Here is a 555,957-nt window from a genome sequence, read left to right on the forward strand (position 1 = left end):
AGGCAAGGGAATATACAATGGATGGTAGGACACTAGGAAATACAGAGAGTCACAGGGACCTTGGTGTACTTGTCCATAGATCACTGAAGGCAGAGCACAGGCAGATAAGATGGTTAGGAAGGCATATGGGATACTTGCCTTCATTAGCCGAGGCATAGACTATAAGAGCAGGGAGGTTATGATGGAGCTGTATAAAACGCTAGTTCGGCCACAGCTGGAGTACTGTGTACAGTTCTGGGCACCACACTATATGGAGGATGTGATTGCACTGGAGAGGGTGCAGAGGAGATTCACCAGGATGTTGCCTGGGCTGGAGCATTTCAGCTATGAAGAAAGACTGAAAAGGCTAAGGTTGTTTTCCTTCGAGCAGAGAAGGCTGAGGGGGGACATGATTGAGGTATACAAAAGTATGAGGGGCATTGATAGGTTAGATAGGAAGAAACTTTTTCCCTTAGCAGAGGAGTCAATAACCAGGGGGCATAGATTTAAGGTAAGGAGCAGGAGGCTTAGAGGGGATTTGAGGAAAAAAAATTTCACTCAGAGGGTGGTTGGAATCTGGAAAGCACTGCCTGATGAGGCAGGAACCCTCACAACATTTAATAAGTATTTAGATGAGCATTTGAAGCGCCATAGCATACAAGGCTACGGGCCAAATGCTGGAAAATGGTATTAAAATAGTTAGGTGCTTGATGGCCGGCACAGACACGATAGGCCAAAGGGCCTGTTTCTGTGTTTATAATTCTATGACTCTGTGTTCTGGATTCCACCTTCCCCCCAGAGGAAATAGTTTCTCTTATCTACCCTATCAGATCAATTATATTATTTTAAACACCTTGATTAGATCATCCCTCAACTGTTTAAAGTCAGGGGAATAGAAGACAAGTTTATGCAACCTGTCCTCATAATTTAACATTTTGAGCCCAATATAATTCTGGTTAATCTGCACTATACTTCTTCAAGGCAAATATATTCTTCCTGAGGTACAGTACACTAGATGGGGTCTGACCAAGACTCTATACAACTGAAGTATCACTTCCAGTCCTCTTGAGATAGAGCCCAACAATCCATAAATGTAATTTCAACTGGTCACTAATTAGCAATCAGTAGCAGGCACCCCAGCTGATTTTATTTTACCTCTCCAGCTCACCGCACTGTTGTCAATACAAATGTCCTTTCAAGGAAACTTTCGGAAGTATCAATGAGTTTTATCTTGTCAGAAGTTATACTTCTGTTCAAAGGATTAAGTGAATTAAGAAAGGCTTACTTTTTACATAGCATCTTATCATTTCTATCAGAAATGTCTTGAGGCATTTTTAAAAAATTAATTGCTTTGAAGTACAACAACTGTGGCTTTGCTGACAAACATGGCAGTTAGTTTGCAAACAGTAAGATCCCACAAATGGCAATAAGATAATGGTTGGTCATTTTTTTTGTGGGCTGAAAATGTGAAGAGAAATGTTTATCATAAAAGTTTCTCATTGATGCATAGGCTACCATCTCTCCCTCCCACTCTAAAGGCTCTGGCTCAAAATGGAACATGGAACAATGGGTGTCAGTAGCGTTCCAGTACCTTGTTTATTCTATTCTTCATGTGTTTTTTCAATTGATTCTCAACATGTTGGCATCATGGCAAGGACAGTATTTATTGCCCATCCCTTGTGGCCCTGAGAAGGTGGTGGTGGGCTACCTCCTTGAGCCACTAAAAGTGGTATGATACAACTGAGTGGCTTGCCAGGCCACTTCAGAGGGAAGAGTCAGCCATGTTAGTGTGGGATCAGAGTATAGGCCAGGCTGGGTAAGGATAGCAGGCTTTTAGCTTTTTGAAAAAACTGCATTTAAATTCTCAAACTGCCATGGTGGGATTCAAACTCACATTCTTTGTATTTTTAGTATAGGCCTCTGGATTACCAGTCCAGTAACCTAATACACTACCGTACCCAATTTAGACAGTGTGACCATAGATCATCCTATTTAACTATAGGAGATGCCACTGCCAATCCAAACCTGTCCAAACTGATAGTAGCTAAATATACTTCCTGGCAGGGGGCACTAATTAGCAATGATATTTTTTAGCATTCCAGCTCAGCATACTGTTGCCATTGTTACTAATGCCCTAACTGAGATCAGCACAGATCATAGGTTGAACCTGAAACTTTCCTGATCTGTTAAGTTTTACAACTACACCATGCTAGTGCTCTTAGAAGGGCCAAAACGATAAATGCTCATCAGGCAATTCCTTAGAGGTTGGATCCGTAACATAGAGCTGAAAAGTTGTTGACATTCAAATAAATAAGCAGAGAGGGTGAATAAGTACATTTATTTATTTAGAGATACAGCACTGAAACAGGCCCTTCAGCCCACCAAGTGTGTGCCAACCAACAACCACTCATTTATACTAATCCTACATTAATCCCATATTCCCTACCTACACTAGGGGCAATTTACAATGGCCAATTTACCTATCAACCTGCAAGTCTTTGGCTGTGGGAGGAAACCAGAGCACCTGGTGGAAACCCACACAGTCACAGGGAGAACTTGCAAACTCCGCACAGGCAGTACCCAGAATTGAACCCAGGTTGCTGGAGCTGTGAGGCTGCAGTGCTAACCACTGCGCCACTGTGCCACCCCTTAAACAAGACTTCCACTTAATGTTGCCCCAGTCAGCAGTTTCCTTCAAAGAGTAATTTACTTCCATATTACAGTAACTTAATGGAAGAAATGGGGAAAAAAACAGCTGACACTGACATTAATTTGGGTTGGAAAGTGTGCTGTCTTCTAAGAAACATTAATCCAATTGATTTGAACTGGTTTTGCAACAGAGAGGACAGATTCGGTAATGCTTTCCATTCTGACATATTTGAATCAAAAGAAAACCATCTTTCTGGGAATGGTCAAGTTCATTTGAAGTAAAATTTACAGTTCACCATCAAAGACCTCACATTTTTATTATTTTGATAATTACGGAAGAGTTTTTTTCATGAAGAGAAACTATTATTCAAAGCAGAAAAAAAATCAAATCACAGAGTTGTTACACTGCCAGTACTCAGGTTGTTGTGTTTACTTTCAGCAATTCTCAATCAACTGGCAGGGGAGTCAATTATTGTTCGCCATGCACCAGCTGGTGATGTTATCCTGGCAGAGGCATTCAAGAATCTGGCAGCTTTCACTTTTTTATTAATTGTTCTTGAGATGTGAATGACACTGGCATGGCTGCACTGATTGCCCATCCCTAGTTGCCCTCAGTAGGTGGTTGTTAGCCTTCTTGAATTGCTGCAGTCCTTGTGATGATTGTGCTCCCACAAGGAGTTCCAGGATTTTGGCTAGCCATGCTGAAAGAACATTTATATTGCACCTTAAATATAATAAAATGCCCCAAGGTGCTTCACAGGAGGGATGATCAAACAAAATTTGGCACCAAGCCACATAAGGAGATATTAGCACAGGTAACCAAAAAAGCTTAGGGCTTAGGTATCTGAAAGCATGGCGGGCAATGGTGGAATGCAGAAATCCAGGGTATGCAAGAGACCAGAACTAAAGGAGTGCAGAGACCTCAGAGGGTTTTAGGGCTGCTGGAGGATATAGAGATAGGGAGGGGAAAGACCATGGAAGGATTTAATGGAATAGTCGAGTTTAGAGGTAACAAAGGCATGGATAAGTGTTTCAGCAGCAGATGAGTTGAGGTAGGGACAGAGACAGGCGATGTTACAGAGATGGAAGTAGGCCATTTTTGTCATGTAGAGGGCATGTGGTCAGAAGCTCAGCTCAGGGTCAAATTGAATGGCAAAGTTGAAAATAGTCTGGTTCAGTCTCAGACAGTGGTCAGGGAGAGGGGTGGAATTTGTGACTAAGGAACAAAATATGTAGAAGATAATAGCTTTGGTTTTCTCAATTTTTAACTGGAAGAATTATCTGCTCATCCAATTCTGGACGTCAGGCAGGCAGCATGAAAATCAGAGGCAGTGAAGACGTCACGAGAAGTTGTAGTGAGGAAAGAACAATGATATATGTCAAAGTTAGGATCTTGTGTAACTTAGAGGAGAACTCAGAGGTGACATTATTTTGCTGCTTTTGGCTTTCTCAGTGGAAGACGTCATAGGTGAAGGGTGATGCTGTTGAGGTAACCTTGTTAGGTTTCTGCAGTTGTTAATTATATATCAATTGGGAGTTTAATTGTATTCAGGTGGGCATTAATTGGAGACCCACCTGTGCTCATAGATTTCAGAGCAGGCTGAAACTGTGTTTGGTGGATTGGAGTTAAAGCATATGTAATGTATGGCTCTGTAAATAAAAACTTGTAAGCATATTAGGACTAGGCTCTAGTTCTATCCTTCATTGCCTGGCAATTTGAGTTCTACCAGCAGTGAATCCTTTGGGTCATCTATGCTACAGTCACAGTGCATTTCTGGTGGAGGGTGTTCGTAATGAGCAAACCAAGTAAACTGCTCTGTTCTGGATGGTGTGGAGCTTCTTGAGTGTCCATGCAGATATGTGATCACTATTTCATCACATTCCTGAATTGAGCCTTGTAGATGGTGGAAAGTCTTTGAGAGATCAGGAGGTGACCTACTTGTTACTTGAGTACCCAGTCTCTATCTTGCTGTTGTAGCCAGTGTCGATAATTATGCTTATGGTTAATGGTGACGCTCATAATGTTGACAGTGGGAGATTTGGTGATGATGACCATTGAAGGTCAAAGGTATATGGCTGGGCTTTCTCTTGTTCAAAATGGCCATTATCTGACATTGTGTGGAACAAATATTACCTTCCACTTGTCAGCCTGAGCCTCAATTTCCTCCATGCACTGGACCCAGACTATCCAATATGACCAGGCACAGCAACTCCTACATTTTTAGACAGCCATCCCCAAGTGGGATTCATGTAAAATGGGCTGTGGGGAAATGGCATAAAAGCTTGATAGGAATATACCTCCACAAAATAAGTCAGGCTAAATGTTCACATCGAACAATATAGCAACATCTGTTTGCCATGTGTACTGCTCCCTGCAGACTAACTGTCACAGAGCATAGACACTTTCATAGACATTCTAGACAGCCAGCTGGTTACTGCCACTTTTAATTTATATATGTCCTTTCTAAAATTATTTCTAATAAATGACAGAAATTCCTATTTATGTCATAATTCTGTCAGATGAAATTACATACAACACATGGAATGAAATCCACATGCCATCTGTGGAGGAAGGTACTCAGCTATATAAAAGCAAAATATTGCAGATGCTGGAAATCGGAAACAAAACTAAAAGTGCTGGAAATACTCAGCAGGTCTGGCAGCATCTGTGGAGACAGAAGCAAAGTTAACATTTCAGGTCTGCGACCTTTCTGACCCAGTTCTAATGAAAGGTCACAGACTGGAAATGTTAACTTAGCAGGTCTGGCAGCATCTGTGGAGAGAGAAGCAGAGTTTTACTCAACTTTATATTGTTGCTGGGAGCCACGAGGGTTACGAACATACGAATTAGGAGCAGGAGTAGGCCACTCAGCTCTTCGAGCCTGCACCACCATTCAATAAGTTCATGGCTGAACTGATTACTCCATATTTCCTACTACCCCTGATAACCCTTGCTTATCAAGAATCAATCTACCTCTGCCTTACAAATATTCAAAAACTCTGCTTCCACTGCCTTTAGAAGAGAATTCCAAAGACTCACGACCCTCTGAGAGAAAACATTTCTCCTCATCTGTCTTCAGGGGTCACCCATTTATTTTTAAACAATGACCATAAGGGGAAACATCCTTTCTTCATCCATCCTGTCAAGATCCCTCAGGATCTTTTATGTTTCAATTAGGTCACCTCTTATTCTTCTAAATTCCAGTGGATACATGCCTAGCCTGTCCAACCTTTCCTCATAAGACAGCCCATTCCACATAGTAGTCTAGTAAACCTTCTCTGTACTGCCTCCAATGCATTTATATCCTTCCTTAAATAAGGAGACCAGTACTGTCCCCATCAGTGTTATGTTAGCAAACATCTCATATTTGAATACTTTGTGTTTTTTTTTAAATCCAAGGTATTTCCTGGCCCTGTGATTTTCTGAAATAAGTAGAATAGGTAAATGAATGGAAAGTATGAAAATAAAAGATAGGACTGACGAAAACTTCTGTATTTGAGTTCAGATCCAAGTTCAGCACCTCACTATACTCAGAGCAGATGTGATGTTATGGATTTTGTTTCTTTTGCATCATTGCCAACAGTTTCTGTAATTGGATCACATCCCTTAAGGTCTGAATTCTGTATTTTTTCACTTTTGCCCCTGCAAGATACAGTCGAACTTCATGAGAACTTGTCATGACCCGCAGACAGGATTGTTACATCAGGGGATTGACTACAGATGAGTTTGGCGGTTAGCTGTCATAAAAAAAAATTAGAAATGACCAATTTGAATTGAACATCATTTTATTCTGTTAAATGAAGTATACAACTGTAGAGTGCTTCATATTATTCGTGTTTTTCTCAGTGCATCCTGTTAACAAGACCAAAAAGATACTCCGTTTCAGGTACTGTAAGCAGTTTTGCACCGTTACGATTGCCTCTCAGAACTCACCCAGAGAAGGGATAACTGGTTCTGTGCCTTCCACGTCCTTATCACCATAGCCAGAATCTTCCAGACATAAAAGTCATGGGTGTAGGGACAATTCCCAGGTCCTACCCCACCTATGTCAGTTGCCTCTCCGTTCAATGCCCAATTAGGGAGATCAGGTGGCACATAGATGCACACAGCCTTTCTGATCCTTTATACGTACAACAGGCTACGGATGCTACAACCTCCCATAACGTGAAGCCATCTCTGAAACGTTGCCAGGCTCCAGCAGGCCCATGTGTCGCCGAAAAACTTGCCTCCCTCTCTGAAAATCGCTGTTAATTGAGGCTTTATGTATCTTAATTGCCTCCCCATCTCCAGCGAGTGGGTTCCCCATTCTACTGAGAGCACACCCTTGGGAAACTCACCCAGAGGCAGGACCACATTGGGGAACCATCCCGACGGTTTTCCACTATTTTCCCTGTTCTTACCCCCTCCCTCCCCTTCTCTCCTACCACTCTCCACTCCAAGGGGACGGGAAAATTCTGGCCCATAAGTACCCTTATCCTGTCCCGTCTTTTCGAATCATAGAATAGTTACAGCACAGAAAAAGACCATTCGTTCCAACATGTCTCTGCAGGATCTCTGCAAGAGCACCTCAGCTGGTCCCACTCTCCCTGAAAATCCTTTCTCTTCAGATTATTATCCAATTACCTTTTGAAAGCCATGATTAAATCTGCCTTCACCACACTTTCAAGCAGTGCATCCAGATTCTAACCACTTGCTGCGTAAAAAAAAGTTTCTCTTCATGTCGCTTCCTTGTGTCCTCCTTTGTGAAGACAGAACCAAAGTATGTGTTTAATTGTTCTGCCATTTCTTTGTTCCCCATTATAATTTCTGCCGTTTCTGACTGTAAGGGACCTACCTTTGTCTTCACTAATCTTTTTCTCTTCACATATTTATAGAAGGTTTTACGTCAGTTTTTATGTTCCCTGCAAGTTTACTCTCATCCTCTACTTTCCCCCGCTTAATCAACCTCTTTGTCCTCCTTTGCTGAATTCAAAACTGCTCCCAATCCTCAGACTTGCTGCTTTTTCTGGCAATTTTATATGCCTCCTCTTTGGATCTAATACAATCCCTAATTTCTTTTGTAAGCCACAGTTGAGCCACCTTTCCAGTTTTATTTTTGCGCCAGACAGGAATGAATAATTGTTGTAATTCATGCACACGTGCTTTAAATATTATCCATTGTCTATCCACCGTCAGCCCTTTTAGTAAAGTTCCCCAATCTACCATAGCCAACTCACGCCTCATACCTTCGTAGTTTCCTTTATTTAGATTCAGGACCCTAGTTTCAGACTCAACTACTTCACTCTCCAACTTAATGAAGAATTCTATCATGTTATGGTCGCTCCTCCCCAAGGGACCCCGCACAACAAGATTGTTAATTAATCCTTTCTCATTGCACAATACCCAGTCTAGGATAGCCTGTTCTCCAGCTGGTTCCTCAACGTATTGGTCTAAGAAACTGTCACGTACACACTCCAGGAAATCCTCCTCCACAGTATTATTGCTAATTTGGTTTGACCAATCTATATGTAAAGTCATTCATGATTACAGTTGTACCCTTATTGCTTGCGTCTCTAATTTCCTGTTTAATGCCATCCCTTACATCTCCACTAGTGTTTGGGGGCCTATAGACAATCCCCACCAACGTTTTCTGCCCCTTGGTGTTTCTTAGCTCTACCCATACAGATTCCATATCATGATTTTCCGAGCCAATATCCTTCCTCACTATTGCATTGATTTCCTCCTTTGCTAACAATGCTACCCCACCTCCTTTCCCTTTTTGTCTGTCCTTCCTAAATATTGAATACCCCTGGATGTTCAGTTCCCATCCTTGGTCACCCTGCAATCATGTCTCCATAATCGCAATTATATCATAACTGTTTATATCTATTTGCGCTGTTAATTCATCTACCTTATTGCGAATGTTCCGAGCATTAAGACACAATGCCTTTAGATTTGTCTTTTTAACATTGTTAGTCATCATAGCTTTATTTTGCACTATGGCCCCATTTGTTTCTCACCCTTGTTTTCTCTGCCTTCCACTTTTGCTTCTTACCTTTCTGTCTTTCATTTCTATCCTTGTTTCCCTCTCCTCTGTCTCCCTGCTCAGATTCCCATCCCCCTGCCATTCTAGTTTAAACCCTCCCCAACAGCATTAGCAAACACCCTGCTGAGGAAATTGGTCCCGGTCCTGCCCAGATGCTTGTACTGGTCCCACCTTTCCCAGAACCAGTCCCAATGTCCCAGGAATCTGAATCCCTCCCCACTACACCATTTCTCCAGCCACACATTCATCTGATATATCCTGCTATTTCTGCTCTCGCTAGCACGTAATCCTGAGATTACTACCTTTGAGGTCCTACTTTATAATTTGCATCCTAACTCCCTATACTTAGCTTGTAGGACCTCATTCCTTTTTTCAACCTATGTCGTTGGTACCGATATGTACCACGACAACTGGCACTCACCCTCCCCCCTCAGAATGCCCTGCAGCCGCTTAGAGACTCCTTGACACTAGCACCAGGGAGGCAACATACAATCCTGGAGTCTCTTTTGTGGCTGCAGAAACGCCTGTCTGTTCCCCTTATGATTGAATGCCCTATCACTTTCGCACTGCCACTCTTCTTCCTTCCCTCCTGTACAGCAGAGCCACCCACGGTGCCATGAACTTGGAACTTGCTGCTTTCCCCTGAGCCTTCTCCCCCAACAATACCCAAAGCAGTATATCTGTTAGAGAGGGGGTTGGCCACAGGGGATTCCTGCACTCTCTGCCTTCCTCTACTCTGCCTGGTGGTCACCCATTCCCTTTCTGCCTTTGCAGCATTTGCCTGAGGTGTGAGCACCTCGCTAAACGTGCTACATACGACGATCTCAGCATCACGGATGCTCCACAGTGAAGCCACCTACAGCTCCGGCTCAATGTAGGTAGCCAGGAGCTGCAGATGAATACACTTCCTGCACACATGGTCGTCAGGGACACTGGAAGCATCCCTGATTTCCCACATAGTGCAGGAGGAGCATATCACAGGTGCGGGCTCTCCTGCCATGATTTACCCTTAAATTACTTAGTTATTCCCTTTAATTTAAAAATACTAATTACGCTAGGGGTTGCCGCCAGTCTCTGGGTCCTCCTCTCTCCCGCTCTTTTATGGCCACTGCCGCTGGTTTCTGGGTCCTCCTCTCTCCCGCTCTTTTATGGCCGCTGCCGCCGATCTCGGGATCCTCCTCTCTCCCACTCTTTTATGGCCTTTAACTGCTAGGGGGCATAATGGTCAGAAAGGGATTAAAAACAGGAACTCTCATAAGGTCTCGGGGCACAGAGAACAAGAAGATTCCTGAAAGTGAAAACAGAAGTAGAAGAACTCCAGCATGTGGTATGGAGAGAACAAAAGACCAGATAGACTGATAGGGTCTTCGCATCGCCTGTGACCCAAATTCAATCGGAAAGCGCAACCATGAGAGCTGTAAAGTCACTACCTGAATTTTAAGTATAACTCATTATTTCTTAATAAAGTTTTCCTGAATTACGACACCAAGTATCCTGTTACCATATCTGACATTGTCTTGTCGGGACAAGAGTTAAAATTGAGGCAATAAAACAATCTCACTTATAGCCTCTACCACTTTTTCAGGCAGTTGGTTCCAGATCCCCACCACCCTTTAGATGGAAAAAATTTCCCCTCGAATCCCCTCTAAACTTCTTACCTGTTATGCTAAATCTATGCCTGCAGGTTGTGAACCCCTCAACCAAGGGGAATAGAGACTTCCTATCCACACTACCTAGACCCCTCATAATTTTATTCGCCTCAATTAGATCTCCCCTCAGCCCCCTATGTTCCAAAGAAAACAATCCTATCCTATCCAATCTTTCCTCATAACTAAAATTCTCCAGTCCAGGCAACATCCTTGTAAATCTCCTCTGTACCCTCTCTCGAGCAATCGCATCTTTCCTACAGCGATGTGACCAGAACAGCATGCAGTACTCCAGCTGTGGCCTAACTAGTGTATTATACAGTTCCAGCATAACCTCCCAGCTCTTATATTCTATGCCTCGGCTAATAAAGGCAAGTATCCCATATGGCTTCTTGACCACCAGTGGCACTGTCCAGCCACCTTTAGGGATCTGTGGACGTGCACTCCAAGGTCCCTCTGTTCCTCTATACTTCTCAGTATCTGACCATTTATTCTGTATTCCCTTGCCTTGTTAGCCTTCCCCAAATGTATTACCTCACACTTCTATGGTTTGAACTTCATTTGCCACTGTTCCGCACACCTGATTAGTCCATTGATATATTCCTGCATTCTACAGCTATTGTCTTCATTATCAACCACACAGCCAATTTTTATATCGTCTGCAAACTTCATAATCAGACCCCCTACATTCAAGTCCAAATCACTGAATGTATACCACAAAAAGTAAGGGACCCAGTATTGAGCGCTAAAGAACACCACTGAAAGCAGCCTTCCAGTCACAAAATATGCATCGACCATTGCCCTTTGTTTCTTAAAAGCAAAATACTGCGGATGCTGGAAATCTGAAACAAAAACAAGAAATGCTGGATTCACTCAGCAGGTCTGGCAGCATCTGTGGAAAGAGAAGCAGAGTTAACGTTTCGGGTCAGTGACCCTTCTTCGGAAGGGTCACTGACCCGAAACGTTAACTCTGCTTCTCTTTCCACAGATGCTGCCAGACCTGCTGAGTGAATCCAGCATTTCTTGTTTTTGCCCTTTGTTTCTTGCCTGTGAGCCAATTTTGGATCCAACTTGGCATTTTGCCTTGGATCCCATATTGAGCTTTTATTTTTGTGACCAGTCTGCCATGTGGGACCTTATCAAAAGCCTTGCTAAAATTATATAGACCACATCAAATGCACTACCCTCATCGACCCTCTTTGCTACCTCCTCAAAAGATTCAATATGTTATTCAGACCCAACCTTCCTTTAACAAATCTGTGCTGTCTTTGATTAATGTGTGTCTGATGTACTTGAGAGTTCAATGAGAATCTATTTGGGTAGAAGTAAGGAACAATAGAGGAGCTATTAAATTTATGGGTGTATACTATAGGCCACTAAAGAAAGGGGATAGAGGAACAAATTTGCAGGTAAACTGCAGAAAGATGCAAGAACTTTAGATTGATAACAGGAGACTTCAATTATCCGAGTATAGAGTAGGAAAATGACAGTGTAAAGGACAAAGGTGGAGGATGAGGGGGAAATTTCTGAAATGTGCACAAGAGAACTTTCTTGATCTGTATATTTCCAGCCCAATGAGTAACAAAACTGTTCTGGATCTAGTTCTAGGAAATTAAGTGAGGCAAATTAAATATGATTCAGTGGCCGAATATTTGGGAAATAGTAATCACAATATCATTAGGTTTAGAGCGGTTATGGAAAAGGACGAAGAAAAATCAAATGTGAAAATATTCAACTGGAGGAGAGCTAATTTCAGTGATTTGAAAGGGATATGGCCCATTTGGATTAGAATCAAAGACTGGCAGGTAAATGAGCAATCAGAGGTCTTGAAAGAGGAGAGCGTTTGAACGCAGACAAGACAGATTCTCACAAGGAGGATCGGAAGGGCATCCAAAGCTTCCCTCGCTGATGTTTTGGCCAGGTGGGTGATGGCTTGGCTGGTTTCCACTGTTCAACCCCCAACTGACCACAGCAAATGTTTTTTGTTACTAGTATTTTAATTGTTTGTGTTTTATTTGCCAAATAAACAGACAGTGACAAGTTTTCTTGTAAGTTTAAAACAGCAGATTAAATATTTATTAGACAATACTTATTCCCCAAAAATGTTGACAGCAGCACTCATACATGCATTCACTTTTTCACAAGCACTCTCAAGAGACAATAGATAGAAAAGTGCAGGGTAAGAGGTGTTCAGAATTCAGGTTGTAAAAGTCTGTAAAAGAGACCAGAGAGAGAGAGAGAGAGAAGAGCACGGTGGGAGCAGAGGTTTAAAAAGTGCGCCAAAAGCCCAGAGTCGGAGACCAGAGACTGAGAGAGAGGGAGGAGCATGGCGGGAGCAGCAGGAGCACAGCAGGGAAAAATCACCGAAGGTATACATCAGAGTGACGTTACAATCAACAGCGAGAGCAGGGAAACAGTCAGCCGCCGGGGTGAGTATACAGATACGCGTTTAATTTAATTTAATTTAAATCAAACATAGCATCAATCATCACAGGCAAGCAGGTAGGTGATTTGGTTTGGAAAGAAGCTACCTGTCTGGTGAGTATCTTGCAAGTGAATAAGGTCCATTCGAATCCTAATGTTTAAAATAATAAAGGAACTAGTGGTAAGCTGAATAAAATATATTTAAAAATATATAAAATAAATAATTGAATAAAATAATGAAGTAATTAATTAAAACACATTAAGGATGGCAGGACAGGTGATGTGTCACGGCTGCAACATGTGGGAGCTCCTGGATGCCAGTGTGATCCAGGGCATCTGCAGTAAATGTTTGCTGCTCGAAGGGCTTCGGCTCAGAGTCATTGAACTGGAGTCCGAGCTGCAGACACTGTGACACATCAGGCAGGGTGAAAGTTACCTGGACATCTTGTTCCAGGAGGCGGTCACACCCCTTAGGATAGGGTCTTCTGATTTGGTCAGTGGTCAGGGACAGGAGAGCGTGGCTGCAGCTGAGCCAGGTCAGGGAATCCAGAGGGCAGCAGTGCAGGAGCCTCAGCCTTCGCGATTGTCCAGCAGGTCTGAGGTTCTTTCAGCTTGTTTGGATGAGAGTGGGGGCTGCAGGGTGGATGAGCAACCTGACCATGGCACCATGGTACAGGAAGTCATTCAAGTGAGGGAGAAAAAAGGAATGTCATGGTAGTAGGGGACAGTATAGTGAGGGGATTGACACTGTTCTCTGCAGCAAAGAGTGAGAGTCCAGAAGGCTGTGTTGCCTGCCTGGTGCCAGGGTTCGGGACATCTGCTCAGGGCTGGAGAGGAACTAACAGTGGGAGAGGGAGGATCCAGTCGTCGTGGTCCCTGTAGGTACCAACGACATAGGCAGGACAAGGAAAGAGGTTCCGCATAGTCAGTATGATACATAGTCAGTATCTCTGGATTATTACCTGAGCCACATGCAAATTCGCATAGAGCAAATAAGATAAGAGAAACTAATGCGTGTTTCAAAGACTGGTGTGGTAGAAGTGGGTTCCCGTTCGTGGGGCACTGGCACCAGTACTGGGGAAACTGATGGCTGTACCATAAGGACGGTCTACACGTGAACGGTGCTGGGGCGGGTGTTCTAGCGAGCCACATTACTAGGGAAGTAGAGAGGTTTTTAAACAGAATAGTGGGAGCAAGGGATCAAATTTGGGAAGATATGGTAAATCAAGGAGTAGGGACAAGGCAAGAGAGAAAAGTATTAATATGGGAAATGATAAACAGACTGTGATAGGAAGAGACAGAGTGTACAAATCTGAGTAAATCAACAGATAAGGCTAGAGGTTACAAAAATAAAAGGACAAAACTAAAGGCTCTGTATCTGAATGTACGTAGCATTCAAAACAAAACAGATGAACTGAGAGCGCAAATAGAAATAAATAAGTACAATCTGATGGCCATTACAGGGACAAGACTGCAGGATGACATAGATTGGGACCTGAATATTGAAGGATAACATGGCATTTAGGAAGGACAGGAAGCGAGGAAAAGGTGGAGGGGTAGCTCTTTTAATTAATGATGGTATTAGCGCAATAGAGAGGGATGACCTAAGCTCAGGAGACCAGGAAGTAGAAGCAATTTGGGTAGAGATGAGAAATCAAAAAGGCAAGAAGTCACTTGTGGGAGTGGTGTACAGGCCACCTAACACTAACCACACTGTAGGATGGGGTATAAAGGAAGAAATAATGGCAGCTTGTCAGAAAGGTACAACGATAATTATGGGGGATTTTAACCTATATATAGACTCGAAAAATCAGATGGGCAGAGGTAGCCTAGATGAGGAGCACATAGAATGTTTTCAGGATAATTTCTTGGAACAATACGTTTTGGAGCCAACCAGAGAGCAGGCTATACTATTCCTGGTATTGTGCAATGAGATAGGATTAATTAATGACCTCATAGTTAAGGCGCCCCTGGATAGCAGCGATCATAATATGATTAACATTCAGTATGAGGGACAGAAGAGTGGGTCCAAGGCTAGTATTTTAAACTTAAATAAGGGCAATTATGAGGGCATGAAAGCAGAGCTAACTAAAGTGAACTGGCAAATCAGGTTAAGGGCTAGGTCAATAGAGATGCAGTGGCAGACATTTAAGGGGATATTTCAGAATACACAGAATAGATACATTTCAATGAGGAAGAAAAATTCCAAGGGTGGGACCTGCCATCCGTGGTTAACTAAAACAGTTAAAGATAGTATCAAACTTAAAGAAAAAGCCTATAATTGTGCAAAGATGTGAGGCAGGTCAGAAAATTGGACAGAATATAAAAAACAGCAAAGAATGACTAAAAGATTGATAAGGAAGGTAAAATCAGAGTACGAGAGAAAGCTAGCTAGAAATATAAAGACAGATAGTAAGAGTTTCTATAGATATTTAAAAAACAAAGAGTTAACAAAGTCAGCTTTGGTCCTATAGAAAGTGAGTCTGGGGAATTAATAATGGATAATAAGGAGATGGCAGATGAATTGAACAGATATTTTGCATCGGACTTCACTATTGAGGATACAAGTAACATCCCAGTATTAACTGTAAGTCAGGAAATGGAAGGGACGGAGGAACTCAAGAAAGTTACAATCACCAGGGAAGTGGTACTGATTGTTGGAGCTGCGGGCTGACAAGTGCCAGGGTCCTGATGGACTTCATCCTAGGGTGTTAAAAGAAGTGACTAGTGAGATAGTAGATGCGTTAGTTTTAATTTTCCAAAGTTCCCTAGATTCGGGGAAGGTTCTGTAGATTGGAAAATTGCAAATGTAACTCCTTTATTCAAAAAGGGAGGGAGACAGAAAGCAGGAAACTACAGGCCAGTTAGCTTAACATCTGTCTTAGGGAAAATGTTAGAAGCTTTTATAAAAGACGTTATAGCAGGACATTTAGAAAAATCCAAAGTAATCAGGCAGGGTCAACATGGTTTTGTGAAATGGAAATCATGTTTAACCAATTTATTGGAGTTCTTTGAGGAAGTTACATGTGCTGTGGATAAAGGGGAACCGGTGGATGTATTGTACTTAGATTTCCAGAATGCATTTGATAAGGTGCCACATCAAAGGTTATTGCAGAAAATAAAAGCTCATGGTGTAGGGGGTAACATATTGGCATGGATAGAAGATTGGCTAGCTAACAGGAAACAGAGAGTAAGCATAAATGGGTCATTTTCTGGTTGGCAAGATGTAACGAGTGGTGTGCCACAGGGATCTGTGCTGGGGCCTCAACCTTTTACAATTTATATAAATGACTTAGATGAAGGGACCGAAGGTATGGTTGCTAAATTTGCTGATGACACAAAGATAGGTAGGAAAGTAACTTGTGAAGAGGCTACAAAGGGATATAGTTAGGTTAAGTGAGTGGGCAAAGACCTGGCAAATGGAGTATAATGTGGGAAAGTGTGAAATTGTCCACTTTGACAGGAAGAATAAAAAAGAAGCATATTATCTAAATGGTGAGAGATTGCAGAGCTCTGAGATGCAGAGAGATCTGGGTGTCCTAGTGCATCAATCGCAAAAGGTCAGTATTCAGGTACAGCGCGTAATTAGGAAAGCTAATAGAATGTTATTGTTTATCGTGAGGGGAATTGAATACAAAAGAAGGGAGGTTATGCTTCCGCTATACAGGGCATTGGTGAGACCACATCTAGAGTACTGTGTACAATACTGGTCTCTTTATTTATGGGTGTAAATGCGTTGGAGGCAGTACAGAGAAGGTGTACTAGATTAATACCTGGAATGGGCGGGCTGTCTTATGAGGAAAGATTATACAGGCTAGGCTTGTATCTGCTGGAATTTAGAAGAGCGAGAGGAGACTTGATTGAAACATATAAGATCCAGAGGGGTCTTGACAGGGTGGATGTGGAAAGGATGTTTCCCCTTGTGGGAGAATCTAGAACTAGGGGTCACTGTTTAAAAACAAGGAGTCGCCCACCATTTAAGACAGAGATGAGGAGAAATGTTTTCTCTCAGAGTCGTGAGTCTTTGGAATTCTCTTCCTCAAAAGGTGGTGGAAGCAGAGTCTTTGAATATTTTTAAGGCAGAGGTAGATAGATTCTTGATTAGCAAGGGGGTGGAAGGTTATCAGGTGGTAGGAAGAAATGTGGAGTAATCAGTTCAGCCATGAACTTATTGAATGGCGGAGCAGGCTCGAAGGGCCGAGTGGCCTACTCCTGCTCCTAATTCGTATGTCATTTCAGGAATAACTTGTGGAATCTCCTCAGGAAGTGAATTTCAAAGTTGCAAGCCTGTTTGCTAGTTCTCAGGTAGGCTGTTGCAGCCTCTTGGCTGTTCACTTTGGGTTCAAGATGGTGCTGATGTCTTAGGTAAATTCTCACTGGTAGAAAAGTCATTTTTACAAAGGTGCTTTCTTGTCTCTGCTGTAGCTAGCTTCCAACATACCTCAGCAGGGTTCAACTGTGTTGGCTGGAACCAATGTCTCTCTCTCTCTCTCTCTCGCTTTTTTTTTGTTGTACTGAGTGGCTGAGGACAAACCAGACTGATGTTGTCATCTCTAGTTCTGTCCTGAAATGACTCCTTCCTTTGTTCCTCAAAACGATTACCTTTTAAGATGATTTTTAGAAGGGTTGGTTTTGCCCATGTGACTTCAGGTTTCAGTCCTAGCTGGGCTGTATAATGGCCTTGATGATGGTCCCATTCTGAGGAGAGAAGGGTGGTTCACACTCCATTGTAATGGAGGTTATTCGGAGACAAGGGGGAGAATTTTATGCTATACGCCGCAGTGCATTTTGTGGCATGCAGGTTGATATAGTTAGGCGGGAGATGTTTTTTCAGAATCCTGATGCCGGGATATTTTAGAGGAATTAAGTCGTTGGCAGGTTTGCGGTGTTCCTCCAACGCAGTGGTGGATTGCAGTTTTGCATTCATTTGAGTAACACGAATATTCATTACCATACGCATCTGTTACAATTTAGTCCTACCTGCCAGAAAAGTGAACGGTGAGCATTATTCCTGTGCCACCCAGTTCACGAATGTTTCAATGTGGCATGCAACAGTCAGATTTGTGCAGTTGAGTCTCAGGTCTGTGCTCCTCTCTCTTTAACTCATCTACTAAACTAACACCAGCATTGGAATGGATGTTTGCCTCCAGACCAGTCAAGGCAATGGAATCGAATTTCCAGCATGCCAATGGTGTGTTCAATAATGGCTCTAGTGGATGTGTGTGCAGCATTGTACCTCTTCAGCAGCACTTTGGGGATGACGTACTGGTGTCAAACATGTACAAAGTGGGTAACCCTCGTCACCCAGGATCCATCCGTCCACTTCGGCTGGTTTCTCATAAACTGCTGGTAGCTGGGAGGTTCTCAAAATGTAGGAGTCATGACAGCTCCATGGGAAATATGCACAAGCATGTATGATTTTTCTCCTGGGGTCGCAAACTAGTTTCACGTTTAAAGAGTGGGAGCCTTTGCAATTGAAAAAGCAGGCTGGTCACAGGGAGCTCTAATGGCCACATGAGTACAGTTGATCACCCCTTGCACTCTAGGAAACCCAGAGATGGCACCGAAGGCTGCAGACCTTGCTGTTTGGCTGTTCTCTTCTACTAGTAAGTAGATGAAATCATTGGCACATCGAGAAAAGGCATTGGTCACCTCTTTGATGCACCTGTGGGTCACAGACTGAGAGATGCCACATATGTCGCCTGTGGATCTTTGGAAAGAGCCACTGGAGAAACAATTGAGTGCAGCAGTGACCTTGGGGGCAACTGGCATAGGATTTCCACTGAAGCCAAGCGACTGCAGGATCCTACAAATTTCTGTGATCATTTCACGTGATATCCTTAGATATTTCTGGCATTGACTCTCTGACATTTGAAGGCAGTTTGTCCTTGTCCTGAGGATGCGATGACATGCCAGTACTCGTCTTCGATAAGGATATTCCTGGATGTTATCATTCGGAGCATCCTCACCTTCCTGTTCTGCCTATTGCTGGCGCTCAGGCATCATGCGTTGAGGGAAAAGGGCTCTCCTTAGTCTCTCTCTTTGCTCTTCTTCCCATGGTACTGGACAAATTGTGTGTAAGGGACCCATGTTGCGATGGCTTTTCTGAACAATAAATAAGCAGAGCATGGTGATTCAGCCCTCTGTTGACACTGAGCTGAAACGTTAAGGCAATGAACAGCTCCCTTTTATCTGCCTTCAAATTGCAGCTAGGTAGAAGACACATCCAGTCATTTGCCTCCTCCCACTCCTTGCAATCCTTGAGTGTCCACGTGGTTTCCATTATTGTTAGAGAAAATGGGCATGTGGAATTCAGAGTAGGTCTTGCCACCTTCCAACCTCCTCCAGCAACCTTTCAGCTTGAACCTATCACCCTTGATCCACCCAATGTTACTGTTATCCTTCCCTCCATTACCATTGAGCCTCCCCCCCCCATTAACACGCACACTGCAATCATCAATGTAGTCATGTCATCCCTCCCACAGTTCCTACTACCGTTACTATCGACATGCCGACTCTAACCCTCAAACCTCTTCACATCGAACTGACCATTGTTGCCAAGTCCCATTTCCCCTTCATATGAAGCTGTCAAATACCCACCCATTAGTCTTGACCTTTCCCCCGACAGAATCCATTTTCCCCATTGACTGTGACCATTCCCTCTGCTAGCCAGTACTTTCAATTTGCCCCACAGTTCCCCGACGTTGACAGTACTCATCCCTCCCTTTAGGCCCTTGCCAAATATTTTCAGACAGTACTGATCTAACCCACCCAACACCGACAAAATGCATCTCGGTATTTATGAGATCTTGCCATGATTGTCAGAATTTACCTATATCACTGAACGTCAAAGTAACTTATTACAAGTGAAACACTTCAGGGTTGAACATTCATAATCATAATTAAAGATAAAGGGGGTAAATTTAACTTTGGATAACTTCAATGGAAATTAAATTGGCAAAGATGTATAATTGGCGACTGAATTGATATCACCTCCTGCTGGTGTTAGAAGCCTCAACGTTGGGTAGTTAACCTTATCACCTTGTCAATGCTATCACATTCACATTTGGAGAAATTATGAACTATATAATGAACTTATAAAAAAAAAACCAAAATGGACACTTTTCCTGAAAAACTAATGTGAGGTCAGGTGACTTTATCCTGTATTGCCAATACACATAGAAACTACAAGAACCCTGAGTCAATTTTCTAGTCTGGACCAGCCTTGGAAAAGGCATTAAAATGTAAATGGTCCACTCTGTGTTAATGGCTACACCTCTTCAACAAATAGGGTTAACAATGGCATGGCAGACATGGTATCTTTACCTTCAAACTCAAATGAATGGGTATGAAAAAATTCCACTTTATCAAAATGGAATGAAGATGGGTGATGCCCAGACCCCATTGTTTTTAGTTTCGGTGACTGCAGCTTTGATAGCAACGGAGGTGCGTGAACGGGCTTACAGCTGTGAAGTCAATTTCTGTGTAAGTTTAAAAGTGAATTCCCTTTTGTTTTCGGAGGACCGGGGACTGCTGGGTAAGGAAAAAGGTATATATTTGTGTGGTTTAAAATCTCTTTTTTTTAGTTTCGGTGACTGCAGCTTTGATAGCAACGGAGGTGCGTGAACGGGCTTACAGCTGTGAAGTCAATTTCTGTGTAAGTTTAAAAGTGAATTCCCTTTTGTTTTCGGAGGACCAGGGGACTGCTGCGTAAGGAAAAAGGTATATATTTGTGTGGTTTAAAATCTCTTTCTTTTAGTTTCGGTGACTACAGCTTTGATAGCAACGGAGGTGCGTGAACGGGCTTACAGCTGTGAAGTCAATTTCTGTGTAAGTTTAAAAGTGAATTCCCTTTTGTTTTCGGAGGACCAGGGGACTGCTGGGTAAGGAAAAAGGTATATATTTGTGTGGTTTAAAATCTCTTTCTTTTAGTTTCGGTGACTGCAGCTTTAATAGCAACGGAGGTGCGTGAACGGGCTTACAGCTGTGAAGTCAATTTCAGTGTAAGTTTAAAAGTGAATTCCCTTTTGTTTTCGGAGGACCAGGGGACTGCTGGGTAAGGAAAAAGGTATATATTTGTGTGGTTTAAAATCTCTTTCTTTTAGTTTCGGTGACTGCAGCTTTGATAGCAACGGAGGTGCGTGAACGGGCTTACAGCTGTGAAGTCAATTTCTGTGTAAGTTTAAAAGTGAATTCCCTTTTGTTTTCGGAGGACCAGGGGACTGCTGGGTAAGGAAAAAGGTATATATTTGTGTGGTGGCTGTACCCGAGGCACTACACGTGTAGTGTCTCCCACCCACCCTCCTCCTCTAACCAAAAAAAGGACTCTGGTGTGTTGATAAGGTAAGCTTTTTATTTAAATAAAAGCAAAATACTGCGGATGCTGGAAATCTGAAACAAAAACAAGAAATGCTGGATTCACTCAGCAGGTCTGGCAGCATCTGTGGAAAGAGAAGCAGAGTTAACGTTTCGGGTCAGTGACCCTTCTTCGGAACTGACAAATATTAGAAAAGTCACAGATGAGAAACAAGTGAGGTGGGGGTTGGGCAAGAGATAACAAAGGAGAAGGTGCAGATTGGACCAGGCCTCACCCCTTCCCCTCCCTCCCAGAACCGTGACAGGGTTCCCCTTGTCCTCACTTTTCATCCCACCAGCCTCCATATCCAAAGGATCATCCTCCGCCATTTTCGCCACCTCCAGCGTGATGCCACTACCAGTCGCATCTTCCCCTCCCTTCCCCTGTCAGCATTCCGAAGGGATCGTTCCCTCCGCGACACCCTGGTCCACTCCTCCATTACCCCCACCACCTCGTCCCCGTCCCAGGGCACCTTCCCTTGCAATCGCAGGAGGTGTAATACCTGCCCATTTACCTCCTCTCTCCTCACTATCCCAGGCCCCAAACACTCCTTTCAGGTGAAGCAGCGATTTACTTGTACTTCTTTCAATGTAGTATACTGTATTCGCTGCTCACAGTGTGGTCTCCTCTACATTGGGGAGACCAAGCGCAGACTGGGTGACCGCTTTGCGGAACATCTCCGCTCAGTCCGCAAGCAGGACCCTGAGCTTCCGGTTGCTTGCCATTTCAACACTCCCCCCTGCTCTCATGCTCACATCTCTGTCCTGGGATTGCTGCAGTGTTCCAGTGAACATCAACGCAAGCTCGAGGAACAGCATCTCATCTACCGATTAGGCACACTACAGCCTGCCGGACTGAACATTGAGTTCAATAATTTCAGAGCATGACAGCCCCCCACTTTACTTTCATTTTTAGTCATTTTTAGTTATTTTTTCTTCCTTTTTTTTGCATTCCTTTTTACATTTTTTACAATCTTTTTTTGCATTTATTTCATTTCATCTTAGTTTGTTCAGTTTGCTTACCCACTGTTTTTTTCAGGTTGTTTTTCTTCAGGTTTGCACTTGATGTTCATTATTCAGTATATTCACACCTAATCTGTACTAATGCTTTGTCTTTCAACACACCAGTAACATATTGTTTGCCTTTGCTCCGTGACCTTTTGGTCAGCTATGTGGCCTGGTCCAATCTGCACCTTCTCCTTTGTTATCTCTTGCCCAACCCCCACCTCACTTGTTTATAATCTGTGACTTTTCTAATATTTGTCAGTTCCGAAGAAGGGTCACTGACCCGAAACGTTAACTCTGCTTCTCTTTCCACAGATGCTGCCAGACCTGCTGAGTGAATCCAGCATTTCAAGCTTTTTATTTAGGTAGTTCTGTCCGTTGGATTGCTAACCTAACAAGTTTTGACTTTTTGTTTTTGGTTTTTCAGTAGATTTGTTGGGAATTTGGAATAGTGGGAATGGAGGTTAAGGCAGTTGTATGTTCCTCCTGCAGAATGTGGGAGGTAAGGGTCGCCAAGAGTGTCCCTGCTGACGGCATCTGTGGGAAGTGCACCCAACTCCAGCTCCTCGAGAACCGCGTTAGGGAACTGGAGCTGGAGCTGGATGAACTTCGGATCATTCGGGAGGCGGAGGAGGTTATTGAGAGGAGTTATGGGGAGGTAGTCACACCTCAGGTAAAAGAAGTAGGTAGGTGGGTTACCGTCAGGGGAAGGAGAGGGAACCAGCAGGCAGTGCAGGGATCCCCTGTGGCCGTTTCCCTCAACAACAGGTATACCGTTTTGGATACTGTTGCGGGGGACGACTTACCAGGGGTAAGCAATGGGGTACAGGTATCTGGCACAGAGTCTGTCCCTGTTGCTCAGAAGGGAAGGGGGAAGAGGAGCAGAACATTAGTCATTGGGGACTCCATAGTTAGGGGAACAGATAGGAGGTTCTGTGGGAACGAGAGAGACTCACGGTTGGTATGTTGCCTCCCAGGTGCCAGGGTTCGTGATGTCTCGGATTGTGTTTTTGGGATCCTTAATGGGGAGGGGGAGCAGCCCCAAGTCGTGGTCCACATAGGCACCAACGACATAGGTAGGAAGAGAGATGGGGATTTAAGACAGAAATTCAGGGAGCTAGGGTGGAAGCTTAGGGCGAGAACAAACAGAGTTGTTATCTCTGGGTTGTTGCCTGTGCCACGTGATAGCGAAGCGAGGAATAGGGAGAGAGAGGAGTTGAACACGTGGCTGCAGGGATGGTGCAGGAGGGAGGGTTTTGGTTTCCTGGATAATTGGGGCTCTTTCTGGGGTAGGTGGGACCTCTACAAACAGGATGGTCTTCACCTGAACCAGAGGGGTACCAATATCCTGGGAGGGAGGTTTGCTAGTTCTCTTCGGGGGGGGTTTAAACTAATTCAGCAGGGGAATGGGAACCTAAATTGTAGTGCCAGTGTACAGGATGTTGAGAGTAGTGAGGTCAGGGATATGGTTACAAGGACGCAAGAGGGCACTGGCAAGCAAGAACCTGGTTTAAAGTGTGTCTATTTCAACGCCAGGAGCATCCGGAATAAGGTGGGTGAGCTTGCAGCATGGGTTGGTACCTGGGATCTCGATGTAGTGGCCATTTCGGAGACATGGGTAGAGCAGGGGCAGGAATGGATGTTGCAGATTCCGGGATTTAGATGTTTCAGTAAGAACAGAGAAGATGGTAAAAGAGGGGGGGGTGTGGCATTGTTAATCAAGGAGAGTATTACAGCGAAAGAAAGGACGTTTGAGGACTCGTCTACTGAGGTAGTATGGGCCGAGGTTAGAAACAGGAGAGGTGAGGTTACCCTGTTGGGAGTCTTTTATAGACCTCCGAATAGTTCCAGAGATGTAGAGGAAAGGATAGCGAAGATGATTCTCGACAGGGGCGAGAGTAGCAGGGTAGTTGTTATGGGGGACTTTAACTTTCCAAATATCGACTGGAAATACTATAGTTCGAGTACTTTAGATGGGTCAGTTTTTGTCCAGTGTGTGCAGGAGGGTTTTCTGACACAGTATGTAGACAGGCCAACCAGGGGCGATGCCACATTGGATTTGGTACTGGGAAATCAACCCGGCCTGGTGTTAGATTTAGATGTAGGTGAGCACTTTGGTGATAGTGATCACAATTCGGTTAGGTTTACCTTAGCAATGGGCAGGGACAGGTATATACCGCAGGGCAAGAATTATAACTGGGGGAAAGGAAATTATGATGCAATTAGGCAAGATTTAGGATGCGTAGGATGGGGAAGGAAACTGCAGGGGATGGGAACAATTGAAATGTGGAGCTTATTCAAGGAGCAGCTACTGTGTGTCCTTGATAAGTATGTACCTGTGAGGCAGGGAGGAAGTTGTCGTGCGAGGGAGCCGTGGTTTACTAAAGAAGTTGAAGCGCTTGTCAAGAGGAAGAAGAAGGCTTATGTTAGGATGAGACGTGAAGGCTCAGTTAGGGCGCTTGAGAGCTACAAGCTAGCCAGGAAGGATCTAAAGGGAGAGCTAAGAAGAGCAAGGAGAGGACACGAGAAGTCATTGGTGGATCGGATCAGGGAAAACCCTAAGGCTTTCAATAGGTATATCTGGAATAAAAGAATGACTAGAGTTAGATTAGGGCCAATCAAGGATAGTAGTGGGAAGTTGTGTGTGGAATCAGAGGAATTAGGGGAAGTGTTAAATGAATATTTTGCGTCAGTATTTACAGTAGAGAAAGAAAATGTTGAGAATACTGAGATTCAGGCTACAAGGCTAGATGGGATTGAGGTTCACAAGGAGGAGGTGTTAGCAATTTTGGAAAGTGTGAAAATAGATAAGTCCCCTGGGCCAGATGGGATTTATCCTAGGATTCTCTGGGAAGCCAGGGAGGAGATTGCAGAGCCTTTGTCCTTGATCTTTATGTCGTCATTGTCGACAGGAATAGTGCCGGAAGACTGGAGGATAGCAAATGTTGTCCCCTTGTTCAAGAAGGGGAGTAGAGACAGCCCTGGTAATTATAGACCTGTGAGCCTTACTTCGGTTGTGGGTAAAATGTTGGAAAAGGTTATAAGAGACAGGATTTATAATCATCTTGAAAAGAATAAGTTCATCAGAGATAGTCAGCACGGTTTTGTGACGGGTAGGTCGTGCCTCACAAACCTTATTGAGTTTTTCGAGAAGGTGACCAAACAGGTGGATGAGGGTAAAGCAGTGGATGTGGTGTATATGGATTTCAGTAAGGCGTTTGATAAGGTTCCCCACGGTAGGCTATTGCAGAAAATACGGAAGTATGGGGTTGAAGGTGATTTAGAGTTTTGGATCAGAAATTGGCTAGCTGAAAGAAGACAGAGGGTGGTGGTTGATGGCAAATGTTCATCCTGGAGTTTAGTTACTAGTGGTGTACCGCAAGGATCTGTTTTGGGGCCACTGCTGTTTGTCATTTTTATAAATGACCTGGAAGAGGGTGTAGAAGGGTGGGTTAGTAAATTTGCAGATGACACTAAGGTCGGTGGAGTTGTGGATAGTGCCGAAGGATGTTGTAGGGTACAGAGGGACATAGATAGGCTGCAGAGCTGGGCTGAGAGATGGCAAATGGAGTTTAATGCGGAAAAGTGTGAGGTGATTCACTTTGGAAGGAGTAACAGGAATGCAGAGTACTGGGCTAATGGGAAGATTCTTGGTAGTGTAGATGAACAGAGAGATCTTGGTGTCCAGGTGCATAAATCCCTGAAGGTTGCTAACCAGGTTAATAGGGCTGTTAAGAAGGCATATGGTGTGTTAGCTTTTATTAGTAGGGGGGTCGAGTTTCGGAGCCACGAGGTCATGCTGCAGCTGTACAAAACTCTGGTGAGACCGCACCTGGAGTATTGCGTGCAGTTCTGGTCACCGCATTATAGGAAGGATGTGGAAGCTATGGAAAGGGTGCAGAGGAGATTTACTAGGATGTTGCCGGGTATGGAGGGAAGGTCTTACGAGGAAAGGCTGAGGGACTTGAGGTTGTTTTCGTTGGAGAGAAGGAGGAGGAGAGGTGACTTAATAGAGACATATAAGATAATCAGAGGGTTGGACAGGGTGGATAGTGAGAGCCTTTTTCCTCGGATGGTGATGGCAAACACGAGGGGACATAGCTTCAAGTTGAGGGGTGATAGATATAGGACAGATGTCAGAGGTAGTTTCTTTACTCAGAGAGTAGTAAGGGCGTGGAACGCCCTGCCTGCAGCAGTAGTAGATTCGCCAACTTTAAGGGCATTTAAGTGGTCATTGGATAGACATATGGATGAAAATGGAATAGTGTAGGTCAGATGGTTTCACAGGTCAGCGCAACATCGAGGGCCGAAGGGCCTGTACTGCGCTGTAATGTTCTAAAAAAAACAATGGCCCCACCATCAGATACCCTTTATGAGGACAATGGTAAAGAGAAACCATGGTCACATGACAGAAACCAAGGGTCTGATGAGCTTAATATAAGTATATGCTGGGCAGACAAAGGCAGACCAAGAGAGACAGAAATTCAATCTGCTCTAGAGAAAGAAGAAGGACCCTGCCTAAGAACGCCATCTTTAAACTACCAGTAGGCAGTGACTGAGAAATTGTACCAGGGTTTTTTACACTGAACTGTGATACAACCAAAGGAAGTGTACAACAACGCATTTGCGCTTCTGAAACCTGCCACGTTTTGTCTTCAGCGAACCAGGAAAAAGGCAAAACAGGATGGCACCATTTTTTAAATCTTCACTCCTGGGGAATAATGCCAGGTATACAGTGAACTCTTTTTAAAACCGTCAGATCTAAATGCATATTATCTTTTAATCTCTACCTTTTCTTGTGTGTGTATGTCTCTGTGCGTGTAAGTGTGGGTGAAGTTGCAAATATTTTCAGGTGTTATTTAATAAACATTTATCTTTATTTAAACCTATGAGAAAACCTGCCATTTGTCTGTTTGTTGACCATGAAAACGCTCAGGAGTTAAAACACACTGCTAATAAAAATGCTGTCTTTGGTCAGTTCAGAGGTGAAAAAGGGAAACCATCACTATCATTTTGCATCTGTGCACAACACCACCGGTGTTGGGGCCAGTTCTATTTTGAAAGGAGCTTACTAATGGGTGTCCAAAGCCCCTGCTTGTTTCAGACATAAATAGGAACTCAATTGTCATTTTACGCTGGAACTGGGCAAACCCTACACAGTAACCCAATTGCCATTTTAATTCAGAATTGGGCAAACCCTGTGCAGTGCAGGCTCCAACCAGTTCCACAACTGAAAGACCCAGCAAAAGTAGGTGTTAAATGCCAAACCCATAAAAATAATCTGAGCCACAGCGAGGCCCGGGAGTCCCACCTTTCATAAACTCAACCTTCCCCATCCCCCCCTCATAACGTATCTTGTTAACGGCCACCCCAGCCCGATTTTGAGGCCTTAATTTAGTGAGTTGTGCTGGGATGCCTCTTGGCATCTCACCAGCCACCTGCCAAATCTAAATCAGGCCAGGGCCTCAAAACTGCAGTGGCTTCTTTGCCATCGGAATGGACAGCCAATGCTCCAACAGTCAGTCGCCCAAAAATCAAAACTATGGGTGTAAATTGCTATATAAAATACCCCTTGGGTGGCAACTTATGGTTTCAACCTTAATAGGCTATACATTTGAAAAAATTCTACATAATTAAATCATTGCTTTTATCGTTCATAATTTAGCAGGAAAAGATCCACCTGGGGGTTGCATAGGAGGAAGCACTGAGGGTGGCAAGGGTGCAGAATGTACTCTGGGTGGGGGACTTCAATGTCCATCACCAAGAGTGGCTCGGTAGCACCACTACTGGCCGAGTCCAAAAGGACATAGCTGCTAGACTGGGTCTGTGGCAGGTGGTGAGGGAACTGACAAGAGGGAAAAACATACTTGACCTCATTCTTACCAATCTGCCTGCCGCAGATGCATCTGTCCATGACAGTATTGGTCGGAGTGACCACCGCATAGTCATTGTGGAGACAAACTCCCATCTTCATATTGAGAATACCCTCCATCGTGTTGTGTGGCACTACCACACTACCAAATGGGATAGATTTCGAACAGATCTAGCAATGCTAAACTGGGCAGCAGAATTGTATTCAATCACAATCTGTAACTTCACGATCCAGAATATCCCCCTCTGTACCATTGCCATTAAGCCTGGAGACCAATCCTGGTTCAACTAAGAGTGCATGAAGGCATGCCAGGAGCAGCACCAGGCATACCTAAAAATGAAGTCAGCCTGGTGAAGCTACAACACAGGACGACTTGCATACCAAACAGCAGAAGCAGCATGCAATAGACAGGGCTAAACAATCCCACAACCAATGGATCAGATCTAAGCTCTTCAGTCCTGCATGATGGTGGACAATTAAACAACTGACAGAGGAGGAGGCTCCACAAACATCCCCATCCTCAATATAAAAACAAGAAATGCTGGAAATACACAGCAGCTCTGGCAGCATCTGTGGAAAGAGAAGCAGAGTTAATGTTTTGGGTCAGTGACCCTTCTTCGTTCGGAACGAAGAAGGGTCACTGACCCGAAACATTAACTCTGCTTCTCTTTCCACAGATGCTGCCAGACCTGCTGAGTATTTCCAGCATTTCTTGTTTTTATTTCAGATTTCCAGCATCCGCAGTATTTTGCTTTTATTATTCCCATCCTCAATGATGGGGGAGCTCAGTACATCAGTACAAAAGACAAGGCTGAAGCATTTGTATCCATCTTCAGCCAGAAGTGCCGAGTGGATGATCCATCTCGGCCTCCTCCTGGGGTCCCCAACAACACAGATGCCGGTCTTCAGCCAATCCATTTCACTCCATGTGATATCAAGAAACAGCTGAAGGCGCTGGATACTGCAAAGGCTATGGGCCCTGACAACATACTGAAGACTTGTGCTCCAGAACTAGTCGCACCTTGTGCTCCAGAACTAACCGCACCCCTAGCCAAGCTGTTCCAGTACAGCTACAACACTGGCATCTGTGTTGCTGAGGACCCAGCAGTCCGTAGAAATGCAGCAAGGCCTGGAAAATATCCAGGCTTGGGCTGATAAGTGGCAAGTAACACTCGCGCCACACAAGTGCCAGGCAATGACCATCTCCCCTTGACATTCAACGGCATTACGAGCGTTGAATTCCTCCTCTATCAACATCCTGGGGGGTTACCATTAACCAGAAACTGAACTGGAGAAACCATATAAATACCGTGGCTACAAGAGCAGGTCAGAGGCTAGGAATCCTGTGGCATGTAACTCATCTCCTGACTCCCCAAAGCCTGTCCACCATTGACAAGACACAAGTCAGGAGTGTGATGGAATACTCTCCACTTTCCTGGATGGATGCAACTCCAACAACAGTCAAGAAGCTCGACACCATCCAGGATAAAATAGCCTGCTTGATTGCCGCCCCATCCACAAACATTCACTTCCTCCACCACCGACACACTGTGGCAGCAGTGTGTACCATCTACAAGATGCACTGCAGCAGTGCACCAAGGCTACTCAGGCAGCACCTTCCAAACCTGCGACCTCTACCACCTCGAAAAACAAGGGCAGCAGATGCATGGGAACACCAAGTTCCCCTCCAAGCCACACCCCATACTGACTTGGAACTATATCGCCGTCCCTTCACTGTCGCTGGGTCAAAATCCTGGAACTCCCTTCCTAACAGCACTGTGGGTGTACCTACCCCACATGGACTGCAGCAGTACAAGAAGGCAGTTACCACCATCTTCTCATGGGCAATTAGAGATGGGCAATAAATGCTGGCCTGGCCAGTGACACCCACATCCCATGAAATGAATAATAAAATAAAAGATGTGATAGATGTTTCTAATGCATTTTAATTAACATTCAAATGCCAGTTGAAAACCTTTGCTTTTATTTTTGTTAGTCTATAATGTGGCCCTAGATTTTACAACTCGTATTATTATTATTCTTCTTCTTTGGCCTCCTTGTCTCGAGAGACAATGGGTAAGCGCCTGGAGGTGGTCAGTGGTTTGTGAAGCAGCGCCTGGAGTGGCTACAAAGGCCAATTCTAGAGTGACAGACTCTTCCACAGGCGCTGCAAATAAAATTGGTTGTCAAAGCTGTACACAGTTGGCTCTCTCCTTGCGCTTCTGTCTTTTTTCCTGCCAACAGCTAAGTCTCTTCGACTCGCCACTTTTTAGCCCCACCTTTATGGCTGTCCGCCAGCTCTGGCGATCACTGGCAAGTGATTCCCTCGACTTGTGATCAATGTCACAGGACTTCATGTTGTGTTTGCAGACGTCTTTAAAGTGGAGAAATGGACGGCCGATGGGTCTGATACCAGTGACGAGCTCGCTGTACAATGTGTCATTGGGGATCCTGCCATCTTCCATGGGGCTCACATGGCCAAGCCATTTCAAGCGCCGATGGCTCAGTCGGGTGTATATGCTGGGGATGTTGGCTGCCTCGAGGACTTCTGCATTGGAGATACGGGCCTGCCACCTGATGCCAAGGATTCTCCGGAGGCACCGAAGATGGAATGAATTGAGACGTCGCTCTTGGCTGACATACGTTGTCCAGGCCTCGCTGCCGTAGAGCAAGGTACTGAGGACACAGGCTTGAAACACTCGGACTTATGTGTTCCGTATCAGTGCACCATTTTCCCACACTCTCTTGGCCAGTCTGGACATAGCAGCGGACGCCTTTCCCATGCGCTTGTTGATTTCTGCATTGAGAGACATGTTACTGATGATAGTTGAGCCTAGGTAGGTGAACTCTTGAACCACTTCCAGAGCGTGGCCATCGATATTGATGGATGGAGCATTTCTGACGTCCTGTCCCATGATGTTCGTTTTCTTGAGGCTGATGGTTCAGCCAAATTCGTTGTAGGCAGCTGCAAACCTGTCGATGACTCTCTGCAGGCACTCTTCTCTGTGGGATGTTAATGCAGCATCGTCAGCAAAGAGGAGTTCCCTGATGAGGACCCTTCCGTACTTTGGTCTTCGCTCTTAGACGGGCAAGGTTGAACAACCTGCCATCTGATCTTGTGTGGAGGAAAATTCCTTCTTTTGAAGACTTGAACGCATGTGAGAGCAGCAGGGAGAAGATCCCAAACAGTGTAGGTGCGAGAACACAGCCCTGTTTCACGCCACTCAGGATAGGAAAGGGGTCTGATGAGGCACCGCTATGGTGAATTGTGCCTTTCATATCGTCAAATGAGGTGATGATACTTAGTAGCTTTGGTGGACATCTGATCTTTGTTCGAGTCTGAAGAGACCACATCTGCTGACGAGGTCAAAGGCTTTGGTGAGATCTATGAAAGCAACGTAGAGGGGCATCTGTTGTTCGCGGCATTTCTCCTGGAGCTGGCGAAGGGAGAACAGCATGTCAATGGTGGATCTCTCTGCTCGAAAGCCACACTGTGCCTCCGGGTAGACACGCTCAGCCAACTTCTGGAGCCTGTTTAAAACAACTCGAACGAAGATTTTCCCCACTATACTGAGCAGGGAGATTCCACAGTAGTTGTTGCAGTCACCATGGTCACCCTTGATCTTATAAAGGGTTATGATATTGGCATCGCACATGTCTTGTGGTACTGCTCCCTCATCCCAGCACAGGCAAAGCAGTTCATGGAGTGCTGAGTATAGCAGGCTTGGCACTCTTGATTATTTCAGGGGTAATGCCGTCCTTCCCATGGGGCTTTTCCACTGGCTAGAGAATCAATGGCATCACTGAGTTCTGATTTTGTTGGCTGTTCGCCCAGCTCATCCATGACTGGCAGAGACTGGGCTGCATTGAAGGCGGTCTCAGTGACAACATTTTCCCTGGAGTACAGTTCTAGGTAGTGCTCCACCCAGCGGTCCATTTGCTTGTGTTGGTCAGTGATTGTGTCCCCTGATTTAGATTGGAGGGGGCCGATCTTCTTGATGGTTGGCCCAAAAGCTCTCTTGATGCCATCATACATTCTTCTGATGTTTCCGGTGTCAGAGGCCAGCTGAATATGATTGCATAGGTGTTGCCAGTAATCATTTGCACAGCGCCTGGCTGTTCTTTGTGCAGCGCTTCTGGCTACTTTAAGTGCTACAGATGTTAACTCGCTGGGGGCTTTCTTGTCGTTGAACAGTGCAATGTGCTTAGCGGCTGTGACAGGTTCCAGCTCTTCAAAGTGAGATTGAAACCAGTCTGCATTCTGCTTCTCACGTTTGCCATAGGTGGTCATTGCTGAGTCATAGATGGCGTCTCTGATGTGAGCCCACTTGGTCTCTGCATCTCCTGCAGGAGTGTTTTGAAGGGCTTTTTCAAGTGAATTTAGAAACCTATGTAACAGCAGTGGATGAGAAATTCTGTTAGTGTTGATGCATAGGCGGCCCTTCTGCTTGGAGTGATGTAGCTTCTTTGGTTTCAGTCTAACTTTGCTGCACACTAGGGAGTGGTTGTTGTCACAGTCCGCACTGTGGAAGCTGCGTGTGATTTGGACACTGTTTATAGAGGCTCGCTTTGTGACGATGAGGTCCTGCTGGTGCCAACGACGTGATCTTGGGTGCCTCCATGAAACCTGGTGACAGGGTTTAGTATGAAAGAACGAGTTGGTGATGCAGAGGTTGTGATAGGTACACAACTCCAGCAGTCTCTGTCCATTCTCATTCATCCTTCCGATGCCATAGCGCCCAAGGCAGGAGGGCCATGAGTCATGGTCAGCCCCAACCCTGGCGTTAAAGTCCCCCAGCAGGAACAAATGTTCAGTATTGGGAATGTTACTAATGATATTATGGAGTTCCTCGTAGAACTGGTCTTTAACTTCAGGTGGGGAGCAGAGTATTGGAGCATAGATGCTGAGTAGGTGTACTGGACCAGAGGCGGTGAGCAGTCAGATGGACAGTATGCGTTCCAAGCCATTTGAAAGTGGCTCTATCATGCTGAGCAAAGAGTTTCTGATGGCGAAGCCCACTCCATGCTGTCTTGGTTCTTCAGGATCCCTATCCTGCCAGAAGAAGGTGTAGTCTTACTCTCTTAGAGATCCGCTCACAGGGAGGCGTGTCTCCTGAAGTGCTGAGTCTACTGAGCTCGTTGTTAATGATGGCGGTCTTCCGAGAATCGTTGATTTGTGTAAGGTCTTCTGACAGGCCAGGACACATAGTTCTGATGTTCCAGCTTGCAAAACGAAGAGCTGGTACCTTCTTTCCTTTTTTTGTCGTGCTGTTTGGTGCGGTGTTACAGTCCACTTGTCGGGCAATGACCCTAAGCTCTAAGCACTCATTGAAGCAGGTGGACTGTGGCGGGACAGAACCTTATTGACTGGGGGCTGCCCGGTTTGAGGCGGGTGGTAGCTGTCCAGTGAGATGCAATGACCTCTCCCACCGACAAAGCCAACCCGTGGCGTCCAATCTCTACGCCAATTGAGCTGGACTTATAACCTGTAACTGCTGCCTTCCATGTTGTTTTGGTTGCTGTGAGGCGACTATGGAGTGACCACTCCATGGCGCATGCCTGGGCGGATGTATGGAGATTGTGAGTTGCCCAAGCGTCAAAAGCCCCCTCTCGGCCTTCCTAGTGGGGGCCAAAGGAGTGCAGAGCATGATGTTTGGCACTGGTATGGCTGCAGGAACTGCCGGAAACATGCCAAAGGTGACACATGACCGCCTTCGGGGTTCCGCCCCAGATTTTCTGTTAGGGTTTACTCCCTTAGCCTTGGTCTCTTCCGAGACGCCTACAAAGCAGTGGGGTTGTTAGCTCCTATCCCTGAGCAGGGGCCCTAACAAATAAGCTGTGTGCTTTCATGAAGGGAGAGGGAAGGGGGGACGGGGTGTAGGGGGAAGGGGGTGCAGGGGATGCCGGTGGGAGGGGGTGGTGGAAGGGGGTGCGAGGGGGAGGGGTGCAGGGGAGGGTGTGGGGGCAAGGGGGTGCGGGCGGTCTGAGGGGGAGCTGGGAAGGGGGTGCGAGAAGGTAGGGGAATGGGGTGTGGGGGGGGGGTGAGCTGGGAAGGGGGTGAGGGGGTGGGAGGAAGGAGGTGCGGTGGTGAGCTGGGAAGGGGGTGAGGGGGGATGGGGTGGGAGGAAGGAGGTGCGGGGGTGAGCTGGGAAGGGGGTGGGGGGAAGGGGGTGCAAGGGGGGAAGTGGGTGTGAGGGGAGGGGATTTATGGGGGAAGGGGATACAAGGGAGGAGGCGGTGGGGGAAGGGAGTGTTAGGGGGTGCCGTGGGGAGTGAGTGTTAGGGGGTGTGGAGGGAAGGGGGTGCGAGGGGAAGGGGTGGAGGGAATGGGGTGCGAGGGGGGAGGAGGTGCAGGGGGAACGGGGTGAAAAGGAGGAGGGGATGGGGAAAGGAGGTGTTGGGGGGGAAGGGGGTGTTAGGGGGGATGGTGGTGTAGGGGGGGAAGGGGGGAGGCGTCCAGCGGGGGTCGTGACCCTGGCAAGTGGGCCAGCCCACAGCCCGCATGGCCTCCTTGATATCAGCGTCCTGCAGGCTGACGCTGCGCTTGTGGTCGCCATCCAGCTCACGGTGGAGCTTCTTTCCCGGTACTATTACATCTAATTTATTGCACATGCTCTTTCTCATCTGTGGGCAATTTTTTAAAGTTAAGATTCTTATGTCATGAGATCAAATAAAAGTTTCCGAACATTCTCTTGGCAGGAAATGAATGCTGACTGAACATATGCCAAGACTAGTCCACAGCTTAATCTGGGCCATGATCCAACTGGCAAAGGATTTAACTCAAGCTTAAATCTGGTGGTTGATGCTTGGCACAGGTGAAAGGCTGGTGCCAGCTGTACTTCGATCTGTACTAGTGAGCTGAAAACTCAGTCTAAATGGACTTTTACGTTTCATAATTGCACAGATGTGAGCAAAATATTTTGTCCAATTAAGGAATAGTTAGATGACTGATGGATGAGAAGTTGGCAGACTTTCACCATGTCCTCAATTTTGCAGTAGACAAAAATCTATTAAATTGTTATTCAGCAATGCCTTTAAGGTATTGAATATTAATTTATTAATTATTTATATTCTTCCACTCAGCGTGGAAAGAGACTGATATCTAAAAAGCCCAAGGGGAAGATTTACAAGACACTTCTTCCTTCACAAGACATTGAAAGCTTCCCAATGTGTAAATGTACTGCATGGTGTGGAACTGAGTGATGGAGAGCAAAAAAGTCTCAGGATCAGTTAGCTGACTTCTGCAGGATGGTTAACTGCTGTTACCACTAGCTATTGGGCTGGGGAAAGTAAAATCAGTCAGTATTCCCATTCCTGATCGCTAGCTGGTGACCTGTGTTGGATACTAAGCAAGGATAGGATCAGGTGCTCCATGGCTGAACAGCCTGTTGATGGCTATACATTAAGAATGATTACTTGAGTGAGGTATGTAAGGATGGCTGAAACCCTGAAACCCTATACCAGCGTGAGACAGGTTCAAGATAAAAGGACTGAAACTGGCAGGGTGAGGGGAGAGAAAGAGACACTGAAACAGCCAAGTCCACAATCTTCATTGAGCAGTTTATGAGATACTCTTATACTGTTTTTTCACTTTCCTACTGGTGTCAGTAGAAGTCAAATTTTGTATGTTCCCACAAATGTGGAAAGTCTGTGCTGTATCACCTCGATGTTTGGCAGCACTATTGGATCTAAGCAAGTCAGAAAGTCGTGAGTTCAAGTCCCACTCCAGAAACTTGGGCACAAAATCTAGGCTGAAACTCGAGTATCAGTATTTACTGAGTGTTGCACTGTCAGAGTTGCCATCTTTCAGGTGAGATGTTAAAGGCTACATCTGAGCTCTTAGGTAGACTTAGAAGAGCCTGTGACACTACTTGAAGAGCAGGTGTGTTCTCTTCAGTATTCTGCCCAACATTTATGCCTAAACCAACATCACTGAGACAGATTAGCAGATCTTTATCACATTTTCTGTTTGTGGGACCTTGATGTGCCCAAATTGATGGCTATGTTTCCTGTATTACAATAGTGTCTGCTCTTCAAAAAATACTTAATTGGCTGTAAAGTGTTTTGGACATCCTGAGGTCATTGAAGAAGCTGTATAAATGCAAGTAATTTCTTTATGCATGAAAAGTAGCACAGGTTTGTTATTTCATGCAAAACTGGTAACTCATCAGGGGTGTGGGAACCAGGAGCAAGTATCAGAGAGGAATACCAAGCTGCACAGAATACTGGGGTAGATAGATAGCACGAGAGCAGGGAATAGTGTGTTATTAGATGGGGTCAGAGTTAGGTAGAAAGTAATAAAGTCTGAATCAGGGTTAATGTGTATGTATGTCAATGCATGGAGTGTGGTTCATAAGACTGGTGAGGTACAGACGCAGATTGCCATGTGGAAATATGATGTTGTTGCTATAACAGAGACCTGGCTCAAAGAAGGGCAGGACTGGGTGTTAAATTTTCCTGGATACAAGGTGTTCAGGAAAGATAGAAAAGGGAAAAAAAGGGGGAGGGGTGGCAGTATTGATAAAGGAGAGCATTGCAGTGCCGGAGAAAAAGGATGCCCCGGAGGGGTTGAGGACAGAATCAATTTGGCTAGAGCTAATGAACAAAAAAGGTGCAGTTACATTGCTCAGTGTTGTCTATAGGCCACCAGCTAGTGGGAAGGACGTGGAGGAACAAACTTACAAGGAAATTACAGACAGGTGCAAAAATTATAGGGTAGTTTTAATGGGAGACTTTAATTATCCAAACATAGACTGGGATAAAAATCATGTAAAGGGCAGTGAAAGGCAAGAATTCCAAGAGTGTTTGTGTTCAGGAAAATTTTCTACAACAGTATGTTGCTAGTCCAACAAGAAAGGAGGCACTGCTAGACCTGGTTCTTGGGAATAAGGTGGGCCAAGTGGATCAAGTATCAGTAGGAGAGCATTTAGAGGATTGTGATCATTGTATTATAAGGTTTTGGCTGACTATGGAAAAGGACAAAGTGCAATCCAAGGTAAGAATAATTAACTGGGGGAAGGCCAACTTCAATGGGGTAAGAATGGAGCTGGGGCAAATAAATTTGAGTCAAAAGCTGGCAGGAAAACCGGTAGATGAACAATGGGCTACCTTCAAAGAAGAGATGGTTCGGGCACAGTCGAGGTATGTTCCCTCGAAGGGGAAAAGTAGAGCAAACAAAACCAGAGCTCCCTGGATGACAAAAGAGGTAGAGATTAAGTTAAAGAAGAAAAAGTGTGCTTATGACAGATGCCAGGTAGAAAATACTATTGAGAATCAGGCTGAATATAGAAGGTCCAGAGGGGATGTGAAAAAGTAAACAAGAGAAGCAAAGAGCAAACATGAGAAGAGATTGGCAGCTAGCATTAAAGGAAATCCCAAAGATTTCTATAGGCATATAAATAGTAAAAAGGTGGTAAAAAGGAGAAGTGGGGCTGATTAGAGACAATAGAGGGGGTTTATACATGTAGGCAGAGGGTATAGCTGAGGTACTGAACGAATACTTTGCATCTGTCTTTGCCTAGGTTGCATCTTCTTCCTTGGTAATGTTAGAAGAGGAGGTAGGTCAGACACTAGAGGGTTTTAAAATTGATAAAGAGGAAGGATTAGATAGGCTGTCTGAACTTAAAGTGAATAAAGCACCAGGGCCGGATGAGATGCATCCAAGGATACTGAGGGAATTGAGGGTGGAAATCACAGAGGCACTGGCCATAATTGTTCAGTCTTCCTCAGACTCCGGGGTGCCAGAGGAGTGGAGAATTGCAAACGTTACACCCTTGTTCAAAAAAGAGTGTAAAGATAAGCCCATCAATTACATGGCAGTCAGTTTAACTTTGGTGGTGAGGAAACTTTAAAAAAAAATAATTTGGGACAAAATCAATAGTCACATGTACAAATGCGAGTTAATTAAGGAAAGCCAGCATGGACCTTTTAAGGGAAAATCATGTTTAACTAACTTGCTGGAGTTTTTTGAGGAGATAACAGAGAGGGTTGATGAGGGCAATGCTATTGATATGGTGTACATGGACTTTCAAAAGGCATTTGATACAATGCCACACAATAGACATCTGAGCAAACTTGTAGCTCATGCAATAAAAGGGACGGTAGCAACATGAATATAGAATTGGCTGAATGACAGGAAACAAAGAGTAGTGATTAATGGATGTTTTTCAGGCTGGAGGAAGGTTGGTAGTGGAGTTTTCAGGGATCAGTGTTGGGACCCTTGTTTTTCCTAATATATATTAATGACCTAGACCTTGGAGTACAGGGCAAAATTTCAAAGTTTGCAGATCATACTAAACTTGGAAGCGTTGTGAACCGTGAGGTGGATAGTGTAGAACTTCAAAAGGACATAGACAAGTTGGTGGAATGGGCAGATGGGTGGTAGATGAAATTCAATGCGGAGAAATGTGAGGTGATTCATTTTGGTAGGAATAACATGGAGAGACAATATAGAATAAAGGGCACAATTCTAATGGGGGTGCAGGTGCAGAGGGACCTAGGTGTATATGTGCATAAGTCATTAAACGTGGAAGGACAGGTTGAGAGAGCAGTTAATAAAGCATACAGTATCCTGGAATTTATTAATAAAGGCATAGAGTACAAGAGCAAGGAAGTTATGTTGAACTTGTATAAGACACTAGTTTGGCCTCAGCTGGAGTATTGCGTTGAATTCTGGGCGCCGCACTTGAGGAAAGACGTAAGGGCATTGGAGAGAGTACAGAAAAGATTCACGAGAATTGTTCCAGGGATGAGGAATTTCAGTTGTGAAGATAGATTAGAGAAGTTAGGACTGTTTTCCTTGGAGAAGAGAAGGCTGAGAGGTGATTTGATCGAGGTATTCAAAATCATGAGGGGTCTGGACAGAGTAGATAGAGAGAAGCTGTTCCCACTCGTGAAAGGATCGAGAATGAGAGAGCACAGATTTAAAGTATTTGATAAGAGAAGCAAAAGTGACATGAGGAAAAACTTTTTCACACAGTGAGTGGTTAAGGTCTGGAATGCGCTGCCTGAGAAAATGGTGGAGGCAGGTTCAATTTAAGCATTCAAAAGGGAATTAGACAGTAACATGAAAAGGAGGAATGTGCAGGGTTACGGGGAGAGGCAGGGGAATGGAACTGAGGGAGTTGCTCTTTCAGAAAGCTGGTGCAGACATGATGGGCCAAATGGCCTCCTTCTGCAGTGTAACGATTCTGTGATTCTGATAACTTTTTTCACAATTAAGCCATATTTTGAGATTAGAATGAAACATAATTTAAGGCAAAACTTCCCTATCATAATAAGCATTACTGATTTTGGTTAGTGCTGATTCCATCAAAGATTGAAAAGGAAGTATTATTAAGATATTAGATTTAACAATTCAAATAAATGTTGAAAAAATTCAATAAATAAAAAACTGCAAATGCTGGAAATCTGGAATAAAAACAGAAAATGTTGGAAACGTACAGTAGGTCAGTGAGGATCTGTTGAAGGTGCCAATAACCTGCCTTTCTCTCCTTGTGGATGTGATAGACGTGTGTATTTGAAATATTTTCGATTATTTTTTTAAAATTCCAAGCTAGCTGAAAGGTAATGTTTAGAATGTAGCATGTTACTAAGTGTTTGAAGTCAGCATATTCTTTCAATTCATGGCATCAGCTATGCAAACATAAGATTACCAAAATGAGTTCAGGGAAGTGGAAACTACATTAAAACCAATATTGTTTTATCCTAAAAATATTTAGAATTTTAGTTAGTCTCACTGCTGGCACATTACTTTTAGTTATGTTTCATTTAAAGTTTTCAGAAAGAAAGGTTCTAATTTTAGTTCAGTTGACAAAAATGCAAACCAATCATTTTAGTCAATGACTACTTTCCTCTTCATTTTAGTTGAGTGCAACAACACTGATCAAAATTGCTTCTCGAAGTATTGATTTGAAAACCTCTACAAACATGCAGCAAATCAACGTCAAGGAAATTCTTATTCTTCAGCCGTCCTGGTATTATGCCAACATGCCAAACAGAATCAGGCATCACGGGCTCACCATTTTAATTTGGCTAGAAAAAATAGGAAGAAAACTAGCAAAATGGAAGGAGTTGCATCCATACTGCACGCTATCACAAATCTCAGAAGAATCCCAAAGCAACTCACATACAGCAAATTGTCATATGGGTAAATGTAGTAACCATTTTCCACACATCAAGCTTCCACAAACTGCACTGAAATGAATAACCACAATCTGTTTTTGCAGTACTGGATGAAGGTGATCTAATAGATCAAAAAGCTGTCTGGTTTCAAGCCACAATGGTCTGGTTCTATGTGGGCTGGTGAGTTGCATTTCATTTGGTTGGTTGGCATCCTTCCATCTGCGAAAGATGATGGGCATGCAGCAAACAATCCATTTAAGTGGGATGTCTTCTCTTGGTGCACCTTTGTTGATGGCTGTGAAGGCCAATTCTTGAAAGGCAGGTTTTGCCACAAGTGCTGCATGTGAAGCTTCCAAGTGACGCTGTGAGTTTTTGTTTTTGATATTGGCGCCTGTTGCCAAGCTGCTGTAGCAACTGGTCATTGTGGTAGTGCACACCAGTCCACAGGTTGTGTCACCATTTCCCTCTTTCGCCAGCTAGTGACTCCCAAATGCAATAGTTAACATTTAGGGCCTTCATGTCACGCTTGCAAGCATCCTTGAAGCGGAGCTTTGGGCGCCCCACTGGTCGTCTGGCCCCAGCTATCTCACCATACAAAAGGTCCTTGGATATGCCACCATCTTTCTACAGATGTGTTCGATCCAACAAAGCCATCTTTGTTTGATTAGTGCCAACACACTTGGGAGCTCTGCCTTTGAGAATTTGTAATTTTTGTCCTGCCAGGATATACCCATAATGCTCCGAAGTGAAATTATTGAGCTACTTTTCCTGGTAGCTGTAAGTCACCCATGTTTCACAGCCATACAGCAAAGTGCTGAGAACACAGGCCTTATAAACCATGAGCTTGGCCCTAAGGGTCAGCTTGGTGTTATTCCATGTGAGTTTCGCAAGTCGGCCAAAGGTGGTAGCTGCTTTCCCTATGTGTGTATCAAGTTCTGCATCAAGGCACAGATAGTCTGTCACTGTGGACCCAACGTAACAGAATTTGCGAACCACTTCCAGTGGGGTGCTATTTAGTATGATCAGGGCCAGAACTGCAACACCTTGTCCCATGACCACAGTCTTCTTAATGATTATAGTCAAGGAAAACAAGTTACAGGTAGGGGAGAGACAGTCCATGAGTCTATTTAGCTGAGTTTCCATATAAGCGACTAGCACAGCATCAACAATGTAGAGGAGTTCTCTGATAAGGACGTAATGTGTTTTTGTCTTAGTATCATGGGGAAGGCCTTTTCTAGGGACATACTTAAAAGACTTCATTTACTTGCAGACCGAGTATACCCAGAAGCGCAGCGTGGTTTCCATGCTGGCAGATCTATTGTGGATATGATCTTCTTCATATGCCAGCGACAAGAGAAGTGTAGGGAACAGAGTATACCCCTTTACCTTACTTTTCTATATCTCACTAAGCCATTCGACGACATCAGCAGAGCAGGGCTGTACAAGATTTTGGAAAAAAATTAGCTGTCCACCGAAGCTCCTCAATCCCATCCATTCCTTCCATGGCAACATACACTGCACTGTACAGTTTGATGGCTCCACTTCCAACAGTTTCAGAGTGAAGAATGGAGTGAAACAGGGTTGTGTCCTAGTCCCCACTCCATTTGGCATCTTATTCTCCATGCTCCTGACCTTCACCTTCCCAGCAGATATAGTGTACTTACACACTAGGTCAGACGAAAAGCTCCACAATCTATCAAGGCTGAAAGCAAAGTCAGTGCATTTATACCAATGGAAAATAAGTTATGTCTGCTGCTGGTTTAGACAGCTAAAGGCACCAGCATTTTGTGGATCAGCCATCTGTATAGTCATCAAAAGTACTGATTAGCATAAAATCTGTGTGAAGCAGGAGTAATGTAGTGGGGTGCTTGGAAATTAAGACTGCAACTTTTAAAATACTAGTTTAGCTGAGGATTACAGCAGCAGATTGGGGTAAATAATAATGCTTGGCTTAGTAAGTTGAACACCGCACCACACAGCACGACCAAAAAAGGAAAGAAGGTACCAGCCCTTGGTTTTGCAAGCTGGAACGTCAGAACTATGTGTCTTGGCCTGTCGGATGACTTTACACAAATCAACAATTCTCGGAAGACCGCCATCATCAACAACGAGCTCAGTAGACTCAATGTGGACATTGCAGCACTTCAGGAGACACGCCTCCCTGCGAGCGGATCTCTAAGAGAGCAAGACTACACCTTCTTCTGGCAGGGTAGGGATCCTGAAGAACCAAGACAGCATGGAGTGGGCTTCGCCATCAGAAACTCTTTGCTCAGCATGATAGAGCCACCATCAAATGGCTCGGAACGCATACTGTCCATCCGACTGTTCACCACCTCTGGTCTAGTACACCTACTCAGCATCTATGCTCCAACACTCTGCTCCCCACCTGAAGCTAAAGACCAGTTCTATGAGGAACTCCATAATATCATTAGCAGCATCCCCAACACCGAACACCTGTTCCTGCTGGGGGACTTTAATGCCAGGGTTGGGGCTGACCATGACTCATGACCTTCCTGCCTTGGGCGCTTTGGCATTGGAAGGATGAAAGAGAATGGACAAAGACTGCTTGAGTTGTGTACCTATCACAACCTCTACATCACCAACTCATTCTTTCACACTAAACCCTGTCACCAGGTTTCTTGGAGGCACCCAAGATCACGTTGTTGGCACCAGCTGGACCTCATCGTTACAAGGCGAGCCTCTTTAAACAGTGTTCAAATCACACGCAGCTTCCACAGTGCGGACTGCGACACCAACCACTCCCTGGTGTGCAGCAAGGTAAGCCTCAAACCAAAGAAGCTGCATCACTCCAAGCAGAAGGGCCGCCCGCGCATCAACACGAGCAAAATTTCTCATCCACAGCTGTTACGCAAGTTTCTAAATTCACTTGAAAAAGCCCTCCAAAACACTCCCACAGGGGATGCAGGGACCAAGTGGGCCCAGATTAGAGACGCCATCTATGACTCAGCAATGGCCACCTATGGCAATTGTGTGAAGCGGAATGCAGACTGGTTTCAATCTCACATTGAAGTGCTGGAACCTGTCATAGCTGCTAAACGCATTGCACTGCTGAACTACAAGAAAGCCCCCAGCGAGTTAACATCCATAGCACTTAAAGCTGCCAGAAGCGCTGCACAAAGAACAGCCAGGCGCTGCGCAAATGACTACTGGCAACACCTATGCAGTCATATCCAGCTGGCCTCTGACACAGGAAATATCAGAGGGATGTATGATGGCATTAAGAGAGCTTTTGGGCCAACCGTCAAGAAGAGCGGCGGCACAGTGGCGCAGTGGTTAGCACCGCAGCCTCACAGCTCCAGCAACCCGGGTTCGATTCTGGGTACTGCCTGTGCGGAGTTTGCAAGTTCTCCCTGTGATCGCGTGGGATTTCGGCGGGTGCTCCGGTTTCCTCCCACAGCCAAAGACTTGCAGGTTGATAGGTAAATTGGCCATTGTAAATTGCCCCTGGTATAGGTAGGTGGTAGGGGAATTGAGAGAAGGTGGGGATGTGGTAGGAATATAGGATTAATGTAGGATTAGTATAAATGTGTGGTTGATGGTCGGCACAGACTCGGTGGGCCGAAGGGCCTGTTTCAGTGCTGTATCTCTAAAATAAAAAAAATAAATAAAAAATAAAAAAAAGATTGCCCCCCTCAAATCTAAATCAGGGGACACAATCACTGACCAACGCAAACAAATGGACCGCTGGGTGGAACACTACCTAGAACTGTACTCCAGGGAAAATGTCGTCACTGAGACCGCCCTCAATGCAACCCTGTCTCTGCCAGTCATGGATGAGCTGGACGTACAGCCAACAAAATCGGAACTCAGTGATGCCAATGATTCTCTAGCCAGCGGAAAAGCCCCTGGAAAGGACGGCATTACCCCTGAAATAATCAAGAGTGCCAAGCCTGCTATACTTTCAGCTCTGCACGAACTGCTTTGCCTGTGCTGGGATGAGGGAGCAGTACCACAGGACTTGCGCGATGCCAATATCATCATCCTCTATAAGAACAAGGGTGACCGCGGAGCCTACAACAACTACTGTGGAATCTCCCTGCTCAGCATAGTGGGGAAGGTCTTTGCTCATGTTGCTTTAAACAGGTTCCAGAAGCTGGCTGAGCATGTCTATACTGAGACACAGTGTGGCTTTCGAGCAGAGATCCACCATTGACATGCTGTTCACCCTTCGCCAGCTACAGGAGAAATGCCGTGAACAACTGATGCCCCTCTACGTTGCTTTCATTGATCTCACCAAAGCCTTTGACCGCGTCAGCAGACGAAGTCTCTTCAGACTACTAGAAAAGATTGGATGCCCACCAAAGCTACCAAGTATCATCATCTCCATCCATGACAATATGAAAGGCACAATTCAGCATAGCGGCACCTCATCAGACCCCTTTCCTATCCTGAGTGGCATGAAACAGGACTGTGTTCTCGCACCTACACTGTTTGGGATCTTCTTCTCCCTGGTGCTCTCACATGCATTCAAGTCCTCAGAAGAAGGGATTTTCTTCCACTCAAGATCAGGTGGCAGGTTGTTCAACCTTGCCCGTCTAAAAGCGAAGACCAAAGTACGAAAAGTCCTGATCAGGGAACTCCTCTTTGCTGATGATGCTGCATTAACATCTTACACTGAAGAGCGTCTGCAGAGACTCATCGACAGGTTTGCGGCTGCCTGCAATGAATTTGGACTAACCATCAGCCTCAAGAAAACGAACATCATGGGACAGGACGTCAGAAATGTCCCATCTATCAATATCGGCGATCACACTCTGGAAGTGGTTCAAGAGTTCACCTACCTAGGCTCAATTATCACCAGTAACCTGTCTCTCGATGCAGAATTAAACAAACGCATGGGAAAGGCTTCCTCTGCTATGTCCAGACTGGCCAAGAGAGTGTGAGAAAATGATGCACTGACACAGAACACAAAAGTCCAAGTGTATCAAGCCTGTGTCCTCAGTACCTTGCTCTACGGCAGTGAGGCCTGGACAACGTACATCAGCCAAGAGCGACGTCTCAATTCATTCCATCTTCGCTGCCTCCGGAGAATCCTTAGCATCAGGTGGCAGGACCGTATCTCCAACACAGAAGTCCTCGAGGCGGCCAACATCCCCAGCATATACACCCTTCTCAGCCAGCGGCGCCTGAGATGGCTTGGCCATGTGAGCCGCATGGAAGATGGCAAGATCCCCAAGGACACATTGTACAGTGAGCTCGTCACTGGTACCAGACCACTTCCGGAGCGTGGTCGCCGATATTGATGGATGGAGCATTTCTGACGTCCTGTCCCATGATGTTCGTTTTCTTGAGGCTGATGGTTAGGCCAAATTCGTTGCAGGCAGCCGCAAACCTGTCGATGAGACTCTGCAGACACTCTTCAGTAGTCTGAAGAGACCAGTAAGATCAACAAAAAAGGAGGGCGTATGATGCATGACAGGTGAATTCTTCAAGAGAGAACCAAGCCAAATACAGTAAGTTGAGAGGTGAAGTGAAGGGGAAAATAAGACTGGTAAAGAGAGAATATGAGAATAGAATAGCAGTTAACATAAAAGGGAACCCAAAAATCTTCTACCGGCATATAAGTAGTAAGCGAGTAGTAAGAGGTGGAATGGGAACTATTAGGGACAAAGAGGGTGATACATGCTTAGAGGCGCAGGGCAGGATACTTAATGAGTACATTGTATTTGTGTATACTAAGAGGATACTGACAAAATATCAGTAGAAGTGGAAATGGTAGAGGTAACAGACGTGGTGAAAATTGATAAGACAGGATGTACTGGAAAGGCTGGCTATGCATAAAATGGCTGTCACCTGGTCCAGATGGCTTCCATCCCAGGTTGCTAAAGGAAGTGGGGGTGGAGATAGCTGAAGGACATGCCATAATCTTCCAATCTTCCCTGGATATCTTGGAGGTAACAGAGGATTGGAGAGTGGTAAATGTGACACCCTTATTCAAGAAAGGGGATAAGGACATTCCGAGTAACTACAGGTCAGTCAGTTTAACATCAGTGGTGGGTATGGTTTTAGAAAAAACAATCAGAGGAAAATAATCAACAGGCACTTTGTTATGACTGACCGCTCCAGTCAAAGCCCCCAATCAAATTATACGATTCTGATTGTGGTGGGAGAAACGCACTGATAATTCAATCCCGTCGCTCCACAGATCGCCTAACATATCATTTAAAACTTTCCAAATTAACGAAAAACCCAGCCAAATTGTATTAACCTCCGAATGAGGATAACCAAACCAGGTATCTTTAAACCAACAAATTAACTCTTTAATTAAAAGAACTAAACACTTCTTCTTCTTCTTTGGGCCTCCTTATCTCGAGAGACAATGGATACGCGCCTGGAGGTGGTCAGTGGTTTGTGAAGCAGCGCCTGGAGTGGCTATAAAGGCCAATTCTGGAGTGACAGGCTCTTCCACAGGTGCTGCAGAGAAATTTGTTTGTTGGGGCTGTTGCACAGTTGGCTCTCCACTTGCGCCTCTGTCTTTTTTCCTGCCAACTACTAAGTCTCTTCGACTCGCCACAATTTAGCCCTGTCTTTATGGCTGCCCGCCAGCTCTGGCGAATGCTGGCAACTGACTCCCACGACTTGTGATCAATGTCACACGATTTCATGTCGCGTTTGCAGACGTCTTTATAACGGAGACATGGACGGCCGGTGGGTCTGATACCAGTGGCGAGCTCGCTGTACAATGTGTCTTTGGGGATCCTGCCATCTTCCATGCGGCTCACATGGCCAAGCCATCTCAAGCGCCGCTGACTCAGTACTGTGTATAAGCTGGGGGTGTTGGCCGCTTCAAGGACTTCTGTGTTGGAGATATAGTCCTGCCACCTGATGCCAAGTATTCTCCGAAGGCAGCGAAGATGGAATGAATTGAGACGTCGCTCTTGGCTGGCATACGTTGTCCAGGCCTCGCTGCCGTAGAGCAAGGTACTGAGGACACAGGCCTGATACACTCGGACTTTTGTGTTCCGTGTCAGTGCGCCATTTTCCCACACTCTCTTGGCCAGTCTGGACATAGCAGTGGAAGCCTTACCCATGCGCTTGTTGATTTCTGCATCTAGAGACAGGTTACTGGTGATAGTTGAGCCTAGGTAGGTGAACTCTTGAACCACTTCCAGAGCGTGGTCGCCAATATTGATGGATGGAGCATTTCTGACATCCTGCCCCATGATGTTCGTTTTCTTGAGGCTGATGGTTAGGCCAAATTCATTGCAGGCAGACGCAAACCTGTCGATGAGACTCTGCAGGCATTCTTCAGTGTGAGATGTTAAAGCAGCATCGTCAGCAAAGAGGAGTTCTCTGATGAGGACTTTCCGTACTTTGGACTTCGCTCTTAGACGGGCAAGGTTGAACAACCTGCCCCCTGATCTTGTGTGGAGGAAAATTCCTTCTTCAGAGGATTTGAACGCATGTGAAAGCAGCAGGGAGAAGAAAATCCCAAAAAGTGTGGGTGCGAGAACACAGCCCTGTTTCACACCACTCAGGATAGGAAAGGGCTCTGATGAGGAGCCACCATGTTGAATTGTGCCTTTCATATTGTCATGGAATGAGGTGATGATACTTAGTAGCTTTGGTGGACATCCGATCTTTTCTAGTAGTCTGAAGAGACCACGTCTGCTGACGAGGTCAAAGGCTTTGGTGAGATCAATGAAAGCAATGTAGAGGGGCATCTGTTGTTCACGGCATTTCTCCTGTATCTGACGAAGGGAGAACAGCATGTCAATAGTCGATCTCTCTGCACGAAAGCCACACTGTGCCTCAGGGTAGACGCGCTCGGCCAGCTTCTGGAGCCTGTTCAGAGCGACTCGAGCAAAGACTTTCCCCACTATGCTGAGCAGGGAGATTCCACGGTAGTTGTTGCAGTCACCGCGGTCACCTTTGTTTTTATAGAGGGTGATGATGTTGGCATCGCGCATGTCCTGGGGTACTGCTCCCTCGTCCCAGCACAGGCATAGCAGTTCATGTAGTGCTGAGAGTATAGCAGGCTTGGCACTCTTGATTATTTCAGGGGTAATGCTGTCCTTCCCAGGGGCTTTTCCGCTGGCTAGGGAATCAATGGCATCACTGAGTTCCGATTTGGTTGGCTGTATGTCCAGCTCATCCATGACTGGTAGAGGCTGGGCTGCATTGAGGGCAGTCTCAGTGACAGCATTCTCCCTGGAGTACAGTTCTAGGTAGTGCTCAACCCAGCGGTCCATCTGTTTGCGTTGGTCAGTGATTTTGTCCCCCGATTTAGATTTGAGGGGGGTGATCTTCTTGATGGTTGGCCCAAGAGCTCTCTTCATGCCATCATACATTCCTCTGATGTTTCCGGTGTCTGAGGCCAGCTGAATATGACTGCATAGGTGTTGCCAGTAGTCGTTTGCGCAACGCCTAGCTGTTCTTTGTGCAGTACTTCTGGCTGCTTTAAGTGCTGCGGATGTTAAATCGCTGGGGGCTTTCTTGTAGTTCAAAAGTGCAATGCGCTTAGCGGCTATGACAGGTTCCAGCTCTTCATTATGAGATTGAAACCAGTCTGCATTTCTCTTCGCACTTTTGCCGTAGGTGGTCAAAGCTGACTCATAGATGGCGTCTCTGATGTGGGCCCACTTGGTCTCAGCATCCCCTGTGGGAGTGTTTTGAAGGGCTGTTACAAGTGAATTTAGAAATTTTTGTAACAGCTGTGGGTGAGAAATTCTGCTCGTGTTGATGCGCGGGTGGCCCTTCTGCTTGGAATGATGCAACTTCTTTGGTCTGAGTCTAACCTTGCTGCACACCAGGGAGTGGTCGGTGTCGCAGTCCGCACTGTGGAAGCTGCGTATGATTTGAACACTGTTTAAGGCGGCTCGCCTTGTGACAATGAGGTCTAGCTGGTGCCAACGATGTGATCTTGGGTGCCTCCATGAAACCTGGTGACAGGGTTTAGTGTGAAAGAACGAGTTGGTGATGCAGAGGTTATGATAGGTACACAACTCAAGCAGTCTCTGCCCGTTCTCATTCATCCTTCCAACGCCATAGCGCCCAAGGCAGGAGGGCCATGAGTCATGGTCGGCCCCAACCCTGGCATTAAAGTCCCCCAGCAGGAATAGGTGTTCGGTGTTGGGGATGCTGCTAATGATGTTATGGAGTTGTTCATAGAACTGGTCTTTAGCTTCAGGTGCGGAGCAGAGTGTTGGAGCATAGATGCTGAGTAGGTGTACTGGACCAGAGGTGGTGAGCAGTCGGATGGACAGTGTGCGTTCCGAGCCATTTGAGGGAGGCTCTATCATGCTGAGCAAGGAGTTTCTGATGGCGAAGCCCACTCCATGCTGTCTTGGTTCTTCAGGATCCCTGCCCTGCCAGAAGAAGGTGTAGTCTTGCTCTGCTAGAGAGCCACTCGCGGGGAGGCGAGTCTCCTGAAGTGCTGCAATGTCCACATTGAATCTACTGAGCTCGTTGTTAATGATGGCGGTCTTCCGAGAATCGTTGATTTGTGTAAGGTCTTCCGACAGGCCAGGACACATAGTTCTGACGTTCCAGCTTGCAAAGCGAAGGGCTGGTACCTTCTTTCCTTTTTTCATGTTGTTTGGTGCGGTGTATCAGTCCACCTTTCGGGCAATGACCCTATGAACACTTTCTTTCTTTTTCTTTTGGGCCTCCTTATCTCGAGAGACAATGGATACGCGCCTGGAGGTGGTCAGTGGTTTGTGAAGCAGCGCCTGGAGTGGCTATAAAGGCCAATTCTGGAGTGACAGGCTCTTCCACAGGTGCTGCAGAGAAATTTGTTTGTTGGGGCTGTTGCACAGTTGGCTCTCCCCTTGCGCCTCTGTCTTTTTTCCTGCCAACTACTAAGTCTCTTCGACTCGCCACAATTTAGCCCTGTCTTTATGGCTGCCCGCCAGCTCTGGCGAATGCTGGCAACTGACTCCCACGACTTGTGATCAATGTCACACGATTTCATGTCGCGTTTGCAGACGTCTTTATAACGGAGACATGGACGGCCGGTGGGTCTGATACCAGTGGCGAGCTCGCTGTACAATGTGTCTTTGGGGATCCTGCCATCTTCCATGCGGCTCACATGGCCAAGCCATCTCAAGCGCCGCTGACTCAGTAGTGTGTATAAGCTGGGGATGTTGGCCGCTTCAAGGACTTCTGTGTTGGAGATATAGTCCTGCCACCTGATGCCAAGTATTCTCCGAAGGCAGCGAAGATGGAATGAATTGAGACGTCGCTCTTGGCTGGCATACGTTGTCCAGGCCTCGCTGCCGTAGAGCAAGGTACTGAGGACACAGGCCTGATACACTCGGACTTTTGTGTTCCGTGTCAGTGCGCCATTTTCCCACACTCTCTTGGCCAGTCTGAACATAGCAGTGGAAGCCTTACCCATGCGCTTGTTGATTTCTGCATCTAGAGACAGGTTACTGGTGATAGTTGAGCCTAGGTAGGTGAACTCTTGAACCACTTCCAGAGCGTGGTCGCCAATATTGATGGATGGAGCATTTCTGACATCCTGCCCCATGATGTTCGTTTTCTTGAGGCTGATGGTTAGGCCAAATTCATTGCAGGCAGACGCAAACCTGTCGATGAGACTCTGCAGGCATTCTTCAGTGTGAGATGTTAAAGCAGCATCGTCAGCAAAGAGGAGTTCTCTGATGAGGACTTTCCGTACTTTGGACTTCGCTCTTAGACGGGCAAGGTTGAACAACCTGCCCCCTGATCTTGTGTGGAGGAAAATTCCTTCTTCAGAGGATTTGAACGCATGTGAAAGCAGCAGGGAGAAGAAAATCCCAAAAAGTGTGGGTGCGAGAACACAGCCCTGTTTCACACCACTCAGGATAGGAAAGGGCTCTGATGAGGAGCCACCATGTTGAATTGTGCCTTTCATATTGTCATGGAATGAGGTGATGATACTTAGTAGCTTTGGTGGACATCCGATCTTTTCTAGTAGTCTGAAGAGACCACGTCTGCTGACGAGGTCAAAGGCTTTGGTGAGATCAATGAAAGCAATGTAGAGGGGCATCTGTTGTTCACGGCATTTCTCCTGTATCTGACGAAGGGAGAACAGCATGTCAATAGTCGATCTCTCTGCACGAAAGCCACACTGTGCCTCAGGGTAGACGCGCTCGGCCAGCTTCTGGAGCCTGTTCAGAGCGACTCGAGCAAAGACTTTCCCCACTATGCTGAGCAGGGAGATTCCACGGTAGTTGTTGCAGTCACCGCGGTCACCTTTGTTTTTATAGAGGGTGATGATGTTGGCATCGCGCATGTCCTGGGGTACTGCTCCCTCGTCCCAGCACAGGCATAGCAGTTCATGTAGTGCTGAGAGTATAGCAGGCTTGGCACTCTTGATTATTTCAGGGGTAATGCTGTCCTTCCCAGGGGCTTTTCCGCTGGCTAGGGAATCAATGGCATCACTGAGTTCCGATTTGGTTGGCTGTATGTCCAGCTCATCCATGACTGGTAGAGGCTGGGCTGCATTGAGGGCAGTCTCAGTGACAGCATTCTCCCTGGAGTACAGTTCTAGGTAGTGCTCAACCCAGCGGTCCATCTGTTTGCGTTGGTCAGTGATTATGTCCCCCGATTTAGATTTGAGGGGGGTGATCTTCTTGATGGTTGGCCCAAGAGCTCTCTTCATGCCATCATACATTCCTCTGATGTTTCCGGTGTCTGAGGCCAGCTGAATATGACTGCATAGGTGTTGCCAGTAGTCGTTTGCGCAACGCCTAGCTGTTCTTTGTGCAGTACTTCTGGCTGCTTTAAGTGCTGCGGATGTTAAATCGCTGGGGGCTTTCTTGTAGTTCACAAGTGCAATGCGCTTAGCGGCTATGACAGGTTCCAGCTCTTCATTATGAGATTGAAACCAGTCTGCATTTCTCTTCGCACTTTTGCCGTAGGTGGTCAAAGCTGACTCATAGATGGCGTCTCTGATGTGGGCCCACTTGGTCTCAGCATCCCCTGTGGGAGTGTTTTGAAGGGCTGTTACAAGTGAATTTAGAAATTTTTGTAACAGCTGTGGGTGAGAAATTCTGCTCGTGTTGATGCGCGGGTGGCCCTTCTGCTTGGAATGATGCAACTTCTTTGGTCTGAGTCTAACCTTGCTGCACACCAGGGAGTGGTCGGTGTCGCAGTCCGCACTGTGGAAGCTGCGTGTGATTTGAACACTGTTTAAGGCGGCTCGCCTTGTGACAATGAGGTCTAGCTGGTGCCAACGACGTGATCTTGGGTGCCTCCATGAAACCTGGTGACAGGGTTTAGTGTGAAAGAACGAGTTGGTGATGCAGAGGTTATGATAGGTACACAACTCAAGCAGTCTCTGCCCGTTCTCATTCATCCTTCCAACGCCATAGCGCCCAAGGCAGGAGGGCCATGAGTCATGGTCGGCCCCAACCCTGGCATTAAAGTCCCCCAGCAGGAATAGGTGTTCGGTGTTGGGGATGCTGCTAATGATGTTATGGAGTTGTTCATAGAACTGGTCTTTAGCTTCAGGTGCGGAACAGAGTGTTGGACCTTACACAAATCAACGATTCTCGGAAGACCGCCATCATTAACAACGAGCTCAGTAGACTCAATGTGGACATTGCAGCACTTCAGGAGACTCGCCTCCCCGCGAGTGGCTCTCTAGCAGAGCAAGACTACACCTTCTTCTGGCAGGGCAGGGATCCTGAAGAACCAAGACAGCATGGAGTGGGCTTCGCCATCAGAAACTCCTTGCTCAGCATGATAGAGCCTCCCTCAAATGGCTCGGAACGCATACTGTCCATCCGACTGCTCACCACCTCTGGTCCAGTACACCTACTCAGCATCTATGCTCCAACACTCTGTTCCGCACCTGAAGCTAAAGACCAGTTCTATGAACACTATGAAGATATAAACAACATTTAAAATAGAAAAAATTAGAATCCTTGCAAATTTACAGTCCAATGTTGCTTGAAGTCCTCACAGAATGTTGCCTGAAGTCCTCACAGAACGTTGCTTTCCTTCGTCAGCAAATTTCAACAATTAACGACTTGCAAACACTTTCAACAGAATCAATCTGACTTTAGAGTTTTTGAGGGATAAAAGATTGTCACAGTCTAACTTCCCTCTCTTCAGTTTAAATTACCAGAGAGCTCTGATTTGGCTTGATGTTTTAGAATTTTGAGAGATAATAATTAAACAGACAAAAATCCTATTCCTTCAGTTTAAATGGTTGAGAGCGCTTTTTCAGGTGTGCTAAACACCACAGCTGTCTGTGTCCTCTGTGTCTGATATTGAACAAATTGTCTTCAACTAAAAGCCAATTCAAAACTGAATTGTAACAAATGTATCGCTTGCTACTCACTCCCCGTGGCTGTATCTATGGTAATGAGAATGCACCCTTTGAATTGCAGTCTCCAAATGGCTGTTTCTAAGGCAACGAAAATGCACCTTCCTATAACTCCTGAGGCTTGCTGGTTCTTAAAGCAATACTGATCCCTTGCAACCCTCAAGGCAAATCACATATTCTGAAAAAAACTACAGGACCATGACAACTTGGAGAAGTTTGAGTTAATTAAGGAGAGCCAGCACACATTTGTAAAAGGCAGACTTTGGTTCCCCTAGTGCTCCTCCTCTCCCTCCACTTCCTCCTCCTATTGAAGGGCCACTGGGGTCCGGATGAAGGATCCAGGCCCCTTCTTAGTTGGAAGTGGGGTTCCAACGGGATGGTAAAGGACAACCGGTCATCTCAGTTGCTCTACCGGGGGGCCGGCAATAGACTATGCTAATTGATACCAGCTCCGCCGTTACCATCATCCATACCCCACACCCTTAAAGCCTTGCGATGGCGGGCAAGGGTTGGTTATCACTTTCAGGATTTGATGAAAAAGCTATTACTGCTTACACAGGAAAGGCCTCCTAACTTCAATTGGGAGGTCTCACCTGCGCATTATCTTCACCTTTGCTAATGTCTATGCCTGACACACGAGGTATTTTGGGAATTGATGTTTTGAATCAATGCGGAGCTGTCATTGATTACAACCAAAATTGCATTTGGTTGGGCTCAGGCACGCAAAGTTTTATTGAAGTTTCTGATGCTCACTCTGTCTTTGCTATTAAAAAGCCATGCCCCTACAATCCTCCCAAACATGTGGACCCTCAAGTGTGTTGGCTTGTTCAGCAGCACTTGGACGTTTTTGCTACTTGTCACGGTCCTGTGCTATTTTGTTTTCTCTCCTTGGAAATATTGCAGTGCGCCTTTAAGGCAGAAAGTTCTGGAGGCTCAGTGAGCCAGAGTGCATTCTGGTTGCCATGCAACAGCCACAGAGAGAGGACACGAGATTCAATGTTGCAGTTTTGACTTTTAAATTAGCTGAGTAGCAGTCAGTTGAGAGCTCTGAGACAATTTCAACTGAAGAGAAAAGAGCTGTGTTATTTCTCTCTCAAAATTCTACAAAATTTCAAGCTGAATTAATTCCATAAAAAGTAACAAAAAGCTTTTTCTTTCACATCAAATTATTGATATCTGCTGTGTTCATCGCTGAAAAAAAAGTTTAATATCATACAGCCGAACTGCTGAACCCCTATCTTTGGAAGGATGTTTTGTTTTCTTCGGACCTTGAAAGACTGCAAGTGAACTTTGACTGTGTTGTATTGGAAGACCATTCGTCAGGAACATAATTTTGCAAAGACTTTATTTTTTCAGTCAGCGGGAGATAGATTTTTAAATAAGTTATAAGTTCCTTAGATATTGGTTTATCTTAATAATGTGTAAGATTTTAGTTTCTTTAAATAAATAGTTAATTTGTTGAAATCTAAAGATAACTGGTTTGGTTCGCTTCATTCGGGGGTTACTAGATTGTTCAATTTGGCAGTTTGTTTCTGATTTGGAAAGCTTAAAGAAATATGTTGCGACCTGTGGAGCGATGGGACTGAATTGACAATGCATTGTTCCCACAGCGATCAGAATTGTCCTGAGTGGTCGCAACATACTAAAAAACATGACTGTGGTGGTTTGGAAGGAGAAGAGTCTGTGAATGGACCCACGCACTTCTTTGTTAAACAGTACCCCATCCCCAATGATAGTTATCCTTACATCAAGGGCACAATTCAGTCCCTTGTTAAACTAGGCGTTGTCAGGCCTGGCCCTTTCACGACCAATTCACCGATTTGGCCAGTTAAAAAATCAGATGGCAGCTGGAGGCTAACCATAGACTGATAAGCTCAATTCTGTGACCCCAGCATGCTCCCCAGTTGTGCGAGAAGCTTCTACCCTCTTTCACAAGTGCCAGTAGGATCAAAATATTTGTCCAGCTCGGATATTTGAAATGGGTTCTGGAGTATCCCCATTAGAAGGGAAGATCAGTATAAGTTTGCTTTCACGTTTGAAGACCAAAGCTATACTTGGACTTGCTTACCCCAAGGGTTTCATAATGCTCCGACAATCTTCAACAAGCAAATGGCAGCAGCCCTGAAAGGTTTTTCTAAGCCTGTATGCCTTTTGCAGTATGTGGATGATCTGTTCCTAGCAACAGCAACTGTGGAGGAGCACCTGTTACTGTTAGATGAACTGTTAACAATCTTGACACGGTCGAGACTTAAAGTAAATCCTAAGAAGGTCCAATTACTCCAAGAGGAAGTCACCAGTAGTCATCTCCCAGTACAGCACAGGTCCTGACACTCACAAAGTTAAAATCATCCAAAGACTTCCACTCCCTACCTCTAAAACCGCTCTCCGATCGTTCCTAGGCCTTGTCGGCTATCAGCGAAATTTTATTCCTGGTTTTGCCGAACTAGCGAAGCCCTTGTACGAACCTTTACAAGGCCCCGACGACGGAGTTCAGTCCAGCTGGACAAAGGATCACATCATGGTTGTAATGAGTTTCAAACAAGGACTAATGCAAGCAACCTGCTTGCTGATGCCTGATTCCACTTAACCGTTTCACCTGAAGGTAGAGGCTACAGAGCAGAGCCTGATTGCTGTGCTGTGTCAAGAACACAATGGGAGACTACAACCGATAGCTTACGCCTCGAGGATTCTGCAAATACTACGTACTCAGTATGTGAGCGCCATCTTCTAGCTAGGTAATCTTACATTCGCAGCACATGCCATTGAACTTGTTATTGAAGCCTGGAGACTTGCTGGTCCCCTCACAGAGACTGAGTAAATGGACTTTAGAATTACTGCAGCGGGACATTGACATCGACCCTAAGTCGAAGACACTGCTCCCACAGCTCCTGGCATATGAGGGTGACCCCCACAAATGTCCGCTGCCCCTTATTGATTTAGATTCACACCCTTATTTTAAGGAACCCCTTAAGGGGGCCCCGGACGTCTATGTTGATGGTTCTTCATATCACATGCAGTGATTCTACCAGACAAAGTAATCAAACGATGCTGTTCCCAACACTCCTCCCAGATCGCTGAAATTCTTGCTTTATTAATGGATGTTAGGGAAACATCCGATAGGCCCATGAATATTTGGTCTGATAGTGCTAATGCCATCAATGCTGTACTAGCCCTTCCCCATACCACAAGAATGTCTGCCGAACCTCGGATGGTAAACATTTGGCTCATGGCCCTTGGTTTCAGACGTTATGAGTGGCCACCACACTTTAGGAAGGATGGGGTTCTTGGGAGGGTGCAGAAGAGATTAACCAGAATGGTTCCTGGGATGAGGGATTTTAGCTACAAGGTTATGCTGGGGAAGCTGGGGTTGTTCTCCTTGAAGCAAAGGAGATTGAGGGGAAATTTGATAAAGATGTACAAGATTATAACAGTTTTAGACAAGGTAGGCAAAGAAAAGTTGATCCCATTAGCTGATGGTACAAGGACTAGGGAACACAGATTTAAGGTTTTGGCAAGAAATGCAGGGGGATGTGAGGAAGAATTTTTTTATGCAACGAGTGGTAATGATCTGGAGTTAGCTGCCTAAAAGGGTGGTGGAAGTACAGACAATCAATGATTTCCAAAGAAAATTGCATGGGCACTTGAGGGAAATAAACTTGCAGGGCCACGGGGATAAGCCAGGGGAATGGGACTGAGTGGATTGCTGTACAGAGAGCCAGCATGGGCTCGATGGGCTGAATGGCATTCTTCTGTGCTGTTGGGATGGAGTTTAGCAGCCAGTGGGAGTCCTGATGCTAGGCCAAAAAGGTGAGGGGAACCCCACCTTGGTCGTTTGGAGGACCACCGGTTGCATTTCACCGCGCTAAAGCAATTAACTGCCCAGTGCTGGGGATCCTCCCTTTTAGAATGGGCATCCTACTTCCAAGAGCTGCTGGCCAATCAGAGGGCCAGCAGCTCAACAGTCCCTGCAGTGCCACAGGAAGCAGTGGCCACCAGATCAAGAGTGTCACATCTCCGGCTAAAATGAATCACACTTGAAATCATGACATTCCTCCCTTATCAGACCAAAACATGTCCATGATTTTTGAACATAATCACAACGCAATCTTCATATCATTTTGGTGGTGTCCTCTCGTGCTATGTCTTCCTGTTGTCTCAGGAACTCTGGTCACCATGTCAGGATTAGGAAATGTCATCAGCCTCTCTGGAACCGATGTTTCTCCTTTTGGATAGCAAGCTGTCTGCCTGCCAACAGTATCACTGGCTTGGACCTCTGAATTGCAGAATATCAGCTTTGCCTCAGCTCCGACATCTGGTTCATCTGCTGTTGTGTCTTTGTCACCATGATACTTTTTAATGTATGAAGAATTTCTGTCAAACAGTACTCCTTCTGGGGACTGCACAGTCACACTGTTTCCCTGCTTGGAAATAAGAGTATATGGCTTGGGATAATACGGTGTATCCATCTTATTTGGACTCTCCCATCTCAGCAATACTTCATCACCAGGCATCACATCAGACTGTCCTTCTGTGGTCTGCATAAAACTCTGCAACACCCTTTTTCTCAGTATCATGGCCTTGAACTTCCTGCTCAACACTAATGTCCCTCAGCTCTGGTATCTTGGCGTGTATTTTGTGTCCAAACAACTACTCAGCTGGCTCTTTCTCGTCATAGTATGTGTAGTTGCTCCATAGATGTCCACCTATGACAACATCTCCTTCCAGTCTATATACTCAGCCTGAGCAATCCTCATCCGTTTCTCTAAGGATTGCTTTTGTCTTTCCACTTCCCCATTTGCCTGTGGCCATTTATGTGTTACTTTGTGATGGTGAATGCCTGTGACTTGCATGTAATCTGCAAAGGTCTATGAAATGAATTGTGGCCCGTTGTCTGAATACAAAGTGACTGGTAGACCATGCCTTGCAAATATTTCAGTCAATGCAAACAGTTTTCTCTTCCATTGTAGACTTCATTACCAAATGCTCATCATAACGGGTATAATAGTCAATCACCACTTGTATGGACTCTCCTGATGGAAAAAGACTTAGGAAGTCAACTGCTACATCTTCCCATGGTCCAGCTGGTAACAATGTACTGCATACTTGTTCTGGTGGATTGGGTCTACTGACAAGATGACATCCATGACATGTTTTGACAAACTACTCCACATCTGTCTCCATCCCTAGCCACCATACATTGGTTCATAAGTTTTGCTTAGTTCCAACGCCTCCCAAGTGACCCTCATGAGCTAGCATCACCAGTCTAGGCCTAAGCTTTTGTGGCACTATAAGTCTGTTACCTCTGAGAATACATTTCCCAATTCTGCAGTTCATCTCGTAAAACGATGTATGCTCTGAATGGGCAATAGCCCCAATTTCCAGCTTCGATTCTCTGTCTGATGTCATTTAATTCTAGATCTTTGCCTGACTCACTTACAATCTCTCTAGTTGTTGAACTGCCACAAACTGCACAAATGATTCAGCTTCCTTCTTTAGTGAAGATCTGTGTTTGTCCTTCAACTGGCTGTATGATGTCTTGGTCAACCAGTTCCTTGATCTTCACCTCAACTTTCCCTCTCAGATCAAAAGGTGCTCGGCGTACAGACTGAGCTACAGGCTTCACATTCTCGTCAATTGTTAATCTCACTTGGCGGTTGTGCAACTTCCCAATTCCTTGAAACACTGGTCCAAACTCCTCTCCAAGCTCCGCATTGGATTTCACAGAATTCACTTTCAATCCAATATGTAGCACCCCCATGGCTTAGCCAGTTTCTCTACTCAGAAGAGGCTCACCATCCTCCTCAATCACTATGTATTCTGCTTCCACACTCTGATCCCCAGCTTTTACATTTGCAATGAAACATCCAACAGTTTGAAGTGGGGTTTTAGATGTGTAAGGATAAAGCTTTTTGACACATTTTTGAGATGTGTACTTCACTCACTTGTCTTCAGTTCCTCCTGCAGCACTCTGCTGATGACATTACCGTCACTGTCTGAATCTCTACAATAATGCTCACTTCAACACCCCCAACAATCACTGTAACTTTCTCATGGTTGCTTCCATTATCAGAAAATACGTATCCACAATTGCTATTTGTGTCTCGACTCACTGCATCTTATATCTTATTCATCTCACAGTTGTACCACTTCCATCTCTTTTTCCTTTACACAGCTTGCCAAGCTTGCCACTGTAACTTTGCTTCTGTACTTCTTGGCAAAATGGTCTCTGCCCCCACATTTTCTGCATATCTTTCCCATGGCAAGGCAGAAATCATCTCTTCAACACTGCCCCAAGTTACCACATCTGAAATTCTCTCGGACTTTTTCTGTTTACATTTGCGCATACCTGGATTCCACTGTGTCACTCGATAAATTCTGTCATGCCGATGGCAGAAATGGGACCAAGTTTCACGCTGTGAACTTGTCCTTCCACTGCTTGCAATGCAGCCGCTATTTTCAAAGTGTCATCCAACGTTAAGTCACCTCCGCTTTGCAGCAGCCTATGTCTCAACTTATCCAAATGCACTGTTGGACCACCTGATCCATTATCTGGTTATTCAGATCTGTCACAACATCTGACACCTGCCTCAAACGAGTCACAAATTTGGCAACTGTTTCCCCCTCTTTCTGTCTCATTTGACGGAAAACATGCCTTTGGAATGTGAGATTTGGCATCACCATACAATGGTCCTTCAAAGCTTTCACAGCACATTCATAATCCACCTTTTCTCCTTTGTCAGGCAACGTCTCGAAAGAATCCCTCACCGAAGCACTGCATTGAACAGCACTAAGGCCCGTCACTGTGCTTTCTGCACTTCCATTGTCCCGTCAAAAAACAAAGCACAACTGTCAGCATATGCTTCAAACCCCTCCAGCCATGCTTTCCATTTCATGCTGATGGTACTGACATCATCCGTCGGATGGAAGGATGCGAATGCGTAGGATGTGATTCAGAGGAGGTTTACTAGATTGATACCTGGAATGAGCACATTGTCTTATGAGGAAAGGTTGGACAGACTGGGCTTGTTTTCACTGGAGTTTAGAAGAGTGAGGGGAGATTTGATTGAAGTATATAACATCTTGAACGGTCTTGACAAGGTGGATGTGGAAAGGATGCTTCCTCTTGTGGGGGAGTCCAGAACTAGGGGGCACTGTTTTAAAATTAGGGTCATCCTTTTTGGACAGAGATGAGAATTTTTTTCTCTCAGGGGCTGTGCGACTTTGAAACTCACTGCCTCAAAAGGTGGTGGAGGCAGGGTCACTGAATAATTTTAAGGCAGGTGTAGATAGATTCTTTTTAGGCAAGCGAATCAAAGGTTATCAGGAGTAGATGGGAGTGGAATTCGAGACACAAACAGATCAGCCATGATCTTATTAACTGGCGGAGCAGGCTAGAGGGGCCGAATGGCCGATTTCTGCTCCTAATTCGTATGTTCGTATCAAACGGCTCAATTCCCCAGATCGCAGACATATCAGCTCCAGCAAATGCCATGACGAACCTAAATATTTCCATATTTATCTCTGTATTGTTTCTTTTATAATGCCAATGTCACATCTCAGGCTTAAATGAATCTCACTTGAAATCACAGCTTTAACTTTAACAAAAATTTAACAAGTGCTTTATTAAAGACTTCTGTACAGTTCTTGCTTACTGTGCTCACTACAGGAGTATATGCTTATCTGATATTACAATAAACCCCTGGTCAGGTCTTTTCCCCAGTGCACAAAGCTACTTTCAGTTTCCCTTCCAAGTACCATATATTCTCTGATACTCAAGCCCATACATACAATCATGACAAAGAGCAATGCTGGAAGCCTGGACCGGAGGTAAGTGGGGCGGGCTCACTGGGGCCAGTGACGCAGGCCTCGGCGAGGAGTAGTTGAAGGTGGGTAGTTGAGGGCAGGGTGGTAGGTGGTGGCACAGAGCTGTCTTTGCCACCAGGGGCCCTTCTTACACCACAGATTGCCCACAGAGGAGGCCACCACCTGCACCCCCCACCCACCTCACCAACCCACACAGTGGTTTAGTGGGTGGTCTCCTCCCATGGCAGAGCTCCCCCAGCCGCTTGTTAAATGTCAGTGGAGGCAAGAAGATGCCCATTAGTAGCCATTAATTGGCCACTTAAGGGCCTCAATTGGCCTCTGGGTGGTTAGACCACACCTGGAGTATTGTGTGCAGTTTTGGTCTCCTTACCTTAGCAAGGATATTATTGCCATAGAGGGAGTGCAGCGAAGGTTCACCAGACTTGTTCCCGGGATGGCGGGACTGTCCTATGAAGAGAGATTGGGGAAACTGGGCCTGTATTCTCTAGAGTTTCGTAGAATGAGAGGTGATCTCATTGAAACCTACAAAATACTGAAAGGGATAGACAGGGTAGATGCAGCTAAGATGTTTCCCCTGTTTGGGGAATCTACAACCAGGGGACACAATTTCAATTGTCATGCAGACCCCCACCTGCCAAGAGTGAGGCATATTAATTTTGTCATATGAACATTGATTTTGAACTGTTGCTGGAGTGAGGAAATAACTTGTTAAACAGATCAGCCACGGCTGGAAAAAAGATTTACATACTAACAAACAGTGCTTGTGGAGACAAAGGACCATTCCCTGACACATTCAAGCCACAATGGACTTTGATCACCAGACATTGAAGGTGAGGAAGCTCACATTCCAGGATGACTGCTAAGATAGCTGAATCCACAAACAGACATGGTCAAACCAGCTAGTCACATGACTAACCTGCTGAGTTTTTTGAATTGTATAGGGAGAAAAATCTCCTACATTGAACAAGGTTTAAGAAGAATACTGGGCCCCAACGAAAAGCAAGACCTACCTACAATCAAGGACTCTACAACGAGCTCGAAGAACCGTAACCAAAACCATCTTCAGATATTGCCTCAAACTTTTCCACTTTATTTCTTCTGCTCTTTTCTGTCTCTATCTGCACGTGTGTCTATCGAGTATGCATGCGAGCATGGGCACGTCCGTGGATCCGTAGGTGTTAACTGAATCAAGGTTTAAGTTTAATAAAGTTCAACCTTTCTTCTTTAAACCTAAGAAAACCTGTTGAGCTGGTTTCGTTGCGTTATAATTGGAAAGCAGTGAACAAGGATTCACAAAGGTGGAGCTAAAACCATGGTGTGTTTAAAATTAAACTCTGTTACAGTAAGACCAGGTGAAGGCTGAGCAGGAACCCTGGACCCCTTCTCACCTGGTCATAACACAATATAAGGGGGAAGCCACTTAGGACAGAGATGAGGAGAAATTTCTTTATTCAGAGGGTTGTGAATCTTTGAAATTCCCTACCACAGAAGCTCAGTCACTGAGTATGTTTAAATCAGAGATTGACAGGTTTCTAAATACCAATGACATAAAGGAATGTGGGTATAGTGTGGGGAAAAAGGAATTGAAGTGGATGATCAGCCGTGATTGTATTGAATGGCGGAGCAGGCTCGATGGGCTGAATGGCCTTCTCCTGCTGCAGTGTTCCTATGTAAGGTCATCCCTGTCCCAGACTAAATTCCATGGTGTCACAAAAGTGACACTCCATCTCCCCTGCAATTTTATGGGCCCTCCCACTTCTGTTCCCATCCCCACAGGGCTCATAAAATTCCAGCCATTATATCTCTATCAGGAGCATTGTGCCCTGGTATTCCTGTGAAGAACCACAGTGCACACTCTTCTCATCTCCTCATCCCAATGTGATAATGCTTACCCATTTTTAGCTTGTACCTTTCTTTTCTACAGATCCACGATAGCAATGGGGCACATGACAATGATGATGAGGAGGAACAGAGGACAACTAATACCCCTTTAACTGGGATGACGATGAATCAAAGAAGAGGATAATTAAGAGAGATGAGGAAATGAAGTGAACTCAAGCCCACCCATGACTTTCACCAGAAGCTTCCCATCCTGTGTTCCTCTGCATCAACCCCCTCATACATCCCCTGTTACTTGCTTCTTCAATCCCATGCACCAGATCAGATATTTTCACCCAGCAGGAATTAAACAGGATTAGTGAGGAATTAGCACCAGGTGATTCACAGAGCAAAAGGGAGCTGGAGGATTGGATAACAATGTGCCCTGAAATGCCGCCAAGGAGCCCCCGTGATATTACGCGCGGGGGCTCATTTAAATAGAGGGGGCGAAGCGACCGCCCTTGATGACATAGAGAGGGCGGCCGCTGCATCTCCAGCAATGCGTCCGGTGCCACCGTACAGGCGCTGTCACCATTTTTAAAAGGCTTTAAGACCTTAGATGAAGTTTTAATTTTTAAAGGCAAAGTAATCGGCATTTTTATTAAACAGGTAATAAAGATTCGGCCCTTCCCCGAGCCCCCCAATGGACATTTCAATTCCCCAAAATAACCAAAACATGTCTTTTTTCCTACCCGAACTTTACCACACCGCCCCCCACCCCCCCCCCCCCCCACAACCTTCTAACATTTGGCCTATAACCCCGTCACACCATATGTACATCCAATAAAAACTGATTTCCCCGCTCCTCCACCCCTCCCACCCTGAAAATTTTATTCCTCCCACCTCCCCCTCGCCTCGGAACATGCGGAGTTCCGAAGGCGCGCGAAGGACAAATGCGGCCGTAAAATCGGCGTGAGACAGCCACCGCCTACAGGTAAGTTTATTTGCATCTCATTTGGTACAATTTGCATACGTATATGAAGAGCCCGCCGCAGGCAGCTGGGGGGCCACACCAAGGTCCCCCTGCTGCCGGTAGTATGCGGCAGGCTCTTCTCGATGTTGCGGGTTGAGGCAGGCCTCTCTCTGCAGAATTTTACCGGCCCTCGCGTCACAACCCGCAGCATCAAGGGGCTGGTAAAATTCAGCCCCTAGTCTATGCTCTGAGGGTCAGTCTCCAACAATGTATGGCAACTGGCAGGTGTGACCCTTCTGCCTAGAGCTATTATTTATGACAACATCAGAGAAGTCTTTTCATTGCAGACATGAATGAAGTAAGTGACAGCTTCATTGGAATCGATAGCAACCCCCCAACTAAGAAGTCCCTTCCCTCGTACTGAAGAAATATGTCAGTATGATACTGTAGTGGTAATGTTACTGAACTAATAATCCAGAGAATATGAGTTCAATTCTTCCAAGCCAGATCGGAAATTTGAATTTAGTTTTTAAAAATCTGGAATAAAAAGTAATAAAAATCAATAAAAGTGACCATGAAATGTCATGAAAACTCAACTGGTTCACTAAAGCCCTTAGAGTCATAGTGTTATACATCACAGAAACAGGCCCTTTGGCCCATCGTGTCCATACTGGCCATCAAGCACCTAACTACTCTAATCCCATTTTTCAGTACTTGGCCCATAGCCTTGTATGCTATGGCATTTCAGGTGCTCATCTAAATACTTCTTAAATGTTGTGAGGGTTCTTGCCTCTACCACCTCTTCAGGCAGTGCATTCCAGATTCCAACCACCCTCTGGGTGAAAAAATCTTTCCTAAATCCCCTCTAAACCTCCTGCCCCTTACCTTAAATCTATGCCCCCTGGTTATTGACCCCTCCACTAAGGGAAAAAGTTCCTTCCTATCTAACCTATCAATGCCCCTCATAATTTTGTATACCTGGCATCCTTGCCTGGTGTGGCCTATGTGTGACTCCAGTACCATACCAACATAGGTGACTCTTAACTGCCCTCTGAAGTGGCCTGGCATGCCACCCAGTGTATTAAACCACTACAAACTGAAGCAATTAAAGGAGGCTCACCATCACCCTCCCAGGACAACTAGGGTGGCAATAAATGCAGGCCTTGCCAGCAATGCCCATAATGCAAAGAATGAAAAAAAATGTCCTCCTACCGCATATCAGTTGAGATGATAAGATTGTGAATGCAATGATCTTAATGGAAGATTGGCAATTGCCAGACATTTGGGGAAGCTGATACAGGGGACAGCACAATGGCATCAACCCGTGATGTTTGTGGTCAGTCGGGTATTGACAGCTAATTGGTGATTGCTTGAAACAGCAAAATATAATGAAAAAATAACAAAGGACTACATTTTTCAGAGGATCCTGAAGTCCTATCACTGGGGCCGAAAGTGGGAGGCCGGATGCGACCAAGTAGCAGGCTGCTGCCAGGGCTGTCACCCAATCTCAGCAGCCTTAGTAGCAACACTGCTAGCGCGGCTAGTGCTAAGGCTGCATCACCAGGGAAATGGCACCTCCAAGAGAGGTGAGTGTTTTTTGGGGAAGCTGGGGCCAGGCAGGTATGCCCCAGCGATCAGGGGGGCGCATTTGGCTGCGGTGCCTTGGGTGCGGATGTGGCCATTGCCACCAGGAGGTCCTACATAGGTGATGGAGCACCCATCAAGGAGTTTTCCTACCGTGGGAACCCACCAGGAGGCTTTCCGAGCTTACTTGACAGTCTCCTCACACAGCAACAGGCAAAATGCCTGTGGGGGGGAGGGGTGGGAGGTAGCCCTTACGCCACTAAGGTTCCTAACACTGGCAATATGCCATGGCAGCGGGAAGGTGTCAGGCTCCCCTCCTGACACCTTCCCCCACCACATTGCCAGCCCTCCCATCTCCCAGCCCATCTCCAATGGACCGGGAAAATTCAGTCCAAAAACTTTCTTCCTGGTTAGATAGCGCAAATGTAGAGTGCACTCATCCTTGTCCTCAGATCCCTCCACAGCTTCACCTCTCCTTATCTCTGTTGCTTCTTCCAGCTGTACAACCCTCTGATAACTCTGCAATCCTCCCACTCTGGCTCTTTGTGCATCACCCACTTCTTCTCCGTCACCATTGGCAGCTGTGCCTTCAATCCTATAGGCTCTAAGTTCTGGAATATGCTCGCCAAACCTCTTCACCTCGCTTCTCTTTCAAGATGCTCCTTAAAACCTGTCACCTCTCCTAATGTCTCTTTCTTTGGCTCTGTGTCAATTTTTGTCTGATTACGCTCCTGCAAAGAGCCTTGGAATGTTTTATTATGATAAAGGTGCTATATAAATGTAAGTTTTATAGACCAGTGGTACATGTAACAGCACAAAGGCATTTGCCCTCCCTTTACCTGTAGCCCTCAGTTGGCTTGCTGTTCCATTTGCCCTTGTTCCAGCCTGCATAACTATTGGGTTCAGGGCTGTTCCCTCTTTCCTTGATCACCAGCAAAATAAAGCATGGGAAAGCTATGAAGAAAGGTTTTCTTAGCTCCTTTACATTGAGTGAAAGGGTCTTATTAAAATAGTTTTTTAATTCATTCACATGATATGGACATCACTGGCAAGGCCAGCATTTATTGCCAATTCCTAATCACCTTCTTGAACTGCTGCAGTCTGTTCGGTACTAAGTTCCAGGATTTTGATCTAGCGACAATGAAGAATTGGCAATTTCCAAGTCAGTATGGTGTATAACTTGGACCGGTACTTGTGCTGGTGATATACCTACTACCCTTGTGGAAGTCTAGAGTTTGTGAGGTACTATCGAAGAAGCCTTGATGAGTTGCTGCAGTGCATCTTGTTCAAGGTACACACTACAGTCATGAATCACTGCTGCTTGAGAAAGTGGATGTTTAAGGTGTTGGAGGGAGTGCCAATTAAGCGTGCTGCTTTGTCCTAGATGGTGTTGAGCATCTTGAGTGTCGTTGGAGCTGCACGCATCCAGGCAAGCAAAGAGTATTCCATCACACTACTGACTTGTGCTTTCTAGATAGCTTTCTAGATAGCTAGTCAGGAGGCAATCACTCACCATAGCATACCCAGCCTCTAAGATGCTCTTATAGCCACAGTATTTATGTGGCAGGTCCAGTTAAGTTTCTGGTCAATGGTGGTATGCAGGATGTTGATAGTGGGGATTTAATAATGGTAATGCTGTTGAATGTCAAGGGGAGTTGGTGAGACTCTCTTGTTGGAGACGTTCATTGTCTGGCACTTGTGTGACACAAATGTGACTTGTCACTTATCATCCCTTGCCTGAATGTTGTTCAGGTCTTGCTGCATATGGATACGGACTGCTTCAGTATCTCAGGAGTCACAAATGGTACTGAACACTGTGCAATCATCAGCAAACATTCCCACTTCTGACCTTATGATGGAGGGAACGTCATTAAGAAGCATCTAAAGATGGTTGGGCCTAAGACACTTCCTTGAGAAACTCCTGCAGCAATGTCCTGGGCTGAGATGATTGGCCTTCAACAACCACAACCATCTTTCTTTGTGTTAGTTATGACTCCAGCAAGTTGAGAGTTTTGCCCTGATACCCATTGACTTCAATTTTACGAGGGCTCCTTGATGCCACACTTAGTCAAATGCTGCCTTGATGTCGAAGACAGTCATTCTCTTAGCTTATTTATCTTGCATTTCCTGAATTAAAAAATTAATATAAATAACACAAAGTCAGTGCATTAACACATTATACTGTTTAGTCCCAGAATTAATGTAGGGAAAAGTCAGCACTCAATAAACAAATGCGCTAAATGGCTACTCAACACTCTATTAATGAATGCAACAGTACTTAATGTACAGAGGAAATCAGCCCCAAGTTGATTATGAGGAGAATTAGTTATATATAAAAAAGGTATTTTTAATGATCATTTTTATTCCATTCACTGTGAAGATCTTCAAATCTCACTTATGAGTTCCTACCTCATCCTCAGAATTGTGGAGAATTTCAAAATTCAGCTTGAATTCCCATTCAGTAGGTGAGAAATTGGAATCCATAGCACCCATTTGTTGCTCTTAGTGCTCCAAAATGGTATCCACGGCTTGTGCGCACACTGGAGAACCATATTGGTGCAGGCATCAGCGCACCTCCAGTCAAGTCCGCTAGAAGCATGCAGTGCAGGCAGATCATGACGTTAAATTAGACTGCAACTTTGATTTGATGCCAATGGTGCCATTTTGGAGCTCAACACTCCACCCAACAGCTCTTAACCTTGCACAGCTGAACACACATTCAGCAGCAGAAAAAAAGATACCAAAAACTATGTAACAAACTGTGATCAAAATGTAACAGAAAAGCAGGATCAGTCTCACCAGAAATGTATGATCTCATAGACCTCAAGGTTATAATGGATTGTTTGTACACATTGTTTTGCGCATGTGATCATGATTAATGTACAAACGGAAGTACTGACAAATGAAGTGGCAGGGCCAATCGAAACAGTATGAACCAACTATTTAGTGCACAGGAAGAGCCACCAGCTACAAAGAATAAAAGGATAGACCTGGAGAGGTTCGGCACACAGATTTGAAGATGACAAAGGGAGAGACAAGAGGAGTCACAAGCCGTCTTTGCCATGAGAGCCAGTGGAGAGTAAAGGCCACCTGGACTAGGATATTGACTGCCTTGGATTTGTTAAGTATTGCTCTTAGCCTTAATAAATCAATCCTGATACTACTACATGAGGTGTCTCCTTGGTCCAAAAACAAATTATAAGGAAGGTTCTAAATCTTACATTGGCACCCCATATGGGACCAGACTACGACTTGGAATATTTGGTGTTAGTGGGTAAGGACCTTGGTAGTGTTTGGCCAGCCATCATTCATGCTAGGGAAGGAAAGCCTTGGGGTTGTGGGATCAGTAGAACCTGCCAGTCAATTAAAGGAAAGTGAAAAGATGTTAGGGAAGGATAAGAATAATGTACTGTCGACATACAAAGAGAAATTAGATAAAATCCTGGAATTGGAGGGACAATTAGGGAAACAACAAGCCTTCGTCTCCACGGTAACAATGACAGGCAAAGTGGGGAAGTGATATAAATTGGAATAAACGAGCCAATAAGGCAGCCCAATACAGCCATCACGATGATTGGCCGAAACCCGAGACGTCTGCTGGATCCCAAGTTTGTCCTGGCCCTCCGGTGGCAGTTGTAACAAACACAACCACTTCTGGCAGGGATGGTGATGTAATCCTTAGAGAGTGACGCTCTGCTCCATTGACACATACCCAGTTGTAAGCCTGCGTTCATGAGTTAGGAACCATCCAAAATGGGGACAATCCCTTGAGGTTAACAGGCGCTGAGCAAATTTCTTACAGGGTCACTCTGAACTAGAAACAGGAGATTGGAAGCACATCCTACTTCTGAATGTGATTCTAAATTCAAGTCCAACATAGAGCACAACGTCTATAATGCTTTGACCAGCCCCCATGCCACCATGACCCATAGCTTTAATGCACTCAGTATAAAAGCTATTAACATGGCCAAAGCATTGCATCAAACCAGACAAAACGCTGAGTAGTCACCACAAGCTTTTGCCAAGTGGCTGTACGAAGTGTACAGCCACTTTCAGAATGAGCCTGCCAATCATCACACTGATGGCATGGAGGATGAATGGTTTAAGATCATTTTCCTTAATAATCTGGCACCCCTCATTAAACAGACAATGGGTTTAACTGTGAGTTCAGGACATCGGTTTCTTGGCATACTAGACTGCACTACCTAAGCCAGGAACCTCATAAAAGGGAACCTAAAGTCCCAATCCAAAGGAGTTTTGGACAAGAAACCAGTTGCGGCAGCGGAGGGCCCTAGATACGCTTCCAACCGGAGTCCCTACCTGCTATAACTGTGGAAGACGCAGTCGCTTGACTCATGACTGTTGGAGCCATAAACCCCCTCCAAGAGACCATAGGATTCGGGAACCACCGGAGCGTGATCAGCCCCTAAATTATACCCCAACGCCTGAACCCAAGCCCTCAGGACTTGAGCAGGAGGTTGCACAACTTGTGGCATTAATGAAGACCCAAATAATTACCAGTGGCCACCAATCCACCTGCCCATTCACTTCCCTTAGTGCTCATTCCCCTCCCGTTGAAGGGCCATTAGAGTCCAGATGAAGGGGCTAGGCCTCCATTTGGTTGGAAGTGGCTTTTATTTTACAAAGTGATTCCTGACAACGCAGCCCGCCACTTACGTCATCAGGCTGCGCCGCGGTGCGCACATGCACAGACGGTCTCCGGGTCTCTGCGCATGCGCTGCGTTCCGGTTTGCCAGGACTGGTTAGCGCATGCGCTGATGACATCATCGCGTGACGTGTGCTTCTTCGGGCAACGCGCCCGGTCGCCTCTGTGCATGCGCTTTATGCGCTTCGCGCATGCGTCAACCTTCTGATATTCACGTATGCGTCAAAGCTTCGGCGCGTGTTTCTGAAAGTGGAAGGAGGAGAGGTTTCGTCGGGCATTTTCTCGCAATTATTGAGTCGTTTTGGAGATCTCAGTCTGCTTCATTTTTATTAGAAAGAGGAGATTGCTCCAAGGTAAGTTGCTCTGCTGTTGTAAGTTGCTCTGAAAATATTTCCATTGTCTGGGGCACTGCATGTGCTCCAGTCCCTGTTGTAAATTGCTCTGAAAACATTTCCATTGTCTGGGGCACTGCATGTGTTCCAGTCCCTGTTGTAAATTGCTCTGAAAACATTTCCATTGTCTGGGGCACTGCATGTGTTCCAGTCTCTGTTGTAAGTTGCTCTGAAAACATTTCCATTGCCTGGGGCACTGCATGTGCTCCAGACTCTGTTGTACGTTGTTCTGAAAACATTTCCATTGTCTGGGGCATTGCATGTGCTCCAGTCCACTGCACTGCACTAAAATCCTTTCCATTGTCTGGGGCTGTGTGCAGGCAGTACATGTGCTCCAGTCCCTGTTGTAAGTTGCTCTGTTCCTGCACCCATTAGAGCCGTGCACATGGACACACAGCCACATATTTCCCCATCCGCCCTTGAAACAACCATGCAGAGCCTTGTGAGACTCCGCAATTGCCAGCTGCTGCCTGTCGAGCAGAGAGGGCATCCAAAGCAGTCAAGCACTTGGGAAACATTCAGAAAGAAGAGACTGAGCACTGAAAGAAACAAGCATGCCGTGTCCAGTGGTAGCACAAATGTGAATGCTCTTGCTGAGTACACAACTGGTGAGGTGGGAGTGCAGCCACACCGTTCTCCATCCTCAGTGTTGCTTGAAGGTAAAGGTAGATAAGAGCGAAAGAAATGGAAGGTGATGCTGATAGTAGTAGGCAGGATTAAATGGGAGCGAATGGGAAGGCGCACGAGTAGCATAACCACTAGCAGGGAACAGCTGGGCTAAATGGCCTGCTTTATGTTCATAGTCCAAAAGAAATGTGCTTCTTTTTCCAGCACCCTCACATCATTCATGTTTTCCCTGAGAGCAGCATTGAACCATCACGAGATTGGGGCAGCACATCATCCTGACTCCTAGAGCTGAGTTGGGTACTAAGTGATTCATTGGCGGTGTTATCAGTATATGCCTTTACTGCAGAACATAAAGCATGCTCAACAGTAATTTCATTGGAGGAGGGAAGCTCTGACACTAATGTTCTTTCCTTATTTCTTTTCACGTAAAACATGCCCTTGAGAAAACAATCCTTGAGTTTTAAGGTCAGCATTCAAGCAACGAAGGCAACTGGATCATGCTGCGGAGCTTGTCACAATACGGAAAGGAACCTTGCATTTATGGATGAAGTGGGAGCGCACATTGGGATGCGTTTGGGGAACATTCACCAAGAATAGACTGAGCTCAGACTCTTGTGACTTTGCCTTCTTCACATGGACAATACAGTAGTGGAATAGAGAGCCACGCGTTCATTCACCACAAGGCTCTCCAGGAACAATCTCTTTAGTTCTGCATAGCAGAGACTCGGCCTGCCTGTCTCACGGGAATGCTGGCAACACAACACTCATGTATCCATGCACAGCAGTGCCTCGAATGTTTAATGCACTTAATAAAATTTCTCAATAATTAAACCTGGAATTGTTGAGGTTTTTGATGTTATTTTCCCGACTTTGCAACTGCACTTCAGATATTCAACTGCGGTGTTGTCCTTGGGCAGGGGGGGGGGGGGGGGGGGGGGAGGGGGGTTTATGAGGGGGTGGCGGGGAGAGGGAAGAGGGTTGTGAAGTGGAGAGGGGGGTTTGTGAAGGGGTGGGGGGGGATGGGGGTTGTGAGGGGGAAGAGGGAGGGGGTTGTGAGGGGGAAGAGGGAGGAGTTTGTGAGGGGGAAGAGGGAAGGAGTTTTGAGGGGGAAGAGGGAGGAGGTTGTGAGGGGGAAGAGGGAGGGGGTTGTGAGGGGGTGGGGGGAGGTAGAGAGGGGGTGTGGGGGGGGTTAGTGGGAGGGAGTTAAATTCAGAAGCTCCTGAAGAGAGGGATGCAAAAGGCAGGGACTTCAGCAATGCCTGAAGTACAGTTGAGAAGTAGGGGAGAAAGCAGCTGGATGGGGGATCTGCAGCTGTAGAGAACGGCTGGATGGAGGGGGCCGGAAGCGAGAGGCCATAGAGAGCCGCGGGGAGCGAGCGGCCGAAGACCTTGTGTCGCCGGGTGCGGGTAAGTTTGGTAAGTCTTTTGCCGTTGCAAATTTATGGCGCATGCCCCTCACGCTGCTGTCTCAGCCGCTCCGCTCCCCTCCGTCACCAGGCAGTTAGATAGCCCACTCGCCGGCCGCTCCGCTCCCCCCAGGCCCACTCCGCTCTCCTCCGTCACTGGGCCGTTCGCTCGCCCACTCGCCCTGGTCCGCGCCCCGGCCAGCTCGTACGCGCTCTCACTCCGCCATTGTTTGCTGACATGTGTTTGTTAGGTTGCCTCCGTGTGATTATTTGAGCAGCGCCATCTTTAGTCCTGGAAGCTACCTAAAGTCGCAGTCTGTGACGTTTTAGTGGCACATGCTGCATTTGTGCATGTGCTACAACAGCGCCCCCTAGCGGTAGTATTGTCAGCAAATGCAGTCTTTATTTTATTTTTTTTAACCATGTGCCTGTCTTAAACCTGTTTTTCATGTTATTGCTTTTGGACAGAGCTGTTCATTATTCTGCCATTAACACTCTCTCTGGAATAATGCTTTGCCGTTTACTACAACTATTAAGACTCCCCTTGCCTTTTGTTCTGTGACATATTTGTTGTTAATCTCTCCTCCCCTCTGCCCTATCACCCACCTTCCTTTTTGTTCTTCTTCCCCCTACCCCCTTTCGCTTGCTCAAAACCTATTACATTTCTAACTTTGCCAGTTCTGATGAAAGGTCACAGACGTGACACGTTAACTCTGCTTCTCTCTCCACAGATGCTGTCAGACCTGATGAGAATTTCCAGCATTCTGTTTTTATTTCAGATTTCCAGCATCTGCAGTATTTTGCATTTATCTTAGCCTATCCAATCTTTTCTCATAACAAAGACTGGGATAGTAGTAGTGTAAAGGGCAGTGAGGGGCAAGAGTTCCTAGAGTATGTTCAGGAAAATTTTCTACAGCAGTATGTTTCTAGTCCAAAGAGAAAGGAGGCACTGCTAGACCTGGTTCTTGGGAATGAGGTGGGTCAAGTGGATCAAGTATCAGTAAGAGAGCATTTAGGAGTCAGTGATCATTGTATCATAAGGTTTACGCTGACTATAGAAAAGGACAAAGAACAATTCAGAGTAAGAATATTTAACTGGGGGACAGCCAACTTCAATGGGGTAAGAATGGAATTAGGGCAAATAAATTGGAGTCAAAAGTTGACAGGAATAACAGTAGCTGAACAATGGGCTACCGTCAAAGAAGAGATAGTTCGGGCACAATCAAGGTATGTTCTTTCGAAGGGGAAAGGTAGGGCAAACAAATCCAGAGCTCCCTGGATGACAAAAGAGGTAGAGATTAAGATATAGAAGAAAAAGTGTGTTTAGGACAGTTGTCAGGCAGAAAATACTATTGTGAACCAGTCTGAATACAGAAGGTCCGGGGGATGGTGGGGGGGTGGGGGGGGGGGGGGCGGGGGTGGGGTTTGCAGGGGGCAGTGAAAAAGCAAATAAAAGAAGCAAAGAGAGAGCATGAAAAGAGACTGGCAGATAGCATTAAAGGAAATCCCAAAGTTTTCTATAGACATTTAAATAGTAAAAGGGTGATAAAAGGAGGAGTGGGGCCGATTAGTGGCCATAGAGGGGATTTACACATGGAGGCAGAGGGCATAGCTGAGGTATTAAATGAATACTTTGCATCTGTCTTTACCAAGAAAGAAGCTGCAACCCAGGCAATGGTGAAAGAGGAGGTATTTCAGACACTAGAAGGGTTAATTCAGACACTAGAAGGGTTTAAAATTGATAAAGAGGATGCATTAGACAGGCTGTCTGTACTTAAAGTGATAGAGCACCAGGACCGGATGAGATGCATACAAGGATACTGAGGGAAGTGAGGGTGGAAATCATGGAGGCGCTGGCCATAATTGTTCAGTCTTCCTAAGACTCGGGGGAGGTGCCAGAGGGCTGGAGAATTGCAAACACCTTTGTTCAAAAAAGGGTGCAAAGATCAGCCCAGCAAATACAAGCCAGTCAGTTTAACTTTGGTGATGAGGAAACTTCGAGAAAAAATAATTCGGGCCAAAATTGTCACTTGGACAAATGTGGATTAATTAAGGAAAGCCAACATGGATTTCTTAAGGGAAAGTCATGTTTAACTAACTTGCCGGAGTTCTTTGAGGAGATAACAGAGAGGTTAATGAGGTGTACATGGACTTTTAAAAGGCATTTGATACAATGCCACGCAATAGACATCTGAGCAAACTTATAGCTCATGGAACAAAAGGGATGGTAGCGACATGGATATGGAATTGGCTGAGTGACAGGAAACAAAGAGTAGTGGTTAATAGATGTTTTTCAGGCTGGAGGAAGGTTTGTAGTGGAGCTCCCCAGGGATTAAGGAAGTCCTTAAGGAAGTGGCTTTAGAAATTGTGGATGCATTGGTGGTCATCTTCCAAGATTCTATAGACTCTGGAACAGTTCCTACAGATTGGAGTGTTGCTAATATAACGCCACTATTTAAAAAGGGAGGTAGAGAGAAAGCAGGGAATTATAGACCAGTCAGCCTGACGTCGGTAGTGGGGAAAATTCTAAAGTCCATTATAAAAGATTTTATAGCAGAGCACTTGGAGAACAGTGGTAGAATAGGACAGAGTCAGCATGGATTTACGAAAGGGAAATCATGCTTGACAAATCTACTAGAATTCTTCGAGGATGTAACTAGTAGAGTTGATGAGGGGGAACCAGTGGATGTGGTTTATTTGGACTCTCAGAAGGCTTTCGACAAAGTCCCACATAAGAGATTAGCATGTAAAATTAAAGCGCATGGGATTGGGGGTAGTGTATTGCGATGGATAGAAAATTGGCTGGCAGACAGGAAACAAAGAGTAGGGATAAATGGGTCTTTTTTCGAATTCCAGGCAGTGACTAGTGGGGTACCGCAGGGATCAGTGCTAGGACCCCAGCTATTCACAATATACATTAATGATTTAGATGAGGGAACTAAATGTAATATCTCCAAATTTGCAGATGACACAAAATTGGGTGGGAGGGTGAGTTGTGAGGAGGATGCAGAGAGGCTTCAGGGTGATTTGGACAAGTTGAGTGAGTGGACTAATGCATGGCGGATGCAGTATAATGTGGATAAATGTGAGGTTATCCACTTTGGTAACAAAAACAGGAAGGCAGATTATCTGAATGGCTATAAACTGAGAGAGGGGAATATGCAGCGAGACCTGGGTGTTCTCGTGCACCAGTCGCTGAAGGAAAGCATGCAGGTACAACAGGTGTTAAAAAAGGCAAATGGTATGTTGGCCTTAATAGCGAGAGGATTCGAGTACAGAAGCAGGGATGTCTTGCTGCAATTATACAGGGCCTTGGTGAGGCCACAACTGGAATATTGTGTGCAGTTTTGGTCTCCTTATCTGAGTTAGCATGTTCTTGCTATAGAGGGAGTGCAGCGAAGGTTTACCAGACTGATGGGATGGCGGGACTGACATATGAGGAGAGACTGAGTCGGTTAGGATTATATTTGCTGGAGTTCAGAAGAGTGAGAGGGGATCTCGTAGAAACCTATAACATTCTAACAGGACTTGACAGGGTAGATGCAGGAAGGATGTTCCCGATGGTGGGGGAGCCCAGAACCAGGGGTCATAGTCTAAGGATACGGCGTAAACCTTTCAGGACTGAGATGAGGGGAAATTTCTTCACCCAGAGAGGGATGAACCTGTGGAATTTGCTACCACAGAAAGCAGTTGAGACCAAAACATTGAATGTTTTCAAAAAGGAGTTAGATATAGCTCTTGGGTTTAAAGGGATCAAAGGGTATGGGGCAAAAGCCGGAACAGGCTACTGAGTTGGATGATCAGCCATGATCGTAATGAATGGCGGAGCAGGCTCGAAGGGCCAAATGGCCTACTCCTGCTCCTATTTTCTATATTTCTATGATCAGTGTTGGGACCCTTGCTTTTCCTGATATATTAATGACCTAGACCTTGGTGTACAGGGCACAATTTCAAAGTTTGCAGATGATATGAAACTTGGAAGCATTGTGAACTGTGAGGAGGATAGTGTAGAACTCCAAAAGGACATAGACAAGTTGGTGGAATGGGCAGACAGGTGGCAGATGAAATTCAATGCAGAGAAATGTGAAGTGATTCATTTTGGTAGGAAGAACGTGGAGAGACAATATCAAATAAAGGGTACAATTCTAACGGGGGTGCAGGAGCAGAGGGACCTAGGTGTATATGTGCATAAGTCATTGAAGGTGGCAGGACAGGTTGAGAGAGCAGTTAATAAAGCATACAGTATCCTCGGTTTTATTAATAGGGGCATAGAGTGTAAGAGCAAGGAGGTTATGTTGAACTTGTATAAGACACTACTTTGGCCTCATCTGGATGATTGCGTCCAGTTCTGGCGCCGCACTTTAGAAGAGACATGAGGGCATTGGAGAGAGTACAGAAAAGATTCACGGGAATGGTTCCAGGGATGAAGAATTTTAGTTATGAAGACAGATTGGAGAAGTTAGGATTGTCATCCTTGGAGAAGGCTGAGAAGTGATTTGATCGAGGTATTCAAAATCATGAGGGATCTGGACAGAGTAGATGGAGAGAAACTATTCCCACTCGTGAAAGAATCAAGAACTTAGCTCCCTCTGACTATTTGGGGAGGATACTCTCCCAGAAGTGTGATTGCCTCTTTTTTGTTCTTCAGATCATCCGATATGGCCTCATTTGATGTTCTTTTTACCATATCATCCCTCCTCACACCTATAATTTTTTTTTAAATCAATATTGTGACCGCCCCCTTTTTTTAATTTCCCTTTCTAACCCGTCTGAAAACCCTGTAACCAAGAATGTTAAATTGCCATTCCTGCCCTTCTTTCAGCCATGTCTCATTAGTAGTTATAGGCCGGAGTTTTACACTCCCAAGGGAGCAGGCTGAGAGATGGGGAGGGGGGGCGTAAAATCAGGTGGGAGGTAGGGGTTGCCATTCCTGTCACCTACCTGCCCCTGCTGCTACTTTACCAGCAGCAGGGGAGGTGGCAAATGACCTGCCCGCCCCAAGCCAAATTGAGGCCCTTAAGTGGCTAATAAATCGCCACTTAAGAGTCGCCTCCCACCACCACTGGTGTGTGACCAGCGGCAAACGGGCACTTCAGCACCCGAGGAGGCCGCCCAGTAATACCTGATGAGTTCCTTGCAAGCTACAGGGGCAGGCCCTCCTGATCAGGCATCCTGTGCTTCACGTAGGCTGCCCTCACACCCCTGCTGGCAGTACAGCCCACCCCCACTAAAAATAGACCCCCACCCCAGCCCGCCCGAGGGCCCAGCCAATTGTCCCAGCGAGGTCAGATCCCCACTTACCTTTCCAAAGAGTGATGTCCATCATCCTCTTCTTGTTGGGTACAGTCCCAGCAGTGGCCACCACTCTTGATGGCACTGCTGGGACTGAGGAGCTGCTAGCCTTCTGATTGGCTGGCAGCTCTTGGAGGCGGGACAGAGGGGCACAAGTCATCCCGACCAAGCCAATTAAGGGCCTGGGCCACACAAAATTGCAGTGTGGCTTCCAAGTTTGGAGGAGGCGGGCTAGTCCCTGGCTTTTTAAAAAATATTCTTTCTTTCTTTTCTTCTTCTTTCTTTTGGGCCTCCTTATCTCGAGAGACAATGGATACGCGCCTGGAGGTGGTCAGTGGTTTGTGAAGCAGCGCCTGGAGTGGCTATAAAGGCCAATTCTGGAGTGACAGGCTCTTCCACAGGTGCTGCAGAGAAATTTGTTTGTTGGGGCTGTTGCACAGTTGGCTCTCCCCTTGCGCCTCTGTCTTTTTTCCTGCCAACTACTAAGTCTCTTCGACTCGCCACAATTTAGCCCTGTCTTTATGGCTGCCCGCCAGCTCTGGCGAACGCTGGCAACTGACTCCCACGACTTGTGATCAATGTCACACGATTTCATGTCGCGTTTGCAGACGTCTTTATAACGGAGACATGGACGGCCGGTGGGTCTGATACCAGTGGCGAGCTCGCTGTACAATGTGTCTTTGGGGATCCTGCCATCTTCCATGCGGCTCACATGGCCAAGCCATCTCAAGCGCCGCTGACTCAGTAGTGTGTATAAGCTGGGGGTGTTGGCCGCTTCAAGGACTTCTGTGTTGGAGATATAGTCCTGCCACCTGATGCCAAGTATTCTCCGAAGGCAGCGAAGATGGAATGAATTGAGACGTCGCTCTTGGCTGGCATACGTTGTCCAGGCCTCGCTGCCGTAGAGCAAGGTACTGAGGACACAGGCCTGATACACTCGGACTTTTGTGTTCCGTGTCAGTGCGCCATTTTCCCACACTCTCTTGGCCAGTCTGAACATAGCAGTGGAAGCCTTACCCATGCGCTTGTTGATTTCTGCATCTAGAGACAGGTTACTGGTGATAGTTGAGCCTAGGTAGGTGAACTCTTGAACCACTTCCAGAGCGTGGTCGCCAATATTGATGGATGGAGCATTTCTGACATCCTGCCCCATGATGTTCGTTTTCTTGAGGCTGATGGTTAGGCCAAATTCATTGCAGGCAGACGCAAACCTGTCGATGAGACTCTGCAGGCATTCTTCAGTGTGAGATGTTAAAGCAGCATCGTCAGCAAAGAGGAGTTCTCTGATGAGGACTTTCCGTACTTTGGACTTCGCTCTTAGACGGGCAAGGTTGAACAACCTGCCCCCTGATCTTGTGTGGAGGAAAATTCCTTCTTCAGAGGATTTGAACGCATGTGAAAGCAGCAGGGAGAAGAAAATCCCAAAAAGTGTGGGTGCGAGAACACAGCCCTGTTTCACACCACTCAGGAGAGGAAAGGGCTCTGATGAGGAGCCACCATGTTGAATTGTGCCTTTCATATTGTCATGGAATGAGGTGATGATACTTAGTAGCTTTGGTGGACATCCGATCTTTTCTAGTAGTCTGAAGAGACCACGTCTGCTGACGAGGTCAAAGGCTTTGGTGAGATCAATGAAAGCAATGTAGAGGGGCATCTGTTGTTCACGGCATTTCTCCTGTATCTGACGAAGGGAGAACAGCATGTCAATAGTCGATCTCTCTGCACGAAAGCCACACTGTGCCTCAGGGTAGACGCGCTCGGCCAGCTTCATAAATATATCTTTAAATAATATCATGCTCCAACACGTCAGTTGGTGCTTGCAGCTCATCTGCCTTATTCCCTGGACTTCTTGCATTGATGTGCCATTTAGCACTGCCAAACCTTATTGTCTATTTTCTTGCTTTTGTTTCCTCTGTCTTTCAAACACACCTAATAATTTTCTGCCTTCCATTTCCAACTTTTCTTCTCTGCATTCTGAATCTACTTACAGGTTCCCATCTCCTGTCTACTCTTCCCAACTGCACTAGCAAAACCCTCTGCAGATATTCGTCGCTGTCCTGTTGTGGTGCAACCCATCCGGCTTGTACAGGTCCCACCTCCCCCAGCAATCAAAAGCCCTCCCTCTTGCACCGTCTCTCCAGTCACGTATTCATCAGCTCTATCTTCCGATTTCTGTACTCACTAACACCTGGCACTGGGAATAATCCAGAGATAATTACTGGATGCTTACTGAGCCTGCGTGATGATCTTTTGCGGTTCATGCACTGGGGCTCCTTGGTCCCTCTGCGTCTCGGAGTTCTGCGGTCTCTCACCATTTGAGGTCCGGCTTTTCAAACTCTCTCCTAGCTCCCTAAACTCTGTCTTCAGGACCTCATCCCTCTTTCTGCCTATGTCATTGATGCCGATTTGAATCATGACCTCTGGTTGTTCATCCACCCTCACTCCCCCACCCCCCCACACCCCCCCATTTCTCTCCCCCCAGCCCCCCAGAATGTCCTGCAGCTGCTCAGTGACATCCTTGTTCCTGGCACCAGGGGGAGCAACAAATCATCCTGGAGTCATGTCTGTGGCCGCAGTAGCATCTATCTGTTCCCCTCACTATCAAATGCCCTACCACAATTGCTCTTCCACTCTTCTTCCTCCGTCTCTGCCCATGCAGTTGACCCACCCTTGGTGCTGTGTACTTGGCTCTGCCCAAATTGATAAAAATCTGGAATTAATCTGGGGCGGCACAGTGGCGCAGTGGTTAGCACTGCAGCCTCACAGCTCCAGCGACCCGGGTTCAATACTGGGTACTGCCTGTGTGGAGTTTGCAAGTTCTCCCTGTGTCTGCATGGGTTTCCTCCGGGTGCTCCGGTTTCCTCCCACATGCCAAAGACTTGCAGGTTGATAGGTAAATTGGCCATTATAAATTGCCCCTAGTATAGGTAGGTGGTAGGGAAATATAGGGACAGGTGGCGATGTGGTAGGAATATGGGATTAGTGTAGGATTAGTATAAATGGGTGGTTGATGGTCGGCACAGACTCGGTGGGCCGAAGGGCCTGTTTCAGTGCTGTATTTCTAAACTAAACTAAAAGCTAATCTCAGTAACGGTGCCATGAAGCTATTGTAAATTGTTGTAAAAACCCATCTGGTTCACTCATGTCCTTTAGGGAAGATAGGAACAGGAGTAGGCCATTCAGCCCCTCGAGCCTGTCCCGCCATTCAATGCGATCATGACTGATCCGCAGCCTAACTCCATATACCTGCCTTTGGCCCATATCCCTTAATATCTTTGCTTAACAAAAATCTATCTATCACAGATTTAAAATTAACAACTGTTCTAGCTTCAACTGCTGTTTGTGGGAGAGAGTTCCAAACCTCTACCACCCTTTGCATGAAGAAGTGCTTCCTAACATCTCTCCTGAATGGTCCGGTCCTAATTTTTACACTATGCCCCCTAGTTTTAGAATCTCCAACCAGTGGAAATAGTTTATCTTTGTCTAGCCTGTCTTTTCCTGTTAATATCTTGAAGATTTCGATCAGATCATCCCTTAATCTTCCAAATTCTAGCGAAAACAGGCCTAATTTGTGTAATCTCTCCTCGTAACTTAACTTAGTCCAGGTATCATTTTTGTAAACCTACATTGCACTCCCTCCAAGGCCAATATATCCTTCCTAAGGTGTGGTGCCCAGAACTGCTCACAGTACTCTGAGTCTTTATACTCCAATCCTCTAGGGTGGCACAGTGGCGCAGTGGTTAGCACCGCAGCCTCACAGCTCCAGGGACCCGGGTTCGATTCTGGGTACTGCCTGTGTGGAGTTTGCAAGTTCTCCCTGTGTCTGCGTGGGTTTTCTCCGGGTGCTCCGGTTTCCTCCCACAAGTCAAAAGACTTGCAGGTTGATAGGTAAATTGGCCATTATAAATTGTCACTAGTATAGGTAGGTGGTAGGGAAATATAGGGACAGGTGGGGATGTTTGGTAGGAATATGGGATTAGTGTAGGATTAGTATAAATGGGTGGTTGATGTTCGGCACAGACTCGGTGGGCCGAAGGGCCTGTTTCAGTGCTGTATCTCTGATCTAATCTCTAGATATAAAGGCTAGCATTCCATGCATTCCATTAGCCTTTTTGATTATTTTCTGCACTTGCTCATGGCATTTTAAAGATCTATGCACCTGAAACCCCAACTCTCTTTGGACATCCACTGTACTTAACCTCTTCCCATTTAGAAAGTACTCCGCTCTATCCTTTTTTGGTCCAAAATGGATAATCTCACACTAGCCCGCATTGAAATCCAGTTTTGCCTACTCACCTAGCCTGTCAATATCTTTTTGCAATTTTATGCTGTCATCTAGACTGTCTACAATGCCACCTAACTTTGTATCATCAGCAAATTTGGATATATGACTTACTATGCCATCATCCAAGTCGTTAATGAATAATTGAGGTCCCAACACAGATCACTGTGGGACATCACTAGTCACATCCTGCCAATCGGAATACTTACCCATTATCCCCACTCTCCGTCGCCTACCACTCAACCAACTTCCTAACCATCTCAATAATTTGCCCTCAACTCCATGGGCTTCTACCTTAGTTAACAGTCTCTTATGTGGGACTTTATCAAATGCCTTCTGGAAGTCCATATAAATAACATCCATAGACATTCCCCTGTCCACTACCTTAGTCACCTCTTCAGAGGGAAGGAAATCTGCTGTCCTCACCTGGTCTGGCTTACATGTGAATCCAGACCCACAGCAATTTGGTTGACTCTTAACTGCCCTCTGAAATGGCCTAGCAAGCCACTCAGTTGTCAAGGGCAATTAGGATGGGCAACAAATGCTGGCCTTGCCAGCAAAGCCCACATCCCATGGAAACAAATGCAGGTTAATGTCCGGTACCGCTGCAACAGACGTGATGCCTTTATTCTGCAGAGGTCCACCGTGCCAGCTGCATTTGAGCCACATGGCAAACCAAAGGGTGATTACTGGGCAACAAGAGCTATCCGCTGACATCATGGCTGATAACTCTGGTCCACATCCATGCACAATGAAAGCCACAATGCCACAAGCAATGTGATAGAGCAGACCACTAGCGTGTTGAAACAATGCTTCCGCTGCCTGACCAGCAGTACTCAGTGGAGGGGATGCCAAGATTCATAGCGATCTGCCAAAGCTGCACAACCTCGCCATGAGGGGACAGCCCTTGCCTCCAGATATACACTGTGCAGCTGGGGACCAAGAGGAGGAGGAAGAAGAGGAAGAGAAGGCAACCTAGATAACCCTTTTCTGCCTGGGCTATCCATGAAGAACTCATCTGAGTGCGATACCATGATCCACAATAAAGGCCTGCGCGGGTCTGCAAATGAAACACAATCCGAGCCTGACAGAACCACATCCGACCCAAGCCCAACCTGGCCTGAGTCCTTTGACTTTTTTCCATGCCCGACCCGACCAGACACAGGAATATAATCAACTTTATTGAAGCGGTTGTGTCTACCTTGGATGGAATCGCTCACTGCAGACTAGTGCGGAGTCCAAATGCACATCGTCCGGCCTGGTTGGGTTCGTGTCGGATAGCAATGCTCTAATCCACAACTCCAATTCCCCATTCACCACCTTACCATCCCTCTGTCACGGACCATCACAGTGCCCACTTAGCCATAATGCACAAATAAAAGCCAGCAAAAAATAAACATTCCAAACCAAATCTATAAAATCATGCCATATTGCATTCAAAATTCAACTAATTATTCTTGAGCATTCAATTAGCCTGTCTTCTGTGTACCTTTGCCTGGCCTAATTCTCCTATGGAGCACTACCCCAGTAACTGCAGAACAGCTGGTGAAAGACTGCTGACTTTCAATGGAGGAGACTACAGATAACCTTTGAGGACCTCAAGCAGCTCTGGGCCTAGAAGGCTTGGCTGTGGATTACATCATCTTGGCAAGGGCAGCAATAGTCTGGGCTGGCTGGCAGGTAACAACAAGGGCGATGGCAGAGTGCAGGGCGAGAGGGTAAACACCAACTTCATGAGAGAGAAAGGACAGCAGGTTTGTCACTTCACCAGGGCAGCAAGTCAACAACCGCAGTAACCTGTTGGAGGACAGATTGCTGGACAGCTGCGACACCTTGCAAGCCCCTTTGCACATTAATCCACAGCCATGATGGCAGCAGTCTGAGCTTGCATGATAGCAAACTGACCTTGCATGACAGCAGTCTGAGCTTCCACAACAGGGGTGGCTTAGTAGTAAGGGAGGTGGTGGCGTAGTGGTAATGTCACTAGACTAGTAACCCAAAGACCCAGGCTAATGCTCTGGGGACATGGATTTGAATCCCACCACAGCAGATGGTGAAATTTGAATTCAACTAATAAATCTGGAATTAAAAAGCTAGTCTACTGGTGATCATGAAATCATTGTCGATTGTTGTGAAAACCCAAACTTACCTGGTCTGGCCCACATGTGACTCCAGATCCACAGCAATGTGGTTGAATCTTAAATGCCCTCTGAAATGGCATTGCAAAACACTCAGTTGTATCAAACTGCTACAAAGTCTAATAAAAGGAATGAAACCAGACAGACCACCCGACATCGACCTCGGCACCAGAAATGACAACGGAAAACCCAACCATGCCGACCCTGCAAAGGCCTCCTTACTAACATCTGGGGGCTTGTGCCAAAATTGGGAGAGCTGTCCGACAGCCTGACATTGTCTGCAAGGTATGATTCCGTGAGCATGACCAGGTCCCAGACACCACCATCATCCCTGGGTATGTCCTGTCCCACTGACCCAGCAAAGGTGGCGGCACAGTGGTATATCATTGGGAAGGAGTTTCCCTGGGAGTCAACATTGACTCCAGACCATATGAAGTCTCATGGCATAAGGTCAAACATGGGCAAGGAAACCTCCTGCTGATTACCACCTACCAGCACCCTGCCACCTCCCCCCCGGGAGGTGTTTCTCCATGTTGAACACCAACTGGAATAAGCACTGAGGGTAGCAAGTGCACAAAATGTACTCTGGGTGGGGGACTTCAATGTCCATCACCAAGAGTGGCACGATTGTACCACTACCAACCGAGCCGGCCAAGTCCGAAAGGACATAGCTGCTGGACTGGGTCTGCGGCAGGTGGTGAGGGTACCAACAAGAGGGAACACCTACTTGACCTTGTCCTCACCAATCTACCTGTCGCAGATGGATCTGTCCAAGACAGTATGGTTAGCAGTGACCACTGCACAGTCCTTGTGAAGACAAAGTCCTATCTTCACGCCGAGGGTACTCACCATCGTGTTGTGTGGCACTACCACCGTGCTAAATGGGATAGGTTTCGAACAGATCTAGCAACGCAAAACTGGGCATCTATGAGGTGCTGTGGGCCATCATCAGCAGCAGAATTGTATTCAATCACAATCTGTAAACTCGTGGCCCGGCATATCCCCCACTGTACCATTGCCATTAAGCCGGGGGACCAACCCTGGATCAATAAAGAATGCATGAAGGCATGCCAGGAGCAGCACCAGGCATACCTAAAAATGAGGTCAGCCTGGTGATGCTATAACAAAGAACTACTTGCATACCAAACAGCAGAAGCAGCATGCAATAGACAGGGCTAAACAATCCCACAACCAATGGATCAGATCTAAGCTCTTCAGTCCTGCATGATGGTGGACAATTAAACAACTGACAGGAGGAGGAGGCTCCACAAACATCCCCATCCTCAATGATGGGGGAGCTCAGTACCTCAGTACAAAAGACAAGGCTGAAGCATTTGTATCTATTTTCTGCCAGAAGTGCCGAGTGTATGATCCATCTTGGCCTCCTCCTGAGGTCCCCAGCAACACAGATGGCAGTCTTCAGCCAATCCAATTCACTCCACATGATATCAAGAAATGGCTGAAGGCACTGGATACTGCAAAGGCTATGGGCCCAGACAACATTCTGGCAATAGTACTGAAGACTTGTGCTCCAGAACTAGCCGTATCCCTAGCCAAGCTGTTTCAGTACAGCTACAACACTGGCATCTAGCCGGCAATGTGAAAAATTGCCCAGGTATGTCTTGTGCATAAAAAGCAGGACAAATCCTTTCCGGCCAATTGCTGTCCCATCAGTCTACTCTCAATCATCAGCAAAGTGATGGTAGGTGTCAACAACAGTGCTATCAAGCAGCACTTGCTCAGCAATAACCTGCTCACCAATGCTCAGTTTGGATTCAGCCAGGGTCACTCAGCTCCAAACCTCATTACAGCCTTGGCCCAAACATGGACAAAAGAGCTGAACTCCAGAGGTGAGGTGAGAGTGACTGCCCTTGACATCAAGGCAGCGTTTGACCAAGTATGGCATCAAGGAACCCTAGCAAAATTGAAGTCAATAGGAATCAGGATAACTCTTCACTGGTTGCAGTCATACCTAGCACAAAGAGAGATGGCTGTGGTTGTCGCAGGCCAATCATCTCAGACCCAGCTTTCCACTGCAGGGGTTCCTCAGGGTAGTGTCCGAGGCCCAACAAACTTCAGCTGCTTCATCAATGACCGTCCCTCCACCATAAGGTCAGAAATGGGAATGTTCTTTGATGATTGCACAGTGTTCAGCACAATTCGCGACTCCTCAAATACTGAAGCAGTCAGTGTCTGCAGGCAGCCAGACCTGGACAAAATTCAGGCTTGGGCTGATGAGTGGCAAGTAACATTTGTGCCACACAAAGTAAAGGCCTACTCAGGTCTGCAAAAAAATCCTGACCCGAGCCCGACAGAATCAGATTCGACCCAAGCCTGACCCAGCCCGAATCCTTCCATTTTTTCCCACGCCCGACCCGACCCGACCCAGCCATCAGTTAACCTAGCTTCCGTTTTTCACTTTGTTGCTGATCTGCACAAGCTTAAAATAACAGTAACAAAACCACCTTTCTAGTCCAAAAATTTAATTAACATTGGAGACACTTACCTGTGATAGATCATGTCTGATCCGGCCCAACCCGAGCCCGAATGCTGGACCCAGAAGTGCAACCCGACCCAATCCGAACCCGACACATGTCATCGGGTCCCGTCGGGTTCGGGTTGGGTAGCCGGCCTTTAACAAATAGTGCCAGGCAATAACCATCTGAAACAAAAGAGAATCTAACCATCGCCCCTTAACATTCAGTGACATTACCATTGCTGAATTCCCCACCATCGACATTCTGGGCGTTACCACTAACCAGAAACTTAACTGGACCAGTCATATAAATACTGTGGTTACAAGACCAGGACAGAGGCAAAGAATTCTTCAGCAAGTAACTCACCTCCTGACTCCCCAAAGCCTGTCCCACCATCCACAAGGCACTATTCAGGAGTGTGATGGAATACTCTCCAAAAGCCTGGATGAGTACAGCTCCAACAACACTCAAGAAGCTCAACACCATCTAGGACAAAGCAGCCCACTTGATTGGCACCCCATCCACCATCTTAAACATTCACTCCCTCCACTACTGTTGTAGCAGTGTGTACCATCTACAGGATGCACTGCAGCAACTTATCAAGCCTCCTTCGAAAACACCGTCCAAACCCACTACCTCTAACACCTAAAGGGATAAGGGCAACAGAAACTTGGGAACACCACCACTATCTGCAAGTTCCCCTCCAAGCCACACACTGTCCTGACTTGGAAATATAATTGCCGTTCTTTTGCTGTCATTGGGTCAAAATCTGGAAATCCCTTCCTAACAGCACATGGACTACAGCGAAGTTACCTTACAAGAAGGTAACTCACCACCACCTTCTCAAGGCAATTAGGGATGGGCAGCAGATGCTTACCTTGACAACAATCCCATGAAAGAAAAAAAAAAATCAGAAAAGCCACCACCACCTTCGCAGTGATGGGCAATAAATGTGGCCTTGCCAGCATCATTGACATCCCAAGAACACAAATATAAAAATCACCAAATTATAATTAAGGTAAGTGAATTACTATTAGAGTCCAGCATTTTTAATGCACCAAAGACTATTTATGCAAAATGGAAGTCCTTGGACAGCAACTTGCATTAAGGGGTCATTAATGTAGCCTGAGTGCCACAGCATTACAGCTGCACAGGTGCTACAAACACTTGCACACAAAAGAACTGACCTCAACAGTTAAAGTGAAGTCAGCCCATTTGTGTAACTTACTGGTGCTCCAGATACATCTCTTGGGAATGTCAGTGCCACATCATCAGGTAGCATCTTATTATCTGTCCCTACATGCAGTAAGTATTTAAAGTTATGTGATGTTGTGCTTCAGCTATATATTTTCTTTCAAAAGCCTTTAGTTAGGTCAAAATTAAAGAGAAGGGGCTGTTTCTCTTCAGTAGTTTTGGCAGTAAATAGTGTCACTTGGTTACAGAGGTAAGGAAAATTGGCCATTCTACTAATCAACACCATTTTCAGGATTTTCTGCCATAATGTGCCCATACAATTTATAATAGGATACAAATTATAGGATGGTGCCATACAATGCATTGTCCCATTGTTTGTACTCTTGTAACGCTGCACACATTGAACACTGATGCCATTCTGGTCTTCAGCCATGGAGGGTTTTCAAATCTAAATGGTCACTTTAGCTGTCTTGCAGTAATTTTTCTATCCCCAACCACAGGTGGATGCCTCAGTAGCACCATAAATGGTCCTGACATCTTCCCTCAATTTAGAAATAACTGCAGCCCAGAAAATAAGCAAGGTAGGGGCTCAGGGAAGGAGTGGGTTACAGTTCCAACTTACTGGAAATCCACCATTATTGTGACAACAAGGAAAATAGCTCCCCTCCCCGAGATGTACAGGAAGCTTTACTCTGTATCTAACCTGCGTTATACCTGAGCTTAGGTCGCTTGATGTGAACACTGAGTGGGAAAAGCAGAAAGGTGCTCCCTTGTTGCACCTGGGCTGGCACAAAACCTTACTGAATCTAAACATACCCATTAAAACATTATGAAGTCAATGTTGACAACTTTATGGAGCAAAAGCAACTCCCATGAGACACTCTGTAAATGATTTGACTTCATTATCATTTTTTGTGTGTATGGAAGCCAATTATTACTGTGTAAACCTGCCAGATCCAACACAGGTTGTTTAATTCTGGGTCTCATTATCTCCCCGATTTTAAATGAGCAACCCCAAAAAGCCTAATTTTTTTTTCACAGCAAGCACTTCCTTTTCCTTCAATAACTGTTAACTCACTATGAACCCCAAGTCCATCTAAGGCCAGATTATTGTTCCCATATCTGAGGATGCTCTCTTCAGCTTTTATTTCTCTTGGACAGATTTGTCTTTGATAGATATTCTCTCTGCTCTAGTCCCTGAGCTTTCTTTCCTCATTGCATAGTTTCTTGTCCCTGGAATTGATGAGTCTGGTGCAGTTGCTGCTGGTGTGCTGGGAACGCATAGTCTAAAGCTGTGCACACCTCAAATGGCTGGGAAATCACAGGTTGGGAGTGCACAGTTTTGCAATATAAGCTCCCTAGCATGTCAGAAGAGGGTACATTGGAATTTTTACTCCCTTTTAGTATTAATATGGCTACAGCACCTCTTAATCTTCTTTTATCCTTCCTCTCATCAAGTTCTCTGCACTCTTCCATCTCCCTGCATCCTGCCTATGCTGAACTTGGCTTACTGGGTCAGCTATCTCCTACACTAACTTATTCTTTCCCAGAATCTGAAGTTTGTGAAATTCCTTACCTTCCTCCTTCTTTCCTTCTTCCCACAAGTGCAAGAATTTAAAACTCAAAACTTTTATCATCTGACCATCTCTTGATTTATTATATCTTCTCTCAATCCTCTCACTTTTCCAGCATTCAGCACGATAGACCTTCACCTAGGTATTTCAATTAAAAAAATCCTGATATTATTGATAGAACAGTCACAGTTCTGTGTATGCCAAACAATACTCTCACCATCAACAAAGCTATAGCAATGCCTATATATGTTACGGTTGGAAAATTTTGTTCATCAAACAACACTCATTACTAGGTCCCCTGCTTTTTGTATATATTAATGATTTGGACGTAAATGTAGGGGGCATGATCAAGAAGTTTTCAGACGACACAAAAATTGGCCATGTGGTTGATAGCAAGGAGAATAGCTGTAGACTGGAGGATATCAATGAGTTGGTCAGGTGGGCAGAAAAGTGGCAAATGGAATTCAACCCAGAGAAGGGCGAGGTGATGCATTTTGGGAGGTCAAACAAGGCAAAGGAATACACAATTAATGGGAGAATATTGAGAGGTGTAGACTAAGTGAGGACCTTGGAGTGAATGTCCACAAGTCCCTGAAAGTAGGAGGACAGGTCGATAAGGTGGTTAAGAAGGCATATGGAATCCTTTCCTTTTTTAGCTGAGATATCGAATGTAAGAGCTGCTCATTACTCTGCCATTAACACTCTCTCTGGACTAATGCTTTGTCTTTCACCACAACTATTAACACGCTCTTTACCTTTGTCCCATGACATCTTTGTTACTTAAATCTCTCCTGCCCTTTGACCCATCACACACCTTTCCTTTTGTTCTCTTTCCCACCACCACCACCCTTCACTTGCTTAAAACCTAATACTTTTTTTACCTTTGACAGTTCTGATGAAAGGTCACAGATCTGAAACATTAACTCTGCTTTTCTCTCCACAGATGCTGTCTGACCTGCTGAGTATTTCCAGCACTTGCTGTTTTTATTTCAGATTTCCAGCATCTGCACTATTTTGCTTTTATTATTGAATATAAGGGCAGGGAAGTTATGCTGGAACTGTATTAATCATTAATTAGGCCACAACTTGAGTACTGTGTGCAGTTCTGGTCACCTCATTACAGAAAGGATGTGTCTGCACTAGAGACGGTACAGAGGAGATTTACAAGGATGGTGCTAGGACTGGAAAAATGCAGCTATGAGGAAAGATTAGGTAGGCTGGGATTGTTCTCCTTGGAACAGAGGAGGCTGAGCGGAAATTTGATCAAAATGTGCAAAATTGCGAGGCGCCTGGATGGAGTGGATATGAAAGGCCTATTTACCTTTGCGAGAGGTCAGTGACGCGGGGGCATAGATTTAAAGTGATTGGTAGAAAGATTAGAGGGGAGATGAGGAAATTATTTTTCATCCAGAGGCTGGGGGGGGGGGAGGTCTGGAACTCACTGCCTGAAAGGGTAGTAGAGGCAGAAACCCTCAACTCATTTAAAAGGTGTCTGGATATGCACCTCAAATGCTGTGGCCTGCAGGGCTATGGACCAAATGCTAGAAGGTGGGATTAGGCTGGGTGGCTCGTTTTTCGGCCGGCGCAGACACGATGGGCCAAGTGGCCTCTTTCCGTGCCCTAAACCTTCTATGACTCCAATACCTTATTGCAAGGACACCTTTATAAAATGAAATTCGGAGATAACAAGAGGGGTGCTAATTAGTGGTGGTTAGAATGTTAATGGTAAGGATTTTTAGTACATTAAGTTAGGTAAATAATCTGGTACTGTTGCTTAATCAAATCTAAAAGGGCAGTTTTTGATTAGTTACACCCAATTAATAGAAGTAAAGTGGGCACAACGGGTCAAAAGGTAGGCATATACCTATTATTGGCGTTGGAGAAACTTCCAGATACCACGGGCTGGATTTTCATTAAGGAGTCGGCAACCTGACACCCAGAACACGTGGCACTACTTCTAAATGTAAAGTTGTTAATTGGCCTCGATGCGAGTCCAGTGCCTGGAGGCAGGAACAGGTCTCTGAGAGAAATTTTAAAAGGCAAGTGACAGCCATGACTGGGCTTGCCGTTGCTTTCAGTGATGCAGCACCAGGGAGATCAGAGGGCCTCTGTGGGCATGGCCACGTGCCCCCTGGCAGCACAGCATTTCTCTGACCCCACCCTGGAAGCATTAATTGATGCAGTATCAGAGAGGAGAGTGTTGTTCTTCCCAGCCTCAGGAAGGGGGAATCAGCTTAGCGAGATCAAGAGGGCTTGGATGGAGTCGGCCACAGGTGTCAGGAGCCAGGGACCCACAAGGAGGACCTGGGTCCATTGCAGAAAAAGGTTCAATGACCTCTTGTGGTCTCGTAAGGTGAGCGGTTGGGGGCACCAGGTTCATTGGGCACCAACTCTCTTAAGCACCAGAAAGCACGCAAGCTGACCTCACAGAATGTCCATAGTTCTCCCTCACATTGTCAGAATAGGTCAATGGACGCTATACTGAGACGCAGCCACCCTCACATATGGAATAAAAACAGAAAGTGCTGCAAATACTCAGCAGGTCAGGCAGCATCTGTGGAGAGAGAAGACGTTTCAGGTCTGTGATCTTTTATCTGCTGCGCAAGTATAGATGTAGAATTCTACAGCAGGGCGTCCCTTCCGGCTGGCAGCATTTTTGTAGCTCTTTTATCTGGAACAAGCTTCTCGGATGCTTCTTTCTGGATTTCGCCCTCTCTCTCTGAAGGCTGCGCTTTTAAGGTAAATACTTTGTCACAACATCTTCTGGTAAGAGCTGCATTTGTCTCTTCCTCACAGTGATCACACGATGAGAATAATCCAGTTATGATTGTATCCGGGAGAGCGAAGGAGGTGGGACACCACTGAGGATGTGAAATGGACAAAGGCATTTGTTTCAAAAGAACCCATTCAATTCCAGAATATTTCAGGATGGGTGTAGAGAGATACAATTGACACCTCTTAGCTTTGAAGATACTCCTTGTCCCTTTCTGACAGTTTAAATATACAAAGGCCAAGTCTTCTAACCTTTGGCAGTCATTTTGGAGCACATTGTTCACTTTTTGAAAGAAAGGTCCATTTTTTAAAAGACAAAGTCAATTTTTATAACTCTTCAGTTTTAGTCCATAATTTTTCATCATCGCACTTCTAGTACACGTGACACCACCTAGATCTGGAGTAGATCCCTGGAAAGAGCCAGTTGCATAGAAGTTTACGGTGACAATGACCTTGATGGCTGCAGGTAAGGGACTACCATGGGGGCCGCGAGGCCTCAGGTCATTGTGAATCAGAGCACAAATGTCCAACACCATCTGCCCGCAAAGAGTTGTCCACGACCGAATGTTGCAGACTGGCACATTCCAAGGTCCAGGACTACGTGCTGAGGGACGCACTAAAGCTTGGGGCAGCCGCGGCAAAGGTTCAATGGGGAAAGACCACAGTGTAAGGTACCCCGCACCAAGGTGAACTGAGGGGCTGGACCAATGAAAAACCCCTCAACTGTATCCAGTAAATATTTGGTTTGCTGTAAAAAGTACATAGCATGTAAAATGAAATGGAAGGATTTTGAGGCAACTCACTCCTGTATTGAAGGAAACTGATCTCTTTTGCACTCCTTGTATTTTTTGACTTTGTGCTTTTTGAAACTGTTTTGTAATGTAGTTTTTACAGTTTTTTATGAATAAAGTATATTTTGGAAATAAAATAAAAATCTGCCTGATAAGGCGCAGCCTCCTATGGCATTGGCACTCTGTCATTTGCAGGTGGCTGACTCTTGGGTGGTAGACCACGTCTTGGGTAGCGCCTTCTTCCCCTTGCAGCCCCCCGCTGTGCTCCTTTGGCCTCTTGCTGTCCAGGACCAAAATCAGAGTAGCCTGTTCCCGTCTGGCCTCCCTCAGCTGGGCTGCGTGTGTACATCACGCCTTCCCCTGCTGACCCCAGGTGCCCAAGTGATGCCAGCATCACTTAACAGTTAACATCCCTCTCCAGATTCCTACCACTCAACACTGAGAAAAGAAAGTCTTCCAGCTCCAGTAATGACTATGCTGTGATACTTTTGGAGCAGCTGAGCTTTATTTTGTGCTTCTGCATTATTTTAACCAGCCCTTCCCATTGCCCCCTGTATTGTTCACAATTTGTACACTCTGCTGTGTTCCAGACATAACCTTCTCCCCAATCCCTTCCTTTAAAAATTGAAAGCTGTCGCTGACAAGCTTGTTAATGAGCTCCTCAATGAGCTGAACAGGCACTTAATTGGAGGCATGTGGGGTTGCTGTTTCCTCCCTCCCGGTGTTCCTTTAAAAATGGTGTTGCGTTCTGAATGCGGCAGAACCCAATGCCGAACTTGCGGGAGACTCTAGAACTAGGGGTCACTATTTAAAAATAAGGGGTCACCCATTTAAGGCAGAGATGAGGAGAAAAATATTTTTCTCTCAGAGGGTCGTGAGTCTTTGGAATTCTCTTCCTCCATAGGTGGTGGGAGCAGAGTCTTTGAATATTTTTAAGGCAGAGGTAGATAGATTCTGGATAAGCAAGGGGGTGGAAGGTTATTGGGGGTAGGCGGAAATGTGGAGTAATCAGTTCAGCCATGAACTTATTGAATGGCAGAGCAGGCTTGAGGGACCGAGTGGCCTACTCCTGCTCCTAATTCGTATGTTCGACCTCCGAGAATGCAATCTTTAAATCTCGCTCGCACCTGCCCTCGCACCCAGTGGGCTTTAAAAATCCAGCCCCCTAATCCAAGTTGAATTTAATAGTCACTTGGAAGAACATGGGTTAATAAAAGACAGCCAACATAGATTTACTGAAGGTAAATTTTGTCTGACAAACTTGATTGAGTTCTTCAACAAACATGAGACTAAGATGATGCAAATAATTGCTCAGGAGATGGGGTATGAGATCAAGGGACTTCAGTTATATGGAAAGACTAGAGAAGCCAGGATTGTTCTCCTTAAAGCAAAGAAGGTGAAAGGGAGATTTAGTAGAAGTGTTCAAAATTAGCAAGTATTTTCAGTAGAGAAACTGTTTCTACTGGCAGGAGGTCAATAAAAAGGGAACTTGAGATTGAAGATAATTGGCAAAAGAACCAGAGAGTGATGAGGAGATTTGTTTTTAAGCAGCAAGTTGTTTTCATCTGGAGTACTTTACTTGAAAGTGCAGTGGAAGCAGATTCAATAGTAACTTTCAAAAGTTTAAACGAAAAAAAACCTCTTGCATTTACATAGCATCTTTCACAAATGCAGGATGTTGCAAAATGCTTTACAACTTTTTGAAGTGCAGTCACTAATTCAATATAGGAAACACGTCAGCCAATTTGTACTCATCAAGGTTTCACAAACAGCAATGTGACAATAACCAGATAATCTGTTTTGGTGACGTTGGTTGAATGATAAATATTGGCCCAGACACCAGGGAGAACCCCCATGTTCTTTATTGCGCCTGAAAATGGGCATGGTGCTATCAAGTTCTAAATGCTCACTAATTTGATTTCAAATTATGGATTCTAAGAGTTTGTCCTCAACCGATCTTAAACACGTCCATAGCTGCCTGGCTTATCCTTCTCCCGCTCTCGAATATCGTCCAGCGCAAACTCCTGGTGAGTGGAGAGTAGCCGATATTGATATGTAAGGAGGTTTGAAAAATTGTTGTTAGGTGACTTATGCTACAACCAAAACAAACAGCATATAGGTCAAAGGAAGTCATAATCAAACTATAAAAAGCTCTGGTCAGATCACACTGCAAATTCAGTTCTAGAGACAGAAGAGAGATATTCAAGCCTTTGAGGTAGTAAGAAGAGCCTTAAGGCTGATCTTTAGCATCAGAGCACTGAGCTATGAGAAGAGATTGGAAAAACATGGGCTTTTTAGCCTTGAAAGGAGGTGACTGAAAAGTGATCTTGAGGAGATATAGGCACAATAACAAATGGTATGCAAAAATGCACATTTGTAAAATTATGTATAACTATGACAGAGGGATGCAGGTTCAAACAAGTAAATGGAAAGTTTAGGGCTGATGTCTGAAGGTTCTTCACACAAAATGGATCAATACATGGAACAAAATCCTGGATACAGTAGCGGAGGTGAAAACTCTTGAATAATAAAAAAAAAACTATTTGGATACCGCAATGGGCCTTTCCGGGCCAAATAACCTTCCTCATCCATATTTACCTAGTGATCATTGTGGTCTTGGTACTGTTATGGTCAGAACCTAGATTGGTGGGATGTAAATAAACAATGTTGAGAAAAGTGGGAGCATAGTTGCAAGGCAATAATACATTCCAGAACTTGAAGAGGAAGGGAAGGTTTTAGATAGAATGGTAGTTGAAGAGAGTGGAGGGCTTAGGATGGATTTCTTCAGTGATTATGTACAAAAAGGGTGATAACATTGATGGAGGGTTATGGTTGATGGAGAAGCTGGGTATTGAACAGTCAGAGGAGTCAATGGCCACATTATAGATAGCTTCAATAGTAGATGTTAAAAAGAGCTGAGTTCCTATAGAGTCCAAGATGAGTAAAGTGGCAGTTGGTAAGGTGCAGTGGCTTGAGCTGGCAATTAGCAGTGGAGAAAAGGAGTCGTTTCTGTCTTAGGATGTTCTTAAAGCAGTAAGCCCAGTTTTGGTCAGAAGCAGTTACAACTTGAGGTGACTTAGCCAGAACATCTGATAGCCTGCTGAACTGAGGGTGCTGACGTAACTATTGTATCAGGGAGAGCGAAGGAGGTGGGACACCATTGAGGATGTGAAATGGACAAAAGCACTGAATGTAGGGATGAGACAACTTAGAGAAAATTTGAAAACAAGGCAATGTCATTCCAGGCCAGAGGAGCAGGAGGTCAGAATGAGAGGAAGCCCTAGAGGGAAAAAAAAGTTTGGAGTAGATTTTTCACTGGGAAAAAAATGGCACTAAGGGTGGGGAGGGGATGTGTAGGAGAATGGATATGTGGTCAGAACGTGCCTTGTCAGCAATAAAAGCCATGGTATGTCAAGGTCATGCATGATAAGATTGAGGAGATGGTCAAAAGTGTGTGTCAGGGAGTTGATGTGGAGGGTAAGATTGAGGTGAGCAAGGAATTCAGTGGAGAAATGGGTGAGTTTAAGTGAAGTTTGAAATCACCAAGTATAACTGCATAAATAGCACCAAAGTTAAGAGCCAGTACTAAATATCTTGATTTTCAGAAAGCACTTGCTAAGTTCCAACAGGAAAGTCTTATAGTAAAAGTGAAAACTTCATCCCAGCTGAAGCAGTAAATTGTACTATAAAATAGGTAGATAATAAGAAACAGAGTGTAGCTGTCAATAATGATAGATCTAATTGGGTAGCTGTGAGAAAACACAGTTTTCCAGAAATACGTCCTGGATCATCTGGCATTCTTAATGACCCTGACAGTGATATATGAGTAGAATATTTGATAGCTGCCTAGGACCCTCAGTGTGTGTGTTTGCGAGTACCTATACAACCAATAAAGCAGCCTGATTCTTATTCTGTATTCTACGAGACCTGAGAAAATCATAGTCTATGAAAGAGTTTGAAGAAATAAAGACATTGAAGACGGCATTAAAGATGAAAGCCAAGAATTGTTCATACACATTTTGGGGAACTTTCAAGAGCAACAAATATGGAGAAAACTGTGCTGCCAACTCCCTGGCCTCCACTGCCATTGCTGGGATTTTTGACAGAAAATTATGGCAAATCTAAGTACACTGTACCAACTGGGTGTATTCAAATGCAATGTTAATGACAAGAATATCTCAACCGCTGTATTTGCCACCATAAAACCATGGTAACACTGTGTTCTAGTGTCCAGTGTTGCTAAGGAGACAGTCGGCAAAGTGTGCTTTGTAAAATAAATTTTTAAAGAACATGGTGTCAATTTATTTGCATCTTCACTGTCTGTGTGGTAATCTGGCAGGAATGGATTGTCTGTCCTTTACAGAATCCATGATTTTCATTCCATTTATGGACTGCTTTTTCAAAAAATCTACATAATTCTGACAAAAACAGCTTACCACGGACAATGGCATAACCATGGTGTCTGCGCTGTGTAATCTTTGAAATGGATCTTATTTATTATTCCTGATAATGCAGCAGCATTGCCTTTCTAAAGGCAGTGTGTTGATCAAGAAAAGTTCATCAAAGATGGAGATATTAGTTCTGGGGTATGGAATAGTTTCCATTTTTAATGCCCAGCTGCAGCACTCTCAGGTCAGATCTATCAGTCAGATGGAGTGAAGCTTCCTCTACTCTCCCCACAAAATATGCCTCAGCTCCAACTTCAGAAATGTTACCATTTACAACCAGTTCTGAAGAAGGGTCACTGACCTGAAACGTTAACTCTGCTTGTCTCTCCCCAGATGCTGTCAGACCTGCTGAGTATTTCCAGCATTTCTTGTTTTTATTTCAGATTTCCAGTATCTGCAGTATTTTGCTTTTCATTTCACATAGGGCCCTTCACAGTACTATAAACAATTAGCCCATTAGATTGGGCCATATTCAAACTGAGGGTCTTAGGTTAAAAAAGCAGTACCAGCAATTTTCCATAGGGGTTTTCCAGTGAAAGATTAAAGAAACCCCCATTTACCCCATTTCTCCAGATGTTCCATCAATTCCCCATCAAATGTAAGGCAGGACATTGAGAGAACCGTGACAACCGCACATAAATTCAGGACCCCAATATACAAACATACGAATTAGGAGCAGGAGTAGGCCTTTCAGCCCCTTCATGCCAGCTCTGCCATTTAATAAGATCATGGCTGATTTGATTGTGACCTCAACTCGACTTTCCCGCCTACCCCAATATCCTTTGACTCCCTTGTAATTCAAGAATTTATCTACTTCTGTGATGGAATATAGGTATAATAGGCTTGATTAAGTAGAATTTAGAAATAGTTAGTGTATTATGCTTAAGAGTTAAAGATTGAATAAATGGTTAGTTTTCAGAGCTCACTGAAGTTCCCCTTTAAGATAGTAGAGTTAAATATTTCAAGGTCCCTGTTATGAACAAGTTGGGAAATCCATTTGTGTCTCTGTTGTCAGGGGCTTGGAAGATAAACACACACATTGAAATATCCTGTCAGTAAGAGGTAGCAACAAACTTAATTGGTTTGTACAGACAGGTTCACGCCGGAGGGTACTGTGGGTACCATGGAAAGGGCAATTAACAATAAATGGAATGCACTCACAAGAACAAAAGGTTAAGTGAACACAATTATAAACATTTTGACCAGATAAAAGCTCACAACTTCAAATTCCAGTAAAACATTACGTGAAAATGGTAATTAAAGATATGGATTTTAAAAGGAACACGGGAAGGTCACTTCTAATGCAAAAGTCATATTACACCTTAGAAATAGTATAAAAATACAAGGTTTTGAAGCAAACACTTAGGAATGTTGTATCCTCAAACAACACTTCTCATCCCATGCCTTATACGGGGATTTAAGGTGCAAGCTTACTTTAAATTTTGATGGATATTCTGGATATTCTAAAATAATTTTGCTGTAACATTAGCAAGATTAAACTTTTGGATTCTATGTTAAAAATAATATGTGTTACATCTCAGTAATATTTGATATTGTGATATATTTAGCCACTTAAGAAGTGTATTGCATGTTAAATTCTTTAATAAATATATAAAAGTTAATAAATCGTCTCATGTAGTATTCTGTATCCAACTACAAGAACCGCCTCTCTGTGCCTCTTTAAGTGGAGAGATACGTATTGAAGTGAGCTTCCAAGACCTTTATAATATCTAGGATATTTATGACTTAGCTATAAAATATTAGAAATAGGCTGTCCGAATGATGGTAAAATTCTGTTGGTTTTCTTTCTTTGAGGGAAAGCTAGTGCAATTCTTTGGACCCAAATAAGTGTCTGAGAATTTGTCTGGTTTGAACTTGATTAAAGGAGATTTATAAAGATGTACTCCTGATTTGGTTAGTCCCGACAATGGGTTAAAGTCATAAACCACTTCACCTCTGCCTCCACCACTCTCTGGAGAGTTCGAAAGACTCACAACCCTCAGAGGAACAAATGACTCCTCATCTCAGTCTCAAATGGGCAACCCCATATATTTAAACTGTTCTATATCCTTTGCAGATTCCTTATGTCCTCTTCACTACTTACTTTCCTACCTATCTTTATGTCATCAGCAAATTTAGCAACCATACCTTTGGTCCCTTCATCCAAGTCATTGATATAAATTGTAAATAGTTGTGGCTCCGGCACTGATCCCTGTGGCACTCCACTAGTTAAACAGACCCAACCTGTCCAACATTTCTTCATAAGATAATCCCCCTGCCCAGGTATCAGTCACATGAACCTTCACACTGCCTCTAATGCACTTATATCCTTTCTCAAATAAGGAGACCAAAATTGTGCACAGTCCTCCAAATGTGGTCTCACCAATACCCTACACAACTGTAGCAAAACATTCCTACTTTTATATTCCATTCCCCTTGCAGTAAACAACATTCCATTTGCCTTCCTAATCACCTGTTGTATCTGCATACCAACTTTTCATGATTTATGTACCAGGACACTCAGATTCCTCTGTACCTCAGAGTTCCTGCCCCCACCCCCCCTTCACCTCCTAATTCACAATTATGTCTGGGATGTTATTTGTATCCTCTACAGTGAAGGCAGATGCAAAATATTTGTTTAATTCATTTGCCATCTCCTTATTTTCCATTATTAATTCCCCATACTCCCTCTCTAGAGGACCAGTGCTCACTTTACTCATTTCCTGCGCCAGACTGTGAGCCCTAGTGACAGTCTTAAATTGGTTGTCAGTATAATTCTTACCACACTATAGATTATGGAGCAAATGTTGTCCAATCGCAGAATCACTTCTAATATTGGACACTGTTTTGAGTTTTGCAAGCATGGGCTGGTTGGGTACGGCCCGTACCTTGCCCGTTGCAAACAGCAGAAGGGGACATGTTGTTTGATACGATCCGCCAGTCTTTGGGACGTAGGGCCTTTATATATAGCATCACACTGGCATTGAAATTCATATATCACATTACTCATTTGTGTGATAGGCAGAGCGTCTTTTTGGCTTGACGGCAGCATCCTGTTAGAGGTGAACACCACACATGTTGCTATTGCATAGTAGCAGCGTGAAACAGCTAGCTTTACCTGTTGGAACCATAGAATTATGTTGTTCAAATTTTTGAGATATATTACCCTTCCAGGATAATTTGAGGTAGACTGGGCACTTTTCAGGGCCGAAAAAGACGGCAATAGGCCCATTGATAAATTTGCGCGATATACAGCAAGAAATGATCTGATCAGGTAGCCATTGTCGCGCCAGATGTCTTTGGACAACATTTGCTAAATAATCCACAGTGTGCTAAGAATTATGCTGACAACCAATTTAAGATTGTCAGTAGGGCTCGCAGTGTGGATCATTTGCACGTACTGGAAGCTACATATATTAATACATAGGGTCCTGTTCTTTGCAGACAGAAAGAATGTGTGCAAAAATTGTTTCAGCTGAGCAAAATAAGTGACAGCCATTCACTGGTTCATTCCTCAGGGCAATGCCTTCACCAATCAGAGTTCTCTTGCCAACCAATCAGCACTCTCTTCTCATGCAGTATAAATTCTGTTTTTCTTTACATTGGTTATTCTTGCATTTGTTCTGAGGAGTGCAAGACGAAAAGCTTCGACAACATGTCTCTATTTTCAGCAACTGAATCATAGAATGTTTAAGGCACAGAAAGAGGCCACTTGGACCATCGTATCTGTGCCAGCTGAAAAAATATCCAGCTATTCTAATCCTACCTTCCAGCATTTGGTCCGTAGCCCTGCAGATCACAGCACTTGAGGTGCGTATCCAGACACCTTTTGAATGAGTTGAGGGTCTCTGCCTCAACTACCCTTTCAGACAGTGAGTTCTAGACCCCCACCACCCTCTGGGTGAAAAAGTTTTTCCTCATCTCCCCTCTAATTTTTCTACCAATCACTTTAAATCTATGTCCCCTCGTCACTGACCTCTCTGCTAAGGTGAATTGATCCTTCACCTCTACTCTATCCAGGCCCCTCAAAATTTTGTACATCTCAATCAGATCTCCCGTTAGCCTTCTCTGTTCCAGCCTATCCAATCTTTCCTCATAGCTGCATTTTTCCAGTCCTGGCAACATCCACGTAAATCTCCTCTGTACCCTCGCTAGTGTAATTATATCCTTTCTGTAATGAGGTGACCAGAACTGCACATAGTACTCAAGTTGTGGCCTAACTAATGAGTTATACAGTTCAAGCATAACCTCCCTGCTCTTGTATTCTATACCTTGGCTAATAAAGGAAAGGATTCCATATACCTTCTTAACCACCTTATTGACCAGTCCTGCTACCTTCAGGGATCTGTGGACATTCACTCCAAGGTCCCTTCCTTCCTCTACACTTTTCAGTATTTTCCCATCAGTCTTGTACTCCTTTGCCTTGTTTGACCTTCCAAAATGCATCACCTCACACTTCTCCAAGCTGAATTCCATTTGCCACTTTTCTGCCCATCTGACCAGACCATCAATATCTTCCTGCAGCCTACAGCTATCCTCCTCGCTATCTACCACACGGCCAATCTTTGTGTCGTCTGCAAACCTCTTGATCATGCCCCCTACATTTACATCCAAATCGTTACTATGCACCACAAAAAGCAGGGGACCCAGTATTGAGCCCTGCGGAACACCACTGGAAACAGCCCTCCAGTCGCTAAAACACTCGTCAACAATTACCCTTTGTTTCCTGGCACTGGGCCAATTTTGTATCCACCTTGCTGCATTTCCCTGGATCTCATGGGATTTTTTTTAAAAACCAGTTTGCCATGTGAGACCTTGTCAAAAGCCTTGCTAAAATCCATGTAGTCCACATCAACTGCACTATCCTCATCTATCTTCCTTGTTACTTCTTCAATAATTCGATCAAGTTGGTCAAACAATATCCTTCCTTAACAAATCCATGCTGATTATCCTTGATTAACCTGTGTCTTTCTAAATGACAGTTTATCTTGTCTCTCATAATATATTCCAATAATTTTCCCACTACTGAGGTTAGACTAACTAACCTTTTTAAACAGAGGTACAACGTTAGCAATTCTCAAATCCTCCAGCACCACGCCACACCTGTATCCAGTGAGGACTGCAAAATGATGGTCAGACCCTCTGTTATTTCCTCTCTTGCTTCTTTTAACAGCCTAGGATACATTTCATCTGGCCCTGGTGATTTATCAACTTTCAAGGCGTGGTGCTGGAGGATTTGAGAATTGCTAACGTTGTTTATCACATCCAGTACTTCACACTCTTCCTCCTTAACTACAATATCTGCATCGTCCCCCTCTTTTGTCAAGACAGATGCAAAGTATTCATTAAGAACCATACCAATATCTTCCACTCCTACACATAGGTTAGCTTTTTGGTCTTTTATGGGCCCTAGGCTCTCCTTAGTTATCCTCTTATTCTTAATGTATTGATAAAACATTTTTGGGTTCATCTTGATTTTGCTTGCCAATATTCTTTCATGCCCTCTCTTTGCTTTCCTAATTTCCTTTTTAATTTCACCCCCCCCCCCCCCCCACCCACCAACTTTCTATACTCCTCTCGGCTTTCTGTAGTATTGAGCTCTCGGTGTTAGACTAAGCTTTCCTTTTCTGCCTTATCTTACCTTGTTAGCTCCCCTACTATTACTACCTTATTGTTCTTGCACTTCTCAGAGATTTACCTACATATCTGCTCTTCTATCTCCCTCTGACTGTTTGGGGGTCTATAGTACACTCCCAGCAGTGTTTTTCCTTAGCTCAATCCATTTGGCCTCATTTGATGAACCTTCCAACATATCATTCCTCCTTACAGTTGTAATAGTTTCCTTGACCATATTGCCACTCCCCCTCCTTTCTTATCCCCCTCCCTATCGCGTCTAAAAATCCTGTAACCAGGAACATTGAGCTGCCATTCCTGTCCCTCCTTAAGCCATGTTTCTGTAATAGCTGAAATATCATACTGCCACATGACTATCTGTGCCCTCAGCTCAACTGCTTTATTTGCTATACTCCTTGCATTGAAATAGATACCCTTGAGCACTGCCATACTTTTTTTTTTATTTTCTAACCCTCGTTTCCTCGGTCTTCCAGACTCATCCATTAATTTTCCGCCTTCCATTTTAATTTCTGATTTTGTCCCAGCTGAGCCTACCTCCCGTCCCCATCCCCCTGCCAAACTAGTTTAAACCCTCCCCAACAGCACTAGCAATACCTCCCGCAAGGAACTCAGTCCCGGCTCTGTTCAGGTGCAACCCGTCTGGCCTGTACAGATCCCATCTCCCCAGAGGCAGTCCCAATGTCCCAAGAATCTGAAGCCCTCCCTCCTGCACCATCTTTCCAGCCACACATTCATCTGTCTTATCCTTCTATGCCTATACTCACTTGCGCATGGAACTGGGAGTAATCCAGAGATTACTACTTTTGAGGTCCTGCTTGCCAATTTCTTACCTAGCTCCCTAAATTCTGACTGCAAGCCCACATCCCTCTTTCTACCTACATAGTTGATTCCCATGTAGACCGCAACTGCTGGCTGTTCACCATCCCCCTTTAGGATGCTCTGCAGCCACTCAGTGACATCTTTGACCCTGGCACCAGGGAGGCAACACATCATCCTGGATTCACATCTGCAGTCACAGAAACGCCCATCTATTCCCCTGATTATTGAATCACCTATCACTGTGGCTCTTCCAGTTTTCCCTGTACAGCTCAACCACCCGTGGTGCCATGGACTTGGCTCTGGCTGAACACCCCACATGAAGCATTACTTTCCTCAGTATTCAAAACTGAATAGCTGTTGGAGAGTGAGATCCACTCAAGGGTCTCCTGCACTACCTGCCTGATTCTTTTTGACTGCTTGGTGGTCACCCATTCACTCTCTCCCTGCATACTCTTAAGCTGTGGAGTGATCATATCTATAAACGTGCTAGCCCTGTAGCTCTCATCCTCATGAATGCAATGCAGTGTTGCTAACTGCTGTTCAAGTTCCAAAACCAGGAGCTCAAGCTGCTTTAATTGACAGCACTTCCTGCACAAACGGTTATCCTGGATACAGAAAGCATCCTGGAGATCCCACATAGCACAGGAGGTGCACTCCCGAGGTTGAAGCAACCCTGCCGTTCATTTATTTATCAGATAACCCTTTGCTACTGCTAAAAAAAACCTTACCAATACTACAACAGCTTAGAATTAATAAAACCTTACTAGTACTGATAAATCCTACTAAAAATCAATATAGTTCACTAGTTAAAATAAACCTTACTCAAAAAAAAAGCTCCTCACTTGTTCCTTATTATTAAGCTATTTATGCACATACGCTAACACTGGTGTACTAACCCAGGGTGGAGCCACCTTCAAATGGCTCGGAACACATACTGTCCATCCGACTGTTCACTGCCTCTGGTCCAATACACCTACTCAGCATCTATGCTTCAACACTCTGCTCCCCACCTGAAGCTAAAGACCAGTTCTACGAGGAACTCCATAATATCATTAGTAACATCCCCAATACGGAACACCTGTTCCTGCTGGGGGATTTTAATGCCAGGGTTGGGGCCAACCATGACTCATGGCCCTCCTGCCTTGGGCGCTATGGCATTGGAAGGATGAATGAGAATGGACAGAGACTGCTTGAGTTGTGTACCTATCATAACCTCTGCATCACCAACTCATTCTTTCACACTAAACCCTGTCACCAGGTTTCTTGGAGGCACCCAAGATCACGTCGTTGGCACCAGCTGGACCTCATCGTCACAAGGCGAGCCTCTTTAAACAGCATTCAGATCACAAGCAGCTTCCACAGTGCGGACTGCGACACTGACCACTCCCTGGTTTGCAGCAAGGTTAGACTCAAACCAAAGAAGCTGCATTACTCCAAGCAGAAGGGCTGCCCACGCACCAACACCAGCAGGATCTCTCATCCACAGCTGTTACATAGGTTTCTAAATTCACTTGAAAAAGCCCTTCAGAACACTCCTGAAGGGGATGCAGAGACCAAGTGGGCCCACATCAGAGACGCCATCTATGACTCAGCAATGACCACCTATGGCAAACATGTGAAGCGGAATGTAGACTGGTTTCAATCTCACTTTGAAGAGCTGGAATCTGTCACAGCCGCGAAGCGCATTGCACTGTTGAACTACAAGAAAGCCCCCAGCGAGTTAACATCCGTAGCACTTAAAGCAGCCAGAATCGCCACACAAAGAACAGCCAGGCGCTGCGCAAATGACTACTGGCAACACCGATGCAGTCATATTCAGCTGGCCTCTGACACTGGAAACATCAGAGAAATGTATGATGGCATTAAGAGAGCTTTTGGGCCATCCATCAAGAAGGTCGCCCCCCTCAAATCTAAATCAGGGGACACAATCACTGACCAACGCAAGCAAATGGACCGCTGGGTGGAACACTACCTAGAACTATACTCCAGGGAAAATGTTGTCACTGAGACCGCCCTCAATGCAGCCCAGTCTCTGCCAGTCATGGACGAGCTGGACGTACAGCCAACAAAATTGGAACTCAGTGATGCCATTGATTCTCTAGCCAGCGGAAAAGCCCCTGGGAAGGACGGCATTACCCCTGAAATAATCAAGAGTGCCAAGCCTGCTGTACTTTCAGCACTCTACGAACTGCTTTGCTTGTGCGAGGACGAGGGAGCAGCACCACAGGACATGTGTGATGCCAATATCATCACCTTCTATAAGAACAAGGGTGACTGCGGTGACTACAACAACTACCGTGGAATCTCCCTGCTCAGCATAGCGGGGAAAGTCTTCACTCGTGTCGCTTTAAACAGGCTCCAGAAGCGGGCTGAGCGCGTCTATCCTGAGGCACAGTGTGGCTTTCGAGCAGAGAGATCCACCATTGACATGCTGTTCTCCCTTCGCCAGCTACAGGAGAAATGCTGTGAACAAGATGCCCCTCTATGTTGCTTTCATTGATCTCACCAAAGCCTTTGACCTCGTTAGCAGACATGGTCTCTTCAGACTACTAGAAAAGATAGGATGTCCACCAAAGCTCCCAAGTATCATCACCTCATTCCATGACAATATGAAAGGCACAATTCAGCATAGCGGCGCCTCATCTGACCCCTTTCCTATCCTGAGTGGCGTGGAATAGGGCTGTGTTCTCGCACCTACACTGTTTGGGATCTTCTTCTCCCTGCTGCTCTCACATGCGTTCAAGTCTTCAGAAGAAGGAATTTTCCTCCACACAAGATCTGGTGGCAGGTTGTTCAATCTTGCCCATCTAAGAGCGAAGACCAAAGTACGGAAAGTCCTCACCAGGGAACTCCTCCTTGCTGACGATGCTGCATTAACATCTCACACTGAAGAGTGTCTGCAGAGACTCATCGACAGGATTGCGGCTGCCTGCAACGAATTTGGCCTAACCATCAGCCTCAAGAAAACGAACATCATGGGGCAGGATGTCAGAAATGCTCCATCCATCAATATTGGCGACCATGCTCTGGAAGTGGTTCAAGAGTTCACCTACCTCAGCTCAACTATCACCAGGAACCTGTCTCTCGATGCAGAAATCAACAAGTTCATGGGAAAGGCTTCCACTGCTATGTCCAGACTGGCCAAGAGAGTGTGGGAAAATGGCGCACTGACATGGAACACAAAAGTCCGAGTGTATCAAGCCTGTGTCCTCAGTACCTTGCTCTTCGGCAACGAGGCGTGGACAACGTATGTCAGCCAAGAGCGATGTCTCAATTCATTCCGTCTTCACTGCCTCCAACTCAGAAGTCCTCGAGGCGGCCAACATCCCCAGCATATACACCCTACTGAGCCAGCAGCGCTTGAGATGGCTTGGCCATGTGAGCCGCATGGAAGATGGCAGGATCCCCAAGGACACATTGTACAGCGAGCTCGTCACTGGTATCAGACCATGTCTCCGCTTTAAAGACGTCTGCAAACACGACAGGGAAATCCCGTGACATTGATCACAAGTCGTGGGAGTCAGTTGCCAGCGATTGCCAGAGCTGGCGGGCAGCCATCAAGGCGGGGCTAAAGTGTGGCGAGTCAAAGAGACTTAGCAGTTGGCAGGAAAAAAGACAAGCGCAAGGGGAGAGCCAACTGTGTAACAGTCCCAACTTTATCTGCAGCACCTGTGGAAGAGTCTGACACTCTCGAATTGGCCTTTATAGCCACTCCAGGCGCTGCTTCACAAACCACTAACCACCTCCAGTTGCTTACCGACTGTCTCTCGAGACAAGGAGGCCAAAGAAGACTAACCAGCTATTTAGAGTTATTTCCCAACAGCAGTTACTCACCAAGCAATCACCTGGCAGCTTTCCTGTGATGTCACTGCCTACTTAGTTTTCAAACTCTGCGTGCCTGGACTCCTCTCCGCTGCTCTCCTGGAAGGCAAGTCTCAATACTCAAGTTCTGTACTACTAAACAACTATTTATCTCATTGTTGTTCGTGGGATCTTATGAACAAATCAGCTACCACATTTACCTACATTATAATTGTGATTACTCTTCAAAAGTACTTCATTGGATGTAAAGTGCTTTGGGGCATCCAGAGGTCGTGGAAGATGCCATATAAATGTAAGTCATTTCTTTTGAAATAAAGAGAAGTGAGTTCCCCTGGTGTTCCGACCAACGTTACTAAAGATTGAAAACTAGAGAAAATGCTGGAACTCAGCAGGCCAGACAGCCTCTATAGACAGAAAAAGAGTTCAAGGGCTGAATTTTTCAGGGGACCTTGAAGTCCTGCCGCTGGAACCAAAAGTGGGAGGCAGTGCCACAAGTGTTGGAATGCTGAGGCAGCATTTTGCCACCCGCAGCCCGTCCCCAAGAACTGCCAGCCCTGTCATTGCCAGTCGGGTCAAGTCTGCTCTGGAGTTGGTGATTCACCCTGACCAGACCTGCACTGTACCCGGCAGGAAGATCTCCGATAGTCTTGCGCTACTCAGGGATACGATCGCCTATGTACTGGACAGGAGGGTGGACACCTGCCTCATCAGCTTGGACCAGGAGAAGCTTTTGACTGGATATCACACAGCTACATGAGGGTCGTGCTCTCCAAAATGGGGTTTGGGGAGGGAATCTGCAATTAGATAAATTGCACTACACAAACATCAGTAGCACAGTCTCAATCCATGGGTGGGAATCAGAAAATTTCCCGATCCACTCTGGAGTCAGACAGGGCTGTCCTCTTTCCTCTGTCTCGTTTGTTTGCTGTATCGAACGTTTTGCTGAGTCCATTAGGAAGGATGTGGGCATAAGAGGGGTGAAAATCCTAGGCAGCGGAGGCACTCAGGTAAATGCCTCCCTGTACGTGGACGATGTCGCCGTTTCCTGATTCGATCCGCTGTCCGTTCGCAGACTGATGAGCATCTGCGACCAGTTCAAACTGGGCTTGGGAGCCAAAGTTAACCACGGCAAGAGTGAGGCCATGTTCTTTGGGAACTGAGCTGACCGATCCTTTGTCCCCTTCACCATCAGGTCAGACTACCTGAAGGTGCTAGGGATATGGTTCGGAAGGGCTGCGTGCGCCCAAAACCTGGAAGGAACGAGTAGCCAGGGTACACCATAAACTGAGCATGTGGGAGCAGCAATTTCTCTCCATTGTGGGTAAGAACCTGGTCATCAGGTGCGAGACGCTCACGTTGTTGCTGTACGTGGAGCAGGTCTGGCCCATACCCCACTCCTGTGCCATGGCGGTCACCCAAGCTATTTTCCGCTTTATCTGGAGATCCAAAATGGACTGGGTCCGGAGGGACACAATGTTCAAACCTCTGGATAAGGGCGGGAAAAATGTACCCAACGTCGCCCTCATCCCGATGACCACCTTCATGTGCATCTACATCAAGCTGTGCATAGAGCCCCAGTACGCAAACACCAATGTGTCACTACGTGCTGAGGTTCTATCTGTCCCCGGTGTTGCGAAGAATGGGTCTGGTCACATTGCCGTAGAACACTCCATCCAGTTGGACCGTGCTGTACCACGTATCCTTCGTGAGAAAGTTTCTGCAGGAAAACACCTTTGACCACCAATCCATCAGGCAGTGGTCTGCAAGGAATGTCCTCAAGGCCCTATGGGAAAAGGAGATGGTGGATCCTGTCAAATGGTTCCCCAAGCAGACTACCAAAGTCATTTGGCAGAATGCCTCATCACCAGAACTTTCAAACAAGCACCAAGACGTAGCTTGGCTGGTGTTGAGAAGGGCCCTCCCCTTCAGATCCTTCATGCACGTCCGGTGTCTCGCCCCCTCCACATGCTGCCCTCGAGGTGGCTGTGAGGTGAAGAGACAGTTGCCCACCTCCTTCTAGAATGTGTTTTTGCAAAGCAGGTGTGGCAAGAGATGCAGTGGATTTTGTCGAGGTTCATCCCAAGCAGTTCTGTAACACAGGAGTCTGTGCTCTACGGACTGTTCTGAGGGACGCATACTGAGATAAACATCAACTGCTGCTGCAGGATCATCAATTCAGTGAAAGATGCTCTTTGGTCTGCCTGAAATTTGCTGATCTTCTAGTGCAAAGAGTTGTCTATGACCGAGTGTTGCAGACTGGCACATTCCAAGGTCCAGGACTACGTGCTGAGGGATGCACTAAAGCTTGGGGCAGCAGTTGCAAAGGCTCAATGGGGAAAGATCACTGTGTAAGGTCCTCCCGCCATAGTAAACTGAGGGGCTGGATCCATGGGAAACGCCCTCGTGCTGTACACACCAAATATGGGTTTGCTGTAAAATGTACATGGCATGTAAAATGGAATGAAAGGGTTGTGAGTCAACTTATTCCAGTATTGAAGAAAACGGATAGCCTTTGCACTTTTTGGAATGTCAACTTGGTGCTGTTTTGAACTGTTTTGTAATGCATTTTTTTTTTTTAAACAGATTTTTATGAATAAAGTATATTTTTGGGAAAAAAAATCAGAGGGGAAGCCAGGGTCAGGCAGGCCGGCCAGCCCCAGCAGTTGGTGGGGGGTTGCGGCAGCCGTGTCCGAATCGCAGGAGTGGCCTTTGCCGCCGGGGGTGAGAGGGGCCACGGAGTGTCCATCAAGGAGGCCCCTCCATTTCTCCCCACCGTCAACAGCAACCTGCCAGTCACCCCATGCAGCGGCCAGCCCTCCCAACGTGGGGAAAATGCCTGCTTGCATAGGAAGTGGCCCTTAATTGTCTCAATGGTCTGTTCTGTGGACAGACCCACTGCTGACAATATGACTCCCCACCCAATGCCTTTCACCCCTATACTGGCAGCTCTCCTGCCTTCCATTGACTGGGAAAATTCAGCCACCATGTGAAAGAACACACATCTAACCTGATACATTAACTCTGTTTCTCTCTCCACATTTGTTGCTTTCCAGCATTTTCAGAATTCTGCTTTTGTTATCACTACAGATTATCCAATCATATCGTTCTTTTTTGTGGGATCTTGCTGTGAAAAAATGGGGCACCGAATTTGCCTTTGTAACAACCAGCATCCTGTTGTGGCCGCATAGACCCGAGGAAGGCACGACATGAAACACCCAAATAAAATAAAAGCAAAATACTGCAGATGCTGGAAATGTGAACTAAAAATAAGAAATGCTGGAAATACTCAGCAGGTCTGGCAGCATCTGTGGAGAGAGAGAAGCAGAGTTAATGGTTCAGGTCAGTGACCCTTCATCAGAACTGAGTATTTCCAGCAGTAAATCCACAAACAGGACGGTCCCGGCAGACCCATTGTGTCAGCCTGTTCCTGCCCCACTGAACTTATTTCTATCTTGATTCTATCTTTTCTCCGCTGGTCCAGTCTCTTCCCACCTACATCCGTGACTCTTCTGACGTCCTACGTCATTTTGACAATTTCCAGTTTCCTGGTCCCAACCGCCTCCTCTTCACTATGGACGTCCAATCGCTCTACACCTCCATCCCCCACCAGGATGGTTTGAGGGCTCTCCGCTTCTTCCTGGAACAGAGGCCCAACCAGTCCCCATCCACCACCACCCTCCTCCGCCTGGCTGAACTTGTTCTCACATTGAACAACTTCTCCTTCAACTCCACGCACTTCCTTCAAGTAAAAGGTGTCGCTATGGGTACCCGCATGGGTCCTAGTTATGCCTGTCTTTTTGTGGGATATGTCGAGCATTCTTTGTTCCAGTCCTACTCAGGCCCCCTCTCCCAACTCTTTTTCCGGTACATTGATGACTGTATCGGTGCTGTTTCCTGCTCCCGCCCCGAACTGGAAAACTTTATCAACTTTGCTTCCAATTTCCACCCTTCTCTCACCTTTACATGGTCCATCTCTGACACTTCCCTTCCCTTCCTCGACTTCTCTGTCTCCATCTCTGGGGGTAGGTTGTCTGCTAATATCCATTATAAGCCCACCGACTCCCACAGCTACCTCGACTACACTTCTTCACACCCTACCTCCTGTAAGGACTCCATTCCATTCTCCCAGTTTCTCCGTCTCCGACGCATCTGCTCTGATGATGCTACCTTCCATGACAGTGCTTCTGATATGACCTTTTTCCTCAACCGAGGATTTCCCCCCACTGTGGTTGACAGGGCCCTCAACCGTGTCCGGCCCATTTCCCGCACCTCTACCCTCACCCCTTCCCCTCCCTCCCAGAACCGTGACAGGGTTCCCCTTGTCCTCACTTTCCACCCCATCAGCCTCCATATCCAAAGGATCCTCTTCCGCCATTTCCGCCACCTCAAGCGTGATGCCACTACCAAACACATCTTCCCCTCCCTTCCCCTATCAGCATTCGGAAGGGATCATTCCCTCCTCGACACCCTGGTCCACTCCTCCATTACCCCCACCACCTTGTCCCCGTCCCATAGCACCTTTCCTTGCAATTGCAGGCGGTGTAATACCTGCCCATTTACCTCCTCTCTCCTCACTATCCCAGGCCCCAAACACTCCTTTCAGGTGAAGCAGCAATTTACTTGTACTTCTTTCAATGTAGTATTCTGTATTCGCTGCTCACAGTGTGGTCTCCTCTACATTGGGGAGACCAAGCGCAGACAGGGTGACCGCTTTGCGGAACATCTCCGCTCAGTCCACAAGCAGGACCCTGAGCTTCCGGTTGCTTGCCATTTCAACACTCCCCACTGCTCTCATGCTCACATCTCTGTCCTGGGATTGCTGCAGGGCTCCAGTGAACATCAACGCAAGCTCAAGGAACAGCATCTCATCTACCGATTAGGCACACTACAGCCTGCCGGACTGAACATTGAGTTCAATAATTTCAGAGCATGACAGCCCCCCATTTTACTTTCATTTTTAGTTATTTTTTCTTTTTTACACTTTTTACAATCCTTTTTTTTTGCAATTATTTCATTTCATCTTAATTTGTTCAGTTTGCTTACCCACTGTTTTTTTTCAGGTTTGCACTTGCTGCTGTTCAGTATTCAGTCCGTTAACACCTAATCTGTACTAATGCTTTGTCTTTCAACACACCATTAACATATTGTTTGCCTTTGCTCCATGACCTTTTGGTCAGCTATGTGGCCTTGTCCAATCTACACCTTCTCCTTTGTTATCTCTTGCCCCACCCCCACCTCACTTGCTTATAACCTGTGACTTTTCTAATATTTGTCAGTTCCGAAGAAGGGTCACTGACCCGAAACGTTAACTCTGCTTCTTTTTCCACAGATGCTGCCAGACCTGCTGAGTGGTTCCAGCATTTCTTGTTTTTATTTCCAGCATGTCTTGTTTTTATTTATTATATATTATATAAAATGCCCACTCTTGTTTCTAGCAACAGCAGGAGGTCATTTACCCCATCATACCTGTCCCCGCTGTGATATTTAGCCAGGGTTACCCATTTTACCACTTTAACTAAACAGTACAGAGTGTCAGAGGGATCTTGGTGTAGATTAGATTAGATTAGAGATACAGCACTGAAACAGGCCCTTCGGCCCACCGAGTCTGTGCCGAACATCAACCACCCATTTATACTAATCCTACACTAATCCCATATTCCTACCACACATCCCCACCTGTCCCTATATTTCCCTACCACCTACCTACACTAGTGACAATTTATAATGGCCAATTTACCTATCAACCTGCAAGTCTTTTGGCTTGTGGGAGGAAACCGGAGCACCCGGAGAAAACCCACGCAGACACAGGGAGAACTTGCAAACTCCACACAGGCAGTACCTGGAATCGAACCTGGGTCCCTGGAGCTGTGAGGCTGCGGTGCTAACCAATGCGCCACTGTGCCGCCCTTGCGCCACTGTGCTTGTCCATAGATCACTGAAGGCACAGGTAGATAAGGTGGTTAGGAAGGCATATGGGATACTTGCCTTTATTAGCCGAGGCATAGAATATAAGAGCAGGGAGGTTATGATGGAGCTATATAAAACGCTCGTTAGGTCACAGCTGGAGTACTGTGTACAGTTCTGCGCACCACACTATAGGAAGGATGTGATTGCACTGGAGAGGGTGCAGAGGAGATTCAGCAGGATGTTGCCTGGGCTGGAGCATTTCAGCTATGAAGAGTGACTGAAAAGGCTAGGGTTGTTTTCCTTAGAGCAGAGAAGGATGAGCAAAGAACAAAGAACAGTACAGCACAGGAACAGGCCATTCGGCCCTCCAAGCCTGCGCCGATCTTGATGCCTGCCTAAACTAAAACCTTCTGCACTTCCGGGGACCGTATCCCTCTATTCCCTTCCTATTCATGTATTTGTCAAGATGCCTCTTAAAAGTCATTATCGTACCTGCTTCCACCACCTCCCCCGGCAGCAAGTTCCAGGCACTCACCACCCTCTGTGAAAAGAACTTGCCTCGCACATCCCCTCTAAACTTTGCCCCTCTCACCTTAAACCTATGTCCCCTAGTAACTGACTTTTCCACCATGGGAAAAAGCTTCAGACTATCCACTCTGTCCATGCCGCTCATAACTTTGTAAACCTCTATCATGTCAACCCTCCACCTCTGTCGTTCCAGTGAAAACAATCCGGGTTTATCCAACCTCTCCTCATAGCTAATGCCCTCCAGACCAGGTAACATCCTGGTAAACCTCCTCTGTACCCTCTCCAAAGCCTCCACGTCCTTCTGGTAGTGTGGCGACCAGAATTGCACGCAATATTCCAAGTGCGGCCTAACTAAAGTTCTGCACAGCTACAGCATGACTTGCCAATTTTTATACTCTATGCCCCGACCGATGAAGGCAAGCATGCCGTATGCCCTCTTGACTACCTTATCCACCTGCGTTGCCACTTTCAGTGACCTGTGGACCTGTACGCCCAGATCTCTCTGCCTGTTAATACTCCTAAGGGTTCTGCCATTTACTGTATACTTCCCACCTGCATTAGACCTTCCAAAATGCATTACCTCACATTTGTCCGGATTAAACTCCATCTGCCATTTCTCCGCCCAAGTCTCCAACCGATCTATATCCTGCTGTATCCTCTGACAATCCTCATCACTATCCGCAACTCCACCAACCTTTGTGTCGTCCGCAAACTTACTAATCAGACCAGCTACATTTTCCTCCAAATCATTTATATATACTACAAAGAGTAAAGGTCCCAGCACTGATCCCTGCGGAACACCACTAGTCACAGCCCTCGATTCAGAAAAGCACCCTTCCACTGCTACCTTCTGTCTTCTATGACAGAGCCAGTTCTGTATCCATCTTGCCAGCTCACCTCTGATCCTGTGTGACTTCACCTTTTACACCAGTCTGCCATGAGGGACCTTGTCAAAGGCTTTACTGAAGTCCATATAGATAACATCCACTGCCCTTCCTTCATCAATCATCTTTGTCACTTCCTCAAAAAACTCAATCAAATTAGTGAGACATAACCTCCCCTTCACAAAGCCATGCTGCCTCTCGCTAATAAGTTTGTTTGTTTCCAAATGGGAGTAAATCCTGTCCCGAAGAATCCTCTCTAATAATTTCCCTACCACTGATGTAAGGCTCACCGGCCTATAATTTCCTGGATTATCCTTGCTACCCTTCTTAAACAATGGAACAACATTGGCTATTCTCCAGTCCTCTGGGACCTCACCTGTAGCCAATGAAGATTCAAAGATTTCTGTCAAGGCCCCAGCAATTTCTTCCCTTGCCTCCCTTAGTATTCTTTTTTAAATTTTTATTTCGAGATACAGCACTGAAACAGGCCCTTCGGCCCACCGAGTCTGTGCCGACCAAGAACCACCCTTTTATACTTACCCTACAGTAATCCCATATTCCCTACCACCTACCTACACTAGGGGCAATTTACAATGGCCAATTTACCTATCACCTGCAAGTCTTTGGCGGTGGGAGGAAACCGGAGCACCTGGCGAAAACCCACGCAGTCACAGGGAGAACTTGCAAACTCCACACAGGCAGTACCCAGAATTGAACCCGGGTCCCTGGAGCTGTGAGGCTGCGGTGCTAACCACTGCGCCACTGTGCCGCCCTATTCTGGGGTAGATCCCATCAGGCCCTGGGGACTTATCTACCTTAATGCTTTGCAAGACACCCAACACCTCCTCCTTTTTGATAATGAGATGACTGAGACTATCTACACTCCCTTCCCTAGGTTCATCATCCACCAAGTCCTTCTCTTTGGTGAATACTGATGCAAAGTATTCATTTAATACCTCGCCCATTTCCTCTGGCTCCACACATAGATTACCTTCTCTGTCCTTGAGCGGGCCAACCCTTTCCCTAGTTACCATCTTGCTCTTTATATATGTATAAAAAGCCTTGGGATTATCCTTAATCCTGTTTGCCAATGACTTTTCATGACCCCTTTTAGTCCTCCTGACTCCTTGCTTAAGTTCCTTTCTACTGTCTTTATATTCTTCGTCTGTTCCTAGCCTTCCAGCCCTTACGAATGCTTCCTTTTTTTTTGACTTGGCTCACAATATCCCGCGTTATCCAAGGTTCCCGGAACTTGCCAAACTTATCCTTCTTCCTCACAGGAACATGCTGGTCCTGGATTCTAATCAACTGACATTTGAAAGACTCCCACATATCAGATGTTGATTTACCCTCAAACAGCCGCCCCCAATCTAAATTCTTCAGTTCCTGCCTAATATTGTTATAATTAGCCTTCCCCCAATTTAGCACCTTCACCCGAGGACTACTCTTATCCTTATCCCTAAGTACCTTAAAACTTATGGAATTATGGTCACTGTTCCCGAAATGCTCCCTTACTGAAACTTCGACCACCTGGCCGGGCTCATTCTCCAATACCAGGTTCAGTACGGCCCCATCCCTAGTTGGACTATCTACATATTGTTTCAAGAAGGCCTCCTGGATGCTCCTTACAAATTCTGCCCCATCTACGCCCCTAGCACTAAGTGAGTCCCAGTCAATATAGGGGAAGTTAAAATCACCCACCACTACAACCCTGTTACCTTTACATCTTTCCAAAATCTGTCTACATATCTGTTCCTCTACCTCCCGCTGGCTGTTGGGAGGCCTGTAGAAAACCCCCAACATCATGATTGCACCCTTCCTATTCCTGAGCTCCACCCATATTGCCTCGCTGCACGACCCCTCCGAGGTGTCCTCCCGCAGTACAGCTGTGATATTCTCCTTAACAAGTAATGCAACTCCCCCACCCCTTTTACATCCCCCTCTATCCCGCCTGAAGCTTCTAAATCCTGGAACATTTAGCTGCCAATCCTGTCCTTCCCTCAACCAAGTCCCTGTAATGGCAACATCATAGTTCCAAGTACTAATCCAAGCTCTAAGTTCATCTGCCTTACCTGTTATACTTCTCGCATCGAAACAAATGCACTTCAGACCACCAGTCCCGCTGTGCTCTGCAACATCTCCCTGCCTGCTCTTCCTCTTAATCTTACTGGCCTTATTTACTCGTTCCCCCTCATTTATTTCACTTGCTGTCCTACTGCTCTGGTTCCCACCCCCCTGCCACACTAGTTTAAACCCTCCCGAGTGACGCTAGCAAACCTCGCAGCCAGGATATTTGTGCCCCTCCAGTTTAGATGCAACCCGTCTTTCTTGTACAGGTCCCATCTGTCCCTTTAGAGATCCCAACGGTCCTGATATCTGAAACCCTCCCTTCTACACCAGCTGTTCAGCCACATGTTTAGCTGCACTATCTTCCTATTTCTAGCCTCACTGGCACGAGGCACAGGGAGTAATCCCGAGATTACAACCCTAGAGGTCCTGTCTTTTAACTTTCTACCTAACTCCCCCTACAGGACCTCGTCACTCTTCCTGCCTATGTCATTGGTACCGATGTGTACCGCAACGTCTGGCTGTTCACCCTCCCCATTTAGAATGCCCCCTGTCCGTTCAGAGACATCCTTGACCCTGGCACCACGGAGGCAACATACCATCCTGGAGTCTCTTTCACGTCCACAGAAGCGCCTATCTGTGCCCCTGACTATGGAGTCCCCTATAACTTTTGCTCTTCTGCGCTTTGTCCCTCCCTGCTGAACAACAGTGCCAGCCGTGGTGCCACTGCTCTGGCTGCTGCTGTTTTCCCCTGATAGGCCATCCCCCCCAACAGTATCCAAAACGGTATACTTGTTAGTGAGGGGGATAGCCACAGGGGATTCCTGCACTGACTGCCTGCCCCTTCTAGCGGTCACCCATCTATCTGCCTGCACCTTGGGTGGAACCACTTCTCTGAAACTCCTGTCTATGACGCTCTCTGCCACCTGCATGCTCCTAAGTGCATCCAGTTGCCGCTCCAACCGATCCATGCGGTCTGTGAGGAGCTGCAACTGGGTACACTTCCTGCAGATGTAGTCATCCGGAACGCTGGAAGAGTCACGGACCTCCCACATCTCACAGGTGAAGACTCCTCTAACTGACATTTCTAGCACTAATTAATAAATTAATTTAAGATAAATACTTATTAAATCCTTACTAAATTGTTCTAACCACCCCTTTTACATCCCCTTCTATCCCGCCTGTTCTAAATATGGTCCCTAGTACTAGATTCCTACCATAAATATTAAATGCTAACTAAATACAGTAATCTCCTCTGCTTCTCTTTCCACAGATGCTGCCAGACCTGCTGAGTGAATCCGGCATTTCTTGTTTTTGTTACAGTAATCTCCTCCCTCGGGTTTAGTTACTCTACTTATTAGTTAATTAGAGTTTTAATCAATTTTTATCAATGTTTTATTTTCAAATTCAGTAAAAGAAAATCCCTACCAGCCAATCAGGTCACAGCTTTCCTGTGATGTCACTTTCAGTTTTTTTTTACCAGAGGTAAGTTTTTTTATACTTAACGGTCCGGAACCCGCTGAGTCTTCTCCCAGTCAGCTGTGCTCTTTGGAAGCTCTGAGCTCCCCTAACTCTGAGGACAGGTAGGAAATGAAAGGAGCTCCTCGCTCCCTCCTTACCGAACTTCCTCACTTACCAAACTTCCACTGTAGCACTCTACTGCAAACAAAGTCAGCTCTGTAAGATGGCTCACTTTTATACTGACTCACTCTAGCCCCCTGAAAACTGGTTTAAACCAATTCTCTAATTAACAAGGTGCGGCTGCAAGCAGAGCCTGAGTGAACCCTGTTTAAAGCTGGCCTAAAACTCACCTTCCCCAACCCTAACGGAAACTGTTAAGGTGATCTGCTAAATAAAAGACAGATTAGATTTAAGATAAAATTAACCCTTAATTATCCTCACTTACCAAACTTCCACTGTAGCACTCTACTGCAACCCAAGTCAGCACTCCAGTGCAAACTGGAGGGGGGACATGATTGAGGTATACAAAATTATGAGGGACATGGATAGGGTAGATAGGAAGAAACTTTTTCCCTTAGCAGAGGTGTCAATAACCAGGGGTCATAGATTTAAGGTTTAGAGGGGAATTTGAGGACATTTATTTTCACCCTGAGGGTAGTTGGAATCTGGAACATACTGCCTGGGGGTGGTGGGGGCGGTTGTAGAGGCAGGGATCTTCACAACATTTAATAAGTATTTAATGAGCACTTGAAATGCCATCACATACAAGGCGATAGGCCAAGTGCTGGAAAATGGGATTAGAATAGATAGGTGCTTGATGGTCAGCACGGACGCGATGGGCCTCTGTTTCTATGACTCTCGTACTCTAAACCGCACCGAAACGGTCAGCTCCTGCAGAGTGGATCAGCCCCACAATACTGTGACTCAAAACACCGCGAGTGATTGACGGATAAACGCCCCATTCCTGAGGAGGCCCTTTAACGCCACCAACCGTCCGTCGCTTCATCCTGTGCTTCCAGAATGTTCCAGGACCACCTCCACGCGCGAGCCCGCCAACCAGCCAATCACATTTGAAAATGCGTTTGGACGGTTGGACATCGGGGGCACTTGGCAACCGTTAGCCCCGCCTTCCCCATGCCCATATTAGGCTTTTGCGGTCAGCTTGTAAGTTCTGATTGGCGGCCGTCGGCCGGTAACAGACCTCTGATTGGTCGCTTGCGCAGCTCCGCCTACCTCCCCGATCACGTTCCCTTAGCCGGTTGGGGGGTGGGGAGGAAGTCGGTAGGTTAGTGTGAAGCGGAGCCATGGGAGTGAAAGTGGAAACGATAACTCCCGGAGATGGTATGGGTTACTGGAAACTGAGGCGGTACCCCTTTTCCTCTGGAGGGGTCCTGGGGCTGCGGGTCCGGGGGTGGGGCCACGCATTGCGGCTTGGGGTTTGTTTACGAGGCCGTCGTTGCCACATCTTAGCCGTGTCTATTTCTCTCTTTCAGGGCAGACCTTTCCCAAGGCAGGGCAAACCTGTGTGGTTCACTATACGGGTGAGTAAACAAATGGAGGCGCTCGGAGCCAAGACAAACTGTGGTTTGGGCCCAGGGCTGAGAGTAGATCCCAGCGGAGGGAGCAGGGTTATAAGTGGATCGTAGCGGTGGCGAGTAGGGCTGTGAGTGGATCATTTGCGAGCCGCAGGGCTATGAGAATGGATCTTGCTATTGAATTGTTTTGAGAGGCAGGATTGTGAGTGGATCCTTTGAGAGGGCAGGGCTATAAGTGGATCCAGCTTGTGGATCCTTTGAGGGGGCAGGACTATAAGTGGATCTAGTTATGAGAGTTGACCCCTTGAGGGGCTCGGGCTATGAATGGATCCTTAAGTTGTTTGAGTGGTTGATGTCAGATTCCAGGCATTGCTGAACCCTTAGCAAAAAGGACCTGTTTGTTGGTCGAGTGTTTAATAGATTAGGGGTCGGTCCACCCAGGCAGGCAGGGACTCTCTAGAGTTCCATTCTATGTCAACAGTTGCTGATTTGCAGCCTCCAAAATATATTTAATCTAAGAACATAAGGAGCAGCAGTAGATTGCACAGTCCTTCGAGCCTGCTCTGCCATTCAATATGATTGTGGTTGATCCTCTGCCTCAACTCTACTTTTCGGTCTGCTCCCCATATCCCTTGATTCCCTGAGAAACCAAAAATGTACCTTAGCCTTGAATATACCCAATGATGGTGCACCAACAACGCTTCAGGGTAGAGAATTCCAAAGCTTCACAGACCTCTAAGTGAAGAAATTTCTGCTCATCTCAGTTCTAAATCTACCCCTTAACCTGAGATTGTGCCTGTTTCCCCAGCTAGGGGAAACAACTCTCATTGTCTACCTTATCAAGGCCTTTCAGAACCTTGTATGAGATCACCTCTCCTTTTAAATTCGAGGCCTAATTTACTTAGCCCCTCATCATTGAAGAACCATATCATCCCACGAGCCAATCTGGTGAGCCTTTGCTGTACCGGTTCCAAGGCAAGTATATCGTTAGATTATGGAGACCAAAACTGCATAGTAATCCAGTTGTGGTCTCAACCAAAGCCCTATACAATTATAGCTTAAAACAGAAATCAGAGCCTCTATTATTTTTGGAAGGACCATATTACAATGGCTGGTATTTGCTGCTCATTTTGTAAAAGGCTGTGTTTGCTGACAACGCAACGACTAGTTGGCGCAGTACTTGCACAAGGGCAAATGCAAGCTCTTCAACTGGAATGTCAGTGTCTGTGATGCTCAGGCAGCTGCCAGGATTAAAGATGGCGCTGCTCAATTTATCACATGAAATGCTTATGGCTAGATCGTTCTAGCAAACTAACCTTACATTAAGTTGGATGGAAGCCCAGTAATATGCTACCAAGTAGTTATAGGATACTAACTGTAATCCTCAGATCCATTTAATATTCCAGTAATCCTATTAAATATAAAAGGAATTTTATGATTGCATTTCCATTGGAAGATAGTGAATTGGCACCCTGACTGATAGAAAGAAAATCAGGCAGAATATAAAATGTGCTGCCAATTCGTTATCGTGATTTGTTTATATGACTGACCAGGACTGATTTCACCCAAACGCAGCTACTAACTCCCGCCCCACTGGCCGTTCTCTTCCCTCGGCAACTCGCTTTCTCCCCCTCCTCCCTACAGGCTGCTTCTCCCTCTCTTTTCCCCCACCCCACCGCTCGCTCCAGACCTCACTGCTCCCCTCCACGCCCCTGGCCGATTGCTCCCCGCTCACGCCATCCCACTCTCAGGTCGCTCACTTGCTTCTCCCCCTCCCCTCCCTCCAGCCACTAGCTCTAGGCCGCGCCGCTTCCCTCCTCTCGGCCACTCGCTCCCACATTTGATCAGTCACCGCGCGCCGTCCGAAGAAGCAAGGCGGGTGGCCGAGAGGAGGGAAGCAGCGCAGCCTAGAGCTAGCGGCTGGAGGGGGGGGAGAGAATGGGAGTCCGGGGGGGGGTGGCTGCGAGGTGTGGAGCGAGAAGCTGACGGGGCAAGCGTTGAGGCCTGGAGCGAGTTGCCGAGGGGAGAGCGGCCAGTGGGGCGGGAGTGAGTGATGGTGATCAAGCTCCAGCCTCCAAGTCTCCCGTTCAGCCGCTTCCTCCAGTCGAGTGGGGGGGCTGGATACCCGATGAAGCTTTATCGAGCGTGCGCAAAGATGGACCAGGCGCAAATACGCGATGACGTAATCCTGCGCGTGCGCCACTTAGTCCTGGCAAGATGTAGCTGCACATGTGTGCTGCTTGGTGCATTCTGATGACATCAGCGGGCTGCTGCGTTGTCAGGAATCACTTTGTAAAATTAGATGAGTTTTTTTTTAAACTCTCTTGGGGAAAGTGTTAGCTATTATTAAAGGGCATTTAGAAAAATTCAAAGTAATCAGACAGAGTCAACATGGTTTTGTGAAAGGGAAATAATGTTTAACCAATTCATTGGAGTTCTTTGAGGGAGTAACATGTGCTGTAGATAAAGGGGAACCGGTGGATGTATTGTACTTAAATTTCCAGATGGCATTTGATAAGGTGCCACATCAAAGGTTACTGCAGAAAATAAAAGATCATGGTGTAGGGGGTAGCATATTGGCATGGATAGAAGATTGGTTAGCTAACAGGAAACAGAAAGTAGGCATATTTTCTGGTTGGCAAGATGTAACAAATAGTGTACCACAGGGATCTGTGCTGGGGCCTCAACTTTTTACAATTTATATAAATGACTTCGATGAAGGGACCGAAGGTATGGTTGCTATATTTGCTGATGAGACCAAGATAGATAGGAAAGTAACTTGTGAGGAGAACATAAGGAGGCTGCAAAGGGATTATAGATAGGTTAAGTGAGTGGGCAAAGACCTGACAAAAGGAGTATAATGTGGGAAAGTGTGAAATTGTCCACTTTGGCGGGAAGAATAAAAAAGCATATTATCTAAATGGTGAGAAATTGCAGAGCTGAGATGCAGAGGGATCTGGGTGTTCTAGTGCATGAATCACAAAAGGTTAGTATGCAGATGCAGCACATAATTAGGAAAGTTAATAGAATGTTATTGTTTATCGTGAGGGGAATTGAATACAAAAGTAGGAAGGTTATTCTTCAGCTATACAGGGCATTGGTGAGACCACATCTGGAGTATTGTGTATAGTACTGGTCTTATTTAAGGAAGGATGTAAATACGTTGGAGGCAGTACAGAGAAGGTTTACTAGACTAATGCCTGGAATGGGCAGGCTGTCTTAGGAAAAATTGGAAAGGCTAGGCTTGTATCCGCTGGAATTTAGAAGAGTAAGAAGCAACTTGATTGAAACACACAAAATCCTAAGGGGTCTAGACAGGTTGGATGTGGAAAGGATGTTCTCCCTTGTGGGAGAATCTAGAACTAGGGATCACTGTTTAAAAATAAGGGGTAGCCCATTTAAGACCAAGATGAGGAGAATTTTTTCTCAGTCGTGAATCTTTGGAATTCTCTTCCTCAAAAGGCGGTGGAAGCATTGTCTTTGAACATTTTTAGGGCAGAGGTAGATTCTTGAGCAAGGGGGTGAAAGGTTATCGGGTAACTGGAAATGTGGAGTAATCAGTTCAGCCATGAACTTATTGAATGGTGGAGCAGGCTCGAAGGGGCGAGTGACCTACTCCTCCTAATTCGTATTTAAAACTTGAGAGCTGAAATTGTTTCAGTTGATTGTGGTAACTTGCTTCCCAGAATATGTGTGGATGAGAAGAAACGAAAGTCAAAAATATGTGGTGTAGGGTTATTTCACCGATGGCTAGAAGGGTTGGAGCATTTGGCAGAAGGTTGTGTGTGTGAGTGAGTCACTCTGCCAGGTGAGAGCTCCTTCAACTCGCCAGCTGTCAGAAATTGGCATTCCTCCAACTCTGGTCTCGTGTGTCTTATTTCCTTCATACCATCTTTGGCCATGCCTTAATTTGTCTAGATTCTGGAATTCCCTTCCTGGAATACTTCTTTGCCCCACCACCCCTCTCGTCCATTAAGGCACTCATTATAACCTAGCTTTTGGTTACGTGTCATATCTAATACCTTTCGCTTGGTGGTAAGTACTGTGGAGCATTTTACCATGGTAAAGGGACTATATGCATGCAAGTTCTTGTTGTCAAAGGGCATAAATGTTAAGATAATTCTCAAAAGATCAGAGGGAAAAGCTAGAAATTATGTGCAGTATTTTATGACTTGTAACTGCCTACCAGAATCCATTATACTACTTCAAAGTCAGTTGAGAGAGGAAAAGATTGAATGGGTATGGGGAACGGGACTGAGTGGCTGGCTGTGTGATCCAGCACAAACATGATGGACTTGCCACCATCTTTACTATAAAATGATTGCTTCGTGGGGTCTCTGTGCATGTTCTTGTAAATCCTACTGGCTTTGAAAGGAAGAAATAGTTAAAACAAAAAGAATTCCAGGATACTATAAGTGTATTAGGTCTGCCAACATCTGAAACACAAAAGAGGCCTTTCATCAGAAATCAATAGATTTTCAATCCGGGGTCAGGATTTTAAAAATCAGATTGGGGTCTGGATCAGAGGCTGCCCACCTCCGTGACGGTTCAGTGCCACAATCCCGACCTCGAGCTATTTTGAATGAGGGCGGCTCAGGGTCAGCAGCCAATTGAGGTCAATTAATGTTAATTATGAGGCCTGTTAAGACCCCGTTCCCACGCCTTTTGGAATTTCCAATCGTGGGCTCATGGTGGGGGTGCAAGGAATTGTGCGAGGGCTCCCCCTCCCCGCACCTTCTGACCCATAACAGCTGCTGGGCTACACCTGCTGTTGCTGGCTGTTCTCTTGATGGTTTACTCCTTCAGGATCATAGCCAGGTAGCTGCGGCAGTTTTAAAATCAAAATAAACTTACCTGGCCTTCTCTGCAGTCTGCATCTTCAGATTGGCAGCTCCCACCTCAGTCGGTGGGGCTGCTGATCACGGAGTACTGGAGGGCCTCCCATTGGCCCTCAGCATCGGGATTCTGCCTACTGTCCCTGATTGGATGGTGAGCCTGCTCCCTGGCCTTTAATTGGCTGAGGATTTGAAAATCTCTGTGGGCATGCTTAAAACACCGTGCGGGGTCAGGACCTGGAACCAGCCCCATTTCTGGTTCCTGACCCCTGTTTGAAAATCCAGCTCTTGGTTTTGCTTAGACTCCTCCATATGAGCAGATTTGTGAATTTGTAGCTGTTTCCTGGTGTCAGCTGTGGTGAAAGTGATGGAGCAAGCTCAGAGGCAGGTAGGATATCTACAGTCCCTGATTGTGCAAAAACTAAGTGCTGGTTTGTTTCAAGTGTTTCTTGCACTTCTTGTGAGTTTTCAACTGTTTAAATGCTGGCATTGTTTCAGCTTACTTTTTGTTTCTCCTTTGAGAAATTTTAGTAGATTGTCACTTTTTGTTGGAATAAAATTTGAACAAAGAATCCTACCAGGTCAAACTAAACACCATACCCTTTATACATTACCTTTGGAAGAACAGCACTTTCGTTCAACATGCCTGAAATCTAAAGAGTTAATTGGTCTGTTTATGATCCTGCAAATTTGATAGCCATTTTACAGACAGAAGGATGGAGCCCATGTGACGTAGTATCACATGCTCAGATAAAAAAAAACCATGAGGGGGCCATGTTTTTTTTCTGAATCCAGAAGTTGGTTTCCTTTCTACCACAGGATTAGTATCAGCTTTATGTCCTGAAGGAGTGTTTGGCAAAGGCTGCTGATTTGCTGTTGGTTTTAGTAGAGTTTTAAAAAAAACTCTTACTTCCAGATCTACAGTTTTCTTGGCTCTCCTGTTGAGTAGTTCATCTCTTTATTTTCGCATTAAATCTATTACACAATAGAAAATGGTGCATCTACCATGAATCCTTTGCACTGAACTGCCTCAAATGTTTGCAATGACCATGGTGGTGATTTGTGATTGGCTGAAATAAAGTAGGAATCCTCAACAAATTGGTGGTGTTATTCACTGAGCATCATTTAGTTTAACAGTTTGTGTTTGTATAATGCCTTTAATATAGAAAAATTCCCCAGGCACTTCACAAGTTGCATAATCAGACAGATGTATACCAAGTCAAAGGAGATGTTAGGGCTACCAAAAATAAGCATCCAAGAATCAAAAGTTATAATTAAATGCAGTAAGTGCCTGGAAAAAAAATTGGATGATTTCAACGTTGATTTGTAGGAATTCAAAAGCAAAGGCTAATTTATTCACAACAGAATGATGACGCTTACCCTTGTATTTTTCTATGTTGTTTCACAAACCCTGCGTCTTCAAAGAGGATAGAGTATTTTCAGTTTCCTGCAGTGTGCATTGTTTTGGTTTAAGTGCAGGTCTGAACCTGCTTGTAAATTGGGAGTAATGTTCCTGGGTACCTGTTTTATTTCAGGTTTTGGAGTTTTTTTTTTATTTCACCATTGTTTGCTATCACTTTTTTTCTGTTTAAGATGTAATTCTTCATGCTTGCAGGCTCTAGCTCCATTGCTTGCAGAATGGACCCTATTTCTGTGGTGCATTTATTGTAGTTTCCTGTTTATTTTCTTGTCCTTGTACTCTAGATGTATGATATATATTATATCTTTCGCAACGTCATAAGGGTTTCAGTTTTATCTTGTTCTATGACTAGTCTTTTCAAGTTGGCTTCCAAGATTGGAGCCTTTGTAAAATTGAAATATTCTTCGATTGAACATAATTTTTGACTTTACCTTCACATTGCCTGTACTATTGATTTGTGTGTTCACTATTATCAGGTGAGAAGGGGTCACAAAGCTCTGTCCTTTCTCTTATTTGACTGCAACAGGGTTTATTCCTTTCTAAACAGTGGCTGTGCTTACCATTTCAGTGAGTGTTTTACTTTTTACCTTAGTTGTGATCGTAAAAGAACAAATTGGACAGGTTTTCTTGAGTTTAAACAAGAAAGAGGTGAGTTTATTATAATTAAAATTCCAAACCTGATCTTAAAAAAAAAAAAGTACCCTACATTTTCTCTCTCTCTCCCTCTCTCGCGCACACACACACAGGAGAATCACGCCCTCTCAAATAGATTAAAGTTCTGAGGAATAGATTTGTGTTGGATTAGAGTCCAGAACAAATAAGAATAATACAATCTGTGTCTGGTGACCTTAGCGGCCGTCCGATTGAATTGGTGGTCCTGAAGTTCTGCATTGTAGTTGTGCTTGGAGACACTTGAGCAGAGGTCTTACTTTTTTGAATCTAGCAGCCGGCAGCTAGGCTTCGCACGCCCCACCAGGCCTTCTGGAGAGAGACAGCCCTTCTGGCTTCTGCCCAGAATGAGTCACTGGCTTGTCTGCTTTGTCCAAGGGGAAACTCCCAGCTTTCACAGAGATAGACAGATGGTCATATGACTGTCTCTGTATTCTCTGCCTTCTAATGAGATTAGAGTTTAGGAATTTTCCCTTTCAATGTTAATGTCCCAGGATGGCTTTAAATGTCTTGCTAATGAAAGCAATTTCAGGTAGTTCAATCAATAGCGCAAGCCATCGTATTGGGTAAGGACTAATCAGGCATGCGTCTCGCTTTGAGGCCTTGGATTGTGGTGGTCATCTTGGCTGCCAGTTTTTTAAAGATTAACCGTAGATTTCCAACTGATGAATTAAAATTCCTCATTTGGCATAGCATGTTTTCTTGCAGCGATGTATACAATTGGTTGAGGTTGCTCATTACAGTGGTGAAATTCCTGTATACCCCTTAATATGTAATATATGGGTGGGTTTCTCATTTCCTCCCTTATATTCCTTGTGTTTTTACCTTTTCTGTCCTGATTTAACTCTTTCCACTCCTGCCTTCCCCTCTCCAAAGGACACAAAATTGCTGGTGACTGAAAATATGGCAGCTTTCAAATAGGTGGATGCCCTGCCTTCTGGCTAACTGGTCATGACAAAGATTCAGTCTGGTATTGGTTGTGTTGCATTGATTTAGCAGTTAAGGTTGGATGTGGGACAGAGCTAGAAAAAGGAGCAACTCCATGCACCAGCTGAGACTGGTGAATTTGCTCCGGCAGCAGTAAGATGGGAAGAATTAAAATATCCAATTACAAGTATAATTTGCTTCTTTAAAGTGTTATTGTGAAGATTGAATTTGTTTGTTTCACCACGTCCCCATATATGTAACCATGCTACAGTTGCTGCACTTTAGACTATTAGTTACTGATTTGTGCTTGTTGCTGACTCCTGTGGCTAATAGTGATCACTGGCAGGTGCACTGTCTAATTCTCTTTCCTGAGAGATGAGAATTTCCTCCCATCACCATCTGCTGCTGAATGTCCCTGCCCAAACCCCCAGAAAAGTGGGCTTACATGGCTATTTCCTGAAAGGGTTTCTAAAACCATCTTGCCCCGATCATGCTGGCAATGTTCCTTGCTGCTGGAGGGGGGTTTAGCTGCAATGTCAAATTTCTATTTGATGCCTTGGGCCAAGTGTAAAAAGTCAATAATTAAGATAGTGTATATATGATGGCTATTTAATATCTTGTTAACCCTCAACGTGAAAGAAAAAATGTTGATCCATCTATCACATTGTATGAAGACTGCGCAAATCTGTCATAAAAGCGGCACTGTTAAACTATTTCCTCTGGAATAGTGGACATTGATCCAGTGAATTGCGCATCTTCCAGTAGTATGTCCATTTCATTAGAAAACATGGGCCAGGTGCATATTGAGTAATAGCTGGCATGGTATTTGGGGAATCCAGTGTTGCGTTTCCAAAGAAGCCTCTTATTTAAATGAGGTCTGTCAGTAATAATGCTGGATGTTATTCCAGGGAGATGATCATTGAGGTCCACTCGCAGATAACCTAAAACTTGAATGGGGGGAAACCATACCCTGAGAACCACACCAGTCCCCCTTCAGAGTTATGAGTAAGTAACTTACATAATTATGCACATGGTCAAAATTTTAGGTGAACTCAACATTTCACAGCTTTGGGGAAGACGTGAGTGCAAATGGAGCAGGGTGCGTCATTATGCTGGTCTGGATTTGAGAAGAGCCCAATTCAGCATCAGAGCAATTCATCTAAAATCTAATTTTGAATTTTATCTTTTCATAGAATCATAGTTTACGGCACAGAAAGAGGCCACTTGGCCCATCGTATCTGCGCCATGGTTGAAAGATTAGCCACCCAGCCCAGTCCCACCTTGCAGCATTTGGTCCGTAGCACTGCAGATTACAGCACTTGAGGTGCATTCCAGACACCTTTTTAAAAGAGTTGAGGGTTTCTGCCTCAACTACCCTTTCAAGCAGTGAGTTCCAGACCCCTACCACCCTCAGGGTGAAAAATATTTTCCGTATCTCCCTTCTGATCTTTCTACCATTCACTTTAACTCTATGCCCCCTAGTCTCTCTGCAAAGGTAAATAGGTCCTTCATTTCCACTCTATCCAGATCCCTCACAATTTTGTACATCTTAATCAAATCTCCCCTCTTAATCAAATCTGGGTAGAACCCCAGCCTATCTGATCTTTCCTCATAGCTGCATTTTTCCAGTCCTGGCAACATCTTCGTAAATCTCCTCTGTACCCTCTCTAGTGCAGCTACATCCTTTCTGTAATGAGGTGACCAGAACTGCATAATGTACTCAAGTTGTGGCCTAATGATTTATATAGTTGCAGCATGACCTCTCTGCTCTTATATTCTGTACCTCGTCTAATAAAGAAAAGGATTCCATATGCTTTCTTAACCATTTTATCGACCTGTCCTGCCCATCTGTGGACATTCACACCAAGGTCCCTCACTTCCTCTACACCTCTCCGTATTCTCCCATTAATTGTGTATTCCTTTGTCTTCTTTGATCTCCCCAAATGCATCACCTCGCACTTCTCTGGGTTAAATTCCATTTGCCACTTTTCTGCCCACCTGACCAACCCATTGATATCCTCCAGTCTACAGCTATCCTCCTTGCTGTCAACCACATCCCCAATTTTTGTGTCGTCTGCAAACTGCTTGATCATGTCCCTCCTCTACAGTTGCGTCCAAAGTCTTAATGTATAAACACAAAAAGCAGGGGACTGACTACTGAGCCCTGTGGAATGCCACTGGAAACTGCCTTCCAGTTGCAAAAGCACCCGTCAACAATTACCCTCTGTTTCCTGCCACTGAGCCAATTTTGTATCCAGCTTGCTACAATTCCCCTGGATCCCACGGGCTTTTTTTTTAAACCAGTCTGCCATGTGGGACATTGTCAAAAGCCTTGCTAAAATTCATGTAGACTGCATCAACTGCACTACTGTCATCAGTCCTCCTTGTTGCTTCAAAAATTCAATCGTTAGTCAGACAAGATCTTCCCTTAATAAATCCATGCTGACTATCCTTGATTAATCCATGCCCTTTCAAGTGACAGAGTTTATCCTGTCTCTCAGAACAGATTCCAAAAACCTGCCCACCACTGAGGTTAGACTGATTCGCCTGTAATTATTTGGTCTATCCCTCGCTCCCTTTTTAAACAAAGATACTATGTCCGCAGTTCTCCAATCCTCTGGCACCACGCCTGTATCCAGTGAGGACTGGAAAATGATGGATAGACCTTCTGCTATTTCCTACTGGCTTTTTAACAACCTGGGGTACGTTTCATCCGGCCCTCGTGATTTATTCACTTTCAAGGATGCTAATTCCATGAATAATTCCTCTCCCTATGTTTATCACACTCCTGCTCCTTAACTACAATGTCTGCACCTCCCCCTCTTTTGTGGAGACAGGCGCAAAGTATTCATTAAGAACCATACCAACGTCTTACGCCCCTACACATAGGTTACCTTTTTGGTTTTTTATGGGTCTTGCACTTTCTTTAGTTATCCTATTGCTCTTAACGTATTGATAAAACATCTTTGGGTTCACCTTGATTTTGCTTGCCGATATTCTTTCACGCCCTCTCTTTTCTTTCCTAATTTCCTTTTTGATTTCACCCCTCCACTTCCTATACTCTTGGCTTTCTGTAGTATTGAGTTCTCTGTGTCGGACATAAGCTTTCCTTTTCTGCCTTATCTTACCCTGTAAGCTCCTTGACATCTGGGAGCTCTAGGTTTTGAACCTCATCTGTGACTGCATTCACTGACCAATTGTGTGAATAGCAGAGGTTTAGGGCTTTGATCCGTTCTACTTCAGCCTGAAGCTTGGAAGTCTTAACTGGTGGCAGAATTAAAGGAGAAATGTGGAACAGGACAATCATCTGAATTGAGCCAGTTTATATTAAATTACTGTGATGTTTTGATTCACCAGTTTACAAACTGACCTCACTCAATATTTTGCTGGTTACTATTACCAACAGGGTTGCTGATGGATGGAACAAAGTTTGATTCTTCCCGGAACCGAACTCCACCATTTAAATTTAAAATGGGTGAACATGAAGTCATCAAGGGATGGGAAGAAGGATTAATTCAGGTAAAAAGAAGCTTGAATTCTGTTTTTTTTCCCACCCTGCGCTGAAGGTGCTGGGTTACATTTCCAGAGGTGCTAGCATCTGGACAGGTGGCTGTTCATGTAAGAGCACACATGGTGAGTGACAACAGGCTATTTAATTGTGGAGCACCACGACAGAGTCTCAAGTCCTCACTGGACATGCTCTTGGACTCTCTTCCAGCAAGAGTTAATGATAATGATCATAAGCAGTAGTTAATGCTGTTTTTTCTTTCTTCCTGTGGAACTCTGAACTAAGTTTCTAACTGCTCTCCAGTTTGTAGAGGAAGTTTATTGTAGCCAAAGTAGGCCAGACTTGCATTTATATAACAGCTTCTCGCATCTTTGTCATTCTGTTTATATACAACAAATTACCTTTTGGAAGTAGTTAATATGTAAGCAAACATAATACACATGACAGCAAAGGTTGCGTTCTTGAGGTTATTTTGCTTTTCCCTGTCCTGCTGAAGCACTTTACATGCAGGTATGTGGCATGGATTCATGAATGGAGAAATTGGAGGATGACACAATACTCCGTTACGTTGTCCTATTGGGGCACTTATATAAAATGTATGCCTGCACATTCTAACTGAGTTTTAAAGCATTGTCATGCTTATGCAAGGAGAAATTGAACTATAAAAGGAACTGATGAATTGAACTCAAAATGGAAAATAGACAGCTTTTTGCTGCAAAACAAGATAGAGGTCAGGTGACCTGTTCTGCAAAAACACATGGGCTGGAATTTTATGTCACCCCAGCGAGCTGGATGGTGGTGTGCTCCTGACTGGATTAATCAAGGGTAGTCAGCATGGATTTGTTAAGGGAGGTTGTGTCTGACTAACTTGTTTGAATTTTTTTGAGGAGGTAACAGTGGATTGATGAGGGTAGTGCAATTGATATGGTCTATATGGATTTTAGTAAGGCTTTTGACAAGGTCTCACATAGCAGACTGGTTTAAAAAAAAAGCCTATGGGATCCAGGGGAATGTAGCAAACTGGATACAAAATTGGCTCTGGCAGGAAACAAAGGGTAATTGTTGACGGGTGTTTTTGCGACTGGTAGGCTGTTTCCAGTGGGATTCGGCAGGGCTCAGTACCAGATCCTCTGCTTTTTGTGGTGGATGTTAACTATTTGGATGTAAATGTAGGGGGAATGATCAAGCAGTTTGCAGCCGACACAAAAATTGGCTGCATGATTGATGACCAGGAGTATAGCTGTAGACTCCAGGAGGATATCTATGGGCTAGTCAGGTGGGCAGAAAAGTGGCAAAAGGAATTCAACCCAGAAAAGTGTGAGGTTTTGCATTTGGGGGGATCAAACAAGACAAAGGAATATACTATAAATGGGAAGATACTGAGAGGTGTACAAGAAGTGAGTGACCTTGGAGTGTATGTCCACAGATCCCTGAAGGTAGCAGGACAGGTTGATACAATGGTTAAGAAGCCAAATAGAATCCTTTATTAGACGAGGTATAGAATATTAGAGCAGGGAGGTTATGCTGGGACTGCATAAATCATTGGTTAGGCCACGACTTGAGTACTGTGTGCAGTTCTGGTCACCTCATTACAGAAAAGTTGTAATTGCATTAGAGAGGGTACAGAGGAGATTCATGAGGATGTTGCCAGGACTGGAAAATTTCAGTTGCGAGGAATGATTGGATCAGCTGGGGTTGTTCTCCTTGGAACAGAGAAGGCTGAGGCGAGATCTGATTGAGATGTACAAAATTGTAAAGGGCCTGAATAGAGTGGAGGTGAAGGGTCTATTGACCTTAGCAGAGAGGTCAGTGACGAGGGGGCATAGATTTAAAGTGATTGGTAGAAGAGTTAGAGGGGGGGGGATGAGGAAATGTTTTTTTCACCAGAGGGTGGTGGGGGTCTGGAACTCTATTACTGGCAGCTGCCAGAGAAGTCGCAGACTGTGACTTTTCAGTGGATGAGGCTGCATTTGCGCATGTGCTAGTACTGTGCCACCTAATGGTTGCATTGTCGGCAAACACAGCCATTTATATATGCAATTCACTTTCACGATTTCCCACCATTATGGGAGCACTATCAACTGCAGTTACCAGCGGTCCTAATGGAAGGTCATCGACCTGAAATGTTATCCCTACCTATCCCTCGCCACAGATGCTGCCGGACCTGAATATTTCTAGCATTTTCTATTCTGCATTTGGGTTATTTGAGTGCCATGTTATGACCAGCTGAGAAAGAGGTCTAGGGTTCCCTTTCAGCCTTCACCTGGTCTTACTGTAACAGGGTTTAATTTTAAACAGTGTTTTTAGCTCCCCCTTAGTGAATCCTTGTTCACTGCTTTCCAATTATGAGGCAAAGAAACCAGCACAAACAGGCTTTCTTAGGTTTAAAGAAGAAAAGCAAAATTTTATTAAGCTTAAACTCTAATTCGGTTAATACCTACAGATACACGATGTGCCCATGCTCGCATGCATACACAATACACACGTGCAAATAGAAACAAAAGAGCAGAAGAAATGAAGTGGAAAGGTTTGAGGCAATATCTGAACAGTTTTTTTTACGGGTCTTTGAGCTCATTGTAGAGTCCTTGATAGGTAGATCTTGCTTTTCGTTGAGGCCTAGTATTCTTCTTAAACCTTGTTTGCTGTAGGAGACTTTTCTTTTTGGGGGTTTATGTGTGTTCAGTGGATTCAGAGGCTTGTGAGAAAGAGATGGGAGCAGACAGGAGAGAGATCTTCAGTCCAGGAGCAAACAGACTTTCTCCAGGCTTGCCGTTCAAACTGTACAATTCAGAAACCCCCAGGTTGCCAAGCAAGTTAGTCATGTGACTAACTGGTCTGACCACGTCTTGGCTCTGTGTATTGTATTATCTTAAGGAATGGAATGCACTTCCCTGCCTTCAATGTCTGTTAGTATGTAAATATCTTTTTCCAGCCAAGATCTGGCAGTCCTTGTAACAGGGCTTCTCCTCTTCCCAGCAACAATTTGAAATTTAATGTCCCTGTGGTGAAGTTAATATGCCTCATTCTTGGCAGGTGGGGGCCTGCATGACCCCTCCACACCCAGGGGAATGAAATGCAATTTGAGAAAAGTGCATTTCCACTCATTCATAAATCCTAAAGCTTAGTAAAATTGCCTGTCTTTTCTTGGTGCCACTGCTGCTGTAATTGCCCCCTTTTTGGCAAAGGTGGGGGGGGGGGGGTGGAGTTAGATTTAATTAACCCTAAATTGGAATTTCTTCTGAGTCAGTAGTGAGCGGGTCTATTCTGAACTCTGTGCTTCGCTGAGTCATGCAAAGGCTTTTGACATCAGGGGATGGGTGGCTCCCTTTTTCTCTGACTGTTGGGGAGGATTCTTAATCTCCTCTTTGTTCTCTGGGACACTCCTGCCTGCGGGTATTTGTGCAGACTCTGCTGCAGTCCCCTGTGGCACTTCGGCGAGGTGAGGCATCACCCTCACTGTTTCTCTGCTCTCTAGAGGTCTGTCTTTGTTTCTGCAGGTTCCTGTAAATTCTGTTAGCAAGTCTGGTGAGGTGCTTCTAGAGTCTGCATTTATGTAGGAGGGTGTGGAATCTGAATTTTCAAAGTTTTCATGGCTGGCTGACCGGACAGTAGGGGTTTTCATCCGGGATTCCTCCCAGACTTCCTTTAACCTGTCCTCTTGGTCACTTTTTTCCTTTTTCATTCTAAACTTTTGCCAGCCTTGTGCCTGCCTGGCCCTTTTTCTGTTTTCGGCGGGGGTCCCTTGCTGTTCACTAGCCCTCTGCGGAATAGTCCTGCTAACACTGAGTTGCAGGTGTCACTGTAGGTTGGGATTTCCCCTCAACCTGGCACATGTGGCAACTCCTGCAGTGCTCCACCACATCTTTGTGGAGTTTTGGCCAGTCAAACTGCTATCTCACGCAGACTTGGTCTTTCGTATACCGGCATGTATAGCCACTGTAGTCTCGTGGGCCCTTATTAATATTTCTCTCTGGTACCCCTCCAGCACTACTAACTGGTGAACTACTGTCCACTCCTTGCTCTCAGGTCTGTGAGGAGAACTCCATTTCCTCATCAGTACCTCATTCTTTAAATAGTAGCAATCAGGGACTCTCTCTGCTTCACTTTCAGACTGGGCAGCCTGCACTAACCCTTGCAATGCTGGCTCGGCGCACTGAGCCTCAGCTAGGGAAAATCCATTTAATTCATTCCTTGGGTCTTCCAAAGAAAGTCTCAGACAGGCAGACCTCATGGTCATCTGCCTGCGGTGCCAATGCAGTCTTCTCTGGGGGAGCTGCTTTGATCATGGCCTGATCCACTACACATGCAAGCAAACTGCAGGGGTCTGTCTCCTGCCACTGTCTTGTCTCTCCAACCACCTGCGGTCTGTCTTTCACTACTGGGGGGGGGGGAGGGGCTACCACCTTCACCCCTGCCGGATCATTGCCTAGGAGTAGGTCAACCCCCTCCACGGGCAAACTAGGGACAATCCCTACTGTCACCAATCCCAAAACAAGATCGCACTCCAGGTGCACCCGGTGTGTAGGTACAGGCCATTCACCACCATTCTGGTGTTCGCTGCATTCTCTGAGGGAACAGGTCAGGCCTTTTCCCAGTAAAAGGGATCTAGTAGCCCCTGTGTTCCTGAGAATTACTATGGGCTTGCTTGCCCCACTCGAGGGGTATGGGGCTACTTTCACTTTAGACACAAAACCTTGATAACCCTCGGGAATCCTATTAAATTTTCCTGCACATGCAGCCGTAAGCTTCCTGGGTCTCCCTCTGATTGCAGTTAAAGCCACAGCTTGTTTTGCTGTGCTTTCCATCAGGGTCTCTTTCTTCACCGAGCAGGTGTGCCCTGATTAACCCTAGCAGTTTTCCCTTTAGTTTCCAGCAGTCAGCTTTTAAATGCGTTGCTTTATTACAGTGGAAGCACACAGGTCTCCTGGTCTCACTCTTGCTCATAGCAAATTCCTTTTTGGCTAGAGGAGGGCCCCCTGGTGTTTCCTGCTTTCCTTTCTCTCCCAGGACTGCTTGGGCTGCTATCTCCCTCCCGCCCTTTGTCCTTTTTGGATTTTTTTCTTTTTAATTCATTCATGGGATGTGGGCGTCACTGGCCAGGCCAGCATTTATTGCCCATCCCTAATTGCCCTTGAGAAGGTGGTAGTGAGCTGCCTTCTTGAACCGCTGCAGTCCATTTGTGGGGGTGATTAGGAAAGGTTCTGCCCTGGGAAACCGACTTATAAATTAAAGCAAACTCATTGGCCAAAAGGCCGCTTGCCGGGCTCTCTGGACCCGCTGCTCCTCTACTTGGGTCTTTATGGAGAGTGGGAGAGAGTGTTTAAATTCCTCTAACAGAATTACTTCTCTGAGATTCTCGTAGCTGAGCTGTACTTTAAGAACCCTCAGCCGCTGGTCAAAAACCAGCTGCTTACTACTTTCAAACTCGATAAGTTTGATTAGCTTGCTTTTTGAGGGTGAGAAGTGTGGGTCTAAGACTAGTGTTTTAAACTTAAATAGATGCAATTACAAGGGTATGATGGCAGAGCTGGCTAAAGTAAACTGGGAAATTAGGTTAAAGGGTAGGACAGTAGAGATGCAGTGGCAGGCGTTTAAGGAGATATTTCATAACACTCAGCAAAGATAAAATCCAGTGTGAAAAAGGCTGAGAAGGATGCATCATCTGTGGCTAACTAAGTAAGTTAAGGCTAGTATTGAAAAAAAAGTACAATTCTGTGAAGATTAGTGCTAGGTCTGAAGATTGGACAGCATTTAAAAACCAGCAAAGAATGAAGAAAAAAATTAGTATGAGAGAAAGCTAGCTACGAATATAAAAATGGATAGTAAGAGTTTCGGCAAGTATTTAAAAAGGTAAAACATAACTAAAGAGAGCGTTGATCTTCTGGAGGATTAGTAATGGAGAAATAAGGAAATAGCGGAAGCATTGAACAGATATTTTGTCTGTCACTGTAGAAGGCACAAATAACGGCCCAGAAATACTTGTAAATCAAGAGGTGAAAACGATCATAATCACCGAGGAAAATGGTACTGAGAGAACTTTTGAGCTAAAGGCTGACAAGTCCTCAGGACCTGATGCCCTGCATTCTAGGTTCTTAAAATATGTAGCTGCAGTGGTTGTAACTTTCCAAAATTCTCTAAATTCCAGAAAGGTTGGAGATTGGAAAATAGCGAATGTAACTCTAATCAAGAAAGGAGGGAGACGGAAAGCAGGGAACTACAGGCGCATGAGAAAGGCGTCTGCTGCTATGTCCAGACTGGCCAAGAGAGTGTGGGAAAATGGTGCACTGACACGGAACACAAATGTCCAAGCATTTCAAGCCTGTGTCCTCAATACCTTGCTCTACGGCAGCGAGGCCTGGACAGTGTATGCCAGCCAAGAGCGACCGTCTCAACGTATTCCATCTTTGCTGTCTCCGGAGAATCCTTGGCATTGGGTGGCAGGACCATATCTCCAATGCAGAAGTCCTCGAGACGACCAGCATATACACCCTACTGAGCCAGCGGCGCTTGAGATGGTTCGGCCATGTGAGCCGCATGGAAGATGGCAGGATCCCCATGGACGCATTGTACAACGAGCTCGTCACTGGTATCAAACCCACCGGCCGTCCATGTGTCCGCTTTAAAGACGTCTGCAAACGCGACATGAAGTCCTGCGACATTGACCACAAGTCGTGGGAGTCGGTTGCCAGCGATCGCCAGAGCTGGCGGAAAGCTATAAAGGCGGGGCTAAAGAGAGGCGAGTCGAAGAGACTTAGTAGTTGGCAGGAAAAGAGACAGAGGTGTAAGGAGAGAGCCAACTGTGTAAGAGCCCTGACAACCAATTTTATCTGCAGCACCTTTGTAAGAGTCTGTCACTCTAGAATTGGTATGTATAGCCACTCCAGGCGCTGCTCCACAAACCACTGACCAGCTTTAGGCACTTAACCATTCTCTCTCGATACAAGAAGGCCGAAGGACAATGGTTTCATAGTCACCATTACACTAACTTTTTAAATTCTAGATTTATTAATTGAATTCAAATTTCACCATTTACCATGGTGGGATACAAAGAACAGTACAGGCCCTCCAAGCCTGCACCGATCTTGATGCCTGCCTAAAGTAACACCCTCTGCACTTCCGGGGACCTTATCCCTCTATTCCCATCCTATTCATGTATTTGTCAAGATGCCTCGTAAACGTCATTATCGTACCAGCTTCCACCACATTCCCTGGCAGCAAGTTCCAGGCACTCACCACCCTCTGTGTAAAGATCTTGCCTCGCACATTCCCTCTAAACTTTGCCCCTCTCGCCTTAAACCTATGTCCCCTAGTAACTGACTCTTCCACTCTGGGGGAAAAAGCTTCTGACTATCCACTCTGTCCATGCCGCTCATAACTTTGTAAACCTCTATCATGTCGCCCCTCCACCTCCGTCGTTCCAGTGAAAACAATCTGAGTTTTTCCAACCTCTCCTCATAGCTAATGCCCTCCAGACCAGGCAACATCCTGGTAAACCTCCTCTGCCCTCTCCAAAGCCTCCACGTCCTTCTGGTAATGTGGCGACCAGAATTGCACGCAATATTCCAAGTGTGGCCTAACTAAAGTTCTGTACAGCTGCAGCATGACTTGCCAATTTTTATACTCTATACCCCGACCGATGAAGGCAAGCATGCCGTATGCCTTCTTGACTACCTTATCTACCTGCATTGCCACTTTCAGTGACCTGTGGACCTGTACGCCCAGATCTCTGCCTGTCAATACTCCTAAGGGTTCTGCCATTTACTGTATACCTCCCACCTGCATTAGACCTTCCAAAATGCATTACCTCACATTTGTCCGGATTAAACTCCATCTGCGATTTCTCTGCCCAAGTCTCCAACCGATCTATATCCTGCTGTATCCTCTGACAATCCTCATCACTATCCGCAACTCCACCAACCTTTGTGTCGTCCGCAAACTTACTAATCAGACCAGCTACATTTTCCTCCAAATCATTTATATATACTACAAACAGCAAAGGTCCCAGCACTGATCCCTGCGGAACACCACTAATCACAGCCCTCGATTCAGAAAAGCACCCTTCCACTGCTACCCTCTGTCTTCTATGACAGAGCCAGTTCTGTATCCATCTTGCCAGCTCACCTCTGATCCCGTGTGACTTCACCTTTTTGTACCAGTCTGCCATGAGGGACCTTGTCAAAGGCTTTACTGAAGTTCATATAGATAACATCCACTGCCCTTCCTTCATCAATCATCTTCATCACTTCCTCAAAAAACTCAATCAAATTAGTGAGACACGACCTCCCCTTCACAAAACCATGCTGTCTCTCGCTAATAAGTTCATTTGTTTCCAAATGGGAGTAAATCCTGTCCCGAAGAATCCTCTCTAATAATTTCCCTACCACTGATGTAAGGCTCACCGGCCTATAATTTCCTGGATTATCCTTGCTACCCTTCTTAAACAAAGGAACAACATTGGCTATTCTCCAGTCCTCTGGGACCTCACCTGTAGCCAATGAGGATGCAAAGATTTCTGTCGAGGCCCCAGCAATTTCTTCCCTCGCCTCCCTTAGTATTCTGGGGTAGATCCCATCAGGCCCTGGGGACTTATCTACCTTAATGCTTTGCAAGACACCCAACACCACCTCCTTTTTGATAATGAGATGACTGAGACTATTTGCACTCCCTTCCCTAGGCTCATCATCCACCAAGTCCTTCTCTTTGGTGAATACTGATGCAAAGTACTCATTTAGTACCTCGTCCATTTCCTCTGGCTCCACACATAGATTGCCTTCTCTGTCCTTGAGCGGGCCAACCCTTTCCCTAGTTACCCTCTTGCTCTTTATATATGTATAAAAAGCCTTGGGATTCTCCTTACTCCTGTTTGCTAATGACTTTTCATGACCCCTTTTAGCCCTCCTGACTCCTTGCTTAAGTTCCTTCCGACTGTCTTTATATTCCTCAAGGGATTCGTCTGTTCCTAGCCTTCCAGCCCTTACGAATGCTTCCCTTTTCTTTTTGACTAAGCTCACAATATCCCGCGTTATCCAAGGTTCCTGAAACTTGCCAAACTTATCCTTCTTCCTCACAGGAACATGCTGGTCCTGGATTCTAATCAACTGACGTTTGAAAGACTCCCACATGTCAGATGTTGATTTACCCTCAAACAGCCGCGTCCAATCTAAATTCTTCAGTTCCTGCCTAATATTGTTATAATTAGCCTTCCCCCAATTTAGCACCTTCACCCGAGGACTACTCATCCTTATCCACAAGTACCTTAAAACTTATGGAATTCTGGTCACTGTTCCCGAAATGCTCCCCTACTGAAACTTCGACCACCTGGCCGGGCTCATTCCCCAATACCAGGTCCAGTACGGCCCCATCCCTAGTTGGACTATCTGCATACTGTTTTAAGAAGCCCTCCTGGATGCTCCTTACAAATTCTGCCCCATCTAAGCCCCTCGCACTAAGTGAGTCCCAGTCAATATAGGGGAAGTTAAAATCACCCACTACTACAACCCTGTTACCTTTACATCTTTCCAAAATCTGTCTACGTATCTGCTCCTCTACCTCCTGCTGGCTGTTGGGAGGCCTGTAGAAAACCCTCAACATCGTGACTACACCCTTCCTATTCCTGAGCTCCACCCATATTGCCTCGCTGCACAACCCCTCCGAGGTGTCCTCCCGCAGTACAGCTGGGATATCCCATGTCCTCAAAACTTTAGTCTAGGCCTCTGGATTACTAGTCCAGTGGCATTAACACTATGCTACCACCTCCCTGTAAGGTTAAGTGAGTGAACAAAAAATTGGTAGATGGAGTATAATATGGGAAAACGTGAACTTGTCCACTTTGGCAGGAAGAATAGAAAGCAATATATTTAAATAGAGAGAGAGAGTGCAGAACTTTGCAGGACAAGGGATCCGGGTGTCCTGGTAAATGAATCACAAAAAGTTAGTATGCAGGTACAGCAAGTGATTAGGAAGGCAAATAGACTCTTGTTTATTGCAAGAGGAATGGAATATAAAAGTAGGGAAATTTTACTACAGTTGTACAGGGCATTGGTGAGACCATATCTGGAGTACTGTTTTGATCTCCTTGCTTAAGGGATATGATTGCATTAGAAACAGCTCAGGGGATGTTAATATAAAAGAAAAATACTGCGGATGCTGGAAATCTGAAACAAAAACAAGAAATGCTGGATTCACTCAGCAGGTCTGGCAGCATCTGTGGAAAGAGAAGCAGAGTTAACGTTTCGGGTCAGTGACCCTTCTTCGGAACGGATGTTAACTTGACTGATTCTGAGATGAAGGGGTTGTCTTATGAGGAAAGGTTGGATGTGTATTCATTGGAGTTTAGAAGAATGAGAGCTGATCTTATTGAAACATACAAGATCCTGAGGGGTCTTGACAGGGTGAATGCTGAAAGGTCATTTCTCCTTTATGGGAGAGACTAGAACTAGGGGGCAAGGTTTAAAAATTATGGGTCTGTCATTTAGGGTGAAGATGAGAATTTTTTTTTTCTGAGGGTTGTTAGTCTGTGTTGTTCTTACTTAGAGAGCAGTGGAGACTGGGCGATTGAACATTAAGGCTGAGTTAGATTCTTGATTGACAAGGGAGTCGAAGGCTATAGTGGGTAGACGGGAAAGTAGAGTTGAGGCCACAATCAGATCAGCCATAATCTTATCAGATGGGGTGCAGGCTTGAGGGGCTGAATGGCCTGCTACTGCTCCTAATTCATATGTTTTGTCATGCTTGGCCCCCACCTGCCAAGAATGAGGCACATTAATTTTCTCGAACATTAATTTTAAACTGTTGGAGTGAGGAAATTACTTATTAAACAGATAAGCCGTGGCTGGAAAAAGACATTTGCATATGAACAGACAGTGCTTGGAAGGACAAAGGACCATTCCCTGACATATTCAACCCACAATGGACCTTGATCACCAGGTAAGAGGGGCATTCCATGGACTGCTAAGGTGATGCAATCCAGGACTGGTTCGACCATATGGTCACATGACTACAACAAAAACAAGAAATGCTGGATTCACTCAGCAGGTCTGGCAGCATCTGTGGAAAGAGAAGCAGTGTTAACGTTTCGGGTCAGTGACCCTTCTTCGGAACTGACCATGACTAACTGGCTGCTCCAGGATCTTTTGAACTAACCCCAGAGAGTTTGAACTCAGTCGGTTTTCTCCTGAACTGAAGATCTTTCCTGTCTGCTCCCATCTTTCTCACAAGCCTCTGAATCCACTGAACACACATGAACCCCTAGAGAGAAAAGTCTCCTACAGCAAACGAGGTTTAAGAATAACACAGGGCCCCAACAAAAAACAAGATCTACCTACAATCAAGGACTCTACAGTGAGCTCGAAGAACTGTAACAAAAACTCTTCAAATATTACCTCAAACTTTTCCACTTTACTTTTCTTTTTCTGTCTCTATTTGCGCATGTGTATCACATATGCATGCTAGCATGGGCGTGTCATGTATCCATAGGCATCAGCTGAATTAGTGTTTAAGTTCAAGTTTAATAAATTTCAACTTTAAACCTAAGGAAACCTGTTTGTATTGTTTTCTTTGCCTTATAATTGTAAAGCGGTGAAAAAGGATTCTCCAAGGGGGAGCTAAAAACAGTGTTTTAAAAATAAAACCCTGTTAAGGTAAGACCAGGTGAAAGCTGAGAAGGACCCCTAGACACCTTTCTCACCTGGTCGTAACCGTTTGTATGAGTGATATATTTTTAAGAGTATAAAGGGATATGAAACAAAGGTGTGTAAATAGACTGAAGGTACAGATCAGCCAGGATCTAATTGAATTATGATGAGTAATGCCAACTAATGATTACAGAATCCATTGTTCATAGGAAATAGGAGTAGCAGTAGGCCATTCGGCCCCTGGAGCCTGCTCCACCATCCAGTTAGATCCTGGCTGATCTGATTACAGTCACAACTCTACTTTACAGTCTACCTGCTATAAACTTAGATTCTTGATTGACAAGGGAGTCCATCGAACACCATTTCCCCGCACTATCCCCATATCCCTTGATATTTTTAATATCTAGAAATCTATTGATCTCTGTCTTGAACATACTCAATGACTGACCCTCCACAGCCATCTGGGTTGAAGAATTCCAAAGATTCACCACCCTCTGAGTGAAGTAATTCCTTCTGCTCCTCCTCAGTCCTAAATGGCCTACCTCTTTTATTCTGAGACCGTGTTCCCTGGTTCTAGACCTGCTTTCCCCCCCCCCCCCCCCACCCTTTCCTGCATTAACCTTGTCAAGTCCTCTAAGAATTTTGCACGCTTCAATGAGATCACACCTCATCCTTCTAAACTCGAATATAGCCCCAGTCTCCTCACTTTCTCCTCATAGGACAATTCCGCTGTCCCAGGGATCAGTCTGGTGAACTTTTGTTGCACTCCCTCTACGGCATGTATATCCTTCCTTGGGTAAGGAGACCAAATCTCGGTATAGTGCTTCAGTTGTAGTGTCACCAAGGCTCTATATAATTGCAGCAAGACTTCTTTACTCCTATACTCGATCCTCTTGCAATAAATCCAACATACCATTTGCCTTCCTAATTGCTTGTTGCACCTGCATGTTAGCTTTGTGACTTTTGAACAAGGACACCCAGGTCCCTTTGGACATCAACACTTTCCAATCTCTCTCCATTTAAGAAATACTCTGTCTTTCTGTTTTTCCTACCAACGTGGATAATTTCACATTTTTCCACATTATATTCCATCTGCCATGTTAGTCATTGTCATAGAGTTATACAGCAGAGAAACAAGCTCTGGCACATCGTGTCCGTGCCAGCCGTCAAGCACCTATCTACTCTAATCCCATTTTCCAGTAGTTGGCCTGTAACCTTGTATACTCTGGTGTTTCAAGTGCTCATCTAAATACTACTTAAATGTCGTGAGGGTTCCTGCCTCTACCACCCCTTCAGGCAGTGTGTTCCAGATTCCAACCTGGCTCTGGGTGAAATTTTTTTTTCCTCAAATCCTCTACAAACCTCCTGCCCCTTACCTTAAATCTATGCCCCCTGGTTATTGACACCTCCACTAATTGAAAAAGTTTCTTCCTATCTACCCTATCTATGCCCCTCAATGTTCTTGTCTGTCTTAGCCTGTCTAAATCGCCTTGAAGCCTTTTTGCATTCTCCTCTCAATTTGCATTTTCACCTTGTTTTGTGCTATCAGCAAACTTGGAAATATTATTTTTGGTCCCCATATCCAAATCATTGATATAGACTGAATAGCTGGGACCCAAGCATTGATCCTTGTTGTACCCCACTCGTTACAGCCCACCAACCTGAGAATGAACCTGTTTGTTCCTACTCTGTTTTTTGTCCGTTACCAATTCTCAATCCATGCCAGTATATTAACCCCAATCCCATGTGCTCTAATTTTTCTTACTAACCTCTTGTGTGGGATCTTATTGAAAGCCTTCTGAAAATGCAAAAAAAACATATCCACTGGTTCCCCCTTATTGACTCTACTAGTTACATCCTCAGAAATCTGCAACAGGTTTGTCAAACATGATTTCCCTTTCATAACTCCATGAACAATGTTCAGCAATCTAGTGGCTATAAGGAGACAAAACATGAGCAGTCATTTTAGATTTAATAAATGAACTCCATCTTGAATATACACTTAAAACATGTATTGAAATCATGTAGGCATAACACAAAAAACCCAGTTCTAGCAAAGTGTGCATACCTGAAATGTTTCTGGCATTTTCTGTCTGTTTTCTTCTAAACAATACTGCCAATAATAGCAAGATTTTGAACTGGGTTGGAATACAGTTCTGATTAATTGGATCTTGGGTTTGCAAAAGCAATTTTGAAGTGAGTCCAGGAGATTGCTTTTGTTTTTTATTTCCCAATGTTCATTGTTATAATGTAGAGGCCACCGATATTAAGAGGCACTTCCTGGCTTTGTCGCTTCAGTGTTTTTTTTTTAAACTGTAGCTATTTCTTTATGCTCAATGTGTTACTCTTGTGTTTTAGATGAGTGTTGGGCAGAGAGCAAAACTGACCTGCACCTCTGATTATGCTTACGGAGCTGCTGGCTATCCTGGCGTCATTCCACCTAATGCTACTTTGATTTTTGACGTAGAGCTCTTGAGACTCGAGTGAAAGCATTATTTGGTAAGTGGAATTGCAATTTGGTTGAGATGGCAGAAAAAACAATTCAGTATCCTTAAGGTCAAATACTGCTATCTTTAACACAGCAAATTGGAGCATGGAGTCATCAGTTTGTGTTTTTTTTGACAGGTTTGTCTCCTGCTTTTGGCACAAACATGGGGCAAGCTTGAAGATTGTGCATTGAATAATCACACTACATTTACCTTCTCCATCTACAACCTGTTGTACGACAGCAACAAATCTGCTTCTCATGTTCCTTTTTGGTCTGTAACATAAAATCTGATCTTAATCCTGAACTTTTTTATATATTTTTTTAAAATCATGCTTTGCTTTCTGATACTTTTAAGTTGCACACTATCAAGTATTAACATCAGGGTGCCTGTCAGGTATAAAGGAAAGCAGATTATTTTGACATACTAAACATTCAATTGTTAAAAGCATAAGATAATCACTTTGAATTGAATTGATGCATTGAAAAGCCATAAACTGAATGAAAACCAGTGACATTGTGGCCATGCAGATTATCTTTTTAAATTTGTCCATCTTTGTATAGAGATAATTCACTGGGGCCTGCCTGTATTGCCTAAACTTACACTCATGCCAAATAGTCTTAACACAAACTTATTGGGGATTTATCCAAAGTTGGGGGTAAAATTGATCCAAGGTCAAATTAGGTTTTTTTTGGGGGGGTGGATGGTGCGAGGTGGTAGGGAGGGAAGGAGTAATCAGTTTACCTACTGCCAATGCTTGCTTTCACTTTTATACGCAGTACCTAGTGAACAGGCCCAATTTCTGAGTCATTTTTAACTTTGCATGTTATTTTACCAACACCTCTTTCATAGTTATTTGATTCCACATATGCGAGTATCCTCAATAGGATCCGGTCTTCTATTCCATTTAACTGGGACAAAATGATGGATCATTCTCAATGTTTAAAACCCAGCACTGGGTAGGAATTGAGACTGATTGATTTTTATTTTGGGAAGTGTACATTAACTTGTACACTTCCAAAAAATATCATTGCCTAATACAAATGGATGATTCACGCACACTCTCCTGCAGTCCAGTGATAGTATTAGGTAGGTGGGAATCATAGGAAAAGGAAGCAAGTCATGGGGCTAGCATATTCAACTGTACTGATTAATGATGTGGGGACCATGATAGTGTAAATTATGCAGTTATGAAGCTGGGTGCCTCCCAGTGTTAGTGGGATATATGTACTGTAATTGCAGAATTATTGCAATTTTCACAGGCTAGTGACTCTGAAGTTCCCTTTGTCTCAATACTGTTTCTTTGGTGGAACAGCCAGTTGGGTCCCTTTGTAACAAGTTAAATAGGTGCTAGCTACATATTTGTAAGCAAGAGATGCTGGTCATCACCGCTGCCATCCCACCCCATTCTCTTCAGTGTGGCTTATGATTCTTATATTGCACTGTAGCTCTGTGATCAGCAATTCATTTTGGAACTCATGGCTTTTACAATAAAATGCTTTCTACCAGTTTTTGGTGTGATGTTTATGTCTTTAAAAACTTAGGGGTAAAAATTGGTCCAGGCCTGTTTTGAGACAGTATGCCCCCACAGCTGGTCCAAAAGTGGGCCTTGGGCCTCAATTACATTATTCCAATGAGCTACTACACCTCCAAAGGCAGCTTCCACATTTCACATAGATGAATGTCCAGCACCTTGCCTTGCCAGCATTGGTTCTCAGGTAAGTCCCATGAAAGGGATGGATCGGCAAAAGGACAGGGATTGAATTCACGTATAGTGAAGGTGGGAGTATACACATCTGGTCTTTCTGACTTCACAGCAATATTTCCAAACAGTGGCCACTGAAGAACGCTGAGCAGAGCATGCTTGTTGGAACTCAATTTCTGTAAGATGCCCTAAAATAGGCATTGAGCTCTTTGTTTACATGGGTAAGGGGTCTGTTTTAGGCAACCACCAGGGATGGCTGAAAAACAGCACCAAATATCCTTGCAGCACAGAAGATTGGTCCTAAAATTTGCCATTTTCTGGGTGCAAAACTGATGCAACAAAATCTAATTTCTATATTTTTGTCAGTGAGAAATTTAAACTAGAGTGGAAGCAACCATACATGTGATTGCATATACTTAACTCCAGAGTCTTGAGTACATCATTCAGGGTGACACTTCAGCGTAGTATTGAAAGAGTACTGCACTGTCAGATGTGCCGTCATTCAAGTGCATTTTAAACTGTGGCTCCGTATGCCCTCTTGGGTTGACGTGAAAGATCTTATGGAATTTTGCAAAGATGAACAAGGGAGTTATCTGGTTGTTATCTCATTACTGTTTGAGGGATGGTTCCTACATTATAAAAGTGACTGCACTTCAAAAAGTAATTGTGAGGAACTTTGGGGTGTCCTGAAGTTATGCAAGGTGCTACATAAATGCAAGTTCTCTGCTTAAAATGTTTTAGCACATTCTGGTGGAATCTGCCTCTGAGACTGGCTAATAGCTGTGGGTATTAATGAGGACTCCTTCCATACCTTTGCTTGTTTGACTCTTCAGCTGCAAGGGATCTACTGAGATGCAAAGAAAAAATAAAGCTGTCCTAATGTATTAGCTGGTTAAAGAGCTTGCATCTGTCGCTTCGCATCCTCGACCTCTCCAAGTGATTTGCAACCAATTTAATTTTGAGTGCAATCACTTAGCTACATGAATCCAGCAGTCAGTCTGTGCTTAGTAAGGCCCCACAACCCTACCAAGATGAGTGCCATGTTCATAGAATGATACAGTACAGTAGACCATCTAGCCCATCGTGCCTCTTGTCAGCTGTTGGGTAGAGATATTCAATTAATTCCACTCCCCTGTTCTTTTTCCCATAACCCTGTAATTTCTTTTCCCTTCAAGTATTTATCCAGTTCTCTTGAACGTTACTATTAAGTTTGCTTTCACCACCCTTTTAGGCAGTGCGTTCCAAATCATAATTTGCTGTTATGACCTCAGTTGAGACCATTAACTTTAAAATACGAGATATGAACCCCGCCCCCCCCCCCCCCCCCCAGACAGTTTAAGGTATATAACTATTTCATGTTTTAAGAATTTACTGTAGTTAATGTTCTTTAGTTAATTGAACAATACTTTGTAGGGAGCAAATATACTAAATTAGAGAAAGTTATTTCCCATTAACATGCAAAACCCTCATACCGCTTTTGTACATTACATTGTATTCTCATCAAATCAGTATGTTTGCATTTGAAAGTCCCAAACTCCTTCCAGTTGCACTGGGTTGGATCTCCCAGAGTTTAATAAAGCCAATGTTGTCTTCACTCACTTCTGAGCACGTTTGACTGATCTTCTGTTAATAAAGCAATCTCTGGTGACCCTTTTGGTCTATTTAACATCTATATTAATAACTTAGTTGAAGGGACAGAGTGTATTGTAGCCAAATTTGCTGCTGATACAAAGATAGGTCGGGACGCAAAGTGATATAGATAGGTTGAGTGGGCAAAAATTTGGCAGATGGACTATAATGTGAGGTTATCCACTTCAGTAGGGAGAATAGAAAAAAATATTTACATAGACTGCAGAATGTGCAGTATAGGTGGATCTGGGTGTCCCTGTACATCACAAAGTTAGCATGTAGGTACAGCAAGTAATTAGAAAGCAAATTGAATGTTGGCATTTATTGCAAGAGGGATGGAGTATAAAAGTAGGGAAGTCTTGCTACGACTGTACAGGGCATTGGTGAGACTGCACCTAGAGTAGTGCATATTGTTTAGGTCTCCTTATTGGAAGCAGTTTAGAGAAGGTTCACTATGCTGATGCCTGGGATGAAGGACTTGTCTTTTGAGGAAAGGTTGGGCCTATATTCATTGGAGTATAGAAGAGTGAGGTGTGATCTTATTGAAACATAGAAGATGCTGAGGGAGCTTGACAGAGTAGATGCTGAGAGGATGTTTCCCCTCGTGAGGGTATCTAGAATTAGGATACACAGTTTCAAACTAAGAGGTTTCCTTCTAAAGACAGAGATAAGGAGGAATTTCTTCTGAGGGTCATTAATATTTGGAATTATCTTCCCCAGACAGCAATGGAGGCTGCGTCATTCAATATAGTCAAGGCTAAGTTAGACAGATTTTTTATTTTACAAGGGTAGTCCAGGGTTATAGGGGGGCAGGCAGGAAAGTGGAGTTAAGACCACAATAAGATCCGCCATGATCTTATTAAATGGTAGAGCAGGCTCAAGGGGCTGAATGGCCTACTCCTATTTCCTATGTTCATCGCAAATGTCAAACCATTGAACCGGATTCAAATCTTAGCAGCCTTTCACTGTATCACTCTTCTGACAGCAGTTGTTTTTTTCCTCTCGCTCTCTTTTGAAGCTGTGCAGCTCCTGGTCTATTTGTGTCTTCCTTCCTTACAGCCGACAGACTCGGAAAGCCTGATGAATTTATCCAGAATCAAAAGTCAATAGTCATTTTCCTTTTACAATATCCAGAGTTGATAAGTCTGGGCATATCAAAACCACCTGGGCCTGCCCTTGTTTTCAGGTGTTAGCAATTGCAACTTGAATTTGCATTTTCAGAGCCCTTGGCTCCCTGTTTATGATCTGAGAGTCTGGGAGAGCAAAACCTATTGTCATCAGGTGTTACAACCTTGCACTCTGATTTCAAAAGGGTCTTTGATCTGGGTTCCTTGTTTGCATGATAACCAAACCTCCTGGCTTGTTTCCAGGCAGACTTGGTGTGAGATCACACCTTTCCTCCAAAGTTTTTATACTGCATTAAAAATCACAGTTTTTAAAAACAAATCCAAGAAATGTAAGTTATCTGGGGCTGCATAGTCTAAGGACATGAAGTAAGAAAGAGAAAAGGAATAATGAAGAATGAACAGATGAAGAAGAAACAACGAGGAAAAATAGAACGAGAGAAGAGCAGCAATGGAAGAGTAACAATAAATTACAGGTATATAAATTTAAAGCACCCTGCATATACAGGATTGAAAAGACTAGGTGCGGAAGGTGCTGCATCGCATGTTCCTTGTGTTTACAGTGGAATCTGTTCACTTATCCTATATCAATAGGTTTCCACTGCATTGCTCACATCTAGAATCATAGAAAGTTTAAGGCACAGAAAGAGGCCACTTGGCCCATCGTGTCTGTGCCGGCTGAAAAATTATCCACCTATTCGAAAACCACCTGCCAGCATTTGGTCCGTAGCCCTGCAGATCACGGCACTTGAGGTGCATATCCGGACTCCTTTTGAATGAGTTGAGGATCTCTGCCTTTCAGGCAGTGAGTTCCAGACCTCGACAACCCTCTGGGTGAAAAAGTTTCCTCATCTCCGCTCTGATTTTTCTACCAATCATTTTAAATCTATGTCCCCTCGTCACTGACCTCTCTGTTAAGGTGAATAGACCCTTCACCTCCACTCTATCCAGGCCCCTCACAATTTTGAACATCTCAATTAAATCTCCCCTCAGCCTTCTCTGTTCCAAGGAGAATAACCCCAGCCTATCCAATCTTTCCTCATAGCCGCATTTTTCCAGTCCTGGTAACATCTTCGTAAATCTCCTCTGTACCCTCTCTAGTGCAATTACATCCTTTCTGTAATGAAGTGACCAGAACCGCACACAGTACTCAAGTTGTGGCCTAACCAGTGAGTTATATGGTTCTAAAGTGTCTAATTGGAAGATGAGGTGTTGTTCCTTGAGCTGGCACTGAGCTTCACTGGAACACTGCAGCAGGCCAAGGACAACTGTGAGCATGAGAACAAGGTGGTGAATTAAATAACAAGCAACTGGAAGCTCGGGGTAATGCTTGTGGACTGAACAGAGAAGTTCTGCAAAGCAGTCACCCAATCTGTGTTTGGTCTCCCCAATTTAGTGGAGACTGCATTGTGAGCAACGAATACAGTATAGAACAAAGTACAGCACAGGAACAGGCCATTTGGCCCTCCAAGCCTGCACCGATCTTGATGCCTGCCTAAACTAACACCTTCTGCACTTCCGTGGCCCATATCCCTCTATTCCCTTCCTTAGCTTCGAGATACAGCACTGAAACAGGCCCTTCGGCCCACCGAGTCTGTGCCGAACATCAACCACCCATTTATACTAATCCTGCACTAATCCCATCGCCCGACCAAACATCCCCACCTGTCACTATATTTCCCTACCACCTACTTACACTGGTGACAATTTATAATGGCCAATTTACCTATCAACCTGCAAGTCTTTTGGCTTGTGGGAGGAAACCGGAGCACCCGGAGAAAACCCACGCAGACACAGGGAGAACTTGCAAACTCCACACAGGCAGTATCCGGAATCGAACCCGGGTGCCTGGAGCTGTGAGGCTGCGGTGCTAACCACTGCGCCACTGTGCCGCCCAATTATTTGTCAAGATGTCTCTTAAACGTCGCTATCATATCTGCTTCCACCACCTCCCCTGGCAGCACGTTCCAGGCACTCACCACCCTCTGTGTAAAAAACTTGCCTCGCACATCCCCTCTAAACTTTGCCCCTCGCACCTTAAACCTATGTCCCCTAGTAACTGACTCTTCCACCATGGGAAAAAGCTTCTGACTATCCACTCTGTCCATGCCGCTCATAACTTTGTAAACCTCTATCATGTCGCCCCTCCACCTCCGTCGTTCCAGTGAAAACAATCCGAGTTTTTCCAACCTCTCCTCATAGCTAATGCCCTCCAGACCAGGCAACATCCTGGTAAACCTCCTCAGTACCCTCTCCAAAGCCTCCGCGTCCTTCTGGTAGTGTGGCGACCAGAATTGCACGCAATATTCTAAGTGTGGCCTAACTAAGGTCCTGTACAGCTGCAACATGACTAAATTAAAAGTACAAGTAAATTACTGTTTCACCTGAAATTCACCACCTTGTTCTCACACCCACATTTCTGTTCTTGGCCTGCTGCAGTGTTCCAGTCATTTAACCTCGCCCACCTTCCACCCCATCACAGACCTTCCCTTTTGTTCTTCATGCCCCCTTTCACTTGCTCAAAACCTATTACATTTCTAACCTTTGCTAGTTCTGATGAAAAGTCATCGACCTGAAACTTTAACTTTGTTTCTCTCTCCACAGATGCTGCCAGACCTGCTGAATATTTCCAGCACTTTCTGTTCTTATTTCAGAATTCCAGCATCCGCAGTATTTTGTTTTTATTTTATCTTTTAAATGAGTTTCCTGCAGGATTGACCTGGAGTCCCCAGCAATTAAAATAAATCTCCTAGACACTGCTGTGACCAACACTTGGGGATAAAAATCACAGGCAGTAAAATAGGTGTGTTTTTCTTCATTTTCTTAGTTTTAAAAATATCTTGGGAGTTCAGGAAAAGTGCTGACTGGGTGAGACGGAAGGTCAGGTGATAAAGGCTCCGGGAACACTTCCAAACAGAGTTAACAACCCTAGTTTCAACGTCAATGGAACACAAACCCAATTACAATGTGAAACTTTATTAAGGAGGAGGTCGATACCTGCAAATGTTGTTCACTCACTTGGAGCTAACTGCTCCATGGAGGGAAGGGTTTCTAACTGAGATAAAGGCAAGCACCTTCTCCCTACCCCAATCTCACTGGGTTAAAGTTTCCTCGGACACATTCCGAGTGCATGAGTGGCAGAGTATCCACCCTAAAGAATCGCAGGAGCGATCTCTTCCTGCTTCCTCCTTGCATTTGGGAGATCCGCCTGATCGTAGCCGACATTTCCAGGCATTACTCTTGTGTTCGCAGTGAGTTTCCAGCTTAAGCAGAAGCTCGTGTGTTCCCCATTACTTTAACTAAATTCTTCTCTGAGGTGAGTTCAGTTTTTCTATCTCTTTGATCAAGTTTTTTTTTAAAAACAATCCTTGTGCCGTTCTGGCTGAGATTTTAGTTTCCGCCTTTTGACGAATTCCTTTCTGCATCTCCGTTCCTACCCAACATTAAACAAAAATCTGTTTACTTTCAACGTGGAATAATGTTTAAACTAATAAAAGGGGCGCTGAGCATTGACCAAGTTTGTGGCGCAAAGTTTTTATTTTCAATCTTAATATAAAAATTAGCAGGTCTAAGGAATCTGGCTGTAAAATTTCCCGAGGTTCGAGCCGGTTATTTAAATGATTCATTTAGAAATATTTATGAAGGGTGTTGTTTGATTGTCAAAGCCTCGATATGATAATATAGGCCAACGTCACACCTTCACAGGGACAGGTAACATTGTAAATACTTCACATCTGCTCCATCAGAACTCTGTCCCCTCTTTAAACCGAGCCAACCCTGTCTTGAAACCTGCCCTTCACCTCTTTCCACTTCTGTCCAACCTGAGCAAAGCTGATCCTGACCTCACACAAACAGGGACATTTCACAGCAGCTTCTCACCCTCCCCCCTCCAGTTCTGGTCACTACAGTAGATGTGAGGTCCTTGAGAGGGTGCAGAGGAGATTTACCAGAATGATGCCAGGAATGAAGGATTTTAGCTGCAAGGTTTGGTTGGCGAAGCTGGGGTTATTCTCCTTTTAAATTTTTTTAATTCAACTTTTTACAATTTACATAAATGACGTGGATGAATGGACTGAAGGTATGGTTGCTAAATTTGCTAATGACACAAAGATAGGTAGGAAAGTAAGTGAAGTGGACAAGAGGGGGTTACAAAGGTTAAGTGAGTGGGCACAAAGACCTGTCAAATGGAGTATAATGTGGAAAAAAAATGAAATTGTCCATTTTGGCAGGAAGAATAAAAAAAAGCATATTATCTAAATAGTGAGAGATTGCAGAGCTCCGAGATTCAGAGGGATCTGGGTGTCCGAGTGCATGAATTGCAAAAGGTTAGTATGCAGGTGAAGCGCGTAATTAGGAAAGCTAATAGAATGTTATTGTTTATTGCGAGGTGAATTGAATACAAAACTGCTTCAGTTATACAGGGCATTGGTGAGACCACATCTGGAGTACTGTGTACAGTACTGGTCTCCTTATTTAAGGAAGGATGTAAATGCGTTGGAAGCTGTTCAGAGAAGGTTTACTAGACTAATACCTGGAATGGGTGAACTGTCTAATGAGGAAAGATTGGACAGGCTAGGCTTGTATCTGCTGGAATTTAGAAGAGTAAGAGGCAACTTGATTGAAACATATAAGATCCGGAGGGGTCTTGACAGGGTGGATGTGGAAAGGATGTTTCCCCTTGTGGGAGAATCTAGAACAAGGGGTCGCCCATTTAAGACATTGAAGAGGAGAAATTTTTTCTCTGAGGGTCATGAGTCTTTGGAATTCTCTTCCTCAAAAGGCGGTGGAAGCAGGGTCTTTGAATATTTTTAAGGCAGAGGTAGATAGATTCTTGATACGCAAGGGGGTGAAAGGTTATCGGGGGTAGGTGGAAATGTGGAGTAATCAGTTCAACCATTTACTTATTGAATGGCGGAGCAGGCTCGAGGGGCCGAGTGGCCTACTCCTGCTCCTAATTCGTATGTATGTTTGTTCCTTGGGGGCAAAGAAGATTGAGGGAAGATTTGATAGAGGTGTATAAGATTATGACAGGTTTAGATAAAGTAGACAAAGAAAAGCTGTTCCTATTAGCTGATGGTACAAGGACTAGGGACAGGATTTTAAGGTTTTGGGCAAGAGACGCAGAGGGAATGTGAGGAACTTTTTTTTACGCAGTGAGTGGTAATGACCTGGAACTCGCTGCCTATGAGGGTGGTGGAATCAGAGACAATCAATGATTTCAAAAGGAAATTGGATGGGCACTTGAGGGAAATAAATTTACAGGGCTACAGGGATAGACTCGGGGAATGGGAGTGATTGGATTGTTCAACAGAGAGCCGGCATGGACCCGATGGGCTGAATGTCCTCCTCCTGTGCTGTAATGACTATATGAGATCACATGGACCAAGTGTTATCTGTAAAGACACTTACCCTCTATATGCCATCTCTGTCCCAGTCAAGAACTGGTCAAGCTCCCTATTGAAGGCATACAGAGTCGGCACCCACTGCAGCAACCAGCCATCCCACCCTGACTAGCAAACTGGCCTCACCACTGTGTCCCGAGTACATATGTGAGCTAGCTGGAGACGGACTATAGTGTCTGATCAAGAGAGATTGGAGTCACAGGCTGTAAAGAATCTGCACCAGAAGCAGGAAGCTGATTGAAATGCATATCAGATAGAATGATATCAATGTGTTAAAACATTACTTGGATACATGCCTGTGCTTCATGGGGCAGAAATAGAATCAAATTCAAATTGCTCTAAAGAGGAAGTGACTGGAAATTAAAATGCACAGAATTGCTCTCCGTTAGAAGCATAGGAACTTTCAGAACAGGAGGAGGCCAGTCAGTACCTCAAGCCTGTTCTGCCATTCACTTATACCATGACTAATCTTTGCCTCAACTCCATTTACCTGCCTTTGCTCCGTATCACATGCTCCACCCAACTATCACAAATCTCAGCCTTGAAAGTTTCAGTTGTTCCCCAGTATCCATAGCCTTTCAGGGAAGAGTATCCCAAATTTCTACTACCCTTTGGAAAACTGGCCCAACTCTAATTTGACGGTTCTGCCCGCTTGTTCTTGTTGCCCTCACCAGAAGAAATAGTTTCTCTGTACCTACCTTATCGAATTCTCCTAACATTTTAATCAGCTAAGTCAGATCACCCTCAATCTTCTGCGCTCCTCTCCCTAGCCACTGAATCCATCCCTCTCCCCCTCAACTGTCTTGAGGCTGAACCAGTGAATTCACAACTTTGGTGACACATGAGCTTCTGACCACGTTAGCCACATTATTAAGGCCGCCTATTTCCACCTCCGTAACCTCGCTCAACTCAACCCTGCCCCAGCTTAACTTCTGCTGGAGTCTTCGTCCATGCTTTTGTTACCTCTAGACCAGGGGTCGGCAACATGTCCGTACATAGATACCAGTGTCCATGGTTTAAAAAAAATTTTGAGGTCCATGGTTTCCATCCAGCCCGCCAATCCTCTGACTGACAGTGGGCTGCCCGTGGCTCGGCTTTGATTGACAGCTCTCCTATTAAAGTGTACGTCAGGCGGAGGTGGGACCTATGTCTGACAGATGATGGACGCCTGACTGTGATTGCTCACTATCTGTGACTTACAGCAGGCTGCCTGGCAGGGTGGGCGCTGATTGGCAGTTCACGGCACAGGCATACTGGGATCAGCTGCTCCTGCTGTTTTTGCGCGGTTCAGGGAGTGAGCGGGATTCACTGCTGTGGGTGAGAGAGAGGAAGCGGGCCAGCACACAACCAGAGGCACAGTGCGGAGGGAGCATACTGAAAGTCAGGCAGCCCTTTAAACAAGCACCAGCCCAGGTATGGTGGTGGGTGGGAAGTAGGGGATGGACATAGGCTGGGTGAGAGGGGGATGGACACATGGGTGGCTGCAAGGTGGAAGGACACATGGGGGGAGGGGGAAGAGGGGGATGGACACGTGGGGGTGCGAGGGGGATGGACACGTGGGGGGGGTGCGAGAGGGATGGACACATGGGGGGCTGCAAGGTGGAAGGACACATGGGGGGAGGGGGAAGAGGGGGATGGACACGTGGGGGTGCGAGGGGGATGGACACATGGGGGGGGTGCGAGAGGGATGGACACATGGGGGGCTGAGGGGGATGGACACAGTGGGAGGAGGAAGAAGGGGATGGACGGGGGGGGGGTGGAGGGGGATGGACACAGGGTGGAGGGGGATGGACACGGTGGGGGGGGGAAGAGGGGGATGGACATGGATGGGTGAGAGGGGGATGGACACATGGGGGTGGGTGGGGTGGGGAGAAAGATCATGATCACTCCTGACAGATGGACATCTATCCGAATTCTCCGCATCATTACATCAAGTGTGCGGGCAGACATTGACTGCTTGTGCAAGCAAAAGCAATGCCAGGTATCTGACTAAATAGGGGAAATGTGTTTTAAATGGATTGTCTTTTGATGGCATTAGTTTGGCTACGCACTTTTATGTACAGATTAATTGCAACCATATCCGTGGCTGAGACAATTTTGTCAAATGTCCATGGTGCAACATGTTGGTACCTATCCCTGCTCTAGACGACTATTCCAATAATACACTCCTGGCTGGCATCCCAGCTTCTACCCTCTGCAAACTTGATGTCATCCAAAACCTGCTGCCGGTGTTCTAATTCATACCGAATCCCATTCACCCATCACCCCTATGCTCATTGACCCACACTGGCTCCTGTCTAAGCAACTCCTCGATTTTAAAATTCTTATCCTTGTTTTCAAATCCCTCTAGGGCCTCACCCCTCCCTATCTCTAATCTCCTCCAGCCCCCAACCTCTAATTCTGGTCTCTTGAACATCCCTGAATTTTTATTGCTCCACCATTAACATACGTTCAGCTGCCTAGCCCCCAAGCTCTGGAATACCCTCCTTAAATCTCTCCGCCTCACGACTTCACTTTCCTCCTTTAAGACTCTCCTTAATACCTACCTCTTTCACCAACCTTTTAGTTATCTGTCCTAATATTATGTTTCTCGGTGCCATATTTTCTTTTATAATGCTCCGGTGAAGCACCTTGGGATGTTTTATTATGTTAAAGGTGCTATATAAATACTAATTATTGTTGTTATTGGAGTACAATCCAAGTTTATGCAACCTGTTCTAATTTAATTTAATTTAGAGTTTCGAAGAATGAGAGGTGATCTCATTGAAACTTGCAAAGTTCTTACAGGGCGTGACAGGGTAGATGTGGATCGAATGTTTCCTCTGGCTGGTGAGTCGGGAACAAGGGGACACAGTCTCAGAATAAGGGCCAGGCCATTTAAGACTGAGATGAGGAGGAATTTCTTTTACTCAGAGGGTGGTGAATCTGTGGAATTCTCTACCCCAGAGGGCTGTGGAAGCTCAATCATTGAGCATGTTCAAGACAGAAATTGATGCCAGGATCTGTTTGAATGACAGAGCATGCTCAATGGGCTGAATGGCCTACTCCTTCTCCTATTTCCTATGATCCCTTATGCCCTGGTATTTGGTTCTTCTCCCCCAATTTTGTCGCTATCCTCTGCTAAAGGTACCGACTCCTGCTGGGGTATGGTTCCATGGGCACAGGCCACCCCTAGTCCGTGGACATCCCTTAGTGATAGCTGGACCCGAGGGCAGATTTTTCTTTCTACCACCTGGGCATTGAGTATCACCTGCACAAATCACAAAGAGGAAATTCTGGCGGAAGGATCACATCTTTGGAAGGCAACCAACCTGATTATCCTGCTATAATAAAAACAAGAAATGCTGGAACCACTCAGTAGGTCTGGCAGCATCTGTGGAAAGAGAAGCAGAGTTAACGTTTCGGGTCAGTGACCCTTCTTCGGAACCAGTTCTTCTAGATGTGTAATTGACAACTCTCTCTATTTATGTGCACAGGTTAGACCAAAGAATGTCTCTGTATCCGTCACTGGAGGACCTGCAGGTCTCCAAAGTAATTCAGGTCAGTTCTGATGATTTTTAATGCAGTTTCTACGCTGATTGAGGGCAGTCCTGCAGGCCAATCTGACAGGATAGATGGTTTTTGTCTCGGCTTGCTGCATATCAAATAATCTTTGGTCAGTTGCAGCCTGATTCTTATGGGGCCACAGCACAGAATTTATCATACTTTATAACTAAATTATCACTCTCACTCGTCGGCCAGGATTTTATTCTGGCAGTGGGGGTCGCGACATCTGGAAAAAGGGACGCCAAGATCCCTGTGTCACATCTTCTCCGGAAGGCCCGCCGAATCTACTGCCAATCAGGCACTTAAGTGGACAGTGGTGGACCTTTCACATGATCAAGGACCCCATCGCCAGAAGTCTCTCCCTTGCAGAGCTTCTGGCCAATCAGAGGCCGGCAGCTGCAGCACCGCTGCTGCTGGAGGAGCACCTACTGAAGGCCGACGAGCGTTGCTGGACCCAGGCCACAGTTAGGTCAGGACAGGAGGGGTCTTGCAGGGTGGGGGTTGGGGGAAGGGGGGTTTGCTAGCAAGGGCAGGGCATGGCTCTCAGCGGGCCCTCTCACCCCTTCCCGATGCCGGGTCCTTCGTTCAGGTAGTAAGTGCTTTTGACTGAAGGACCACTACCCACTTCTTCCACCACCTCCCCCTCCCCCCCCAGCCTGGAGCCGGGAAGCATCCCACATGGTTTCTTGTGTTGTGCTTCCCGTGCGGCGACAGGGTCACCCGTCGTATGGCTAATTGTGCCTATGGCAGGAAGAAGTCCAATTATCCAGTTAAGGGCTTCAATTGGCAACGGCGTGGGAAGGCTGTTCACAGGCCTTCCCGCCCCGGACTAAATTTTGGTGGAGGCGGGATCATGGCGGGAACCCTGCACCCCCCTCCTCCCCGCACCCCCCCCGCCACCATCCCACCTGATTTAATGCTCTCCCTCCCTCCAAACCTGCCACAGGTGAAGAGCGTAAAATCTACCCCCCACTGCCCCATGGAGTCCACAGGTTAACTGCGATGGGAAATGTCACACTAGCAGTAGGAGACAGAGTAGAAGGAGTTTTATTCTTCATCAATATCTGACCTTGTGAATGTTTAATAAGCTGAAGAATCATGGCTGAAAGCTGATTGACTTGATGGGTCTAATGGCCTGCTTCTGTGCCATTATGGCTCTCTAACTTTACAGTAGCACAGAGGGGGGAGGTGGCACTTGAGGAGAAACAGCCAAATGCAAACAGATGGAGCCACTCAAGGAGTGGCCAAGCTAATGACAGAGGTTGAGAAGCTGGAGCATGGAAAAGGATATAATTAATTACTTACAGATCTCCGTTAACAGCCATGGTAAATTGATGAGTAAATCATCCAGAGTTAACAAAGAGTAGTTCTTGGCATTGGAATCTCTTGTTAATGAGAGGCAGGTAGTATTAGTTTAGAGAATGTTATGTCAGTGACAGAAAGGAAGAGATTGAAAAACAGAGGTACGGGCACAGTGGCGCAGTGGTTAGCACCGCAGCCTCACAGCTCCAGCGACCCGGGTTCAGTTCTGGGTACTGCCTGTGCGGAGTTTGCAAGTTCTCACTGTGTCTGCGTGGGTTTTCTCCGGGTGCTCCGGTTTCCTCCCACAGGCAAAGACTTGCAGGTTGATAGGTAAATTGGCCATTGTAAATTGCCCCTAGTGTAGGTAGGTGGTAGGAGAATGGTGGGGATGTGGTAGAGAATATGGGGTTAAATATAGGATTAGTATAAATGGGTGGTTGTTGGTCGGTACAGACTCGGTGGGCCGAAGGGCCTGTTTCAGTGCTGTATCTCGAAATAAATAAATAAAGTGATGGAAAAAGTTGGAAAGTTGTTACAACAGATGATTCAGTAGAGAAATGTGAAGACAATGGATTACATTTAGGGGATAATGCTAATAGAGATAACTATTCCTGGGCTAGGATAAAGGATATGGAAACAGGATTGAAAGGCTAATGAAGGGGAGGGTTGGATTACATGTTGGTACTAATGATATTAGGAATAGAAAATTGAAAGAACTAAAGGGATTACAAAACTATGCTGAATTGTTTTCATGAAAGTGGTAAAGATTGTGGTATCTTGGTTGCTTTTAGTGATGTCTAGGGGAAGTGGGGGAATGAGCAGGATGCAGGAATCACGATGCTATTTACAGGGTGAGTTTACTATAGGTGGTTACGCAATGTACAGAACAGATGAGCCACTTGTAACCGGATGGAGGTTAAATCATTGGCGCAGAATATGAGGTAAAAAAAACTGAGATTCATTTAAACTTAAAATGCAGGGAGAGTGGCTAAAGAAACAGTAACAAACCAGGATGAATAATGTAAAAACAAAATGAAAACAGGGACCAGTTGATTGTACATTCTACAATCAGAATAACTTGGTGATACCAACTCTTGTTTATTGTTAGTGCACAAGTTAATTTTAATGTTTGTTTTCCTTAGGCTCAGGCCACCATGGTAGCCAACCAGGCCTCACCAGCAATTGAAGGCAAGGCCTCTGATCCCAGAAGTGGTGAGTCATTGCAACATGCCCATGTGCTGCGTCCTGATTTTCAAGTCTCCATTTTCAAAATCATGAACTAGACCCCTGCTTGGTGTCAATGTCTCCTCTTTCATCCATGGCCTTGGCCCTCCGTATCTCTGTGACCTTTTCCAGCCCAACAACCCTCAGAGAAGGACACAGTCACAGAGCAAGTGCCGGGATCGTAACTAGTGGAATTTCAGGGATAGTGCGCTTAGACAATATTGCCCATTGCTCCCCCTGCTGCATATTCTGGTTTCAAATGGATGGGGGAATGGGGTAGGTTGAAGGGGAAATGAGGCAGACATGTCCTTCCTCTCTCTCACCTCCACCAGCCGCCCGTCCCCACCACCCCAAATTGTTATATGTGTTTGGGTCCCAGAGAGATAGGTAATGCCTTAACTTACAAATTGGGCATTATTCTAATTCCCATTATTTCCATATCCCAATTTCCTTCGGCCCACCATTGGTGGCTATGCCTTCAGCTGCCTGGGCCGTAAGCTCTGGATTTCTCTCCCTAAACATCTCCATCTCTGTAGTTGTCTCTTTGCACTGTTTCACCCTGGCCCTGTTCCCTCAGCTCTGACCCCTGCCCATCATTCCCGGGCAGTGGTTCTGTCCCTGACTGGACGATCAGGAATCTCGCAGAAGCAGCACAGATTAACTAGAATGATAGAGGGTTAAATTATGAGGGTAGCTTGCATTATCTTGGCTTGTATTCTCTTGTGTTTAGAAGGTTGAGCGGTGATTTAATCAAGGAGTTTAAAATGTTTCAAGGACTCAGTAGGGTAGATACAGAGAAACTGTTTCCTCTGTGGGAGAATCCAGAGCCCAGACCACTCAAGGGAAATCAGCGAGCATTTCTTCACACAAGAGTCTTCTGGAAATCTAGAATTTTCTCTCCATATGGCTGTGGATGCTGGGGGGCAATAGGAGCTTTCGAGACTGAGCTTGATAAAGTTTTGTTTGAAGAGTATCGAGGGATATGAAAGGTAGATTGGAGTTGAGGTGCAGATCATCCATGATGTTGGAACAGGCCCCAGGCGTTGAATGGCCTCTTCCTATGTTCCTAACCAGGTTTCTGCCAATTTATACCCTGTCTGATTTACACCACCCCATGGGTTCCTCCCCCACCCTATTCATACCCAAAGTCGCCTTGTTTGTGCTGAGTTGGTTTGGTTAAGGTTTTTTTAATGATGTCTGTTACTTAATTTGTGGGGGCAGGGTCTGTGTAGATGCTGAGACTTTTCTTTAACAAGCTGACTGAGGTGTTTTTCTTTTGCTTCAGGTTTATATCCAGACCTGCAGGAGCTGGGGGACTATATGGGCCTGGACCTGAACAATGAGACTCTGAGGCAGAGCATGGCCCTGGTGCCAGTCCCAGAATCTGGAGTAAGCATCTGATGTGATCGGCAAATGCAATGAGCTCAGCCAACCCCTCCCCTCTCCCTTTCTCACCCTCTCCATTATCTACAGGCTCCCTGGAAGGTTTTTTTTAAAGCATTGTTAAGAGAAAAGATTCATTCAAACCTTTTGATATGTACAATTAGTTCATATCTGTCCTTAAAATAAAAGCAAAATACTGCGGATGCTGGAAATCTGAAATAAAAACAGAAAGTGCTGGAAATACTCAGCAGGTCAGCCAGCATCTGTGGAGAGAGAAACAGAGTTAACATTTCAGTTCTGATGAAGGGTCACTGACCTGAAACATTAACTCTGCTTCTCTCTCTCCCCACAGATGCTGCCAGACCTGCTGAGTATTTCCAGCACTTTCTGTTTTTATTTCATATCTGTCCTTAATTGGGTGTCAGCCATGGCTCATTGGGTCATACGCTCCCTGCTGAGTCAGGTGGTCATGAGCTCAAGACCCACTCCAGAGACTTGAGCACGTAATCTAGGCTAACACTCGCCGTGCAGTACCGAGGGAGTGCTGCAGTGTCTGGGACGCCGTCTTTCGGATGAAACATTAAACCGAGGCCCCGTCAGCCCTCTCAGGATCTCATGGCATTATCTCAAAGAAGAGCAGAGGAGTTCTCCCTGGTGTCCTGGCCAATATTCCTCAATCAACATCACTAAAACAGATTATCTTTTATTTTTATCCAATTGCTGTTTGTGGGAGCTTGCTGTGTGCAAATTGGCTGCTACAGTTCCTACAATACAGCAGTGACTACACTTCAAAAGGTACTTTATCGGCTGTTAAGTACTTTGGGGTGTCCTGAGGCTGTGAAAGGTGGTATATAAATGCAAGTCTTACTTTCTAATCTGTCCAGTAAAGGCGATAGATTTGACCTTGGTGAGAGAAGGGAAAGTCATCTTAGCCTTCCACCCCTGATCACTGTCGAGCAGTTCCTGATGAAAAGTGTGAGGCTATGATCGCAATGCATATCTGCAATCTACCCGTAGTTAAAACAGCCCACTGCCTCTCACAGACTAGATTTACACCTGGAGTACGGTCACTTGGGCAGGGCACTAGATGGTTGCCAGTGCCTGTGGAGTTGTACCCCAGTGAAACAACAGGAGGGGAAGAAAACGGAGAAAATATCTCTTTTAAAATACGTATTTTGTATTGATTGTGCTTGGGTTCAGTGGTGCAATGGTTAAGATGCTGGGCTGGCAGTCGAGAGATTCTGATTGCAAATACCATCTTATTAAGGTGTGAAGCTCACCATGATGGCTGCTGGGTTATTGGAAAAACCCGACCAATTCACTGATATCTTTTAGGGAAGGAAACCTGCTATCCCCCGCACCCCCCCCAAACCAGTCCCACTCAATGTGAGTGATTCTTAATACCCTGCGGCATAGCTTTTCCGTTGTACAAACAAGACAAAGACCCGCCCACCAACACCACCTCCTCAGGGCAATGGGGCTGGGCAATAAATAAATGCCAGTCTTGCCAAATGTCGCCCATGTGACCAGTGGGACATTGGAGTAAATCTTCACTATGGTCAGCCACACGTTTTTAGCCCCGCCAGCCCCATTTTCATTGCATTGAAGTCAACGGAAGTAAAAGTCTAGAGAAATGTAAAAACAAACTATTGATTCGCTCTCGCACAAACTCGCCATCCAACCCGGGGGCAGGAATTTTGTTTCAGGGTCGTGACCATGAAGTTGGGACTATTTTTGGTCCCGACCCCACGTCACAACAGTACCTGAAGCCCAACGTGATTTTTGAACAATCAGTGCTTGGGGCGCGTGTTCGCCATCCAATTAAGGACGGTGGGTGGGCCCCCAAGGCTGGAGGGCCCCCCCTGAGAGATTGGCAGCCCCAGTGTCAGAGGTGGGACTGCTGATGTAGATAACGGAAAGAGGGCACCTCAAGATGGAGGCACCCTCTGAAGACTGTTTAATAAAGATGAAATTTTTCTGGCCACAGCTGCCAGACCTCTACTTTGGAGGAGAAACCCTTCCACAGGTTGGGCATCTAACAGTGGTGGCCATGGGAGTGGTGGGGTTAAAAGAAGATATTTGGAGTGTTGGTCGGGCCGGGAGGCCGCCTTCATGCATTGGCCAGGATTCGGCTGCTGCTGGGGGCCTGACTGCCCCCAGTGCCCTTCATAGACCCTTTAAGGGCCTTTAGTTGGCTGCCTGGTCATCACCCACCAACCATCCACTTTTAAAATGGCCCGGAGGTGGGAACACGCTGGCAAACGGGCACGTCGCTTTCCAAGAAGATAAAAACATAAATAGAAGCGGGAGTAGACCATTCAGCCCCTCAAGCCTGCTGTGCCATTCAATACGATCATGGCTGATCTTGGGCTTCAACTCCACTTTCCCGCCCACTCCCAATATCCTTTGATTCCCAGAGAGACCAAAAATCTGTCTATCCCAGCCTTAAATATATTCAACGATGGAGCATCCACAACCCCCTGGGGTAGAGAATTCCAAAGATTCACAAGCCTTTGAGTGAAGAAATTTCTCCTCATCCCAGTCCAACATGATCATCCCTTTATCATGAGACTGTGCCCCTGTGTTCTAGACTCCCCAACCCGGGAAACAACTTCTGTGTCTACCCAATTTTCCAGTCCTCCTGCCTCCATTCTTACTTCCAATGTGAATCAAAAATTCTGCCCAGTGTTTCAGCAATCTCTAAGCAGCTGTTTTGTTAAGGGGGTTTCACCAGTGCATTACCTACTTGAATAGCAGAACAGACTCAAGGGGCTGAATGGCCTACTCATGCTCCTATGTTAAATTTAAGTCTCTCTTCATCTAACTGAAATCCATCAACAGAATCACTCAAGACTTAGAGGGGAGATGAGGAAAAGCTTTTTCACCCAGAGGGTGGTGGGGGTCTGGAACGCACTGCCTGAAAGGGTAGTTGAGGCAGAGACCCTCAACTCATTCAAAAGGAGTCTGGATATGCACCTCAAGTGCCGTAAACTGCAGGGCTACGGACGAAATGCTGGAAGGTGGGATTAGAATGAGCGGATCGTTTTTTGGCCAGCACAGACACGATGGGCCAAGTGGCCTCTTTCTGTGCCTTAACTTTTTATGATTCTATGATTTGGCTAGGTTAAAAGGCATGCTACTAAAAATGATCACACTCCTGGGATACCTCCAGTGATTCGTGACCAAACCAAGTGTTGCCGGTAATATTTGCATAAATGGTGACTAATGTTAAAGATGTATTCATTTATTCAGTGCTACCAACTTTGGAAACTTTCAGTTCAGGGTTCAGAGATGGTTTGAAAATGCTTGTCTATCCAGTTTGATCCTCGGTCTCCCACTCTTTCTTATTTACAGTTTGTTTTTGTGTTTCCCTCCATAGCAAGTCACCAGCAGTCAGTCAGCCTTGAATGACATGGTGGCCCCAGTGACTGGAAACAGTCTGGGGCTTCACCGAGCAGAGATCAAAGCTGGCATACGAGAGGTGATCCTCTGCAAGGACCAAGATGGAAAGGTCGGACTGCGCCTGCGTGCAATCGACAAAGTAAGTAAATGTGACACAGTTGCATCCCAAAGTCATATCATAGAGTTGTACAGCTCAGAAGGAGACCATTTGGCCCATCATGCCTGTGCCAACTCTTTGAAAAAGCTATCCAATTAATCCACTGCCCTGCTCTTTCCCCAAAGCCCTGCAAATATACCCACTTCAATTATTTATCCAATTCCCTTTTGAAAATTACTATTGAATCTGCTTTCACCGTCCTTTCAAGCAGCACATTCCAGATCATCATAACTCGCTGTGTAAAAAGACATTTCCTCATCTCCCCCTCTGGTTCTTTTGCCGATTATCATAAATCTGTGTCCTCTGGTTACCAATTCTCCTGCCACTGGAAACAGGTTCCCCTTATTTACTCTGTCAGAAACCTTCATAATTTTGGACGCCACATTCAAATGTCCTCTTAACCTTCTCTACTCCAAGGAGGACAACCCAGCTTCTTCAGTTTCTCCATTCGGCCCATCAGGCCTGTTCCAGCTCGTTGAAAGAGCTGTCCATGTTGTTCCACTCCCCATAACCCTGCTCTCTTTCACTCCTGTCCAAAGGTAGAACCTGCCCCAAGTCAGTTCCCACATGCACCCCAGAATATGAAATGATCTCCTTGCTCCCAATGTTGAGCAAATGAATTCGTCCAATAACATTTATGTTAATAATCACCACACGAGGTGATTTGTTTGGAAGAGTTGAAAAGTCAGTCTCTACTGCATCTTCCAAGATTTCCCTAAATTTTGGTTTCCCAGTTTGGTTGTTGAATTTCCAACAGGTTAGCCCACTGCTCTGTTCACCTCTCGGTTCCAGTCTGGGGAGGATGTACGGTTCCCTCTCATTATTGACCCATATTAATTGCAGCTTGTCTTCGATTGACTCAGGTGGCCATTCATGGACCCAGGTCACCATATATGGTGTTAGCTGTGGCTCAGAGTGACTTTTGCCCCAGAGTCAGAAAGTTATGGGTTCAGAGAATTAAGGATATAATCTAGGATGACACTCCCAGTGCTTACTGAGAGAGTACTGCACTGTTGGAGGTGCCATGTTTTGGATGAGAATCTAAACTGAGGCCCCAGAGAGCAGATGTAAAAGATTCTGCGAAGAAGAGCAAGGGAGTTCTCCCCAGGTCCTGGTAAATATTTATCCCTCAATCAATAGCACTTAAAAAAAAAAAAAAATTATCTGACCATTATCACATTGTTGTTTTGCGTGACTTTGCTGTGTGCTAATTGGCTGCTGCATTTTCTACTTTGCAACACTTCAAAAGGTATGAAAACAGAGACATTTGTAGAAGCTTTTTGTCTTGCACTCATCAGGACAAATCACAAGAATACCAATGTAAGGGAAGTAACAAATGTATACTATATGAGAAGAGAGTGCTGATTGGTTGGCAAGTGGACTCTGATTGGTAGAGGCGTTGCCATGGCGAATGCACCAGTTTATGGTGACTGACAGTTAACTGGTGCATTCTCCATGGCAATGCCTCTACCAATCAGAGTCCACTTGCCAACCAATCAGCATTCTCTTCTCATATAGTATAAATTTGTTGCTTCCCTTACGTTAGTATTCTAGCGAATTGTCCTGATGAGTGCAAGACGAAAAGCTTCGACAAAGGTCTCTGTTTTCAGCAATATTCAAGTTCTGTACTACCAAACGACTATTTGCATACCTGAGACAGAGGTTCTTCTAAAGGTATTTAATTGGCTGTAAAGGGAAGTCCTGAAGTCATGAAAGGTGCTATATATATATATATATATATATATATATATGCGGGTTCATTCTTTTTCTCTTTCTTTCCCTCTTTCCCTCATTTAACTCTTTCCTCCTTACACCCATTACTTTCTCCTTTTTAGGGGATATTTGTCCAATTGGTACAGGCCAACTCTCCCTCTTCTCTCGTTGGGCTGCGCTTTGGGGACCAGATCCTGCAACTAAACGGCCAGACCTGTGCAGGCTGGAGCACCGACAAAGCACATAAGGCACTGAAGCAGGCGCCACAGGACGGGATCTCAGTCATTGTCCGTGACCGGTACGTATCTATTACAAAGTGTCCAGGTCTGATTGCCCTATCAAGGAGGCAAAGGGGTGGGGCTGAGGTGCTTCCTCCAATTAAATGCAAATCCTCAATAATTATAATTTGTAAGCATTAACTCTTTGTTTTTTAAAGTTTTTTTTGAACGCTTCTCATCGTTAGATAAATTCAGGGTAAAATTTGTACAATTTTAGATCCATCACTGAAACGACCCACAACAATCTTTTATTTTCCTGATGCGCCTACATGACCTTGAGCTGGGCTTCATACCCTATACACTCTTCGCCATAAAAACCGCCTACTTCCACCACCATAACATCCTTCATCTCCACCCCTGCCTCAGTCCATCTGCTGATGAAACCCCTCATCCATGCTTTCATAACCTCCAGATTCAACTATTCCAATGTTCTCCTGACTGACCCACCTATCTTCAATGCTGCTCATCCAAACATTTGCCGCCCAAATCCTAACTTGCACCAAGTCCCATTCATCTATTACCCTTGTGCTCACTGACCTATATCAGCTCCCAGCCCAGCAATCCCTCCATGGTCTCGCACTCCCCCACCCCAACCCTATCTCTGTAACCTCCTCCAGCCCTACAACCCTCCCAGAAGTCTCTGTTCTGCCAGTTCTGGTACATGGATTGCTCTACTGAGAGCCAGCATAGACTTGATGAGCTGAATCACCACCTTCTGTACCATAATGACTCTATCTCCCACTTCCTTCACCCCACCATAGGCAGTCGTGCCTTCAGCTGTTACAGGCCATTAGCTCTGGAATTCCCTTCCCAAACCTCTTTTCCTCTCCACCTAATTGATGCAAGGGTAGCAACGGATATGGAGCAAAGGCAGGTAGTTGGAGTTAAGGTGCAGACCAGCCATGATCTAATTATCTGACTCAAGTAGCTGAATAACCACCTGCTGTTCCTATGTAAAGCCTCATGGTTTCAGATCATTTTAATTCAGTTCTAAGTTTTTCATGAGTTGCACTCCCACCTCATGTGCTCTGAGTGTAGCAGGCTTGGGAGAAACGGGTGACTTTGGACCTATGGTTCCTAGAGCTCTCCATCCCTGGGGGTTTTCCTCACCTCATGTCTGTTGTACTGTTGTAGATGAATTGATAGAGACTAATTGCTGTGATTAGTCAACAACTCTATTATCTATCAGGATGGTAGGAGGTGAACTAGATAGATTTTGTCTTTTTTGTGACCAGCAATATTTATGATCCAATGGGGTTGTGGTTTTTTCTATGCTGTTTGTAAATCCAGATTATCCTACTTTTTTATGATTTGCTTTTTTTCTCTCTGTCAAGGCCCTTCCAGAGAACGATCACGATGCACAAGGACAGCGCTGGCCACGTTGGGTTCATCTATAAACGTGGAAAAATCACCTCCATTGTGAAAGATAGTTCCGCAGCTAGGAATGGGCTACTGACTGACCACAATATCTGTGAGATCAACGGACAGAACATCATTGGACTGAAGGTGAGAGACAGTCTACAAACCTGGAATAATCTCAATAATCTCTGTTTATCCAAAACTACAACATATACAGTTTACAGATAATTGGCAATAATCCCAATAATTGTATTATACCCAGAATCTGTAAGAATCTAAACATCATAATTCCAATAGTATAATACTTAATTAGCAAATCTCCCACAGTGTTGCAGACCAACTGTAGTGTTCTGGTGAAGTAAATTGAAGGGCAAGGGATAATTGGATCTGGGCGAGCAGATGTAATCCAGTCCCTATTTTCAAGTCATGCTTTTCAGGCAGTGCATTCCAGATTACAATAAGGATTTTTGTCCATACATCCCCAGGTCTCTGTTCCTGGAGCCCATTTAAAATAGTACCATTTAGTTCATACTGCCTATCTTCATGCTTCCTACCAAAGTGTTTGTAACCTTGGTGTCTTTGAATGTGTTGTCGCCTTTCAAATCCATTCCCATCTTTCCCAGAACTCCATGTTTGAAATCCAGTCAGGTTTCCGCTCCTGCCACAGTACTGAAACAGCTTTTATCAAAGTCACAAATTATATTCTATGTGACTGTGACAAAGGTAAACTTTCCCTCCTCATCCTTCTTGACCTGTCTGCAGTCTCCCACATTCGACTCTCCCTAAACTTGAGGTAATCCCAAACCCTACTGCCTGTGTCCTAACTCACACCGTCCCATTCCCCTATCACCCCTGTGCTTGCTGACCTACATTGGCTCCCAGTCTTAATTTTAAAATTCTCATCCTTGTTTTCAAATCCCTCCATGACCTCGGCCCTCTATCTCTATAATGTCCTCCAGCCCCACAACCCTCTGAGATATCTGTGCTCCTCTAATTCTGGCCTCTTGTGCATCCCTGATTTTAATTCCTCCATCATTGGTAGCTGCACCTTCGGTTGTCTGGGCCCCAAGCTCTGGAATTCTCTCCCTAAACCTCTCCACCTCGCTTTCCTCCTTTTAAGGCACTCCTTAAAATCTACCTCTTTGACCAAGCTTTTGGTCATCTGACCTAATATCTCCTTTTGTCATACTTTGTTTTATAATACTCCTGTGAAGCACCTTGGGACGTTTTACTATGTTAAAGGCGCTATATAAATATACGTTGTTGTTGTCATTGCCATATTTGACCCCGAGATGAGTTTTCAACCACATATCCATGCTATCGCTATGGAGATTCCATCTCCATAATATCATCCATAGGAAGATAGGAACAGGAGTAGACCATTCAGTCCCTTGAGCCTGTCCCGCCATTCAATGAGATCATGGCTGATCTGTGGCCTAACTCCATATACCTGCCTTTGGCCCATATCCCTTAATATCTTTGCTTAACAAAAATCTCAGATTTAAAATTAACAACTGTTCTAGCTTCAACTGCTGTTTGTGGGAGAGAGTTCCAAACCTCTACCACCTTTTGTGTGAAGAAGTGCTTCCTAACATCTCTCCTGAACGTTCTGGTCATAATTTTTAGACTATGCCCCCTAGTTTTATTTATTTTATTTTTTATTTAGAGATACAGCACTGAAACAGGCCCTTCGGCCCACCGAGTCTGTGCCGACCAACAACCACCCATTTATACTAACCCTGCATTAATCCCATATTCCCTACCACCTACCTACACTAGATGCAATTTACAATGGCCAATTTACCTATCAACCTGCAAGTCTTTGGCTGTGGGAGGAAACCGGAGCACCCGGTGAAAACCCACGTGGTCATAGGGAGAACTTGCAAACTCCGCACAGGCAGTACCCAGAATCGAACCCGGGTCGCTGGAGCTGTGAGGCTGCGGTGCTAACCACTGTGCCGCCCCGAATCTCCAACCAGTGGAAATAGTTTATCTTTATCTAGCCTGTCTTTTCCTGTTAATATCTTGAAGATTTTCATCAGATCACCCCTTAACCTTCTAAATTCTAGTGAAAACAGGCCTAATTTGTGTAATCTCTTCTCGTAACGTAACCCCTGTAGTCCAAGTATCGTTCTTGTAAACCTACGTAGCACTCCCTCCAAGGCCAATATATCCTTCCTAAGGTGTGGTGCCCAGAACTGCTCACAGTACTTCAAATGGGGTCTAACCAGGCTTTTGTACATAACCTCTGTTCTTTATACTCCAATCCTCTAGATATAAAGGCTAGCATTCCATTAGCCTTTTTGATTATTTTCTGCACTTGCTCATGGCATTTTAAAGATCTATGCACCTGAACCCCCAAGTCTCTTTGGACATCCACTGTACTTAACCTCTTCCCATTTAGAAAGTACACTGCTCTATCCTTTTTTGGTCCAAAATGGTTAATCTCACACTTGTCCGCATTGCAGTCCATCTGCCACAGTTTTGCCCACTCACCTAGTCTGTCAATATCTCTTTGCAATTTTATGCTATCATTTAGACTGTCTACAATGCCGCCTAACTTTGTATCATCAGCAAATTTGGATATATGACTTACTCTGCCATCATCCAAGTCGTTAATGAATAATGTGAATAATTGAGGCCCCAACACAGATCCCTGCGGGACACCACTAGTCACATCCTGCCAATCGGAGTACTCACCCATTAACCCCACTCTCTGTCGCCTACCACTCAACCAACTTCCTAACCATCTCAATAATTTGCCCTCAACTCCATGGGCTTCTACCTTAGTTAACAGTCTCTTATGTGGGACTTTATCAAATGCCTCCTGGAAGTCGATATAAATAACATCCATAGACATTCCCCTGTCCTCTACCTTAGTCACCTCTTCAAAAAACTCAGAGATTTGTTAGGCATGACCTTCCCATCACGAATCCATGCTGGCTGTCCCTGACTAACTGAAACTTTTCGAGGTGTTCAGTCACCCTATCCTTGATTATAAACTCCAGCAACTTGCCCACTGCAGATGTCAGGCTAACTGGTCTGTAATTTCCTTGGTTCCCCCTTTCACCCTTCTTAAAAAGTGGTGTGACATGTGCAACTTTCCAATCCAGAGGGACCACTCCTGAATCTAGGGAACTCTGAAAGACTATAGTTAGGGCATCTACAATGTGCTCCCCTACTTCCTTTTAACACCTTCGGATGGAAACTGTCAGGTCCTGGGGATTTCTCACTCTTTAGTTCCATTAATTTCCCTGTTACTGATGTTTTACTTGTGTTAATTGTATTAAGTCCCTGTCCCCTATCGGCTATTAATTTTTTCGGGACTTCCGGCAAGTTGTCCTCCTTTTCAACTGTAAATACTGAGGCAAAGTAATTGTTCAACATGTCTGCCATTTCCCCATTATCAATGACAATATCTCCATTTTCAGCTTTTAGTGGGCCTACATTGCACTTGACCACTCACTTTCCCTTTATGTAACTATAACATTTCTTCTTATTGATTTTGATGTCCCTTGCAAGTTTCCTTTCATAATCTCTTCTGGTAGCTCTTATAAGCTGCTTTGTGACCCTTTGCTGGTCTTTGTATCGATCCCATTCGGCCGGATCTGTGCTGTGTTTTGCATTTTTGTAAGCCCTTTTTGTTTTATGCTATCCCTAACCTCTTTAGTTGTCTGCCTCAGCTCATATGCTGAAACCCTTATCCATGTCTTTGTTACCTTTAGACTTGACTATCCCTATGCACTGCTGGCCTGCCTCCCACGTTCTATCCGCTGTAAACTTGAGGTCATCAAATCTCTGCTGCCCACGTCCTAACTCTCACACTCCTAGAAACATAGAAAATAGGAGCAAGAGTAGGCCATTCGGCCCTTCGAGCCTGCTCCACCATTCATTATGATCATGGCTGATCATCCAACTCAATAACCTGTTCCCGCTTTCTCCCCATATCCTTTGATCCCTTTCACCCCAAGATCTATATCTAACTCCTTATTGAAAACATACAATGTTTTGGCCTCAACTGCTCTCAGTGGTAGCGAATTCCACAGACTCATCACTCTCTGGGTGAAGAAATTTCTCCTCAACTCAGTCCTGAAAGGTTTACCCCGTATCCTTCGACTATGACCCCTGGTTCTGGACTCCCCCACTATTGGGAACATCCTTCCTGCATCTACACTGTCAAGTCCTGTTAGAATTTTATAGGTTTCTATGAGATCCCCCTCACTCTTCTGAACTCCAGCAAATATAATCCTAACTGACTCAATCTCTCCTCATACGTCAGTCCCGCCATCCCAGGAATCAGTCTGGTAAACCTTCGCTGCATTCCCGCTATAGCAAGAACATCCTTCCTCAGATAAGGAGACCAAAACTGCACACAATATTCCAGGTGTGGCCTCACCAAGGCCCTGTACAATTGCAGCAAGACATCCCTGCTCCTGTACTCGAATCCTCTCGCTATGAAGGCCAACATACCATTTGCCTTTTTTACCGCCTGTTGCACCTGCATGCTTACCTTCAGCGACTGGTGTACAAGAACGTCCAGGTCTCGCTGCATATTCCCCTCTCTCAGTTTATAGCCTTTCAGATCATAATCTGCCTTCCTATTTTTGCTACCAAAGTGGATAACCTCACATTTATCCACATTATACTGCATCTGCCATGCATTAGCCCACTCACTTAACTTGTCCAAATCACCCTGAAGCCTCTCTGCATCCTGCTCACAACTCACCTTCCCACCTCGTTTTGTGTCATCTGCAAATGTGGAGATATTACATTTAGTTCCCTCATCTAAATCATTAATATATATTGTGAATAGCTGGGGTCCTGGCACCGATCCCTGCAGTACCCCACTAGTCACTGCCTGCCACTCGGAAAAAGACCCGTTTATTTCTTATCTTTGTTTCCTGTCTGCCAACCAATTTTCTATCCATTGCAATACACTACCCCCAATCCCATGCACTTTAATTTTACACGCTAATCTCTTATGTGGGACTTTGTCAAAAGCCTTCTGAAAGTCCAAATAAACCACATCCACTGGCTCCCCCTCATCAACTCTACTAGTTACATCCTTGAAGAATTCTAGTAGATTTATCAAGCATGATTCCCTTACGTAAATCCATGCTGACTCTGTCCGATTCTACCACTGTTCTCCAAGTGCTCTGCTATAAAATCTTTTATAATGGACTCTAGAATTTTCCCCACTACCAACGTCAGGCTGACTGGTCTATAATTCCCTATTTTCTCTCTACCTCCCTTTTTAAATAGTGGGGTTACATTAGCTACCCTCCAATCTGTAGGAACTGTTCCAGAGTCGATAGAATCTTGGAAGATGACCACCAATGCATCCACTATTTCTTGGGCCACTTCGTTAAGTACTCTGGGATGTAGATTATCAGGCCCTGGGGATTTATCAGCCTTCAATCCTATCAATTTCCCCAACACCATTTCTCTACTAATACTGATTTCCTTCAGTTCCTCCCTCTCTCTAAACCCTGCATTCCCCAACATTTCTGGTATGATATTTGTGTCCTCCTTTGTGAAGACAGAACCACAAAGTATGCATTTAGTTGGCCAGCCATTTCTTTGTTCCCCGTAATAAATTCCCCTGTTTCTGACTGTAAGGGACTTACATTTGCTTTAACCAATCTTTTTCTCTTCACATACCTATAGAAACGTTTACAGTCAGTTTTTATGTTCCCCGCAAGCCTACTCTCTTACTCTATTTTCCCCTTCTTAATCAATCCCTTGGTCCTCCTTTGCTGAATTCTAAACTGCTCCCAATCCTCAGGTCTTTTGTTTTTTCTGGCAAATTTATATGCCTCTTCCTTGGATCTAATGCTGTCTCTAATTTCCCTTGTAAGCCATGGTTTGGCTACCTTTCCCTTTTACTTTTGCGCCAGACAGGAATAAACAATTGTTGCAGTTCATCCATGCACTTTTTGAATTTTTGCCATTGCCTATCCGCCGTCATCCCTTTAAGTAACGTTTCCCAATCCATCATGGCCAACTCGCGCCTCATACCTTCGTAATTTCCTTTAGTAAGATGCAGGACCCTAGTCTCAGAATCAACTACGTCACTCTCCATCTTGATGATGAATTTTATCATATTATGGTCGCTCATCCCCAAGGGGTCACGCACAATTAGATTGTCAATTATTCCTCTCTCATTACACAATACCCAGTCTAGGATGGCCTGTTCTCTAGTTGGTTCCTCAACGTATTGGTCCAGAAAACCATCCCATATACACTCCATGAATTCTTCCTCTACGGTATTGTGACTGATTTGATTTGCCCAATCAATATGCAGATTAAAGTCACTCATAATTACAGATGTTCCTTTATCGCATGCGTCTCTAATTTCCTGTTTAATGCCATTCCCAACATCATCACTACAGTTTGGGGGTCTATATACAACCCCCACTAATGTTTTTTGCCCCTTAGTGTTTCTCAGCTTTACCCATGCAGATTCCACATCATCAGAGCTAATATCCTTCCTCACTATTGCGTTAATTTCCTCTTTAACTGGCAATGCAACTCTACCGCCTTTTGCTTTTTGTCTGTCCTTCCTAAATACTGAATACCCCTGGATGTTCATTTCCCATCCCTGGTCACCCTGCAGCCATGTCTTCGTAATCCCCACTATATCATACCCATCTACATCTGTCCTGTTCACCTATCACCCCTGTGTTCACTGACCCACATTGGATCCCGGTTAAGCAATGCCTCAACTTTAAAATTCTCATCCTCGTTTTCAAATTCCTCCCCTACCCACCTCTGTAATCTCTTCCAGCCACACAATCCTTTGAGGTATCTGCACCCCTCTAATTCTGACTTTTTAATTATACCCAATTTTAATGAGTCTGCCATTAGTGGTTGTGCCTTCAGCTGCCTTGGCTCTAAACTCTGGAATTCCCTCCCTAAAGCTCTCCACCTCACTTCCCTCCTCTTTGACCCACGTAACAGTTGCAACAGTCTCTATCACGAGGGACAAAGTATTTGACAAACTAATGCGACTAAAGGCAGACAAGTCGTCAGGCCTACGTCCAAGGGTTTTAAAAGAAGTGGCTGCAGAGATAGTGGAGTCATTGGTCGAAATATTCCAGAACTCACTGGATTCCGGGAGGGTCCCAGCGGATTGGAAAACCGCTAATGTGACGCCCCTGTTCAAGAAGGGAGGGAGATATAAAGTAGGAAACTATAGGCCGGTCAGCCTAACATCGGTCATTGGGAAAATGCTAGAGTCCATTATTAAGGAAGAAATGGCAGGACATTTAGAAAAGCTTAACGCAATCAGAGTCAACATGGTTATGTGACAGGGAAATCATGGTTGACAAATTTGCTAGAGTTCTTTGAGGATATAACAAGCTGAGTTGATAAAGGGGAACCGGTAGATGCAGAGTATTTGGATTTCCAGAAGGCATTCGATAAGGTGCCACATAAAAGATTATTGCACAAGATAGGAATTCACGGTATTGGGGGTAATGTATTAGCATGGATTGAGGATTGGTTAACTCACAGAAGACAGAGAGTCGGGAATTAATTGTTTTTTTTCAGGTTGGAAAGACGTAACTAGTGGAGTGCCACAAGGATCAGTCCTAGGGCCTCAATTATTTACTATCTATATTAATGACTTGGAGGAAGGGGCAGAGTGTAATATATCCAAATTTGCTGATACAAAAATAGGTGGGAGGGGATGTTGTGATGAGGACATAAGGAATCTGCAAGGGGATATAGATAGGTTGAGTGAGTGGGCAAAAACTTGGCCGATGGCATTTAATGTAGGAAAGTGTGAGGTCATGCACTTTAGTAGGAAGAATCAAAAGGCAGACAATTATTTAAATGGAGAGAGACTCCAAAAAAGTGCAGCACAGAGGAATCTGGGTGTTCTTGTGCATGAAACACAAAAAGTTAGCATGCAGGTGCAGCAAGTAATTAAGAAGGCGAATGGAATTTTGGCCTTTATTGCTAGGGGGTTGGGAAAGTCTTGTTACAACTGTACAGGGTGTTGGCGAGGCCACACCTGGAGTACTGTGTACAGTTTTGGTCCCCATATTTAAGAAAGGATATACTGGCATTGGAGGCAGTTCAAAAGAGATTCACTGGGCTGATTCGCGGGATGAAAGGGTTGATTTGTCAAGAACGGCTAAACAGGTTAAGCCTTTATTCAGTTGAGTTTAGAAGAATGAGGTGTGATCTTATTGAAACATACAAGATCCTTAGGGGGCTTGACAGGGTAGATGTTGAGAAGATGTTTCCACTAGTGGGGGAATCTCGAACGAGGGGACATAGTTACAGAATAAGGGGACACTCATTTAAAACTGAGAAACGAAGGAATTTTTTTTCTCAGAGGGTAGTGAATGTCTGGAATTCTCTACCCCAGAGAGTTGTGGCGGCTAGATCACTGAAAGTATTTAAAGAGGAGGTAGATAAATTTTTGAAATATCGGGGAGTTGAGGTAATGAGGAGCTGGCATGAAAGAGGAGTTGAGGTCTGGGGCAGATCAATCAAGATCTCATTGAATGGTGGGGCAGGCTTGAGGGGCAGAATGGCCTACTCCTACTCCTATTTCTTATGTTCTTAAAACATCCCTCTTTGACCAAACATTTGGTCATCTATCCTAATATCTCCTAATGTGGTTTGGTGTCTAATCTTTCTTTATAACAATCCTGTGAAGCGCCTTGGGATGTTTTATTCTGTTAAAGGCACTATATAAATACAAGTTGTTTTACCAAAATGTATCACTTCACACTTCTCTGCATTAAAATTCATCTGCTATGTGTCTGCCCATTTCACCAATCTGTATTATGTCGTTCTGAAGTCTGTTACCAAACTCTTCACTGTTTACTACATTTTCAAGTTTCATATTGTCTTCAAACTTTGAAATAATGCCCTGTTTGCCCAAGAACAGTCCAACCCCTGGAGAACACCACTGTATACTTCCATCCTGTTTGAAAAGCAACTGTTCATCACTACTCTCTGCTTCCTGTCCCTTGGCCAATTTTGTATCCATGCTGCCACTGTTCCTTTAATCCCGTGGGCTTTAATTTTGTTAACAAATCTACAATGTGGTACTTTGCAAACACCTTTGGAAAGTCCATATACACATCAACTGCACCACCCTCATCAACCCTCTCTGTTACTCCATCAAGGAACTCGATCAATTGCCCTTTAACATATCGATGTTGATTTTCATTTATGAACCCAGACTTTTCCAAATGCCAATGAATTTTGTTCTGGATTATTGTCTCTCAAGGTTTCCTCACCAGCGACGTTAGGCTGACTGGCCTGAAGCTGCTGGGTTTATCCTTCACCCCTTTTTTAAACAGGGGTGTAACATTTACCATCCTGCAGTCCTCTGGCACCAGCCCCATATCCAAGGAGGATTGGAAGACTGTGGCCAGAGTCTCTGCAATTTCCACCCTTGCTTTCCTCTGTGATCTAGAATGAGTCCCAACTGGACCAGGTGATATTTTTTCTACTTTGAGAACTGCCAACCTTTTCAATGCTTCTCTATATTTTTATCCTATCACTACTGCCTCCTCTTTATACTGCTACATTGGAATAATCCGCTTTTCTAATGAAGGCAGCTGCAAAGTACTCATTTGGTACCTCTGCCATGCCCTCTGCCTCCAAGAATATCTCCTATTTGGTCTCGAATGGGCTCCACCTTTCCTTTGACTACCTTTTTACTATTTATAATAATCTCCACAATCTCAGTTCATCCAGAACCTGTAATAAATAATCTTACTCCTGAAAACTACAAAAATAATCTAGTTTAAATATAACCTGTAATGATCACAGTAATTGTAATAAATCCAGAATCTCTAATCATTAATTGCACGATACCCAGAGACTGTAATAATTTCGAAAATCACAGAATGCCAGAATTTGTAATAATTACAATGTTAAATCGAATCTAATAACCGTAAGTAATGTGTAATGACAGCATGTCACTCAGAAACTGTTAAGATCAATTTACATGGCGTCTCTTTAACCTCCTTCCAGCATTTTCTATTTTACGTTCAGATTTCCTGCATCCACAGTATTATTTTTTTTCTTCTGTAATGACTGCAGTTTCACAGCATCTGTAATGACTGCAGTTTTCTCTGGACCCACAATTGTTTACAGCAACCGAAACAGGAAGCTCACTTTACCGGTTAGGTCACACCAGTTAAGTATTTCCCATCCTTGGATGCCAGAATGAATCATGCTGTTGCCAGTGCACTTGCATTTTCTGCTTCCGTCACCAGCTGGTGCTGTGATGCCTCAACGTGGCTGTCTGTTCCCCTTTGACCTTGTGCTTTAACATGCACGAGTTCTGTAGTCTGACTGCTTCTTTCCATTCAATTTATGACAATGACTCGTATGTCCTGTTTAGTTGTTCAATAACATTTCCTATGACACCGGAAAGATAAAATATGCTGCTAGGCGGAGTCCACGGAATGATTTATAGAACGGTCACTGCACACCCAACTGGAAGGAGCTGGTACTGTGAAATTCAAGAGTTGTACAGAAGGTGACATCTAGTGGCGGAAAGCTATTGGCCCAGCATCTGGATATCTCCACCAAATAAATCATTAAAGTCTATCAGTATTTGGAAAAGGAAAGGGCAGGTTAATAATGATTTGAGTATAGAGATGGAAACTGATAGATAATTATTTATTGGATTTAACGGGCATTAAAGATGGAAACCACATATGAGAACCTTTTGAGAATTGATTCTCTTAAGAGTTTAAAAAATCCATTCCTTCAGTAGTGAGAATTCTGGTAGATAACCTGAAAGTTTTGACAGCTAGGCAAATTGCTGATAATTTTGAGCTTGTGAATAAGCCAACCTCTTTTGTCCATCACCCCCATAAACCCGAGAAGGATAGAAACTGGGAGAGTGAAAGGAAGGCAAGTAGCTGGGGACAAGAAGGAACGTCTGGGAATACCCCAGGATCACCTCAGGTCAGAAGGGAAGGTGCTGAGGGTAGAAGTGAGTTTCGCAAGCCGAAGTGTTGTCATTGAATGAAGATGACCCGTTTTGTGGCAAAGTGCTGGAAATTGCGAAGTAAACCCATAGGACTTGGTGGGGTATGCAAAGCTAGTGCAGAGGACAAGACTGACTGAGAATATAGCAGACCAAGCTATAGCTTTAATGACAGCTGTAAAACCAGATACTAAAACTAAAAGGAGTGTAGAGGTCAAGAATAAAATAATAAAGAGGGAAGGGGAATAGTAGTAGACTTCAGGAGGATAGAGGCAGTCTGGTGAAATGGTCAGATACATGGCAGGTTAACTTCAATGCTGAGAAATGTGAAATGATGCATTAAAAAAAAAAGGGCGGCGCAGTGGTTAGCACCGCAGCCTCACAGCTCCAGCGACCCGGGTTCAATTCTGGGTGCTGCCTGTGTGGAGATTGCAAGTTCTCCCTGTGTCTGCATGAGTTTCCTCTGGGTGCTCCGGTTTCCTCCCACATGCCAAAAGACTTGCAGGTTGATAGGTAATTTGGCCATTATAAATTGCCCCTAGTATAGGTAGGTGGTAGGGAAATATAGGGACTGGTGGGGATGTGGTAGGAATATGGAATTAGTGTAGGATTAGTATAAATGGGTGGTTGATGGTCGGCACAGACCCGGTGGGCCGAAGGGCCTGTTTCAGTGCTGTATCTCTAACTAACTAACTAACTAACTAACTAACTAACTTGCAAAGATTCACAAATCTTTGACAGTGGCAGGGCAAGTCGATAAGGTGGTTAAGAAAGTCTATGGAATACTTGGCTTTGTAAATAGGGACATTGAATACAAAAACAAGGAAGTCATGCTAAACTTTTACAAATCTCTGGTTAGGCCTCAATTGGAGTATTGTGTACAATTCTGGGCAGGAGACTTTAGGAAGGATGGCAAGGCCCTGGAGAGGGTACAGAGGAGGTTTAACATGATCATAAGAACATAAGAACTAGGAGCAGGAGTAGGCAATTCAGCCCCTCAAGCCTGCCCCGCCATTCAATACGATCATGGCTGATCTCATCTCGGCCTCAACTCCACTTTCCTGCCCGTTCTCCATAACCCTTCAACCCTTTACTAATTAAAAATCTGTCTATCTCCTCCTTAAATTTACTCAATGTCCCGGCATCCACCGCACTCTGGGGTAGTGAAATCCACAGACTCACAACCCTTTGAGAGAAGTAATTTCTCCTCATCTCAGTTTTAAATCTGATACCCCTTATCCTAAAACTGTGACCTCTCGTTCTAGATTGCCCCACCAGAGGAAACTTTGTCAATCCCCTTAATTATCTTATGTACCACAAATAGATCTCCTCTCATTCTTCTAAACTCTAGAGAGTAAAGGCCTAAACTGCTCAATCTCTCTTCATAAGACAAACCCCTCATCTCTGGAATCAATCTAGTGAACCTCCTCTGAACTGCCTCCAATGCAACTACATCCCTCCTCAAGTAAGGGGACCAAAACTGTGCGCAATACTCCAGGTGCGGTCTCACTAATGCCTTGTACAGTTGTAGCAACAGTTCCCTACTTTTATACTCTATTCCTTTAGCAATAAATGCCAAAATTTTAAATAATTGGTAAAAGAAGTAGAGGGAAAATGAGAAATTTCTTCATACAGTGGGGTATTAAGATCTGGATAGCACTATTGAAAGGGTGGTGGATTCAGATTCTGTAGGAACTTTCAAAAGTCAATTGGACATGACAAATTTGCAGGGTTATGAGGAAAAAACTGGGGAGTGGGAATAAATTAGACAGCTCTTTTAACTGGATCGAAAGGTCTCTTTCTGTGCTGTATGATTCTAAGAGGGAGAATAACTAACACATGGCCTGACCTTGTTAGAGCAGAGCTCGATGGGCAAACCATCTTTAATTTAATTTTTCCGTTATTAAATACTGGATGTTTCCAGTTCCTTTGTTTTCCCGTTTCATAGAATGATACAAACTGACAGCACAAGAGGAGGCCATTCAGCCCTTTGTGTCTGTGCTGGCTCTTTGAACAGGCAGTTGTGTTTAGTTCCGCATCTCCACTTTTTGTCCGTAACCCTGTAACCTCCTCATCCTTGGGTACCTGTGCAGCTCCCTTTTAAAATTATTTATGGAATCAGCTTCCAGCATCTTTTCAAGTCGAGCGTTCCAGATCCCGACAACTCTCTGAATAGAAAAAAATTCTCCTCATCTCCCCTCTAGAGCTTTTGCCAATGATTTTAAATCTATGATCTCTGGTCATTGACCCACTCGCCAGATAGCATAGTTTTTTTTCTCTTCCTGCTCTATCAAAACCTCTCATCTTGAAAACCTCTATCAGGTCACCTCTTAACCTTCTCTGTTCCAAGGAGAACAGTCCCAACTTTTCCAACCTCTCCTCATAACTGAAGATTCTTACCCCTTGCAACATCCTGGAAAACCTCCACTGTAACCTTTCTAAGGCCTTTAGATCTTTCCTGAAACGTGGTGCCCAGAATTGTCCACAATACTCCAGCTGAGGCCTAACCGGTGATTTATAAAGTTCTAGCATAATCACTTTGCTTTTAGATTCTATTCCTCTATTTATAAACCCAAGTAACCCTTGTGATTTTTAACCACATTATCAACTTGCCCTGTCACCTTGAAAGATTTGTGTATATGGACACCAAGGTCTCTCTGCTCATCTACACTTTGTAAAATAGTACCATTCATAGTCGTCTGTTTTTCCAGATTAGTCCTCCCAAAATGCATCACTTTACATTTCTCCACATTTGTGGGGCGGCACAGTGGCGCAGTGGTTAGCACCGCAGCCTCACAGCTCCAGCGACCTGGGTTCGATTCTGGGTACTGCCTGTGCGGAGTTTGCAAGTTCTCCCTGTGACCGCGTGGGTTTTCGCCGGGTGCTCCAGTTTCCTCCCACAGCCAAAGACTTGCAGGTTGATAGGTAAATTGGCCATTATAAATTGCCTCTAGTATAGGTAGGTGGTAGGAGAAGTGAGAGGGTAATGGGATTAATGTAGGATGAGTATAAATGGGTGGTTGATGGTCAGCTCAGACTCGGTGGGCCGAAGGGCCTGTTTCAGTGCTGTATCTCTAAATAATAAATAAAATAAATTAATTCATTGAATTCCATGCTTTTGTCCATTTCACCATCCTGTTTGTCATTTTCTGTGGGAGATTTTTTTATTGATTCTGTTGATTGGGTAAATTTGCTTTTGTTAAACAAGGCAAATTCAAGAAAATCAAATCACTTAAATTTTTAACTTTAAACAAAGAGATCTATTGAAACCAAGAGGAACAAAGTGTGAAATTCAGGGAGTCTCACTCAGAGGAAATAGAGGAATTTACTTTTGTGTTTTTCTCCCACCATCCACTGCCCTGAAGGTACAGGTGAGAGTAAAGAAGATGGTTCTCCATAGAACAGAGGAGATAAAGGGGAGATTTAATAGAGGTGTTCAAAATTATGAAGGGTTTCAATAGATTGAATGGGGAGAAACTGTTTGCATTGGCAGGAGGGTCGGAAACCAGAGGACACTGATTTAAGAAGATTGCCACAAAATCCAGGGGGAGGATGAGAATTGTTTTTACACAGCGAGTTGTGATCTGAATGCACTGCCTGAAAGCGTGATGGAAGCAGGTTCAATAGTAACTTTCAAAAGGGAATTGGATAAATACTTGAAAAGAGAAAATTGCAGGGCTATGGGGCAAGGGCAGGGGAGTCGGGCTAATTGGGTAACTCTGTTAAGGAGCTGGCACAGGCACGATGGCTGAATGGTCTCCTCCTGTGTTTTAGGATTCTAATACCTTACCTTGTGTAAGCCAGTCGGGGTCATAGCATCATGTACGGCATAGAAAGAGGCCACTGAGCCCATCGAGTCCATGATGGCTCTCTGCGGAGCAATCCAGTCAGTCCCACAACCCCGCTCAATCCCCATAGAATTTCCTTTTGAAATCATTGATTGCCTCCGCTTCCAGCACCCTCGTGGGCAGCGAGTTCCAGGACATCACCACTCGCTATGCAAAAAAGATCTTCCTCACATTCCCTCTGCATCTCTTGCCCAAAACCTTCAATCTGTGTCTCCTAGACCTTGTACCATCAGTTGATTAACTGATTTGAGAGTGATTGCCCTTAATATCGAGGCAGCATCTGACCGAGTGTGGCATCAAGGAGCCTTAGCCAAATTGAAGTCAATCAGGAGAAAACACTCCATGGGAACGGGTCATTGACAGTGTTATCAACCCGCACTTGCTCAGCCATAACCTGCTCAATGATGCTTCGTTTGGGTTCCACCAGGGCCACTCAGCTGGATTAATTTTCAAACGCAGATCGTGTCTTCTGGTTCCACTGTTCTGGACAAGGTCTGATTGTCACCACAATTATACAGCAATCATATCACCTCACAACCTTCTCTTTTCCAGTGAGAATATGCCTAATTTATATAATCACTCCTGACAATTGAATCCCTTCATCCCCACAATCACTCAGATTGCTATCTTCTGTATCCTATCAATAACTTACAAGGTGAAGGTGTGCCTTGAGTATATGTTACACTTACAACTTTGATATATTTTCAGTTCTTCCTCTTATTTTACAGGACTCACAGGTCGCTGACATCTTGGCCACTTCTGGGACTACAGTCACTATCACCATCATGCCAAGTATTATCTATGAGCACATGGTGAAGAGGTAAGTAAGCAAAAGAAATGCATCTGGTGCAAACATGTCTGAGCGTCAGTGAGACTCAGTGGTAGCACTCTCACCTCTGATTCAGAAAGTTGTGGCGAGAAGCAGTAGGGTGGGTAGCGGAATGAGGATAACCAGAGATCACCCCTATGTTCAATGACCTACATTGGGTCCCGGTACACCAGCTCCTCACCGTTAGAATTCCTGTCCTGGTGCTCCAATCCTTCCATGACCTGTATCTCTGTAAACTTCCAACAACCCTCCAAGACCTCTGCATCCTTCCAATTCTGGCCTCTTGTGCCTCTTCCATTATTCGCTTCTCTATTGGCAGCCATGCCTTCAGCTGCCTGGGCCCTAAGCTCTGGGGTTAGAAAAGTTATGGCACAGAAAGAGGCCATTCAGCCCATCATGTCTGCACCGGCTGAAAAAAATAGCCGCCCATTCTAATCCCACATTCCAGCACCTGGTCCATAGCCTTGCAAGTTACAGCACCTCAGGTGCAGATCCAGGTACCTTTTAAGTGAGTTGAGGGTTTCTGCCTCCACCACCGATCTGGGCAGTGAATTCCAGACACCCACCACCCTCTGGATGAAAAGATCTTTCCTCCTGTCCCCCATAATCCTTCTACCAATCACCTTAAATCTGTGCCCCCTGGTAATGGACTGCCCTGCTACTAGAAACAGATCCTTCCTGTCTACACTATCTAGGCGCCTCACAAATTTGTACACTTCAGTTAAGTCACCCCTCAGCCTCCTTCCTCTGTGCTCAGGAAAATAACCTTAGCTGATCCATAGCTTTCCTCATAGCTGCAATTTTCAACATTCTTGCAACATTCTTGTAAATCTCCTCTGTACTTTCTCCAGAATACTTATGTCCTTCCTGTAATGTGGTGACCAGATCTGTATGCAATACTCCAACTGTGGCCTAACCAGCGTTTTATACACTTCCAGCATTACATCCCTGCTTTTGTATTCTATACCTCAGCCAATAAAAGAAAACATTCCATTTGCCTTCTTCACCACTTTACCTACCTGTCCTGCCACCTTCAGGGACCTGTGGACATGCACTCCAAGGTCTCTCACTTCCTCAACCCCTCTCAATATCCTCCCATTAATTGTGTATTCCCTTGCTTTGTTTGCCCTTCCCAAATGCATTATCTCACACTTCTCTGGATTAATTCCATTTGCCACTATTCCACCCACTCAACGAAACCATTGACCTCTTTCTCGAATCTACGGCTATCCTCTTCACTATCAACTACACGGCCAATTTTTATGTCATCTGCAAATTTCCTAATCGTGCCTCCCACAAATTAAGTCCAAATCATTAATATATACCACAAACAGCAAAGGACCCAACACTGAGTCCTGTGGAATGCCACTGGAAACCGCTTTCCATTCGCAAAAACATCCATCAACCGTTACCCTTTGTTTCCTGTCACTGAGCCAATTTTGGATCCAACTCGCCACATTCCCCTGTATCCCAATGGCTTTTACTTTTCTGACCAGTCTGCCATGTGGGACATTGTCAAATGCCTTACTAAAATCCATGTAGACCACATGTTCCCTGCTCTGAATTTGTCCTATCTGAAACTGCCCTCAGGTTCCCATCCCCCTGCCAATCTAGTTTAAACCATCCCCAACAGCACTAGCAAACCATCCTGCAAGGATACTCGTCCCGGTCCTGTTCAGGTGTAGACATGTAGACCATCAGGCTTGCACATGTCCCACCTTCCCCAGAACCGGCCCCAGTGCCCCAGAAATATGAAGCCCTCCCTCCTGCACCATCTCTCCAGCCACACATTCATCTGGTGTATTCTCCTATTTCTATACTCACTAGCACATAGCCTTGGGAGTAATCTGGAGATTACTGCTTTTGACAGTAATCTCCTGCTTGCTAATCTCTTTCCTAACTCCCTAAACTCAGCCTGCAAGACCAAATCCCTTTTTCTACCTATATCGTTGGTACCAATGTAGACCACGACCTCTGGCTGTGCACCCTGGCCCTTCAGAATGCTCTGTAGCCGCTCAGTGATATCCATGACCCTTGCACCAGGGAGGCAACATACCATCCTGGAATCACAGAAACGCCTGTCTGTTCCCCTAACTATAGAATCCTCTACAACTATTGCTCTCCTGTCTTTTCTGTCCCCTCCCTGCACAGCTGAGCCACCCATGGTGCTCTTGTCATGACTCTCGCTGCACTCTCCAGAGGAACCCTCTCTCCCATCGGTACTCCGAACTGAATACCAGTTAGAAAGTGGGATGCCCTCCTGGGACTCCTGCACTACCTGCCTTGTCCTTCTTGTCTGTCTGGCAGTCATCCAGTCCCTCTCTGCCTGCACTCTCTTAAGCTGCGGGATGACCACCTCCTAAAACGTGCTATCCACGAATCTCTCATCCTTGTGAATGTATCTCATTGACACCAGCTGCTCCTCAAGTTCTAAAATTCGGTGCTTGAGTTTTTGCATCTGATGGCACTTTCTGCACATGTACTTTTCCAGGACATGGGTAAGGTCCTGGAGTCCCCACATGGCACAGGATGTGCATTCGACGGGTCTGAGCAGCCCTGCCATGCCTTGAATTATTTACTTACTGCGCTAAAATTGGAAGTTAAATTAACACAAAATGGTTATAAATGAAACGAACAAATGCGTAACCACCTACCAACTACTGGTATTTTAGCTTCTACTTAGTAGATAGACTTAATGTTAGAGAAAAATATAAAATCAGCAGAAGAAAGAAAATAAAGTATGAAAATACCCACCAGATACTCACCAACTAACTCCCTGTGCCTCATCGCTCTCTTTCCCCTCTCGTACTGTTTGCAGCTCCAAAGTCTCATCCAGCCAATCACCTACCTGCTTCCCTATGATGTCACACCTTGATTTTTCTTTCGGAATGCTGCCAGACAGGTGGCAGCAGCTAGCTCCACTCCTCTCTCGCTGTTTCCCGGTGACTCTCGCTCGCTCGCTCTCCCGGGCTCTTTATGCTCCGCTCCTCTCTCGCTGTTTCCCGGTGACTCTTGCTCACTCGCTCTCCCGGGCTCTGTATGCTCCGCTCCTCTCTCGCTGTTTCCTGGTGACTCTTGCTCACCTGCTCGCTCCCTCTCCCGGGCTCTTTATGTTCCGCTCCTCTCTCGCTGTTTCCCGGTGAACTCTCGCTCGCTCGCTCGGTCGCTCTCCCGGGCTCTTTATGCTCTGCTCCTCTCTCGCTGTTTCCCGGTGACTCTTGCTTGCTCGCTCACTCTCCCGGGCTCTTTATGTTCCGCTCCTCTCTCGCTGTTTCCCGGTGAACTCTCGCTCGCTCGCTCGGTCGCTCTCCCGGGCTCTTTATGCTCTACTCCTCTCTCGCTGTTTCCCGGTGAACTCTTGCTCGCTCGCTCGGTCGCTCTCCCGGGCTCTTCATGCTCCGCTCCTTTCTCGCTGTTTCCCGGTGACTCTTGCTCACTCGCTCTCCCGGGCTCTTTATGCTCCACTCCTCTCTCGCTGTTTCCCGGTGACTCTCGCTCGCTCGCTCTCCCGGGCTCTTTATGCTCCGCTCCTCTCTCGCTGTTTCCCGGTGACTCTTGCTCACTCGCTCTCCCGGGCTCTGTATGCTCCGCTCCTCTCTCGCTGTTTCCTGGTGACTCTTGCTCACCTGCTCGCTCCCTCTCCCGGGCTCTTTATGTTCCGCTCCTCTCTCGCTGTTTCCCGGTGAACTCTCGCTCGCTCGCTCGGTCGCTCTCCCGGGCTCTTTATGCTCTGCTCCTCTCTCGCTGTTTCCCGGTGACTCTTGCTTGCTCGCTCACTCTCCCGGGCTCTTTATGTTCCGCTCCTCTCTCGCTGTTTCCCGGTGAACTCTCGCTCGCTCGCTCGGTCGCTCTCCCGGGCTCTTTATGCTCTACTCCTCTCTCGCTGTTTCCCGGTGAACTCTTGCTCGCTCGCTCGGTCGCTCTCCCGGGCTCTTCATGCTCCGCTCCTTTCTCGCTGTTTCCCGGTGACTCTTGCTCACTCGCTCTCCCGGGCTCTTTATGCTCCGCTCCTCTCTCGCTGTTTCCCGGTGACTCTCACTCGCTCGCTCTCCCGGGCTCTTTATGCTCCGCTGCTGTCTCACTGTTTCCCGGTGACTCTCGCTCGCTCGCTCTCCCGGGCTCTTTATGCTCCGCTCCTCTCTCGCTGTTTCCCGGTGACTCTTGCTCACTCGCTCTCCCGGGCTCTGTATGCTCCGCTCCTCTCTCGCTGTTTCCCGGTGACTCTTGCTCGCCTGCTTGCTCCCGGGCTCTTTATGTTCCGCTCCTCTCTCGCTGTTTCCCGGTGAACTCTCGCTCGCTCGCTCGGTCGCTCTCCCGGGCTCTTTATGCTCTGCTCCTCTCTCGCTGTTTCCCGGTGACTCTTGCTTGCTCGCTCACTCTCCCGGGCTCTTTATGTTCCGCTCCTCTCTCGCTGTTTCCCGGTGAACGCTCGGTCGCTCGGTCGCTCTCCCGGGCTCTTTATGCTCTACTCCTCTCTCGCTGTTTTCCGGTGAACTCTCGCTCGCTCGCTCGGTCGCTCTCCCGGGCTCTTCATGCTCCGCTCCTTTCTCGCTGTTTCCCGGTGACTCTTGCTCACTCGCTCTCCCGCGCTCTTTATGCTCCGCTCCTGTCTCGCTGTTTCCCGGTGACTCTTGCTCACTCGCTCTCCCGCGCTCTTTATGCTCTCCCGCGCTCTTTATGCTCCGCTCCTCTCTCGCTGTTTCCCGATGACTCTTGCTCGCTCACTTGCTCGCTCTCCCGGGCTCTTTATGCTCCGCTCCTCTCTCGCTGTTTCCTGGTGACACTTGCTCACTCGCTCTCCCGGGCTCTTTATGCTCAGCTCCTGTCTCACTGTTTCCCGGTGACTCTTGCTCACTCGCTCTCCCGGGCTCTTTATACTCCGCTCCTCTCTCGCTGTTTCCCGGTGACTCTTGCTCACTCACACTCCCGGGCTCTTTATGCTCCACTCCTCTCTCGCTGTTTCCCGGTAACTCTTGCTCACTCGCTCTCCCGGGCTCTTTATGCTCCGCTCCTGTCTCGCTGTTTCCCGGTGAACTCTTGCTCACTCGCGCTCCTGGGCTCTTTATGCTCCGCTCCTGTCTCGCTGTTTCCCGGTGAACTCTCGCTCGCTCGCTCTCCCGGGCTCTTTATGCTCCGCTGCTCTCTCGCTGTTTCCCGGTGACTCTTGCTCACTCGCGCTCCCGGGCTCTTTATGCTCTGTTCCTCTCTCGCTGTTTCCCAGTGAACTCTTGCCCACTCTTTCTCTCTCCCGGACTTTTTACGCCTCGCTCCACTCTTGCTGTTTCCTGGTGAATTCCCTCCCTACCTCTCTCTCTTCCTTTAAGATCCTCCTAAAACCTACCTGTTTGACCAAACTTTTGGTCACCTGTTCTGATAGCTTCTTACATGGCTTGGTGTCAATTTTTGTCTGATTTACGCTCCTGTCAAGTGACATGGGATATTTTACTATCTTAAAAATGCTTTATAATTGCAACAGCGAAATACTGAAGATGCTGGAATTCTGAAATAAAAACAGAGAAAACTGGAAATACTCAACAGGTCAGGCAGCATGTATGGAGAAAGAAAAAAAAAAAAGTTTCAGGTTGATGACCTTTCATCGGAACTGGGAAAAGTCAGAAATGTTAATAGGTTTTCAGTAAGCCCTTGTTCTCATCCTACAAGCAGCAAGTACCTTGTACCGGTTAGTCAAAGCAAGGAGCTGAGGCTCCTCCGTCGCTACATGCTGGATCCCCTTAGCTGCCTGACTCGCAGTCACACACTCCTATCCCTGATCACTGACCAATTCTGAAGTTCTACTTAACCTAAGGGGTGTGCCTGCCTCCTGGAATAACCTGTCCCGATAACTCTCCCCCTCCCTGATGCCACGCAATGTCCACAGTTCAGACTTCTGGCTCAGAGCTGCTGAGCTGATGTTACTCATGCTGCAGACACTTAGCACAGAAATGGTTGTCCGAGACTGCAGTGCATTCTACAAATTCCCACATGTTGCCGTCATGGTTCACCAGTTGCCCTGCCATGTCGGTCTATCCTTACTTATTTATTTGATCAGGTAACCCGTTACTGATTTAGTAAAGTAATAGCAAGTTACAGTCTCCTAGCATGAGGACAAAAGTAGAATCCAGCTATTGGAGGAAGAACAAAAAGCAGCATCTCCTTTCCCTTATTGAATGGCGGAGCAGGCTCAAAGGGCCGAGTGGCCTACTCCTGCTCCTAATTCGTATGATTTTATGTCCTATGAGGAATTCCCACTTGCACCAAATTCCCAACTTAGCTCACAGTTTATGAAACACTCAGTTCCCAGATCACTCTCTGCTGCACACTCTATGCGGTAGCAAACACATACAAACACATACAGCCCATAGCAACATCTTTTATTTGGAGGAAGTGAGGGGAGTTGAAGGAGAAGTTGTTCAATGTGAGAATAAGTTCAGCCAGGTGGAGGAGGAGGGTGGTGGATGGGAACTAGTTGGTCCTCCATTCAAGGAAGAAGTGGAGAACCCTTAGACTGTCCTGGTGGCGGATGGAGGTGTAGCGAACACAAGAAATAGGAGCAGGAGTAGGCCATTCAGCCCTGCGGGCCCACTCCGCCATTCAACGAGATCATGGCTGATCTTCTACTTCAACACCATTTTCCTGCACTATCTCCTTGATGTTTTTGATATATAGAAATCTATTTGATCTCAGTCTTGGACATACTCAACAACTGAGCTTCCACAGACACCCTGGGGCAGAGAATTCCAAAGATTCACCACCCTCTGAGTGAAGAAATTCCTCCTCATCTCAGTCCTAAATGGCCTGCCCCTTATTCTGAGACTGCGTTCCCTGGTTCTGAACTCCCCAGCCAGGGGAAACGTCCTTCCTGCATCAACCCTGTCATGCCCTGTAAGAATTTTGTATGTTTGAATGCAATCATCTCTCATTCTTCTAAACTCCAGAGAATAAAGGCCCAGTCTATTTAATCTTTCCTCATAGGACATACAAACATACAAATTAGGAGCAGGAGTAGACCACTTGTCCCTTCAAGCCTGCTCTGCCATTCAACAAGTTCATGACTGAACTGATTACTCCACATTTCCACCTACCTCTGATAACCTTTCACCCCCCCCCCCCTTACTTATCAAGAATCTATCTATCTCTGCCTTAAAAATATTCAAAGACTCTGCTTCCACCGTCTTTTGAGGAAGAGAATTCCAAAGACTCACGACCCTCTGAGAGAAGAAATTTCTTCTCATCTCTGTCTTAAATGGACGAGCCCTTATTTTTAAACAGTAACCCCTAGTTCTAGATTCTCCCACAAGGGGAAACATCCTTTCCACATCCACCCTGTCAAGACCCCTCAGGATCTTATATGTTTCAATCAAGTCGCCTCTTACTCTTCTAAATTCCAGCAGAATCAAGCCTAGACTGTCCAATCTTTCCTCGTAAGACAGCCCGCCCATTCCAGGTATTAGTCTCATAAACCTTCTCTGTACTGCCTCCATCGCATTTACATCCTTCCTTAAATAAGGAGACCAGTACTGTACACAGTACTCCAGATGTGGTCTCACCAATGCCCTGTATAGCTCCCTATTTTTGTATTCAATTCCCCTCGCGATAAACGCTAACATTCTATTAGCTTTCCAAATTACGTGCCTGTACCTGCATATTAACCTTTTGTGATTCATGCACTAGGACACCCAGATCCCTCTGCATCTCAGAGCTCGGCAATCTCTCACCATTTAGATAATCTTTTTCATTCTTCCTGCCAAAGTGGACAATTTCACTTTCCCACATTATACTCCATTTGCCAGGTATTTGCCCACTCACTTAACCTATCTATGACCCTTTGTAGTCCCCTATGTCCTCTTCACAAGTTACTTTCCTACCTATCTTTGTGTCATCAGCAAATTTAGCAACCCCTTCATCCCTTCATCCTCGGAATTAGTTTAGTGAGCCTTCGTTGCTCTCCCTATATGGCAAGTATATCTTTCCTTAGGTAAGAGACCAAAACTGCACACACTACTCCAGGTGCAGTCTCACCAAGGTTTGGTATAATTACAGTAAGACATCTTTACTGCTATACTCAAATCCTCTTGTAATGAAGGCCAACATACCATTTGTCTTCTTAATTGCTTGCTGCACCTGCATGTTAGCTTTCAGTGACATCATGATTGAGGGATTGGACTGATAAGTGGCAACTAGCATTCGTGCCACACAAGTGCCAGGCAATGACCATCTCAAACACGAGAGAATCCAACCATCTCCCCTTGACATTCACTGGCATTACCATCGGTGAATCCCTCACTATCAACATCCTGGGGGTTACTATTGACCAGAAACTGAACTGGACCAGCCTCATAAATGCTGTGGCTACAAGAGCAGGTCAGAGGCTGGGAATTCTGTGATGAGTAACTCACCTCCTAGCACCCCAATGCCTGTCCACCATCTACAAGGCACAAGTCAGGAGTGTGATGGAATACTTTGTACTTACCTGGATGGGTGCCGCTCCAACAACATTCAAGAAGCTTGACGCCATCCAGGACAAAGCAGCCCACTTAATTGGCACCACATCCACCACCTTCAACATTCACTCCCTCCACCACCACAGTGGCAGCAGTGTGTACCATCTACAAGATGCACTGCAGCAACTCACCAAGGCTCCTTGGACAGCACCTTCCAAACCCGCGACCTCTACCACCTAGAAGGACAAGGACAGCAGATGCATGGGAACATCACCACCTGCAAATTCCCCTCCAAGCCACACACCATCCTGACTTTGAGCAATATTGCTGTTCCTTCAGTCGTTGGGTCAAAATCCTGGAACTCCCTTCCTAACAGCACTGTGGGTGTACTACGCCCCAAGAACTGTAGCGGTTCAAGAAGGCAGCTCACCACCAACTTCTCGAGGGCAATTAGGGATGGGCAATAAATGCTGGCCTAGCCAGCAATGCCCACATTTCACGAACGAATAAAAAAAACAGATGGTTAGGGCCAAAAAATTGAGAACAGAGTGATGCAACCTTAGTTACTAGCGCTGCCGATGTGTCTTCCTTTTTCCTCAACCAAGGATGCCCCCCACCATGGTTGACGGGTTCATCAAATGTGACTGTTATATTTCAGCCACTTCTCTCACCCCTTCCCCTCCTTCCCAGAACCAGGATAGGGTTCCCCCTGTCCTCACCTTCCACCCCACCGGACTCCGCATTCAGCAAATCATCCTCTGCCATTTCTGCCACAACCAACGTGATGCCACCACCAAACATATCTTCCCCTCCCCTCCCCTTTCAGCATTCCAAAGGGACTGCTCGCTCCCATCCTGGTCCACTCCTCAGTAACACCCAACAGCCCCTCCCTTTCCTATGGCACCTTTCCATGCAAGTGCAGGAGATGCAACACCTGCCCTTTTACCTCCTCCCTTCCCACCATACATACAAGCATACAAATTAGGAGCAGGAATAGGCCATTCAGCCCCTCTAGCCTGCTCTGCCATTTGATATGATCATGGCTGATCTGATTGTGGCCTGAACTCTACTTCCCTGTCTACTTTCCTGCTATAACCCTTGACTCCCTTGTCAATCAAGAATCCATCTATCTCAGCCTTAAAAATATTCAATGACCCCGCCTCCACTGCTCTCTGGGAAAGAGAATTTCACAGACTAAAGACCCTCAGAGAAAACATTTATCCTCATCTCAGTCTTAAATGGGAAACCCTTAATTTTTAAACTGTGTCCCCTACTTCTAGTCTCTCTCACAAAGGCAAATATCCTTTCGACATCCACCCTGTCGGGTCCCTTCAGGATCTTATATGTTTCTATAAGATCACCTCTCATTCTTCTAAACTCCAATGGCTATCGGCCCAACCTGTCCAACCTTTCCTCATAAGACAACTCCTTGATCCCAGAAATCAGTTGAGTGAACCTTGTCTGAGCTGTTTCTAATGTACTGATACTCTTTCTTAAGTAAGGAGACCAAACTGTACACAGTACTCCAGATGTGGTCTCACTAATGCCCTATACAACTGTTGCAAAACCTCCTTCTTTTGTATTCCATTCCCTTGCAATAAATGACATTCCATTTGCTTTCCTAATCACTTGCTGTTCCTGCATACTAACTTCTTGTGAATCATGTACCAGGTCACCCAGATCCCTCTGTATTGCAAAGTTCTGCAATCTCTCCATTTAAATAATATTCTTCTTTTCTATTCTTCCTGCTAAAGTGGACAACCTCATGTTTTCCCACATTGTACTTCATCTGCCAAATTTTTGCCCACTCACTTAACCTATCCAAGACCCCAAACACACCTTCCAGGTGAAACAGCGATTTGCTTTTCCTTAGTATATTGTATTCACTGCTCATGATGTGGTCTCCTCTACATTGGGGAGACCAAATGCAGACTGGGTGACCGCTTTGTGGAATGCCTAAGTTCAGTCTGAAAGTGTGACCCCGAGTTTCCAGTTGCTTGTCATTTTAATTTTCCACCTTGATCCCACTTTGTGCTTCCTGTCCTTGGCCTGCTACAGTGTTCCAGTGAAGCTCAAAGCAAGCTCGATTAACAGCACTTTCAACTGGGCACTTTACAGCCTTCTGGATTTAACATTGAGTTTAACAATTTCAGATTATAATCTCTGCCCCCATTTTGTCTCATGTTTCTTTGCTGTTTTTTTCTTTTGTTTCTCTGTTAATTCCTTTACTTTGTGTTCAAATGGCAGCTATCCTGTCATTCACACCTCCTCTAGTCGCATCTTGTTTTTACTTGTCCCATTACCACTCCCTTTGGCCTTACACCATGAAACCTTTTGTCATTTAATCTCTCCTGTCTTCCACCCTATCACAGCCTTTTGTTCTTCTTCCCACCCTCCCCACATTCACTTGCTCAAAACCTATTACATTTCTAACTTCTCCCAGTTCTGATGAAGGTCACTGACCTGAAATGTTAACTCTGTTTTCCTCTCTCCACAGACGCTGCCAGACCTGCAGAGTATTTCCAGCATTTTCTATAGAATTGCAAGTTGTTGGTTACAGATGTTGCCCAAGTCTGATCCTATGTTTGTTATTCCAACAGGATGTCCTCAGGCCTTGTGTCCCTGATGGATCACTCCACCCCTGAGGTGTAAGAACAGGTCCTGCAGAATCCTCTCCAAGTCAATCACAACAGTGATCCAATGTGGAACTGTCCAGGTTGTGATCTCGCCTAAGTTAAGCAGTTGGATTTCAGTTCCGCTCTTTTCTCACCTGTATATTGTGTTGATGTGTCAGTTCCTGGTGGGGTTTACATTAATCCATGTTATGCTCTCTGTTCATTGTATAATTCCCTGTCGTTAACCCCTCTCATGCCCTATCCATTTTTAAACGTTTTTGGGTTGAATTCTTAATGTGCGTGCTCCAGGTTGATATAACTGTAAACACATCCTTCAAGCTTTCAGGAAAGGTCAATACTGAGGGCACTGATTTGCAAATAGAATCATTCATTGACATCCATTAAAGATTGTAAAAAAAAAAAAAATTGGAAATTTTACGTAACAAAAATGGGAATAGCATGTTTTAAACTTGTGGCCTTGACCAATCATCATACAGAAATTGTATCATAACCAGTGATGGGCTCCCAGTTATTGGTCAGGGTCACACCAGCCAGAACCCAGCTATTGGCCAGGGTCTCTCAGGCTGGAGCCCAGCTACTGGCCAGGGTCTCTCAGGCTGGAGCCCAGCTACTGGCCAGGGTCTCTCAGGCTGGAGCCCAGCTACTGGCCAGGGTCTCACAGGCTGGAGCCCAGCTACTGGCCAGGGTCTCACAGGCTGGAGCCCAGCTACTGGCCAGGGTCTCACAGGCTGGAGCCCAGCTACTGGCCAGGGTCTCACAGGCTGGAGCCCAGCTACTGGCCAGGGTCTCACTGGCTGGAGCCCAGCTATTGGCCAGGGTCTCACTGGCTGGAGCCCAGCTATTGGCCAGGGTCTCACTGGCTGGAGCCCAGCTATTGGCCAGGGTCTCACTGGCTGGAGCCCAGCTATTGGCCAGGGTCTCACTGGCTGGAGCCCAGCTATTGGCCAGGGTCTCACTGGCTGGAGCCCAGCTATTGGCCAGGGTCTCACTGGCGGGAGCCCAGCTATTGGTCAATAGGTGGAGAATATTGAAATTTATAAACCAGGGCCCTCTTCAAGCCCTTGAATTCCTGAACAGGCAGCCATTGTGGGGAATGGACACGGAGTGGAAATAGAAAAATCACAATCAAGCACACAAAACTAGAGGAGAGCTATGGAAATATTCTGAGCTTATTGTTTCTGTTAGTGTCATTTTTTTTTGTGTTTTAACCAGGTGAAGACAGTCAGTGCTAGAGAACAAAACACATTCCCAATTTGTACATTCAGAAGGCAACTGAAACCCGACCCACCCATCTTACACTCTGCCCGACGGAGAGTTACGGCAGGTGGGAGGGATAAAACCAGAGTTCTACCTGATTCCGTGGGGTTCCTGCCCAGCAAGTTAGGTTAAAATTATCCCTCCAGATCAGCACCGAGTAGATGCAGGCAAGTACCACATGGGTTAGAGGTGTGTGCTCCTGCAGTCACCACTCCTTGCTGGGATTGTCTGATTGGAGAATCTGTTGTGACTGTGCATGAGTTTAATTTGTTTCGACGGAGGTCCCTCTGACGAGTTCAAGGTGCTTTTCAAAGCTTATGGTTGATAAAATCCCATCACCCCTCCAAACAGTACCCAGATTTTGTACTATTTAAATAATATCCTCAGCACCAAGACCAGAAGCTAGAGGGAGTTATTGTGCTCTCACAGTTGTTTAGAATTGTTGATCTCTGGGTAGTACAACTGCAATTCTTACAACATAAGACGGTAGTGCCAATTTTACTTGATTTTATTCTTTGTGTCATGAGTCAAGATGTGGGTGCATCACGAGTTAAGGCCTGGGCATGGCGTGAGTTAAGACTCGGGTGAGGGCTGAGTGAGTGTGTTGAGTCCAGACCTGCGCACGGGTGAATTAAGACCCATGTTTGTGTGTTTCATAATGTTCAATATTCAGGGTTCACTGGCATTCAGTTCACCTTTTCTACAGATACAAGTGGGGGTTAAATTGATCTTAGGAAGTCATGGTACATGGCAACAGCGGATCGACAGCCCATTTTACACGCAGTCCCATTTTCTTTTTCATCGTTGCCAATTCTCTCCTATCCTGAAACCAATATCATCCCCAAGCTCTCAGCAAAGGGTTTGTGATCTCACCACATGTTTGAAGTGAATTAATTTTTCAGCTCTGCTTCAACCTCCTTGTGATCGTCAAATGTAACTGATAAAATTACAATATTAATCATTAAAATCACTTCACGCTGCATGAACCCGCAGGACTTGCATTTTTCTCATTGTAGCCCAGGAACAAGCCATGTGTTGATGTAGGCCAACAGGCATTTCTGTTGGTGAATTCACAGGAATGTTTTCAAACAAAATTTAACACCAAGCCACATAAGGGCATATTAGGACAGGTGTCAAATGCTTGGTCAAAGAGGTAGGTTTTAAGAAGCATCTTAAAGGAGGAGCAAGAAATAGGGGGATTAAAGGTGGGAATTCCAGAGCTTAGAATCTAGACAGGTGCAAGCACAGTCACCAACAGTGGGATGAAGGAAATGGAGACTTGGACAAGAGGCTAGAGTTGGAATAACATCCAATTTAGAAGTAAAATGTATTGCCTCACCCCCTCCCCCTCAGGGCCCAAACATATACAACAATATGGGGGAGTGGAGAGATGAACCTGCAACATCCTCCCCCAACCAAAATATGCAGCTGATGGAGCAAGGACCATGTTTTTTGAGTAATGTCCCCGAAATTCTGCAAGTTGTGCTTCTGGGTCTGGCTCAGTCACAATGCCGTGTCAGTGGAGCTCAGGCCCTGGTGTGTCTGGGTCCCAGCCTGTTTCTCCAACATTTTCATAGTTGCAGTAGGTGTGAATCAAAGAGGCAGCGAATGCCACAGTCATCGAGAGCAGCCTTATTCCAGTACTGGTCAATTGAAACATTCTCCATTTCCATATAATTTATTGCCCGAATCATGGGCCACAGTCACATGACAAGAGACCCAGACACGCACTCGTACACAAAAACACACGTGCACAGATGCAGACATGCATGAACACAGCCACTTGGCAAGAGACCCAGACACACACACAAAACAAATGTAGACTGAACTGGAGTAGCCATATAAATACTGTGGCTACAAGAGCAGGTCAGAGGCTAAGAATCCTGAGGCGAGTACCTCACCTCCTGACTCCCCAAAGCCTGTCCACCATCTACAAGGCACCAGTCAGGAATGTGATGGAATACATTCCACTTGCCTGGATGGGTGCAGATCCAACAACACTCAAGAAGCTCGACACCATCCAGGACAAAGCAGCCCGCTTGATTGGCACCCCATCCACAAACATTCACTCCCTCCACCACTGATGCACAGTGGCAGCAGTGTGTACCATCTACAAGATGCACTGCAGCAATGCACTAAGGCTCCTTAGACAGCACCTTCCAAACCTGCGACCTCTACCAACAAGAAGGACAAGGGCAGCAAATACATGGGAACACCACCACCTGCAAGTTCCCCTCCAAGTGACACACCATCCTGATTTGGAACTCGTTCCTTCACTGTCGCTAGGTCAAAATCCTGGAATTCCCTATCAGCAATGTGAGTATACCTACCCCAAATGGACTGCAACGGTTCAAGAAGGCAGCTCACCACCACCTTCTCAAGGGCAATTAGGGATGGGCAATAAATGCTGGCCTGGCCAGTAATGCCCACATCCCATGAATGAATAAAAAAAAAGACACACATGCACACACACGCTCCTTCTCCCTCCCCAAGCAACACACTATTACTAAGGAATGAACTAAGAGGGCAAATACCTTGACCAGATCCTGGATACAGGTGACACAGCTTTTTCTAATTGCTCTAATGAGCATGGAGAAGTAAAATGGACAATATTTGGTGAAAAGTAATTAAACAGTAAAGCAGCACAGTCATGACACTTGTCTGGCCTTGAGCACTAAATCCAGGCTGGCATTTCCCAGTACAGTGCTGAGGTGTCAATGCGAGGCCCTGGCTGCCCTCTGGTGAATGTAAAAGCTACCATGATACTATTCAAAGAGCAAGGGAGTTCTCCCTGGTGTCTTAACTATTAGTTATTCCTCAACCAACACCCCAGAACAGATTATCTGGTTATTAGCTCATTGTATTTGTGGGAGCTTGCTGTGAATTGGCTGCCCTGTTTCGTACATCAGTGACTACACTTCAAACAGTATTCATTGGCTCTAAATCGCTTTGGGACATCCTGACATTGTGAACTGCGCTCTAAAAATGCATGTCTTATAAGGCCAACTCCCAGCTGAGGTGAGCCTAGTGATGGAACCTGCACCATCCTGTATGCTGAAGGTCTCAGTGGATAAACTCAAAGGTAAACAGCGCTGCTGGTGAACCTCCCTTCTCACATGCTGAAGGACACGTTCTACAATTCTAGCATTTTTTCACATTAGTATTTCAGGTTCCCTGGAATTATTTTCTGCAGTGATTACGCAAGGTGCCCGGAGTTTTCATGTGTTTTATTTCAAGTACAACTCACCCTGATTGCTACAATGTCGGTGGTACAGGAGATCAACGGAACACGCAATGAAGCCCTTTAATTATCTGTCAGACACCAAAGGGTTCAGGTTTGGGGGTCAACTTGCTTTGCAGCAACTGTCAGCCCTCACAGTCAGTGCCACATACATAACAATTTGAACATGGTCACACACAAAACAAAGACATCATCGGACAAGATAACCTCTGACATGTTTCTGGCGAGTCTGCTGGGCTTCAGTGCACGACCTCTGCCTAGATTTGCTATTGAGTGGATAAGGAAAATTCCAGCAAGGTACACCCTGGGGGGTCATGGTTCATGTGGAAATGTCAGGCGAGGCCTTGCCAGCAGCGACACTGTCCAAGGCAATGGCAACACCAACACCTCCAAGTCACATGCTCCACTGACCTGGACAAATATCGTGGTCCCTTCATGGTGAACTGGCTCAATATTCCATTACCTGGCACAATAACCATTAAAACTTTCAATGGTAAGAAGGTGGTCACCACCAACCCCCACTTTCTTAGGGCAGCCAGGAAATTGGGCAATAAATGCCATCCTTGTGGGCCACACCTGCATCCCAAGAATGAATTAAGAAAAAATAAATGGAATGTGAAGAATGCAGTTACCTTCCTCTACCTTATGTAGTGATGAATTGATTTAAAGAGCAGCCCCTCCTCGCTTATGTTTAAAAATAGCCCGGAACATTCTACACACCCAATAAACACGACTCACTGCACAGCCAGGTTTTCTAGCTTACAAATTAAAATCCATAATCTATGGTCGCTGAACACAATCCCTTGCTGAATGCCTATCTGAAAATGACCTGAATTTGTGATGTGAACTAGTTGCTCATTCACACTCTCTCGATTGATCTAACATTTTGCTCTCGTGCTCTCAACGGATGTCCTACTATTTTAAGATTTTTATTAAAAGGACTGATGACCCAGTGCTGTGTTTCCTCCTCTCCTGATGGCACTGACTTTCGGTGGGTTTCACTTCTGCAGGAGCTCAATACGGCCCCCCCTCATCTCACCAAGCACCCATTCTTCGAGCATGGTCTGGACTCTTCATTGGCAGGCTATTCAACCGTGGGGATGTTTGAAGCCAAGGCTGATCATGTGACCACCACTCAAATCCATGAACTGTCCACCAAGGGTCATTCAACCCTGATAAGGATCCAGCACTCTAGCTGATTCTTCCCCTTCCCGATCCCCAGGAACTAATTCTAGTCCCTTAAAGCAACAGTTAGTTGAGCACAGGATTTGAAGCTGAGCCTCGCCTGTCTGCTAGTCTCTGCATGGCACTGGGTGAGGCCAGGTCATTGAATCCTGAGAGTTGTTCTTGAGTATTTAAGTAAAAAAAAACTGTTTAAGGTTAGTACCAGTTTGAATATTGGTTAATTTGCTGGTTGCTGTCTGTGCAACATTCCATGAAAGGATCCACAGGAAAATATTCGGAAATAAATCCTCAACTTTTAAAATCTGGTTCTGTGGAGGGGTTACTGAGTGAGAAAATGGATTAAGACACTGCTCTTTCACTCTTGGGTCTGAGTTCAAACGCAGCTCAGACTTGAGTCAATGACATCATCCCCCTTCTACAGGAGGAGGCCATTCAACCCCTTACCTAACAAACGTGTCAATCTCAATCTTGAAACTCCAACTGACGCCCCCAGCATCCACAGCTTTTTGGGGGGAGAATTCCAGATTTCCACTACTCTTTGTGTGAAAAATGCTTCCTGATTTTACTTCTAAATTACCTATTTCTAATTTTAAGATGGTGTCCCCTCATTCTTGATTTCCGCAACACAGGAAATATTTTCTCTGTATCTATACTATAAAATCCTTTAATTGTTTTAGACATCTTGATCAGATAACCAGTCAATCTTCTAAACTCAAGGGAACACAAGGCTAGTCTATGCAACCTGCCCTCCTAATTTAATCCTTTAAGTCCCAGTAAGAGCCTACTGTTAAACGAGCTTAGCAAGCCTCAATCCAACTCCAAGATCAGATGCCACTAATCTGGCACTAGCTGATTATCAGATGCAGGGAGGGAGCAGGATAACTATAGTGGTGGTGAGATTTGGGGCTGAGGCACATTGTAGGGAGGGACCCGATCTCCCTTTGAGTGCAGGTTGGCGACTTTAGCCCAATGTTTACTTCCTGATCTGGGTGTCAGAAATGCAAAAATACCCCTTTTCCACTTCCAAGAGGCAATGCATTTCATCGTGATCAGTGCAAAGATTCACAAAATTAAAACTTCATAAATAAATACATAACTGGGTCAGTGCCACATAAAAGGGGACAAGATAGAGAATCTGAGTGTTCCCTTTACTGCAAACGTACAGCAATTCTTACAGAAACATGTGGGATTAGGGCCACAGTTACAAGCGATTGTTGAACATCTGCAACAGCTCAGGGTGAACAAGGACCGAGACAAACCCTTCTCATTGAAAAGTTATTACGCTTTTCAAATTTACATTGCACCTGGTGGTGTGGAAGCGGCATTTCGTAACTGTGCCGCTGATGAAACTGGAAAAAAAGGTTTCATACTTTGTCTTTAAATAATGACAACACCAATATGGAGCTTTTGAAGTGCAGTGGAGATGGTCCCAGGAGTATCTGATGCATTGGATGTTTCTCAGCCATGCAATGCAACGTAAAGTCCCAGCTTTCAAACACTGGCTCATCTGTGATAATCTACATATATTTGTGCATCAATGATTTGTTAACAGTAGTGCAAACAGCTGATTCTGATAGTGGGAATGGTACAACTTTTGAGTCTCACTGTGAAGGAATGGAGGAGAGGTAGGAGGGTATTTGAGGGTGCGTGGGGGTGGGGGAAGGCAGCGGTTGTGGGCTAGGATGGAGGACGATTAGGGGAAGGAGCGTTGGCGCTCAGTCGTCGCAGGGACTGCAGAGCGATGACGCAGCAGCTGCGCAGCAATACGCCGATGTTGTAGAGAGGCTGAGAGCTGCCTCGCTGGGTGCTGACAATCCAGGCTATGGTGGGGATGGCTGGCACCGTCACTGCCAGCAGGTCCACAATGTAATAGCGGCTCCAGTGGGCCACCCGCGTGGTAGCTTCGTCTGGCTCAGGCTGGATGGGCGTCTGCAGTACTCCCGCTCCAGGGGTCTCAGCCACCGCTCCTGCGGGAGCTGAGCGGGAGTTGATGGGCTGCAGATTCAGGGTCCCGCTGAGGCTCTGAAGAGTCTGATAGTCGGGGGGTGGTCTCAGGTTCTCCGGCCCCGCGGTAAGGCCGCCGGGACTGAAGGCACTGGACCTCAGGACCTTTTCCGCTATCGCTTCCAAGTCAGGATCTCGGGGAGAGGGGTCAGTCTGGATGCCCTGCTCCCGGACAGCGCCCCATTGGGTCCCGGCTGCAGGACCACCTCCCTCGGGCATGCCGGCTGGGTGGAGAAAGGACCTCGCAGTGAAGGCTGCGGCGGCGGCAGCCTCAGCCGCACGATTGATCCCGGAGGCGAGGGAGCCGTGGTGCGGCAGATCAGTGCCATCGATGGTCTGCAGATCGGCCTCCTGCTCACTCAGCTTGGTGTAGGTGGAACTGCGGGTCAGAGACTTGGCTGGGGAGCCGGTGGCAGACTGGGATGCACCATCCTGGGCCAGCTCCATACTGTGCAGCAGGGTCTCCAGCTTCTTGTTCTGGATGTTAATGTCAATGAAGTATTTCTGGATGCCTTTATCCTTTTCCACCAAGTTATTCTTCACCGTGTCGATCACCTGCTTCAACTGCTTGATCTCCTTCCTGGCCTCCTTCAGTGAGAGCTGAGCCTCCACACGGTGACACTCCTCCTCAATCCAGTCTTCCTGCATCCTGGACAGCTGCAATTTCAGGTCCTCCACTTCCCCACCCCTGTGAAAACCACAGGGACAGCGTGTTAGTCACCCATTATCAATCATTAAAATTCATAGAAACAGGAGGCCATTCAGCCCCTCTGGCCTGTTCTGCCCTTCAATTACATCATGGCTGATCTGTACATTAACTTCATTTACCCAACTTTGCTCCATATCCCTCAATAACCTTAACCAACAAAAATCTCTCAGTCTTGAAAGCACCAACTGCCCTTCCCCCACCCCAGCATTCAGAGCCTTTTCAAGCAGAGTGCACTAGATCTCCACTACCCTCTGGAAAAAAGTGCTTCCTGATTATACTCCTGGATGGCCTAGCCCTGATTTTAAGAATAAAAGCAAAATACTGCGGATGCTGGAAATCTGAAATAAAAACAAGAAATGCTGGAAATACTCAGCGGGTCTGGCAGCATCTGTGGAGAGAGAAGCAGAGTTAACGTTTCGGGTCAGTGACCCTTCTTCGGAACATCTGCAGACTAGCAGACAAGGAGAGGCTCAGCTTCAAATCCTGTGCTAAACTAACTGTTGCTTTAAGGGACTAGAATTAGTTCCTGGGGAGCGGGAAGGGGAAGAATCAGCTAGAGTGCTGGATCCTTATCAGGGTCTAGTGACCCTTGGTGGACAGTTCATGGATTTGGGTGGTGGTCACATGATCAGCCTTGGCTTCAAACATCCCCACGGTTGAATAGCCTGCCAATACTCAAAGTCCAGACCATGCTCAGAGAATGGGTGCTTGGTGAGATTGGGGGGGGTGGGGGTGCGTATTGGGCTCCTGCAGAAGTGAAACCCACCGAAAGTCAGTGCCATCAGGAGAGAAGGAAACACAGCACTGGGTCATCAGTCCTTTTAATAAAAATCTTAAAATAGTAGGACATCCGTTGAGAGCACGAGAGCAAAATGTTCTGAAGAAGGGTCACTGACCCGAAACGTTAGCTCTACTTCTCTCTCCACAGATGCTGCCAGACCTGCTGAGTATTTCCAGCATTTCTTGTTCTGATTTTAAGAATGTGCTCCCTTGTTCTGGACTTTTCCCCAGTGCAAACTGTTTCTCTTTATCCGCTCTGTTGAATCATTTCATCATTTTAACCACTTCAATTAGATCATCCTTCAACCTTTCAAACTCAAGGAAACAGAAACCACATGCATGCAGTCTTCATTCTTTAACCCTTTTAGCGCCAGTATCATTCTGGTGAATCTACACCCTCTCCAAGGTCAATAGATCCTTCCTGAGGTGCGGGGCCCAGAACTGAACACAGTTACTCCCGATGGAGTCTGACCAGAACTGAACACGGTTACTCCAGATCAGACTGACCAAGGATGTGTACAACTACAGAAAAAATTCCTCCCTTTTGTATTCCAACTATCGTGAGATATCAAACCCATTACTCCATTAGCTATTTGATTCTTTTTTTGTATCAGTTCTCTAGATTTGAGTGATCTGTGTACATGGATACCCAAATCCCTTTGCTCCTCCAATCTCTGCCATTGTAAATTCAGCAGAACATCAACAGATAACCCGCTAATGTGCGTGAACAGGGTTTCCACCAAGTTACGTAGACTGTCAGCTTGTAAACCGTGGATCCTCCACAATATCAGCAGAAGAGACCAGAAAATAACTGACCCATGCTGGATCAGTTCAAGCCAGGCCACAAAGGAACTATACAGTCTGTAGGGTTCGATCAACACCAACCTGTGCAGAAGCAGTCACTGTGGAGTCAGTCAGCTAAGAGCTCGGTAGGCGTGGGTCAGTGCCAGGCTGTTTTGGAATGGTCAGCTAGACCATACTGTACTGACCAGCAGTGGGCCTGCTGTACTGACCAGTGGTTGGACCATGCTGTACTGAGCAGCGGCTGGGCCTGGCTGTACTGACCAGTGGCTGGGCCTTGCTGTACTGACCAGTGGCTGGGCCATGCTGTATTGACCAGAGGCTGGGCCTTGTTGTACTGACCAGTGGCTGGGCCATGCTGTACTGACCAGCAGTGCGTCTGCTGTACTGACCAGTGGCTGGGCCATGTTGTACTGACCAGTGGCTGGGCCATGCTGTACTGACCAGCAGCTGGGCCTTGTTGTACTGACCAGGGGCTGAGCCATGCTATACTGAACAGCGGCTGGGCCATGTTGTACTGAACAGTGGCTGGGCCACGTTGTACTGACCAGGGGCTGAGCCATGCTATACTGAACAGCGGCTGGGCCATGTTGTACTGACCAGGGGCTGAGCCATGCTGTACTGACCAGCGGCTGGGACTTGCTATACTGAACAGCGGCTGGGCCATGTTGTACTGACCAGGGGCTGAGCCATGCTGTACTGACCAGTGGCTGGACCACGCTGTACTGACCAGCGGCTGGGACTTGCTGTACTGACCAGCGGCTGGGACTTGCTGGACTGACCAGCGGCTGTGCCTTGCTGTACTGACCAGGGCCTGGGCCATGTTGTACTGACCAGCAGCTGGGCCACGTTGTACTGACCAGGGGCTGGGTCATGTTCTACTGACCAGTGGCTGGACCACGCTGTACTGACCAGCTTCTGGGACTTGCTGTACTGACCAGTGGCTGGGCTGTGCTGTACTGACCAGCGGCTGGGCCATGCTGTACTGACCAGCGGCAGGGCTGTGCTGGACATGTTCTACTGACCAGTGGCTGGGTCATGTTGTACTGACCAGTGGCTGGATCATGTTGTACTGACCAGCAGCTGGACATTTTGTACTGACCAGTGGCCGGCCATGTTGTACTGACCAGTGGCTGGGCCATGTTGTACTGACCAGGGGCTGGACCATGTTGCATTGACCAGTGGCTGGGTCATGTTGTACTGACCAGTGGCTGGGCCATGCTGTACTAACCAACAGTGGGCAATACTGTACCGACCAGCGGCTGGGTCATGTTCTACTGACCAGTGGCTGGGTCATTTTGTACTGACCAGGGGCTGGACCATGCTGTGCTGACCAGGGGCTGGACCACATTGTACTGGCCAGTGGCTGGGCCATGCTGTACTGACCAACAGTGGGCCATGTTGTACTGACCAGTGGCTGGGCCATGTTCTACTGACCAGTGGCTGGGTCATTTTGTACTGACCAGGGGCTGGACCATGCTGTGCTGACCAGGGGCTGGACCACATTGTACTGGCCAGTGGCTGGGCCATGCTGTACTGACCAACAGTGGGCCATGCTGTACTGACCAGCGGCTGGGCCATGTTCTACTGACCAGTGGCTGGGTCATGTTATACTGGCCAGTGGCTGGGCCATGCTGTACTGACCAACAGTGGGCCATGCTGTACTGACCAACAGTGGGCCATGCTGTACTGACCAGTGGCTGGGTCATGTTCTACTGACCAGTGGCTGGGTCATGTTGTACTGACAAGTGGCTGGGTCATGTTGTACTGACCAGTGGCAGGTCCTCGATGTACTGACCAGTGGCTGGGCCATGCTGTACTGACCAATGGCTGGACCATGTTGTACTGACCAGGGGCTGGGTCATGTTCTACTGACCAGTGGCTGGGTCATGTTGTACTGACCAGCGGCTGGGCCATGTTGTACTGACCAGCGGCTGGTCCTTATTGTACTGACCAGTGGCTGGGCCATGCTGTACTGACCAGTGGCTGGGCCATGCTCTACTGACCAACGGCTGGTCCTTGTACTGACCAGTGGCTGGGTCATGTTGTACTGACCAGCGGCTGGTCCCTGTTGTACTGACCAGTGGCTGGGCCATGCTGTACTAACCAGCAGTGGGCCATGTTGTATTGACCAGTGGCTGGGCCATGCTGTACTGACCAGTGGCAGGGCCATGTTGTACTAACCAGCAGTGGGCCATGTTGTATTGACCAGTGGCTGGGCCATGCTGTACTGACCAGTGGCTGGGCCATGCTGTACTAACCAGCAGTGGGCCATGTTGTATTGACCAGTGGCTGGGCCATGCTGTACTAACCATCAGTGGGCCATGCTGTACTGACCAGTGGCTGGGCCATGCTGTACTAACCAGCAGTGGGCCATGTTGTATTGACCAGTGGCTGGGCCATGCTGTACTGACCAGTGGCTGGGCCATGCTGTACTAACCAGCAGTGGGCCATGGTGTATTGACCAGTGGCTGGGCCATGTTGTACTAACCGGTGGCTGGGCCATGTTGTACTGACCAGTGGTTGGGCCATGTTGTATTGACCAGTGGCTGGGCCATGCTGTACTGACCAGTGGCTGGGCCATGTTGTACTGACCAGTGGTTGGGCCATGTTGTATTGACCAGTGGCTGGGCCATGCTGTACTGACCAGTGGCTGGGCCATGCTATACTGACCAGTGGCTGGGTCATGTTGTACTGACCAGCGGCTGGTCCCTGTTGTACTGACCAGTGGCTGGGCCATGTTGTACTAACCAGTGGCTGGGCCATGCTATACTGACCAGTGGCTGGGCCATGCTATACTGACCAGTGGCTGCGCCATGCTATACTGACCAGTGGCTGGGCCGTGCTGTGCTGACCAGTGGCTGCGCCATGCTATACTGACCAGTGGCTGGGCCATGTTGTACTGACCAGTGGCTGGGCCATGCTGTGCTGACCAGTGGCTGGGCCATGCTGTACTGACCAGGGGCTGGGCCATGCTGTACTGACCAGTGGCTGGGCCATGCTGCACTGACCAGGGGCTGGGCCATGCTATACTGACCAGTGGCTGGGCCATGCTGTGCTGACCAGTGGCTGGGCCATGCTGTACTGACCAGGGGCTGGGCCATGTTGTACTGACCAGTGGCTGGGCCATGCTGTGCTGACCAGTGGCTGGGCCATGCTGTGCTGACCAGTGGCTGGGCCATGCTGTACTGACCAGGGGCTGGGCCATGTTGTACTGACCAGGGGCTGGGCCATGTTGTACTGACCAGGGGCTGGGCCATGCTGTACTGACCAGTGAATGGGTCATGTTGTACTGACCAGGGGCTGGGCCATGTTGTACTGACCAGCGGCTGGGCCATGCTGTACTGACCAGGGGCTGGGCCATGTTGTACTGAACCAGTGGCTGGGCCATGTTGTACGGACCAGCGGCTGGGCCATGTTGTACTGACCAGTGGCTGGGCCATGCTATACTGACCAGTGGCTGGGCCATGTTGTACTGACCAGTGGCTGGGCCATGCTGTACTGACCAGTGGCTGGGCCTTGCTGTACTGACCAGTGGCTGGACCACGCTGTACTGACCAGCGGCTGGGACGCTGTACTGACCAGCGGCTGGGCCATGTTGTACTGACCAAGGGCTGGGCCATGCTGTACTGACCAGCGGCTGGGCCATGCTGTACTAACCAGCGGCTGGGCCATGTTGTACTGACCAGGGGCTGGGCCATGCTATACTGAACAGCGGCTGGGCCATGTTGTACTGACCAGGGGCTGAGCCATGCTGTACTGACCAGTGGCTGGACCACGCTGTACTGACCAGCGGCTGGGACTTGCTGTACTGACCAGCGGCTGGGACTTGCTGGACTGACCAGCGGCTGTGCCTTGCTGTACTGACCAGGGCCTGGGCCATGTTGTACTGACCAGCAGCTGGGCCACGTTGTACTGACCAGGGGCTGGGTCATGTTCTACTGACCAGTGGCTGGACCACGCTGTACTGACCAGCTTCTGGGACTTGCTGTACTGACCAGTGGCTGGGCTGTGCTGTACTGACCAGCGGCTGGGCCATGCTGTACTGACCAGCGGCAGGGCTGTGCTGGACATGTTCTACTGACCAGTGGCTGGGTCATGTTGTACTGACCAGTGGCCGGATCATGTTGTACTGACCAGCAGCTGGACCATTTTGTACTGACCAGTGGCCGGCCATGTTGTACTGACCAGTGGCTGGGCCATGTTGTACTGACCAGGGGCTGGACCATGTTGCATTGACCAGTGGCTGGGTCATGTTGTACTGACCAGTGGCTGGGCCATGCTGTACTAACCAACAGTGGGCAATACTGTACCGACCAGCGGCTGGGTCATGTTCTACTGACCAGTGGCTGCGTCATTTTGTACTGACCAGGGGCTGGACCATGCTGTGCTGACCAGGGGCTGGACCACATTGTACTGGCCAGTGGCTGGGCCATGCTGTACTGACCAACAGTGGGCCATGCTGTACTGACCAGCGGCTGGGCCATGTTCTACTGACCAGTGGCTGGGTCATGTTATACTGGCCAGTGGCTGGGCCATGCTGTACTGACCAACAGTGGGCCATGCTGTACTGACCAACAGTGGGCCATGTTGTACTGACCAGTGGCTGGGCCATGTTGTACTGACCAGGGGCTGGGTCATGTTCTACTGACCAGTGGCTGGGTCATGTTGTACTGACCAGTGGCTGGGTCATGTTGTACTGACCAGTGGCAGGTCCTTGTTGTACTGACCAGTGGCTGGGCCATGCTGTACTGACCAATGGCTGGACCATGTTGTACTGACCAGGGGCTGGGTCATGTTCTACTGACCAGTGGCTGGGTCATGTTGTACTGACCAGCAGCTGGTCCTTATTGTACTGACCAGTGGCTGGGCCATGCTGTACTGACCAGTGGCTGGGCCATACTGTACTGACCAGTGGCTGGGCCATGCTCTACTGACCAACGGCTGGTCCTTGTACTGACCAGTGGCTGGGTCATGTTGTACTGACCAGCGGCTGGTCCCTGTTGTACTGACCAGTGGCTGGGCCATGCTGTACTAACCAGCAGTGGGCCATGTTGTATTGACCAGTGGCTGGGCCATGCTGTACTGACCAGTGGCTGGGCCATGCTGTACTGACCAGCAGTGGGCCATGTTGTATTGACCAGTGGCTGGGCCATGCTGTACTGACCAGTGGCTGGGCCATGCTGTACTAACCAGCAGTGGGCCATGTTGTATTGACCAGTGGCTGGGCCATGCTGTACTAACCAGCAGTGGGCCATGTTGTATTGACCAGTGGCTGGGCCATGTTGTACTAACCAGTGGCTGAGCCATGTTGTACTGACCAGTGGCTGGGTCACGCTGTACTGACCAGTGGCTGCGCCATGTTGTACTGACCAGTGGTTGGGCCATGTTGTATTGACCAGTGGCTGGGCCATGCTGTACTGACCAGTGGCTGGGCCATGCTATACTGACCAGTGGCTGGGTCATGTTGTACTGACCAGCGGCTGGTCCCTGTTGTACTGACCAGTAGCTGGGCCATGCTGCACTAACCAGCAGTGGGCCATGTTGTACTGACCAGTGGCTGGGCCATGCTGTATTGACCAGTGGCTGGGCCATGCTGTACTAACCAACAGTGGGCCATGTTGTACTGACCAGTGGCTGGGCCATGTTGTACTAACCAGTGGCTGCGCCATGTTGTACTAACCAGTGGCTGGGCCATGTTGTACTGACCAGTGGCTGGGCCATGTTGTATTGACCAGTGGCTGGGCCATGTTGTACTGACCAGTGGCTGCGCCATGCTATACTGACCAGTGGCTGGGCCATGTTGTACTGACCAGTGGCTGGGCCATGTTGTACTAACCAGTGGCTGCGCCATGTTGTACTGACCAGTGGCTGGGCCATGTTGTATTGACCAGTGGCTGGGCCATGTTGTACTGACCAGTGGCTGCGCCATGCTATACTGACCAGTGGCTGGGCCATGTTGTACTGACCAGTGGCTGGGCCAGGCTGTGCTGACCAGTGGCTGGACCATGCTGTACTGACCAGCGGCTGGGCCATGCTGTACTGACCAGGGGCTGGGCCATGTTGTACTGACCAGAGGCTGGGCCATGTTGTACTGACCAGGGGCTGGGCCATGCTGTACTGACCAGCGGCTGTGCCTTGCTGTACTGACCAGCGGCTGGGCTATGCTGTACTGACCAGGGGCTGGGCCATGTTGTACTGACCAGGGGCTGGGCCATGTTGTACTGACCAGCGGCTGTGCCTTGCTGTACTGACCAGCGGCTGGGCCATGCTGTACTGACCAGGGGCTGGGCCATGCTGTACTGACCAGCGGCTGTGCCTTGCTGTACTGACCAGCGGCTGGGCTATGCTGTACTGACCAGGGGCTGGGCCATGTTGTACTGACCAGGGGCTGGGCCATGTTGTACTGACCAGCGGCTGTGCCTTGCTGTACTGACCAGCGGCTGGGCCATGCTGTACTGACCAGGGGCTGGGCCATGTTGTACTGAACCAGGGGCTGGGCCATGTTGTACTGACCAGGGGCTGGGCCATGTTGTACTGACCAGCGGCTGTGCCTTGCTGTACTGACCAGCGGCTGGGCCATGCTGTACTGACCAGGGGCTGGGCCATGCTGTACTGACCAGTGGCTGGGCCATGCTGTACTGACCAGCGGCTGGGCCATGCTGTACTGACCAGGGGCTGGGCCATGCTGTACTGACCAGGGGCTGGGCCACGTTGTACTGACCAGGGGCTGGGCCATGTTGTACTGACCAGGGGCTGGGCCACGTTGTACTGACCAGCGGCTGGGCCACGTTGTACTGACCAGGGGCTGGGCCATGCTGTACTGACCAGCGGCTGTGCCTTGCTGTACTGACCAGCGGCTGGGCCATGCTGTACTGACCAGGGGCTGGGCCATGCTGTACTGAATAGGGGCTGGGCCATGTTGTACTGACCAGGGGCTGGGCCATGTTGTACTGACCAGCGGCTGTGCCTTGCTGTACTGACCAGCGGCTGGGCCATGCTGTACTGACCAGGGGCTGGGCCATGTTGTACTGACCAGCGGCTGGGCCATGTTGTACTGACCAGCGGCTGGGCCATGCTGTACTGACCAGGGGCTGTGCCTTGCTGTACTGACCAGCGGCTGGGCCATGTTGTACTGACCAGCGGCTGGGCCACGTTGTACTGACCAGGGGCAGGGCTTTGCTGTACTGACCAGCGGCTGGGCCATGCTGTACTGACCAGGGGCAGGGCTTTGCTGTACTGACCAGTGGCTGGGCCTTCTGTACTGACCAACAGTGGGCCATGCTGTACTGACCAGGGGCTGGGCCACGTTGTACTGACCAAGGGCTGGGCCACGCTGTCCTGACCAGGGGCAGGACCATGTTGTACTGGCCAGTGGCTGGGCCATGTTGTACTGGCCAGTGGCTGGGCCATGCTGTACTGGCCAGTGGCTGGGCCATGTTGTACTGTCCAGTGGCTGGGCCATGTTGTACTGACCAGGGGCAGTGCCATGTTGTACTGACCAGTGGTTGGGCTATGTTGTACTGACCAGGGGCAGTGCCATGTTGTACTGACCAGGGGCTGGGCCATGTTTTACTGGCCAGTGGCTGGGCCATGCTGTACTGGCCAGTGGCTGGGCCATGTTGTACTGTCCAGTGGCTGGGCCATGTTGTACTGACCAGGGGCAGTGCCATGTTGTACTGACCAGGGGCAGTGCCATGTTGTACTGACCAGTGGCTGGACCTTGTTGTACTGACCATGGACAGGGCCATATTGTATTGACCAGGGGCTGGACCTTGTTGTACTGACCAGGGACAGGGCCATATTGTATTGACCAGGGGCTGGGCCTTGTTGTACTGACCAGCAGTGGGCCATGTTGTACTGACCAGTGGCTGGGCCATGCTCTACTGACCAGCAGTGGGCCATGTCTGTAAAGGTTGATCGGTGCCATATCCTGACTCCTTGTACAATCAAGAATCAGCAATACCTCTCATCCAGTTTCTCCTCCGTCTCCTTCAGCTTTGCCCGCAGGTGTCTGATGCAGACTTCCTTCTGTTGCAGGGGGGTGAGATACTGCTCTGGTGTTGGTGGCTTGATTCCATGGTTTTCACTGCAGGACGAATATTTACTGGAACGTCTGCAAAACAAGTTGAGAAACAGAAAGCATGAGAAAGGGAAACAGACTCCTGACTGGGGCTATTTGAACTGTAGCTAGGGTCACAACTAGAAAAAACTTGCATTTATAAAGCGCCTTTCACAATTTCAGAATGTCCCGAAGAGCTTCACAGCCAATGAAGTATTTTCGAAGTGCAGTCATTGATGTAATGTAGGAAACACGGCAGTTGAATTGTGAACAGCAAGCTCCCACAAACAGCAATATGAAAATGAGTGGATAATGTATTTTTCAGTGATTTTGGTCGAGGGTTAAATGTTGACCAGGACACCAGGGAGAATTCCCCTGCACTTCTTCAGAATAATGCTGCAGGATCTTTTATGTCCAACTGAGGGGACAGACAGAGCATCGGTTCGACGTCTCATCCGAAAGACGGCAACTTCAACAATGCAGCACCTCCCTCAGTACAGGCACTGGGAGTGTCAGTCTGAAACTTGTGCTCACGTCTCCAGAGCAGCCCCGAATCCACCACCTTCTGAATCAAGAGGTGAAAGTATTACCTACCGAGACACGGTTAACATTACCGACTCACAAACAGCTAACATTAACACTGACAAAAGGCGAACATTACCGACTGACAAACAGCTAACATTACAGACTGACAAACAGCGAACATTACCGTCTGAAACACGGCTAACATTACCGACTGACAAATGGCTAACATTACCGATTGAGACATAGCTAACATTACCGACCGAGACAGGGCTAACATTACCGACTGACAAATGGCTAACATTACCGACTGACAAACGGCGAATATTATCGACTGAGAGATGGCTACCATTACCGACCGAGACACGGCTAACATTACGACTGACAAATGGCTAACATTACCGACTGAGACACAGCTAACTTTACCGACTGACAAAGGGCTAACATTCCCGACTGAGATATGGCTAACATTACCGACCGAGACACGGCTAACATTACTGACTGACAAACAGCTAACATTACCGACTGACAAACGGCTAACATTCCCGACTGAGACATGGCAAACATTACCGACTGACAAACGGCTAACTTTACCGACAGAGACACGGTTAAAATTACCGACTGACAAACGGCTAACATCCCTGACTGAGCCACGGCTAACATTCCCGACTGAGACACGGTTGACATTACCGACTGAGACACGGTTGACATTACTGACTGACAAACAGCTAACATTCATGAATGATAAACAGTTAACATTACCGACTGACAAACGGCTAACATTACCGACTGAGACACGGCTAACATTAGTGACTGACAAACGGCTAACATTACCGACTGACAAACGGCTAACATTACCGACTAAGACACAGCAAACATTACCGAATGACATACGGCTAACATTACCGACTGAGACACAGCTAACATTACTGACTGACAAACCGCTAACATTACCGACTGACAAACAGCTAACATTACCGACTGACAAACGGCTAACATTACCGACTGACAAACGGCTAACATTACCGACTGAAAAACGGCTAACATTACCGACTGACAAACGGCTAAGATTAATGACTGATACAAGGTTAACATAACTGACTGACAAACCGCTAACATTACTGACTGACAAACAGCTAACATTACCGACTGAAAAACGGCTAACATTACCGACTGACAAACGGCTAACATTACCGACTGACAAACAGTTAACATTACCGACTGACAAACGGCTAACATTACCGACTTATAAACGACTAACATTACCGACTGACAAACGGCTAACATTACCGACTGAGACACGGCTAACATTACCGACTGACAAACAGCTAACATTACCGACTGAGTCATGGCTAACATTACCGACTGACAAACGACTAACATTACCGACTGACAAACGGCTAAAATTACCGACTGAGGCATGGCTAACATTGCCGACGGACAAACGGTTAACATTACTGACTGAGACACGTCTAACATTACCGACTGACAAACGGCTAACATTAATGACTGATACAGGGTTAACATTACTGACTGACAAACCGCTAACATTACTGACTGACAAACAGCTAACATTACCGACTGAAAAAGGGCTAACATTAGCGACTGACAAACGGCTAACATTACCGACTGACAAACGGCTAACATTACTGACTGACAAACAGCAAACATTACTGACTGACAAACAGCAAACATTACTGACTGACAAACAGCTAACATTACCAACTGACAAACAGTTAACATTAACGACTGACAAATGGCTAACATTACCGACTGACAAACAGCTAACATTACCGACTGACAAACAGCAAACATTACCGACCGAAACACGGCGAACATTACCGACTGACAAATGGCTAACATTCATGAATGATAAACAGCTAACATTACTGACTGACAAACAGCTACAATTACCGACTGACAAACGGCTAACATTACCGACTGAGACACGGCTAACATCAGTGACTGACAAACGGCTAACATTACCGACTGACAAATGGCTAACATTACCGACTGACAAACGGCTAACATTACCGACTGAAAACGGCTAACATTACCGACTGAAAACGGCTAACATTACCGACTGAAAACGGCCATCATTACTGACTGACAAACAGCTAACATTACTGACTGACAAACAGCTAACATTACCGACTGAGACATGGCTAACATTACCAACTGAGACACGGCTAACTTTACCGACTGACAAACAGCTAACATTACCGACTGACAAATGGCTAACATTACCGACTGACAAACGGCTAACATTACCGACTGAAAACGGCCATCATTACTGACTGACAAACAGCTAACATTACTGACTGACAAACAGCTAACATTACCGACTGACAAACGGCTAACATTCCCGACTGAGACATGGCTAACATTACTGACTGACAAATGGCTAACTTTACCGACAGAGACACGGTTAACATTACCGACAGACAAACGGCTAAAATTAATGACTGATACACGGTTAACATTACCGACTGACAAACGGCTAACATCCCTGACTGAGCCACGGCTAACATTCCCGACTGAGACACGGTTGACATTACCGACTGATAAACAGCTAACATTCATGAATGATAAACAGCTAACATGACTGACTGACAAACAGCTACAATTACCGACTGACAAACGGCTAACATTACCGACTGAGACACGGCTAACATTACCGACTAAGACACGGCTAACATTACCGACTAAGACACGGCTAACATTACCGAATGACATACAGCTAACATTACCGACTGACAAACGGCTAACATTACCGACAGAGACACGGCTAACATTACCGACTGACAAACGGCTAACATTCCCGACTGAGACACAGCTAACATTAGCGACTGAGACACGGCTAACATTACCGACAGACAAACAGCAAACATTCCCGACTGAGACACGGCTAACATTACCGACTGAGACACTGCTAACATTACTGACTGACAAACAGCTAGCTTTACCGACTGACAAACGGCTAACATTACCGACTGACAAATGGCTAACATTACCGACTGAGACACGGTTAACATTACTGACTGACAAACGGCTCAAATTAATGACTGATACACGGTTAACATTACTGACTGACAAACCGCTAACATTACCGACTGACAAACAGCTAACATTACCAACTGAAATGGCTAACATTACCGACTGACGAACGACTAACATTACCGACTGAGACACGGCTAACATTACCGACTGACAAACGGCTAACATTACCGACCGAGACACAGCTAACATTCTCGACTGAGACACGGCTAACATTCCCGACTGAGACACGGCTAACATTACCGACTGACAAACGGCTAACATTACCGACTGACAAACGGCTAACATTACCGACTTTGACAAGGCTAACATTACCGACTGACAAATGGCTAACATTACTGACTGACAAATGGCTAACATTATCAAAGAAGACACGGCTAACAATACCAACTGAAAATGGCTAACATAACCGACTGAAAAACGGCTCAAATTAATGACTGATACACGGTTAACATTCCCGACTGACAAACGGCTAAAGTTACCGACTGAGAGAAGGCTAACATTACCGACTGAGAGAAGGCTAACATTACCGACTGAGAAACGACTAACATTACCGACTGACAAACGGCTAACATTACCGACTGAGAGAAGGCTAACATTACCGACTGAGAAACGACTAACATTACCGACTGACAAACGGCTAACATTACCGACTGAGAGAAGGCTAACATTACCGACTGAGAGAAGGCTAACATTACCGACTGACAAATGGTGAACATTACAAAACAAGACACGGCTAACATTACCAACTGAAAATGGCTAACATTACCGACTGACAAATGGCTAACATTACCAAATGAGACACGGCTAACATTACCGACTGACAAATGGCTAACATTACCGACTGACAAACGGCTAACATTACCGACTGAGACACGGCTAAGATTACCAACTGACAAACGGCTAACATTACCGACCGAGACATGGCTAACATTACCGACTGACAAATGGCTAACATTCTTCTTTTTTTTCTTCTTTCTTTTGGGCCTCCTTATCTCGAGAGACAATGGATACGCGCCTGGAGGTGGTCAGTGGTTTGTGAAGCAGCGCCTGGAGTGGCTATAAAGGCCAATTCTGGAGTGACAGGCTCTTCCACAGGTGCTGCAGAGAAATTTGTTTGTTGGGGCTGTTGCACAGTTGGCTCTCCCCTTGCGCCTCTGTCTTTTTTCCTGCCAACTACTAAGTCTCTTCGACTCGCCACAATTTAGCCCTGTCTTTATGGCTGCCCGCCAGCTCTGGCGAATGCTGGCAACTGACTCCCACGACTTGTGATCAATGTCACACGATTTCATGTCACGTTTGCAGACGTCTTTATAACGGAGACATGGACGGCCGGTGGGTCTGATACCAGTGGCGAGCTCGCTGTACAATGTGTCTTTGGGGATCCTGCCATCTTCCATGCGGCTCACATGGCCAAGCCATCTCAAGCGCCGCTGACTCAGTAGTGTGTATAAGCTGGGGGTGTTGGCCGCTTCAAGGACTTCTGTGTTGGAGATATAGTCCTGCCACCTGATGCCAAGTATTCTCCGAAGGCAGCGAAGATGGAATGAATTGAGACGTCGCTCTTGGCTGGCATACGTTGTCCAGGCCTCGCTGCCGTAGAGCAAGGTACTGAGGACACAGGCCTGATACACTCGGACTTTTGTGTTCCGTGTCAGTGCGCCATTTTCCCACACTCTCTTGGCCAGTCTGGACATAGCAGTGGAAGCCTTACCCATGCGCTTGTTGATTTCTGCATCTAGAGACAGGTTACTGGTGATAGTTGAGCCTAGGTAGGTGAACTCTTGAACCACTTCCAGAGCGTGGTCGCCAATATTGATGGATGGAGCATTTCTGACATCCTGCCCCATGATGTTCGTTTTCTTGAGGCTGATGGTTAGGCCAAATTCATTGCAGGCAGACGCAAACCTGTCGATGAGACTCTGCAGGCATTCTTCAGTGTGAGATGTTAAAGCAGCATCGTCAGCAAAGAGGAGTTCTCTGATGAGGACTTTCCGTACTTTGGACTTCGCTCTTAGACGGGCAAGGTTGAACAACCTGCCCCCTGATCTTGTGTGGAGGAAAATTCCTTCTTCAGAGGATTTGAACGCATGTGAAAGCAGCAGGGAGAAGAAAATCCCAAATAGTGTGGGTGCGAGAACACAGCCCTGTTTCACACCACTCAGGATAGGAAAGGGCTCTGATGAGGAGCCACCATGTTGAATTGTGCCTTTCATATTGTCATGGAATGAGGTGATGATACTTAGTAGCTTTGGTGGACATCCGATCTTTTCTAGTAGTCTGAAGAGACCACGTCTGCTGACGAGGTCAAAGGCTTTGGTGAGATCAATGAAAGCAATGTAGAGGGGCATCTGTTGTTCACGGCATTTCTCCTGTATCTGACGAAGGGAGAACAGCATGTCAATAGTCGATCTCTCTGCACGAAAGCCACACTGTGCCTCAGGGTAGACGCGCTCGGCCAGCTTCTGGAGCCTGTTCAGAGCGACTCGAGCAAAGACTTTCCCCACTATGCTGAGCAGGGAGATTCCACGGTAGTTGTTGCAGTCACCGCGGTCACCTTTGTTTTTATAGAGGGTGATGATGTTGGCATCGCGCATGTCCTGGGGTACTGCTCCCTCGTCCCAGCACAGGCATAGCAGTTCATGTAGTGCTGAGAGTATAGCAGGCTTGGCACTCTTGATTATTTCAGGGGTAATGCTGTCCTTCCCAGGGACTTTTCCGCTGGCTAGGGAATCAATGGCATCACTGAGTTCCGATTTGGTTGGCTGTATGTCCAGCTCATCCATGACTGGTAGAGGCTGGGCTGCATTGAGGGCAGTCTCAGTGACAGCATTCTCCCTGGAGTACAGTTCTAGGTAGTGCTCAACCCAGCGGTCCATCTGTTTGCGTTGGTCAGTGATTATGTCCCCCGATTTAGATTTGAGGGGGGTGATCTTCTTGATGGTTGGCCCAAGAGCTCTCTTCATGCCATCATACATTCCTCTGATGTTTCCGGTGTCTGAGGCCAGCTGAATATGACTGCATAGGTGTTGCCAGTAGTCGTTTGCGCAACGCCTAGCTGTTCTTTGTGCAGTACTTCTGGCTGCTTTAAGTGCTGCGGATGTTAAATCGCTGGGGGCTTTCTTGTAGTTCAAAAGTGCAATGCGCTTAGCGGCTATGACAGGTTCCAGCTCTTCATTATGAGATTGAAACCAGTCTGCATTTCTCTTCGCACTTTTGCCGTAGGTGGTCAAAGCTGACTCATAGATGGCGTCTCTGATGTGGGCCCACTTGGTCTCAGCATCCCCTGTGGGAGTGTTTTGAAGGGCTGTTACAAGTGAATTTAGAAATTTTTGTAACAGCTGTGGGTGAGAAATTCTGCTCGTGTTGATGCGCGGGTGGCCCTTCTGCTTGGAATGATGCAACTTCTTTGGTCTGAGTCTAACCTTGCTGCACACCAGGGAGTGGTCGGTGTCGCAGTCCGCACTGTGGAAGCTGCGTGTGATTTGAACACTGTTTAAGGCGGCTCGCCTTGTGACAATGAGGTCTAGCTGGTGCCAACGACGTGATCTTGGGTGCCTCCATGAAACCTGGTGACAGGGTTTAGTGTGAAAGAACGAGTTGGTGATGCAGAGGTTATGATAGGTACACAACTCAAGCAGTCTCTGCCCGTTCTCATTCATCCTTCCAACGCCATAGCGCCCAAGGCAGGAGGGCCATGAGTCATGGTCGGCCCCAACCCTGGCATTAAAGTCCCCCAGCAGGAATAGGTGTTCGGTGTTGGGGATGCTGCTAATGATGTTATGGAGTTGTTCATAGAACTGGTCTTTAGCTTCAGGTGCGGAGCAGAGTGTTGGAGCATAGATGCTGAGTAGGTGTACTGGACCAGAGGTGGTGAGCAGTCGGATGGACAGTATGCGTTCCGAGCCATTTGAGGGAGGCTCTATCATGCTGAGCAAGGAGTTTCTGATGGCGAAGCCCACTCCATGCTGTCTTGGTTCTTCAGGATCCCTGCCCTGCCAGAAGAAGGTGTAGTCTTGCTCTGCTAGAGAGCCACTCGCGGGGAGGCGAGTCTCCTGAAGTGCTGCAATGTCCACATTGAATCTACTGAGCCCGTTGTTAATGATGGCGGTCTTCCGAGAATCGTTGATTTGTGTAAGGTCTTCCGACAGGCCAGGACACATAGTTCTGACGTTCCAGCTTGCAAAGCGAAGGGCTGGTACCTTCTTTCCTTTTTTCATGTTGTTTGGTGCGGTGTATCAGTCCACCTTTCGGGCAATGACCCTGAGCTCCAAGCACCCATTGAAGCAGGCAGACTGTGGCGGGACAGAACCTTATTGACCGGGGGCTGCCCGGTTTGAGGCGGGCGGTAGCTGTCCAGTGAGGTGCAATGACCTCTCCCACCGACAAAGGCAACCCGTGGCGCCCAGTTTCTACGCCAATTTATCTGGACTTATAACCCGTAACTGCTGCCTTCCGTGTTGTTTTAGTCGCTGTGAGGCAACTATGGAGTGACCTCTCCATGGCGCATGCCTGGGCAAATTTATGGAGGTTGAGAGTTGCCCAGTCGTCAAAACCCCCCTCTCGGCCTTTCTGGTGGGGTCCAAAGGAGTGCAGGACACGACGTTTGGCACCAGTATGGCTGCAGGAACTGCCGGAAACATGCCAAAGGTGACACATGACCGCCTACGGGGTTCCGCTCCGGATTTTCTGTTAGGGTTTACTCCCTTAGCCTTGGTCTCTCCCGAGACGCCCACTAGGCAGTGGGGTTGTTGGGGCCCCTACACAGGTGTAGGATGGTGCCGGTGGGAGGAGGGGATGCAAGGGGGAGGGGTAGAGGGAGGGGGTGGTGGGGGGGTGCAGGGGAAGGGGGTGCGGGGTGAAGATGGTGCGAGGGGGGGGCGGGCTGGGACGGGGTTGTGAGGGCGTGAGCTGAGAGGGTGGAGCAGGGAAGGGGACGGGGGTGGGGGGGGGTGGAAGGGGGGTAAAGGGGGGGGGAGGGGGGGTGGAATCTGGTGCAGGTAATAAGCCATTTCCTCAGTGCCCACCATCGACGTCCGGAAAGCTCATCCACGTCCTTCGGGAGGTGAAGCATCATTTGGCAGACTTAGAGGTGATTACATTTGCTAAGGGTTTTTTTTTTTTGCAGTGGTTTAAATAAAGGCATGCAGCATTGCCGACAGTGCGCTGCAGATGCTCTCCGAGCCATCTCCCGCGGGCGCTTTGAAGTTGCGGCCGGGGGGGCCGTTCGTGGATTTTTTGGGTGTTCGGGGCACCTTTTCACAGGACTTCTCTCGGGTCCCGCAGCTCCTTCTTCACCTCAATGGACTTACCGCATGCCGTGGCTGCAGACACACTGGACTGTGAAGACAGCAGGATCGGAGATTGAAGTATCGGCAGCTGTGCTCGTCAGTTTCATCCGGATCAATTTCATTGAGAAAACAAAGAGCAGGTGTGGCTGGGGGAGGGCAGTGGGCCCAGGTAACATACACTAAACTAACTGTTAACTTTTAGATAGGGCTAAAATGAACTGATTTAAAGAGCCAGGGGAATTTAAACAGTTTAAGAGGGCAGATTGGGGGAGAAAACGTTAGGGATGGGAGCAGATGGCCATGGATAGAGTTGAACAGCAAGGGAGCTTCCTAGGGAGCTTCCAGCCCAGGAGCCATCTTGGACACCTTACCGACTGACAAACGGCTAACATTACCGACTGACAAATGGCTAACATTACCGACTGACTTACAGCTAACATTACTGACTGAGAAAGAGCTAACATTACCGACTGACAAACGGCTAAAATTCCCGACCGAGACATGGCTAACATTACCGACTGACAAATGGCTAACATTACCGACTGACAAATGGCTAACATTACCGACTGACTTACAGCTAACATTACTGACTGAGAAAGAGCTAACATTCCCGACTGACAAACAACTAACATTACTGACAGAGTCATGGCTAACATTACCGACTGACAAACGGCTAACATTACCGACTGACAGCTAACATTACTAACTGAGAAACGGCTAACATTACCGACTGACAAACAACTAACATTACCGACATACAAACGACTAACATTAGCGACTGACCAACGGCTAGCATTACCGACTGAGAAACGGATAAAATTCCCAACTGACAAACAACTAACATTACTGACGGAGTCATAGTTAACATTACCGACTTATAAACGACTAACATTACCGACTGACAAACTGCTAACATTACCGACGGAGACATGGCTAACATTACCGACTGACAAACGGCCAACATTACCGACTGACAAACGGCTAACATTACCGACTGACAAACGGCTAAAATTCCCGACTGAGACATGGCTAAAATTCCCGACTGAGACATGGCTAACATTACCGACTGACAAACGGCTAACATTACTGACTGACAAATGGCTAACATTATCAAAGAAGACACGGCTAACAATACCAACTGAAAATGGCTAACATTACCGACTGACGAACGACTAACATTACCGACTGAGACACGGCTAACATTACCTACTGACAAACGGCTAACATTACCGACCGAGACACGGCTAACATTACCGACCGAGACACGGCTAACATTACCGACCGAGACACGGCTAACATTACCGACTGACAAATGGCAAACATTACCGACTGAGATATGGCTAACATTACCGGCCGAGACACGGCTAACATTACCGACTGACAAACAGCTAACATTACCGACTGAGACACGGCTAACATTACCGACTGACAAACAACTAACATTACAGACGGAGTCCTGGCTAACATTACCGACTGACAAACGGCTAACATTACCGACAGACATACAGCTAACATCACTGACTGAGAAACAGCTAACATTCCCGACTGACAAACAACTAACATTACTGACAGAGTCATGGCTAACATTACCGACTGACAAATGGCTAACATTACCGACTGACAAACAGCTAACATTACTAACTGAGAAACGGCTAACATTCCCGACTGACAAACAACTAACATTACCGACATACAAACAGCTAACATTAGCGACTGACAAACGGCTAGCATTACCGACTGAGAAACGGATAAAATTCCCAACTGACAAACAACTAACATTACTGACGGAGTCACAGCTAACATTACCGACTGACAAACGACTAACATTACCGACTGACAAACGGCTAACAATACCAACTGAGACGCGGTTAACATTACCGACTGACAAATGGCTAACATTCCCAACTGAGACACGGTTAACATTACTGACTTGCAAACGGCTAACATTACTGACTTGCAAACGGCTAACATTACCGACTGACAAACGGCTAACATTACCGACTGAGAGAAGGCTAACATTACCGACTTTGACAAGGCTAACATTACTGACTGACAAACGGCTAACATGATCAAAGAAGACACGGCTAACAATACCAACTGAAAATGGCTAACATTACCGACTGATGAACGACTAACATTACCAACTGAGACACGGCTAACATTACCTACTGACAAACGGCTAACATTACCGACCGAAACACGGCTAACATTACCGACTGACAAATGGCAAACATTACCGACTGAGATATGGCTAACATTACCGGCCGAGACACGGCTAACATTACCGACTGACAAACAGCTAACATTACCGACTGACAAACAGCTAACATTACCGACTGAGACACGGCTAACATTACCGACTGAGAAACAACTAACATTACAGACGGAGTCCTGGCTAACATTACCGACTGACAAACGGCTAACATTCCCGACAGACATACAGCTAACATTACTGACTGAGAAACAGCAAACATTCCCGACTGACAAACAACTAACATTACTGACAGAGTCATGGCTAACATTACTGACTGACAAACGGCTAACATTACCGACTGACAAACAGCTAACATTACTAACTGAGAAACGGCTAACATTACCGACTGAGAAACAACTAACATTACAGACGGAGTCCTGGCTAACATTACCGACTGACAAACGGCTAACATTCCCGACAGACATACAGCTAACATTACTGACTGAGAAACAGCTAACATTCCCGACTGACAAACAACTAACATTACTGACAGAGTCATGGCTAACATTACCGACTGACAAACGGCTAACATTACCGACTGACAAACAGCTAACATTACTAACTGAGAAACGGCTAACATTCCCGACTGACAAACAACTAACATTACCGACATACAAACAGCTAACATTAGCGACTGACCAACGGCTAGCATTACCGACTGAGAAACGGATAAAATTCCCAACTGACAAACAACTAACATTACTGACGGAGTCATGGCGAACATTACCGACTTATAAACAACTAACATCACCGACTGACAAACGGCTAACATTACCGACTGACAAACGACTAACATTACCGACTGACAAACGGCTAAAATTACCGACTGAGAAACAGCTAACATTACTGACTGACTGCTAACATTACTAACTGAGAAACGGCTAACATTACCGACTGACAAACAACTAACATTCCCGACATACAAACGACTAACATTAGCGACTGACCAACGGCTAGCATTACCGACTGAGAAACGGATAAAATTCCCAACTGACAAACAACTAACATTACTGACGAAGTCATAGCTAACATTACCGACTTATAAACGACTAACATTACCGACTGACAAACGGCTAACATTACCGACTGAGACACGGCTAACATTACCTACTAACAAACAGCTAACATTACCGACTGAGACATGGCTAACATTACCGACTGACAAACGGCTAACATTACCGACTGACAAACGGCTAACATTACCGAGTGAGACATGGCTAACATTGCCGACTGACAAACGGTTAACATTACTGACTGAGACACGGCTAACATTACCGACTGACAAACGGCTAACATTACCGACTGACAAACGGCTAACATTACCGACTGACAAACGGCTAAAATTACCGACTGACAAACGGCTAACATTACCGACTGACTTACAGCTAACATTACTGACTGAGAAAGAGCTAACATTCCCGACTGACAAACAACTAACATTACTGACAGAGTCATGGCTAACATTACCGACTGACAAACGGCTAACATTACCGACTTTGACAAGGCTAACATTACCGACTGACAAATGGCTAACATTACTGACTGACAAATGGCTAACATTATCAAAGAAGACACGGCTAACAATACCAACTGAAAATGGCTAACATTACCGACTGACGAACGACTAACATTACCGACTGAGACACGGCTAACATTACCTACTGACAAACGGCTAACATTACCGACCGAGACACGGCGAACATTACCGACCGAGACACGGCTAACATTACCGACTGAGAAATGGCAAACATTACCGACTGAGATATGGCTAACATTACCGGCCGAGACACGGCTAACATTACCGACTGACAAACAGCTAACATTACCGACTGACAAACAGCTAACATTACCGACTGAGACACGGCTAACATTACCGACTGACAAACAACTAACATTACAGACGGAGTCATGGCTAACATTACCGACTGACAAATGGCGAACATTACCGACTGACAAACAGCTAACATTACTAACTGAGAAACGGCTAACATTACCGACTGACAAACAACTAACATTACCGACATACAAACAGCTAACATTAGCGACTGACAAACGGCTAGCATTACCGACCGAGAAACGGATAAAATTCCCAACTGACAAACGGCTAACATTACCGACTGAGACGCGGTTAACATTACTGACTGACAAATGGCTAACATTCCCAACTGAGACACGGTTAACATTACTGACTGACAAACGGCTAAAATTAATGACTGATACACGATTAACATTACTGACTTGCAAACGGCTAACATTACCGACTGACAAACGACTAACGTTACCGACTGACAAACGGCTAACATTACCGACTGAGAGAAGGCTAACATTACCGACTGACAAATGGCTAACATTACTGACTGACAAATGGCTAAATTATCAAAGAAGACACGGCTAACATTACCAACTGAAATGGCTAACATTACCGACTGACGAACGACTAACATTACCGACCGAGAAATGGCTAACATTCTCGACTGAGACATGGCTAACATTACTGACTGACAAACGGCTAAAATTAATGACTGATACTCAATTAACATTACTGACTTGCAAACGGCTAACATTACCGACTGACAAACGACTAACATTACCGACCGAGAAATGGCTAACATTCTCGACTGAGACACGACTAACATTACCGACTGAGACACAGCTAACATTACCGACTGACAAACGGCTAACATTACCGACCGAGAAATGGCTAACATTCTCGACTGAGACACGGCTAACATTCCCGACTGAGACATGGCTAACATTACCGACTGAAAAACGGCTAAAATTAATGACTGATACACGACTAACATTACCAACTGACAAACGGCTAACATTACCAACTGAGACACGGTTAAAATTACTGACTGACAAACGGCTAACATTACCGACTGAGAGAAGGCTAACATTACCGACTGACAAATGGCTAACATTACCGACTGAGAGAAGGCTAACATTACCGACTGACAAATGGCTAACATTACCGACTGACAAATGGCTAACATTACAAAACAAGACACGGCTAACATTACCAACTGAAAATGGCTAACATTACCGACTGACAAATGGCTAACATTACCAAATGAGACACGGCTAACATTACCGACTGACAAATGGCTAACATTACCGACTGACGAATGGCTAACATTACTAACAGAGACACGGCTAACATTACCAACTGACAAACGGCTAACATTACCGACCGAGACATGGCTAACATTACCGACTGACAAATGGCTAACATTACCGACTGACAAACAGCTAACATTACCGACTGAGACACGGCTAACATTACCGACTGACAAACAAATAACATTACAGACGGAGTCCTGGCTAACATTACCGACTGACAAACGGCTAACATTACCGACTGACTTACAGCTAACATTACCGACTGAGAAAGAGCTAACATTCCCGACTGACAAACAACTAACATTACTGACAGAGTCATGGCTAACATTACTAACTGAGAAACGGCTAACATTACCGACTGACAAACAACTAACATTCCCAACATACAAACGACTAACATTAGCGACTGACCAACGGCTAGCATTACCGACTGAGAAACGGATAAAATTCCCAACTGACAAACAACTAACATTACTGACGGAGTCATAGCTAACATTACCGACTTATAAACGACTAACATTACCGACTGACAAACGGCTAACATTACCGACTGAGACATGGCTAACATTAGCGACTGACAAACGGCTAAAATTACCGACTGACAAACGGCTAAAATTACCGACTGAGACATGGCTAACATTGCCGACTGACAAACGGTTAACATTACTGACTGAGACACGGCTAACATTACCGACTGACAAACGGCTAACATTACCGACTGACAAACGGCTAACATTACCGACTGACAAACGGCTAACATTACCGACTTTGACAAGGCTAACATTACTGACTGACAAATGGCTAACATTATCAAAGAAGACACGGCTAACAATACCAACTGAAAATGGCTAACATTACCGACTGACGAACGACTAACATTACCGACTGAGACACGGCTAACATTACCTACTGACAAACGGCTAACATTACCGACCGAGACACGGCTAACATTACCGACCGACACACGACTAACATTACCGACTGACAAATGGCAAACATTACCAACTGAGATATGGCTAACATTACCGGCCGAGACACGGCTAACATTACCGACTGACAAACAGCTAACATTACCGACTGACAAACAGCTAACATTCCCGACTGACAAACAACTAACATTACTGACAGAGTCATGGCTAACATTACCGACTGACAAACGGCTAACATTACCGACTGACAAACAGCTAACATTACTAACTGAGAAACGGCTAACATTCCCGACTGACAAACAACTAACATTACCGACATACAAACAGCTAACATTAGCGACTGACCAACGGCTAGCATTACCGACTGAGAAACGGATAAAATTCCCAACTGACAAACAACTAACATTACTGACGGAGTCATGGCGAACATTACCGACTTATAAACGACTAACATCACCGACTGACAAACGGCTAACATTACCGACTGACAAACGGCTAACATTACCGACTGAGACACGGCTAACATTACCGACTGAGACACGGCTAACATTACCAACTGACAAACGGCTAACATTACCGACCGAGACATGGCTAACATTACCGACTGACAAATGGCTAACATTACCGACTGACAAACAGCTAACATTACCGACTGACAAACAAATAACATTACAGACGGAGTCCTGGCTAACATTACCGACTGACAAACGGCTAACATTACCGACTGACAAACAGCTAACATTACTGACTGAGAAAGAGCTAACATTCCCGACTGACAAACAACTAACATGACTGACAGAGTCATGGCTAACATTACCGACTGACAAACGGCTAACATTACCGACTGACAGCTAACATTACTAACTGAGAAACGGCAACCATTACCGACTGACAAACAACTAACATTACCGACATACAAACAGCTAATATTAGCGACTGACCAACGGCTAGCATTACCGACTGAGAAACGGATAAAATTCCCAACTGACAAACAACTAACATTACTGACTGACAAACGGCTAACATTACCGACTGAGACACGGCTATCATTACCGACTGAAAAACAGCTAACATTACCGACTGAGACACGGCTATCATTACCGACTGAAAAACAGCTAACATTACCGACTGACAAACGGCTAACATTAGCGACTGACAAACGGCTAAAATTATCGACTGAGACACGGCTAACATTACCGACTGACAAACAAATAACATTACCGACTGACAAACGGCTAACATTACCGACTGAGACACGGCTATCATTACCGACTGACAAACAGCTAACATTAGCGACTGACAAACGGCTAAAATTATCGACTGAGACACGGCTAACATTACCGACTGACAAACAAATAACATTACTGACAGAGTCATGGCTAACATTACCGACTGACAAACGGCTAACATTACCGACTGACAAACGGCTAAAATTACCGACTGACAAACGACTAACATTACCGACTGACAAACGGCTAACATTACCGACTGAGAAACGGCTAACATTACCTACTGACAAACAGCTAACATTACCGACTGACAAACGGCTAACATTACCGACTGACAAACGGCTAAAATTACCGACTGACAAACGGCTAACATTACCGACTGACAAACGGCTAACATTACCGACTGAGACACGGCTAACATTACCTACTGACAAACAGCTAACATTACTGACTGAGACATGGCTAACATTACCGACTGACAAACAGCTAACATTACCGACTGACAAACGGCTAACATTACCGACTGACAAACGGCTAAAATTACCGACTGAGAAACGGCTAAAATTACCGACTGAGAAACGGCTAACATTACCGACTGACAAACGACAAACATTATCGACTTTGACAAGGCTAACATTACTGACTGACAAATGGCTAAAATTACCAAAGAAGACACGGCTAACATTACCAACTGAAAATGGCAAACATTACCGACTGACAAACGGCTAACATTACCGACTGAGACATGGCTAACATTACCGACTGACAAACGGCTAAAATTACCGACTGAGACATGGCTAACATTGCCGACTGACAAACGGTTAACATTACTGACTGAGACACGGCTAACATTACCGACTGACAAACGGCTAACATTAGCGACTGACCAACGGCTAGCATTACCGACTGAGAAACGGATAAAATTCCCAACTGACAAACAACTAACATTACTGACGGAGTCATAGCTAACATTACCGACTTATAAACGACTAACATTACCGACTGACAAACGGCTAACATTACCGACTGAGACATGGCTAACATTAGCGACTGACAAACGGCTAAAATTACCGACTGACAAACGGCTAAAATTACCGACTGAGACATGGCTAACATTGCCGACTGACAAACGGTTAACATTACTGACTGAGACACGGCTAACATTACCGACTGACAAACGGCTAACATTACCGACTGACAAACGGCTAACATTACCGACTGACAAACGGCTAACATTACCGACTTTGACAAGGCTAACATTACTGACTGACAAATGGCTAACATTATCAAAGAAGACACGGCTAACAATACCAACTGAAAATGGCTAACATTACCGACTGACGAACGACTAACATTACCGACTGAGACACGGCTAACATTACCTACTGACAAACGGCTAACATTACCGACCGAGACACGGCTAACATTACCGACCGACACACGACTAACATTACCGACTGACAAATGGCAAACATTACCGACTGAGATATGGCTAACATTACCGGCCGAGACACGGCTAACATTACCGACTGACAAACAGCTAACATTACCGACTGACAAACAGCTAACATTCCCGACTGACAAACAACTAACATTACTGACAGAGTCATGGCTAACATTACCGACTGACAAACGGCTAACATTACCGACTGACAAACAGCTAACATTACTAACTGAGAAACGGCTAACATTCCCGACTGACAAACAACTAACATTACCGACATACAAACAGCTAACATTAGCGACTGACCAACGGCTAGCATTACCGACTGAGAAACGGATAAAATTCCCAACTGACAAACAACTAACATTACTGACGGAGTCATGGCGAACATTACCGACTTATAAACGACTAACATCACCGACTGACAAACGGCTAACATTACCGACTGACAAACGGCTAACATTACCGACTGACAAACGGCTAACATTACCGACTGACAAACGGCTAACATTACCGACTGAGACACGGCTAACATTACCGACTGAGACACGGCTAACATTACCAACTGACAAACGGCTAACATTACCGACCGAGACATGGCTAACATTACCGACTGACAAATGGCTAACATTACCGACTGACAAACAGCTAACATTACCGACTGACAAACAAATAACATTACAGACGGAGTCCTGGCTAACATTACCGACTGACAAACGGCTAACATTACCGACTGACAAACAGCTAACATTACTGACTGAGAAAGAGCTAACATTCCCGACTGACAAACAACTAACATGACTGACAGAGTCATGGCTAACATTACCGACTGACAAACGGCTAACATTACCGACTGACAGCTAACATTACTAACTGAGAAACGGCAACCATTACCGACTGACAAACAACTAACATTACCGACATACAAACAGCTAATATTAGCGACTGACCAACGGCTAGCATTAGCGACTGAGAAACGGATAAAATTCCCAACTGACAAACAACTAACATTACTGACTGACAAACGGCTAACATTACCGACTGAGACACGGCTATCATTACCGACTGAAAAACAGCTAACATTACCGACTGAGACACGGCTATCATTACCGACTGAAAAACAGCTAACATTACCGACTGACAAACGGCTAACATTAGCGACTGACAAACGGCTAAAATTATCGACTGAGACACGGCTAACATTACCGACTGACAAACAAATAACATTACCGACTGACAAACGGCTAACATTACCGACTGAGACACGGCTATCATTACCGACTGACAAACAGCTAACATTAGCGACTGACAAACGGCTAAAATTATCGACTGAGACACGGCTAACATTACCGACTGACAAACAAATAACATTACAGACGGAGTCCTGGCTAACATTACCGACTGACAAACGGCTAACATTACCGACTGACTTACAGCTAACATTACTGACTGAGAAAGAGCTAACATTCCCGACTGACAAACAACTAACATTACTGACAGAGTCATGGCTAACATTACCGACTGACAAACGGCTAACATTACCGACTGACAAACGGCTAAAATTACCGACTGACAAACGACTAACATTACCGACTGACAAACGGCTAACATTACCGACTGAGACACGGCTAACATTACCTACTGACAAACAGCTAACATTACCGACTGACAAACGGCTAACATTACCGACTGACAAACGGCTAAAATTACCGACTGACAAACGGCTAACATTACCGACTGACAAACGTCTAACATTACCGACTGAGACACGGCTAACATTACCTACTGACAAACAGCTAACATTACTGACTGAGACATGGCTAACATTACCGACTGACAAACAGCTAACATTACCGACTGACAAACGGCTAACATTACCGACTGACAAACGGCTAAAATTACCGACTGAGAAACGGCTAAAATTACCGACTGAGAAACGGCTAACATTACCGACTGACAAACGACAAACATTATCGACTTTGACAAGGCTAACATTACTGACTGACAAATGGCTAAAATTACCAAAGAAGACACGGCTAACATTACCAACTGAAAATGGCAAACATTACCGACTGACAAACGGCTAACATTACCGACTGAGACATGGCTAACATTACCGACTGACAAACGGCTAAAATTACCGACTGAGACATGGCTAACATTGCCGACTGACAAACGGTTAACATTACTGACTGAGACACGGCTAACATTACCGACTGACAAACGGCTAACATTACCGACTGACAAACGGCTAACATTACCGACTGACAAACGGCTAACATTACCGACTTTGACAAGGCTAACATTACTGACTGACAAATGGCTAACATTATCAAAGAAGACACGGCTAACAATACCAACTGAAAATGGCTAACATTACTGACTGACGAACGACTAACATTACCGACTGAGACACGGCTAACATTACCTACTGACAAACGGCTAACATTACCGACCGAGACACGGCTAACATTACCGACCGACACACGACTAACATTACTGACTGACAAATGGCAAACATTACCGACTGAGATATGGCTAACATTACCGGCCGAGACACGGCTAACATTACCGACTGACAAACAGCTAACATTACCGACTGACAAACAGCTAACATTACCGACTGAGAAACAACTAACATTACAGACGGAGTCCTGGCTAACATTACCGACTGACAAACGGCTAACATTACCGACAGACATACAGCTAACATTCTTTCTTCTTCTTTTTTCTTTTGGGCCTCCTTATCTCGAGAGACAATGGATACGCGCCTGGAGGTGGTCAGTGGTTTGTGAAGCAGCACCTGGAGTGGCTATAAAGGCCAATTCTGGAGTGACAGGCTCTTCCACAGGTGCTGCAGAGAAATTTGTTTGTTGGGGCTGTTGCACAGTTGGCTCTCCCCTTGCGCCTCTGTCTTTTTTTCCTGCCAACTACTAAGTCTCTTCGACTCGCCACAATTTAGCCCTGCCTTTATGGCTGCCCGCCAGCTCTGGCGAATGCTGGCAACTGACTCCCACGACTTGTGATCAATGTCACACGATTTCATGTCGCGTTTGCAGACGTCTTTATAACGGAGACATGGACGGCCGGTGGGTCTGATACCAGTGGCGAGCTCGCTGTACAATGTGTCTTTGGGGATCCTGCCATCTTCCATGCGGCTCACATGGCCAAGCCATCTCAAGCGCCGCTGACTCAGTAGTGTGTATAAGCTGGGGATGTTGGCCGCTTCAAGGACTTCTGTGTTGGAGATATAGTCCTGCCACCTGATGCCAAGTATTCTCCGAAGGCAGCGAAGATGGAATGAATTGAGACGTCGCTCTTGGCTGGCATACGTTGTCCAGGCCTCGCTGCCGTAGAGCAAGGTACTGAGGACACAGGCCTGATACACTCGGACTTTTGTGTTCCGTGTCAGTGCGCCATTTTCCCACACTCTCTTGGCCAGTCTGAACATAGCAGTGGAAGCCTTACCCATGCGCTTGTTGATTTCTGCATCTAGAGACAGGTTACTGGTGATAGTTGAGCCTAGGTAGGTGAACTCTTGAACCACTTCCAGAGCGTGGTCGCCAATATTGATGGATGGAGCATTTCTGACATCCTGCCCCATGATGTTCGTTTTCTTGAGGCTGATGGTTAGGCCAAATTCATTGCAGGCAGACGCAAACCTGTCGATGAGACTCTGCAGGCATTCTTCAGTGTGAGATGTTAAAGCAGCATCGTCAGCAAAGAGGAGTTCTCTGATGAGGACTTTCCGTACTTTGGACTTCGCTCTTAGACGGGCAAGGTTGAACAACCTGCCCCCTGATCTTGTGTGGAGGAAAATTCCTTCTTCAGAGGATTTGAACGCATGTGAAAGCAGCAGGGAGAAGAAAATCCCAAATAGTGTGGGTGCGAGAACACAGCCCTGTTTCACACCACTCAGGATAGGAAAGGGCTCTGATGAGGAGCCACCATGTTGAATTGTGCCTTTCATATTGTCATGGAATGAGGTGATGATACTTAGTAGCTTTGGTGGACATCCGATCTTTTCTAGTAGTCTGAAGAGACCACGTCTGCTGACGAGGTCAAAGGCTTTGGTGAGATCAATGAAAGCAATGTAGAGGGGCATCTGTTGTTCACGGCATTTCTCCTGTATCTGCCAGGGTTGGGGCCGACCATGACTCATGGCCCTCCTGCCTTGGGCGCTATGGCGTTGGAAGGATGAATGAGAACGGGCAGAGACTGCTTGAGTTGTGTACCTATCATAACCTCTGCATCACCAACTCGTTCTTTCACACTAAACCCTGTCATCAGGTTTCATGGAGGCACCCAAGATCACGTCGTTGGCACCAGCTAGACCTCATTGTCACAAGGCGAGCCGCCTTAAACAGTGTTCAAATCACACGCAGCTTCCACAGTGCGGACTGCGACACCGACCACTCCCTGGTGTGCAGCAAGGTTAGACTCAGACCAAAGAAGTTGCATCATTCCAAGCAGAAGGGCCACCCGCGCATCAACACGAGCAGAATTTCTCACCCACAGCTGTTACAAAAATTTCTAAATTCACTTGTAACAGCCCTTCAAAACACTCCCACAGGGGATGCTGAGACCAAGTGGGCCCACATCAGAGACGCCATCTATGAGTCAGCTTTGACCACCTACGGCAAAAGTGCGAAGAGAAATGCAGACTGGTTTCAATCTCATAATGAAGAGCTGGAACCTGTCATAGCCGCTAAGCGCATTGCACTTTTGAACTACAAGAAAGCCCCCAGCGATTTAACATCCGCAGCACTTAAAGCAGCCAGAAGTACTGCACAAAGAACAGCTAGGCGTTGCGCAAACGACTACTGGCAACACCTATGCAGTCATATTCAGCTGGCCTCAGACACCGGAAACATCAGAGGAATGTATGATGGCATGAAGAGAGCTCTTGGGCCAACCATCAAGAAGATCACCCCCCTCAAATCTAAATCGGGGGACATAATCACTGACCAACGCAAACAGATGGACCGCTGGGTTGAGCACTACCTAGAACTGTACTCCAGGGAGAATGCTGTCACTGAGACTGCCCTCAATGCAGCCCAGCCTCTACCAGTCATGGATGAGCTGGACATACAGCCAACCAAATCGGAACTCAGTGATGCCATTGATTCCCTAGCCAGCGGAAAAGCCCCTGGGAAGGACAGCATTACCCCTGAAATAATCAAGAGTGCCAAGCCTGCTATACTCTCAGCACTACATGAACTGCTATGCCTGTGCTGGGACGAGGGAGCAGTACCCCAGGACATGCGCGATGCCAACATCATCACCCTCTATAAAAACAAAGGTGACCGCGGTGACTGCAACAACTACCGTGGAATCTCCCTGTTCAGCATAGTGGGGAAAGTCTTTGCTCGAGTCGCTCTGAACAGGCTCCAGAAGCTGGCCGAGCGCGTCTACCTTGAGGCACAGTGTGGCTTTCGTGCAGAGAGATCGACTATTGACAGCTAACATTACTGACTGAGAAACAGCTAACATTCCCGACTGACAAACAACTAACATTACTGACAGAGTCATGGCTAACATTACCGACTGACAAACGGCTAACATTACCGACTGACAAACAGCTAACATTACTAACTGAGAAACGGCTAACATTCCCGACTGACAAACAACTAACATTACCGACATACAAACAGCTAACATTAGCGACTGACCAACGGCTAGCATTACCGACTGAGAAACGGATAAAATTCCCAATTGACAAACAACTAACATTACTGACGGAGTCATGGCGAACATTACCGACTTATAAATGACTAACATCACCGACTGACAAACGGCTAACATTACCGACTGACAAACGGCTAACATTACCGACTGACAAACGGCTAACATTACCGACTGACAAACAGCTAACATTACCGACTGACAAACGGCTAACATTACCGACTGAGACACGGCTAACATTACCGACTGAGACACAGCTAACATTACCGACTGACAAACAAATAACATTACAGACAGAGTCCTGGCTAACATTACCGACTGACAAACGGCTAACATTACCGACTGACTTACAGCTAACATTACTGACTGAGAAAGAGCTAACATTCCCGACTGACAAACAACTAACATGACTGACAGAGTCATGGCTAACATTACCGACTGACAAACGGCTAACATTACTGACTGACAGCTAACATTACTAACTGAGAAACGGCTAACATTACCGACTGACAAACAACTAACATTACCGACATACAAACAGCTAACATTAGCGACTGACCAACGGCTAGCATTACCGACTGAGAAACGGATAAAATTCCCAACTGACAAACAACTAACATTACTGACTGACAAACGGCTAACATTACCGACTGAGACACGGCTATCATTACCGACTGACAAACAGCTAACATTACCGACTGACAAACGGCTAACATTAGCGACTGACAAACGGCTAAAATTATCGACTGAGACACGGCTAACATTACCGACTGACAAACAAATAACATTACCAACTGACAAACGGCTAACATTACCGACTGAGACACGGCTATGATTACCGACTGACAAACAGCTAACATTAGCGACTGACAAACAGCTAACATTATCGACTGAGACACGGCTAACATTACCGACTGACAAACAAATAACATTACAGACAGAGTCCTGGCTAACATTACCGACTGACAAACGGCTAACATTACCGACTGACTTACAGCTAACATTACTGACTGAGAAAGAGCTAACATTCCCGACTGACAAACAACTAACATGACTGACAGAGTCATGGCTAACATTACCGACTGACAAACGGCTAACATTACTGACTGACAGCTAACATTACTAACTGAGAAACGGCTAACATTACCGACTGACAAACAACTAACATTACCGACATACAAACAGCTAACATTAGCGACTGACCAACGGCTAGCATTACCGACTGAGAAACGGATAAAATTCCCAACTGACAAACAACTAACATTACTGACTGACAAACGGCTAACATTACCGACTGAGACACGGCTATCATTACCGACTGACAAACAGCTAACATTACCGACTGACAAACGGCTCACATTAGCGACTGACAAACGGCTAAAATTATCGACTGAGACACGGCTAACATTACCGACTGACAAACAAATAACATTACCAACTGACAAACGGCTAACATTACCGACTGAGACACGGCTATCATTACCGACTGACAAACAGCTAACATTAGCGACTGACAAACAGCTAACATTATCGACTGAGACACGGCTAACATTACCGACTGACAAACAAATAACATTACAGACAGAGTCCTGGCTAACATTACCGACTGACAAACGGCTAACATTACCGACTGACTTACAGCTAACATTACTGACTGAGAAAGAGCTAACATTCCCGACTGACAAACAACTAACATGACTGACAGAGTCATGGCTAACATTACCGACTGACAAACGGCTAACATTACTGACTGACAGCTAACATTACTAACTGAGAAACGGCTAACATTACCGACTGACAAACAACTAACATTACCGACATACAAACAGCTAACATTAGCGACTGACCAACGGCTAGCATTACCGACTGAGAAACGGATAAAATTCCCAACTGACAAACAACTAACATTACTGACTGACAAACGGCTAACATTACCGACTGAGACACGGCTATCATTACCGACTGACAAACAGCTAACATTACCGACTGACAAACGGCTAACATTAGCGACTGACAAACGGCTAAAATTATCGACTGAGACACGGCTAACATTACCGACTGACAAACAAATAACATTACCAACTGACAAACGGCTAACATTACCGACTGAGACACGGCTATCATTACTGACTGACAAACAGCTAACATTAGCGACTGACAAACGGCTAAAATTATCGACTGAGACACGGCTAACATTACCGACTGACAAACAAATAACATTACAGACGGAGTCCTGGCTAACATTACCGACTGACAAACGGCTAACATTACCGACTGACTTACAGCTAACATTACTGACTGAGAAAGAGCTAACATTCCCGACTGACAAACAACTAACATTACTGACAGAGTCATGGCTAACATTACCGACTGACAAACGGCTAACATTACCGACTGACAGCTAACATTACTAACTGAGAAACGGCTAACATTACCGACTGAGAAACAACCAACATTCCCGACATACAAACGACTAACATTAGCGACTGACCAACGGCTAGCATTACCGACTGAGAAACGGATAGAATTCCCAACTGACAAACAACTAACATTACTGACGGAGTCATAGCTAACATTACCGACTTATAAACGACTAACATTACCGACTGACAAACGGCTAACATTACCGACTGAGACACGGCTAACATTACCTACTGACAAACAGCTAACATTACCGACTGAGACATGGCTAACATTACCGACTGACAAACGGCTAACATTACCGACTGACAAACGGCTAAAATTACCGACTGAGACATGGCTAACATTGCCGACTGACAAACGGTTAACATTACTGACTGAGACATGGCTAACATTACCGACTGACAAACAGCTAACATTACTGACTGACAAACGGCTAACATTACCGACTGACAAACGGCTAAAATTACCGACTGAGAAACGGCTAAAATTACCGACTGAGAAACGGCTAACATTACCGACTGACAAACGACAAACATTATCGACTTTGACAAGGCTAACATTACTGACTGACAAATGGCTAACATTACTGACTGACAAATGGCTAAAATTACCAAAGAAGACACGGCTAACATTACCAACTGAAAATGGCAAACATTACCGACTGACAAACGGCTAACATTACCGACTGAGACATGGCTAACATTACCGACTGAGACATGGCTAACATTACCGACTGACAAACGGCTAACATTACCGACTGACAAACGGCTAAAATTACCGACTGAGACATGGCTAACATTGCCGACTGACAAACGGTTAACATTACTGACTGAGACACGGCTAACATTACCGACTGACAAACGGCTAACATTACCGACTGACAAATGGCTAACATTACCGACTTTGACAAGGCTAACATTACTGACTGACAAATGGCTAACATTATCAAAGAAGACACGGCTAACAATACCAACTGAAAATGGCTAACATTACCGACTGACGAACGACTAACATTACCGACTGAGACACGGCTAACATTACCTACTGACAAACGGCTAACATTACCGACCGACACACGACTAACATTACCGACTGACAAATGGCAAACATTACCGACTGAGATATGGCTAACATTACCGGCCGAGACACGGCTAACATTACCGACTGACAAACAGCTAACATTACCGACTGACAAACAGCTAACATTACCGACTGACAAACAGCTAACATTACCGACTGAGAAACAACTAACATTACAGACGGAGTCCTGGCTAACATTACCGACTGAGAAACAGCTAACATTCCCGACTGACAAACAACTAACATTACTGACAGAGTCATGGCTAACATTACCGACTGAGAAACGGCTAACATTCCCGACTGACAAACAACTAACATTACCGACATACAAACAGCTAACATTAGCGACTGACCAACGGCTAGCATTACCGACTGAGAAACAGATAAAATTCCCAATTGACAAACAACTAACATTACTGACGGAGTCATGGCGAACATTACCGACTTATAAATGACTAACATCACCGACTGACAAACGGCTAACATTACCGACTGACAAACGGCTAACATTACCGACTGACAAACGGCTAAAATTACCGACTGAGAAACAGCTAACATTACCGACTGACAAACGGCTAACATTACCGACTGAGACACGGCTAACATTACCAACTGACAAACGGCTAACATTACCGACCGAGACATGGCTAACATTACCGACTGACAAATGGCTAACATTACCGACTGACAAACGGCTAACATTACCGACTGAGACACGGCTAACATTATCGACTTACAAACAAATAACATTACAGACGGAGTCCTGGCTAACATTACCGACTGACAAACGGCTAACATTACCGACTGACTTACAGCTAACATTACTGACTGAGAAAGAGCTAACATTCCCGACTGACAAACAACTAACATTACTGACAGAGTCATGGCTAACATTACCGACTGACAAACGGCTAACATTACCGACTGACAGCTAACATTACTAACTGAGAAACGGCTAACATTACCGACTGACAGCTAACATTACTAACTGAGAAACAGCTAACATTAGCGACTGACCAACGGCTAGCATTACCGACTGAGAAACGGATAAAATTCCCAACTGACAAACAACTAACATTACTGACTGACAAACGGCTAACATTACCGACTGAGACACGGCTATCATTACCGACTGACAAACAGCTAACATTACCGACTGACAAACGGCTAACATTAGCGACTGACAAACGGCTAAAATTATCGACTGAGACACGGCTAACATTACCGACTGACAAACAAATAACATTACCGACTGACAAACGGCTAACATTACCGACTGAGACACAGCTATCATTACCGACTGAGACACAGCTAACATTGCCGACTGACAAACGGCTAACATTAGCGACTGACAAACAGCTAACATTAGCGACTGACAAACGGCTAACATTACCGACTGACAAACAAATAACATTACAGACGGAGTCCTGGCTAACATTACCGACTGACAAACGGCTAACATTAGCGACTGACCAACGGCTAGCATTACCGACTGAGAAACGGATAAAATTCCCAACTGACAAACAACTAACATTACTGACGGAGTCATGGCTAACATTACCGACTTATAAACGACTAACATTACCGACTGACAAACGGCTAACATTACCGACTGAGACACGGCTAACATTACCTACTGACAAACAGCTAACATTACCGACTGAGACATGGCTAACATTACCGACTGACAAACGGCTAACATTACCGACTGACAAACGGCTAAAATTACCGACTGAGACATGGCTAACATTGCCGACTGACAAACGGTTAACATTACTGACTGAGACATGGCTAACATTACCGACTGACAAACAGCTAACATTACTGACTGACAAACGGCTAACATTACCGACTGACAAACGGCTAAAATTACCGACTGAGAAACGGCTAAAATTACCGACTGAGAAACGGCTAACATTACCGACTGACAAACGACAAACATTATCGACTTTGACAAGGCTAACATTACTGACTGACAAATGGCTAACATTACTGACTGACAAATGGCTAAAATTACCAAAGAAGACACGGCTAACATTACCAACTGAAAATGGCAAACATTACCGACTGACAAACGGCTAACATTACCGACTGAGACATGGCTAACATTACCGACTGAGACATGGCTAACATTACCGACTGACAAACGGCTAACATTACCGACTGACAAACGGCTAAAATTACCGACTGAGACATGGCTAACATTGCCGACTGACAAACGGTTAACATTACTGACTGAGACACGGCTAACATTACCGACTGACAAACGGCTAACATTACCGACTGACAAATGGCTAACATTACCGACTTTGACAAGGCTAACATTACTGACTGACAAATGGCTAACATTATCAAAGAAGACACGGCTAACAATACCAACTGAAAATGGCTAACATTACCGACTGACGAACGACTAACATTACCGACTGAGACACGGCTAACATTACCTACTGACAAACGGCTAACATTACCGACCGACACACGACTAACATTACCGACTGACAAATGGCAAACATTACCGACTGAGATATGGCTAACATTACCGGCCGAGACACGGCTAACATTACCGACTGACAAACAGCTAACATTACCGACTGACAAACAGCTAACATTACCGACTGACAAACAGCTAACATTACCGACTGAGAAACAACTAACATTACAGACGGAGTCCTGGCTAACATTACCGACTGAGAAACAGCTAACATTCCCGACTGACAAACAACTAACATTACTGACAGAGTCATGGCTAACATTACCGACTGAGAAACGGCTAACATTCCCGACTGACAAACAACTAACATTACCGACATACAAACAGCTAACATTAGCGACTGACCAACGGCTAGCATTACCGACTGAGAAACAGATAAAATTCCCAATTGACAAACAACTAACATTACTGACGGAGTCATGGCGAACATTACCGACTTATAAATGACTAACATCACCGACTGACAAACGGCTAACATTACCGACTGACAAACGGCTAACATTACCGACTGACAAACGGCTAAAATTACCGACTGAGAAACAGCTAACATTACCGACTGACAAACGGCTAACATTACCGACTGAGACACGGCTAACATTACCAACTGACAAACGGCTAACATTACCGACCGAGACATGGCTAACATTACCGACTGACAAATGGCTAACATTACCGACTGACAAACGGCTAACATTACCGACTGAGACACGGCTAACATTATCGACTTACAAACAAATAACATTACAGACGGAGTCCTGGCTAACATTACCGACTGACAAACGGCTAACATTACCGACTGACTTACAGCTAACATTACTGACTGAGAAAGAGCTAACATTCCCGACTGACAAACAACTAACATTACTGACAGAGTCATGGCTAACATTACCGACTGACAAACGGCTAACATTACCGACTGACAGCTAACATTACTAACTGAGAAACGGCTAACATTACCGACTGACAGCTAACATTACTAACTGAGAAACAGCTAACATTAGCGACTGACCAACGGCTAGCATTACCGACTGAGAAACGGATAAAATTCCCAACTGACAAACAACTAACATTACTGACTGACAAACGGCTAACATTACCGACTGAGACACGGCTATCATTACCGACTGACAAACAGCTAACATTACCGACTGACAAACGGCTAACATTAGCGACTGACAAACGGCTAAAATTATCGACTGAGACACGGCTAACATTACCGACTGACAAACAAATAACATTACCGACTGACAAACGGCTAACATTACCGACTGAGACACAGCTATCATTACCGACTGAGACACAGCTAACATTGCCGACTGACAAACGGCTAACATTAGCGACTGACAAACAGCTAACATTAGCGACTGACAAACGGCTAACATTACCGACTGACAAACAAATAACATTACAGACGGAGTCCTGGCTAACATTACCGACTGACAAACGGCTAACATTAGCGACTGACCAACGGCTAGCATTACCGACTGAGAAACGGATAAAATTCCCAACTGACAAACAACTAACATTACTGACGGAGTCATGGCTAACATTACCGACTTATAAACGACTAACATTACCGACTGACAAACGGCTAACATTACCGACTGAGACACGGCTAACATTACCTACTGACAAACAGCTAACATTACCGACTGAGACATGGCTAACATTACTGACTGACAAACGGCTAAAATTACCGACTGAGACATGGCTAACATTACCGACTGACAAACAAATAACATTACTGACTGAGACACGGCTAACATTACCGACTGACAAACAGCTAACATTACCGACTGACAAACGGCTAACATTACTGACTGAGACACAGCTAACATTACCGACTGACAAACAGCTAACATTACCGACTGACAAACGGCTAACATTACCAACTGACAAACGGCTAAAATTACCGACTGACAAACGGCTAAAATTACCGACTGACAAACGGCTAAAATTACCGACTGAGAAACGGCTAACATTACCGACTGACAAACAAATAACATTACAGACGGAGTCATGGCTAACATTACTGACTGACAAACGGCTAAAATTACCGACTGAGACATGGCTAACATTACCGACTGACAAACAAATAACATTACTGACTGAGACACGGCTAACATTACCGACTGACAAACAGCTAACATTACCGACTGACAAACGGCTAACATTACTGACTGAGACACAGCTAACATTACCGACTGACAAACAGCTAACATTACCGACTGACAAACGGCTAACATTACCAACTGACAAACGGCTAAAATTACCGACTGACAAACGGCTAAAATTACCGACTGACAAACGGCTAAAATTACCGACTGAGAAACGGCTAACATTACCGACTGACAAACGACAAACATTATCGACTTTGACAAGGCTAACATTACTGACTGACAAATGGCTAACATTACTGACTGACAAATGGCTAAAATTACCAAAGAAGACACGGCTAACATTACCAACTGAAAATGGCAAACATTACCGACTGACGAACGACTAACATTACCGACTGAGACACGGCTAACATTACCCACTGACAAACGGCTAACATTACCAACCGAGACACGGCTAACATTCCCGACTGAGACATGGCTAACATTACCGACTGAGACACGGCTAACATTACCTACTGACAAACAGCTAACATTACCGACTGAGACATGGCTAACATTACTGACTGACAAACGGCTAAAATTACCGACTGAGACATGGCTAACATTACCGACTGACAAACAAATAACATTACTGACTGAGACACGGCTAACATTACCGACTGACAAACAGCTAACATTACCGACTGACAAACGGCTAACATTACTGACTGAGACACGGCTAACATTACCGACTGACAAACAGCTAACATTACCGACTGACAAACGGCTAACATTACCGACTGACAAACGGCTAAAATTACCGACTGACAAACGGCTAAAATTACCGACTGAGAAACGGCTAACATTACCGACTGACAAACGACAAACATTATCGACTTTGACAAGGCTAACATTACTGACTGACAAATGGCTAAAATTACCAAAGAAGACACGGCTAACATTACCAACTGAAAATGGCAAACATTACCGACTGACGAACGACTAACATTACCGACTGAGACACGGCTAACATTACCCACTGACAAACGGCTAACATTACCAACCGAGACACGGCTAACATTCCCGACTGAGACATGGCTAACATTACCGACTGACAAACGGCTAAAATTAATGACTGATACACGACTAACATTACCAACTGACAAACGGCTAACATTATCAAATGAGACACGGTTAAAATTACTGACTGACAATCGGCTCAAATTAATGACTGATACACAGTTAACAGTACCGACTGACAAACGGCTAACATTCCCGACTGAGACACGGTTAACATTACTGACTGACAAACGGCTAAAATTAATGACTGATACACGGTTAACATTACTGACTGACAAACCGGTAACATTACTGACTAACAAACAGCTAACATTACCGACTGAGACATGGCTAACAATATCGACCGAGACACGGCTAACATTAGCAACTGACAAACGGTTAACATTACCGACCGAGACATGGCTAACATTACCGACTGACAAATGGCTAACATTACCGACTGAGACACGGCTAACATTACCGACTGACAAACAAATAACATTACAGACGGAGTCATGGCTAACATTACCGACTGACAAACGGCTAACATTACCGACTGACAGCTAACATTACTAACTGAGAAACGGCTAACATTACCGACTGACAAACAACTAACATTCCCGACATACAAACGACTAACATTAGCGACTGACCAACGGCTAGCATTACCGACTGAGAAACGGATAAAATTCACAACTGACAAACAACTAACATTACTGACGGAGTCATAGCTAACATTACCGACTTATAAACGACTAACATTACCGACTGACAAATGGCTAACATTACCGACTGAGACACGGCTAACATTACCGACTGACAAACAGCTAACATTACCGACTGAGACATGGCTAACATTACCGACTGACAAACGGCTAAAATTACCGACTGAGACATGGCTAACATTGCCGACTGACAAACGGTTAACATTACTGACTGAGACACGGCTAACATTACCAACTGACAAACGGCTAACATTACCGACTGACAAACGGCTAAAATTACCGACTGAGAAACGGCTAACATTACCGACTGACAAATGACAAACATTATCGACTTTGACAAGGCTAACATTACTGACTGACAAATGGCTAAAATTACCAAAGAAGAAACGGCTAACATTACCAACTGAAAATGGCTAACATTACCGACTGACGAACGACTAACATTACCGACTGAGACACGGCTAACATTACCCACTGACAAACGGCTAACATTACCGACCGAGACACGGCTAACATTACCGACTGAGACATGGCTAACATTACCGACTGACAAACGGCTAAAATTAATGACTGATACACGACTAACATTACCGACTGACAAACGGCTACAATTAATGACTGATACACGGTTAACATTACTGACTGACAAACCGCTAACATTACCGACTGAGACATGGCTAACAATATCGACCGAGACACGGCTAACTTTACCGACTGACAAACAGCTAACATTCCCGACCGAGAAACGGCTAACTTTACCGACTGACAAATGGCAAACATTACCGACTGACAAACGGCTAACATTACCAACTGAGACACGGTTAAAATTACTGACTGACAAACGGCTCAAATTAATGACTGATACACGGTTAACATTCCCGACTGACAAACGGCTAAAGTTACCGACTGAGAAACGGCTAACATTACCGACTGACAAACGGCTAACATTACCAACTCAGAGAAGGCTAACATTACCGACTGACAAATGGCTAACATTACCGACTGACAAATGGCTAACATTACAAAACAAGACACGGCTAACATTACCAACTGAAAATGGCTAACATTACCGACTGACAAATGGCTAACATTACCGACTGACGAACGGCTAACATTACCGACTGAGACACGGCTAACATTACCGACTGAAAAACGGCTAACATTACCGACCGAGACATGGCTAACTTTAACAACCGAGACACGGCTAACATTCCCGACTGAGACATGGCTAACATTACCGACTGACAAACGGCTAACATTACCGACTGACAAACGGCGATCATTACCGACCGAGACACGGCTAACATTACCGACCGAGACACGGCTAACATTACCGACTGACAAATGGCAAACATTACTGACTGAGATATGGCTAACATTACCGGCCGAGACACGGCTAACATTACCTACTGACAAATGGCTAACATTACCGACTGACAAACGGCGAACATTACCGACTTTCAAACAGCTAACATTACCGACTGACAAACAGCTAACATTACCGACTGAGACACGGCTAACATTACCGACTGAGACACGGCTAACATACCGACTAAGACACGGCTAACATTACCGACTGAGACACGGCTAACATTACCGACTGACAAACAACTAACATTACAGACGGAGTCCTGGCTAACATTACCGACTGACAAACGGCTAACATTACCGACAGACTTACAGCTAACATTACTGACTGAGAAACAGCTAACATTCCTGACTGACAAACAACTAACATTACTGACAGAGTCATGGCGAACATTACCGACTTATAAACGACTAACATTACCGACTGACAAACGGCTAACATTACCGACCGAGACATGGCTAACTTTAACAACTGAGACACGGCTAACATTACCGACTGACAAACGGCTAACATTACCGACTGACAAACGGCTAACATTACCGACTGACAAACGGCTAACATTACCGACTGAGAAACAGCTAACATTACCGACTGACAAACGGCTAACATTACCGACTGAGACACGGCTAACATTACCAACTGACTTACAGCTAACATTACTGACTATGAAAGAGCTAACATTCCCGACTGACACACAACTAACATGACTGACAGAGTCATGGCTAACATTACCGACTGACAAACGGCTAACATTACCGACTGACAGCTAACATTACTAACTGAGAAACGGCTAACATTACCGACTGACAAACAACTAACATTCCCGACATACAAACGACTAACATTAGCGACTGACCAACGGCTAGCATTACCGACTGAGAAACGGATAAAATTCCCAACTGACAAACAACTAACATTACTGACGGAGTCATAGCTAACATTACCGACTTATAAACGACTAACATTACCAACTGACAAACGGCTAACATTATCAAATGAGACACGGTTAAAATTACTGACTGACAATCGGCTCAAATTAATGACTGATACACAGTTAACAGTACCGACTGACAAACGGCTAACATTCCCGACTGAGACACGGTTAACATTACTGACTGACAAACGGCTAAAATTAATGACTGATACACGGTTAACATTACTGACTGACAAACCGGTAACATTACTGACTAACAAACAGCTAACATTACCGACTGAGACATGGCTAACAATATCGACCGAGACACGGCTAACATTAGCAACTGACAAACGGTTAACATTACCGACCGAGACATGGCTAACATTACCGACTGACAAATGGCTAACATTACCGACTGAGACACGGCTAACATTACCGACTGACAAACAAATAACATTACAGACGGAGTCATGGCTAACATTACCGACTGACAAACGGCTAACATTACCGACTGACAGCTAACATTACTAACTGAGAAACGGCTAACATTACCGACTGACAAACAACTAACATTCCCGACATACAAACGACTAACATTAGCGACTGACCAACGGCTAGCATTACCGACTGAGAAACGGATAAAATTCACAACTGACAAACAACTAACATTACTGACGGAGTCATAGCTAACATTACCGACTTATAAACGACTAACATTACCGACTGACAAATGGCTAACATTACCGACTGAGACACGGCTAACATTACCGACTGACAAACAGCTAACATTACCGACTGAGACATGGCTAACATTACCGACTGACAAACGGCTAAAATTACCGACTGAGACATGGCTAACATTGCCGACTGACAAACGGTTAACATTACTGACTGAGACACGGCTAACATTACCAACTGACAAACGGCTAACATTACCGACTGACAAACGGCTAAAATTACCGACTGAGAAACGGCTAACATTACCGACTGACAAATGACAAACATTATCGACTTTGACAAGGCTAACATTACTGACTGACAAATGGCTAAAATTACCAAAGAAGAAACGGCTAACATTACCAACTGAAAATGGCTAACATTACCGACTGACGAACGACTAACATTACCGACTGAGACACGGCTAACATTACCCACTGACAAACGGCTAACATTACCGACCGAGACACGGCTAACATTACCGACTGAGACATGGCTAACATTACCGACTGACAAACGGCTAAAATTAATGACTGATACACGACTAACATTACCGACTGACAAACGGCTACAATTAATGACTGATACACGGTTAACATTACTGACTGACAAACCGCTAACATTACCGACTGAGACATGGCTAACAATATCGACCGAGACACGGCTAACTTTACCGACTGACAAACAGCTAACATTCCCGACCGAGAAACGGCTAACTTTACCGACTGACAAATGGCAAACATTACCGACTGACAAACGGCTAACATTACCAACTGAGACACGGTTAAAATTACTGACTGACAAACGGCTCAAATTAATGACTGATACACGGTTAACATTCCCGACTGACAAACGGCTAAAGTTACCGACTGAGAAACGGCTAACATTACCGACTGACAAACGGCTAACATTACCAACTCAGAGAAGGCTAACATTACCGACTGACAAATGGCTAACATTACCGACTGACAAATGGCTAACATTACAAAACAAGACACGGCTAACATTACCAACTGAAAATGGCTAACATTACCGACTGACAAATGGCTAACATTACCGACTGACGAACGGCTAACATTACCGACTGAGACACGGCTAACATTACCGACTGAAAAACGGCTAACATTACCGACCGAGACATGGCTAACTTTAACAACCGAGACACGGCTAACATTCCCGACTGAGACATGGCTAACATTACCGACTGACAAACGGCTAACATTACCGACTGACAAACGGCGATCATTACCGACCGAGACACGGCTAACATTACCGACCGAGACACGGCTAACATTACCGACTGACAAATGGCAAACATTACTGACTGAGATATGGCTAACATTACCGGCCGAGACACGGCTAACATTACCTACTGACAAATGGCTAACATTACCGACTGACAAACGGCGAACATTACCGACTTTCAAACAGCTAACATTACCGACTGACAAACAGCTAACATTACCGACTGAGACACGGCTAACATTACCGACTGAGACACGGCTAACATACCGACTAAGACACGGCTAACATTACCGACTGAGACACGGCTAACATTACCGACTGACAAACAACTAACATTACAGACGGAGTCCTGGCTAACATTACCGACTGACAAACGGCTAACATTACCGACAGACTTACAGCTAACATTACTGACTGAGAAACAGCTAACATTCCTGACTGACAATCAACTAACATTACTGACAGAGTCATGGCGAACATTACCGACTTATAAACGACTAACATTACCGACTGACAAACGGCTAACATTACCGACCGAGACATGGCTAACTTTAACAACTGAGACACGGCTAACATTACCGACTGACAAACAGCTAACATTACCGACTGACAAACGGCTAACATTACCGACTGACAAACGGCTAACATTACCGACTGACAAACGGCTAACATTACCGACTGAGAAACAGCTAACATTACCGACTGACAAACGGCTAACATTACCGACTGAGACACGGCTAACATTACCAACTGACTTACAGCTAACATTACTGACTATGAAAGAGCTAACATTCCCGACTGACACACAACTAACATTACTGACAGAGTCATGGCTAACATTACCGACTGACAAACGGCTAACATTACCGACTGACAGCTAACATTACTAACTGAGAAACGGCTAACATTACCGACTGACAAACAACTAACATTCCCGACATACAAACGACTAACATTAGCGACTGACCAACGGCTAGCATTACCGACTGAGAAACGGATAAAATTCCCAACTGACAAACAACTAACATTACTGACGGAGTCATAGTTAACATTACCGACTATTAAACGACTAACATTACCGACTGACAAACGGCTAACATTACCGACTGAGACACGGTTAACATTACTGACTGAGACACGGCTAACATTACCGACTGACAAACGGCTAACATTACCGACTGACAAACGGCTAACATTACCGACTTTGACAAGGCTAACATTACCGACTGACAAATGGCTAACATTACTGACTGACAAATGGCTAACATTATCAAAGAAGACACGGCTAACATTACCGACTGACAAATGGCTAACATTACCGACTGACAAACGGCTAACATTACCGACTGACAGCTAACATTACTAACTGAGAAACGGCTAACATTACCGACTGACAAACAACTAACATTCCCGACATACAAACGACTAACATTAGCGACTGACCAACGGCTAGCATTACCGACTGAGAAACGGATAAAATTCCCAACTGACAAACAACTAACATTACTGACGGAGTCATAGTTAACATTACCGACTTATAAACGACTAACATTACCGACTGAGACACGGCTAACATTACCGACTGAGACACGGTTAACATTACTGACTGAGACACGGCTAACATTACCTACTGACAAACGGCTAACATTACCGACTGACAAACGGCTAACATTACCGACTTTGACAAGGCTAACATTACCGACTGACAAATGGCTAACATTACTGACTGACAAATGGCTAACATTATCAAAGAAGACACGGCTAACAATACCAACTGAAAATGGCTAACATTACCGACTGACGAACGACTAACATTACCGGCTGAGACACGGCTAACATTACCGACTGACAAACAACTAACATTACAGACGGAGTCCTGGCTAACATTACCGACTGACAAACGGCTAACATTACCGACAGACTTCCAGCTAACATTACTGACTGAGAAACAGCTAACATTCCTGACTGACAAACAACTAACATTACTGACAGAGTCATGGCTAACATTACCGACTGACAAACGGCTAACATTACCGACTGACAAACAGATAACATTACTAACTGAGAAACGGCTAACATTCCCAACTGACAAACAACTAACATTACTGACGGAGTCATGGCGAACATTACCGACTTATAAACGACTAACATTACCGACTGACAAACGGCTAACATTACCGACTGAGACACGGCTAACATTACCGACTGACAAACAGCTAACATTACCGACTGACAAACGGCTAACATTACCGACTGACAAACGGCTAACATTACCGACTGAGAAACAGCTAACATTACCGACTGACAAACGGCTAACATTACCGACTGAGACACGGCTAACATTACCCACTGACTTACAGCTAACATTACTGACTGAGAAAGAGCTAACATTCCCGACTGACAAACAACTAACATTACTGACAGAGTCATGGCTAACATTACCGACTGACAAACGGCTAACATTACCGACTGACAAACAGCTAACATTCCCGACATACAAACGACTAACATTAGCGACTGACCAACGGCTAGCACTACCGACTGAGAAACGGATAAAATTCCCAACTGACAAACAACTAACATTACTGACGGAGTCATAGTTAACATTACCGACTTATAAACGACTAACATTACCGACTGACAAACGGCTAAAATTACCGACTGAGACACGGTTAACATTACCTACTAACAAACGGTTAACATTACTGACTGAGACACGGCTAACATTACCAACTGACAAACGGCTAACATTACCGACTGACAAACGGCTAACATTACCGACTTTGACAAGGCTAACATTACCGACTTTGACAAGGCTAACATTACCGACTGACAAATGGCTAACATTACTGACTGACAAATGGCTAACATTATCAAAGAAGACACGGCTAACAATACCAACTGAAAATGGCTAACATTACCGACTGACGAACGACTAACATTACCGACTGAGACACGGCTAACATTACCTACTGACAAACGGCTAACATTACCGACCGAGACACGGCTAACATTACCGACTGAAAAACGGCTAAAATTAATGACTGATACACGACTAACATTACCAACTGACAAACGGCTAACATTACCAACTGCGACACAGTTAAAATTACTGACTGACAAATGGCTCAAATTAATGACTGATACACGGTTAACATTACCGACTGACAAACGGCACACATTCCCGACTGAGACACGGTTAACATTACTGACTGACAAACGGCTAAAGTTCATGACTGATACACGGTTAACATTACTGACTTGCAAACGGCTAACATTACTGACTGACAAACGGCTAAAGTTCATGACTGATACACGGTTAACATTACTGACTTGCAAACGGCTAACATTACTGACTGACAAACGGCTATAATTAATGACTGATACACGGTTAACATGACTGACTGACAAACCGCTTACTTACTGACTGACAAACAGCTAACATTACCGACCGAGACATGGCTAACATTACCGACCGAGACACGGCTAACATTACCGACCGAGACACGGCTAACATTACCGACCGAGACACGGCTAACATTCCCGACTGAGACATGGCTAACATTACCGACTGAGACATGGCTAACTTTACCAACCGAGACACGGCTAACATTACCGACTGACAAACGACTATCATAACCGACCGAGACACGGCTAACTTTACCAAACGAGACACGGCTAACATTCCTGACTGAGACATGGCTAACATTACCGACTGACAAATGGCTAACATTACCAACTGAGACACGGTTAACATTACTGACTGACAAACAGCTAAAATTAATGACTGATACACGGTTAACATTACCGACTGACAAACAGCTCACATTACTGACTTGCAAACGGCTAACATTACCGACTGACAAACAGCTAACATTACTGACTGACAAACAGCTAACATTACCGACTGACAAACAGCTAACATTACCGACTGAGACACGGCTAACATTACCGACCGAGACACGGCTAACATTACCGACCGAGACACGGCTAACATTACCGACTGACAAATGGCTAACATTACTGACTGATACAGGGTTAACATTACTGACTGACAAACAGCTAACATTACCGACTGACAAATGGCTAACATTACCGACTGACAAATGGCTAACATTACCAAACAAGACAGGGCTAACATTACCAACTGAAAATGGCTAACATTACCGACTGACAAATGGCTAACATTACCAAACGAGACACGGCTAACATTACCGACTGACAAACAGCTACAATTACCGACTGAGACACGGATAACATTATCCACTGACAAACGGCTAACATTACCGACTGAGACACGGCTAACATTACCGACTGACAAACGGCTAACATTACCGACTGAGACACGGCTAACATTACCGACTGACCAACAGCTACAATTACCGACTCATAAATGGCTATCATTACCGACTGAGACACGGCTAACATTACCGACTGACAAACGGCTAACTTACCGACTGACAAATGGCTAACATTACCGACCAAGACACGGTTGACATTACCGACTGACAAATGGCTAACATTATCCACTGACAAACAGCTAACATTACCAACTGAGACACGGCTAACATTACCGACTGACAAATGGTTAACATTACCGACTGACAAACAGCTAACATTACCGACTGACAAACGGCTAACATTACCGACTGACAAACGGCTAACATTACCGACTGACAAATGGCTAACATTACCGACTGACAAATGGCTATCATTACCGACCGAGACACGGCTAACATTACCGACCGAGACACGGCTAACATTACCGACTGACAAAGGGCTAACATCACCGACTGACAAAAGCTACAATTACCGACTCATAAATGGCTATCATTACCGACTGAGACACGGATAACATTATCCAATGACAAATGGCTAACATTACCGACTGACTAACAGCTAAAATTGCCGTCTGAGACACGGCTAATGTTACCGACTGACAAACAGCCACAATTACCGACTGACAAACGGCTAACATAACCGATTACACACGGCTAACATTACCGACTGAGCCACGGTTAACATTACTGACCGAGACACGGCTAACATTACCGACTGACAAATGGCTAACATCACCGACTGACAAACAGCTACAATTACCGACTGAGACACAGATAACATTATTCACTGACAAACGGCTAACATTACCAACCGAGACACGGCTAACATTCCCTACTGACAAACTGTTAACATTCCCGACTGAGACATGGTTAACATTCCCGATTGAGACATGGCTAACATTCCCTACTGACAAACTGTTAACATTCCTGACTGAGACATGGCTAACATTCCCGATTGAGACATGGCTAACATTCCCTACTGACAAACTGTTAACATTCCCGACTGGGACACGGCTAACATTTCCGATGGAGACATGGCTTACATTCCCTACTGACAAACTGTTAACATTCCCGACTGGGACACGGCTAACATTCCCGATTGAGATACGGCTAACATAACCAACTGAGACACGGCTAACATTCCCGATTGAGATACGGCTAACATTACCGACTGAGACATGGCTAACATTCCCGATTGAGATACGGCTAACATTCCCGATTGAGATACGGCTAACATTACCGACTGAGACATGGCTAACATTCCCGATTGAGATACGGCTAACATTACCGACTGAGACATGGCTAACATTCCCGATTGAGATACGGCTAACATTCCCGATTGAGATACGGCTAACATTACCGACTGGGACACGGCTAACATTCCCGATTGAGATACGGCTAACATAACCAACTGAGACACGGCTAACATTCCCGATTGAGATACGGCTAACATTACCGACTGAGACATGGCTAACATTCCCGATTGAGATACGGCTAACATTCCCGATTGAGATACGGCTAACATTACCGACTGAGACATGGCTAACATTCCCGATTGAGATACGGCTAACATTACCGACTGAGACATGGCTAACATTCCTGATTGAGACACGGCTAACATTCCCAATTGAGATACGGCTAACATTCCCGATTGAGATACGGCTAACATTCCCGACTGAGATACAGCTAACATTACCAACTGAGACACGGCTAACATTCCCGATTGAGACGCGGCCAACATTCCCTACTGACAAACTGTTAACATTCCCGACTGAGACACGGCTAACATTCCCGACTGAGACACGGCTAACATTCCCGACTGAGACACGGCTAACATTCCCTACTGACAAACTGTTAACATTCCCGACTGGGACACGGCTAACATTTCCGATGGAGACATGGCTTACATTCCCGATTGAGATACGGCTAACATTACCGACTGAGAAGCGGATAACATTACCGACTGAGACACGGCTAACATTACCGATTGAGATACGGCTAACATAACCAACTGAGACACGGCTAACATTCCCGATTGAGATACGGCTAACATTACCGACTGAGACACGGCTATCATTATCAACCGAGACATGGTTAACATTACCAACCGAGACACAGCTAACTTTACCGACTGACAAACAGCTCACATTACCAACTGACTAATGGCTAACATTATCGACTGACAAATGGCTAATATTACTGACTGAGACACGGCTAACATTCCCGATTGAGACATGGCTTACATTCCCTACTGACAAACTGTTAACATTCCCGACTGAGACACGGCTAACATTCCCGATTGAGGTACGGCTAACATTACCGACTGAGAAACGGATAACATTACCGACTGAGAAACGGATAACATTACCGACTGAGACACGGCTATCATTATCAACCGAGACATGGTTAACATTACCAACCGAGACACAGCTAACTTTACCGACTGACAAACAGCTCACATTACCAACTGACTAATGGCTAACATTATCGACTGACAAATGGCTAATATTACTGACTGAGACACGGCTAACATTCCCAATTGAGATACGGCTAACATTCCCGATTGAGATACGGTTAACATTCCCGACTGAGATACAGCTAACATTACCAACTGAGACACGGCTAACATTCCCGATTGAGACACGGCTAACATTCCCTACTGACAAACTGTTAACATTCCCGACTGAGACACTGCTAACATTCCCGACTGAGACACGGCTAACATTCCCTACTGACAAACTGTTAACATTCCCGACTGAGACACGGCTAACATTCCCGACCAAGACACGGCTATCATAACCGACTGACAAATGGCTAACATTATCCACTGACAAACGGCGAACATTCCCGACTGAGACACTGCTAACATTCCCGATTGAGATACGGCTAACATTACCGACTGAGACATGGCTAACATTCCCGATTGAGACACGGCTAACATTCCCAATTGAGATACGGCTAACATTCCCGATTGAGATACGGTTAACATTCCCAATTGAGACACGGCTAACATTCCCTGCTGACAAACTGTTAACATTCCCGACTGAGACATGGCTAACATTCCCGATTGAGACATGGCTAACATTCCCTACTGACAAACTGTTATCATTCCCGACTGGGACACGGCTAACATTTCCGATGGAGACATGGCTTACATTCCCTACTGACAAACTGTTAACATTCCCGACTGGGACACGGCTAACATTCCCGATTGAGATACGGCTAACATAACCAACTGAGACACGGCTAACATTCCCGATTGAGATACGGCTAACATTACCAACTGAGACATGGCTAACATTCCCGATTGAGATACGGCTAACATTCCCGATTGAGATACGGCTAACATTACCGACTGAGACACGGCTAACATTCCCGATTGAGACACGGCTAACATTCCCAATTGAGACACGGCTAACATTCCCAATTGAGATACGGCTAACATTCCCGATTGAGATACGGTTAACATTACCGACTGAGACATGGCTAACATTCCCGATTGAGACACGGCTAACATTCCCGATTGAGATACGGTTAACATTCCCGACTGAGATACAGCTAACATTACCAACTGCGACACGGCTAACATTCCCGATTGAGACACGGCTAACATTCCCTACTGACAAACTGTTAAAATTCCCGACTGGGACACGGCTAACATTTCCGATGGAGACATGGCTTACATTCCCTACTGACAAACTGTTAACATTCCCGACTGAGACACTGCTAACATTCCCGACTGAGACACGGCTAACATTCCCTACTGACAAACTGTTAGAATTCCCGACTGGGACACGGCTAACATTTCCGATGGAGACATGGCTTACATTCCCTACTGAGAAACGGCTAACATTACCGACTGAGACACGGATAACATTATCAACCGAGACATGGCTAACATTACCGACTGACAAACAGCTCACATTACCAACTGACTAATGGCTAACATTATCGACTGACAAATGGCTAATATTACTGACTGAGACACGGCTAACATTCCCGATTGAGACACGGCTAACATTCCCTACTGACAAACTGTTAACATTCCCGACTGGGACACGGCTAACATTCCCGATTGAGACATGGCTTACATTCCCTACTGACAAACTGTTAACATTCCCGACTGAGCCATGGCTAACATTTCCGATTGAGATACGGCTAACATAACCAACTGAGACATGGCTAACATTCCCGATTGAGATACTGCTAACATTCCCTACTGACAAACTGTTAACATTCCCGACTGGGACACGGCTAACATTCCCGATTGAGATACGGCTAACATTACCAACTGAGACACGGCTAACATTCCCGATTGAGACACGGCTAACATTCCCGATTGAGATATGGCTAACATTACCGACTGAGACATGGCTAACATTCCCGATTGAGATATGGCTAACATTACCGACTGAGACATGGCTAACATTCCCGATTGAGACACGGCTAACATTCCCGATTGAGACACGGCTAACATTCCCTACTGACAAACTGTTAACATTCCCGACTGAGACACTGCTAACATTCCCGACTGAGACTCGGCTAACATTCCCTACTGACAAACTGTTAACATTCCCGACTGAGACACGGCTAATATTCCCGACAAAGACACGGCTATCATAACCGACTGACAAATGGCTAACATTATCCACTGACAAACGGCGAACATTCCCGACTGAGACATGGCTAACATTCCCGATTGAGATACGGCTAACATTACCGACTGAGACATGGCTAACATTCCCGATTGAGACACGGCTAACATTCCCAATTGAGATACGGCTAACATTCCCGATTGAGATACGGTTAACATTCCCGATTGAGACACGGCTAACATTCCCAATTGAGATACGGCTAACATTCCCGATTGAGATACTGCTAACATTACCGATTGAGACATGGCTAACATTCCCGATTGAGACACGGCTAACATTCCCAATTGAGATACGGCTAACATTCCCAATTGAGATACAGCTAACATTACCAACTGAGACACGACTAACATTCCCTGCTGACAAACTGTTAACATTCCCGACTGAGACACTGCTAACATTCCCAACTGAGACACGGCTAACATTCCCTACTGACAAACTGTTAACATTCCCGACTGAGACACGGCTAACATTCCCGACCAAGACACGGCTAACATAACCGACTGACAAATGGCTAACATTATCCACTGACAAACGGCGAACATTCCCGACTGAGACACTGCTAACATTCCCGACTGAGACACGGCTAACATTCCCTACTGACAAACTGTTAACATTACCAACTGAGACACGACTAACATTACCGACTGACAAATGGCTAACATTACCGACTGACAAATGGCTAACATTACCGACCGAGACACGGCTAACATTACCGACTGACAAAGGGCTAACATCACCGACTGACAAACAGCTACAATTACAGACTCATAAATGGCTATCATTACCGACTGAGACACGGATAACATTATCCAATGACAAATGGCTAACATTACCGACTGACTAACAGCTAAAATTACTGTCTGAGACACGGCTAATGTTACCGACTGGCAAACAGCCACAATTACCGACTGACAAACGGCTAACATAACCGATTAGACACGGCTAACATTACCGACTGAGCCACGGTTAACATTACTGACCGAGACACGGCTAACATTACCGACTGACAAATGGCTAACATCACCGACTGACAAACAGCTACAATTACCGACTGAGACATGGATAACATTACCGACTGAGGCACGGCTATCATTATCAACCGAGACATGGCTAACATTACCAACCGAGACACGGCTAACCTTACCGACTGACAAACAGCTCACATTACCAACTGACTAATGGCTAACATTATCGACTGACAAATGGCTAATATTACTGACTGAGACACGGCTAACATTCCCGATTGAGACATGGCTTACATTCCCTACTGACAAACGGTTAACATTCCCGACTGGGACACGGCTAACATTCCCGATTGATATACGGCTAACATTCCCGATTGATATACGGCTAACATTCCCGATTGATATACGGCTAACATTCCCAATTGAGATACGGCTAATATTACCGACTGAGACATGGCTAACATTCCCAATTGAGATATGGTTAACATTCCCGACTGAGACACGGCTAACATTCCCGATTAAGACACGGCTAAATTCTCGATTGAGACACGGCTAACATTCCCGATTGAGACACGGCTAACATTACCAACTGAGATACGGCTAACATTCCCTACTGACAAATTGTTAACATTCCCGACTGAGACACAGCTAACATTCCCGACTGAGACACGGCTAACATTACCAACTGAGACACGGCTAACATTCCCGATTGAGACACGGCTAACATTCCCGATTGAGACACGGCTAACATTCCCGATTGAGATACGGCTAACATTCCCTACTGACAAACTGTTAACATTCCCGACTGAGACACGGCTAACACCGTCACACAGTGTAAACCGCAGCCAACATTTGTTTTGCGATCATTCCAATTTGCGAAGCTGCAGGAACTGGTTAACAGGCTCAGCATGGGCCACAAACCCACACCTCCCCTTTCCTCCCTCCTCTCCCTTCTCCCCATCCTCTCCCCCTCCCGCTCCTCATACAAGCGGCCTGGCGTCTCTTCCATTTACCTGGGGGTGGGGCTGCTATCGCTGCCCTTGTAGGAACCCGAGTTGCTGCTGCTGCTGAGGGAAGATGTAGCACAGCTGTCCCGTGGCCCGACCGGCGGGGAAGTGCGTCTGGAGGGCTGGAGGAGGGGCTGTGCCTCCTGCTGTGCTGAAGTTGTGGCAAGTGCCGATTTAAACAGGGAGGAGAAACCACTTCTTCCGTGAAAACCACGTCTACAGACAGGGGAAAGTGCACAATGAGAAGGTGAATCAGAACCCGTCATCCATTGAGAACGCACACAGCCTACAACAAATTAAACACAGACCAATCGGTTTGAATAAACACACCGAACTCAACTTTTCCCCACTGCAGAGATGTGAGAGCGAGACTCCTCTTCAGCAGCAAAAGATCATGATAGCCCAAAGTGTCTGGAACTCTGCAATCAAACAAGCTGCCTCCTCCCCTCCTCTCCACTCCCCTCCTCGCCCCTTCCCCGCAGCAGGGACTGCTCCTGACATTATTTGATTCCCCTTGCACTGTTCCTCATTAAAACTGCCAGGAATTTCTGTTTGGGATTATATTAACTGACCAAGAACTGTCTAGACAGGAGCTAATAATTATTAGTGGTGAAATAAAAAAGATTAGGAAATAGAGGCTTTTTTAAAGCACAAAGACTTAAACAGGCAGCAAAAATGCACCTTGCATTTGGCAGGCTGAATGTCACACAGCGTGGCATTTGTTTACACACTTGTATTCACTATTTTTACAAGAAGAAGTGCTGATGACATAAAGGGAGGACAATTTGGATATTTACTTTAAATAATAAAGTTGGAATTCTACTGCAAAGTCCCCAAGGCAGTATATACTACAGTAATTTACAACAGCTTCTTGTATACGGTTTCACAGAAATGCAGCTGATAGTTTGTCAGAATTACAGTATTACACTGCAGGGAAGTTAAAAAGCTTAGTCTTGCCATAAAGACACCTTCAATTGACACCTACAAACATTATAGCAACTGATGAATACACCAGCCAATCTTCAGTGTTTTTTTCCAGCACAGATCACTGAGTAGCAATCAGAAGGGGAGCCCTGGCTGAAAGATTTTCTCTCTCTCGACCAAGGCTGGCATGCTCTGTCTAGTTGTAACATTCTTATTACTGTCCAGCTGAGATCAGCTGACAGCACAAATTCAGGACAATGCCCAAGTGCACACTAAACAATGCAGTTAATCACTGCCATTGCAATAACCGTGACTCCCAAAACTAATAATCTAAAAATATTCAGCGAGTTATGATGATCTGGAATGCATCGCCTTAAAGGATGGTGAAAGCAGATTCAATAGTAACTTTCAAAAGGGAATTGGCTAAATACTTCAAAAGGAAGAATTTTCAGTCTTGTGATATGGGAGTGGGCAGCAGGAGCCAGCCACAGAGGCCTTGATTTTAACCAGCAGTTAAAATGTAGCGGGGTGGGGGACTAATCCAACTCACTTCCCGCCCAATCTGGCCGACTGCAACTTTAAATTGGAGGCAGCAACGACACTCATTCCAATCTGGCACTGTGCACTTTAAATATGCAAATTGGAGAGGCCTGGGACACATGGAGGGGAGGGGCGGGGCCTGGGTTACCTAGTGGGGGGGAGGAGCCTGGGACACACGATGGGGAGGAGCCTGGGACACCTGGGGAAGAGAGGGAGGAGCCTGGGACACCTGGAAGGTGGGAGGAGCCTGGGACACCTATGGAGGGAGGAGACTGGGACACCCATGGGGGGGAGGAGACTGGGACACCCCTGGGGGACAGCAGCTTGGGACACATGATGGGGAAGAGCCTGGGGAACTCCAGTCCGGGACACCCAGGATGGGAGGAGGCTAGGACACACATGGGGGAGGAGTCTGGGACACCCATATGGGAGGAGCCGAGAACACCCATGGGGAAGTAGCCTGGGGCACCCGGGGGGAGGAGCCATGTGACACCTGGAGTGCTGCACCCTTAAATACAACTATGCTAATTGCATCAATTAGATCCTGGAGTAATAGGTTCCACACTAACCAGTGTCGAAGAGGTTTGTTCTGAATTCATCAATGGGTTTATTAGTGACTATCTTGTATTTATGACCTTTAGTTTTGGACCTCCATAAATGGAAACATCTTCTGGAAACAATCTAGTTGTGCGAGACCCCTTGGGGATGAGCGCCATAATATGATAGACTTCTTCATCAAGATGGAGAGTGACGTAGTTGATTCTGAGACAAGGGTCCTGAATCTTAATAAAGGAAACTATGAAGGTATGAGGCGCGAGTTGGCCATGACGGATTGGGAAACATTACTTAAAGGGATGACGGTGGATAGGCAATGGCAAACATTCAAAGAGCGCATGGATGAACTGCAACAATTGTTTATTCCTGTCTGACACAAAAGTAAAACGGGAAAGGTAGCCAAACTATGGCTTACAAGGGAAATTAGGGATAGCATTAGATCCAAGGAAGAGGCATACAAATTCGCCAGGAAAAACAGACCTGAGGATTGGAAGCAGTTTAGAATTCCGCAAAGGAGGACCAAGGGATTGATTAAGAAGGGGAAAATAGAGTACGAGAGTAGGCTTGCAGGGAACATAAAAACTGACTAAAAGTTTCTAAAGGTATGTGAAGAGAAAAAGATTGGTGAAGACAAATGTAGGTCGCTTACACTCAGAAACAGGGGAATTTATAATGGGGAACAAAGAAATGGCTGACCAACTAAATGCATACTTTGGTTCTGTCTTCACAAAGGAGGACACAAATATCACACCAGAAATATTGGGGAACACAGAGTTTAGTGAGAGGGAGGAACTGAAGGAAATCAGTATTAGTAGAGAAATGGGGTGGGGGAAATTGATGGGATTGAAGGCCGAAAAATCCCCAGGGCCTGATAATCTACATCCCAGAGTACTTAAGGAAGTGGCCCTAGAAATAGTAGATGCATTGGTGGTCATCTTCCAAGATTCTATAGACTCTGGAACAGTTCCTATAGATAGGAGGGTAGCTAATGTAACCCCACTATTTAAAAAGGGAGGTAGAGAGAAAACAGGGAATTATAGACCGATCAGCCTGACGTCAAAAGTGGGGAAAATTCGAGAGTCCATTATCAAAGATTTTATAGCGGAGCACTTGGAGAACAGTGGTAGAATCGGACAGAGTCAGCATGGATTTACGAAAGGAAAATCATGCTTGACAAATCTGCTAGAATTCTTCGAGGATGTAACTTGTAGAGTTAATGAGGGGCAGCCAGTGGATGTGGTTTATTTGGACTTTCAGAAGGCTTTCGACAAAGTCCCACATAAGAGATTAGCATGTAAAATTAAAGCACACGGGACTGGGGGGTAGTGTATTGTGATGGATAGAAAATTGGTTGGCAGACAGGAAACAAAGAGTAGGAATAAAATGGTCTTTTTCCAAATGGCAGGCAGTGACCAGTGGGATACCGCAGGGATCGGTGCTAGGACCCCAGCTATTCACAATATACATTAATGATTTAGATGAGGGAACTAAATGTAATATCTCCAAATTTGCAGATGACACAAAACTGGGAGGGTGAGTTGTGAGGAGGATGCAGAGAGGCTTCAGGGTGATTGGGACAAGTTGAGTGAGTGGGCTAATGCATGGCAGATGCAGTATAATGTGGATAAATGTGAGGTTATCCACTTTGGTAGCAAAAACAGGAAGGTAGATTATTATCTGAATGGCTACAAACTGAGAGAGGGGAATATGCAACGAGACCTGGGTGTTCTCGTACAGCAGTCACTGAAGGTAAACATGCAGGTGCAACAGGCGGTAAAAAAGGCAAATGGTATAGGATTCGAGTAAAACATAGAAAATAGGAGCAGGAGTAGGACATTCGAGCCTGTTCCGCCATTCATTATGATCATGGCTGATCATCCAACTCAGTAACCTGTTCCCGCTTTCGCTCCATATCCTTTGATCCCTTTAGACCCAAGAGCTATACCTAACTCCTTCTTGAAAACATACAATGTTTTGGCCTCAACTGCTTTCTGTGGTAGCGAATTACACAGGCTCACCACTCTCTGGGTGAAGTAATTTCTCCTCATCTCAGTCCTGAAAGGTTTACCCCGTATCCTTCGACTATGACCCCTGGTTCTGGACTCCCCCACCATCGGGAACATCCTTCCTGCATCTTCCCTGTCAAGTCCTGTTAGAATTTTATAGGTTTCTATGAGATCCCCTCTCACTCTTCTGAACTCCAGCAAATATATTCCTAACCGACTCAATCTCTCCGCATATGTCAGTCCCGCCATCCCAGGAATCAGTCTGGTAAACCTTCGCTGCACTCCCTCTATAGCAAGAACATTCTTCCTCAGATAAGGAGACCAAAATTGCACACAATAATCCAGGTGTGGCCTCACCAAGGCCCTGTATAATTGCAGCAAGACATCCCTGCTCCTGTACTCGAATCCTCTCGCTATGAAGGCCAACATACCATTTGCCTTTTTTAACCGCCTGTTGCACCTGCATGCTTACCTTCAGTGACTGGTGTACGAGAACACCCAGGTCTCGCTGCATATTCCCCTCTCTCAGTTTATAGCCATTCAGATAATAATCTGCTTTTCTGTTTTTGCTACCAAAGTGGATAACCTCACATTTATCCACATTATACTGCATCTGCCATGCATTTGCCCACTCACTCAACTTGTCCAAATCACCCTGAAGCCTCTCTGCATCCTCCACACAACTCACCCTCCCACCCAGTTTTGTGTCATCTGCAAATTTGGAGATATTACATTTAGTTCCCTCATCTAAATCATTAATGTATATTGTGAATCGTTGGGGTCTTAGCACCGACCCCTGCGGTACCCCACTAGTCACTGCCTGCCATTCGGAAAAAGACCCATTTATCCCTACTCTTTGTAGTACAGGAGCAGGGATGTCTTGCTGCAATTATACAGGGCCTTGGTGAGGCCATACCTGGAATATTGTTTGCAGTTTTGGTCTCCTTATCTGAGGAAGAATGTTCTTGCTATAGAAGGAGTGCAGCGAAGGTTTACCAGACTGATTCCTGGGATGGCGGGTTTGACGTATGAGGGGAGATTGAGTCGGTTAGGAATATATTTGCTGGAGTTCAGAAGAGTGAGGGGGGATCTCATAGAAAGCTAGAAAATTCTAACAGGACTTGACAGGGAAGATGCAGGAAGGATGTTCCCGATGGTGGGGGAGTCCAGAATCAGGATCATAGTCTAAGGATACGGGGTAAACCATTCAGGACCGAGATGAGGAGAAATTACTTCACCCAGAGAGTGGTGAGCCTGTGTAATTCGCTACCACAGAAAGCAGTTGAGGCCAAAACATTGTATATTTTCAAGAAGGAGGTAGATGTAGCTCTTAGAGCGAAAGGGATCAAAAGGTATGGGGAGAAAGCAGGAACAGGTTACAGAGTTGGATGATCAGCCATAATCATAATGAATGGCAGAGCAGGCTCGAAGGGCCGAATGGCCTACTCCTGCTCCTATTTTCTATGTTTCTCTACATCTACCCAATCAAATCCCTTCATAATCTTAAAAGACCTTTATCAGGTCAGCTCTTGATTCTCTGTTACTCTGAAACCTTTATGATCTGCGCTAGCTGCCGCTTTATGTACCTCCGTGATCCTGGAGATCTCCTGCTTCCTGACCCTGACATGAAGGTTGCTGTAGTGAGCCAACGGAGGACCTGAGAAAACAGAAGCAAAATCCATCTTGAAGAGACTGTCCCAAATCCCAGCTGGTGAGTTCCAAGATTGCCAGCTCTGGTTAAATGTATTCCTGGAGGTTTCATCACATGACCTCCTCCCTCTAACTGTTCCACCCTCATACTCCCTGCTACTGGTCACCCAACATGTCCGTCCTCGCAGTGTGCACTTTCTCTACGGCCAACTGGAAAGTGAATAGGCTCTTCAATACCCAATTGGGTCATGCTTGACTCTCAATCAAACAGCCTTCTTGTCTCTTCTCCAATATTATTATAACTAATTAACAGAAACGTTTAAAGAAAATGAATAAAAATACGCACAATACTTTCTATTGCCCCGATGGTTTTTGTCCTTGGGTTTGGTCACAGAAGTGTCCTGCAGATTAATATTTAATTCCTGGAGACCCCGGGGCAAACCTGGAGGGTTGGCAACCCTAGTGAGAGCACAGCTCCCAGCTCTGCAGGAAATCCATGATCTCACTCCATTGCTGTAACCGTGGAAACGCAATACCTGCCTCTGCTGACCCCAGGCGACCCCTGCACCAGTCCGAGTTTCCAGGTTATGGGGTGTTTCTATAGAGTTGGGTGAGCAGAGGGAACATGTGCCCCAGTTAGTGGTGCAGCTGGGGTGCTTGTTGGATAGGGAGGGGCCTGAGATCTGGGTGTTTGGAGTGCTCCTGTTATTAATGTGTTCTTGGCTTAATTGATTCAGTCTTTTCCCAACCTGCTCACAGATGCCTGGAATAAGTGTGTGAGAAAGCATGGTGTATGAAAGGCCAAACCAAGAAATGCTGGAATCACTCAGCAGGTCTGGCAGCATCTGTGGAAAGAGAAGCAGAGTTAACGTTTCGGGTCAGTGACCCTTCTTCGGAAGTTCCGAAGAAGGGTCACTGACCCGAAACTTTAACTCTGCTTCTCTTTCCACAGATGCTGCCAGACCTGCTGAGTGGTTCCAGCATTTCTTGTTTTTGTTTCAGATTTCCAGCATCCGCAGTATTTTGCTTTTATTTTAGTGTATGAAAGGCCATTGGGCCACAGGCTATGTCCAATCTGTTTCAGTGCTGTTGGCTCCTCCAAAAACCCTTTGCCCCATCACTGGTGGCTGTGCCTTCAGTCATCTTGGCCCTAGGTGCTGGAATTCCCTCCTTAAACCACAACGCCGAACTCTCCTCCTTTAAGATTCTCCTTAAGTCTCTTTGACCAAGCTTTTGGCCACCCACTCTCAGATCTCCTTCTTTGGCTCCGTGCATTGGGATGTCTTTCTATGTTTAAAAGACGCTATATATATGCAAATTATTGATGCTGTTCTGTATCGCACTGAGTGTAGTCTCTATAGTTTAAGTAGAAGGGGTAATATAATGGCTATGTTACTGTCCTAGTAATCCAGAGGCCTGAACTAATGACCTGGAGACATGAGTTCAAATCCCACCATTCTCCTCATAAATAGCTTCTCATGGTTAGGCCATTGTTGTCAGACAGTGGATTCCGGGTATCACTCATCCACATACCATCTTGATAAAATAGAGAAGGTACAAGAAAGGGCAGTAACAGAGTCAGGTGGGAGAGAAAAAGAAAGACTGCTATTGACCCCATAAAAAGATTGAGGTGATAGCATGGTTAACGACTGAGGTAAATAGACATTATCTAAATTATTGATAGTGTCTAAAATAATAAGCTACAACACTGGCATCTACCCAACAATGTGGAAAATTGCCCAGGTATATCTTATCCACAAAAAGCAGGACAAATCCATTCCAGCCATTTACCACCCCATCAGTCTACTCTCGATCATCAGCAAAGTGATGGAAGGGGTCGTCGACAGTGCTATCAAGTGGAACTTACACAGCAACAACCTGCTCACTGATGATCAGTTGGGTTCTGCCAGGGCCACTCGGCTCCAGACCTCATTACAGCCTTGGTCCAAACATGGACAAAAGAGCTGCATTCAAGAGATGAGATGAGAGTGACTGCCCTTGACATCAAGGCAGCATTTGACCATTTGACCGAGTATGACAAAAAGGAGCCCTAGCCAAAATGAAGTCAAAGGGAATTGGGAGAAAGCTCTAGCACGAAGGAGGATGGTTGTTAGAGACCAATCATCTCAGCCCCGGGACATCGCTGCAGGTGTTCCTCAGGGTACTGTCCTACGCCCAAGTTGACCCTGAAGTCTCCACCTGAGGAATCGTATCAGGGCTTCGCCATTGAACCTTGACTGGAGTACAAGAGAAATCTGCTACTGTGAATATAAAACACAGTGCATCCTTCCTCCTAAACCTCCAGAGCTTTTCTTCAGTGGACACAAAAAAGGATTAGAGGCCTGCATCGTTTTAAGTCTTTACCCCAGGGAAAAGCAAGTGTAATAGAGAACTCTTGAAGTCATTAGACCTAAACGCATGCTACTTATTAAAAGTTATTTCATGAGATGTGGGTATCACTGGCAAGGCCAGCATCTGTTCCCCATCCCTAATTGCCCTTGACAACTGGGTGGCTTGCAAAGCCATTTCAGAGGACAGTTAAGAGTCAACCACATTGCTGTGGGTCTGGAGTAACATGTAGGCCAGACCGAGTAAGAACAGCAGATTTCCTTTCCGAAAGGACATTAGTGAACCAGATGGGTTTTTACAGCAATCAATGATAGTTTCATAGCACCATTACTGAGACTAGCTTTCAATTCCGGATTTTTTTTTTAATTAATTAACTTTTATTAATTAATTGAATTTAAATCCCACCAGTTTATTGGTGGAATTTGAATGCATGTCCCCTGGAAATTAGTCTGGACCTCTGAATTACTAGCCTAGTGACATTACCACTTTACCACCATGTCCCATTTTCTTGAGCATGTGTGCATCTGTATGAGTGTGAGAGTGGTGTTGAACAATAAACATTTATCTTTCTTTTAAAACTTATGAGAAAACCTGTGTTTTTGTCTGTTCCCATCAATTAAAGCACTCAGGAGCGAAAACACTTTTTTTAAACATGCTATCTTTGGTCAGTCAAGAGTGAAAAGGAGGAGCCATCCCCATCATCTCTCCCCTGCCGTAACATTTGTTACTCCCCTTTTGAGGGTAATTATGAATTTATGCGATAGTGTAAACCCGATGGAATCAATGGAAGTAAAAATTGGGAGAGATGTGCTGCAGATTTGCTATCACCTGCTTTATATGATTGCACAAAGTCAAAACTACACACCTTGCAGTTATTACTTTTCCCCTGTATCTGTATTATCCACTTTCTTCCTTTGTTTTGCTTTTGTTCAGTCTGTTTCCCTCTTACCATTATCTCTGGGTTTTCCTTTCTCTGTTAATCTCTCCGGGGTCAATTTTTGACCCCATTTTCCTGCGGGGAGGGGTGGGAATGGCCAGTGGCTCAAGTAAGATGGCAGTGATATCACAGCCCCTGATTCCCACTGTCAATACCCATGCACCAATTTCCATCCAGCCCTGAAACTGATGGCTCATTAAGTTCTGCAAACTGGGAGACCCATGATGTACACTGGACCACAATGTAATTTTCATGTAGCAGGAATGCGACAGTTGACAATTCAACCCCCACCCCACCCCCCTGTATCTGTTACATAGAATTCGATTCCATACAAAGTTACAGCAAAGAGACAGGCCATTCGGCCCAACTGGTCTATGCCAGTGTTTATGCTCCACACGAGTCCCCTCCCACCCTACTTCATCTCACCCCATCAACACGCCCTTCTATTCCTTTCTCCCTCATGTACTTATCAATATTATCATGGAGATCTCTGTTTTGCTCTGGTTCTGTCAGGCTCACACCTTTAGCGCTGTGTGTTTTCTCTCTCTGTCCTGGACTAATATGTATCCCTCAACTAATATCACTAAAGCAGATTATTTGGTAATTATCACTTTGCTGTTTGTGGGAGCTTGCTGTGTGCAAATTGGGTGCTGTGTTTTCTACATGACAACAGTGACCACTATTCAAAAATATTTGAATTGGTTGTAAAGCATTTTGGGATATCCTGAGGTTGTAAAAGACGCTGTATATAAGCCAGTCCTTTCTTTCTTTCTTTCTTTTACTCTCTTCTAATACTGAGGTCAATTATAGTAGCCCACAAAGCAGCTGTTAAGCTCGCAGGCACAACATGCCTGACCCTCCTGCTGATTGTTTAATAAAGAGACAAAATATGGGTGTACAATCAAACTCAAGTTACCTAATGCACACTCAAGTTTAATTATGAACCCCGATTTCACAAGCAAGATAGAATCACTTGCCTGTAGCCTAGCAGCAGGGATAGCTGAGGAAAGAACCACCCCCTCCCCCCGCAACAACCCCTGCACCTCACCCCGTACCCGCCCCCTCCCCCTTTATTTTCATATGTTCCTTGAGCAGGTAAGCCAGTATCCTTCAGAGAGGAGCAGAAGGCGTGCTCCAGGTAACCCTGTGTCCTTCATAAGCACCCGGTGAAGAATGTACAGCTCTGTAGCTCATGTGTGATGCATTCATGGAAATGTCAAGGGCCCTGGAGCAAGTGGCATCTTTATGAGTGTCTGCAGTTGAACCCCAAAGCAATGTTCCCTCTGTTTTCTTTGCCTCTCCCAGGAGATTACATGGCTGCTGGGAGGCGAGGAAGGGAGGAAACGCTTAGTCACAATGCTCCAGCCATCATGAGTGTGGGACCAGGTTAAATGACCCACTGGGTTTTTCCTGCCCCCAATTCTATACGAATTTAATTAGGGCACAAGTGCAGAAACATAAGAACAGGAGGAGGCCACGAGGCCCTTCGATTCTAATCCACCATTCAGTTAGATCACAGCCGATCTGTTCTTCAACTCCGTTTCGTGCTATTGTTCGACATCCTCGATACACCACCCTGCAAAAATCTACCAATCTCAGTCTTCAAAGCTCCAACTGTCCCCCAGTATCCAGAGCCTTTTGGGCAGAGGAAAGCCTTTGTGTGAAAACGTGCTTCCTAATTTTGTTCCTAAATGGCCTAGCTCTAATTTTAAGATTAGGGCCCCTTGTTTTGGATTCCCCACCAGAGGAAATAGTTTCTTTGTATCTACCCTATTGAATCCCTTTAGATTTTAAGCATCTCAATTAGATATGTCCCTACTGGGCTAGTCATGGTCCTGAAGTCGTAAGATGTCCCCTCAACAGCTGGAGACGAGTCGAACGGTACCAACAATCCTCTGGCATTTCATCAATCCTTAAAGACTACCTCTTTAACTAAGCCTTTGGACACCTGTCCTAATATCTTCTTCTGTGGCTTGGTGTTAATTTTATTTGATAACACTCCGAAGAAATGCCTTCAGATAGTTTACTATGTTAATGTCGCTATATAAATGCATGTTGTTGTTGTAGATCACCCCTCAACCTTCAAACATCTCTTGTGAATGGTGTGTGGTGCCACTGAGGCATTGGGTAATCACTTACAGGAATTGTCTAGTGAAGGATTTGACAGATGGGGTGATAATCTGAACAGAGTAGTGATGATGGTTTACTCCTCACCTTGAGGAGTGCCCTCATGCAGATCGCTGGTCATCTAGTATTGGGGATGTGCTGGTAGAAGGGTCCAATTAGGCAGTTTCCTCCTCGTGCGTCTGCATGCCCTTCCACTCCAGAAAGGTCCCTCACAAGAATGGTTGAAGTGCCAGAGGATGGGCAGGTGCTGTTAGACACGACTCCAGTTATTACAGGGACATCTCAGGACCACCTCAAAGGTGTCCTGCATCATGAACCTGTATCCTTTACCTCAATGGTGCCCTGCCCTATGGACCCAGACCCTTCACCTGGGTTGTTCCAAATTTTGGATTGTGGACTCTCAAACAAGCAGATTTTTAATAATGCAAACCTCAAATACAATAAACAGGCTTTAGTGTTCTAAACAGCTTTCCTTTCATGTGTGAATACAGTCGCAGTTTTTAGACTTAAACAAACATGCTGCTTTATCACATCACACACCAAAGCCAGGAAATCTATACATACACATATTATAAATACAAACCTCAAACTGTGTTCTCTGTGGATCCAGTCTTGACTGTTGAACTATACCAACTGCACTCTCCTAAAACACATAGGTAATATCTCCTCTATGTGTACTACAAGGATAGACTCAATCAATCATTGCTTGAGGAAATCTATTCTTGTTGTTTTCATTTAGACTCCTTGTGGAGTAGATGAAGCCAATGGTGATGGGGGAGGGGAGACACCATGTAAGAGTGGTTTTGATAAAGTAGATAGGGAGAAACGTTTCTATTCACAAGAGGGTTGGTAACCAGCGGACATAAGTTTCAGATAAATCACAAGAGAACCAGGAGGGGAGATGAGGAGAAATTTCTTTTTGCAGCAAGTTATTATGAACTGGAATGCACTGCTTGGAAGGTGGAAACAGATTCTATAGTACCTTTCAAAATTTGGAAGAGCCCAGGTGAAAGCAGGGCACCGTTTGAGGTAAAGGATACAGTTCATAATGCAGAATAAATATTTGGAAACGGAAAACTGCAGGGCTATGGAGAAAGAGTAAAGGGCAAGTGGGACTAATTGGATAGCTCTTTCAAAGAGCTGGCACAGGCACGATGGGTCGAATGGCCTCCTTCTGTGTTGTTTGATTCTCTAATGGCCCAACTGAACTCTCTTGTACAAGGAGGAATTGTGTCCAGTCAAATCCGTTGACTGTTAATGCGACAACAGAATGTTTCGGCCTTAATTCACCTTACCGAGGCTTGAGTTTCTCTCCTGTTTTTATTCCCTCACGCTGGGCTGCCAGTGAAGATCCATTATTCTCAATTGTTTATACTTGCCCTGGTGTTCCATCCAGTGATGTCAGCAATACCTCCTGTGAAGACACAATTACAGCAGCACAGTGTTTCAGTAAGCTAGTCAGTACCGATCACAGCGAGTCACTGCTGCGAACACGCAGAGTTCATTCTGCAAAACCCACCAACGGCACTTGGTAACATGCAGTTAAACGTACCATTACTTCACAGCTTAGTTGCGACTGGGGTAGGTGGGACGAGTGTAGAGAGGCTGCTGGTGCAATCTGTTCAGGGAATATGACACAGCTAGTTAATGCTGACATTCAGTTGCGCATGACTGAAGCTTTTGTCTTTGTCACATGTATTTTTCTTTTACAGATACAGAGATGGCCCCTTTGTGGAATACAGCCAGGAATCAGTAAAGCACCAGACCTGTGACTGATTCAGGAGACTGCTAGTCACACAGACTGATTATCCAATCTAATACTCCCTCATTATTAACCTTCCTGACTGCAAACACCAGCTTCAGAAATCCCTGGGGGTGTGGGTGGGGTGAATGGGGTAGAGGTAGGGTGAATGGGATGGGGGTGGGGTGAATGGGGTAGGGGTGGGGTGAATGGGGTGGGGGTGGGGTGAATGGGGTGGGGGTGGGGTGAATGGGGCGGGGGTGGGGTGAATGGGGCGGGGGTGGGGTGAATGGGGCGGGGGTGGTGTGAATGGGGCGGGGGTGGTGTGAATGGGGTGGGGGTGGTGTGAATGGGGCTGGGGTGGTGTGAATGGGGCAGGGGTGGTGTGAATGGGGCAGGGGTGGGGTGAATGGGGCAGGGGTGGGGTGAATGGGGCAGGGATGGGGTGAATGGGGTAGGGATGGGGTGAATGGGGTGGGGGTGGTGTGAATGGGGTGAAGATCAGAACTACTATCCATCCCTGACTAACTTGAATATTTTGGTTGGACACCAGAATCATTTCTGACAGATGTGTGACACCAGTGCCAGCGGACCCACAGAGTTCCTGGGAGCGTACCTCATCACCCTGCCAGCTGTGACTCAGTGGGTAACACTCTCAGCTCTGAATAAGAAAGTTGTGGGTCTAAGCCCCAGTGACCTGAGCACAAAAATCCAGGCTGACATTCCCAGTGCAGTACTGAGGGAGTGCTGCACTGTCGAGGTGCTGTCTTTCAGATCAGACATTTAACCACCCACCTGCCTCTTAGGTGGACAAAAGAGATCCCAGGGCATTAATTTGAAGAACAGCAGGAGGGCTTTCCCTGGTGTCCTGACTAATATTTATCCCTCAGTCAATATCATATAAACAGATTATCTGGACTTATTCACACTTTTACTTGTGGGAGCTTGCTGTGGGCAAATTGGCTGCGTTTCCAACAATACAACAGTGACTACACTTCAAAAGTGCATCATTGGCTGTAAAGTACTTTGGAACATCCTGAGGTTGTGAAAGGCACTATAGAAATACGAGACTATGGCTGGACTTTGTTCCCAGTCCGACATCGGGTTTCGTGCCTGGGGGGTGGGGGTGGCGGGAGCCGGAGAATTGGAATGGCAGTGGCTGCCACAGAACCTGACCCCGGGTCCCATCTTCCCGGCAGCGCTAAGGGTCCACGGTGGCACCTCCGCCAGTCTGCGACGGGATCCTACTTTACATATTTAAAGTAACTCTGTGCATAAGTTTAAATTTAACTCCCTACGATCTTACCTACAGTTTGCAATCTTGAGCATGTCCTGTTGCACGCACGTGCCTTCATTTTCCCGTCCAGGAGAAGCTGGTGCCACCAAGATGGGGATGGGGTTAACTCTGCACGATTTAGTATATGGGGGGAAAGGGTTAACTCTGCATTATTTAGCGTATGGGGGAAAGGGTTAACTCTGCAATATTTAGCGTATGGGGAAAAGGGTTAACTCTGCATTATTTAGTGTATGGGGAAAGGGTTAACTCTGCATTATTTAGTGTATGGGGGAAAGGGTTAACTCTGCAATATTTAGTGTATGGGGGAAAAGGGTTAACTCTGCATTATTTAGTGCATGGGGAAAGGGTTAACTCTGCATTATTTAGTGTATGGGGGAAAAGGGTTAACTCTGCATTATTTAGTGTATGGGGAAAGGGTTAACTCTGCATTATTTAGTGTATGGGGAAAGGGTTAACTCTGCATTATTTAGTGTATGGGGGAAAGGGTTAACTCTGCAATATTTAGTGTATGGGGGAAAAGGGTTAACTCTGCATTATTTAGTGTATGGGGAAAGGGTTAACTCTGCATTATTTAGTGTATGGGGGAAAAGGGTTAACTCTGCAATATTTAGTGTATGGGGGAAAGGGTTAACTCGGTATTATTTAGCGTATGGGGGAAAGGGTTAACACTGCATTATTTAGCGTATGGGGAAAGGGTTAACTCTGCATTATTTAGTGTATGGGGAAAGGGTTATCTCTGCAATATTTAGTGTATGGGGGGAAAGGGTTAACTCGGCATTATTTAGCGTATGGGGAAAGGGTTAACTCTGCATTATTTAGCGTATGGGGAAAGGGTTAACTCTGCATTATTTAGTGTATGGGGGAAAGGGTTAACTCGGCATTATTTAGTGTATGGGGGAAAGGGTTAACTCTGTATTATTTAGTGTATGGGAAAAAGGGTTAACTCTGTATTATTTAGTGTATGGGGAAAGGGTTAACTCTGCATTATTTAGTGTATGGGGGAAAAGGTTAACTCTGCATTATTTAGCGTATGGGGAAAGGGTTAACTCTGCATTATTTAGCGTATGGGGAAAGGGTTAACTCTGCATTATTTAGTGTTTGGGGGGAAAGGGTTAACTCGGCATTATTTAGTGTATGGGGGAAAGGGTTAACTCTGTATTATTTAGTGTATGGGAAAAAGGGTTAACTCTGTATTATTTAGTGTATGGGGAAAGGGTTAACTCTGCATTATTTAGTGTATGGGGGAAAAGGTTAACTCTGCATTATTTAGTATATGGGGGAAAGGGTTAACTCTGCACTATTCAGTGTATGGGGGAAAAGTTAATCTGCATTATTTAGTATTGGGGGAAAAGTTAACTCTGCATTATTTAGTATATGGGGCAAAGGGTTAACTCTGCATTATTTAGTAAATGGGGGAAAGGGTTAACTCTGCATGCTTTAGTATATGGGGGAAGGGTTATCTCTGCACTATTCAGTATATGGGGGAAAGGGTTAACTCTACATTATTTAGTATAGGGGGGAAAGGATTAACTCTGCACTATTCAGTGTATGGGGGAAAAGTTAACTCTGCATTATTTAGTATTGGGGCAAGGGTTTACTATGCATCATTTAGTATATGGGGGCAAAGGGTTAACTCTGCATTATTTAGTAAATGGGGGAAAGGGTTAACTCTGCACGCTTTAGTATATGGGGGGAAGGGTTAACTCTGCATTATTCAGTATATGGCGAAAAGGTTTAACTCTGCACGATTTGGTATAGAGGGGGAAGGGGTAAACACTGTATTATTTGGTATATGGGGGAAGGGTTAACACTGCATTATTTAGTATATGGGGGCAAAGGGTTAACTCTGCATTATTTAGTAAATGGGGGAAAGGGTTAACTCTGCACGCTTTAGTATATGGGGAAAGGGTTAACTCTGCATTTTTCGGTATATGGGGGAAAGGGTTAACTCTGCACGATTTAGTATATGGGGAAAGGGTTAACTCTGCATTTTTCGGTATATGGGGGAAAGGGTTAACTCTGCACGATTTAGTATCTGTGGAAAGGGTTAACTCTGCATTTTTCGGTATATGGGGGAAAGGGATAACTCTGCACGATTTAGTATATGGGGAAAGGGTTAACTCTGCATTTTTCGGTATATGGGGGAAAGGGTTAACTCTGCACGATTTAGTATATGGGGAAAGGGTTAACTCTGCATTTTTCGGTAAATGGGGGAAAGGGTTAACTCTGCACGATTTAGTATATGGGGGAAGGGTTAACTCTGCATTATTCAGTATATGTCGAAAAGGGTTAACTCCGCACGATTTAGTATATGGGGAAAGGGTTAACTCTGCATTTTTCGGTATATGGGGGAAAGGGTTAACTCTGCACAATTTAGTATATGGTGAAAGGGTTAACTCGGCATTATTTAGTGTATGGGGGAAGGGTTAAATCTACACGATTTAGTATATGGGGGAAGGGTTAACTCTGCATTATTTGGTATAATGGGGAAAGGGTTAACTCTGCATTATTTAGTGTATGGGGGAAAGGGTTAACTCTGCAATATTTAGTGTATGGGGGAAAGGGTTAACTCTGCATTATTTAGTGTATGGGGAAAGGGTTAACTCTGCATTATTTAGTGTATGGGGAAAGGGTTAACTCTGCATTATTTAGTGTATGGGGGAAAAGGGTTAACTCTGCATTATTTAGTGTATGGAGAAAGGGTTAACTCTGCATTATTTATTGTATGGGGGAAAAGGGTTAACTCTGCACTATTCAGTGTATGGGGGAAAAGTTAATCTGCATTATTTAGTATTGGGGGAAAAGTTAACTCTGCATTATTTAGTATATGGGGCAAAGGGTTAACTCTGCATTATTTAGTAAATGGGGGAAAGGGTTAACTCTGCACGCTTTAGTATATGGGGGGAAGGGTTATCTCTGCACTATTCAGTATATGGGGGAAAGGGTTAACTCTACATTATTTAGTATATGGGGGGAAGGGTTATCTCTGCACTATTCAGTATATGGGGGAAAGGGTTAACTCTACATTATTTAGTATAGGGGGAAAGGGTTAACTCTGCACTATTCAGTGTATGGGGGAAAAGTTAACTCTGCATTATTTAGTATTGGGGCAAGGGTTTACTCTGCATCATTTAATATATGGGGGCAAAGGGTTAACTCTGCATTATTTAGTAAATGGGGGAAAGGGTTAACTCTGCACGCTTTAGTATATGGGAGGAAGGGTTAACTCTGCATTATTCAGTATATGGCGAAAAGGTTTAACTCTGCACGATTTGGTATCGAGGGGGAAGGGGTAAACACTGTATTATTTGGTATATGGGGGAAGGGTTAACACTGCATTATTTAGTATATGGGGGCAAAGGGTTAACTCTGCATTATTTAGTAAATGGGGGAAAGGGTTAACTCTGCACGCTTTAGTATATGGGGAAAGGGTTAACTCTGCATTTTTCGGTATATGGGGGAAAGGGTTAACTCTGCACGATTTAGTATCTGTGGAAAGGGTTAACTCTGCATTTTTCGGTATATGGGGGAAAGGGTTAACTCTGCACGATTTAGTATATGGGGAAAGGGTTAACTCTGCATTTTTCGGTATATGGGGAAAGGGTTAACTCTGCACGATTTAGTATATGGGGAAAGGGTTAACTCTGCATTTTTCGGTAAATGGGGAAAGGGTTAACTCTGCACGATTTAGTATATGGGGGGAAGGGTTAACTCTGCATTATTCAGTATATGTCGAAAAGGGTTAACTCCGCACGATTTAGTATATGGGGAAAGGGTTAACTCTGCATTTTTCGGTATATGGGGGAAAGGGTTAACTCTGCACGATTTAGTATATGGGGAAAGAGTTAACTCTGCATTATTTGGTATATAGGCGGAAGGGATTAACTTTGCATTATTTGGTACATGGGGCGAAGGGGTTAACTCTGCATTATTTGGTGTTTGGGGGAAGGGATTAACTCTGCATTATTTAATATATTGGGGAAGGGATTAACCCTGCATTATTTGGTATCTGGGGGAAGGGGTTAACGCTCATTATTTGGTATCTGGGGGAAGGGGTTAATGCTCATTATTTGGTGTATGGGGGAAGGGGATATCTCTGCATTATTTGGTATATGGGGGGAAGGGGTTAACTCTGCATTATTTGGTTTATGGGGAAGGGGTTAACTCTGCATTATTTGTTATCTGGGGGAAGGGGTTAACACTGTATTATTTGGTATATGGTGGAAGGGGTTAACTCTGCATTATTTGGTATATGGTGGAAGGGGTTAACTCTGCATTATTTGGTATATGGGGAAGGGGTTAACTCTGCATTATTTGGTATTTGGGGGAAGGGGTTAACTCTGCATTATTTGGTATATGGGGGGAAGGGGTTAACTCTGCATTATTTGGTTTATGGGGAAGGGGTTAACTCTGCATTATTTGGTATATGGGGAAGGGGTTAACTCTGCATTATTTGTTATCTGGGGGAAGGGGTTAACACTGTATTATTTGGTATATGGTGGAAGGGGTTAACTCTGCATTATTTGGTATATGGTGGAAGGGGTTAACACTGCATTATTTGGTGTATGGGGGAAAGGGTTAACTCTGAATTATTTGGTGTTTGGGGGGAAGAGGTTAACTCTGCATTATTTGGTATATGGGGGTAAGGGGTTAACTCTGCATTATTAGGTATGTGGGGGGAAGGGTTAACTCTGCATTATTTGGTATATGGGGGAAGGGGTTATCTCTGCATTATTTGGTATATGGTGAAGGGGTTCACTCTGCATTATTTGGTATATGGGGGAAGGGGTTAACACTGCATTATTTGGTATGTGGGGGGAAGGGTTAACTCTGCACTATTCAGTGTATGGGAGAAAAGTTAACTCTGCATTATTTAGTGTATGGGGGAGAGAACAAAGAACAAAGAAAATTACAGCACAGGAACAGGCCCTTCGGCCCTCCAAGCCTGCGCCGATCCAGATCCTCTATCTAAACATGTCGCCTATTTTCTAAGGGTCTGTATCTCTTTGCTTCCTGCCCATTCATGTATCTGTCTAGATGCATCTTAAAAGACACTATCATGTTCGCATCTATCACCTCCGCTGGCAACGTGTTCCAGGCACCCACCACCCTCTGCGTAAAGAACTTTCCACGCATATCCCCCCTAAACCTTTCCCCTCTCACTTTGAACTCGTGACACCTAGGATTTGAATCCCCCACTCTGGGAAAAAGCTTCTTGCTATCCACCCTGTCCATACCTCTCATGATTTTGTACACCTCAATCAGGTCCCCCCTCAACCTCCGCCTTTCTAATGAAAATAATCCTAATCTACTCAACCTCTCTTCATAGCTAGCGCCTTCCATACCAGGCAACATCCTGGTGAACCTCCTCTGCACCCTCTCCAAAGCATCCACATCCTTTTGGTAATGTGGCGACCAGAACTGCACGCAGTATTCCAAATGTGGCCGAACCAAAGTCCTATACAACTGTAACATGACCTGCCAACTCTTGTACTCAATACCCCGTCCGATGAAGGAAAGCATGCCGTATGCCTTCTTGACCACTCTATTTACCTGCGTTGCCACCTTCAGGGAACAATGGACCTGAACACCCAAATCTCTCTGGACATCAATTTTCCCCAGGACTTTTCCATTTACTGTATAGTTCACTCTTGAATTGGATCTTCCAAAATGCATCACCTCGCATTTGCCCTGATTGAACTCCATCTGCCATTTCTCTGCCCAACTCTCCAATCTTATATTCTGCTGTATTCTCTGACAGTCCCCTTCACTATCTGCTACTCCACCAATCTTAGTGTCGTCTACAAACTTGCTAATCAGACCACCTATACTTTCCTCCAAATCATTTATGTATATCACAAACAACAGTGGTCCCAGCACGGATCCCTGTGGAACACCACTGGTCACACGTCTCCATTTTGAGAAACTCCCTTCCACTGCTACTCTCTGTCTCCTGTTGCCCAGCCAGTTCTTTATCCATCTAGCTAGTACACCCTGGATCCCATGCGACTTCACTTTCTCCATCAGCCTACCATGGGGAACCTTATCAAACGCCTTACTGAAGTCCATGTATATGACATCTACAGCCCTTCCCTCATCAATCAACTTTGTCACTTCCTCAAAGAATTCTATTAAGTTGGTAAGACATGACCTTCCCTGCACAAAACCATGTTGCCTATCACTGATAAGCCCATTTTCTTCCAAATGGGAATAAATCCTATCCCTCAGTATCTTCTCCAGCAGCTTCCCTACCACTGATGTCAGGCTCACCGGTCTATAATTACCTGGATTATCCCTGCTACCCTTCTTAAACAAGGGGACAACATTAGCAATTCTCCAGTCCTCCGGGACCTCACCCGTGTTTAAGGATGCTGCAAAGATATCTGTTAAGGCCCCAGCTATTTCCTCTCTCGCTTCCCTCAGTAACCTGGGATAGATCCCATCCGGACCTGGGGACTTGTCCACCTTAATGCCCTTTAGAATACCCAACACTTCCTCCCTCCGACTTGACCTAGAGTAATCAAACATCTGTCCCTAACCTCAACATCCGTCATGTCCCTCTCCTCGGTGAGTATTGATGCAAAGTACTCGTTTAGAATCTCACCCATTCTCTCTGACTCCACGCATAACTTTCCTCCTTTGTCCTTAAGTGGGCCAATCCTTTCTATAGTTACCCTCTTGCTCCTTATATATGAATAAAAGGCTTTGGGATTTTCCTTAACCCTGTTTGCTAAAGATATTTCATGACCCCTTTTAGCCCTCTTAATTCCTCGTTTCAGATTGGTCCTACATTCCCGATATTCTTCAAAGCTTCGTCTTTCTTCAGCCGCCTAGACCTTATGTATGCTTCCTTTTTCCTCTTAGCTAGTCTCACAATTTCACCTGTCATCCATGGTTCCCTAATCTTGCCATTTCTATCCCTCATTTTCACAGGAACATGTCTCTCCTGCACGCTAATCAACCTCTCTTTTAAAAGCCCCCCACATATCAAATGTGGATTTACCTTCAAACAGCTGCTCCCAATCTACATTCCCCAGCTCCTGCCGAATTTTGGTATAGTTGGCCTTCCCCCAATTTAGCACTCTTCCTTTAGGACCACTCTCGTCTTTGTCCATGAGTATTCTAAAACTTACGGAATTGTGATCACTATTCCCAAAGTAGTCCCCTACTGAAACTTCAACCACCTGGCCGGGCTCATCCCCCAACACCAGGTCCAGTATGGCCCCTTCCCGAGTTGGACTATTTACATACTGCTCTAGAAAACCCTCCTGGATGCTCCTTACAAATTCTGCTCCATCTAGCCCTCTAACACTAAGTGAATCCCAGTCAATGTTGGGAAAATTAAAACCTCCTATCACCACCACCCTGTTGCTCCTACATCTTTCCATAATCTGTTTACATATTTGTACATTTATCTCACGCTCGCTGTTGGGAGGCCTGTAGTACAGCCCCAACATTGTTACCGCACCCTTCCTATTTCTGAGTTCTGCCCATATTGCCTCACAGCTCGAGTCCTCCATAGTGCCTTCCTTCAGCACAGCTGTGATATCCTCTTTGACCAGTAATGCAACTCCTCCACCCCTTTTACCTCCCTCTCTATCCCGCCTGAAGCATCGATATCCTGGGATATTTAGTTGCCAATCATGCCCTTCCCTTAACCAAGTCTCAGTCATAGCAATAACATCATACTCCCAGGTACTAATCCAAGCCCTAAGTTCATCTGCCTTACCTACTACACTTCTTGCATTAAAACAAATGCACCTCAGACCACCAGTCCCTTTGCTTTCATCATCTCCTCCCTGCCTACTCTTTCCCTTAGTCACGCTGACTTCATTATCTAGTTCCTTACAGGCTTTAGTTACTACCTCCTTACTGTCCACTGACCTCCTCATTTGGTTCCCAACCCCTTCCCACATTAGTTTAAACCCTCCCCAACAGCGTTAGCAAAAGCACCCCCAAGGACATTGGTTCCAGTCCGGCCCAGGTGTAGACCGTCCAATTTGTAATAGTCCCACCTCCCCCAGAACCGGTCCCAATGTCCCAAAAATCTGAACCCCTCCCTCCTGCACCATCTCTCAAGCCACACAATCATTCTGACTATTCTTTCATTTCTACTCTGACTATCACGTGGCACTGGTAGCAATCCTGAGATTACTACCTCTGAGGTCCTACTTTTTAACTTGGCTCCTAACTCCCTAAATTCTGCTTGGAGGACCTCATCCCATTTTTTACCTATATCATTGGTGCCTATGTGCACAACAACAGCTGGCTGTTCACCCTCCCCCTTCAGAATGTTCTGCAGCCGATCTGAGACATCCCTGACCCGTGCACCTGGGAGGCAACATACCATTCGGGAGTCTCGTTTTCGACCACAGAACCGCCTATCTACTCCCCTTACAATCGAATCCCCTATGACTATCGCCCTTCCACTCTTTTTGCCGCCCTTCTGAACAGCAGAGCCAGCCACGGTGCCATGAACCTGGCTACTGCTGCCTTCCCCTGGTGAGCTATCTCCCCCAACAGTATCCAAAACGGTATACTTGTTGTGGAGGGAGATGACCGCAGGTGACACCTGCGCTGCCTTCCTGCTCTTTCTCTGCCTTTTGGTCACTCTGCATGATTTAGTAAATGGGGGAAGGGGTTAACTCTGCATTATTTGGTATATGGGGGAAGGGGTTAACTCTGCATTCTTTGGTATATGGGGTGAAGGGATTAACTCTGCATTATTTGGTATATGGGGAAAAGGATTAAATCTCCATTATTTGGTATATGGGGGAAGGGGCTAACTCTGCATTTTTTGGTATACGGGGGAAGGGATTAACTCTGCATTATTTGGTATATGGTGGAGGGGGTTAATTCTGCATTATTTGGTACATGGGCAAGGGATTAACTCTGCATTATTTGGTAAAGGGGAAAGGGGTTAACTCTGCATTACTTGGTATAGAGGGGGAAGTGGTTAACTCTATTATTTGGTATATGGGGGGAAGGGTTAACTCTGCATTATTTAGTATATCGGGGCAAAGGGTTAACTCTGCATGATTTAGTAAATGGGGGAAAGGGTTAACTCTGCACGCTTTAGTATATGGGGGAAGGGTTAACTCTGCATTATTCAGTATATGGCAAAAAGGGTTAACTCTGCACGATTTAGTATATGGGGGAAGGGTTAACTCTGCATTATTTGGTATAATGGGGAAGGGGTTAACTCTGCATTATTTAGTGTATGGGGGAAGGGGTTAACTCTGCATTATTCTGTATACGGGGGAAGGGCTTAACTCTCCATTATTTAGTATATGGGGAAGGGATTAACTCTGCATTATTTGATATATTGGGGAAGGCGTAAACTCTGCATTATTTGGTGTTTGGGAGAAGGGATTAACTCTGCATTATTTGGAACATGGGGGAAGGGATTAACCCTGCATTATTTGATATATTGGGGAAGGGGTTAACTCTGCATTATTTGGTATCGGGGGAAGGGATTAACTCTGCATTATTTGGTATCGGGGGAAGGGGTTAACTCTGCATTATTTGGTATAATGGGGGAAAGGGTTAACGCTGAATTATTTGGCATACGGGGGAAGGGGTTAACTCTGCATTATTTGGTATCTGGGGGAAGGGGTTAACGCTGAATTATTTGGCATACGGGGGAAGGGGTTAACTCTGCATTAATTGGTACATGGGGGAAGGGGTTAACTCTGCATTATTTGGTATCGGGGGAAGGGGTTAACTCTGCATTATTTGGTATAATGGGGGAAAGGGTTAACGCTGAATTATTTGGCATACGGGGGAAGGGGTTAACTCTGCATTATTTGGTATCTGGGGGAAGGGGTTAACTCTGCATTATTTGGTATCTGGGGAAGGGGTTAACTCTGCATTATTTGGTATAATGGGGGAAAGGGTTAACGCTGAATTATTTGGCATACGGGGGAAGGGGTTAACTCTGCATTAATTGGTATATGGGGGAAGGAGTTAACTCTGTATTATTTGGAAAAATGGGGGAAAGGTTTAACTCTGCATTATCTGGTAAAATGGGGGAAGGGTTTAACTCTGCATTATCTGGTATATGGGCGGAAGGGGTTAACTCTGCATTATTTGGTATAATGAGGGACAAGGTTAACTATGCATTATTTAGTATAATGGGGAAGGGGTTAACTCTGCATTATTTGGTATATGGGGGAAGTGGTTAACTCTGCATTAATTGGTATATGGGGAAGGGATTAACTGCATTATTTGGTATATGGGGGAAAGGGTTAACTCTGCATTATTTGGTATATGGGGCAAGAGGTTAACTCTGCATTATTTGGTATATGGGGGAAAGGGTTTATATGGGGGGAAGGGGTTAACACTGCATTATTTGGTATATGGAGGAAGGGGTTAACACTGCATTATTTGGTATATGGGGCAAGAGGTTAACTCTGCATTATTTGGTATATGGGGGAAGGGGTTAACTCTGCATTATTTGGTATATGGGGGAAGGGGTTAACACTGCATTATTTGGTATATGAGGGAAAGGGTCAACTCTGCATTATTTGGTATATGGGGAAGGGATTAACTGCATTATTTGGTATATGGGGCAAGAGGTTAACTCTGCATTATTTGGTATAATGGGGGAAAGGGTTAACTATGCATTATTTAGTATAATGGGGGAAGGGGTTAACTCTGCATTATTTGGTATATGGAGGAAGGGGTTAACTCTGCATTATTTGGTATATGGAGGAAGGGGTTAACTCTGCATTATTTGGTATAATGGGGGAAGGGGTTAACTCTGCATTATTTGGTATAATGGGGGAAAGGGTTAACTCTGTATCATTTGGTATAATGGGGAAGGGATTAACTGCATTATTTGGTATATGAGGAAGGGATTAACTGCATTATTTGGTATATGGAGGAAAGGGTTAACTCTGCATTATTTGGTATATGAGGAAGGGATTAACTGCATTATTTGGTATATGGAGGAAAGGGTTAACTCTGCATTATTTGGTATATGGGGCAAGAGGTTAACTCTGCATTATTTGGTATATGGGGGAAGGGGTTAACACTGCATTATTTGGTATAATGGGGGAAAGGGTTAACTATTCATTATTTAGTATAATGGGGGAAGGGGTTAACTCTGCATTATTTGGTATATGGGGGAAGGGGTTAACACTGCATTATTTGGTATATGGGGGAAGGGGTTAACACTGCATTATTTGGTATAATGGGGGAAAGGGTTAACTATGCATTATTTAGTATAATGGGGGAAGGGGTTAACTCTGCATTATTTGGTATATGGGGATGGGGTTATCTCTGCATTATTTGGTATAATGGGGGAAGGGGTTAACTCTGCATTATTTGGTTTATGGGGAAGGGATTAACTGCATTATTTGGTATATGGGGGAAAGGGTTAACTCTGCATTATTTGGTATATGAGGAAGGGATTAACTGCATTATTTGGTATATGGAGGAAAGGGTTAACTCTGCATTATTTGGTATATGGGGCAAGAGGTTAACTCTGCATTATTTGGTATATGGGAGAAGGGGTTAACACTGCATTATTTGGTATAATGGGGGAAAGGGTTAACTATGCATTATTTAGTATAATGGGGGAAGGGGTTAACTCTGCATTATTTGGTATATGGAGGAAGGGGTTAACTCTGCATTATTTGGTATATGGGGAAGGGGTTAACTCTGCATTATTTGGTATAATGGGGGAAAGGGTTCACTCTGCATTATTTAGTATAATGGGGAAGGGGTTAACTCTGCATTAATTGGTATATGGGGGAAGGAGTTAAGTTTGCATTATTTGGTACAATGGGGGAAGGGGTTAACTAAGCATTATTTAGTATATTGGGGGAAGGGGTTAGCTCTGCATTATTTAGTATAATGGGGGAAGGGGGTTAACTCTGCATTATTTGGTATATGGGGGAAGTGGTTAACTCTGCATTAATTGGTATATAGCGGAAGGAGTTAACTCTGTATTATTTGATATAATGGGGGAAAGGGTTAACTCTGCATTATTTGGTATAATGGGGGAAAGGGTTAACTCTATCATTTGGTACAATGGGGAAGGGGTTAAAGCTCATTATTTGGTATATGGGGATGGGGTTATCTCTGCATTATTTGGTATATGGGGGAAGGGGTTAAAGCTCATTATTTGGTATATGGGGAAGGGATTAACTCTGCATTATTTGGTATAATGGGGAAAGGGTTAACTCTGCATGATTTGGTCTATGGGGGAAGGGATTAACTCTGCATTATTGGGTATATGGGGGGAAGGGGTTAACTCTGCATTATTAGGTGTATGGGGAAGGGGTAACGCTCATTATTTGGTATAATAGGGGGAAGGGATTATTATGTATCCGGGGGAAGGGGTTAACTGCATTATTAGGTATATGGGGAAGGGGTTAACTCTGCATTATTTGGTCTATGGGGGGGAAGGGGTTAACTGCTTTATTTAGTATATGTGGGGAAGGGGTTAATGCTGAATTATTTTGAACTCTTTGCAGGGCTGCCAACCTTTTAAAAATGGCACCAGCACCTGCTCCAGCATCAGGTGATGCCATGAATGGCGTCGCCAATGCCCCCCTCGGATCATGATTGAGGGTGCGGCGGCCGTCAATATGTTTAGTGGCCCCCAGCCATGCAATCGCGGCCAACAGTCATGCGGCCTCCCTGCACAGTGGCAACTCTATTCCACACCTGCCACCTGCACCCCAATAAAATCCAGCCCTATCTTTCTCTTCTCACAACGTAAAAAATAATTCCCTGGTGCCTTCTTCTGCCAGCCAGCCTTAGTAACGACCATCTGGTAGCTGGTATTGCTATGGGCATAAATGGGAGCTCATAACTCCTGGAGTGTGCTTTCTCATGATATGTTCTCTCAACATGGGCAAGGAGCCCAGAAATGGAAAATTTGCTTCTTTACTCTCGTAAAGCAAAGACTGAGGGATGACCTGTTAAAATTTTAAAACTGAAAGCTTTGATAAGGTAGACACAGAGAAAATGTTTCCATTTGTGGGGAGTCCAAAACAATGGGCTATAAATAAGAACATAAGAAATAGATGGTCAATAATAAATCCAATAGGAAATCCAGGAGAAACTTCTTTACCCAGAGACCGGTGAGAATGTCAAACTCGCTACCACAAGCAATGGCTGACACCAATAGTATAGATGCATTTATTGGGAAGCTGGATAAACACGAGGGAGAAAGGAATCAAAAAATATGCTGATGGGGTTAGATGAAGAGGGGTGGGAGGAGGCTCGTGTGAAACATAAACACCAGCACAGACCAGTTGGGCCGAATGGCCTGTTTCTCTGCTCCATGATTTCTCCAACATGAAGCCATCTTCTGTTCTGTAATTTCCTCTATGTTGCAGTTACAGAGAGCTGTGAAAAAGCCTGAGTTTAGCTGGTTACAGATGGGGGCTGAGCGGGTGAGAGTTGAAATTCTATTTGGGCAGGATTTGTAAACAGATGATAGTGCACTGTCCCGACTATAACACCTGTCCAATATTACGTTCTGTTGGTTTTAGTTTAAACTAGCAGCAGAGACAATACCACCAGTTTTATATTCCTGCTTAAGTCTGGTTTCATCCCCACTCCCACCCCACCCCCCACTCACCCTCTCCCCCCCCCCACACCCCCCCCCCCCCCACCAACCCCTTCGGCTGTTCTATTTGGTTTCTGTTCATGAAGGAGTCACAAGGACTGTATAAACAGATGTGGGTGGGTGGGGTCAAAATGCGTGGGATTAGAGAGGGCACATTGTCATCAAAGGGAAGGCATGAGGTTAGGTAACATCATTTCTTCAAAAACACCTCGCTGAGGTTTGCACATGTCTGAGAGCTTGATTAATTTGTTAACTGCAGCATCCAACTAAGATTAGGGTACATGGTTGTGGACTGCAGCCAATGACACTGTGCACCCAGCCTGTCAGAGGCCACTCTCCATTTGCTCACTTTCCTGACATGCAGTGACTTAGTCTGGATTCATGTAGCAAGATCGCTGCAAACTAATATAAGACAGATGCCCAAGACACAATCAGGGGGAACTCAATCTTTGCACCACAGGAATGTGCTCATACCCCTCGTCTCCTGGATGTTTTCACTTTCTACAGAGATAAAAAAAGACAAAACTGCAAATGCTGGAAGTCTGAAAGCAATCAGAGAATTCTGTAAATCAACAGATCAGTCCCAAACAATGTCCCAAACAACTTCACAGAATCACTGTTGCTCCTGCACCCAATTTGATCACAGCAAGAACCCACAAATGGTAAATGAGTTAAATGACCAGTTAATCTGTTTTGGCAAAACTGGTTCAGGGATGAATGTTAGCCAAGACACTGATCGTCTTTAAAAAGTGCCATAGCATCTTTCGCATTCATCTGAACTGACTGACGGGGTCTCAGTTTAACGTCTTATCCAATAGACGGCACTTCTGACAGTGCAGCACTCCCTCAGTACTGCACTGGGAGTGTTAGCCTACAAATTGTGATCAGGTTCTGGACTGGAGTTTGAACCCGATTATTCGGAGTGCTACCCACTGAGTAAACGCTGACAGTTAAAACGATCTCTGCGCAAAACTTTAACATGATTTTGTCTTCGGACGTTGAAAGCTTACTGCGTATTGCTAGAACTTTTTAATTATGTCTTCAATGGGTGAGTGTCGGTTTTAGATATGAACATTTAACTCATTAGTGCAACGTTGTTCTGTCTAGTTTAAGAAAAATGTTAACAGAAGCAGAGTTCAAAGCAATGAATCATTTAAAGAGAAACAGGCAACTGGGAAAGAAAAATCAAGTGGGCACCTTAGACACCTTTTTGAATTTTCAGATCGGGATTGAAACGGACGGCCAGCATTACCAATCAAAACAGCCAGGTGGATGATTAAATTTGCAAACTGGAATCCTACATCCGATTAAAAATGGTTCGGACCTGCTGACGTTGGCTTTGGGCTGGCGTTAAAAATTAACTCCCCGCCCCACCCAAAGTTTTTTTTAAAAAATTCATTCATGGGATGTGGGCATCGCTGGCCAGGCCAGCATTTATTGCCCATCCCTAATTGCCCTTGAGAAGGTGGTGGTGAGCTGCCTTCTTGAACCACTGCAGTCCATTTGGGGTAGGTATACCCACAGTGCTGTTAGGAAGGGAGTTACAGGATTTTAACCCAGCGACAGTGAAGGAACGGTGATATAGTTCCAAGTCAGGATGGTGTGTGACTTGGAGGGGAACCTGCAGGTGGTGGTGTTACCATGCATTTGCTGCCCTTGTCCTTCTAGTTGGTAGAGGTTGCGGTTTTGGAAGGTGCTGTCTAAGGAGCCTTGGTGCATTGCTGCAGTGCATCTTGTAAATGGTACAAACTGCTGCCATGGTGCGTCACTGGTGGAGGGAGTGAATGCTTGTGAATGGGGTGCCAATCAAGCGGGCTGTTTTGTCCTGGATGGTGTCGAGCATTCCATCAGACTCCTGACTTGTGCCTTGTAGATGGTGGACAGGCTTTGGCGAGTCAGGAGGTGTGTTACTCACCGCAGGATTCCTAACCTCTGACCTGCTCTTGTAGCCACAGTATTCGTACGGCTACTCCAGTTCAGTTTCCAGTCAATGGTAACCCCCAGGATGTCGATAGTGGTTGTTTCAGTGATGGTAATGCCATTGAATGTCAAGGGGAGATGGTTAGATTCTCTATTGTTGGAGATAGTCATTGCCTGGCACTTGTGTGGCGCGAATGTTACTTGCCACTTATCAGCCCAAGCCTGGATATTGTCCAGGTCTTGCTGCATTCCTACATGGACTGCTTCAGTATCTGAGGAGTCGCAAATGGTGCTGAACATTGTGCAATCATCAGCCAACATCCCCACTTCTGACCTTATGATCGAAGGAAGGTCATTGATAAAGCAGCTGAAGATGGTTGGGCCTCGGACCTTACCCTGAGGAACTCCCGCAGTGATGTCCTGGAGCTGAGATGATTGACCTCCAACAACCACAACCATCTTCCTTTGTGCTAGGTATGACTCCAACCAGTGGAGAGTTTTCCCCCAATTCCCATTGACTTCAGTTTTGCCAGGGCTCCCTGATGCCATACTCGGTCAAATGCTGCCTTGATGCCACGGGCAGTCACTCTCACCTCTTGAATTCAGCTCTTTGGTCCATGTTTGAACCAAGGCTGTAATGGGGTCAGGAGCTGAGTGGCCTTGGCGGAACCTAAACTGAGCGTCACTGAGCAGGTTATTGCTAAGCAAGTGCCGCTTGACGGCACTGTTGATGACACCTTCCATCACTTTACTTTTGATTGAGAGTAGACTGATGGGGCGGTAACTGGCCGGGTTGGGCTTGTCCTGCTTTTTGTGGACAGGGCATAACTGGGCAATTTTCCACTTTGCCGGGTAGATGCCAGTGCTGTAGCTGTACTGGAACAGCTTGGCGAGGGGCGTGGCAAGTTTCGGAGCACAGGTCTTCAGTACTATTGCCGGAGTATTGTCAGGACCCATAGCCTTTGCAGTATCCAGTGCCTTCAGTCGGTTCTTGATATCATGTGGAGTGAATCAAATTGGCTTAAGTCTGGCATCTGTGATGCTGCGGACTTCAGGAGGAGGCCGAGATGGATCATCAATTCGGCACTTCTGGCTGAAGATTGTTGCAAATGCTTCAGCCTTATCTTTCGCACTGATGTGCTCGGCTCCCCCATCACTGAGGATGGAGATATTTGTGCAGCCACCTCCTCCAGTTAGTTGTTTAATTGTCTACCACCATTCACAGCTGGATGTGGCAGGACTGCAGAGCTTAGATCTGATCCGTTGGTTATGGGATTGCTTAGCCCTATCACATGCTGCTTACACAGTTTGGCATGCAAGTAGTCCTGAGTTGTAGCTTCACCAGGTTGACATCTCATTTTGAGGTATGCCTGCTGCTGCTCCTGGCATGCCCTCCTGCACTCTTCATTGAACCAGGGTTGGTCCCCTGGCTTGATGGTAATGGTAGAGTGGGGGATATGCCAGGCAATGAGGTTATGGATTGTGGTTGAGTACAATTCTGCTGCTGCTGATGGCCCACAGCGCCTCATGAATGCCCAGTTTTGCATTGCTAGATCTGTTCGAAATCTATCCCATTTAGCACGGGTGATAGTGCCACACAACACGATGGAGGGTATCCTCAATGTGAAGGCAGGACTTTGTCTCCACAAGGAATGTGTGGTGGTCACTCCTACCAGTACTGTTATGGACAGATGCAGCTGCGGCAGGCAGTTTGGTGAGGACGAGGTCAAGCATGTTTTTCCCTCACCACCTGCCGCAGACCCAGTCTAGCAGCTATGTCCTTTAGGACTCGGCTAGCAGTGGTGCTACCAAGCTATTCTTAGTGATGGACATTGAAATCCCCGGAAGAATGAAGACCGTCTGTGCCCTTGACACCCTCAGTGCTTCCTCCAAGTGGTAATCAACATGGAGGAGTACCGAATTAACAGCTGAGGGAGGGCGGTAGGTGGTAATCAGCAGGAGGTTTCCTTGTCTACGTTTGAGCTGATGCCATGAGACTTCATGGGGTCCGGAGTCGGTGTTGAGGACTCCCAGGGCAACTCCCTCCCTACTGTATACCACTGTGCCACCGCCTCTGCTGGGTCGGTCCTGCCGGTGGGACAGAACATACCCGGGGATAGTGATGGCAGTGTCCGGGACACTGTTTGTAAGGTATGATTATGTGAGTATGACTATGTCAGGCTATTGCTTTACTAGTCTGTGGGACAGCTCTCCCAACTTTGGCACAAGTAAGGAGGACTTTGCAGGGTCAACCGGGCTGAGTTTGCCACTGTCGTTTGCAGTGCCTAGGTCGAAGCCGGGTCCTTCTGGTTTCATTCTTTTTTATTGACCTCGTAGCGGTTAGCTACGACTGAGTGGCTTGCTAGGCCATTTCAGAGGGCATTTAAGAGTCACATTACCGTGGGCCAGACCAGGTAAGGATGGCAGATTTCCTTCCCGAAAGGGCATTTGTGAAGCAGACGGGTTTTTCACAACAATTGACAATGGTTTCATGGCCATCATTAAACTAGCTTTAAATTCCAGATTCATTAATTGAATTCAAATTCCACCTACTGCTGTGTAGGATTCAAACCCCAGTCCTCAGAGCAATACCCTGGGTCTCTGGGTTATTAATCCAGTCACAATACCACTACTCCACTGCCTCCCCTACAATTAGAACCACAAACTTGAACCTCAGTTATTTTCTCTGATTACATTTGTTACAGCTTCACACTCTCTGTGAGTCAGTATTATATTAGAGCATTATGTGGGAGGGTGTACAAGTGATGCTATCATCATACTGCAAGACCGGAGACTTTCTAAAGCTCACAAGTGCCTCATAAATTTACAGAGTGCTAATTGTGTACTGCTTTGCAAATCAAGGTCATATTAACACACAAGATTCCATGGGAGCCTGTTTCACATCAGGCACACAGCATCATCAATAATTAAACTGCTTTAACTTTCTGAAATCAAAACAGAAAATGTTGGGAATACTCAGCAGGTCTGGCAGTATCTGTGGAGAGAGAGACAGAGATGATGGGCAGGAATTTTAGGCCCCCCTCCCAGGGTTGGGAACGTATGTGGGCAGGCGCTAAAAATAGCATTTCCAGCTGGCGTTCTAGTTCCCTGGATCCATACCGCCCCTGGGCCATTATCCTGGAGGCGAGCTGGGGAGGGCGGGTTGGGGGTAAGTGACGGGTAACCAATGGAACTAATTAAAGGCCTTTGAGGCCTATCATCGGAGGTCGACTGGGATTTTTCAGTCGGCCTTCAGGTCCCCACAGGCGGCAATGGACCGTTTAACTGCTTAAAGATGGCCTCCCAGCTACAGTCTGGGGATGTGGGCGTGGGGCAATGCTCCAGGTAGACTTAGAGGCCCCCCCTAGCCTGCCTCTGCAGCTGCATGCTGCCCTGTAGAGGGGTTCCCCTCCCCCCGCCACCGCCCCCACCCACCCCCAACTCTGCTCCCCAGTGGTGGCTCAGCTGCTGAATCTATTTTTTATTTTATATTTGAAAAGGTTGGAGAGAGGGTGCCTCCATTTTGGGGCGTCCTCTCCCTCACTTACCTGCCACAGCATCTGCTGCTGCTTCCAAGCTGAGGGGCCTCCTATTGGCCCTCCAGCTTCAAAAGCCCGTATGCCATCCTTAATTGGACGACGTGCCCACCCTCTGGCCATTAATTGGCCAATTCAGGGAAAATCACAGATTTCCCACACAATGCAGACTTCTGAACCCCATTTGAGTCTGTCGGTGGGGTTCAGAAGCCCACAAGAACATCCTGGGTCATGGAAAATTCTGGGTCAGTGACTTTTCAACAGAACTGCCTTTAACTTTCCCCTCGTTCTTGTTTTTTATTTGTTCATGGGATGTGGGTATTGCTGGCCAGGCCAGCATTTATTGCCCATCCCTAATTGCCCTTGAGAAGGTGGTGGTGAGCTGCCTACTTGAACCGCTGCAGTCCATGTGATGCAGGTTTTCAGGTCCAGATTTAAACGGACGGCCAGCATTCCCAATCAAAACAGCCAGGTGGATGATTAAATATGCAAACTGGAATCCTACATCCGATTAAAAATGGTTTGGACTTGCTGACGTTGGCTTATGCTGAAGTTAAAAATTAACTCCCCCCCCCGCCCCACCCAAAGTTGTGAATTACAAATTTTCACCTCAGTTATTTTCTCTGATTACATTTGTTAACAGCTTCACACTCTGTGAGTGTTAGGAAGGGAGTTCCAGGATTTTGACCCAGCGACAGTGAAGGAAAGGTGATATAGTTCCCTGTCAAGACCCCTCAGGATCTTATATGTTTCAATCAAGTCGCCTCTTACTCTTCTAAATTCCAGTGGATACAAGCCTAGTTTGTCCAATCCTTCCTCATAAGTCAACCGCCCACTACAGGTATTAGTCTAGTAAACCTTCTCTGAACTGCCTCCAATGCATTTACATCCTTCCTTAAATAAGGAGACCAGTACAGTACACAGTACTCCAGATGTGTTCTCACCAATGCCCTGTATAACTGAAGCATAACCTCCCTACTTTTGTATTCAATTCCCCTCACAATAAATGGTAACGTTCTATTAGCTTTCCTAATTACTTGCTGAACCTGAATACTAACCTTTTATGATTCATGCACTAGGAAACCCAGATCCCTCTGCATCTCACAGCTCTGCAATCTCTCACCATTTAGATAATATGCTTCTTTTTTATTCTTCCTGCCAAAATGGACAATTTCACATTTTCCCACACTATACTCCATTTGCCAGATCTTTGCCCACTCACTTAACCTATCTATATCCCTTTGTTGCCTCCTTATGTTCGATTCACAACTTACTTTCCCATCTATCTTTGTGTCATTTAGCAACCATACCTTTGATCCCTTCATCCAAGTCATTTAAATAAATTGTAAAAAGTTGAGGCCCCAGCACTGATCCCTGCTGCACACCACTCATTACATCTTGCCAACCAGAAAATGACCCGTGTATGCCTACTCTCTGTTTCCTGTTAGCTAGCCAATTTTCTATCCATGCCAATATGTTACCCCCTACACCAAGAGCTTTTATTTTCTGCAATAACCTTTGATGAGGCACCTTATCAAATGCCTTCTGGAAATCTAAGTACAGTACATCCACCGGTTCCCCCTTTATCCACAGCACATGTAACTTCTTCAAAGAACTTCAATAAATTGATTAAACATGATTTCCCTTTTGCAAAACCACGCTGACTCTGCCTGATTACCTTGAAAATTTCTAAATACCCTGCTATAATGTTTTTAATAACATTCTACCTATGACAGGTGTAAAGCTAACTGGCCTGTAGTTTCCTGCTTTCTGTCTCTCTCCCTTTTTGAATAAAGGAGTCACATTCGCTATTTTTCAATCTAATGGAACCTTCCCCGAATCTAGGGAATTTTGGAAAATCAAAATCAACGCATCAACTATCTCACTAATCGCTTTTTTTAAGACCCTAGGATGAAGTCCATCAGGATGTGGGGACTTGTCAGCCTGCAGTTCCAACAATTTGCTCAGTATCACTTCCCTGGTGATTGTAATTTTCTTGAGTTCCTCCCTCCCTTCAATTTCCTGACTTACAGCTATTTCTGGGATGTTACTTGTATTCTCTATAGTGAAGACCAATGCAAAATACCTCTTCAATTCATCTGTCATCTCCTTATTTTCCATTATTAATTCCCCAGACTCACTTTCAATAGGACCAACGCACACTTTTTAACTTTTCTTTTTTTAAATATCTATAGAAACTTTTACTATCTGTTTTTATATTTCTAGCCAGCTTTCTCTCGTACTCTAATTTGTCCCTTCCTTATTAATCTTTTAGTCATTCTTTGCTGCTTTTTATATTCTGTCCAAACTTCTGACCTTCCATCCATCTTTGCACAATTATATGCTTTTTCTTTAATTTTGGTACTATCTTTAACTTTTTTAGTTACTCACAGATAGTGGGTCCTCCCCTTGGAATTTTTCTTTCTCGTTGGAATGTATCTATTCTGTGTATCCTGAAATATCCCCTTAAATGTCTGCCACTGCATCTCGATTGACCTATCCCTTAACCTACATTGCCAGTCCACTTTTGCTAGCTCTGCTTTCATGCCCTCATAATTGCCCTTATTTAAATTTAAAATACTAGTCTTAGACCCACTTTTCTCTCCCTCAAATTGAATGTAAAACTCAATCATATTATGTTCACTGCTGCCTACACACAGCAAGTTCCCACACACAGCAATGTGTTAATGACCAGATAATCTGTTTTCAGTGATGCTGATTGAGGAATAAATATTGGCTAGCATACAAGGGAGAACTTCCCTTCTCTTCTTCAAAACAGCGCCATGGGATTTTTTTTTCCCACCTGAGAGGGTAGACAGGCCCTCAGTTTAACGTCTCATCTAAAAGACGACATCTCCAAAAGTGCAGCACTCCCTCAGTACTGCACTGGGAGTGTCAGCCTAAAATGTGCTTATGCCTCTGCATTGGGATGAACCCCCAACTTTCTGACTCAGAGACAAGAGCGCGGCCCACTGAACCACAGCTGACACTTCAATTGAATACATGAGGCCTTCACCCATAACATTAACAAGTGCTTTCCTTTTTCAGACTGCTGCAAGTTTCCAGCAGTTTCTGTTTGTCTGATAGTGATTCTAATTAGCACTTGCAGTGAAAAGAACTGATATGAAGTGTTGAAATAATGTATTTCTGAACTTACCTTGGAGAACACAGTGGGGTTTTTCTTCAATCTGTAAAACACTGACTGTAGCGACAATCCCAAGGCATCAGTGAGTCATTCATTCTGTCATGTTGACCAGTCAAGGGAGTGTCTGCAGCTGAAACGGACATCCTTCCGGGCTGAGCCATAGAAAAAAGGCAAGTTTAAAGTGGGAGAACCTTCTTGTTGGTGCGGGCAGCCAGCATATTACACAAAAAAAATCAAAACATCCTCAAATGTAACTCTATCACTTCGGAATATCCTTAATCACCAAACAATCCATTGAAAGAAAACCACTGGGCCAGATCTTTCTGGAGAAACAACAGTGTGCTCGCGACAGACGTCATCATTAATGCGCGATTCATATAGTGAGTTCAGAGATGTCATAAGTTACGAATCTCCAGAACTTGCTGATCAATCTACATCGCTCCACAGTTTCCTTCGCACAAACCACAGCTCGCCCTCCACCTCCCCGTTATTTTTTAGGACTTGCTGGATTTGTACATAAATTGCTTGTTAAACTTGTCGCTTACTTTCCTTTCTGTCTCTTTTCTTTCTCTCTTATTCCAATCTTTCTTTCCCTCTCTTTATTTCTCTTTCTGTACCTGATTTGACTGTAATTCACTCTATTTCCTTCTCCGTCTTTCCTGTTTCTTTCTCAATGCATAAATCTCATTGGTTAAGGAGGTAGACCCTTGGTCCCAACCATGCACTGTGGACCCAGATGTTCTGTTGCCGTTTCCATGTGTTATTAGCTCACACTTCCAGCAAGCAATGGCACTAATCATATTCAAGCTGAAGGACAAGGTGAACATCCATGGTGTAGCCGTGAAGTGCCTCGCTCCAGCAAGTTCCTTTCCCAATTAAATCATTTTAATCAATTACATTTCCAGCTGCTCGAAATGACTGCTCATTACTACTTCATTTTTGGATTTCAAACATAAAGAATGTGCCTTTAAGAAGGAGCTGGATCAGTTCCTGACTGGGGCAGCGATCACATTTTAGTCCATGTGATCCCTTGGAGTAGTTTCAATTATCTGAGCGGTCAGAGAGGCGTTTTCTGGAATATATTTTCCCTTAATGGCCCTGGGTTTTTCCTTGTTGCTTTTGCCTATCCCAGGAGATGACATGGTGGCTGACAGTCAGTACCTGCCAGATCAACTGCAACACTTTCCAGAGACTCACAATTCTCTAGGAAAAGAACCGCCTAACACCCAGTCTATTCCAACTCATATATATAACTAGAAGTTATGTTATATAGTGCTGTGGTTAGACCCCAACTGGAGTACTGGATTCAGTTCTGCGCACCGCACCTCAACAACAACCTGTATTTATTATGTTTTTAGCATAGTAAAACATCATAAGGTGCTTTACAGGAATGATTATCAAACAAAATTTGACACTGAGTTACATAAGAAGATATTAGGGAAGATGACCAAATACTTGATCAAAGAGGTAAATTCTGAGGAGCATCGTAAAGGAAGAGAGAGGCAGAGGCTTAGCAAAATATAATGGCCTATGACAGGCTGAGTCATAGATTCACCAGAATGATATGGGGGATACAAGGCGATGTTGCACGGATGAGGTTTGTAATATAGGAGATTAAAGGGTGATCTAATTGAGGTGTTTTAAGATGATAAAATGATAAATAGGGTAGATAGAGAGAAACTATTTCCTGTGGTGGGAGGAGTCCAGAACAAGGGGGCGTAACCTTAAAATCAGAGATAGGAAGTTAAAGGGTTATTTCGGAAAGCATTTCTTCCTACAAAGGGTAGTGGAAATCTGGAACTCTCCCCAAAAATAGCTCTTGAGGCTGGGAGGCAACTGAAAATTTCAAAACTGAGATTGATTTTTTTTGTTGGGCAGGGGTATCAAAGATTATAGAACTAAGGCAGGTAGACAGAGTTACAATACAGATCAGCCATGATCTAACTCAATGGCGGAACATGCTCGAAGGGCTGAATGGCCTCCTCCCATCCCTATCTTCCTTCCTTGTGCATTGAGAAGAACCTTTCTTTTTATTACTCTTAGAAACATAGAACATAGAAACATAGAAAAATAGTAGCAGGAGTAGGCCATTTGACCCTTCGGGCTAAAGGCCCGCTCGGATCTGCAAATGAAACCCGACCCGAGCCCGACAGAACCACATCCGACCCCAGGCCCACCCGAGCTCGACCCGGCCCGAGTCCTTTCATTTTTTCCCATGCCCGACCTAACCTGACCCGACCACCGGAATGTTCAGTTAACCTAGCTTCCGTTTTTCACCTCTTAAGCTTGTGCAGATAAGCAACAAAAACTGTAACTGGACTCGAAAGGTTGTTTTAAAAGTACATTAAGATTGGAGCCACGTACCGAGGTGGTCCGACCCGGCCCGGCCCGACCCAACCCGGGCCCAAATGCCAGACCCGGAAGAGCGACCCGACTCGAACCCGACACATGTTGTCGGGTACCGTCGGGTTCAAGTCGGGTAGCCATGCTCTACTTCGGGCCTGCTCCGCCATTCAAAAAAGATCATAGCTGATCATCTAATTCAGTACCCTATTCCCGCTTTCTCCCCATATCCCTTGATCCCTTTGGCATTAAGAAGTATATCTATCTCCTTCTTGAATATATTTAATGACTTGGCCTCCACTGCCTTCTGTGGTAGAGAATTCCACAGGGACACCACCCTCTGAATGAATAAAATTCTCCTCATCTTGGTTCTAAATGGCATACCCCGTATCCTGAGACTGTGACCCCTGGTTCTGGACTCCCCAGCCATTGGGAACATCCTCCCTGCATCTAGCCTGTCTGGTCCTGTTAGAATTTTATAAGTTTCTATGAGATCCTCTCTCATTCTTCTAAACTCTAGTGAATACAGGCCCAGTTGACCCAATCTCTTCTCATACGTCAATCCTGCCATCCCAGGAATCAGCCTAGTAAATCTTCTTTGCACTCCCTCCATGGCAAGAACATCCTTCCTCAGATAAGGAGACCAAAACTGCACACAATATTCCAGATGTGGTCTCACTAAGGCCCCGTATAACTGCAGTAAGACATCCTTGCTCCTGTACTCAAGTCCTCTTGCAATGAAGACCAACATACCATTCGCCTTCCTAACTGTTTGCTGCACCTGAATGCTTGCTTTCGGTGACTGGTGTACAAGGACACCCAGGTCTCGTTGCACTTCCCCCTTTCCCAATCTATCACCATTCAGATAGTAACCTCCCTTTCTGTTTTTACAACCAAAGTGGATAACCTCATATCTTTCCACGTTATACTGCATCTGCCATGCATTTGCCCACACACCCAACTTGTCCAAATCACATTGGAGCCTCTTTGCATCCTCCTCACAGCTCACTTTCTTCCCCAGCTTTGTGTCGTCTGCAAACTTGGAAATATTACATATAGTTCCATCACCCAAGTCATTAATACATATTGTGAATAGCTGGGGCCCAAGCACTGATCCCTGCGGTACCCCACTAGTCATTGCCTGCCACCCGGAAAAAGACCCGTTTATTCCTACTCCCTGTTTCCTGTCTGTCAACCAATACTCAATCCATGCCAGTATATTACCCCCAATCCCATGTGCTTTAATTTTGCACACTAACCTCTTATGTAGGACCTTATCAAAAGCCTTCTGAAAATCCAAATACACCACATCCACTGGTTCTCCCTTATCTATTCTACTAGTTACATCCTCAAAAATCTCCAGTAGATTTGTTAAGCATGATTTCCCTTTTGTAAACTCATGCTGACTTTGCCCAATCCCGTGTATGCTTTCCAGGTGTTCTGCTATCACATCCTTTATAATAGACTCTAGCATTTTCCCCACTACTGATGTAGTAAGGCTAACTCGCCTGTAATTCCCTGTTTTATTTCTCTCCCTCCTTTTTTAATTAGTGGGGTTACATTTGCCACCCTCCAATCTGTAGGAACTGCTCCAGAGTCTATAGAATTTTGCAAGATGACCAACAATACATCCACTAGTTCCAAGGCCAGTTCCTTTAGTCCTCTGGGATGTAGATTATCAGGCCCTGGGGATTTGTCCGCCTTTAACCCATTAATTTCCCTAGCACTATTTTTTTACGAATACTTATTTCCTTCAGTTCCTCATTCTCATTAGACCCTTGGTTTCCTAACATTTCAGGGAGGTTATTTGTGTCCTCGTTTGTGAAAACAGAACCAAAGTATGTGTTTAATTGTTCTGCCATTTCTTTGTTCCCCATTTTAATTTCCCCCGTTTCTGCCTGTAAGGGACCTACTTCTCTATATATCTGGGGAAGTACCCGATTTAACTCGTCTCTTCCATTTATGAGGAAGAGCCCAGAGTTCACTGACCTCCCCATCTGACTTGAGGACCGATATCAGGAGCTCATGAAGTGGAAATGTGTGAACCTTCATTGTACTGTTCTTTAATGCAACAGATTAATGGGCCATTATACCAAACATGTCAGCTTTATAATATTCAACAAGGAATCCATAATGTAAGAGGATCTTTGCCTGAAAGCAACCAACTAAAGAGCTGTTTATTCTCCATGATTGTTCATGGAATAATAAAGTTGATTAGCAGGGCCCAAGACACAGTCAGGTGTTACTTGTTACTCGTCAATGAAAAAGCTTGTATAATTGAAAAAATGCACAGAAAATGTCTTCTGTAAAAAATGTCAATACATGACAGGTTAGTGTTTCCCGATGCTAATAATAAAATTTGAGCTATAAATAGAGAACCTCTGACCTCTGTACACTAGCTCTCGCAGCGTATTCAAGTTTCTTCATTCTATTTCCTTTAACGAATTTATATTCGGAGCCATCACATTCAATGGCTTCTCTTCATGTTCCCACACTGTTGCCTCAGGTGTTCCCCCAAGGATCTATCCTTGGCCCTGTCCTATTTCTCATCTTTTGATGTCCAAAGAGACCTGGGTGTCCTTGTTCACGAGTCACTAAAAGCTAGTACGCAGGTGCAGCAAGCAATTAGGAAGGCAAATTGTATGTTGGCCTACATTGCAAGAGGATTTGAGCACAGGAGTAAAGATGTCTTGCAGCAATTGTATAGAGCCTTGGTGAGACTGCACCTGGAGTATTGTGTACAGTTTTGGTCTCCTTATCGAAAGAAGGATATATTTGCCATAGAGGGAGTGCAATGGAGGTTAACCAGACTAATCCCTGGGATGGCAGGATTGTTTTATGAGGAGAGATTTCAGAACCTGGACCTGTATTCTCTAGAGTTTCGAAGAATGAGAGGTGATCTCATTGAAACTTACACAATTCTTACAGGGTGTGACAGGGTAGATGTGGATAGAATGTTTCCCCTGATTGGTGAGTCAGAATGTGGGGACACAGTCGCAGAATAAAGGGCAGGCCAATTAAGACTGAGATGAGGAGGAATTTCTTTATTTAGAAGGTGGTGAATCTTTGGAATTCTCTACCCCAGAAAGCTGTAGAAGATCAATCATTGAGCATGTTCAAGACAGAAATCGAAAGACTTCTAGATAATAATGACGTCAAGGGATATGGGATAGTGGGGAAAAATGTCGTAGAAGTAGATAATCAGCCATGATCTGTTTGAATGGCAGAGCAGGCTCGATGAGCTAAATGGTCTACTCCTGCTCCTATTTCCTATGATCCTATGTACATACTCCTTGGTGACATCATCCGTAAACACAGTGTCAGTTTCCACATGTATGCTGACAAAACCCAGCTTGACCTCACCACTACCTCTCTTGACCCCTCCACTGTCTCTGATTTGGCATGTTGCTTGTCTGACATTCAGTACTGGATGAGCAGAAATTTCCTCCAATTAAATATTGGGAAGACTGATGCTACTCTCTTCTGTCCCCACCAATAACTCCATTCCCTCGCCACCGACTCCATCCCTTGCCCTGGCCACTGTCTGGGGCTGAACCAGACTGTTTACAACCTTGGTGTCATATTTGACCCCAAGCTGAGCTTCCGAGCCCGAATCCTCTCAATCACTAAGATGCTTCATAAAACCCACCTCTTTGCCCAAGCTTTTGGTTGCCTCTCCTATCACCTCATGTTGCTTGGTATCAAACTGTGATTTACTCTCCTGTGAAGCACCTTGGAAAGTTTTACTATGTTAAATGCATTGCATAAATGCAAGTTGTTGTATATAATTCTTTCAAGTGCAAAATATTGCTTTAAGTGCTTCCCGTACTGCTGTCAGCAGCAATCCCACACAGAACTAATTTTAATTGGCAGCAATGTAACCAAACACTTGGAAAATAGAAGTGTCATTTTCAAAAAGGGATAATTTTGCAAATACTTAAAGTCCTTTCTGAAAAATGATGAATGAAATCTTAGTTTATAATCTTCTTCAAAGTAGTGACTCTACAACAAATAAATGAGATAAACATAGGGATCACACTTACAACCCTCCTACTCCCACTTATGTCACGTGGACACCTGCCGTCTTTATGCAAACTTTAACACTGGGATGGGCCAAGGGACTCTGGATGTTGTCGTTGCCAATTCCACCAGCTAACGGAAAGGCTGAAATCTTTCCCCTCCCTGCCCATTTTCCCACACATACCAGCAGTTTCTCCAACATATCACACTCTATTGATAGAGCTGTTCAAATAATTTTAAGAAAAATAGAGACAGTAAATGCACAATATTCCTATTCATAGGAAAGAGGCCACAATTTGAAAATGTACACTTAATACATAAAGGAGGAGGTTGTTGTCAGAACATGGGATGTCTTGAACATTGTTGTTCATTAGAGCATTCAAGCAGGTGCTGGATAATAACTGGATGCAGAAGAATAGCACAGTGATGAGAAACATTTAAAAAGGAGAAGGAAAGGGTATGAATAGATTAAGGAGGAAGGACAATTTTTTGAAGCCTGGGGTTCCCTGACTGAATAAGGAGATTAGAAAAAAATATGGGACTAAAAAAAGCATTTGGTGCTTACAGGGCAGATAATAAATGAAATAGGAACATCGGAATCGTTAGATGCTAAAAGACCAAGGTCCATCTAATTCACCTTCTACAATCCTCGTAGTTGCACAATACAATGATAATCATAGATTCATAGAATGGTTACAGTACAGAAGAAGGCCATTCAGCCCTTTCGCATCCACCCTGGCTCTCTGCAAGAGCAACCCACCTAGTCCCACTCCCCTGCCCTTTCCCCATAGCCCTGCAATTTTTTTTCTCTTCAGGTTTTAGTCTAATTCTCTTTTGAAGGCCACGATTGAATCTGCCTCCACCACACTCTGGCAGTGCATTCCAGATCCTAACCACTCGCTGTGTCAAAAATATTTTTCCTCATGTCACCTCTGGTTCTCAACCCTTCCACCAAAGGGAACAGTTTGTATCTATCTATTCTGTCTAGACCCCTCGTAAGCAGATAGAGGGAAACTGTTCCCATTGTTAACTAATTACAGCAATCAATCTCATTAAAACCCCAGTAGCGGAGAGCTCTGGGAACCAGAGGTCCAAAGTCACCTGTCCCTCCCAAACATATTACACTCACCACATGTTGAGGGAAAATATGATGAACGCAGGAAAGCTGCAAAAAAAGGGAGATTACAGAGTGTGAGTGAATACAATAAAATGAGCAAACCTATTCTATTGGCACATATCTTTTTTTATTCTTTCATGGGATGTGGGCGTCACGGGCAAGGCCAGCATTTGTTGCCCATTCCTAACTGCCCTCAACAACTGAGTAGCTTGCTAGGCCATTTCAGAGGGCAGTTAAGTGTTGACCACATTGCTGTGGGTCTGGAGTCACATGTAGGCCAGACCAGGTAAGGATGGCAGATTTCCTTCCTTAAAGGGCATTAGTGAACCAGATGGGTTTTTAGGACAATTGTTAATAGTTTCATGGCACCATGACTGAGACTAGCTTTCAATTCCAGACTGTGGTGGTATTTGAACCCATATCTCCAGGGCATTAGCCTGGTCCAGTGACATTACCACTATACCACCATCTCGCACGATATGAAGGCAATCAAGTTAAAGGCAGGGCTGCTGAAAGATGAAGGAGGCTAGCTGGTAGAGGACAATGACGGAACACCAGTGATACTAAATCAGTACCTTGCTTCATTTTTCACAGAGGAGGCAGATATTGGGATATTACTGTTGGTAGAGGTTATTATTCAATAAGACACATAAGTAGTGAAGCTAACTAAAGTTAAGATGAAAAAGTTGTCAGGATGATGATTTACAGCTAAGGATCCTGAGAGATGCTTGGGAGAAAATATCAGAGGTTCTAACTATAACTTCCAAAAACGTCTATGGAAGGAAGAACAGTAGCAGAAGACTGGGGAGGGCAGAGTTTGGGGTGAAGTAACAAGTGTGACTCCCCTCTTCAAGGAAGCAGTGATAAGCAAAGAAATTGTGGACCAGTAGGTCGTCCTTCAGTTCTTGGCAAGCTGCCAGAGTCCTACAAGACTATATGAAACCGGCACTTGGAGAAACCCTAAATATTTAGGGTGAGTCAGCAGGGACGTCTAAAAGTCAGGATGTCCTGGAGCTGCCTAATAGAATCCTTCAAATAAATAAACAGACTTCTGATGAAGGCAATACAGTGGATGTGGTCTACATTTACAAAAAGGATTCAAGAAAGTATCACATAAGAGACTTATGGGAAAGCTAATTGCATATGGTTATGGTAATGTGGTGCTTATATTACTGGACTAAAAACCCCGAGGCCTGGACTAATAATAAAAATAAATGCCTCAGAAATGGCCTAGCAAGCCACTCAACTGCAAACTACAATGGGCAATAAATAGTGACACCCACATCCTGAGAATGAAAACAAAAATTAAAGGAAATATGGCCTCGCCAATATTTATCCCTCAATCAATATCACTAAAACAGGTCATCATCACATTGCTCTTTGTGGTAGCTTGCTGTGCAAATTGGCTGCTGCGTTTCCTACATTACAACAGTGACTACACTTCACAAGTACTTCACGACTATAAAACACTTTGGGACGTCCTGAGGTCATGAAAGGCACTAGATAAATGCAAGTCTTGGGAGGATTTTAGAATACAGCAAAGGAGGACGAACAAACCGGTAAAGAAAGGCAGAATAGAATATGAATGCAGGCTAGCAAAAAATATAAAAACAGATTGTAAAAGTTTCTATCGGTACATAAAAAGGAAATGTTTGTCTAAGACAAATGTGGGTCCATTACAGGCAGAGTCAGGAGAATTTATAATGGGGAATAGAGAAATGGCAGAGAAGCTAAATGATTACTTTGTGTCTGTCTTCACTGAGGAAGATATGAGAAATCTCACAGAATTGAAGTGGATGATCAGCCATAATCGTATTGAATGGCGGGGCAGGCTCGATGGGCTGTATGGCCTACTGCTGCTCCTATGTTCCTATGCTCCTATAATCCTTTTTCTCCTTATGTGGGTAGAGAGATGGTTGGAGGCGGGAAGCACTGGGTCAGGGTTAAAGGAGGTTCCTCAGACTGGAAAAGTAAGATGTTCCACAGGGGTCTGTGTTGGAGCATATCTTATTTAACAAATACGCAAATTATCTGAACTTAGACATTGAGGGGCAATATTTAAATTCGCAGATGACACCAATTGGAGATATGGCAATTTCCAACAAAGATTGTAAAAGTCTGAAAGAGGACATAGGCAGCAGGATGAGCAGACAGGTGGCAGATGTAATTCAATGTAGAAAATGCAAAATAATAGGGAAAGGATATATATTGTAAAATGCTGCGATCTGAAATAGTGTACAGGGCTCTTAGTGTACAGACACACAGGTTAGTAAAGGAAGCAGTGCAAACAGAAAAGGCCAACAAAAAACGAACAGAACCTTTGACTTTGGAGCTAGAGCACAGAATTGGTTGTTGCAGGTAGTGAGAGAACCAACTCAAGGCAAAAACCGACTCGACCTCACCCTCACCAATCTAAACTCCCTCACTAACAGTGCAGTGGATGTAACTTCACCACATGTGCTGCCATGGTTCAGCACAGTGGTTCACCAGCACCTTCTCAAGGGCTATTAGGGCTAGGCAATAAATTCTAGCTTTGCCAGGGATGTCCACCTCCTGTGAATAAATAAATAAAACAAAAAGAATAAATAAAAGAAAAAAAAGTACAAAAACAGGGAGGTAACGTTGAAATTTTACAAGACCTCAGTGAGGCTGTAGTTGGAGCACTCATTATAAAAAGTACATAAAAACAATAGGCTGAGATTGATACTTCTGCCGCTGTAATTGACGTCTCATTTAAATAGCCGGGGTGGACTCCCCACCCCGATGATGAGGAGGGGGCGGCCTGTCCGTCTCCAGCAATGGCATCAGCAGCCTTTGTGCAGGTGCTGACGCCATTTTTAAAGAGCCCTTCCATTTAATTTAAATATTTAAAGGTAAATGTGAAAAAAAGTTAAAAACCATTTAATTGCCCCCCTCCCACTCCCCAAAAAACTATAAAGTTAATTACTTGCCCTCTACCCCACCAAAACACTTGCCCTGCCCACCCGACCTTTCTCCCACCGAAGTACATCAACTTTTCACCTTACCCCTTCCCACCATGCCCTACACCAATGAGATGACTGTGACCTTACTCCCTCCCCTTCTGTACAGAGAAACTTACCTGCTCCCCCCGCCTCACCAGTGCTCCCCCTTACATCCCCGGACGGGGATCCGAAGGCGCGGGAGCGCCGGCCACCGGCACCAATATCGCTCCGGGACAGATGGCAGTAGCGTAAGTTTCATTAATTCATTGATTTAAATTTATTTACATATGTTAATGGCGCTCCCATCGCTGAGCAGCGGCCGGGGGTGGCGGGCGCTGCGACGAGGCCTCGCCACTGCTGCCATTATCGGGCAGGGCCATCTCGGCATCGAGGACCATGGTGGGCCTCTGCCGGAGGCATTTTCCGGCACCCCTCCCCCACCCCCCCGCCCTGCCACGACACCCAACTTCGGGGGGGGGGGTCTGTAAATTTCGCCCCAGTATGTAAGGGGGGGGGGGGGCATCGAATCACTGGGATGAGGAGTTACAGTTATGATGAGAGACTTGAGCAGTTGGGGCTTTTTTCACAAGAGCTGAGAAGGTTAAGGGCGACCTGGCAGAGGTCTTCACTATAAAGGGTTACGATAAAGTAAATAGTGATAGATTGCTTCCACTAGTTGGTGAGGCTGTGGCAGAAGAGAACTTATTTAAGAAAATCATAGAAAGAATGAATGGGATGGTTAGAGCAATTGTTCCTTAAACAGAGACTGAATTGAATGGGAATATCTCAGCCACAAAACACTGATGAAGCAGAGCCCATAAGTTCTTCTGAAAGGCAAATGGAAAATTGCTTGATTAAGAGGAACATTACAAGCTATGGGAAATTAGCTGCAAACTGGGACTTGTTTTAGAGAGGAGAGGGGAAATCAGTAAAAAGAGCCTTAAATTCAGCACATGTAAGAAGGGCTGCATGGCTTGCTTGCCTTGCAGTAGATGTCTATGTTTCTATCTCATGGCCTAGTTTAGCACTGATGAACGCAGCCAATCACGCAAAGCAAACAACAGCATCTGAGTGATAGAGGAATTGGCCTTCTCAAGCTGGGAATCAAAGTGCTCAAACACTTGAAACATTGCAGCACTTTCAATCAAGAAAAATATTTAATTCATGGAGACCCTAAGAAGCAGGAGTTGCAAGTTCACACAGTAACTCAATTATCAAGGTATAAAACCTGGGATTGATTAGCACCTTAAAAACAGTCAATATTAAACTCTACAAAATTCAAAAGTAAACAACTACCCCAAAAATTGCAGGGCTGAGGGAAAGTGGCAGAGGTGTGGGACTAATTGACTAGCTCTTTCAAAGAGTTGACACAAGTACAATGGGCCAAATGGTCTTTCTCTCGGCTGTACAATTCTATGATTTTTTCATGTGGGCTTGTTCCACAGCTTTCTCATTAACATTTTCTTTGATTTTATCATGAAATTCCTGTTCTCTGCCCCCTACCTCCACACCAACTCTCACATCAGTGTTATTCGTATCAGTCAGATTACACATTCAATCAATATATAACAAAACAAAAACAGCAAGCAAAGTGCATATCTATATGTGTCAGCTGTGACTCAGTGGGTGGCACTCATCTCTGAGCCAGTAGGTTGTGAGTTCAAGTCTCTCTCTAGAGACCCGAGTACAAAAATCTAGGTGAACACTCCAATGTGACACTGAGGGAGTGCTAGACTGTTGGAGGTGCTGTCTTTTGGATGAGATGTGAAACTGAGACTCTGTTTTCCCTCTCAAGTGGACGTAAAAGATCCCTGGCACTATTTCAAAGAGGAGCTGGGGTGTTATCCTGCTGTCCTGGCCATTATTTATCCCTCAATCAACATAATGAAAACAAATTATCTGGTAATATCACCTTGCTTTTTCTGGGAGCTTGCTGTGCGCATATTAGCTGCTGCATTTCCTGCATTGCAACAGTGCCCACTTCAAAAGTACTGGATTGGCTGTAAAGTGCTTTGGAATGTCCTGAGGTTGTGAAAAGTATATACATGCAAGTCTTTTTTTATTGTAGTATTCCTCGGAGAGTTTACATGGCCTAGAAAAAAGAGGGGAGGGATATGGTAGGAGTATTAAGGCCAAATGGAACAAGCCAAAGGTGTGGGTTGTTAGGTCGTTTGTCAAGACAATAAAGGAGCATGGCAAGGAAATTTTGTGGGAGAATTTCAAAGGGCAGATGTGGAATGGTTGAAGGAATTGTCATCAAAATACTGGAATGGAAGGATCAGGAACAAATAGTAATTTAAAGGAATAACAGTGTGTCAAAACATCAATATGATGTATGCCTAGTACAGGAGCACAGCAGGTACAGAGCTAAGAGTTCAGGGTTTGTTGGAGGTATTCTTGGTGCTTTTCAAGGCATTTGTGGTTACATAAAATCCTAAAATCAGTGCTTGTGAAAAAAATGCAAACTACTCCTGTGCAAATTAGTGCTTCTTCTCAGTTCTTCCACCTTGTTACTTTTGCTTCACATTTATTACAGCATAAGAAATGGGAGGAGTAGGTCATAACGGCCCCTTGAGAGCCCCTGCATCTCTTGCCCAAAATCTGAAATCTGTGTCCCCAGTCCTTGTCCCATCAGCTAATGGGAACAGTTTTTCTTTGTATACCTCATCTAAACCTGTCATGATCTAGTACACATTTGTCAGATCTCCCCTGAAACTCCCTTGCTCCAAGGAGAACAACCCCAGCTTTTCCAACCTAACCTTCTAGCTAAATTCCCTCATCCCTGGAACCATTCTGGTAAATCTCCTCTGCACCCGCTCAAAGAACCCCACATCCTTCCTAAAACGCGGTGACTAGAACTGGATGCATTACTCTAGTTGTGGCCTAACCAGAGCTTTATAAATGTTCAGCATAATCTCCCTGCTTTTGTACTCTATGCCTCTATTTATGAAGCCCATGATCCCAATTGCTTTGCTAACTACTCTTTCAATATGTCCTGCCACCTTCAAAGATCTATGCACATGAACCCTAAGGTCCCTGCACACTCTTTAGAATTGTGCTATTTAGTCTATATTGCCTTACCCATACCCTTCTGCCATAATGCATTACTTCACACTTTTCTGTATTAAATTCCATCTGCCACTTGTCTGCCATTCTGCTAGCCTATCTATGTTCTGTTGCAGTCAATTGGTATCATCCTCAGTGTTTGCCACACTTCCAGGTTTGGTATCATTGGCAAATTTTGAAATTTTACTCTCTATTCCAACATCCAAGTCATTTAAATAGAAAGCAATAAAAGCAGTGGTCCTCGCACTGACCCTTGGGGAACACCACTGTCTACCATCCTCCAGTCTGAAGAACAGCCCTTTACTACGACTCACTGTTTTCTGGCCAATTTTTATCCAAGCTGATACTGACCCTCCTATTCCATGAGCCTCAATTTTGTTAACCAGCCTTTTATGTGGTACTTTGTTAAATGCTTTCTTAAAATCCATATAAACAACATCCACCTCATTCCCTTCATCAACATTCTCTGTTACTTCATCAAAAAATTCAGTTAGATTCGTCAAGCATGATCTGCCTTTTACAAATCTGTGCTGGCTCTCCAAAATTAACTCAAACCTCTCCAAGTGCCTGTTGATTTTTTCCCTGATTGTTGTTTCTAAAACTTTACCCACCACTGATGTTAAATTGACAGGCCTGTAGTTACTAGGAATGTCCTTACATCCTTTCTTGAACTATGGTGTCACATTTGCCACTTTCCAATCCTCTGGCACCTCCTCCGCATCCAGGAAAGATTGGAAGATTATGGTAAGCCCTTCCACTATCTCCACGCCCACTTCCTTTCGCAACCTGGGATGCAAGCCATCTGGACCAGGCAACTTATCCACTCTAAGCATAGCCAGCCTTTCCAGTACATCCTTCCTATCAATTTTTACCCTACCTAGCCGGTGCAGACACAATGGACCAAATGGCCTCCTTCTGTGCTGTAACAATTCTGTGATTCTGATTACCTCTACCATCTTCGTTTCTGCCAATATTTTGTCAGCATCCTCTTCCTCAGTAAATACCGATGCAAAGTACTCATTAAGAATTCTCGCCTTGCCTTGCTTCTCTAAGCAAATATCGCCCTTTTTGTCCCCAACAGGCCCCATCCCGCCTCTTATTACTCACTTACTATATACATTCCGGTAAAAGATTTTTGGATTCCCTTTTATGGTGACTGCCATTCTATTCTCATATTCTCTCTTTGCCAGTCTTATTTTCCTCTTCATTTCCTCTCTCAACATATTGTATTTGGCCTGATTCTCACTTGAAGAATTTACCTGACATGCATCAGACAGCCTCTTTTTTTGTTTTATCGATGAACAAGCATCCACAACCCCAGGGGTACAGAATTCCAAAGATTCACAACACTTGGGTGAAGAAATTTCTTTTCATCTATACTAATCCTGAGGTTATGACCCCTTGTTCTAGGCTAGTACAATTACCAATTATAAGTTATTTTATTACATTATAATTTTACAGTGCTATAACTAAAGTTATTTGCTTCCTGCATTTTTATTTGCCTAATATTTGCTACTTGTAGGGTAGGAGGAAGTTTGTGTGGGGCATAAACACAGGCTCAGAGCAGTTGAGCTGAATGGCTTGTTTCTGTGCCGTAATTTCTATGTAATTCTATGCAGATGAGGGTTTCAGCAGTGCTGAGGTTGGGCTTTAAGCAGACAATGTACTGGAGGTAAAGAAAAATGGTCTTGGTAATGCAGCAGCTGTGCCTGTGCTCATAGACAATATTGGTGAGGAGCTGTAGTCCAGAGAAGGTTCTGTACTCCTTCCTAATCTAGCACAACTGAAACTGGTACTCTAGGGGAAAGCCCAATGTAAACGTCAAAACAGAGACTAGAGTTTAGGTGTCCTCACTAAAGCCAATACTTTATGGCTGCAGCAATTTGTGTATTCCGCTGAATTGTTCTAAGATACCAGTCATTCAATTGAAGTATAATGAGACTTGAAAAAAGATCTTGCCATAGCACCTTCCATGACCTCAAAACAGCTCTAATTGCTTCAATGCCAATTAAGTATTTTTGAAATGTAGTTAGGGAAATGCAACAGCCGATTTGCACACAGGAAAATCCCGCAAATAGCAATGAAATGAGTGAGCAGAACATCGATTTCTTTTTGTGATCTTGGTTGAGCAATAAATATTGGCCACAACAACAAGATAGCTCACCTGCTGTTCCTCAAATAGTGCCGGTGGGATCTTTTGCATCCACCTGAAAGGGTAGACAGAGCCCTCGGTTTAACGTCTCATCTGAAAGACAGTACCTCTGGCTGTGCAGCATTCCCTCAGCACTATATGGAATATCAAACTAGATCGTGCGCTCAAATCTCTGGATACGGGCTTGACCCACGACCTTCTGACTCCAAAAATAGAGTGGTACAACCGAGCCAAGAGTGACACCTTGGGTTCTTGAATGATGTTCTATGGCAGAAATGGGAAGGTTGCACCATAATAATGTAAATAGACCATTTTATCACAATTCATCGATTACTACGCACTATGGCAATATATATACACTGGGATTATGGCAATATATATACACTGGGATATATCAGCATCACATGGAATCTCCTGGGTCCTGCAACTGCCCACCAAAAACCTTGTCAGGTCTCTCCAGAAAGCATTAAGAGTTAACCACATATTATTGGACTGGAGTCACAGATAGTTAAGACCAGGTAAGTGACAGGTTCCCTTCCCTTCCCTGAAGAACATTAGTGAGCTGGTTAGTTTTTACAACAATTCAACAGTCCACAAAGTACCAGATTTATTAGTACAAAAACAAAATACTGCAGATGCTGGAAATCTGAAATAAAAACAGAAAATGCTGAAACCTCAGCAGGTCAGGTAGCCTCTGTGAAGACAGACACAAAGTTAGCAGGCAGGATTTCAAATCACGGGTAGGAACCCCGTCGTTGCGATGACTTCCGGGTCCCAACCGTGCACCGACGCAGAAACACACACCCATTGACATTTTAATCAGCAAGAGCTTAATTGGCCTGGAGTTATGTTTTCCACCCAATTAGCAGTAGAAGAGACAGGAAGGAGGTGGGACTGAGGCAGCTGCAGGCCGGATTTAAAGAGTGGGTGGGAGCCACTGTTGAGCCTGCCTTTCGTTCAAAAAATGGAAGCACAACCTGAGCTGAGGGCAGTGGGCAGGGAGAGCCCCCAAGCCAGGGCAGCCAGCACCCGCCCCCCCACCCATCCCCGCACCTCCCCCCCACCACCCCACCCCCCCCACCCCACCACCACCGTTTTACTGATAATTCGCTGGAGATGCTGCTGGAGGCAGTAACTGGCTGCAGGAGCATTCTCTTCCCTGCCAGCGGCAACAGAAAGGCCCGCAAGACTCACCAAGAGGGCATAGCTGGAGGTGGCACACAAGGTCAGCAGCAGAGGAGTAGTGAGGAGGAACTGGCTGCCTGAATACACCCCACCCCACAACATCCCCCCATCGCCAATCAGGAGTGCAAAAATCTGCAGGATATTTCTCATCACTGAGCACAGCTGCTTGCCTGTAAGTGAGTGTCATCTCTTAGCCTTCCTCCTTCAATGCTGCCTCTTGCCTCTGTCCCGTCGTTCAAGATCGCTCCCTGCTATGTCACCACCTCCTGCTCCTCCTAGTCGTGGTTCTGAAGGTGTGTCAAACCCGCCCCTTAGAACCAAAATCCAAGTCTGGCCCTTAAACGAGCTGCCAACTAGCTCGGTGAGCTGCATCATTGGCCAATTACACAGAGTGGGACGGTTGCCTCTTCCAGCTCCCGTTTGCACCATTCAACATCGGAGTGTGCTGGTTTCGTGTTGGGAATCCGGCACACCTCCCCGAGGGGAGGGTTTAAGCGACCGACCGCTCCCATTCCCACCTCACTGACGATTTGAAATCCCGCCCAACATTTCAGGTCAATGACCTTTCATTAGACCTGGAAAAATTTAGAGATGTAACAGGTGTTAAGGAAATACAAAGGAAGGGGAAGGGGCAGGGGAGGAGAAGAACAAAAGGGAAGGTCTGCAATCGGGTGGAAAGCAGGAGAGGTTAAAGTCATTTGTCATTTAATCTCTCCGACCTTTCACCGTATCAGACCTTCCCTTCTATTCTTCCTCCCCTCCCCACCGCATTGTCCTTGCCTTTATACTTTGTACTGTTACAGCTCTAACCTTTTCCAGGTCTGATGAAAGGTCACTGACCTGAAACATAAACTCTGTTTCTCTCGCCACAGATACGACCTGACCTGCTGAGTATTTCCACCAGATTTATTAAATTCAGTTGCATAAATTGCCATGGTTACTGATCTAACCAATACACTGCTGTACACAGTCGATGCTCATTGTACTGTTCTTTCAGATATTGTGAGGTGTACAATAAAATGGTTAGCTAACATCTAAAGATTTTTTAAAAAATAATTGTTTGGAAGTTCTCCAGCAGCTCAAAGTAAAAGTGTACTGTCCAGTGTGCTACTGAGTCATTCAAACCAGCATAGTCTGAGGTTCGTTCTCTCCTCTGTGTGGAGTGAGCTGATGTCAGCTGGGAACGGTGGGCTCCGAGACATCACGGGGCTACCGAGCCAGAACAATCAGCCTCTTCTCCATCAGTGACTGTGGTGGGAGATGCAGGGGAAAGTGTCAATATCTGTGCATATTGGGTGAAGAGAGATCCTGGCTTGGTTACAATAGCCTCTGCAGTCGAATAGCCAACACTCAGTGATAGGTGGATATAAGAACTTAAGAACTTGCATTTAGATAACACCTTTTGCGGCCACAGGACATCCCAAAGCATGTTACAGCCAATGACGTACTTCTGGGGTGTAGTCACTGCTGTAGTGTGGGAAACGGGGAGCAGCCAGTTTGCGCACAGCAAGCTCCCACAAATAGCATGTGATAATTAACCAGATAATCTGTTTTTTCAGTGATGTTGATTGAGGGGTAAATATTGTGGGCCGGAAGAGAAAACCGAAGCTTTAAAATATATTTTAAAAATCAAGGATATCGTGAAGACCAAGGTCTTTGACTTAATGCAAATAAAGGTTCCCAATACTGGCAGAGAGCAGTGGTGGGTTTGATCAGGGAGGGCTCTGGGCCTCTGCCGATGAATAAACTGCACGGATGACAGCCTGGCTGAGGCTGGCACAGCAGAACCGTCGCAACCTCCTGCTCTTCATGCAGCGGCACTGCGGTATCTTCACAGGCCGGCTCCTCATCAGCTTTCAAACCCCCCTCCCTCACCCCAGCTTCTCCATCAACTAAACTCCTCTCTCCTCCTGCAGCAACATCAAATCCTCTCTGCAGCTCTCGCTAGTTACCAGCATGTAAATGCAGTATTTAAATGCACTGAATATTTATTTACCAGGTGATGTCATGTCCTCCCCAAACCCCAACAATCTGGATCGTGTGTCGAGCCTGAGATTCAATGATTATCCTCCCTCCCCCTGTCAATCACTCCACACACTGCATAAAAGCTGCATACAACACAAAGTCACTTACCGACCCCGCCCGGGGCACTGGCTCAGGCTCAGGGTTGTGTGAGGAGCAGCAGCTCCCCAATTCCCCGCTTGTTGGGTTTTGCTCTGGGAGGGTCCGGGCGGAGAGACTCCCTCCCCCTGCAAGCATGAAGCCAGCGATCTGCGTCTCCTCGCCTCTTGCGTGCGCTGCAGCTGGTCACAGTGCCGGTGGCAGCGTCGCAGAGTCAGCCTGGAATGGGAAACATTGCAGGGGAACACAGAGAGAGAGAGAGAGAGAGAGCCAGCAAGCACACAGCTGCAGGGAACCCTGCACTATCCCGAGGAAGGAGGGGAGGGGCGGAGTGGGGTCCCTGTCTTACCCCTCAGCCTCCCCCAACTCCCCTCCACGCCCCCTTCTCTCTCCCACCTGGAGAGAGAGTTTGGGGGAGAGATGAGGGAGAGAGAAGGTTGGTAAGGGGAGAGGGGGGAGAGAAGGAGGGTGGGGGAGAGAAGGAAAGAGGAGAGGGTGAGTGGGGGAAGGGGGACTGAGTGGTGGGAGAGATGGAGGGACTGTGGGGGAGAGATGGAGGGACTGTGGGGGAGAGAGAGGGAGTGTTGGGGACGATGGCTGGCTGGAATGCGTGGAGATGGAAGGTGGGGTTAGAGAGAAAGAGAAGTGAGGAGGGAGTGTGGGCGGAGGGAGAGAAGGTTGGTTGAGAAGGGGAAGAGAGATAAGGCGGGAGAGAGGAAGGTGGGGCAGGGAGGAGGGAAATGGAAGGGGAAGAGGAGGGAACCATCAGCTGTCTATGTTTGCTGACATACTGAGAGCCAGATAGATGTCGGGGGTGACAGACACATTGGGATACATCACCTGATCCGTTATGTCCAGTGAATTGGCATGGGTGGAACCACTCAGCACAGCCAAGTGTACATTTAGGCTGTTTGCTGACAAAACAACCACTATGTGGCACAGTACTGGCACATACGCAAATGCAGCCTTAAATGCCACTTCTGTGGCTCGTTCCCCGCCCCCACCGCTTCTTTGGGCAGCAAGGCAGGGAACAATCAGCCAAAGGGGGAAGAGACGAGGCCGGGAGCGAGTGGCCGAGGGAAGATAGTGGCAAGGCAGGGAGCAAGCGGCTGAGGTGGGGGGGAAGCGGCGAGGGCGAGAGACTGAGGAAAGGGAGTGGCAAACCAGGATGAAGTGGGAAATTGAAAGTGATGATTGAAGCGGGGACGGCGGGAGGGAGCGGGAAACTGTTTGGTGGAGTGGAGGCAGCGATCGCAGCTATTGAGGGTGATGACATCATTGCGTGGTGATGTCAGTGCACGCATTAATACTGGCAAGCAGACAAATATTTGCATGCACTGAAGACATTCGTGATCGCTCTGCACATGCTCTGCATTGTCAGGAGTCACTTTGGTACATTATTAACATTACAGAATTTCCATATATTTTTGTTTAGACTTGGAATCTATACTTTTAAGCTGAAGAGGCTGACCTTTGGATGTTTTTTTGAAAGGAAGTTCAACAAAAGTTGATCAGTAAGCAAGTTTTTACTGGAAAGCAAGTGATTTCAAGGAAACACCACAAGGGGCTTGACTTAAGAGCTATTCTTTGTTGTGACGAGAGAGAATTTATGATTAGCATGAGACTTGCCTGGAAAAAAGTTTTGGTTTCATTTTGAACTGTTAAAAGATGCTGGTTTTTGGACTAAAAGAGGCAATTGGAATTTGATATGGATCTGCCAGGAGTTCAGAAAAACATTGTTACCTCTCTTTGAAGAATCCCTGCTCTTGAAAAGCAAAAGGCTGGATGAAGTTGTACAGTTGCCTCCTGTATTTTTGAAGAAACTCTGAATGGTTGCAGAAACCTTGCATCTTTAAAACGGACTTTGCACCGAATGTGAGAACTGAAACCTCTGTTGCTGCACACCTGATGGAAGACCTATGTGAAGCCTTCTGCAGTTAAATGTCTTTGACCGACTACCCAAGCAGACAGTTCATCGACCTCGCCTGGAAAGACTCCAAGTGGCAGCCAACTATTTGACTTTGGGACACCTCACCAAAACAACAGACTTCCTTCCAGATCTTTGCAATCTAAGTTTTTTTTATTCCTTCTATTCCTTTGTAACAGCTGTAAACAAAAATCCCTTTTTTCCCAGTTAACCAGTTTTGGATGTATGAGTGTATGTGAGGGCTAGGATATAAAAAATATGGGGCTTTCAAATCACATATATATATATTTATTTTAGTATTGGTTAAGACTTGGTTTATAATAAACTGATAATTTTGTTGTTTATAAAGAAACCAGGATGGTGTGCTTTATTCAGGGAACAAATAGAGTATCTAATTGACTGTTTCGGTAAGTGGGAAGATTTATTGATATGTAGGTGACCTGTGGAGAAGTGGGACTGAATTAACAATGCACTCCTCCTGCCTCAGTCGTAACATATTAACTGGAGGCTCTTGTTGGGATTAAAACTCAACTCCGACAACATTCAATTGTAAGTGAAGTAGTAATAATAATAAAACAGAAAATAAAAGAAACAGGTTTCTTGTTAATTGGGTAAAGTCTACACCTGTAGCAGTGGTTGAAACTTTTCTGGGGAAGGAGGATGTAGCCCTCAGTGATCTGCAAAATTTAACCAAGGTTGAACTAAAGGATTTGGCAGCACAATTGGGGTTAGAATTGAAATCAGGTGCTAAAAAAGCAGACATAATTGAAGTAATAGCCCAACATTTGAAACTGAAAGAAGAAGATGATGACAGTAAATCAGAGGGTAGTGCCAGTGAATTGGCTAAACTTCAATTACAACTGAAAAAACTTAGGTTTCACCAGGAAAAAGAAAAAGAAATGGAATTGGAAAGACTTAGGCTTGAATTTCAAAGAGACAGTGAAACAGAAGGAAGGGCATTTGAATTTAAAAAGATGGAACTAAGACAAGGGTGTGGTCTTGACTCCAGTGAAAGTTCTGGTGGGGAAAGAACCGTCTCCAGTCCAGGATCCAGTGGAGAGCTGTTTAAGTTTGTGCAAGCCCTCTCTCGGTTTGAGGAAAGGAACTTAGAGGCATAGGAATAGCCAAAGGAAAGCTGGACACTGCTTATGCAAAACAGGTTGATGGGCAGAGCTCATGAAGTTTATGCCATGCTTTCTGAAGAGGCTTCTGCAGATTATGAAATGGTAAAAAAGGCTATTCTCGCTGTGTATGAGTCAGTCACTGAAGCTTACTGATAGAAGTTTCAGAACCTCCGGAGATTGGCTGGGCAGACTTATATAGAATTTTAGAGGGTAAAGCAAAGTAATTTTGATGATTGAATATGGGCATTAAAGACAGAAGCCAAGTATGAGAACCTTAGAGAACTAATCCTCCTGGAAGAATATAAAAATTCACTCCCTCCAGTAGTGAGAACTCATGTCAAGAATCAAAAGGTTTCAAGATCCAGACAAGCAGCAGAAATTGCTGATTATGAGCTTCTTTATAAGCCCAAACCCTTTGTCTGTCACCCCCACAAACCCGAGAAAAATAGAAGGTGGGAGAGTGAAAGGAAGGCAAGTAGCTGGGGACAAGAAGGGACAGCTGGAATTGCCCCAGGATCCCCTCCTCAGGCCAGAAAAGAAGGTGCTGAGGGTGGAAAGCCGAAGTGTTATCATTGTCACAAGGTGGGACATCTTCGTTCAGAATGCTAGAAGATGCGAGGTAAACCCATGGGACTTGTTGGGGTACACAAAGTTAATGCAGAGAAAGGGGATCTGACTGAGAGTACAGCAGATCAGGCTGTAGCTTTGATGGCAGCTATAAAACCAAATACAAAAAACAATATGAGTGTAGGGGTTGAGAATAAGATAGCTGAAAGTCATAGGGAATTCTTGTTGAAAGGAAAAGTAACTCCCTATCCCTCAAGTGAGGCAGGCAAACCTGTAGTTATACTTAGGGATACAGGAGCAACCCAAACTCCTTTGCTGGGGAGAGCGCACTGAATGCTAAAGTTTTAGTGAATGGTATTGAAAGGGAGCATATACCCGTATCTTTGTATTGAGTGCACCTAGAGTGTGACCTAATGTCTGGAATGGTAACTGTAGGAGTTGTCCATAGTTTGCTGGTAGATGGAATTGACCCAGTCCTGGGAATGACTTGGCCAGAGCAAAAGTATTAGTTTCTCCCATCGTCACAGAGAAACCAAGTGAAATTAAAGAGACAGAACAATTACCAGAAAAGGTTCCAGGAATTTTTCCTTCATGTGTAGTAACTCGAGCAATGGCTAAGCACGTTCCAGTGTCGGAGGTAAAATTGGCACCACAGATAGCCAAATATCTGAAACTTTCTTTGGGGATTTGGATAATCCAAATGAAATGTTTAATAAGTCTTCTCATCACAGCTCAGCAAGCTGATCCAGAGTTAAATAAAATGGCACAATCAGCTCTGACAGAAGCTGAGACAAAAGAGTTCCAGAAGGCTATTATGTTAAAGATGGGGTTCTGATGAGGAAGTGGAGACCGCCTCATAGACCTGCAGACGAAGAGTGGATGGTTATTCGACAGATAGTGGTATCGCCTAAGTATTGCCAGGAATTATTAAGGTTTGTGCATGAAATTCCTATAGCAGGACACATGGGGATCCGGAAAACCAAATCACATATAAGTCAACATTATTACTGGCCAGGTCTTTTCAAGGACGTGGTGCAGTTTTGTAAAACATGCCATACGTGCCAGATTGTAGGAAACCCGTAACCTGCAATAAAACCGGCACCTCTAATTCCCAAACCAGTTATTGCGGAACCATTGAGTAGGGTGTTGGTAGATTGTGTAAGATCCTTGCCGATAAACAAAACCAGGACACCAATTCACTATTATGAATATGGCTACTCGATTCCCAGAGGCCATTCCCTTGAGGGCAATTACTGCTAAGGTGGTGGTAGAGAAGTTAACCCAATTCTTTATTAGAAATGGATTACCAATTGAAATTCAGTTGGATCAAAGTTCCAATTTTATGTCTAAAATATTTCAAGAAGTTATGGGTAATTTGGGTATCACAGTTAAAGTCTTTAGCATACCATCCACAGACACAGGGAACTTTAGAAAGGTACCATCAAACCCTCAAAACAATGATGAGGGCATGCTGTTGTGAATATCCGCATGACTGGGATAAAGGGCTAGACTTTCTTTTATTTGCCACTAGAGATTCACCGACTGAATCTACAGGTTTGTCCTTTCGAATTAGTTTACGGACATGAGATAAGAGGCCTTTTAAAACTAATTAAAGAAAGATCTTTCAAACAGAGGGATGAGTCTTCTGTACTAGATTACGTATCCGTGTTCCGGAAACAGCTCACGAAAGCTTGCAATGTGGTTCAGGAACACCTTAAAGCACCCCAAATCACTATAAAAAAATGGGCAGACAAGCATGCAAAGACCGAACATTTCAACCAGGGGGTGAAGTGTTAGTATTATTACCTTTCCAGGATGAACCATTAAAAGAACGGTTCAGTGATCCATATAAAGTAGTCAAAAGAATCGGTAAGGTAAATTATTTGAACCCCAGATCACCGGAAAAAGAGTCGATTGTGTCATATCAATATGTTAAAATAATATTATAACGGGGAGGAGGATAAGCAAGCACAGGTTTCTCAGGTAGTAGGGACCGTGAAGAATGAAAGAGATAGTGAGGATGAAGCAGAAGGAGGCCTAGACAATTCTCAAATTGAACCTCCTACTATCCGGTTAGCTTATACAGAATTGTAAGGAAGATTGGACACCATGTTTTCATATTTAGATGCAGAACAATGAGAAGATCTAACAAGGCTCTTCTTTGGCCTCCTTGTCTCGGGAGACAATGGGTAAGCGCCTGGAGGTGGTCAGTGGTTTGTGGAGCAGCGCCCGGAGTGACTATAAAGGCCAATACTAGAGTGACAGACTCTTCCACAGGTGCTGCAGATAAAATTGGTTGTCAGGGCTGTTTCGCAGTTGGCTCTCCCCTTGCGCTTCTGTCTTTTTTCCTGCCAACTGCTAAGTCTCTTCGACAAGGCTACAAGGCTACTCACAGCATTTATAAGAATCTGTAGGGATAAGCCAGGATGTACAACCAAAGCCATACATAATATGGATGTAGCAGAATCCGTTCATATAAAACAGCATCCTCACCACTTAAGTCCAGACAAACAGGCTCAAGTAAAAGCAGAAATCCAATACATGCTGGAAATTCACTTAATGGAACCTAGTCAAAGCAGCTGGAGTTCACCAATAGTATTAGTGCCTAAACCTGATGGTTCAACCAGACTTTGCATAGACTACAGAAAAGTTAAAGCAGTAACAAAGGCAGACTCCTACCCAATTCCTCACCTGGAAGACTGTATTGACAGAGTGGGCAGTGCCATGTTTTGTACATTTTCTATGGTTCTATAGGTGCTGGAAGGTGGGATTAGATTGGGTGGCTAGTTTTGTCAGCCAGCACGGACACGACAGGCTGAATGGCCTCCTTCTGTGCCATAATTTTTCTATGGTCCTTAAAAAGTAGATTTGTTAAAGGGATAGTGGCAAGTTCCTTTAACACCCCGAGCTAAAGAAATACCAATTTTTGTCACACCGGACAGTCTTTACCAGTACTGAGTGATTCCATTTGGGCTAAAAAAAATGCCCAGCAACCTTTCAGAGTTTAATGAATCAAGTGGTAGCCAGTGTTCCTAACTATGTAGTTTATCTTGATGATGTGCTGGTATACAGTAACACCAGGAAGGAACACTTAAAACAGCTGGAAACGGTTAAAAAAATATAAGCAGCTGATTTCGTGGTAAAGCTGGCCAAAAGCAAATTCGCAAAAGCAAGAGTGACTTATCTCGGGCATATAGTGGGGCAAGGATAAGTGTTGCCAAGAACAGCGAAAGTACAAGCATTGATGGAGTTCCCTACCACTAAGACTAAGCGAGAAATCATGAGGTTTTTGAGGTTGTGTGGTTTCTACAAAGTTTGTACCAAATTTCAGCACTGTAGCTGCTCCACTAACAGATTTGGTTGTCTGGTCAGGGGAGTGCCAGGCATCTTTTGAAAAGCTGAAGGCCATTTTGACTTATGAACCAGTGTTGGCTGCTCCAAATTTCACTAAGCCCTTCAAGGTAGCGATTGATGCTAGTGACCTAGGGGTTGGTGCAGTCCTGTTATAAGATGATGAATCAGGCACAGAAAGACCAGTGGGATCGTTTTCCAAAAACCTAAATTGGCACCAATGGAAAAAGAAACATTAGGTCTATTTTTGGCTCTTAAACATTTTGAATTCTAGGTCTGCCACAACTACAGAGAAACATTGATATATACTGATCATAACCCACGAGCCTTTGATGAAAAATTTAAAACCCAGAATGCCAGAATATTCTGATGGAGTTTACTGTTGAAGCCCTATCACTTCATTTTTCATTTCAACAATGGCGGAGGTGTTACAGAATTTCCATATATTTTTGTTAAAACTTGGAATCTGTACTTTTAAACTGAAGAGGCTGACCTTTGGGTGTTATTTTGAAAGAAACTTCAACAAAAGTTGATCAGTAAGCAAGTTTTCACTGGAAAGCAGGAGATTTCAAGTAAACACCAGAAGGGGTTCGACTTAAGAGCTATTTTTTGTTGTGACAAGAGAAAATTTATGATTAGCATGAGACTTGCCTGGAAAAAGTTCTGGTTTAATTTTGAACTGTTAAAAGATCCAGTTTTTTGGACTAAAAGAGGCAATTGGAATTTGATATGGATCTGCCAGGAGTTCAGAAGAAAACTGTTACCTCTCTTTGAAGAATCCCTGCTCTTGAAAAGCAAAAGGCTGTATGAGGTTGTACTGTTGCCTGTATTTTTGAAGAAACCCTGAATGGTTGCAGAAACCTTGCATCTTTAAAAAAGGACTTTGCACCGAATGTGAAAACTGAAATCTCTATTGCTGCACACCTGATGGAAGACCTATGTGAAGCCTTCTGCAGTTGAATTCCTTCGACTGCCTACCCAAGCAGACTATTCATCAACCTCTCCCTGGAAAGAACTCCAAGTGAAAGCCAAACTATTCGACTTTGGGACACCTCGCCAAACAACAGGCTTCTTTCCAGGTCTTCCTTTGTAACAGCCGTAAACAAAAATCCTTTTTTTTCCCCAGTTAACCAGTTTTTGGATGTATGTGAGTGTCTGTGAGGTCTAGAATATAAAAAATACGGGACTTTAATTTTTCAATTCGGGTATATATATTTACTTCATTATTGGTTAAGATTTGGGTTATAATAAACGGATAATTTTGTTGTCTGTTAAAGAAACTTGGTTGGTGTTTTATTCTGGGGAAAATAGAGTATCTAATTGGCTGTTTCGGTAAGTGGGAAAATTTATTGATATGTGGTGACCTGTGGAGAAGTGGGACTGAATTAACAGTGCATTCCTCCTGCCTTGATCGTAACAAACTACCCATGGAGCCAAAAGGCAGACCAATCCCTGCTAGGATTGGCAACCCTGGTTGGAGATTTGATGACATCACGTTCACAAATGCTATTATATTCACTTTATAAAGGTTGGGTCCTGCAACTCAGTACCTTTGCTCGTGATTTCAGCCAACACTGTTCAGTCCTCAGTCTCTGGCCTTTCATGCATCAACATCATCAACAACTTGCACTTATCTGTAGGAATAGATAGGAATGTAGGAAAAATGCACCTGGTTTTTCAGAGCCATAATCAAACAAACATGGACACTGAGCCAAAAGAAGTAATGAAATGGAGTAACCAAAAACTTTGTAAACATTGTAAAATGTTTTGTAAGGAAGGTCTTGAAGGAGATGAGGGAACTGGAGAGATGGAGTAAGAGAATTTTATGGGGTCTATAGGATGGCAAGATTGAAAACAGTCTGCTTAAACCTGAGACAAGGAGCTGGATTTTAAAGCCTCTCCGCCATCAGCAACTGTGGCTGGTGGGGGGTGGGGGCAATGAAGATTGCAACGGAAGAGGTATGTCACTGACACCGGCGGTGGCAGGTCCTGTGCCGATCTCGGTTGCAGCAGCAAGGCCTCGTGGTGGCCGCCCTGCCACTCGGCGATGGGACCCACATTAAAATATGTTAATGCCTACTTGCAATGCAGGCCGCAGCGTTTCAGCCACCGCATTGCAACCTTCATTCCGGTGGCTGGCAATGACGCGCCTTCGAATCCCCGTTCTGGGACACGAGACGCAACAGCTGTGGGAAGGGGGGAGGAGGTGACTTTCTTTGTGTGGGGGAGGGGAAGCGGGGTTACAACGCTGCAGATTGGTCAGGGTGGGGGGTGATGGGAGGGGATAAAGGACAAAGGTTCCAAACTTTGGGGAGTGGGGAAAAGGTCAAATTGTCAAGGCGGGTATTCCGGGGGGGGGGGGAAAGGGCAGGAATGTTGTGATATGCCATTGGCAGGGCGGTGAGGGGTGGGGGGGGGGGGGTGGTGCATGGCAGAGTGCATGGAAAGGTTATTTATTCATTTTTACAAAACTTTACAGTAACTTCCCCTTTAAATTGCAAATACTGATTGAGGGCTATAAGCCCTTTAAAAACAGCGCCAGCGCATTGGCGCTGGACGCCGTTGCTAGCAATGGCTCGCCTGCCCCGGACATGGTAATGAGCCGCCACCGCGGTGGCTTCGTGACGTGGTCCCCATGCATGCGAGCCGCATTTTTTTTTACACACGCCGCCTATTTCGGCGGCTGAGTCATAAAATGCAGCCCAATGTCGAGGGAAAAGAATGGAATCAGTGGGGAGGGTACATAGTTTGCATGGGAGCCTCAGTTTTTTCCAATATTTAACTGGAAGAAATTGCGGCTCATCCAAGACAGGATATTAACCAATTAGTCTGACAATACAGAGGCAGCGGAGGGATTGAGAGTGTTAGTGCAGAGGTAGAGCTGGTTGTTGTCAGTGTACATGTGAGAGCTGGCTCTGCAGATAATGTTGTCAAAGACCAGCGTATAGACAAGAAAGAGCAGTGGGCCAAGGTATGATTTTTGGGAACTCCTGAGGTAACTGTGGCAGGACAAGAAAAGAATCTACTAATGAAATGCTTTGGATACGATTTTATAGATAAGATAGATTTTGGACACTAAGCGAATTCAGGGATATGGGGATGGCGGGGGAAGGTGGAGTTGAGGTAGATTATCAGTCGTGATGTTATTGAATGGCAGAGTTGGCGCGAAGGGCTGAGAGGCCTACTCCTGCTTCTATTTCTTATGCTCAAACTGAATGGGACAACAGAGGGAAGGCATTGGAGGAGGATGATGTGAGGCTTGTCAAAGGTTGCAGAGATCAAGGAGAACAAGGAAGGATAAAGCACCACGGCAGAAGTCACAGAAGATGCCATTCAGGAGAGAAGTTAGGAAACACTTCTTCATGCAAAGGGTGGCAGAAGTATGGAATTCTCTCCCACAAAAAGCAGTAGATACTAATTAAATTAATAATTAATTTTAATCTGACATCGTTCTGATGAAAAGTCATCGACCTGAAACGTTAACACTGGCTGGAATTTTTCACTTGTCGGACATGAGCCTTCCACCGACCGAAAAGTTGGTGGCAATCCCGCTTCTGCTGGGCCTGGGGATCCAGACTAGATTTTACAGTTCCCCAGACCCTTAATTAGTCTGAGGTGGGACTTCCACCTCATTGAGGCAGGAAGTCCCACCTAATGGATCTGCTGACCAATCAGCAGGCCGGCGGCTCTTAGTGTGAACAGTACCACTGGGAGCGGTGGCCACTGCTGGAACTGCAACCCAGCTTCATGATCAAGATGACGGAGAGTACAGAAAAGAGGTAAGTTTTTGGGACCTCGCTGGGAGTGATCGGTTGGGCCCCAGCGAGGCAATGAGGGTCAACTGGGGGAGGGCGGGGGCGTGTTGGGTGTGGTTGGGGCATCAGGGGCGGCCCCCCATCGGGCACATGGTGCCCGATCAGGAGGACCCCCCCCCCCACCCACCCCACCTGTCAGTAGGCCGCCTACTTTTTACAGGCGGCTTTTCTCAGGACTGGCAGCCCGCCTGCTAACAGTAAAATCCCCGTGATGGCGGATGGAGGCCCTTAAGTGGCCGTTAATTGGCCACTTATGAGCCTTGACTGGCCTGGAGTGGGCAGGCCATTTCTTGCCGCCACAGCCCCGCGTAAAATGGCAGTGGAGGTGAGAGTGGGTCGGGAAGAGCCCCCCGAGTCTCCCACTCCATTTTACACCCCACTTCCACCCGCCCCCAGCACGATTTTTTTTTGGGGGGGTGCATAAAGTTCCAGCCACTGCTTTTCTCTGTCCACACATGCTGCCAGACCTGATGACCCTTTCTAGCTTTTTTGGTTTTTATTTCAGATTTACAGCATCCATAGTATTTTGCTTTTGTCGATAGATTCTTGCTAGCCAAAGGTATTAAGGGATATGGAGCCAAGGTGGGCAAATGGAGTTAGGGTACAGATCAGCCATGATCTTATTGATTGGCTGAACAGGCTCGAGGGGTTGAATGGATTAGTCCTGTTCTTATGCCATTTGTAACTCTGGTTAGGATGCTATGGCAGGGATGGAAACCTGATTGGGGAGAGTCAAATAGAGAGTTGCAGGATTTGGGAAGTGAAAATACATACAAGAACTTAAGGAAAGAGAGGTTGGAGGTGGACTGGTAGTTTCCAAGAACAGAGGGGTCAAGGGTGGATTTTTTGAGGAGGGGGTGATGAGGGTGGTTTTGAAGGAACAGTAGCTGAGGAGAGGGAACCTCTTGAAATGACAGTCAGGATGGGGCCGAGCACTTTAGTGAGAATGAGGTCAAGGGAGCAGGAGATGTGTCTCATGGACAAGGTGAGTATTTCCTTCTCCTTTGCCCCATTAGGAACGAAGCCTTCATCCACCATGGCCATACTCTCTGGGACTCCCAGACCTCTCTGGCTCTTCTTGTCCCACATCACCTTACTCAATCCACTCAAAACCCATCTCTTTGACTTAGTATCCTTCTATGGTTAGTATCTTTTGTGAAACGTAACAGGACAGCTTTTTATTTAAAAAACTGTATTTAAATACAAGTTGTTGTTGCACAGTACTCCAGTATATTAATGGTATAACAACCCAGCAGTTCTTGAGTGAAGCCATGTGTATGTAATTTTTCTCTGTTTATGCCAGCACAACCTGTGATTCATCCACCTGCCCATATATATATAGGGGTTTCCATGATGGCTGGGATTTGTGCCATTGACAGAAGTGGAGTTCTGTAGAGAGGATTTTAAGACATTTTCCAACCTTTCTCTTGCTTTCATTCTCCACTTATAAAGGAGTGACTGTCTTCTTTCGATTACACAATGGGGTTCCTAATAAGAGCCCCCATTTCCAGGGTTATTAAAAACTTGGTTCCACTGAAGTTGTAGTCAGCAAGTGTCCTTACTCAGGTCTTAGTCTTGTTTGCATAGGTGACAGGTGATTTGGCAGCTGAGCACACTTGGGGTGGGAATGGGTAAGAAGCAGGCAGGACTTTAAATGCTGTGAAAGAAGCATAGGGTGATGATAGGAAAAGAAAGATGGGGAAAAAATTGGCATGAAAAGTGCACAGAATTATTTTTGTTTGTGGATCTTAGGAATTGTTCTGTGATATTGCCTTTCTGTATCAAATAATCAGTTTTTCTTTTGGGGGGGTGGGGGGGGGGGTGTTGGCGTGGGGTGCAGAAGAAATGGGAGTTTGAATTTGAGTGTTTAATACTCGGATTTTCAGTGTATTGGAAGTTGTATTTTTGTAAAATTGTACTCACTGGTTTACACATATGTATCTGGCCCCAGCTGCAAAATAATTGGATGTCCTTTCCCGACTGCACAAATTAATAGAAAGCACGGAAAGTACTTTTAGACAATGTGAAGGGGTAGGTAATTGTATGTAGCCTGGTACATTGTATTAATTGACGGTGTTGGTGAATTCTGTGATCTTGCTGGACTTGGTAATGCCATTAAACTTCTCCCTGAACTGCTTATACTATGCTCTATATGGGTGGTATTCACTCTGGTTGCCACTTCCTCCTATTCTCCCTCTATTGCTCTGCTTGAGCTCCTGAAGTGATCACTGCCAAAGAGGGCCCACTTCTCTAACTCACTTCCACAGAATTTCAGGGACCTCATTCCTGGACTGCCTGCAACCAACATTCATGAAGTCTCTGACACACACACCTAGCATGGCCGAAAACAATTACGTTTGCAGGCTCTGGATCATCACAAGGCAGCATTTTCTGTTTGAAGCACCATCAAGATTTCAATGCAACAGCAGTTCAACTGTAACATTCACCCTATATGTGTACTACGCTATTTCAGGCTGTGCATGCTAAGCATTCAAAGGACTATAAAGTTGAATGAGTGCTTTGGTGGAGTGAACAGTGGAAGAGTAGCAGGTTCAAAGGGGTACTTTGTTAAATGCATCTTTAGAACAGATTCCTCTTCAAACATTTTTCCTTAGATATGTCATGTTTTTATGGTGTTAAGAGAGATATCTTCTGCCAGGTGCTTTAAATTGTTATTCTCTGGGCAGGTTCCCTTTGAATGCCAACAAATACACCCTTTCTTTACCTCATGTACCATAACGGTTCCTCAAAGGGGTTATTTTCTTTTAATTCATTCATGGGATGTGAGCATCACTGGCAAGGTCAGCATTTGTTGCCCATCCCTAATTGCCCTAGAACTGAGTGGCTCACTAGACCATTTCAGAGGGCAATTAAGAGTCAACCACATTCCCATGGGTCTGGAGTCACATGTAGGCCAGACCAGGTAAGGACAGCAGATTTCTTTCCCGAAAGGACTTAGGTGAACCAGATGGGTTTCATGGCACCATTACTGAGACTAGCCTTCAATTCCAGATTTTTTTATGAACTAATTGAATTTAAATTCCATCAGCTGCCGTGGTGGGATTTGAACCCATGTCCCCAGGGCATTAGCCTGGGCCTCTGAATTATTAGTCCAGTGACATTACCACTACGCCACCATCTCCCCTGCACACTTTCTGGAACTCTCCGCTTGTAAGAAATCATGTGACTGTTTAAATCCCTCTTTCGTTTAACACAAAATTAAAAGACGCAGATACAAATTTCTAAATATTTGCTAAACTGATATTTTAGGTCATGAGCCTTTGCAACCTGTTTTTTAAGGCAATTTCACCAACTTAAAAATTACACACCTTTTAATACAAAATGCCTTTGCTGACTCTGTTGCAGACCTTTGATATGTTACTCTGGATTGTTAATAAAACTGTACATTCCATTTTCTTCTTTCTGCACTCTTTAATGCAACTGTGTGATCTGCTCGGGATACTTTTATTGGTATTTTAAAATCCACCATTTTATCCATCGGTGCAGATTGAACAGAAAGTAGAATGCATCGTCTTACTGTTTGTGAGTGTGATGCAGTATGCAGATAATTTAACCAAAGCTAGCTGGGAAACATGATGCGAGTATGTGCATGTAAGGATGAGTTTACCACATCAGTAATGATTTCCTCTAATAAGTTACTGGAGGGCTTATTGATAAAAGTATGTTAGCATTATTAAAAGTACTGCAGAAGTATGGAACTACATAAAGAATAAAACCACATCATTCGCAAGGGGACCCTTTTACTGAGAACGGTAATCAAACTGCTCAGGGTTGGACATTGGACTATTCTCCACATTTTCTGCTGGCCCCTTTCATTTCCTATTAAATATTACTCGAAATTAACCTGGTAGAGGAGAAACTTAAATTTAAATGAGTGAGAAAAAAAAAGAACTTGCACTTACATAGTACTTTCATATTCTCAGGACATCACAGGCAATTAATACTTTGTTATGAATAACTTTAGAGCAGATCTTAAAAAAAAATGCCTGGATTCAATTTTCCCCCGACTCGTCCGGCAGAAACCAGGTAGGTGGGCAGTTATAAATGGGCAAGTAATTTAACTTCTGCAATGCTAACTTGCAGGGTTTTGCAGCCGGATGAGATGCCTGCCTAAAGCAGGAAGAAGCCTCATGAACTCATTCAAATTGGTGTCCTATTACGCCCCAATACTAATTGGGACCCAAGAGGAGAAGCTACTGCGGCTTTCCTGTCAGGCAGAAGCTGGTCTGAAGATGGAAGAGCCCTTCTAGAACTTACCTGTGTGGAGCCTGAATGATCCTCTGGACCGCACAAACAAAGTCATGGTTTCCCCACCTCGGACTCCCAACAGACCTTCCCAAAATTCCCTCCCTGCTACTTACCTGGAATCTGATGAGTGACAAAAACCTTCCCTTCAAAGCAGCCATTTTGCACCCTCTTCACTCCTGTTCCAGGCAGTGAGTGGACTAATGGCATTTAAATGAAGCGCAGAAATTAAAAAGAGCCCAGGCCTTAAATTTAGACTAGCGAATGTGTTTTGCACTCACCCTGCCTACTTGAAACCCGCTCCTTGTTAAAATTGACCCTCTTTACTCAAATGTTTGGAACGACTTACCACGCAAAGTCAAAGACAAAAATAGTACGGATATGTGAGATAAAGCTGAATGGTAGGCAGGAAGATTTGGGACACGCTTCAACGGACTGAATGGTTGTTTCCTGCCCTTGGCTCTCATGTTTCAGTGCTTGGGTTTGTCAGGTGGCAGCATAATACGGGCATGACAGAATCCCAAGTTGAAATAACCTTTCACTCATTCATTATCACTAACATACCCTGTTGTTATAGTTTTGATCGCTTACGGAGTGTATCTAGTGGACAACTAAGCCTTACAGAGGGAACTTTTCTTGCCCTATTTACAGCACTATTCTGGAGTTGTTGGGGATGCAGGGCACAGGCCAGGAGTTTTCTTCTGCAGGTCAGACAGCTGTTTTTATTTTTAGATCCCACTTTATGCCATCAAGGCGACATGTGGGGATGCAAGATCTAAATGCGATTGAACCTATATCTAATTAATTTGGTACATGGAATGCAGCCATCGCCTACTAGTGTGTCTTTGGTCTAATTTTCTCTGACGAATCTATATCAACAAGCAGCTCAGCTGGGAATAAATACAACAAGCATTTGACATCACTAGTTCATGTGATTCATCCATACAACCACACCTTACAGAGATGAGACAAACTCAATGCTTAGAGCCTGTGCATGACCTCTAGAAAGAAACAAGGATCCCAAAGAAATCAGTTTAACATACTAGTGGAGGTTAAATAATTTATTCCTTGCTAATGTGTTGACTAATTCAAGGCCATAGCTTCCCATTCAGGTGAATGTAAAAGATACCATGGCACTATTTTGAAGAACAGCAGGGAAATTATCTGCAGTAATAAAAGCAAAATACTGCAGATGCTGGAAATCTGAAATAAAAACAGCAAGTTCTGGAAATACTCAGCAGGTCTGGTAGCATCTGTGGAGAGAGAAGCAGAGTTATCCACAATATCCTGGACAATACCTATCTCTCAACTAACACCACAAAAAAACAAATTAGCTGGTCATTATCATGTTGCTGTTCATGAGCGTTAGACTGGCTTCCATATTTCCTACAGTATAACAGTGACTGCACTTCAAAAGTTCTTAATTGGCAATAAAGTGCTTTAGTACATCCTGAGGTCGTGAAAGGCGCTATCTAAATGTGACTCTTCCTAATTCTTTGGACAAATTTGAACTAGTTTAGCCAAAAGGATATGACCTGTTAGCAGGTACCTTTTCCACTGATTCGGAGAGCTCAGGAGAATGCAGTGATATCCGTGCTATTTCCAGTCATACTCAAACAGTATAAGGGTCTTGGAACATTAACACTGTTTCTCACTCCACAGATGCTGCCGGACCTGCTGAGTATTTCCAGCATTTTCTGTTTTTGTCAGATTTCCAGCATTAGCAGTATTTTGCATTAATGCAAGGGTTCATTGTTTCTTCACCCAAAAGGTCAACTTCTAATTCATAGGAAGCTGGCTTTTGTAGTGGGCCTAATTATCTTTTACTGTTCTTGTGTTCATGCTGCACTGCTACACAATTGTATCTGAATATATTACTTATAGAACTTTTAAAAAAATGTAACTAAATTAATGTTCAATAATATTTGGACATACTTTAAATCTAATCTCCCAACAGATGAAAGCATATTTCTTGGCCTGTGAAAAAGCTAATTTCTATAATTAATGCAGCAGCAAAATGAACCATTCTGCCAGCCAACTGTTTGCAAACATCAGCAAATATGTTTATTTACATATAACGGTGAAATAATCACAGCCAAAAACCATTGTTCCAAAGATCACAAAACAAACACTCCCTATTGAGCGACAGAAGCAAATACAGATAATTTTGAGGCAGTTACCACTGGCCAAAAAAATAATTATCTGCCTTCAAAGTGAATACAGCCAAAAGGAATGAGTATAACAAGTAGAAAAACACAATGTGGAGCAAATCAAGCTATTTGCAAAAATACAACTGCTATTAAATACAAAAGAAAGTGCAAACCTAAAACTTTTAAACTAACACCTTATAATGCTTTTATGGTTGAAATTATGCTGATGTAAAGAAATGTGTCTTGTCTCTGAACCTCTGAACACTTTCAATGTTAATGGGACACATTGATAAAATTAGGATATTCACCACGCACAAAGGTAAATAAGCGCATCAAAATCAAAGATTTTTGAGGCAATGTTACCTATTGTCTCTGGGGCGACTGGGTCACCTGGTGGGGTGAATTCTGGAAACTCAGGTGGGTGCCATCACGGCTGTGCACTTTTCCCTGTCCTTTTCATGGATTATCTGAGCCCATCTGGAGTCAATACCCCCAGGAACAGGACAAGGAAAATCTTCCCCTTTAAGTTAACGTAACGGGACCGAACATTACTGAGTGAGTGGAAGTAGAGTACAGATGGACCAAAGTACCTATCCTGATCAACTGCTAACCTCATCTATCTAACCAGTGGAAGTGGTGCGATGGTGCTGCTATTGTGCTTTAGCCTGACCTTTGTTCAATGCCCTTTAAATTCTCTACACAGGTTATGCTATATTCAGGTCATTACTGGGGATTGTTGACTCCAAGCTACTGAAGCAGATCAGCTGGGAATCTTTTCTTTGTTTGCAGAGTTCAACTAATTCAGAGAATTTAAACAGGTTTTCTGGATTGCTCAGTATGTTTTAATTTACTTATAACAGTGTTAAACTCTCCTTCATCCCAGGAGGAACGCTCCCTTTATCTTTATCCTGAGATTAACTCTTCCTTTATCCCAGGGGGACTGTCGTAGTCTGTCAGGTCAGAAATATATATAAAAAAGTTTATCTTAGACATCTGTGACTTGAGGAATGTCAGCATTATTTAAATCATATGTTATAATTATTCAACATTAGAAGGTATAAAAATAATTCTTGCAATTCTGAAAACTATTTTAAGAGACTAAAAGAATACCAGTATGTACTCAGAGGTAAAATGTTGCTCCTGGGGTTGCAATGATGTCACTATAGGCTTCTTTTTGGGTGAGTTCAAGCACCAACTGTTTCTTGAGCATCAGAAAACTGTAGAATTTGGCAGCAGCCTGTTTACGATTATGGTCCCTGCACAGCTCCAGTATGCTGAAAATCTTTGCACCTGTTCTGTGATGGATACGCTAAGAAAAAAGTAGAAATAAAATGAACAGTCGCTGCCTTTAACAGCATGGAAAATGGCCAGAGGAAAAGTGATCCTTTTTTAAATAAGTTCGAAACTTTAGGTGAAGGGACAACACCAGGAAAGTGGAAAAGCATGCAAGAGGACAGAGTGTAAAATCATGAAACACAGATTATGTGATGGAACAGTACGGCAGACAGAAGTGAAAAGTACTTATGTACTTGACTATTCCAATGATCATCAGACTGGCCTCCCATCTTCCACTCTCTGTAAACTTGAGCTCATCCAAAACTGTGCTGCCCGTAGCCTAACTCACACCGAGTCCCGCTCACCCATCACCCCTGTGCCCGTTCACCTAAATTGGTTCTGAGTCAGGCAATGTCGTGATTTAAAAATTCTCATTCACGTTTTCAAATCCCTCCATGGTCTCGCACCTCCCTATCTCTGTAACCTCCTCCAGCCCGAAAACCCTTCAAGATCTCTGCGCTCCTCCAATTCTGGCCTCTTGAGCATCTCCAATTTTAATCGCTCCACCATTGGTGGCTGTACCTTTAGCTTCCCAGGCCCTAATCTCTGGAATTCCATCCTTAAACCTCTTCACACCTCTACCTCCCTCTCCTCCTTCAAATCTCCCCACTTTGACTAAGTTTTTGGTCATCTGTCCCAAAATCTCCTTATGTAGCTCGGTGTTAAATTTTGTTTGATGACACTCCTGTGAAGCACCGTGGGACATTTTACTACATTAAAGGTGCAAATTAAAATTCAATTGTTGCTGCTTTGCAGCATCAATGGGTATTTTTTCTTTATTGTGATAGGTTTGGGAGTCTAGCACCATCCCAGCTTCCTATTACTGCTGAACCTCATTTAATTTTCACTAGGCACTTATCTTCATCAAGTACTGACTAGAAGGAAGGCTGGCGAATGTGAGTGGGCGAGTGGGTGCTCACAACACCATGAAGGAGTGGCACCACAACAAGGTGTGTCTGGCTATTTCCATTCCTAAGTGGAATTAATGGAAGGACCAGGCATTTGATGTTAGTATTTTATATTGATAAATGTCGTCAGAGAGATGGCAGGAGTACTATCTTGGGAGATCCAAATTCACCATAATGAACTCACAGCTATTGAGAAAAAGAAGTGAATTCATTGCCTATAAGATACGAAGTAAATGGGGAAATAAGTCATTAAATCCTAAACAATTAAGAAGATTGAGAAAGGGAAATCAGGGAATTATAGACCAGTTAGCCTGACATCTGTTGTCCGGAAATTGCTGGAATCTCTAATTAAGGATAGAACAATTGCACACCTTGAAAATTTACAGCTGATCAGAGAGAGCCGCCAGCATGGATTTGTAAAGGGTAAGTCATGCCTGCCGAACCTGATTGAACTTTTTGAAGAGGTGACTAAAAGTAGTGAATCGGGGAATGTCTATGGATGTTATTTATATTGACTTCCAGAAGGCATCTGATAAAGTTCCTCAAAAGAGACAGTTAAGTTAAAGTTGAAGCTCATGGAATTAAAGCAAATTATTGACCTCGTTAGTGGCAGAAAACAGAGTCGGGATAAGGGGCAAGTACTCTAATTGGCAGGATGTGACAAGATATTACAAGACAGGATATTACAACAATAATACTGGGACTTAAAGGATTAAATTACGAGGAGAGATTACACAAACTAGCATTGTATTCCCTGGAATTTAGATGGTTAAGGAATGATTTGATTGAAGTTTTCAAGACATTATTGGAACCTATAGGGTAGAGATAGGAACTATTTCCATTGGTCAGTGAGTCTAGGATTAGAGCTAGACTTCTCAGGAGTGAAATTAGGAAATATTTCTTCACACAAAATGTTGAAGAAGTTTGGAACTCTCTTCTGCAAATGGCAATTAGTGCTGGATCAATTATTAATTTTAAATGGGAGATTGATAGATTTTTGCTAACCAAAGGTATTAAGGGATAGAGGGCAACGGAGTTAGGTCACAGATCAGCCATGATCTTATTGAACGGTGGTGGAACAGGCTGGAGGGGCTAAATGGCCTCCTCCTGTTTCTATGCTCCTAACTGAGTGATACTGGTTGGTCAGTTCAATTTAATACAGTGGAGTACTCATATAGTACAACTGTATCGTACAAGCATACTCAAAGTGACTGTACTTGTAACATAGGAACTATTTCCATTGGTCAGTGAGTCTAGGATTAGAGCTAGACTTCTCAGGAGTGAAATTAGGAAACATTTCTACACACAAAATGTTGTAGAAGTTTGGAACTCTCTTCTGCAAATAGGATGAAGTAGTTCTAAAAAGGAGCATCTGATTTTCAGAAATTTGTCGGCAAACAATATTCCTGCAGCCTTACATTATACTAATACATGAATTATTTAATGTTCTTGTTATCTTGGCAAGGTATGTTTGAGAATTATGATTCCACCTATAAACCACCTATAAATGTCAGATTACAAAAGCCCAATTTTTTTTTGTAGACTGAGAAACCCAATTGAAGGAAGATGGCCTAGGATGCAGGATTTAAGAGGGTAACAGAGATGCAATAAAACAAGAAATAGCTGTTGAATTTAGATCTTAAAAACCTGAAGGTTGTAGGTGGATGGAAATATTGAGGAAAATAACTTGCTCCATTGTTCTGAGGTCATGGAAAAGAATACATTTTAAGTAGGAGCTGGTGTAATTTCACTACAAGGAAGATGCAGCGAAGAAATGTAGATTGCTGCTATGTAGGTGAAATAATCTATAGTTTGTGCAACTGTTAGCTCTGTTGGCAACTGGGACTCTTAAAATTCACTTTCAGAAATAAATCTGCAATATGTGGCATTTTTAAGGTGCACGGTTACAGCATTTTTTCTAGTCAGGCTGAATTTTACTTATACTGATTTAACAGCAAAGTACTTCAGATGCTGGAAATCTGAAGTAAAAACTGAAAATGCTCAGCAGATCTGGCCTGAAATGTTAAGTATTTCTCTCTCCACAGATGCTTCCAAACCTGCTGAATATTTCCAGCATTTTGTTTTTATTTATTTCTTATATTGCCAGTGTTCCAATGAAACTTTCATAGCCACAAGCCACAAGTGCCTGTTTTCTCAAAACATTTAAAGCAACTCTGGCTAAGTTTAAAAAGTACCCAGGTCGCAGTATGTTATAACTAAGGTAAAACCCAAACAGTCTAAGGATAACCCATCCAGAAATCTTTATTTTTAATTAATTCTTGAGATTTGGGCATTGCTGAAAAAGCCTGCATTTATTACACATCCATACTTTCCCTGAATGGCATGGCTTTGTAGATGACTTCAGAGAGGAATTAAGACAGCATGTTGGTACTGGACTGGAACCATATATGGGCCAGATTGGGTAAGGATGGCAGATTTCCAAAGGACATTAGTGAATAAGTTGAGTTTTCTTAATGTCAATCCAACAGCTTCAATACCAGCTTTTTAAAACTGAATTCTAATTCTCAAGCTGCAATGGTGGGATCTGAACTTGCAAACTGGATGATTAGCCCAGGCCACTGTATTACTAGTCCAGTAACATAACCACAACACAACTGTATCCCTACACCAAATTTATACTGTCATTGTTCCATCCCTACAAAATGGCCTACTTTAAATTGTCAGAACTTGGAAGTTTATACACTTAATCTGACAGCGCCCATAAATTGTTGCTTTGGAACAGCTAATCAGACAGTTGCAATTATGTAGCACCTTTCACTACCTCAGGATGTCCCGAAGTGCTTTAGAGCTAATGAAGTACTTTCAACGTTGTTACTATCACGTGGTTCATAAGTTTGTATTAATTTTCTAGAGGTAGCTTTAATTGGGAATTAATTATTTTAATGCAAGACAAAAGAAAACACCTGGTTTGAGAAGCTGGCAAACAAACCTAGGGTGGTTACAAATTAAAGGATGGCCCATGTTTATTTAGTAAGGTCATAATGGGAAATGTGAAAACCATAAACAATGGTAACCTCTCTGAACTTCTTGATGGAGACTGTGTGTCGGCAGCTGCCTCGATCAATGGTTTGAGTTATTCACATGATTTCCCAGAACAAAGAAGATTTGGAGTTGGAAATAATTAAATTACTATCTGTGACATCCCACATGTACCACATGCTATGCAGGGGGTGCCTGATGATGTTATGATGTGTGTGTGCTTGCTGACAGACAAGCAGTTGGCTTTTGGAAAGTTGTTGGCTTCAGACAGGCTGTTGATCACAGAGAAAGCAACTGGCTTTGACAGCAGCTGGACATAGGAGCCAAGAGGCCAAAAGGAATCAGGGGTGTTTTTGTTTTGAATCAGGCTCGTGCTCAAGCTAGGAAATTCAGATTCAGGAGATTATCTCATATTTTGGAAGATAGTTGAGAAACTAAGGAATTGAAGTGAATACCTAACAACTGTGGTATATTTTGGATTGGTCCCAGGAGATGTAAACAAACCACCAAGATCCTGTAAAGTATACTCTTGGGGTAGAGGTAAAAGTCAAACAGGATTGTTCTATTAAGATTTTAAGTTTAAGATATGTGTTTCCAAATTGTAGTTAAGTTAATAGTGCTTTGCTTTGTTTAACTCTTGTGCAATAAAGTTTTTTTTGTTTAAAACGTGAAATCTTGATGCAATTCTTTCAGTAAAAACTGGGAATTTGACTTTCTCTTTTAAAAAATTAAGTATCCCTAATAGGGTCAGAACATTGCTATTGCAATGTATAAAACACGACAGACAATTTGCACTCAGCAAAGTTCCACAAACAGCAACATGATAACAATCAGGCCACCGGTTTTAGTGATGTTGGTTGAGAGTCAAATACTGGTCAGCTCAATTGGGTGAACTCCCCTGCTCTTTGAAATAGTGCCATGGAATCTTTTAGGTCCAACTGAGCAGGCAGATGGGGCCTCATATAATATATAAAAGCGAAATACTGCAGATGCTGGAAATCTGAAATAAAAACAAGAAATGCTGGAAATACTCAGCAGGTCTGGCAACATTGGTGGAGAGGGAAGCAGAGTTAACGTTTCAGGTCAGTGACCTTTCATCAGAACTGGCAAAGGTTAGAAATGTAATAGGCTTTAAGCAAATAAAGCAGGGGTGGGGCAAGAGATAACAAAAGTAAGGGTGTTGATAGGACAGGGTCACAGAGAATAACTGACCAGAAGGTCACGGAGCAAAGGCAAACAGTATATTAATGGTGTGTTGAAAGACAAAGCGTTAGTGCAGAGAGGGTGTTAATGGACAGATAAATGAACAGCCCTGGCCCAAAGCACAAACATGAAAAAACAGTGGGCAGGCACATAGTAAGAAAAATAAGTGATGAAACAAACTAAAATAAAAAGAAAAAAAACTGAAAATAAAAAGGGGGTACGTCATGCTCTGAAATTATTGAACTCAATGTTCAGTCCGGCAGGCTGTAGTGTGCCTAATCAGTAAATGAGATGCTGTTCCTCAAGCTTGCGTTGATGTTCACTAGAACACTGCAGCGAGCCCAGGACAGATATATGGGCATGAGAGCAGGGGGGCGTGTTGAAATGGCAAGCAACTGGAAGCTCGGGGTCATCCTTTCGGATTGAGCGGAGGTGTTCCGCAAAGCGGTCACCCAATCTGCGTTTGTTCTCCACAATGTAGGGGAGACCACATTGTGAACAGCGAATACAGTATACTAAATTGAAAGAAGTACAAGTAAATCGCTGCTTCACCTGAAAGGAGTGTTTGGGGCCTTGGATAGTGAGGAGAGAGGAGGTAAAAGTGCAGGTATTACACTTCCTGCAATTGCACAGGAAGGTGCCATGGGAAGGGGATGAGGTGTTGGGGGCAATGGAGGAGTGGACCAGGGTGTCATGGAGGGAACAATTCCTTCAGAATGCTGACAGGGGAGGGGAGCTGAAGACGCATTGGTAGTGGCATCACACTGGACGTAGCGGAAATGGCGGAGGATGATCATTTGGATGTGGAGGCTGGTGGGGTGGAAAGTGAGGACAAGAGGAACCCGGTCGTGGCTCTTGGAGGGAGGGGAAGGGGTGAGAGCAAAGGTGCGGGAAATGGGCCTGACATGGTTGAGGGCCCTGTCGACCACAGTGGGAAGAATCCTTGGTTGAGGAGAAAGGAAGATGGGGCCTCATATTAGCTTCTCATCTGAAAGATGGCACCAGTGACAGTACAGCACTCTGTCATTACTGCACTGAAGTATCAGCCTGGATTATGCGCTCAAGAACCTGGAGTGGAACTTGAACCCACAACCTTCTGAATCAGAGACTAGAGTGCTACAAATGGGACACAGCTGCTACTTTATGGGTCACAGATATGTCAAATTTTTTTCCCTCAGCATAAGTGCTGGGAATCAATGACGTGGAACCTCTGCTGCTTTGCCCAGGATCAGGGAGGGTGAAGGAAGCAGCACTCAGTTTTCCAGTAGAAACTCCAGCATGAAATTCAACAGGACTGATTAACCTCTTGCAATGGGGGCTGACTTATACCCGACACTGCTGGAGTTCTTCAGGGGTACAGGTCTAACATCCCTCCCATGCCCACCCACCCCAGGCAAGGCTCACTCCTGCTGGCTAGTATCTCTCATTTTATCCGGCATACCATTTGCACGACAGAGGGAAATCCCAGGAGTCCCTGTCACATCTGATTTAATGCAGAGCATCATGGTTCTGGTGAACTGAGTTTCTGCCCCAAAAAAGGCCCCGTGGAAAATAGCAGCAGAGGCTGAGAACTGGCATATAAACGTGTTGGCGCAATTCACAAACCTTTTGCTGCCCTACCGGCCAACTTTTGGCAGGAGCCTACGAGTAGGCCTGTGAACTTTTTGACCTATTTTCTGTTGGACAAAAAGTACTGATGGATAAAAATGGATGTGAGGGGTTGTTGCAGGATAGATTATCCAAGTTTTCTGAGCAAAAAATGAGTTTCAGTAAGTTAACCACAAGTTATAATTTACTATTATGTAATTACCCATGAAGCGGAGCTCAATTTTGGAAACATGGTACAACCTACCCTATTGTAAATCAATTGAATCAAGAGTGAAGGAGTCATGTAATGCCTGGCCCGTTTGGTCAAACCCTCACACCGATCACAGCTCTGAATTGTCACAAACTGCTGCAGTATCATGGTCTTTCCTGCTGGCAGTGATATTGCACTGTTACATGCCAATGCATTCAATGTCGCCACCAACAGTAGCAGGTGGAACTGCATGTCATACAAAGCGCCTGATATTCAGTTCCATTGCAGTCCAGGGCATGCTATAGGATACTGTGTTTTGTAACAACAGCTGTGTTATACCATCAAGAGTGAACACTGTTTTTATAAGCAAGGTAATACATAATATGCTTAATCTCCCATATTTTGCTCCTGCAGAAAACTAAAACTAAAATTGTCTCCGTGCAATTGTTTCACTTGTTTTTTTCCAACGTACTCTCTGTGCCTCCATTCTGATTTTTCCTTCTCTCTACAGCTCAGACTTTTCGCATTGTGGGGTCGACAAGGTCGACATCTCCAGCGACCTGGGTTCAGTTCTGGGTACTGCCTGTGTGAAGTTTGCAAGTTCTTCCTGTGACCGCGTGGGTTTTCGCCGGGCGCTCCGGTTTGCTCCCACAGCCAAAGATTTGCAGGTTGATAGGTAAATTGCCCATTGTAAATTGCCCCTAGTGTAGGTAGGTGGTAGGAGAATTGAGGGAAGGTGGGGCTATGGTAGGGAATATGGGATTAATGTCTTTTTCTTTCTTTTCTTTTGGGCCTCCTTATCTCGAGAGACAATGGATACGCGCCTGGAGGTGGTCAGTGGTTTGTGAAGCAGCGCCTGGAGTGGCTATAAAGGCCAATTCTGGAGTGACAGGCTCTTCCACAGGTGCTGCAGAGAAATTTGTTTGTTGGGGCTGTTGCACAGTTGGCTCTCCCCTTGCGCCTCTGTCTTTTTTCCTGCCAACTACTAAGTCTCTTCGACTCGCCACAATTTAGCCCTGTCTTTATGGCTGCCCGCCAGCTCTGGCGAATGCTGGCAACTGACTCCCATGACTTGTGATCAATGTCACACGATTTCATGTCGCGTTTGCAGACGTCTTTATAACGGAGACATGGACGGCCGGTGGGTCTGATACCAGTGGCGAACTCGCTGTACAATGTGTCTTTGGGGATCCTGCCATCTTCCATGCGGCTCACATGGCCAAGCCATCTCAAGCGCCGCTGACTCAGTAGTGTGTATAAGCTGGGGGTGTTGGCTGCTTCAAGGACTTCTGTGTTGGAGATATAGTCCTGCCACCTGATGCCAAGTATTCTCCGAAGGCAGCGAAGATGGAATGAATTGAGACGTCGCTCTTGGCTGGCATACGTATAAATAGGTGGTTGATGGTCGGCACAGACTCGGTGGGCCGAAGGGCCTGTTTCAGTGTTGTATCTCTCTATGACTCTATGACATGCCTATTGGTCCCACTCTTTCAATTTGTGCAAAGCTTCTCTTCACTAGATCTTCTCTCTTCTGTAGCTGGCCCAATCTAACTGTATGACATTAACAGCTGTTCCTTTATCTATATACTCAATCTAACCCTTTTTTAAAGCATAAAATAGCAGCACAATAGAAGGCAACCATAACTGGATTAAAGTTAGCTACTGGCATAGAGAAGCTGTGGGAAAAGTGACAAAATACAAGTGAGAGAGAAATTGTGTGGGGTGTGGGTCAGGGGCTGAAGGAAATGGGGGTGGGTAGGATCTCTGTGGATCAGACAATGGATGTAGGGGGTTGGAAGACACTTGTGGGATTGCACCCTGTGAGTCCTCATGAGGAATGGTGTCTGGGAGCCTCGACATCTGGGCTTGGGAGCATTCAATGAGTTTGGATCGTGGATGCATTGGATGGGCCTGGGGTTTAGGGGTACATAAGGTGGACTAAGGTTTAGATGCACATGGGGCAGTGTGGGACAACAGAAATTTGTGGGAACAATAGATGAAGGGAGGGGATCTGTCGTCCTCGAAAGTCTGGAATTTGGGAGAACTTCATGTGTTACAGAGTTTGGCAGCATTTTGGGGCAGAGAAGGGGTCGACAGCACTTGGGCATCTGGAATTTAAGAGCTGGAAATAGAACTGGGGTTTGGCAAGAATGAGGGAATGTAGAATTTTTACTGGGTTAGGCCATAGGTAGGGTGGGGAGGGGTCTACATGGAAGCAGAGAAAGTGCCCATTGCAGCAGTAGAAACACAGAAAGTGACAGTGAACAGCCACAAAAACTGCCCGTGGCATCACCAGGGGCAAATACAGCGCCTAAAGCTGTCTGGAAGAACAGACAATGGTCATATGTTAATCCAGAGTGTCCCCAGGAGGACTGTTGCTAGTCCTGTATGATTCCTCCCACCCCCCCCCCCACCCCTCAGAATCTATCTGAGGGCCATAGCTGGCATTGCAACAGCCCAAAATCAGTGTCTGCTTCGCCTACAAACTGCCTGGGGTCATGCAGCAAGTATTCACAGCTTGCTGGTTCAACCTAAAATAAGCCTCAAGGTCCAACTTCAATCGGGTGACAAACCTACTTGTTCCACAGGATTGTTCCTGCGCCCAGTTTGCATCAGTAAGCCTTTATCCAATTACTCGCCCCAACTCTGTCCTCAACTCCAACCTCAGTGTTAATCATTAGTGCCATAAAAGAGCTATGACAAACAGAATCATTTGTAACTAATTATGTGTACTAGTAGATGGTTGGCTTTACCTGTAAACACAGGCAAGTACTATGAAGACTATTACCTGTAGGCTGTGCCAAAGGTGCTGCGATCTTTTGTTGCAATGCGTCTCATCATAATCCTGATCTCCTACTCTACTTTGTTTCTATGCAATAAATCAGAGTGAAAATTAAAACTTTAACCATTTTCACTTTAAAACATCCATCACAATTCGCTAAGACAAATACAAGTAGTGTAGCAGTTATGTTACTGGACTAATGCTCCAAAGGCCTGAGCTAATAGTTCAAATGTGAATTTGAATTCAGTGAACAATCTAGAAATAAAAACCTGTTATTAGTTTACCAGTAAAAGTTACCATGAACATATTGCCCTTGAGAAGGTGGTGGTGAGCTGCTTTTTTGAACCGCTGCAGTTCATGTGGTGAAGGTACACCCACAGAGCTATTAGGGAGTTCCAGGATTTTGACCCAGCGACAGCAAAGGAACGGCAATATGGTTCCAAGGATGGTGTGTGACTTGGAGGGGAACTTGGAGACTTGGGCATGAAGGTCAGCACACACATAATTCATTGCACTCTTGATTTTCTGGTCATTCAGTCTACAGTGTCATTGAATCATATGGCATAGAAGGTCATTTGGCCCATCCTATCTGTGCCACCAGGAGCATAGCCTTGCTGAATTTGCCCTATTATCTCTAAACTTAATATCATCTCTAAGCTTTGAAATCCTTCGCTCTTTCCCAAATCTTATATGCAGACTGGAAAGCTACCGTTACAGTGCTAATACCTGGAGGATACCACTAGCCATTACTCACCAATCTGAAAGACTCCCTTTTATACCAGCTCTTTGCTTCTTACCTCCCAACCAATTACTTTTGCACACAATGTGGTTACCTCCCCTTTCATGCAATTCAATTTTAGCTCAAAATGTCTTTGTAACATTCAAGTATTGATCTTCTACCCAACACCTCGATGAATGTGTCAAATAACTGTTAGATTAGTTGGGCATGAGCTGTTTTTCCTAAGAACGATCTAATCATAAAGTGCATTTATTGCTTACACAGCCCTCTGTTTATCCTTAGATCTTCACTTTATCATTTCAGTCTACGCTGCATGAAGCATTTGCATTTTACTCACCGCTGCAACTTCATTTTGCTGACTGTCTCTCTCTTCTCCAGTAGAAAGATGTACAACTAAAGAGTCCTCAAGAGGAAGCTCCACTGGTATTAAGTCAACATCAGATCTTTCCTATATAAAAGTAACAAAAAATATCTGTAACTGCACCTATTAAATATTATCAATACACTTTCTTGTGTCTGGTGGTCATTCATGTTCCAAAAGCCTCTCTTTCCTCCTCACCTCCCAGCATTTCACCTCTCTTAATTGCCCAGGCATGTTTGTAAGCTCTCCACTGTAAGCACAAATAGGATTTCTGCAATTGTAAGTTTGAGACAGGGGACTCACTGTGTGGATTTGAACAGGCATCGCCACAGTTCACCACAAGGTAGCACAGCACTTCGCAGTAAGTCGCTCTATCGTTTACTTAAATAAACACTTGCTTTGCAGAATTTAAATGGGGGCTTTCCTCTGGCATACCCTTAAAAAGTGCCATTTAGGTCACAGACTTGGGTGGCACAGTGGCTAGCACTGCAGCCTCACAGCTCCAGCGACCCGGGTTCAGTTCTGGATACTGCCTGTGCCGAGTTTGCAAGTGGGTTTCTGCCGGGTGCTCTGGTTTCCTCCTATAGCCAAAGACTTGCAGGTTGATAGGTAAATTGGCCATTGTAAACTGCCCCTAGTGTAGGTAGGTGGTAGGGGAAGGTGGGATGTGGTAGGGAATATAGGATTAATGTAGGATTAGTATAAATGGGTGGTTGATGGTCGGCACACATTCTGTGGGCCGAAGGATCTGTTTCAGTGCTGTATCTCTCTATGATTCTATGACTTGTCAGGATGGTAATCCTCAACTGGTAGTCTATCAGTAGATGGCTGCACAGGGTCCAGTATTATTCATATTCTTTTCAATTTTGGGTACTCATCAGAAGGCACCCCGAGATTGAAAAATCCATAACCAACTGAATACTGCTCAGCGCTGGATCAATGCTAAACATTCTAGTCTCAAAACACCTTCACCATCACCTTCTCAAGGTACATAGGGTTGGGCAATTGCCAGTATCACCAACAACCTAAGGGCAGAAAAATTAAAGATAGAGTAGATAAAGAGAAACTGTTCCCACTCGTGAAAGGATGGAGAGCGAGAGGGCACAGATTTGAAGTATTTGGCAAGAGAAGCAAAAGTAACATGAGGAAGAACTTTTTCACGCAGTGAGTGGTTAAGGTCTGGAATACGCTGACTGAGAACATGGTGGAGGCAGGTTCAATTGAAGGATTCAAAAGGGAATTAGACACTTATATGAAAAGGAAGAATGTGCAGGGTTATGGGCAGAAGGCAGGGAATTGGAACTGAGGGAACTGCTCATTTGGAGAGCCAGTGCAGACATGATGGGCCAAATGGCCTCCTTCCACACTGTAAAGATTCTATGATTCTGTGAAAAAGGAAAAAACCTCTTGCTGGCATTCGGGACTGTGTAGGGAACCATTCACTGACGAGGTTTAGAGGTGAAATCAGTTGAGCATCTCTGTGCTTGCAATGATACTTCTTCAGGAGGGCGGAAGAGCATAAGGGGAAGACTTCTTAAGATGTAACATTATCAGAGACCCAATTTATAAATACTAATGTAATTTAAAAGATTTTTTTTTACACCTACATCACACGCAGGAAATGTTCTTAAGTGGTTAAAACTCTTGGGATGAATTTCCATTTGGTGTTCTCCTGCTTGTCTGCCATAACTTCAGTGTAACTACCGTTTTCTGGAGATTCTACAGCTCTTCTGCCAAAGTAATGGTGGACAAGCAGGAGAAAACTACACAAAAATTCATTACTCTAATCTTACTGCAAGACAAGTGGCAAGCAATTCCTGAATTGCTCCTGTTCCGCTGGGTATTAATTTGTTGAAAGTGAGGCAGAAATTTACACAATAGGGTTGCAGCAGCACTTTCGACAAAGTAACAAAGGCAAAGTGGGATTAGCTCCAAGGTATTTCCCAACCAAGGTTCTTAAAATGCTGTTTTTTGTCAAATTTTGGCATTGAGTGCCCTCTGCACCAGTCTTCTCCTGTAAATAATGTCATTATTTTTGCATGGACTTGTTCCCCCTCAGTCACTGTATTGTCCCCTTCAGATGTTTCCACAATAAATATTAGCAGATTGCCCACAGTGCAGTAATAAAAATACCTCTAATATTCTTAAGAAGTATGCTGTTGCTAATTCAGAGTGGAGAAATTGCAAGTACAGACACTTACAGATTCATGGATCTCTTTTTCAGATGGACTGTCGTGGTCTTTGCTTATTTTCTGTACTGACATTGGTCTGTGATCAATGCTGCTCCTTCTGGATTCAATTATTATAGAATCTTGCAGATTGCTGGGCTCCTCCATAATAGGCAAATCTTATCAAACCCGAAAAAGGTGTGGATGGTGAGTGAAGTGCGGAAAGAAACAAGGAAAAGTATTGTTAGGAAACAGGACGCTTCAAAACAGAATTTGCTTGGAGTGGCCATATTCATGTTTTAAAAACTATTTTACATTATATTAAATATCTGCATGCATTTCTCCTCAAAGTTTTATTTTCTGTTGTCACTTTTTTTAATCACACTATAATACTACTATGAGCCAGGTACAGTCATGTTGCGGTTATGTAACTGAAATAGTAATCCAGAGGCCTGGACTAATAATCTGGAAACACAAGTTCATGACCCCACCATGGCAGCTTGCGAATTTGAATTTAGTAAAAAAAATTAAATAAATCTGGAATCAAGAGCTGGTATCAGTAATGATGACCATGAAGCTATTGATTGGATTGTTGTAAAAACCCAACTTGTTTGCTAATGTGCTTTCAGAAACAAACAACAACTTCAATTTATATAGGGCCTTTAATGTAGTAAAACGTCCCAAGGTGCTTCATAGGAGCATCATCAAACAAAATTTGACACCAAGTCACATAAAGGAGATAGAGTCATAAGGCTGGATTTTCAGGCCCCCACCCCCGCAACCGAAGGTGGGAACGGAGGCAAAGGACCCCTGAAAATACTGACACGGGCGACGTGTCAATTTCAAGGTGCCAATCCCAGCGCTAGCAATAATGACCAAGACAGGGCAATGGCGTGACAAGAAACCCACTCTCCTCCACATTGAGGTCAACTAGCATGTCAAAAAGCTCATCTAGAGATTGTTGAAGGGGGAATGTGGAACATTTAAAGGGGGGGGCACGGGTTTCAGAAGCTGTCAGTTTCTGAACAACTGAAGGGAGGTGGGTACTCAGTAGGGAGCCAATCATGGTTGCCCCAGGGCGTCACCCTGGCCCCATAAGAGGGTCAGCGGGGCAAAGGGGGACTAAATACTTCGTAAGGGATTGCCTTTGGCATTGCACAGTTGACATGGAGAGTGGACACAGCGCCCGGGGCTTTGATCGGCATCAGCCGCCCCCTGACACCAAGGGGGCAGAAGAGCAGGGGGCAAGGCTGTCAAAGACATTTAGACAGCCACCTGCCCAAAAGGGAGGCTCCAGCTGGAAATACAGGCACCACTGTCAGATCTTGGGTCTAATGGTGATCAGGGGCAACACTCTTCCCTGGAAGGGCAGAACCCCAGGCATCTGGAAGGCACAGGAGAGGAAAGAAGCGCAGGAAGGTAACGGAGGACAAATCCTCAACACAGGATCAACCACCGAACATGGAGCTACCTGGAGATGACTGAGAACCAGTGCTGCAGCAGACAGCGACCCTCCAGGCAGATGGTCGTCACCGAAGACCTCGCAGCACTGGTCGCCATGTCCTGCCAGTGGTCATCAAAATCACTGTGGCCTTGAATGTCTTCACCTGATTCGCTGCAAGGATCTGCTGCACACCGCTGCTTCTCACCAGTCACTGATGGCCTCTTTTCCAGACCTGGACAGTACATTCATTTAATGACAGAAATGGCCTCGCAGGGACAGAGAGCATTGGATTTCGCCTCCATCGCTAGACTCCCCGAGGTGCAGGGCTTGACGATTGCAGCCACGTGGCCATCAAGACACCCAGTGCCCGGGCAGTGAGATCCATCAACAGGAAGCGCTTCCACTCCCTGAATGTCCAACTGGTCGACAACCACAACAAGAACTCCCTCCATGTGTGCACTCACTTTCCTGACAGCTGCTATGACTCCTTCATCCTCCACCAGTCTAGACAGCCTTAGATCTTCACTCCAAATCCTAACGTGTGTAGATGAATCCTAGGAGACAAGGGTAATCCTTTGAAGACATGGCTACTGACCCCTCTACGGCAGCCCCAGACTCAAGCACAGAAATGATACAACCAATGCCACCTGCTCAGCAGAACAACCATTGAGCAGGCCATCAAGCTTCTGAGGATGTGATTCCAGTGCCTAGACCAGTGGGGTGGTGCCCTCCAATACCCTCCTGCAATGATCTCTGTTATTGTGGTGGTCTGCTGCGCTCTCCATAACATGTCTCTCCAGAGAGGTGTGAGCCTTGAGGACGTTGAGGCCCTGGAAGGAGACAGCTCATCGGGGGAGCAGCAGAAGCAGGAGGTGAGAGAGGAGCAAAAAGAGAGCAATGATGCTGAACACAGAGGTGTGCCTGCTGCAAGATGAGTTGGCTCCTCGCGCTTGAGTCCCACACTTCATCAGACCCACCTCCATTCCTGCCCCACTGTCTCTGAGTGGACAGGAAACCTGTCTTCATATCAATTAAGGGCTCACCCCGGTGAAAATCTGAACTTTCCCTCTGGAAGCAGGCTTCTGACCCAAAAACAGACCCAACTCCTGTTTCCCGCCTCTGTGGTGACAATTCAGCCAGCAGAGTCATTATGGCAAAGAAGGAGACTTTTCGGCCCATCAATTCCATGCCGGCACTCTATGCAGAAATCCAGTCAGTCCCATTCCCCTGCTCTATCCCCAAATCCCTCCGTTTATTTCCCTCAGATGCCCATCCTATTTCCTTTTGAAATCATTCATCATCTCCGCTTCCACCACATTCCTAGCCAGCGCATTACAGGTCATTACCACTCGCTGCATCAAAAGGTTCTTCCTCACATCCCCACTGCAACTCTTACCTAAAACCTTAAATCTATGTCACTAGTCCTCATACGATCAGCTTTTTGTTGTCTACCTTATCTAAACTTGTCCTAATTTTGTACATCTTTATCAAATCTTCCCTCAATCTTCTTTGCTCCAAGGAGAACAACCCCAGCTTCTTCAACCTAACCTTGTATCTAAATTCTTTCATCCCTGGAACCATTCTGGTAAATCTTCTCTGCACTCTCTGAAGGACCTCGCATCCTTCATAAAGTATGGTGACCAGAACAGGACACAATACTCTAGTTACAGCCTAACCAGAGCTTTATAAAGGTTCAGCTTAACTTCCCTGCTTTTGTACTCAATACCTCTATTTATGAAGCCCAGGATTCCACATGCTTTTCTAGCTACTCTCAATATTTCCTGCCACCTTCACGGATCTGTGCACATGGACCCCCAGGTCCCTCCGTCCCTGACCATTCTTTAGAACTGTGCCATTAAGTGTATATTGTCTCTCCCTATCCCTTCTGCCAAAATGCATCACCTCACACTTCTCAATATCAAATTCCACCTGCCACTTGTCTGCCATTCTGCTAGCTCATCTATATCCTGTTGCAGTCAATTTGTATTATTCTCACAGTTTGCCACACCTCCAATTTTGGTATCTCTGTATTCCAATATCCAAGTCATCTATATATATATATCGAAAAAGGAGTGGGGAACACCTGTGTCTATCATCATCCATTCCAAAAAAACAACCATTTACCACAACTCGCTGTTTTCTATCCTTAAGCCAATTTTTTTATTCAAGCTGACAGTGACACTGACACTCCTATTCCATCAACCTCAATTTTGTTAACCAGCCTTTTATGCACCTTCCATCACTTTGCTGATGATTGAGAATAGACTGATGGGGTGGTATTTGGTTAGATTGGACATGTCCTGCTTTTTGTGGATAGGACACACCTGGGCAGTTTTTCACATTGTCGGGTAGATGCCAGTGTTGAAACTGTACTGGAACACAAGTCTTCAGTACTACTGGCGGGATGTTGTCGGGGCCCGTAGTCTTTGCTATGTCAAGTGCTTTCAGCTGTTTCCTGATATCACGTGGAGTGAATCGAATTGACTGAAGACTGGCATCCGTGATACTGGAGACCCCAAAAGAGGCAGAGATGGATCATCCACTCGGCACTTCTAGCTGAAGATGGTTGCAAATGCTTCAGCCTTGTGTTTTGCACTGATGTGCTGGTCTCTCCCATCACGGAGGTTAGTTGGTTCATTGCCTACCACCATTCATGACTGAATGTGGCAGGACTGCAGAGATTCTAAGTCTATCCCATTTAGCAGTGGTAGTGCCACACAACATGATAGACGGTATCCTCAGTGTGAAGCTGGGACTTTGTCTTCACAAGGAATGTGCAGTGGTCACTCCTACCAATACTGTCATGGACAGATGCATCTGCAACAGGTAGATTGATGAGGGTGAGATCAAGCAGGTTTTTTTTCCTCTGGTTAGTTCCCTTACCACCTGCTACAGGCCCAGTCTGACACTATGTTCTTCAGGATGTGGCCAGCTTGAATGTTGGAGCTACCAAGCCACTCTTGGTGATGGACATTGACGTCCCCCACCCAGAGTACAATCTGTGCCTTTGCTACCTTCTTCCAAGTGTTCAACATGGAGAACTGCAGATTCAGCAACTGAGGCGAGTGCAGTAGGTGATAATGAGCACGAGGTTTCCTTGCCCATGTTTGACCTGATGCCATGAGATTTCATGAGGTCTGGAGTCAATGTTGAGGACTCCCAGGGCAACTCCCTCCCGACTGTACACCACTGTGCTGCCACCTCTGGTGAGTCTGCCCTCTGGTGGGAGAGGACATATCCAGGAATGGTGACGGAGGAGTCTGGGACATTGTCTGCAAGGTATGATTTGGTGAGTGTGACTGTCAGGCTGTTGCTTGACTTCTCTGTGGGACAGCTCTCCCAATTTTGGCACAAGTCCCCAGATATTATTAAGGAGGACTTTGCAGGTCGACTGGGCAGTGTGCCATTATTGTTTCTGGTGCCTTTTTAAAAATTCATTTCATGGGATGTGGCGTCACTGGCAAGGCCAGCATTTGTTGCCCATCCCGAGTTTCCCTTGAGAAGATGGTGGTGAGCTGCCTTCTTGAACCGCTGCAGTCCATCTGGTGATCGATGCCAGATGGCATGTCTGGTTTTATTCTTACTTGACTTTTCTGTAGTAGTTTGATACAACTGAGTGGCTTGCTGGACCATTTCAGAGGGCAGTTAAGGGTCAACCACATGGCTGTGGGATGAGAGTCACTTGTAGGCTAGACCGAGTAAGGACAGCGGATTGCCTTCTCTAAAAGGCATTAGTGAACCTGATGGGCTTTTACAACAATGCAGTAGTTTCATGGTCATGATTATTGATTTAATTAATTAATTGAATTTAAGTTCCACTAGCTGCCGTGGTGGGATTTGAACTCTCACCCCACAGCATTAATCTGGGCCTCTGGATTACTCGTCCAGTAACATACCACTACACCACTGTCCATACAGTCAATAAATTTCAGAAATTCCTCCCCTTGTTTATCCTTTAACATTATCCCAATCGATAATGGGGTAATTAAAGTCACCCAATAATCACCACGCTATAGTTCTTGTACATTACTGTGATTTCCCTTAAGATTTGCTTCTCTGTTTCTCTCTCACTACATGGAAGCCTATAGGATACCCCTAGTAATGTGGTCATACCCCTTCTGTTTCTCAACTCTAAACAAATGGATTCCGTCCTTGCCCCCTCAAGGACCCCTTGCTTTCCAACACTGCATTGTCTTCCCTAATTAGTACTGCCACCCCAACTCCCTTTTATCCTTCCCTATCTTTTCTCAACACTTTGTATCCCTGAATATTAAGTGGCCAGTCTTTTTAAGCCAAGTCTCCATTATTGCCACTACCTCATATTCCCACACGGTATTTGTGCTTGTAGCTCACCAACCTTATTCCCACACTTTGAGTGTTTATATACATACATTTTAAACCTGTCTTTGTATTCCTCGTGGTCCTTCTTAGTCTGCTCTTATCTAATATCCTATTACTTCCTTCTCTAGTACTATGCAACACTCCTTTATGTACTTTATTCCTCTTTTCTACTTCTATGCAGCTGCCATCCCCTGCCAGTTTAGTTTAAACCCTCCCCAACCATACTAGTGAACCTCCCCGATAAAGCGCTGTAAGCAGGTGGAGGAGTTTAGGGAAGGAATTCCAGAGCTCAGGGCCTAGGCAACTGAAGTGGAGCAATTAATATCAGGAATGCCATAGTGGAGTGGAGGTGCACTGAAATCTTGGACATTTTATTTTATTTCAGTAGCAGATGATCTGAGGTAGGTGTGCAGTCAGGCAGTGTTATGAAAATGGAAATAGGCGATCTTAATGCTGTGCACATCTTGGGGTCAAACATGACACCAGGGTAGGAACAGTCTGGTTTTGGCTCAGACAGTTACCAGGGAGAGGGATGGTGTCAGTGGCTAGGGAAAGGATTTTGAGGTGGGGACCAAAGACAATGGTTTGGGCCTTCCAATATTTAGTTGGAGCAAGTTTCTGCTCATCCAGTACCGGTTGTCAGACAAGCAGTCTGACAATTTAGAGAACGTGGAGTCGTCGAGAGAGGTGGTGCTGAGATAAAGCTGGTCAACAGTGTACATGTGGACCCTGATGTGTTTTCAGAATGTGATGCAGAGGGGCAGCATGTAGATGAGAAATCGGAGGGGGCCTAGGATAGTTCCTTGGATACACAAAAGGCAACGGTGCAGCAGCAGAAAGAGAAGCTATTGCAGGTGTTTCCCTGGCTACGGCTGGATAGATAAGAATGACCAGGAGAGTATGGTCCCACCCAGGTGAACGATAGGGGAGAGATGTTGGAAGAGAATGCTGTGGTCAACCGCATCAAAGGCTACATGCAGATGAGGATGAGGAGGGATAGTTTACCACGGTCAGGCTCACAGGATGTCATTTGTAACTTTGATAAAAGCCAGTTCGGTACTGTGATGGGGTGGAAACCTGTCATCCTTAACCAGTGTTACGACCAAGGTGGGAGTAATGCACTGTCAATTCAGTCCCATTACTCCACAGGCCACAGCATATTATTAAAGTTTCCCACCTACCAGAAATTAGCCAAAATAAACATTTTATTAACCTCCAGAATAAAAACGCACCAAACCAGATATCTTGAAACAACAAATTAACTATTTATTAATAAACTAAATCTTAAACAATAGTGAGATAAATCTATGCCTGAAAAGACTTCCTAACTTCTTATTTCTCCTAATCCTCATGCACACACACACATACATTCAAAAATCAACAGTTGACTGACTCTAAAATGATGCTTTTAAATTAGAGCTGTTTCATAGGAATAATAAAACTGGGTTGTAAGTCCTAGTGGGTTATTTTCCAGCATCAGTGAGGTGTCCCAGAGTTGATGCCACTTGACGTCTCCAGGCGAGCTGATGAACAGCAGGAGGCGTCACACAGATTTTCAACAAGGAGTATAACAACACGTCTATTTAGATTTTGAATTAGCAGTCTATCAGTAGAAACTTTACTGAGTTTCCAGAGCTCCCAGAAACACAAAAGACAACAGAAAGTCACTCCTGAGGCTGAGACTTCTTACAGACTGGAAGTAAAAAGGAATTTGCTACCTCCGATAATGCAAATTTTCCTTTCCAGGGGTTGCTTCCTCTTTAGGCGAAACACAGCCTGTAGGCCAATGTAGACTTCCTGCTGAGCGAGGGACAAATCCTTCCTTCAGGGAGAGCATGTTTCGCTGGTCTACCAGCTCAAACCAGTTCTGGTCAGTCTTTACACACAGTCAAACTGATAAAATACGGCATTTGACTGCATCTCTCTTGCTGTTGCTTAGGAACAGGCTTGCAGCTCGTACAATCTGTTCCCAGAGAATATAAAAACTTCTCTCAGTCTTAAAGGCACACAAGACCCCATTAGTTTTTAAACAGAGGGGAAAATAACCTTCCATGACACCAGTCTAGCCTATGTATGACTCCAGACCCACAAAAATTTGGTTGGCTCTTCACTGCCCACTGAACTGGCCTAGCAAGCTGCTCAATTGTATCAAACCGCTACGAAGAAGTGTAAGGAGACTAATTCCCTATCTAACAGCACTTTCGAAGTATCCTGACCTAGGTAAAAATGCTGTGTTCTCTCCAGGTGGTGTCTAATTTTGAACAATAAACAAGACCTCATATAACCTTGGATGAACAACAGAACAGCTTATTTGGCAACTGTCCTCTGCAGTGGCCTGAAAGGATACTGTGGCATGGAAGCTTAATGCTTTTTGTGATCATCACTGTCATGTGGAGAACAGAACCAATTCTTAAAATAGCATGTGTGTCAGTCTGAAGTGGATAACATGGCTCCATCACTGCCTTTGTAGTGAGGTGAAGGGCGGCACAGTGGCGCAGTGGTTAGCACCGCAGCCTCACAGCTCCAGGGACCCGGGTTCGATTCCGGTTACTGCCTGTGCGGAGTTTGCAAGTTCTCCCTGTGTCTGCGTGGGTTTCCTCCGGGTGCTCCGGTTTCCTCCCACATGCCAAAGACTTGCAGGGTGATAGGTTAATTGGCCATTATAAATTGCCCCTAGTATAGGTAGGTGGTAGGGAAATATATAGGGACAGGTGGGGATGTGGTAGGAATATGGGATTAGTGTAGGATTAGTATAAATGGGTGGTTGATGGTCGGCACAGACTCGGTGGGCCGAAGGGCCTGTTTCAGTGCTGTATCTCTAAAAAAAAAACAAAGACAAGTCATAGAGTCATACAGCACAGAAACAGGCCCTTCGGCCCATCGCACCCATGCCAGCCATCAAGTACTGATCTATTCTAATCCCATTTTCCAGTCCGTAGCTTTGAATGCAATGGCGTTTCAAGTGCTCATCTAAATACCTCTTAAATGCTGTGAGAGTACCTGCCTCTACCACCCCTTCAGGCAGTGTTATCCAGATCCTAACCACTCTCTGGGTGAAATTTATTTCCCTCAAATCCCCTCTAAACCTCCTGCCCCTTACCTTAAATCTATGCCCCCTAGTTATCGACACCTCTGCTAAGGGAAAAAGTTTCTTCCTATCTAACCTATCAATGCCCCTCATAATTTTGTATACCTCAATCGGGTCCCCCCTCAGCCTTCTCCGCTCTAAGGAAAACAACCCCAGCCTATTTAGTCTCTCTTCATAGCTGAAATGCTCCAGCCCAGTCAACATCCTGGTGAATTTCCTCTGCACCCTCCCCAGTGCAATCACATCCTTCCCATAGTGTGGCAACCAGAACTGTACACAGTACTCCAGCTGTGGCCTAACTAGCGTTTTATACAGCTCCATCATAACCTCCCTGCTCTTATATTCTGTGCCTCGGCTAATAAAGGCAAGTATCCCATACACCTTCCTAACCACCTTATCGACCTGTGCTGCTGCCTTCAGTGATCAATGGACAAGTCCCTCTGACCCGCTGTACTTCCTAGGGTCCTACCATCCATTGTATATTCCCTTGCCTTGTTAGTCCTCCCAAAATGCATCACCTCACACTTCTCAGGATTAAATTCCATCTGCCACTGCTCTGTCCATCTTACCAGCCCATCTATATCATCCTGTAATCTAAGGCTTTCCTCCTCACTATTTACTGCACCACCAATTTTCGTGTCATCTGGGAACTTACTGATCATACCTCCTATATTCACATCTAAATCATTAATGTACACTACAAACAGCAAGGGTTGTAGCACCGATCCCTGCAGTACACCACTGGTCACAGGCTTCCCAATCGCAAAAACAACCCTCGAACATCACCCTCTGCCTCCTGCCACTAAACCAATTTTGGATCCAATTTGCCAAATTGCCTTCTATCCCATGGTCTCTTACCTTCTTAACCAATCTCCCATACGGGACCTTATCAAAAGCCTTACTGAAGTCCATGTAGATTACATCAACTACTTTACCCTCATCTGCACATCTAGTCACCTCCTCGAAAAATTCAATCAAGTTTGTTAGACATGATCTCCGCCTGACAAAGCCATGCTGACTATCCCTGATTAATCCCTGCCTCTCCAAGTGGAGATTAATCCTGTCCCTCAGAATTTTTTCCAATAGTTTTCCTACCGCTGATGTTAGACTCACTGGCCTGTAATTACCTGGTTTATCCCTACTACCCTTCTTGAATAATGGTACCACATTCGCTGTCCTCCAGTCCTCTGGCACCTCTCCTGTGGCCAGAATGGATTTGAAAATTTGTGTCAGAGCCCCTGCCATCTCCTCCCTTGCCTCACATAGCAGCCTAGGATACATCTCATCTGGGCTGGGAATTTATCTACTTATAAGCCCGCTAAACCCACTAATACCTCCTCCGTTTCAATGCTAATTTGTTCCTCGTAGATCACAATCCCCCTCCCTGATCTTTACACCTACATTGTCCTTCCCCATAGTGAACACAGATGAAAAGTAATCATTTAAAACCTCACCTACATCCCCCGGCTCCACACACAGATTGCCACTTTGATCCCCAATGGGTCCTACTCTTTCCCTAGTTATCCTTTTAACATAAGAACATAAGAAATAGGAGCAGGAGTAGGCCATTCAGCCCCTCAAGCCTGCCCCACCATTCAATAAGATCATGGCTGATCTGTCCCAGGCCTCAACTCCTCTTTCGGGCCTGCTCTGCACACTCCTTGAGTCCCAGAGATTTCAAAAATCTATCTATCTTCTCCTTAAACACATTTAGTGACCTAGCTTCCACAACTCTCTGAGGTAGAGAACTCCTAGGGGCTACCATTGACCAGAAACTGAACTGGAGTAGCCATATAAATACCAAAGCAGCCCGCTTGATTGGCAACCCATCTACAAACATTCACTCCCTCCACCACCGATGCACAGTGGCAGCACTGTGTACCATCTACAAGATGCACTGCAGCAATGCACCAAGGCTCCTCAGTCAGCACCTTCCAAACCAGCAACCTCTACCAACTAGAAGGACAAGGGCAGCAAATACATGGGAACACCACCACCTGCAAGTTCCCCTCCAAGTCACGCATCATCCTGACTGGGAAGTATATCGCCGTTCCCTCACTGTCGCTGGGTCAAAATCCTGGAACTCCCTTCCTAACAGCACTGTGGGTATATCTACCCCAAATGGACTGCAGCGGTTCAAGAAGGCAGCTCACCACCACCTTCTCAAGGGCAATTAGGGATGGGCAATAAATGCTTGCCTGGCCAGCGTTGCCCACATCCCATGAATGAATAAAAAAAAAAGATTCACCACTCTCTGAGAAAAGAAATTCCTTTGCATCTCAGTTTTATATGTGTGCCCCCTTATTTTGAAGGCAGACAAGTCCCCAGGGCCAGATGGTCTACATCCTAGGGTATTAAAGGAAGTGGCAGCGGAGATCGTGGATTCATTGGTTATAATACTCCAAAGTGGATGCGGGAAAGGTCCCAGTGGATTGGAAACAAGCTAATATAACACCCTTATTCAAAAAGGGAGGCAGAAAGTAGGAAACTACAGACCAGTTAGTTTAACATTTGTCGTTGGGAAATTGTTAGAATCCACTATTAAGAAAGTAGTAACAGGACATTTAAAAAGTCAAAATGCAATCCATCAGAGTCAGCATGGTTTTATGAAGGTTAAATCGTGTTTGACTAATTTGCTAGCGTTCTTCGAAGCTGTGACAAGCAAAGTGGATAATGGGGATCGTGTAGATGTAGCATATCTGGACTTCCAGAAGGCATTTGATAAGGTGCCCCATGAAAGGTTAATACACAAGATAAGATCACATGGCGTTAGGGGCAATTTATTAGCTTGGATAGAGGATTGGCTAACACACAGAAAACAGAGAGTCGGGATGAATGGGTCTTTTTTTGGTTGGCAAGATGTAACTAGTGGGGTGCCACAGGGTTCGGTCCTTGGGCCCCAACTAATTACAATCTATATCAATGACTTGGATGCAGGGATAGAAGGTACTATAGCCAAATTTGCAGATGACACTAAAATAGGTGGGATAATAAGTTACAATAAAGAAATAAGAAATTTACAAATCGATATGAATAGGTTAGGTGAATGGGCCAAAATTTGGCAGATGGAGTTTATTGTGGATAAGTGTGAAGTTATCAATTTTGTTCGGAAGAATAGAAAGGCAAATTATTATCTAAATAGAGAAAAACTTCAGAGTGCTTCGGTGCAGAGGGATCTGGGTGTCCTCGTGCATGAATCGCAGAAAGCTAGTATGCAGGTACAGCAGGTACTAAGGAAAGCAAATGGAATTTTGGCATTTATTGCTAAAGGAATAGAATATAAAAGTAGGGAAGTGTTGCTGCAACTGTACAAGGCATTAGTGAGACTGCACCTGGAGTATTGCGCACAGTTTTGGTTCCCTTACTTGAAGAGGGATGTAGTTGCATTGGAGGCAGTTCAGAGGAGGTTCACTAGATTGATTCCTGGGATGAGGGGTTTGTCTTATGAAGAGAGATTGAGCATAGGCCTTTACTCTCTAGAGTTTAGAAGAATGAGAGGAGATCTAATTGAGGTATATCAGATGATTAAGGGGATTGACAAAGTAGACGTAGGGAGGATGTTTCCTCTTGTGGGGCAATCTAGAACGAGTCATAGTTTTAGGATAAAGGGTAGCAGATTTAAAGCAGAGATGAGGAGAAATTACTTCTCTCAAAGGGTCGTGAGTCTGTTGAATTCACTACCCCAGAGTGCGGTGGATGCCGCGACATTCAGTAAATTTAAGGAGGAGATGGTCAGATTTTTAAGTAGTAATGGGTTGAAGGGTTATGGAGAATGGGCAGGAAAGTGGAGTTGAGGCCGAGATGACATCAGCCATGATCGTATTGAATGGCGGGACAGGCTCGAGGGGCTGAATTGCCTACTCCTGCTCCTAGTTCTTATTCTATAACTATGTCCCCTAGTTTGAGATTCCCCCACCAGTGGAAACATATTCTCAACATCTACCCTGTCAAGTTCAAGCCCCCTTAAAATCTTATGTTTCAACAAGATCACCTCTCATTCTTCTAAACTCCAATGGATAAAGGCCTAATCTGTTTAGCCGTTCTTGATAAGATAACCCCTTCATCTCAGGAATCAGCCTAGTGAACCTTTTCTGAACTGCCTCCAATGCTAGCATATCCTTTCTTAAATACGGAGACCAAAACTCTACGCAGTACTCCAGCTGTGGCCTCACCAACACCCTATACAGTTGTAACAAGACTTCCCTGTTTTTAAACTCTAACCCCCTCACAATAAAGGCCAAAATTCCATTTGCCTTCCTAATTACTTGCTGCACCTGCATGCTAACTTTTTGTGTTTCATGCACAAGAACACCCAGATCCCTCTGTGGTGCAGTATTTTGTCTTTCTCCATCTAAATAACAACCTGCCTTTTGATTCTTCCTACTAAAGTGGATGAACTCACCCTTTCCCACACTGAACTCCATCTGCCAAGTTTTTGCCCACTCACTTAACCTATTTATGTGTGTCCTCATCACAACATGCCCTCCCACCTATTTTTGTATCGTCAGCAAATTTGGATACACTGAACTCTGTCCCTTCCTCCAAGTCATTGATATAGATAGTAAATAGTTGAGGCCCTAGGACAGATCCTTGTGGCACCCCACTAGTTACGGCTTTCCAACCTGAAAAAGACCCATTGATCCTGACTCTCTGCCTTCTGTGTGTTAGCCAATCTTCAATCCATGCCAACACATTTCCCCCAATACCCTGAGAGCTCTTATTTTGTGCAATAACATTTTATGTGGCACCTTATCAAACGCTTACTGAAAATCCAAATACACTTTAACTTTCCAAATATTGACTGGAAATACTATAGTTCGAGTACTTTAGATGGGTCAATTTTTGTCCAGTGTGTGCAGGAGGGTTTTCTAACACAGTATGTAGACAGGGCAACCAGGGGCGATGCCACATTGGATTTGGTACTGGGTAATGAACCCGGCCAGGTGTTAGATTTAGATGTAGGTGAGCACTTTGGTGATAGTGATCACAATTTGGTTAGGTTTACCTTAGCGATGGGCAGGGACAGGTATATACCGCAGGGCAAGAATTATAGCTGGGGGAAAGGGAATTATAATGCGATTAGGCAAGATTTAGGATGCGTAGGATGGGGAAGGAAACTGCAGGGGATGGGCACAATCGAAATGTGGAGCTTATTCAAGGAGCAGCTACTGCTTGTCCTTGATAAGTATGTACCTGTCAGGCAGGGAGGAAGTTGTCGAGCGAGGGAGCCGTGGTTTACTAAAGAAGTTGAAGCGCTTGTCAAGAGGAAGAAGGCGGCTTATGTTAGGATGAGATGTGAAGGCTCAGTTAGGGCGCTTGAGAGTTACAAGCTAGCCAGGAAGGATCTAAAGGGAGAGCTAAGAAGAGCAAGGAGAGGACACGAGAAGTCATTGGCGGATAGGATCAAGGAAAACCCTAAGGCTTTCTATAGGTATATCAGGAATAAAAGAATGACTAGAGTTAGATTAGGGCCAATCAAGGATAGTAGTGGGAAGTTGTGTGTGGAATCAGAGAAGATAGGGGAAGCGTTAAATGAATATTTTTCGTCAGTATTTACAGTAGAGAAAGAAAATGTTGTCGAGGAGAATACTGAGATTCAGACTACTAGGCTAGATGGGATTGAGGTTCACAAGGAGGAGGTGTTAGCAATTTTGGAAAGTGTGAAAATAGATAAGTCCCCTGGGCCAGATGGGATTTATCCTAGGATTCTCTGGGAAGCCAGGGAGGAGATTGCAGAGTCTTTGTCCTTGATCTTTATGTCGTCATTGTCGACAGGAATAGTGCCGGAAGACTGGAGGATAGCAAATGTTGTCCCCTTGTTCAAAAAGGGGAGTAGAGACAGCCCTGGTAATTATAGACCTGTGAGCCTTACTTCGGTTGTGGGTAAAATGTTGGAAAAAGTTATAAGAGACAGGATTTATAATCATCTTGAAAAGAATAAGTTCATTAGCGATAGTCAGCACGGTTTTGTGAAGGGTAGGTCGTGCCTCACAAACCTTATTGAGTTTTTCGAGAAGGTGACCAAACAGGTGGATGAGGATAAAGCAGTGGATGTGGTGTATATGGATTTCAGTAAGGCGCTTGATAAGGTTCCCCACGGTAGGCTATTGCAGAAAATACGGAAGTATGGGGTTGAAGGTGATTTAGAGCTTTGGATCAGATATTGGCTAGCTGAAAGAAGACAGAGGGTGGTGGTTAATGGCAAATGTTCATCCTGGAGTTTAGTTACTAGTGGTGTACCGCAAGGATCTGTTTTGGGGCCACTGCTGTTTGTCATTTTTATAAATGAACTGGAAGAGGGTGTAGAAGGGTGGGTTAGTAAATTTGCGGATGACACGAAGGTCGGTGGAGTTGTGGATAGTGCCGAAGGATGTTGTAGGGTACAGAGGGACATAGATAGGCTGCAGAGCTGGGCTGAGAGATGGCAAATGGAGTTTAATGCGGAAAAGTGTGAGGTGATTCACTTTGGAAGGAGTAACAGGAATGCAGAGTACTGGGCTAATGGGAAGATTCTTGGTAGTGTAGATGAACAGAGATCTTGGTGTCCAGGTACATAAATCCCTGAAAGTTGCTACCCAGGTTAATAGGGCTGTTAAGAAGGCATATGGTGTGTTCGCTTTTATTAGTAGGGGGATCGAGTTTCGGAGCCATGAGGTCATGCTGCAGCTGTACAAAACTCTGGTGAGACCGTACCTGGAGTATTGCGTGCAGTTCTGGTCACCGCATTATAGGAAGGATGTGGAAGCTTTGGAAAGGGTGCAGAGGAGATTTACTAGGATGTTTCCTGGTATGGAGGGAAGGTCTTACGAGGAAAGGCTGAGGGACTTGAGGTTGTTTTCGTTGGAGAGAAGGAGGAGGAGAGGTGACTTAATAGAGACATATAAGATAATCAGAGGGTTAGATAGGGTGGATAGTGAGTCTTTTTCCTCGGATGGTGATGGCAAACACGAGGGGACATAGCTTTAAGTTGAGGGGTGATAGATATAGGACAGATGCGAGAGGTAGTTTCTTTACTCAGAGAGTAGTAGGGGCGTGGAACGCCCTGCCTGCAATAGTAGTAGACTCGCCAACTTTAAGGGCATTTAAGTGGTCATTGGATAGACATATGGATGAAAATGGAATAGTGTAGGTCAGATGGTTTCACAGGTCGGTGCAACATTGAGGGCCGGAGGGCCTGTACTGTACTGTAATGTTCTAATGTTCTAAAAACTACATCCCCTTTATCCACTCTGCTTGTTATATCCTCAAAGAATGCTAACAAATTTGTCAACATGACTTCCCTTTAATAAAACCATGTTGACTCTGTTTGATTACATTATATTTTTCTAAATGTCCTGCTATTTCTTCCTTAGTAATGGACTGTAGCATTTTCCCAATGACAGATGTTAAGCTAACTGGTCTATAGTTTCCTGCCTTCTGTCTCCCTCCTTTCTTGAATAGGGGCGTCACATCAGCGGTTTTCCAATCCGCTGGTACCCTACTGGAATCCAGTGAGTTTTGGTATATTATGACCAATGCCTCCACTATTTCTGCAACCACTTCTTTTAAAACCCTTGGATGCAGGCCACCAGGTCCTGGCGACTTGTCTTGCCCTTAATATACTTATAAAACACCTTGGGATTTTCCTTTATCTTGTCCGTCAGTGATTTTTCATGCCCCCTCTTCGCTCTCCTAATTACTTTTTTAAGTACCCCCCCTACACTTTCTATATTCTTCTACGCTGACATACTCAAGTAGGAGTGGCATAATCTGCAAATACAAACCCTAGGGTATTGGTGGTAGGGAATTACTCCGACATTTAAAAAAATTCATTCACGGGTTGTCGGAATCGCTGGTCAGCATTTATTGCCCAACCCTAATTTTCCTTATAGCAGTTTTTTTGATAGAATTGAGTGGCCATTTCAGAGGACAGTTAAGAGTCATCCACATTGCTGTGGGTCTGGAGTCACATGCAGGCCAGAATGGGTAAGGACAGCAGATTTCCTTCCCCAGGAACATTTGTGAACCAGTTGGGTTTTTATGACAATCTGGTAGTTTCATGGTCACCAGTACAGAGTTTTCTTTTGGCACAGATTTATTTATTTAATTAGTTAAATAAATTTAAATTTCCCAGCTCCATGGTAGAATTTGAACACATGTCCCTGGATCATTAGTTCAGGGCTCTACTAGTTCAGTGAAAGAATTACTTGCTCCCTAGTAAGAGTTTTTCTAAGGCAATGTCTAAACAACTGATGAATAAAGTACCACTGTAATTTAAAGAATTTGGTCTCTTGTGACATTGTTCTCCTCATATAATACAAGGCAAGAAAGTCAAAGGGATTTCCCTCTTTGAAACTGTTTGTTGCTACTTGTAATACAGAGACAAATTAAAAGACCGCAAGAAAATACTGAACAGCAAAGCGAAAACTTTTGCAAAAATACAGAAATGCACAGGAGAGAAAAAAAAGCGCTGCAGAATGTTAGACGTACAAAATAAATGTCCGCTGGCTAGAAAAAAACATTCGCCACCAACTCCAATAATCGCAACTTTGCTTTAAGGATTATGTCAAAGCAGGTGAAGCCTGGAGCAGTTGTGCATCAATTTTATATGGGCAAGGTGCCACTGGAAGCAGAAATCTGCCAAAATTTGTAAATCTTAGCACCTTATCTGAATAATTCTAACATTTAAATGAGACTTCCATTTGCCTGAAGCACGAACTCATTTGGCCGAGCAAAACCATACATTGGAAAATCTGCTGTACTATAGATCAAGCACACAAGGTCATGCAATTGATCGTGACTTGCAACTGCTAGAAATGAGGTTCTCTATTGTTGATGCAGAATTTTGAGATATTTAAATGCCAAAACTTAACCTTAAGAATATTTTTAATAAACATCTTTATTCCCAATCAGTTCTATCAATATAGAGACAAGAAGAAAATTATCCACTGAAAAAGGAAATGATGCAAATACAAACGAAGGTCCCAGCAGCACGTATAGAAATAAAAATAAATTAATATTTCCAGCATGGATCCTTCAGTTCTGTTGAAGATCTACAGCTGAAATGATGACCTATTACAGAATTTTAAAAAAAATCTACTTGAAACCTAATAAGAAATATTTTCAATTACTCACCAATCACATTGCATTCTTCACTTCTCATTCGTTCAATATCAGATCTCTCTACAATGTTACTCTGATCAGTTTGCTCCCTAGGTAGATTTTTTCTAAGGCTTTGTCTGAACAACTGACGAAAAGTAAATTAAAAAATGAAATAATTTATAATCATAAGTATGTAAAAGTTTGTATTGCACATATTGATTGCTGCAGACAAAGTCCCTTTTCAAGAATGGGATACAAAAATACCTGCCAATATTCTGGCATCCAACATAACCAAAAGTCTATAGCCCTGATTTTGCAACGGAAGCAAAATTGGGGCTGCACTCACCTGCAATTTAGGCAAACATGCAACAGCAGGACAGCTGAATTGTGTGAAGCCAGCTCCTCCTCCTAATTTTAATAAAAAGAAAAGACTTGCATTTATGTAGCTCCTTTCATGACTTCAGGACATCCAAAAGTGCATTACAGTCAATTAAATACTTTTGAAGTGTAGTCACTGTTGTAATGTAGGAAACGTGGCAGCCTATTTGCACACAGCAAGCTCCCACAAACAGCAATGAGGCAATGGCCAGATAATGTTTTTTTTCAGGTTGGTGGAAAATGGGCACAGGGAGATCGACCAACAAGAGGTGGAGTTGGGGGGTAATCCATTGGTGCAGCAGCTTTTGAAGGAGTCCTGCTTGCCATGAAAGGGGAGCATTTTGTCTTTGTCCCTTTTTCTATACACTCATTTGTCACAGAAAAGCCAAACAGAAATGGCAGACATATTGTGAGTTACACAACTGGATAAATGTGGAATACTCTAATGCACTCACAAAGACTGACCACAACAGTGACTATCTGGGTGCCCTGCCAACTAACATCAGGATGCATGTTTCCAGAAGTCTGATCACAACCAGCACAAACAGACATGCACTGATATGGGCTTCTTGTCAGTTACTGACCAATAACTTTGGTTGAGGCACATGCCTCACTGTATTTATACTCCACTGGTGTTTGAAGCTATTCTATGTGGTGTATATCAGCTATGGCAACCAAAGAAAGCTGCAGTTCCTTACAACCACCTGTTTAGTCTATTTGAGCCTTAGATATTTTTGGCCAACATAGTCTGCTACATAATAAGGGTATGGTAGCATGGTATGTTATTGGACTAGTAACCCGGACTAATGATCCAGAGACATGAGTCCAAATCCAATAATGGCAGCTGGGGAATTTAAATTCAGTTAGTTAAATAAATCTGGAACAAAAAGCTAGTCTCAGTAATGATGACCTTGAAACTACTGGATTGTCATAAAAACCTATCCAGTTCACTATGTCCTTCAGGGAAGAAAATCTGCCGTCCTTACCCAGTCTGACCTGCATGTGACTCCAGGCCCACAAAAATGCCTGTGGTGGTGGTGACATGTTTCTGTGCCCTGCTCAAGGATGACCTGCAGCCCATGGGCTCCGGTGGACATCCCATGCCTTTGTTCCTCCTAGTGGCAGCGGTTCTCAAGCCTGACATCTCTGCAGCCTTTTAGGGGCCCAACAGGGACCTTTGTTGAGTCACACAATCAGCAGTGCACCACTGCATCAGGGAGGTCACCAATGCCCTGCACCAGAAGGCCAGCGAGTATGTCCGCTTCAGGACGGAGTCTCACAACCAGGCCCAGAGGGCCATTGGTTCTGGCACCATTACCATAGAGAACCATAGGTTGTAATGTTCAAAGACTGCACTCATGTGGCCATCAGGCCTACTGCCAGGCTACCACCTGCAGATGTCACCATTAAAGGAGCCCTCTCAATCTAGGTGAAGCTGGTATGTGAACACCGCAGATGCTTGCAGCAAATATGTGACCACTTCTCAGGCAGCTGCCATGACACCTGGGTGTTGCACCAGTCCTGGCTGCCACTGCTGTTCACTGAACTGGCTCAGATGGAGGGGTGGCTTCGTGGAGATAAGGGCTATCCTTTGCAGACATGACTCCCAACACCCGTGACAGACTCCACCACTGTTGCAGAGATACAATGCCAGCCACTGAGCAACATGAGCCACCATTGAGCAAGAGATTGGCATGCTGAAAGAGCGCCTCCAATGCCTGTATGGATAGGGTGATGCCCTGAACTACGGGCCGAAAAGGCCAGCTCCTTTCTGTACTGCTCTGCACAACTATGCACCCAATAGGGGCCAGGCCTGGCATGATGAGGAGAGATGTCAACAGCATTCCTCCTCGGACTATGAGGACGCTGAGGACCTACAACATGAAAGACGCAAGGGAGGGCAGATGGCACCCAGGCTCTGCACGTAGGGCTAGCAATGAGCTAGGGATGTACGGAAGTGGCTTATCAGACAAAGGCTCTCTGCTCCATAGGAACCGACATGAGCTCTGCAAGCCACACATCATCCTCGCTCAACCTTAGCCTTTTCAGTCTCTCTTCATAACTGAAATGCTCCAGCCCAGGCAACATCTTGGTGAATCTCCTCTGCACCCTCTCCAGTGCAATCACATCCTTCCTATAGTGTGGTGCCCAGAACTGTACACAGCACTCCAGCTGTGACCTAACTAGCGTTTTATACAGCTCCATCATAACCTCCCTGCTCTTATATTCTATGCCTCGGCTGATAAAGGCAAGTATCCCATATGCCTTCCTAGCCACCTTATCTACCTGTGCTTCTGCCTTCAGCGATCAATGGACAAGTACACCAAGTGAAAGATGTATTTACATTACTGTGACACCCGTGCATTCCCATTTGTGTCAGCGTGTTCTCTGTAAACCTATAATAACTTTTATGGTCTACATAAATCTCACGTCCTGCAATGTGCAGATTTAAGATTATTCCCCCAGGTGCAGCACGCCTTGAGTGGGAGAAGAGGATCGCAACTTCACAGGACACTGGGACACAGCAGGGTAAGTATGTGGCAGCAAAGCAGAAAGCGCTGGGGTCACTCAGCAGGTTAGGCGGCATCTGTGGAGAGAGAAGCAGAGTTAACTTTCAGGTCTGTGAACTTGGACAAGTTAACTCTGCTTCTCTCTCCACAGATGCTGCCTGACCTGCTGGATTTCTGCAGCACTTTCTGCTTTGCTGCCAGATTGACAGCAGCCCCACTCTTCAGTAGTCAGGTAAGTACTCTTTGACAGGTGTCAGGAAGCAGGTGCTGGGGTGCTTAAAAAAGGGCCCCAGCACCTGCTGCACAACTGTCAAAGGGTTCCTCACTGCGCCGAATGTCCCGCCGCTCCCCACGTAATATCGTGGGGGAGGCTCGGCGCAGTGATGCTCATGAGCCCTCACGCACAATATCGTGGGGGCTCTGCGGCAGCAACTAAAAGTGGGCACCCCGCTGAGTTGAAAGGTGCCGCCGCGCAGCATGGCGCCCGAATAAAATTCAGCCCAGTGAGTGGCAAGAATGTGGCAGATGGAATATAATATGGAAAAATGTGCAGAGCATTTCTTAAATGGGAAGAGATTAGGAAGTGTAGATATACAAAGGGACCTGGGTGTTCTTGTCAATAAATCACTGAAAGCTAACATGCAGGTGCAGCAAGCAATTAAGAAGGCTAATGGTATGTTAGCCTTTATCGCAAATGTATTTGAGTACAGGAGTAGTGAAGTCTTACTTCATTTGTATAGAACCTTGGTTAGACCCCACCTGGAGCAGTGTGTGCAGTTTTGGTCCCCTTCCCTTACGAAGAATACTACCATAGAGGGAGTGCAACAAAGGTTCACCAGATCTGTTCCCGGGATGGTGGGACTGTCCTACGAAGAGAGATTGGGGAAACTGGGTCTGTGTTCTCTAGAGTTTCGAAGAATGAGAGGTGATCTCATTGAAACCTACAAATCACTTAAAGGGATGGACAGGGTAGATGCAAGTAAGATGTTTCCCCTGTTTGGGGGGTATAGAACCAGGGGACACAATTTCAAAATAAGGGGGAAGTCACTTAGGACAGAGATGAGGAGACATTTCTTTACTCAGAGGGTTGAGAATCTTTGGAATTCTCTACCCCAGAGGGCTGAAGAAGCTCAGTCACTGAGTATGTTTAAAGTAGAGATTGACATATTTCTAAATACCAATATCATAAAGGGATATGGGGATAGTGCGAGAAAAAGGAATTGAAGTGGATGATCATCCATGATATAATTGAATGGGGAGCAGGCTCGATGGGCTGAATGGCCTACTCCTGCTCCTATCTTCCTTTGTTCTCAAGAGAAATTAGGGATGGATAATAAATGTTAGCTTTGCCAGCATCACCTGCTTCCCATGAATGAATTGAAAAAAGATGAAGGCAACAAGGGTGCTCCCTGGATTATGAGCATTATGATGTTTCTTCTTAATAAGTTGCTTTGCAGAATATCAGCTGACAAACATCAGTAGTCACAAAAGTACTTAACATAATATGATATATTATCTAGATACTCCTTCATTCTTTGATCGATGTGCATCCTGCACACACTGCAGAACTGGAACCTAGATCTGATCAATATTCTTGGAAAATCACATGGTGGATGTTCCCTCCAAATGATGATTCTGACCTCAAGACATTATGATATTGGGTGATGCTAATTTACCCACTCTTGCATTCTATGAAGCCTCTACCTCATGGGGGAAGAGACAGTTTGTTGTCCCCAGACAGGAACAGTGTTCTCTGCCCTAATGTCACCCATTTTACCAAATACTTTCTAACCGAACTAGTTATCAGTAACCTCTGGTACCATTCATGACTTGGACCATACCTTATCTGTGCTTTCTTTTGCTAAATCATCACCTTATTTCTCTTGTTATGATGGTGCTTCAATATTTTTTGAGGACTTGTGTATCTTAGAATTATGGACATTGTTTTATTTGGGAAAACTGAAAAGGACTCCATAGATGCTGAACTTTGTTTTTTTTTAAAAGGAAAGGTCATCGGATGGTCTTTGGGACTTGGTTTGTAAACAACCCTTACTGGAAGTCACCCACCTTCAGATAAATATTCAGCAGGAGTTTTTTGACTTAGAGGAGGTGTTTACAGAGAAGTGACAGGTCAAGATTTATAGAGGTCAGGAGGCTGGACTCTTGAGATATTGTTTTTGGTTTCGCTTTGGACCGTCAGTTGGGGTTCAGACATTGTTTTGAAAGAAGTTCTAAAAAAACAGCCAAAACAGCAGTCACTGCAGCTCAGCCTTTTCCATCTCTTTGAAAAGCCTGATAGCTTTTCCATCTCTTTGAGAAGCGCTTTGAAGCGAGTGTAAGAAATAGAGAAATTGATGCTGCTTTCCTCCTGAAAGGACTGACAGACACCCCTGTTGCCACATTTCGCCCAGAAAACCTGCCAAACTGATCTTCAACATAGCCTGAAAACAACTGTTCTAGAAAGATCCCAATGACCGCCGTCTACACGTATTTGGGACGCCAAACCAAAAAAGGGACAACTGACATCTTTCCATATTTTTTTTTTCAAGAATTAGCAAGTATTTGGACAAAGTATTCTATTTTTTTCAGTTAACCAGTGTGTGTATGTGTGTGTGTGTGCGTGTATGAGGGGCTAAGGTAAAAGGGAACTTTGATAATTCACTCTGTGTGTTAATGCTTTGCTTCATTATTGGTTATGTCTTGTTTTATAATAAACTAATAATTTTGTTGTTTATTAAAGAAACATGGTTGGTGTATTTTATTCTGGGATAAAGAGTAGAGTCTATGATTGACCACTATCGGTAACTGGGTAAACATTTAAATAGACGTTGTGACCTGTGGAGAAGAGGAACGAGAAAAGACAGTGCACTCCTCCCACCTCAGAATTAGAATTAGAACATTACAGCGCAGTACAGGCCCTTCGGCCCTCGATGTTGCGCCGACCTGTGAAACCATCTGACCTACACTATTCCATTTTCATCCATATGTCTATCCAATGACCACTTAAATGCCCTTAAAGTTGACGAGTCTACTACTGTTGCAGGCAGGGCGTTCCACGCCCCTACTACTCTCTGAGTAAAGAAACTACCTCTGACATCTGTCCTATATCTATCACCCCTCAACTTAAAGCTATGTCCCCTCGTGTTTGCCATCACCATCCGAGGAAAAAGACTCTCACTATCCACCCTATCTAACCCTCTGATTATCTTATGTCTCTATTAAGTCACCTCTCCTCCTCCTTCTCTCCAACGAAAACAACCTCAAGTCCCTCAGCCTTTCCTCGTAAGACCTTCCCTCCATACCAGGAAACATCCTAGTAAATCTCCTCTGCACCCTTTCCAAAGCTTCCACATCCTTCCTATAATGCGGTGACCAGAACTGCACGTAATACTCCAGGTGCGGTCTCACCAGAGTTTTGTACAGCTGCAGCATGACCTCGTGGCTCCGAAACTCGATCTCCCTACTAATAAAAGCTAACACACCATATGCCTTCTTAACAGCCCTATTAACCTGGGTAGCAACCTTCAGGGATTTATGTACCTGGACACCAAGATCTCTCTGTTCATCTACACTACCAAGAATCTTCCCATTAGCCCAGTACTCTGCATACCTGTTACTCCTTCCAAAGTGAATCACCTCACACTTTTCCGCATTAAACTCCATTTGCCATCTCTCAGCCCAGCTCTGCAGCCTATCTATGTCCCTCTGTACCCTACAACATCCTTCGGCACTATCCACAACTCCACCGACCTTCGTGTCATCCGCAAATTTACTAACCCACCCTTCTACACCCTCTTCCAGGTCATTTATAAAAATGACAAACAGCAGTGGCCCCAAAACAGATCCTTGCGGTACACCACTAGTAACTAAACTCCAGGATGAACATTTGCCATTAACCACCACCCTCTGTCTTCTTTCAGCTAGCCAATTTCTGATCCAAAGCTCTAAATCACCTTCAACCCCATACTTCCGTATTTTCTGCAATAGCCTACCGTGGGGAACCTTATCAAACGCCTTACTGAAATCCATATACACCACATCCACTGCTTTACCCTCATCCACCTGTTTGGTCACCTTCTCGAAAAACTCAATAAGGTTTGTGAGGCACGACCTACCCTTCACAAAACCGTGCTGACTATCGCTAATGAACTTATTCTTTTCAAGATGATTATAAATCCTGTCTCTTATAACTTTTTCCAACATTTTACCCACAACCGAAGTAAGGCTCACAGATCTATAATTACCAGGGCTGTCTCTACTCCCCTTCTTGAACAAGGGGACAACATTTGCTATCCTCCAGTCTTCCGGCACTATTCCTGTCGACAATGACGACATAAAGATCAAGGACAAAGGCTCTGCAATCTCCTCCCTGGCTTCCCAGAGAATCCTAGGATAAATCCCATCTGGCCCAGGGGACTTATCTATTTTCACACTTTCCAAAATTGATAACACCTCCTCCTTGTGAACCTCAATCCCATCTAGCCTAGTAGCCTGAATCTCAGTATTCTCCTCGACAACATTTTCTTTCTCTACTGTAAATACTGACGCAAAATACTCATTTAACACTTCCCCTACCTCCTCTGATTCCACACACAACTTCCCACTACTATCCTTGATTGGCCCTAATCTAACTCTAGTCATTCTTTTATTCCTGATATACCTATAGAAAGCCTGTTGTAACACTCTGTAAAACAAATCAGCTACTTTAATAAATCAAAAACATTTTAATACTTTTTGAGGCACTCTGATAGGATGTCTTTAGAAATCTATTTGTAATTTTTTTGTGATTTGGCAGGTGGGAAAAGATGAAATGTGTACTTTTTAATAAGAAAGTCCCAACAGAAACAGTGGACTACTGAATCAAATTGTTCTTTACTGATGGGCTGTTCTTAATTTTCACCATCATTATGGCATGTGCTAAAATTAAACACAATTACCTTTAATAATCTGTAATTTATTAAGGGTTGGGCAGGCTGAGAGTTGAGTTTTTCAACTCCACCAGTCTCCTTCCATATCATCAGCTTCTTGGTGGGTGGAGCCAGCTCTATCGTTGCGATTATGTCTGAGAAGTCCCCAATCTGATCACGAATAGTCTTACTATCAAGCTCCTTCACGCAATCCACAGTAAGCTTCCGCCTCCTCTTACCCCGTTTTCTTTCTGAAGAAACTAACAAGACAAGAATATCAGTACAAGGTAGACCTGGATAACTTGTTCCATAGTTCTTCCAACATTTTTGACATGATACTGCAAGTACCAATTACCACTCATTACTCTGCCTCATATGCTGTAACTATGGTACAATGCAGATTGTATCACAAACTGTACACCACCTTTCTGAAAGAGAATGCCATCACTAAACATTCATTTTAAATATAAAGAGGGAAGACAGCTTTTGTGCAATGAAAGTGCTGACTTTGCTCAGTACTTGTACAAGTAATATAACTCATCACTACAGGCTAGCCTATGCATATATTCTCCAACAACAGACATACTGCCACACTTATACATTCATTGACATGAGCAGCCACAGTCAACTTATAGCAAATATCACAATGGGATATTCCCCATATGTTAATTGACAAAACTGGAGGACTGATTTTCATCCCCCTGCCCAGTGGGAATGGTGTGGGTGAAGAGAGGTTAAAGGCACATTTGTGACCATCCTTCACCATTCCCCCCCCCCCCTCCCCGTTCCTGCCCCAACCCCCCGATCATTTTAGCTGACCAATTTCTGGCTGCATGTCAGGTAAGCAGGGCCCTAAATAAAAAGGTCTAAGTTGTACTCTGATGACATCAAATCCACTCCGATTGTATTTCCATTTAAATTCACTGATGAACTGCCAATTCTCGGATGTGCCTGCAACACCTAGTAGGGTTGACATCTGAGAAATCCTGAAGCAATAGATCACAAGATCGTTTTCTGTCTGGATTGCCAGGAATGCTTGAAGCTTCCAAATCACCACCTCTACACTTCTATTGCCTTACAGCCCTACAATCAAGTGTCTCTTATTATGGAAGTCATTCTTGTTCCTCTCTTCTGTATGGAGGAAGACATGGGGGAAGATGTGCAGTAACAGCAAGCATTGCCACCAGCAACTGGGCATTTCAGAATAAATTAGATGCAGGAGGCCATACAAAGTACGCAGGGAAATAAGGCCAAGATTTACTTTCCTGGATCTATCTGAGGAGCAGTGCAGGAGGAGGCTGCTCTTCTTCTGACAGGCTGTTATAGATCTCTGCAACCTTCTGCAATATTACCTGCTGCCTGCTGGACTGCCAGCAGCCCTCAAAATCACCACAATTTGTGTACCACTGGATCCTTTCAGTGTGCAACAGAGAACATCAGGTGCCTCTCACAGTCTGCAGTTCACACTTGGATGAAGCAAGTGACTGATGCCCTCTTTGCCATGGACAAACAGTACATCACCTTCCTGACTGATCTCAACAGTTGACAGAATGAAGCTCAGAGTTTTAGTGGACTTCCCTTGCATGCAGGATGTGATTGATTGTGCACACATAGCCATTAGAGCACCAACAGAAAAGGGTACCACTTCAATAATGTACAGCATTAGACAGGAGCAAGATCATGCAGGTCTGTGAAAGGTACCCAGGGAGCTGCCAGCATGTTTTTATCCTCAAAATACTCCACCATCCTCATGATTCACTCTTAAGAGGAACCTGATAGATGGCTGGTGGTGGACAACTGATACTCTCTGGAGAACTCCCCTGCGCAACCCTTGTGTGGCACAGATACAATTGAAACCAAGGCGTAACCAGGATGCTTATAGAGCACATGATTGCACTGCTTAAGCAGAGTTTTGGATGTCTGGACCGCTCAGGGGGCTCCCAGCAATTTGCCCGATATAGCGTGTCATGCATTGTCATGGTCTGCTGCACACTGCACAACAATGAATTGCAGAGAGGTCAGCATTTGGAGGAGGAAGAGCAACAGCTGTAATCATCATCAGACAAGGAAGACCAAGAGGAAAGACAGGAAGCAGCACAGGAAGGAGGGCCTTGTAGCAAGAGATGTCAAAAATCAGTTTAAAGCTCAGCAATTCTGCTGAGCTTCTCACATCCTCCCTGAAAACTTACAAAGAACCCCTCTGCATAACAGTCCTTGAAATTCCCTGCATTGAAGGGCATTCCAACAATTTCTATATCAATTAAATTCTGATTACCGTAGACTGAGAAGCTGCTATTAAATCTCCAAACTGAAGCTATAAAACAATTTATTTAATGCCAAACATAATAATGCCTTCCATTCATTTTTCACCCATTCAATTAACCCATGACCCATATCGTGGATGTGTTGAGTGTAGAAGCAAGATGGAATTAAGATGGGGAGGTGAAACGTAAAAGGAATTGTATTTGACGTGGTGAGTAAGCAATGGTTGGTGGTTGTACAAGTGTTAGAAGGTGAGAAGAGAATAGTGATGTGAAGAGAAGAAAGGAAGAGGTGAGTTTGCTTGGAACGAGAAAGAGTTGCCTTATTGTGCACTTGTGATTATACGGTGAAAGATGTGATGGACGGGAGGTAATAGTTGAGCATGCTGGGGGAGGGTGACAGGGGCATATTGTGAGGTTGTCTTGAGAGGTGAAGAGGTGCACTCAACTATGCTACTCTTGTGAGGTCATTGAACCTCTTTCTACATTGAACCCAGGTTCTAAGGGTGATGCTGTTGGCATGACTCTCTCAGTAACTTCTGCCCAAGCATGCTTGACAGTGGCCTTGGGGATGCTCATGTGGGTGCTGTGGAATAGTACTTCCCTGCTGGCCCTCACTTCTTCCACTAGGCCCTCTAAGGATGCATTTGCAATGTGAGATGAAATCCTCCAAATCATGCCTGCAACCAGCAAGTCTTCCAAGGTTACTTAAAGTAAAATAAAAGTAGGGGATGAAAGCCCACTTTTAAGAAATGTATCTCCACTAATAGTAGAGTTGGGAAAGACGATGAAAATTGCACAGGTCATGTAAGCAGAGTATCCATTTCTGCAGGGGATTCTTCAACTGTTAATGATGCCATTTTGTAAAAATGGCCTGGCCCCTTCAGCCCACATCATGGAGGTTTGTTGCCACCCCCAACCCCCTCCTGCATGCACAATACCCATGGCAATTTAAAAAAAAATCCCTTCTGACTTTTTAAAAAAATAGTATGATCGCTGAGTAGACAACAAAATCACTGCCAAAAGATTATCAGTCAATTAAACTAATTTGCATATTCACCTAGTGGCCTTATTAAAAGATACCTGAATTACAATAGACAAATTATTAAAATCACTATAAAACCCATCATATCATTTGACATCACCCTCTTCGTAGTGTGGGATGACTCATCCAACACACACAATGCCACAAATCACTGGACATTGCAATATTGTCCACGAAGATGTGGGAAATACCTCAATCTACTCCTAATAATTTGGCAGAAGCCCCATGTTTGATTGGCCAAACAGACTCATCTCCAGCTAGTTTAGCCTCCTTCTAGAATGTGTCTTTGCAAAGCAGGTATGGAAAGAGATGCAGTGGTTTTTGTCGAGGTTCATCCCAAGCAGCTCTGTAACACAGTCTGTGCTCTACAGGCTGTTCCCAGGGACGCACACCGAGATAAACATCAACTGCTGCTGGGTGACCACCAGTTCGGTGAAAGACACTTTTTGGTCTGCCCGAAACTTGCTGATCGTCCAGTGCAAAGAGTTGTCTATGACCGAGTGTTGCAGACTGGCGCATTCCAAGGTCCAGGACTACGTGCTGAGGGACGCACTAATGCTTGCGGCAGCCGCTGCAAAGGCTCAATGGGGAAAGACCACTGTGTAAGATCCTCCCACCATAGTGAACTGAGGGGCTGGATCCATGGGAAACCCCTCAGGCTGTATACACCAAATATGGCTTTGCTGTAAAAATGTACATGGCATGTAAAATGGAATGGAAGGGTTCTGAGGCAACTCAATCCTACATTGAAGAAAACTGATTTCCTTTGCACTTTTTGGAATGTCAACTTGGTGCTGTTTTGAACTGTGTTGTAATGTATTTTTTTTTTTACAGATTTTTATAACTAAAGTATATTATTGGGAAAAAAAATGTTTAGCTGCCTGGAGCTAGATGTCTGATTGAGTTCTCAGGTAGAAAGATCCTGGAAGTACTGCACTAGAATCAGGGGCATTTAAAGCCTTTGCACAAGGAGGGTCAGGGGAAACCAGCAGTCTCCAAAAATTCTGCATGCCTGAAAGCCCATTTAGATTTTGTTCGTACTAAGTTGAGAATAGTTCTTATAACAAGTCTATTTCCTTAAAATGAAAAGTGATAAGGCGATGAGTACGTACTCATTATTGAGAAGCAGAATGCGTTGAATGTCACTGAACTATATCAGTCATATGTTTATTTATGACTGCCTCACCTGTGGTGCAAACATAAACTTGCAAGCACCAACGTACTCTTAACTTCAGTCATACTCGGCTGGAATTTTCTCACAGCCAGGATAGTCGTGGCAAATTAGGAAAAATAGACCAGTGGAGGCCTGGACTTCTATTCCACTGCCCATACCAGAATGACCAATGGCTGCTCCTTCCTTCTCTGCCAGATGTGAATTGTGGAAGGGAAGCAGAGCATGGCAAGCCGATAATTCTGCCTTTGATTTGGCCAAACTAAGGTATTGCTAGGAAAGGAGTGTGGTGCTGTCCCTATGTTGGCAGCAGAAGGACCCAATAGTGGTTACTTCTCCTCAAATTAGGCCACAGACATTTACCTTTTTAGATCTCTGCCCATGCCAAGTGCCTCCTGGATGTTTGGGGTCGGTGGGAATTCTTCTGATCTCTTTAAATATTCCCTACATCTTTGGGTGCTGCAGCAATGGTGCCATTTTTCTCTCTAGCAGTGACAGGCTCCCATTTGATAGCAGGGATTCTATCTTTCCAGTGATAACCAGAAAAAGAGCTGAGCATTACAGAGGGGTTAGGGCAGCAAGGCAAAAATCCTGTCCTGACCCTCCTAGGGCAGATTCAGGAATACCTAGTCCATTAGCTTTGGGAAGTCATCAATTACGAACGTAGCAAGAACAAACTATCGCACTTGCCAGAGTCATTATGACACAGAAGGTCGTCATTTGGTCCATCAAACTCAACACCAGCTCGCTGTAGAGCAATCCAGTCAGTCCCATTTGCCTGCTCTATCCCCACAGCCCTGCAAGCTTATTTTCCTCACGTGCCGATCCAGTTTCCTTTTGAAAACAGTGATCATCCCCACTTCCACCACCGTCGCTGAGTAAAAATGTTCTTCCTCACTTTCCCCCATATCGCTTGCCCAAAACCTTAAATCTGCGTCCCCAGTCCTTCAGGTACCATCAGGTAATAGGATCAGCTTTTCCTTGCCTACCTTATCCCTCTCCTCTGACCTTCCGGGAGCGGAGCAGACCTGTGGGGAGAATGCCGAGAGCGGAGCCCAAAAATCGAACCCGAGGATCGAGGCCCAGTCTCCTACCTTCCAGGAGAGCAGTCCAGGCGCGCCAGAGTTTGAAAAAAAAAGTCAAGCGACATCACAGGAAAGCTGCAAGGTGATTGGTTGGTGAGTAACTGCTGTTAGGGAATAGCTCTGAATAGCTGGCTTTGTAACTAAGGTAAGAAAGGTCTACAGTTTATTTTCATATATAGTAAGTAGTTTTTTTTTAGGCAGTTCTGTAGTAACAAGGACCAGGGAAGAAGGGCCCCAGAGTAATTGATATAATTTGATATTAAGCATCTTCCAAAAGGTTTAATTTAAATGGTTAAGTCATGGCAGGAGAGCTCAAAGTCGTGGTGTGCTCCTCGTGCTCCATGTTGGAAGCCGGGACCAATTCCAGTGCCCGGGACCAGCATGCGTGCAGGAAGTGTCTCCAGCTGCAGCTCCTGGAAGCCCGGTTTCAGAGCTGGAGCGGCGGCTGGGGACACTGGAGCATCCGCGAGGCGGAGAGCATTGTGGATAGTACGTATAGAGAGGTGGTCACACCGCAGGCTCAGACTCCATAGGCAGGAAGGGAATGGGTGACCACCAGGTAGAGCAAGAGGACTAGGCAGGCAACGCAGGACTCTCCTGTGGCTATTCCCCTGAAAAACAGATATACTGCTTTTGGTACTGTTGGGGGAATGGCCTCTCAGGGGAAAGCAGCAACAATTTGTTGCACCACGGTTGGCTCTGCTGCACAGGGGAGGAGTAAAAAGTGTGAGAATGCAATAGTTATAGGGGATTCAATTGAAAGGGGAATAGACAGGCGTTTCTATGGCCACAAACGAGACTCCAGGATGGTATGTTGCCTCCCTGGTGCTAGGGTCAAGGATGTCTCAGAGCAGTTACAGGACATTCTGAAGGGGGAGGGTGAACCGCCAGAGGTCGTGGTACACATTGGTACAAACGACGTAGATTAAAAAAAAGGATGAGGTCCTAAAAGCAGAATATAGGGAGTTAGGAAGTAAGTTGCAAGGTAGGACCTCAGGATTACTACCAGTGCCACATGCTAGTCAGAGTAGAAATAGCAGGATATATCGGATGAATACATGGCTGAAGAGATGGTGTGAGGGGGAGGGTTTTAGATTCCTGAGACATTGGGACCGCTTCTGGGGGAGGTGGGACCAGTACAAACTGGAAGGGAAATGAGAGACAGCATTAGATCCAAGGAACAGGCATACAAATTCGCCAGGAAAAACAGCAGACCTGAGGATTGGGAGCAGTTTAGAATTCAACAAAGGAGGACCAAGGGATTGATTAAGAAGGGGAAAATAGAGCAGGACAGTAAGCTTGCGGGGAACATAAAAACTGACTGCAAAGGTTTCTATAGGTATGTGAAGAGAAAAAGATTGGTGAAGACAAATGTAGGTCCTTCACAGTCAGAAACAGGGGAATTTATTATGGGGAACAAAGAAATGGCTGACCAATAAAATGCATATTTTGGTTCTGTCTTCACAAAGGAAGACACAAGTAACATACCAGCAATGTTGGGGAACACAGGGTTTAGTGAGAGGGAGGAACTGAAGGAAATCAGTATTAGTAGAGAAATGGTGTTAGGGAAATTGATGGGATTGAAGGCCGATAAATCCCCAGGCCTGATAATCTACATCCCAGAGTACTTAAGGAAGTAGCCCAAGAAATAGTGGACGCACTGGTGGTCATCTTTCATGATTCTATAGACTCTGGAACAGTTCCTACAGATTGGAGGGTAGCTAATGTAATCCCACTATTTAAAAAGGGAGGTAGAGAGAAAACAGGGAATTATAGACCAGTCAGCCTGACGTCGGTAGTGGGGAAAATTCGAGAGTCCATTATCAAAGAATTTATAGCAGAGCACTTGGAGAACAGTGGTAGAATCGGACAGAATCAGCATGGATTTACGAAAGGGAAATCATGCTTGACAAATCTACTAGAATTCTTCGAGGATGTAACTAGTAGAGTTGATGAGGGGGAGCCAGTGGATGTGGTTTATTTGGACTTTCAGAAGGCTTTCGACAAAATCCCACATAAGAGGTTAGCGTGTAAAATTAAAGTGCATGGGATTGGGGGGGTAGTGTATTGCGATGAGCAGAAAATTGGTTGGCAGACAGGAAACAAAGAGTAGGAATAAAATGGTCTTTTTCCAAATGGCAGGCAATAACTAGTGGGGTACCGCAGGGATCGGTGCTAGGACCCCAGCCATTCACAATATACATTAATGATTTAGATGAGGGAACTAAATGTAATATCTCCAAATTTGCAGATGGCACAAAATTGGGTGGGAAGGTGAGTTGTGAGGAGGTTGCAAGGAGGCTTCAGTGTGATTTGAACAAGTTGACTGAGTGGGCAAATGCATGGCAGATGCAGTATAATGTGGATAAATGTGATGTTATCCACTTTGGTAGCAAAAACAGGAAGGCAGATTATTATCTGAACAGCTATAAACTGAGAGAGGGGAATATGCAACGAGACCTGGGTGTTCTCATACACAAGTCACTGAAGGTAAGTATGCAGGTGCAACAGGTGGTAAAAAGGGTAAATGGTATGTTGGCCTTCATAGCGAGAGGATTCGACTACAGGAGCAGGGATGTCTTGCTGCAATTATACAGGGCTTTGGTGAGGTCACACCTGGAATATTGTGTGTAGTTTTGGTCTCCTTATCTGAGGAAGCATGTTCTTGCTATAGAGGGAGTGCAGCGAAGGTTTACCAGACTGATTCCTGGGATGGCAGGACTGACGTATGAGGAGAGATTGAGTCGGTTAGGATTATATTCGCTGGAGTTCAGAAGAATGAGGGGGGAATCTCATAGAAACGTATAAAATTCTAACAGGACTTGACAGGGTAGATGCAGAAAGGATGTTCCCAATGGTGGGGGGAGTCCAGAACCAGGGGTTATAGTCTAAGGATACGGGATAAACCTTTCAGGACTGAGATGAGGAGAAATTTCTTCACCCAGAGTGGTGAGCCTGTGGAATTCGCTGCCACAGAATGCAGTTGAGGCCAAAACATTGTATGTTTTCAAGAAGGAGTTAGATATAGCTCTTGGGTTTAAAGGGATCAAAGGATATGGGGCGAAAGCAGGAACAGGTTACTGAGTTGGATGATCAGCCATGATCATAATGAATGGTGGAGCAGGCTTGAAGGGCCGAATGGCCTACTCCTGCTCCTATTTTCTATGTTTCTATGTTTATCTAAACTTGTCATAATCTAGTACACCTCTGTCAGATCTCCCCTCAACCTCCTTTGCTCCAAGGAGAACAACCCCAGCTTTTCCAACCTAACCTTGTAACTAAATTCCCTCATCCCTGGAACCATTCACCTCTGCACCCTCTCAAGGACCTTCACATTCTTCCAATGAGTAGTGACCAGAACTGGATGCTATACTCTAGTTGTGGCCTAACCACAGCTTTATAAAAGTTCAGCATAACTTCCCTGCTTTTGTACTCAATACCTCTATTTATGAAGCCCAAGATCTAACTACTCTCTCAATATGTGCTGCCACCTTCACCAATCTGGGCACATGGACCCAAAGGTCTCTCTGCCCCTGCACACTGTTTGGAACTACATAAGAACATAAGAAATAGGAGCAGCAGTAGGCCATTCAGCCCCTCATGCCTGCCCTGCCATTCAATAAGATCATGGCTGATCTGCCCCAGACCTCAACTCCTCTTTCGTGCCAGCTCCTCATAGCCCTCAACTTCCCGATATTTCAAAAATCTATCTACCTCCTCTTTAGATAATTTCAATGATCTAGCCTCTACAACTCTCTAGGGTGGAGTATTCCAGACATTCACTACCCTCAGAGAAGAAATTCCTTCACATCTCAGTTTCAAATGAGTGTCCCCTTATTCTGTAACAATGTCCCCTAGTTTGAGATCCCCCACTAGTGGAAACGTCTTCTCAACATCTACCCTGTCAAGCCCCCTCAGAATTTTGTATGTTTCATTTAAGATCACACCTCATTCTTCTAAACTCTAATGAATAACGGCCTAACCTGTTTAGCCACTCTTGACAAGTCAACCCCTTCATCCCGGGAATCAGCCAAATGAATCTCTTTTGAACTGCCTCCAATGCCAGTATATCCTTTCTTAAATATGGGGACCAAGACTGTAGACAGTACTCACCAACACCCTAATCAGTTGTAACAAGACTTCCCTATTTTTGAACTGCAACCCCCTAGCAATAAAGGCCAAAACTCCATTTGCCTTCTTAATTACTTGCTGCACCTGTATGCTAACTTTTTGTGTTTCTTGCACAAGAACACCCAGCTCTCTGTGTGCTGCACTTTTTTGGAGTCGCTCTGCATTTAAATAATTGTCTGCCTTTTGATTCTTCCTACCAAAGTGCATGACCTCACACATTCCTACATTAAACTCCCTCTGCCAAGTTTTTGCCCACTCTCAACCTATCTATATCCCGTGTCATTAAATATTAAGTGTCCTGAACGACATGTCATGGAGACATGCCAGGTAAGGCACAATTAAAACCAGCAGTTTCACTTCCAGGTAAATCTTGCCTTCCATGGAATCAAACAGTTGATGAGTTTTCTGCAGATTAATGTAGATTACCATTACTGGGATGTCATGCCTAACCTAGAGTGCACAGGATACAAAACATCATGCAAAAGTATTTGGCGAATAATGACACAAGGCTCTGTTTTGGCACTCTACAAAACCTATCTATCTTTGACAGGATGAGAAGTTTTCCAGTCACAATTGGATATCAGTTCACTGCCAAGTAAAGCAACAAAAAAAAATTAGCTTGCCTGAAGGCTCACCTGCAGAAAAAAAAATCCCATCCTTCTCCTGTTCATCTCTGGACTATCCTATTTATCCAGAGATGATGTCATCATGCCCTACTGAGAAACCACAATCAAAACAATTCGCAAACAATTCTCTCTCACTCTGAAGCTTGAAGGACAGAAGGAAATCAGAATGAGGTTAGTTCAGGGTGCCAGTTAAGAGCCTGAACATCAAAGACATGATTTATGTAATTCAACTCACCAAACCCTGAATTGAAGGAGAAACAAATTCACTACCTGTAACAAAGGATGCCAGCCCTGTCTTTGGATTCTTTAATGTTTAGCTGATGCTTAGAGAAACTCTAGCACCGATGTCTGCAAATTAAGAGTGTTCAACAATAGGAAGGGAATTGACCAGTTACGCAAGATCTCCTCTCACACTATACTCCCCAAGGATTTTCAGGACATCCTACAAGAACTATTCCTGTACCCGTGTCTACTACAGGCCCTCCTTCCTCACTTTCCTCTGAAATAGTTGGTGAGACACCCAAACGGAGGGGTTCCCCTAAAAGATGGAGGAAAGTTTGCAGGAGTCCTGGGAGCACCGCAAAAATGTAAGCTGCCAGCAGAAGGCAGAAAGCATTAACCTTCCTTAACTGACTATTGCTGGCCTGTTTCAACGACCCCATGTTAATCTGTTAATTGTATATCAATGGTTTGATTATATGCAGGTGAAGGGTGTTAACTGCAGTCTTAGTTGAGCACTTAGAAGCAGACACTCACTGAGACTGGTGGAAGGTTTTGAGTGAGGAACTACATGTTTGTAATCCTTTTACTCTACACAATAAATGTGAAACTGAGTAAATATAGGCTCCAGCATTATCCTTACATAACCAGCTTTCTGAAGTTTAACACTCCACCTTTAGAGGTGGGTCACTGTGGGGAAGGCACCCAGCTATGTAAATGAGCTGAGTCAGGAAACAGGAGCAGTCTCCTTCCCCTGCAAGCGTTGCACACCTCTGGAATACTGCACCTGTCTGGTACCTGGCAGGGGCCCCCAGAGCAACATTAGTGCTCAGTGCTAATGACTGACCTTGTCTAAGGACAGTTTGATACACAAGATCAAGAAGTTGAAAACAGGAATAGCATTTATACAAGGCTGTGTTTGCTGACAACGCAACCACCAGGTGGTGCAGTACTAGCACATGCGCAAATGCAACCTCTTGCATTGAACGTCACTGTTTGCGACGCTCAGGCAGCTGCCAGGATTAAAGATGGCACTGCTCAATTTATCACAGGAAATGCTTATGGCTGGTAAGTTCCAGCAAATTAGCCTTACATTAAGTTGAATGGAAGCCCAGTAATATACTAGTATGTAGTATTGGATACTAACTGTAATCCTCAGATCCATTTAATATTCCAGCAATCCTATTAAATACAAAAGGAATTTTATGATTGAATTTCCATGTTCTGATACTTTTGGCAGATAGTGAATTTCCACCCTGATCGATGGAGAAGAAATTTGGGCAGCGTATAAAATGTGCTTCCAATTCGTTATCCACATTTCATATGACTGACCAGGACCGATTTCACCACAAGTGAAGCTCGCTCCAGACCTCGCTGCTCCCCCCACACCCCTGGCTGATTCTTCCCCACTCCTTGCTTCGTGCCACTCCACTCTCTGGCTGCTCGCCCCCCACAGATGTAGGCCGCGTTGCTTCCCTCCTCCTGGCCACTTGCTCCCACATTTGATCTTTCTCCATGCGCCGCCATAAGAAGCGAGGCGGGCCACAAGGGGTGACGGGGCGATGTAGGAGCAAGTGGCTGAGAGGAGGGAAGTGGCACGGCCTAGAGCTGGGGGTGGGGAAGCAGGGAGCAAGCGGCCAGAAAGCGGGGTGGTACAAAGCGAGGAGCGGGGAACAATTGGTCAGGGGTGTGGGGGGGAGAGCAGCGAAGTCTGGTGCGAGCAGCTGAGTGGGGGGGGGGGGGGGGTGGGGGAGAAAGTGTCGAGTGAGTAGCGGCAATCACTACCAGCCTCAAAGGAGCTGGATACCCGATGACGCCTAATCACGCATGCACGAAGACCAGGCGCATGCACAAAGACCAACCATGTGCGGATACACAATGACATTGGCACTACAAGATGACGTTATCCACGCATGCGCCACTAAGTCCTGGCAAGACATAGGCTGCGCATGTGCGCAGCTTGGAGTGCTCTGACTACACTGGCGGGCCACTGCATTGTCGGGAGTCACTTTGTTTATACAAACACTACTACCTGTAATAAAGCAATAACTAACCCAAGCAAGTATTAAGCTTTTCAAAGACAAAGAGGAGTTAAACTAACCAATAGTATCAACTGGCTGTAAGGCAAAGCCCTCCTCTTCATTGAGCAACAGAGTTGTTTGCTCACATAGAGTATTTTCTGCTTGAAGTAAAGAATCAGGAACATCTGAGTCACCTATTAAAATAATGAAATGTAAAAATAAATCAAAAGCACCTTAACATTCCCTTTATTTTCTTTAGGTGTTCCCTAGGAAGCAGAGCCACAGTGCACTTAATCATGATTCTAGTAGCTGCATGCAAATCATAGATTTAGGGTAAGAGGTAGGTTTAGAATCATAGAACATTTAAGGCACAGAAAGAGGCCACTTGGCCCATCAGTTCTGTGCCAGCCAAAAAACAATCCACCTATTCTAATCCCACCTTCCAACATTTGGTCCGTAGCCATGCAGGTTACGGCACTTGAGGCGCATAGCTAGACTCCTTTTAAATGAGTTGAGGGTTTCTGCCTCAACTACCCTTTCAGGCAGTGAGTTCCAGACCCCCACCATCCTCTGGGTGAAAACGTTTTTTCTCATCTCCCCTCTAATTTAGAGAGGATTCAAGGGGAAATCTTTTCACCCAGAGGGTGGTGTGGATCTGGAAATCACTGCCTGAAAGGGAGGCAGAGGCAGAAATGCTCATAACATTTAAAAATACTTGAATATGCACTTGAAGTGCCATAACCTACACGGCTATGGACCAAGAGCAGGAAAGTGGGATTAGGCTAGATGGCTGCTTGTTGGCTAGTGCGGACACGATGGCTGAAAGGCCTCTTTCCATGCTGTAAATTTCTACGATTGCACCCGAGCTCAGAAGTTGTTCATGAGCATTATACTGATGTACTGTCTGGGCTCCATAGGGTCTTTAGGCTCCAAATGGCTAACTTTGCACTTTCCTTTTTAGGTCAACTAATGGCATCCCAGTGGAATATCTTACAATGCAGACATCATAACCTTTATGCCTCAGGCAATAGTCAAGTGCTGTAATGCCCATTACAGTGACTGGCACATGGAGTAGCTTGACTGGAGGTATACAGCTCGTCATACAACTCACCTACTGTCATCTTCACGAGTCACAGTATACAAAAACAGAATTTCTCAAACAAATCCAGGTTAGCGCATCTCAGCTCGAGATTAAGATAGGTGCTACTTGTTCATGGCTGCTGCAGTGCCATCTACCAGGCAACCATCCTTTTCCCTTCCTCTTTCCATCCAAATAAGATGAGTATAACAAGTCTCATACAGAAAACCAGTGACAGCATAATTTACACCAAGTAAACATGTTCACACAGACATCAAAGAAGTGGATTAAAATAAACAAGTTAACCAAAATAATAGTGGTGACACAAGAACATAAGCACTGGTAATTTTCTGATAAGTTGCCCACTTGGTCCAAAGCACCAAATGTGACTCGCAGGGTTTCACCCACTAACTCAAAAATACAGTTTACAGGTGTGGCATTTAGATTAAAGGAAACAGCAGGCTCGTAATTTAAATCTACCATTTCACACAAGATAAATTAACATGATTTTTGTTAGGTAAGGGTATTAAAGGATATGAAACCAAAGAAGGTAAATGGAGTTGAGGTACAGATCAGCCATGATCTAACTGAATGCCAGATAGACTTGACGGGCTGAATGGCCTCCTGTTTCTTTGTTCCTTTTACCTTTGGATCAAACATGCCAAAGTCACTTGCCTATGGAAAGATTTCATTGATGGTACAGTTGAACTGCTTAGCTTTGTAAGGCTAAAGAGAAATAACATGGAGCATACTAATTCACAACATGACTTTTCACTTCATGAGCTATAAAGGTCCATACCGGTCATATCAGTTGGTGTCTTTTTATTGGGTAGATCTTTAGTAATGCTACCCTTAGCATCTGCAAAATCCACAAAAGCATTTTCAGCTTCACCACTGAGAAGCTCCTCTAAAAATAAAATGAAAGCACCTTTAGCCTTTACAGAAAGGATTACGTTTGTAAGTCATTTAACCTCATATCTATTGGCAGCAAGTTAATTTATTTCTATGGCACTACTTCCTGAACTATGGCTCTGTAATTATACCACATCTGTTGATTAGACAAAGCATTATGTGCAGAGGAGAGAAACCTGATTGACAAAGGGATAATAAAACTCGATTGCTGTTATAAAGATGCAAGATTTATTGTAGTTTACCTAGGGATACCAACTTCAGCCACATCCAAACCAAATAAGGGACAGGTCTGCTGTGGGGCAGGAAGCAGGATCAAAGCTCAAGTTCTCAGATTTGTTTACCTGATGAAAATTTATCAAAACATTTTAATAATCTATTTTTCTCTATCCTGCCAATTTGCTCCCCTTCTCTTTCCTCGCTAGGGTATGCCGACATCAACCTTCGGCTAACTTGCCCAAGTGATCATTGTCTTTGTGCAAGCCCAAACACTGTATATTTGGCAGGGGGTAAATAACAACAGCTAGGGAGTCCTATCAGATTGGGTGTGAAGTTTTGCTGCTGCAGCACAGGGAAGTCAGCCTCCATGTTGTCTACAAAAAAGGGCTAAATTTATGGGGTCTGTGCAATCCATCTGTCCGTGAGGGACTGGACAGATTCAAGCCTCTCCCTGACCCTCCTCTCAGGCTACAGCAACGCTCAATGCCAAGGACTAACTTTGCAAAGACATAAACAGCAGGAAATACTTTGGAAGACATATTTCCCTAACTTACTAGTAACTACATACCCGTCCATCTATAGGTGGGTGTATTATACACTGCTGGGGCAATGCAGTGGGAAACTTGGCAGGGGTGGGTGTGGGCGGAGACACAGAAGATAGCATACCCAAGCAAATTTCTGTTCCCACCTGAAAAATAGGGAGAGAGGAAATCCCAGCATATATTGTACCTTTAACACTGTAATCGACTGTTGCTAAGGCATTGAATACTTCTGCAGTTTCTGATTCAAGAAAAAAATGTTTACTGATAAATTTGGGGGGGAGGAGTGGGGGTGTGCAGCAGCAAGCTTGGTATGAGACACTAAATAATTCGAATGATCTACTACTGGTGAAACCACAGAATGTATCAGGTGATTTGGTCATCAGAAGGCCAAAAATGGGACCAAAGTCCACTCCTATTGGTTTAGTCATATGCCAAAGTCGAAGTTCAAGCTTTGCTACCCCATATCTTAAAAGTGAATGGCTTACTATTAAGATCTGTGAGTATAACATTGGAAATCTAAATACATTTACTTTTTGGTTGTTTCACTGTGTAGGTTTCTGACCCACTTATTCATGATAATTATGGTTCTGCACCTTACAGTGAGCAATAGAAAGAACTAAATGTGACAAACGATTAATGGGTAGGCCAACAAATTACAAACAGGCAAAACGTTTTTAGACTATAAATTTACAGTACAACCTGCAGTTCAATGCTCCTTTTATCAGCCACATTGCGTGCTTGCCATACAAATGTTCACAACTCAACTACAATACACACAATTGGTTTTGTGCATAAATGATTTCCCAACATCTGTCCCAATACTTACAACAGGCTACACTACAGTTGTATAGCCAATCACAGTACAAATAAACCTACCACATAATAGACTGCATTAATATAACATCTAATCTGAAAGGCTAATTTTTCCTATGCTACACAAATGTTGCAAATTTCAGAAAAGAAATCGGGCAAGGTACAGAATGAGCTGTTGGTTCACTTTCACTCAGTTTTCGCAAGATGATAAAAGTTAAAGTTACTCCAGTAGAGGTGACAGTAGGTCACTATTACATTCCTTCAAGAAACAAAATCAAAAAGAGGACAATTACAGATCAGGAAGTGGCTGAAGGGAACAAAACATTTTAAAATTGGAAGAAATTAATAGAGTTATGCTTTAAAAAGTATATGAAACATACCTAACATATAAGCTGCTCCTTCATCTCCAAATCCATCATTCTGAAAGCTATTTTTATCACCATTTAATGCAAGTGTTTTTTTCACAGCATTAGTGAAATTATTTTCTGGTGTTTGAGGAAGTATCGATTCACCAGTGCTCATCAGATTTTCATCCAAGATACCACTATTACTTAACACTCCGTAATCATCACCTGGCAAGGACAGTAATTACTTGTAAATTTTAAAAAAACACAAACAACATGGTAAAGTCATAGGCAATTCTGAGGAGAGTGTAGAAATTTTCCTCACTTGAAAAGTCCAAGTGAACTAACAGTAGGTTTAGCAGTGAAGATGAGTGTTCACACCTGGAGTACTGTGTGCATTTTTGGTCTCCTTACCTAAGGAAGGACATACTTGACCTAGAGGGAGTGCAATGAAGGTTCCCTAGACTGATTCCTGGGATAAGGGCATTGTCCTATAAGGAGAGATTGAGAGACAAGGCCTATGTTCCCTGAAGTTAAGAAGAATGAGAGGTGATCTAATTGAAACAAAACATTCTTAAGGGCCTTGACAGGGTAGACGTTGAGAAAATGTTTCTCCTGCTGGGGAATCTAGAACACGGGGTCACTATCTCAGAATAAGGGGTTGGCCATTTAGGACTGAGATAAGGAGAAATTTCTTCACTCAGAGGGTTGTGAATCTTTGGAATTCTCTACCCCAGAGCTGTGGATGGTCAGTGTTGAGCATATTCAAGACAGGTAGATAGATTTTTGAGTACTTAAGGAATCAAGGGATACATTAATAGTGGGGGAAGGCAGAGTTGAGGTAGATCAGCCATGATTTTGTTGAATGGAGGAACAGGCTTGAAGGGCCAAATGGCCTACTCCACTCCTATTTCTTGCTACAAAATACCTACCTTCCATGAAATGGATAAGAATGGCACAGCTCAACTTACCTTTGAAGTTAATTAACAGCAAGTTAATTACCTTCCTGGTTGGCTCTCGAGTCAGAAGGTTGTGGGTTCAAGTCCCACCCCACAAACCTGAGCAAATAATCTAGGCTGACACTTCATTGCAGTACTCAGGGAGTCCTGCAGGATCCAAAGGCACAGTCTTTCAGTAAGGCATTAAAACTAGATGGGATGGTCTCCTCAGTATCCAGGCCAGTATTTATTTCCCAACCATCATATAATGAGAAAAAACAAAAAAGACATATCTCCTTTTGGAGGTTTCAATGTCAGTAAATTATTGTTGTTCACATTATCTTTCCTGCAGACTCCAGTAAAGCACTAATGTATCAGTTATCTTCTAAAGAAGAACACAAATAGCATCACTAGATTATATGTAAGAAAGAGGGAGAGAGGGACCGCTGGGCTGCTTCTGTGGGATATTGGTAGTGCCTTTTGAAAAGAAATAGTGGCCTTTGCTAGCGTTCTCGTCACAGTCAAATCATCTGAGATGCTTCACAGAATTAAACTCTTCTGAACTTCAGCCACTATTGTGTATGCAAACACAGAGTAACCAAGTAAAGGTATAAAGGCAGGCTTGCAGATCCTTTCCAGGATGCCCTTAAGGTCTGCAAGTAAAGTGGAAGACCCAGTGGAATGACTCTTCACAAAACATTTTCTCCTGCTGCCTAGCAACAAAAGCTGGGCACTCAGCCATGTTGCCAACTTTTTGTTATGGCCGTACTAGAAATATGTGCCCTAGACTGGACTCCATAAAAGTTTTTGTTCTATCAACTCTACATATTAAAGGTTTTTTAAGCATTCATACAGTAATATCTACCATCCATCTTTGATCTTTGTGAATCATAGAAAGAGTAAGTAGTAATTTTGTAATTAAGATCTCAAAACAGCCATGCTGTTCTATCCAAGTAGCAATTCTGAAGTGTGTTAACTCTTCTGGCTGAAACCAATGCTACCATGGAAATAAGACATTTTAACTCACAGAGCTGGAGGATTCGCAGAAGAGCTAAATTCAGTCACCAGAAATATGCAGGTAGACTTTCATCTCACTGCCCAGGCAGTAATCTGCCACAGCAGATTGCCTGTGATTTATAGAACCTGTCCAATTATCAATCCACTGAAATTAATGAAATTAAAAAATAAGGCAGGTTCTATAGTGAGTGATCCACTCCACCAGATTAATGGCCAGGATATGAAGATGAAAAATCTATCTCATGGTGAAGGGAGATGAGTCTGATTAGATTTTTAACTCTATTTCATAAAATGGGTGACAAATGTTGTTCCCAGAAGAATACTTCCTGAGAATATGGAAAGCTACTATATCTACAACATGAAGGATTTCACACTGAAGTGAATGCTCTGACACTCTGACATCAATCAATCCCATAAGACTATGATGGTAACCAAGAGTCAAGTGACTGAGCAGAGACTTCATTCAGAGACAGCTGAGATACAAGAGTTTTCCAAAGCAGTGTCAATTCCAGTATCCACCACTTAATTTTGCAAAACATCTTGGTTGCCATTGTCATTTGAACAGCACCCGAAAGGGAATGAGGCCCCTCTTCCCTCAATGCTGAGATGTCCTTCAGACAGAAAGACCAAGTGAGGTCACAGTGGCGCAGTGGTTAGCACTGCAGCCTCACAGCTCCAGGGACCCGGGTTCGATTCTGGGAACTGCCTGTGCGGAGTTTGCAAGTTCTCCCTGTGACTGCGTGAGTTTTCGCCGGGTGCTCCGGTTTCCTCCCACAGCCAAAGACTTGCAGGTGATAGGTAAATTGGCTGTTGTAAATTGCCCCTCGTGTAGGTAGGTGGTAGAGAATATGGGATTACTGTAGGGTTAGTATAAATGGGTGGTTGTTGGTCGGCACAAACTCGGTGGGCTGAAGGGCCTGTTTCAGTGCTGTATCTCTAAATAAATAAATAAAACTGGAAAATACAGAGGAGAAAGATGTAAACCATCGATTCCTCCCCTCCTTTTTAACCAAATATTTTCGCAAAGTTTCAACATTTATGTTCTCCCACCCCAATGGGTTAGCATTTTTTTTTATCTGTTTCACTCTTCCCCTCACCGTACCACCCCCTCCTTCTGCAATGTAAAGTGCCTTGGGAGGTTTCCAACTATGAAAGCACAATACAAGTGTAAGCTGTCACTGCTGCAGTTGCATGATTTACAACTATTCTAGTCTAATGTTTACCTCTAATGTTTAGAAATAACTCCTTATTCTAAGGGCAGTCACATACTCACTATGTAATGTTTGGAGAAATTTCTAGGTATAACTGTAGATCATGGATTAATTAGTTAGGCAGTAACATTAAAGAGCTATATCTCTCCTCACCAAATCCATTATCCTGAAGAATACCACACATGTCTTCTCGAAGGGTGATTGCTTCAGCTGTGCTCTGGTTTAGTGTAAAGTGCTCAGCAACATCAATTGCACTAGAGACAAAGTCAAATTTAATTAAATGAATAGTAACTATGGTCTGCATGCTGAGAAACAAAGGTTACATTTAATTCTCCAGAAACTGCACGTAGTTTAAATGTGCAAGAGTTATTCACAAGAAACACTGATATATCCTACATTTATCTCATTTTATGTCTTAATACAGGTAGTTATGTTGTCGAACTATCCAAAGCTAACTTGAGTTTTATGTACATAAATCTCCCAATTTTTTTTATATTCAGCATAAATGCAGATAGCATGATGATTTAAGAAATAAATTGCTTAGAACTGTCTAATGCAGAGGTAACATGCAGGATGAAAATTGCAGCCTGAGGCAGTGGATTTGTACCTGTGATTCTCCAGACTTAATGAGCTCCAAATCTCAATCATTGAAGGGAAGCATCAAAATGATAGGAGTAAACAAACAGACTTCCCTTTAGCAATGTTCAAAATGCCTTTTGCATAAATACTCAGGTGTTTCACAGATAGTGCAATGCAGGTTGAGAGTTCCAGTCATGCCCAGGGTTGGACCATTTTTATGTATAACTAATAAAGCACATTTGCTTTGCCACCTTTGGAGTCTTGTGCGCAACTTGCTACTTTTCCAGCAGCACCACTTAACATCAGGGTGCTCTAATCAAAAGAGTTCAGAAACGCAGTTGGGTGAGAATAATTAGTCACCTGCAGCCCTTCATTAGCTTACATTACAGACCATGAGCTACTGGAGTCAATTAAATTTCCATTATTTAAAATACAGTATTCATAGCAAGACTACAGTCTAAAAAATCCTTTACTGTTATTTATTCTGATTATTACTTTCATAGATAAGTAACATAACCACTAATTTTATAAATCACAGGTGAATTTACTTTAGCATTGCTCGTGAGGCTAAGGAGAGGGGAATACCACCTCTAAAACGCATAATCTCTGTGAATTATGTTTAGAGATACAGCACTGAAACAGGCCCTTCGGCCCACCGAGTCTGTGCCGACCATCAACCACCCATTTATATACTAATCCTACACTAATTCCATATTCCTACCACATCCCCACCTATCCCTATCACCTACCTATACTAGGGACAATTTATAATGGCCAATTTACCTATCAACCCGCAAGTCTTTGGCATGTGGGAGGAAACCGGAGCACCCGGAGGAAACCCACGCAGACACAGGGAGAACTTGCAAACTCCACACAGGCAGTACCCAGAATTGAACCCGGGTCGCTGGAGCTGTGAGGCTGCGGTGCTAACTACTGCGCCACAGTGCCGCCCCCACTTATGTCACTTTAAGTGTATTTGTGAATGCTATGATATATTCATTTAAATATGGCAATTGAAAATGTTTAATCTAAAGCCATTACAATGCCCAGCACCAATCGTATTTGAATTGTTACTAGGTCAACATGAATGGAACTGGGGAGCATGGGAAGAAAAGCAGGTATCATTCTCATGTACAGCCTGAACCTGAATGATAAAATACAGTGAAATGTGCACCCCTTAATCATTATAATCTCATACTTACAACATGCTTAAAATGTTACAGAAAGCACATCATAGTACTGACAAAATATTATTACGTTTGGAAATTTCAGGATACATATTAGAAGAGGCAACGGTCTGGATTTTAACCGAGGTAATTTCGGCACGAGGCTGAGGGGTCGGGGCGAATCGGACCCAAAAAGTTGGGTTTCCTAAATGTCCTGCAGTTTTTAACTGCAGCACTTCTTTAAAGATTTTTCTGTTGGGTTCTTGCCCAGTCTGATTGACAAGGGGGAAGCTTTTCAGGCAGGAAGCCTGCTTAACAAGGCCAAAGCCTACAAGGGCAGCACAGTGGCGCAGTGGTTAGCACCGCAGCCTCACAGCTCTAGCGACCCGGGTTCAATTCTGGGTTCTCCCTGTGACTGCGTCGGTTTTCGCCGGGTGCTCCGGTTTCCTCCCACAGCCAAAGACTTGCAGGTGATAGGTAAATTGGCCATTATAAATTGCCCCTAGTGTAGGTAGGTGGTAGGGGAATTGTGGGGATGTGGTAGGAATATGGGGTTAATGTAGGATTAGTATAAATGGGTGGTTGTTGGTCGGCACAAACTCGTTGGGCCAAAGGGCCTGTTTCAGTGCTGTATCTCTAAAAAAAAAAAAGAGCAAGTAGGCATATTGGGTTAGTGAGAGACACATTGAGGGGAGTGGTCAGACAGTGATTGGTCATGGGGACGGAGGGAACAACAGACAGATCGCAGGGAGTTGGGGTGGGGAGGTGGAGCTTTGGGACACTGGGAAGCTTGTTGGGCCTGAAGGAAACACTCCTGCTCCTCCTGGCCCACAAACAGTGTGGTAAACCTTATGATGCAGCCCTTCTCACCTCCTTGCAGCTACCGCGTTTCCTGAGGCGTGGGGGCCACTCAGCCGAAATGAGTTAAAAAAGAATGACTTGAAAAATGAAGGCAACCTTATTACAATATTCAAATGACCAATCCACTTCCCATGACTGGATTGGTCTCTCATCCCACCTCCGTTAAAATCAAAAGTGGGTGGGTTTGAGGCAGGTTGGGTTCCTGTTTCAGATTTTTTTCATTTTAACCTCTGACACAATCCCAGCCCACACAGTTCAAGGATCTAAGTAAAGTAATGGTACTGGATGATTTATGCATATGGGTGTCAGATGAAAAATATAAAATATAGTGAAATGGCTGACAAAGCTGGGCATTGTGTCAACTTAAGAACTTCATATAACCAGCAAACAAGCAGGCAGACAGACCTTTCAGTGCCAGTCAGCCAGGAAAGTTCACCCAAGGAGTGGATTTGGCCACACAAGGAACGGTTTTGCAAAATAGTTTCAAAAGGGTGATTCCAGGGACATGAGTGGCTTCAACCACAAAGTGGTAAAAATATGATCGAGAATAAAATAGAAAGGGACAGGAATTACTTGTACATTGAAAAGCAGCACAGAGAACAGCAATGGATTTCTTCTCTTGCCTATACACATTTTCATTTTCCAAAGTGTGGGTGTTTGTAAACATGATTTAAATGGCAAAAGGAAAAAGGTAAACCTTGAATGTTTGCTTTTATTTAAAACACAAATGAAAACAACTTCTTAAAAAAACTTCTCTTTATCACTAACAAGCTAAACATCTTTAAGAGCACAAATTTCATTGGCGAAAAAAAATGAAACATTGAGCAGCATGCACACAGCACAAACAGGCACAGCTTCGTCCACCAGTGTATAAAGTTCAGGGACTCACTCCACATCAGGCAGTTGATTGGAAAAATCATGAAACTCCTCAGGCAGTGTTATGGCATTGTAGGTAGCTTCAAGGTTTTCCTCAGCAAGATCCACAATATCTGTAACATCAAACCAAATCAATTAGCACATTACAATGATTTAGAACATAAGGATTAATTTGAGTCATTTCTAGTTTAATTCCCTAAAGTTCCAAATAATGATGCAGGAAACTGCAGTAACAAAAGAAAAACAATGATTTGATTTCTGCCCTAGAGCTGTGACTGCGAATAGTAAATTGGAATTGCATTTAGTGAACCATTCTACTGTATCAGTTTATCATTCTGGGACTGTAGTTGCTCCAAGCTCATTCCCTGGCTGCAATTTCCTCCCATAGCTCAGGGGTATTGAAGTCACCTACAATGCTACTGTTGTTGGTAGCCTCAGGCAAGTGACCATTATTCATGTATGAGGCTTGACAGAGTACTTCACCATAGGAGGCATCATAGCTAAGTTTGAGTCTGTCCTTACTAAAGTTTCATATACTTGAGACTTTCGAACAGGGAAAACTAACTATTGATCAGGAGTGGGAACCCTGGCTGATTTTCCTCCTCTTAGCTCAGAAGTGCTGAAGTCAATTTTAATGCCCATGCTGCTGCCTAAATAATAGCTAATTCAACACAGATCAGCCATCAAACCAGAGATCTTTCTAGACTGAATGACTTTGCTAATCACTACATGAGCCTTAAGATAGAGCTTTCAATAATATTTTGAATAAATTATACATGGTATATTGGAAGAAGCTGGGAGGAGCAGCTGGTTTCGTGTTCAGAATGAAGTTGCCATTTTTTCTTATAATTAGAGGAAAATCAACCCTATTGTGTTACCTGTAGTATCACGGAGGGCCTTAATGTTTGCTATAGAAATATTTAGAAAAGCCTCTCACATTCTGTTTTATATTGCCTGCAATCTTAATCTCATTTTCTACTTTAACTTTTCTACCAGTTCATCAGTTTAACATCAACTGGGGAAATTCTATAGAGGACAGGATGGTAGAACATTTAGGGGATGCAGCTTGGGTTTACAAAACAGGAGCCATTTCAGACTAATTTTTTTAAAATAAACTATGGATGAGAAGGATGTAGATATGGAGTTGTGGTTTACTTGGACTCAGTAATTTTATTAAGAGCTTGAAATTTCTGGAGGTCCAGCCTGCTGGCTCAAGTGTCGTATCCTATAACCAAATCATCTGTATGGTCAGGCCAGGACACCCATGTCTGCTAGTGCTTGCCCTGAATTGCTCACGGAATGTCTTAACAGCAGCAAATTGTCCTGACAGTGCAGAAGAGGCCCCGAAGAAACATGTTCTTTTCAGTTCTTCTGCTCCTGTCAGAGTAAGCAGGGGCACACTGTGGAAGCTGAAAAGGGATTCGGTGTAAGAAAGGCTTATTTGACTTGAAAGGGTGGGTGGTTTTTGGAATAATTGAGCAAGGGAAGTTGTAGACAAGTAACTCCGATTTTTCAAAGTCCCAATGGGCAAGTATCTTGAAAAGAAACATATCATTGATTATAACTATTTATAGGGAAACAAGATGGACCTATGGTTCCTCTATCCTCTGACCTACCAGAAGATTTATACTTGAGGAAAGGACATTTTTCCCCTTTATCCTCTGCATTACTTCACTGTTGCTCAAACACAGATATTCAGCTTATCCTTGTGCATTCATTACCCAATACATATGGTTACTTTGCACTCCGAGTAATGTACTCCATGAAAGTATTCCATTCATCTTCCAGAGCAGCCTCATTCTTAGTTCAACTAGTTCTCTCCTTGTCCCCTTAAAATCTGCCTTCTTCTCTTTTCCAGCAAAAAACTAACCTCAAACTCAACTATGTTGTGCTCACTTTTTCAAAGGTCTTTCCTCATTTTAACTTCTTCTCATCATCTTCTGATTATTACAGAGCAGCAGGTCCAGAATTATCACTCCCCATATAGGGTTCTTAACCATGTAGCCGTTATAGTCCGGAAGCCAGCAGGTGAAGGATAGTACTGGAGCTAATCCTTACTCAGTCTTTCATTTATTTACAGAATGAAACATTACAAGCATACACCTCCAAATTCAACCACCCCACAGTTTCAAAAAGTGTCTCTTTATACAGGCTCAAGTGATAACCTGAATAAATCCCCACCACCTGCACACAATTAATATACAATTAACAGATTCCCTTTTTCTTTAAATAAAAATTAAGAGTTAATATGCATAACCAAAATTTCAAAACGAATCAAATAAAAAACAACTTCCATATTCTGTACAAAGCATTACATTACGAGACACCTCTCCTCTAGGACCCATAATTTCTTCGTACAAGCATTTCTTTTTGTAAATGAATCAGACAGTTGACAACTTGCACCCACCCATTTAATTTTAGAGATTTACTTTCTCTCCAGCATTTGTTTCAAGCTAGCAAGATCAAGCCATAAGCTTTTCTCACTCACACCATTCGTAGAGTGTACATTATCCCACAATGACTGATTATCTACATAACATTCAATGGATATACCATCTTCAGTATGCCCACGTATAGAATCTCACTTAAAATATTTGACAAATAGAGTTTCATATCCACTGCCTCCACAAGAGCCAGTGTTTCCTCAGCTAAAGTACTTTTAACAACCCTTTTTATTTTCTTGTCTTCCCAAGCTAAAGGACATTTCCCATTTTCACCCAACAGAAATATTATGAAACTAGCTGTATTCAAATATCCATCAAGAAGATTAGCATGTGAAACATTGCTAAAAATAACTAGTTTCAGGTTTTTTGGGTCACATCAGGATGGGAACTTAAGTATGCATTTCTCTAGATTTAATTTTTTAAAATGTTTTATTTGCCCTCAAAACATTCTCGACTTTTGGGTGTTTCATTGTAGTACTTAACTCCACACATCAAAACTAACATCTGGTCTAGTCTGAGTGCACAGCCAGATCAATTGACTAATCAAGCTTCACAATTGCTCTGTCTCCTCTTTAGATATAACGTCATCTTTCTGTGATGACCTAGCACAATTAACTGGGATGTAATAATCTCTAAATAGGATTGTTGATTTAAAGTTATTCCAGATCGACTCTACTTAATATCTAAACCAATATATTTAAAAGCCTGACTCCCAATTTTACATTCTACTCTAATCTTAATAACACATTTCTCAAATTCTGCAGTACCATCCCATAAGAAATCATCAACATGCACCATGAAGATGTCTGAAAGTTTCCCTCTAAACCAATAAAATGTTGAGGGATCTGCTTTTAGTCAAACACAACCTATTTTCAGCAAAACATTTCTCACTGAAAATTACCACACCGTGGAAGTATCATTCAGGCCACTGACACATTTGTTTAGTTTCCATAGTTTCCCTTCTGCATCTGCTATCTCTTTGGGCAGTTTCAGGAAAATGTCTCTCTGTAAAGTATCGCCCTGCATGAATGCAGCTTTTATGTCGATTGATCTACGCTCCCATGAATATGTGGCCAAAAAAGCTAAAAGATTTTCAAGATTATTTTCCAGCTGTGGGAAAATACACTCTTAACATCTGTATCACCCAGTTGCTCTTCAAAACCCCTAGCAACTAGCCTCACTTTAGCCTGCAAGGACTATTTCAGTATAAATCCACCTGTGTGACAAGGCTGGTTGCCCCTTATCTGGTACCTCAGAATAAACTCCAAACTCTCTCCAACTAACTAATTCCTTTTGTATTGCCTAGCATTAGTTTATTCTCAAGTTTCTTGACAGCCATGAAAACTTCACAGTCATGAGGACTTCTGCTTCTAGTTCTGTTCTGAAGTCGTCATTTCCATGTGTAATCTGTTCAAGCTACAGCCTCTACTTGCACTTTTATGCCTGTTACTCGTGGGGTACTGCAAGGATCAATGCTGGAGCCACAGCTGTTCACAATCTATATAAACAATTGGATGTGGAGACTAAATGTCACATTTCCTAACCTGATGACATAAAACTAGGTGGGAATGTAAGTTGTGAGAAGGATGCAAGCAGGCCTCAAGAGGACTCGGACAGGCTAAATGAATAGACAAGAACATGGCACATGGAATATAATGTGAATGTGTGACGTTATCCACTTTGGTAGGAGAAAGATAGAGTATTTCTTAAATGGTGAGAGGTTGGGAAGTGTTGATGTCCAAAGGGACCTGGGTATCTTTGTTCATGAGTCACTAAAAACTTGCATGCAGGTGCAGCAAGCAATTAGGAAAGCAAATGGTATGTTGGCCTTCATCACAAGGGGTTTTGAGTACAGGAGTAAAGAAGCCTTGGTGAGATCACACGTGGAGTATTGTGTACAGTTTTGGTCTCCTCATCAAAGGAAGGATTTACTTGCCATTGAAGGAGTGCAACGAAGGTTCACCAGACTAATCTCTGGGATGGCAGGATTGTTTTATGAGGAGAGACTGAGGAAACAGGGCCTGTATTCTCTAGATTTTCGAAGAACAAGAGTTAATCTCATTGAAGCTTAATGTTTTTACAGGGTGTGACAGAGTGAATGTAGATAGGATCATTCCCCTGGCTGGTGAGTCTAGAACCAGGGGACAAAGTCTCAGAATAAGGGGTAGGTCATTTAAGACTGAGGGGGAATTTCTTCACTCAGAGGGTGATTTTTGGAATTCTTGACCCTATAGGGCTGTGAAAGCTCGATCAATGAGCATATTCAAGACAGAAATCGATGGATTTCTGGATACTAATGACATCAAGGGATATGGGGAAAGCGCAGTAAAGTGGTGTTGAGTTAAACGATCAGCCATGATCTAATAAAATGGCGCAGCAGGCTCATCGGGCTGAATGGTCTACTCCTATGTTCCTTCTTCTGAGAGATCTCCCTCTCGCACTATAGGAGGCTCTTTCTCCAGTACGTGATCGTTTTCTAACACGTGTCATTTCCAGACCCACTATCAGAACTTGCACTGCATTTTTGTATTCTCCACTCTTTCACCCCATTCTGCCAGTCCATGGACCTTACTTCTTGGTCACCATTCTTAACATTCAACCAACATTTAAACTTGCCAGTAGCCTTTCCTACACGTCCCACAATTATTGCATCTATCCATTCACTTGACCCCTCTGGAACATATGTCATCCGAGTATACGCTCTGGGCAATTGCCCTTTGGATTCAATAGCTCTGTCTTGTGCGGCATGAGCACTCTCATTACCACTACCCAGCCCTTGATCTACCAGATTCAGAACTTTCATCACAAAATACATGAGCATTTGAAGTACAAGGCATCTTTTTTCCTTCTATCAGCTGCTCAGAGTCTGAGATTTTGTAATTAATCCCAATTAATTGTGACAGATGAACCTTAACAGTTTAATTGTCATGTTTGATAAGTACTGTTTTACCATCATGACCTTTACCCTACCTGGGCCTTTCCATTCCCTAAGACCTGCTCTTTTATAATGCAAGAAATCTCCTGAATTAAATTGTGCTTTAAATGGTCTTATATGATGCCTCAGAGCTCTCCAAACTTTTTCAGATTCGATGAAAGCACGTCTCCCTGCAGATAAAATTGAACTAAATGTAGTACCTTTAGCAAGCAGAAGTACTACTGCACAGCACAGAAGGCAATTTGGGATTTCACCCATAGACCAATTGACAGCGACTATACCCTCCAATTATCTGATATGAATTCTTTGCATGAACCACCTATGCCAGGGTAGATGTCAACTTGCAGTCTGGTTGATCAGATAATATTTTATGCAGAATTTCATTGAACACCACCTGATTCCTTTCAGAGTCCATTGCTGAAAAAACTTTCAGCTACAGTATTCATGACCATAATGTTCACATTTACATACGTCTCTGAACTTGCCACTGGCAAATTCCCCTCCATTATCAGTCAGAAGCTAAGCCGGTGCCCCAAGTCTGGTCCCTATCCAATTCTCCATGATTTTGTCCATCATCACCCTTTTGTCCCTACCATGTATTATTCCACAAAGACTAAATCTGGTTGCCATATCTATAAAATGTAGAATGAAAATATTTCTGCCTTTGTCCCATACTTTTAGATCCGTGGCAACTACCTTGTTAAAGTCACATGCCAATGGAAGGCTTACAACAAGACGTGGCGGCATCCTCTGATACTTTTTTTTTTACAGATTTCACACTTCTCACTAATCTCATCTATTAGCCTTGTATATTCTTCATCAACCACACCTGCATCCTTTAGCAGGCATCAAGGTTTTTAATCTTTGACCGTATGGTCAGCAAACTGTCTATGTAACCTGAAGACAATTTACTTTTTTCTCTCTGACTTTTATCATCTGATGCTATTAATATTTGTCTAACACTCTGATGAGAAACATCAAGTTTTATTAAGGGGATACAATAATGTCCTGATTGGAGCTGCAGTTTACCCACTGACTTTCCAAAAATAATTGCCTTATCATGCTCCATGCTCTCTTTAGCAATATCAATGTATTGTCATCAAACCTAAAGCATGTAGTACTTTTATACTCCTTAACCTTGCATCAATCCTTGCTACTTAGTGAATCTAGATAACATTTTAACCAATCTGTTCCACATGCTGATGTGCAAGCACTATCTAACACAGCACAGTTGAACGAGTCCACAACTAACATACTTATCACTGAACTAAAACTCGTGAACCAGTACAATTCGTTCGGATTCATCATTATCTTCATCTTGTGCCTCAGAATTCTCTGTGTTATGTGTCATTTAGAGGACTCTGCCTCTCCGCTTTGGGCAGTTCATCGCATAATACTTCTGAGTCACACCTGAAGCACCTATTAACAGTACCTTGAGCATTCCTGGAATTCATTCACCTATTATTGCTGTTCCAATTCTATCTTCTTCTGTAATAGCCGAATCTAATAAAGGTGCTTTTATCCTCCTTCTGCCTGTCTGTAACCCTTCCATTGAACTGACACCTGTGTCCAGTATCTGGACCATTTTGAAATCAGCAATCATTGACTCCTTTATACTTTGTGTCATGTAGAATGTCCCATTTGTTCCACCAAGGCTGCAAGAAATGAATGTTTCCCCAGGATATTTTCAAGGCAGCAGACATCTGATCCAACATGGAATCTCTCTCCGAAAAACAAACACCAGTTAGAACCAGAAGCCTGTCCATATGTGACACATTAGCACAATCAAGTAATTTAAATGCTAGCACTGAACCAGGGATCTCTAAATTGGATTTCCTCAAACTTTTATACAATCTGTTCAAGTCCAAGATATATTCCTCCATTGAATAACCAGCTATTTTCCAAAATCTATCAAAGACTGACCATGTCTCATAGGCATTTAACAGATCATCATTCTTGTAAATTTCATCGAAGAACTGTAATAGAAGATCAAAACCTTCATCAGTATCCAAATGATGGGCATCCAGCTCACAAAATACTTTATTTCTGATTTTAATTCTAGTAGGAAGCGGCAATGCCAAGCCCATACCTTATTTCCATAACCCATGCACAAAGTCTTCCACTGGTCATATGGTTCAGACTCCGAGCATATTCGAGGGTAATCATACCCCAACAATTTACACTTGCTTTCTGCCATTTCTCACAATGGCTACTAGGATTGCTGTCTTTTTTTTTTAAGCTTCCAAACTTCACCTTTAGGCAACTACCCTCTGCTACCATGTTATATTTCGAAAGCCAGTAGGTGAAGTATAGTACTGGAGCCAATCTTCACAGTCTTATTTAGAGTGAAGCATTACAAGCTTTCACCTCAATCTCCACCACCCCACAGTTTCAGTAAGCGTCTAGGCCCATCACGTGCGTACAATTAATGTACAATTAACAGCAGCAGCCAATTATAATAGAGCAATAAATCTAACTCCTCTTACTCCTTTAACAGACTTCCCAATTTATCCCAGAGAAACTAAAATTGCTCATTACAATCACATTTGATCTCTCAACTGCTTTCTTTATTTGAATATTATGTTCCAGATCTAATCTTCATTCTTGACCTGGCATTTAAATAGATCCCAATAGTTAGCTCCTCCCCTGGTAAAATCACTTACTTCAATCTTGTAAAATTTGGCCCTCTGTTACTTGTGTTCGGTATTATGTGGCATCTGTTACTCCATTCTCTAGCCGGAGTTATTTACTCATTGTCATATTCTTATACTCTGCACACTTTCTTGTTGTATCATTGTCTGCACTCAAATTGTCAGCTAGTATCCCCTTCTCTGTCCAATAACATGTGGCGTCTCCATTTTCCAGTTTCAGCATTTATCTCCTCTACTTTTCAATCCACTCTGTTTCTCCCTCATCTTGTTTTTTTAAATCCTCCCCACAGACAAAGAGCTAAATGGTTTTGCCTTAACAACCTGATTCATATTGGTAATCTACCAATCCATAACAATTAGCATATGCCAGACTACTGTGCCCAATCAGTGGACGAGTGAACTTTAAAAAATCCTCCTGTAGTAATACCAATAAGCCTGGATTTAAGTAAAATTACAATTTTGCAGAAAAATTAGATTGACTCCTCAAAATCATAAACGTGTACAGTAAAGTAGGAACAGAATTAACTTAAAATGTTAAATTATCCTTATTGTTTTCGTTCAATATACTTTCTATACTCAATGAAGTACAGTAATATTATTTCCAAGTTTCAGTCTGATTATTATTAATCACTACTATTTGTAATCAAAACAGCCAGGCATTGAACCCCACGACAGCAACAGATAGGTGATGAAGGAAAATAAATAATAAATTAAGCAACTGTAATAATGGTTAGTCATTATAACTACCAAAATGTTATTTGAATAACTTAACAATAAGTGTTCAAATGCCTGTGACATTGACATGGTGGCACAAGAAAAGGAACCAATGCATGCATGTGATAAGGATTTATTTGAGGGATTTATGAATGCTTCTAAGAAAATCCAATAATGTCCAATTCTATAATATGATGTGCATGACGCAATCCAAGGATCAAAAGCAAGCCTGTGAAGCTCTGATGTGCCCTGTACTGTCGCCCATTAAAATTAAATCTTAAATAAAAATCTAAATGAGAAAATAATCTTTCATAAAAAGAAAAACAATTTTTACTAATCAAAACATCTGTCTACAGCTCCAGTGACTCTACAGTACCTGGGCGAAAGGCTATCTTAATTTTTGTGAATGCCTCATTGCAGTCTGCCAAGAGGTACTTTGCCTTCCGATGATAAATCCTCACCACCCCTAAAAGTAGGTGTCCTGAAGTTCTCAGCGCTATTTTAACCTAAAGAGGGGACATAAATATGACTACAAATTTATTTTTCCGTACAGTAAAGCTCTAATTTATCATACAGCCTAGACTTATTTGTGTACTTCCCATAGTTCTCTGTATATTTTAAAGTAATTTCTATGCATCGCTAAAAATGTACATCACGTCACCTATTTTTGGCACTCACTGGAGTCTCCCATCAATGTTTAGCAAATTTTAGTCCCTCCGTATGTCCTAATCAAGGTCTAATAAATTCTGATAACATTTTGCTTTAAAAGGTACAGTCAATCTTTAAATGGACTTTTAGCAGGGTCGTAGGATAGCAATGAGGAATGGGGACCCCGGCTGATTTCCCCTCTTTGTAACCCTGGGGATCTGAGGCCAATAGTAAAACCCTTACCATTGCCCTAACTGACATCAACTAATTCATCACAGGCTTGGAACCCTCCTGATTTTTATGGTCCAACAACTCATTTGATAAACTCACTGGGCTATCGGGGAGCTTTCATCTGTCTGATCCTTTAACACACAGTGGCGCAGTGGTTAGCATCGCAGCCTCACAGCTCCAGCGACCCGGGTTCGATTCTGGGTACTGCCTGTGTGGAGTTTGCAAGTTCTCCCTGTGTCTGCGTGGGTTTCCTCCGGGTGCTCCGGTTTCCTCCCACATGCCAAAAGACTTGCAGGGTGATAAGTTAATTGGCCATTATAAATTGCCCCTAGGGAAATATAGGGACAGGTGGGGATGTGGTAGGAATATGGAATTAGTGTGGGATTAGTATAAATGGGTGGTTGATGGTCAGCACAGACTCGGTGGGCCGAAGGGCCTGTTTCAGTGCTGTATCTCTAAACTAAACTAAAACTAAAATGACTTAAGGCTCTTTCCCAAAAAGCTCCTCACAGCAACTGGCCTTGACGGTTTATACATTGTTGTAAGGGTGAATCTAACAAAAGTCAATCAGTACAAAACAGTTTAATTTTCTTGTCTTTATGCCTCATTTGGTGTTTAACTGAACTTTTACATCATTCCATAAACTTTGGTGACTACGAGGTGGTCTATATGTGCCAATAAAATTCATGCATTGATTTTCATCTTCCATTAGCTAATTTTGCTACATTATGTGATTAAGAAGTGAAAATGGTATTTTAAATCTTGTGCCCAAAGGAGAAATAGTGTATTTTAACCCACCAATTTAATAGGAATCTGGAACAATTCATAAGAGCTATTTTAGGACATGCAAACTCCTTTCTTTCTCGCTAATGTACAGAACTGATTATTAGCAATAATAAAATATTTTACCCAGGCCAAAAACATTCACTTCATATATAAGCATTCATATAAGTAAACATACAGCATGTACTGTGTATTCCACTGGATGTTTGATAACCTGCAGTGTAGTTAAATGTCAAAAAGCCAGCCAACTTTCAGGTGCAATTTAGTCCTGTATGGGAGTCAAGAAAATGTGGATCTTATCTAGTCATTGGGCACAATTATAATCCACATATTTGTTTTAAGAAATTAAAGTCCTTGTAACATTGCAAAGAGGAACTCTGTAACTCTGTCCCAGGCAAGAATCCAGTCCCTCCTCTGCATCATTACCAGCCTCTGGTGGGAGATGACACACAAAGGCCATCTACGTCCAACACCTCTAGAGTCTTGATTGACAGCAATTCTGGGTTGATGAGCTGGGCCACAATCCAGGGGTCAGAGCTTGAGGACACTGAATTAGTATACCCAAATGCACAAGGAATGCATTTCTACTTCCAGTGTCTTGTAAAATACAACTGACTTAGCATCAGTCACAGCAATTTCTTTGAATGTGACAGGAGGTTTACAAAAACATTAAGTGGCAAAATCAACACACAAGACTGAACAATGAAAATACTTGCAATCTGAATATTTACTACAGATGTTTATAGTATCACCTTTAGTAGGTTATTCTATAAACATTATACTCAGCTTTGAACAGAAAATAAAACACAAACCCGAATTAGATGTGAAGAAAGGCTAAACGAACAAGGAAGAATGAGCACTTCCAACCTCTAACTCAGCAGTGGACCTTTCTGGAGAGTAGTCATTTTGAAATGCCCAGGGCTTTGAGAATTTTAGCGTAAACTACTGAACCCTACAGATCACATAACGTGAACTAATTTATGAGCTATTAATTTATAGTTTAACTGGAATTACATTCAAAGTATTAAGCAATTTTATACTATCTTATATAATACTTCAGTGCCTAGCTCATTAAATGCATATTCAGTTACTTTACCTTGGGTGAAATAATGCTTTCCACGGTCGTCTCGAGGTTGCACTCAAACACATGGGCTTTTGTTAGTTTTTTGTCCCAATGGGCGGCAAGCCAAATCTTAGCCAGAGGCCCACGCTTGCTCAAAAATAAGGTAGCATAAAACATCACTGCAGCTGCCACAACTACCACAAGTTAAAGAAAATGCTGGTGAGGGAAAAAACATAGTGAAATATTGCAGAATAATGCATCATATTAGCAACAATACAGTTAGGTGTAAGGATCCTAAATGCACAGTTATATCAAAAAGAATGGCCTCTCTTTTTCATTTCCTGTTCATCATTGGCATGCACATTATATAAACTGTCAGGGCTGACTTGCAATGTATTGGCCATTCTACTCTAAATTTTTTCCAGTAATGTTCGGAACTCTCCAGTTTGTCATTCTGATGGTTTGGTGCTTGGAATCTGATCAGTTTTTCCAGTGCAGTTGCTGGTGATTCAGTGTAAATACTTGCTGCATATGAAGTTTTTTAAATTCTATAGGCAGCTACAGCCATCAGTGTTCACTGATCACAAGCTATTTTTCTCTGTGACACAACTATTACTCCAACAACAGAACTGTACTGCAGTTACTTACACTTGCAACTTTAATTTGGATTGTGAACAAAGAGTGAATACCGAAGTATGGTATTAAACATTGGAGGATACAAACACAGTCACGCAATTTGAAGGTCTTGTCAATCTAAATATTATTCTTGTTTGGGAGGAAGTGGCATAAATATCTATTTTTGACTTTGACTATGTAATCAAAAAAATATAAACATATTAGTAAATGCAAGAATGTTTTCGACACAACAGTCAATCATACTCATCAGTTTCTCAGAAAAAAGACAATTAAAAGAATTATTTTTTATTTTGTATTCAATAGCAACTTCCAAAAGGAAACTGGATAAACACTTGAAGGAGAGAAAATCTGCAGGGCTACAGAGATAAAGCGGGGGAGTGGGACTAATTGGATAGCTCTTTCAAAGAGCCAGCAAAGAAACAATGGGGTAAATGTCCTCCTATGCTATAACTTTATGATTCTACTTTGAATATGATTCTACTTTGAATGCATAAAATTATGCTTAGAATTGGCATTCATTGTAAATATTAGAAAGATTTATCCTCTTGGGAGTTATACAAGGGTGAATCACTCCCCCTACAGAACGTCAAATAAATTGAGAACTCATAACAATGTAAGTTATGCATGGGCTGCTGGAAAAAGGTCCCATGGGTTCAATGTTCTGTCTTCATTCAATACTTTAAAGAACTTATGTAAAAAATACAACATGGAAATAGGCCATACGACCCAACTAGTCCATGTTGGTGTTTATCCTTCAAGTGAGCAGTAGTTCAAATGCCACATGCTTGCTATGTTTACAAATCTCTTTATCCTTCTTTCATTCAACCACCTAACTAAACTCTTCTTAAATGTTGGCATGCTCTCTGCTTCAATCACTAACTCCAGCAGTACATTCCACAGCCTGACAACCCTCTGTGCAAAAATGTTTCTCATGCTCTATGTCTTCAATCTTATAACAAAATCCCTTCTTTCTAAACCCCTCGACCACCGGAAACGGTCTGTTTCTTTCATAATTCCATGTAATCTCCTCTATTCTAATGAGAGCTGTCCCAATTTTTCAAGTCTTTCTTCATTTTTGTATGCCCTCACACCAGGCAGCATCTTACTGATTTCGTGCTGTACCCTCTCTAAAGCCTCAACATCCTCTTACATGGCCGTTCTCGGGCATTGTTTAACCTGCAATGCTCTTCTCACTCTTCCACAGGGCCACTCTCGAGCCTTCATTACTCACAGATCCACTCTCGGGCCTTGTTTTATCCTCAGTCGCTCCCATTGTTCTCCCTCAGGTCCACTGTCAGACTATGTTTTTTCTTGGGTTGATCCTCTCTCTCTCCTGCAAGTCCATTCTTGGGCCTTCCTTTATCTCCAGACTCTCCTCTCGCACTCCCAGAGATCCATTCTAGGGCCAACCATTATCCTCAGCTCTGCTCTCAGTTCTTATTTTATAGAGGGCCGCGCCTCTTGCTCTCCCACAAATCCACTATCGGACTTTTTGTATCCAGAGTTACATCTCTCATTCTAACACAGGTCCACTCTTGAGCCTGGTTTTAACCTGGGTTGTTCCTCTCACAATCCCACAGATTCTGTCTCAGGCCTTCATCTTCCCTCAGTTGCACCACTCATTCTTCCACAGGTCCTCTCTCAGGGCCGTGTTTTATCTTCAGTCGTTCCAATCGCTCTTCTGCAGGTCCTTCTCAGGCTTTGTTTTATCCTCAGTGTATCCTCTCGCTCACCCACAGATCTGCCCTCAGGTGTTTCATTATTCTGGATTGCTCCTCTGGATCTCCCACAGGACCACACACGGGACTTGTTTTATCCTCAGTTGATCCTCTGCCTGTCCCATAGGTTCTCTCTCAGGATTTTCTTTTCTCTCAGTTGCTCTTCTTGTTCTCCCCCAGTCTGATCTTGGTCTATTTTCATCCTCGGTCGATCCTCTTCCTCCCCGCAGTCCAGTCTCAGGCATTATTTTATTCTCGGTTACTCCTCACGTTCTCCCACAGGCCCATTTTCAAGGCATGTTTTATCTTTGGCCATTCCGCTCGCACTCCTGCAGATCTGCTCTTGGGCGGCACAGTGGCGCAATGGTTAGCACCGCAGCCTCACAGTTCCAGCGACCCGGGTTCGATTCTGGGTACTGCCTGTGTGGAGTTTGCAAGTTCTCCCTGTGTCTGCGTGGGTTTCCTCCGGGTGCTCCGGTTTCCTCCCACAGCCAAAAGACTTGCAGGTTGATAGGTAAATTAGCCATTATAAATTGCCCCTAGTATAAGTAGGTGGTAGGGCAATATAGCGACAGGTGAGGATGTGGTAGGAATATGGGATTAGTGTAGGGTTAGTATCAATGGGTGGTTAATGGTCGGCACAGACTCGGTGGGCCGAAGGGCCTGTTTCAGTGCTGCATCTCTAAATCAAAATCCTTCCTATAGTGTGGAACCCTAAACTGCAGACGGCATATCTACTGTGATCTAACTAAGTTTTTATATAGATTCACAATTACATTATAGCTGCTACATTCTATACCTCTTGCAATAAACACAGAATTCCATTTTTTTTTACTGCTTTATCTACTTGTGGTGCTGCGGAATGTCTTCTGAACCAATGCGAACACCCATCACCACATTCCCTCTGTTCTTCTGTATCACCCAACCTTCCAATAATTATTACATTTTTTCCTACCAAAATGTACCAACTTAAAATCACAAGCATTGAACTCCATCTGCCATTTTTTTTCTCATTCTAACATCTTACCAATATTTCCCTGCAGCTTCCTTTGCTCCAAAGAACAATTTACTATGCCTATTTTAGTCCTGTCTGCAAATTTGCACACTATGCCCTCCAGCCCAATATCCAATTCATTGGTGTATACACTGAACAGAAGCAGTTACAAACCAGATTCCTTTGAGTTTGCTACAATGTTTCAACCATAGATTAACTGCCCTTAATTCTTCATTTCCTCCTTTCTAATCAGTTTTTAGTCCAACTTCCTGATATGCATAATCCTTATTCGCTAATAGCTTTCTATGTATTACCTTGTCAAACGTTTTCTGAAATCTGTGTACAGTGCATTCTGTAATTAAAGACACCTTCAGCCAGACTTTGCTGAAACAATAACAATGGGCTGGGTTTTAAAGGCCCTCCGATGCCGGGAATGGTGGCAGAGGGGCAATGAAGATAGGAATGGAGCAGGCCCACCACCGACCCCGACAGGCCCCGTACCAATCTCAGCGGCGAGGCCTCGTGGCAGCCGCCCCGCCGCTCGGCAACAGGACCCGAACTAAAATATGTAAATGGCTACTTACTGCTAATGAATTTGCAGGCCGCAGCGATTCTGACAGCAGGTTGGTGTCTTCATTCCTGCGACCAACAATGCTGCATCTTCGAATCCCCGTTCAGGAAAATGAGACGTGACTCCTGTGGGAAGGGGTAAAGGACAAAGGTTCCGAACTTTGTGTGTGGAGGGGGAGGGGAAGGTCGGGGGTGTCAAATTTTCACATTAGGTATTCTGGGGGGTGGTAGAAAGGGCAGGAATGATGTGTATTGCCATTGTAGGGGGGGGTGGTGGGAGAGGGCATGGAAAACTTATTTTATTCATTTTTTTAAATTTAACATCCACTGCACCTTTAAATTTAAAATGCTCATTGAGGAATGCAAGCCCTTTAAAAATGGCACCTGCGTATTGGCACCAAACGCCATTGCTGGCTCGCCCACCCCCTCTATGTCATCAGTGGGGTGGGAGGGCTTATACCGCAGCCAAGCTAATGAGCTGCCGCGTTTGGAATCGCAGTGGCTCCACGACGTGGGCCCCATGCCTGCGGGCTGCATTTTATTATGCCCGCTGCCTATTTTGGCAGCAGACTCTTAAAATGCAGCCCAATGTCTCAACTGTGCACGTCCTTATTAGTGCGCAAATTAGCCAGCAAATTGTAACGAGGAACAAATACCCTCATGAATTGCGAACCACGAATTGTGAATCACTCCAGCAAAATCTGGCCCGCTGTGGTACAAGATTTTTTTCACATATATGTTTGAGATAAGGTGAATTGGGAACTTTTCCTGGAATATTTCTTTAAAAAGTGATTATTCTGTAAATATTATAAATAACATTGAATTGAGTTTGGGGCAGCAGCGTTCTTACACCACAAAACTTTGTTGTTGAATCCAATTCAAATTGATAGGATGAAGGACTTTTCTCTCAGTTGACTGTAAAAACCTTAAGCAAAATAAGTTTGGGCCAATTACGAGTTGACACAAATCTGCCACACAAAATGTTTGATAATTCAGCACAATTTGGCAATCTCAATCAGAGTAAGGTTTTCCTTCTAATCTAGAGTATTAGTTCTAAAAATGTTTTAGTGAGCACATTATCACATTATAATTCAATGGTGCATAAATGTTGGTTTTAACTCCTACTTCCAAAACAAACTGCCTTCCACAGACAGCAACAATCAGTCAAGCTAAATTTATATTATTTTAAACGCACCACATGTATATGTTTAGCTATAATATTTTACATTTTTACACCAGCATGTGCTTCCTAACAACTTTAGCATTAAAGATTCCTAGGTCCGTATTTATAATAGAAACTATTGATGTAAACTGGTCAAGCTATTATACCCTCCCTGCAGTGGGTATAAGACCTCTCTGGTCCAATTATCCCCCAGGCTCTAACCCCACTTCACTTGAGCACTTAGGCCTTCACTCTCTAACCATAATGCGAGATTGACTATGTCTATATTATATTAAAAATACATTTGCATGCACTCCTATTTATAAAGCCTTTGCTCCAGTTGTCACATTTTTGTCATAATCTTGATAAACATTTCTCTATATGTATGGAAGTACAATTGTAACATTGTCACACTGTAAACTGAATCTTCCCATCAGTGGTGGAACTATGGTGCCTCAGTTTTGCACCTAACTCCTCAGCTTGTACTGCAGAAAAACTCATATGCTCCAACCAACTCTATTTCCCAAATTACGTACGTTTTGATACTTAACTGTCAATATAAAATCAAAATTATCTTATAGTAAGAACAGACCATGTGACTTAAAAATGAGTCCAATTTATGCCTGCATGCCCTGGTCCAATTAATCCCCCACCCTCAAATACCTGAAGGCAAACTCAATCTTGGCTCTCCATGTACAACTTAGCAGCAGCTTGAGTAGTACACATATAATAATCCAAATATGGATAAATATACCACCTCAGGTGCTCTGTGAATTGATGGCCCAGGTCAAAAGACTGTAAAGGCTGCTTCAGGAGTGTAGGGCTCAGGTTGCAGTGATATGAGAGATAGCTAAGGCAACCAGATGTTTGTCGGCCTCAGATGAGTGCGGTGAGCGACAAGGCTAACTGCCTTGGAAATGGAATAAAGAGAATTCATTGATGTGTTAAATACAGTACAGGTACGTTCCACAGTGTGACAGAATTAGCATGATGGAAATAGCATGACAAGAAGTGACTAAACAGGAAGTACATACATACACAAAACCTTTGCTACATTATGGATGTATATACACATATAATCACAAAAATATTTTAAAGTATATCATAATGGAACCAAATTGGAAGCACTGTCCCTCTGCTTTCAGCCCCATATCAAAATGTAAGCATATAACCTAGGCAGGCACTCAAGTGTAGTACTGATGGGAGTACTTCACTGTTACAGGTGTCACCTATTGAATGAGATGTTAAATCTAGTAACTGTTTGCCTATTCTGATGTATTTTTAAAGATCCCATGACACTTGAAGAACTGCACATTACCTTAGTCCTCAACCAACATCACCAAAAGAATTTCACATCAAAAGCTGTTGAGATGTTATTAGTGCAAAATGGCTTAAATATTTACTTACATAACAGTCATTGCATTTCAAAAGTAATTTTCTTTGTAAAGCACTTTGAAAGATTTTGATGTGGTAATATGCCATATCACTTTAAGCAGTACATGTAAGCACTTAGGAGAAAATTACCTTATCAAGGGATTCAGATACAACCTTCAGTGACATTCTGTTCTTGTAATCTTAACTACTACTATCTAATGCACAGCCTTGCACCAGTCTCTGTATATAACTTTCATAATGTCTCCAATTTAATATAATGGAATGATTCAAAAATTACTGGTACAACTGCCATTAGACTGTCATTTTTTTTTACACGAGTGTTATATATTGCCAGATATTACGGCATCCTACTTGCAATCTGAGGACTGTAACTATGGTTGGAGTACACAAGAATTAGGAGCAGGAGTAGGCTATTCAGCCCCTGGTGCCTGCTCCACCATTTGAGAAGATCATGACTGATCTAATTGTGGCCTCAACTCCACTTTCCTGTCTGCCCCCCTAACCCTTGACTCCCTTGTCAATCAAAACTCTATCTAACTCAGCCTTGAATATATTCAATGACCCAACCTCTACAGCTTTCTGGGGAAGAGAACTGCACAGACTAACAACCATCTGAGATAAAACATTTCTCTTCATCTCAGTCTTAAATGTGGAGACCCCTAATTTTTAAATAGTGTCCTTTAATTCTAGACTCCACCACATGGGGAAACATCCTCTCAGCATCCACCCTGTTAAGTGCTCTCAGGATCTTATATGTTTCAATATGATCACCTTTCATTCTTCTAAACTCCAATGCAACCAACCTGCTCAACCTTTCCTCATAAGATAACCCTTTCATTCCAGGAATCAGTCGAGTTAACCTTCTTTGAATTGCTTTCAATGCAATGATATCCTTTCTTAAGTAAGGAGGCCAAAATTGTCCTGTACAACTGTAGCAGCATTTCCCTACTTTTATACTCAATTCCCTTGTACTAAACGGCAACATTTCATTTGCCTTCTTAATCACTTGCTATGTCTCTATGATAATGTTTTGTGATACAGAGGACAGCCAGATCCTCTGTACCGGAGAGTTCCACAGTCAATTTCATCACAGTCAAAGTGACGGAAGGTGTCATCAACAGTGCCATCAAGCAGCACTTGCTTAGCAATAACCTGCACAGTGATACCAAGTTTGGGTTCCACCAGGGCCACTCAGCACCTGACCTCATTACAGCCTTGGTTCAAACATGGACAAAAGAGCTGAACTCAAGAGGTGAGGTGAGAGTGACAGCCCTTGACATCAAGGCAGCATTTGACCGACTATGAGCATCAAGGAGCCCTAGCAAAACTGGAGTCAATGGGAATCAGGGGGAAAACTCTCTGCTGGTTAGAGTCATACCGAGCACAAAGGAAGATGGCTGTGGTTGTTGCAGGTCAATCATCTGAGCTCCAGGACATCACTGCAGGAATTCCTCAGGGTAGTGTCCTAGGCCAAACCATCTTCAGCTGTTTCATCAATGACCTTCCTTCAATCATAAGGTCAGAAGTGGGGATGTTCGCTGATGATTGTACAACGTTCAGCACCATTCGCGACTCCTCAAATACTGAAGCAGTCCGTGTAGAAATGCAGCAAGACCTGGACGATATCCAGGCTAGGGCTGATAAGTGGCAAGTAACATTTGCGCCACACAAGTGCCAGGCAATAACCATCTCCAACAAAAGAGGATCTAACCATCGCTCCTTGACATTCAATGGCATTACCATTGCTGAATCCCCCACTATCAACATCCTAGGGGCTACCATTGACCAGAAACTGAACTGGAGTAGCCATATAAATACCGTGGCTACAAGAGCAGGTGAGAGGCTAGGAATCCTGCGGCGAGTAACTCACCTCCTGACTCCCCAAGTCAGGAGTGTGATGGAATACTGTCCACTTGCCTGGATGGGTGCAGCTCCAACAACACTCAAGAAGCTTGACCCCATCCAGGACAAATCAGCCCAGCTGATTGGCAAACCATCCACAAACATTCACTCCCTCCACTTCCAACACACAGTGGCAGCAGTGTGTACCATCTGTAAGATGCATTGCAGCAACGCACAAAGGCTCCTTAGACAGCACCTTCCAAACCCGCGACCTCTACCACCTTGAAGGACAAGAGCAGCAGATGCATGGGAACATCACCACCTGCAAGTTCCCCTCCAAGTCTCACACCATCCTGACTTGGAACTATATCGCCATTTCTTCACTGTCGCTGGGTCAAAATCCTGGAATTCCCTTCCTAACAGCATTGTGGGTGTACCTACCTCACATGGACTACAGCGGTTCAAGAAGGCAGCTCACCACCACCTTCTCAAGGGCAATTAGGGATGGGCAATAAATGCTGGCATAGCCAGTGACGCCCACATCCCATGAATGAATAAAAAAAATTTTCAAATAATATTCTGCTTTTCTATTCTTCCTGCCAAAGTGGACAAGTTCACGTTTTCCCATATTATACTTCATTTGCCAAATTTTTGCCCACTCACAACCTATCCAAATCCTTTGTAGACTCTTTATGTCCTCTTGACAACTTACTTTCCTACCTATCTTTGTGTCATCAGCAATTGTAGCTACCATACATGCGGTCCCTTCATCCAAGTCATTGATAAAGACTAATACTGCGCTTAGTGGGTACTCGCATCAGAGCGAAAGGAGCTGAGGCACTAACACTGTACCCCAAAAATCCCAGACAGTGACACTGTACCCCAAGAGTCCCAGACAGGGATGCTGTATCCAGAGAATCCCAAACAGTGACGCTATACCCAGAGTGTCCAGGTAGTGACACTGTACCCCAAGCATCCTGGGCACTACCACAGTACCCAAAGATCCCAGACAGTGACACTGAATCCCTCCAGAGTGTACCTGGCACTAACACTGTACCCAGAGAGTCCCTGACAGTGACACTATACCCCAACAATCCTGGACAGTGGCACTGTAACCTGAGAATCCTAGACACTAACACTGTACCCCAAGAGTCCCAGGCAGTGGCGCTGTACCCAGAGAGTCCCAGGCAGTGACGCTGTCCCCAGAAAGTCCCAGGCAGTGACGCTGTACCCAGAAAGTCCCAGGCAGTGACGCTGTACCCAGAAAGTCCCAGGCAGTGGCGCTGTACCCAGAGAGTCCCAGGCAGTGACGCTGTACCCAGAAAGTCCCAGGCAGTGACGCTGTACCCAGAAAGTCCCAGGCAGTGACACTGTACCCAGAAAGTCCCAGGCAGTGACGCTGTACCCAGAAAGTCCCAGGCAGTGACGCTGTACCCAGAAAGTCCCAGGCAGTGACACTGTACCCAGAAAGTCCCAGGCAGTGACACTGTACCCAGAAAGTCCCAGGCAGTGACGCTGTACCCAGAAAGTCCCAGGCAGTGACACTGTACCCAGAAAGTCCCAGGCAGTGACACTGTACCCAGAAAGGCACGGGTAGTGACACTGCACCCAGAGAGTCCCGGGCAATGACGCTGTACCCCAACAATCCTGGACAGTGACACTGTAACCTGAGAATCCTGGGCACTAACACTGTACCCCAAGAGTCCCAGGCAGTGACGCTGTACCCAGAAAGTCCCAGGCAGTGACGCTGTACCCAGAGAGTCCCAGGCAGTGACAGTGCACCCAGAGAGTCCCAGGCAGTGGCGCTGTACCCAGAGAGTCCCGGGCAGTGACAGTGTACCCCCAGGCAGTGACACTGTACCCAGAGAGTCCCAGGCAGTGACAGTGCACCCAGAGAGTCCCAGGCAGTGACGCTGTACCCAGAGAATCCCAGGCAATGACGCTGTACCCCAAGCATCCTGGGCACTACCACAATACCCAAGAATCCCAGACAGTGACACTGAATCCCTCCAGAGTGTACCCAGCACTAACACTGTACCCAGAGAGTCCCAGACAGTGACATTATAGCCCAAGAATCCTGGACAGTGACACTGTAACCTGAGAATTCTGGGCACTAACACTGTACCCCAAGAGTCCCAGGCAGTGACGCTGTACCCAGAGAGTCCCAGGCAGTGACACTGTACCCAGAGAGTCCCAGGCAGTGACGCTGTACCCAGAGAGTCACAGGTAGTGACACTATACCCAGAAAGTCATAGGTAGTGACACTATACCCCAAGAGTCCTGGGCAAAGATGGTATACCCCGAGAGTCCCGGGCACTATCACTGTACCCAGAGTGTCCTGGGCAGTGACACTGTACCCAGAGAGTCCCAGGCAGTGACGCTGTACCCAGAGAGTCACAGGTAGTGACACTATACCCAGAAAGTCATAGGTAGTGACACTATACCCCAAGAGTCCTGGGCAAAGATGGTATACCCCGAGAGTCCCGGGCACTATCACTGTACCCAGAGTGTCCTGGGCAGTGACAGTGCACCCCAAATTCTCCAGACTGTAGAAATGTATCCCCGAAATGCCCAAAAATTGCATGGTTACTTTGTGTGGGCAATGGGGTTGCATTGAGAAAGGCCAACAGTGCATTTTATCAGGATCAATGACCAAAATAATAATTGCATCCAACCAGTTTTGCTTCTTGGTTTGCGAATTTGGATCAATTATGGTTGATTACATCGGTCACGAATGCTGCAGCCGGAGTGAGCGACACCGACCCGTGTAACTGTCCTGGGAAAGGTGCCAGACCACTCAAAGTGTTCAGACTCGTAGCATTTCCGCCCGGTTGCACTGATCAAATGCAATGGCTGCCATCATTGACACCTTGGCGCTTTTATTGGAGGAACAGAAGTACGCTTGGCTTCTTTTCATCTGAATAAAAAGGCCAGCAATAATGGTGTGATTCCCTCATTAGAGATTACTCACGCCGGCTGTTGCTCGGGAGCGGTGTGGTTATGCCTCTCCTCTCCCCGGCCAGTGCGGCTACTCCACCCGGACTATTCGCCTCGAGCTGCGCGCCAAAACAAGGCCGCATTCTGATCCCGCGAGACTGAAGGCGGCAGCACGTGGCGGCCCAGTGACGGTTGGAATGGGAGGGCACGCGGGCTGGCGGTTGACCAGAGCGTGCTTAGCGGGCGCGAGGCAGCCACTCAAACCCTGTCCTCACCTCTCTCCACCCCAACTCCACCCCATTCCCGCCAAACCCAACCTCCCACTCCACCCCAAACTCTCTCCCCTACCCCACTCCACCCCAATCCCTCTCCTACCACCCCACTCCACCCCACACCAAACCCAGCTCCCCACTCACCCCATAGCCAACCCAAAGCCAGCCCCCTACTCCACCCCAAACCCTCTCCCCACCCCACTCCACCCCAAACCCTCTCCCCACCCCACTCCACCCCAAACCCTCTCCCCCACCCCACTCCACCCCAAACCCAGCCCCCCACTCCACCCCAAACCCTTTCCCCTACCCCACTCCAACCCAAACCCAGCCCCTCACTCCACCCCAAGCCTTCTCCCCCACCCACCCCACCCCAAATCCTCTCCCCCACCCCAAACCCAGCCCCCAACACCACCCCAAAACCTCTCCCCCACCCCATTCCCCCCAAACCCAACCTCCCACTCCACCCCAAACTCTCTCCCCTAACCCACTCCACCCCAATCCCTCTCCTACCACCCCACTCCACCCCAAACCCAACCCAGCCCCCACTCCACCCCGTACCAAACCCAGCCCCCACTCCAACCCAAACCCAGCCCCCCTCTCCACCTCAAACTCAGCCCCCCACTCACCCCAAACCCAACCCAAACCCAGCCCCCCGCCCCAAACCCAACCCAAAACCAGTCCCCCACTCCACCCCAACCCAAACCCAGCCCCCACTCCACCCCAAACCCAGCTCCCCACTCCACCCCAAACCCAGCCCCCCATTCACCCCAAAGCCAGCCCCCTACTCCACCCCAAACCCAGCCCCCCACTCCACCCCAAACCCAGCCCCCCACTCCACCCCAAACCCTCTCCCCCACTCCACCCCAAACCCAGCCCCCCACTCCACCCCAAATCCTCTCCCCCACCCCACTCCACCCCAAACCCAGCACCCCACTCCACCCCAAACCCTCCCCCACCCACTCCACCCCAAACCCAGCCCCCAACTCCACCCCAAACCCTCTCCTCCATCCCACTCCACCCAAACCCTCTCCTCCACCCCACTCCACCCCAAACACAGCCCCACTCCACCCCAAACACTCTCCCCACTCCACCCCAAACCCTCTCCCCCACTCCACCCCAAACCCTCTCCTCCATCCCACTCCACCCAAACCCTCTCCTCCACCCCACTCCACCCCAAACACAGCCCCACTCCACCCCAAACACTCTCCCCACTCCACCCCAAACCCTCTCCCCCACTCCACCCCAAACCCAGCCCCCCACTCCACCCCAAACCCTCTCCCCCACCCCACTCCAACCCAAACCCAGCCCCCCACTCCACCCCAAACCCTTTCCCCTACCCCACTCCACCCCAAACTCAGCCCCCCACCACCCCAAACCCTTTCCCCCACTCCACCCCAAACCCAGCCCCCCACTCCACCCCAAACCCTCTCCCCCACTCCACCCCAAACCCAGCCCCCCACTCCACCCCAAATCCTCTCCCCCACCCCACTCCACCCCAAACCCAGCACCCCACTCCACCCCAAACCCTCCCCCACCCACTCCACCCCAAACCCAGCCCCCAACTCCACCCCAAACCCTCTCCTCCATCCCACTCCACCCAAACCCTCTCCTCCACCCCACTCCACCCCAAACACAGCCCCACTCCACCCCAAACACTCTCCCCACTCCACCCCAAACCCTCTCCCCCACTCCACCCCAAACCCTCTCCTCCATCCCACTCCACCCAAACCCTCTCCTCCACCCCACTCCACCCCAAACACAGCCCCACTCCACCCCAAACACTCTCCCCACTCCACCCCAAACCCTCTCCCCCACTCCACCCCAAACCCAGCCCCCCACTCCACCCCAAACCCTCTCCCCCACCCCACTCCAACCCAAACCCAGCCCCCCACTCCACCCCAAACCCTTTCCCCTACCCCACTCCACCCCAATCTCAGCCCCCCACCACCCCAAACCCTTTCCCCCACTCCACCCCAAACCCAACCCAAATTGAGCCCCTCACTCCACCCCCAACTCCACCTCAAACCCTCTCCCCCACCCCATTTCACCCCAAACCCAACCCAAATTGTGCCCCCCACTCCACCTCAAACCCACTCCAAACCCAGCCCCCCACTCCACCCCAAACCCTCTCCCCCACCCCACTCCACCCCAAACCAACCCCTCACTCCACCCCAAACTATCTCCCCCACTCACCCCACCCCAAACCCAGCCCCCAACCCAAACCCACCCCCCACTCCAACCCAAACCCAACCTAAACCCAGCCCCCAAATCCACCCCAAACCCAACCCCCAACTCCATCCCAACCCAGCCCCACTCCACCCCAAACCCAGCCCCACTCCACCCCAAACCCAACCCAAACCCACCCCCTCCCCACCCAAAACCTACCCCCCATCCCATCCCAAGCCCAGCCCCCATCCCATCCCAACCCCAGCCCCCACCCCATCCCATCCCAACCCCAGCCCCCACCCAACTCCAAATCTAGCCCCCATCCCAAAACTAGCCCCCACCCCACCCCCATCCCATCCCCATCCCAAACCCAGTCCCCACCCCACCCCCATCCCAAACCCAGCCCCCACCCCCATCCCAAACCTAGCCCTTACCCCACCCCCATCCCAAACCCAGTCCCCACCCCACCCCAAACCCAGCCCCCACCCCACCCCCCCCCCACTCCATCCCAAACCCAGCTACCACCCTATCCCAAGCCCAGCCTCAACCCCACCTCAAACCCAGCCCCCTCCCCATCCCAAGCTCAACCACCCCAAACCCACCTCCCTTCCTCTCCCCTTCCCTTCCATCTATACCATGCAATCACCTGTATGTTTGCCTTGACTGGGACATATATGCCCAGTCCTTCATCGCACTGTGTCAGATTCTGGAATTCCCTACCTTATAGCATTGCAGAAATACCACAAGAAATGCAGAGGTTCGAGAAGAAGACCCATCACCCACCTTCTCAGGGCAACTAGGGACAGATAATGGATATAGCTTTGCCAACATCACCCATATTCTAAGAGCAAAGCATTTAAAAGACAATAAAAATATGTGAGATAACTGCTCTACTTTTGACCTCTCGTCTATTAAAATATTTGTTATTTTATAAAACAGGCAAATCTTTTGTGTCTGCTGCTTTGATGCAAACACTTCTCTGAATATCAATGGTGAAATTGATACATAGGTAAACTTATAATCCTGAATATCTTCTTGGGTTTGGTGTTTTCACCTCACCTTTCTTAAGATATATTTCTGAAAAAGTCCACATTTATGTATCACAAATACAGATTGTTTGCGTAATTCTGTACCTGTCAGGTGGTCATATGCTAACTACACCCACCGCTGATACAGCCAGCCAAACATAATACAATGTAGACCGTTCTCAGTCGAAGGACAATATTGGTAATTATCCAGACACATTACCTAGTTTCATGTGAGTTCAAGCTTGTATGTGTGGAAGTGATGACCGGAAATCCCCTCAGAACATGTGTGTAAATGCCTCGTGCTCACTCTTTAACAGAAAATATTATTGCCGAGTGGCCTGTGGCTTCTTCTGCACCCAGGTAGACAGGAAGGGCCCACCGGCCGGGGAGGGGGGGGGGGGGGGGAGCTAGCTCACACCCGCCTCTGATCCCGGCTCTGGTGGGGCCGAAAATCCATCCCAAGGCGGCCACAGGGACTAGGAGTAGAACGTGTGCTTTGTCCCAGGAACACTTTAATGTTCAGCATGGATTGATGCATGGTTTGGGACAGTAAAATACCTTTCTCTGTTATAATTCACAGATCTTTGCATATCTGAATTATATTTTAGAACAATTTTGAAATGTCCTTACATTTAACTTATGAAAATTGCACATAATAGGTCTGCATTCCCACAAAGAGGATAGATTAATTTACAGCTTGTACAGAGAGATACACAGAAATGAGGAAGTTTAGAGAAAAAATACACTAGGATACAATTTTTTTAATCCATTCATGGGATGTGGGCATTGCTAGCAAGACCAGAATTTATTGCCCATTGCTTTTTTATTTTTATTTTATTTTTATTTAGAGATACAGCACTGAAACAGGCCCTTCGGCCCACCGAGTCTGTGCCGACCATCAACCATCCATTTATACTAATCCTACACTAATTCCATATTCCTACCACATCCCCACATTTCCCTGCCACCTACCTATACTAGGGGCAATTTATAATGGCCAATTTACCTATCAACCTGCAAGTCTTTGGCATGTGGGAGGAAACCGGAGCACCAGGAGAAAACCCACGCAGACACAGGGAGAACTTGCAAACTCCACACAGGCAGTACCCAGAATTGAACTCGGGTCACTGGAGCTGTGAGGCTGCGGTGCTAACCACTGCACCACTGTGCTGCCCTTTTTTTCTTTTTTTTTCTTTTTTTTTCTTATTCCTTATGCTCAGAAACATCCTGAGCATTCCTTATCTTCTCTGATATATCCTGACTGTTCGTTATACTCTCTGACACATCCTGAGCATTCCTAACTCTCTCTGACACATCATGAGCATTCTTTACCCTTTCGGATACATCCTGAGTGCTCATTATCCTCTCTCATACATCCTAAGTGACCCTTATACTGTCTGATACATCCTGAGCGTTCCTTTTTCCTCTGATAAATCCTGAGCATTCATTATCCTCTCTGTTAACTACTGAGCGTTCTGTATCCTGTCTGTTACATCCTGGGCATTCCATATTCTCAGTCACATCCTGAGAATTTGTTATCCTCTCTGATCTCTCCTGACAATTCCTTATCCTCTCTGATACCGCCTGAGCTTTATTTATTTTATTTGTTGCTCTTGAGAATGTGGTGGTGAACCGCCTTCTATTTTTATATTCGTTCATATGGGATATGGGCATCGCTGGCTAGGCCAGCATTTATTGCCCATCTCTAATTGCCCTTGAGAAGGTGATGGTGAGCTGCCTTCTTGAACCGCTGCAGTCCTTGGGGCGTAGATATACCAACAGTGCTGTTAGGAAGGGAGTTTCAGGATTTTGACCCAGCGACAATGAAGGAACGGCGATATAGTTCCAAGACAGGATGGTGTGTGGCTTGGAGTGGAACCTGCATGTGGTGGTGCTCGCATGCATCCGCTGCCCTTGTTCTTCTAGGTGGTAGAGGTCACGAGTTTGGAAGATGCTGTCAAAGGAGCCTTGGTGAGTTGCTGCAGGACACCTTGTAGACACCTGCTGCCACTGTGTGTCGGTGGTGGAGGGAGTGAATGTCGAAGGTGGTGGATGGGGTGCCAATTAAGCGGGCTGCTTTGTCCTGGATGGTGTCGAGCTTCTTGAGTGTTGTTGGAGCTGCACCCATCCAGGCAAGTGAAGAGTATTCCATCACACTCCTGACTTGTGCCTTGTAGATGGTGGACAGGCATTGGGGAGACAGAAAGTGAATTACTTGCCACAGAATTCCCAGCCTCTGACCTGCTCTTGTAGACACAGCATTTATGTGGCTGGTCCAGTTCAGTTTCTGGTCAATGATAACCCGTCTGTTGATAGTGGGGGATTCAGTGAGGGTAATGCTGTTGAATGTCAGGGGAGATTGTTAGATTCTCTCTTGTTTGAGATGGTCATTTCCTGTCACTTCCGTGGTGTGAATGCTTGCCACTTATCAGCTCAAGTCTGGATGTTGTCCAGGTCTTATTGCATCTGGATATGGGCTGTTTCAGTATCTGAGGAGTCACGAATGGGGCTGAACATTGTGCAATCATCAGCGAACATCCCCACTTGATGGAGGGAAGGCATTAATGAAGCAGCTGAAGATGGTTGAGCCTAGGACACTACCCTGAGGAACTTCTGCAGTGATGTCCTGGGACTGAGATGATTGACCTCCAACAACCACAACCTTTGTGCTAGGTATGGCTCTAACCAGTGAAGAGTTTACCCCCTGATTCCCATTGACTCCAGTTTTGCCAGGGCTCCTTGATGCCATACTCAGTCAAATGCTGCCTTGATGTCAAGGGCTGTCACTCTCACCTCACCTCTTGAATTCAGCTCTTTTGTCCATGTTTGGACCAAGGCTGTAATGAGGTCAGGTGCTGAGTGGCCCTAGTGGAACCCAAACTGAGCATCAGTGAGCAGGTTATTGCTGAGCAAGTGCTACTTGATAGCGCTGTTGATAACCCCTTCCATCACTTTGCTGATGATCAAGAGTTGACTGATAGGGAGGTTATTGGCAGGGTTGGATGTGTTCTGCTTTTGTGGACAGGACATACCTGGGCAATTTTCCACAAAGTCGGGTAGATGCCAGTTTTGTAGATGTACTGGAACAGCTTGGCTAGGGGCATGGCAAGTTCAGGAGCACAGTTCGTCAGTACTATTACCGGAATGTTGTCAGGGCCCATAGCCTTTGCAGCATTCAATGCCTTCAGTTGTTCCTTGATATCACATGGAGTGATTCTGATTGGCTGAGGACTGGCAGCTGTGATGCTGGGGACCTCAGGAGGAGGCCGAGATGGATCATCCACTCAGTACTTCTGGCTGTAGATGGATGCAAATGCTTCAGCCTTGTCTTTTGCACTGATGTGCTGGACTCCCCCATCGTTGAGAATGGGGATGTTTGTGGAGCCTCCTCCTCCTCCTGTCAGTTGTTTAATTGTCCACCACCATTCATGACTAGATGTGGAAGGACCGCAGAGCTTAGATCTGTTCCATTGGTTGTGGGATCACTGAGCTCTGTCTATCGCATGCTGCATCTGCTGTTTGGCATTCAGTTAATTATGTGTTGTAGCTTCACCAGGCTGTTCTAGAAACACTGGAGTCTGTGTAGTGAAGGTTCTCACACATTGTTCTTAAGTAGAGAGTTCCAGGATTTTGATCCAAATTTCATTGGTTAGCCGAAAACCTGACTGTTGGAATGTTGTTGATTTTTCCATAAAGCACTATGAATGAATTAAGATGAAGTTGGAATATGACAGTAAAAACATTTTTTATGATGACAGGACTGTGTTTGTTTTGGATAGATACTTTTCTGTTCACCCATTCTTTATAATATTCCAACTAAGAAAGTATTGGGCAGATATAAACTTCTCAACGGTATGTGGGTATTTGAATTGAATGGAGAAAATGGTTCTGCTTGTAGGGAAGTCCAAACTAGGGGCCATAAACATAAAACAGTCACCAATAAATCCAATAGGCAATTCAGGAGAAACTTTATGCAGAGAGTGGTGAGAATGTGGAACTCGCTACCACAGGGAGTGGTTGAGGTGAATAGTACAGATGCATTTAAGGGAAAGCTAGATAAACAAATGAGGGAGAAAGGTATAGAAGGTTATACTGATAGAGTTAGATGAAGAGGGGTGGGAGGAGGCTCGTGTGGAGCATAAACACCAGCATGGAACATTTGGGCTGAGTAGCCTTTTTCTGTGCTGTAAATTCTATGTAACAGCCCTGTAACATTCAGAAAGTAAATGCATGCATGTAGCAGTGTGCAGTTCAATGTCTGGCAGTAGTTCAAGTGGAAGAAGTCCTGTTTATAGATAATGGTACAGGTATATCCACAGTTTTGTTCCAGTTAATTGAATATTGCTGACTTCATTCTTACATAGTCACACTTTATTGCTGCTGGCAGAGAATGTAAAAGAACAAGATCCCATAGTTTTCTTGCCAAGCCGAAATACTTGATGGCAACGCCTACACTACACCTGTAATCAAAACTTGTTTGGAATAGGTTAATACTGAATATTTGTTCATTTGCTATAGCAGCAGACATGCAATACAGTGCATGATGCTGACTCCGGGGTTCTGGCAATCCAATAGTCAATGTTGATAAGTAAATACAGGTTACTATAGTGATGTGTTACTATAGTGACATGTTTATGTATAACCAGAATTTGTTCCAGATGCAGTAAAACCAACCAAGCATGTAGATATGCAGGAGAGAAACGTAATTGTTAGTCAATCACAACATGAGTAGAAATGCCAAAGTCTTTGAGGACTTGGCTCATTTTTTAAGAGGGGCAATTGAGAGTCAGAATGCTTCTTCGCAGAGGCTTTGTCTTGGCGAGAAAATGTGTGAGGAGGGAGATGAGTTATGAATTTAACCAGCTTGACATGCTTGCGAGAGAGGAGTCTGTGATGGCTAGAAACATAAAAAAGTCTGAGTAAATAAGGCCCATCCAGTCCCTTTCTGAGAGTGAGACAGAAGTGAGAAGGGAAAAAGAGGATAAGGTCTGAAGAAACACTACGGGACATCTCCTCCAGCATTGCACTCGCCATGGCCATGACTCATCCCACTGCCTGTAACGTTGAGCAGGAAAAGGATGTGCAAGGGCCTTAGGCTTTTTTTTATGGCTGCCTGCTGCCTCATGCCCGACCTTGACTAGCAAGAAAGAAGAGAAAGTGTTCGTGGTAGCTTTGTGAGCTGTTTTGAGAGCTGCCTGTAATGACTGAATAATGCTGATGTAATGTGCAAGATAGGATAGGGTGTGTGGCCCAAATAAGCGTTCTTTACACAAGCACACGGAATATAAGCCACAAAATGAATTAATTGCAGGTGCAAGTTCAGCTTGGAGGGTATGCAATGGTAGCCATTACTGAAACAAGGCTGCAAGATGGTCAGGACTGGGAAATAAATATACCAGGTTATAAGATCTACAGGGAAAATGGTAGAAGGGGAGGAGTAGCCTTAGTAATTAAGGATGAAATCAGTTCAATGTTGAGTGAACGCAATGAGAGGTAAGCAGACGGTGGGACTTTAAGGGTAGAATTAAGAAATAGAAGAGACTTAAGACTGTCATGGGGATTGTGTATAGACCCCCTGGTAGCAGCTGTGAAGTGGTAGATTGTATAAATGCAGAGATTAGACAAGCATGTAGTAAAGGCAGAGTGGCTTTAAAAGGGATTTTAATTTTTATATTGATTGCAACATGTCAGAAAGGTCGTGTTTGGGATAAATCTTTGGATTATGTTTTAGACCCAACAAGGGAGCATGCCATATTGGATTTAGTAATGAATAATCAGGCATATTTAGTTAACAGCCTAACGGTATGTGAACAATTATCTAATATGATTGATTTCAACATAATATTTGAAAGGGAGAAATGTGAAACAGCTACTAAGATTCTAAATTTAGGTAAGGCTGCCTTCAATGCGAAGACAGAGCCTGTCCACAGAAAACTGGGCAAGTCTGTTAATGGGTAAAATGACAAAAGATCAGTGGCAGGTGTTTAAAAAAGAATATAATATGATACTGAACCAGTTTATATCCCTAAGGAGCAAGAACTCTACTTACCAAAGAAAAACTTGGATGACTAAAGAGGTAAGAGACAACATAAAGCTAAAAGAAAAAGCATACAAAAATGCAAAAATAGCACAGATCCTGACAAATGGAAAAGTTACAAAGGACAAAAAAGGGTGACAAAAGAGATAGAACTACAAAAAAGGAGTATGAAAAGAAGCTTGCAAGGAATATCAAAATTAACACTCAAAAGTTTTACGATTATTTAAGAAAAATCAGAGAGGAAAACAAGGGAACCATAGACCAGTTAGCCTAATATATTTTGTTGGGAAATTAGAGTATATAATCAAGGATTGGTTGAGGGAACACTTTGAAAATTTTCAGCTGATCAGAATGAGTCAGCATGGATTTATAAAGAGTAGGTCATACCTGATGACCCTGACTGAATTTTTTGAAGAGATGCCTAAAGTAGTGGACAGAGGAATATCCATGGATGTTATTTATATGGACTTCCAGAATACACTTGATAAAGTCCCACTGTTAGCTAAAGTTGAAGCCCATGGACTTGAAGGCAAATTATTGATCTGGTTGGGAAATTGATGAGTGGCAGGAGACAGAGTAGGGATAATGGGCAGGTACTCTAATTAGCAAGATGTGATTAGTGGCATTGCACAAGGATTTGTGTTGGAGCCTCAACTATTCACCACTATTATTAACAACTTAGATGGTGGGATAGAAAGCCAGATATCCAAATTTGCTGATGACACAAAGATAGGTTGCATTTAAAGCAGTGTAGATGGAGGCCCGTGGAAGAGTCTGTCACTCTAGAATTAGCCTTTATAGCCACTCCAGGCGTTGCTTCACAAACCACTGACCACCTCCAGGCGCTTACCCATTGTCTCTCGAGACAAGGAGGCCAAAGAAGAAGAAGATGGAGGCATAACATTACAAAGAGATACTGATAAAGAAAGACTTGCTTTTGACAACCACATGACATCCCAAGGCACTTTACAGCCGATGAAGTACTTTTGAACTGTAGTCACTGTGGTAATGTAGGAAATGCAAAAGCCAATTTGTGCACAGCAAGCTCCCACAAACAGTGATCAGATAATCTGGTTTTGTGATGTTGATTGAGGGGTAAATATTAGTAAGGACACCAGGGATAACATCCCTGCTCTGCTTTGAAATAGTGCCATGTGTTCTTTGACATCCACTTAAGAGAGCAGACAGAGCCTCAGTTTAACATCTGACCCAGAAGACAGCACTGCACTGGAGCATCAGCCTTAATTATTGAGCTCAAGCACTGGAGTGAGACTTGATCTCAAAACTTCTAAAACAGAAGCAAAAGTACTACCAACTGAGTCACAGCAAATCTGTGACCGATAAATTTTAGTGTAGGCAAATGTGAAGTCATCCACTTTAGACCAAAAAAAAGGATAGAACAAGGTACTTTCTAAATGATGAAAAGCTAGAAATGGTGGAGGTCCAAAGAGGCTTGGGTACAGAAAATAATCAAAAAGGTTATTAATAACAAGTGTGGCTGGAGAGTTGGTGCAGGAGGGATGGCTTCAGATTTCTGGGGCATTGGGACCAGTTTTGGGTAGGTGGGACCTGTATATGCCAGATGGTCTGCACCTGAACTGGACTGGTACAAATATCCTTGCAGGAAGGTTTGCTAGTGCTGTTGGGAATGGTTTAAACTAGATTGGCAGGGGGATGGGAATCTGAGCGTAGTCTTAGATAGGACAATTTCAGGGCAGGGAACAGGACGCAGAAAATTAGCACAATTGGCGAGTGATTCTAAAAGACAGAAGAAGAAAAGATTAAAAGATGTGCAACAGAGGAATTTGGCAGTGTTAAAGGGTATTTATTTAAATGCAAGGTGTATAGTAAATAAAGCCGATGAGTTGAGGTCACAGAATAGACACATGGCAACATGATATCATTGCTATAACGGAAACTTGGCTTAAGGAGGGGCAAGAATGGCAGCTCAACATCCCTGGATTTAGAGTATTCAGGCATGATATAGAGAGAGATAAAAAGGGGGTGCGCTGGAGTGTAACATTATTAGTCAAGGAATCAAAAACAGCTTTGAGGAGGGATGATATGCTAAATGAATCATCAAATGAGGCCATATGGGTTGAGCTCAGAAATAAAAAAGGGGCAGCCACATTACTGGGAGTGTACTGTAGACCCCCAAATAGTGAAAGGGAGATAGAGGAACAAATATGTAGGCAAATTTCTGAGTGCAATAACTTTAGGGTGGTGATAGAAACATAGAAAATAGGAGCAGAAGTAGGCCACTTGGCCATTCGAGCCTGCTCCGCCATTCATTACGATCATGGCTGATCATCCAACTCAGTAACCTGTTCCTGTTTTCTCCCAATACCCTTTGATCCCTTTAGACCCAAGAGCTATATCTAACTCCTTCTTGAAAACATACAATGTTTTGGCCTCAAGTGCTTTCTGTGGTAGCGAATTCCACAGGCTCACCACTCTCTGGGTGAAGAAATTTCTCCTCATCTCAGTCCTGAATGGTTTACCCCGTATCCTTAGACTATGACCCCTGGTTCTGGACTCCCCCACCATCGGGAACATCCTTCCTGCAACTACCCTGTCAAGTCCTGTTAGAATTTTATAGGTTTCTATGAGATCCCCCCTCACTCTTCTGAAGTCCAGCAAATATAATCCTAACCGACTCAATCTCTCCTCATACGTCAGTCCCGCCATCCCAGGAATCAGTCTGCTTGGGGATTTCAGCTACCCCAATATTGACTGGGATACAGACAGTGTGAAGGGCAATGAGGGGACAAAATTCTTGAACAGCATTCAAGAGAACTTTTTTAGCCAGCACGTAACAAGCCCAACGAGAGGGGGCGCAATTCTAGATTTAGTTTTCAGTAATGAAGCTGGGCAAGTGGATGAGGTAACAGTGGGTGACCATTTTGGAGCTAAGTGACCATAATACAGTATGTTTTAGCAGAATCATGGAAAAGGACAAAGATAAAACAGGAGCAAAGGTTCTAAATTGGGGGAAGGCAAATTTTATGAAATTGAGAGGTGACCTGGCGAAGGTGGATTGGATACAGCTATTTGAAGGAAAATCAGTGGCAAACCAGTGGGAGGCATTCAAGAGCAAGATACTACAGGCACAGTGTAGGCATGTCCCCACAAAGATAAAGTGTGGTAATGCCAAATCTAGAGCTCCCTGGCTATCTAGAAGCTTACAGGGTAAGTTAAAGCAGAAAAAGAAAGATTACGATGATCCTAAAGATCTTAATACTTTAGAAAGGCTAGAGGAGTATAGAAAGTGCAGGAGTGAAGTAAGAAAGGAAATTAGAAAAGCAAAGAGAGGACATGAAAAATTATTGGCAGGTATAATCAAGGAAAGCCCGAAGATGTTTTATCAGTATATTAAGAGTAAAAGGATAACTAAGGAAAGGGTAGGGCCTATCGGAGATGTACAGGGGAACTTGTGCATGGATGCAGAAGATGTGGGCAGGGTTCTTAATGAGCTTTTTGTCTCTGTCTTCACAAAGGAGAGGGTTGATGCAGACATTGTAGTGAAAGAGGAGGAGTGTGAAGTGCTTGAGGGTCTGACATCCCTGAAAGTGGATAAATCGCCAGGACTGATTGTTTTGCATCCCAGGCTGTTAAAGGAAGCCAGGGAGGAAATAGTAGATGCACTGAGGATCGTCTTCAAATTCTCACTAGATACAGGCAATGTACCAGATGATTGGAGGTCTGCGAACGTTGTACCATTGTTTAAAAAGGGTGCGAGGGATAAGTTTAGTAATTATAGGCCAGTCAGTCTGACCTCGGTGGTGGGTAAATTGTTAGAATCTATTCTGAGGGGCAGGATAAACTGTCACTTAGAAAGGCACGGATTAATCAGGGATAGTCAGCATGGATTTGTTAAGGGAAGATCCTGTTTGACCAACTTGATTGAGTTTTTTGAGGAAGTAACAAGGAGGATTGATGAGGGTACTGCAGTGGATGTGGTTTACATGGATTTTAGAAGGGCATTTGACAAGGTCCCTCATGGCAGACTGGTCAGTAAAATCAAAGCCCATGGGATACAGGGGAAGGTGGCAGGTTGGATCCAGGGTTGGCTCAGTGACAGGAAACAAAGGATAGTAGTCGATGTTTTTGTGAATGGAAAGCAGTTTCCAGTGGTGTTCCACAGGGCTCAGTGTTGGGTCCCTTGCTGTTTGTGGTATATATTAATGATTTGGACTTAAATGTGGGAGGCATGATTGGGAACTTTGCTGATGACACAAAAATTGGCCATGTAGTTGATAGCGAGGAGGAGCGTTGTGGACTCCAGAATAATATCAATGGTTTGGTTATGTGGGCGGAAAAGCGGCAAATGGAATTCAATCCTGAGAAGTGTGAGGTGATGCATTTCGGGAGGGCAAATAAGGTGAGGGAATATTCAGTAAATGGGAGGATATTGAGAGATGTAGAAGAAGTGAGAGACTTTGGAGTGCATGTCCACAGGTTCCTGAAGATGGTGGGACAGGTAGCTAGAGTGGTGAAGAAGGCATATGGAATGCTTTCCTTTATTGGCCGAGGTATAGAGTACAAAAGCAGGGCTGTAATGCTGGAACTGCATAAAACATTGGTTAGGCTGCAGCTGGAGTGTTGCGTGCAGTTCTGGTCACCACATTACAGGAAGGACATAATTACCCTGGAGAGAGTGCAGAGGAGATTTACAAGAATGTTGCTGGGATTGAGGGTTGCAGCTATGAAGAAAGATTGGATAGGTTGGGGTTGTTGTCCCTGGAATTGAGAAGGTTGAGGGCTGACTTGATTGAGGTGTACAAAATTATGAGGGGCCTAAATAGAGTAGATAGGAAGGACCTGTTTCCCCTGTCGGTTTCCAGGGGACAAGGTGATTGGTAGAAGGATTAGAGGGGACATGAGGAGAAACGTTTTCACCCAGAGGGTGGTGGGTATCTGGAATTCACTGCCAGGATCAGTGGTGGAGGCAGAAACCTTCAATTCTTTTAAAAGGTACCTGGACATGCACCTAAGGTGCTGTATCCTGCAGGGCTGTGGACCAGGTGCTGGAAGGTGGGATTAGTTTGGGTGGATAGCTCATTCAGCCAGCGCGGACATGATGGGCTGAATGGCCTCCTTCTGTGTTGTATTTTGTTCTATGTTCTATGTTAATGGAATGCTGGCTTTTGTATCTAGAGGAATAGAATACAAGGGGGTAGAAATCACATTACAGCTATACAAAGCCCTATTTAGACCACACCCTGGAGTACTGTGAGCAGTTCTGAGCGCCACACCTTAGGAAGAATTTTCCCTGGAGGGAGTGCAGCATCAGTTTACCAGAATGATACCTGAACTCCAACAATTAAATTACAAGGAGAGATTACACAAACCAGGGTTGTATTTCCTGGAATTTAGATAGTTGGGGGTGATTTGATCGAGGTTTATAAAGGAAACAGATCGGGTAGATGGTCTCAGAATATCCCAAAGCACTTCATAGTCAATGAATTACTTTTGAAAGTTAGTCACTGTTTTATCGGCAATGAATTTACGTACAGCAAGGTCTCACAAATATCAATGATCAGTTAAACTGTTTTGGTGGAGGGATGATTGTGGGCCAGCATATCAGGATTCTCTTGGCTCTTCTTTGAATAGTTAATGGGATCATATGATCCACCTTAAAAGACAGACAAGGTACTTGTTGAACAGTTCAACCAGAAAATAGCACCTCTGGGAATGCAGCAGTATTAGTATCAGCTAGATTATGTGCTCAAGTCCTAGAGTGGGACTTAAAACCCATAACCTTCTGACTTAGATAAGAGTGTCATTATTGAGCTAAATGGGCACTTAAATAGATGAGCTTTATTATAAATAATGAACTTTGAAGTTTATTACTGAAACAAGACACTGGATGCAATTTTGACTTTGTGCAATAGTGTAAGACATGCAGTAGCAAATTGGCAAACCGTTATACATCTCTTGAGATTTTTATATCCACGGAAATAAAACCTGGAGAGAAGTAAATTGGGCACCTATTCGCTACCACCCAGTTATCCTACTGCAGAAAGTCAAAATTAACCCCCATGTTATAGGACAAAATTTGCCATGCAAGATCCCAGTGGAATATGAGTATTAGAAGCTGTGGAATCAGTATTACAGCATCATAGCACATCCCTACTGCACTTATTTAGAATATGGTGATCTCCATGTACAGTAGATAAACAAAAGCAAAATACTGCGGGTGCTGGAAATCTGAAATAAAAACAAGAAATGCTGGAATCACTCAGCAGGTCTGGCAGCATCTGTGGAAAGAGAAGCAGAGTTAACGTTTCGGGTCAGTGACCCTTCATCGGAACTGACAAATATTAGAAAAGTCACAGGTTATAAGCAAGTGAGGTGGGGGTGGGGCAAGAGATAACAAAGGAGGTCTAGATTGGACCAGGCCACATAGCTGACCAAAAGGTCACGGAGCAAAGGCAAACAATATGTTAATGGTGTGTTGAAAGACAAAGCATTAGTACAGATTAGGTATAAATACACTGAATACAGTAGATAAATATTTGCCAGCTGTTGTCATAAATTTAAAGAGAAGTCATATTGGTCTGCTGTAATTCTTAAACAGTATTTCGAGATCAGCTATTGGAATATGAGATCTGATGTCTATAATAAATGTAAGTGAGTGTGTATAAATTATCATAGCGTCATTACAGCACAGAAGGAGGCCACTCGGCCCATTGAGTCCATGCCAGCTCTCTGTAGTATAAATTGATTCATTTTCATGACAGCACCGATATTCACCAAGTATACTCAGCTCTTTCATTCACTGTTGCCCATTTACATTCTTTTTACAACTTATTTCATTGAAAATTTCCAGGAGAAAAATTAAGCAAGATGTTTTTAGATGGAAAAGGAATTTGGTTTTATATACACTGTAGAATAATAGATATGTTATAGGCTGCTATCTTATTGGGAATTTGCGCAATTTATACACAATTTATACACAAATTAACTGATACCTGAGAGAGATATGTAGGCTCGGATCTAACTGAGAGATTTGTGTACTTTAGACATTGAACAGTAGCTACAGGGGCACAAATCTAATCTGCTTCTGTATTCTGTTAACAATGATGACGTGAATAGAAATTGTGATCAACAAAAATGCCATGCTGTGCTAACAATTCAATTTATATTTAGCTTAGTGATGTTAATTAATGTCAGCCTAAAGCTATTGCTTATATCTTGCAAATGCTAATAATATTTGCAGGGCATATTCTGTCTTCCTGTTGTTTTAGGGAGTTCCAGTCTTTTGCAAGAGTTCTAGTGTTTTGCATTTTCGACTGAGCGTTTTGTGTTTTATTCCATTTTAGGCTATGTTTGTGTCTCAGTGCAACATCAGTTGCAGTGCAAAAAGTGCAAAAGAGATTTAGACGGTTGGTACCAGAAACGAGGGGGGAACAACTATCAGGAAAGACTGAACAGGCTGGTGCTCTTTCCTCTAGAAAAGAGATGACTGAGAGGTGACCTGATAGAGGCCTTTAAAATGATGAAAGGGATTGAGCAGGGAGACATAGAGAAGATGTTCCCAATTATGGGGGTGCCCAAAACTAGGGGCATAAATATAAGATGGTCACTAATAAATCCAATAAATAATTCAGGAGAAACTTCAGTATTCAGAGAGTGGTTCGAATGCGGAACTCACTACCACAAGGAGTTGTTGAGGTGAATAGCATAAATGCATTTAAGGGGAAGCTAGTTAAATTTACTAGGAGGAAGGAGTAGAAGGATATGCTGGTAGGGTGAGATGAAGTAAGGTGGGAGGAGGCTCTTGTGGAGCATAAACTTGTTGGGATGAATGTCCTGTTTCTGTGATGTAAAATTCTATGTAAGTTACTTGTGTTGCTTTGCAATATTATCATCTGATGATGGATTACAGAAACCTCTATACACACTGTGTAGTATTATGTAATAGGAAATTACCATTCATGTTCCCTTAAGCAATAGCCCAGTTTATTTCTTTTTTCCACTATAAATGCGCAGTTATTAGAGTTAGTTTATTTCTCCGTCTCTGGATTTATTTTAATTTTATAGCTGTGCTGTTAATGGAATTGGAAAATAATCAAATATTCTTGTTTTCTCAGAGTTCTGAGGTGTTCCATTTTTACAGAATTTAAGTATTTTAATAATTAGAGAGAAATGTCAAACTAGACTAGCCTTACAGTACATTCACAGCTCTCAGAAAATATTTGTGTAAATCATAATACCACCGCAGATGTTCCCACATACAATGTTTACACAGAAACCTGACAATCTGCTGTCACTGTTATCTGATCCCAGTAGGTCTTCTGAATCCTGAGAATAACAGCTAAAATATCAGCAGATATTAGTGATCAAATTGGGTATTATTAGAGAGCACTGCAGGGCACCATTTCCCCTGACAGGCATTTGTCTTCCTCAGTAATGTACATTTGTGTATTTCAGAACGACATGGCATTCTGTCTCAAATGTCAGAAAAAAATATTAATTGTCGTATCATAAATAATTTAAGGAACAATGCAGATGAAATATTCTTTTAACATTATTCCCTGAATGAGGGTTTGTTTTGTTTTTTCCTATTAATAATGCAGGAATCCAGCCAATTTTTATTTTTGTTTAAAATTGTACACCATGAATACCATCTAAGATTATTCCCTCTGTATAAAGCTTGTTATCTGTTCTTAAAACTGTCTGTAAGTCACACATTCAGTTGGAAAAATAGATGAACGTTTTGCCATGTAGAGTTATAGAAAGTACGCTTGAAAGAGAGAAAGTGTGTCTCGAAATGGATTTACAGAGTAACCTGACCAGATGACAATGCTAATAATAATGGACCATCATAGAATCGCATCACTTATTCGCACACTGGATGAAATATTCAGCTTGGTGACATAGTCCCTGATCTAACTTACCTGCAAGTCTAGCAGTAGAGTAAATAGGTTTACTCTTGTAAAGAATATTTTAATTTTTTTTTAATTGTTTCATGGGATTGGGTGTTGCCAGCATTTGTTGCCCCTCCCTAACTATCCTTGTCAACTGAATGACTTGCTAGGCCATTTCAGAGGGCAGTTAAGAGTCAACCACATTGCTGTGGGTCTGGAGTCATATGTAGGACAGACCAGGTAAGGATAACCGATTTCCTTCCCTAAAGGACATTAGTGAACCAGATGGGTTTTTACAACAATCAATGATAGTTTCATGGCACCATGACTAAGAGTAGCTTTCAAGTCCAGATTTTTATTAATTAATTGAATTTAAATTCTACCAGCTGCTGTGGTGGGATTTATCCCCAGGGCATTACCCTGAAATGCTGGATTACTAGTTCAGTGACATTACTATTACGCCACCACCACCCACCTCATTGCATTAGCAGTCGTATCAAGTGGGAGGATGGCCAGTGGGTTAGATTGGGCAGCGTTGTGCTGATTTGTGTCTCAATATCCAAAATAAGTAGTACACGTAAAAGAGGTGCTTAAACTCCATGCTCAGTATGTAGAGTGGTAGCATTTTGCACTCCTCACTGTGGCCAGGCGATGTAATATTACAATTCTTATATATCTTTACTTTCCTATAGTAGCTAAGATAACCACAAGATTAGTAAGGATGTGGAACGCTATTCGATCCACCTCATCTCATTCCTCCAGAAAGAACTGCACTTCCCCTACTGCGGCATCCACCTGTTTCTTGTGTGAGTGCAGGAATTCTGCTTTGATTATTCTACCTAGAAGTTAATTCCATGTGTTGGTCACTCTTCCAGTGGTTTTATACTGTGTTGGTGCTGCCAATTTTTGTGTAGCCAAATGAAAACCAAATGAAAGTGTTGGGACTAATGGTGTTTTCAACCTTCCATGAATTAGTTTGAAGTAATTTTTCAGGTCTATTTTTTCCATACAATTTGCTATCTTATGTATCTCATAAGGTTATTTTTCAATTTTCTCACTCCAGGACTGAAAAGCTCAAATTACTCCAGTCATTCCTTATAGCTCAATCCTTGAATGCTATTAATCAGCCTTGTGGCTCTTCTTTGAACTTCTTGCAGGGCTTGATTATCTTTCTCCTATCTTGGTGCCAGAATTGGGTCCAATACTTCAGAAGCTACTGTCTCATTTTCACTACCTCTCTCTTGCCTTTTAGATTCTGCTCCTCTTCCTCCATAGTCAGGTCTTTTCGCAAATTACTATTTTGGAGCATGTATACATGACAATTCAGAAGCCTTAGGATTATTCAGCCTCCTGATCTGACCAGACATCTGGAACACTGCTTCCTGGGTGCCAAGGATATGCTCAATAGTGATTGCATGGACTTTATTGTATCTGTCTTCTGCTACTGCCCTTGGTTGGTGCCATCTTATACATCTGGCAACTTTCTCTCCTCGTCTTGCTGATCTTTCTCAGCCAAGTTGAGTGCTAGCGGAGCAGTGAAATGCAATCCCTCAGCTCTATTTTGAAGAAAAGCAGGGTGGTTATCCCTGTGTCCTGGCCAATATTTACCCAACAATCAACATCATCAAAACAGATTATCTGGTCATTATCACTGGTCAATACTGTTTACAGGTTGTGCTGTGCACAAGTTGGCTGCACTTCAAAAGTACTTCATTGGCTGTAATATGCTTTGCTACACCCTGTAATTGTGAAAGGCACTATATAAATGCAAGTCTATCTTTCCTTCTTCTTTGGTAACCCATGCTTAGCTTTTCAGGTGCACCAGTTCAAACTGTCTCACCTTTTCTTGATCATTCTCTGTGATGTGCTTGTCACTCAGGGGTTCTTGACTTTTTATCATCATCCTGAGCACAAACTGAGGTAGCTATAAGCTCTAGAGCTAAAGAAATGAGAAAAGCTGCAGGATTTTCCCTTCTCCAGTTCCGTGTTTTACCAGCACCGCCCCCCCCCCTTCCCCCGGCCCCCCCACTAACTCCAGTCCCGAGGTGCTTGGCGAAGGAATTGTGTTTCAGGACAGGTCAGCTTACTTGGGTCCATGAACCAACAAGACCAAGTTGGGAAAGAGAAAGATGCTCAAGAATGTACATTTCTAGATCCTCAAAGTCAACATTGTTACTTTCAATTGTACTAACAGAAAAGACCAACCAAAAGGCTATTAACAGTGACAGATCTGGGTAAGGATTTAGTAGGACAGAATGAAAGTGAATCTGTCCAGAACTTTGGAATAATACAATACGAAGAGACACATCAGAAAGTGCATATTATGTTAGTATCACCAGATATTGAGCAGATACTAGCTGTTTCCAACTTGAAGTGGACAAGAAAAGGAGAAGACTGCAGGCAGCCATTGTCACCCCAGACTTACAAAGCCTGTAAAATGATTGAGTAATGCAACAACCAAGAATGTGTCAAATCCAGCCATTAGCTATAGAACAAGCCGGAGGGATTTCAATTTGAAAACAGACACTCTTTGTGGCTAGAATTGGAATGCCTGTTAAATATTTGTTTCAGAACTGGATCGAGCAGTTACACTACCAAAAAAAAGTTTAATTAATTGCTTGGTCGTACAGAACTTGAGTATTGCTGAAAAAAGAGACATGCTATCGAAGATTTTTGTCTTGCACTCATCAGGACAGACACAAAGAATGCCAAATTTCAAAGGGAGCAACAGTTTTTCTTTTCTCATGCGGTATAAATTGTTGCTCCCTTTGAAATTTGGCATTCTTGTGTCTGTCCTGATAAGTGCAAGATGAAGAGCTTCGACAGCATGTCTGTTTTTTCAGCATTGGTTTAATTGTAGATGTGATGTGTTATGAGAAGATAACATAATTAGTAATGGGCGTGAAGATATTTGTAGGACAGGTCCATAACTGAGATCATAAACAACTGAAGAAAAATTCTGGGAAGTTATTCTAACCTTTAGTTAAAGCATGCAGTAAACTTTGTGGGGTATCATAAATTGCAATTCATTTAATCAGCTTCATGTGGCGATCTTACATTTTGCAGATCTGATTGAAATGTCATACCAGAAAGAAGCTATCAAGACAGAGTTTGAATTGTTAACTGAGTCTTTTGTGCCTGCTGAATAAATAAAAGGAGACTGCTGTTGCAACTCAGCATGGTCCCATTTTTGATCTAAGTCAATATGTGTGGCTTTATCATGGAGCAAGTTTATTGACAGATTTAGAAATGCAGTAGAAATCTAATGTTAGGGTGACATTTAATTGATTTGTTGGAGATGCATTCAGCCATGAAGTACAGAAAGTGTGAGAACATTGATTGCAAGAGATTTAGTGCAGGTGTAAAAGAAAAGGGATGAATAGTTGAAAGAAGATTCCCAACATTGCCCAGTTTATAAATACAGAAGAAGAATGGTGGGGGATATCATCTGTGTATGATCTATTGTAATTTTTATTCTATTCATTCTCTGGGCATGGGCAGCAGTGGCAAGGCCAGCATTTATTGCTTGTCCCTGTACAACTGAGTGGCTTGATTGGCCATTTCAGACGGCAGTTATGAGGCAAACACATTGTCGTAGGTCTGGAGTCATGTATAGGTCAGTACAAGAAGGGCACCAAATTTCATTTTCCTAAAGGACATTAATAAATCATATAAATTTTTGCAACAGTCTGATAGCCACAGAGTCACCAGTACTGTTTGTATCTATATATTCTAGATTTATTTACTTAATTGAATTTACATTTCCTAGCAGCTGTGGTGGGATTTGAACTCATGTCTCTGGGTCATTAGAAAGAACACCAACCCACGCCATTAGCGTGCTCCTTTGCCCCATGACCTCCATGTCAGTTAATCTCTCTGGCCCTCTGTCCTATCACACGCCTTCCCTTTTGTTCTCTTTCCGCTCCCCAACCACCCCTCATTACTTGCTTAAAACCGATTACATTTCGAACCTTTGTCTGTTCTGCTGAAAGGTCACCAACCTGAAATGTTAACTCCACAGATGCTGCCAGACTTACTGAGCATTTCCAGCACTTACTGTTTGTGGGATCTTGCTTTGTGTAAAATGGCAACTGCATTTTTCCACATAACAACAGTCAATGCATTTCAAAATAATGCAGTATTAATCAGAATACAATTCCGAGTTGTTTAAAAACAACTTTTTTCATGTGCCAAAATCACTGACAGCATCAAACCAGTGTTGGTTTTCAGCTCTACCACATGATACATCAGTCAACATTGAAAATAAATTAGACTACTCACTATAATAAATATAACTGAAGAATAAGAGTATCTGCAGTAAATCATTTCCTAATTCCAGAAACAACCTTTTAAAAATAATCAATATTACTGTTAGAGAAAATGTACAAGGTTTAAATAATCAAAGTCACTTCAATTTGAAAACCTGCATGTAGTGTAGTGTGCCTTGAAATACAACACAAGGTCTACCGGAAAGAGTAACCTTTCATTCTCCTTCAGCTGTGATGGGCCTGCTGGTAGTTCCAACATTAAATTGTTGCATAACAGAAACAGACTGGAAGTCACAGAAAAATAAGTAAATCTTTATTCCCTATTCTTAGACTCTGATTAGAGAAGTTGATGACCATAAAAGTACCACAAGTTCCTTGCAACACCTTAAACTGACAACCTGTTGCTGAGCTTTCCCACTGGTCTATTTACGTTAGAAACACAAGCTCTAATGAATTTACAGGAAGACCCATTTACTTTTTACACCTGTACCAAGACATTAGCTTAAATTAATAAAAATAGGCCTTGTTTCAGTAATTAAGCATCAGGTAGTTTAACACAAGTTACAATTCCTGCTGGCCTGGAATGTGTACACATTCAAACTAAAAGACAATCCAGAAAGAAAACCAGGAATGGAAAATCAATATGAAGAAGCAATTTGGGTTTGTGACAATTTTATTCAAAATTGTTCTGCAGCGTAATCCATTTAGGTGTGATATTCAATCATGTAGCGCTCCTTCTAGTGGCACTACCATAGAACCATAGAAAAATAACGGCACAGAAGGAGACCATTCAGCCCGTCGTGTCTGTGCGGCCGAAAAATCTAGCCGCCCAATCTAATCCCACCTTCCAGCAGCTGGTGCATAGCCTTGCAGGTTACAGCACTTCAGGTGCATGTCCAGGTACCTTTTACATGAGTTGAGGGCTTCTGCTTCCACCACTGAATTCCAGACACCCACCAATGGGTGAAACAATTTTTCCCCATGTCACCTCTAATCCTTCTACCAATCACCTTAAATCTGTGCCCCTGGTAACTGACCTCTCTGCCCGGGATACAGGTCCTTCCTGGCTACTCTATTTAGTCCTCTCATAATTTTGTACACCTCAATTAAGTCACCCCTGAAAAGGCCAATTCAAATTTCACCATTTGGCATGGTGGGATATGAACCCACATTCCCAGACCATTAGCCTAGGCATTTTGGATTACTAGCCTAGTGACATTACCACTACACCACCACCTCCCCAATGCTAAGGCCAACCTGGTTTCCCAGGGGCAGGCTGCACCACTGACCACTACCTGTTAGGCGTGGGTCCCGAGTGCTAGGATCTGCTGCTGAGTGAGTGATGGGGGGTGGAGTGCATTGAGAGGTCAGTGGTGTGGTGGATATGAGATGTCCTGTGAAAATGCATTCATTGACATTGACCATCTGCATGAGGTTGTTAGACCTCTTGTGGCACTGCTGCTAGATCCTTGGCTCCAGACTCTGGGAGTTTACCTTCCTGGCCACCTGCTCCCACTCCCTTTTAAGGGTTGTCCTTGAAGGTCTCCTGGCCCCTCTGTGAGACCATGGCATCTCCCCTCTTGCCCACCTGCACCAATAATGCTTCCAGCACCACAGCTGGCAGTGTGGATCTCTCTATCTGCCGTGGTGTTCAATTTGCAAGAATTACAATTGCAGCAATCTTTTTGTCCAGCTTCTCTTTAGGGGAAACCTGCCTTTGAGAAGGAGGAGGTTGCTTACACCACATGGTCAACAACAATAATGCCTGGGCCTCCTGCTGTGTGTAGATCTTTCCAGTAGCGTTCAGGGAGACCAGCACTGGAGGCATTGCAACTAGCACCAAAATCATTCAGACAAGGTGGGTAGATTCGTTTTCAGTCTTACCCTCCTCCTTGATCTGAACGGGTGCGGGCACATCATGATTCGCAGCCGCTGCACCCAAAAATTATATATTTGATCTTGGAATGTGCGCAAGGCTGCATTTACTGCTCATTTCTGGTTGCCCTGAGAAAGGAATGATTATTTTTATGTGTCGCAATCATTTTTATAATTGAAATGCTTGCTAAGCCACTCCAGAGTCTTTACAACAATCCAGCAGCTTTTCTGGTCACTTTTCTAGTGTTAACTCACAGTTACCAAATTTACTGAATTCACTTTTCTTTTGCCAATTGGGGGTTTGAACTCACAACCTTTGATTGGAAAAGCACCATCAGACATAAACCTGTAACACAAAATGGTATCTGTGCTGTTGATGGCACTAAGACGTTCCTTGGGAGGATGTTTCTCAGATGATTTCTACCACTGGATACCAATGACAGCCCAGGTGACGCCTGCACCAAATATGAGCAGCTTCACGGGCAACACTTGGGGCCACTGCCATCTTGTGTCTGGGCGCTGGCAGACTGTCACCCCCACCTCACAGTATAAACTGGGCAATTCAACTACAAGGGAAATCAGGTCATCTTACAGAATGGGAGTGGTTATGTAACATACATTTGGCCAGTCAGCCTGGCTTTAGATTACAATTGCACTGCGATGCATCATCCAGAAATAACAGTAACAAATAACTGTGTGAATGTTGGAATATGTATTTGATTCCCCAAATTATTTTTGGTAGTGTTATGTTTCCCTTTCCAAATCCCAGGATCGAATCCTGATGTTCCTCTCCCAACAGTTGTGCCTCTGCCACAGACAAGCAGCTTTTTGAAACATCTACAGGTTGCACTCCAGAAACTTTGATGGCACTTCCAGCTTCATGCCATCTACCATGAAGAAGGACAAGAGAAATAACAATATGCATAATAATAACCAGCATCTCCAAGCTCCCTTCCATCTCACACACCATTCTGGCTTGGACTTGCATCATTATTTCTTCAACATTGCTGGGTCAAAATCCTGGAATTCCCTACCTGACAGTATTATGGGGTCACTATCATTGCAGTGGTTCAAACTGAAGTGTTCTGTCACCCTTCCCAGGACGGCTAAGGATGGAAATTAAATGCAGCTTTACCAGCCAACCTCACATTCTGAAATTAAATTAAAAATTGGAGCTAGGAATGTGCTATCAGCTTTCTGCTTAATCATTACCAAGCTTCTGCGTGAATCTCAAGAAAGAAAAGCTAATTAAAAATCCCAGGTATTACTTTCTTTTCTGTCCTTACAGGAGTGAAGTATTCTCCAAGTACCAAGACATATATTTGGACGTATAATCTCATATACAGCCCTAAACACAAAGATATCTATTATCTGTAGAATTGTTTCATAACAAAAATGATGCCAACTTGTCTTCTAATTAAGTGCACAAACTTACTCGGCAGGTCGACACAGGTAGGGGCACTGAAAGCTGTATAGAATGCCCCTATTGTAATAATGCATTGGGGCAATACTCAGCTGGAGCTGCAGTGCAAGCACCAGAGGATCAGTAGCTGTGATATCAGAGACTTTTAACACCTAGGGCTGCAAAAATCACCAAGCTGTAGTATCGAGGGATGAGATATTAGGAACAGGAATATCACAATATCAGGTTGCAGTGCCAGAACTGCAGTATAAGTGGGTGTAATGTCAGGAATTTCAATGTCCAGTTGCAATATTAAAGGCTGTAATCTTACAATTTAGTATGAGAAGCTGATGTCAGGATTCATATCAGGAGCTGGGATATTGTGGGCTTCAGCATTGGGGCTGCAATATCAGGAGATGCAATATTAAGAGCTTTGATATCAGCACATCTAATATGAGATGCTGTAATATCAGAGGGCGCAATATCTAAAGCTTTTATATCACAGGCTATAATATCAGAGGGTGTAATATCAAAGACAAATTTTTTAACCTATCCCATCAGAGACTAATTTCAGAAACTGTAATATCAGGTGCTGTACTATCAGAGGGGACAACATCTGATAGTGTAATTTCAGAAGCTGTAATATCAGGGGCTGTAATATCAAAAGCTGCAATATCAGACATATGTTGGGTGGGGTTTGGGAGGGAGTTTGTGAAGTAGACAGAGGGCAGCAGACTTGAAAGGAGAGAACAAAAGTTGTGTTATGAGGCAATGGGTGGCTGGATTTGTTGTGGGGGAGTGGTGTGGGCAGCTTGCGAGCAGTGCAGGTCGGCCTGTGGTCAGGGAGTCCTTGTGGAGACTGGCTTGAGACTTGAGAGCATACAGTGTAGGTAGGGAGAGGCTGGAATGCAGGACTTAGGAAAAAGTTATGCTACCGGATTTCTTGGTGGATTGAGCCTTAGAGAGCACTGGGGCTGGGACACTGGAGTTCTTGGAGGTGGGGGGAGGGCTGGGTCTGACAGGATGTGTAGTGTTGGAATATGGACCATTTGTGTTGGAGGCAATGGGGAGAGAAACAAACCCTGTTGAGGGACATTTAGAAACTGAGTGGGAGATGGGAGCTGGTTCTCGCAGCACCTGAGATGGAGTAAAAGCAAAATACTGCGGATGCTGGAAATCTGAAATAAAAACAAGAAATGCTGGAAATACTCAGCAGGTCTGGCAGCATCTGTGGAGAGAGAAGCAGAGTTAACGTTTCAGGTCAGTGACCCTTCTTCAGAACTACCAAATATTAGAAATATAAAAGGTTATAAGCAAGTAAAGCGGGGGTGGAGCAAGATATAACAAAGGAGAAGTGTAAATAGGACAAGGTCACAGAATAGCTGACCAGAAGGTCGTGGAGCAAAGGCAAACAATATGTTAGTGGTGTGTTGAAAGACAAAGCATTAGTACAGATAGGGTGTTAACGGACTGAAAATTGAACAGCCGCAAGTACAAACATGAAAAAAAACAATGGGTAAGCAAACTGAACAAACTAAATAATAAGTCCGCAAGCAGGACCCCGAGCTTCCGGTTGCTTGCCATTTCAACACTTCCCCCCTGCTCTTGTGCTCACATCTCTGTCCTGGGATTGCTGCAGTGTTCCAGTGAACATCAACGCAAGCTCGAGGAACAGCATCTCATTTACCGATTAGGCACACTACAGCCTGCCGGACTGAACATTGAGTTCAATCATTTCAGAGCATGACGGGCTCCAATTAACTTTTATTTTCAGTTATATTTTTCTTTTTCATTTTTTTGTGTTTATTTTGTTTTATTTCATCTTAGTTTGTTCAGTTTGCTTACCCACTGTTTTTTTTTCATGTTTGTACTTGCGGCTGTTCAATTTTCAGTCTGTTAACACACTATCTGTACTAATGCTTTGTCTTTCAACACACCATTAACATATTGTTTGCCTTTGCTCCACTACCTTCTGGTCAGCTATTCTGTGACCTTGTCCTATTTACACCTTCTCCTTTGTTATATCTTGCCCCACCCCCGCTTTACTTGCTTATAACCTTTTACATTTCTAATATTTGCTAGTTTTGAAGAAGGGTCACTGACCTGAAATGTTAACTCTGCTTCTCTCTCCACAGATGCTGCCAGACCTGCTGAGTATTTCCAGCATTTCTTGTTTTTATTACCTGTGATGGAGTATTTGGGGCCTGGTTGTACTCATGGTCAGGATGGATAGGAATTTAGGCCATTCAGTCCCTCAAACCTGTCCCGTTATTCAGTTAGATCATGACTGATCTGTCACAACTCTATTTTCCCACCTTTGATCCATATTCCTTAATAACCTTACCTGACAAAAATGATGTTGTGCTTCTGTAAATCTACATGAGCAGGATCAATATTAATGATGCTTTGAACACCACAGCTTCAAAACATGGATTTCTTCAAAATTCAACACATCCATCTCATTCAAGAAAGTAGCTGATGCTTACCAAATATTACTCTCTGGGGAACGAAGTCTAAGGCTTGAGAATAATTAGTGGATTAAGGAAAGAGAAAGCCATGGAGTGGAAATAGACCCCCTGGAGGAGGCTAAGGTCCAACATGGTATTAATTGTTACCTGAGTCAGGTTGTCGGCTCCTGTAATTTTTATTGAATTGTCCAGTGGCTCTATACAGAACCCGAGTGCTGAACTGCTCCCTTACTACTGCACTGCAAATTTCCCTGGAGGAAAATGATTCTCTAGCGTTCATACATGTTTAGACACCTGAAATATACCAGGACCAGGTGAAGAATTCACACTCCTGGAACAGTAAAAAACTGTTTTAGGTAATGGAAGATGAGATTGAAAATTTATGATGAAATATTATCAATTTTTCCAGATCAAGATGATTTTTTTATGACTAGGAATTTTTGAAGAGATAGCTGAGGCGAGAGTTTGCATTTTTTTTTTGGTGCCTCATCTTGTGCTTCCTTGCCAACTTTCTTAAAAAAAGACACAAATCAGCAAAAATTACTTAAAATTAGAAGACAACAGTATGCTTTGCATCCTATAGACACACAAACTCATCAAACATTTCCCCCCATCATACAGGAACTCTATCTACTTAATAGATGTCAGAAGCAAAAGGTTTAATTATCTTGATTAATACTCCTCATTTCTTATTCTGCGAAAAAAAAAACTTGAATTCTGGAAGCTGGAAAGTACTGACCTCAGAACATGCTTAAAGGAAAGACGTGCATTTATATAGCACCTTTCATGACCACTGGATGTCCCAAAGCATTCATACTGTACCTGACTGAGTGCTCGATGCGGAGACTGGCTGCAAAAAGTAGAAAAGATTCTGTTCTCCAGCAGCAACATCCCTCAACCTGATGAGGTCAAAATTCCCAAGAGAAAATTGAAATTATAGACAATGTACATCTGGAAGAGATGCATTAGTGCAGTGTGGTAGTACATTGGTGTGTCAGTACAGTGGTGCAGTGGTGATGTACATTTGTGTGCAGGTTCAGCGCTGTGCTGCACTAGTGAAGGAGTGTGCTGCATAGTTGCATCAATGCACTGAGATGGTGTGTTAATGCATTGTTCTGCTGCCCTGATTGATGGTACTTTTGATGTGTTGTTATGCTGCATCAGAAAAGTAGTGACTGATGTGCTGTAATGCATGTCAATGCAGTGACTTGGTGCATTATTATAGTACATTGATCTATCTGTGCAGGAGTGCAATGAATGAGCATTATGATGTACAGTACCCCATGTGGTAGAATAAACCCCATGTGTTTTCTGCATGCTGTTAGTGGATGCATGGAAGGTTGTGTCAGCGGAATGGTCAGGAATTTCTTAAAACAATGCTGCCCTTAAAGGGAGGCAGCATTTTTTTTTGGTGTTACTGCACAATGTGGGTACAGGAATTCCCTAAACTGGCCACCTTTGCTGAACAGAACCTGGAGGTTTCACTGAAAGGAGTGACCCTGAGGAAAGTGGTGTTCAATTTATAATTGCAGTCAAATGGAGTCAGGGTGAGAGAGCCAGTGGGTAACTTGTCTGCACTATTTTAACTGGCTTTAAAGGAGATACATTTTTACAGCACCCTTCGTGTCCGCAGGAAACCCGAAAGCCAAGCAAGTTATTTTGAAATTTAGTGACTGTTACAAATAGCAATGCGATAACGATTCGATAATCTGTATTAGTGATGTTGGTTGAGGGATAAATATTAGCTAGGATATCATGGATAACTCCCATGCATTTCTTCGAAATAATGTCATGGGATCTTTTACGTCCACCTGAGAGGCCAGACTGGGCCTCGGTTTAACATTTCACCCAAAAGACAGCACCTCCAACAGTATAACACTCCCCCAGTACTGCACTGGGAGTGACAATGTAGATTGTGTTCGAAATCATGCAGGGTCTGGACAGAGTAGATAGGGAGAAACTGTTCCTGTTGGCGGAAGGATCCAGAACCAGAGGACTCCGAATTAAGGTGATTGGCAAAAGAAGTAACAGTGACATGAGGAAAAACCTTTTTGCGCAGCAAGTGGTTAGGATCTGGAATGAACTGCCTGAGAGTGTGGTGGAGGCAGATTTAATCGAGGCCTTCAAAAGTAAACTGGATAATTATCTGAAGAGAAATAAATTGCAGGGTTACAGGGAAAAGGCACGAGGTGAGCTGCACTTGCAGAGAGCCAGGACAAACATGACAGGCTGAATGGCCTCCTTCTGTGCTTTAATTCTATGATTCTATAAGCGTCTGGAGTGGAGCTTAAACCCACAACCTTCTGACGCAGAGGTGAGAGTATTACTCACTGAACCGCAATGGGCTCTGTTGGAGTTTAAGAACATAAGAAATAGGAACAGGAGTAGGCCATTCGGCCCCTCAAGTCTGCCCCGCCATTCAATAAGATCATGGCTGATCTGCCCCAGACCTCAACTCCTCTTTCGTGCCAGCTCCTCATAGCCCTCACTCCCCAATATTTCAAAAATCTATCTACCTCCTCTTTAAATACTTTCAGTGGTCTAGCCTCCACAGCTCTCTGGGGTGGAGAATTCCAGACATTCATTGCCCTCTGAGAGAAGAAATTCCTTTGCATCTCAGTTTTAAATGAGTGTCCCCTTATTCTGTAACTATGTCCCCTAGTTCGAGATTCCCCCACTAATGGAAACATATTCTCAACATCTACCCTGTCAAGCCCCCTCAGAATCCTGTACGTTTCAATAAGATCACCCCTTATTCTTCTAAACTCTAATGAATAAAGGCCTAACCTGTTTAGCCGTTCTTGATAAGTCAACCCCTTCATCCCAGGAATTAGCCTCGTGAATATTTTTTGAACAGCCTCCAATGCCAGTATATCTTTTCTTAAATACGGGACCAAAACTGTACACAATATTCCAGGTGCGGCCTCACCAACACCCTGTACAGTTGTAACAAGACTTTCCCAACCCCCTAGCAATAAAGGCCAAAATTCCATTTGCCTTCTTAATTACTTGCTGCACCTCCATGCTAAAGTTTTGTGTTTCATGCACAAGAACACCCAGATTCCTCTGTGCTGCACTTTTTTGAAGTCTCTCTCCATTTAAATAATAGTCTGCCTTTTGATTCTTCCTACCAAAGTGCATGACCTCACACTTTCCTACATTAAACTCCATCTGCCAAGTTTTGCCCACTCACTCAACTTATCTATATCCCCTTGCAGATTCCCTATGTCCTCATCGCAACATGCCCTACCACCTATTTTTGTATCAGCAAATTTGGATATATCACACTCTGCCCCTTCCTCCAAGTCATTAATATAGATAGTAAATAATTGAGGCCCTAGGACTGATCCTTGTGGCACTCCATTAGTTACGTCTTTCCAACTTGAAAAAAGCCAATTAATTCCCGACTCTCTGTCTTCTGTGAGTTAACCAATCCTCAATCCATGCTAATACATTACCCCCAATACCGTGAGCTCCTATCTTGTGCAATAATCTTTTATGTGGCACCATATCGAATGCCTTCTGGAAATCTAAATACACTACATCTACCGGTTCCCCTTTATCAACTCAGCTTGTTATATCCTCAAAGAACTTTAGTAAATTTGTCAAACATAATTTCCCTGTCACAAAGCCATGTTGACTCTGTTTGTGTTAAGCTTTTCTAAATGTCCTGCTAGTTCTTCCTTAATAATGGACTCTAGCATTTTCCCAATGACCGATGTTAGGCTGACCGGCCTATAGTTTACTGCTTTTTGTCTCCCTCCCTTCTTGAACAGGGGCATCACATTAACGGTTTTCCAATCTGCTGGGACTCTCCGGGAATCCAGTGAGTTCTGGAATATTTCGACCAATGCCTCCACTATCTCTGCAGCCACTTCCTTTAAAACCCTTGGATGTAGGCCATCAGATCCTGGCGACTTGTCTGTTTTTAGTCCCAGTTTGTCAAATACTTTGTCCCTTGTGATAGAGACTGTTACAAGATCTTTCCTCCCATTAGCCCCTTGCTTATCTGGTATCTATGGGATGTTTATAGTGTCCTCCACCGTGAAGACCGCTGCAAAATATTGGTTTAAATTATCTGCCATTTCCCTGTTCCCCATTATCAACTCTGCAGTCGCATCCTCCAAGGGCCCCACGCTCACTTTAGTTACTCTCTTTTTATATACCCGTAGAAACTCTTGCTGTTTGTTTTTATATTTTTTGCCAATTTACATTCATAATCAATTTTCTCCCTCTTTATTAGCTTTTTAGTCATCCGCAGCTGGTTCCCAAAAAATTCCCAATCCTCTGGCCTATCACTAGTTTTCGCTGGAGTTTAGTGACTAGGCACAAAATGACGCACCAAGCACTTGGAATGAAAGTGTAATTATAATGGGTGTTGATGAGGTCGAGCTGTGCAAGGTGGAGATCCAACATGTAGAACACCTCTTTTAATTTTTATTAGGATACATAGCTTGGTCCTTGGTGGGTCTGTTTATCAATAGAAGCTGTCAGAACACATGGTCCATGTTAAATATAGTTACATCCACATGCACAGCCATAGAGACCGCTATGGTTATGTTGGGTCAGTGGTTATCCAAGAAGCAACAGTGACATGAGGAGAAAAAAAATTATGCAGCAAATGGTTAGGATCTGGAATGCACTGCCTGAGAGTGTGGTGGAGACAGATTCAATCAAGGCTTTCAGAAAAGAATTGGATAATTATCTGAAGAGAAAAAATTGCAGGGTTACTGGGGAAAGGCAGGGGAGTGGAAGCAATACCAGTGGCATTTGTATGGCAACCTATTATACAGCGAAAAGTACATTGAAAGCAGTTTCCAAGAATGTTCCCAATGCTACTATGGAAGCTTTCAGGTCCAAACTTCAAAATACTCATGGCCGACTTCAACTCCCATGGAGACTAATTCTGGGCATCCTCAAGTAAAGGATGCTAAGACCTTACTGATGCCCTCTGTGCTGATATACATCAGTGGACATCACAAGGAGCTGCCATTCAACAGTGGCTTGTGCAGAGCAGTACAAGAGCAAGCAATTAGTATGCATGGCAGCAATTCTGGGCCATTACATACTGCTATACAAATGATAGTCGGCACCATTTATGAAGGTAATGAACCTAAAAGAACTCCAGCCAAGGAAACTCTGGCACTGATGCAGGTTTTCCTAGTTATTTACAGGTATAGGTAGCTGGCCTTCTGGATCCCTTGTATCTTGCCATTTAGCTATGCAACCATCCACCAGTACCACCTTGTCTTCTAGGGTGCACTTCAAACTACAATGTATATATGACCAGCTAAAAGGCTAAAGAAAGCAGAAAACACATAAACAAGTATCCTATGAGCACTTTGCAACTTAATGAAATGAATACACTGTTACTATATCTTAGGAGCTCAGCATTCTTAGAGAAAATTATCACTTTGTCCAAAAGGCAAGCAAATTGACTGACCCCTCTTACATCTGATGGTGGGTGCCTGAAATGTTTCTGTTACATTAAGGTTGAGGAAGCAATGACTTCAATAGCCATACTCTTGGGCAGAAAACTCATAGACTCTTACAGCACAGGAAACCATTCGGCCCATCATGTTCTTTAAAAGGGCTATCCAATGAGTTACACTCCCTAGCTCTTTCTCTAGGACCCTGCAAAAGTTTTCCTTTTCCAGTCTATATCCAACTCCCTTTTGAAAGTTAATATTGAATCTACTTCCACAACCCTTTGTACTACTCACTTCTGTAACTGCTGAGGTGATAATTTGAAACCTTCAACTTTCCTAAAATTACTGGAGTAAAATTTCCATTTGGGTTCGCCCGATCAACTGATATAACATTGATAGAAACCCTGGGGAAACAGCATAAATGGCCATTTACCCTGTATCTCTGAGGTTCCTGCTAAAGTTGTGATGGCGGGGGTGGGGCTGGGGGGGGGGTGGTGGTGGGGGGTTGGAAGAACACAAGGAGAAATTCCAGGTGACTAACTTGTTGTTTCCATGTGACTCTGCAGCTTCAGAAAGCCACATAACACATCGTAATTAACTGGACAAGTGGAGGTGGTGAGGCAGGGCAGTATTTGTCTGTATTCACCAATGTACTTTCATTTTCAAAGGGTATGAAAACCAAGAGTCATACTAAAGATTGGATGAGTAGTCCATTGGACACTTCTTACTTTTTGACAAAAATAACAGTTTTGACCTTGATGTTTTATTAGTTCCATGAGATCTGAATGTGTCCTTTACATAATGTGAAATAAGTTGCAATACACTGCAATACAATAATCTTACAAAATATATGATAGCCAAAATAGTTTCAACTAGTCATGTGGCATTTGTCAATATCTCAGTGATTCTGCTGCAAAGACACATTAAGTGATGTAGGCATGATCATCGCACCCATCTCACTACCAACACAGGTTAACTCAGGGCACCGAGTTCCTGCGATTCTCTCTCTGGGCCTGCTGACCATGGTTGGGGTGAGAGTGGTTTAGGCTGCCGACATTTCCAGATTCCTCGCTGTCACTTTCTGAGGCTGACAGATCTTGGTCGCTATCATATTCCTTCTTCAGCTCTTGGATCCCAATGTGAAGCTCCATCAACTGTTTCACTAAGGTCTGATTCTGGAAGCGCATTTCTGTCTGTGAATTGTAAAGGATATGTCAGGACATTTATTTACTGAGTCATTGGGCCAAAGTCCTACACTCCAGGATTTAAAAACATAAGAAACAGGAGTAGGAGTAGGCCATATGGCCCCTTGAACCTGCTCTGCCATTCAGCAAGACCAGGACTGATCTTCTTCAACTCCACTTACCCGCAATATTCCATATCCCTCGATTTGCTTCATGTTCAAAAATCTACTGATCTCAGTCTTGAATATACTCAACGATTGAGCATCCACAGCTCTCTGGGGTAGAGAATTGCAAAGATTCACAACCCTCTGAGGAAAGAAATTTCTCTTCATCTCAGTTGAAGACTATCAGCAAAGTTGGGAAGAGTAGGTGAGATGATGAGATAAATCAGGAGGTTGTGATTAGATGACAGAAAGCTTGGGGCTTAAGAGCTTGTTGATGATACAAGGAAATCAAGGGATATGATGAGCAGGCTCGATGGGTCATATGGTCTACTCCTGCTCCTATTTCTTGTGTTCTTGGGAAGGAAGACAGAGAAACAGTTCCAGTTTTGAGATCCTGGGAGAAAATGAGTTAGCCTTGGAGAATGTGCAATGACCCTTGATTTCAACATTTTTTTTAATACATTCATGGCATGTGGGCGTCGCTGGCCAGGCCAGCATTTATTGTCCATCCCTAATTGCCCTCGAGAAGGTGGTGGTGAGCTGCCTTCTTGAACCGCTGCAGTCCATTTTGGGTAGTGAAGAACTAATTTCAAAGATAGCATCCTAGATTTTGGGAATAAAACCAACTAGTGAAACACTCACAGAAAAACCTGATTGATCTGGGCTACAAAACAGGTCACCAAGGAAGGAATGATAATTCCTCAGGCTTGAGTCTCCCTGATATTGCAGTTGCTTCAGCTTTCAGTGACCATTTTGGGTAAATCTCAGTCATAGAATCATAGAATTGTTGCAGCACAGAGGAGGCCATTTGGCCCCTTGTGTCCGTGCCAGTTCTGCAACTCAGCTAGTCCCACTCCCCTGCCCTTTCCCCATAGCCCTGAAACTTTTTTCTCTTCAGATAATTATTCAATTTGAAAGCCATGATTGAACCTTCCTCCACCACACTCTCAGGCAGTGCATTCCAGATCCTAGCCACTCGCTGCGTAAAAAAGTGTTTCCTCATGTTGCCTTTGCTTCTTTTGCCATTCAGCTTAAATCAATTTCCTCTGGTTCTCGATCCTTCCGCCAATGGAAACAGTTTCTCTCTATCTACTCTGTTCAGACCCATCATGATTTTGAACACTTCTATCAATTCTCCTCGCAACCTTTTCTCTAAGAAAACAACCTCAGCTTCTCCAATCTATCCTCATAACTGAAGTCCCTCATCCCTGGAACTATTCTTGTGAATCTTTTCTGCACCCGCTCTAAAGCTTCACATCATCCCTCAAGTGCAGTGCCCAGAATTGGACACAATACTCCAGCTGAGGTTGAAAAATGTTTATAAAGGTTCACCATAACCTCCTTGCTTTTGTACTCTATCTCTCTATTTATGAAGATCCTGTATGCCTTAGTCACAGAAAAATCCAACACTGTGATTGGAGGTGAACGATTAATAGTGTCATGCAAGAGTCCGCCTGCCAAGCATGAGGCATATTAATTTCACCACATGGACATTAAATTTCAAACTCTTGTTGAATTGAAGAAAGGACTTGCTTTAAAAAAAAATTCCAGATCTTCGCTGGCAGGACATTTGAATATTTACAGACAGTGTTTGGAAAGGACAAAGGACCATTCCCAGACACATTCAACCAACAAAGGACCATTCCCTGACACATTCAACCCACAAAGGACCATTCCCTGACACATTCAACCCACAAAGGACCATTCCCTGACACATTCAACCAACAAAGGACCATTCCCTGACACATTCAACCAACAAAGGACCATTCCCAGACACATTCAACCTACAATGGACCATTCCCTGACACATTCAACCAACAAAGGACCATTCCCAGACACATTCAACCTACAATGGACCATTCCCAGACACATTCAACCCACAAAGGACCATTGCCTGGAAAGACATTTGAATATTAACAGACAGTGTTTGGAAAGGACAAAGGACCATTCCCAGACACATTCAACCAACAAAGGACCATTCCCTGACACATTCAACCAACAAAGGACCATTCCCAGACACATTCAACCCACAAAGGACCATTGCCTGGAAAGACATTTGAATATTAACAGACAGTGTTTGGAAAGGACAAAGGACCATTCCCAGACACATTCAACCCACATTGGACCATTCCCTGACACATTCAACCAACAAAGGACCATTCCCTGACACATTCAACCTACAATGGACCATTCCCTGACACATTCAACCCACAAAGGACCATTCCCTGACACATTCAACCCACAAAGATCCATTCCCAGACACATTCAACCCACAAAGGACCATTCCCTAACACATTCAACCTACAATGGACCATTCCCAGACACATTCAACCCATAAAAGACCATTGCCTGGAAAGACATTTTCATATTAACAGACAGTGTTTGGAAAGGACAAAGGACCATTCCCAGACACATTCAACCCACAGTGGACTATTCCCTGACACATTCAACCAACAAAGGACCATTCCCTGACACATTCAACCAACAAAGGACCATTCCCAGACACATTCAACCAACAAAGGACCATTCCCTGACACATTCAACCAACAAAGGACCATTCCCAGACACATTCAACACACAATGGACCATTCCCGGACACATTCAACCAACAAAGGACCATTCCCTGACACATTCAACCAACAAAGGACCATTCCCTGACACATTCAACCAACAAAGGACCATTCCCTGACACATTCAACCTACAATGGATCATTCCCTGACACATTCAACCTACAATGAACCATTCCCTGACACATTCAATCTACAATGAACCATTCCCTGACACATTCAACCTACAATGGTCCATTCGCTGACACATTCAACCCACAATGGACCATTGCCTGAAAATCATTTGCATATTAACAGACAGTACTTGGAAAGGACAAAGGACCATTCCCTGACACATTCAACCCACAATGGACTTTTGATCACCAGACGTTGAAGGTGGAGGAGCTCGCATTCCAGTTTGACTGCTAAGATGGCCAAATACACAAACGGACATGGTCAAACCAGCTAGTCATATGACTACCCTGCTGGGCAACCTGAGTTTTTTGAATTTGTACAAACAGTTTGGGCAGAAAGCAGAATGCTCCTGGACTGAGAAGATCGCTCCTGGCTGGCTCGCCACAGCCTCTCCTGTCTGCTCCAATCTCTTTCTCACAAGCCTCTGAATCCACTGAAGACACATGAACCCCAAGAGAGAAAAGTCTCCAACAGTGAACAAGGTTTAAGAAGAATACTGGGCCCCAACGAAAAGCAAGGTCTACCTACAATCAAGGACTCTACAGTGAGCTCGAAGCACCATAACAAAAACTCTTCAGATATTGCCTCAAACTTTTCCACTTTATTTTTCTTCAGCTCTTTTCTGTGTCTATTTGCATGTTTGTATCATGTATGCATGCTAGCGTAGGCGCATCATGTATCTGGAGGTGTTAACTGAATTAGAGTTTAAGTTTCATAAATTTCAACTTTCTTCTTTAAACCTAAGAAAGCCTGTTTGTGCTGGTTTCTTTGTCTTATAATTGGAAAGCGGTGAACAAGGATTCACCAAGGGGGAGCTAAAAACATGGTGTGTTTAAAATTAAACCCTGTTACGGTAAAGACCAGGTGAAGGCTGAGAGTGAGCCCTGGACACCTTTCTCACCTGGTCGTAACAACAGTTACATATATTTGACAGATTCACTAAAGCAGCTTGGTGAAATCAAAACTTCTGTTTAAAACAGAACAAAATGGAAGATCTGACCTGAGTAATTCATTGTAATTTACAAACCCAGAACAAGCAGTGAAATTTGTATTTCAGGGTTTTAGAGTATGCTATCAGCCTGACAGCAGCATCTGGTTTGGATTTCAGCCAGGCAGTACCTGTTTACATGCTGCCTGTCTGAAACCTCAATTTGCACTTGTTAACTTAATTATTTTAACTATTACTCATTCTCTGGGTGTGAGTTTCGGTGGCAAGACCGGTGTTTATTGGCCATCCCTAGTACCCCTGACATGGTAGTAGTAGGCTGCCTTCTTGAACTGCTAGGTAGTGGTCTTTCAGATGTGACGTTAAACTGAGGCTCTGCCTGCCCTCTAAGGTGGATGTAAAAGATCCCATGGCATTATTTCGAATAACAGCAGGGGAGTTTTCCCCTGTGCCCTGATCAGTATTTAGCTCTCAACAAACATCACCAAAAATAGATATCTAGTCATTATCATGTTTACTGTTTGTGGGATCTTGCTGTGCATAAATTGGCTGTGTCTTTCCTACATTACAACAGTGATTGCACTTCAAAACATACTTCATTGGCTGTAAAGTGCTTTGGGGGCGTCCTGGTGCTATGTAAGTGCAAGTTTTTCTTTTCAGCTGACTGCTTGCAAGGCCACTTCATCAGACAGTTAAGCATCAACAATGTTGATGTGGGACTGATGCAAATACAGGCCAGACCAGGTAAGGACAGCAGGTTTCCTTCCTTAAAAAGACATTAGTGAACCAGGTGGGTGATAGCTTCAAGTGTGTAAAACCCCCTTCTCAGCAATTAAATTTTAAAAAAGCTTACTGGTGCAGATTTCTACACAGTCTGAATGTTCTGAAATTAATTGCAGGTGCATTTAAAGGATGTTTAGGAGATCCAATGAATATTTTCTATCCCGAGTTTAACATTACACTAGAGTGACAAAGCTCTGTGAGAAACTCACTACATTGTTCCAGACTCAGTCAGTCTTCACTTACACTACATTTACACTTAGTGTTGGTGCCATGCTAAACCATTTCAGGCCAACGTTAAGAATATTAGATTTTTAAAAATTGTTCTTAGGATGTGGGCAACTGTGGCATGGTATTGTATATTACCAATCCTTAATTTCCCTAAGTAGGGGGTTGTTGAATTTCACGACATGCAATGATGGGATCTCAACCTCTGGGTTGCTCATCCAGTACTAGAACCACTGGACTGCCATACCCTTACAGTAATAGCTGAAGCTGAAATGTAAAACCACATGCATTTTGCATTGACATGTCAACTGTAATTTATGTAAGAACTGGTTTTGTGTGGTATGAATCTGGAGCAAAGTAGAGTGAAACTCACTCACTCTTCCTGTTCAGAGACATATATACACTCTGACAATCTTTGATAGCTTTATTCACACTAATGAGCAATATGTAAATTCATGTCATTAATAGCAGGATTTAGCCAAATTAATTTACTGGATTCTTACAGTATAACCTGCCTGCTTCTATTTCCACTCTGACTATTCCTTATTCTGGATTATTAATCCTTTCTCATGCACTCTCTGACCCAGGATATCCCATCTCTTTCCCCACTCTCTGACCCAGGATATCCCATCTCTTTCCCCACTCTCTGACCCAGGATATCCCATCTCTTTCCCCACACTCTGACCCAGGATATCCCATCTCTTCCCCACTCTCTGACCCAGAATATCCCATCTCTTCCCCACTCTCTGACCCAGGATATCCCATCTCTTTCCCCACTCTCTGACCCAGGATATCCCATCTTTTTCCCCACTCTCTGACCCAGGATATCCCATCTCTTTCCCCACTCTCTGACCCAGGCTTTCCCATCTCTTTCCCCACTCTCTGACCCACTCTATCCCATCTCTTCCCCACTCTCTGACCCAGGGTATCCCATCTCTTTCCCCACTCTCTGACCCAGGCTGTCCCATCTCTTCCCCGCTCTCTGACCCAGGATATCCCATCTCTTTCCCTACTCTCTGACCCAGGATATCCCATCTCTTTCCCCACTCTCTGACCCAGGATATCCCATCTCTTTCCCCACACTCTGACCCAGGATATCCCATCTCTTCCCCACTCTCTGACCCAGAATATCCCATCTCTTCCCCACTCTCTGACCCAGGATATCCCATCTCTTTCCCCACTCTCTGACCCAGGATATCCCATCTCTTTCCCCACTCTCTGACCCAGGATATCCCATCTCTTTCCCCACTCTCTGACCCAGGATATCCCATCTCTTTCCCTACTCTCTGACCCAGGATATCCCATCTCTTTCCCTACTCTCTGACCCAGGATATCCCATCTCTTCCCCACTCTCTGACCCAGGATATCCCATCTCTTCCCCACTCTCTGACCCAGGATATCCCATCTCTTTCCCCACTCTCTGACCCAGGATATCCCATCTCTTTCCCCACTCTCTGACCCAGGATATCCCATCTCTTTCCCCACTCTCTGACCCAGGATATCCCATCTCTTTCCCTACTCTCTGACCCAGGATATCCCATCTTTTTCCCCACTCTCTGACCCAGGATATCCCATCTCTTTCCCCACTCTCTGACCCAGGCTTTCCCATCTCTTTTCCCACTCTCTGACCCACTCTATCCCATCTCTTCCCCACTCTCTGACCCAGGGTATCCCATCTCTTTCCCCACTCTCTGACCCAGGCTGTCCCATCTCTTCCCCGCTCTCTGACCCAGGATATCCCATCTCTTTCCCTACTCTCTGACCCAGGATATCCCATCTCTTTCCCCACTCTCTGACCCAGGATATCCCATCTCTTTCCCCACTCTCTGACCCAGGATATCCCATCTCTTCCCCACTCTCTGACCCAGGATATCCCATCTCTTCCCCACTCTCTGACCCAGGATATCCCATCTCTTTCCCCACTCTCTGACCCAGGATATCCCATCTCTTTCCCCACTCTCTGACCCAGAATATCCCATCTCTTTCCCTACTCTCTGACCCAGGATATCCCATCTCTTCCCCACTCTCTGACCCAGGATATCCCATCTCTTTCCCCACTCTCTGACCCAGGATATCCCATCTCTTTCCCCACTCTCTGACCCAGGATATCCCATCTCTTTCCCCAATCTCTGACCCAGGCTACCCCATCTCTTTCCCCACTCTCTGACCCAGCTATCCCATCTCTTTCCCCACTCTCTTACCCAGGGTATTTTTTTTTATTCATTCATGGGATGTGGGCGTCGCTGGCTAGGTCAGCATTTATTGCCCATCCCTAATTGCCCTTGAGAAGGTGGTGGTGAGCTGCCTTCTTGAACCGCTGCAGTCCATTTGGGGTAGGTACACCCACAGTGCTGTTAGGAAGGGAGTTCCAGAATTTTGACCCAGCGACTGTGAAGGAACGGCGATATAGTTCAGTAGGAGGTTACCTTCCCCATGTTTGACCTGATGCAATGAGATTTCATGGGGTCCGGAGTTGATGTTGAGGACTCCCAGCGCAACTCCCTCCCTACTCTATACCACTGTGCCACCACCTCTGGTGGGTCTGTCCTGCCGGTGGGACAGGACATACCCGGGGATGGTGATGGCAGTGTCTGGGACATTGTCTGTTAGGTATGATTCCGTGAGTATGACTATGTCAGGCTGTTGCTTGACTAGTCTGTGGGACAGCTCTCCCAACTTTGGCACAAGCCCCCAGATGTTAGTAAGGAGGACTTTGCAGGGTCGACAGGGCTGGGTTTACCGTTGTCGTTTCCAGTGCCTCGGTCGATGCCGGGTGGTCCGTCTGGTTTCATTCCTTTTTATTGACTTTGTTGCGGTTAGATAAACTGAGTGGCTTCAGAGGGCATGTAAGAGTTAACCACATTGCTGTGGGTCTGGAGTCACGTGTAGGCTAGACCAGGTAAGGACAGCAGATTTCCTTCCCTAAAGGACATTAGTGAACTAGATGGGTTTTTACAACAATCGACAATGGTTTCATGGCCATCATTAGACTAGCTTTTTAATTCCAGATTTATTAATTGAATTCAAATTCCACCTTCTGCTGTGGTGGGATTTGAACCCAAGTCCCCAGAGAAATACCCTGGGTCTCTGTGTTACTAGTCCAGTGACAATACCACTACGCCACCGCCTCCCCTCTTTCCCCATTCTCTGACCCAGGATATCCCATCTCTTTCTTTGGCCTCTGATCTGGTATATCTCAGGTTAATCCTTTTAATCCCAGTTTCACTCAAATTCCCTCCTTCTGCCCCCTCCCCCCCTTCCCTAGCTTGGCTCTGTGTTTACTAACCTGCATTATCTTGATAAACTCTTTTTTTCCCTGGTTAATCTAAATCTGTTTCCCAACTCTCAAACCCAGACTATCCCTGGTTAATCCCTGTCTCCTTTCCCTCTCTCTGACCCAAACTATCCCTGGTAAATCCCCGTCTCCTTTCCCTCTCTCTGACCCAAACTATCCCTGGTAAATCCCCGTCTCCTTTCCCTCTCTCTGACCCAAACTATCCCTGGTAAATCCCCGTCTTCTTTCCCTCTCTCTGACCCAAACTATCCCTGGTAAATCCCTGTCTCCTTTCCCTCTATCCGATCCAGACTATCCCTGATTAATGCCTGTCTCCTTTCCCTCTATCTGGCACAGACTATCCCTGGTTAATCCTTGTCTCCTTTCCCTCTCTCTGACCCAAACTATCCCTGGTAAATCCCTGTCTCCTTTCCCTCTATCCGATCCAGACTATCCCTGGTTAATCCCTGTCTCCTTTCCCTCTATCTGGCACAGACTATCCCTGGTTAATCCTTGTCTCCTTTCCCTCTCTCTGACCCAAATTATCCCTGGTAAATCCCTGTCTCCTTTCCCTCTCTCTGACCCAAACTATCCCTGGTAAATCCCCGTCTCCTTTCACTCTCTCTGACCCAGACTATCCCTGGTAAATCTTTGTCTCCTTTCCCTCTATCTGGCACAGACTATCCCTGGTTAATCCCTGTCTCCTTTCCCCCTATGTGATCCAGACTATCCCTGTCTCCTTTCCCTCTCTCTGACCCATACTATCCCTGGTTAATCCCTGTCTCCTTTCCCTCTCTCTGACCCAAACTATCCCTGGTTAATCCCTGCCTCCTTTCCCCCTATGTGATCCAGACTATCCCTGTCTCCTTTCCCTCTCTCTGACCCAAATTATCCCTGGTAAATCCCCGTCTCCTTTCCGTCTCTCTGACCCAAACTATCCCTGGTAAATCCCCGTCTCCTTTCCCTCTATCCGATCCAGACTATCCCTGATTAATCCCTGTCTCCTTTCCCTCTATCTGGCACAGACTATCCCTGGTTAATCCTTGTCTCCTTTCTCTCTCTCTGACCCAAACTATCCCTGGTTAATCCCTGTCTCCTTTCCCTCTATCCGACCCAGACTATCCCTGGTTAATCCCTGTCTCCTTTCCCTCTATCCGACCCATACTATCCCTGGTTAATCCCTATCCTTTCCCTCTATCCGACCCATACTATCCCTGGTTAATCCCTGTCTCCTTTCCCTCTCTCTGATCCATACTATCCCTGGTTAATCCCTGTCTCCTTTCCCTCTATCCGACCCAGACTATCCCTGGTTAATCCCTGTCTCCTTTCCCTCTCTCTGATCCATACTATCCCTGGTTAATCCCTGTCTCCTTTCCCTCTATCCGACCCAGACTATCCCTGGTTAATCCCTGTCTGCTTTCCCTCTCTCTGACCCATACTATCCCTGGTTAATCCCGGTCTCCTTTCCCTCTATCCGACCCGGACTATCCCTGGTTAATCCCTGTCTCCTTTCCCTCTATCTGGCACAGACTATCCCTAGTTAATCCCTGCCACTTTCCCCCTATGTGATCCAGACTATCCCTGTCTCCTTTCCCTCTATCCGACCCAGACTATCCCTGGTTAATCCCTGTCTCCTTTCCCTCTATCTGGCACAGACTATCCCTGGTTAATCCCTGTCTGCTTTCCCTCTCTCTGACCCATATTATCCCTGGTTAATCCCTGTCTCCTTTCCCTCTATCCGACCCAGACTATCCCTGGTTAATCCCTGTCTCCTTTCCCTCTCTCTGACCCATACTATCCCTGGTTAATCCCTGTCTCCTTTCCCTCTATCTGGCACAGACTATCCCTGGTTAATCCCTGTCTGCTTTCCCTCTCTCTGACCCATATTATCCCTGGTTAATCCCTGTCTCCTTTCCCTCTATCCGACCCAGACTATCCCTGGTTAATCCCTGTCTCCTTTCCCTCTCTCTGACCCATACTATCCCTGGTTAATCCCTGTCTCCTTTCCCTCTATCCGACCCAGACTATCCCTGGTTAATCCCTGTCTCCTTTCCCTCTCTCTGACCCATACTATCCCTGGTTAATCCCTGTCTCCTTTCCCTCTATCCGACCCAGACTATCCCTGGTTAATCCCTGTCTCCTTTCCCTCTATCTGGCACAGACTATCCCTGGTTAATCCCCTTCTCCTTTCCCCCTATGTGATCCAGACTATCCCTGTCTCCTTTCCCTCTCTCTGACCCAAACTATCCCTGGTAAATCCCCGTCTCCTTTCCGTCTCTCTGACCCAAACTATCCCTAGTTAATCCCTGTCTCCTTTCCCTCTATCTGACCCAGACTATCCCTGGTTAATCCCTGTCTCCTTTCCCTCTATCTGACCCAGACTATCCCTGGTTAATCCCCGTCTCCTTTCCCTCTATCCGACCCAGACTATCCCCGGTTAATCCCTGTCTCCTTTCCCTCTATCTGACCCAGACTATCCCTGGTTAATCCCTGTCTCCTTTCCCTCTCTCTGACCCAAACTATCCCTGGTAAATCCCCATCTCCCTGACCCAAACTATCCCTGGTAAATCCCCGTCTCCTTTCCCTCTATCCGACCCATACTATCCCTGGTTAATCCCTGTCTCCTTTCCCACTATCCGACCCATACAATCCCTGGTTAATCCCTGTCTCCTTTCCCTCTATCCGACCCAGACTATCCCTGGTAAATCCCTGTCTCCTTTCCTTCTATCCGACCCAGACTATCCCTGGTTAATCCCTGTCTCCTTTCCCTCTATCCGACCCAGACTATCCCTGGTTAATCCCTGTCTCCTTTCCCTCTATCTGACCCAGACTATCCCTGGTTAATCCCGGTCTCCTTTCCCTCTATCCGACCCGGACTATCCCTGGTTAATCCCTGTCTCCTTTCCCTCTATCTGGCACAGACTATCCCTAGTTAATCCCTGCCACTTTCCCCCTATGTGATCCAGACTATCCCTGTCTCCTTTCCCTCTATCCGACCCAGACTATCCCTGGTTAATCCCTGTCTCCTTTCCCTCTATCCGACCCAGACTATCCCTGGTTAATCCCTGTCTCCTTTCCCTCTATCCGACCCATACTATCCCTGGTTAATCCCTGTCTACTTTCCCTCTATCCGACCCAGACTATCCCTGGTTAATCCCGCTTCTCACCAGTTCTGATTTCAACCAGTCCAGTGCCTCCTCCATATCTATGCTCTGCCTCTTGCCCTGCGGGTCCCATTCGATGCCAGGGCAGTTTTGCCGTTTGTAAGAGCCGGGCTGGCTGCTTCTCCCGCCCCCGTCGGCGAACCTGGAGGGCTTGGAAGAAAAATCCTTCAGTTTGGTTAGCACTGGGTCCATCTCCGACTCGCTTGCCTCTGTCAGACGGGGTGGGAGTGTCGGTGGCCGCCGATCCTCTGCCAGCTCAGAGACAGAGAGAGAGAGAGAGAGACAGTCAGTCTATTGGAAAGATCCGGCTCTCTGCCTCATCGCCCTTTCCATTGAGGAGTCCAACAGCCAGATTCCAGCTCAACATCCCAACGCAGCAGCACTTAAAGATCATCTGTCCGACCCAACTTTCTGCTCAAACGTCAATGGGCCGAGTCACTGACTCCAGTCCAATCAGAACACATCGTGCAGTCATTTCCTGATCTCCAAATGACAGTCATGCCTCAGCTCTGGCCCCTCCTCAAACCATAAAATGTCTCAGCAAGGAAGGCCAGAGTTTTCCAAGTTCTGATGAGGGTCTTCAGTTATGTGCAGGGACTGGAGATACTGGAATTGTTCCCCTTAGAACAGAAAAGGTTAAGGGGAGATTTAATGGAGATATTCAAAAATTACAAGGGGTGTTGATAGAGTACATAGGGAGGGTTGGTAATCAGATTTCAGATAAAAACAAGAAATGCTGGAAATACTCAGCAGGTCTGGCAGCAACTGTGGAGAGAGAAACATAGTTAATGTTTCAGGTCTGTGTCCTTTCATCAGAACTGGTTCTGATGAAGCTGACAGACCTGCTGAGTATTTCCAGCATTTCTTGTTTTTATTTCAGATTTCCAGCATCTGCAGTATTTTGCTTTTATTATAGAGTTAAGATAATTGGCAAAAAGAACCACAAAAGGAATGATGAGTTTTTAAAATTCATACGGGGGAGGTGGGCATCACTGGTCAGGCCAGCATTTATTGCCCGTCCCTAATTGCCCTTGAGAAGGTGGTAGTGAGCTGCCTTCTTGAACCACTGCAGTCCTTGTGGTGTGTGTACACACACAGTGCTGTTAGGAAGGGAGTTCCAGGATTTTGACCCAGTGACAGTGAAGGAAGGGCAGCATAGCTCTAAGTCAGGATGGTGTGCGTCTTGGAGGGGAACTTGCAGGTGGTGGTGTTCCCATGCATCTGCTGCCCTTATCCTTCTAGCTGGTAGAGGTCGTGGGTTTGGAAGGTGCTGTCGAAGGAGCCTTGGCGAGTTGCTGCAGTGCATCTTGTAGATGGTACACACTGCTGCAATTGTGCATCTGTGTTGGAGGAAGTGAACGTTGAAGAAGGTAAATGGGGTGCCAAACAAGTGGGCTGCTTTGTCCTGGATGGTGTTGAGCCTCTTGAGTGTTGTTGGAGCTGCCCCCATCCAGGCAAGTGGAGAGTATTCCATCACACTCCTGACTTGTGCTTTGTAGATGGTGGACAGGCTTTGGGGAGTCACAGAATTCCCAGCCTCTGACCTGCTCTTGTAGCCACAGTATTTATGTGGCTGGTCCAGTTCAGTTTCTGGTCAATGGTGACCCCCAGGATGTTGATAGTGGGTGATTCAGCAATGGTAATGCCATTGAATATCAAGGGGAGATTGTTAGATTCTCTCTTGTTTGAGATGGTCATTGCCTGGCACTTGTGTGGCGCAAATGTTACTTGCCACTTATCAGCCCAAGCCTGGATGTTGTCCAGGTCTTGCTGCATATGGACATGGGCTGCTTCAGTATCTGAGGAGTCACGAATGGTGCTGAACATAGATACATAGAGCTGTTATGATCTGGAATGCACGGCCTGAAAGGGTGCTGGAAGCAGAGTCAATAGCAATTTTCAAAAGAGAACTGGATAAGTAGTTGGGTCGGCAAAAATTGCAGGCTATGGAAAAGAGCAGGGGAGTGGGACTGATTAGATAGCTCTTTCAAACAGCCTGCACAGGAACGATAGGCTGAATGGCCTCCTTCTGTCATGCACGATTCTATGTTTCGTAACCTGTGTTTTCTCTTTACGCAGCCCTTAAGGAAGAATAGAAAGGCAGAATATTTTTCAAAACGGTGAGAGATTAGTAAATGCTGGTATGCAGAGGAATTTGGGTGTTTTTGTACACGAATCACAGAAGGTTAACTTGCAAATACAGCAAGCAATTAGGAAGGCAAATGATATGTTAGCTTTTATTGACGGGGATTGGAGTATCAGAATGAGGAAGTCATGCTGCAATTGTACAGGGCTTTGATGAGATCACACCTGGAGTACAACTGTGTACTGTTTTGATATCCTTACCTTGCCTTAGAGGGGGTGCAGCAAATGTTCACTAGACTGATTCCTGGGAGGAGAGGTTTGTCCAACAAGGAAAGATTGAGAAGAATGGGGCTATATTCTCTGGAATTTGGAAGAACGAGAGGTGATCTCATTGAAATATATAAAATCCTTAGAGGGCTTGGCAGGGTAGCTGCTGCGAGACTATTTTGTTCCTGGGATGTGGGCATCGCTGGCAAGGCTAACATTTGTTGCCCATCCCTAATTTCCCTTGAAAAGGTGGTGGTGAGGTGCCTTCTTGAACCACTGCAGTCCACCTCGGTGTCGGTACACCCACAGTGCTGTTTGGAAGGGAACTCCAGGATTTTGACCCAGCGACAATGAAGGAACGGCGATATAGTTCCAAGTCAGAATGGTGTGTGGCTTGGAGGGGAAATTGCAGGTAGCGGTGTTCCCATGCATCTGCTGCTCTTGTCCTTCTGGATGGTAGAGGTCATGGGTTTGGAAGGTGCTGTCGAAGGAGCCTTGGTGAGTTGCTGCAGTACATCTTGTAGATGGTACATACTGCTGCCACTGTGTGCTTGTGGTGGAGGGAGTGGTGGATGGGGTGGAGATCCAGTGGGCTGCTTTGTTTTGTAAGGTGTCAAGCTTCTTGAATGTCGTTGGAGCTGCATCCATCCAGGCAAGTGAGAGTATTCCATCACACTTGTGCCTTGTAGACAGTGCAAAGACTTTGGGGAGTCAGGAGATGAGTAACGCACCTCAGAATTCCCAGCCTCTGACCTGTTCTTGTATCAACAGTATTTATATGGCTGGTCCAGATAAGTTTCGGATCAATGGTAACTCCTAAAATGTTGACGGTGGGGGATTCAACAATGGTAACTCTATTGAATGTCAAGGGGAGATGGTTGATTCTCTCTTATTGCAGGTGGTCATTGCCTGGCATCTGTGTGGTGTGAATGTTACTTGCCACTTATCAGCCCAAGCCTGAATGTTGTGCAAGTCATGCTGCATGTGAATACACCTACAGCTGAAGATGCATGTGGGTACATCTGCAGTTGAAGATGAATCCTACAACAATGTCCTGGGGCTTAGATGTTTGGCCTCCAACAATCACAACCGTCTTCCTTTGTACAAGGTAGATTTCCAACCAGTGAAGAGTTTTCCCCCTGATTCCCATTGATGTCAATTTTGCTAGGGCTCCTTGATACCATACTCGTTCAAATGCTGCCTTAATATCAAGGGCAGTGACTCTTATCTCACCTTTGGAGTTTAGCTCTTTTGTTCAAGTTTGAACTAAGAGTGTAACGAGATCAGGAGCTGAGTGGCCCTGGCAGAACCCAAACTGAGCATTGATGAGCAGGTTGTTGCTGAGCAAGTGCTGCTTGATAGCACTGTCAATGACACCTTCCATCACTTTGCTGGGCAAAACCTGGGCAATTTTCCACATCGTCTGGTAGATGTCTGTGCTGCAGCTGTACTGGAACAGCATAACTAAAAGGACAGCTAGTTCTGGAGCATAAGTCTTCAGTGCTACATCCGGTTGTCAGGGCCCATCAAGTACCTTCAGCCATTTTGTGGAGTGAATCAAATTGTTTGAAATCTGGCATCTATGATGCTGGGGATTTCAAGAGGAGGCCGAGATGAATCATTGATGTACACTTCTGACCAAAGATGGTTGCAAATGCTCAGCCTTGTCTTTGGATTGGCTTGCTGGTGCCTTCATTTAGGATGGGGATGTTTTTGGAGCCTCCTCCTTTTAATTGTCCACTACTATTTGCAACTGGATGTGGCAGGACTGTAGAGCTTTGATCCGATCTGTTGGTTGTAGGATCGCTTAGTTCTGTCTGTTTCCTTTGTTTATTATGCATGTTGTTCTGTGTTGGAGTTGTACCAGTTTCATACCTCATTTTTAGTTATGACTGGTGCTGCTCCTGGGGGTTGCGTTGTCCTACACTCCTCATTCAACCAAGGTTGGTCCCCTGGCTTGATGATAATGGTGGAGTGAAGGATTTGCCGGGTCATGAGGTTACAGATGTGCCTGGCCCATTCATAACACTCTTGTCTATGAAATAGAAGATTATGCATTCAAGTCCCACATCAAGACTTGAGCACATAATCTAGATATAATTACTCCCTCAGTGCAGTACTGAGGTAGTGCTGCACTGTCAAAGGTGTTGTCTTTAAGGATGAGCGGTGCCTGTTCTCATGGCACTGTTTGGAAAAGAGTAAGAACATAAGAAATAGGAGCAGGAGTAGGCCATTCAGCCCCTCAAGCCTGCTCCGCCATTAAATAAGATCATGGCTGATCTGCCCCAGACCTCAACTCCTCTTTCATGCCAGCTCCTCATAGCCCTCAACTCCCCGATATTTCAAAAATCTATCTACCTCCTCTTTAAATACTTTCAGTGATCTAGCCGCCACAACTCTCTGGGGTAGAGAATTCCAGACATTCATTACCATCTGAGAGAAGAAATTCCTTCACATCTCAGTTTTAAATGAGTGTCCCCTTATTCCGTAACTATGTCTCCTAGTTTGAGATTCCCCCAATAGTGGAAACCTGTTCTCAACATCTACTCTGTCAAGCCCCCTCAGAATCTTGTATGTTTCAATAAGATCACCTCTCATTCTTCTAAACTCTAATGAATAAAACCCTAATCTGTTTTACTGTTCTTGATAAGTCAACCCCTTCATCCCAGGAATCAGCCTAGTGAATCTCTTTTGAACTGCCTCCAATGCTAGTCTATCCTTTCTTAAATACGGGGACCAAAACTGTACACAGTACTCCAGGTGCGGCCTCACCAACACCTTGTACAGTTGTAACAAGACTTCCCTATTTTTAAACTCCAACCTCCTAGCAATAAATGCCAAAATGCCATTTGCCTTCTCAATTACTTGCTGAACCTGTATGCTAACATTTTGTGTTTCATGCACAAGAACACCCAGATCCCTCTGTGCTGCACTTTTTGAAGTCTCTCTCCATTTAGCAAGGCAGTTCTCCCTGTGTTCTGGCCAAGATTTATCTCTCAACCAGCATCATTAAAAACAGATTATTTGATCATTTATCCCTTTGCTGTTAGTGGGACCTTGCTGTGCACAAATTGTCTGTGAAGCTTTCCTACATTCCAACTGACACTACACTTCAAAAATACTTAATTGGCCATGAAGCACTTCGGGATGTCCTAAGTTTTTGTTTCTATCGTATGTAATGGCCAACGTTTTGTATAATTTTGATCCAAGTGTAAGATGATTGAGCAGTTCCCTGTCATTGTCTCTTGCAGTTATCAGAGCAGAAACCTCAGCCTGCCAATCTATCCAATATTAATACCTTCAACAGTAACCCTGCTTTAAGTATTACCCAGATCATATTGTATATTACAAAAGCAATACAATTGCATTGCATGAATGAGCAGATGCTTTTAACCTGTTGGTCTGGATTGTACCCAGAAAACACAAGTGCTTCACTCTCATGGTCCATGACTTCATTTGAAATCATTTGTCTTCAGTTCGAGTCTCATTACTTACGCCTTTTATGTTCCTGAATTGTTAGGCAAACACCCGGAGAAATCTAAACAAATCATTGCTCTGTAAACATAAGATGTTGGCCTATGTGGTAGGTCCTAGTTATTGTGGATCATTCTAATTCCTTTTAAGTATATCTAAAGGAAAGCTCAGGCTCCACATAGTATAGATCATAGCTCAGCAGTGGCATCAGTTTTTCCTTTAGGCTGTCTGATCAACATGCTTTTATGGACTTGAGTTGCCCTATAGGTACTTATATGCTAGTATTAGCACAGAAGTTTGCAAATTGGACCAAACACTCACGTTTCTTGTACATGAATTTATTCAATCTTTCTTATAGCAAACTACATGAGGCGATTGTTAAACTGTTTTATTATATACCAAAGTGAACATATAGAGCAACAGTTATGGTCAGATTCATTTATTTAATTCACTCCACATGGCATCAAAAAGCAATTCTGTTGAATTTCACCTTGCCCAGGGAGTTTTTTTATATTATGTATTAGCACTGTCAGCTTCTGACAAATGGGTCCCTCTCCACTGACAGCACTGGCAAAGATAGGTGGACCTGGGATTGCAAAAAAGAAAGACTTGAGAGGCATTGCTGTACCTGGTTCTAAGGAATGAAGTGTATCAAGTGTCAGTAGGGGAATATTTAGAAGACAGTGATCATAGTATCATAAAGTTTAGGTTATCTATGGAAAAGGACAAGGAGCAATTCAGAGTAAAAATAATTAACTAAAGGAAGGCTAATTGCAGTGGAGTGAGAATGGTTCCGGCCCAGGTAAATTAGAACCAAAGATGGGCAGGCAAACATGTAATTGTTGCCTTTATGGAGCAGATGGTTCAGGTACAGTTGAGGTGAATTCCCACAAGAGGGAAAGGTCGGACAAACAAAGCCAGAGATCCCTGAATGTCGAAAGAGATAGAGAATAAGATGAAGCAGATAAAGGGTACGTATGACAGATGTCAGGTTGATAATACAAGTGAGAACCAGGCTGAATGTAGAAAGTTCAGAGGGGAAGTGAAAAAGGAAATAAGAGAAGCAAAGAGAGAGCATGAGAAGAGACTGGCAGCTAACATAAAAGGGAAGCAAAAAGTCTTCTCTAAGCATATAAATGATTTAAAAAATGGTACAAGGAGGAGTTGGGCTGATTAGGGACCAAAAAGGAGATTTATGCATGGGGCAGAGGGCATGGCTGAGGTACTAAATGAATACTTTGCATCTGTCTTTACCAAGGAAGAAGATGCTGCCAAAGTCATAGTGAAAAATGAGGTAGCTGAGACACTGGATGGGCTAAAAAAAATGATAAAGAGGAGTTAACTGATAAGAGGAGAAAGGCTGGCTGTACTTAAAATTGATAAGTCACCAGGACTGGATGAGATGCATCCGAGGATACTGAGGGAAGCAGGAGTGGAAATTGTGGAGGCACTGGCCATAATCTTCCAATCCTCCTTAGGTACAGGGGTGGTGCTAAAGGACTGGAGAATTGCAATTGTTACATGCTTTTTCAAAAAGGGTATAAGGATAAGCCCAGCAACTACAGACCAGTCAGTTTAACCTCCGTGGTGGTAAAACTTTTAGAAACAATAATCTGGGACAAAATTAAGTCACTTAGACAAATGAAGGAAAACCAGCACAGATTTGTTAAGGGCAAATTGCGTTTAACTAACTTGATTGAGTTTTTTGGTGAGGTAATAGAGGGTTGATGAGGGTAATGCAGTTGATGTCTTCCAAAAGACATTAGATAAAGTGTCACATAACAGGTTTGTCAGCAAAGTTAAAGCCCATGGAATAAAAGGGATAGTAGCAGCATGGATACAAAGTTGGCTGAGTGACAGGAAACAGAGAGTGGTAGTGAGGGGTTTTTTCCAGACTGAAGGAAGGTATACAGTGGGGTCCCCAGGAGTTAGCATTAGGACCATTGCTTTTCATGGTCTACATTAATGACCTAGACTTGGGTGTGTAGGGCACAATTTCAAAATTTTCAGATAACTCGAAACTTGGACGTATTGTGAACTGTGAGGAGGATAGTGAAAGACTTCAAGAGGACATAGACGGGCTGGCAGGTTAAATTTAATGAGAAATGAAAGGGATACATTTTGGTAGGAAGAATGAGGAGAGGCAATATAAAATAAAAGATACAATTCTAAAGTGAGTGCAGGAGCAGTGAGACCTGGGGGTATATGTGCACAAGTCGTTGAAGATGGCAAAGCAGATTGAGAAAGTGGTTAATGAGGCATATGGAATCCTGGACTTTATAAATAGAGGCATAGAGTACAAAAGCAAGGAGATTATGGTGAACCTTTATAAAACGCTGGTTTGGCCTCAACTGGAGTATTGCATCAGATTCCGGGCTCCACACTTTAGGAATGTGTGAAGGCATTGGAGAGGGTGCAGAAAAGATTTACAAGAATGGTTTCAGAGATGAGAGACTTCAGTTAAGAGGATAGATTGGAGAAGCTGGGGCTGTTCTCCTTAAAGAAGAGAAGGTTGAGTCAAGATTTAATAGAGGTGTTCAAAATCATGAGGGGTCTGAACAGAGTAGCTAGGGAGAAACTGTTCCCATTAGTGGAAGCGTTGAGAACAAGAGGACACCTATTTAAGGTGAATGGCAAAAGAACCAAAGGTGACACGAGGAAAACTGTTTTTATGCAGTGCGTGGTTAGGATCTGGAATGCATTGCCTGAGACTGTGGTGGAGGCAGATTCAATCAGGGCTTTCAAACGGGTATAGGATAATTATCTGGAGAAAACTTTTATAGGGCTATGGGAAAAAGGCAGGGGAGTGAGATTAGCGGAATTGTTCTTGCACAGAGTCAGCAAAGACACAATGGGCCAAATGGTCTCCTTCTGTGTTGTAACCATTCTATGATTCTATATAGAGCTGTTCACTACCTCATTACAATACCAAGCTGCATTGAATGATGGATATGGTGACAGCATGCTCCTCCTACACCAGGGTGGCAAATGGCTTCCAAAATTTCATTCTTTTGTGTGTCAGCTGTGGCTCAGTTGGTAGCACTCTCACCATTGGCTCACAAGGTTCTAGACTCAAGTCCCACTCCAGGGCTTGAGCACAAAAATCAAGGCCGACATTCTAGTGCAGTCCTGAGGGAGTGCTGCATTGTTGGAGGCGTTGCCTTTTGGATGAGATGTTAAACCGAGGCCCCATCTGCCTGCTCGGGTAGATGTAAAAGATCCCACAGCACTATTTTGAAGAAGCGGGTTCTCTCTAGTGTTCGGACCAATATTTATCCCCCAATCAACCTTAAAAAAACAGATGATCTGGTCATTAATCACATTGCTGTTTGTGGGGCACTTGCTGTGTGAAAATTGGCTGCTGTGTTTCCTACATTACAACAATGACTATGTTTCAAAAGTATTTCATCAGTTGTAAACTGTTTTGAGATGCCCGGTGGTCTTGAAAAGTGCTATAGAAATGCAAATGTTTTTCTTAACTATCAAACTCCAGGAGCCAGTTGACTGTGTCCTGCTCCAGTCAGCGCATGTACTGACTTCAACATTGCAATAAAGCTGAATAGTAAAGCCCGAGGTAATTGAATTAATCAGAATTTGTTGGTCAAATCTTTTCCCTTTCTTTTCTTCCATGGTGATGAGTGGATTGCAATTCACCATTCCGTTCTAAGGATTATAAGATGCCTAAATTAGCTTGTCTTTTGAATCAAGTGACACAGCCAAAGAGAACTGGCTAAATAATTGCAGGGAAAATAAATTTACAGGGCTATGGAGAAAGAGCAGCGGGGTGGGAATAATTGCATAGCTTTACAAAGAGCCAGCACAGGTAAGATGAACTGTATGCCCTCCTTCTGTGCTGTTCTACCATTTTATGATTACCCAGTCCAACTTATATTGGCAATTACACAAGCTGAACCAATCGCTACAGTCTACAGTGCAACATGAAGTGAAGTGTGCCCAATCTCTTATTTGCCTGAAACAGCACAGTCCAAGGTAGAGAGAGACACTGTTATATCTAACTGCAGCTTTGATATTCTGTCTCACAGGGGAGCCCACTCATGATTAATTTTGATACTGTTTAAGGTCATGTGGAAAACTATTTCCATTCATTTTGCAATATATGAGGATCTATTCTATGATATCAGACTCTGTTTCAGATATATATATTGAAATCAGAATGGAGTAAATTTTCATCTGCACTGCATAGTTGTAAATTGTTGCTATTACAGATGAGAGATCCTTCTTGTCCATTTTGGCCATTTAACAACACGGAGCATTAATGTAAGATTCCCAGTAACAGATCAAATAAAGCATTTAGGAGGAATTCCTTTACATGAGATTGGTGAGAATGCGGTAATCATTGTGAGCAGGAGTGGTTGAAGCAGAGAGCCTTGATATATTTAAGGGCAGGGTTAATGCATCTAGAGGGAGAAGGATTTAGGGGCAGGGAGGGAAGAGGTAATTAGAATGGAAGGAAGCTGGTCTAGAGTGTAAATGCCGGCAACTGGTCTGTTTCTGTGCTGTACATTCTTTGCAATTTTATATAAAGATATAGTCAATGCCACCATAAGGTTAAATAGTGGCAATGAGAGTGAAAGTAAATAGATTCTTAACAGCCATCATCAGAATCAAAAGCATCACAAGTGTAACAGTACTTTAAGTTTTACTGCATCTCAGCATCAGCTGGCTTTTAACAAAATAACAGAAGCAGGCTGGTATCGGTGATTCCAGCATGGTTTTGGTGACTTAAATTCAAAAGGGGTTATTGTACACTGTGTCTGACATCCAGTCCTGGATAAACTGCAATGTCCTCCAAGTAAACAATGGGAAGACCAAAGCCATCATCTGCACCCGCCACTGGCCCACCCATCACACACTCTGTTCTGTCGTCGCTGATTTCATTACCACCTGGCCACTGTCTCAGGTTGAATCAGACCCTTTTCAGCCTCGGCATTCCATTTGACCCTGAGCTAAGCCTCAATCTCCATTTCCTCTCCATCACATAAACCACCCATGTAACATCAATCATCTCCACCCCTGCCTCAGCTTATTTGCCACTAAATCCCTCATCCATCCCTTGTTACCTTCAGAAACAACTATCCCTACACACTGTTGGCTGGCCTTCCATATTCCACCATCCAGAAACTTGAATTCATCCAAACTCTTCTGCCTGATTCCTGATCCACACCCAGTCCCATTCACCCATTATCCCTATACATTGGCTCCTGGTTCACCAACACCTCAATTTTATGGGACAGAAAGCAGAGAGTAAAAGTGAATGATTATTTTTCAGATTGGAGGGAACTGTGCATTGGTGTCCCTGAGATGTTGCTGCTAGGACCCCTGCTCCTTTTGACATATACAAATGACCTAGATTTGGAAATACAGGGCATAATTTCAAAGACTGCAGATGACACAAAATTTGTAAATGTAGTAAACAATGAGGAGGATAGTTATAGACCTCAGGAGAACATAGAGAGATTGATGAAATGGGCAGACACATGGCAGATGAAATTAAATGCAGAGAAGTGATACATTTTGGTAGGAAGTATGCAGAGAGGAAATATAAGCTAACTGGTACAATTTTAAAGGGAATGCAGGAACAGTGAATTCTGGGGCTATACATGTACAAATCTTTGAATGTGACAGGACAAGTTTAGAAAACTGTTATAAACAGATACAGGCTCCTTGACTTTATAAATATTGGCATAGAGTACAAAAGCAAGGAAGTTATATTAAACCGTTATAAACTGGTTCAGCCTCAGCTGGAGTATTGTGTTCAATTCTGGCCACCACACTTTAGTAAGAATGTCAAAGCCTTAGGGACAGTATAGAAGAGATTTACTAGAATGGTACCAGGGATGAAAGACTGCGGTTATGTGGCGAGACTAGAGAAACTGGGGTTGCAGGGTAGCTTAAGGAGTGATTTGATAAATGTGTTCCAAAACATAAAGGTTTTAATAGCATTGTTAGGAGAAACTATTTCCAGTGGCAGGAGGGTCGGTAACCAGAGGACACAGATTTGAGGTGATTTCCAGAAGTGACATGAGTAAAAAAATGTTATGCAGCAGGTTGTTTTAATCTGGAATGCACTATCTAAAAGGGTCGTGGAAGCAGTTTCAAAAATAACTTTGAAAAGGGAATTGGATAAATACTTGAAAAATAAAACTTTGCTGGGCGATGGTGAAAAAGCTGGGGTGTGGGGCAAATTGGACAATTCTTTCAAAGAGCTAGCACAGGAATGATGGGCTGAATGGTCCCTTCTGCGCTGTATCATTCTATGATTCCCATATTTTAAAAATCTTATCCATGTATTGAAATACCTCCATGGCCTTGCCTCTCCCTATCTCTTTAGCCTGTTCTAGCCCTACAATCCTTCAAGAACTCTGCGTTCCTCTAACTCTGGACTCCAATATATTTTCCAATCCTTTTTTAAGTCTTTAATGGGATGTGAGCAGTGCTGGTAAGGCCAGAATTTGTTGCCTATTCCTAATTGCCCTTGAGAAGGTGGTGGTGAGCTGCCTTCTTGAACTGCTATAGTCCAAGTGGTGTAGGTCTTCTTTCTTTTTCTTTTGGGCCTCCTTATCTCGAGAGACAATGGATATGCGCCTGGAGGTGGTCAGTGGTTTGTGAAGCAGCGCCTGGAGTGGCTATAAAGGCCAATTCTAGAGTGAAAGGCTCTTCCACAGGTGCTGCAGAGAAATTTGTTTGTCGGGGCTGTTGCACAGTTGGCTCTCCCCTTGCGCCTCTGTCTTTTTTCCTGCCAACTACTAAGTCTCTTCGACTCGCCGGTCTACCCACAGTGCTATTAGGGAAGGAGTTCCAGGATTTTGACCCAGCGACAGTGAAGGAATGGCGATATAGTTCCAAGTCAGGATGGTGTGTGACTTAGAGGGGAAATTGCAGGTGGTGGTGTTCCCATACATTTACTGCCCTCGTCCTTCCAGGTGGTAGAGGTCCTGGGTTTGGAAGGTGCTGTCGAAGGAGCCTGGGCGTGTTGCTGCAGTGCATCTTGTAGATGGTACACACTGCTGTCACTGGGCATCGTGCTGGAAGGAATAAATGTTTAAGGTGATGGATGGTGTGCCGATCAAGCAGGCTGCTTTGTCCTGGATGGTGTCTTGCTTCTTGAGTGTTGTTGGAGCAGCACTCATTCAGGCAAGTGGAGAGTATTCCATCACACTCCTGACTTGTGCTTTGTAGAAGGTGGACAGGCTTTGGAGAGTCAGGAGGTGAATTACTCGCTGCAGAATTCCCAGCCTCTGACCTGCTCTTGTAGCCATAGAATTTATATGGCTGATCCAGTTCAGTTTCTGCACAATGGTAATGTCCAGGATCTTTATGGTGGGGGATCCAGCAATGATAGTGCCTTTGAATGTCAAGGGGAGATGTTAGATTCTCTTTTGTTGCAGGTGGTCAGTGCCTGGCACCTGTGAGGCATAAATGTTACTTCTACATATCAGACCAACCCTGAATGTTGTCCAGATCTTGCTGCATGTGGGCATGGGCTGCTTCAGTATCTGAGGAGTCACAAATGGTACTGAACATTGTGCAATCATTCGCAAACATCCCCACTTCTGACCTTATGACGGAGGGAAGGTTATTGATGAAGCAGCTAAAGATGGTTGGGCCTAGGACACCACCTGTGGAACTCCTGCAGTGATGTCCGGAGCTGAGATGATTGTCCTCCAACAACCACAACCCTCTTCCTTTGTGCTAGGCATGACTCCAACTAGTGGAGAGTTTTCCCCCTGATTCCCATTGACTTCAATTTTGCTAGGGCTCTTTGATACCACACTTGGTCAAGTGCTGTCTTGATGTCATGGGCAGTCACTCTCACCTTTTCTCTGGAATTCAGCTCTTTCGCCCCACTATTGGTGGCTGTGCCTTTACCACCTTGGTCTTAAGCTCTGTTATCCCTTCCCTAAACCTCACTGCCTCATCACCTCTCTCTTCTTTAAAACCCTCCTTAAAACTTACCCTACTTTATTTTCATAAATCATCACACACAATGATCATGATTGTCAGAGTAATCATCACAAATACCATTGGCCCCTCCCATTATAGATAATCTGAATTCCCCATTGGCCCCTCCCATTGTAAAGCACTCTGAACTTTTCCTATCCTATCTATCTCTCAAACTATCTATCCATCTAAAACAATTGTTCGCTCTCGCAAAATGAACTGAAGACTTTTGACAGCTTCAGTTGCATAAATTTCTTTCTATTCCTGACTATCTTTCTTAAATTTTTCTTGCCTCTTTTCTAATCTTCACTTCTGGATAACTGCCCCTCATACTTGCAAACTTCAAAAAGCCATTACCTGTTAATCATTTCCTCATCAACATTAGAATTAAAAAATATATATATCTAGATCCATTTAGCATTGACTGAGTTCAATCCGATCTGACATTGCAGTTCAATATGACAGAATCACACCCTTAGCTGGGTTCATTTTCATATAACTTCTCTCAGCGTATCTGTCAGTTTAGAGGATTATACTAAATGCAGTTACAGTTGTGTATCAACATTACTGAGAGCAATTGTATGCTTTTTAATTAGCTAGATAGTATTAATTAAAAGGCTATGACCTCCATACTGAGGAAATGGTTACACTGTATAATCCTGCTCTGTGGTGGCCTGGTCCTATCTCTCTCTCTCCCTGCAATGTGTTGTCTGTGCCTTCCTTGAGTACTCTGCAGTTGCCTTTCATTTCAGGTTCATTAGTGTTTTATTTAACTGTTTACTCGATATATTTCTTGCACTTCAAGAACTTAAACTACTGGATTAACTTGCCATAACAATTGTTCGCTCTCGCTAAATGAACTGAGGTCTTTTGACAGTTTCAGCTGCATAAATTTATTTCTATTCCTGAGTATCTTCCTTACGTTTTTCTTCCCTCTTTTCTAATCTCCACTTCCGGATAACTGCCCCTCATACTTGCAAACTTCAAAAAGCATGACCTGTCAATCATTTCCTCATCAACATTAGAATTTTTTTTTTAAATCTAGATCCATTTATTTAAACAATTCAATCCTTGATAAGATTTTTTGCTTTGAGCTTCCTTGACCCCATATTTCTTAACTGTTCAGTTATAACTTCTAATTTTGTTAAAGGAAAAGGAGGAAAGGGGACGTTTTGCTACCCCAACATATCCCTATGGTGTTAGTAAGGCTCTTAACCAAGTTTCCTGCATTACAACAATGACTACACTTCAAAAGTGCTTAATTGGCTTTTGAGGTGATGATAGGTGCTAGATAAATGCAAACCTATCGTAATCTGGAAATGACATGTTGAGCATTACATCCCAAAGCTTAAGTGATGCACAGGCCTTTAGTGCACCTGAGGGAGAACACAGCGACCATTAGCAGCTTTTTTGCTTAATGGCGTTCCTGTACCATCTGTTGTCTGGTCTAGATCAGAGATTTACCTGGCATGTTGTCATTGAGGAACTTTGTCCTCAGGATTTACCATCTGTGTTACACATCAGTGTTCTTGCAACTATAGGTAGAAACATTATTGTATCAGTTTATGGCCAATAGGTTTTGGCCATTGTCTAACTATAAGTATAATCTTTAAGCCATAAAAACAGTTTTGTAGTTACAAGAATTCTTAAATATTAAATAAAATGGAGTTTTAACCCTATTCTAAACTGATTCACACTTAACTCTTCCAATGAAGCTCTCCGAACTTCCATTGCCCTAGTCTGATATAAAGCACTGAACTATTTCCTCAAGTATAAAGTACTAACTCCCATTGGCCCCTCCCATTATAGAGCAATCTGAATTCCCATTGGCCCTCCCATTATAAAGCACTGAACACCCCATTGGCCCCTCCCATTGTAAAGCACTCTGAACATTTCCTATCCTATCTATCTATCTCTCAAACTATCTACCATCTAAGGTGTATGGCTGCCTACACTTCCTGTCTGTTAACTTTCAGGCATCAAGCTTTGTTATTGCGCTTAAATTTCACAGCAACAAATCTCACTTCTGTATCTCTAGCAAGCAATGAAAATCTACCAATAAAAAAGCACCGATTGAGCTAAACAATCACTTAAGAATATTTTCAAAGTCCTTTTGGTCAAAACAAAATCAGAAGCTTGCGCACACAAACATATACACACACTTATAAAGATAATATATGTTTGTGTTTACAAGTTTCTGATTTATATATCACAGGAAGTTACACAATGTGACAAAAGTGAGATTGATTTCTTTTTTTTATTCATTTCATGGGATGTGGGTGACGCTAGCAAATCCAGCATTTATTGCCCATCCCTAATTGCCCTTGAGAAGTTGGTGGTGCGCTGCATTCTTGAACTGCTGCAGTCCATCTGGTGCAGGTACACCCACAGTGCTGTTAGGAAGGGAGTTCCAGGATCTTGATCCAGTGACAGTGAAGGAACGGCGCGATATGGTTCCAAGTCAGGATGGTGTATGGCTTGGAGGGGAACTTGCAGATGGTGTTCCCATGCATCTGCTGCCCTTGTCCTTCTAGGTGGAAGAGGTCACAGGTTTGGAAGATGCTGTTTAAGGAGGTGTGGTGAGTTGCTGCAGTGCATATTGTAGATGTACACACTGCTGCCACTGTGGGTCAGTGGTAGACAGAGTGAATGTTGAGGATGGTGATGGGGTGCCAATCAAGCGGGCTGATTTGTCCTGGATGGTGTCGAGCTTCTTGAGTGTTGTTGGAGCTGCACCCATCCAGGCAAGTGGAGAGTATTCCATCATACTATTGACGTGTGCCTTATAGATGGTGGACAGGCTCTGGGGAGTCAGGAGGTGGGTTACTCACTGCAGAATTCTTAGCATCTGACCTGCTCTTATACGTTTTGGTCAATGGTAACCCTAGGATGTTGATAGTGGGGGATTTAGCCATGGTAATGCTGTTGAATTGTCAAGGGGAATTGGTTGGAGATAATCATTTCCTGGCACTTGTGTGGTGCGAATGTTACTTGCCACTTATCAGCCCAAGCCTGGATGTTGTCTATGGACATGGACTGCTTCAGTATCTGAGGAGTTGCAAATGGTACTAAACATTGTACAATCATCAGCAATCATCCCCACTTCTGACATTATGATGGGTCATTGATGAATCAGCTGACGATTCAGCCTAGGGTACCTGCAGTGATGTCCTGGGGCTGAGATGATTGACCTCCAACAACCACAACCATCTTCCTTCATGCTAGGTATGACTCCAACCAGTGAAGAGTTTTCTCCCTTATTCTCATTGACTTCAATATGGCTAGGGTTCCTTGATGCCACACTCGGTCAAATGCTGCCTTGATATCAAAGGCAAACACTCTCGCCTCAACTTTTGAGTTCAGATCTTTTGTCCTTATTTGGACCAAGGCTGTAATGAGGTCAGGAGCTGAGTGACCCTGGCAGAACCCAAACTGAGCATCAGTGAACAGGTTGTTGCTGTTTAAGTGGTGCTTGATAGCACTGTTAATTATACCTTCCAAGACTTTGCTGATGATTGAGAGTAGACTGATGGGGTGGTAACTAGCCAGATTGGATGTGTCCTTTTTGTGTACAGGACACACCTGGGCAATTTTCCACATTGTCAGGTAGATGCCTGTGCTGTAGCTGTACTAGAACAGCTTGACTAAGGGCGCGGCTAGTTCTGCAGCACAATTCTTCAGTATTATAACCAGGATGTTGTCAGGACACATAGCCATCGCAGTATCCAGTGCCAGCAGTTGTTTCTTGATATCACATGGAGTGAATCTAATTGGCTGAAGACTGGCATCTGTGAGGCTGGGGACCTCAGGAGGAGGCCGAGATGAAATAGCCACTCATGTATCATGATATTGGAGGAGGTGAAGGGTTTTGGTGGGCTGATGCAGTGTCCTGGGAGTCGTGAGGTGGGTGCAACAGTCCCAGAGGTCATGGGATATGGAAATACTATAAGTGCATCTGGGAGCAATTGCACTTATATATTAGGGTGGCTTAGTGGCAGGTAGGATTGTTGTGCATGGTAGTGTTAGGTGGATGGCTGCAGGGAACATGAAGCTCTGGGAAAATCCAATGGGGTATCTAGGTCAGGCTGTGGGTCGGGGGTCACATAATTTAAATACCAGAAATGATGAATGCACCATCTTATCTTGGGCTACCACTATAGGCAGAGGTTGGGGGAAAGATGCTGCTAGCCAGCCATGTGTGCCACTGCTTGACAGGAAAATCTTATGAAAAGGAGCTCATAGCCAAGAAAATACCCTACCCTCAATAGCACCCTCTCTGACTTTGGAGGCTGTGAGTTGGGATCTGCATGACTTGGGAATCTGAGCTGAGTTCCAGTGTTCCCAAAACTGAACTAGCCACATAAATACTGCGAGGAGATCAGAGGCTGGGAATTCTGTACTAGTAACTTACCTCCCGACTCCCTAAAGCCTGTCCATCATCGACAAGGGGGAAGTAGGAGTGTAAAGGAATACTCTCCACTGGGTGCAGCTCTAACAACAATCAAGAAGCTTGACACCATCCAGGACAAGCAGCCTGTTTGATTGGCACCCCATCTATCATCTTAAACATTCACCCCCTCCATCAGCAATGCAACATAGCTAAAGTGTGTATCATCTGCAAGATGCACAAGAACACAAGGACACAAGAAATAGGAGCAGGAGTGGACCAGTATGTCAGAAATATGAGGATGACTAAGGGGACCGTAGGTCCGGTCAAGGACAATAGCGGGAGACTGTGTGTTGAGCCGGAAGAGATAAGTGAGGTTTTGAATGAGTACTTCTCTTCGGTATTTACGAATGAGAAGGGGTGTATTACTGAAGAGGACGGTGGGAAGCAGACTGGTAAGCTCGAGGAAGTGCTCGTTAGGAGGGAAGATGTGTTGGGGTTTTTGAATAACTTGAAGATAGACAAGTCTCCCGGGCCTGACGGGGTATATCCAAGGATGTTATGGGAAGCAAGGGATGAAATTGCAGAGCCGCTGGCAATGATCTTTTCATCTTCTCTGCTGACGGGGGTGGTACCAGGTGATTGGAGGGTGGCAAATGTTGTGCCCCTGTTCAAGAAAGGGAATAGGAACAACCCTGGGAATTACAGGCCAGTTAGTCTTACTTCGGTGGTAGGCAAGTTGATGGAAAAGGTGCTGAGGGATAGGATTTCTGAGCATCTGGAAAGACACTGCTTGATTCGGGACAGTCAGCACGGTTTTGTGAGGGGTAGGTCTTGCCTCACAAGCCTGATTGAATTCTTTGAGCAGGTGACCAAGCAAGTGGATGAGGGTAAACCAGTGGATGTGGTGTACATGGATTTTAGTAAGGCATTTGATAAGGTCCCCCATGGTAGACTTATGGAGAAAGTCAGGAGGCATGGGATAGTGGGGAATGTGGCCAGTTGGATTAAGAATTGGCTAACTGATAGAAGGCAGAGAGTGGTCTTAGATGGTAAATACTCAGCCTGGAGCCCAGTTACCAGTGGCGTGCCGCAGGGATCAGTTCTGGGTCCTCTCCTGTTTGTGATTTTTATTAACGACTTAGATGAGGAAGTCGAAGGGTGGGTCAGTAAATTTGCAGATGATACAAAGGTTGGTGGAGTTGTGGATACCGAGGAGGGCTATTGTCGTCTGCAAAGGGACTTGGATAGGTTGCAGTGCTGGGCTGAAAAGTGGCAGATGGAGTTTAACCCTGAAAAGTGTGAGGTCGTCCATTTTGGAAGGACAAACATGAATGCAAAATACTGGGTTAACGGTAGGGTTCTTGGGCATGTGGAGGAGCAGAGAGACCTTGGGGTCTATGTGCATAGATCATTGAAAGTTGCAACTCAAGTGGATAGGGCTGTGAAGAAGGCATATGGGGTGTTAGCGTTCATTAGCAGAGGGATTGAATTTAAGAGCCGTGAGGTGATGATGCAGCTGTACAGGACCTTGGTAAGGCCTCATTTGGAGTACTGTGTGCAGTTCTGGTCGCCTCATTTTAGGAAGGATGTGGAAGCCTTGGAGAGGGTGCAGAGGAGATTTACCAGGATGTTGCCTGGAATGGAGAATAAGTCTTACGAGGAAAGGCTGAACATTCTAGGCCTCTTCTCATTAGAAAGAAGAAGGATGAGGGGTGACATGATAGAGGTTTATAAGATGATCAGGGGAATAGATAGGGTAGACAGTCAGAAACTTTTTCCCCGGGTGGAGCAAAGCGTTACAAGGGGTCATAAATTTAAGGTGAAGGGTGGGAGATATAAGGGGGATGTCAGGGGAAGGTTCTTTACCCAGAGAGTGGTCGAGGCATGGAATGCCTTGCCCGGGGAAGTTGTTGAGTCAGAAACTTTAGGGACTTTCAAAAGGCTTTTGGATAGGTATATGGATAAAGGAGAATGATGGGGTATAGATTAAATTGTCCTTGACAGAGGACAAAGGATCGGCACAACATTGTGGGCCGAAGGGCCTGTTCTGTGCTGTATGTTCTATGTTCTATGTTCTATATGGCCCATCGAGCCTGCTCCACCATTCAATATGATCATTGCTGATCTTAGGCTTCAACTCCACTTTCACGCCCGTTCACCATATCCCTTGATTCCCTGAGAGTCCAAAAATCTGTTTATCCCAGTCTTAAATGTATTCAACAATAGAGCAGTCACAACGCTCGGGGGTAGAGAATTCCAAAGATTCACAACCCTTTGAGTGAAGTAACTTCTCAACTCAATACTAAATGATTGGCCCCTTATCCTGAGACTGTGCCCCCCGTATTTTAGATTCCCCGACCAGAAGAAACAAACTCTCAGTGTCTACCCTATCCAGCCCCTTCAGAATCTTGTATGTGTTACAAGTGCTTTGCTTTAAAAAAAAATCATGAGTTGTGTACCTTTAAGAGTGAGAAAAGGATTTCTCTGGGAATGGTGAATGCTGAACTGCGTGGGGCACTTGCAAGGCAATCTGTTTTTCCAAGCCACTCAGCTGAGAGAAATGACTGGCTGCTGGGAAGTTTTTAGTTTATCTTTTGCAAGAAAAGACCAGTTTTTGGCTGGAACCTGTTCTGGAGACCAGAACAAGAGAACTCTCTCTGAACGAAATCAAAAGACCAGTTTGTTGCTCGAAGGGGTAGAAGAAAGGCCAGAAACTCTTTCTCTTGAAAAATAATTCTTGTATCAAGGAAAATTCTAATTTCTTCATGAAGTTAAAAGAAATTTGAAGGAGTTGCAAATCGAAGGCATGGAAGCTAAAACCCTTGTTGCTGTTTATGCCTGAAGAGAGAGGACCCAGGAAGAGGGGTTGCAGCACTCTGTGGAGAATCACTGCTTTGGAGAAAGGGTCCTTTGCTGATAGGAAGCTTGCATTGCTGAAGGTAGTCTCCAGTCTCTTTAAAATCCCTACCTCAAATGTGAATCCTGATGCATTGTTATTTTTTTTTGGAAGCTCCTGACATCTCAAGAAAGTTTCTACTGTTGGACTGCTACTTAGAAATCCAAGTAGACCAGTTGCTACATCTTTTTCTGGGAGAATTGTGTGATGCCTGCTGCAGCCAAATTGCCTTGAACACATACCCACCACAGACTGTTCATTAATTTCATCTGGAAACTTCGAGTGGCAGCTGCCTATTTGACTCTGGGACACCTCATTGATCTGGAAATATTCTACCAGAACTTACAACCCAGTTATTTTATTATTCCAAAGTAACAGTTATAACTTAAACAAATCTTTTAAAACCAGTTAACCATTCGTTTTTGAATGTATGTGTGTGAATGTATGTGGGTTAGGAAGAATAAGAAGTTATAAAAACTGTTCATACATGTAGATTTATCTCATTATCATTTAAAATTGGTTGATTAATAAATAAATAATTTGTTGTTTAAATAAACCTAGTTTGGTGTGCTTTATTCTGGAAAATGAATACGGTATTTTATTTGCCTAATTTCCGGTGGGTGGGAAACTTTACTTGATATGCCATGACCTGTGGAGTAGTGGGACTGAATTAACAGTGCATTACTCCTGCCTTGGGCATAACGTATGTTTCAATGAGATTGCCTCTTATTCTACTAAACTCCACAGAGTATAGGCCCAATTTATTCAGCCTCTCATCATAGGACAACTGTCTCACCCAAGGGACCAATTTCATGAACCTTCGCTGTACTGCCTCCGATGCAATTATATCCTTTCTTAAATGTGGAGACCAAAATGCACACAGTACTCCAGATGTACTGCAACAACCCACCAAGGCTTCTTAAATAATACCTCCCAATACTGTGACCTCTACCACCTAGAAGGACAAGGACTGCAGGTGCAGAGGAACACTACCAACACCTACAAATTACTCATTATCTTGACTTGTAAATATATTGCTATTCCTTCAATTGTCTCTGGGTCAAAATCCTACTGTGTTAACTCTGTTTCTCACTGTAAATACTGTTATGACTGAAGCGGGATGAGTGCACTGGTTATTCTAGTTCCACTTCTCCATGGGTCACAACATATATTTAAATATTTTCCCAGTTACTGATATGGTCAATCATAGATTCTACTTTTATCCCAGAATAAAACGCAGCAACCATTTTTCTTTAATAAACAACAAAATTAGCAATTTATTATAAAACAAGTCTTAACCAGTAATGAAGTAAAGCATAAACACACAGATTGAAATATTAAAGTTCCCTTTCTACTTTAGCCCCTCACACACACACACACTCACACAAATACACCAGTTAACCAGAAAAATAGAGATTTGCGTTTTAGAGATCTATTACATAAAAAATGAAAAAAAAAAACCCACACTTGGGTTAAATACTTGCTAATTCTTGAAGAAGAAAGAGATGTGGAAAGAAGTCCTTTGTTTTGGTTTGGCATCCCAAATGTATATAGACGGCTGTCACTGGGATCTTCCTAGAATAGTTCTTTTTAGGCAATGTTGAAGATCAGGAAATGCAGCAACAGAGGTTGCAGACACAGGCCTTACAGGGGGAATGCAGCCACAATTTCAGTCCGTGTCTTACTCTTGCTTTTCAGCTCCTGGAGAAATGGAAAACTACCAGGCTTTTTCCTAACTGCTGGAACAGAGGTGGGGTGGTTTGTTCTTCTTGGCAAATTTTCTCCAACTGCTTTTAAAATGACTGTTCATCCTCAACTGTCTGAAAACAATTCAAAGTGAAACATTCCAGAAGTCAAGCTTCCTCTATAAATCTTGACCTGTTACTTCTCTGTAAACATCTTTTCCAAGTCAAAAACAACCCCTGCTGGGTAATTATTTGAAAACAGGTGCCTTCCAGTAACAGTTTTCAAAGCCAAACCTCTCAATGACCCTGGTAAAAAAAACCCATCCAGTGGCGTCTTTTTCAGTTTTGAAACACAAATTCTCAAAATTTAACAAAAAAAATGGAAGTACTCATAATAATACCGTTAACAGCATGATACGTCTCAATTAGCGCAAATAACCTCTCTGGCACTGAAAATATATTTTTACAAATGTGGAGTCTCATTCTGTCAGTTTTTAATTGTTGTTGGAGATTTAAAAAAATTAAATACTTCTTTTAATTTTATTTAATTTTTTTCTCTCAATCCAATCTTTCTTTCTTCCCATTTCACTTTCCTGATTTGATATCTAAACATATACGCAGTGCATATAAGATTTACATTCAATACATAAAGGTTATATATTATATTATGCTTATATATTAAATAATTATATATGTGTAAATGCGATAAGTGGTATAGATGTATTTATTGTATTTTATTGTATTTTATGCATAGGTTATACACTATAAATATTGTATATATACCGTACATAACGTTTATATATAGTGTCTAATGTATATATTTAATTTATAGTAAATAGAGCTTTTATAAACCGCTTTAATACCTCTCTCAGAAATATCTTAAAGCCATTCCCAATGGGTGATTTCTTGCCTGCTCTGACGGTTTTAGGGAAGCAAAACTTCTTTCTGAAAAATGTGACAGACATTCAGTTCAGTGAAAGGTTCGCCCAGAGGGACGGTGTAAAACAGAGTGCTAGTTTACTGCCTGCTGGGTCATATCGATCTCAGCTTCCCAGTTTGACTTTGCCTCGGTGCAAGCCTGGGCGGATGTTGATGAGAAAACGCGAATCTGGTTGCATTCGCATGGCCAGTGCCTGTTCACCTTACCGCCCTGGCTGCAGCTCCCATCTCCCGGCTCCTAGCCCCAATTCCAAGCTCCCATCTCCAGGTTTCTCATCCAGGCTGCTGCTCCTATCTCCTGGCTGGACTCGGGCCACAATTAAAAGTAAATCTTCGCAGCGACGCCTTTCGATTCCTGGTAGGTTCTAACATTCAAACTGGTTTCCCTTGTTTGTCCGCGCACAGTTTTATGTGTTCGGGATGTCATTCCCTTCGGTGCCGATCACATTTGAAAAGAAACCTTGGAGATGAAGGTCAGTGGCTGCCTCTGTCTGGCCGGGCGTGAGGAGCTGACTCTCCTCAGTACAGGCTGGGGTCGAGATGGAGGGGTCAGTATTTAAGATGCCTGGGAGCTCTGTGTATCAATCAGCTCCTGAAATGTGCAATATCAAGGCTGGCGCTGTGCCCACTCAGCTGAGCACTTCTCATATAATTATCTCAGGTCACCCCTGGTCTCCGGAGGGGGCAGGGGATTTATTTTAGTTTGGGGGAGGGGGCTCTAAACGCAGGAGCGGTGGTTCATTTGCAGGGGGGAGTGTGATATTTAGAGAGAGTGCTTTATTTGCGGGGTGGAGGGGAGGAGGTATTTGCGGGGGGGGGGGGAGGGGGGTACTTTATTTACAGGGAGGGTGCTCTGTTTACAGGGTGGGGGCTTTATCTTCAGAGACAGGGGTTTTATTTGGAGGGAGGGTGTTTGATTTACAGGAAGGGTGTTTTATTTACAGGGAGGGTGCTTTATTTACAGGGTAGGGGGCTTTATCTGCAGAGACGGGAGTTTTATTTGCAGGGAGGGTGTTTTATTTGCAGAGAACAGGTGCTTTATTTACAGGGAGGGTGTTTTATTTGCAGAGAGGGGGTGTTTTATTTACATAGAGGGGGTGCTTTATTTACAGAGGGGGGTTCTTTATTTACTGGGAGGGTGCTTTATTTACATAGAGGGGGTGTTTTATTTACATAGAGGGGGTGTTTTATTTACAGGGAGGGTGCTTTATTTACAAAGAGGGGGTGCTTTATTTGCAGGGGGCATTCCCAGTAGGCAGAGGGTTGCGTGAGAGTAATCCCAGTGTGCACCCTCTGACTGTGGATGAGGGACTCACACGTCAGAGAGAATTGGCCCAAACTCACATTGAACCGTGGGAAGCTCACAGAGGAGGGGGTGCCAAAGCCCAGAGCCTGAATAAATCAGTACTGCATGGCACGCAAACTCCAGCCGGGGGAGGGCGAGGGGGAGGGGCGGGGTTACAGAGAGCGTAAAATGTTCAGAATGATCCCCAGGGACTTCACAGCATTTACCCCCTGATATCCTGCGACTCTCATTGTAAGGCCGCTTATTGGCAGGTGGCTGGGAATCCGGAATCGCGTGTTGGGAGGCTGTAGTGAATCTGTACGGAGAGTGGAAACAGTTAAAGGATAATTGAGGAGGAGAGATACCTTTAGAGCAGGACTCAGCAGATTGCTTGTAAATGTGACTTACATCTCGGGCAGACAGCGCCTGCACTTGAATAGAACCAGGCTTGTTTTGTGTGAGTTAGAGTCTGGCATCTTGCAGTACCTTGTGTCAGTGTTTGACAGATTAAGGACGTGTAAAATTACATTTGGAGGCAAGTTACCGTCGAGAATTAAGTTGCTGTAAATAATTGTTACGGGTATGGAGATTTCCTGCACATTTGGGGCAGTGGTTTGATGGCTGGGATTTAGCAGTTCCGAGGGATGTCTTTAAATCGGCAGTGACTGCACCAGGAGGCGGCTCGGCCCGGGGATTGTTGGATGCAGATGTCACCGCCCTACTAACAGATAAATGGCCTGAATGTAGCCCAGCCCCGGCTCGCTGCTGGTGACAGACGCCATTGTACAGCCTCTGTCCTCTCTCTCTCTCTCTCTTCCTCCTTGATTAACGGGCTGGTCGGCGCGCATCTCAAATCTGGAACATTAATTTGAACCACCTAGAACCTGGGCAAGATTAAAATCCTTCAGGTATCAGTCGGGCTTCCGCTGAACTCACTAACGTGTTTCTACTGAAAATGTAATTGATGAAATAACTGAACGCGAGAAACTTTGGGTATTTATGTGTTCAGTGAGTAAGAGAATGAAAATGCAGCGGGTAGGACAAAGGGACGGGTCAATGTGATCATGTCACTGCTAGTGATGTGTGAAAGGGTCAGCACTTTGTACTAGTCCAATAACCTTTGTCAATGGGACTTTGCCCTCTATCCAATGATTGACTTTATTTCGTTCGTCTTTCAGACAGAGTTTAACTCTTCACTGAGGAAGAAAGCAGAGAGGATTTCACCCCCACCCTTGACCTTCTATTCCGCCTGTTCTTGGAGTCTAGGATACAGTCTGAAGGGGAGCAGGCAGCGAATGGAAAGGGCGAACTGATAGAAAACGCGCCGGATGGGGGTTTAAGTGAGGAACAGGAAGGGGGGAGGCGGCTGAATGTTGGTGTTGCAAAATGAAAACCATTTGAGGAACTGGGGGTTAATGGGATCTGAGCTTGGTAACGGAATGCCGAGCCCCCCAGGGGCTGAGTGACTGCTCAATATTCCAGAGAGAGAGAGGGAGAGATGCTGCAATGGGAATATTTCCAGACGGAGAAACTGGAACAGTTCAGCATTTTAGAACATGGTAAACCCCGTGGTGAAGTTTATAAGGGGAGCTAAAACGATTAAAGAGTTTTGGTGCCTATCAATGCATTTTAAGAAAAAAAGATTTTGCTGCATGGAGCAACGGCCGTTTATGTTTCATTTGTAGAGATATCAGATATCTGCATGTTGAGAGGTCTTGGTGCTGCCCCTCTCTAAGTTGGTGAAATTGTGTAGATGTCCCTCTAATTGCAGCCCTTTAAATGAACGCAGAGACCAAAGCCGGAGAGTTATTACATCTCGCAGCCTAGTACCTTCCCGCAGTGGAGGTTTTGCCGGTTAACTGGACTATTGGCGATCTTTAAAGTGTTTCGACACCTGATGTGGCTCGGGATTTAACTCACAAATCCTGTATCTCACCGAGCTCTCGCCTTGCCTCTACTTGCAGGGTTATTGCAGTTAATCATCGCTGGGATGTACACGGCAAACGAGTTCCAATGGCGTCTACGGAATGCTATTATCCTCTGGAACTGAGGAACACCGGAGCTGGGGACACAGGTCATGGGTCCCGGGCTCAGTTGACAGCAAACGGCGGCGCCGCCGCGCCCTGGGGCCGCCAGCTTTCAGCACCTTGGACAGCTCCAGTGTTGAACAGCGCCGCGCTTTCCCGAGATCAGGAGCAAGAGACTTCATTCAGTTCCCGGGCTGACCCATTGAACGGCAATCCTTGCAGCCCATCGGCTGCCAACGGCAGAGGGCACAGATCCCCGGGCGGGGCAGGAGCTGGAGCCACCCACGGCCACCGGGAGAGGCCCCAGGAGACGTCGCCCCGTTCCGAGGAGGAGCCGGAATCGGATGCGAGCGGCCAGTCGGTTGACTATGGATTCACGGTGGCGCTGGTGTTCCTGGTGGCTGGCATCACCTTGGTGGTTATCGCTTATGCCATCCCGAGGGAATCCAATGTGGATCCGGACACGGTGACAGCCCGGGAGATGGAGAGACTGGAGTTACATTACGCCCTGTTGGGCTCTCATTTGGACAAGTGCATCATCGCCGGCCTGGGCTTGCTGACACTGGGAGGGATGTTGCTCTCCTTACTGCTCATGGTCTCTATCTGTAAAGGTGAGCTGTACGGGAGAAGGAACTTCATGGTTACTGGTAGACCAAGAAAGACCTATGGGTCCATAAACCTGAGAATGAGGCCAACAGACGGCGAGGGGCATCAATCCTTGGTGGAGTCTGAGGTCGTGCAGATCTCCGAGGATCTCAGCCACACCGGCTCCTGAAGAGGCAGAGCCCCCCCCCCTCCCTGCTTAATTTCGCCAAATGTCGTTTTTGTGAGTGCTCTCCCCGACATCCCTTATTCAGAGAGTATTTAAACGCATGTATTTGTTTACAGTTTTTGTGCAACGTCACATACTCCACACTGACCCAATGAACCGAGTCCCAAACCTCGGCTCTACCGAGCAGTGAAAATTAGCCCCAGTTGAACCGAGCCAGCCCCCGACCAGGGAGAATTTGATGTTGAATTTATATCGACCGTAGAGACATTTGAAAAGGATAGCGGGGGGTCGGGGTCGCAGATCCCCAGTCCTGCACATATGAGTAACTCTGGGACTCTGCCTCAAACATTGAATGGATCTTGTGACTAAAAATGCAACATTACCACAAAATGTAACATGTTCAGACAGATGGAAGCGTAGATAGTCTCAATCCCATGCAGGGTGGATAGCAAACAGATTGGATCCCAAACAGACTCGAACCCATACAGACAGACTGGATCCCGCAACAATGATATCTCATACATTCTGGAACCCACACATGATCCAAGCAAATAGGATCAAACATCATTGGATACCATACACACTGGACCTCCCCACCAATTGGGCACCACGTACTCTGAGTTTTGCATGCACAGGACCTCAGCAAAACATCACTGAGTCTAAATAAGGTTGTGGTAGAGGGTATTATGTTGCAATGCAAGACAAAACCCTTATTTGATACAAGTATCGAAAGGCTGAATAACTGGCATTTAAACTCTGGTACTCTAAGTTGGCAGCCATGGGGTTATGCAGTTTTTTTATTTTTGATGTGTATTGGGACAACAGATTAAGGTATTAGAAATAATATTTACATTATTTGAGAACAGCCTTTCACACAACACAATGTGGGTAAATGCAAACCCTAGTGTAGCTAGAGAGGTGAATTTCTATGGGAATTCTCCTATTGTTCTACAGAAGAATCATGGAAAGTTTGGTAAAATGGCGTAAACTGGGTTTACGCTGTGTTTCTAGGGCTTCTGAGGCTCTTGTGCTGGAGTTGCAGTGAACAAGTGGGAGAACCTCCATGGAAATTCATCCCCCTGAGTCATGCAGACTAGAAGGCCCCAGATTCAACTCCCAGGCTCTGTGCTGAGTTACCTGATCTCATTTAGGGTGGGAGTAGATCACAAGACAATTTTGAAAATAATTCATTCTCATGGCTTTGCGAATCACTGGCCCATCCTTAGTTGCACTTGAGAAGGTTGGTGGTGTGCTTCCTTCTTGAACAACTGCAAGTCTGTGTGGTGGAAGTGCTGCCACAATGCTGCTCGGCAGAGAGTTCTAGAATTTTGACAAAGTGACGAGAAGGATTGATAAGGATGGCCATTTGGTGCATCCTAGCTTATTTGCCAGGAAACTCCCTACAGTCCAGTATCCAACAATTTCCTAAACAATTTTGGGTTTTTGCCTTTGTGATCCTACCTGGAAACCATTCCATCTATTGAAGTAATTTGTGTGGTTAAACTTCCTAACATAAAGTTGCTCATCACTAGTTTGAATCTGGCTACCTTACTCAACCATTATGGCTAATCTGAAGTAGTGTGCTTGATTTACCTCTTCTGTACCATTTACAGAGTCATCTTTCCGTAACCTCATATTTAGATCGGTGGCATAAGGAACAGTCTTTTCGCTCTTCCCTGTAGCGTGTCAGGCCCTTAGATTTCTCCTTTGGTTTCCATGGGCATGCTGCAACTGCTGTGATTGCTCTTGGGATAGAAAAGGGGGGAGAAAACAGCTCCTGATTATTGTCCAGTGACCCCCCAGCTGAAAACTGCAAGTGTGTGTTCAGTTCGAGAGGCGATGATCGCACTCTGATGTCAAGTCAACATTCATTGTTCAGGCTCACATGTAATAAATGGCCACTTAGAAGAAACACAAGCTCTTAAAGCCCATTGAACTGTACTTAGCAGAGTCAGCACCTTTAAAAGAGAAAAGGATAAACTAGAAAAATAAAAAAACAGTTTGGTTAAAACTTGTTATAATGTTATTTCACAGAGATAGCAAGCTTCACAACATTTATACCTAACATTGCCTTGTTCCTATTAGTTAAAACATACAACTTCACAGAAGGTAGTAATGCTTCAAAAGGTAAACTCCTTGGTGCAGAAAGTATAATAAATATTATCTCGAAAGTATGCAATTGACTTGAGGTCATCTTGCTGTTAGAAAATGTCAGTATGTACTGTACAATACATGGACACTTATACCAAAATGTATTGTTATATTCTGCTGTCTGTTACATATCATAGGGCTTCTAAACAGACTGTTAGCAGGTAGGAGATTGAGTTTTTTAAAACTTTTTTAATGGTGCAATATTTCTGATTTGTAAATATCTTCTCAAGCATATGTTGCCTGCAGGGAAAAGTAAAGTGTTCCCTTATAGTAAGAGACAGTGTGCTTTTGATAAAATACTGCAAGTCCTGAGCTGCAGGTTTTGCTATAATGCTTGAAAAATTGTTTGGATGTTTTAAAGTTTATTCATGTTTGGTGACGTGTCTCTGCATAATCACTTTTTAATCACTTTTTAATCAAACCTACATTGTATAAAGTATTCAGTGTTCTGCCGTGCCTACAAAAATTATGAGATAATAAAAATATAAATGGAAGAATCTATTGGTGCAACTTTTCCATTTCTTTCTTTTTTTGTCAATTCTGTACTATCAAGGTGCAATATGGTAAGGCTGGGAGTATTGAGTTATCAACCGAGGCTCAGTTGATAGTACAAAAGCAAAATACTGTGGATGCTGGAAATCCGAAATAAAAACAGAAAATGCTGAAAATGCTCAGCAGGTCTGGCAGCATCTGTAGAGAGAGAAACAGTTAATGTTTCAGGTCTGTGACTTTTCATCACAACTGAGAAATGATAGAAATGTAATAGGTTTTGAGCAAGTGAAATGGGGGAGGGTGGGAAGAAGAACAAAAGGGAAGGTCTGTAATAAGGGTGGAGGGTAGGAGAGATTAAATTAAAAAAGGTTCCATGGTGAAAGGCCAAAGAGTGTTATGGGACAAATAAAGAAACAAAAGATGTGTCTAGAGGAGGTGTGAATAGTAGGATAACAGCTGAGTGAGCGAAAAGGAAATGAGAGAGAAACAAGAGGAAAAAGCAAATCATCAAAAAAAAATAAAATGGGGGCAGAGGTTATGATCTAAAATTGTTGAACTCAATGTTGTGTGCTGAAGGCCCAGACAAAAGATGAGGTGCTGTTTCTCAAGCTTGCACTGAGCTTCATAAGAACAGGCCAAAGACAGAAAGGTTCAGAGTGCAAGCAAGCTGGAGAATTAAGATGACAGGTAACTGGAAGCTCAGGGTCACAAAGTGGTCACAGGTGCGGAACACCTCCGTTCAGTTTGCAAGTATGACCCTGAGCTTCCAGTCACCTGTCATCTTAATTCTCTAGCTTGATCCCACTCTGACCTTTCTGTCCTCGGCCTGCTGCAGTGTTCTAATGAAGCTGAATGCAAGCACGAGGAATGGCATGTCATCTTTTGCTTGGGCACTTTATAGCTTTCAGGACTCAACATTGAGTTCAATAATTTTAGATCAGAACTTCTGCCCCTATTTTGTTTTGTCTTTTTTGTTGATTACTTTTTCTCGTTTCTCTCTTAATTTCTTTACTTTATGCTCGGACAGCAGTTATCCTGCCATTTACACCTCCTATAGATACATCATTTGTTTCTTTACTTGTCCCATTACCAGTACCATTGGCTTTTCACCATGAAACTTTTTTTAAATTTAATCTCTCCTGCCCTCTACCCTATCCTTTTTTTCTTCTTCCCACCCTCCCCCATCACTTGCTCAAAACCTATTACATTTCTCGCTTTTATCAGTTCTGCTGAAAGGTCACAGAGCTGAAATATTAACTCTGTTTCTCTCAGTTGGCAGCACTCTTATCTCTGAATCAGAAGGTTGTGGTTTCAAGTCTCAATCCAGGGACTTGGGCATAAAATCTAGGCCAATACTCCAGTACAGTCTTTTGGATGGGACATTATACGAAGGTTCCACTTGCCTGCTCAGGTGGATGTAAAAAATCCCACGGCTTATTTCAAAGAAGAGCAGGGGAGTTTTAGCGGAAATCCAATATTTATCCCTCAATCAACATCACTAAAACAGATGATCTGGTTATTAACACTTTGCTGTTTGTGGAAGTTTGCTATGCACAAATTGGTTGCCAGGTTTCCTATATTACAACAGTACTTTATTGGCTGTAAAGCGCTTTGGAATATCCTGTGGTTGTGAAAGGTACTATATGAATGCAAGTTCTTTTTTCCTAAAAGAGGAGAGTATTTGTAGCCTTCATCTGTACTGAGAAATTATTCATGCACTGTCTGGTATGTTGAGCTGCTTAGCCCCTGCAAAAGCCTCAATGCTGGTGCCTGTTGTTCAGACTGTGCATATATTGCCAAGTCTCTGTATGTAGCAGTAGCCTTATCCAACTCCATGGGACCAAGAAATTGGACCTTATCAGGATCCAATCTTCCTCGGGTTTCTTATTTCTCTTAAAGTTTTGCTGCTTTTTTTTTTAACTCTGTGGGCTCTCCAGCAGCAGATTAATTCAGAGGATGCCGACTGATAGCCATCAGAGAAGGAAGGCAACACAATTAACAGTCCAGAAAGAAAATGGAGGAGACAGCTAAGGTCTGAAGTTGCTCAACTCAATGCTCAGACCAGGGAGCTGCAGAGTGCCCAAGAAGAGAATGAATTACTGTTCTGTAGTTTGTGTTGAGCTTGTTTGGAACAGTATAGCCGGAAAAAGATGGAAAAGCTAAAGTGGAAATATGAGATGGTTGAAGTAGCAAGCCGTAGGGAAATCAGGATCACAAAGAAAAAGCAGAGATATTCGAAGCACTCAATCTGTGTTTAGTCTCTCCAATATAAAGGAGATTTCACCGTGAGCAATGGACAATCAGACCTGCTTTATCTGAAATTCATTAAACCGAATGTCTGGGAATATGAACATTTCCCCCCAAAAAACAATAATTTGCATTATATGTGCGCTAGATAAAAAACTTTCACTCTAAATCCAAATTAAATTCAAACCAGCTACCATCCAGCAACTACGCCTTGTTTTCAGCTCATTAAGCCAATTTGCCGTTGCTTAGCGTGAACCCTTTTCACTGTAGTGTCTTGTACTTTGTTGTTGTTGCTGTCGGGGACGAACCTCGTGAGGGGAATATTCGCGGCATTAATATCACAATACATAATGTACTGTAATACTTCAGTGCAGTACTGAGGAAGTGCTTCATTGCCAGAGGTGCTACTTAGGATGATCCATTAAACCAAGGTCCCGTGATAAGGTCCTGTGTGCCTTTTCAGGTTAATGTAAAAGATCATTTACTCAAAAGCAAACACAAAAATTGTCCTAGTTAACATTTATTCCTCAACCAATACCAGAAAACAGATAACCTGGTTATTTATCTCAATTGTTATTGGTGGGCCTTTATTGTGTGATTGTTTGCTTGTCAGATTTTGTACATAGCAACCATGTCTACACTTCAAAACATTAACTTATTAGGTGTGAAATGATACTGAGGTAATGTAGAGGAGAACAGGGACCTTGGAGTACATGTCCTGAAATCCTTGAAGAACAGGTAGGTAAAGTGGTTAAGAAGGCATATGGGATACTTTCCTTTACAGCTGAGGAATAGAACACAAGAGCAGGGAAGTTATGGTAGAACTGTATAAAACACTAGTTAGACCACAATTTGAGTACCGCGTACAGCTCTGGTCACCAAATTACAGGAAACATTAGAAAGGGTACAGAGGAGAGTTACAAGGATGTTGCCAGGAATGGAAAATTTTTGCTATGATGAAAGATTGGATAAGAGTGGGTTATTTTCTTTGGAACAGAGGAGGCTGAGGAAAGGTTTAATTGAGGTATGAAAAATTATGAGGGGCCCAGATAGAATGATCAGAAGAACCTATTTCCCTCAGCAGAGAGGTCAGTAACCAGTAATCAAGGGGGCCTAGATTTACAGTAGTTTGTACAAAGATTAGAGTGGAATTGGACAAATTATTTCACCCGGAGGGTGGTGAGGATCCGGAACTCACTGCCTGAAAGGGCGTGAGAGGCAGAATCTTCCATCGCATTAAAAAAAAATTTGATCTGCACTTTAAGTGCTGTAATGGACAGGGCTATGGACCAAGAGCTGGAAAATGGGATAGGAGCGATCGCTCTTCTGCAGCCGGCACAGGCACAATGGACTGAATGGCCTCCTTCTGTGCCGTAAATATTTTATGTTTCTATGGAAGCACTTTTGGAAAGCATGAAGATGTGAAGGGCGCTAGAGAAATGGAAATTCTTTCTTTTACAAGGCACATTATTGAGACAGAGTAGGGGAACTAACCTTCATCTAACTAACACTATACCTGATCTGATGAGGGAGTGTAGTAGGAGTTTTACTCTGCTCTACCTGACCTGACACTGGGTGACAAAAATAGAAAACCTTTCCATTCCCCAGCACTTAACCTCAGCTGGTACTTCAGTGCAAGACTGACAAAAGTGCTTGGATTGGATGTTGGATGCTCTATCTGCCTCTTCTAGTGTTCAAGTGTTAGTGTTTCAATTAGTTATCTTTGGAAATCCCTGTTAGATTTTGAAGAAAAGCCAAGAGTTCTCCAGGTATCCTGGCCAACATTCATCCCTCAACCAACAACATCAAAACAGATAAGTTGATCATATATATCATTGCTGTTTGTGGGACTCTGCGTGAGCAAAATGACTGCTGTGTTTCCATACATAACCACAACAACCACAGTTCAAAAGTAATTCCTTGAACGTGAAGTACGTTGAGGATATTTCCAAGATGTGAAAAGGCAAATGCAAGTTAATTCTTTTTACCTTCATCTCTGCCATTTATGCACTTCAACTCAATGAACACAAAAAATACCTTCTATTCAAAATGTCAAAGAAACAGAGAACTTCGGATCCAGGTGTGCAGGTAACTGGTTCACACATACAATCACCAGTTATGGGCCAAACTTCAGCTCTCTGTTTACAGGATGAAGTTTCCTTTCTTAAGCAGCATATGTCACCTCTGAGGCAAATATTTTCTTTGAAGTGATGATTGAATTCCACGCAGGTAAAGACTAATAAATATTTATTATGTACAGAAAAATGTTACATTGAACAGCTTTGAATCAAAAATGAATGTGCTTGAAATCAATTTCTGCTCTGGGGCTTTGTAGTCATCAGCAAGTGAATCAAGCGTTCATGTAACTGCAACAGTTCAAGAAGGTGGCTCACCATCTCCTTCTCAAGGACAATTACAGGTGGGCAACAAATGCTGGCCTTGCCAGCAACACTCACATCCCTTGAAAGAATAACAAAAAATGTTTGGAACTCCTCAAAGGGATTGCAAATCTCAGACCTACCACAGGGGGAGCGGAGGGGGAGCCAGGGAGAGGGGGATTCGTGGGAACATAGGAGTAGGAGAAGGCCATTCATCACCTCAAGCCATCATTCAAATAGATCATGGCTGATCTGTATCTTAACTCCATCCATCTACCCACCTTGGTTCCACAACAGTTAATGCCCTTACCTAACAAAAGTCTATCAATCTCAGTTTTGAAATTTTAAACTGATCCAGCCTCAACAGCCTTTTGTGGGGGGGGGGGGGGGAAAGAGTTTCAGATTTCCACCACCCTTTATATGAAAATGTTGGGGTCTGTTATCCTGGGTCATTTTCGCATGCCTCATCATGTATATAGAATAACTAAGGGCTGGGAGTGGGAAAGAATAACACTATGGACATATGAATAGGAAAGGGTAAAATCCCATAAAAATTGGAAGGGAAATGAAAAGGAGTGGTTTAATATTGAGTAGGTGAATATGAAGAACAAGTACTTTCAGAGCAGTTTTTAAATCTTTTCATTTTCTAATTTAGGAAAACTAATAGAATGTTATCATGTATTGTGAGGGGAATTGAATACAGAAGTAGGGAGGTTATGCTTCAGTTATACAGGGCATTGGTGAGACCACATCTGGAATACTGTGTACTGTATTGGTCTCCTTATTTAAGGAAGGATGTAAATGCATTGGAGGCAGTACAGAGAAAGTTTACTAGACTAATAGCTGGAATGGGCATGTTTTCTTATGAGGAAAGGTTGGACAGGCTAGGCTTGTATCTGCTGGAGTTTAGACGAGTAAGAGGCGACTTGATTGAAACATACAAGATTCTGAGGGGTCTTGACAGGGTGGATGTGGAAAGGATGTTTCCTCTTGTGGGAGAATGTAGAAGACAGAGATGAGGAAACATTTTTTCTCTCAGAGGGTTGTGAGTCTTTGGAACTCTCTTCCTCAAAAGGCGGTGGAAGCAGAGTCTTTGAATATTTTTAAGGCAGAGGTAGATAGATCCTTGATAAGCAAGTGGGTGAAAAGTTACTGGAGATAGGCGGGAATGTGGAGTTGAGGTTACAATCAGATCAGCCATGATTTTATTGAATGGTGGAGCAGGCTTGATGGGCCGAGTAGCCTACTCCTGCTCCTAATTTGTATGTTTGTATCCCTCAACTAATTGAGAACCTTTATTGAACAAAAACACACTGTGATAATCGAACAGCTTCTCCAGAACATCAATGGAAGCTTAGTTGGTTTATACATGGCAAGATTTCATCAACCTGCAATTCAGTCAAAGAATCTGTGTGTTTGGGCATGTAAGCAAATGTGTAAATTGTGAGTGTACACGGGGCAAGGTGAGGGAACTTCTAGTGCCTGAGTGCCAAACACGAGTAGTCTAAGGAATCTTTTAAGATATCAACTGCTCCAATTTGCAAAGTGCTGAGGTGCACAACAGCACCAACTGTGTCTCTGAGATGTCGTTCAAATGACAGCATAGTGTGATGCAGGCCCCACCTGCCAAGAAGGAGGCATATTAATTTTGTCATATGAACATCGATTTTAAACTGTTACTGGAGTGAAGAAAGGACTTGTTAAAAAAAATCCAGACACTTGGCTGGAAAACCATTTTTGCATACTAATAGACAGTGCTTGGAAGGACAAAGGGGCTATTCCCTGTTCCAATTTAATCCACAATGGACTTTGAGCACCAGGTATTGTGTGTAAGAACAGACATTCCTGGGTCGGCTAAAACAAGAGAATCCACAAACAGACGTGTTCAGACCAGCTAGTCACATGACTAAGCTGCTTGGCAACCTGGGTTTTACTGAATTATACAAAGAGTTTGAACTAAAAAGACTGTTTGCTCCTGGAGTGAGAAGATCTCTACTGTCTGCTCCCATCTCTTTCTCACAAGCCTCTGGACTCACTGAGGACACATGAACGTCAAGAGAGAAAAGTCTCCTACATCGAACAAGGTTTAAGAAGAATACTGGGCCCCAACGAAAATCAAGACCTACCTACAATCGAGGACTCTCAGCGAGCTCGAAGAACAGTAACCAAAACCATCTTCAAATATTGCCTCAAACTTTTCCACTTTATTTCTTCTCCTCTTTTCTGTCTCTATCTGCATCTGTGTATCGCATATGCATGCTAGTGTTGGTGCGTTGTGTATCCATAGGCGTTAACCGAATTAGAGTTTAAGTTTAATAAAGTTCAACCTTTTTTCTTTAAATCTAAAAAAACCTGTTTGGCTAGTTTCTTTGCCTTATAATTGGAAGATAGTGAACAAGGATTCACTAAGGGGGAGCTAAAAAAAACGGTGTGTTTAAAATTAAACCCTGTTATGGTAAGACCAGTTGAAGGCTGAGAGGGAACCCTAGACCCCTTTCTCACCTGGTCGTACCAATGCTGTTTCAAATAAAAACAGAAAATACTGGAAATATTAGGTCTGGCAGCATCTGTGAAGAGAGAAATACAGTTAATGTTTCAGGTCAATGACCTTTTGTCAGAAAGCGTTTGAAGTTAGGTATTTGTGTTTCTGTTGTATTCTTGTTCACTGCTGGATCTAGCAGCAGGAGTAGATGAGACTCTGGGCTGGAAGTGATTGCTTTGAATACTCACTAACTCAAAACATTTTTTTTTCAGTAAAATAAAAGCATTTGAAGGGATCATTCCCTCCGCGACCCCCTGGTCCATTCCTCCATCACCCTCAATATCTCGTCCCCTTCCCAGAATCGCAGGAGGTATAATACCTGCCCTTTTACTTCTTCTCTTCTCACCATCCAAGACCCTAAACACTCCTTCCAGGTGAAGCAGCAATTTACTTGTACTTCCTTCAATTTAGTATACTGTATTCACTGCTCACAATGTGTCGCCTCTACATTTGGGAGACCAAATGTAGATTGGGTGACCGCTTTGCAGAACACCTCTGCTCAGTCCGAAAGCATGACCCCGAGCTTCTGGTTGCTTGCCATTTCAACACACTCTCCTGCTTTCATGCCCATATTTCTGTCCTTGGCCTGCTCCAGTGTTCCAGTGAACATCAATGCAAGCTTGAGGTGCAGAACCTCATCTTTCGGTTAGGCACTCTACAGCCTTGTGGACTCAACATTGAGCTCAACAAAATTTCAGAGCACAACTGGGATTTTTATATTCTTTTATCATTTTATTTTATTTTTTAACCATGTGCCTGTGTTTCATGTACCTTTGGACAGACTCTGCCATTAACACTCTCTCTGGACTAATGCTTTGTCTTTCACCTCTAGAATTAACGCTATCTTTTGTTACTTAATCTCTCCTGCCCTCTGCCCTATCACACACCTTCCCTTTTGTTCTCTTCCCCACCAAGCCACCTGCCCTCCCTCCCCACAACTTCACTTGCTTAAAACCTAGTTCTTTTCTACGCTTTGCCAGTTCTGATGAAAGGTCACTGACCTGAAGCGTTAACTCTGCTTCTTTCTCCACAGATGCTGCCAGACCTGCTCAGTATTTCCAACACTTTCTGTTTTTATTTTACATTTTTTTTCAGTATAAAGAAACCAAATCTCACCTCTTGATTCCATATTGTGCTTTATTTGGAGAGAGAAGGAACTGAGGGATATGGAATGATATAGCACAGAAGAGGCCATTCAGCCCACCTGTGCCAGCTCTTTGAAAGAGCTATCCAATTGGTTTCTGTCCTTTTTCCATAGCCCTGCAGATGTTTCCCCTTCAAGGACTTATCCAATTCCCTTTTGAAAGCTACTACCACTGACCTTTCAAGCAGTGCATTCCGGATCATAAAAACTCTGCATAAAAAACAATTCTCTTCATAGAGTCATAGAGTAATAGAGTCATTACGGCAGAGAAGCAGGCCATTTGGCCCATCAAGTCCATGCCAGCCCTCTGCAGTGCAATCCAATCAATCCCAGTCCCCTGCTCTAACCCATAATCCTCTAGTGCCCATCCAATTTTCTTTTGAAATCATCCTTGTCTCTGCTTCCACCACCCTCATACGCAGCGAGCTTCAGGTCATTACCACTCGCTGCACAAAAAAGTTCTTCTTCACATCTCCCCCCCCTGCATCTCTTGCTCAAATCCTTAAATCTGTGTCCCCTAGTCATTGCACCATCAGCTATTAGGAACAGCTTTTCTTTGTCTACCTTACCTAAAGCTGTCATAATCTTGTCCCCCTCTATCAAATTTCCCCCCAACCTCCTTTGCTGGAAGAACAACAACTGCAGCTTCTCCAACCTAACCTTGTAGCTAAAATCCCTCATCCCTGGAACCAGTCTGGTAAATCTCCTCTGCACCCGCTCAAGGACCTTCACTTCCTTCCTGAAGTGTGGTGACCAGAACTGGACGCAATACTCCAGTTGGAGCTTTATAAAAGTTCAGGATAACTTCCCTGTTTTTGTCCTCAATACGGCTACTTATGAAGCCCAAGATCCCATATGTTTTGCAAACTACTCTCTCAACATGTCCTGCCACCTTCAAAGATCTATGCACATGAACCCCAGGTCCCTCTGTCCCTGCACACTCTTTAGAACTGTTTAAGTTTATATTGCCTCTCCCTTACCCTTCTTTCAAACAGCATCATCTCACACTTCTCTGTATTAAATTCCATCTGCCACTTGTCTGCCTATTCTGCTAATCTATCTATATCCTGTTGCAGTTGATTGGTATCATCCTCACTGTTTGCCACACCTGCAAGTTTGGCAAATTTTGAAATTCTACTCTGTATTCCAATATTCAAGTCATTTATATATAGCAATAAAAGCAGTGATTCTAGCACTGACCCTTGGGGAACACCACTGTCTACCATCCTCCAGTCTGAAAAACAACCATTTAACATGACATGCTGTTTTTGTCCTTTAGCCAATTTTTTATCCAAGCTTCTTATTCCATCAGCCTCAATTTGATTAAGCAGCCTTTTATGTGGTACTTTATCAAATGCTTCCTTAAAATCTGTATAGACAACATCCACTGCATTCTCTTCATCAACCTACTATGGCCCTTCATTAAAAAAAATCAATTAGATAAGTCAAGCATGATCTGCCGTTTATAAATCCGTGCTGCCTCTCCTTCATTAATTCAAACCTCTCCAAGTGCCCGTTGAATTTTTTCCCTGATTATTGTTTCTAAAACTTTACCCACCATTAGTGTTAAACTGACTAGCCTGTAGTTACTAGGACTGTCCTTATATTCTTTCTTGAATAAGGGTGTCACATTTTCCACTCTCCAATCCTCTGGCACCTGCCCCATATCTAGGGAAGATTGGAAGATTCTGGCAAGCCATGCCGCTATCTCCACCCCCAATTCCTTTACCAACTTGGGATACAAGTCATCCAGACCAGGTAATTTAATCACATTAAGCATAGCCAGCCTTTTCAGTACATGAATTAATGATTTAAAGACCCCGCTATCACCACTCTATAATTCTTGCACATCTCTGCGATTTCCCTGTAGATTTGCTCCTCTATTTCTCTCTCACTATTTGGAGGCCTATAGAAAACCCCCAGTAGGATGATCATACCCTTTTTGCTTCTCAACTCTAACCAAATGAATTCTATCTTTGCCCCCTCAAGGACATCCTCTCTTTCCAACACAACAATGTCTTCCCTAATCAGCACTTCCACTCCCACCTCCTATTTTTCCTTCCCTATCTTTTCTGAACACTTTTTATCCTTGAATATTAAGCACCCAGTCCTCACCATTTTTAAGCCATATTTCCATTATTGCCACTACCTCATATTCCCATACTGCTATTTGTGCTTGTAGCTCACCAACGTTATTCACCACACCTTGAGGTATGAAGATGCCTGGAAGTTTTCCTTTATGATACCAATAAAGCGTTGCAGGATCTGCTTTTAGTTGAACACAACCGATTTTCAGCAAAACAGATCTCACCAAAAAATACCGCTCCGTCGAAGCATCATTCAGGCCGCAGAGACATTTGGTTAGTTTCCATTGGCTTCCTTCTGTACCTGCTGCCTCTTTGGGCAGTTTCAGAAATATTTCTCTCTGAAATGTATCGCCTTGCAAAAATGGGGCTTTATGTTGATTGATCTATGCTCCCATGAATATGTGGCTAAAAGAACTAAAAAGGTTTTCAAGATTATTCTTCCAGCTGTGGGATAGTCCACTCTAACATCTGTATCAACCAGTCACTCTTCAAAACCTCGAGCAACTAGCTGCGCTTTAGTCTTATAAGTCCCATCTGCAAGGACCTTTTCAGTATAAATTTACCTATGTGACAAAGCCCCTTATCTGGTATGTTTTGCCAATCACCTTAACTCTGTGTCCTCTAGTAACTGACCCTTCTACTACAGGGAACAGCTGAGAAGATATATGTTATAGCAATCAGTGAAAAAGGGATGGGCTAATTGGGCCTATTGAACTTTCCTTTTCCTAAAATTTCTACTGCTGCTATGTAATAATATTGCACAAGAGATGACTTTCCTTTATTCAGTTTCAATATTCCATGGCTGTATGAGCACATCTCAGCAATAACTTTTCTCGCTGCCTCTATATAGTGACCTCAAGGATCAATCCTTGGCTGCCCCCTTTTCCTCATCCACACCATTTAATCTCTCTACCACTTTTATTGACTTCACTGTGCTGACTGCCTGTTTGATATCAAATGAAGGATGAATCAACACTTTCTCTAGCTGAACATTGGGTAAACCAAAGCAATTGTCTTTGGCCTCTGCCCTGATCACTGACACTACTGTCCTCTGTTGTTGGACTAAAGAAGACTGTGCAAAGCCGTGGTTGACCCTGAGCTGAGATTCAATCCCCATATCCTATCCATCACCAAGACCACTTAATTCCACCTTCACCATATTGACCTCCACAGCTGTGACTCTTGTTCAATTTTTTGTCACATCTACACTCAATTTTCTCCATCTGCCATAAACGATCAACTTGTCCAAAATTCAGTAGCTTTGACCTACACTAAGTGCTGTTTGCCAATTGGCTTGCGGTCCCCGATGCATTAAATTCAAACTTTTTGTCCTCAAAATCCTCCATAACCTCACCCTGTTCTATCTCTGAAACTGTTGCGAGCATTATTTGGGGGAGGTGGTGGCGTAGTGGTAATGTCACTAGACTAGCAACCGAGAGCCCCAGGCTAATGCTCTTGGGACGTAGGTTCAAATCAATTCAATTAATAAATCTGGAACTAAAAAGCTAGTCTAGTGGTGATCATGAAACCATTGTCGATGGTTGTAAAAACCCATCTGGTTCACACAAGTCCTTTAGGGAAGGAGATCTGCCATGCTTACCTGTTCTGGCCTACATGTGACTCCAGACCCACAGCAATGTGGCTGACTCTTAAATGCCCTCTGAAATGGCCTAGCAAGCCACTCAGTTGTATCAAACCTACAAAGCCTAAGAAAAGGAATGAACCTGGACGGACCACCTGCCATCAATTTAGGCACCGGAAACGACAACGGCAAACCCTGCAAAGTCCTCCTTACTAACATCTGGGGGCTTGTGCCAATATTGGAAGAGCTGTCCCACAGAATAGTCAAGCAACAGCCTGACAAAGTCATACTCACGGAATCATACCTTGCAGGCAATGTCCCAGACACCACAACCACCATCCCTGGGTATGTCCTGTCCCACTGGCAGGACAGATCCTGCAGTGGTGGCGGCACAGTAGTATACAGTCAGGAGGGAGTTGCCCTGGGAGTCCTCAACATTGACGCCGGACCCCATGAAGTCTCGTGGCATTAGGTCAAACACGGGCAAGGAAACTTCCTGCTGATTACGGCCTACCTCCCTCCTTCGCCTGATGAATCAGTGCTTCTCCATGTTGAACACCAAATGGAGGAAGCATTGAGGGTAGCAAGGGCACAAAATGTACTCTGGATGGGGGACTTCAATGTCCATCACCAAGAGTGGCTCGGTAGCACCACTACTGACTCAAGCTGGATGAGTCCTAAAGGATATATCTGCTAGACTGGGTATGTGGCAGGTGGTGACCTCATCCTCACCAATCTACCTGTCGCAGATGTATCTGTCCATGACAGCACTGGTAGCAGTGACCAGCGCACAGACCCTATAGAGATGAAGTCCCGTCTTCACACCATCGTGTTGTGTGGCACTATCACCATGCTCAATGGGATAGATTTCGAACAGATCTAGCAATGCAAAACTGGGCATCCAAGAGGCGCTGTGGGCCATCAGCAGCAGCAGAATTGTTTTCAACCACAATCTGTAACCTTATGGCCCGGCATATCCACCAATCTACCATTACCATCAAGCCAGGGGACCAACTCTGGTACAATGAGGAGTGCAAGAAGGCATGCCAGGAGCAGCACTAGGCATACCTCAAAATGACGTGCAGGCCTGGTGAAGCTACAACACAGGACTACTTGCATGCCAAACAGCAGAAGCAGCATGCAATAGACAGGGCTAAGCAATCCTACAACTAACGGATCAGATCTAAGCTCTTCAGTCCTGCCTCATCCAGTCATGAATGGCGGTGGACAATTAAACAACTGACAGGAGGAGGAGGCTCCACAAACATCCCCATCAATGATGGGGGAAGCCCAGCACATCAGTGCATAAGATAAGGCTGAAGCATTTGCATCCATCTTCAGCCAGAAGTGCCCGAGTGGATGATCCATCTCGGCCTCCTCCTGAGGTCCCCAGCATCACAGTTGCCAGTCTTCAGCCAATGCAATTCACTCCACGTAATATCCAGAAATGTCTGAAGGCACTGGATACTGCAAAGGCTATGGGCTCTGACAACATTACGGCAATAGTACTGAAGACCTGTGCTCCAGAACTTGCCGCGCCCCTCGCCAAGTTGTTCCAGTACAGCTACAACACTGGCATCTACCCAGCAATGTGGAAAATTGTTCAGGTATGCCCTGTACACAAAAAGCAGGACAAATCCGACCTGGCCAATTACTGCCCTATCAGTCTAATCTCGATTATCAGCAAAGTGATGGAAGGTGTCGTCGACAGTGCTATCAAGTGGCTCTTGCTCGGCAATAACCTGTTCATTGATGCTCAGTTTGGGTTCCGCCAGGGCCTCTCAGCTCCTGACCTCATTACAGCTTTGGTTGAAACATAGACAAAAAAGCTGAACTCCAGAGGTGAGGTGAGAGTGACTGCCCTTGACATCAAGGCAGCATTTGACCAAGTATGACATCAAGGAGCTCTAGCAAAACTGGAGTCAATGGTAATCAGGGGAAAAACTCTCCACAGATTCGAGTCATACCTAGCACAAAGGAAGATGTTTGTAATTGTTGGAGGTCAATCATCTCAGTCCCAGGACATCACTGCAGGAGTTCCTCAAAATAGTGTCCCAGGCCCAACCATCTTCAGCTCCTTAATCAATGACCATCCCTCCATCATAAGGTTAGAAGTAGGGATGTTCGCTGATAATTGCACAATGTTCATCACCATTTGCGACTCCTCAAGATACTGAAGCTGGCCACATCCAAATGTAGCAAGACCTGGACAAAATCCTGGCTTGGGCTGATAAGTGGCAAGTAACATTCACATCACAAAAGTGCCAGGCAATGATCATCTCCAACAAGAGAGAATCTAACTATCTCCCCTTGACGTTCAATGGCATTACCATCGCTGAATCCCCCACTATCAACATCCTGGGGGTCACCATTGACCAGAAAGTGAACCGGACCAGCCACATTAAATACCGTGGCTACAAGAGCAGGTCAGAGGCTGGGAATTCTGCAGCAAATAACTAACCTTCTGTCCCCCAAAGCCTGTCCACCATCTACAAGGCACAAGTCAGGAGTTTGATGGAATACTCTCCACTTGCCTGGATGGGTGCAGCTCCAACAACACTCAAGAAGCTCAACACCAACCAGGACAAAGCCGCCCGCTTGATTGAAACCCTATCCACAAACATTCACTCCCTCCACCGCCAACGCACAGTGGCAGCAGTGTGTACCATCTACAAGATGCACTGCAGCAACTCACCAAAACTCCTTTGTCAGCACCTTCCAAATCCACAACCTCTACCACCTAGAAGGACAAGGGCAGCAGATGCATGGGAACACCACCACCTGAAAGTTCCCCTCCAAGCCACACACCATCCTGACATGGAACTATATCACCGTTCCTTCACTGTCGCTGGGTCAAAATCCTGGAACTCCCTTCCTAACAGCACTGTGGGTGTACCTACTCCACATGGACTGCAGCAGTTCAAGAAGGCAGCTCACCACCACCTTCTCAAGGGCAATTAGGGATGGGCAATAAATGCTGGCATAGCCAGTGCCGCCCACATCCCCTGAATAAAAAACCCCCTCTCGTACCCTTTAGACTCTGGCTTTTAGCCGACCCTGGTCTCCAGTTGGTAGCAGAGCCTTCAGTTATTCTGCTTTCTGGAACTCCTTCCTTAAACATTTCTGTCTCTGCCACCTTTAAAATTCTTCTCAAAATCTATCCTTCTGAGGGAGCTCATAGTAGGGGTGGAATTTCCCTGGCCGCACGGAGATGGGGTTGGAGGTGGGGTGGGTGGAGGCAGGGAAGATGCGTCAGGGCGGCTCCCCAACACATTCCCGCCACTGGGAAAGTTTCCTGGGGCAGGCTGGATGCGGATCAGCTGTCTGCTTAATTTAAATAATTAAGACCCCAATTAGGGGTGATTTGTTTTGGGCTCACCGGCATTTTGCCTGCAGTGGAGCAGCCCCCCCTACACGCCCCCCTTCCCGCCCCCCACCCCCAGTCCACCGCATGGGGAGACAGCCAGCTCCTTGCCCTATCAATGGGGATGCAGGAATTAATGGCTGCCGCCACTGCCCGAACAATTCCTTCCACCCCCCCCCCCCACCCCACCAGAGGGCTTCCCCCTTCTCTAAAATATTATGTTTACTTCTCCCAGGGTGGCTCTGTTTTGAGGTGCTCTTGTGTTCCCAGTCCTACCTCAGTAGTGCCCACTTCTCCCAAGGCGGCTGTCAAGGCTCTAGACATGCCAGCCATGTGATTGGGCCAACAGCATCGGGAACCCACCCACTATCCTTAATAGGAGGCCGTCTCCAGGAAATCAGCTCCGCTGATCTGGTTCCCAGCAAGCGTGGGCTTGGGAGCCCCATTTGGTCTTGATGTCGGGGTCCCGAAGCCCACAGGAAAAGCCTGCCCTATAGTCCAGAATTTGTTCCTTTATTCATTTGTTCACCTCATCCTAAAATCATCTTGGGGTGTTTTTTTACCTTTCAAGATGCTAATTCCTTTTCTGATTGTGCCTCCTGCAAAGCGCCTCGGAACCTTTCCTACATTAAAGCTGCTATATAAATGCAAGTTGGTGTTGTATTGCAGACAGTTCCAGCAGAATGTACAGTACAGAAAGAGGTCATTCATCCCAGCTTGTACATGTTCCACACAAGCCTTCTCCCAATTTATTTTATTTTGCCCCATCAACATACCTTCAATTCCTTTCTCATAAATCTTATCTAACTACCCCTTAAAGGCATCTATGCTATTTGTTTCAACTATTCTATGTGGAGCACATAGCACATTCTCACCACTGTCTGGGTAAGGAAGTTTCTCCTGAATTCCTTATTGGATTTATTGGTGACTATCTTATATTTATGGCCCCTAGTTTTGGACTCCCCCACAAGTGGAAATATCTTCTCTATGCCTGCTGGAACCCTTTCATAATGTTAATGACCTCTCAGTTTTCTCTTTTCTAGAGAAAAAAGGCCCAACCTGTTCAGTCTTTCCTGATCGTTCAAACCTTTCAGTTCTGGGTATCGCCCGAGTAATTTTTTTTCACCCACTCCAGTTGCTCCTTGTTCTTAGAAATGCAAGCTGTTGTGAGCTGTTGAGAAACGTTCCCTTAGCACCGCGTATCATACAAGACGTCAATTAGCTGGTTGGAGCAGAACTACTGCCATCAACACAGTGAAGTGGACTGAAGATGAAGCTGGCAGAGGTTGAATCAATGCTCACTGACACACTAGCTTAAACCTTAATAAACGCGTTGCTTCTCATGCAAAATGAAACAAGGTCAAAATACAAGCTTTATTCACCTTTCTCCTGATTGAGGAACAAACTTGTGTGTCACAATATGTATCTAATTACTGAGCAAATGGAACAGCCTCTTAAACTTTATGTAATGAGACACCATGCTATTTGAGGAGAGTGATTTATTCCTGGACTGTTGCAGCAGGTTTGTGATAAATCTCTCCAGTTACTTCTCACAATCTGAATAAGCACTGCTGAACTGCAGGAAAATCTAATTGTAACTAGGGGAAGCGGTTAGAAATAATTTGACAGTGGAGCTTTGCAGCTTGACAGCGCTGAGCTCCCGTTGGAGCAGTGTCAGCAGAGCAGAGTCAGGCTGAAGGTAATTGGATGAAGATGAGGAGCTGGTAATCACTGACTAATTGTACATGCAGCAGGAGATACAGATCTCGGAGCTGAGGCACTCCTCAGGGAGCTTCGGGTTACACAATTCACAGGCACTACAGCAGCTTTCTATTTTCGGGAGGCAATATTAGTCATGGAGGAGAAGCACGTATCTTTATTTAAACATATGCACAGTGCAGCTTTATAAATTACCTGCAATGAGCCTGATGATTAGCAACAAAAAAGTAATGAAAGTATGTAAGAATGCAAGTAATAAAGAGGAACAACATTTTATAGTGCCTTACAGGACCTCAGAATCCCCCAAAGCACTTTACAACCAATGAAGGACCTTTGAAGTGCAGTCACTGTTGTATTGTAGTAAGAACAACTTGCATTAATATATCACCTTATATGTACTCCCAAGCGTCTTCACAGTAATCAGGCAAAAATTGACACCAAGCCAAAGAAGGAGTTATTAGGACAGGTGACCAAAAGTTTGCTGGAGGAGTACTTTAGAGGAGAGAGAGGTGGAATAACAACCCAGGCCTGTCCTAGGACTTCAATCCACAGTGATATGCTATAGGGGGTTGTGATGCTGGCCAGCATTTATGCCTCATACTATTTTTTTTTATTTCCAAAATATACTTTATTCATAAAAATCTGTAAAAATTACATTGCCAAACAGTTTCCAAACAGCACCAAAAAATACAAACATTGCAAGCGAGATCAGTTTCCTTCAATACTGTCATGAGTTTCTTCCCAACCCTTCCGTTTCACAATTGTCATGTCAATTACAGTTTTACATTTACAGCAATTGAGAATATTAACGATACAGTTCGAGGGGCTTCCCATGGTTCCAGCCCCTCAGTCCAGCTTGGTGGGGGAACCTTACACTGTGGTCTTTCCCCATTGAGCCTTTGCTGCGGCTGCCCCAAGCTTTAGTGCGTCCCTCAGCACGTAGTCCTGGACCTTGGAATGTGCCAGTCTGCAACATTCGGTGGTGGACAACTCTTTGCGCTGGAAGACCAGCAAGTTTCGGGCAGACCAAAGGGCGTCTTTCACCGAATTGATAGTCCTCCAGCAGCAGTTGATGTTTGTCTCGGTGTGCGTCCCTGGGAACAGCCCGTAGAGCACAGACTCCTGTGTTACAGAGCTGCTTGGGATGAACCTTGACAAAAACCACTGCATCTCTTTCCACACCTGCTTTGCAAAGGCACATTCCAGGAGGAGGTGGGCGACCGTCTCTTCCCCACCACAGCCAACGCGGGGGCACTGTGCGGAGGGGGCGAGACTTCGGGTGTGCATGAAGGATCTGACGGGGAGGGCCCTTCTCACCACCAGCCAAGCTACGTCTTGGTGCTTGTTTGAAAGTTCTGGTTTATGCCTCATACTATGCCCTCCCAATCTTGGCTCAGCTAGGGAAGGGAAGGCAAATGAGCAAGAAATAGAACTACTCAACCCTTCCTGTCTCATGCACATCTTGGTTACAATGGTATAATGGTCTTTACCTGCATGGAAGTCAATCATCACTTCAAAGAAAATATTTGCCTCAGATGTGACATACACTGCTTGAGAAAGGAAACTTCATCCTGTAAATACAGAAGAGAAGTTTGACTCATGTGCAATGATTGTGTGTGTGAACCAGGTACCTACACACCTGGATCTGAGGTTCTCAGCTCCTGGAGTCCAAATCCTGCAGTGGGGGCCTTGGTTTAACACCTTATTCAACAGCACTTGCAATAGTATAGCACTCCCTCAGCACTGCACTGGAGTATCAGTCTAGAATATGTTTTGAAGTCCCTGGAGTGGGACATTAACCCACAACCATCTGACTCAGAGCTGGGAGTGCTGACACTGAGCCGCAAACATGAATATAAAGGTGGGTGCGCTTACTTTAGCACTGCCTGTGCCAATGAACGTTATCCGTATTTGCTTCCAAGTGCAGCAGATCTGGGAGACATATTTTCTAGATTTTAAATTCTTATCCTTGTTTTCAAATCCCTCCATGGTTCCTCCCTATTTCTATAACCTTCTCCAGCCCTACATCCCTCCAAGATCTCTGCACTCCTCCAATTCTGGCCTCTTGAACATTTCCGATTTTCATCACTTCAATGGCAGCAATGCCTGGGCCCCTAACTCTGGAATTCCTTCCCTAAACCACTCCGTCTCTGTACCTCTTTTTCCCCTTTTAAAACGCTCCTTAAAACCTACCTCTTTGATCAAGCTTTTAGTCACCTGTCCTAATATCTTCTTATGTGCCTTGGTGTCAAATTTTGTTTTATTATGCTTCTGTGAAGTGCCTTGGGACATTTCACTGTGTTAAGGGCAATGTCTAAATGTAAGTGGTTGTTGTTGCATTTAGTGAGGCACCTTAACCCCAGCTGTTTTCACAAGTAGATGAGCTTCTTCACTGAATGTGGGCACCTTCAATTTTACACTTTGTTTGGAAGGACTTCAATCGGATAGTTGAGCCAGGCCAGAGCTCCATGCGGCCAGAATGAGAGACATGGGGCTACTGATGCCTCTTTGATACAACAGAGTTATTAATAAATTCAATAAGGAGATATTTCTTTACTGAGAGTGGTTAGAATGTGGAACTCATGGGAACTAGACGAGTGCATGAGAGAAAAGGGAATAGAAAAATATGCTGAAAGGCTGAGATGTGGTAGATGGAATGGGAGGAGACTCACATGGAATATAAACACAAGCATGGACTAGTTGGGCCTGTTTCTGTGCTGTATATTCTAATGTAACCTATGTAATTAAAAATTAAATCAGGCAATCTTCCAATTTTAGACAGGTAATACTCTCTGAGCTGTCAAAGCCAAGAGTGAATTAGTTAAAATCCATCTTATCTCCTCATTACCGTGACATTTCCGGAATTGAAATGCTTGCATTGATTATCAATTCTACATATATCCCCTTCCACAGATGGATTCCTAATCAATAAGAGTCTGTTTGGCTGAGATGAGTTTCTACTGGTTGTAACACATGAGATTACAACATCATCACACAACGAACATTTATATTTGATTCAGTAGATCTGTCAGATTAATGGCTATTTCTATCCATACCAGTGTGAGCCAGTACATAGCAAAGTAAACAAACACAGTCCCTCACTGTACCATTCGCATCCTTGCTTTTCAAAAACGTTCAAAACATTTTATATTAAAACATAACTTTAAAGAACTCCTGATTCTCCACCCAGCTCCCATACAGTGACCTAAATCTTTATTAATATTATATACGATGCACCTTGCACAACTATAGAAGGATAATTGGGCTGAATCGTATGACGCCAGCTGAAGTCCCGACACTGGGTGCAAAAGCGGGAGGTGAGCCCGCCGGCCAGCAGTAGGATCTGGGGTGGCATATTCCTGACGGTGGCCAATTAAGTGGCCGCCGCCAGGGCTGCCGTCCTTATTAAGAACGATGGCCCGCCCCCAAGAGCTGCGGTCCAATCAGAGGGCCAGAAGCTCAGCAGCGCCACTGATAGAGGTGGCTATTGCTGCGGCTGCACCTGCAGAATGAGAGCCTATTGATGGCCGTGCGCCCTCGAAGACAAGTGGGGTCTAGGCAGGCAGGCCACCGAGAGAAGGTGGGGAGGGGGTTGGGGTGGGGGAGGGTTGCTGAAGGCAGGTGGCAGGGTTTCCGTGGGGGTAGACATTGCCAATGGTGGTTCCATCCGTGGGCCATGGAATGCCCAAAAAGGAGGGCCCCCCTAGAGCCCACTGGGAGGCCGCCAGTTTGCACTAGATGGTCTCCCCATAAGGCGGTGCGTCCCCTGCCGCTGGCAAAATGACCGTGAAGGCGGAAAGAGGCCCTTAATTGGCTACTTAAGTGGCTCAATTGGGCTCCAAGTGGGTGGCTCTTCGGCCAGCTTCCCCACTGCTGGCAAAATGGCATGACGGTGGGAAGACATCAGGCACGCCCCCGACACCTTCCCACCTCCCAGTCTGTCGCCAAGGGGCTGGTAAAATTCCAGCCATAGAATCTTACAGCACAGAAGGAGGCCACATTTGACCCATTGTGCCTGTATCAAATCTTTGAACAAGGTATCCAATTTGTCCCACTCCCATTCTCTTTCCCCATAGTCCTGCAATTTTCTGCCCGTCAACTATTTATCTAATTCCCTTTTGAAAGTTATTATTGAATCTGCTTTTTTAAAAAATTCATTCTTGAGATGTAGGCATCATTGGTAAGACCAGCATTTGCCCTCGGGAAGGTGGTGGTGAGCAGCTTTATTGAACTGCTGCAGTCTTTATGATGCAGGCACTCCAACAGAGCTGTTTGGTAGGGAATATCAGGATTTTGGCCCAGTGACGATGAAGGAATAGACTATATATGTCCACGTTAGGATGGTGTGTGTCTTGGAGGTGGTGGTGTTCTCATGCACCTGCTACCCTTGTCCTTCTAGGTGATAGAGGGCACGGCTTTGGGAGGTGCTCTTGAAGAAGCCTTGAAGAGTTGCTGTGGTGTATTTTGTAGATGCTTTCATCATCTTTTCAGGCAACGCATTCCAGAACACAACAACGTGATCCCCTCGTGTCCCCTCTACCTTTCTTGCCAATGACAAATCCTTGTCCTCTGGTTACCGATCCTACTGCTACTGGAAACTGTTTCTCCTTATTTATTCTATTAAAACCTTTCATAATTCTGAACACCTCTATCAAATTTCCTCTTAACCTTCACTGCTCTCAGGAGAACAATTCCTCTTGCTCTAGTCTCTCCACAAAACTGAACATCTTCAATACTGGTACCATTCCAGTAAATCTCTTCTGAACCCTCTCGAAGGTCTTGATATCCTACTAAAACGTACAGTGCCAAGAACTGGACACAATACATCCGCTCGGACCTAGACAGTGATTTATAAAGGTTTAGAATAAGAATTTGTGACCAACAAGTGTACAGAGTCAGTCTTGACAACTTTCTTCACGATTGTGACATCCTGGTTGTTGTAGATCTCTAGCGTATATTCTCTTTATGTCAGATGACTGTGAGTTTTCAGTATAACTCCCAGAGCATGACTGACTGGTTATTTCATTAGGGCACAATCGTGCTGCTTGAACCCCAGTGGTAGATTAAGTCAAAAGTCAAGGACATGACTTTGCTGATTTATACACTGCTGGGTCTCAACTGGTTTAAAAATAGGCAGCCTCATGATTGAGTTTTTAGTTATTAAGAGGACAGTTTTTAAAAACAGATCCAAACTCCAAAATGGATGCAGACATCAGAGAAAAGAACACAGGCAGAGGTGTGCAGTGACTGTTTTAAGAAGGAAGAAAGGACAGTAAGGGATTTGGAGAATGGCAGTGAGACAGATTATGACACTTAGAGTGAATCTTGAGCTAGAATATGATAATCAACTCATATAGATATTAGTCACAAGGTAAAAAAAGTTATAATAAAATAGTGAATGGAAAAAGGGAAAGGCAAACACATATAAAGCGGGGAATTTTATGGTGGGGGTCCCGCCACCACCCCACCTACTGCCAATTGAGGCCTTTAACTGGGCAATTAACCCCCAATTAAGAGCCTTGTCTCACTGCAGCCGCAATTAGCCATGCGGCGGGCAGCCCTGTTGCTGCATGGGAAGCACAGCACAACAAACTGTGCAGGCTGCTTCCTGGCTCCAGAGTTTGGTGGGGGGGTGGGGGGTGTGGTGTGGGGGGAAGAGTCCCTTGTTAAAAGGCACTTACTGCCTGGACAAAGGACCCGGCGTTGGGAAGGGGTGGGGGAAGGGCCTGCTGAGGCCTCCGCTGTGATGCTGCAGTTGCCAGCATCTGATTGGCTGACAGCTCTGCAAAGGCGGGACCTCCAGTAACGGGGTCCTTGATCCTGTGGAAGGCCTGTCGCTGTCCATTTAAGTGCCTGACTGGGACTAAATTTAGCAGGCCTTCTATAGAAGAGGAATAGCAGGGATCTCAGTGCTGGTCTCTCCGACCCCCGCTGCCAGGATAAAACCCCCCCCCCAAAGTGTTCATAATTTTTAATCAACTTTGTATTTGAGTGTTTTTTAAATTATTTCATGGGATGTGGGCATCACTGGCAAAGCCAGCATTTGTTGCCCATCCCTCATAGCCCTTGAACAACTGAGTAGCTTGTGAGGCCATTTCAGAGGGCAGTTAAGAGTCAACTGCATTGCTGTGGGTCTAGGGTCACATGTTGGCCAGACCAGGTAAGGCCAGCAGATTTCCCTCACTAAAGGGCATTAGTGAGCCAGATGGGTTTTTACGATAATAGTCTCATGGCACCATTACTGAGACTAGCTTTTAATTCAGATTTTTATTAATTAATTGAATTTATTAATTGAATTTATTAATTAATTGTATTTTAAATTCCACTAGCTGCTGTGGTGGGATTTGAACTCCTGTCCCCCAGGGCATTAGCCTGGGCCTCTGGATTACTGGTCCAGCAGCATTACCACTATGCCACCCTCTCCCCCATATCGTATTATATATAACACATAACTCTGGGAATCTGAGCAGTTTTACTCTTGTTTTATTAGAGCTGGTTTCTGTGTTATTGAAAGTGAGCTAAGAATATTTAAAAGTGGAGATTGCAAACTTCCAGAGTCTCTGACAATCTAAAAAAGTAAAATAAAATCAGCATATTTAAAGTATTGACATTTTGCTTTATTATTGGGTGTGGAAAACATAAGAACATGTGGAGGTCATTCAGCCCCTAGAGCCGATTCCATCATTCAATATGTATGATCTGTATCTTAACTCTATTTACCCGCCTTGGTTCCCTAACCCTTAATGCCCTTACTTAACAGAAATCTATCAATCTTAGTTTTGAAATTTTCAATTGACCCGCAGTCTCAATAGCTTTTTGGGGGAGAGAGTTCCATATTTCCACTACTCTTTGTGTTAAGATTAGATTAGATTAGAGATACAGCACTGAAACAGGCCCTTCGGCCCAACGAGTCTGTGCCGACCATCAACCACCCATTTATAGTAACCCTACACTAATCCCATATTCGTACCACATCCCCACCTATCCCTATACTTCCCTACCACCTACCTATACTAGGGACAATTTATAATGGCCAATTTACTTAACAACCTGCAAGTTTTTGGCATGTGGGAGGAAACCGGAGCACCCGGAGGAAACCCACGCAGACACAGGGAGAACTTGCAAACTCCACACAGGCAGTTCCCAGAATTGAACCCGGGTCGCTGGAGCTGTGAGGCTGCGGTGCTAACCACTGCGCCACCGTAAGAAGTGCTTCCTGGCATCGCCCCTGAACAGCCTGGCTCTAATTTTAAGGTTATGTCCCCTTGTTCTGTACTCGCCCACCAGAGGAAATAGGGTAGATATGGAGAAACTATCAACTCCTTTAAAGGACCACTCCCTGACATGTAGCAGTAGCTGATGCAGGCCACTTACACAGGAAATTTATTTCAGTTACTTCACAGCCAAATTGCCTCTTTCATTTATTCTCAAGTTGGCGGGAGTGATTGTAAAATTTAAGCCACTTTCATGCAGTTGCATTAAGTGTTGTTGTTTACTTGCCCATATTTCCCACAGATAAAACAGTCACTTTAAAGTAGTACTTGGGAGTTTTATAACCACTCCTGTGTTCCAGCAGTTAGCTGGGAGACACTGTATTAGACGGAGTTGAAAAAATACTAATCGCCTCATTTAAAGTTGGAGGCATTAAGCTTCAGAATGCAGCAATTGAAGGAGAGTGGCTGAAAGGAAGTCTGTCTGTTAACACTTTTAAGGGCAGATTTTATGAATCCACAGCTCTGCTCACTGATGGGAGCCAAGATACAGTGACCTCCCCAATGACCCCAGACCCATTGCCCCCAGAAAACTGCCATGCGCTGCTCACATTGTCTACTGTGCAGCTAATGGATCAAACAGGCCATTCTGTCCATTATTCTTTTAATCTGTGGAGTGAGAGTGACGGTGTTTGTTATTGGAGTTTTAGTGTTATTTACATGATTGTTATCGGGGTTTTGGTGTTATTGGCGTGATTGCTGATGGGGTTATGGTATTATTCCTGTGTTTGTTATTGGGGGTTTTGTGTTATTGGCGTGTTTGTTATTGGGGTTTTGGTGTTATTGGTGTCTTTGTTATTGGGGTTTTGGTGTTATTGGCATGTTTGTCATTGGGGTTTTGGTGTTATTGGCGTGTTTGTTATTGGGGTTTTGGTGTTATTGGGGTTCTGGTGTTATTGGCGTGTTTGTCATTGGGGTTTTGGTGTTATTGACGTGTTTGTTATTGGGGTTTTGGTGTTATTGGCGTGTTTGTTATTGGGGTTTGGTGTTATTGGGGTTCTGGTGTTATTGGCGTGTTTGTCATTGGGGTTTTGGTGTTATTGGCATCTTTGTTATTGGAGTTTTGGTGTTATTGGGGTTCTGGTGTTATTGGCGTGTTTGTTATTGGGGTTTTGGTGTTATTGGCGTGTTTGTCATTGGGGTTTTGGTGTTATTGGCATCTTTGTTATTGGAGTTTTGGTGTTATTGGGGTTCTGGTGTTATTGGCGTGTTTGTTATTGGGGTTTTGGTGTTATTGGCGTGTTTGTTATTGGGGTTTTGGTGTTATTGGCGTGTTTGTTATTGGGATTTTGGTGTTATTGGCGTGTTTGTTATTGGGGTTCTGGTGTTATTGGCGTGTTTGTTATTGGGGTTTTGGTGTTATTGGCGTGTTTGTTATTGGGGTTTTGGTGTTATTGGCGTGTTTGTTATTGGGGTTTTGGTGTTATTGGCGTGTTTGTTATTGGGGTTTTGGTGTTATTGGCGTGTTTGTTATTGGGGTTTTGGTGTTATTGGCGTGTTTGTTATTGGGGTTTTGGTGTTATTGGCGTGTTTGTTATTGGGGTTTTGGTGTTATTGGCGTGTTTGTTATTGGGGTTTTGGTGTTATTGGCGTGTTTGTTATTGGGGTTTTGGTGTTATTGGCGTGTTTGTTATTGGGATTTTGGTGTTATTGGCGTGTTTGTTATTGGGGTTTTGGTGTTATTGGCGTGTTTGTTATTGGGGTTTTGGTGTTATTGGCGTGTTTGTTATTGGGGTTTTGGTGTTATTGGCGTGTTTGTTATTGGGGTTTTGGTGTTATTGGCGTGTTTGTTATTGGGGTTTTGGTGTTATTGGCGTGTTTGTTATTGGGGTTTTGGTGTTATTGGTGTGTTTGTTATTGGGGTTTTGGTGTTATTGGCGTGTTTGTTATAGGGGTTTTGGTGTTATTGGGATTTTGGTGTTATTGGCGTGTTTGTTATTGGGGTTTTGGTGTTATTGGGGTTTTGGTGTTATTGGCGTGTTTGTTATTGGGGTTTTGGTGTTATTGGTGTGTTTGTTATTGGGGTTTTGGTGTTATTGGCGTGTTTGTTATAGGGGTGCTGGTGTTATTGGCGTGTTTGTTATAGGGGTGCTGGTGTTATTGGCGTGTTTGTTATTGGGGTTTTGGTGTTATTGGCGTGTTTGTTATTGGGGTTTTGGTGTTATTGGCGTGTTTGTTATTGGGGTTTTGGTGTTATTGGCGTGTTTGTTATTGGGGTTTTGGTGTTATTGGCGTGTTTGTTATTGGGGTTTTGGTGTTATTGGCGTGTTTGTTATTGGGATTTTGGTGTTATTGGCGTGTTTGTTATTGGGGTTTTGGTGTTATTGGCGTGTTTGTTATTGGGATTTTGGTGTTATTGGCGTGTTTGTTATTGGGGTTTTGGTGTTATTGGCGTGTTTGTTATTGGGGTTTTGGTGTTATTGGCGTGTTTGTTATTGGGGTTTTGGTGTTATTGGCGTGTTTGTTATTGGGATTTTGGTGTTATTGGCGTGTTTGTTATTGGGGTTTTGGTGTTATTGGCGTGTTTGTTATTGGGGTTTTGGTGTTATTGGGGTTTTGGTGTTATTGGGATTTTGGTGTTATTGGCGTGTTTGTTATTGGGATTTTGGTGTTATTGGCGTGTTTGTTATTGGGGTTTTGGTGTTATTGGCGTGTTTGTTATTGGGGTTTTGGTGTTATTGGCGTGTTTGTTATTGGGGTTTTGGTGTTATTGGCGTGTTTGTTATAGGGGTTTTGGTGTTATTGGCGTGTTTGTTATTGGGGTTTTGGTGTTATTGGGATTTTGGTGTTATTGGCGTGTTTGTTATTGGGGTTTTGGTGTTATTGGGGTTTTGGTGTTATTGGGATTTTGGTGTTATTGGCGTGTTTGTTATTGGGGTTTTGGTGTTATTGGCGTGTTTGTTATTGGGGTTTTGGTGTTATTGGCGTGTTTGTTATTGGGGTTTTGGTGTTATTGGCGTGTTTGTTATTGGGGTTTTGGTGTTATTGGCGTGTTTGTTATAGGGGTGCTGGTGTTGTTACTGACGTTTTGAATACTCTGGGACGTTTCACCAGCTGCACAATGAAGTAGTAATGGAGACTCAGCTATCACAGGTACAACTAGACTGTAGAAAATAAATGATGGGCCATGAAAATGTGTAGGTCTCTGACGCTCACACTCCACCTCCAGCAGAACAAAAGAGAAGACTCCGGAAATAGAACAAGACCCAGATTTATTGTTAGTTTGTGGGAGATGAAAGATCCACCTGTACGCTAAGAATGGTGGGCGGGCATGACCTGGGCCGGAGGCTCCCTACTCTGGGGAATTCCCACAATTCTGACTCAGAAGTCACCGCAACGTTGGGGTTCTGACCCACAATTTGAAATCCTGGCCTTGATGTGTAATTCCACTCTGCTAGCTCAGCAGGACGAGATCAAATACGTTTTGGAATCACTGCTAAAACTGCAAGTATTATCAGAAATAAGCTGAACGCGTCGAACTTCAATATATCTCAGAGACTGGCAGTCTAATACCAGTTTTATCAACCATATAGGGGGTCTAATCATAAACTAATTTCACACTGACCTTATCAACAACATATAACCAGTAAAAGTTGATTTGCTGTGACACAGTTGAACTGCCTTTGTAACTTTTATTCTGGCAATTAACTCTATTTACTGAATAATTTGTATACTTAAAGTTTAAATGCTGTTAATTGTAATCATCAGGTGTTAATAAGGGACTGTTAGTTTGTTACTTTGTGCTCTGCATTCTTGATGATTTGGCAAGAATGGGTTAATTCATTCACCCAGCAATGAGAGGTTTGTAGTGTAAGTATTAACATAATCCAACTAAAGATTGTTCATCGAGCCAAATTTAGGCATCACGAGGAGTTATCCTATATTCTATTCACACCAAGTCCTGTTCAACCATCACCCCCTGTGTTCACTGATCTACATTCACTCCTGGTTCTGCAATGCCTCAAATTTAAAATTCACATATTCGTTTTAAATTGCACCATGGCCTCACTCCTCCCTACCTCTATAATCTCTTCCAGCTGTACAAATCCGCCAAGATCCAAGAATTTTAAAAAATTCTTTCATGGGATGTGGGCATCGCTGGCAAGGCCAGCATTTGTTGCCCATCCCTAATTGCCCTTGACAATTGAATGGCTTGCTAGGCTGTTTCAGAGGGAAGGTAAGAGTGAAAAACATTGCAGTGGGTGTGATATCACATATAGGCCAGACCAGGTAAGGACAGCTGATTTCCTTCCCAAAAGGGCATTAGAGAACCAGATGGGTTTTTATGAAAATTGATGATAGCTGCATGGCACCATTACTGAATAGCTTGCAATTCCAGATTTTTATTAATTAATTGAATTTAGATTCCACCAGCTGCTGTGGTGGGATTTGAACCCATGTCCCCATGGCATTAGTCTGAGCCTCTGGATCACTAGCTTTGTGACATTACCACAGCACCATTATCTCCCCTTTCAAATACTGTGGGTGAGGATCAGCTGACAGTCACTAGCAAGTGCAGCTTTCCGTTTATTCTCCTGGCAAAGAACATCAAGCAGCCACTAATGTGCAAATGTCAGAACCACCAAAAAAATCCTGGGCTTAACAGAACTAGGCCTTCAAGATCGAAACCCACTTTGATCAGCTCACTGAAGGGAGGATCTATGGAAGGGGAATACTTGGCCTTGGAGAAAGGTGTGCGTGTGAACAAATTCTTTGGAAATGTAGTTACAATGTGAAGATTAAAGCATGATGAGTCAGTGTTCTGTGTAAATTCCATGTGGTTAATTAATATATTGAATCCTTTCAAATGAGATGAGGTCATAAATATAAGATAGTCACTGGTCAATCCAGCTAGGAATTCAGGACAAAACTTCTTTACCCAAAAAGTGGTAAGAATGTTACAAGATTGTTAATTACAAGATTGTTTGAGGTGAATAGCATCGATGCAGTAAAGATAAGCTGGATAAGCACAGGATGGAGAAAGGAATAGAAGAATTTGCTGTGTGAGATGAAGAGGATCAGAGCAGGCTGGTGTGGAGCATAAACACCAGCACAGACCAGCTGGGCCAAATGTCCTGTTTCCGTGGCATAGACTCAACTTAACTTGACGTAAGACTGAGACTCTGCAGCCTTTTTTTTCCCATTTGCTCACGAGATGTGGGCGTCACTGGCAAAGCCAGCATTTATTGCCCATTCCTAATTGCCCTTGAGAAGTCAGAGGGGATAGTTGCTGTGTTCATATCTTTTAGGTAGATGTACCACAGATAAATAGATTTATTATTGTCCCTTCTTCCCAGTGTTCCTGCAACCATTATAATTTGTCTTCGATTGCTGTCAAAAATTCACAAACTGTAAATAGTTGAAAAAGTCAAGGTTTCCAGCACAGGAGGGGGTCTTTGGTGATTTATGTCTGCTCTTTGCTACTGCAACCATAGCTAATCCCATTGCTGGTGCTCTCCCCATAGCCCTGCATCTGTTTCCAGCATTTATCTGCCTTTCTCTTAAAATGGACAATGGTCTCTGCCTCAATCACTCCCTGCATTCCATGCTCCAACAACCTTCTGTTTTATATATACATTCCTGTCAAGAAATATTCCCTAAACCACTTTCCTCACTCTCTGAATGACACTTGTAAATCGATGACTCCCCAAACAGAGGAAAGGGCATGCCCTTTTTTTAATTATTCAATCTCAGGACGTGAGCATCACTGGTACATTGGTCAGCATTTATTTCCCATTCTTAAATGCCCTGGATATAACTAAGAGGCTTTCTATGTCACTTTAGAGGGCAGTTAAGAGTCAAACACTTTGGTGTGGGATTCGAGTCACGTACAGGCCAGACTGCGTAACGACGGCAGGTTTCCTTCCCTAAAGGACTTTACTGAACCAGTTGGGCTTTAATGACAATCTGACAGCTTCATGGTCACTTTTACTGAGACCAGCTTTTTAAAATTGGATCCAAATTCTTCACTATTAAAACCCTTCATAATTTTGCAAGCTTCTATTAAATATCCTCTTAGCCTTCTCGACGTTAGCCCAATCTCAGAAACTCAAGACTCTCCTCATCCTTGGTATCATCACACTGTACACTCTCTATGCTTTTAACATCCTTTCATGGTAGATGATCCAAAAATGGGCACAGTATTCAAAATGTTTTCACATGTACGCTGATGACATTCAGCTCTACCTTACCACCACCTCTCTTGACTCCTCCACTGTTGCTAAACTATTAGGCTGCTTATCCGACATCCAGTACTGGATGAGCAGAAATTTCTTCCAATTAAATATTGGGAAGACTGAAGTCATTGTTGTCATCTCTCCTCCAAACTCTGTTCCCCAGCTGCCAACTCCATCGCTCTCCCTGGCAACAGTTTGAGATTAAGCCGGTCTGTTCGCAAGCTTGGTGTCACATTTGACCCCGAGAAGCCTTTCCAATCTCATATTCACGTCATCACTAGGACCGCCTATTTCCACCTGCATAACATCGCCCAATTTCATCCCGTCTCAGCTCATCTGCTGCTGAAATCCTCATTCATGTCTTCGTTACCTCTAGACTTGACTATTCCAATGTACTCCTGGCTGATTTTCCACATTCTACTCTCCGTAAACTTGAGGTCATCCAAAATCTGATGCCTGTGTCTTAACATGCACCAAGTCCCGTTGCCCTATCACCCCTGTGCTCGCTGACCGACACTGGCTCCCAGTCAAGCAACGTCTTGATTTTAAATTTCTCATCCTTGTTTTCAAATCACTCCATGGCCTCGCCCCCTCCCTATCTCTATAATATCCACCAGTCTCACAACCCTCCAAGATATCTGTGCTTCTCTAATTTGAGCCACTTGTGCATCCCTGATTTTCATCGCTTCGGCCATTGGTGGATGCGGCTTCAGTTGCCTACACCCCAAGCTCTGGAATACTCTCCCTCCACCTCTCTGCCTCTCCACCTCGCTTTCCTCCTTTAAGACACTCCTACATCATCTGACCTGGTATCTCCTTTTGTGGCTCCATGTCATATTTTGTTTTATAATGTTCCGGTGAATGTGAATGTTTTACTACGTTAAAAGCACAATATAAATATAAGTTGTTATTTGTTGTTGTGGCCTAGACATTGCTTTCTACAAATTTATTATTACCAATTTCCTCTTCACCTCTGTTTACCCAAAGTGCTAAAGGTCTTTTTCTGACAGCATTATCTATTTGTACTTACAGAGAATGTTTTAAACGTGTTAGTATGTGTTTTAAATCTGTTAATGTTTTAATTATATCAGTATGTTTTTTAAATGTGCTAGTATGAGTTTTCATTTGAAATATCATCCTAGACACAGAAGTACATAGTATGATTAAGCCAAATGCATGTAAATAGACCATTTAGTAATATTTGTGAATTATTAGATGATGGGAGAGCAGAAAATTATTTGCAATGAGGAAGGTCACAGCCCACATAGTCTGTATTTAATGTCTTTTGGAAGCTAGCAATGGGATAAATATTCTGTCTTGAAAATGAGGCAATTTTGAGAGAAATAATAGTCTTTGCATGTTCTAAAGTCAAGGGATTAAATCAATTTATCACCTCTGCATTGGGGTATTAAGTGATGACACTCCGCACAGCCTGCTATTGGACTGTACCCATTAATTTTACACAATTGCTGTCTGTACTTATTGGCGACCTTGACGATAGACACCAGACAAATAATGAGTCTTTTTTAAAGCACCCACTTTGCTCCATGTTGAAGGAGCCTCCAATTTCTTTTGTCATTTGTTAAGAATGCTGGTCTTTGTAGTATGGTTCTGTTTTAAAAACTGCAATCTTTAATGCAGTGTAAAATGGACATTCAGAGAAGACATGTGACCTCACACCAATTCTGCCCAGAGATAAGCCAGGGATCTTGATCACCATGAGAACAAGGAACCCAGATCACAGACCCTTTTGAAAGCAGGGTGCAAAGCTATAACACTTAAAGGACAATGGGTTTCGCTCTCCCAGACTCTCAGATTGTAAACAGGGAGCCAGGGCCTCTTAAAAACAAATGCGAGTTGCAAATGTTGACATCTGGAGACAAAGGAAGACCAAGGTGGTTTTGCTATGCATAGGTCTTTGGGACTGCATTTTAAGACTCCGCCTCCGAAGTAGGCGGCGGACGTTAAAAAAAAGACGACCCGTGCGCATGGATACCACGCCACACAGCCACCACGATTTCAAACGCGGCGGCTCATTTGCATGGCTGCAGCGCACGCCCCCCGTGATGATGTGGGGGGGGGGGGGGCAAACCGGCGCTGCCAATGGCGTCTGGCGCCAATGTGCTGGCGCCGGTGCCATTTTTAAAGGACTGACAGCCTGAATGAACATTTAAAATTTAAAGGGCAAGTTAAGTGAAATTTTTGCTCAAATAAATGCAGTGACCTTTCCAGACATTCTGACACCCACCCACCTGCCCCCCCCAATGGCATTGCACAACATTCCTGCCCTTTTCTCCCCCAGAATTCCAATATTGAAACTTTGACTGTCCACCCCACCCCATCCTCACCCCAAAGTTCGCCACCTTTGTCCTTTACCCCTTCCCATCACCCCACCCCGAACAATCCAAGGCCTTTTAACCCTGCTACCCCCACCCACCCCGCACAGAGAAAAAACCTCCTTCCTCTTCCCCGCAGGTGTCGCGCCACGTTTCCCCGAACGGGGATTTGAAGGCAAGGCAATGTTGGGGGCAAGAGTAAAGATGGTAAAGTGATGGCAGAATTGCTGCGGGATGAATGATAAGTAGGCATTTACATATTTTAATATGGGTCCTGTTGCCGAGTGGCAGGGCAGGCGCAATGAGGCCTCGCTGCCACCACCGAGATCGGTACGGGGCCTGCCGCTGTCGGGGTTGGTGGCGGGCCTCCACCGTAGCGATCTTCATTGCCCCCCTTTCACCATTCCCGACGGTGGAGGGCCTTTAAAATCCAGCCCATGGTCTCTGAGAATTGCAAAAGGCAAATGACTATTGATTTTTGATCTGGATACATTCAAGAGGCTTTGCTAAGTCTGGAGGCTGAAAAGAAAGGAAGAACAGCAGAGCTGCACAGTCTAAAGAGAGAAACAGCTACTCTCAGATCACGGATACTGCAAAAGGCTGCTACGATTTAAACCTAGTTCGAAAGTCGAGGTTTGCAGAGGAGAAAAGACCAACGGGGTCATCGGAGATTGCCTTATCAATGGAAGTCCAGTTGAATGTGCTCGGTATAAGTGAGTGAAGAGGACATCGGCTTTGAGAAAGACTGGGAGGTCCAACCCCTTGCAACTGAGAGGAGTTTGGAACTTTTAACTGCAAGGATACCTTTTCAGTGAGAACATCGTATAACGTATAAATGTGGTGTGGGGTTTTCCAATGTGTTAATAAATTAATGGGAAATATCTCTCTCTATAATTTAGTGTATTAGCTACCTACTAAGTACTTTTGTTTAGTTTAGTTTAGTTTAGAGATACAGCACTGAAACAGGCCCTTCGGCCCACCGAGTCTGTGCCGACCATCAACCACCCATTTATACTAATCCTACACTAATTCCATGTTCCTACCACATCCCCACCTGTCCCTATATTTCCCTACCACCTACCTATACTCGTGGCAATTTATAATGGCCAATTTACCTACCAACCTGCAAGTCTTTTGTCTTGTGGGAGGAAACCGGAGCACCCGGAGAAAACCAGTTTAGTCAATGTTGATTTTGAGTTTAGTTGTTATAGTAAAAATCTTAAAACGTGAAATCTTGTCCTGTAATTCTTCAATCAGTTAAGGGATTCATATCTCTTGTTTTAAAGTTAACAGTCTCTACTGAGGTCGTAACACATTGCTTTTCTTCACAAATATTACTGATAATACAAGACAATTGGTCTTTTGTTGTTCATTCATGGGATGTGGGCGTCGCTGGCTAGGCCAGCATTTATTGCCCATCCCTAATTGCCCTTGAGAAGGTGGTGGTGAGCGGCCTTCTTGAACCGCTGAAGTCTTTGATGCCAGCTTTGCAACTGGTCTGTGCTTGCATCTGTACCAGAACCTGTCATAAGGTAATAGGATCTGGACTGCCATTCTGCTGCCTTAGTGACAATAGTGATTTCAATACCAATAAAAGCAAAGTTAACTCCTCGTTGATCTCACAGCTGTTTATGAAATGTTGCTGCTACATATTGGCTGTCAATTTACCCACAAGGAACAGTCCTTTTTTATGACACTCTTGAGATCTCTGAGCTCCTCCAATTCTGGCTTCTTGTGCATCCCTGATTTTAATTGCTGCACTATTGGCAGCCATGCATTCAACTGCACAGACCCTAAGCTCTGAAATTCCCTCCCTAAACCTCTCTGCCTCGCTTTTCTCCTTTAAGACTCTCCTTAAAGCTTACCTCTTTGACCAAGCTTTTAGTCACCTCTATAAGAACATAATAGGAACTTAAGAAATAGGAGCAGGAGTAAGCTATATGGCCCCTCGAGCCTGCTCCGCCATCTAATAGATCATGGATGATCTTCTTCCTCAACTCAACTTTCCCATCACATCCCAAATCCCTCGATTCCCTTAGTGTCCAAAAAACCGACTCTCCTAATATGGCTTGGTGTATTACAAATGCTAAGTATTGTCATTGTTGTAGAGCCATTTCACACAGAACTCTTTTCCATCACAAACACTCCTGAGATATTCCTCTTGACATTTCATCGCTCGCTCTACTTTGATTGAAAATATTTGAGTTTTTGCTGCACATTCCCAGATAAATCTGTAGGAAATGTCAATAGCAAATCTTGACCAATCGTAGGAAACATTGAATTAGACAGACAGTTACTGAGTAGGAAAAAGTGAATTCACAATCCAAAGATACAATGTACATTCATTGATATAAGACATTTTTCTGACTTACACCAGGATCTAGATCAGAAAATTTGATTTAGTTCTAGGGTTTCATGTTCAATCCCAAAATTAACTGGGTGGTTGGGACCTGGGATTCACTGCCTGAAAGGGTGGTAGAAGCAGAAACTCTGACTGCATTAAAAAAAGTACTTGGATGTCTACTTGAAGAATTGTGACCTGCAGGACTATGGACCTAGTGCAGGAAGGTGGGAGTAGACTGGGTAACACTTCATCAACAGGCATGGACACGATGGGCCAAATGGCCTCCTGTGCCGTAACCTTTCTATGATTTCTATGAATCCAGTCTGAAAAAAGTCCTGAATTTTTTTTTATTAAGCCAGGTTTTTCAACAGCGAAAAAGTCAAACTTACCTGTGACTTACCAGAGTCATTTCAAAGACTCAGCTAGACACGCAATTGTATCACGAACACTATCTTGTTTAAATTTTAAAAAATTCATTTTTGGGATGTCGGCATCACTAGCAAGGCTGGCATTTATTGCCCCTTGAGAAGGTGATGGTGAGCAATCTTGTTGAGCCACTGTAGTCCATGTGGTGAAGGTGCTCCAACAGTGTTGTTAGGGAGAGTCCAGGACTCTGATCCAGTGACTAGTTAGAATCATCAGAACATTGAGTATCAGCTAGTCCAGCAAAAGTAATGTAATATAAATCAAAAGCCTGAATCATCATAAATGAAAGAACTTGCATTTATATTGTGTCTTTAATTTCCTCTGGACATTTCAAACTGCTTCACAATGAATTACTTGAAAGCGCAGTTACTATTATTATGTGAGCAAATACAGCAAGATCCCACAAACAGCAAATTAAGGAAAATACCAGTTCGTGTGTTTTTGGGGGTGCTGGTTAAGGGGAGAATATTATTCACCCTTTGCTTTGGTTGTAAGCATTGAAATATCTCATTCCCAAAGAGCCAGATTTCCCACTGGACTTAAATCAGGAAGGAATTCTGTGCATCACCCAATACCTGAGGCTTGGGAATCACTTCATCATCATTCTTGAAAAAAAAATGTAACCAATGGAATGATTTTCCATTCCCAGACAGTTGGATGCACACTTAATAGATTTCAAACTAAGGCCATATACACACCCACACAAACACTCCCCTTCCCTCCCCCACACACACAGACATACAGCCCCAGAGAGACACACCCACTCACACAGACACAAAATCAGACAGACACACACTCACTCACACAGAAAAACACACCCTCACACACACACAAACACACCCACAGTGACAGGCACCCACACACTCAACTCACACAACCACACGCTCACTCACATAAACACATACACCTATAGACACACACACAGACAGACACACACATATACAGAGACATACTAACACATATCCACCGACGCACACTCACACCCACATTGATGTAGTCATACACAAACACACAAGAAAGTACAATAAAATCAATAGCTGATTCGAGAGCTTTTCAGCTGTTTACAGATTCCAAACAAAATGAAACCTACCAGCTCAGTTTGTAAGGCAGCTGATGGCGAATCGAGGTCACTTTTCATGCTTTCCAATTTATCAGTGACTGCACCTCTGATCCCTGTCACATCGTGAGCTGATGTGTTGCTTCATGAGGATCAGGAGGGTCAATAGGCTCACAGATAAGGCACTGCACGACGTCAGGGAGGCGTAGGATTGGGCTGTCTCTTGGACAGCTCTAAACCAACAAACGGGATCTGCAGAGAAGACTGTAGCTGGAGAGGTTTTTAGCCGAGCCCCATCAAATGCACTAATCTTGAACACTTGCAAAAAGGGTTGAACAGTTTCCAAAAAAAATCTGAACACGTCAAAACCAAACGCCTCCAAACAGCTGTCCAGAGTTATTGCTGCACAGTGACTGAAAAATCCCACTTTTAATACATAGAATTCCAGGATTTTTACCAGTGTTCATAGAATATCAACATCTTGGGGGTTACCATTGACCAAAAACTGAACTGGACTAGTGGCTACAAGAGCAGGTCAGAGGCTTGGAATTTTGCAGCGAGTAACTTACCTCCTGTCTCCCCAATGCCTATCCACCATCTACGATGCACAAGTCAGGAGTGTGATGGAATACTCTCCACTTGACTGGATGGGTGCAGTTCCAACAACACTCAAGAAGCTAAACACTATCGAGGACAAAGCAGCCGGTTGATTGGTACTCCATCCACCACCTTCAACATTCACTCCCTCCACCACCGATGCAGTGACAGCAGTGTGTACCATCTACAAAATGCACTGCAGCAACTCACCAAGACTCCTTCGACAGCACCTTCCAAACCCATGACCTCTACCACCTAGAAGGACAAGGGCAGCAGATGCATGGGGACATCACCACCTGCAAATTCCTCTCCAAGCCACACACCATCCTGATTTGGTGCTATATTGCCGTTCCTTCACTGTGGCTGGGTCAAAATCCTGGAACTCCCTTCCTAACAGCACTGTGGCTATACCGACAGCCCAAGGACTGCAGTGGTTCAAGAAGGCAGCTCACCACCACCTTCTCAAGGGCAATTAGGGATGGGCAATAAATTCTGGCCTATGTCAGCAACTCCCCTGTCCCACGAATGAATAAAAAAAGATACAGCACAGAAGGCCATTCAGCCCATCATGTCTGTGCTGGCTCTTTGAAAGTGCTATTCAATTAGTCCCACTCCCTCCTGCTCTTTCCCCATCGCCCAGGAATGCTTTCTCCTTCAAGAATTTATGCAATTACCTTTTGAAAGTTCCGATTGAATCTGCTTCCACCGCCCTTTCAGGCAGCGTGTTCTAGATCACAATTCGCTGCATAAAAACATTTCTCCTCATCTCCCCGGTTGTTTTGCCAATTATCTTAATTCCGTGTTGAATGATTACTGACCCTCCTTCCTCCCAGAGGAAATAGTTTCTCCCTATTTACTCTAACAAAACCCCACATAATTTTGAACACCTCTATTAAATCTCCCATTTACCTTCTTTGCTTTAAGGAAAGCAATCCCCGTGTGTTTTTCTGAACACAATCTCTGTGCAAACTGAAGCCCAGTGGCTTTGCCTGGAACAAGTGAAAAGAAATAGAAAAGGAAGAAAGAACTTGCAGCTACATAGCACTTTAATCAGGATGTCCCAAAATGCTTCAGAACCAATGTACTAATGTACAGTTGTTACATAGACAAAGAAGACGACCGATTGTGCAAGGCTGTACCTGTAATAGGACGAGAACTTAGGCCACTGTTGCAGAGCTGGGATTGGGGGGATGGGGAGGGGCGACAGGGCTACCCACACACCTGCTGCAGTAGCCAACACAGTGCATTAAGAACCACTCAAGGCCAATTAAAGGATGCCGACTGGGATTTTCCAGTTGGCCTTCAGGTGACCACAGGTGCAGGAGCCAGGGTGCTGCAGCAACCACAGGGTGCTCTGTAGAGGAGCACCTACGCCCTACCAGTGGTGGCTTGGTTTCAAAACCTATTTTTTAATTTTAATTTTGAAAGGTTGAAGAGAGGGCTCCTCCAGTTTGAAGCACCCTCTTTCTTACTTATCTTCCATTGCAGCCTGCTGCTCCTTTTTATGCTGGAAGGCCTCCGATTGGCCTTACTGCTTTGAAAGCCTGTCTGTCCTTAATTGGATGGTGAGCCCATCCTCTGGCCATTAATTAGCTGCCCAGGGGTAATCACAATGAGTAACTGTTTCCCACACAGTGCAGCTTCTAACCCACATTTCAACCTGTCGGCGGGGTTTAGAAACTTGCAGGGAGGGAGTACAAAAGCAAGTAAGTTATGCTGAACCTTTAAAAAAAATACTAGTTAGGCCTCAGTTGGAATACGGTATTCAATTTAGGGCACCACACTTTAGGGAGGATGTCAAGGCCTTAGAGAGTGACCAGAATGGTACCAGGGATGACGGGCTTCAGTTATGCGGAGATATTGGAGAAGCTGGGATTGTTCTTGTTAGATTTAGATTGTTCCCCTTTTGACGCACCTTGGGACGTTTTATTATGTTTCAGGAACTATATGCATACAAGTTGTTGTTAGAGCAGAGAAGGCTAAGGGGAGATTTGATCGAGATGTTCAAAATTATGAAGGGTTATGATAGAGTAAATCAGAAGAAAACATTTCCAGTGACAGAGGATACAGATTTAAAGTGATTGGCAAAAGAACCAGAGACAATATGAGAAAACATTATTTTACACAGTGAGTTGTCATAGTTTGGAATGTGCTGCCTGAAAGGGCAGTGGAAGCAGATTCAGTACTAACTTTCAAAAGGGAATTGGAGAAATACTTAGAAGGAAAAGCATTGGCAGAGCTATGGGGAAAGAGTTGGGAAGTGGGCCTAACTGGATCGTTCTACCAAAGAGCCAGCACAGACGCCACGGGCTAAATGGCCTCCTTCTATGCTGTAACATGCTATAATTGTTTGCAGTGGTGGAATTAGACATTTCTGAGGGGCGAAGGTGAGATCTGAAGGTTTAAGATATATTTCCGGAATCGGTGGGGAGGGGGAGAGGTCATGGGACTGGGGTCATTTCCCCACCCGGAAAATTTAGATTTTGACCCTTTTTTTGTTAATTTCCAATATTTTGGAGTCTATTGTAATTACAACCTTGATACCCTAAATAACTTGTGAAAATAAATTGCAGATGTTTTAAATATTAAAATAAAGTAGTCCTTACACATCACAATTGACTCAATTATCTTTGCAATGAGCAGGCAATGTGTAGTGAGTATAACCACAGACCAAGCTCTATACAGGTGCCATGATAAATAGTGTTGCCAACTCTACCTGGCCATATATCTGGAGATTTCATCCCATTACTCCCCACTTCCAACCGCCCTGCTCAATCCAACAGTCGTTTTCCCTCAATCTCCAAATTTTTATAATTAATATATGAGATGGTTCTGCGAAATTGAAAAAAAAAATCCATAAAAAAAAAAATATCCCTATGATTTTTCTTCTGGGTTTTGCTTGCAGCAGTATCCAGGGGATTAATTCCTGGAGAGTTTAGGCCCATCCTGGAGAGCTAGCATTCCAAACAGCAGATGGTGTAATTACAAATAATGATTTAATAAGCTGTAGGCTTACTGAGCTATAATACAATTATTAGGAAGATGTAATATAAGTTCTTAATTGCATAGTATTAACAGCACAGAAACAGGCCATTCAGCCCAACAGGCCAATGCTGGTGTTTCTACTCCACAGGTGCCTCCTCCCAGCCCTTTTCAACTCACCCCATCAACATATTATTCTATTCCTTTCTCCATCATGTGTTTATCTAACCTCCATTTAAATGCACCTATTTTATTCACTTCAACTACTCAATGTGGTAGCGAGTTCCACATTCTCACCACTCTCTGGGTAAAGCAGTTTCTCCTGAATTCCCTATTGGATTTATTAGTGGCAATTTTATATTTATGGCCCCTGGTTATAATCTCCTCTGCAAGTGGAACCAGCTTCTCTATGTCTACCCTATCAAACTAACCCTTTCATAATTTTAAAGCCCTCTATCAGGTCACCAATCAGTCTTTTCTAGAGAAAACAGCCCCAGCCTGTTTCACCTTTCCTGACAGGTATAACCTCTCAGTCCCAGAATCATTCTAGTATTTTTTTTTGTAAATAACTACTAATGTAAAGACATTAACATGTATTTCTGTAGCCAGCCTTCTCATTTGTAAGACAGACCTTGGGGCTGAACTGTGCAATGAAAATTTGGCTTCAAAACAAAACGCTTTCAGCTTCTACACAAGGAGTTGGACAAAAGCTTTGCAGAGAAAAAAAATTGATGAAAGACAACTAAGTGGGTTTCCCATGGGTATTACATCACCAATCACAAATAAAACTCACAACCTGGCTAATTCATTCCTGCGAGTCTGGTTCATTTCCTGAATACTATGTAGTTCTCGACTAATCTGGGATTCCACTTCTGGTGACTGGAGACCCGAGGTGTAGTCAGGAATACCAAGAGTACAGGTATGTGTTAAAAGTATCCCATTCTCCAGTTTCAAAAGTGGCAGCTCCAAGACCATTGCTGTTTTTGCACAGAGCAGGGATTGCTGATAATTACCGTGGATGGAATTAATAATTAATCTGTTCTGACTCAGTTTGCATTGCTATTGAAGCTGAGGCACATTTCTGCTCAGGAAGGATCTGAAAGTCTGATTTTTTTTGTAGTGTGACCAAAGCTTGGGTTTAGCAGATAATATTAAGGCAGGACTTGTCGCCAAACCTGAACAAGCTGGATTTGTGCCCCATTTGAGACTGAACTGGGCAAGCGGAGACCAGAGGACTGGCTCTGAATACTGGGTTGATGTCCAGCAAGGGGGACTGGTGGGGTGGGTTTCTTTAGCCTTGGTCACAGCCTATTTAGGAGAAGGTACACTGAAGATAAAAACTGTGAGGAAGACAACATGAAAGCACCTCATTTACTTTTTCCGAGTTAGTGGCTCAAAAATCTCACGTGTTAGTACTGAACACAGGAACAGGAGGACACCATTCACCCTCTGTTCTGCCGTTCAATCAGATTACGGCTGTAGCTTAACTTCATCCACTCGCCTTGGTTCTGCAACCCTAAACACCATTGCCTAATAAAAATCTATCAATCTCTGATTTAAAATTTTCAATTGACCCCTAGACTCAACAGCATTTTAGGGGAGAGAGTTCCAGATTTCTAATATCCTATGACTTAGGACCTGCCTTGGGGTAAGAACCTAATGGGTAAATACCATGAAAGTTCAGCACTTGATTCATATTTATAAAGGGATCAGCAGCAGGGCTTTGGACTAACAATGCAAAAAATAATTGGAATGACATTTACAACAAACCACAGTTGATATAAGGCCATAATCATCAGCTGGCAAGAGCCCTGAATTCCTAAATTAAATGTGTCTCAGCTAGTTTTACACACAAGCCATTTATAAGCACAATCAACAAAATAATGGAAGTGCCATTAATTGTTTGTCTGCTCAAGATTAATGAATTCCTGCTATTGCTTCACATATCTTCAACACTCCTGTCATTTCTGCATAAGGCCAAATAGACTCATACATTTAGATCCTCTCAGTCTGTAAGTTCATAAAAGTCAATCATCGATAATACTGTGAAATAACATCACTTTAATTGTGCGTTCCACTAAATTTTAGTCTGAGAATCCCACTGATTTGGAAGCAAGTTCTTTCCCTCTTTACAATATAATCTGACTGAAGCACCTTTTATTCTTTTACTGCACTCTAGGGAAAGGCCAAGCACTGCACGGGTCCACTCTTTCTCTCCAAGATCTCTGCGTATCTCCAAATGCTGGCCTCTTGCATATCCCTGAGTTCCTTCTCTCCACCATCCACAGCCGTGCCTTCAACCTAAGCTCTCGAATTCCCTCTCTCTTCCTTTAAGACAATCTTTAAAGACCTACTTCATTGACTAATCTTTTGGTCACCAGTCCTAATAGGTGACAGCATCAGATTTTGCTTGATCACATTCCTGTGAAGCACCTTGAGATGTTTTACTAAGTTAAAGGTGCAATATAAATGCAAGTTGTTGTTTGTTATCTATTCCAACCAACTTGCTGCACTCCTCTGTCAAAAGAACTGGGAACTGGCTTCTGGAGCCTTTTGCTTAAGTGACCATTCACCATGTGTGTCAGCAGGCTGATTTATTTTTCTGCCTTCCATTGGAACATTAAGGAGTAGGCCATTCAGCCCTTCCAGCTTGTTCAGACATTCAAATAGATGATGATTGAGCTGCACTTCAACTCCATTTGCTCGCCTTTGCTCCATATCCTTTGATACCCGTACCCAACAAAAATCTCATCAATCTCAGTCTTGTAGACTCCACTGTCTTTGGGGGAGAATGTTCCAGACTTCCTCTACCCTTTGTGTGAAAAAATACTTCCTAAATGGTTGTAATTTTAAGATGGTGCCCCTTCATTCTTGATTCTCCCACCAGATGGAATAGTTTCTCTGTATCTACTCTATCAAACAGCTCAGTTGGATCACCCCTCAATCTTATATGCTCAAAGGGAATACAAGACAAGTTTATCGAACCTGTCCTTATAATTCAACCTTTTAAGCCCTGGGATGACTGCAGGACAAGGATACAGAAGTCAAACGCCAAACAGCGACCTCACAACACAGAGAGGGCATGGAAACATCCTGTTGTGTGGTGCAGACAGCACTCAGTATCTAACCTACTAACTTCTCCATGAGGAAATCCAGATGGGGAGCATTCAATGTAATCTATGCCACAGTCAGGTTTAACATGAAGCTTTGCTCTATATTGTCACGTTAACCTATTGGACCTCAGTTTCTCACTCTGTCCTTTCTTTCGTCTCAAATTCAGAATGCTGATTAGTGCCTGCATTTATAGAATAGCTCTGTAGTGTAAAATAAAAACTACATCGAATCTTACAGCACTGAAGGAGGCCATTTGGTCCATCATCCCTGCGGTGTCTCTTTGAAAGAGCTACCCAATTAGTCCCACTCCCTTCCCCACTGCTCTTTCCCCATAACCCTGAAAATGTTTCCTTTTCGAGTATTTATCCAATTCACTTTTAAAAGTTATGATTGAATTTCAGGCAGTGAATTCCCGATCATCATAACTCACTGTGTAAAAAACAATCTCATCTCCCCTCTTGTTCTTTTGTCAATTATCTAAATCTGTGTCCTTTGGATACCGAGCCTCTCGCCGGTGGAAACAGATTCTCCTTATTTACTCTATCAAAACTCCTCTTATTTTTGAAGACCTCCATTAAATCTTCCCTTAACCTTCTACACCCTAAGAAGGAAATAAAATTTTGAATTTCCATCATGTCAACACAATAAATCTTCCATTTATCAAACTCTTGCAATGTCTCAAAACAGTGTGCTACTTTGAAGCATAGTCAAGGAGTGTTACTATAGATGAATGCAGGAGCCATATTGCATATAGAAAACTCTGCTGCCCATAACCCAAACCGAATCCATCAACCTGTGTTTGTTGGCCTGCATTGGGTCCCGGCCTCACCCCTTTCCATCTCTGTAACCTCCTCCAGACCTACAACCCTCCAAGATTTCTGCGCTCCTCCAAGTCTGGCCTCTTGTACATCCCAAATTTCCTTCACTCCAACCATGTTTTCAGCTGCCTGGGCCCCAAGCTCTGGAATTCCCTCCCTAAACCTCTCCGCCTCTTTCGCCTCCTTTAAGAACCTCCGCCAAATCTACTTCTTTGAATAAGCCTTTGGTCACCTGTCCTATATCTCCTTAAGAAGATTGGTGTAAAATTTTGTTTGATAATGCTTCTGTGAAGCGCCTTGGGACATTTTACTAACTTAAAGGCACTATATAAATACAAGTTGTTGTGACCCACAAACAACAATTATAACCCAGTTAGTCCATTTCTGAAGGTGTTGATTAAGGGAAAGATGTTAGTCAAGAAACTTCGCTGCTCTTTGACTAGTATGGCGGAATATTTTACTGGCTTCAGTTTAATACAATGCCCAATAGACAACACTCCGGATGGTGTAGCACTTCCTCGGTAGTGCACTGATGTATCTGTTAGCCTCAATTATTTGTTCAAGTCCTTTCAGTGGGGCTGAGCCACATTTTCAAAGAAGCAAATTACATTGCCAGTGCATTCGTCAAATAGTGAGATATGTGTCAGAGAGCTTCACAACCTAGAAGCAGGATGGGGAGATAGTGGTGTAGTGGTAATATCATTGGACTAGTGATCCAGATGCCCCAGGGACACAGATTCAAATCCCACCATGGCAGCTTATCGAATTTAAATTCAATGAATTAATTAAAAAATCTGGAATTGAAAGCTAATCTCAATAATGGTGCCATGAATCAATTGTCATAAAACCCATCTGGTTCACTAATGTCCTTTAGGGAAGAAAATCTGCTGTTCTTATCTGCTCTGGCCTACATGTGACTCCAGACCCACAACAATGTGGTTGACTCTTAACTGCCCTCTGAAATGGCTTAGCAAGCCACTCAGTTGTCAAGGGCAAATAGGGATGGGCAAGAAATGCTTGCTTTGCCAGCAGAGCCCACATCCCATGTATGAATAAAAAAAATACAGGAGGCAAAAGGAAACAGCATTTAGGAGCGGTAACAAAAGCAGTGAGTATGGTAGTAGTGTAGTGGTTACATTACTGGACTAATACTCCAGAGAACACAAGCTCAAATCCCAGCAGTTTGAAAATTTGAATTCAGTTCAAAAATACAACTGAAATTCAAAAGCTGCTATCAGTAAAAGTGACCAACGTAGCTACTTATACCTGATTGGTTCACTAATGTCCTTCAGGGAAGAAAAGCTGGTTCTCTTACCCAGTCTGGCCTATATGTAACTTCAGTCCCACACCAAACTACTCAGTTTTATCTGATGGACATTAAATGCCAGCGATGCCCATGAACAATAGCATAAAGTTATGGTTTCTAAGAGGTTGTTGAAGGACAGAAGCATATATTGGGCTTGAAGGGTGCAGTACAGTTTCACCAGAATTATACCAGTGTTAAAAGGACTAAATTATGAGGACAGGTTGCATAGACAAGGCTTGTATTCCCTTCAATACAGAAAATTAAGGGGTGATCTAATTGAGGTGTTTAAAATGGTTTGATGGGGTAGAGTGAACCTATTGCCTCTGGTGGGAGAATCCAGAACAAGGGACCTTAAAATCAGAGCTAGGCAGTTCAGGAGTAATGTCAGAAAGTATTCCTCACATAAAGGGTAGTGGAAATCTGGAATGCTCTCCCCCAAAAATGTGGTTGAGGCTGGGAGGTCAATTGAAAATTTCAAAACTGAGATGGATAGATTTTTGTTTGGCAAGGGTATTAAGGGTTATGGATCCAAGGCAGGGAAATGCAGCTGAGATTCAGGTGAGCCATGATCTAATTGAATGGTGGAAAAGGCTTGAGAAGCTGAATGGCCTCCTCCTGTTCCTAAGCCAGGATCGGAGATGTCAGGCTTGGATCTGAACCTGGGTTACAGAAGTGAAAACAGAATCTTAAACCATCATCTCATTATTAAATACGTCAACAGGCTGGAAGCCTGAGGCACTCATTTTCATCCAGTGTAATATGTTTGACCCTGCTAATGACTGACTAATCCAATGGTAGACTGTGGTTTATATTAATATGAATGGGGAACAAATACAGCATCATTTGTAAGAGGTTTCGGACATTCTGCCAGTTTTGATTGAGCTGTAATTGCAGCTGGATTTGAGTAACCCAGTTCTTTCACTGGGCTGAATCCTAATTAAACAGCCGATATTGCAATCTTCAATCAAGAAGCCCTTTTTTAAAAAACATTTTTCAGTAATACAGCCCAGATGCCAAGGATTAAAATATGTAAGTCAGTTTCTCACCTCTTTGGAGCACGATGATACACAGTTCGTTGAGACAGCCTGGTTCAGCTATGGCACCTCATAAATTACTAACAAGAATGTCAAGTGATAAAACAGACAGTCAGAGCAGCAGTAAATCAGGAAGGACTGCACTGCAGGCTCCTTCACAATGAAATGTCAGGCAACGCTCCAAACTCTCATTAAAATTATGACTATTTAACAAGGTTGAAGACAGTAAATTTGAACTTAATAGTTAAAATAACAATCCACAACCCACCTCTGCCTTAAATCCAGGCAACAGGGCCGTTACATCAGTGGGTAAATAGGGAAACACTATTTCCCTGGTTGGGGAGTCACTGAAGAGATAGCATTCATTAAAAATTGTCAAATACAGAGCAAGAAATGAAGCAAGATATTGCACTCAGAGCATTGTTTTGAAGCTGGAATGCAGTTTCACCTTTTAAGGGAAAGTTGTAATAAATAGCTGAAGCAAGGAGAGAGGAACGAAGAGAGCGGGAATAATTTTGTATTTCTCTGGCAAAGAATTGGTACGGACATAATGGGTCGAATGGCCTCCTTCTGTGCGATAAACTTCTATGGAACGTGTTCATGCTAGAACAGAGATTTCTGTGACAGTTCTCTACATTGCAGCAACTCATCAGGTCCGGTCAACAATACTTTCCAAACCTTCGGCCTCTACCACCTAGAACAAGGCAGCAGGTGCATGGGAATGCCAACCCCTCAAAGTCTCACACTATCCTAACTTGGAACTATATCGCCATTCTTCCACTGTCACTGGGTCAAAATCCTGGAACTCCCTTCCTAACAGACTGTGGGTGTATTTACAACACATGGACTGCAGCGGTTCAAGAAGGTGTTTCATCACCATCTTCTCAAGGGCAATTCGGGATGGGCAATAAATACTGGCTTTGCAAGATTGCAATGCCCACATACCATGCATGAAATAAAAAAAACGAGATGATTATTTCCCTAAAAAATGTTCTTCACTGTACAACCATTATTTCTACGAGTAGAAAGATTGAACTATTCTAGAATTTATAATTTCACCATACATTTTACTTAGATTATTTTTAAAAAGCTGAGATGCCAAAAGGCCACAATGCAGGACATTGACAAGTTGGAATAGAATCAGGGAGAAGCCAAGAGGAATTAGGAAGCCCTAATTGGGTGACATCAAACCGTGGGTTTCAAAAGCTTGAGGAAAGACTGAGGGAGGTAAGGAGTTCCAGTTTTCAAGTCTTTAAGCGAGTTAGTGTAAGAGATTGTGCAATGAGTCTTCAGCACAGTCAAGATTTATGAGGAAGACCATGTAAGACAATGCATTTGAGGAAATTTGATGGGCAACAATGTCTATGCGATCATAGAGGAAAGCTGAAGAGTGAGTAAGGTTGCCTAGAGGTGAGAAGTGTTTTGCTTATCAGACAACTGTATCCTGTCCAGGAGTGTGAGTGACGAGAAGAGGCTTTGCAGACATGGTAGCAGCAATTAAGTCTTGGGCTATATATTTATCCTTCAGCATCACTAATAACAGATTATCTCGTAATTATTTCATTTCTGTTTGTGGGAGCTTGCTATATGTAAATTGGCTGTCATGTTTCTGAAAATTACAACAGTGACTACACTTCAAAAGTACATCGTTGGCTGCAAAACATGTTAGGACGTCCTGAGATAGTGAAAGGCGCTCTACAATGCAAGTTCTTTCCTCCTTCTGTTCCTTAGAGAGCTTAGAGGAAGTGCTTGTTATAAGAGGCAACTGAGTTTTCGGCAATGGTTTTAATGATAAAGCTCCATTCACCGCAGTGATTGAGTACTCCTGGTAAAGGGTATTTCTAGATGAATATTCAGTAACAGGATAAGCTTCAGTCCTTGCATGTGAAGCCCACATCACTGTGAACACAAAGCTCATGAACAGAAAGTGCCAGCACAGAGGCTGAGAAAAATGAAATAAATTTTCATTCAGATTTCAAGAATGTAATCAAATAGGTAATAAACTACCTTCCTTGTTTAAAGGCATCATCTGAAGAGCTCAATTAGATTACAGACTGTAATCACTCACTGGTGCTCATTATTCTATTTGTCATGAAAACCCGATATGCCTAATGAGAAATATTAATTTCAGCGGTTGAAAACTTACATTAGATGGCCACTGCAATTTGCATCTGAAATACCAGGAGATTGAACTGGAGACAAAAGTCTAACAAGAAGCCGAGCCAGGATAATGGCTTGCTGTAAGTACTTGAATTACCTAAAATGGGTTCATTAGCACAGCAATCAAGGCAATCCTGACATAGAAAATAGGAGCAGAAGTAGGCCATTCGAGCCTGCTCCGCCATTCATTATGATCGTGGCTGATCATCCAACTCAGTAACCTGTTCCCGCTTTCCCCCCATATCCTTTGATCCCTTTCGCCCCAAGAGCTATATCTAACTCCTTCTTGAAAACAAACAATGTTTTGGCCTCAACTGCTTTCTGTGGTAGCGAATTCCACAGGCTCACCACTCTCTGGGTGAAGAAATTTCTCCTCATCTCAGTCCTGAAAGGCTTACCCCGTATCCTTAGACTATGACCCCTGGTTCTGGACTCCCCCACCATTGGGAACATCCTTCCTGTATCTACCCTGTCAAGTCCTGGTAGAATTTAATAGGTTTCTATGACATCTGACATATTGACTTTGAAAGAGCAAACTCCCTCCAAGTGTAAATTGGCATCCTGGGGCATGCGGTGCCAATTCCTAACTTTGAAATTCATTAGAACGTTCCAGAAAACCTGAAACAGCCATGTGACCATCTGTCCATCTCAGCGCAAAGAAGCTGGTTTGTTTCCTTTGGACAAAGAGACAAGGAAAAACTGAGACTGCAGCAAGAGAAAGCTGTGGGCTTCCCTCTCTCTCACTCCAGAAAACATCAAGTTTGAAAACTGTCTGTGACTGTGGATCCTCCGAGCCTACAGACTGCGACAGCCAGAGACCAGAAGAGAGCCAACTACAATTCTGCCTTCAAGAAAACCCTGACCAAAGCAAGCCAGCCAAAGTGCACTCTAACCAATCAAGGACTTCACAAGTACAACTCCAGCCAGACAATTACCGACTCATGCAACCTCAAACTGTGTCTTTAACTTTTATTTATTCTGGACTTTAATCCAACCAAAAACCCTACTTTCCACTTTGTTATCTATTTGTGTGTGTGTGATTCTCATGTGAATGCGTGCATGAATGTATAGCGTATTTTTTTAGTATTTTTAAATCGGGGTTAGAGTGTTAAGTATAATAAACCTCCCTCTTTCTTGTTTAAACTCAAGAAAACCTGTCTGATTGCTGCTTTCACAATCACAGTAAAGGAAAAAGGTAAGACACTCACGGAGGTGGTATGCACGACTACTATTTAAAAGGAATAAACCCTGTTGCGGTCAAACAAGAGGGGAGCCTAAGACCCCCTCCTCACCTAGCCGTAACATACTCAAAACTGGGTAGTAGCAACTGTAATGGAGATAGGATATAGTTGTGTTACCACACTGAACAGATCATGTTTTTTAACCTTTATAAAGAGGACTTGCGTGTATATTGTGTATATATCGTGTATATCGTATATATAGTGTGTATCGTATATATTGTCTTTCATGTCCTCAGGCCATCCCAAAGTGCTTCACAGCCAATGAGTTAATTTTGTAGTCGTCATTACGTAGGCAAACCTGGCAGCCAATTTGCACACAGTAAAGCCCTACAAACAGCAATCGGATAAATTGTCAGTAATTTTTTTGGTGATGTTGTCCAAGGGATAAACGTTGGCCAGAACAGGAGGACTCCTCTGCTCTTTCAATAGTGTTACTGGAACATTTACATCCATCTCAACAGACAGACGGGGGCCTTGGTTTACTGCCTCTTCAAAAAGACGACACCTCTGGCAGTACAGCACTCCCTCTGTACTGCACTCAAGTGGCAGCATCGTTTATGTTCTCAAATCTCTGAAGTGGGGCTTGAACCAATGATCTGCTAACTCAGAGATGAGAGTATTACCAGTAAGCCAAGCTAACACTTAAATCCAAGGATAGACCTATCCTAACCAAATAGGTATTTTTTTCATTCACAGTATTGTTTTTAATACCATTGATATTACAGAAAGATGTTACTGATGAGATTTAACTGAATAAAAAGATCTACTAGCTAAATGGCAGTGTTAAATACATTTAAATAAGTAGTGAATGGCTCATAAATTACCTAAACCAGCTAAGGGTCATTACTCTGTTACCTAAGTGTGCATGGAATTCATAAAAATAAAAAGTTTAATGGCAATTACACTCGTTATCCATTTAGTGAACTGAATGTGAATGAAGAACTACTGATTTTAAAAGAACACTGGCATTAATTAAATATTCTTTATATAACTTTATAGGTCTTTATATCGGCATAAAGAGGGATCGAAGATTGGGGAGGGACAAAGGAATTGGAATTAAAAGACATACAATTGAAGAATTATATGTATAGCAGGTAACACCCCAGTAATGTCAAGTTTGAAATTCTAATTACAGAGTCATCGATCGTGATACAGCAATTTACAACATTCAAAGTCTTCCATTCTCATTGGCTGATTGGTTAATGGCTGCTGGTTAAGTCAGCAAGCGAGCGAATCAAACATCTGTGGAACAGCCACCAAGTTATAATCACCATGGAGATACAATCCCAATAGAACTACATTCAAATTTTAATAAGTGATAACCCTAAGAGAGCGTGGCAAGCCACACTGACCTGTTTTTTTTTTGCTTTAGATAGAGCTGATTTTTTAAACTGAGACCGAAATTTACCAAGGAGCTGTACACAATAACAGCAGGTTACTGTTAAAATAGAAAATGCCCGGTGTCAGCTGTGGCGCAGTAGGTAGCCCTCTCATCTGAGTCAGAAGGATGTGGGTTCACAACCCACCACAATGACGTCAATGCATAATCCAGGAATTTGGGGGAATGCTAGACTTTTGGATGTGCCGTCTCGCTGATCAGATGTTAAACCGAAGCCTCGTATGCCCTCACATGGGGCCACAAAATGAACTATTTCAAATATAGTACCTTTCACAACCTCAGGTCGTTCCAAAGTATGAGGGGAGAGGAAAACCCCCAGGAGGGGCAGAAGAGCATTGGAAGGGCAGAGCCAGTGCACAGCATGATCCCAGGGAATCCTCACCATAGCTGGACAGGTTGCTGAGTTCCAACCATGGTGCAGAAACCCAAGAGAAATGGGGAGGCTGGGGCTGGGCCGGGGGAAGGAGGCTGAAGGCGGGCTTCATGGGGATCGATGGAGGGACCGAGGGTGCAATCAGGTACGTTGGGGGTTCAATCCTTCATGAGACGTAAGCATGTAATCTCGGCCGACACTCCCAGAACTGCACTGTCGGAGGGGACAGTACTGAGGGACTGCTGCACTGTCGGAGGGGCAGTACTGAGGGAACACTGCACTGGTGGGGGGGCTGTCTTTCAGACAAAATTTTACAACGAATGAAGTCACCGTTATAATGTAGGAAACAGAGCAGCTAATTAGTGCACAGCAAGCTCCCACAAAAAAAAATATGGAAATGGATATTGCTGCAGAAGTTCCTCAGGATAGTGTCTTAGGCCCAACCACCTTCAGCTGCTTCATCAATGATCTTCCTTCCTTCAGAAGTGGGATGTTTGCTGATGATTTCACAGTGTTCAGATCCATTTGCAACTCCTCAGGTAATGAAGCAGTCCATACCTACACACAAAGACATGGACAATATCCAGGCTTGGGCTGGTAAGTGGCAAGTAACATTCGCCTCACAGTGCCAGGCAATGACCATCTCCAACAAGAGAGCATCTAACCATCTCCCTATGACATTCAATGGCATTACCATTGTGAAATCTCCCAATAACAACATCCTGGGGGTGGGGGGGGGGGGGGGGGGGGGCGTCACCATTGACCAGAAATTTAACTGGACCAGCCACGTAAATACTATGGCTACAAGAGCAGGTCAGAGGCAGTGTATTCTGTGGCGGGTAACTCAGCTCCTGACTCCCTAAAGCCAGTCCACCTTTGACAAGGCACAAGTCAGGAGTGTAATGGAATACTCTCCACTTGTCTGGAGGAGTGCAGCTCCAACAACACTCAAGAAGCTCGACACCATCTAGGACAAATTGGCACCCTATCCAGCACCTTAAAACATTTACTCCGTCCATCACTGGTGCACTGTGGCAGCAGTGTGTACCATCTACAAGACGCACTGCAGTAACTTGTTGAAGCTTCTTCAACAGCACCTTCCAAACCCGTGACCTGCACCACCCAGAGGACAAGGGCAGCAGACACATAGGAACACCACCACCCGCAAGTTCCCCTCCAAGCCACACATCATCCTGACTTGGAAATATATCACTGTTCCTTCATAATCACTGGGTCAAAATTTTGTAACTTCCTATCTAACATCACTGTGGCAATACCTTCACATGGACTGCAGCAGTTCAAGAAGGCAGCTCACCACCACCTTCTCAAGGGCAATTAGGGATGAGCAATAAACATTGGCCTTGCCAGTGACCCTCACTCCTGTGAATGAATAATAATTTAAAAATCCAGGTAATCTGTTTAGTGATGTTGGTTGAGAGATAAATATTGGCCAGGACACCAGAGAGTACTCCCTTGCTTTTTTTTTAAATACACCATCTTACATAGTATTTATAGCACGTGAACAGGCCATTTGGCCCAGCAGGTCCATGCTGTTGTTTGTGCCCCACAACAGCCTCCTCCCCAACTTTCTCCATCTTCTTTTCTTTGGCCTCCTTATCTTGAGAGACAATGGGTAAGCGACTGGAGGTGGTCAGTGGTTTGTGAAGCAGCGCCTGGAGTGGCTATAAAGGCCAATTCTAGAGCGACAGGCTCTTCCACAGGTGCTGCAGAGAAATGTGTTTGTCGGGGCTGTTGCACAGTTGGCTCTTCCCTTGCGCCTCTGTCTTTTTTCCTGCCAACTACTAAGTCTCTTCGACTCGCCACATTTTAGCCCCGTCTTTATGGCTGCCCGCCAGCTCTGGCGAACGCTGGCAACTGACTCCCACGACTTGTGATCAATGTCACAGGATTTCATGTCGCATTTGCAGACGTCTTTAAAGCGGAGACATGGACGGCCGGTGGGTCTGATACCAGTGGCGAGCTCGCTGTACAATGTGTCTTTGGGGAACCTGCCATCTTCCATACGGCTCACATGGCCAAGCCATCTCAAGCGCCGCTGACTCAGTAGTGTGTACAAGCTGGGGATGTTGGCCGCCTCGAGGACTTCTGTGTTGGAGATACGGTCCTGCCACCTGATGCCAAGTATTTTCCGGAGGCAGCGAAGATGGAATGAATTGAGACGTCGCTCTTGGCTGAAATACGTTGTCCAGGCCTCACTGCCATAGAGCAAGGTACTGAGGACACAGGCCTGATACACTTGGACTTTTGTGTTCCGTGTCAGTGCGCCATTTTCCCACACTCTCTTGGCCAGTCTGGACATAGCAGTGGAAGCCTTTCCCATGCGCTTGTTGATTTCTGCATCGAGAGACAGGTTACTGGTGATAGTTGAGCCTAGGTAGATGAACTCTTGAACCACTTCCAGAGCGTGGTCGCCAATATTGATGGATGGAGCATTTCTGACGTCCTGCCCCATGATGTTCGTTTTCTTGAGGCTGATGGTTAGGCCAAATTCATTGCAGGCAGCCGCAAACCTGTCGATGAGACTCTGCAGGCACTCTTCAGTGTGAGATGTTAAAGCAGCATCGTCAGCAAAGAGGAGTTCCCTGATGAGGACTTTCTGTACTTTGGACTTCGCTCTTAGACGGGCAAGGTTGAACAACCTGCCACCTGATCTTGTGTGGAGGAAAATTCCTTCTTCAGAGGACTTGAACGCATGTGAGAGCAGCAGGGAGAAGAAAATCCCAAAAAGTGTGAGTGCGAGAACACAGCCCTGTTTCACACCACTCAGGATAGGAAAGGGCTCTGATGAGGAGCCACCATGATGAATTGTGCCTTTCATATTGTCATGGAATGAGGTGATGATACTTAGTAGCTTTGGTGGGCATCCAATCTTTTCTAGTAGTCTGAAGAGACCACGTCTGCTGACCAGGTCAAAGGCTTTGGTGAGATCAATGAAAGCAATGTAGAGGGGCATCTGTTGTTCATGGCATTTCTCCTGTATCTGACGAAGGGAGAACAGCATGTCAACGGTCGATCTCTCTGCACGAAAGCCACACTGTGCCTCAGAGTAGACGCGCTCAGCCAGCTTCTGGAGCCTGTTCAGAGCGACTCGAGCAAAGATTTTCCCCACTATGCTGAGCAGGGAGATTCCACGGTAGTTGTTGCAGTCACCACGGTCACCTTTGTTTTTATAATGATATTGGCATCGCGCATGTCCTGGGGTACTGCTACCTCGTCCCAGCACAGGCATAGCAGTTCATGTAGTGCTGAGAGTATAGCAGGCTTGGCACTCTTGATTATTTCAGGTGTAATGCTGTCCTTCCCATCTAACCCCATCAATATATCCCTCTTGAATTCCCTATTGAATTGTTTAGTGACCATCTTATATTTATGGCCTGCAGTTCTAGTCTCCCATGCAAAATATTGCCATGGAATCTTTTACGTCCACCTGAGAGGGCTCATCTAAAACAATGTAGCTCTGACAGTGCAGCACTCCTTCAGTACTGCACAGGGAGTGTCAGCTTGGCTTTTGTACTCAAGAGAGTGAGTATAAGTGTGGGAATCTCTCAGTGTTTTCACTCGAGGTCCAGACAGTGAGATCACTGCACAGGCCCAGACATGGCCTCAAGATGTCTGCCAACTAAGATCTCACCCATTGTGACTTCAAGGGAGCACTGACCCTTAACACAGGAACACAAAGATTTATGGCACAGGAAGTGGTCACTTGGAGCACGGAGGAAAAATTTGCATAGAGAGTGATATAACAGATGTGCAGAGTCCTCAGAGGGAAGGAAACCATAGCTGTTCCGGGGGAGTATGAACTAGCTGATGGGTATTCAGAGTTAGGAGAAGGGGAAAGAGATTAGAGAACAGTGACTGAACACTCTCAAAACAATAACTGGATAAAATCAAAGAAAATTACTAATCATAAGTCAACAATTAATTGATTTGGAGTATTTAATCAAGACAGTTATTTATTGAAGCTGTCAATTATTGACTAAATACCTGCCACTATCCACAACACATGAAGCATTTAAATTGCTGTGAAAGACAACTTTGTAATTGACTATAATGGAAAACGATTAATGCTTTTTGGCTGATCTAGACACAGAAGTCTGAAAAATCAGGAACTGCACTGACACTGGGTACCTGAAAAAGGGCTTCATTCTTGAGCAATAGATGTTGCCTTGCCAGTGTCATCAACACGTGAAGAACAATTTAAAAAAAAAAAAAACACATTGTTTGTGGCTGAAATGGTGTGTACACATAGAATGATACTGCAGAGCAGGACATTCGGCCCATCAAGCCTGTGCCGGCTCTCTGAAAGAGCTACCCGCTATCCCGCACTTTCCCAAACCACTGCACATTTTTCCTTTTTAAGTACCTATCCAGTTCCTTTTTAAAAATTACTACTGAATTTGTTTCCATCACACTTTGTTACTTTTTTTATTTGAGGAACCTTTCTCTAAAACATGAAAATTTTCCAGAAACATGGCAAGGTTTCTTAAAAGCATGTCTCTCTTAACCAATCATTTTTACAAGAGCAATTTCCTACTGTGTTTTTATTCAGCTACATTTTTACGAAGTTCCAGAAGCACGAGCATCGTGAAATGGCTGTTAATGGGCACATCGCTGAAAGCATCCAGGATCTTTCTAATGTCTGCTGGTTAAGATATTAGTCTCAATGCAATCCCAGAATATTGTGTGGTATCAATTTGCTCTCACTCGATGCCTTAAAATGACATTTACTAAAAGCTTTACAGGAAATAAATTGGTACTGAAATATTATTATGGGAAAAATAAAGCAGAGCAATCACATTCCTGCATATCAGGTAAAATCCTCACGAAAAAACACCAGAGGACGACATTTAGCCCATCGTGCCTATGCTGGCTCCTTGAAAGGGCTTCCAATTACTCCCACTCCCATTGCTCTTTTCCCATAAGCCCTGCAAATTTTTCCCCTTCAATTCCCCTTTTAAGTTACTACTAAATCTGTTTCCACGCCCTTTCAGACAGTGAATTCCAGATCATAACAACTTGCTGCAATACAAAAACTCTCAACATCCTCCGGCTTTTTTTGGCAATTATTTTAAATCTGTGTCTTCTGATTACCGACCCTCCTGCCAGTGGAAACAATTTCTCCCTACTTATTCTATCAAAACCCTTTAGAATTTTGAACACCTCTAATAAATCCCTCCTGAACCTTTTCCAAGCACTATGGCAAACAACCCCAGCTCTTTTGTCTTTCCATGCATTTGTAATGTATGAGTAGATAATTGCTGTAACTCTTTTGTCTGCTAAATATGGAAGAAACATAGGGAAAAGGTAGAAAGGGCACCAAAGGCAAGCAGGGCAGGACTGGCTTTATTTACAAGACATTCTGGCACACACACTGTGACACTTATGGTGTCAATTATTTTATGCCTTGTCTCCAAAATGTGTTTCTCGCTTAACAAAATCCAAGTTTGGAAGTGCTTATACATCAAATGACAAACATGGTGCTGTTAAATATTTTATCTCAGCTTTAAGTGAAAATGAAGTTAACTGTTGGGGTTATAAGTGAGATCGAGAGATCAGCCATTTTGTCTCTGAAGCTGGGCTTGTGGATTGGGGCACAGTTGAAGCACCGGGACAGTGGAGAAAATAGGAACTGGGTCCAATGCGCTGAAGTTTGATGATTACACTACATTGAGAAAATGAACTGACAGCCTACTCAAAAAAAAAGCCCCGGTAAGTGTCAACCAAAAGAGAGTCTGGTTCCATAACGTGAGGTGTACGTACACCATTTTTAAGAAAATGAATGTTTGCAATT

General features: G+C 44.6%; 6 protein-coding genes across 13 annotated transcripts; 3 read left to right on the forward strand and 3 right to left on the reverse strand.

Moving 5' to 3' along the window:
- The first annotated feature begins 119,975 nt into the window (after positions 1-119,975).
- Positions 119,976-147,259, forward strand: LOC137378375 (peptidyl-prolyl cis-trans isomerase FKBP1A-like). The gene is made up of 5 exons (XM_068048645.1): positions 119,976-120,079; positions 120,232-120,279; positions 131,531-131,643; positions 145,624-145,764; positions 145,891-147,259. Exons 1-4 carry the CDS (start codon positions 120,043-120,045, stop codon positions 145,750-145,752), a joined length of 327 nt encoding a protein of 108 aa, XP_067904746.1. The 5' UTR covers positions 119,976-120,042; the 3' UTR covers positions 145,753-145,764; positions 145,891-147,259.
- A 5,861-nt stretch (positions 147,260-153,120) lies between these two features.
- On the forward strand, positions 153,121-198,941 carry LOC137378376 (syntenin-1-like). 2 transcript variants are annotated; one of them, XM_068048646.1, is made up of 9 exons: positions 153,122-153,525; positions 159,088-159,151; positions 161,602-161,671; positions 162,969-163,072; positions 166,446-166,607; positions 168,461-168,636; positions 169,951-170,122; positions 185,521-185,612; positions 196,663-198,941. In XM_068048646.1, exons 2-9 carry the CDS (start codon positions 159,101-159,103, stop codon positions 196,712-196,714), a joined length of 879 nt encoding a protein of 292 aa, XP_067904747.1. In that variant the 5' UTR covers positions 153,122-153,525; positions 159,088-159,100; the 3' UTR covers positions 196,715-198,941. The 2 variants fall into 2 exon arrangements, with proteins under 2 accessions (XP_067904748.1, XP_067904747.1); XM_068048647.1 differs by lacking the exon at positions 196,663-198,941 and having other exon boundaries at positions 153,121-153,525; positions 185,521-185,616.
- Positions 198,942-201,167: 2,226 nt separating this feature from the next.
- Positions 201,168-318,802, reverse strand: LOC137378521 (syntaphilin-like). Of its 7 annotated transcripts, none has more exons than XM_068048863.1 (9): positions 318,658-318,802; positions 307,171-307,206; positions 299,691-299,830; positions 276,007-276,072; positions 275,750-275,868; positions 268,978-269,048; positions 263,373-263,582; positions 214,642-214,791; positions 201,168-205,073 (listed from the first exon to the last, which is right to left on the reverse strand). In XM_068048863.1, exons 6-9 carry the CDS (start codon positions 269,016-269,018, stop codon positions 204,059-204,061), a joined length of 1,416 nt encoding a protein of 471 aa, XP_067904964.1. In that variant the 5' UTR covers positions 269,019-269,048; positions 275,750-275,868; positions 276,007-276,072; positions 299,691-299,830; positions 307,171-307,206; positions 318,658-318,802; the 3' UTR covers positions 201,168-204,058. The 7 variants fall into 7 exon arrangements, with proteins under 7 accessions (XP_067904964.1, XP_067904968.1, XP_067904962.1 ...); XM_068048867.1 differs by lacking the exon at positions 318,658-318,802 and adding an exon at positions 315,352-315,466 and having other exon boundaries at positions 275,745-275,868; XM_068048861.1 differs by lacking the exon at positions 318,658-318,802 and adding an exon at positions 315,352-315,465.
- Positions 318,803-336,965: 18,163 nt separating this feature from the next.
- Positions 336,966-421,801, reverse strand: LOC137378522 (double-strand-break repair protein rad21 homolog). Its single transcript, XM_068048868.1, has 14 exons — positions 421,758-421,801; positions 410,503-410,685; positions 408,121-408,250; positions 399,014-399,113; positions 395,672-395,772; positions 392,389-392,580; positions 390,325-390,432; positions 388,528-388,641; positions 375,919-376,148; positions 368,127-368,238; positions 350,173-350,318; positions 347,951-348,058; positions 346,878-346,958; positions 336,966-337,154 (listed from the first exon to the last, which is right to left on the reverse strand). Exons 2-14 carry the CDS (start codon positions 410,644-410,646, stop codon positions 336,966-336,968), a joined length of 1,755 nt encoding a protein of 584 aa, XP_067904969.1. The 5' UTR covers positions 410,647-410,685; positions 421,758-421,801.
- A 34,496-nt stretch (positions 421,802-456,297) lies between these two features.
- Positions 456,298-468,442, reverse strand: LOC137378524 (protein FAM167A-like). The gene is made up of 2 exons (XM_068048869.1): positions 468,027-468,442; positions 456,298-456,734 (listed from the first exon to the last, which is right to left on the reverse strand). The coding sequence occupies exons 1-2, from the start codon at positions 468,213-468,215 to the stop codon at positions 456,519-456,521; spliced, it is 405 nt and encodes a 134-aa protein (XP_067904970.1). The 5' UTR covers positions 468,216-468,442; the 3' UTR covers positions 456,298-456,518.
- A 26,577-nt stretch (positions 468,443-495,019) lies between these two features.
- tmem74b (transmembrane protein 74B) lies at positions 495,020-495,808 on the forward strand. The gene has a single exon (XM_068048870.1). The coding sequence runs from the start codon at positions 495,020-495,022 to the stop codon at positions 495,806-495,808; it is 789 nt and encodes a 262-aa protein (XP_067904971.1).
- Positions 495,809-555,957: the final 60,149 nt, after the last annotated feature.

Source organism: Heterodontus francisci, chromosome 16, assembly GCF_036365525.1.
Source record: "Heterodontus francisci isolate sHetFra1 chromosome 16, sHetFra1.hap1, whole genome shotgun sequence".
NCBI classification, from domain to species: Eukaryota; Metazoa; Chordata; class Chondrichthyes; order Heterodontiformes; family Heterodontidae; genus Heterodontus; species Heterodontus francisci.

What these genes read in the sequence shown, in the direction of transcription:
- LOC137378375 (XM_068048645.1), top strand. Translation starts at nt 120,043, where the DNA reads ATGGGAGTGAAAGTGGAAACGATAACTCCCGGAGATG. An exon ending in AACGATAACTCCCGGAGATG is followed by an intron (nt 120,080 to 120,231) that starts GTATGGGTTACT and finishes TCTCTCTTTCAG; the next exon opens with GGCAGACCTTTCCCAAGGCA. An exon ending in CTGTGTGGTTCACTATACGG is followed by an intron (nt 120,280 to 131,530) that starts GTGAGTAAACAA and finishes TATTACCAACAG; the next exon opens with GGTTGCTGATGGATGGAACA.
- LOC137378524 (XM_068048869.1), bottom strand. Translation starts at nt 468,215, where the DNA reads ATGGACCCAGTGCTAACCAAACTGAAGGATTTTTCTTCCAAGCCCTCC. An exon ending in ACTGGTTGAAATCAGAACTG is followed by an intron (nt 456,735 to 468,026) that starts GTGAGAAGCGGG and finishes TACAATTCACAG; the next exon opens with ACAGAAATGCGCTTCCAGAA.
- LOC137378376 (XM_068048646.1), top strand. Translation starts at nt 159,101, where the DNA reads ATGTCTCTGTATCCGTCACTGGAGGACCTGCAGGTCTCCAAAGTAATT. An exon ending in GGCCTCTGATCCCAGAAGTG is followed by an intron (nt 161,672 to 162,968) that starts GTGAGTCATTGC and finishes CTTTTGCTTCAG; the next exon opens with GTTTATATCCAGACCTGCAG. An exon ending in GCCTGCGTGCAATCGACAAA is followed by an intron (nt 166,608 to 168,460) that starts GTAAGTAAATGT and finishes TCTCCTTTTTAG; the next exon opens with GGGATATTTGTCCAATTGGT.
- LOC137378522 (XM_068048868.1), bottom strand. Translation starts at nt 410,646, where the DNA reads ATGTTTTATGCTACCTTATTTTTGAGCAAGCGTGGGCCTCTGGCTAAG. An exon ending in TAAGATAGCCTTTCGCCCAG is followed by an intron (nt 399,114 to 408,120) that starts GTACTGTAGAGT and finishes TTGATGTTACAG; the next exon opens with ATATTGTGGATCTTGCTGAG. An exon ending in ACAGCCAGTTGATACTATTG is followed by an intron (nt 376,149 to 388,527) that starts GTTAGTTTAACT and finishes TTGTCTTGTTAG; the next exon opens with TTTCTTCAGAAAGAAAACGG.
- LOC137378521 (XM_068048866.1), bottom strand. Translation starts at nt 269,018, where the DNA reads ATGTCAGGGTCAGGAAGCAGGAGATCTCCAGGATCACGGAG. An exon ending in AGATCTCCAGGATCACGGAG is followed by an intron (nt 263,583 to 268,977) that starts GTACATAAAGCG and finishes CCCTGTCTGTAG; the next exon opens with ACGTGGTTTTCACGGAAGAA. An exon ending in GAGGAGAAACTGGATGAGAG is followed by an intron (nt 205,074 to 214,641) that starts GTATTGCTGATT and finishes TGGTTTTCACAG; the next exon opens with GGGTGGGGAAGTGGAGGACC.
- tmem74b (XM_068048870.1), top strand. Translation starts at nt 495,020, where the DNA reads ATGGCGTCTACGGAATGCTATTATCCTCTGGAACTGAGGAACACCGGA.